General features: G+C 44.6%; 5 protein-coding genes across 49 annotated transcripts; 3 read left to right on the top strand and 2 right to left on the bottom strand.

Annotated features, from left to right (window-relative positions):
* Positions 1-31,289: 31,289 nt before the first annotated feature.
* FAM160B1 (family with sequence similarity 160 member B1) lies at positions 31,290-69,523 on the bottom strand. Of its 3 annotated transcripts, none has more exons than XM_027596970.2 (17): positions 69,285-69,523; positions 62,934-63,012; positions 58,371-58,540; positions 56,586-56,690; positions 56,007-56,129; positions 50,782-51,075; positions 50,381-50,577; positions 49,218-49,332; positions 48,586-48,662; positions 48,311-48,503; positions 47,966-48,135; positions 47,435-47,578; positions 46,237-46,327; positions 44,204-44,347; positions 39,236-39,376; positions 38,772-38,875; positions 31,290-38,670 (listed from the first exon to the last, which is right to left on the bottom strand). In XM_027596970.2, the coding sequence occupies exons 1-17, from the start codon at positions 69,327-69,329 to the stop codon at positions 38,565-38,567; spliced, it is 2,298 nt and encodes a 765-aa protein (XP_027452771.2). In that variant the 5' UTR covers positions 69,330-69,523; the 3' UTR covers positions 31,290-38,564. The 3 variants fall into 3 exon arrangements, with proteins under 3 accessions (XP_027452771.2, XP_027452772.2, XP_027452773.2); XM_027596971.2 differs by lacking the exon at positions 69,285-69,523 and adding an exon at positions 68,505-69,157; XM_027596972.2 differs by lacking the exons at positions 62,934-63,012; positions 69,285-69,523 and having other exon boundaries at positions 56,586-57,727; positions 58,371-58,483.
* Positions 69,524-120,140: 50,617 nt separating this feature from the next.
* ABLIM1 (actin binding LIM protein 1) lies at positions 120,141-414,579 on the top strand. Of its 20 annotated transcripts, none has more exons than XM_027596962.2 (25): positions 120,141-120,379; positions 269,544-269,678; positions 287,277-287,460; positions 291,148-291,257; positions 311,531-311,657; positions 313,147-313,240; positions 357,139-357,226; positions 360,663-360,721; positions 363,184-363,267; positions 373,158-373,235; positions 373,973-374,128; positions 377,460-377,495; positions 380,329-380,458; positions 382,676-382,795; positions 390,658-390,762; positions 392,474-392,521; positions 395,280-395,426; positions 397,612-397,703; positions 398,929-399,034; positions 400,354-400,418; positions 401,047-401,107; positions 406,937-406,944; positions 407,758-407,832; positions 408,757-408,837; positions 409,933-410,474. In XM_027596962.2, the coding sequence occupies exons 1-25, from the start codon at positions 120,367-120,369 to the stop codon at positions 410,044-410,046; spliced, it is 2,316 nt and encodes a 771-aa protein (XP_027452763.1). In that variant the 5' UTR covers positions 120,141-120,366; the 3' UTR covers positions 410,047-410,474. The 20 variants fall into 20 exon arrangements, with proteins under 20 accessions (XP_027452763.1, XP_027452757.1, XP_027452751.1 ...); XM_027596956.2 differs by lacking the exon at positions 120,141-120,379 and adding an exon at positions 198,630-199,330; XM_027596950.2 differs by lacking the exon at positions 120,141-120,379 and adding an exon at positions 220,474-220,769 and having other exon boundaries at positions 395,286-395,426.
* LOC113923814 (28S ribosomal protein S14, mitochondrial-like) lies at positions 371,470-372,574 on the top strand. The gene has a single exon (XM_035724340.1). The coding sequence runs from the start codon at positions 371,870-371,872 to the stop codon at positions 372,254-372,256; it is 387 nt and encodes a 128-aa protein (XP_035580233.1). The 5' UTR covers positions 371,470-371,869; the 3' UTR covers positions 372,257-372,574.
* A 21,486-nt stretch (positions 414,580-436,065) lies between the features above and the next one.
* On the top strand, positions 436,066-531,401 carry AFAP1L2 (actin filament associated protein 1 like 2). 13 transcript variants are annotated; one of them, XM_027592473.2, is made up of 20 exons: positions 447,724-447,742; positions 494,944-495,072; positions 501,427-501,501; positions 502,870-502,964; positions 508,922-509,012; positions 511,614-511,697; positions 514,335-514,540; positions 515,433-515,612; positions 518,053-518,142; positions 519,490-519,574; positions 520,329-520,433; positions 522,518-522,729; positions 524,583-524,728; positions 525,533-525,644; positions 526,286-526,525; positions 526,608-526,782; positions 527,074-527,229; positions 528,851-529,044; positions 529,166-529,288; positions 530,179-531,399. In XM_027592473.2, the coding sequence occupies exons 3-20, from the start codon at positions 501,450-501,452 to the stop codon at positions 530,203-530,205; spliced, it is 2,373 nt and encodes a 790-aa protein (XP_027448274.1). In that variant the 5' UTR covers positions 447,724-447,742; positions 494,944-495,072; positions 501,427-501,449; the 3' UTR covers positions 530,206-531,399. The 13 variants fall into 13 exon arrangements, with proteins under 13 accessions (XP_027448190.1, XP_027448182.1, XP_027448253.1 ...); XM_027592433.2 differs by lacking the exon at positions 511,614-511,697 and having other exon boundaries at positions 526,608-526,791; positions 528,851-529,032; positions 530,179-531,401; XM_027592441.2 differs by lacking the exon at positions 511,614-511,697 and having other exon boundaries at positions 528,851-529,032; positions 530,179-531,400.
* On the bottom strand, positions 523,302-576,250 carry VWA2 (von Willebrand factor A domain containing 2). 12 transcript variants are annotated; one of them, XR_003519735.2, is made up of 15 exons: positions 575,627-575,960; positions 569,030-569,091; positions 564,751-564,825; positions 563,083-563,216; positions 556,585-556,694; positions 548,894-549,088; positions 545,129-545,262; positions 544,403-544,535; positions 541,995-542,050; positions 539,303-539,410; positions 537,645-538,217; positions 535,691-536,242; positions 535,018-535,143; positions 533,888-534,150; positions 523,880-524,015 (listed from the first exon to the last, which is right to left on the bottom strand). XR_003519735.2 is itself a non-coding variant. In XM_027592479.2 (14 exons), the coding sequence occupies exons 3-14, from the start codon at positions 569,079-569,081 to the stop codon at positions 523,660-523,662; spliced, it is 2,478 nt and encodes an 825-aa protein (XP_027448280.2). In that variant the 5' UTR covers positions 569,082-569,091; positions 570,282-570,337; positions 576,001-576,250; the 3' UTR covers positions 523,302-523,659. The 12 variants fall into 12 exon arrangements, 11 of the variants coding, with proteins under 11 accessions (XP_027448280.2, XP_027448284.2, XP_027448292.2 ...); XM_027592479.2 differs by lacking the exons at positions 533,888-534,150; positions 535,018-535,143; positions 575,627-575,960 and adding exons at positions 570,282-570,337; positions 576,001-576,250 and having other exon boundaries at positions 523,302-524,015; XM_027592483.2 differs by lacking the exons at positions 533,888-534,150; positions 535,018-535,143 and adding an exon at positions 570,282-570,337 and having other exon boundaries at positions 523,302-524,015.
* Between the last annotated feature and the right edge of the window lie 466 nt (positions 576,251-576,716).

Genomic DNA, 576,716 nt, shown 5'->3' with positions numbered 1-576,716 from the left:
GCCACCTGGGTGGCTCAGTTGGTTAAGCATCTGCCTTCAGCTCAGTTCATGATCCCAGGGTCCCGGATCAAGTCCCGTGTCGGGCTCTCTGCTCGGCGGGGAGCCTGCTTCTCCCTCTCCTTCTGTGCTCACTCACACGTTCTCTCTCTCTTAAATAAATAAAATCTTAAAAAGAAATAGCATGGTAAAGGAAGCTTGGAAATAATTTTGAACAGTGGTTCTTAACACTGATTGCACATTCGAATCACCTGATGAATGCTAATAGATAAACATGGATGGCAGTCCCCATTCTCAGAGGTTTTGATTGAATTGATCTCAGGTGTGGCTCAGACATCAGGATTGGAAGAGTCCCCAGCAAGGCTTCCAAATTTGTGAAGGAGTCTCTCCTGGTAGATGCCGCCCAGAGCCAGGAGTCAGGGCTTGGCTCAGGCTGGGCTCTCCACCTGCACCCCTCAGCAGCGTTTTTCCGATCATTATAAAGCTGCCTGAGTATTCACATTGGCCCTTTTCCCAAGGGAACAAGTCCAATTGAGGAAATCTGGAAATTGAAGGGGAACTGAATTGAGGACAGCCATTTAAAGTATTGAATTAGAAGCAGCAACCCTGGGGTAACTCTGTATCCTCAGACACTTCTGCCCTCTGGGATTCTGTGCTCTCCTTTGTTACAAAGTATAACAGGAGTGTGTTGAATCCGTTTCAGCTACAGGAACTCTCTGTTTCAGCTATAGGAGCTCTAGGGCCCTTTTGTTCCATCTCATGCAAGTCCTGATACGGGGAGTGTATTAGACTAGGAACTAGTTTTCTACTTCCGGAGGAGGCGTCAAAAGCAGCTCATCCCCCATTAAATAAGTGGCTTTTTACGCAGAGACACATTCACAGAGCAAGGATAAAGCAAAGCAAACTTATTACTGACTCTCATCCCCCTAAAACCCAGTGGGGAAGAAAGGAGGGAATCCCTGACCAAATCTGGGGGATTTATGGGGTACAGAATCTCACCACTCCTGGCAGGATTTGGGGCATGCCCAAGGTGAAGGGAATGTGGGGCTGTTCTACTTGGTTGGGATCCACAGGGAGACATGCTCCTTTGCTCAAGAACAGAACTTCATCCCTTTGGCAGATCTCTGGAAACAGAACTGGTAACCAGACTGGGGCTTTAGCCACCAATTCTCAAAAGTTAGCATGTGTCAGAATGACTTAGAGAAAGTGCTAAAACCCAGATTGCTGGTCTCTGTGCTCCCACTGCCCCCTCCAGAGTTTCTGATTTATTAGGTCTGAGATGGTGCTTGAGAGTTTGCTGCTTCTGCTGGTCTGGGGAGCACACTCTGAGTACCACTGCTTTAGGCCATCTTAGAGTCACTAGGCTCCCCTTTCTGCAAGACGGTCACAATGTGTTTGGGCCACTAAAATCCTCTGAAAACCTCTGAATCCAGTTGTATTTATTTTGTGAAAGATATTTCCAAACTTTAGGTTTCATCAGGATTTTTGTACAATATTGTCATTAACCAAAGACAAATTTGTTATTCCATTAAGTTGCAAAGACAAAACATGCACAAATGCACACGCACAACTTGAACTTCTATTTGACAGATGAACATCACAGATAAAGATCACATTGAGATTTGTTTCTCCATATCTTTTTTGATTGTGTTAAAAGTTCCATATGGTGACTATTAGTAGTAAATATGCCCTTTTCTCCACTTGTAGCCAAAAGACTATTCAACTTTCTTGCTATTATAAATAACGCCCCAGTGAACATTATTTAAGTATAATATTTCCCCCCAGCATTTTGGATTGCAAATACAGCTACTGTCACACTGAATGAAATTATCCTTCATGCATTGTATTAGCCTGGGTTCTCCAGAGAAACAGAACCAACAGGATATAAAAGGAGATTTAGTAAGAGGAATCGGCTCATGCAATTATGGAGGCTGAGAAGTCCCACCATCTGCCATCCGCAAGCTGCAGACCCAGGAAAGCCAGTGCTGTAATTCAATCTGAGGTTGAAGGCTTGAGAACCAGGGGAGCTGATGATGTAAATCCCAGGCAGGAGATGAGATGAGCTAGCTCAGCTGCAGAAACGAGGCAGAAAAAAAGGGAAAAATTCCTCCTTCCTCTGACTTTTGTTCTATTCTGGTCCTCAACAGAGTGGATGATGCCCAGCCACATTAGGGAAGTCATCTGCTTTACTGAGTCTCCCAATTCAAATATTAATCTGATCTGGGGGCACTTAGGTGGCTCAGTTGGTTAAGCATCCGATTCTTGATCTCAGCTCAGGTCTTGATCTCAGGGTCGTGAGTTCGAACCCCACGTTGAGTGCCATGCTAGCTATGGAGCCCACTTAAAAGAAAAAAAAATTTAAAAATACTCAACCGATCCAGAAACACTCTCTTAGATATGTCCAAAAATAATGTTTGACCAGATATCTGGGCATCCTCTGATCCAATCAGGTAGACACATAAAATTAGTGATCATATGCACATTTAAAAAATTCCTATTCCCAGCAAATGGTTCTAACTAGCCCCTCAACTTCCAGTCCTGGGGCCTTGTTGGATTGTGGTTGCACTAAGTATTTAGTCACTCAAACAGTATTCATTGATTCTATAGTTCTGTGCTAGAAGCTAGGAATACAGTGGTAAACAGGACCAATTATGGTCCCTAGTTTTATGGAGCTTACATTTTTTGAGAGAGACAAGGGAGAGAGAAGGAGGTATATGTGTGTGCAGAGGAGGAGATAACAAGTAATTGCAAGCTATAATACCTACGGTGAAAGAAAAAATGAGGTGCTAAGATCAAGATTAACAGAAATGGGCGGTTGCCAAGAAAGGCCTCTCCAAGGAGTCATTTAAGCTGAGACTGAGGATAGGGCTTAGCTAGCCAGGCTGCTGTAGGTAGGAGATTCCGGCTTAAAAAACTTGTAGGTGCAAAGGCCCTGTGGTGGGCAAGAGTACCAGGTAGAGAAACTGAAGGAAGCACAGTGCAGCTAGAACCAAGGAACAGGAGCGAGAAAGAAAAAGAGGATACAGCAGTAAAATGCTTGGTGAGCCATTGTAAAAAGTTGGGGTTTTATTCTCAGTGAATGGATAATTTTAAGCAGGGCAATTATATAGTCAGGTTTTTGTTTTGAGAGGATCACTTTTGCTAGTAAGTGAAGAATGCATTAGAGAAGGAAGACGAGTTAGAAGGTCCCTGCGTTGTCCGGGCAAACGGTGGGACAAGGGACTGCGAGAACTGGTGAGTAAAGGACAGAGACACTGTAAAGGAAGTATATGTGGAGACAATCCATCCAGGATTTCCTGAGGCGTGGAGGTGAGGAGACAATCCATCCAGGATTTCCTGAGGCGTGGAGGTGAGGAGACAATCCATCCAGGATTTCCTGAGGCGTGGAGGTGAGGAGACAATCCATCCAGGATTTCCTGAGGCGTGGAGGTGAGGAGACAATCCATCCAGGATTTCCTGAGGCGTGGAGGTGAGGAGACAATCCATCCAGGATTTCCTGAGGCGTGGAGGTGAGGAGACAATCCATCCAGGATTTCCTGAGGCGTGGAGGTGAGGAAGTGAAGGAAGGGGAAAAATTGAGGATGATACATAGATTTCTGGCTTGAGAAATGGAGGGAGTAGTCATATAAGTTACATCCCCGGGTAGGACTTGGGCAGGGAAGAGGAGGTTGCCAACGAGGTAAATGACGTGACAGTGGGCTGTCGGGAATGCCCGAGCAGTTTTCCAGGACTCCCTCTAAGGAGGCCGGCCAAGTGGGAGACTGTGAGGCAATACTCTGTTTTCTCTTCCAATCTCCATGATCTCTTTCTTGTGGACGTCTTCTCCCCAAACCAGGCTACAGTGTGCAACTGTCTTTCCAGTTTCCTTAAATATCAGGACCAGAGCCCCTCCCATGTACTCCCTCTTGCTACTTCTGTCGTTCTTGAGGATTTCCCTGCTAATTACACACACACACACACACACACACAACAGGTATTATGAATTTTTAAGTTCCAATTCCTGGTTCCCTTCTTCCATCTAGTCATGATAAATGGAAGCCCAGATGAGTTCCTTGCTCTGAGATCTTCCTTCTAAGAGGGGACTTCACCAACTTCTCCATCTCAAACGCTCTTGTCCTCAAAGTTCTCCTTGAACCCAGCCTTAGTTCCGATAGACTGTTTCCTCCTGGAATGCTTCACTTCAGACACCATGGGCTTCTGAAGCCATTAGGTACTCTTTCTTAAATATGTGTATTATCCCCTAGAGAGGCCATAGCAAGTTACCACAAACTGGATGGCTTTCCAAAAAGGAGACTTATTCTCTGACAGTGCTAGAAGTTCAAAATCAAGGTGTCAGCAGGTCCATCTTCCCTCCGAAGGCTCTGGGGAGGGATCCTTCTTTGCCTCTTCTGGCTTCTGATGTTCCCTGCTTATGATAGCGTCACTCCAGTCTTGCCTCCATCTTCACATGGTGGTCTTCCCTCTGCATCTCTGTCTGTGTCCAAATTTTCCGCTACTTATAAGAACACCAGTCGTGTTGGATTAAGGGCCCACCCTATTCCAATATCGCCTCCCTTAACTTAACATCTACAATGATCCTATTTCCCAATAAGATCACATTTTGAGGTACTGCGGTGGGGCTTCAACATACCTTTGGGGGGGCACAATTCAACCCATAACAGTGTGCAATTTACATTTCTTCTGAGTAGAGACTGTACGACATCTCTCTCTGGAATTTTTCCACCTGCCATGCATGGTGGACCACAGTGGGCTGTCCCATTGAGGCATTCCTTCCATACTTGCCTGGTAGCCCCAGAAACTTCATGGAGATAGAGGTGATGTGCCTGTAAAGTTTGCTTCACACTATCATATAATCAGGGCACCTGATTATACATTTTTAATATGAAAAATAATCACTAAACACATTGAATATTTTTGTTGACCCGATCAATGCATTTTTTCCATGTACACAAGCTGCATGGGAAATCAAGTTATCAATTGCTCTTTGGCCTTTTGGCTAAGATCAAGCTTGGAAATCAAGTTATCAGACACTTTTTGGAAAGAACAGAATAAGCTGGATGGTGGGGGTGGGAGGCAGAAATTTTACAATTTGGACATTTGGTGGCATCCACCCAAAACTACAATAAGAAGGCACATCTATAATCTGTGTTTAGATGACACAGCTATTCTTATCTCTGACAAGTGATTTCCACCTCCTTGGCTGACAAAACCCTCCCCTGTCCTGATTGTCAATCAGACTAATGTCCATTCTTGCTGCCTTCAGAACCATTTGGTCCTGTTAAGGTACTTAATAATTTCTGCACTGACCCATTAGGAATTCATTTAGTTTAACTCTGAGAGGGTAACTTTATTTCCAGATTTTGAGGGACACAGTGACACCACACTACAGGCATTTCGTTTTCCTTTAGTGTCTTTGCCTTCACAAGAGCAGAGATCTTGAGTATATTTAGATGGGTCAGAGGGAAGAAAGGTAAAGGTCCCAGCAAAGGGGCTATCTTGTACAGTACACTGCAAACTCTCTGGAATGTGGGAGGATAATAGGAAGACTCTAAGGAAAGGAGAGGCGCATAAGAGTGAAATGAGATTGGAAATTGACCCCATCTTTGCAATTTTCCCGCAGAGCCAGTTCTGACAGTATCTTCCTACCCCTTTACAAAGAGCAGCCAGTGAAAACTGAGATGGCAACAATGTGGTTTTTTTTTTTTTCCCTTGTAAAGCTGGGCTCAATTTGAGATGGAATATTAATGGCAAAAGGCTCACTATCTCATTACCAATCCCCATGGGCTTATAGTCCCCAAAAAAGATAAATATTTGAATTGATGATAATAATGTATATGGTAATTTGTAGTCAGCTTGCCACATGCATTTTCATTGAGTCTTTTATTTTAAATTAGTGTTTCTGAGTGACATTTGCAATAATTATATACATATATATTTTGAACTCTGAGCTCAGGATTTGATGATCATTAAGCCCACACAAAGCTTCGAAAAAGAGCATCATTCCTACTGATTTACCCAGGACAGGCAACACATTGTCTAGAGTCTTTCCCTTTTTTCTTTTAGTTCATTGAGTAAAAATAGATTGAGGCTTACGCCAGTTTCCTCAAAATTTTGTTTGAAGGTGAGCTTGAGGTCACCTTAATAACTATCAAAACCCTTCTTATTGTCAAGCTTGGAAAACTTTCCCCAATTTTCTGTTTGAAATGTTGTCTTTGGGGGAACTTTAACCTTCTTCTGACTTCTAATTAGTGTTTCTTCAATAACAAGAGTTCAGTGGGAAGGGAAAACAGTCAGAGAGGTTGCCTGGGGCACGCAGGTTGCAAAAGTAATGGGACTCCTTTCATCTCTTCCTCTGAAGCAATTCCAAGGATTAATATTGTTGTCTTTAAAGTATGCTTTGGAACCAAGCCTCCCAAAGAAGGTATTGACATATACAAGCAGACACAATTCCCAGATGAGCCATTGGTTGATTTATGCCGATCCATGCTTCTACACTGTCACAGATTTGTCTTCAGGGACAACTCTTCAAGATGAGTCATTCTTCCATGGACCCTTCATAGACAGCCTATTATAGATCCTTCCAAATCCCTGCAGTCAGTGCATTCAAGAGTCAAGTACCCTTCCATGAGATGGGGAAACGGTCCTCAAGGGGAGAGGGAATCTTCCATTCATTTGGACGTGGGTAAGGATGATTGGCCAAGATGCTTTGTGTCAAAAGTCTCTATTCCAAAAATTCCTTGCTCTATTTTCACATTACTAAAAGACCCAGCCAAGTGATCTTTTTAAAATAAAAAAGAAGCCTGTTCTCAAGTATAAATGTATTTATCCTTTGATTCATTCAACAAATATTTACAATGTACCTACTGTGTGTCAGGAAAAGGTGCTAGGTTTGAGGTATAACTTTAATCCTCATAGAGTTTACATTCAATTATGAAACATGGATAATAAGCAAGCAAAGACACAAACAAGCCTAGTTGTTTCCAATAGTGATAGGGTTTTTTAAAAAGAAGTGAGGAGGGTAATTGGGGAAAGAAACTTTATATAGGGTGATCATGGATCACCTGGGGAGGTGACATTTTTGCTGTAACCTGAAAGATGAGGAGACAGTCAACAGAAGTGAAAGAATGGTCTTCCAGGCGGGGTGGGGGGTGGGAGGGGGCGACGCGGGGCGGGGTGGGGGTGACTATCAAGAGCAAATTTTGTGAAGCCAGGAAGAATAGAAGTGAAATTTTTAGAACATGACAAGGCAGTCTTCCTGGCTGAAGTTAGATGAGAAATGAGAAGTATGGGAATTTACTGTGGAAGACCTGGGAGACTGAGGGAGACTCAAGTCAAGAGTCTGGTTTTCTCTAAGGCAATGAGAAACCACTGGGGGATTTCAATCATGGTCTGACTGAGGTGACCCATTCAATAAATTTACCCATTGACCAGAACCTTGTTTTAAAAAAGTTATTTATAAAGTTTAGAGCAATATGTAGTGGATTTTATCAGCCCAGTTTTGCAGCATCTCAAATTAGATGTGATAGTTTTAACAGCTTTTGAAGATTCCTTGAAGTTTTGGTTGACTGGTTCTGTCCTGTCTCCCTAGCAGCATGTTATGGAATGGTCAGCTGGTCAACCATTCCTGAGTGGTTTAGTCTTTAAATTAGCCATAGCTGATACTTCAACAATGTTTTATGTTTACATAGATTTCTAATCTTGTAAAAGTATAATTTTATTTTTCTGATATTTTTGCACTTTCAAGATACTTTCTGCATTATTTCAAGTAACAGATCAATGTTTATTATATTCAACTATTTGTAGCTTGACATTATTGTGTGATGTGTTTGCTTTTGTCACTTTCTGGTCTATTTCTCCATTTTTAGCCTCTTAAGGATTTTTAACCTCTTTTTAAATTCTTTTACAATTTCATGTTTATGATTAAGGTAACTCAAGTTTGCAATATTAATTATACAGTACATTGTGATAACTATGTTAGCATTCTTTCCACTCAGTTGAATAATTTTCCTTTTACCACACTGAGTCTTTCTGCAAACTGCTACCGTGTCTATGTATACAATATTTGGTGGTTAGAAATAAAACTTGCAGCATTTCGGGCATGTGGGTGGCTCAGTGGGTTAAGCATCTGCTTTCTGCTCAGGTCATGATTTCGGGATCCTGAGATAGAACCCTACGTCAGACTCTGTTCAGTGGGAAGACTGCTTCTGCTTCTCCCTCTCCCTCTGTGCTCTCTCTCGTTCTTGCTCTCTCTCAAGTAAATAAATAAACTCTTAAAAAAATACTTGCAGCATTTAATATATGGCAAGATTGTATCATCCCCTTCCCATTTGTTTGGGATAATTTAATGTTAACTTAATGTTTGAAAAGTAAGAAATAATATTGAAATATTTTTTAAGTTTTTTTTATAAATCAGTAAATTCAATAAATTTGGAGATGTTCATTTGGTAAATTGTCATTGAACATATTGGATTTCTGTAAACTGGCATTTGGCAAATGGAATTTCAGATAATTCACCCAGAAGTGATTCGATTTCCATTAAAGAAGAACACTGACATAAATGTTGAAAATTTATAATGAATTCAAGCCTCTACTTTTTGAGAAAAACACAACCTGCTTAGAGAAATAAATGGGTACTTTTTAAAGCTTCCAATTATCAAAGTTGCAGAAAATCTTGACGTCTACCCTCAGCCAGCCATCTTTTATATATGGTTTTAAGATTTATAAAATGTTGTGCTTTCCGCTAGACTTTCAGGGCAGGCTTTTCAAGTGCTCACCTTTCACAAATAATCCTTTTCTAGGGTGAAAACTCAGTTACTAAGGACAAAAGACCGCTCCAATCCAACAGAGACATGCATTAATGAGTGCTTCTTGTGAAATGTCTTCCTGGATTTTTTTTCTCCAACAAAGTTCCTGGTATACTGCTGGATGACTACCCAAAATGCTGTTACAACTGTGGTATTTTATGATTTAAAAGTAATTTAAAAATCAATCCCCTTTGCCATTTACTTTCAGAGACACTCACTTGCTTTGTATTGTTTTGAAATGTGGTCAGATGAAAGAAGCTTTCCCTGGCCCCTGGAGCCCTCCAAGTCAGAGGTTACACCTTCCTCTCACTGAAGTTCCTTCCGTTCTATGAGAATGGTAAATATTTTGGGTATGTCTTTGCATTTTCCCTTTTGTTCCCTTCCCTTTCCGAAGCCATGCTAACAAAGTGCTTCTGAATTTTTGTCTACCTTCTATTCTGCATCTTGCTCAAATTTTTCTTTTCCTTGTTTTGTTTTGTTTTTTTTTTTTTTACTTTTCCACACTTCTCGGAGGGCCAGGTGCAACTCAAAGTCAGTATATTTTAAGAAAAGAATGAGCAGTATCAGTTCGGCAGAAGAAACAAATGTGCTTGAGATCCCAGTATCTTTCCTCGCCCAGGATAAAGCAGAATGACAAATGTCTGAGTTAGAGATACTTTTGCTCAAAAGACAAACATTTCCATTAAATAGGTAACTTTAAATTTTTCATTATTGTTATTACAATAGTGTTTGTAATACTGTAATACAATATACACAATAATAATGCAAGACCTTTTTTTTAAAGATTTTATTTATTTATTTGAGAGAGAGAGAAAGTACAAGCAGGGGGGGAGGCAGAAGGAGAGGGAGAATCAGGGTTTCTGCTGGAGCCTGACACAGGGCTCCATCCTAGGACCCTGGGATCATGATCACGCTTATCTGCCTGAGCCACCCAGGTGTCCCGACCATTTTTTTTTTTAATGTTCAACGGTAGGCTAAATGATGCCCCCCCTAAAAATGTCCATGATCTAACCCCTGAAACCTGTGAACTTGAACCTTACATGGCAAAGGGATCTTGAAGATGTGATGAACTTAAGGAGTTACAGATGGGGAGGTTATCCAGGATTATCTGAGTGAGCCCAGGGTAATAACAAGCATCCTTAAAAGAGGGAGGTCAAAGTCAAAAAAGGAGATATGGGAGCGTCTGGCTGGCTTAGTTGGTATAGCATGTGACTCTTGATCTCGGAGTCATGAGTTCAAGCCCAACGCTGGGCGTAGAGATTACTCAAAAAAGGAGATATGATGACGAAAGCAGAGGTTGGAGTGATGACATTTCTGGAAGGGGGTCATGAGCTGAAGAGTGTGGGTAGCTCTTAGTAAATGGAAGAGACAAGGAAGCAGATTCTCCCTTAGAGCCTCCAGATGGACACAGCCCCTTACCCTCAGGAAGAACCTTAGATGGTCAGGGTTCTCTACCTGGTGAAATGATCCAAACCTTCATTCCTTCAGAGTCTGCGTCCTCAATCCTTCTGCTTTTTGTTTGTTGGGTAGTATAGTTTTCTATTAACCTTTACTATTGAGTGGAAATATCAAGAAGAACTCTAGAGAATCCTCTGTGTTCCAGACAGGCCACCTCACCCACACTGTGTAGCAACAACTCACTTTCCCCTTGGCAATTGAGATCCATGATTCAGCCAGTGAAGCAACATCTTTACCTGCTATTGGACCAGTAGCATAAGGGGACCTGAATGGCCAAATAGCAGTCTCATCTTTTAGCATGGTAATGAAGGGCGGATTTGGAGCCAAGAGATAATAATAAATTGGTAACTGGCCTGATTATGTCTGTTTCTCGAATGAGAGAAGTAGAGTTCAGAGAGGTTGATCGATGTGCCTCATGTCACCTGCTAACAAGAAGCAGGGTCCCAGGTCCTCAGACCTCAGATCTGAATGTTCCTTTCTGCTCCTTTAAGTGTGGTAGTTCAGGTAGACTGGATCAAACACAAGATCTAGGTCTGAATTCTAACATTTTCTCACTGTGAGACTTCGGCAACTCACTTACATATTCTGAGCCTCTATTTTCTCAGCTGTAAAACCTGGATAATAGTCCCCAACTCACAGGGTTAGAATAAGAATTGAATGAGTTAACCGTCTATGAAAGCATTATGTAAACTCCAGCAGATTTTATAAAGGCAGGGTAGGGTATCATTATAAAGGATTGTACAGACTCTCCATTTACTGCTTACCCACTGACAAGTTTGATTAATCCCTTAGCACTTCATAGTTTATGAGGAATGGCCTCTGTTAAGGGGAGTTGCTGCCCCCCTGGCAGCAAATGGGGGTAAATTCTAAAATCAGCAGGAAACACAGAGCAAATGGACATAGTCTGGTGTGGGAGAAACTGATAGAGTTCTTTGTACTGGTAATCTCTGAATCTCAATTATTTTTGCCAAATATTTCTTTCAAGTCATTTTGGGAAATGGCTCATTGCCTTTTCCTATTTTATTAAACCTAAGAACCTCATTAAGTCAAACTATCAGTGATGCATTGTCAGCAGGCAGAAAATGGGGAAAATCCTCTTTCAGTGTTTGATCATGAAAACCTTTCTAACAAACCCAAGACAAACACATTCCCCTCCTACTGCCTATTCATACGAGATTAACTATTGTGCTTGCTCACAATATTCAATCATCATTTCTTACCCATTTAAGAGCTGCTTGCATGAATTAGGAGATGGAGACCAGCAGGCTCTAATGCATCTTTCCACATTCTCAGCACTAGACATATGGCTTAATTAAATGCAATTAGGACATTGACACAGTTTTTATTAAGAAGCTAGGGCTCTCTTCCTCCAAAATAAAGAAAAAGACAGTAGGAGAAATTACAATTTATTTTGCACTCTCTAATACTACTGACATTTTTTAATTGTTCCACATTTCACATATCATTATTCCCCATTCTGCCTAACACTTCTCTTCTCGACTTCACTTGCTACACTAGGGTCTGCACTAGTAACAAGCAGCTGAACGTGTCTAAAAGGAAAAGCACGATTTCAGATGCTAGTGCCATTTACGAAAATGTCCTTTCCATCATTAAAGTGTTACATCATTAAAGTGGGGTACTCCCTTAGTACCTGAGTGCCTAATTTGGTATCAGGTGCAGAGGCACACAATACATATTTGTTGAATGCAGGCCTTTACATTCATAACTTGGCTTGCTTCATCAATGAAAGAATCTTATAAAAAGGACGCATAAGGAGGTCCTAAATTTTCCAGATGGCGTTTAAAATTAACTGGTTTCGTGCTTTAATGCTAAACCAAGATGTTTTTTCAGAAACCGTCTTCCTCCTTTACTGTAAAAGTGACAAAAGGGTCATCATAGATTTTTTTGGAAAATAAAAGAAAAAAAAATAAAGAAGATAAAAATCACCCAGAGTCTCACGACCCAGATATAATCACTTTTGGTGTATTTTCTTTCTAGCCTCTCTCTCTCTCTCTCTGTCTCCCTCCCTCCATCTCTGTCTCTCTGATTGGAATCATAAAGTACACAGTTTTGTTTTCATCTTTTCCGCATAATGTATTTTGAACAGTTTTACCTGCCAGTATACAGTCTTTGAAAATAAAATTGTTTTGTTGTTGTTGTTGTTTTAGATTTTATTTATTTATTTGACAGAGAGAGAGACAGTGAGAGAGGGAACACAAGCAGGGGGAGTGGGAGAGGGAGAAGCAGGCTTCCCAGCGAGCAGGGAGCCCGATGCAGGGCTCGATCCCAGGACCCTGGGATCATGACCTGAGCTGAAGGGAGAGCTTAATGACTGAGCCACCCAGGCTCCCTGAAAATAAAATTGTTAACAAATGCATTAAACAGGGAATGGCATTCCATCATATGTCTGTATATACGTATGTGTGTATGTATGTGTGCCCCCTCGGGTTGTGTATACACAGACACATAGGTACATGCCCTCAAACATGCACACAGCTGAATTTATTACTATAGTAAAGTACACACACACACAAAACACAGCACAACACAAAGTTGAATTTGTTGCCTGCTGTATAGTAAGGGGCAAATGTGCTGGCCAGCCACAAGCCAGAGGATCCTACCAGAGTGAAGATTTTATATAGGGTTTTGGGGAAATGTGGAGGTCAGGGATTGTCAGATTTTTCAGGAGCCTAAATAGGTTGACATCAACTCCAGAAATATGGCTATTCTAGTGAGACCACTGTTGATTGGTTGGCATTGAGAAACATATTTATTGGCCTAACTTCGCTCCTGATTGGCTGACTGTCACTTACTGGTTGGTTTGCCAGAGCAGGGTCACTGAACCAAATTGCGTAGAATCATAGAAGGGATTTCAAAATGGCTATAACAGTCCTCGGTACCAGGAGTACAGAACAGAAAGCACTTCTCTAGGAACAGGAGAAATATTTGTATTCTCAATACTATAATTTGTTTAATTCTTTTCCTATTGTGGAGTAATTGCGATGATTGTATTATTTACAATTTTCCTTCTCTTGTAAATAATGCTGCAATGATTACCCTAACCAGTCTTTGGGAACACCTCTGGTTATTTTCTTAGGAAACAGTCCTGGAAGTGGAGTGTTGATTCAACAGAAGATTTTAAGAAAATTTTTATAATAGTAACACAGGTTATTTACTGAACATTTAGAAAATATAGATGCATAAAAAGAAGAAAATTAAAATCATCTATAAGCCACCCACCTCCCCACCATATAATCGCTGTTGAATGTTTAGTGCTTACCCTTCTAGCTCATTTTCTGTGCTTCCATAAAAGTATACAAATAAACACAAATAAGAATCCTTGTAGTCTTTTTCAGTTCCTTTCTTCACCTAATTAATTGTCCTGGATATCTTGCCTTGCCATCCATCATATAGTCTCATTCAATGGCTGAAAAACACTGTGTCTATCGGTATCTGTATATGTAACCCAATTTCTTTAACTTTTTCCTATTGTCACATACTCAGCTTCCCTTCCCTCCTTCTTGGTGTTCTTGCCTGCCTGCCTATCTCCCTGCTTTCCTTTTTATTTTATTAGAATTAATATTATTATACATATTTTAATGCTATGAAAAACAATGACTTATTGCACATATTTGTACCTAAATATTTGCATATATCTCTGTTTATTGTTTTAGGATCGATTCACGGAAGTTGAATTTCCGAGTCAAGTATTACAGCAAAGTTTTAGGACTTTGGATAAACACGTCACCCTCACTGGGGGGTGGGATATACACCATCTATTGGAAAGGCAGCAGCTCATGAGCTGAACATTTCAACTGTGGTGACCTGGAAAAATGTCCTGGGAGAAGGAATGAATTTTGAGAGTGACTGATAAGGGGACAGAATGTTAAACTAGAAAAGCAAGAATTCACTGGTTTGGGGGCATTTTCCCAGCACGTGGGATTTAACACCTCTGCAGGGAGACACAGTGTTTTCTTTTTCTCCTACACTACTGTGATGCTCACAGCACTTCTGACACTAGGTATGTAGGTTTTCCACATGAAGCACTTCTGTGAGCCCAGCCAGGTGTCCTACAGTTCAATTCCGTTCTGACACTATCTACCTGGAGTTCGCATCAGATGCCACGAGACTGCCCCCCTTTTGACACCAATCAGCAAGCCTCAGGTTGTCACATATAGTTGGGACTGATTGGCTATAAATTGGGGTTCCCGTGACCTTTTCTCTGTGTCAATAATTTGCTGGAATGGCTCCACAGAACTCAGGGAAACACATTTCCTAGTTTATTATATAATAAAAGGTATGATGAAGGAAACAGATGAACAGGCAGATAAAGAGATACATTGGGTGAGGTTTGGAAGGGTCCTGAGCACAGGAGCTTATGTCCCTGGGGCACTGGGATGCATCACCCTTCCAGCACATAGACGTGTTCACCAACTTGGAGGCTATCAGAACCCAGTGCTTTTGGAATAATTTGGAGGCTTCATCAGGTAGGCATGATCAATCATTTGTTCAATCACCAGCTACTTTCTCCTTCCTGGAGGACAGGGGGTGGGGCTCCAAGTTCCAAGCTAATCATGGCTTGATCTTTCTGGTGACTTGCCCCCATCTGGAAGCTATTCAGGAGCCCAGCAAGAGTTGCCTCATAGAAAAAAAGATGCCCCTCTCACCCAGGAAATTCCAAGGGATTTAGGCACTCTATGGCAGGAACTGAAGGCAAAGACCAAATATTAGAACAGAAGATATTCCTAGTGCTGTTGTCACTTAGGAGATTACAAGGGTTTGAGGAGCTCTGCCAGGAACTGAGGGCAGAGACCAACACGTATTTTTCTGTTATTTCACAACACCTAGCAAGACCCTCAGGGGATGGGGCAAACTCACGGCTGGGTGGTTCTTGGAAACCTGGCAAAAGCAATGACCAACACTCAGAAAGTGGAAATGCCAGAGTTGCCCTGACCAATGCTTGAGGGAGGGATGCTAAGAGACAGAGGCTAAGGGAAGTAGGCATGAGGGAACGGCTGTTAAGTGTAAGGCTAGAAGACCCATCAGAGGACTATAATCCTCAGAGGGCCCAGAGGACATGCCATTTACCAAAACCATTAGGAATGTGCTGGTGAGGGGACACCAGCATTGCTAACAAGTTCAGTGGCAGTGTTTCTCGGATGGTAGAAAAATGGTCTCAAAGTTGGGCTTGTTTATATTCACGGGGGCGCTGGGGCCCCAAAGGTACTTAGGCTAGGTGATAGCACTTTTCCACCAAAGACTAGGCCATAATTACGCTCATAACTAGCAATGTAGAAAGGGCAGCCGAGATGGCTGGATTGTGAAAAATTATGGAAATAACTAATAGGGCATGGCATCCATAGGTAAATAAAATAAACAAGATGCCAACAAGCGTGTTTCTTAACATTTGTAACCAAAAAAGAGGCGAGAATAGAGGGATAGTAGGAGGATAGACAGAGGAGAGACTGTCTCGTGTCTCCTCATCAGAACTCAGTGTTAGTTTTAAATGGTATTTACCAATAGTTCGGGTATGTTACACTAGGGGTTATGCAAATAAAGGCAGAGAGCAAGGCTTCTTCTGTAACATTTGAGCATTTACTGCCTGTTTGCCTCAGAACTTTCCTTTGCTGATTCTTCCTGTCCAAATCATTTGTCCTAAATGAACTTTGTGGGTCTCATCCATTATCCATGCCCACAACTACACATCAGCAGGGGTATGTGTGGCCTCATAAATTTCAGAATCTGACAGAGCAATCCAAAGCTTATTGCCAGATTACCCTCATGCTCTCCTTGAAACCAGACTCAGCACTTCATCTCACTCAGCTCCCCCAAACCCAATTCTAGAGCTCTTGGTAAGTCATAGAGATTTTGCTGAATGCTCCATAAGGAAATGCAAGGAAAGGTTACATGACGAACCATACAGCAAAACTTCATCAGAATCCCCACCTTTGTGATTTGAAACCTGCTTACTTAGGCTTAGTTCTTACTGCTTTTCATCGTGAACGGTATCTAGCAGCCGCTTGTGGTTCTTAGGAGTGTCTACACGCTAGCTTCTTCTCTTTCCACTTGCTATTCTTTCTCTGTAGCGTATTCTTCCTGTCTCTTCTTTCCCAATCTGGATAATTCCTACTCGTTCTTTAGAAGTCATCTTAGATTTCGCTTCTTCTGAGGAGCCTCCCTTTTCCTTCCAAGTCTAGGTCAGGTACCTTTCTGTATGCTCCTCCACGATCTTCTGCTCACATCTAGTATCGACCAGGCTCTCTGCAAGAAAGAAATGTGCACTCAAGAGCTAAGGAATTCAACAAGGGATGATAAAGCTACGTCTAAGCTCCTACCCTTAAGCCTGAAGGAGAAAAATTAAAAAAAAAAAAAAAAAGACCCTGAAGGCACAAAGAGAGAGAAATGTGTTACCCTGTGAGAGCTGGGCCATGGAAGAGTAGTCACCCAACAGAACGTACAGCCACAGGGGATGAGAACACAGCCAGAACCGAGGCTGCGCAGTGCCGGGAGGCTGGGGAATAAATATACTGTCTTCTCTCTCCTCCTCCCATAAGCTGTACCTAACCAGAAGTCAGAGGGCAACAAAGCCTGGGTCAGCTTCCTGGGACATTGTGTTTGACAGAGAGGTGCAGAGAATAGATGGAAAATAGACAACAGCTAACATTTCTACTGGAGTCCTATATCACATGGTGTTGTGTTTGCTGATTTCCTTATTTTAGTTCCTGGAAGACAGGTGTTGCATTCCCAGGGCCTAGCACTATGCCATATATATATATATATATATATACACATTAAATAAACAAACATTTAGCTCATTTAGTACACTTATTAGGTCATGTACTACACATGATTAATTCTCATATTAATCCCCATTGCCTAAGGTATGGACAGAGGAATGGAACTACCATTTCTGAGATAATTAATTAATGAGGGGCAGTGTGGGGTATGGCTGAGAGCTCAGACTTTGGAGCAACACTGCCTAGGTTCAGGTCTGGCTCCACCACTTTTTAACTTGGGCAAATTTTCTGTCTTTTGGTGCCTCAGTCTCCCATTCCAGAAATGGAAGTAATATTAGACCTACTTCATGGGTTTTTGTAAGGATTAAATGATTTAATACATGTGAAATACTTGGAATAATATCAGGCATATAGTAAGCATCATCAAAAAGTAAGGTGCTTATTATTAATGAAATTGTAATATAAACATGTAAAATGTCGTAATTATTGGTATTGTATTTATGGCTACAATTGTGGTCCACCTTGAAAAGGAGCTGCTTTTCTAGTATTGAGGTGCTTCTAGAGGTGTTTCTAGATATTTTGGCTGGTATTCACACAGTATAATCACAGTGGCAATGTACATATATATAAAAGTATCTACATAAGCTGGTGAGCAGACCTCAAAAGGACAGTTTTGTGAAAAATTTACAGAAAATGACTCCATGGATTCCATCTGTGATGCAAAGCCAGCTGCTATAGGAAATGCATGGAATCATGGCCTTCGGGCCAGAAAGTCTTATGAGTATTCAAATCCCACCCCTACCTTCCTTACTAGCTATAGAATCTTAACAACACCCTTTACTTCTCTGGTCCTTGGTGTCCTCGTCTATTAGAATAGAAAACTGCAGGGTTATTACTTTGCAAAGTTACTCAAAAAATGAAGTGAGATAAAGTTAACACCGAATGCCATATTTGATCCACTATCAATATTCAATGAATGTTTCCTTTCTTTTTTTCTGAGAAAATGTTAAAGGACACTTGACATGGGTTTAAAAAAAATTTTTTTAAGTAGGCTCTACACCCAACGTGAGATCAAGAGTCACATGATCTACCGACTGAGCCAGCCAGTAGCCCCTAAAGGACACTTTACAGATAAAACAAAATAAAAATAAAAACAATCCATCTATAAGTATCTCCTGAGTGTCTGCTATCACAGATTCAAAGTGTGCTGCTAGGGCTTGGAGAGCCAGGACTGCCACGTGAAAGCTGGGTGGCCTTCGGCAAGTTACTTAACTTCTTTGTGTTTCAGTTTCTCATCTGTAAAGTGGGAATAATAACAGTGATTACGTCATTGAGCTGTTTTGAAATTTAAGCCATTTATAATATGTGGAGTGCGTAGAATAATGCCTAGCATCCATAAGGGCTTAGTAAGTGTTGGCTCTCCCTCCTGTTGTTATTATTATTGTATTTGATCAAAGCCCTAAACTAAGTACTAGAGGAGATACTGATGCTTTATGCAATATCATGGTCATGAAGATGATGTTGTCTTGGACCTGAGAAACGCCTTTCATGGAACCATGTCCATGCCACCCTTTTATGTTGCTAGGAAGGTTTTCTTTGACAACCAATAATGACAGGTAAACTATCAGGATAAACAAAGCCTTGAGAACCGCCCCCGCCCCATGCACCATGGTAGCAAAACCTGGTGCCTTCTCTACACTGTTTTTGCCACAGATTTTAGGCAAGCCCTAGCGGAGGGAGAGATGGGGTCTTGCAATCCCCACAGCTACAGAAAGAGAAGAATGAGGGAGGATTATTCCGGAAGGGGCTTCCGAAGGGGCATCAAGACAATCAGTATAAAGGCAGTAAAACTGGGCTAATGAAGTGGCATGAACAGCATGTGGAATAGGACCAAAGTGCATGGTGGTTACATCTGAGACAAGATTGCAGCACAGCTGCTGGATTCTACCTTAGCTCTGTTGGCATAAAAATTTTTAGTGTCCAAGAGCTGGCACACCAACACCAACATCATTAATTAATATTGACTAAGTGTCCAAAGTCTGTTGGGCACTGCAGAGCAAGAACAATTCCTGGCATTAAGATGAAAAGAAGATCAAGAAAAAAGGTCAACATCTTCTCAGGTCGATTTCCCCCAGGAAGGTGGGCAGTATGGGAAGCAATTGGATTCACTTAGGGGTATTCTTATAGGGAAATGGAAACAATCATCGAAATGATGATAATTGCAGCTACATTTATTGAGCTCTTGCCATGTGTCAGGTACTGTCCTAGCACTTTATACACACACAGTGGTTAATCCTCATTCCCCAGTGAAGAGAGAGAAGAATGGTGCTAATACTATTAACCCTCAGTAAGTCTCTGGCACTGTGCTAGGTTTTTTTTATACACACTCTCCTTGCATCTTTAAATGGTCTTTTCTTTTTCAGCTGAAGAAAAGCAAGTCCAAAGAGTTCATGTTATTTGCTAAGATCTCAGTACTAGTAAGTTGCAGATTAGTGTTTCAAACTCCATTTTGTCTGACCCCAAAGAGTCATGCTCTTTTTTTTTTTTACCATACTTTGTTCTTCTGATAATATTATAGAACAAGCCCCAAAGTTTAAACAGTAGACACATATAGTTGCCATTAATTTCTGTCAAGACAATATCTCCTTTCTCTTGAGAAGGGCTCAGTCTAACCACGTGGGAGCTACCATCTTTATTCAGAGCCTACCTTCTTGGCCCTCCTCATCATACCAGGAACCTTCCCATAGACTGGCTTTTTTCTTAAGTGAATTCAAGTTGAGTTTCTGACACTTGCAACCTAATGTATTCCAATTCATTTCCACTGAAATTTTAATGATAGGGCAGGGCGTTAATTCATTCTTGGCATATTATGAAGTAAGATGAACATATTACTCTGTACATGATGCCATTGTAATCAGATGAATCTCTGTGTGTGAAGGAAACCAATCTTTTTATTAACTAGTCACACATTTCAGAGGAAGTATAAGTTGACCTGTAGAGTAAGAAACTCTATTGTGTAGTATGCCAAGCTGGGATGGAATATTCCTTTTATTTTCATCCAATACAGACCAATCAGATGCCTTATCTCTTTTACTCTCGAAGAGAGGCATTATCAACAATTGCTTACTCTAATAGTAAATAATTAGGGCTGTAGGGGTATGTGTTGGGGGGAGAATGTTCTAAAAAGCATGATGTCTTTGAAACCAAGGAATTACACTGTAGATAAGAAGATAAGATGCACAGATAAGAAAAGACGAGAACTGGTACCATTGGTAGAGACTCCACAGCTTAGCAATTGCTTGGTTATGTTCCAAATGTCCCTTGGAAAATAGATGTAAAATTCGGACTATTTCCCCATATGAAGAATGTTCTAAAGGTCCTGCTATTTCAGGTATCATTTAAAAAAAATGATGTAACCCTGTAATATCACAAAATGATCCCAAATCCTTAGCCTCCAAGGCCTTCCCCAGTCTGGATCCTGCTCTCCCTTCTAATCTCTCAGCTCTCCTTACTTTGTCCACCAACTATATCACCCTGGCCTTCTTTGTGCCTCCAATGCTCTGCTCTGTCACAAGCTTCATGTTTCCTAGTCCTTCCCTCGGACCATTCCTTCCTGCCCCAACCCTACCTTGTACCTTCACCATCCCTTAGTCATCCTTCTGGATCCAGCTTAAATGGGACTTGCTCAGGAGGTGTTTTCTGACCTTTAGACCAAATCTTCTTTCTAAACACCACTGCAGCACCACCTGGCATGTCTTTTGTCCTCCTTACTGCACCAGTAGGAATTAGTGTCTATGTCCTCTCTCGGAGCCTGCATCCTCATGTGCATGATGGAGTGTGTACCATGTGAGGTTGTTATGACAACAGAAGGAAACAATGCAAGCGAAGAGCATGGCGCATCGTAGGCTCTCCAACCACGTGAGCTCTTCCTGTCCTATGAAGGGAACAGAAATGCTAGAGGCTGAGTTCTGCCCAGTCCCTTGCTTAGAGGTGCATGCCTGAGGTTGCTGCTGGAGCTTTTCTGGTTCCCAGGAGGGGATGAGCAGTTGCCTCCTGCCTGAGGCTGCTCAGAACAAGCCCTTGAGAGTCTCTTCTCCTGGGTGAGGCCTAGCTTGCTGCTCACATTCAAGCCGAACAGGAAGAGCTGTAAACAGCCTTATTAAACAAAAGATGTTACAAACAGATAAAGTACACATACACACACACATATGTGCATGTGCTCACAAATGTGATTGACTCATTAGGTCTTGCCTGTTTGGGAAATGGATTGGCTGTTGGGCTTTTAAGTAAACCTACAGATAAAACGGGTCATGTTTGGATTTTCCGGGAGAGAGAGAGAGAGAGAGAGAGTTTGTGTCTGTCTCTGTGTGTGTACATGTGTGTGTGTGTGTGTGTGTGTGTGTGTGTGTGTGTGTGTGTGTGTGTGGCAGAGCTGTAAGATGCCCCAGAATGGGCATTTGGGGAGAACTGCTAGGCTAGCCATGCTTGAAATGTATAGATCTTCCTCAGTCTTCTTGCTGAGGCTCTGCAGACCACAAGGAACTGCCAGACTAAATTAGTGGCTCTGTAAACCCAGCCTCTGTGGCTCAACAGCTGGGACAAAAATCTTTGAAGTCTCCTACATCCTGGCAGGCTTCTCTATAATATTTACAGGAGGGAGGCAACATGGTAAACCCAGGGGCTTGGAGATCTGGGATGAAGGCCCAGGATGAGGCTGCCACGGGCCATCTGGGTAATCTTGGGCAAATCTCTTCTCTGAATCTCCTTTCTTTACCTGCAAAAAGTGGTTTAAAAAAATCCCTATCTACCTTATAAGATGATCATGAGGAGCCCTGATATAATCAGTGTCTCAGCCCCTGGTGAAGTGATAGACAAACAACAGGGATTATTTCGCAAACATTGTTCCAGTTTATCTTCCTTACCCTTGAAGGCTTTTGGAAAGCTCTTCAGAGGCTGTGACCTAGTAATCAACTTGTATTTATTTGTTGGGAAGCTTCTGTAAATCAAAGTCATAAAAAGAGACTCAGTTAAGGAAGCATTTCCGCTCACTGGGAGAATGAGTTTCAGGCCCAGGAAGGGGCACTGGGAGGCTGAAGAGAACTTTTAGGCACATTAAGCTCCCCAAACACTCACATCAGTTCAGGCACAATGATTATTTGAAGTCCCTAAGCCATCTTCCAGCAAATCAGTAATGTTCAGTGGGTCAGCAGTTTGCAATTGTTTCCAGGGATTTCTGTTGTTTTTATACTTGCAAGTTTCCTCTGGTCTCTATAAGAATGGAATTTTCATATAATAATTGAGATGGTCTCATGTGGAAGTAAAGTCCTTGTTGCAGCTATTGCAAAGACAGACAGATTGACAAAGGGGAGTGTATGAGCAAAGGCAGCTTTTGTCTTGTTTCTGAAACAGCCTTTTATAGTGGTTCCCGAATGCTTGTCTGATGCCCCACATGCAGAATCTCCAGAATACTCCCTTAAAATACAGCTACCTGGATCCTATACAGGATGCACTGAATCCAAGAATGGGCCCAGGATTCTTCAGGTGATTCAAATGCCCAGCTAGTAGCAAAAAAACAGCAGATGGGAGCTTTCCCTTGGATGTTTAGTGCGCAAAGGACCCTTGGCGACGGCTTGGTGTTAATCCAGGTCTAGATCGGCAGGGGTCCTGGGAAGATGAGTGTTTGGCCTCCCTCAAGCCAATGTTTTTAAAATATCGCATTCAACACTTAATTTAGAGGAGAGACACCTGGTGTTAAGTTGGGAAGCCTCCTCTATTGCTTGCCGGGAATCTGCTCTTGCCCCAAACCTGCAACCTTTGCTCGGCAACCACATGGTGTGTGTGTGTCCATTTATATGAAATGTCCAGAATAGACAAATCCACACAGACAAAAAGTAGATTTGTGATTGTCTGGGGTGGCGTTGGGGGAGTTAGGGGTGATGGCTAAGGGAAGTGGGTTTCTTTTTTTTTTTTTAAAGATTATTTATTTGAGAGAGAGATAGCGAGAGGGAGCATGAGCAGGGAGGAGAGGGAGAAGCAGACTCCCCACTGAGCAGGGAGCCTGACGCGGGGCTTGCCTGACGCGGGGCTTGATCCCAGGACCCTGAGATCAAGACCTGAGCTAAAAGCAGAAGCTTAACCGACTAAGCCACCCAAGAGCCCTGGGAAGTGGGGTTTCTTTCTGGGATAATGAAAATATTATAAACCCGTGGAAATGTAAGCACAGCCCTGTGAAGATACTGAAAGCCACTGGATTATACACTTTAAATGGGTGAATTGTATGGTATGTGAACTATATCTTCAGAAAACTAGAGACAAGCAAAACTTGACTCAGAGAAACCAAAACCCCACAGTTAACCGTGTTTCCTGCTCCTTACAAGGCAGCTGAAGAACCATCTCTTGATATTGGGCGTCCAGAGATTCAGTAAAATCTTGTGTGGGCTCCAGATATCTGGGCAAGAGCCTCTGGTGATTCCGATGTTAGGGAGTGTACACACAGGTATTTGGAAACCACTATACAATTCTCTATTTCAGAGGCAATTTTTCCCACAACGTTGCCTTTCTAGGAAAGTGTTAGTACCCCAGTGTGTGTGTGTGTGTGTGTGTGTGTGTGTGTTTCCATAAAAATTTATTCACATACGCTTTAGTCTGTCTCTAGTATTTTATAGATGAGATCAGTTCCCCTCTGTAACCTGATTTTGGGGTTTACCTAAGCCAAATCCCAGGGGAAAGAGGTAAAATGGGAATAAAGAACAGGTCACTACATAATTATGAGCTACATGAGATTGCCTGGCATTGTGGAAATCATGAGAGCGCAGGCTGTCCGGGTTCAAGTTCTGGTCCACCTTTAATAAATGTCACCTTCTCTCTCTTGGCCTGTAGCTTTGGAATATTGGTGCTTTGCTCATAGAATGATTCTGAAGAGTAAATGATATAATAAATGCATAAAACATGGCACAAAATATCTGCTCAGTAAAAAGTAGCAAATATTACTGTTATTTAACTTCTCATTTCATACACGTTATGTTTCTTTATTTGGATTTTAAGCTCCTTTGTGCAAAGTTCTTTGATTCCTGCATAGTTCCTATTACAGTTTTTTACGAGCAAAAGCCAAGAGAGTCAAGGAGGAAGGACAGGTTATAGAGGACACCCATGGGCCACTTGTCCAGGCTCTCCTTTCCTAAGGGTTATCCTGGCACCACCATCCATCTATAAAGTTTCCTTCCTGGGGTGCCTGGGTGGTTCAGTTGGTTAAGTGTCCAACTCTTGATTTCGGCTCAGGTCCTGATCGTAGAATCAGGGGATAGAGTGCCGGCATTGACTCTGTGCTCAGCACAGAGTCCGCTTGAGTTTCTTTCTCCCTCTCCCTCTGCCCCTCCCACCTGTGCCCTCGCTCTCTCTCAAATAAATAAGCCTGAAGAAGAAGAAGAAGAAGAAGAAGAAGAAGAAGAAGAGAAGAAGAAGAAGAAGAAGAAGAAGAAGAAGAAGAAGAAGAAGAAGAAGAAGAAGAAGAAGAAAGAAGAAGAAGAAGAAGAAGAAGAAGAAGAAGAAGAAGAAGAAGAAGAAGAAAAGAAGAAGAAGAAGAAGAAGCGGGCTTCCAGCAGCTCCCATAACCGTGTGATCTTACCCTCACCCCCCTGCCCAGGCGTAATTGGTTGGACTAAGTGAGGACACCCAAGTCAAGCTTGGCCAATGAGTCCCTGTCCTGGGAATTTGTAACTGGGGCCAAGGGATTCCAGCCAGTATCTCCAGGACGCTGGGGAAGAGAACATGTAAACCCTCAAGAGAGTGCAGCTATTTCCTACTAGAAGCATAAAAACAAGGTACGGGTATAAAACAGACACTCTCGTCTCCCACTGTAGCCACATGGGGATTTGACCTGTATTCATACAGGGTGATTTTAGGCGACTATTCGCAATGCTTCTAAAGAATTTTTATTTATTTTTATTTTTTAAAGAATGAGAAAATGTTTTTATTATATTGCTAAGGTAAAAAGGATAAAACAAAATTATGTAGCCCTCATAGGTTAAAAAATAATACATGTTCATAAAATACTGGAAATACCTAAAAATGTCAATAGTGAGAGAGGGGTTCTGAATGATTTTATTTATTTTTTAATACTTTCTGACTTTTCAGGTTAAGTCTATATAACGGAGGGCAAAAGCCAATGTAAATTTTCTTCCCCCTTTTCTTTAAAAGGTTAAGCTCTTCTGGCCTCATTTCTATCAGAATCCTAGCTTTTTTGATATCTGATAAGCTAATTTGCACATAGGTGTTACTAACTTGTTAGCTCTTTAATGGTGTTATTGAAAATGGGCTTCCAGAGGCAAGATGACTTCATACAGCTGTTCTCAACCATTGACTCCTTCCAGAACTAGGCTAATCAGTTCTACCTCCAAAGTCAAATATCTATAGTGATTTCCCAATTTGTAGGAGAAAACATAATAGAATTTTCTAAAATTAAATTTTTCTCCCATAAAGTTTCCCATGATGTCTGCTACCAATCTCTCAAATAGAATCTTGTAGAGTGAACATTAGAATTACTGAGGAGCTTTACAATATGCAAATACCATTGTTCCATCTTTCAGAGATTCTGATTTAATTGGTCTTTTGTGGGATCCAGATAGCTATACCTTTAAATCTTTTTAGGTGATTCTAATCTTCAGGCAGGATTGGGAACCGCTAATTGAATACCTAGTTGAATACAAAATTCCATATTCAAGTATTTCGTTGTCTAAAGCTTAATATATCCATATTTGTTAGGATTTCAGAAGGAGCTTCATGATTTTCAAATGCCCTACTAATTGAATGAATTGGAAACTCGGGCTGGAACCCACCCCCTGAGTCGTGCCTTTCCTGATGGTGAGAGACTGTTTGGAGACATCGCCCTCCAGTGGCAGTACTTGGTAACTGTTTAGCCAGGCCCGGGTTCACCCTTCCCATTGATGGTTTCTCCGAGGAACAGGCCCAAAGGCTTCTCCTGAACCTTCCTTGCTTGGCAGAGCCTCCAATCGGGTCTGCATTCCTTTCAACCAATGACTGGCTGGGCGTGGGCCTGCCTTCCCTTTGAAAGCTCCCTCGAGTTAGTAATATGTCTGCCCCTTCTGACAGGTCAGCAACAGACTTGGAACCATAAAACCTGGGACAGAGTTTCCAGACTGGTCCTTAATTTTAAGGATTAGCAGTTGCAGAGGAAAGTTGTAGGGTTGCTTTCTGCTGAGCTGAGCTAGAATTATTCCTGTAACTTTATAGAAAAAAAAAATCAGGGGCGCCTGGGTGGCTCAGTCGTTAAGCATCTGCCTTCGGCTCGGGTCATGATCCCAGGGTCCTGGGATCGAGCCCCGCGTCGGGCTCCCTGCTCCGCGGGGAGCCTGCTTCTCCCTCTCCCACTCCCCCTGCTTGTGTTCCCTCTCTGTCTCTCTCTGTCAAATAAATAAAATTTAAAAAAAAAAATCACATCAACAGTTGTAGGGTATGGGAAGGAGGAAAAATGTAAATATTTAGCAAACAGAACTCTTAAGAATATTCAGTTTAGTTCTTTCCCTAGTGTGGGCTGGAAATTAGAGGTAGGTGGGGTACACTGCAGGGAGGGGACAGCTGAGGAGAGGAAGTGTCGCCAGGACGGACAGGGACAATGGGCCAGACTGCACACCTGGGTCCTGGAGCTAACATGTGGGGGAAGACTAATCTGTGTGAAGAAAACTTTATTGCACCTCAGAACCACTTGGGAAGCTTGTCCAGAAGTCTTCTGTGAAGGCCCATTCCACCAGTTATGACTCAGTCGGCCTAGGGATCTCAGGGGATTTTGAGATGCAGTAGAGGGTTCCAGGCGTGGTGCTAAAATATTACTCCCTCACTGAGTCCTTACAACAATCCTCTGAGCTAGACGGTACCACTCCCATTAAACATGAGGACACTGAGGCTCAGGGAGGCGGCATTAGGTGCCTGAAGCTTCATAGCTGGGCAGGGATGAAACAGGACTGCACTACCAGGTTGGGGGTGGGAGGGAGCGGATCACAGGAACAAGCCACAGGAACAAGTCAAATCCTTAACTGCTACACCCAGTGCCTAAAGCCAGAGCACGACCAACAGTAGGCAGACCTGCACGCCGGGTCTACAGAACTCCTTGAGGACCTTCCGGTCTCCTTGAGGAAAGGCCCCAGACTCTGGGATGATGCCAAACCTATGCTGGTGGGAAAGGAAAGGCTGGGGGTGAGGTGGATATGGGGGGAGGGAGGAACAGGACGTCGAGCTTCGGGAGACAAGGCAGGGCCCAGAAACCAGGCGGTCACTGCAGAAAGCACAGGCCAGGCAGAGCGCTGGTGAGCTGGGAGGATGGGGGACCGGGGTCTCCTCCGCATCCTCCCGCAGTCCCTTCCCCTTGAGCTCCCTTCTTTCTTCTGGGTCTTTTCATGTTCCTTTCTTCTCCCACATCCTTTCTTCCTGTTTCTTCTCTTCCCCCCACCCCGCAGAGGAGGAGTTTTATCTTCCCTCACAGATCCAAGGCATGTCCACACAGCATGTCACACTCTCTCACAGGATGTAAAGGAGAACAATCAATCGTTTAAGTAAAGAAAAACATCAAAATCAGCTCTGTCTGCAGTCAAAACCCACGCCTGTCTTCTTCCCGTGGTGCGCACAGCCTCAGCCCCAAGCCTCCTCAGCCAGCGCCCTCCCCACAGAGCTGAGATCATCCCCGGGCCGCCAAGAGCAACCTGTAATTCCTGTGGCAACAGCACTTATCAGCGTCTCATGTTTAATGCAAGCGAGCTTCTGAGACAGAAAAGCTTTCAAGATACAGCTTAAGATACATAAATGCTGCCCTTTACAGAACAAACACAAATATACAAAGCCGATGTGGGTTTTCCTATTTTACAATAATTGTGTTCTCATCTGTACAGATTGCAACAAACCAGTTTTGTCAGAAGAACGGAAAAATCCATATACACAGGCCTCCATGGCCTAGAGAGGCAGAGGTTGTCTCCCAGAAGTTGTAAAATGAAGAAATGAAGAAATGCAGAAATAAGGTCATAAAAATTTAGTTGATTGTGAATGATTATCATTAGCAATTTAATATTTTTAACACAAAAGGTATTAGGCAATGTAATTGTTCTAGTTACAAACTAATTACAGGACTCGTAGAAAGTAATAATTCACAGGGCACCATAGGTAATGGGATACAGGTAGAAAGCCGTATTTTGAAAAACTTCTTTTGATCCCGTCAGTATATGATTCTTTTGGAAACAACGTAAGTCTAAAATTGAAATCTTTTGTGTGGCCATGTTCCAGCTAATAATATTGGTGACTGTGGAGGTCTCTGTGCTGTGAATGTGGACACTCCTGTCTCTGAATAAATTCTACTGCTCATCCAACTGTGTCACCCATTTGAAACAGTTCTGATAGTATATCAACGTCCCCTAGCCTGTCTTAAGAATTCTCAGGTTGGAAGGGCTTTACAAATACCCTGCATCTAGTCCCATAGCCTTTCTTAGGCTATTTGGACCCAAAGCACCATGCCAAGTCAATGCATTGCTGCAGAACTCAATTTTTTAAATGGCCCTGGTGCTCCTTGAAGAAACTGCTGATTCCAGGCTTGGGGCAGGAAATGGGTGAGGTGAGCTTGGAGCATCTTGCAGTGCCAGTAAGTAAGGACATGTTCAAAAACAGACAGAAACCCTTTCCTGGATGGGGGATGTCAAAGGAGCAGAAGAGCCGATTGAAAGAGTTCCCAATGGCCGGACCGGAATAATTTGAGCAACAAACCAATGAAGCAGTACTGGATAACCCAAAGTATAAAATAAATATCCATGAGTCAATATTGATATAAATGAACAAATAGGGGTGCCTGGGTGGCTCAGTCGGTTAAGTGTCTGACTCTTGATTTTGGCTCAGGTCCTTAGATTGAGCCCCACATCGGGCTCCGCACTAGGTGGAGCGTCTGCTTGGGATTCTCTACCTCCCCCTCTGCCCCTCCCCCACCCCTTGTGTGCATGCAGGCACTCTCTCTCTCAAAAATAAATAAATATTTTCTAAATAAATAAGTAAATAAATTGAACAAATGATTGCACAAATAAATGGGAGGGAGGATGCAAATTTTCCTTAGAGAATTCCAAATAATTTATGTAGTCTCTCCAGCCTCAAGAAGATAGAATATAACTCCCCATTTCTTAAGTGTGGGTTATAAGGGCACCTGGCTGGCTCAGTCAGAGGAGCATGTGACTCTTGATCTCAGGGTTGTGAGTTCAAGCCCCATGTTGGGTACAGAGTTTACTTAAAAAAAGTGTGGGCTATGCACTTGCTTCCAAAGAGGACAGTATGGAAAGAGGTGGGGCATAGCTTTATTGGGAACAGAGTCAAACAAAGATAAAATAGAACATTCGGTCAGGTCAAATGTATGGACTGGGATGTATTTACCTGACTTTGGATTGAGTGTGTTAGTTCACCCAGCCACGAGTGGCCCGAGGGGTTTTCTCGGCTGATTCAATGAAATGTATTCTCATTAGTGGCCTACATTCAATGAGTTGAGATGCCATAGTTTCCTGGTGTCATGTCGAAAACTAATCCAAAGACTTAGGGGAGACAGGGATGTGGATTTATGTGGGGCACGAATACCCAACCATAGCTCCTGATGGGGTCCAGGGGCAATGTCTCCATTAAACTATTAAGAAAGATTATTAATGAGGGAAGCATCAGGATCCTTGAAAAGCTCTGTGCAGACTATCATCCCTAGGCTGGGGTTGATAATGGAAGATACTGAGATGGGTCCTGTCAGGAAGATAGAAACTATGTCATACGCATTTCAGGAGAGGGAATTTAACATGGGAATTAGTGGTGGTAAGGTTAGGAGGGCTGAACGAGGAAAAAGCGTCATTCACTGAGTTCACCCATTAATACTAACCCAGGAAACAGGAACCCGGGGCTGAGACAGCGAAGGGAAGAGGCAGGGGTTACACCCCAGGTAGCGTGGAGGAAGGCTCTGGAAAGAAAGCTGAGAATTGGGCCTCTGAGGGAAGCGCTGCCATGCTGTCGCCAGGCGAGCTTAAAGAATACAGAGGCTGAACCCAGTGCTGAGGTAACAGGTCAGGAACAGCAAGCAAACTCAAAGTTCCTCCCCCGCCCCTCCTGTTTCCCCTTCTCCCTGTAGAAACCCTTATCGACAAAACCGAGTAGAAAGCCGGCTGGTAAAGGAGAAATCTAGTTTGTGGGATCCTAGCGCAGCATCATAAAAACGATTAGAGGAGTAGATTTGGAACTGAGGGACAACAGCTTGATAACCTGCACAGAACTTGCCTTATCAACCTTTACTTTGAAAAGCAAACCTCTCAAAGACAGGCACTTTCTTGAAATTCCTTCTCATAGCCAGGTGGGATTTTAGTAAACACTGGTTGAGCTCCATGGATGATGTTACTATAGTCCTGGGACAAACAATCTCTTTTGGACCTCAGACCTCAACGTTTACAGACATAGCACTTGATTATAGTGTTTTATGTATCTCGCTAGAAAGTTTTTCCCACGCCAAGCAGGATCATTCTGGAGAGTTCTATCAGGAAGGCAGAGCTCTGCCTTTGTCTAAGTGGAGTAGCCTCTTGCCATCAGTGGTCTGATGAATAGAAGTAATGAGGGCAGCTTACCTACCCGTGCGAAATACCTTCTCCTTTTTTAATCATGGTAAGAGGCAGGGATCAGCCTCCGTGGTGATGTGGGGATTTCTGAAGTGTTTGCAGATAAAAATATATATATATACATATATATATGTATATATATATATATGTATATATATATATATAAAATGCAGAGTCTGAGAAACTTGCAAGGTCTTTCCAAATATAATCCAGACACCAGTAGAAAAACTCAGCATGTACATCTGTCCAGCATTTCTTAACCAAAACAGGCCACTAGTGAGGATCTCTGTTCTAAGGAGTTAACGGCATTAGCGTGATCACATAATTTACTGGAGGAAAGACCAAAATACAATGTGTTTGTATCACAAAGTATAGCAGTGGCATACTGTATGAGGACAAAGAACTTTTCATAATGGCCTCAGAATGGTGTTGACAGTGAAATGCTCAGCCCAGAATTATTTATGTCAAATTAATTACACTTCCCTCATCTTTTTCTTTCTATTGAAATAAAAATGATAATAAATGAGCAACACTACTTGGCAAGATATATATCAGCTTTTTATCTGAAATACCCAACTCAATGACTATCAATTGTATTATACGCTATGCATGAAAACACTCCAACCATTTAGAATCATGCAAAATTATTTTTATTTCAATGTCAAATTCCAAAGAAAACACTCAGAAATTGCTACGCACATCTGCATTTATGGCTTATTATTTTTAGGATGTGGTTTTGAACCCAACTTCCAATGAGTCATGTGCTCTTGCCAACAGTATTTTCAGGGAAAAGTTTACTTGTGGCTGCATCACATTGGATCATTTTAGGGGGAATGCAAGTCTTTATAAAATGGAACCTGTTTATTGTCAAGGAGTCCAAAGGTACATGAACTATTGGGTTAATATTTATATCTTAATAGTACATGGTTTCTCCTCAATTTCCATTTCTGTGGGAACCCACCACCAATTCAACTTAAGAAAAAGATGATCTATTGTCTAATAGTTTCTAAAACGGAATGGAAACAAAGATTGCAGGACACTAATAATTGAAGCAGCCAACAAAGATTTGAGAGCCATCAAATGCTCTGGGACTTGCTACATTGTTGATAAGAGCAACAGGATAAAGAGATTTAAGAAAGAAAGCATGTTTTAAACATGGAAGAATAATGTTTAAGGAATTGCTAATTTGTTTCCCTCTAGAAATCTTCAGTAGTACATGGTTCTCTGGGGAAGTCTAATCAATTAAAACCCAACATGCTATTCCATTTGTGAGTGGCATGAGAAATACATTTCTCATGTTATTACATAAATGAATCTCATCTTCAGGGCTTTGAAATATAACTTCATCCAGACTACAGTGAATTTGTATGCCATCTCATCTGTCTGCATTACAGTGAAATTGATTTTATGATTCCTTACTCATAAATTACAGGCCTGAGGCAGTAACAGACTTGGAGATGCCTTTGCTTTGTCTTCCCTACTCTCACAGGCTGGGCGTGTCACCTGCTTTTTTTCTGAACCACATCTAGCTCTTCACGCTTTGCAATTCTGGTTATAGTTCTCAACCTAAAAAAATGTGTTTTGAAAAACAGTGGTCTGTTAGACCCAGGATGTGTTCTTGGCTTGTTTGGATTCTCTAACCTGAATATTATCCCTGAAGCCCTTGGCACATTATTGGAATTAAACATTTTGTTAAGAATTAATAGAATGATCACCATGCAAATGAATGCACCTAACAACATGAGTACCATCAGGAAACAGCTACAAACGTCAATGGATGTCTTCCTTCTTTCCCTGCCCTCACCTCCTCAAATGAGAGCAAAGTAACCATGGTAGTGCTTGAGTTTCTGGCCGTCCTACTGGGTCCTCCTTTCATGTCAGGACTTGGTTAGTCATCAAGAGTCAAGAGAATTTGGGGCACCCGGGTGGCTCAGTAGGTTGACATCTGATTCTTGATACCGGCTCAGGTCATGATCTCAGGGTTGTGGGACTGAGCCCTGCGTTGGGCTCTGCGCTCAGCGCGGAGTCTACTTGTCCCTCTCCTTCCGCTCCTCCCCCACTCATGCTCGCTCGCTCTCTCAAATAAATAAAATCTTAAAAAGTCAGAATTATTACCTAAATGCCGCCTCCTCCACCCTTTTAAAAAGAAAATTTCTATTGGTTGATATACTGACTAGTCTAATTAGAGTGAAGAGTAAGATCAAAATATAAAACTACAAAACATGCTGAATTTCTTTTAATTCCTCAGACTCACCCTTGGGAGACCAGGTAATTCCTTGAGGCTACCTCCAGATCACTGAGGGTAGGAAGGGAAACATGTCGGGTCTCTTCATTTTGCTCCCTGGCAGGTATGACCCTTAGGTTGTCCTGCCTTGTAGCCTTACCTCAGCCTTAAATTTCAGGAGTGGGAGTTATGAAATGAGAACCAGTGGAGGTTTAGACATTTCATCCATCTCCCATCTCTAGCCTGTGGCTTCTGAATTCACCTCTCCTGTCTTTGTCAACCCAGCTGGTTCTCAACCGGATATGCAGCCATCTTGTGCCCCAAAAAAGAATGGTGGTCAAGGAAGCATTGAGTTAAAGCAAGGAGAAACGTTTGGTTCTACAAATATTTTACTAAACCAAATTTTATGCCTAATGTTCAGGTCATTTTTGAAGCCTACTTAAATCTTTTGGTTTTAAGATTTCAGTTGACTTTTTGCCTTCTATGTAATAGTTCTAGAAAGAGATCATTTAAATCAGAACAGTTTATTACTATTCACCAACTGAGAAAATATGGGCCCCAAAGCACAATTGTTTGGGCTGGTGCTTTATACCAATCTCAGAATGAAGAAGGTGAAACAAAACAGTTACCTGTGATAAACGTAACAGGACAGAGAACCGTGTTCCATTTCTCGCTGACTTGACTTTATGGTTATGACTTCTCACAATATCCAGCATACCTCTAGTTCCAAGTAAGAATGTAATTCAGTCAAGACTTGAGTTTTAGTTCCGTTTAGGTGATCTCCAACACCAGTAAACCCTTGAACAACATGGGCTTAAACAGCACACATCCACTTACAAATCTTTTGGCTGTAGTATTGAAAATATACTTTCTCTTCCTTATGATTTTCTTAGTAACATTTACTTTTCTCTAGCTTACTTTATATACTGAATACAGTATATAATATACATAACAGAAAATATCTGTTGACAATTTTTGTGACATTATATGCAGATTTTTTTACTTCATGATCGGGGGTCGGGGGGTCGGGGGCGGGGATCAGCATCCCTAACACCCTGGCATTGTTCAAGGGTTAACACTACTTCTTTCTGCCTGTGCTCTCACAACACTTGGGTACTAACAGCATTCACCAGTGGGGGCTGGAATTCACCAGAATTCCTTCACCTGTGACTGTGACCTCTTGAGGACAGAAATTGCTTGTGTTTCTAGCACCTTAAAACCTGGCTCATCCCAAGTTCTCAGTAGGTTATTTGTTGAATAACCAAATTATTATTTTTGACAGCATATTTTTGACATGTTCAGAGATGCTACTGTAACACAGAAAAATCTCTGATGCACACAACAAACCATAAGCGGTGAGTGTACACGAAACAGGCTTTGATGGATCTCCCTGAATGGCAGTCAGGTATAGATCAAGTAAAATTAAAAGCCAGTCTCCTAAGAGCTAGGCCCATGAGCGACAACTTTCCTAACCGGCTTAAGACCAACTAAAACCGATTCCACTTCTTCCATCCATGGATCCTTCGGCATCAAACTGTCATGCAGTGCTTCTGCTGGCTCATTTTTTGTTTGCTTTGAGATGTAACTTTTGAGAGTTACTCTCCCAAAATTTTGACTTTAACAATTTTATGTCAGTTCTTTAAATTCCCTTGAGATAACAAGTTTTCCAGATGAAACACTGCAAATTTCTTAGTGAATAGCAGTCTCAACCAGGTTTTTGGACGAGGGATCTGATTATACATCCCTAAAATGCAGTTTTTCTTTTATAGCAGCTCAAGGCAAGAAGGGTAATTTCAACTCAACGTCTAAACCTACCTCCCTACATCCTTTCAACCTGTTCTCTTTTAAGTCCTTCTAAAACTATTTTGAATAACAGTGGCTGAAAGATCCTGGGTAGGTGGGATTAATAATTACGCTTTTTCTCTCCCTGACTGCACTATGTATTATGTGTTTCTTTCAGTTTCCGATCAGGGCACTTTGGCAAATATTCAAATGGATGGAATAAGCCTAGAGTCTAATTGTCTTTACGGGCCAGTTAAAGAAAACAGTTTTTATATGCGTTACAGATATGTTAAGAAATAATGCTTATAATGAATTGTTTTTCTAAGACTTGTATAAACATTCCTTCCTTTAAGGATGTGGTTATTAAGGAGTGGGGTGTAGGGTATATAATGAGGCTCACTCAGGGGGATTTTTCAAGCTATACATTCCCCTGCCACAAATATTCTGATTCTGTTCCTTCTTGTTCTCTCCCTGGAATCAATGCTATAGTGACCCATGAACTGTTGTGTGTCATATTTTTTTTTTTTTAAGTGAGCTGTATACACAATGTGGGGGCTTGAACTCACGACCTTTAGATCAAGAGTCTCATGCTCCACCCACGGAGCCAGCCAGGCGCCCCAATGTGTACCATACCCTGCTGTGTATGGTGAATTACTGTGTTAGGCTTATCAGTGAATAAAATGTTTTCAATTAGAATTCTATAAAAATATAAGACACTTTGCTTAAATTACATTATTTATTTTTGGATTATCCCTCTTAGTCCTGCATGCATCATTAGCACAAAAAGTTGAACTTAATCACAACCTCCTTTTGAAGAAATAGTAGGTACACAATCACCATCTGAAGAGTTTTTCTTCACAGACGGCCCAAGAACTCTGGCCTTGGTAATACTGTCAGTAACCTACACAATGTTCAATAGAAAAATTTACCAAATATCCTTTGTTTAATGTAAACAAGGCAGGAGGCCAGAGTATTATAGTAACACTATTTTACAGGGCCCAGAAATATGATTATCTATCATGTTTTAACATATCAAGTGTCACAATGACATGCATATTTTGATTAATTATACAACCCAAAATATAACTGCCATATAATTTGTGGTTTTAGCACTTGACTGCAACTTCTGTCAATACTTGTGAACTTCATAATTAAATGGGAATTGTATATTAATGTGATAATTTATGGAAATATGTCACCATGAATTATGAAGTAATTCTATAATTTGTGCCCCGTAAAATTAAGTGTAACAATCTTTACACTAGCAACAATGTAAGCAAGCTAAGGATTTTGGTCCTTTTGTGTGTGTGTGTGTATGTGTGTGTGTGTATATACATATACACACACACACACACACACACACACACATATATACACATGTACACACACATAATAATGTACAATTAAACCAAAGGGCTATGAATCCTCTCATAGCTTCCATATTGCACAGATAGATACATTATGAGAACATTACATAGTTAGAATGTGAGTAATACAATGATAATTGGCTGAGGACAAATCTGAGTTCTAGCAAGTGAAGAAGGTGGCTCATTACTAAAAATAAAGTCAAAGACTATACTGTTAGAAAGTTAAAAACAATGTGCATACCTATTTATACTGATGTGAAGCAGGGCTAACATTCATCTTGGAACTTGCTATGGCAATCGGTTGTTAAGGTGCTACTTTCCACCCAACACAGTGCATTTGAGTCACTGTTTTGCAAGTACTGAGTAACAGAAATATTCAGCTTTCACAAGACAGTATGACATAGACTAGTAGCACATTGTTTCACTGACAAATCCAACTCACTGTGAGAACTTGTGCTGGCTCTAGGTCTGTCTGAACTAAACAGGAAGAAGAAAGAAAGAGAAGCTCAGAAGAGAAACAACTTAGACCTTAAGCTTTAGCTGACTACAGATCAAAATCATTACAATAACTTAGGAAAATTAAGAAGCAGCATACACACACACACAAATATAAAAGTTAAAGCTTTTCTGAGCTTGGTGTCATGTATTAGCTGTAAGGTCCCATTGCGAAATCAAGGATAAAATAGTATTTGGCTTGAGAGGTAATTGCTAATACACCCATTGAGCACTGCGCAAACATTAAGAAGTATCTACTATCTCTTAATGCCTTATTTTAAATAAACCTACATCAAAGTAACTGACTACAGCCATGTCTAAAAATGGAAATGTTGCAGTGTTTTTCGCGTGGGCTGGTCAATAAATACAGAGCACTGAACAATGCTTTCCCGTCATTAAAAATCATTTGAAGAAAATCACGCACAAAGTAACCATCTCCCACTTTTGTTTTTTTCCTTGTTGCGCTTAATAAATGTGCTTAGACTGAGCTAACAAAGATTTGCATTAAACTAGAAAGGTAGTCTTAACATTGATAAGCATTCTAGAGCCAAGAATATTCATAATCTTTTGCTATTTTGTTCTTAATAAATAGCCAAAACTAACTATAAATCAGAAAAATACAACAAAATTAGCAGAAGGTGTAAAATGCGCTTCTATGCACACGCCACATGATGTACATACGCAAACACGCTACATAAAACAACTTCTTACAAGGAGCAGCGACGCCTCCTTCCAAGCTGGAAATTTTGATAGTCCGCTCCCCGCAAATTTCAGCAAATGGAGAGATAAAGCACAAAGCGCTGCTGCTTAACATTTCAACGGGAAGAGGAGGAGGAGGAGAGGAAGAAGAAAGCTTAAAAGCAACATCTGAGTGACAAGCATCACTCAAAGGAGGAGTAGAAAGTGGATCAGCAAACAGCATTCTGTAAATCTAGGAGAAGCACGCCGTGCACAGCACAGCTCTGCTGAACTACCACACAGTCCTTCATATAGACCCAATTGACCCAAATTCCTTAACACGTAAACAGGACAGACTGGTTTTCCTTTTAAATCTCTTAGAATCATTTAAAACAAAAGACTGAACAAAATGGAAAAAAAAACAAAAACCAAAAAACAAACAACTGTAAACACTGAGGAGGCCCATTGGCATTTTGATTGCTGCCAAAAGGTTATCCGTTCCCGCCTAGACACTACCATGCATTTCAGTAAGAAATCAAATTATAAAGCAATTTTTATAAAGCAACTTTCAGAGAGGAGCAGAAGGAAAAAAAAAAAGGTTCGCAACCCAATATATTTTCATTAGCTTAAAAAAATACTATTTCAGCAAACATTACCAATGGTGAGCACAAATTCAACATTGTTGCAAAAATGACAGTTTAAATATACTGGGACCCATACGTGAAAATCAATCACTAACATGGCTATGTGCACCAAGAGTAAAAGAACGTTTTTTTAAAAAATATATATTAATCAAGAACTTCATCATATTAAATTGTTATTCTTAGAAAAGCTGAAGAAAGTTAATGGTGCTCTACACATTTTTATCTCCTATTAACTCATTTGATGGTTTCTGAATTGTATTTTTTCTCATTTACAGTTTTTTTCCATATTTTGTTTGATAAGAATTCTGACCTTAAAAAGTTATAAAATTAGTTCGTTTTTTTTCTTTGCTACTTATTAATCCAAAAGAATATAAGCATTTGAGTCCCAGAGAATGTCAAAATGCCTTGCTACCTAAAAGGATATTAAAATAACAGAAATATCATCAAAGTCATGACATCAGAAATTTTGCAGCTTTTCACACAGGCATTAGAAATGCTTCTTTCCTGAAGTTCCTTTGATTGTATCCTGGATTCAAGGACGTGCAATCTTACATATAGAACCATTACGGTAAAGCCAATGAAAACAACATCATACATTTTACTGAGAATGTCCACTCAATGGGTTCTTAATGGTTCTGTCCAGTTTACAGCAGTACTTCATTTAAAAAGGCTTTTTATCCTCTCGGCTGGGTGAAGCTGAGTCTTTTTTGATGAAATGTACACTACAGTTCTGCTCCCTTAGCCCCTTGGAGGACGCTATTACGGTGTGGAGGAAGCATGGTATTTCACAAATGCAATTGCCGCCAGTTCCTTACAGAACTCTTCCAACACGATCACACCCTCTAGCAAAGTGATGTGGTCAATGCTGGTAAAAGGAAAGCAAACAGTAAGTCAATTCAAGATACTACCATTTCATCAAGCTTTGGTGACTTGTTTAGATCAAAAACATGTAAAACGCTGGCTTACATAGGGCCTTCAGGTTCCAAGCCAAGCAATCGCTTTCTGACTAACAGAAGCTTGGGAGTAAAGTCTGGAATACGCTGAATTCGCACCATCAGGTCTCCGACAACCTGCATCAGAGACAAAAGGAACTGCGTTCCTGAAACCAACTACACAGGGATTTCCAGGATTAAAAAAAGACACTCAACTTCCTATTACTAAATGAAGAATGTCACTCTTCACTATTCACATTAACGATTTTGGCAAAGGCCTCACACCTGTTCCTTAAAATATAAATGTTACCATTTAAAAGAATGGATTTTTCTTTTTTTTCTCCACATGCTAGAGTAAAATAACGACTTCTTGACAGTACACAAGTAGTATTTCCCATTATGTGACTCTAAGCACATACAATGGTAAGGAACGTTAATGGACATGTGTATCACAGGTTTCATCAATCCGAGAGAACATAAACAGAACTAAGAACTCACCCTGACGATGACAGAGAAGAGGGATCTACAGCCAGAAGCAAGGTTTACATAAGGATCCAAAAGGTACTCGTGTACGTGTGGATGAGGGAAGAGGGAAAGTCTAGATAACACGGAGGTGACTTGTAAATTTACATCATATGGCTAATGAAGAGGTAGAAAACAAAAAGACATTTGACATTATTTATAATGTATATACCTGAGCACTTCATTTACCATTTCAATGTGTCTTTTCAGGAAAGGAAAATATTCCGTCTTATTCCTCCCTCCACACGCTCTTCTACAACGAAAACATTGATAACTAACTTGGCTCTCACCGTCTTAGTCAAAGTACATATATCACAGTGCTAAAACTCAGGAGGGAAAAAAAGCGTGCATATAGATATGTGAAAAATACAAATATGTAACACAGTCATAATGCTTCTGTTTTACTCACATTGTTCTAAGTAATGAGTGCTCAAGAGGTCATCAAAACTCACTGAAGTGTCATATGTAACATTAATAACAGCAACATAGGACACACTGAGTAGAAGACCAAAGATAGAAAGGGAACTATTAAGATCTTTCAAAATACAGTAGTCTAATTTTAGAAACGATATTTTTCATCTTTTAGATTATTCAACTACTGCCAATTATCAAGAGCATGTATGCAATAAAATAAAGTCAGATACACCAGAGAACCTTCTCAGCAGAAGGAGAGTACCTGGGGATAGAAATGACCACCACATGCCTCACAGTGAATGAAGAGGTTCAAAATGGTGATTACAACAGACAAGCATCATTTCATTTACACAAGAGCATTAATGCTCCCAAAACACTTATACATCTGGGTACAATTCCTCACACATCTTTTTGCATGTTGTATCACATTTTACTTGAATTCTAGTTTTTTTATTTTTAATCTGTTTACTCCACATAGAAAACAGCTTGGAGGGGCGCCTGGGTGGCTCAGCCAGCTAAGCGGCTGCCTTCGGCTCAGGTCATGATCCCAGGGTCCTGGGATGGAGCCCCGCATCGGGCTCCCTGCTCGGCGGGAAGCCTGCTTCTCCCTCTGCCTGCCACTTCCCCTGCTTGTGCTCTCTCTCTCTGTCAAATAAATAAATAAAATATTAAAAAAAAAAAAAACAGCTTGGAGATGCTTTACAGACTATATCAAAATCAAAGCAAAAGGCACACTGTACAAAAACAGTTGCTGTCATCATGCCTAGAACTTTCAACAGAAATCTCATTCCTTCCAGCTTTCTTCTAAGCAGCCAAAGGAAACCGAGTGGCTGCGACAAAACTGACTTCCGTGGGAGGGCTGGAGGCGAGTGAGTAACCCGCGCTGAGGCTGGGGAAGAGAAAAGGGATTCGGGACGAGTGAATGTTAACCACAGACTCTGCCTGCTTCACTCCATTCACTGAGCAGCTGCTAAACCCTTGATATATGGGGCACCTGGGTGGCTCAGTCAGTTTGAGGGTCTGCCTTTGGCTCAGGTCATGATCCCGGGGTCCTGGGATGGAGCCCCGAGTCGGGCTCCCTGCTCAGCGGGAAGTCTGCTTGCCCCTCTACCCTGCTCATGCTCTCTCTCTCGCTTTATCTCAAATAAATGAAGAAAATCTTTAAAAAAATAAAAATAAACCCTTGATACAATGAACACCAATTAAGAAGTGAACACTGGCATTTGGAAGACAACAAATGCTAGGGCATGTGCCAAAAGAGAGCGAAAGTCCTGTGACATGGAGAAACCACAAGTCCTGTGTTAGAAGTCCAACTGTAACGGGTTGGTTTGTTTTTTGTTTTTTTTTTTTACCATGAGATTTGTGAACATGGATTTTCTGAACGAAGAAAAACGATCCCTAAGTCACTCTTATTCACAATCAAGCCTCAAGCAAGACAAATGAAAGGAGATACTATTCCTACGGAAGGGTAATTTGAAGAGCATATTCTCCAGCTTGACAATATATGCAACAGAATATAGCCTCCAGGACTCACTTCATAACAAACAATGAATTCACATGAAGTTGTATTTTAGGCACAGAGGAAACATCTTTAAAAATCTTTAAGAAGAATGCATTTGGTAAAGCATGTGAACAAAATCACTTAAAATACAACTTTAGTACAGTTTTGTATGTGACTTGATTTCTGGTAGTTCAGATTTTTAGGTCACTAAATTCTGCCATTTATAGGAGCCTCAACAAGTCAAGAGAATTTGGCTTTCAGCAGGGATATAAGTTGCCCCCTAAACTTTTTATTTTCCTTACAGGGTGTTACTTCGGTTTTTAGCTTTATGTGAACAAGAATCTATGTTCTTGGTTGTTTAAGAAGTTTAAGGCTGACTCAGATTATATTTTAATGTGAAAATGAAAACAAATCTCAGCTACACAGAAATTGTTCTCTCTCTGAAATGGTCTCTACTTCATAATGGTAATAACTTTAAAACAAGTTGGCCTTTTTTCTTTAATATGAATAACCCTTTCCTGGGTTAACAGTAAGTGCTTATATCTATTATTTTGGATTTATTTTCTACTTTTACATACAGTATTCACCTGAAACGAAAGCTAACCAGATTTTTCTGACATATCAAATGGACTTGGCCCATCTTTGAGCTCACACTAAATTTAAGGCCTGAATTTTAGGGCAATAAATTTTGACTTAAAAGCATACTAATGACCAAAAAAAAAAAACAAAAAAAAAACACCCCAAAACAAAACAAAACAAAAAACATACATACTGCGTCACCAGAAAACTCAGTCTCAACCCTTCTCCTAAAAGGCTAAATTTACAGATAGCCAAAATCATATGATTTAGTGATATTAAGTCAAAATTATAGTATGATAGCCTCTGAAATTTCTAAAAACTCCTGTACTTAACAAGATTTTGTACTTTTTAAAGTATTTTAAATTGTTTTCTTCATTTTAATTCTTACAAGCAAATCTATGTAGGAGGTTACAGCAAGTACCATCAGCTTCACCTTAACAAGAAGAAAATGTGACAAGGGGCACAGTTGCCCAAGATCACACTCTTCCCTGTTGGGGCAGAGAGAAGCTGGACCTACCTCCCTACATGTTTCATGGTGTTCTTTACATTCTGCCTATGGACCTCAGCATTTTACTATCTTCATAAAATCATCACAAATAATACTAAATGTTTGTGTTATAAGGTATTTTTGAAAAATTAACATTGTGACAACATGACAGTATTATGAATAATTTCTCATTTATAATAATGTATATAATATATAATACATATAATTATATATTATATATAACAATTTCATAATTTCTCAATTATACATGCAGGAAACTAGCTACTTCACTAAATTATATGTAGTAAATGTTTAATCCCAGGCTGGTTACCCTGACGCTATTTCTATATTAAGAAAATACAGGCAAACATCCTCCTCACCAAAACACATTTAGAAAAGAGAGAAAATGAAACTAAACCAAGCACGCTTAGCACACCAGGACTCATGACTGTCTTTGAGATCTGACTACATGATGTTCTTACCAAAAAAGGCTTGGAAAATCAAGGGTTTTAAGACCAAAGGTTTGAGGCTGGGGCCTGTAGTGAACCAGCTGTACGTCGCATTAACTGCAACTAGGGATCCTCCCTGACAAAGTATGACCAGAAGTCAGTCTTGCCCAGCACTGAGCGTTACAGAAGAATGGTGGAGACAGCGTGCATGAATCAGCTCTGCCCTGTGACGTGCTAGCTGCTGAAATAAAAAGAACTTCAAAGCATTTCAGGATATTCTGCCTCCAAGTATCCTTTTATGTCAGCACTCCATAAACTAAAGGGAAAAATACCCGAGATCCAAATGAAGCTTAGCAAACCAGCACAAAGAACAAAATGAACTGATGAACCCCGCTACCCAGGGGGCTTCCACAGCCGAGAGGTATATGACGTGTATACGGCCTAATGCCTACAAGAGCTGGATTTACCAACCAACCAACCAACCAAACACGCGAAATACAGCACTTGCTATTAAGAGGTTAAAAGAAAAAAGGACTTACTCTATCTCTTTACTGATTACTATCAGAAACAGTACTGACTGAAGTCTAACCCCGTGAAATACTTCTTAAATTATAATTTCTTTATTTGGCTTTCTGGGAATTGAAGACAGCCTGCTTAGGGAGTAAATTTCTTTTACAACTCCCTATGCTCACATAAATATTTAACTAAAATGCTAAAAAAGAACAAGTACTTTAATATATAATTTTAAATTAATTCCAAATTGGTTAAGTCAAATTTCTCTGTTGAGGCAAGTATTATGCCAGGTGGTTGTATTTCAAGTGTATATCCCAGGGTGTAAAGCATTTCAAAGCTCTAGCCTCACTTTGTTCATGTGTCAAGGAGAGAGGGAGGGCGGGAGGGGTTCTGTAATCCCAAATTCATTTCTCCTGACAGCCAGACATACACACACAGCAACATACCAGCTGATGGTGCTTTTTGTCTACCTTGGAATAAGTAAATTTACCTTTTTCATTTCATCTCCCCCTTATGAAAATGAGTATCTTTCATAAGTTCTTTATCTGAAGAAGCAGATTCATCTAATATCGTTCTGTCATTTTAATGAGACCGGAGTGCTCAGGATTCAATTTGAAATGACATTTAAGGTCGTCTGAATTGAACTTTACAAGGTTGACTCAATTTGTATCTGTACGAACTCCACTAATAAAAGAAAAGGTTTTCTACGTCATGCAAGGAAAGCATTTTAATCACCTCCAAAATGTGTGGAGGTTATTAAGAGAACGGTCTATAATGAGAAGTAAAATATATGATTACGTAACAGCCATCAGGCAGAATAAAGGTTTCGAATATAATGAATGCATCAGAAACGCACCACTTGCTGGCAATCAAGCTTTACGAAAAAGTCATCTAGTGGAAAAACTAAGAAAACAAAACTACTTTATTAAAGATCTAAACTAAAACTAGACATTCACCCATTAACAAAATCATGTGAAAATTAGTATTTTAAAGCTTATTACCTGATCAAGAATTCTTCCCATTCTGTCAAATAAAACTTTCAAAAAATGACCTTCAAAGAAAGTAGCTTCTAAATTGCACTTTTCCAATGCTTTTGGAGATCCAGGCCACTCCCATCTTAAGCAGATAGCACAGTAGTCCCGGAACTAGGGAAAACCATTTGCATCATTAAAGAACAAACCAGAACAAATCGAGCTCAAACAGAAATAATTTCCTCAAACAGGCATATAAGAGTGCACGTGAGTGCCAAGTGTCTGTTCCGTGGGAGGCGCCCGTGGGAGAGGAAAGGACTCAGGGAACAGGCTAAGGAGAGGCACAGGTAAGCTTAGGACCACCAGTGCCAACGTATGTTGATGAAAACATAGGCATGTGTTTTCCTTTAGAGGAATTTAACTCTACTTACTTTTATCACAGATTCAGAGAAAATTTAAAAAGCAAAGTAAGCCCTAGCCACATTATCAAATCTATCTGAAAACGTTACATGCAAATAGATGAACAGATGCATGTTGTCGGGCTGACTGCATTTAACTGAGCAAATTTTATGTCTGCTGAATCGAATAAAATAATCAGGGGTGGTATTTTTTTTCATCTTTCTAGTAATTCATTTTTATTATATTTTACCCAAGTGTAATCTGTCTGTGACAGACTGGAAATAATAAGAAACTGGTCCTTCACTACAGTTTACCACTGGGATAAACAACATGGGTTTTGATAAGCACAAGACCTCAGGTAATAAAAATAAATTTGAAACGTCTTCCCCAACACATAATTTACCTGAGTTTAAACAAAAGAAATTTGGAACAAAGTTTTCTTCCCCATTCTTTCCCTTTTCAGATTCCCCTTATTCAATAAGGCGACATTACTCTGACCTCTCTAGTTTGGAAATTACCTGAAATTAAATCATATTCTCACCATGAAGCACTAACATCAACTTTTGAAAGAAAAACATTATTTAAAACAATCAGAAAGCCAGCTTCTTCAGTATTTTGTGAGTTTCAACCAATTTGGCTTTCAGTAGACAGTTTTCTATCCTAAACCACACCCCAATATTTAATAAAGCATTTTCCCATTAACATGTCTGAAATTCTTACCTAGAAATTAAACATTTTTTATCCTTGTCTGTATTCTAATATTTCTGAAACAATCCACAATAACTGCATTTGTAGAGAATGGAAATGGAACTTTACAGAAAGAATAAATGCAGTTTAAAAATCCAGTTGATACTCCTGAGATCGGTACCACTTGTCTTGCCTTCACCCTCTCGTCCCTGAAGGCGCTAGCTACACAATTACTCTAGTCACTCCTGCAGTCATCTGGACTTGCGCATTCATGCTACAGGCACATGCAAATTAATTATACAGAACTGTACACTTCAGTCTCAAGGATTTAAATGAAAATTAAATGTGCATTTTTCTGACTTGAGACATTTTAAAATTAGGACTTCTGTAAAATGCTAGGGAGAGGAAAGAAGACCTTGAGAAGGCCATTTAGGTGACTACTTCAGAGCAGACCTTTCAGAGGGTCCTATCAGGGAGGTAGCAAGCTGCGGGGGCAGGCAGTAGGGAGCGCACGGAGGGAGGGAGCGAGGCACCCGTACGTAACTGCTCAGGTAAGAAAAGGGGTGGAGAAGGGGACAGGCATTCCTGTAGACGAAGAGTAAGGGGGGGGTGGGTAGAATCATTTAGAGGTTATGTTTTGGATCATCAGGGAAAAGGATAGGGGGGTAGACAGAATTTAAAGTATAGAAAGAAAGGGAAGGAAGAGACAGAGAGGGACGGAGGGAGACAAGGGAAGGGGAGAGGTGGGGAGGGAGACACAGCGGAAGGAGGAAAAGGAAGGGGAGCAAGCATAAAGAAATCTTGAGACAGACAGCCAGCAAAAGGCAAAGTAAGGTCACCTGCCTGAAGTTAAAGTAACAAGAGGGAGTTCGGGTCTCGTTGAGGGAAACCTTTGGAGAAATGACTGTGGGCAATGGGACAAAGTGTGTATGTGCACTCATTAGATTTCACTTCCAAAAATTAACTACTTCACTTACCTGCCTGTGAGCATCTCGGAGGTAGGTGTCATATCCAGTGCCCTCGACATGGTAGGACGATTTTGCTTCATCGGGTACCAGACAGAGAAAACTTAAATGAGAAAGCCATAGTCAGTAACAGAAATACTCCCACAATTCAGTATCTTTATACCTTAAACTATCAAATGATATCTTCAGTTTAGCCAAGTGTTGATGCAAATGGAAACTTGAAAAACAAAATGATACATTCTTAAGTACTTCATCTTGAATCAGTTTTACACTGATTACTCTTTCATATCTCAAAGGTTTTATTTAATAATCACTCTTTCCACTTAAAGTAGAAGTAAGCCTAGGGGCGCCTGGGTGGCTCAGTTGGTTAAGCAACTGCCTTCGGCTCCGGTCATGGTCCCAGGGTCCTGGGATCGAGCCCCGCATCGGGCTCCCTGCTCGGCGGGAAGCCTGCTTCTCCCTCTCCCACTCCCCCCGCTTGTGTTCCCTCTCTCTCTGTCCCTCTCTGTCAATTAAATAAATAAAATCTTTAAAAAAAAAAAAAAAGAAGTAAGCCTAAAATGATCTTTTACATTCCAGCACAATGACAGACTGCCATGATATCTGTTCATGTCAGGAAACTGGCTTTTAAGTAATTGAAGATTTTTATGCACCCTAATTTTGCATCTTGAGCCACATGCAATTTCTCTAAAGTCACCTGCCAGAACCAGGCACATCAGTGACAGTGCTGCAAAGGAAGAAACAGAACATCAAGGAAGAAAGAGAATATCGCCAGAGAAAGGGCACTTAAAAAAAAGAAAAAGAAAAAAGTAAAACCACAAGTATCAAAAGGGAATGGCCCCATGCTTAGCATACGTGAGTACATGACTAAGAAGTGCAATTTGTCAAACTGGACATTCTCCGTGTTGTTCCAACGGAGAATGACTTAAAAATTTTTATGTTAAAAAAAGCAGGGCCATCTGAAGGTTCATCCAACCACTATTACCTATTTTTGTTTCTATGTTAAGTAGAGCTTTTCCCCTTTGCTATCGATTGTTGCCCCGAGGCTGTCACTTGCTATATAAACATGACAAAAAGCTGATATAATCTTTAGATTAAAGAAGGGAAGATTGAATTTACAATATATCTTTGTAACAATCTAAGAACAGAGCTGTTATGGGTTATAAAAACAAGCAAAAGAGATGTAAGTCAAATTTATACGGCAACTCACCTATTTACAATTTTATGGACTTCAGTTTTCCCATCATTTTTGGGGTGGTCTGGAGTAGCAGGGGGTGAAGAGCTAAGCCACTCCTGATTTGACAGAGTGTTATCCGGCGAAATGTCAGTAAATAATGGGTCTTCTTCCAGATCTCTATGTTTAATTGAATGATGTATAAAAAAGACAACATTTTATTACATTTTTCTAAACCAATGAGATTCTCTGTCATGTTCTTGGAAAACACTACATGGTTTTGCTAATAAAAGAATTAAAGAATTACATTTTATAGGGAAATTAACATTTTATACAAACATCAAACTCCAGAATATATTGATTTTGTTCCGTTTAAAGAATACCACTTGTGATTTAAAGGTATGGTGATATCATGGCATCTAAATTTTATTTTCAAAAATCTTGTAAACTGTTAGAGGCCTTTTTTTTTTTTTTTTTTTTTTACAAATAAGGGACAGACGTAGGAGGAGAGAGAAGATGACAGTTCTGTAGGAAATGCTAAGCTTGCAAGGCTGGGTGAGGACTTACACGGCTCCTGCTATCAATCCATTCTCCACCACATCTTTATCTTCTGGACACACAGGCTTATACTCAGTATAATTTCTTTCTTCGAGATTTCTTAGGACCAAGTTGTAAAGAATGTGCTCGTTGGGTTTTTGTAAAAGATGTTCAAACATTCTTAACGTCATTATGCTTATCTGAAACCAAAATGATAAAGGCTAACTGAAAAACATCTCTGAATAAACGATTCTTCTTGCCATCCTGTAAGTCATGCTTTTGATTTTAAAGCCACATCAAGAAGCTATATTCAAAACATCACAAGTACATTAAAATTACGCTTCAAAGTCCCATTCTAAATCTTACACAGCTTACCTCATCAGATATGTGATCACAATGCTCTATTAACCTATGTCTTAAAGGGTGTCTGCTAACGTCTGCCAGAGTTTCCGGTTCCCTCTGTTCTCCAAGGATAAAAAACACCATTTCTTGAAGCAAAACATCAGAGGTTACTTGCCGAACAATGCGATGGAGCAGAGCAGTTGATGTTAGAATACCCATCTCAGAACTGGGCACAACAAACACGTCATTAGTGTGGAAAATGACATGAAATAGCAACTTTTTGTTTTTTAAGGGAAAAGGCCACTCACGTTTGCATCAGCTGAGGTTCCATGACTCCGATAAAAAACCTTTCGTGGACAGCTTTGGCAAGAGTAATAGCAGCGGTCTAGAATACGGAAAAAGCATCGCTATCTTTTTCTTTTTTTAACGGAAAAGAGAAATTAATTTGTAACATCAATAAGTCAGTTTGCATTCTCCATTTGAATTAATGTGGAAAAACAAACTTGCCTATTGAGACGGTCGATGGCATATAAACCTAGATTAGATGCTAGCTACTGGGTCCTTTACATTTTATCTAAATTTTCAGGAACAAGGTGAACAGGACAAAAATATTATCCCAATCCCCATAGAGTATTAACGTCTCCCCAAAGAGGAGAAATGGAGGGAGGCCAATGTCACCTTATGGAGCTTTCTGTTGTAATATTGTAAATACAATTTTCTATTGCAGAACTTGAACTGTGATTTCTTCCAGAGTTGTACTACACACACACACACACACACACACACACACACGTTTTCTTGTCTTATTTGGTTGTATTTATTTTACTGACTGTGCTATCCTAAGATAATTAAGACATATTCAGGGATATAAACTGACAAAATTTTACTTAATAGACATTTACATTTTAAAATTATCAATAAGTAACAAAAAAAATCAAACCTTTTGTGCTTCCTTTATAAGTTGATCACAATAATCAAACCAGGAAAGAAATGAAATTAAGGCTCGTTTTCCTGGGAATGCTGAAGCATCTTCTTTATGACTATATGAGTCCAAGCTGTAGGACGTAGAAGAAATGCTTAGTCCAAAGTAATCCCAAAGGGGTAATCCAATTCAGCGCACATGGAACAACGAAGGCCCGTGAATGAACTTACGCAGTAAGATACATGTATACAGGCAGTGCTGGATGACCACCAGAAGCAGGTTTTATAAAAGTAAGCCAAGGATTAGAGAAAACCTTTCAAATTACAGTTGTAAATAACTTGCACTCATTAAGTGGGAAGAGAGAGACTAACACAGAATGCAACTGCAGAGGAAAAACCACACAGACAGCTCCTGATGCTCCCATGGTAAATCTGACCAAGTGGCAGGAAGGAAGTGTGGGAGGTTCTCAGCTGCTGGGGTGGAAGAAAGGGTAAAGGAGGGTGTGCAAAAAGAAACAAGTGGCCTGCTTCTCTTCCTCCTTAAAACACCGGACAGCGGTAAAGTTAATCTGTGGCTCTGCCCTACCGATGTTGGCAGAATAGCGGGTGGAAAAAGACTAGTAAAAACCAAGGAAGAGTTAAAAATGCAGAGAAAAACTGTAACAGGTTATTATACTAAAACATTAGGCAGCTTATAGATGACAGGATTTGGGGTACTTTTCCTCATGCTGCTTATAAACTTATAAATGTTCTGCGATAATCACATTTTCCTATGAGAATCAGGGGACCCCCAAAAGATGGGTAGGAGGGGAGAGTCCATACACGCGGGCCACAAAACTGAGACTGCCGAGAGGCATATTTACAAAAGGATGTTCCCTCTCTCAGGAATCCAAAAAAAAAAAAAAATCAAAGTTATTGGTTTTAATGTAATTAAGGTCTTAATTATTCATTATAATGGAAAAATAGCTTAACTATGTAACAGCTGGATTGTTCCCATACCAGTTCACTCCTGACTGGCAACACATTTAAAACAAGCCTCAGAAAATAATCCCATTTAATGATCACAAGTAATGTCACATTTTCCAAAACTAAAGATTTATATCCCTGCAAAATAGCAGCGAATTTACAGGTATAGGTGTTAAGAAGTCGCTTCTACGGGAAAACACAAGTAATGATTCTTACCCCCAGTTAATCGCTTCCACTGTTTCGATATCTAACGGGTCCACGGACTGAGGTAGGGCCTTGTACAGGGAGGCGAGTCTGTCTGTCAGCAGTTCGCACAGGCACGTGCTCTGCGTGAGGCACCTGGCAGCCGCAGGCTCTGGCAAACTGACTAACAGCATCAAGCCCTCGCAGGCTTTCACAGCTATCCGGCCATCCTGAGGGAAAACACACAGACCCCTTCAATTCTTGAATTAGATGTATGTCAAGTTGTTTGGGAAAAATTCAACTGAAAAAGATGTAATGTTTTACACTAAAAGAATAGACTTTTTTTTTTTTTCTATTTCAAATGCACGTAACTGTGATCAGGTTAGATCACAGTTCTAAAAGAGTAAGGAAGGGAAAGAGTAAGGAAGACTCACAGGACTTCTAGTGAGATTTAACAAGGAATTCACTAAGTTGTAATCCTGGTTTGGACGAACAACCGTGGCCTCAGGCAGTGGGCTGACGGCTAGGCTATCCAAGCTGGTGGACAGCTCATCCATCTGCTGAGGAGGCTCATCTTCTGTCTCTGTGTGCTCCAGCCCCACAGCACCAGACAGTTCCTCTGGCTGACAGAACTGGCCCGTGTCTGTTGACACGGAATCCTGACCTTTCAGTGAGTCTTCTGAAATTACATCTGGTGTGCCTTTGGAAGCCAATGACTTCAACTTATTCTGAAAAAGAACACATGTTCTGTAAGATTCGTATCAAAAGACTTATAAAACAGAAATCATATTTTTATCGGTTTTTCTATAACTCACGTTCAATGTCTAGCCAATGTGGCAATAGATAAAAAGTGTTATGACAAATGAAAACACTCAGACGTCAACAAGTTGTGTTTTAGATATTTTAAAATTGCCCAGGCATTTATAACACTCTTTACACTAAGTACAAAACGGTTTACCATGACCAAAAGCAGTGAACAGTATTAGTGATAACTATATGACTACTGCTAAAAACAACTGTTTTTAGTAACAACTGATGTTAGTGGGGAAAAAAGATTCAGGAGGTTTCAATTGGAATTAATCATCTTCTCATCACTGGGCTACTTAAAATACAGAGCCTCGATGTTGATTCTTCTAAGATCAGTTTTCTAAGATGATTTTTCTGTTTCCCCTGTACCTCTGCTTTATAAAAAGAACTCAATACTCTCAGGACCTTTTTATTAGTGTTTTGTTTTTTTTTTTAGTGTTCTTGATGAGAAAAGATTTACTTGAAATGTCGGTCCCACCTCCCCAATACACACACACACAAACACAAAGAGAATCTTAACCAAAGCAGGGTGCCTGGGTGGCTCAGTTGGTTAAGTGTCTGCCTTCAGCTCAGATCATGATTCCAGGGTCCTGGGATCAAGTCCCACGTCAGGCTCCCTGCTCAGTGGGGAGTCTGCTTCTCCCCCTCCCACCCTCTGGCTTGTGTGTGCTCTCTCTCTCAAATAAATAAAGTCTTAAAAAAAAAAAAAAAAAGGAATTGTAACCAAAGCAAATCATTAGTTTCAGGGGAAGCGTTCTGCTTTCCATTTGAACCTAAGAGCAAAAATCAAATCACACACACAGGTTAGAAGTCTCCTCAGGGGCCTCTCACCGTGTTTCACCCATCACAGAGGTGCACTCAGTACTGAATGAATTCAGAGTTCTATTTCCAAAGTTATATTATAGTTATTATAAATCACTTTTATTACAGTTAAAGATATAGTTTGGACCAATCTTCTTGTGAAATTGAGCCCACAGCACATGTTAAAAGAAAACAACTACTCCAAACAACTTCCCAATTTCCTATAAAATCAGTTGCATATCACAGTCCTTATGAATGTGAGTATTGTTGGAAATGGTACCTCAGATAAGAATGGCAAAGGAAGAATAATCTTGGACTAGCATTCACTTCTCAGACGAGTGTTTCTCAAAGTGTGACTCAAGACCGTTGGCGTCACGGTCATCTGTGGGGCTTGAGAGAAATGCAGATTCCTGGGTCCCACCCAGACCTGAATGAGAATATCTGGAGGTAGAGCCAAGGAATCCACATTTTAACTTATTTACTTATATTACTGAGGTATAGTTGACAATGTTATACTGATTTCAGGTGTACAATGTCGTGATGGAATCCGCATTTTTAGCAAGCTCCCAGATGATGAGGAACTGTTGCCTTGTCTTACACTTTGGTTCTTACCAAAACTGTTCCCTTTCTACTTCAGGGGTTTTAATGATAGCCACAGCACATTTATACACATAACCCCCAAATCTCTTGAACCCAGACTTCCCTCCCAAATCACAGATTTGCAAGATCAATGCCTGCCAATTATCTCCATTGGATACCAGGAGGACTCAAAACATCCAGAACTGTAACTACCATCTTCCCCTCAACATAAGCTCCCTCAGGGCTCCCTCCTTTCTGTTAGCAACAACCTTCCTGGTTCAGAAACTCAAGCACTCATCATCCTTTCTCTTGCTTCCTGCACAAGACCACACAACACCTACTTCTGGCCTCTCTGGAATATATTTACTTCGTTCCATCTCACTGCCTCCAACTTACAGTCCTTGCCACTTCTCGTCGGGGTTACTCCCTCAGCTTCCAAGTTGGTTTCCTCTGCTTTTCTTTTTCCTTTCAAAGGAATCCACTGTACAAGATGCTGCCATCAATCTGACTTAAGGTACAGACACCATCATGTAGTAACATCCCTGCTCAAAAACCTTCGGTGGCTCCCCAGTGACTTCAACTATGTTCAGATTCTTCATCCTGCCATTCAAAGCCTTTGATCCTTCCTAGTCCATCTCTCCAGGCCCATTTCTTATCACATATCCTAATTTTATACTGTTTCATGAACACACCACAGACTTCTATATCTTCATTTCCTTACGTATGTTCACCCACTCTTATCTGAACATCTGTCAGGGCTCAAATCAAAGATAAACTCTTCCATGAAGTCTTTCCCAACAACCTAAGAGCAGATGTAATCCCTTCATCCGAGGAAGACTTAAGGCATCTTTACTTTGCATCCTTCTTAGGATACTCACCTTACTCCACCTCAGATTATAGCTTGAATATTAGTCTTACCCTTGTCACCAGACTATGAACTCCTTTAGGGCAAAGACTGTTCCTAACTCATTTACCATAGGCACTTAAACCATAGTAGATGCACAGAGTAGCTGCTTTACATGAAAAGAGAGATTAGAATTCAGGGGATATATGCCTGACAACTGCAAAGAACTTTTATTACTCTCTGTACTTATAAGTAACATAGCTGCATTTCTCTGAAAATTCATTCAGCAAGTGCTAATTAAGCAGTTATTATACATTATACTGGATACTAGACAAGTTGTGGGAACCCAAAGATTAATGCAACAGAGTCCTTGTCCTCAAGGAGCTTACTGACCAGCAGGAGAAAATAAAATACATTTAAATAACTCTAATGACAGGAAGACTGTAACAACCACATTAAAAGCTTATGAATAGTCTTGAGAAAACGGAGATGCCTACTACCTCAGGCTGTGGAGAAGTATGCGCTTTAAAACCGGGCATTCTTTGTAGTGAGATCTAAATGGAACTGTCTCTGTGGAGACAGGAAAACAGAGGACACCTATCTCTCCATCAGCATATGTACGCCCATAAATTTTCTCTGCTTCTGATCGACGGCTGTGTCCTTCTGAACGAGTTTCAGGGATTCTTGAGAAAAAGTCCTTAAAGCTCAAGCTGGGGCAAAAATCCAAGCATCAAAAGTAACTAGGGTATCTAAGAAAACTTTAAGTAACTAACGTGAACTTTGAGAGGAAAAATCTCAGACAGCCAGATTGAGCTATTTGCTACATTTATATCCCAAAACCTAAAAAACCTGTAATAAACCCTTAGAATCTGAAATCAGAAGTGTATTTCAGCCATTTTGAAACAAACCTTCAAAATAGGACACCCACCATGAAAAACTGGCATTCGGCCTCTTTATCGCTACCTAAAAACTTAAATGCATGCACTTTTGCAGCTTGGCTGCTCACCTGTCTTCAGTAAGAGTGCAGAAGAGGATCTTGGGTGACTTAGTCAATAGAGTGAAGCGGCAAACAAACCCACCTACTAGAATGGCTAAAATTTTTAAAAACAAGACCCTGACAACGCTCACTCTGACAGGATGGGGAACAACAGGAGCTCGCACACATCGTTGACAGGATGCAAAACGATAAGGGGTAAAACAGTTTGGCAGGTTCTTATGAAAATAAATACACGCTTGCCACAGGGTCCAGCAATCCTACTCTTCGGTGTTTACCCAAGTGAAGTGAAAACCTAAGTCCTCAGAAAAAAACCGCGTGTGAATGTGCACAGTGGCTTTACCCATAATTGCCCAAACTGGAAACAACCCCACGTCCCTCAACGGGTGGATGAATAAACAACTGTGATACACCCACGCCACGGGATATCACTCAACAGTATCAGGGACCAAACTCATCTTTGAATCTCAAATGCATTATGCTAAGGAAAAAAAAAAAAAAAAAGGCAGACGTGAAAGCTGATCACATTTGTGTGACTTTCTGTAAAAGAGGAAACCTACGACAGAACCACATCAGTGATCGCTGAGGATGGGGTGGAGGGAGAGGGGCTCCAAGGAAGCCGCGGGAGGCTGGCAGGCCTGCTGTGTCGCTTGAGGCTGGTGGTGGCTACATGACCGTGGGTTTGTTAAACTCAAGAGAACCACAGACCAAAAAGAGCAAACTGCACTGTACCTCACTTGTACCTAATCTAGGGAAAGAAAGACAAAAAGAAAAAGAAAACAAAAAGATTTTTAAAAAAACCTAGCAAAATTAATTTTTTCTGTTTTTTTCAAGATTTTATTTATTTGAGAGAGAGACAGCGTAAGTGGGCAAAGGAGAAGAGGAAGAGGGAGAAGCAGACTCCCCGCTGAGCAGGGAGCCCGATGAGGGATTCGATCCCAGGACCCTGGGATCATGACCTGAGCTAAAGGCAGACACTTAACCAACCGAGCCACCCAGGTGCCCCCCAAACTAATTTTTCTACTACATTCCTAAATGACTTCACTGCAGAAAAAAAGAAGTGAATGACAGAAGAAAGTACACGAAGTATTTTCTAATTTAAAACTGGGAGTAAAACCCAAAACACTGATTGATGGAATACGTAAAGTATGATCCACCGACTAGGGCTAAGAAGAGACAGGGCGGAATACTAGAGCAACTGCCACTGCTATACCAGGCTGGAGAGGTCACTCGGGATTGTGCGCATCCTGCCCCAATCCGCACACAGACCCCAGGCCAGATTACCCGTGCTCCGCACTAGAGCAGACCTGGCTGATAACATGATAGTTTATAAGCTCCTGACTCACTCTCCCTGATTTTCCCCTTCAAGCTGCATCCCTGCTAAGCCTTGAGTCTGTATTTGTCCAGGCCCTGCACTGCCCTGTAGATCAGCTCAACTACTTTCTCTGAAGAGTGGCTTCCTCAAAAGATTTCAGGTTAAAACAAACAGTGATCGTCAATGAAAAATAATTCTGGGAAGTGAAACAAGCCATCTGATACCCACAAAATGTAATTCCTTCTAATATTATTTACAGAATTCAATTCTCAAAATAATTGTAATATAAGCATGCTTCGAAGGTTGACAAGTACCATACCTCCAGAAAAAAATTAACCAAGTAGGGATTTTGTTTCAGCTTTGCACATACAATACAGAGAAACTGGATTTCTTCATTTTCCGTTGGTGTTGCAAGTACTTCACCACACAGTCGAATTAATTTCTGTTAAAAAATTTAAAAAAAATGTTTCAAACTTGGGTTACTTTTTACAGGTACATAAATAGCCATCTGTTTGCCTTAAGAGTATTTACAATTTTCATATAATGCAAATACCTTGCATTCTGCAGACAGAACACTATTTACCATCACTTCCAACAAAAGAGATTTACTAGTAAGTTTTTCAAATATATCACCCTAGAAAATTCATAAGCACACAATAAACCCCTTGAGATGTCGAAGAGATAAGTTAAAGGAAAAACTAATGTATAAAACTTTAAGAGAAAAATAGAGCATATAATACAACGTGCTGCATACCAGAAGCTCAAGTATTTGCTAATTTACACGTTATTTTTGGAAAAATTTCCTTTATTATTTTTCATCTCAGAACAATCACATTAAAGTATTTATACATGAAAAGAAACGGAACCCAATGCTGTTTGGAGAAGGAGAAGAAAATACCTGCACCGGCCTGTGGACGTTAATGTGCGGGAGCAGCGGCTGCTGGATCCTCCCCAAGAGTTTAGTGTAGAACACCAGCACCTGCTGCTTCATCCCTGGGGGACACTGGGCGCAAAGAACAGAAAAGCAAACAAGGGAGAACAGACGATACAAACATGCTTACTCAAAAAGCTTAAAGAATAGGAATGTGAATGTATTTCACCCTCAAAAGTCAATGCAACCAGCCGATTAATGAGTCTTTCAATATACAATTCTCCACCAAATATTAATGACTGGCATTCTAGAAATAAAATTACATCTGGGACTGTATAATACAGCCAATGGAACTGCAGGCTGATGTGATGACAGACAGCATGGTAACGACACGCTGTTGAAATCAGTTTGGGCAACATCAACCTGTTTGTATTCTAAATGCTAGGGTAACCCCGAACTATTATGGTTAACTCTATGGCTGTTTTGCATTAGTTGCAAAATTATTTACATTATGATTATTATAAACAATGAATATTTAAAAAGGAAGTTTTTATAACATGCCATGCTTTAAATCTTTGCTGAAAACTAGGTAAACCTGATGATTGCTTACGCTGTGGGTTAAGAGAGCACAAACTAACAAGGTTATGTGTTCTATCACTAACCTGCTTATACTGTTTGCAATTAAAATACAGTCACAAAATGAGCATTTCCAAAGCATCCTCATAGACATGCTACCTGGAAATGGTATAAACGATAATCTCATGCACAGTATTTTTTCTAGATAGCAAATACTTTGCATTATTCAGATAGACCTGTAACATTTACAATCACCGATATAAAAATTAATTTGCCGGGTGCTACAATTATTGACCTTCACTCAAAAATCAATTAATCTGTATTCAACTTAGTGTTGTACCATCCCTCTCTCCACACGATAGGGGAGCAGATATCCTGCCTCAAAAATATAAATTGCATGAATTTAACTTAAAATGAATTGGGAGTACTACAGACTTAGTTAAAAGGAAACTTTCCGTAATACCACTACTCATAACTCTATTTGGTGTTTAAACATGTTGATTTTTTTTCCAGTTTGATTTTCACATATATTATAGAAATTCACAGAACAAAAGCACAGATTTTGAGACTTGAGGGAGGCCCTCCGTGATCACCTGTTCAAACGTTAAAGAGAAAGAAGGTTAACCAAAGGGACGTTCAAGGTCATAGCGTTAGTGGCAAAGCCAGGCCTCCCAACCGCACTCCAAAGTTCTTCCCTTTCCCTCGCACCCCCACAGGCTTTGAAACTTGCCTTTTTATGTAGTTTTAAAGTTTCCTGGTACAGAATATTATTTATATCATAAATACCAGTTTTGCAAAGATTTCTCAGGATTCATGAGGCCTAAAAACTTAACGTGGCTCCACTCCTTGGTAGAGGTAATGTCAGAATAATCAGTGACATTTTCTTTCTGGATTATGCAAAATAAGCCCTATTTTCCTAACCCAGTTTACACTGGGTTCCTTCTCACGTCCTTTGATTCTGAGTACATGCCCTTGAGCATATTTTCATAAATGTTTACACTGTAATTCTCAGCAAGCCTGAGGACCAGTTGTCGCCTAGAGCATCCTAGGGCTTTGCTGGCTCTCTGGACAGTCACATTGTGCAGGCTGCACATTTTCTGTTTTTCACAGTCCTGACTTGGATTCCACCATGCTTAATACATACCTCTATAATTAAATTTAGTACTTGCAGCTTCTTTACCTCTAAGACATTAATGCATGTATTACATGCCCAAGAACATGTGGATAGGAACTTACATCAGCTTTTCCTAAGGTATATAACGTTTCCAAGATCTTGTGATGAAGCAAATATTCCATACACGGCCCTGTCACTCCGAACTCTCGCTCCCGTTCTTCCTGTAGCAAAATACCTAACATCTGGTCCAGATGAGAGGGAATATTTGTATCTGTCACTGGGGCTTTATCATCTAAATAATAATAAAAAAAATTCATCAAACATTCAAACAATTTAAAACTGCCTATTTGTACCTAAAATGCCTTTGCTATTTCTCTATTCCAATTCAAAATGAGAGAAAAATCTGAACTACACACTTAAGTGGTATATAATTGGTATGTAATTATCTTTGCCAGGATGTAGGTGATTCTTTTTGCCATGTTCTTATTCAAAAATGGAATCAATATTCTGAAATATATTCTATTAACTAATGTCTATGTATAATTCAAAATAAGAGCCATTTATACAGAAATGGGAACATGATCAAGAAAAATACACATAACATCAAAATTTTGTATACACTTACAATTAAAAACAATTTTTTTTCAAACAGCTAGTTCAGAAGTTCTGAACTTTTGGATCTGAATTTTAAGTCTCTTTATATAGAAACAGGTTGGCCTTAAACATCAAGCTGAATTAGGTAGGATACATAGAAAGGGCAGGTTCTGTTTTTGTTTGCTACTGAATCACGTCGTAACACTGGGAAGTCATACACTTACAGCCCCTAATTCATCTCCATCTGTGAAAACATGAGGAGCCCAAAGAACAATTTCTGGCATCTCTCATGAACAGACAACTATTTCCCAAAGCCAAAACTTCTTCTCAGGAGAATTCTTATTAAGCACTATTGATTTTTTAAGATAAAAATCCATTGATAGATTTTGAGTTCACAACTGGGACTTAAAAATCACATGGTTTTATCAACTTACCCTTACTGTACTAAATTGCTCTTAATAGAATGTTTAAATACAAAATATACTTGGAAATGCCAAGTTCTTATTTATGTCTCTACTGTAATTTCCTTAGTACTCCATAGTATGTGCAACACAATCCTAGTATGCTATATATTTTGATGGTATGTTGCTTTGCCTGTATGTGTGCACATGTATGCACATACACATGCACACGCAGTGTAAACCGGAACACTAAGCCCTACAGAGAAAACAATGGAGAGACAGAGGTCACCCTTGTTTCCAAGGATACATGTACCAAATTTGATATACAATGTGGCAGGTACTAAAAGCATGGGGCCTGGAGTTAGACAACTTGCATTCAAATCTTGGCTCTGTCGCTTGTAGCCAGATGACCTTGACAAACTATTTAAGCCTCTGTCACCACCACCTGTAAAATGGGGGTAATCAACACTAGGAAGTGTCATATGATTTCAATGAAACCATGTGTGTAAAGCTCAATGCCTTTGCACACAGTAAGAATTCAAGAAATGTTAACTTTTGATGTTTCATTTTGTATTCTTCTAAAACGAGTGGCCAGCCACTAACAGAAGATAATTTGTAAATTTATTTGAAATTTGGGTCTTTTTTTTTTCTTATGTTTTTTCCTCTTTAATTGCAGACTTTATATAAACATTCCAGGAAAGAATGAATGTTCAAGTATGGTTTGATTACAGTTATCAATGGAGAAAAATGACCAGAAAGGCTTTGTAAATTGAGAGACAAATGAATTGTAAATGTGACTTGACAGGATTAAAATCCTAGCTCCCTAGAAGGCAAGACGTTGTTTTTGCCCTCTACCCCCTTCACTCCTAAGCTGCATGTAGGTCCCTGTGCCTCCATATGCCATTCCTTCTACCTGAAATGCCTTTTTCCTCCTCCTCGATCTTGCTCCTAATCATCCTTTAAACCCCACGTTAGGGACTCTGCCTTCTATTTCTCCCTTCTTTGTTCTCTCTGTGCCTGACACATATACACACATTCGTCCCATACTTTATTATAATGTACATACTTGTTTCTACTAAACTGCAAAAAAAAAAAAAAAATCATTTAAAGCAAGAACTTAAAGCCTTTCCCTTAAAGTATTTCCTTAAAGCTATGGAGGAGTGAAAAATTCACAAGGGCTAAGGAATAGTCATTTGAAAAGGCAGGTCCTCTCAAAAATCTTTCCTACAGATCTGCTGTCTAAATACCCAAATTAAGGTAGAAGTTATATTTTACGTGGAAAGGTATACATATATTTTGTATCTAATTTTTACTTATTATACAACTATAAAGGGTTTTTTGTTTTAAGGAATTATCACCTACGGCCCCATCAGCTTCCCCAATCAGACTGCCTGAATACTCTATTTCAGGAGGTGCCAGACTTTGGCCTAGGGGGCAAATCCAGGCTTACTACATGTTTCTGTTGTATTGGAACAAAGAAACACTATTCTTTTACATACTGTTGATGGCGGCTTTTGCACAACAGAACTGAGCAGTTCCAAGAGAGGCCACAGGACCCACAAAGCCTAAAATATTTACTATCTGGCCCTTTACAGAAAGTTTGTCAACCTTTGACCTATGTATTTCACATTCCCCTTACTCTCCATACTTCTTATTCACTGAGAAAGACAGAAGCAACCAGAAAAGAACTCTTGAAGACTTTGTAGACCACATCCACCCTCCTTCTTCATCTATACTTATATGCTGTTTTCCACACCTTATTGTGACGGATGGACTGTCCACGTGCCTATTAAGGCTCAGCCCTCACCTGTGCACTAGACCCTACTCCCCTTGCCCATTTAAGGGTATTGCTCAGAAATGACGGCATCTGACTCTTGTCCACCGTTCCCTCTCTACTAGATCACTCCATCAAAGTACAAACTAAAATATCTTCCATCTTGAAAAAAAAAAAAAAAAGTAAAACCCTCTCTTGACTGACCCTCTTACCCGACTGGCTCAGGCATAAGAGCATATGACTCTTGATCTCGGGGTTGTGAATTCAAGCCCCACAGTGGATATAGAGATTAAATAGATAAATAGATACTTAAAATTAAACCCTCTCTTGAAACCACATCTCCCCTTGGCTAATGCTCCATTTCTCAGCTCCCCTTCCCACTAATGTGTATAGACGTGTCCCACTGTCTATATAGGTTTTCTGACCCCTCTTCTCTTAAAGCATAATCCAATCAGGTCTCCTCTCTCTTCCTTGCCATTAAAACGGCTCTTATCAAGTCCACTAATGAGCTCCTTGCGGCTAAGTCCAAAGATCCTTTCTTAGTCTTCATTAAACTGACATCAGCGTCATTTGACACAATTAATCCCTGTCTCCTCTCTAGCCTCTAGGACATCATTCTCTCTTGGCTGTCTTCTACCCCACTAGCAAAAGTGATTTCCTTTGCTATTGTTTTCATCATCCCAATGTCTGAGCATTGGGCCCGAGGGCTCCATTTCTGAACATCTTCTCTCTTCCATCTACCCTTACTCCCTACATCTCATCCAGTCTCATGGCTTTAAATCCTACTTACATGTGATGACTTCAATGTCATATCTCTGGTTTAGAACTCCACCTTAAATTCCAGATTCCTATTTCCAACTGTCTACTCAACATATCCAACTGGACATATAGTTGGCATCTCAAATTTAACATGTCCAGAACACTTACAAACCTGCTCCTCCTGCAGTCGCCCTGTCCTGGTAAGTGGCCTTTCTATTTTCCATCTGCCTAAGCCCAAAACTTTGAAGTTTCCTTGACTCAGTCTCTCATACCCAACATCCAATCTGTCAACAAAGCTTTCTCCAAAATACACCTAGAATACAATCTTATCCTACCAGCTCCCTGGTTTAAGCCACCATCGTTGCTCGGACCACTGCAATGGTCCCCTAACGGTCCACAGCTTCGCCTCTGTGTCTTTCCAATCTAATTTTTTCTCACAGAAGCTGAAATTGATTATGTTACATGCCACCCAAAGCCCTCTGATGGCTTCCCACCTTGGAGTAAGAGCGAAAGCCCTTATAATAGCTTCCAAGGCCCTTTTGTGACTGCATCTGGCTCCCATCTGACGTCACCTCCTCACACTTTTCTCCTTGTTCACGTTGCTCTAGCCAAACCGGCTTCCTTGCAGTTCCTGGAGTATGCCAAGCATGTTGTATGCTCCAGCTGCAGGGTTTCTGCACTAGGTCCTCTTCCTGAAACCAACCCCCCAGGCTTGCTTCCTCTTTCCTTCAGATTCCAACTGAGACGTCTGTTCAGGCAATGAGGCTTTCTCTAACCTACAAAAGCCAACTGCCCCCCTTCCCCCATGTATACACTTCTATCCCCTTAGCCTGCCTCATTTCCCCCTCAGCCCCTGCCATCTGACACACTATGTGTATTTGTCTATTTTGGGCTCGCTTCTCTGTCATCAGTATATAAGCTCTATTAGGACAGGGATTTTGTCTGTTTGATTTACTGTTCTATTGCTCAGTGCCTAGAACAATGCCTACACATAGTAGGTGCTCAATAGATACATTTTTAAAGTGAATCTAAAAGAGGAATTAAAAGTAAAATAACTTGTTTATAAATTTAAATATAAAATAACTTTGAAAACTAATTTGAAATATATTTTAGTATTTCATAAATTTTGTTTAATTAACATTAGCTTTGTTTCTTACCCGAAGTCTCTATGTAGTAATGGGTAATTGCCTTCCAGTGATAAACAAAATCTTCTTGTAAAGGAAGAGAAGGTGCAAGCTACACAAACACACACACACACAAAAAGACCACAACAATTAAGAAAATGGCATTAAACGTTTCCCATAAAGTATAACTCTGTATTTGTCCACTAATAATACAAAAGTAGCATAAAAATAAAGGATGAGCTTTAATTTGATTTTATATGTCAGAATATCAAAGAAAAAAAGGAGTCAAAATCAAGAAAGTAAAAATGATTTATTAAGAAAGAGGAAAAACATATTTATCAATATTATTATTAAACTACAAGGGCTGGGACTTTTTTTTCCTCCCCGAAACTGGTTAACTACATATGGTTTCAAAAGTAATGGTGTTAAGTGAAAAGATGCAAAATCCTATTTAAATTATCAGTAAAATGAAATTATCAGTAACCAGGGATCTTTGTACCTAGGACTTTGAAATGCAAAACAGTAAAAGGCTGCTATGCAGTTACACGTCACCATTACAAAAACATATACCAAAGTCAATCATGTAATCTGATTAAAACTGTTCCCTACTTTCAGTGACATACAGATGTAAACCTTTTCTTTTTAAGCCTGGATTAGGCAGTGCATATTTTTAGCAAAATACCTGTGTGAACAAGACACTACCAATTTAAATTCCACAAAGCCAAAAATGTTTCACTTCAAAGTAAGTTCAAAATTTACTTCAAAAATTTTAAGACCAAAATTATATGCCTTCAGCCATCTCATAGCCAACCTGCCAAGTACTTCAAATGTGTGTTAAACAGATAAAAGACCTAAATGCACCTTCCACAACACTGTCTTTTCCTTAAACAGAGAGAGAGAGAGAGAGAGAGAGAGAGAGAGAATGCTCTCCCAGTCCCACTATTGCCCATAAATACTGGTCAGAAAGTTCACAGTGGATCCAGCTTACTTAAAAACAACCAGGTTTCTATCCTGGCAACCGAAAGCCTGGCACAGTCATCTTTCATTCCCAGATACTTCATCTAAACTGATGACCTCAGGGATCACGTTACTCCTGTCTTCTACGTGTTCCATTTTGATTTTTTGTGTCCTCAAGCAGAGACCTCAAAGTCTGGAATCCTAATAAAACAATCTCAAAACTATTGGACAAATTATAAACACTGGTCATAGACACATTACGACCTTTAATCCTGATGAAATGTCCTTAGGGAAGAAGTGGACCTCAACATTTCGTGGCAATCGCCAATGTTTTAAGGCTCGCTCTCGTGCTTGCCTGTGTGCACTGCTCTGTATCACACTGGGTTAAGAGATCTAAGTATTCACCTCATTTCCAAATAGAGTGCTAGGAAATTTTTAAAAAGGCTTTAAGATCTTTAAAAGTAGTTAAAGCCTTTGGGATTACTATCCTTCAAGAAGAACATGGCAGAGAAATTATTTGGGAGACATTGAGAAAAAAAATTAAAAAGAATATTAGAAAGTATTACCTTGGGAAGATAGATTAATCTTCCCAAAACTTTCAGATTAAAAAAATGTTTTAATCAGCTACTTGTTTTTAGGATCGTCTTCAAAATATGTCAAAATTCTCTTTTTTTGGACCTGGTTTTTTATACACCATCTTTCTATAGTTAAATGTATTAACAATTGGGATAAAGTCAAATGAAATTTGGCGTTTCAAAAAAAACTACCTAATTTCTTAAGTGTAAATATTGCAATTTGTTAAATTTTTCTGAGGGCATCTCCTTGGTCTATAAGGAATTACAGCATCCTTGCTCCAGATTATTTTACCTGTGGGACTGAACTCCATTTCCAAGTTAAGTCACTAGATCAGAGGTCCTACAGGATTTGTGTTAGGACCTTTGCTCTTCTAGTCCAACTCAAAGCAGGATGGTGTTGCTTACCTGTGAATACCTCTCTTCCAGGAGTTTGATTTAAGTAAGAAATCTATTTAAGTAGACAGGGAGACAGTTCCGAATTGCTAACAACTACTTAGTAACAATCTTTGTTCAAACATGAGTAAGTTTCCTTATTTATATAAAACTTCCTACTAAAATTGTCTTTCATTACTAACTCTAACATGCAAATTACCTGTTTTATCATTGCATAAAAGAAATAGTCATGCGATGGGTAAAAATAAAAAAAGGAAGAGGTGAGTGAATCAGCATGAGGGGATTCTCACTTGAGTTCACTTTTTGCAAAACAGAGATTAAATTTTTGAAAATTCATGCAATCACACTCTCAACCAAAACTGGACCTGAGTGCCTACCTTGGGCATGGCTTTCTCTGAGAAGCCTTGCCAGACTTCCTGCCGAGGATCCAGCCCTTTCCACAAACTGTGGCACCCTCTCCCAGCCTGCTCGCTCTCTTAGCCCTTATCCCACATTTGTCATTGCTGATCTCCTCCACTCAATCACAAACTCAGCAAGGGGCTGGGATCATGTCGTCTCTTTCATCACTGACTTCCCGGTTGGTTTTCAACTCGGTGATGGCACAGAGTAAGCATTCGGTGACAGTCACTGAGTGATTAATCCAATGGCACAGCAGTTGCTGTCATTTAATGAGTACTTATGTGCCAGGCACAGTGCTGCAAAGTTTACAATTCCTATATGGTCTTAAATGATCTTAAAATAAACTCCGATTTTCCCCAAACTCCTATTAAGAGCGAAAGCCAGTTAATTACCTCACCCAAGGGGAAAAACTGCTTGTAACTAAAAACCCAGACCGTCTTTCTCCAGAAGGCCTACCACACAGAAGGACCTAGAGCAGTAACTCAGAGGAGAGCCAGACATCTGCCACATAAGCCCCATCTGCTCACTCTCTCACGTGTCTCATGAACAGTCCACACCCTGATCTTCGAATGTGCTTCTTCCTTCCAACATCCCTAAGGCCCCCCTATCTCCCCACCCTCTTCCAAGTCCAGCTCAAGCCTCCCTTCCTCCAGGGGGCCTTCTCCCCCAAGCCCTTCAATCCTAACTGCTTGCCCCCACAGAACTCACTGGCTGAACAATCATCCAAAAATTAATAACAATGGTTCACACTAATGAAGCACTGACTATGTACCAGGCACTGCACTAGGCACTTCATATGTATTATCTCATTTTAATTTTCACAATAATCCTAAGAGATTGGTATAATTATTTCCATTTTACAATGAGGAAACTGAAATGTACAAAGATTAAGTAACTTTTCCTGTGTAGAAGGGAGGGACGGCTGCAGGACTGAAACCTTATTCTGGATGGCTCTGGGGCTAGGGCTCACTCTTGTGCACTGTTTAATTTTTAGCTTGTGTATTTGTTTTGTCTCCCAAATTAGACTGTAAGCATTGTGAGCAAGGACGCAGGTATACCGTTTCCTCCGTGCTGTGCCACACTTTCGCGGTAGGCTCATAAAACATTAGCTGAATGACTAAAGGATGAAAAGTTTGAGATCCCATCAGAAAAGAATACACTTAAGAAGACACTACGTATGTTTGACTTGAGGTTTTAATGCCCAGGGCAGAAGAGCTTTTAAAATATTGCCAGTCCCAACAATCATCAACTCTTAACTGTAATTTGAAAAGAAAAGATTCAAATTCTGAAGGAGGACATCCACTGAATTAACCCGTTAAAGTAGATAAAACTTTCTTCCCTTATCCTCTTGGAATAAATCTGCCCTCAAAGGGTGAAACTGGCTGAAATTTAGAAAGAACCAGCTCCTGGCAGATTACCTAGGACAGACTAGGCCCTCAACAAATATTTAATTGTACTAAATGGAAAGTGTTTTACTTGTACTTTGGAGAAACTGTGCTAACATGATCTAGTCCAACCTAGGAACTAACTACAACATTTCACTCTTATGACATGTGGCAACAGGCTAACAAAATGGATTCACTGCAAACTTACTGGCCAATCATTTTTTATTCTGAGGGAAGATTCACTTCTGAAAAGGGAAGCAAGAGTTACGTTACAGTTTTTGTTTTTGATCAAGGTATGAATTTCTCTTCTAAACTCAAAATGTAATCGGTCAGCTCAATAACACATTTTCAAGTACTAATCTTGAAAATCTTATGTTTTTTCCTTCTACTAGTTAACAGGAAGTAAGAAGAAACTATTAATTAAACAATAAGGAAAACTCTACATGTAAACCTCATTTAAATGAATATGTTTATCTGGTCAACCCTAAAAAAAACTTTTGAAGATTTGAAGGCTGAACCACAATTGTACAAAGAAACCTATAAAGTAATAATATCAAAGTGGCTGAAAACAGTGACACTTCAGGTCATGTCAGCACCTGCACATAGGATAAAGTCCCACCTCTGAAAAATCCAGATAATTATGTTAATTGCAATACTGTATCAGAAAATGCTAATTGGGCATACAAATTAAAAGGAGTAGAGAGAAAAGCTAATGAAATGAACTGATGAATGATAAAAGCAGTTTACAGAAGAAAATGCAAGGCAAACAGAACTGAAAAAATGGAAACCAGTCTTGGGCTGGGCAAAAACATTCTTCAAATACCACAAGAATGGCTTATTTATCATTATATATGAGTTCATTCCCAAGAGAGAATGTAAAAAGGAAAAAGTTTGCCAATTTTTTTCTGATTTAACCTATCAAGGTAAACTGCAAAGTATCACAGCTGAAAACATTAACTCTAATCAAATAAAAACATTAGTTTTCTAAATGCTATGGATCAGTTACTAGGACCAAGTGAACATAATCCACTCTTAATTTTTTCTCACCTCAGCAAAGAAGCTGGATATGACAGAGCCAGAGTCAGACAATTTACATGGGTAATTTGGTAGATGCTAGCATATACAGTTATAAAAAGACAATGAGGACAGAAAACACAAGCCTCAGGATAAAAATGAGTCTTTACTGGGAGAGTAGGAAAGCTATCTTTCTTTTTCTAAGTACTTACTTCAGTAAGTATCAACCTGATAGGTAAAGGATGTAAATAATGTAATATATTTTTTATTCCCAATTATCTCAGTATTAACCTGTACTCAATGTTAAAATTAAGTGATTTTAAGTTAAAGAATAATATAAAATGTAAATGCCGCTGTTTTTATACATTTCGGTTAAATTCTTTTAACAAAGTTGCTGTAGATTGTGTATAACAAGGGAAAATTAAAAATTGTCCTAAAGTCTAAAACTGTCACCTCCATGTGTAGTACTGCTCTTCATTCATGAAAACCCTCTCTTTGATTTGATACACGTTTTCCCAAGAACTTGTGGTAGAGCTTAAATGATTTTTAAGCATTTCCCACATATCACTTAAAATAACAATTGTACTGAAGTTTTGTTTTCAAACTTAATTTTAAAAATCCATTTTATTTTTATCTGACCATAAAAATGGTTCTATTGCAGCTGGCTTTTTTTTTTTTTTAAGTTGTGTGGATTTCAAGGTGCTATATCACACAGTCTAAACATAGAAAGAAAATGACATTTTTTAAATTAGCAAGGTACTGGTGTCTTGCACAAGATGCATTTTCCAATTTGGGCAACTGTCCCTGAGTAAAGAGAAACAACCAAAGTAAAGCAAACTAGATCTCTTATTATGAAAACAGAGCAAGGCATTCTCTTTTACTTCTCTTCTGTTAGTCTGTTCGGGCCTTTGAACGTCTCTCGGTGCTGGTCTCTAAAATCCTCAAAGGAGAGAGTCCAGGAAGAGAAGACAAGAAAGGAAACAGATGGTCTCGCTGCTCTGCCGAGGGCTTGGAAGAATGTAGACCACACTCGACCAGACCCCTCCAAACTCCCATTTCACAACAATCAATACAGTGCAGCTGAGTTCGGGCCGTGAGGCCTGCGAAGGCAAAGCTAGCAGGATTACGAAACCGGGTCTAGCGGGCTGCCTCCTCCCACCCCCAACCGGGGCACACCTTCCCGCCCACCCCACCTTCCAAAGTCAGCACAACACCAAGCCAAACCCAAGCCCCAGCCACGTCTGGCCGTTTCTTTTGTCCTGCTCCACGCTGACCACCTTTTATCCGGAGCAGCTTAGCGGTCCGGGAGTCCGGGGGTGCGCCCTGCGGCCCCGCCAGGTACTCCCGACCCCCCGTCCCCATCCAGGAGTCAGGCGAACGCCGCGCCGGCCCGGGGCTCCTGTCCCGCCGGGGCACCCCCGCCCACCCTCCCGCGGACGCACAGAGACCCGCGCCGGCCCGGGGCAGGACGGCGAGGAGGGGGCCTGCTCCGAGCCAGGCCCGAGGCCCCGGCGCCCCGACGGCCCCGCCGCGCCCCGAAGCGCCCGCCCCGGCCTCGCCCCCCCGCGGGAACCGGGCCACCGAGGCCCGGGCCGAAGCCGCAGGAAGCGTAGGCCGCCGCCATCCCCGGTCTGTCGTGAGCCCGCTGCCCGCGGCCTTACCGCCTCCACGGCGTGCTGCAGGATGGAGGTGAACTTGGAGAACATCTTGTCACGGGACTGCAGCAGCCTCTCCCGGGACGACCTGGAGAGCTCCTCGATCCGCCGCCGCCGCCCCTGCTGCGGCTGCCGGGGCGGCTCCAGAGTGAAGGCCGGTGCGGGGCGGGGAGGACGAGCAGAGGGCCGAGGCGGGCTCGGGCCCGGCCGCTTCGGGGGTGCGCGGGCGGCGCGGCGGCTCCGGCGGGCGCTGGGACGCAGCGGGCGGCGAGGAGGGCGTTCGGCTCAGACTCGGGGCCCCGCGACGCTCCGGCAGCGGGCTGCGGCTCCGGCTCGGACACGGTGGCAGCCCGGCTCGGGTTCCTTCCGCCCGCTCTGCCCGCCGCGGCCTGCAGGGGGCGCCGCCGCGGCCCGGGGAGGCCCCGACCGGGCCTGCCCAGCGGCGGGGCAGCTGGACGCCGCGGGGGCGGAAAAAGCGGCGCGGAGAGGCCGCAGCGGGCGGGGGGCGGGGGGCGGGAACCCGACGGGTGCGGCCGCCGCCCTCTCCCTGCTCCCGCGCGCCTGGCGCACTGTAGTCCTCACGTTTGAAAAATTCATCCAGCCTCTCAGTTTTGTTTCTGCGGGGGCAGTTAACAGGCCGATTTTGTAGGGAAACGTAGCCATATCTGTACATAATATTACGAGATTCGTCTTTTAAGGGCAGATTTGGGAGACTCGTAAGAAACAGTACAGTATTCCTAAGGCAAAATTGGTCCGTGCATTTAAATGCTAAGAATTAGAACAAATCAATTAATGTTGGTGAGATGGTTTTGCTAACTGGAAAATATATTATTAATTGTTAATTATTCACCATTAAAACAGGAAGCCCCAAATGGACAAATGGTAAGATGGTTCAGTCAATAGTTTGTAACTTGTTTGATAGGTGCACGGCATTCAGTATTGTATTTTCTATTCTGTTTATCAGATGATACTGGAAAACAGTGAGGGAAAGAATCTGGAGGGATTCTGCTAAATGCATAGGACAGATGAGTGAGGCTACATTGTAAGCCCATGGGTGGAGGCTCCTTAAAAACACTATGCAGGGCCCCTGGGTGGCTCAGATGGTTGAGCGTCTGCCTTCGGCTCAGGTCATGATCCCAGGCTCCTGGGATCGAGTCCCGCAACGGGCTCCCTGCTCCTTGGGACACTGCTTCTCCCTCTGCTTCTCTCTCTGTCTCTCATGAATGAATAAATAAATAAAATCTTAAAAAAAAAAAAAAACCACTATGCAACAGTATATTCACCAAGCTTTGAAGAAGCACAGTGCGGTAGTAAATTTTAGGTTGGGTTGATACAAGTTATGAAAAATGTTCGTATCCTGGCGAACTTTGTGTTTGTTTTTGCTAGTATTGGTATTTTATCAAAAGGACTGTTCTTGATAAGGTGAGCATGGAGTAAGTTTTGCATAACTGGTGATGAAAATACGGATTTGTGATTGAGTTTGTTGAACAGAAAAAAAGCAGAAAAGTAGCAGCGATGTGGAGTGGTGTTAAGAGCTAGGCTCTGGAGGTGGGTAGTCTTGAATTTAAATCCCTCTGCCACTCACCGTGGCAAGTTTTTTAATCTCTTTGTGCTTTAGTTTTTTTCATCTGTGAAATTGGGGATAATAGCACCTACCAGTGAGAGATTGTGTGGAAATGTATTAACATATGTAAAATACTTTAACCATGTCCAGTCCATAGTAAGCAGTACATTGGCATTTGTTATTACCATTATTAGTAGTAGTGATAGTAGTATTTAACAAAATGATAGAGCCAGAAATCAAGGTTTAAGGAGGACACTTTTTTTTAAAGATTGTATTTATTTATTTATTAGAGAGAGAGCAGGAGCAGGGGTGAAAGGAGAGGGAGAAGCAGACTCCCTGCTGAGCAGAGAGCCCCGTGCAGGGCTCCATCCCAGGACCCTGGGTTCAGGACCTGATGCTCAACCGACTGAGCCACCCAGGAGCCCCAAGGAGGACACTTTAACTATTGATCTCCCCTGACCTTCAGTGGGGGTATGTCCCCATAACTCCACCATAAGTTGAAAATATCTTAAGTCAAAATGCATTTAATACACTTAACCTACAGAACATCATAGCTTAGTCTACCTGTCTACCTAAATGTGCTCAGGACAAATACTTACATTAACGTACAGATGGTCAGAATCATCTAACACAAAGCCTGTTATATAGTGGTGCTGAATACCTCATGTACTTTATTGAAAACTACTGAAAGTGACAATGAGTTTAAGTGCATCAGTTGTTTACCCTAGCGGCCCATGGGGAGCCGTGGAAGGTACTGGCGCCCAGCATCGCGAGAGCACCCTTCGGCATATCACTAGCCTGGGAACAGATCCAGTTCCAAGGACGGTGTCTACTCAATGCCTGTCGCTCTCACACCAGCATAAAGTCAAAAAAATCGTTAAGTCAGACTGTTATAAACTGGGAACTGTGTGTAATTTTGTCTTCTTTTCTCCTCTGTTTCTGTTGCTTATATCCTTGCAATGCAGGTAAATAAATGTGACTTTTAATTTTCTGTGTACTAGTCTCCAGAATGCCGGAGGCACCTTCTGTTGTTTGCTTAAAAATTGAAATGTGCTCCCTACCAAATTCTGATTAATTGTGTCTGCTTCAACCAAGAGGACATATTTTTTATCATGCACACAGCTTGAGGTGGTTAGTCATATTATTAACCATAATTATTTGCCTGACCTAATAAATACATTTATGTGGTATTTTGTATTTTCATAATGCCTTACAACCACTAATTGTATAAGAGGGTCTGTTTAACACAGGCTTATTGAGAGTTGTTTGCATTTGATGATGCCCATCTTTGTATACTTATTATGAACATCATAAAAAATGTTTTGTTTGAGATTAATATCAATATTTAGGAAGATGATTCATCTCCCTGATATCTAGGTTCCAAGACATACAAGTTGGGCTAGAATTATAATTGAGCAGATACTCTTCTCATCCTAGAAAGTTTGTAGTGGCACATGGGCAGGGTTGGACCTCCCACAACAAAGCATGATTTGAGAAAGCATAATACAGGCTTCCCTGGCCTCCAAGCCACTTAGATACGAGAAGCTGAAATTCCTCAATTAGCACTTTATTTCTTTATTCCTTTGACTTAAGTGAAATAAGAAATTTAGTCCCCACTAAGAATTAAAATACCCTTGGGAGAGAGAATACATCAAATTCTGTCATTCATTACACTTCAGAGTGAATGAGTTTGCTAAATCCTTTACTGAATGAAGTTTAATCAGCAAGGTCACAGAAAAATCCATAAAACTGAAACTCAGTTTGGATGAGGACCGAGAGTTAGATGATACCTACTTCCAAAGTTTGGCAGACTTCTGGTTAAATAGGTAAGATTGAATTTAGCAACATTTCCTCCCTAAATGCTACTACAGTTACAGTAAAGGGATTTCTCAGAGTATAAGCCCAAAAGGACAAACAAATTAAGAAAGGAAATGGCAACAACATTTTGAGAATTGGAAAGTAGCGGTAAAGAGAATAACTGATATGGTGCCTTAGGAAAGCTGAATCCTAAGGCAACAATTAAGAAAACTAAGATCCAAAGTGATATATTAATACATTTACAGAACCTTCTCAATGACTTTGAAGTCAGTAGCAATAAGTACCTCTGGAGGGGCGCCTGGGTGGCTCAGATGGTTAAGCGTCTGCCTTCGGCTCAGGTTATGATCCCAGGGTTCTGGGATCGAGTCCCGCATCAGGCTTCTGGCTCAGCAGGGAGCCTGCTTCTCTCTCTCCCTCTGCCTCTCTCCCTGCTCATGCACGCTCTCTCTCTCTCTCTCTGTATTTTTGTGTCTCAAATGAATAAATAAAATCTTTAAAAAAAAAAATAAGTACCTCTGGAAATAGAGGTAGAAGTGGGACTGAAAAATAGCAGGATGGAGTGAAAGCTTGTTTAGAAGTAGATAGATCATCCCCATGGTACAAGACTGGCTGACTTCCCCTTCTCCACCCTGGTTTCAGATTAGAGACTAATTCCAGGAAAGATCAGAGGCTTCATATTGTCAGGAGGGAAGAAGAGGATAGAGTTGATGTGGGAATCAAAGGCAAAAGAAAAAAATTAAATTTCCTTACTGCCTACAGCGCATTGGCAAGTCCTTGAAACCAGTAGAGTGACCTTTCTCTGGGAGCTCAACTGCCTCGATGTTGACACTTTGCTAAGGGGCAAAAGGCAACCTTAGCCTGACCTGGAGGATCCTGTAAGTCTTCTTTTAAATACAAAAGTTCCTTTGGAGACTTCCTTTATCTCTACCCCCAAGTTACAGCCATCATCCTCCAAGCATGTGGCCCACTGATACACATCCGAAGGGTCTCATGACTGAGGGTTTTACTAAACAGTAATAAATGACCTTTTCCCAACAATAGCTAGACCTCCAGGATCCTGTGAGTCTCCTTTAGTATATGAAAGTCCTTTTGGAAACCTCCCTTTGTGTTTACTTCCCCCACCTCACAACCCCAGTGTAGCTCTTTTCTGCCCACAGGCCCTGTCCCTGTGCTTTAATAAAACCACCTTTTTGCACTGAAGACATCTCAAGAATTCTTTCTTGGCCATTGGCTCTGAATCCCAACCTTCAAATCACATCGAAGTGAAGGTAGATATTGTGTATATTGAACACATCCCCAACCCTCATCCTCTTGTTGGCCCCCAGAATGAAAGCATCAGGCTGACCACCACCCTCCCTCCACCCCCCACCCCGAAAATAGGTAGGATCCTCTCTGGAGAATCTGATTAGTCTAAGAGAAAAGACCTAAACATACTGAAGGGGGAAACCAGACAACCCTACAGTGCAGCCTGTAGTTGACAAGCTTGTACACATGCTTGGAGCATCCACTGAGTTTTTTCATGCACCTCTCTTAAATGGGATCAGAGAGTCTGGGTCATCAACAATTTGAAAAAAGTTAATGATAGAGACCAAAAGAAAAGTCAGGACAAAAAAGAAATTTGAAAGGAACAATTAATTGCACTCGATAGGAAGAGGTGGAGAAGAAAAAAAAAATCATTAATATTCTCAGATAAAAGATATAGCATCTTTTAAAACAAGAATGGTATGCTATTTTAAAAAGCATTTAGGGTACAAAAAGGAAATCTTAGAAATCAAGAATATAACAGAAATGAAAAACAACATAAAAAGGATAGAAAATAAATTTGAAATATTTTCTCTGAGACTAGGACAAAAATGATATAGGGATGAAAAATGGGAAAGTTTTACAAAAATTAGAGTGCTGATCCAGGATCCAACATCTGAACATTAGAGCGAACAGAGGGAGGAAATCATTGAACTAAAAATTCAATATAATGTTACAGATCTCAAAGACATGAATTTTCAATTAAATGCCAGAACTATGAATGAAAATAGACTCACTCTAGTGGATGTTACTGTGAAACTCACAACACTGAGTTTAGAGAAGATCCTACACAGTTTCCAATAAGAGAAAAAAAGAAAAGTCCATGCAGAGAATTAAGAATTACAACAGCATGGGAACTAAGAAGGCACTGGGGCAATGCCTTTACAATTCTGAAAATAATTTCAATCTAAAATTCTATACTAAGAAATTGTCAAGTATGAGGATAAAATAAATCATTTCAGTTGTGCAGGGTATTGAAAATTTCCCCTACCTTGCATTCTCAAGAAGCTATCAGAAGACATGCTCCATGAAACCTCAGGGAGTAAACCAAAGGCAAAAGGGATAAAGGAATCAGAGGGCGCATCATCAGAAGGAGGTGAAGGAAATTCCTAGGGTGTTGGTGAAGCAGAATTCCAGGATAACTATGCATCAAGTTGGGACAGCCAACCAACCAGTCCAGACTGGAATAGGTCAGAAGAGATGTCCTCAAGAAGATAAAACTTACAGATGGATTATCTATGTGTTTGAGGAGATTTACAAGATAGGAGAGTCTGAGGTTTAACTAGTGATAAATATAAAGAAAACTAAGCAAAGAAAAAAATGAGATCATTATGAACACTAAGGAAAATAAAATATTCTGTAGGGGGGCGCCTGGTGGCTCAGTTGGTTAAGCAACTGCCTTCGGCTCAGGTCATGATCCTGGAGTCCCGGGATCGAGTCCCACATCGGGCTCCAGTCCCACATCGGGCTCCAGTCCCACATCGGGCTCCCTGCTCAGCGGGGAGTCTGCTTCTCCCTCTGACCCTCTTCCCTCTCGTGCTCTCTATCTCTCATTCTCTCTCTCTCAAATAAATAAATAAAATCTTTAAAAAAAATAAATAAATGACCTTTAAAAAAATATTCTGTAGGAACAAGTAATCATAATACATACATGTCTCGACTACAGATATGTCTATATAACTGTAATAATGTAAACACTGATCTAATTAAAATTATGTTACTGCTGCTATATTGGGAAGATGAAAGGATGGATATGTGGTGGAAGTGGGGGCGGGGTGTGTGTGTGTGTGTGTGTGTGTGTGTATGTGTGTGTGTGTGAGAGAGAGAGAGAGATAAGCTAAATCCTTATCATCTGTCATGAGGAAACATTAGATACTGGTTAAAACAGAAATATCATGAAGTGAAATTATGGGCATATTATTTAAAGAAAGGAAGTAAATAAGAGTCTGCTCAAGGTGTTGAGAGAGATTCTTCTATGGAGCAGGAAATTGGGAGTTTTGGAGGAAGGATAGGGGCTTTCATAACAAACCATGTAAAACTTATTGATTAAACTATATACTGGTATAAACACTATGCCTTTTATTTGGCAAGGGGAGAAACTAGAGGCAAGAAACCATTTTTGGTACTTTTTAAAAAACTCAGACAAGATTATAAAGGTTAATTACTATGGGAATAGAAAGGAGAGAGTAGTCTTGAAAGATGTGGTAAAAGCAACCCAACTTTTGTAAATGATTAAATTTGAGAAAAGAAGAAGAAAGCAAAAATGTTATGGAGTTTCTAGCTTGCATGAGGTTAGGTGAAGACTGAGATTGCTTTTAATTGAGATGTGGAAAGATAAGATCTTTTTTTTAATATGTTAGATTTGCTTACCTGTATGATGAATCTGTGTGACCATGTCTACTATGGGGTGACAAATTTGAATTAGAAATCAGGAGAGAGATCTGGGCTAGAAATAAAGATTGGAAAAGTTATCTCTTATAGGTGGTAAATGAAATACAGCAATGAGGGAGATAGTTCAGGGAGATAGTGTAGTGAAAGAAAAAAGAATGAATATAAACATGAGGATGGCTTGCATTTAAGGGCCAGAATAGGGAGGAGGAATTCACTGGAAAAAAGCAAAGAGATAGGAAAACATATTGTGAAAAAGCTCAGGGAGAAGTGAGTTTCTAAAATTGGGAGTTTGGTTCAAGATAAAATGGTGAATTTGCATAGGCTACACACTTCATTTCCGGAACTCAGCTCTACAGCTGCCGTAGAAACAAGGAGGAAGCCGATAGATTTCAGAAACTTACATAGCAACTGTGAAAACTCCTTGGCCAGTGTAGCGGATAACCACTGGTGTCTGCTGCCGCATTCCCTTTGCCCGTTTCTGATTGCGGTTGCAGCTGTGGTGGGCAGTTCTGTGCAAGTTCAGACTCACTTCATGGTGACAGCATCTCATCTCAGTCTCATGCTACTCTCGTTAGAATTTCTGTCCCTGAAAATTCTGTATGGGGAGCCTGCTCCTTCCAAAAGCATGGTGGAGTTAGAACCCATGAGGACAACTCTTAGCCAACAGGGTTTGGAATCTAGTGGGTAAATACTCCAGTGTCCCGTCTCTGTGGTGGGAAACAATTCTAGGAAGTGTTCTGAGCACTTTTTGGGAGTTCCCAGTAGGATCGAGTACCTACTGACCACAGTAGTGACCTCAGTAGCCCTCTTATGCCTTTCTTCCTTCGTTCTTATTCTCCCTACACCCTCACTTCCCAGGATCTGAAGTAAACTATTTACAGTCAAGTCTTCATCTCAGGCTCTACTTTTGAGGAAACCCACTGTGTGTGGGAATTAGAGTGGAAGAAGTCCAGACGGAAAGGCCAAGTGCCACAAATTAATTGGGTGCATAAAGGGAGATACACATTCATCTCATAGGCTAATAGATTAATTACAATAAAATAAATAATTCCTGGAATTGAGTGATGCTATATTAGCTCCAGCAGCTGCACGTGACAAAAAAAAAAAAAAAAAAAAAAAAAAATCCCAAATAACAGTGACTTAAAGTCAGGTAAAAGAATTTTGCCTCGTCAGTAGCCGGGACTAGTATTAGGACATTATCATGGAGATACACTCTTAACTTTCTGTATACCATCTATCACTGCCACACTCAAAATCACTTCATGGCCCCACACAGGTGCTACACGTCCAGTTTCCAATTTTGGGAAAAGTAGCAGGAGGAAAGCAAGGGGAAAAGGGTCTACCTCTTCCCTTTTAACAAATTCTTTCTGAAAGTTCCACACTTCTGCTAACATTTCATCAGCCAGAACTTACATAACCACACCTGGTGGTTGGGAAATGTAGTGTTTAATTCTGAATAGCCACTAGAAAAATAAAAATACAAAGTATAACTTTCAAGTTCAGTGCAAAAAATTTTGCTCAATCCAATGGAATATGGTAAAAAAATATATCAAAGCATGAAAAATAGAAAACAAAATAGGTTTTTGTATTAATTACAATAAAGAGAAATGGACTAAACTCACCAATTAAAAGCCAGAGATGCATAGATTGGATTTTTAAAAATACCTAGTACCATATTTTCTAGAAGAGGCATGTTTAAAACAAAAGGGTAAAGATAGGCTCTAATAAAGAATAGAAAAAGATGTACCTTAGAAATATGAAACAAAGAAAAACCAGGTAACAACTATAGACGAAATAGAATTGAAGATGAAAAACACCACAAGAGGTAAAAACAGATATAACATATTGGTAAAATAATAGTGGATCAAGAAGACATAATTTTTATGTTCGTGAATATACTTGATATAGACAAAATATATGGTATAGACACAAAATATAGAAAGCAATAGCTGACAGAACTACAGAGATAAAGTGATAATCTATTGTACTTAGAGGGGTTTTTTTTAAGATTTTATTTATTTGACAGGGAGGACAGGTGGGGGGGCAGCAGGGGCAGAGGGAGAGGGAGAAGCAGGCTCCTCGCTGAGCAGGGAGTCCGACATGGGGCTCGATCCCAGGACCCTGGGATCATGACCTGAGCCGAAGGCAGCTGCTTAACTGACTGAGCCACCCAGGCACCCCAAGTCCTTGGAGGTTTTAATTCACCCCTAACGTGCACAGATACATCAAGCTCTGAAAATAAGAAAAGATACAGGGTATTTGAATTACATGATTAACAAGATTAACAAGCTTGAACTAAAAGTTATGTAGAAATTTATACCAATCAAAGATACCACATTTTCAAGCACAGATGGAACATTCAGAAAATTTGATTATGTACCAAGGCACAGAGGAAGCCTAAGGAAATTCCAAAGACTCAATATTCATTCTGTAATCAAATCTTTATTGAGCAACACACACACACACACACACACACACGCACGTTACATCCTAGGGAAAGACCAAAGGCCCACTATATAAAGAGTGTAAACTACAGTAAGGGGAGAGAAGATGATTTGGGGAAGTCTTATTTTAAATCAAGTGGCCAAAGAAGTCCTCTCTGAGGAGGTGCCACATAATACAGCAAGGAAATTAGCTTTGCGCCGAGGAAAGAGAACATTTCTGGCAGAGACAACAGCGAGTGCACATACCTTCTGATGGGAAAGATGTTGGCATATGTGAGGAAGGCAGCGTGGCTGGAGTAGGTAGTTGATTGAGGAAAGCGGTTCAATGCATATGCAGTTGGGGAGGTGGCCAGGAGCCGGATCATGGAAAGTAGTAATTCTCAATGCTATGAAACCCAAAGGTTTCCCCCTTTCTTCATGTAAAAATGTTAATAGAAGTATAATAAACACAGAAAACTCATATGTGTAAAGCATAGTGAATTACCACAAAGTGAATGGCGGGGACAATGGACACTCACATCAAGAAAGAGCATTCTGAAGGAGGCTCTCAGTGCCCATTCCCAGTCCCCAACCCTTGCCATGGGCTCTTGCTGTTCTGACTTCTACCGCCATACATTAGTTTTGCCTCATTTTGAACTTCATATTTGTGGAATGATGTAATATGTATTCTGTCATCTTTGGGTGCAGTGTTCTAAAAGTCAAGTTCGTGGTTCTGATCTTCTATACCCCTAGTGATGATTGGCTTGTTCTGTCAGCTTTTGAGAGATGTGATGAAGTCATCTGCTATGATTATGGCTTTTTTTTCCTTACTGTTAATTATGCCAATTTTTGTTTTATTTTGAAGCTATGTTATGTGTATATTCAGATTTTGACTTTTGGTAACTTACTGATGGATTGACTCCTTTATCTTTATGCATGTCCCTGTTACAAGAATAATGCTTCTTGCCTTAAATTCTACTGTGTCTCCTGTAGTATAGCTGGTTGCTGCTTGCACAGTACATTTTTTCATCTTTTTACTTTTCAACTTTATGTGCTTAAAAAATAAGACATGTCTGTTAACAACACATGGGTTTTTTGTTTGTTTGTTTGTTTTTCTGCCCAGTCTGACAGTCTCAGTTCTCTTTTTGGAATATTTAATCCTTTTAATGTAATTGCTGATATATTTGGATTTTTGTTTACCATCTAATTATTTGTTTTCTATTTTATGTTTTTTGTTTCCTTTTCATTCATATCTTACCTTCCTTGGATTAATCAAGATTTTTTTATTTCCATTTTTTTCTATTTGTGAATTCATTATTATTTAATATTGTTATATTTTATATATATTATTATATATTTATTAAAAATTGATAACTATACATTTTCTTTTTAACAGTTAGCTTAGAGAGTATAACATATATCCTTGACATATTTTATTTTTTTATTTTTTATTTATTTTTTTTAAGATTTTATTTATATATTCATGAGAGAGAAAGAGAGAGGCAGAGGGAGAAGCAGGCTCCCAAGGAGCAGGGAGCCCAATGTGGGACTCAATCCCAGGACTCTGGGATCGTGACCTGAGCCGAAAGCAGACGCTTAACCATCTGAGCCACCCAGGCGCCCATCCTTGACATATTTTAATACAAATTATTACCTTTATCACTTCTCTGATAATGCTAGGACCTTAAAATATCTTAATTTCACTAATTGCCTTTTGCTCTTTGGATTGTTATCAGACGCTTTATATAAACCCCACAAGACATTACTATTATTATTATGAGCAGCAAGCATCCATTTATATTTATTACATATCTACTTTCTCTGTTCTTCATTCCTCCCTTCAATTCCTAATTTCTTTCTAGGTTATTTTCTTTCTGCCCTAAAGAACTCCCTGGAGTTGTTTTTTTTTTTTAAAAGATCTTTATTTTATTTATTTGAGAGACAGAGAGAGCCCAAGTGGGAGGAGGGGCAAAGGGAGAGGGAGAGGGAGAAGCAGACTCCCCGCTGAGCAGGGAGCTCCACACGGGGCTCAATCCCAGGACCCTGGGATCATGACCTGAGCCAAAGTCAGACACTTAACTGAGCCACACAGGTGCCTCTTGAGTTTTGTTTTTTTGGTTTTAGGGTTTTGGGGGTTTTTTTGCCTGAAAACATCCTTATTTCACCTTTATTTTGAAAGATATTGTTACCTTTATGTATTATTTTATCTTTATCTCTTTATTCACTTATTGCACTTTCAATGTTGAATAATATTTCACTGGAATTTTGGGTTGGTATGTATTTTTCTTTCAGTACCCTAAAGATGTTATTCCATTTTGCTGGCTTTCATTTTTTTTTTTTTTTGAGAAGTCAGCTATTAGTTTTAGTATTGCTTTCTTAAAGGTAATGTGTCCCACAGCATGATTTTGACCATTTATAAGGAAACTTATTCCACACTTATGTTTGGCAATAGATCTTAAGGCTGCACGATCAAGATGGAAGGAATATAAAGTTGGATTGGGCCAAATATTGGCTCACTAATCAGAGATTCCAGATTCAGTGTGTTGAGTGAGCATGGAATAGATTTAAGGGTTTGTTTGATTGGTTGACCCAAAACCTGGACCCAAAGGCACCTCTCATTACATGAAGTAGAAATGCCAAACTTCTTTCATATATTATAGAGGAAGCTATTCAGGAAATTGTATGGTTTAAGGAAATTGGAATATTAGTGATTAATCATATAAGACCTGCTCACCCAGCCTCCCACTATATTCAGGAGGATGCACGGGATATGCTCTTTACCAAAGCAGTGAGAAATAGAGTCACCAGGGGAGCCCCAGCATCCTTGAAGAGTTCTGTGGTGGCCCTTCTCTAGGCAAGTAATTGCAGTTGGGAACTGCTACCATTGAACTGGGATCCTTAAATGGGGATGGAGATGATGGGATCATAGGATGGCAGGGGCCAAGTGGCAGCATTTAATTACCAAAGTCAAGGTAGATTTAGTTACCATAATGGGCAACAGAGGCAAAGCAGTAATTAGAGTAGCCTAACCTGCAGAGATCTTTGGCATTAGCTAGTTAATCATAGTGTCCCTACAGTTAAAGCAGATGGGTTGTCACCACTAATGTCTTACTTGATCTAATGAACAGAAGTCCAACTTGAATCACCAAAGTAGACAGCCTCAATTACTCAGTCATTTCCCAGACTTGAGTCATCTCACAGACTGGAGTCACTTGAATAAAGGGGAAGCCAGGTACTCTTGAGAAAGGACCATGCCATACTGCCAAATATTTATAGTGTCGGTCTTCCTTTTAGCCTTCCTCCAAAGGGTGTGTTGTTATTTACCAGGATGACTCTGTGCTGGGGAAAGAGAAAAAGTCAGACTTTTTAAGGGATTCCTAGATACTGGCTCTGAACTGAATTCTTAGAGACCCAGAATGTCACTGTAACCCAACAGCCAGAGTAGGGCCTTAAAAAAATTGCTGTCAGGTGATCAATGGAGTTTTGGCTCAGGTTCTTTTCATAGTGGTCCCGGTGGGTACCTGAATCTAGCCTGTGGGTGTTTGCCCAGTTTTATAATGCGTAACTGGAGTAGACACACTCAGCAACTGGCAGAATCCACACTGATTCCCTGATTCATAGAGTGAATGCTAGTATGGCAGAAAAGACCAAGTGGAAGCTCCTAGAATGTCCTCTGTTTATGAAAACAGTAAAGCAATGTCATATTAATGGAAAGACTCCCGAGATTTGTGCCACTATTAAGGATTGACAGGATGCAGTCATGGTGAATCCTACCACATCTCCATTCAGCTTGCTTATTTACCTTACAGAAAACAAATGAAACTTGTATAACCACAGTGGATTTTTGTAAACCCAATTAGGTGGTAACTCTGCAGCCGTTGTTCCAGATGTGCTTTCATTGCTGAAGCAAATCAACATATCCTCTTGCACCTGGCTCATAGCTATTACTAAGGCAAATGTATTTTCCTCATTATCAGAGATCAGCAACTTTTCTGTAAATGGCCAGATGGTAAATATTTTAGGATTCGTGGGCCATAGATCTCTGTCACAACAACTCAAATCTGCATTGTAGTGCAAAAGCATCTATAGATAATTTGTAAATGAATGAAAAGGGTTGTGTTCCAGTAAAACTTTATTTATAAAAACAGGTGGTGGACCAGATTTTTATTTTGGGCCACAGTTTGCTGATCTTTTGTAAAGATTATCAAGCACAGTCTGTTTTCAGCAGGCAGAGCCAACAATATGCCTTCACTGTTTTAGCTGAAAGATCTCTCTACCTCTCTGTCATAATCTGGTTGCAAAAATCTTGATTACCCTTCCATTCCATAGCACATCATGCTAGTCTAATACTTTAATGATATTATGCTGATTGCTGAGCGGGAAGTATTAACATCTTTATGCACGTTATTAAGAGACATATGGGCCAGGAGCGGGGAAAGAAGGCCCACAAAAATGTAGAGGCCTGCCATCTTGGAGACACTTCTAGGGATTCAAAGGTCTGGGGCACATCAAGATATCTTTTCCATGTGAAGAACAAGTTGTGACATCTGGCCCCATGTTACCACCAATAAAGGGTAGAAGACCTGGCAGACCCCTTTGGAATTTGGAAGCGATATATACCTCATTTTTGTCCACTACTCTGACCCATTGACTAAATGACCCAAAAAGCTGCCAATTTTGAGTGGGTCTCCAAACAATAGAAGGTTTTGTAGCAGGTTCAGGCTGTGGTATATGCTGGTCTGCCACTTGGGCCCCATGACCCAGCAGACTCAGCAGTGTATGACGTGTCAGGAGGAAGATAGCGTTACTGTCTGGAGCACCTGGAAGCCTCTTAAACAAGAGCTGCAGTACAGACTCTCAGGATTTTGGAGCAAAGCCAGATAAAATTCTATATATAAAACTATGCTTTTTTTTTTTTAAAGCAGCTTCTTACTTATCATGTGGCCTTAGTGTACACTGAATGCTTGACAGTGGACCACCACGTTACCATGAGACCTAAGCTGTGCTTAATGACCTGGTGGTGTGTGACTCATAAAGTCATCCATTAAGTCGGGCATGCCCAGCAGCCCTTCATATATACAAGATTGGGCTCAAGAAGATTCTGGAGATGCAAGTAAGTTGCATAAGGAAGTGGTCCAGATGACCATGGCCCTGCTTCTACAACAGTTTTTCCCCTGGTTATCACTTGTGGCCTCATGAAGAATTCTCTGACCAGTTTGCTAAGGAAAAAAAAAATTCTGGTTTGGTTTCCAGATGGTTTTGCATGATCTATGGTAGCACCTGAATGTGGACAGCACTATGGCCCCATTCCAAGATGACCCTGCAAAACAGGGAAGAGAAGCCTCTGGGGAGCAGAATGTGCAACAGTGCACCAGGTTGTTTGCTTTTCCTGAAAGTGGAGGTAGCCAGAGATATGGATGTCCACTGATTCCTGAGATATGGTTAATGGTTTGGCTGTATGGTCAGCCAAACTTGGAAAGATATGACTGGAAGATTGGTGACAAGGAGGTCTGAAGAAGTACGTGGATAGAGCCCTTTGAGTGGGAACAGAGTATAAATATATTTGCATCCCATGTAAATGCTCTTCAGAAGGCAACCTATGTACAGAATTTTAATCAGCTGGATAAGATGACCCATTTTGTGGGTGTCCATCAGCCTCTTTCCCCAACCACTCCTGTCATTACTCAGTGGGTTCACAAGAAGATGGCCACCTCAGCAAGGATGGGAGGTTAAGCATGGGATAAGAAACATGGACTTCAGAATGGCTTAAATTAACAAGTCAGGAAATGACAGATGTTGGCAGGGATGCAGAGAAAGGGGAACACTCCTACACTGTTGGTGGGAATGCAAGCTGGTGCAACCACTCTGGAAAACAGTATGGAGGTTCCTCAAACAGTTGAAAATAGAGCTATCCTATGATCTAGTAATTGAACTACTGGGTATTTACCCCAAAGATACAAATGTAGGGATCCAAAGGGGCATGTGCACCCCGGTGTTTATAGCAGCAACGTCCACAATAGCCAAACTGTGGAAAGAGCCAAGATGTCCATCGACAGATGAATGGATAAAGAAGAGGTGGTATATATACACAATGGAATATTATGCAGCCATCCAAAAGAATGAGATCTTGCCATTTGCAACGACGTGGATGGAACTGGAGGGTGTTATGCTGAGTGAAATAAGTCAATCAGAGAAAGACATGTATCATATGACCTCACTAATATGAGGAATTCTTAATCTCAGGAAACAAACTGAGGGTTGCTGGAGCGGGGGTGGGGTGGGAGGGATGGGGTGGCTGGGTGATAGACATTGGGGAGAATATGTGCTATGGTGAGCGCTGTGAATTGTACAAGACTGTTGAATCACAGATCTGTACCTCTGAAACAAATAATGCAATATATGTTAAAAAAAAAAAAAAGAAGATGGCGGGAGGGGAAGAATGAAGGGGGGTAAATTGGAGGGGGAGACGAATCAAACTGAGGGTTCTAGAGGGGAGGGGGTGGGGGGATGGGTTAGCCTGGTGATGGGTATTAAAGAGGGCACGTTCTGCATGGAGCACTGGGTGTTATACACAAACAATGAATCATGGAACACTACATCAAAAACTAATGATGTAATGTATGGTGATTAACATAACAATAAAAAATTTTAAAGAAAAAAAAAGAAACATGGACTTCCACTCACCAAGACCAATACAACAAAGCCACTGTTGAGCCCAACCTGCCAATTGTAGAGACCAACTGAGCACCCAGTGTGGACCCATTTCCGAGTGGCATAAGTCAGCTTCCTGTGGCAGCTTGATTCCACTGCACTGTTTTCATCATGGAGGGGGCATCAAGGAGAGTTGGGTTGCTACTACTCAGTGGGAGCAAGGAGGAGTATGTCTAGAATGCAGGATATTCCCTGGGCTGCTTCTCAGTCTTGCTTCCAGGTCCTATGATTGCAGTCAATGGAAAACTACAACAACCCAATTTAGGCTGTATTGCTAATGTCCCAGACTCTCCTGGAACAAACATTTGAGTCACCAAAGAAACCACCCAGCTGAGGCACTGGCTGAGGGTAAGGGGAATATGAAACTAGTGGTAGAAGGTGGTATATATACAAGTTATGACCATATGACCAGTTGCAGAAATAAGGGCTAAAGCCGTTATGAGTAATCTTATCTTATATGAATATGGTTATTTTTTTATATATATACCAAAAACCTGTTCTCTTCCCCTTCTTATTCCCCTATCATCTCAGTAGTTAAATTATAGGGTACAAAAGAGAGAGTATAAATCAGCTCAAAGAGGAATGAACATCACCCAAAGATGAGAAAGAGATTTCATAGCCTCTTTTGGGAATACATTAATGTGGTTTTAGTTATATATGGGATAATTGTATGTATTAGGTGGAAATTTGACTTTTTAATTGCCTTCATTTGGAAATTAAGTGTAATTTAAAGAGATGTGTATGTGTGCCAAATTGACAGGGAAACCATCGACTGCAGAGGCTTTGTAGTGTGTCGAATAGGTTGGGCTGAACTACATCTCCCATAATTCCCTCCCCTATATGTTTCCAGCTAGGGTGTGCCACAAGAGATATTTTTGTGTGAGATGTGCAGCACAAACATGCAGCAGCAGACATGTAATCTTTTTACACTCAGAAGATTGGATAAGGGTCTCTGGGTGCTTCTGCAGCTCATGCACATTGTTGTTTGTCTGCTGACTCACCTCCTTGGTATGGGCAGCCAGCCCGCAGCTGCTTCACCTTCCCCTGGATCTTCCCTCAGCCCTCTGACTCCTCCAGCAGATGTGCACTTATCTCTTGGACACAGGGCGTCAGCTTCTCCTGTATGATACCCACATCATTAAAGCTGGAGACAGTGAGACTGACACAGACTCCAGTCACCACTTGACACCCCTCTTCTCAACTGCCAGCCTGCAGATTTCCAGGTCTAGCATCAGATACAATGACAGCCTTACAGAGACTGTTTTTATCAGCTCCCACCACAGCATAAGGTCTAATCCTTGTAATAAATCTGTGTGTGTGTGTGTGTGTGTGTGTGTGTATGTGTGTGTGTGAGAGAGAGAGAGAGAGAGAGAGAGAGATCCTAATGGTTCTGGATCTCTGACTGAATCCTGACTGATATAGACCTATATAAAATGGTATTTAAAGGAGTGTTATTTTTCCTTCCCTTATCATCCTCCTATTCCCCCCACTCATGCTCTATAAAACCAATTTCATAGGTTTTTGCAATTTCATTAAAGTTTCTAAGATGCAACTTGAGAAGACCTAGAGTGCTTCATTTCATTACCCGGAAATGAGTCAAGGCTAGATTATATTTCTTTTACATGGTATTGTAGTGGTCATCATCTTGTTTTCTCTTCAAATGAGTCTGGCTCATTCATTGCATGCTGTCATGAAACCATGTTGATGGTGATGAGAATGTTTTGGGGCCCCATACATTGTGGATTAATCCATTTGTGGATTAATCAGAACTGCAGTTGTAGGAACTGACTTGACAAGTGTGAACTGAAAAAGTGGGATCTACACTATGAACCATTGGCTGGGCCCTGACACTGTGGAAGGAGCCATGGTACGGATAATAGAAGTAGTAGGTCTGCTGTTAACAACGCTGACCTTTAACTGTGAAACGAGTCTTCCTAAGAACGGTCCCTTTTAAAGTGAGGACCTCAGCCTGAAGCTTGGAGCTATTAAACAGCATCTGTCAGGTAATAATCTTAGTCCTGCATTTGGCCTAAACAGTAATAAAGGGTTTTGATTTTTCCGCCTTAAAATCATCAGGCCGTCAAGCAGTTCCGGCAGTGTGGTGGGAAGCTGGTAAGTTTGCTAATTTACACATTATCTGCGGAATCTCTTGCAAGGGCACTTATATCAGTGTATTTGCCCTGATCCTATTTTGTATTCTTTCCTCCTTGGAGTAATACTCTTCAAATCCATTTCCAACATTTTAGTCTTTATATGTAAGTTTTTCTCTTTCTGTATGTTAGAAAAATCTGGAAATTCTTTGAGAGTATAGCTATGTCGACCTAGGCCAAACTTTGTGTTCATCTCCTTGGAGTATGCCAAGTGGACTCTACTTTTGAGTTTAGAGTCATTCAGGGATGGTCAGGGTGCATCTTGAGAATGATTGGCATGTCTTTGCAAGGCAACTTCCCTACAGTGAGGTTACAGGGGATCTTTAAGTGAATCTAGTCCCCTCAGACACAGGAGAGCAGGCTATGCTGGCAAGAGGGGCCTCAGAGAGACCTGGGAGTTCAAATTCTCATCTTTGTTCAATTCCCTCAGAGGTCCCCATTCAAGCCTGCTCCTTCTTAATGCCATAAGTTTAACATAAGAGACATGCATAGTCTGTGCATTCAACTTAAATTATTATTTTGCAACTCAGACGACTAAATTTTGGATTTGATTTTCAGTAAGTTTGACCCTGCTGCTCTGAGAAATAGTAGATTATCTTAGGGCTGCCATAGATACTCTCTAGTCCCTTGGCTGTGACCTGAGATGAAAGTTTAAAACCCTGATCTTGTTATTTCCTTTCCATAAGCTCTCCAGCATGCTCAGAAGCAGCCATTGACCCCAGAGTTCTCGTAGTCATCATTATTACCATAGCTCATCACCAAGTGCAGCCACCACTTGGTCCCCCAGACCACTTGTTTCAGTAGGCACAATCAACTACAGGTGACCCTTTAGGTAATCATGATGCCTTATACGGCCACAGATAACCAGATAACAATTTTCTATTAGCAAAGAGCTCAGGTGATTGCAAAGTTAAGGATATAACCAAACAATCCCAAATCCCATCTTCAAGGTTCTGTTTCCTGGAACCACTCTGGCACCAGGTACTCATTAGAATGAAGTCAGGAAAAGAGAAACCCCACCAGTCATCTCAACAGAGGAATTTTTTTTTTAAAGATTTATTTATTCTAGAGAGAGAGAGAGAGCATGTGTGCGGGGGCGGGGGGGCAGAGGGAGAGGGAGAGAGACTCTCAAGCAGACTCCTATCGAGCTACAGAGCTCGATCTCACGACTCCGAGATCATGACCAGAGCTGATATCAAGAGTGGGAGGCTTGGGGCGCCTGGGTGGCTCAGTCGCTTAAGCGGCTGCCTTCGGCTCACGTCTTGATCCCAGGGTCCTGGGATCGAGCCCCGCATCGGGCTCCCTGCCTGGCGGGAAGCCTGCTTCTCCCTCTCCCACTCCCCCTGCTTGTGTTCCCTCTCTCGCTGTCTCTTTCTCTGTCAAATAAATAGAATAAAATCTTAAAAAAATAATATAAGAAATGCGTTGCAATGGAGCTTGAAGGACTAAAAAAGCAAACATGGAGGCCCATATGTAATAACCTGCCAGAGGAACAAGGAGAAGAGGTTGGTGTTTTCAGAAACTAGAGGCTTGGAAGAGGGACCACATAGACCTAAGGCTTAGTCCCCTGAGAAAGAGGTGCTGTTCTGTTCATACCAGTACTGCAAGGGGGGCACCTTAAGTCTCATTTGGAAGTGCCAAAGAAGCTAAAGACTGGAGCCAATTGCCATTAGCAGAGGAAAGTAGTGTTGCTGAAGTCACAATGGCAGGAACCACACAGGACAGGAAGAGGCTCTTTTCTTCTTCTGCCTCATACCCTCCCTCTAGCATCCCCTGCTGGCACAAGTGAACACAGCGTTACCTGGTAAAGGGAAATAGTTTCCCCTTTCTAGACCTACACCAGAAAGTGGAGTTAAGGAGGGTGGATTTGGACCCAATTTAATAGAATTATGTGTGTTTTAACATATAAATGCAGAGATTCAATTACAATAGAGGAGGATAAAAGATGTTTATATCTGCATCTGGAATCAGCATGTAGATGATAGCTATAAATTTGTTCAGGTGTGTTATACAAGTGATACAAATAGCCAGTGGTGTTGCCAAGAATAATGGGATTCTCCAAAGTGGGGAGCAGTTGTTGGTAATGTTCCAAAAAAAATAATGTGCCACTTCCCCTTAATTTACCGAGTAGTGCTTTCCCGGACATTGTGTTACCTACTAAATTCTCAACTAATAGTAAATGGGTTTTTCACCTACATAAACATCCAGCCAGAAATTCAAGAATCCTATAGAGCAAGAGGCAATTCTTTCTTTTGTGGGAGCATCCTGTACATTGCAGGATGTCTAGTACTGTTCCCTGCCACAGTCCTCCATGAATTTCCAGAACACCTGCTAGGTTCTGGTTGTCTCAATTAGACCAAGTGCCAGAGGATCTTACCACAGGGCAAAGGCATAAGGATTTGGGAATTTATTTTGAGTGAAACTGGAAACTATTTGACGGTTTTGAACAGAAATGTTCAATTTACATTTTTAAAAAGATCTCTCTGACTGTAGCTATGTGGAAAATAAACTATGGGGAAAGCAAGAATAGAAGCAGGGAGTCCAGATGGGAGACTCATGTTATTCCAGTAGGAGACAATGGTGGTTTGTTGGTGGAGGAAATGTTGAGAAGTAGTTGGACTCTAGATACATTTCACAGGTAAAGCAGACAAGATTTGCTGAAAAATTGGATATGAATGAGGGAAGAGCAAGATCAAGGAGGACACCAAGGTTTTGGCCTGAATGACTGTAATAATGGTGTCATTTTTAAATATGAAAAATACTCAGAGAGAAGTGAACTTTCAGGGGGGGAATCAAGAGATCTGCTTTCAATCTATAAGATGTCTAGTAGACATCCAAGTGGAGATGCTGAATAGGCAATTGGATATACCAGTGTAGAGCTCAATGGGGAGGTCAAGGCTTACATGAAGATTTAGTACATGAATCTGGATGAAATCACCAATTGGATGAATGTAGACAGGGTAGAGAAGAGGCTGAAGAAATAAGCCCAGGGGCGCCTGGGTGGCTCAGTCATTAAGCGTCTGCTTTCGGCTCGGGTCATGATCCCAGGGTCCTGGGGTCGAGCCCCGCATCGGGCTCCCTGCTCTGCGGGAAGCCTGCTTCTCCCTCTCCCGCTCCCCGTGCTTGTGTTCCCTCTCTCTCTGTGTCTCTCTCTCTGTCAAATAAATAAATAAAATCTTAAAAAAAAAAAAAAGGAATAAGCCCAGTGCTCATCAAGATGCAGAGTCTGGGAAGAGACAGAGGTGCCTGCAAAGGATGTTAACATCAATCGTCCTGGCCTGTGTGTGTGTTTGTTTGTTTGTTTACCATAATGCAATACTATGATATAATAATATTTATACTAGCTAAGACCAAGCACTATTCTTTTATTTTTAAAGATTTATTTATTTATTTTAGAGAGAGAGAGATAGAGCGCATGGGGGAAGGGGCAGAGGGAAAGAGTCTTAAGCAGACTCTGCACTGAGCATGGAGCCCAATGTGGGGCTCAATCTCACGACCCTGAGATCATGGCTTGGGCCCAAACCAACAGTCGGGCCGCTTAACCAAATGCACCACCCAGGTGCTCCTACCAACCACTATTCAAAGGACTTAATATATACTGTTTTAAAAAATATTAATAACTACTCTGAGTTACGTTACGTTGTTGTCTTTGTTTAATGATGAGGAAACTGAGGCAAAGTTGAACATTTCCTACCAAATATTAAAAGCAACTGTAAACTTATGCAACTAGATAGGGGTGGTGGTTGCATAACACTGTGAATGTACTGAATGCCACTGAATTGTTCACTTTAAAATGTTTGATTTTATGGTATGTGAATTTTACCTCAATTAAAAAAAGAACAATTGTAAAGCCAAAACGATAAAATAGCACACTTATAATGTAGGAAGAGACTAATAAACCAATTTAACAATCTAGACTATTGAAAAATATCTGTATTGCTATAAGGAAAAAATTTATGCTAGGTTTCTTCACAATATATATAAAAACAAATACCAAATGGTTTACAGACATAAAAATGAAAGGTAAAGCAACTGCACTACTGGGTATTTACCCCAAAGATACAAATGTAGGGACCCGAAGGGGTACGTGCACCCCAATGTTTATAGCAGCAATGTCCACAATAGCCAAACTGTGGAAAGAGCCAAGATGCCCATCGACAGATGAATGGATAAAGAAGATGTGGTATATATACACAATGGAATATTATGCAGCCATCAAAAGGAATGAGATCTTGCCATTTGCAACGACGTGGATGGAACTGGAGGGTGTTATGCTGAGTGAAATAAGTCAATCAGAGAAAGACATGTATCACATGACCTCACTGATATGAGGAATTCTTAATCTCAGGAAAGAAACTGAGTGTTACTGGAGTGGTTGGGGGTGGGAGGGATGGGGTGGCTGGGTGATAGACATTGGGGAGGGTATGTGCTACGGTGAGCGCTGTGAATTGTGCAAGACTGTTGAATCACAGTTCTGTACTCCTGAAACAAATAACGCAACATATTTTAAGAAAAAAGAAAAAGAAGAAGATAACAGGAGAGGAAGAAAAGGGGAGTATGTCAGAGGGGGAGACGAACCATGAGAGATGATGGACTCTGAAAAACAAACTGAGGGTTCTAGAGGGGAGGGGGATAGGGGGATGGGTTAGCCTGGTGATGGGTATTGAGGAGGGCACGTTCTGCATGGAGCACTGGGTGTTATGAACAAACAATGAATCATGGAACACTGCACCAAAAACTAATGATGTAATATATGGTGATTAACATAACAATAAAATAAAAAAAAAATGAAAGGTAAATCTGTATAAATAAATTGAAGAAAATGTAAGAGACTATAGAATGGGAAGATTTTCTTAAACAAGACCCCATAAGGCAAACCGTAAAGAGGAACATTGAGGGATTTTACCATATCAAATGAAGTATTTCTGTTCAGCAAGAGACATAATGTACAAACTCATTGATAGGTAACAACTGTCAAAAGACTTGAGAGTCTACCTCAAGAAGCAAGAAAAATCTCAACTAATCAGCCTAACCTTACACCTGAAGGAGCTAGAAAAAGAAGAATAAACAAAACCCAAACCCAGCAAAGGAAGGAAATAATAAAGATTAGGGCAGAAATAAATTATGTAGAAACTAAACAATTAAAACTGCACTGAGATATCACCTCACACCTGTCAGAATGGCTAAAATCGAAAACACAAGAAACAACCAGTGTTGGCAGGGACGTGGAGAAAAAGGCACCCTCTTGCACTGTTGGTGGGAATGCAAACTGGTGCAGCCGGTGTGGAAAACGGTATGGAATTTTCTCAAAAAATTAAAAATAGAACTACCCTATAACCCAGTAATTGAACTACTGGGTGTTTACCCAAGAAATACAAAAACACTAATTCAAAGGGATACATGCACCCCTATATATATAGCAGCATTATTTATAATAGCCAAACTATGGATGCAGCCCAAGTGTCCCTTGATAGATGAATAAAGAAGATGTGGTGTATATATACACAGGGGAATCTTATTCAGCCATAAAAAAGAATGAAATCTTACAATTTGCAACAACATAGGTGGAGCTACAGAGTACAATGCTAGGCGAAATAAGTCAGAGAAAGACAATTACCATATGATCTCACTCATACGTGGAATTTAAGAAACAAAACAAATGAGTAAAGGAAAAAAGAGACAAACGGAGAAACAAACTTATAACTATAAAGAACAAACTGATGGTTACCAGAGGGGAGATACGTGTTTGGGGGTGGGTGAAATAGGTGATGGGAATTAAAGAGTGGACTTCTCATGATGAAAAAATAAAATAAAAGCAGCATTTGGAGGTCAGAGTAATTCTCATGCTAGCCTTGCAGAATCAAATAGCCATTTGTGAGAGGGTCATATGACAAAGAACTTTGGGGGCCTCTAGGAGCTGAGAGCAGCCCCTGACCGATAACCAGCAAGAAAGCATAGCTAGGCCCATGCCTGGATTGCACTCTGTGTAAAACCCTGAGCAGAGGACCAGTCTAAACCTATGCCGACTCCTGGTCCACAGAAACTATGTAATAAGAAAGCATTTTGTTTAAAAAAAAAAAAAGGACTTTGTAGTCTAAAATTAGTGTATAACTTTCTTATTCCTGCTTTAACAATTTACTACAAACTTCATAGCTTAAAACAATAAAAAAGTATCTTACTGTTCTGAGGTCAGAGGTCTGGAATGGGCTCCAATGGGCTAAAATTCAAAAAACTGCTGTATTCAAGTATGAATAGCATCTGCAGCATTATTAATCTCACATATAAATACCACAAATAGTATAGTGTATGAGACCATACACTGTATGTAATATAGTATATCATAGCATATTATTATATAAAGGAGATAAAGGAGAAAATAGTCACATTTAACTTTCCTGGAAAAAAAATAGTCATTACATAGTTGTCTACTTTATGAATACAGTTAATATTAAAGTAACAGATAACTAATTTCTTTTACTTCATGAATAGAGATAGCATTTTTTTATAATGGGCTCAACAGTGTGAGGAATTTAACTTTGTATATATACAGAGGAAAATGTGTTATGTCATCCAGATAAAGTGGACCAGATAACTTCATAATGCCAGGTCACAGAATAGAATATTTAGGAATTAGAGGCCAATCTCGCTATCCTGTTCCACCCCCCAGAAAGCTATGCATTCAATATGCAATCAATATGGAAAGTGATAAAAGAGATAATTTACATTCTTTTCTTTAAATACGAAGTTTTTGAAGCCTGGTGAGGATTTATCATTTGGGACTAGCTATATTTCAAGTGCAAAACGGCTACATGTGGCTAGTGGTACCATAGTGGACAATAGTTTTAGACAAAAGAAGAAGGCAACAGAATAAAACAAGGGACTACTTCAGGGAAGATGGGAAGGTGGACGTGAGGTTGCCCTGGGTTAGAAAAAAATGTCAGAGTTTCTGAGGAGGTGAGAGGGAATGGAATTTTAGGCACAGGCAGACTTCAGATCAGAAGTGAAGCTCTTCTTTCATTGTTAAGAGGAAAAGAGGAAAGAATGGGTCTGGATACAAAGAGTCTCAGCTAATGGATTTTGTTTTCTTTGGGAAGTAAAAGAGCAAATGAGGATGATGGAAGAGGTGGCAGGGGCAGATACGGAGTTTTGAGGAAGGTGGGGAGTATTCGAAACAGTCTCTGTGGGACTGGAAGAGAGTGCTGACGAGGGGACCTTGACTATGAAACTGGTGGACAGCTATGGAAGCCTGTGTGAATGTGAAGACCATCTATCTGGCCAACAGCCGTGTGATTTTTCTCCAGCAGCCTTCAGGTGCCTGGTTGTAGGCGATAGAGAAGGTATAAGATAGTCAGTTGAAAGCAATCAGGACTAAGGCTTTTCCAGGCAGGTATGAAAGAAAGATCATGAGACAAAGGAGGTGAGGAATCTCTCCAGAGAGTGGTTCTTCAAGTGATGGACTTTAAAATCCAATATGACGTGAAGACAAGAGAGATCTGACACAGAGAAAGTAGGTGTGGCAGTTTCCTGGAAGTTCCATCCAGGTCTGGGGACCCATCGTGGGACGATTGATTAGAGAATCAGAAAAACAGGAAGTTATAGCGAGAGAGTAAGGTGATTTGCATTTATTGTTTACAAAGTTGAACAATTTTGGTGAGGACAAATTCAGGGTGTTAGTATGGAATGGTTTCTGAAATGAAGTGGCTGGGAAGGGCATTGGAGATGAGGAGGTTAAGTAACTTGAAGGCCATGGTAACGGATGGGTCACCCATGAGGACATGGAAGTCTTAGAATAATGGCAGGACTTGGAGTGAAAAGGACAACTGTAGGTCAGGTGCTAAGTTACAGAGATGAAGGATGGTGACCAGGAAGTCTATAAATGACAGCAACATGGATCGGTGGAGGTTGGTACAGCCATATGGCTTAAAGCTAAGAGGAATAGGATTTTCTATTTTATTTTAGTATTAGTTTCAGGGATAGAATTTAGTGATTCATCTGTTGCATGTAACACCCAGTGCTCATTTCATCAAGTGCCCTCCTTAATGCCCATCACCTAATTACCCTATCCCCCCACCGACCTCCCCTCCAGCAACCCTCAGTTTGTTTCCTGTAGTTAAGAGTCTCTTATGGTTTGCCTCCCTCTCTGTTTTCATCTTATTTTATTTTTCCTTCCCTTCCCCTATGTTCATCTGCTTTGTTTCTTAAATCCCACAGATGAGTGAAATCATATGGTATTTGTCTTTCTCTGACTGACTCAGCTCAGCATAATACCCTCTAGTTCCATTCACATCACTGCAAATGGCAAGACTTCATTATTTTTGATGGCTGAGTGATAGGAACAGGATTTTCTACGTGAGAGTGAAAATCAAGGTCTGGAAGTGGCACTGGGGAGAGAGGAGGTCCCAGCCTTAAAGGTCATCTAGTTAAAAGACCTCACTCTATAGACGAGGAAAATGAGGTCAGAGAGCGTGGTAGGCAGCCTTCAAGATGTTCCCCAGTGATTCCCATCTTCTGCTATTTACACCCTCGTGTCGTTCCCTCTCCCATAGTGCATCAAGTTCAGCTTATGTGAGCAGTAGAATACAGCAGAATTGATGGTAATTGTTTCTGAGGTTAGGTGACAAAGGATATCACAGCACCTGCCTTGTTACTCTCTCACTCTTGGATCACTCACTTTGGAGGAAGTCAGCTGCCATCTCATGAGCAAGCCCACAGAGGAGCCCATATGGAGAGGAACTGGAGCCTCTTGCCATTGGACATGCGAGCAAGCCTAGAAGCAGAGCCTCTAGCCCCAGGTGAGTTGTCAGATGACTGCAGCTCTAGCTGACATCTTGGTTGCAAGCTCATGTGGACCCCTGAGCCAGAAGCAGTTAAGCCACCCCTGAACCCACTCCCAGAACCTGGGAGATAATACATGTTCATTGTGATTTGTTAACAATAGATCAATAATTCTGAGACTTTTTGAAACTTACTCATAGTCAGAAAGCTAGTGTCCAACTTAAAATGAGAATAGAAGGCTGCAGGCTCTCAACTCAATATTCTGTTAGATATGCTGTGTTCTGATATATCTTGGACTTCTTTTGTACTGAACACACGCACTACCTAAAAAAGGTTCAATGGATCACAGTTTTGCTTTTTCATCAATGAATGAAAGAAAAGAAAAAGAAAGAAAGAAAGAAAGAAAGAAAGAAAGAAAGAAAGAAAGAAAGAAAGAAAGAAAGAAAGAAAGAAAGAAAAAACTGGACTGTGCTTCTTCATGGAATGCAGAATAAAATTCAGTAAGGTAAAAATTTTCTTTGTCCCCATATTTGTACTGAACACACGCACTACCTAAAAAAGGTTCAATGGATCACAGTTTTGCTTTTTCATCAATGAATGAAAGAAAAGAAAAGAAAGAAAGAAAGAAAGAAAGAAAGAAAGAAAGAAAGAAAGAAAGAAAGAAAGAAAGAAAGAAAGAAAGAAAAAAAAAACTGGACTGTGCTTCTTCATGGAATGCAGAATAAAATTCAGTAAGGTAAAAATTTTCTTTGTTCCCATAATAATACAGAAGCGTTTCTAAAACATGCTTACATCTTTTTGCCATAATTTCTGGAAGGACTGAGAGGACTAATTCAAGCGTGTGCAATAGCTGAGTGGTAAGACCAGAACTGTAATTTCTACTTGGCTTCTTTTAATCACTTGACAAAGATGGCATAGATTCCGGGTAGTAGTTCTATCATTTAAATGCTTCAAGAATTCTGACCTTCCTGTACAGTGAATCAACGGCAGGATCTACATCTGCATTTCTGTCTGTCATCTCTAAATGTAATATTCAGAGAAGGGCAGATTGCAAAAGAGGCACTTTGTGGCTTCCGTTTCCATGCCATGGAGTCTGTCATTTGGATGCACATAACTATTATGTCAGAGAAATTTTGCGTGATCCGTTGACTTAGAGTTTGGGACTCAGATTTTCTAAGTGTGATTAAATAATGTTTTGATTTTATTTTTCCTTTAAGAATACAGCTAGAAAAGTAGAGGAAAAGGAGAAAAACAGGGGAAAAGTAGAAAAGTAGGTTTGAGTTTCATGACAACATGGATTTTTTTGAAAAATTAATCTCAAGTGTGTTCAAGACTCCAATTTCACTAAATCTCACAGAAATTCAGATATATTTCCAATTACTTCCCACTACAGTCAGCAAGTTAATTTGCTGCCATATATTCCCAGCATTAGGGAGATTCTTGAATGTTTTCCTATATATTTTTCTCTCTATGTTTGAAAAAAAAATAGATTTCTAACTATTCCCTGGTATCACTTACTCTCTCAAAAGTAATAGAAAGACAGCTTTTACTCCCTTGATATTTTAGCACTTTCCTGGTTATAATCCAGCTAATCAAGTGTGACTTGCGCTTGCTTGCAATAAAATACTACTTCATATTTTATGTTAAATAGATTAGTGATAAATGTGTTTTGTTTTTTAAAAAATTTGCATTTTTTAATTATCAGCAAAAAAGGAAAACAAAAATGTATGTCCTTAATTACTTATGGTACTAATTTTTCTAGTTGTGTTTTCATTCTTCAGAAAACTCCGATGTTCCTAATCAAACTTATGCTTTATAAATTCCTTTGATTTTTATGACCCTATACATGATTTTTAGTAAGAATTTATTATTCAAGGGCAGCTGGGTGGCTGAGTCAGTTAAGCCTCTGACTCTTGATTTCAGTTCAGGTCATGATCTTAGGGTTGTGAGATCGAGCCACATGTCAGGCTCCACACTGGGCATGGAGTGTGCTTAAATTCTCTCTCTCCCTCCCCCTCTGCCCCTGCCTGCCCTCTAAAAAAAAAATTATTATTCCTTCAACAAAATGTATTAAGTATTTATGTGCCAGACACTTTTATTTGTGTTGGGGTATGGGAGTGAATACAAAGTCTTTGTCTTCATGGCACTTGCGTTGTAGTGGGGAGAGGGAGTCAACAAGCAAATGAACAAAATAGAGATCTAATATGTCAAATGGTGAGTAAATGCCATGAAGAAGAAATAAAGCAGGATATGAGGATAGAGAGTGACAGACCTGAATGAGGAGAAGGATCAAGATGTGTACATGTCTGGGGCACAAACATTCCAGAGAGAAAGACAAGTGCAAGGGCAAGCAAACCATACCTAAAGGGTTAAGAATAGCCAGGAGATTTGTGTGGCTGAAGCAGAGTCAGCAGAAAGGAGATGAGATCTATGGGTAAAGCAAGGGCCAGATCATGTAGAGCCCAGAGCCAGAGGTGAAGAGTTTGGTTTTCGCCTAATCCCTTCTGGCTGCTGTATAAAGAGACCGTAGGAGTGTCATTGTGGAAGCAGGAAGACCAATGAACAGACTGTGCTAGTCTGAGTCCTCTGAGAAGCCATGTTGGGATTAGATGTGTGAGAGATTCATTAAGAGGAACACCTGGGAGGGCACATGGAAAGGGGCCAGAATAGATGTTAAGAGCCCTCAGACTGCAATGTAGGTCTGACCCAGGTAAGGGACAGAAAGGGGGGCAGGAAGGTCAGATGGGGCAGCCTGAAACTACAGTGCAATTCTATGAAAATGTCGTTAGGCCAACAGAGAGTCCTTGAGCCAAAGTCACCCACCAGCAAAGCACTCGTCTCCCAGGAAAGGACCTGCCCCAGTATTCCTAATCAGCCAGAAGCTGGAAGCAGTCTGTGGCACATGTGGCCTCCATTTGAACTCAGTGATAGATGGGACCACCAGTCAATGGTGGTCCTTCCACACTGGGAGCTCTGAGAGACATATTCTCATGGCCATCACAGAGACTTTGCCATAATCCAGATAAGAGAGATCATGGTGGTTTGGGTTAGGAAAGTACATGGATTTTGCTTTCTGTTCATCTGGACAGATTTTGAAGGTTAAGTTGACCTCATTTGCCAATAGATTTGATATGGGGTGTGAGGGAGGGAAAAGAGACACAGATGGCTCCAAGGTTTTTTGTTCTAACTGAAGAATGGGGTTGCCATTTACTGAATGAGGGAGACTGAGAGTCTTGAAGGAAGGAATCAGCAGTTTGTTTTGGCCAGGCTTAGTTTGAGATGTTGACTAGACTCCAAAAGGAGAGGTTGAGAGGGCCACCGAATACATGAATCTAGAGTTCAAGGGAGTGTCCCAACCTGGCAATACAAATTTGAAAATCATCAACATATGGACAGCATTTAAAGTCATGCGACTGGATTAGTTTTGCCTAAGGAGGGCGTATAGATGGAGAGAAGAGGTTCCGGGCCTGATAGGGAGAAGGGGAAAATCCCACACAAATGCTGAAGAAGGAGTGACCAGGCAGAGACAAGAGGAGACCCACTGAGGAGCCATGTCCTGGAAGCCGAGTGAAAAAAGTTTTCTGGAAGGACACATTTTCAGTGCTTTAATTCTTTAATCTTGATAACCTCCTAATTGAAAGTTCTATGAAGTATTGATATCTTGCTAAGTGGGCCTACTAAATAATGAAGAAAAAAATGAAGCTTATAAGGAATATTGACTTTGGCCAATTCAAGACCTGTCTCTACCATCCATTGTGTGTCATTTCTTAACCTCTGTTTGCCTGATTCCTCATTTCTACAATGGGGAGAATAAAGTTGGTAAGAGGATGGAGTGAGTTAATAATTGGAACAGTGCCGAAGACATGATAAGTGTTCAGTAAGTATTACATACTATTACATAATAAATATTGCAATTAAAGATCAATTTTACTATCTTTCAAGTTTTCTGATGATAGCAGCTAAGATATAAGGGTTTAATGTAGATCCTTGCAGATTTCATTTCTCTGACTGGGATCCTGATGTACTTATTTATTCCTTGTATTTTCTTTTTATATTTTTTCTGTATTTTAAAATAAACATAGTTTTAAAAATCTGCACCAATCCTTTTGTTTAAAGTGTCTTTTTTAACCAGTTACCAGCAGAAGTTTCTTTAAGCAATACATGGCTAGCCATAGAGATAACATCAAAATAAAGAGAAATAATTTCATAGGACAGTGGTTCATAAGTCTTTTTGGGTTGTTGATCCCTTTGAGAATTGGATGAAAGCTCTCCCCTAAAAAATGCACATGTAAACACACACACAGACACACACATGCACACGCCCAATTTTGATTATAATTAGAGGGAGGGAGTTTGTGGATCCCTAAAGCTAACCAATAAACCCACCAGGCAGCCACGAAAACAGGCCTTGAAAAAAAAAAAATCCACATTCTTTTTTTTATAAAGAATTTATTTTTTTAAGTAGTTTCTACACCCAACATGGGGCTCAAACTCATGACCTTGAGATCAAGAGTCACACACTTCTCTGACTGAGCCAGCCAGGTGCACCTACAAAGTCCACATTCTTATAGGCTTAATTTTCTTCTTGATTGTCTCATAGGTCCATTTAACAAGATCTTCAAAACATTATGAATTTTAAATTATTCATATCCTTCTAGTTTAAGCAAAAAGGAACTTCCTTTAGAGAAATTTCAATTCTAAATTTGTTCAATTGGGGGCAAAAATGTATACAGAGCAGGTGACCTGAGCACTCAGAACCCTGCTCTTATAAGGGTCCCATGCTTGGAGTTAATGTTGTGCTGTTACCGTATTGAAATTCTTAATTTTTGAACAAGAGACTCCACATTTTTAAAAAGATTTTATTTATTTATTTGACAGAGAGAGAGAGACAGAGCAGGAACACAAGCAGGGGGAGTGGGAGAGGGAGAAGCAGGCCTCCCACTGAGCAGGGAGCCCGATGCAGGGCTCGATCTCAGGACCCTGGAATCATGACCCGAGCCGAAGGCAGTCGCTTAACGACTGAGCCACGTGACCTGAGCCAAAGGCAGGACCTGAGCCAAATCCAGGCACCCCGAGGCTCCACATTTTTATGTCGCACAGGACCCTGCAAGTTATATAGCCAGATAAGCACAGACATACAATTTAAATTCAATAGGACTTCTGTTTCATTAGCATTTAAATAAGAACACAAAAATTCTCGGGAGGTAAAACATTTTCCAGTATCTTTCCAAGGTAATGTTTTTATGTAAGTTACATGTTCTCATTAGTTTTTATCTGGAAGTAATATATTATTTAATTATAATCTGTGATAATTGTGACTTTCACTTAGTAAGTCGTGAGGCCAGATGTGATTACATAATAAAATTATCATAAGCAATATTAAAAGACAGACAAACCAGGGAACTTCATATTCTAGGCCAAGCAAAGTACCTAAGCAAAAGACAGATTTTGATGTTGATGGGAAGCTGGTACTAAGGAGAGAGGAGCAGAGACGTGAAGGTTCTTGCACACCATGTTAAGATGCTTCCACCTTCCCCTGAGGCCAGTGAAAGGTTTTACGCAGCAGAGTGTGGTCAACATTATTATCTTTATTTTTAAAGGTTGCCATGTTCAGCAAATAAAACTATAGATGTTCAGTTAAATTTGAATTTCAGATAAACAATGAAAAATGTTCATTTTGGTATGTCACAGGTAATATTTGGGACACACTTATACTATGAAAGTATTGGTAATTAACTGAAAGCAATCGTAAGTTAGAGTTCTGTATTTGTCTGGCAACGCTATCATTTTTCTTAATAGGATGCCTGAGACGTGGTAGGTGATATTTTAGCATCTCTCTGCTTTTCTTGTGGCCTGTAGGTGGCAGTCTGATCAAATAATTTCATGGGAGCCACTTAGCAAATCCTAGTGTAATACTGTATTATCTATCCATCTATTAATAAGGCTATTTTTTAAGTAAAAAAAAAACTAGCCTTCATTTTTCATATAAAGTAAGTTTTCATCAAAGAAAGATAAATTTTGAAGGTGCTCAAAACTAAATATAAGTCTGTCCTCAACTTTCCCACAACTCACCATCAGATTTAAATGCACATGTGGTCCAATCCTAGCGGGGAGCAGTGCCTTTTATACTTCTAATGATATTTTGAGAATTTTGTAGATTTTCATGATACTGTAAATAGGATCTTTTCCCCTTATATTTTCTAACACGCTTCTTCTGATGTGTAAGATAGCTATTGATTTCTGTATGTTTATTTTTGTGTTAGACCATACTCTATAGTTCAAATAGTGTTACTGTAAATACTCTTGTAAATAATATACTTTTCTCTCTTTTAAGAAAATAGCAATCAATTTCTTTTTTCTACTATAAAAAATTAAATGTAATTCTATTAAATGTCATATTAAAAAGAAAAAGAAATGATTATATGGATGCTCTTAAAAAACTATTTCTAGGGGTACCTGGGTGGCTCAGTCGGTTGTGTCTGACTCTTGATCCAACTCTTGGTTTTGGCTCAGGTCATGATCTCAGGGAGGTGGGACTGAGCCCCACATTAGGCTCCTCATGTGTGGAGTCTGCTAATGTTTCTCTCTCCCTCTGTTCCCCCTCCCCCACTGCATGCTCATGTGCATTCTCTCTCTCTCTCTCAAGTAAGTAAATAAATCTTAAAAACTATTTTTATTGGTATGAAATTTTATGTTCACTCAAAGTTATTATTATCATAGTTTAGTACTATAATCTAAAAATACAACATAACCTTATAGTTTGTATTTACCCATGAATGATATGATATACAATTATCAAATGGCACCACAATTGTCTATTACATCTACATCCATGCCCCAATGCCCCAGCTGTTCTAAGAATGCTTACTCTGATCACAGAGATCTGTCTTCTTACAAAGCCAAAGGAAAAAAATTCCTCATGAAATCCAAGTCCCCAAATAACTTATTCCATTATTACATACTGTATTCTAGAGGAAAATAATTATAATTTATTTTGAATTTCAATGCAAGGGCCTTCAATTTTTTCCAGAAAGCCACATCACTTTCTGGTTCCTACCATTATCCATTATCTTTTGAGCTGTGTCAGTGGACTTAGCACTATACAAAACACGGGACACGGACCCTTCCCATATCTAATGTTGTGAAACCATTTCAGAATTAGAATCTATGAAATCATGAGTTTTGAAGGTCGCACCTTTAGGTATTTTAGTTTGCAGATATTTCAATGTGTGTTGATATATTTTAAGCTGTAAAATGGAATTAAAGCTTAAATATTTATCTGAGAAGTAAGCTTTGCACTAGGTGGCGCTGTTTGGTGCTATTTATGTTGAACCAACTAGCTAATGATTTTCAGATACTTCGCTGTATCTCAATAGTTACTCAGCAAATATAAAATCCATTAGAGTTTTATAAGTATTTTAATGATTATAAGAGTAATTTATTCTGTTAGTGAAAAAATTGGAAAATACAGAAAAGTATTTTAAAAAATCATCTATATATTTAGATAGCTTACACAATTTTTTTTTTTTCTCTGAGGTCCAGGTAGCTCCTAAGTAAGGCATAAGCTTTGGAGTCAAACAAAGCTGGGTTCAAACCCTATCCCTTCTACATACTTATTTGATGCTTTTTAGGGCAAAAATCTTAATCTCGTTGAGTTTAAATTTTTTTTTTATATCTTGACTCCTCTTCTTCCTTGAGCTGCCATCCATTTCTTTACTAAAGCCATGCATTGTCTTTCCTTTCTTACTTTCACTGCATTCCTCTACCTGCTTAAAACTCGCTTCTGCCCCCAGAGTCTGAAAACAACCCTTATTAAGGTCACTGATGACCTTCATTTTGCCCAAGTCAATGCACATTTCCCTGTGTTCATCTCTTGCCGCCTCTCAGCAGCAGTGTTGTCGTGGCGCCCCATAGTAATGGTACCTGACCGCTAATTACGTGTGGCTTTTCCAATGCCAAGTTCCGTGAAGACATGTTGGTACCTTGAAGTTCACCATGATGAGAGCATTTACAGAAATCAGCAAACGCTGCAAATCAGAGCCTTTCCCCCCAGAGCCATTTGTTAAACATTTATCCTCACTGCATAGATGTGCAGTGAGGGTATAACATTTAGCCTGCATATATGTGACCATTTTTCCCTTCACGGAATTCCCTTTTCTCTTGTTTACTCAATACCACTCTTCCTGGTTTTCCTCCCATCTCAGCTTTTCTATCTTCTCCTTTGCTGGCTCTTCCTCTATCCCATGGCTACATGTGAGCATTCCTCAGGAGTCAGTCCTGGACCCTCTCTTCTTCCTTTCATACACTCCCTTCAAAAAATAATCTCACTAATTTCCATGTATTTAAATACTACCATTATGCTGATCGATGTCAGATTTGTATCTGCATCCCAGACCTCCCGTCTAAGGCCTGAACTCAAACATCAGGCTATTTATTTAAAGTAGTCCTGGGTGTCTCACAGACATCTCAAACTCATGGCCAAAGAGAAGTTCCAGATTGAATTCCAGAAACCTTTCCCTTGCTTGTCTTCCCCATCCCAACAATCTCCATTTCAGGAAATGGAGCCACCATGTACTTGAGGACTCAGACATCATCCACGGTTCTTCCACGTCCATCCTCATGTCTAATCCAGCAGCAAATCCCATCAATTCTACCTCCAAAATATCTTTTTGGCTCTTGTTTTTATCCCTCACTTCTACTGCCATCGCATCTGGGGCTGCCCTCGTCTCTCAGCTCAATGCCTATAACAGCCTCCACCTGATCCCAGACCTTCAATTCTCCCCCCAGTCCATCTTCATGTAGCAGCAACGAGTCATCATGAACTGTAAATCTGATCACCGTTTCCCTGCTTAAAATCTTTAAGTGATCTTTCATTATGTTTAGTTTAAAAATCAAATTTCAGGTTGGTGAACTGGTCCCTGCTTACCTGTCCACCTTGAAATGTGATCATTCAAGTTCACTCCGTTCTGCTCAAGCTCACTGTGGTTGGTTTCCTAGTCCTTGAACAGGTCAAGTCCCCTCCCCCTCCTCCCCGATATAGAACTTTTGTCTATGCACCCCTTGTCTAAAATGATCTTTTCCTCACTCTCTTTATGGTTAACCCTTACTGTTCCTTAAATCTACCTTTTGATTGTTCTTATCTTAATCTCAGCCCCCCACTTATGTCTTGGTTGAATGAATGAAGGAATCAACTTACATAAGTAAGGATTTACCTTTTAGAAATAAAGAGTGAAAGAAGTACTAAGAAGTTCTTAGCGTAAGGCCTCGTGCACAGTACGGCTTAAATAAATGGCAACTTTCTTGGGGGGAGGGGGACAACTATTTTAAAATTTCATTTCATTTCATTTTTAGCATTCCAGAGTTCAGAATAAAGATCCATGTCCTGAAGGTGGCAGTATGAAGACTCAGGATATTCTCGCTTCCTACTTTCACAGATGGGTAGCCTTACTTGAGCAGAGCCTCCCTGGTATTTATGCTCTTGAATTACTAACACGTACTTACGAGACAAAGAGCTAGAATTGCTGATAGGAACAGGACAAGAGGGAAAAAGCGCCAATGAAAGTATTAAGCCATAAATACCTTTTGTTTTTCTCTGACCAAACACATATGGAAAGAGCATATTTGGATTTTGGCAATGTGGTAAGTTAGACTGTGATAATAATGTGTTCTAGTTAGATGATTACAAATTTAGTCAGTTTGCTGTCAGAGAGTTCTGCAACTTTGATCTTATATCCTTACAGCGTGCAGCAAGTGTGTGAGGATAGAACTGCACTGATTATTTTTTTTAAAAAAAGCGCCTCAGAGAGGATTATCAACTTCCTCTACCAGGAGTAAATTCAAGTAAGATAAGATTTAAAATAACATTATAAATAATGTTTAAGATAACATTATAAATAACATTTAAAATATTACCAGTACTTGCATCGAATTTTAAAGCCATTTAAAGAAAGAAATTCATTTAAATACTTGTTGGTTTTGTCTCATGAGAAGTGATTCTGATGCCACTAACCATCACTAGCTACTAGCCTCTGTGACTTGAGTTGTGAGGGGTATGTGGACAGGGGAACGTCCAGGCAATTTCATATTGCTTCTAGCTAAGTTCTCAGTCCTCATCGCCTCTGGTCTCTTGCCCTCCTCTTCCTTAGGGGATTAGAGCAGAATTTTCCAGAACTGTTCACTCTGTGCTCTCTTAACCCTGAACCTTGTGCTGTCCAGTGTGGCCTTTCAAGGGTAAAGGGACATGCCCTTGGCTTGGTCTTACGATACAGGTCATAAAATATAGAAAAGAGAAACTCGAGAGGAGAAAGAAAGCTTTGACCCACTTTATTTTTTCCCACAGAAAATTCACTTCCTTCTGGCCTGCCCCTTCCTTTTTCAGGAAACCCCTTGTGTGTTCTCAAGGACTCTCTTTGTACTACAACCTACATCAAAACCCTTTCTTCCTGAAGATGAAGTGGTTAAGAGGTAAGACCTGGGCTTTCCTTCATGTGTCAGAGAGTGACAGTGTTTATATACAGAATTGATTTCCTGGAAACACAGCATCCTCAACCCCTTTTATCTGTGAATGACAAAGAGTAAAATTTACAGTCTCACTGGAAGACCTCTTGTGTGTTGCCATTAAAAAAAAAATGTTGACACAATCTTCCTCCCCAGCAATTTTATTTCTAAGTGTTTTTTCTAGACATATATTTGCAAAATATCATAAAGAGACACATTCAAGGATATTCAATTGCAGCATTATTTGTAACAGTAAAATCAGAAACAAAGGAAAACGGTTAACTAAACTATAATGCATCCATACTATAGAGTATATCCACACTATGCAGCATTCAAAGAATAAAATAGATCTACAAATACTGATATGGAAACTTGCGGCAATCTGTGGAAAAATATTTCTTTGTGTTTATGTACATGTATACACAATATGTATTTGTATGTAAGCAAAGAAAAATGGGTCTAGAAGGATACCCACCAAACAAACAGCAGTGAGTAACCCTGCAAAAGAAATCTGGACTTGGGTGGAAGTTAGATTAAAGTGGACTTTTGCTTTGTTTTTGAATTCTTCACATATGAATGTACTAATGTACTATTTCTATAATGAACATTTAAGAGAAAGAAACAAGAGGGAAAGGAGGGCAAGAAGACATACTCTATAGTATAGTGGTTAATTTTACGGCCTCTGGAGCCAGAGAACCTATATTCGGGTTGTAGCCTGCTACTTATTTAACCTCTCTGTGCTTCAGATTTTTCCTCTGTAAAATGGGGATAACGATAGTGTCTACCTCAGAAAGTGGTTGTAAAGATGAAATAAGATGATGTATGTAAAATACTTGGTACCTCGTATGAGTTATGTAAGTGTTAGCTAGTATTATTGATCAAGTAAAGAATAAATCAGTAGTTATCTCACTTTAGTCAGAGAGAAATTATTACTTTCTTCATATTTTGGCACCGATGAGACCTCAGGAAATGTACCTTAAAAAAAAAATCAATTTCAAACAGCCTTGGAGATGAGGCTTCTAATGGCTTTGCTGTTATCTAGTCATCCTGGATCAAAATGCATTAGGGCACACTGGAGAGAGTACAGCTCAATCAACATTAATGCCCACCCATTGCCCTGGGTGCTGGAGACAAAAAGACCCAACAAGGCAAATTTTCTTAAGGATCCCATTTTGTGTGATGGGGGTGTAGTGGAGGGAAGGATCACTCAGTAAAGAGGTCATTTCAACACAACATAGTTCTGTGATAGGAATACAGAACAATGAATGGAGTTACAGAAGAAAGCAATGGCTGGAAACAAGGAAAGCTTCCAGTAAGAGATGAAGATTCTAGAAGGATGAGGAAGAGTTACCTATGAAAATACGGAAGAAATGGGCATTCCAGGCAGAGGAGACATCACTGTTTATCTGAGGGAACTGCAGTAGTTTGGTATTGCTGAAATGTAGTATGTATGTGTTTTTATGTATGTGTGTGTTTGGGTGGCTAATGGAATGGGGGAAGGGAAGAAGCATTGGGAAAAGTAAAGAGTAACCAGTTTGGAAAGATAGTGACAACCAAAGGTGATCTTAATTCTGTAGTACTTCATGGAAAGATTACTGAAAACAACCTGCCAATTCGGACAGGTCAAGGGATTCTATGTAAGAGGTCTCAACTTTGACAAATAACTTTTGAAGAAAAATTGCAGGTTGGTTTCTGACTTCTGCTTCTAGGGAGAGTATAGTAGGGCATGAAAAGCCAGTGCTCCTGCTGCAACAGCTAGGGGAAAAAAAAAGGGTAAGTTACAAAATTCATAGTTTAAAGACATCAGAGAGCTGTGGACACGGTAAGACTATAAGAACTAAAATTCCAGAGAGGGAAGAGCCCTTCCTAAATGAGCTGATAATCTCTGGCCATTTTCTTCCCTGGAGATATTTGTCAGTTCTATGTGAGGACTAAGAATTAGGCATGGCCTAGGAAGAGGGACCTCTCCATGGAAAAGAGAAACTAGTGGAGCTTTTTTTTAGTGATTGTGTGGGGCTGGCTTGACAGATTGTAAACTAGTTTAGAACTGAACACAAAGGAGCATTTGTTGATTCCTGGATGTTAGAGGACTTGGCTAGGAGCTTCTAAAAAGGCAGAATGAAGTATCTTAGTTTCACAGAACGTGGGAGACAAAGTCCCACTGGAAGGAGAGATCCTGGCACAAATATATAGTCAGTTACCCCCTTAAAACATTTGCTAAATTTTGAAGGTGCATGGGGTCAGAAGGCAAAAAGCTAAACTCAAAACCTCTAAATGACAGAACCGATTCTGAAGAACTGAAGGGAAAGAGACCTAGGAGGCTCTCAATCAAAAGCCAGGAGGGCCACACCTGAGGAATAGGGACAAAGATATCCCTATTTTGGTTGAGGTGATCTGCCTATTTAATGGAAGATGACATCATCTGCAGCCTCTGGATTCCTGTATACAAAGTCTGGCATACAATAAAAATTACAAAATGTATGAAAAGGTAGGAAAATATGGCCAATAATCAAGAGAAAAAATAGACAATACAAGCAAAGTCACAGATGATTATGTATTACAGTTAACTGACAAGAACTTTAAATATAATTATGATTATATTTATAGGAATATAAATATATTTATGATTAACAAGTTAACAAAAATATGGAAAAAGAATAAAAAGAGAAGTCCAACAGAAAATTAGAATCTATAAAAAACAATCAAATGCATATTCTAGAAATGAAAAATATACTGCATGAAGTAAAACACACTTCAGATGAGTTTGACAGGACAAAGCAAAGCAGAGTTAGTGAATTTGAGGACAGTTCAACAGAAATCATGCAAACTGAAATCTATAAAGGAAAAGTTACAAAAGAAAAAGAACAGGGCATTGAGACATGTGGAACACAAGTGGTCTAAAAACAGTCTAGCTTACTTATTACTTGAGAGAGAGAATAGAGAATAGAGCAGAAGAAATTTGTAAAAAAAAAAAACCAAAACATTAACCCAAAGATTGAAAAAAAGACTACTGAACCCCAAACAGGGTAAAAGAAAAGAAAATCACACATAGGTATGTCATAGCCAACCTGATGATAACTGAGAAAGATAAAGACAAATCTTAAAAATAGGAAAAAAGACATTCACCTTCAAAGAAACAACAGTAAGACTAATTGCAGCCTTCTCAACAGAAACTATGGAAAAAGATAATAGAATGACATCTTTAAATTGGTGAAAGAAAAAAATGTTATGTAAGGTGTCACTAATGATCTTACCTGCACCAAATATGGATTTATTGTCCACCATCTCATACTTACGACTATTTATAGGTCCTCTGAAACTCTCTTCAGCACTCTGAGTTACACCCTCTGAATATTACATAATTTGGGACTTTGCAAATGTGTGACATTAAGATCAGCTATGTCGGGTTGTATAGACTGGAGCTCTAAACTCCTTTAAGGTGATGTTCACTTTTGTACTCCATGGGCTGGACTCTGCAATCAAATCACAGAATCACTGTGATCTTCTCATCAGGAGTTGACATTGCTTTGACCCTATTAGCAAGAGCTTTCTGCCTGTATATCAGGAATATTACTTGTATTAGAAGCTTTTACTCTAATTTTTGTAACATATGATGCTGATTTTCAGTGATTAGGAACATTTTTGAGAGAGAGAGAATGCACTCAAGCAGGGCGATGGAGGGGCAGAGGGACAGGGAGAGAGAGAATCCCAAGCAGGCTCCACACCCAGCACCGAGCCCGACACAGGATCTCATGACCTGAGATCACCACCTGAGCCTAAATGAAAAGTTGGATGTTGAACCAACTGAGCCACCCAGGTGCCCCTGACTAGGAACATTTTTTAGGCCATTAAAAACATCTGATTTGGAGTTTAGTCACAAGCTATAGATCAGGACACTTTTTTCATGTTACTTACGAGTTTCCTGCGCTTGCGGTGTGAAGAGAGATGGAACAGTTCAGTCAGTTCAGTGTTATAAGCAGCAGTGCCATCCTTGGGCTGTAGGTTCCTTTGGTGTGATTTAATGTATCTAAATAATGACTGAGAGAGTTTGTCAATGTGTGTCTTCAACACTCTTATAGATTTGTCGTAAGTGAAGCAGAACAGTGAGAACTGCCTGTGGCTAAGGTGTCCTTTCTGGCCTATCTATGGTGTTTAGAATGAGCATCCGGTTATATATTGTTTGGGTGCCTTGCTTCTCTTCTGGAACTAAGGAGATACTAGCCAGCAACAGATGCGTCATCCCTGGTGGTTAGAATTAGCCAGTTGCCACTCCCCATCCCTCAAATGTCCCATTCAACATCCAGATCCCTTCTTAGGCTGTGTGAATATCCTGCTTCTTGTTGTGGGCTTTTTTTTTTTTTTTCTCTCTCTTTAAGGGCAATAGTCCCTGGAGTGGGTGCCTTTGGAGACCTTGTACTTTTTTGCCTGACTCCTGCTGGAGAATAAAAATCTTTTCTTACCTCTGCCTTCATTTCCTTGTACTGATTTCTTTTAGTGACAGAGCTTATGTCTGAAATAGTTAACATCTCCACTCTGTCACTGGCCCCCATGTCTAAATTAAAGGCCCTTCAAGCTTCACGTTCTGGCCTGGATCTGGACTCAATTACTCATTCCTCTGTTTTGACTTTATCTCTCCATTTTTGGTCCAATTTTTCTCTTAATTTCCCCCCAGTTACTGCCAACTTATGCGTAACTTTTCCAGCATGCTGCATGACCAGCCTCTAACCGTCGGCTTCAAACTAACAGTTTCATTATGTTAGGCCCCCCACATACTGGTAAGTAAAGCATTTACTCTTTACTGAAGGATAGACTAGATCCCATTCAGAACACAGTTCCCAAGGAACTGGCTGACATCAAACACAGCAGTAAGCTTCACATCCAAATAGCCATTTTAAGCATGAGATCACTTAAATTTCTGAAATGTGGGCACAGTTAGAGGCTGAGACGAATTGAACAAAGATTCCAGAAGGAAGTGGTAGACAGGCTGATGTCTTCACTCATTAGTTCAGGAGCTTCCTAGGTGAAAAATAGGACTCTACTGGGAGTGTAGAGTAGGAGCCCTAAGAAATGCTCATTATTAACCAAGTAAATAATTACCATTTGTCCAATGGTCTATATTAAAAAGTCCTTTCATATACATGATTGCACTTTCCTCTCCCAATAACCTTTTTTAATTTATTTTTTTAAAGTAGGCTCCACACCCAATGTGGGGCTCAAACTTATGACCCCAAGATCAAGAGTCGCATGCTCTACGGACTGAGCCAGCCAGGTGCCCCTATTATATCCATTGTGAACCCAGCAAATAATAGCTAATTTTATGGAGTATTTACCATATGTCTGATTATGGTGATATATTTAACATTCATTACCTCTTTTAATACATTAAAAATCCCAAAGGAGAAGCAACTATTTTTCAGATGAGGAAATCTGTGGCTTACAGAGGTTGTGCCTAAGGATGCAAGAGTAGCAAGTGAGAGAGCCAGGATTTAAAAATCCTAAGCAGTTAATCATTAAGTTTGGAAGTTAAATGACTTGCCCAAGGTCTCCCAGCCAGGAAGTTTAGGACTGAAATTGAGCCCAGAGCTTCTGGTGATTTATTTCAAAACAACTTTATTCATATACCAATTCACCCATTTAAAATGTAAAATTCATTGTCTTTTTGTATGTTCACAGAGTTGTGTGTCTTTTTTAGTAGCTCAGGCAGCCATAACAAAATACCACAGACTGGGTGGCTTATGCCACAGAATTTTTCTCACAGTTCTAGAGACCAAGTCCAAGGTCAAGTACCCGCGTGGTTGGTTGATTTCTGCTGAGGGCTCTCTTCCTGGCTGATGCATGGGAATCTTCTTGCTGTGTCCTCACATGATAGGAGGAAAGAAAGAGAGATAGCAAACTCTCTGGTGTTTCTTATTATAAGAGTACTAATCCCATCGTAAGGAGCCCACCCTAATGCCTCATCTAAACCTAATTATCGGGCTGCCTGGGTGGCTCAGTCGGTTAAGCGTCTGCCTTCAGCTCAGGTCATGATCCCAGGGTCCTGGGATTGAGCCCCGTATCGGGCTCCTTGCTCGGTGGGGAGACTGCTTTTCCCTCTCCTCCCTGCTCCCACTCTCTTTCTCTCTCTCTCTCATAAATAAATGTTTAAAAATCTTTAAAATAAATAAATAAATAAACCGAATTATCTCCCAAAGGCTCCTTGTCCAGATACCATCACAATGGAGACTAGAACTTTAACATCTATTTTGGGGGGACACAATTCAGTTCACAACACCTCACTTCTCAAGTCAGAGGCCAAACAGTAGACTAAGAAGTGTCCTCTCTCCCAGTCAATCCAAATTCTCTAGAGAGACAAATGGATTGGCCCAGTCTGGATCAAGTCTTCACCTCAGTCCTGTCAGCTATGGCCAAGCTGAGACTGCTACATCACTGAGGTATAGTGTGGTTTAAAGAATTCTCTTGTTTAAAAAAAAAAAAAGCATTTACCATACAAGTATGTATCCCTAGATGATACATTTTCTAGTATAGCTTGTTTTTAACAACATTCTGTTTCTACAATTCATCCATGTTGTCGGGTACGGCTGTGGTGCATTCATTATCATAAATGTATAATATTTCAATATGTGACTGAACCAACCTTGTTTTAGATATCTTCAAATTTGCTCATTCTTTCTTCAGATGTGTCCAGTCTACTGATGAGCTCACTGAAGAAATTCTCATCTCAGATATATCTAGCATTTCCATCCCACTTTTCTTATTGTTTCTGTCTTGTTGCTGAAATTCCCCATCTCTTTGTACGTGTTGTCTGTCCTTCTTTCCCACTGGATCCAGATTCATAGTTACTTTAAAGCCCTTGACTGGTCATTCCAAAACCTGGGTTATGTCTGAGTCTGGTACTATTAGATTCTACTTGGTATCATTTTCTTTCTCCCTAAAGAACTTTCTTCAACATTCATAGTACAGGTCTGCTGGTGATGCATTTCCTCAGCTTTTGTTTGTTGAAGAAAGTTTTTAATGTTATTGAAGAATACTTTTGCTGGATATAGAGGTCTAGTTTGAGAGTTTTTTCTTTCAACACTTAAAAAAAATGTCTTTCCATTGTCTTTATAGCATAGCTCTGTTAAGAAATCTATTCTGCTTCTTACCTTTGTTGCTCTGCGTGTCATTTATCTTTTTATTTTAGCCACTAAATGATTTCTCTTTGTTACTCATTTCCAGCAATTTGAGGGGCGCCTTGGTGGCTCAGTCGGTTAAGCATTTGGCTCTTGATTTCAGCTCAGGTCATAATCTCAGAGTTTTGAGACTGAGCCCCATGTCAGGCTCCACACTCAGTGCAGAGTCTGCTGGAGATTCTCTCTCCCTCTCACACTCTCTCTCTGCCCTTTGCCCCACTCTCCCTCTCTCTCTAAAATAAATAAATAAATCTTAAAAAAAAAAAAAAGAGTTTCATGCTCTTTTGACTGAGCCAGCCAGGTGTCCCCAGTCCATAGCCTCTTTTAAACATCTGCTCTACCTGTAGTTAAATACCTCTTTCAATTTCTAATATTGTTCATTTTATGCCTTTTTTAATCTTAATCAATCAATTTTTTATCTTAATCAATCTTATATATTTTCTTAATCTTTTAAAAGAACCAATTTTTTATCTTACTTTATCATTTCAAATGTGTTAACATTTGGTTAGATTTCTCTACATGTAAACAAATATTTTTCCTCATTCTTCTATCTCACACCTATTTTTTTTGCATTTTATTTTTTTATTATTGTTATGTTAATCACCATACATCATTAGTTTTTGATGTAGTGTTCCATGATTCATTGTTTGCGTATAACACCCAGTCTTCCATGCAGAACGTGCCCTCTTTAATACCCGTCACCAGGCTAACCCACCTCCCACCCCCCTCCCCTCTAGAACCCTCGGTTTGTTTTTCAGAGTCCATCGTCTCTCATGGTTCATCTCCCCCTATTAACAGAGATCATTTCCTCCTATATACTATATATATATATATAAAGTAGAAAATACTTTAGTGGAAAAATCATTAATTGTGTAATCTTATAGTATCTTTATTTTGCCTTCATTTTTGAAAGGTATTTTTGTTGTTTATTAAATGGCTAATTATAGTCTAATCAGAATTTCATTGTCTTCTGGTTTTCATCATTCCCATCAAGAAGTCTGTTGTCAGTCTGTTATCTTTTTGTAGGCTATGTCTTTTCTCTTAGTCTGCTTTTCAGGTCTTCTCTTTGTTTTTAGTGTTGTTCGGTTTAAGGCAATGTGATTTTTGTTCATCCTGCTTGATATATGTTGTATTTCCTTTATCTACGGATTTGTCTTTTTATACAGTTTTCAGCTGTTATTTCTTCAAGTGGTATCTCTCGTCCATGTTTTTTATTCTCTTGTAGGACTCCTATTAATTATAATTAATGTATTATACATTAGACCTCATCCTGTTCTCCATATATCTTAACCTTTCTTGTATTATCCCTTTCCTTATATTTCAGAGCTGTATTCTTAGTAATTTTTAATATCTACCTTCCACTTCAGTAATTCTTTCTTTTTTCCAACTAAATTTGTTTTACCTATCCATTGAATTTTTTTAAAATTCTAACTGTTGATATTTTAAACTTTTATTTGGCTCTTTTTGAAATTTACTTAGTCATTTTTGATAGTCTCTTGTGATTTATATCTTTTATTACTTTATTTTATTACCTTATATATTTCATCTCATATTTTTTTAATTTCTAAATTAAGAAGAATTTTTTCAGAGAGAGAGTGTGAGCAGAGGAGGGCAAAGGGAGGAGAAAGAGAATCTTAAGCAGGCTCCATGCTCAGCATGAAGCCTGATGCAGGGCTTGATCTCACAACCCTGATATCATAACCTGAGCCGAAATCAAGAGTCAGATGCTTAACCAACTGAGTCACCCAGGTGCCCTGTGTATTTGGTAATTTTTGATTATGACCTCATTTCTGGTCGACCATCTATGGAATCCAGGGGGTCTAAATTGAGAATGCTTTTATCAAAATAGGATTTTTGTTTGCTTCTCTTGGGAGCCAGGGATGCTACTAAGGTCAGATCACTTTAACCCCTTTTAGTAGCCTGGCTTAATGAAGAGTTTTAGGTCTAGCCTCTCCAGCTTATATATTTGTCTACTAGAATGCACATGTCTATGAGGACAGGGACTTTATCTAATTGTTTGCCATACCTTCCTCATTGGCTATTACATGGTATATATTACAAAGGTATTTGCTGAAAAGTCATTGAGGAGCTCAGCCTGCCTTTTTTTTTAACTTGAAGTTATGCAAAAAGCAGAATTATTGTCATGATGCTTATGAGAAGTTTAGGTTCAGAGTGAGAAATGATGGTGAGTCAGCAGTTAAGAAGCTGTGGGAGTAAGAATCCATATTCAGTCATTCAAAAAATCAATAAGGAAGATGGTTAGTAGCGGGGAGATGAGTGAGGGATGGGTGAAATAGGTGATGGGGATTAAAGAGTACACTTATCATGATGAGCACTGAGTAAAGAAGTGTTGAATCACTATATTGTACACCTGAAACTAATATAACACTGTATGTTAACTATACTGGAATTAAAATTTAAAACTTAAAAAAATCAATAGAGAATAGAAATGACTGATAATGTACACTGAATTTCCTTTCATTAGAAGTTGAAAGGGTATTTTTGGCAAGAGTCAAATAGTAACTTATCTTTTTTCAGACTCGGACTGAAATGTGTTTTTTCCTTTTGGTCTATATAAACTCCTTTTTATAATTGCAACCAATAGAATATACTTTATTTTCTGACTTTAAAAATTGACACTTAGGGGCACCTGAGTGGTTAAGTGTCCAACTCTTGCTTTTGGCTCAGGTCATGATCTCAGGGTCATAAGATTGAGCCCTGTGTCAGGCTCCATGCTGAGTGTGGAAGCCTGCTTAAGATTCTCTCTCTCCCTCCCCTCCCCGCCCCTCCCCCACTTACTCAAAGTGCAGGTGCACACTCTCTCAAAAAAAAGTGCAAGCAAGTGCACTCTCTCAAGCAAGTGCATACACTCTCTCTCTCTCAAAAAAAGTAGTGCTTGATTTTTCTTTTAAAATTCTTTGCACCTTACATTTTGTTTTTACAATGATTTGTAAAGTATTATCAGTTATTTTAGATGAGAAATTTGTCAGAATGTTAAGCTACTAACAGGAACTTGATTGCTCTATGGTTGGATGAATTAGTTTTAGATTTCTAAGATTATAGGAAGAGATTCTGGGATGACATGATTGATTGCATTTCAAAGTATCATAGCTCCAAAATATAAGCAAATCATATGTATTTTATTTTTTTAAGATTTTATTTATTTATTTGAGAGAGAGAGAGAGCATGAGCAGGGAGAGGGGTAGAGGGAGAGGAAGAAGCAGACTCCCCACTGAACAGGGACCCTGACTCAGGACTCGATCCCAGGACCCTGGGATCATGACCTGAGGCAAAAGCAGACATGACTGACTGAGCCATCCAGGTGCCCCACATCATATATATTTTAAAATCTGAACTGATACATAACCCAAAGGCTAATGCTAAACTCATAGGGCAAACTCTCTTTAGTCAAAGATAATCTTTTACAACAAACTTACAACTTCCCAAGCTGCCAGTCAATTTGCTACTGAGTACTAACTGTGTGTCTAACAGTATTGTGTAAGGTGTCTTGTTTCAGACTTATAGTTATATACAGGAGTGTGTTAGTCTTTTATAAGCACCTTAAGGATAAGAGTAAGATCTGTTCATTATGAGGCTTTTGCACTGTACCTGTATTTCTGGTGTTAGGTTCTAAGGACCAGAGCTGTTGTGGCAGTTGGAGAAAAGGACTGGATATTAACTAAAGGATGAAGATAGAAAAATACACAATTTGGGGACCTCCCTATCTTACGAGTATGGTGTCTGGTATAAAAATGGTCTGTAATATACTTCCAGAACAATTCAACAAAACTATTCAAGTCTCGCAGGGCACTTGGGTGGCTCAGTCGGTTAAGCATCTGCCTTTGGCTCAGGTCATGATCCCAGGGTTCTGGGATCAAGCCCTGCATCGGACTCCTTGCTCAGGGGGGAATCTACTTCTCCTTCTCTCTCTGCCTGCTGCTCCCCCTGCTTGTGCTCTCCCCAAACTCCCCTCTGTCAAATGAATAAATAAAATCCTAAAAAAAAAAAAACTATCCAAGTCTCTGAGTTCAAGGAACTTACAATAGTTGGGGAGACAGGATACACATACAACAAAACCGTTCAATAGCAACACATAGCATTGTATTAAGTAAAAATAGGTGGCTCTGAAAATACAGGCTACAGAAGTTGAGAGAACCAGGAGATCAGTGTGGGTTAAGGTAGCTGGAGAACATTTCATGAGGAGGCAGTGTATAAGTTAATTTGGGTAAGAAGAAGGGCGTTTGGGAAGAACAATGAGAATGAACAATGGGAATGAGGTAGATTGGATATTATGATGTTACTGAGAAAAGGGACAGTACTCCATCTACAACAGAGTATTTCCTTATGGGAATAGTTAGAGATGATGCTGGAGAGGTAGGAAAGGATAGATTACAGAAGGCTTTAAAATCTCTGTAGACCTTAAGCTCCATGTAGACATTTCTATCTTGTTCACCATTATAACTCTAGTACTTACCATAGAGAATGGTACATAGTATATTTCAATGAAATTCTGTTGAATGGATTCATTGTGTAGATGAAGACACTTTGAATGTTGAGGCTTTATCTGGAGATCAGTGGGAATGCACTGGAGGTTTTAGAGTATGAAGATGCCATAGTATAAATAGTGTTTTAGGAAAACTATTCTCAAGGTAATAGGCAGAATGACCTGGAGGAGGTGGAGACCAGATGTGGGGAGAGCAGCTGGGCTATTTGTGTAATCATCCTTTGGGTGAGAAGGGTTAATAATGGACTGATAGCCGGAAAGAAGAGTTATTTTGAGACTGAACCAACTGGATTGTGATTTATTGGCAAGGTTTTCGCCTAGAATCCAGTGAAAAGATGTTGTCAGGTTGGATAAATGAGTTAATTTTTGTAGTTGGTAGTTGAATTTGAGAATTTCTATTTTTATTACTTATCTTTTTTTTCATATTTCCTTCCCCACATGATCATTTGATTCGGCTTTCTTTGATGATGCTCAATTATCCACCAATTTATTATTTTTTCTAGAGCTATTATGTTCATGTGTTCTTTGAATACTTCTGGATTGTCAGACTTATTATACATATCAGGATGGACTTGGGAAGTGCCTACACAGAAAATAACTAGAATATGTGTCGTGAGTGTGTACAGAGGAGTAGCTAACAGAGAAGGGAGTGAGTGTGAATTGCTGAAACTTGGAATTCTTCTGCCAGTCTTACAGGTTAAATAAGGTACTGTGATTGTTCTCAAAGTTTAGAATCCCACCTCTTCAGTTTATAACTTCTGGATCTGGTGGTTTTTGTTATATTGCTTACTGCCATCAAGATCTACCATCAAGGTTTATCTTCTGGACACTAGAAGACTGTTTTTGTATTTTCTCATTTTTACCCTGGTATATTGAAAAAGCGGATTTGTTTGGAGTGCTCGCCCTGGTCTCCATTCCAGCCCAGCGCTGACACTTCAGAGTAGAAACAGTGAATCGAATGTGTCTACAGGCATTCGTGGAGTGTCTGTTCACCCAAGACTCCCAAGTGGGCTCAGCCCCGCTTTGCAGGGCTTTACCTCAAAGGTCGCGGAAGAAAAGTCCCACCCATCCCACCCAGACGACTTCGAAGGGGCTCGCTGATCGCTAATTTTGCTTTGACCGCCGAGTGTGAGCTGCCCAAGGCCTTCTTCCCACTAAGGGCCAAGCCCCCCGGGGCAGTCGTGGTCTTCCTCTCCCGCCTAGGGCACCACTTAGGGGAGGGAGCAGAACAGCTCTTTCTTGCTTTCTTTCTCTGGGACCAAAGCAGGAGGCTGGAAAGCCACTAACAAGAGCAACAATATTATTATTAATTATTTTAAATTAAGAATCCCAGTCGGGGAAGGGGAAGACGCAGACCCTTACTGCACGCCCCACCTCGCTTGGGGACAAAAGCCCCGCCTGGCGCCGCAGCCGAGCCGGCGGCGCGTCCCCAGCAGCCGCTGGACGGGGTGGGCCCGGCCGGGGCGGGGGAGGCGGGGGAGGCGGGGGAGGCCGGGAGGCGGGGGAGGCGGGAGAGGCGGGCCCCGCCCAGCGCGGGCCGCGGGCTGTCAGCGTTGCCGCGCCCGGCGGCGGATCCCCGCGGTCGCAGCGCCCCGCCTGCCCGCCGTGCTGCGCCCAGCGGGCGGCCAGGTGTCCTGCGGGCGGCGTCCCAGCGCTGCCAGCCGCCTCCCCACGGCGGGCGGCGGGCGCGTGTGCGCTGGTGTGCGTTTCGGGGATATTTTCCTCCCCACGCCCTGCCGGGTTTCTCCTCTGCCCTCCCTGCTTCGGCTCCTGCTGCCTGAACCATGTCCGCAAGGGGTGAGTGGGGACCAGGTGGGCACCGTCCGCCGACCCCGCGCCAGGCCCGGCGGGGCAGGGCGTGGACCAGGGCGGGCCGGGCAGGTGCGGAAGGGCGAGGGGCTGCGGGAGCCGCGCTGGCCCCAACCCGGCCTGAAACTTTGGCAGCGGATCCCTGGGCTCTGGGCGGCGGGGGGTGGGGGTGGGGGGCGCGTAGAAGAAAGCCCTCGCCCTTGACCTTGATCCCCGGATGTGGGCGAAGCCTGAGGGCCAAGGTCGGTGCCTGGCTCACCTGTGCGAGCCGCACGGCTGGGCTGGGAGGGCGTGGGGATGGGCTTCCCGTTGCTTGTCCTGCTGGGGAGCCGCCTGAAGGGCTGTCCAGGAGAGAGGAAGAGGTATTTTTTTCCTCCTTTTTGTTACCATTTTGCAGCTTGGTTATGGAAGGAATCCAGGGCTTGATGCAGTAAGATTTAAAGCTGCAGTGCTTATACCCCATTAAAAAAAGTAAATTCCCTCTACCTGTACTCCTCTTGGCATTAATCTTCATCCCCCACCCATTTTCTTTCTGGAGTAAAAATTACTGCAGGTAAAACTGGGTGAAAGTAAAAAAAAAAAATCCAAATTGCTTTTCAGGCAAGAGTGAAGGGAATGTATTTCTTGCCATCTGGAGCCAGTGGTGATGCTGGGGAGAGTGGGTTAGTCATAGCTCAGTGGCTGCTACTATGAGTGAAATATTAAAGAGATCAAGTCATTGTGCAGTTTGCTAGTAATTAAAATGAGTGACTTGATTGCTTTGCCATAAGCATTTAAGGAAAATATTGATTATCTTTAGAAAGGGTATTTGCAAAGCAATAAGTACCACCCCTTTTGATACCCTAAAACTTGTAAGAGGAGTTGCAGAGTTGTTTTTGTCTCTCTCTCTCTCTCTCTCTTTTTTTTTTTTTTTTTTTGACTCTGAAGGGTTAACCCTGCTTTTGGAGGGGGGCAGTTAAAGAATTTATTGGATAAATTTATCCATCTGTTGGATAATTTAGTGCTGCTTTTCAGGGTTCACTCTGGGGCATGTAATGAATAGACTAATTTCTAATGTTTAAATTCCTTTTTAAGGAGACTGGTCTTTGTTGATCTGGCAATATGGTTGGTTGGTTCCATACCTGGAAATGGGGTGGTAAAGGTTAGGTGGAATGACAAAATTTACATTTGTAAATACTGGGCTCCAGAGGTGACATGAGGCCCCAAGATACTACCTGCCTATTGTTACCTAATGAATTGTGATTAAAGAAAGAAAAAAGAGGGTGGAACAGATATGATTATAGGGGTCTGGGTGTATGTATGGGATCTTCCAAGTGACTCCAGCTGTACAATCTCTGAACTGTGTTTTAACACCGAGGCTTTTGGTCCTGAGCTCTGTCCTAAGTACAACAAGGAACATGGGAGGAATATCTCTCATAGGTTGTAAAGCTCTCTGTGGTCAGAGTCCACTTCTGATCCAGCTTTACATCACCCAAACCCCTTAGTACAGTACCTTGCACACCATAGGAGCCACATAACTACTTGGAACCTGGTATGTCCTAGGAAGCATCAAGTTGATTAAGAAACCAATTCCACCCCCCCACCCCCACATACACATACCTGGAAGTTTCGCCTTGTCTCTGGCCCCTTCTGTTATGGGGTCTCCGTGGTTTATCTGAGGATAGGAATGAGGATAGCCCCAGGGATTCAGAGGGCTAGAGCCCTGGGTTGGGCTTAGATATTTCTCAATATTTCTCAACTATTTCTTCTTGAACCTTGTTTCAAGAAGGATGATTTGGAGTCAGACATAGACATGTCACCCAGTTGTCTTGTTTTCTCTTCAACTCCGTTAATGATTTTGCATTTAACAGTTAAAAATCTGACTAATAATATTTTTGCAGGGGCAAAAACCCATGATAATTAATATCTTATATTAATTATATATATTATATTATAATAGTACTTATTATGTTAGGTACTTTACAGGTATTAAATCATTTAATTTTCACAATAACTGTCAAGTAGATACGTTATTACCTCCCCATTTCACAGATGAAGGAACTGAGGTATTGAGAGATTATGTAATTTGCCTGAGCTCAAATAGTTGGTAAGTGGCCCATCCTGATTTCCATCCAGGTCTGTTTGACTTCTGATCACATCACTTTGTTTTACTGCCTTTTCATTATTAGTCCTTTGAATATTATAGTAAACATCCCAATCAATTATTTACGAAGAAGAGAGAGAAAAATGCCCTATACTTGAGTTTAAAGGAGATGGCCTTTGTAAGGAAGTTGGAATTCCCAGTACATTCATGGGCATTTGGTAATGACAGAGTGAAGGAGAAAAGGCCACTTGATCCTTGCTGTTCTTAACTTGCTATTCCCATTCTGTTTCCTCCTACTTCAGTTTTGAGGACCAGAACACCAGAACGTATTACCAACAACTGAGGATTTTTCTAATGTTTTTATGAAGCACTTTTATTTTTATGAATTTATAAAAGCAACAACAACAAAAACAACCAACCAATCAGCCAAACAAACAAATAAAAAAACAATTCTAAGTGACTAGCAGAGTACCTAGTAGAGTAGCTGTTGAATTGAGCTGGTGTGGAAAAATGTTTGCCATTTATTTTTTACAAAAGATGTCAAAACTCTGAGCTTTGCTGTGGTTTTCTAATTCAGTATCTGCTCTCACCTATACTCCTGAAAGTAGAGATAAAGCTTCAGGGCCAGAAAGTTAATATGTCTATTTAAATACCTAATTTATAAGTGGGAAGGTCTTTAGACATTTGGAAAGATAAATTTCATTAATCTAAGAAATGATCTCTGCTTATTTCTAATATCTAGGCTTATAGGTTATGGTGGGGTAGAAATATTTTTTAAACATTGAAAACTATTGAATTTCATAAAAAAGTGATTTTATTAAAAATTTTAGAGAGAAAAGATCATTCTTTAATTCATCTGGCCTTTAAGATAGAAACAGGGTCCTAAAATTCAATTCACCATTCAAGCTAACAATAAAAAGTATTCTTTAATTTCGTGATAGGGCAAGTTAAGACATTCCCATCTTATGGTCTTTTAGAATATTTTCATCAAAGGCTTTTAATTTGGTGTTGTATTTTTACTACTAAAGGCCTAAATGGAGCCATCATATCTTGATTTTTGGGTTGCCAACTAGAGGAAATTATAACACTTAGAATAGAGTTTCCAAAACTGGAGAAAATTGTCTAGGTAATCTTTTTAAAATGTTGATTCCCAGGCCTCATTCCAGATCTAATGGCTCATAAACTCTGAAGGCAGAGCCCCCAAATCCATGTATGTGAAAAGCTCCCCAGGTAATTCTAAAAACCATTACAATACAGCAATAAGAATCATCTGGGATATTTGGCATACTGATATGAGGGCTCTGTTTCAGATCTCCTGAGTCAGAATATTCATGGACAGGCCTGGGAATCTGAATGTTTAATCGGCCCCCAATGGATTCTTATGTACAGGCAGATTTGGCAGCCACTGAATTAGAGCTTGTTTCTTCTAATTCAGGGTTCTGTATCATCCAGCAAGTTTTGAAAAAAAGCTGCTTATGAATTATAAAAGTAATGTATTACAATTCATTAGTAATATATTAATATGATAAAAATATTTTATATTAGCAAATTAATGGATATACTAAATATTTAAACTATAATGTAATATAAATTCAAACAAATATATAAAGTTAAGAATGAGGCATGGCAAGCAGTACATACTGTGCATACTTCCTGGAAGTTTCTATCTAGTTAGATTTGGTTAAATATAATAAATATTAAGTACCTAGTCTGTACAAGACACGTGGCAGTGTACACATAAGAGATCACATAAGAGATCATGAGCCCACTAGCTTTTCAGAAGCTTGAGTCTTGAGAAGAAAGGTGCAGGTGTGTGTGGGTAGAGTCCATTGCACTGTCAGAGAAAGACCTCAAAGTATGTATGCTCTAGAAATGTTAGATCATAATCTTTGCTTTCAGAACTTCCATAAAACTGGAAGAAATCTGAATGTTCATCCACTGGGGAATGAGTGACTAAGTTACAGTACATCCATATGATGGACTATTATGCAACTATTAGAAAGAATGACTTAGATCCATAATGTGTTTGGTCTGGAGGGATGGCCATGATACATTGTTAAGTGAAAAAGGGCAAGTTTTAGACTAAAGTGTATGTAACACATTATCCCAGTTTTGTAAACTGAGAAAAATCCGTATGTATGCATATGTGTGTTTTCTGTGGGCCAGAGAATACCATAGAGCAGTACACACCAAGGTTACCTCAAAGGCAAGGGTAGGGAGAGGAGACAGCTGGCTTTTCCTTTTTTTTTTAATATGTTTTTAATTTTTTATTGTTATGTTAATCACCATACATTACATACATTACGCCATTAGTTTTGGATGTAGTGTTCCATCCAACGATGCATTGTTTGTGCATAACACCCAGTGCTCCACGCAGAACGTGCCCTCTTTAATACCCATCACCAGGCTAACCCATCCCCCCACCCCCCTACCCTCTAGAACCCTCAGTTTGTTTTTCAGAGTCCATCATCTCTCATCGTTCGTCTCCCCCTCCAATTTCCCCCCTTCATTCTTCCCTTTCTGCTATCTTCTTCTTTTTTTTCTTAACATATATTGCATTGTTTGTTTCAGAGGTACAGATCTGTGATTCAACAGTCTTGCACAATTCACAGCACTCGCCATAGCACATACCCTCCCCAATGTCTGTCACCCAGCAACCCCATCCCTCCAAACCCCCCACCACTCCAGCAACCCTCAGTTTGTTTCCTGAGATTAAGAATTCCTCGTATCAATGAGGTCATATGATACATGTCTTTCTCTGATTGACTTATTTCACTCAGCATAACACCCTCCAGTTCCATCCACGTCGTTGCAAATGGCAAGATCTCATTCCTTTGGATGGCTGCATAATATTCCATTGTGTATATATACCACATCTTCTTTAGAGGAGACAGCTGGCTTTTCTTTGAATACATCATTGTGTTGTTTTCTAACAAGTAGACCTGGATTGAGAGAAAAATCCAATAAAGAAAAAATGTACAGTTCCTCCCCATTCATTCATTTTTTCAAGTCAGGAACATAGGTTTTTATTCATTCATTCAACATTTATCCAACACCCGTTATGTGCCAGCAACTGGTGAACAGGACCCAGTATATATCATCAAGGAGCTCACTGTTTTATGGAAGAGACAAATACATAAATACTTATAATAATAGGATATGCTGAGTGCAGAGAGAAAGAGAGATAATATGGGATATATAGAGTATTACGGTGATACAAAAGAGTGGCCCTAAATACAGCCCTAGGGGTAAGGACTGTGAGATCTTGAAGAAAACAGACGTGTGTTCTTGGAGAATGAGCTGGATTCTTAGATGAGCCAGATGACAAAGGATGGGATTGAGGGATGGGCTTTTTAGGGAGAGGGCATAGAAAAGAAACGGTACGATGTGTGACTGACCTGGAAAACATGTTGGTGCAGGATGGCATGCTTGCCAGGGAGAGGAGAGCCAAATCTCTGCTGAGTCAGGAGATGGAAGAGGGCACTTCGGGGAAAGGCCAAGGATGTAGGGAGTTTTGTTTACAAGGAACTATAGTTCCAGACAACACAGTGGAAGGTTGTCAGTGGTGGGAGGTGTGCAGTCAGAGGGAAGAAGCACAAGGCGGAAGGGGGTGAGAGGGGAGAGGAAATGAACAGGGTTGGGGGCTCTTCATTGTTTCCATGAGTCAGACTGCAGGAATGAGAGAGATAGTCGGATGCAACTGGCCTCAAGTATCCTCACTTTGGCATTAGGGGCTTTGGTTGCAGACGATGCTGAGTCCTGGGCAGTATCTGCTGAGGGCAGAGAGGCAGTGAGGGCTGCCTCAGCTTTCTAGAGTAGCAGTAAAGCCCTCTGCTGGACAGTGGTTCCTCCACGGTGTTGGGGTGCAGGGGGCCTATAAGAATCAGAGCTACACTCTTTTTGCTGACTTCTTCCGCTTCCGTGTTTATGGAGGGGCTCAACCAACTTGTCTCTGTTCATTGATAAAGGGGGGACTTCCGTCCTCTTTCTTCTTTCTCTTACTTCTTCCTGGAGTTGAATGGCTGCTATAACTACCAGTTGCATCACCTTTATCAGTTTCCCATGGTGATGCTATAAAGATTAATGCATGGAGGGTTTTTATTTGGTGTTATATAGGGGCCATTTTTCTGGCCTGTATTAGCTAAGTTTTTCCTCTCTGAGTTACAGAGCCTCAAGCGGTTTGTCAAACTGAAGACAAGATATTTTTGAAAGCCAAGTTTAGCCATTATTAGTTTTGATATGAAAAAAAATCAAGAGAGCAACACATTACACTTCTAGCACTTGTATTTAAAATAAATGGGTTGTAATTCAATAAAAAGATTTTTTTTTACATAAGAGAAATAGTTTTTGACATCAGTATCTCATAAGTGGGAGAATCATGTTTTAGAAAAGATTTTCAGAAGATTAAATTGTTCCCACATTGTATCTGTAAATATCATTACCCTTTATTTATTTATTTATTTATTTATTTATTTATTTATTTTTACTTTTGAGACCTCAGGTAGAAAATTTTGAGTTAATCATATTTTCTCAGGTTATGGCTCATTGTCATCATCAGTTCATCCGACTGATGAACTGATCTATCTATTTATTTTATTTTATTAAGATTTTATTTATTTACTTGACAGAGACAATGAGAGAGGGAACACAAACAGAGGGAGCGGGAGAGGGAGAAGCAGGCTTCCCGCGGAGCAGGGAGCCCGATGCGGGGCTCGAACCCAGGACCCTGGGATCATGACCTGAGCCGAAGGCAGACGCTTAATGACTGAGCCACCCAGTTGCCTCTCTCTTTATTTATTTAAAAGTTTATTTATTTTTTTAGTAATCTCTAAACTCAATGTGGGGCTTGAACTCACAATCCTGAGATCAAGAGTTGCATGCTCCTCTGACTGGACCAGTCAGGCGCCTCTCCCGTTCCTTTTTTTCCGTGTAGGCAACTATTCTAATACACGTGATATGCATGTTCTTGAATTTATAGCAAAACCAATTCTTAGGCCAGTTCTTAAATTGAAACTATAAATATCAAGTTATTTTATGGATGTTCTGTGTGTATTATGTCTGTTGTTTCTGAGGATTAGTCAAATTCTTAAATAACTGATTTAATGAACATGTACATATTTCTGATCTTATTTGGAAGCTTACATCACTTAATATGATAGCATGCCTTATTCTGTTAGGGACTAGTTATATCCAATGAAAAAAGGTCAGTCCTCATCTCAGAAGAACTAAACTGAATTAGGTGTGTGTGTGTGTGTGTGTGTGTGTGTGTGTGTGTGTGTGTGTGTGTGTAAAGTTATGTACACAGCTGACAAGAATAAGATGTGATAAAGATTATCATCTAGGAGTAATCACGCTGGTATGGGAGGGTCAACTAATTGTGGCTGCTGATAACCAGAACAGCTTCACTTCACAGAGGAGATAGAATCTGGGTCGGACCTTGGAGGATGAGTATGAATTTGGCAGGCAGAACACTAATGATGTGCATTCCTTCCAGAAGGAACAGCACAGGTGGAAACATGGAGGAATGAGAGTGCAGGGTGTGCGGGGAGGAAGAAGTCTGGGAAATATGAGGGGGCACGAGGTTTGTGGTGAGGGGAGGAAGAAGAACAGGGAGACAAGGGGATGATGTATGAAACTAGTAAGCCTTTACATCAAAGTCTTTTCCTAAATAGAGAACTACAAATACAGAGAAGGGAAGTGAGAGGTCTGTTCCTGGTAGCATTTAGGTAACAACTCATCCCTGATTGCGCAACTGCCCACAATACGCATTAGAAATGGTATTATATCACCAAATAATGCTGCAGGGAGTTACATTTTATCCTGACCACAGTGCTCATTGAGATAGAAATCTTGCCAAAAGCCCACTCTTGTGTTTCCTTTTATATGGCAGATTAGGCTATCATCCTTATCCTTAGCTTTATACTTGACACCAGAACATCCCAGTGCTAAGAATGCTGGCACAGGGGAAGGTTGAATACAGAATAGCCAAACAACATGTGTGTCTATAGCAAGGGGAAAGAGTGAGGCCATTCCCCTGGGAGAAGTGTGTGTTCTTAACTTGATCCTATTTTTATATGCACCTTACCAGCTCCCTCAGTTCGAGGGAAGAAAAAAACAGCACTAATTAATAGAGCCCATTAAAATGAAAGATGAAATTTTGTAAAGTTTATGGAATATTTCCTTTGAGATGGTAAATTAGTCTTTATCGTCTTTTATGGGAGAAATATTTCTTTTTCATGAGGCTATGATTTCAGGTTCTTCTCTAACTTTATCTATATTAGTATTCATTGATATAAGTAGTACTAATCACTTGATACAGTTTGACATTTTGTTGCTCCATTCACAAATGCTACTTAGTAAGACCTCAGATGTACTTCACCTGTGGCTGCCCATTATCTGCTTAAATCCCTGGTTTCCAATGTACTTGGATAGAGAAAGGAAAAGGAATGTGAGTGGTTAGCATTTCACCCTGGTTAAAGTAGCCGTCTCTAGGAATACCATCCTTCTGTCCGTCCGTCCATCCAACCATCCATCCATCCCATAAACATCTACTGAGCCTTCCTAGAGTTCATAACCATACATACATCATTGAAAATCCAGCTGTCTAGATTTGTTGTCTTCTGTAGCCCATCTTGTCTACCCATCTTGGAAACAGCATGGCAAGGTTCCACAGGTACCTATGGCTCTAGCCTATGGAAAGAACAAGCCCTCCGTTTCTTGCAGGCTCACCTGCGGCACTTCTATTCTTATCCCTTGTTTTCTCACATGCAGGTTAGGGGATGCTCTTTGCTGCCTTTGTGAATACCTCATGGTCTAGAGCACAAATATCATTCTGTCACAGACAACAGCCTGAGGCCAAAACCAACTCACATACAAACTGGAGAGGAAACTGTTTTAAGGGTTAAAAAAAAAAGAGAGAGAGAGAGGGACAGAGAATGATAGAGGAAGAGAGAGAGAGGGAGAATATATGAGAGCAATAGAGGGATTGATGTAGCTATAGTAAGATTATTAAAAATTGAAAATAGATTGGATTTGAGTAAAAAAAAGGAAGTATTTGCTAGTATAAATTAATTATTACATCTGTTCTTTATTGGGAAGAGAAGAGAAGCCAGTGGATTTGCATTTTATGTTAGTTATGAAAGGGAATTCCATTTAAGAAAATACATGCTTTCTTCTCTCCTCTTCCCCCAAGAACAGAAATGTCAACCATTTATCTGTAAATTTCTTGACCGCAAGCAGGAAGATTGTGATGGGTAGTAGTTAACTCTTTTGGTCTTTTGACCTTTCTTACTGATAATCAATCAGATAATATTTATTCAACCTTTCTCCCAAAGTAGCCAGATTTATTCCAATTGTCATCCATTTGTGGACTGATGATACTAATATATTAATTAATGAAGTAATTTAACAAATATTTAATGAACACTCTGGGATAAGGATTGTTATGACTTGGGGGTAGAAAAATATTAAAGGGGGTTAGAATTTGTGATTGAATGAGGCTGGGGCAGTTAGGGGCTGATCAACATTTATTGCTCACATTTAAATATATACTGTATTTTGCATGTACCATATAAGTAATCAGACAAATGGGATATTTCTGTGTAGGACAAATGCTAAACCTGATGGGATACCGGACAACAGTTAGACAGTAGGGCTATCCCAGGCAAATTGGGACTATCCTAACTGAGAGTTCCTAGCCAGAACATGCTTTGGTGAGGTTGTATTCTTTGTCTCAGAAGATACAATTTTGGTCAATTTCTGAATATCTATTTGTAGTGTTAGCTACATTGTATATTATCAGCATCAAAATGTAAATTAAATCCTGGGCTGGCTATTTCTTCCCCGTCAATCTAGCACTTTTCTGGGCTGTTCCCTTTCATGGGAACTTGGTATGTTCAGATATAATTACTACTAGAGACAAACAATAACATTTAGTACAAAGTCAAACCCAAATGAATTCTTGGTGTATTTGTGTTTTCTTTGGGGGGGGGTGGTGGTAATTCACATTCTAAAATAGAATTTACCTTCTCTTGGGGTAAATTATCTAGTGCAGAGCTACTGTGGAATTAAAATGTTTAGTGTCTTTGGTCCCTCTATAGTCATTTTATTTATTTTAATTTTTTTATTTTTTAGAGGGGGAAGGGGCAGGGGAGAGGGAGAGAGAATCTTGGAGCCCAACGTGGGCCTTGGTCTTACAACACTGAGACCATGACCTGAGCTGAAATCAAGAGTCAGACACTTGACCTACTGAGCCACCCAGGTGCCCCCACCCATAGTCATTTTAAATGAATGGTTCTTTTCTTCCAGGTAATGCAGTTTCAAAGCAGCTTTAAAATGTTCGATTTACCTGTGGTTATCCTTGGACTCACTCCCTACTTGATGACTCTCTCCAATGTATTGGAGATGTATTTCCCTAGTACATTGCATTATTTTATTGGGAAAATTATGTAATGTGCATTTACTACTCTAACGAATTTGTTCATATTTTGTTTTATGATAACTGGATGGGCAAGTCCTTATTTAGATGTACGTATAAAATCCTTTGTCTTACTGAGCTCTCCATTAGAATAAAAGAGAAAGCAGGAGTTGTGGGTCAAGCACTCAAAAATTACTTGCTGATTGATTAGAGATCATATGACTTTAGTCCTTTGTTAGATAATTGTTTTTTCAGGCTTATAAGAGGAAGCACTCTACATACAAAATGATTACTGTTCACATTTTAATAAATTAAAGTTCTTCATACAGTGTGTTCTTTCTCTAGCTCTATGGTATCATTACATATGAAAATCATACTTTGATGGTATATATGAAACTGTTAGTCAATTCATAGTTTTTCTTAAAGAAAATACCCTGTCATATGTTTTGCTTAAGACTGTGTCCAAGGTCTTTACTCATGCTTTTCTTCTCCAACTTATTGAGAATTCATTTACAAAACACATCCACCACAGGGTAGCCACCAGAGAACTGAAGGGTAACAATGCAGGGAAATGAGGATAATGAAGTAAACAGCTATTTCTGGCTTTCAGCTCCAAATAGGAATGAACAGAAGGAGAGGAGTCCCAGAGTCTGGGGGAAGGAGTGGGGGGAAGCCATAATTTTTAAATGTTACAAAAAATGTAGAAAAGAGGTTTAGGTTGGCAATCTCTAATGGATTCCAGGGAGACTTTTGTTGTTGTTGTTCTGTGTAAAACAAGGGAATCTTTATTTTGATTCATTTAAGCAATTGGGTTAAGTAATGAGCATGAGCATCCGTGATGGTTTAGTTTTCTCACCAGCTCCTTAGTTACTGTTTATTTTAGGAGAATCTATTCTGTGGCTAGACTTTATAGAAATTGTAGAAATGTTGTTATAAATCATGTATTCGTGTGTCCAGTCATTCAATAAGTATCAGTTGAACACCTGCTAAGTGCTCAGGTTGTTTTAGGTATTGGGGTAAGACAGCCACTCACCAAATAAACATATAATGTGACAGGTGGTGATAAAGGGCTATAAAGAAAAACAAAGAACAAGTAGAAGAGAGAATGCTAGGGAAATGAGAGCAGGGAAGGTGCTATTTTTTATATGGGATGATAGTGGGTGGCCTTTGATGAAGTGACATTTGAGCAGAGACCCAAAGGAAATGAGGGTCATGCAAATTCTGGCAGAGGGTTTTCTAGACAGTGAGACAAATAATGCGGAGGCTTGAGGTCTATCTTGAGGACCAGCAGGGAGGCCAGTATGGCTAGGTCAGAGAGGACAGACGAGAAGGAGGAAGATGAAGTTGCAGAGATGGTCGGGCGGGGGGGGGGTGGATTGTCATCCTTGCAGGTTACTGTGAGGACCTGAGTTTTCCTCTAAGTGAGACTGACTGAGATAGGAGAGGCTTGGGTAGTTCTCAGCAGAGTTGTGCCTTGATTTGATGGAATTTTAAAAGGATTGCTTGGTCAACAATGTGGAGAATAGGTGGTAGTGAGCAGGAAGACCCGTGAGGAGGCTACTGACCATTATTGACCATTTTTGTAATGGTCAGAGCAAGAGAAGATGGTGACTTAGACCAGATGGTAGGAGAGCAGCTGGTGAGAAGTCACTGGGTTCTGCAACTATTTCTAAGGAAGTGCTTATAGGACTTGCTGGTGGGTTGGAAGCATGGAGTGAAAGGGAGGGAATTGAGGATGCTTCCTTTTTTCTGTCCCTTTCTTCTCTTTTCTCCCTACCCTTCTCCATCCCTCCTCCCCTCCCCCTCCTCCCCTTCCTTCCTTCTCCTCCTCCTCCTCCTCCTTCTTCTTCTTCTTCTTCATCTTAGCACTTGTGAGTATGGCATGTAATTAACTGGGATGGGGAAGACTGTAGAAGCAGCAGGTTTGAGGAGCAGGAAACCAAGCACTTTGGACAAAACATTCTATTATGAAGACATTTATTGTGCCCATTTTACAGACAGAGGAAATGAGGCAGAAAAGAAGTAACTTGCCTGACACCATCTAGCTAATAAGTGGTTGATCCAAGATTTAAATTCAGGTCTTGTTAAAGCCACAGTATGCTCTACCCACCATAACACTGCCTCTTTCTATTAGGCTGAAATATATGCCAAGAAGATAATGTATCTAGTATTTATTTCTTAATTATTTATGAGTTCTCATGAGATAATTTTCTGCATTTTTAAACATGGCTTGTGTTTAAGGAAAAAAACCTGTTATCACATTGTTGCAAATTTTACTGTATATCGACATTATCGTTAGCACTGCAAAAATGCTACTGAAACATGAAGAAGCATATGGCATTCATTCATTCATTCATTCACGCATTCACTTTGATGTAATCACTGAGTGCTTGCTATGAGCCAGGCTTAGGGGGGTGGGGGGAGTGGGGGGTCCTAGCTCCTCTACTTACAGAGCTCTCCGACTAGGGAAGGTGAGCGAGCTATGTACAGAAGCTTCAAGGGGCCAATGGTGTGATGGTGGTACATTAAGATGTTGAAGGAGCACAGAGGAAGGACATTGGTCCATCCTGGTGGATATTGGGCCAAAGAAAACTTTACAAGCAAGTGATATTGGAATAGGGCCTTGAAAAATGAGTGGAGTTTGCAAAATGGAGAAGTGGTAGAGAAGTATTCCAAAACAGGAAACAGCATGTTATTAGCATTTTAAAAAATGGTAATTAAGCGTAGTAAGCATCAAGAAGAAGACATTTGAAGTGAAGTGTAACATACAGGAATGCTATGAGGAAAATTTAAAAACTACCTTCAGGAACATGAAATGTTTAAGCCATTAGAGAGAGCTACCGTGCTCTTGGATAACAAAACACCATCTTGTAAAAATGTTCATTTCCCCTAAATCTCTCTATAAAAGAAGGGAAATCCCGATTAAAATACCAGCAGACTCTTTTTAAGAGATATGGCAAAATGGTACTCTTCTTCATTTTGCACAGTGAAATATATGAACTTCTGAAACAGAAGTATAATTAAGAGAGATTAGCCTAACTGAATATTAAAATGACATGACACTACAATAATTAAACCAATTTAGTTTGGAGAAAATGGAGTCACGGAAAAAGATCAGTGAACACATCTATATGGAATTTACTTATAGTAAAGTGGCATTTTAAGATCTGTGTGAGAAGAGAGATTATTCCCTAAATAATGTGGGTACAACTGGCTGTTAAGAAAAAGTCATTATGGACCCCTTTCTTATTCCATATGCACATAAATTCCTAACGTATTAAGTAATTAAGTCTAAAATAAATGAAGCAATAGATGCCCTGAAGGAAGACACAGGTGGTTTATGACTCAAGAATGTTAGAAGGCTCCTGACCATTTATCAGGATACAAAGGCTTAAAGTCATAAAAGGAAAGGTAGATACATTTAGCTACATAAAAATAAAAGACTTCTGTGTGGTTAAAAATACCACATTCTTCATTCTGGCTTGCGGTGCTCACAAGACACCAGCAGAGCTGACCTGAACCTGGCCTCCTGCACCAGAAAAGTCCAGCCAGCGGGTAACAGGGAAAGAGGCAGAGACAGGCGTGGGATCCCACCAAGGGCCTTTTTGAAAGCTTGGCAAGTGCTTTGACAGTGTTATTAGTGTGAGGGATCACCTGAGGGCCTCACTGAAGTTTTACTCTGCACAAAGCAGGCTGGACAAGTCCTGAGGATGGCATTCACTTATTCATTCCATAAACACGTAGGGAGAGTTTGCAGCACCAAGGGGTATAGAGCAAGACGGTAAGGCACAGTCCCTGCCTCAAGAGGCCACGTTGGATCAGGGATTGATATCCCTTTGTGATTGGCAAGTCATGGTCATGTCCTGCCTTCCGGAACATTCGCACTCCTTAGGCTAGTCTGGTCTGAGGCCTGAACCCTTTTCCAGACAGTTATAGGAAGGACACTAAGTGGTTGTCCATGTTAAGGTTCATATCAGGCTTCCTGTGACCCCAGCACACCTTCATCACAGAAAGAGAGGTAGCAAGGTGGAGTGTTCTACTCCTGGAAAAGGTGACAAAGGAGCAGGGGGAGCTGGCCAGAAGTGGCAGGCTAACGAAATCATTTAGCTCAGCCTTTTCTCCTGCCACAGCAGAGCCGTGTAAAGGCGTAAAGGATATTTATTCGCTGGTGTTCAGAACATTTGCTCTAAGTGAGCATCCTACTTGTGTCTCTTGAAGATGAGTCTGCCCTGGTTCCCTGAATCCCTTTGATTAAATCAGGGCCTTGCTTTGGAGGCATCCTTTTGCCCTGATTTCTCTGCTAATAATTTGAACCTGGTGGTATAACTCTGCTTATCCTCCAGCAGCTATGCTTCCCCCCCAACACCAGACTCTTTCACTTTGGCGTCTGTTAACTGAGCAAAATTGTCTGTAAATTCTGAGGAGCCAGGGACCACGTGTTACACACCTTTTCCCAGATCCTAGCTCACCTGAGAACCTGAAGCTGAGTACACATTTACTAAGTAGTTATGGAGAGCATTGGGAGAAACGGGTTGCCATGCACTCAGTCCACAGCAGACACATGACGGGGGTGGTTGGAGAAGGTTTTGTCCCAGAAATTTCTCAGTACTTCGAGCTGAACTCCTGTAAGTTGGACATGATTTGGAAGTTCATTTCTTCACATGCCTCTGCTCTTAAACCTGACCGAGACACAGCTATGTTTTTCCCACTTGGGTAAGGAGGGTTTGACATGCAGCTTCTAACCTGCTCCGTCGTGTTCTTCGGTGGGCTGCGTCCTAGGAGTGAGGCTAGGCACGTCGATGTGGTTGCTCTGGCAGACAGTCATGCTCCTGGCCCTGCATTCTGTCTCACTACGTTACATGTACGCCAGGCATCCTGAACCTCTCCCCTTGCCCCTGCTCATACCCACCCTCCTCATTCCCGCCCATCAGCAGGTGCCAGGATGGGGCAGGGATGCTGGGGTACGCATTCGTTATGTTGTGGTGCCCGCTGCATTTCAGCTGTCCTAGCCTCCCCACAGTGTCCCTCAGCTATTTCTAAGAGTATCCTAAGGCGTTGTCTCCCGTGGGTCTAGGAGAAGGCTATGTTCAAACATCCAGCTTGGCTAAAACCCTGCTACCTTGGTGTACGCAACTTTCTTGGGAACTGCTGTTTTGAGAGGGCCTCTGGTCACTTCTCCCACTCCCGCCCATCTGGCCACTAGTCTTCCTGAACTGGTTTGAGCTAAGCATGGCCAGAGGCTCTTCACCACGGCATAACCAAGACCAAGGTGTAACTTAGAAAACTAACTAAAACCTTTTTTTAAATTTTATTTAAAAATAATTAATATATAGTATATTATTAGTTTCAGAGGTAGAGTTTAGTGATTCGTCAGTCTTATATAACACCCAGTGCTCATTCCATCCCGTGCCCTCCTTGTGCCCATCACCCAGTTACCCCATCCCCCCAGCCACCTCCCCTCCAGCCACCCTCAGTTTGTTTCCTATGATTAAGAGTCTCTTATGGTTTATCTCCCTCTCTGATTTCGTCTTATTTTATTTTTCCTCCCTTCCCCTCTGTTCATCTGTTTTGTTTCTTAAATTCCACATATGAGTGAAATCATATGATATTTGTCTTTCTCTGACTGACTTAGCTCAGCATAATACCCTCTAGTTCCATTCACGTCGTTGCAAACAGTAAGATTTCATTTTTTGATGGCTGAGTAATATTCTGTTTTACATATATACCATATCTTTATTCATCTGTCCAGAAAACTAACTAAAAGCATTTTTAGGGGCACCTGGGTGGCTCCGTCGTTAAGTGTCTGCCTTCGGCTCAGGTCATGATCCCAGGGTCCTGGGATCGAGCCCCGCATCGAGCCCCGCATCAGGCTCCCTGCTCAGCGGGAAGTCTGCTTTTCCCTCTCCCACTCCCCCTGCTTGTGTTCCCTCTCTCGCTGTGTCTGTCTCTGTCAAATAAATAAATAAAATCTTTAAAAAAATTAAAAAATAAAAGTGTTTTTAATCCTAAAAGCTCTAATCTTAACCATCCAGAGAAAGTCTTTTTGACATAAAAAAGGAATATACACATATACTTAAGTTCAAACAAAACTATTCATAACAAAATGAGAAGTGATATGTCCCCACCCCCTAAAGGATCCACTATTATGTTCTCTTGAGATTCTCTTCTAGACAGAAGTTATGTATTTACTAGGACACTAAAATCAACCCATCTATTACCTATAAAACTATGATCTAGCTGCCTGCTTCCTTAAAAAAAAAACCACTTTGCCTTTTTACATAACATATCTTGAGATCTTTCCATATTAGTACATACAGATATAGCTCATTTTTATGGCTGCATAGTGTTCAAGCACATGGTTGTACCTATACCTGATTTAATAGTCCTTTATTGATAGATACTTTGCTTGTTTGCTTTAATAGGCTATGCTACACTGAACATCTTTGTGCATATATCTTGTTGAGATTTTTTTTTTTTTTAGAACAGTCAGAGGTATTAGACTGTAACTTTTAATGAGGCTTTACTGATAGTTCAGAGAAACTGGAAAAGGAGCATGGTCCAGGGAAGACCTCAAATACTCCTCTGTGATTGACTCACCCCATACTCTTTCCTGTGCTGCCTCCTGCCTCCCTCCCCCCACTCAGTCTCTGCCCAGCTAGAAGCACCTTATTTCTTCAGCACTAGAAAATGTTACAGACATTTCCTTCATTTATACCAAGGCACAGACCACTTCTAGCCCTGAGGAAAAAATATTTATTTCTCCTTGCTTCATCTAAAGCCAACCTCATAGCATCTTATGGGATTAATTTCCCCAGGATGATTGACAGCAAGAGATTAATTGCTTTTAGGACAAGATCATCACAAAATAGTCTGGTGCCAATATATTTCTCAAAGGCTGGATTGTTTATTCTTATTCATGGTCTCTTATTACACTCCATCAAAAAAAATCTGAAAATTAATTCTTTTTAAGGTTGACTCCAAATGTGCCCCCTTAAAAATTATCCAAATGGCAGGCCCTCTACAGCAGGCAGTACAAACCCATGGAAGGATTGGTGATGAAGTGGAAGACCTGCATTCTTCCTTGAGCTCTGTTCTCCTGCAATGTGATGTGATGTTGGGCACAGCATGCATCAGACCCCCTCTTAGAGCCCCACTCCCTCTTCCTTTCTGTTCCCTAGACGACCTTGAAAGACTCTTCCACTTCCAAGTCCTGAAACCAAAAATGAATTTCCAAATCCAATGACTCAATTTTACTTTGACTCAATTCCTGTAATGCTTAACTCTCAGCTGGGGTTTCAGGCCACAGGAGCAGAGACTGGAAGCATCTTAGGGAATGTTACTTGGGCAGAGGGGTTGGGGAAGGGGCTGACTGTCATCGTGAGTCATGGCACTGAAGTTTTAGGCTCTTTATCACTTTCACTTTTGCAAGAGGTGACTCCTAGTTTACCAGAAACTCCTGAGAGGTCTGTGATGGGTTAGGTGTTTTCAAGACAACAGCAATGAGAAGTTTGTTAGTGAAAGGAGAACATCCTTCTTGAGTTTGGTTGCCGTATACCATTTCAAATGATGCTTATAGCATAGTCTGGTCAAGGATCCCAAACATAAAACTAACAGAGAGCCTACTTGCTCTTAGAAAGGATCATGTGATGTTCATTAGGTTTGCTGGATGCATTTATTTGGATGCATTGACGGATAAGGCTTAACATAAGAATATCCTATCTAACTTATAAAAGATTTTGAACGCCAACATTGTGTGGAATAGAAAGAACCAGCAAAATGTCATCATCTTCTTGTTATGTTTTTTTTTACATGCCTCCTTCTGTTATTTTTGCTATAAATCAAACAAACAAAAAATACCAAAGGTGTATTTGGCAAAGAGGAAATGCAAATTTGGGAAATGAAGATTGCCTATTTGAGTGTCCATTCAGAACGGTGCTTGTTTACCTCATACAGCTCCTTGACTTTGCAGCAAAGCATCAGTACCTGAACATTTTTCTTTCTAGAATCAGAATGAATTTGGTAGTAAAGAAAAGTTCTCCATCAAGCACTTCAGTCTTCGGGATCCTGATAGTCAAATTATACAACATCTTTCTCAATTACAAAAAGGAAGCATTGATGGATAAGTAAGGGAAAGAAGGCTCTTAACACACTTACTGGCTGTGTTATGGTAAACACAATGATTTCCACTTTTGTATTATTCATTGCAAAAGAAAATATCTCTCATGAAATTGATGTTGGGCTGCTAAATGAAATTTGTAAAATATGACTTTAATGCCAGTTAGGACACATTTATTTTGAAGAATTATTTTTACTATCATTGACTAGGTCATAAAAAAGGGATGACTTTTAGTGGAAATATATTTCATTAATAGAATGCCAGAAGAAAATGTTTTATTGGGAACTGTTATCATATGTAATATACTTCTAAAATTTAGCAGAATCCTTCTGGAGGTCATAACTATCGACAACATGAACTATGGCTAAAGGGATGTGCTCTGCCTTCAGCTTTGTTGAGAATATTATCAACAACATTTTAATGTTCCAAACTGTCTCTTTTCAAATATATTTCCTAGTCTTTCTTTGGTTTTTGTATTCTGCTTAAACTAGATTATGCATATATGTGCACTTATTATGGAGAGTGTTTACATTGGCTTCTCTAAAGAAGTTTTGATATTGATTTAATAAGGTTAACAACATCACCAGACTGACAGAGCCCCTCGTGGAGATAAATTTGGCAGGCTTTACTTTATTTGGGGAGCAATATTCATGGATGCTGTTATCATCATCCCAATAGTAGAAACAATATCTTGCTTAAACCTGTCCGCCTAGCACCCAGTGCATTCATTCCACAAAAATTTATTAAGCACCTGCTATTTTGGAGCAGTAGATGCAGCATTGCACAAAACATTAAAAGAAAAAAATCCTTGCCACTGGGAACTTACGAGGGAGCATACGTCTTGAGTTGTGTTATTTCATTTATGTAAAAATGGTATTTATGAAATATAAGTAAATTAGGTAGTGAATATCATATGGTGATGAGTGCTCTGGAGAAAATGAAGTAGGGGTGGTGGTAGGGGGAAGAAAGGGCAGGATGGGAGAGATCAGAGAAGGCTTTCTTGAGAAGGTGGTGTTTAAACAAAGAGGAGGAGAGAGCGCAAGCCATGTGAGAATGTGCAGTAAGGGTATTCTAGGTGGAGGGAGCAGCCATTGCAACCCCAAGCAGGAATGTGCTGGGAGTGTTTCAGGCACAGTGCGGGGGCCGTAGAGAGATGGTGGGGGTCTGGGAGACAGGTCCTATGCTGTCTTGTGACCCACCAGAAGGACTTTGGCTTTTACTCTGAGTGAGATGTGAACACTTGGGAGAGTGTTGAGTGGACCAGCATGCTCAGTTAAACATTGACCTGAACAGAACAGACCTGATCTGTGGCTTTAGGCTTGTTTACTTATATAAGAGTTGGTCATCTCTGGGTTTTGTGGCGTGTGTGTGTCTGTGCACTCGCACAGAGCCAGCACGAGGGTGAGGGGTGTAAGCCACGACCGTGAGAGGGATACCTTCTTATCTTTTGTACTCTAGACACCTAACTCCCCTCACCTTCCCCCTGCCCTGTGTGTGTGCTGTTTTAATTTGTGAATAACTGTGTGAATAAAACTTAGCTCTGGCTACTGTTACAATTTGTAGCTAACGAACAAAGTGTATATCCTGTATTGCAAATCACTTCCATTGTGGGAGCAAGAAAGAAGCAAATATAGCCAACGGATAATGGGCAGCCATTGCCTAACATTTGGCTTAGAGTGCTTGATACAGTCCAGAAGAATAGCTACAAGAGGAAGACAAACCCCTTCCTTCTGTGGTTTCAGAAAGGAAAAGCTGTAAAACTAGATAACCATGCTGTGAAGGGTGTGACTAAGCTTAGAAATCAAGATGTGTGATGATAAATCACTATATTCTCGATATACTCACGGATTTTGGAATGGTACACCAATGAAATTACTAGGCAGTCTTAATTCTAGCATGAGGTTTGAACTAGAGACTAGTCCCCTGGGACAGAGATTACATGCAGGTGTGACTGCTGTCAACATCTCAGCTGCCATCCTTGCCTGGTCTTTTGTGATATGCACCAGGGTGTCTTAATTTTTTTTTTTCCGGATGCAAACAAAATGGAGGGAACAGATGAATTTATTGGACGTGCATACACATCGAACAGAGCACAAGACGGGCACACACAGCACATATGACTTCTGAAGGTCTGGGGCTGTATTAAAACATGCTCAGGTAACATTTTCATTGTTGCCTTTTGCATCTGTCCCTGCATATCTGACAGTAGAAGCATAATTTCAGGATTGAGCCGCATTTTCCCCTCTGGATCGCTTTTTTCGTATAGATTGCATGTGGTAAGCTGGTCAGCCAGAGACAGTAGCTAATTCCATGTCTGTTTACCACTATGTGTGTTTTCTAAGAACTGAAAGATAACAGAGACAAATGATAGCTAAAAATATAATCAGCCCAATTCTCCAAACTTAGTTCATGACTCCCATTAAAATGAGAGTTATTTGAGCACAGGACTTCACCTGGTCTATAATTCCCCGCCCCCCCCCCCATTGTTTTGGCAGTTCAGCAGTTCAAGTGCAATCTTGTCATGGTTTCCAGTGTCTACTAAAGCTTACTAAGTGATTAATTTCAGGCAACACTCTTCCTAAATTTTGAGAACGTGTAAAGAAAACAATTGGAACATATGGACAGCAGTTATCAATATCACTTATATCCTCTTTCTACTTCATTCTGTGTATCATGGCTATTAATTTTCTACAACTTGGCCTTGATTGCATGGCTTCCCTATCAAAAGCTTCCATGACCCCCATTGCCTCTTGAATTACCTTTAGATTCCTCCACCACTGTACTCAAGGTTCCCTTGTGATAGGTACCAGAATGTTTTAACTTTTTGGAGGGAAGAGATGAATTTATTTGGCATGTCTACACATTGATGAAAGTAGAGAGACAGGCACACACGGCAAAAAACGACTTCCAGATTAATTAATTTTCTGTAGCTTGATTGCATGATTGCAATGCCCTCCGTATTGCCTCTTGAATTGCCTTCAGATTCCTCTCACATGGCATTGAAGGCTCTTCATGACCTGGATAGCCCACTTCACTTTTCTGTCTTTGAAACCTTTGCTTAGATCAAGTTAGATTGTTCATCTTTTCCAAACACAACTATGCTTTTTGACTCTGTTTCCACTTGGAATGCCCTTTTTTTCACCAGTTTCTGACAAAATGGTGACTATTTTTTAAGGTCCATTTTATATGCTATGAAGACTTTTGAGAGAGACTTCCTCTGCTTTTCTGGTCTCCTGAGTAACAATCTTCCTTACATTATGAAGATTTATGTGCTTGTTTTAATTGTATTCCTTGTATTTAGAAAGGAAACACTTTTTTTTTTCCTAAGTAGACTCCACACCCAGCATGGATCCCTTTGTGGGGCTTTAACTCATGACCCTGAGATCAAGATCTGAGCTGAGATCGAGAGTTGGACGCTTAACTGACCAAGCCACCCAGGTGCCCCTAGAAAGGAAACATTTTTTAAAAGATTTTATTTATTTATTTATTTATTTATTTATTTATTTATTTATTTTGGGGGGCGGGTGTGGCAGAGGGGGAAGGAGAGGGACAAGCAGATTCCTTGCTGAACATGGAGCCCCACATGGGGTTTGGTCTCACGACCCTGAGATCATGACGTGAGCCGAAATCAAGAGTCAGATGCTCAACCGACTGCACCACCCAGGTACCCCTAGAAAGGAAGCATTTTTAAAACTACTATTTATTGAGTGCTCACTATGTGCCAGGCAGAGGGGCATTATAGCCCTGTAGTTAAGACGAGTCTAGAGCCAGACTGCCTGGGTTCAAATCCCAGCACTGACGTTTACAGCTGGGTGACCCTGGACAAATGCCCTCCCCTCTCTGTGCCTTTTTCCTCATAAAAGCAAGTGTCTGATAGGATTGTTGAGAGAATTACATGAATTCACACCAAAAAAAGGATTTAGGACAGTGCTTAGCACATAGTAAACACTCATTTAATATTAGTGATTACTGTTTGCAAACATCATAATATTTCATCCTAAGAAAAATTCCAGGGGGTTTATATTATCCCCATTGTCAAGGTAAGTGAGAGTAAAGATTCAGCTAGTAAGTTGCAGAGCCAAGATTTGGACCTTGGTTTGTTTGAGTGCACTATGGGTTTTACCCACTTAAAAAATTTTAACATGGTGCTGTGTACCTCAAAGGTGCTTAATAAATGTTTCTTGAGTTGAAAGTATGGAGCAACAGAGTATACAAAAAAGGACATGGGTTTTTGAGTTCAGATTTTGCCTCTGCCTCCTACCGGCTGTGTGAATTTCAGGGCATACTTAAATCTTCCTAGCCTCAGATTCTCCTCCTTTGTAAAAGGACGGGGAAAAACAGTTACTCCATAGAGTTAGGGGAGTAAATGTGCAGATTAAGTGAGATAATCAGCATTAGCTGCCTAATGTGTGGAAAGTGCTTGATGAGTATGTGTTCTTTCCCTCACTTCTATTATTATTATTACTGTTCTTATTAAATTATTATCATTGTATTAGCAAGTTAAAATACCACGGGAGACACAATTCTGATAAGACACATCAACCTTTCCAAAAAAAAGTGCTGGTCATTGTTATTCTAGTAATGGCCATGAAACAAGAGGGGGGCAGTCTTATGTTAGGGGGCATGATTTAGAAATTTGGGAGAGGGTTAACCAATATCCTCTTTCAAAATGCAGTGACAGGGAAAGGTCTTACAAATGAGTTCTTTTTATCTGATTGTGTTTCTTCTGTTGTGTTTAAAGCAGCCAGCACTGAGGAGAAAAGGGCTTTAGTTTGGAGGAGGAGGCATGAGGGAAAAGTAGTTTTTAAGTTACAAGGACAAACCTAAGCAGGAACTAAAGTTCCACAAAGGAGCCTGGCTAACTGGGGGCTATATGAGGGATGAGAGATAATTTACAGTCAGAATCACCCCAATTGGACCATTAGCCTTTTAATAATATTTGGGGCGCCTGGGTGGCTCAGTCATTAAGCAACTGCCTTCGGCTCAGGTCATCCTCCCAGGGTCCTGGGATCGAGCCCCCCATGGGGCTCCCTGCTCCGTGGGAAGCCTGCTTCTCCCTCTCCCACTCCCCCTGCTTGTGTTCCCTCTCTCGCTGTGTCTCTCTCTGTCAAATAAATAAACAAAATCTTTAAAAAAATAAATAACATTTGACTGCAACACTGAGCTTCTTTTTCCACCTGCTATCATGGGACAAATCCATCTAACAGAAAAAAGCTTCTCCCTATAATAGGGCCATAAAGTATTTGTGATTAAAATATGCTGCTTTCTAAAAATTCATAACAACATGAAGTTGATGATCAATTGATGCCTTAGTCTAGACTTCAGTTTTATTTTCACTCAACTAAAAAATAGCAGTGGAAGAGTTTGGATAATATCTCCATCCTTCTTGGAATCCACCCATTTGGTGACAATTCTACTGTATTATACCCATGTTCCCATTTCAGATGGTATCTTCTGATTTAACATGTCAAGCACTAACTTTTTATGAACCAACGGGGTCAGTGTTTTCCCTCTGTCCGGTGTGCCTCTAGGGTTGAAGAAGGAAGGCCCGGGCCTGGCTCTCTGGGTATCTGATCTAGCTGAATCAGTCATGTTGTAGTGCCACGACTGGGAGGCTGAAATGCAATTTGTTGAAGTAATACACCCTGCAGTAACAATTTTTACAAACGCTCATAATTTCCCACTCACTTTTCTTCAGGCACGAAAAAAACCCAACCAGCCTGCACAGATGCACTCCCATTTCCTGTGCTCCTGTGCTCGTGTAACCCCCCTACTTATCAAGCAAGGGGACAGATAAAGAGAAGCGTCACCATGCCAGGCAGATTTTTTAAATAGTGATCATCATCCCTTCTCTAATAGCCTTGATGTATTTTTAGGGACCACATTAGCTAGGGACTTCTAATCCGATTTAATTCCCTATTCATTCAACTAAAATTAGTGATGAACGCAGATTTACAAAAGCATCACAAAAATATTCCAAAGAACAAGAGAAAAGTAGGTCATTTTAAGGGTGGGGTGTCCCTGAATGAGAAAAGCTAGCCCTTGGTTAGACATACTCTTGGCAGGTGGGCCCATCAGGGGGTTGAGGAAGGCATGAGTTCATAATAACGCTAGAGTGACGCGTAGTACTCGGTGAGATGCAATGATGTGATGCTCCAGCACTCCGAATTTTATGAAAGAATGAATTGAGGGAACTGATTGTAGAGTACACGTGTTCTATTTTCCCTGCTGCTTTTAGTGTAATTTGGATGTTACGGAAAAAAACATGAGTGTTTATACCCGCTTCCCTTGAAAAAGATTCCAAAATCCGAGTCATATTTCTATATTGGCCCACTTGAGAAAAATGGGAGGTTGTCAAGTAAGGTTCCTTCTAGATATAAAATGAGATGAAATTTCCAGGTTCTCTCCAGACGTCTGCAAACCTAGGCTGGTATTTTAGCATGAGAGATGTATACATGCAAATGCATGCCACGTTCCCCCAGGGCCCACCAGCCGGTAAGTATAAACGAGCATGTATTTGTGTAAGTGTCCAGATTGTGCTGGCCTGGTGGCCCTCACCTGAAAAACTGGAAGAACTGAGCGTTTTCCGCCCCGAATGTTTCTCTCTCCACCTTTCCTGGCAGAGCAAGGGGGTGTCTTACATGTGCTGTGAATGAGCTTACTGTGTTCTAGTGCAAGCCCCTTCTTGCTGTGGCCGTTGCGCACAGTACACTTCGTAGCCACCATTGACAGAATGCTCCTGCCACGCCCCGTGCCCGGTGCTTTACACATACTACTTCATTTATGAATGAATGAATTCTCACAGCCACCTCATGGGGTAGGCATTACTATTTCTGTTTTACAAATGAAGGAACAGGCATTGGGATGAAAGATTTACAGGGTTATTAAGTGGCATTTGTCAGAATCACTCCTTTATTCAACAAATACTTTTTGGCGGGGGGGGAGGGACACACTTGGTTCCAGGCACTGTTCAAGTGTTGGGCCACAGCAGTGAACAGCGCAGTTAGGGGGGTCCCCTGTTCTCAGGTTTGTAACCTGTTGGGAGCCGAGGGATGGAAATTCCACAAAAAGTGGAATTTCAGACTGTGATGAAGGGCTATGGTGGAAGTAAAGCAGGGTTATGGGAGAGAGAGTGGTAAGTCCTTTTACTGCATTTTGCAACATTATCATTTGTCCGTGGATTTGGCATCTTTGGAGGTGCCCGGAAAGCCGTGTTGAGAAGGAGCCTGGGAGCTGAGATTGGCGGGGAGAAGGAGCCGGCCACCTGAAGATCTTGAGAGCAGTGTTTCAGGCCCAGGAGCAGCAAATGTAAAGGTCCCAATGCAGAGAGGAGCTGGGCTTGTTTCAGGAACAGAAGGTCTGTGTAGCCAGCATACAGTTGCCCGTGGGGAAATCAGAGAGAAGCCTGGAGCAGAAGCAGAACCCAGGCTGGGTCAGGGAGGCCGGGTCAGGTCTTGTGTGCTGGAATACCAGACTTTGATTTTATTCTGACAGTCATGAAAACCCACTGGAGAGTTTTAAGCAGGGGCCTGCTGTGATCTGACTCACGTGGTCAACCTTCCCTTTCGCAGCTACGTGGATTGTGAGTTGCAGGGAGGCAGGCAAGAAATCAGGGATGTAGGGGAGAGAGGATGGTGGCTTGGAGGCAGGGCAGTGGAGGGAGGAAAAGTGGACAGATTCGGGGCATATATGAGACAGGAATTATTGACGGAGTGGAGTTACAGTCTAGTGAGAGAGAGGCACCTGGAGGAGTGAGGGTTCTGTTTAGGGAGGGGAGAGAACAGGTTTTGGGGTGGGGATAACATCACAGGTTCTGTTAGCACCTTAATTTGAGATGCCCCGAGACTTCCAAGAGGAATAGTCAGGCAGGCAGCAAGACACCCGAGTCTCCACTGTAGGGAAGCAAGAACTCTAAATTGGGGATTTGTCATTTTAAAGTTTGGGCACGTTACCCAGGAACAGCATGTAAATGGAGAACTGCATTATCGAGAGCAGTGCTACTCAAATGTGGTCCACAGCCTGGTGCCTGCCCACACCCTCTTACTGGTCCCCAGTGAGGTAGAAACAGAATGGAGAGGCAATTTTTGGAACTTTAATAGCAATTACAGCAAAGGCCTGGTCAGTGGCTTGTATTCTGTTTGCCTCTTGCTTTCATTATTTTGATAATCTATCTTTTTATCACATTTTACAATAGTATCAGTCTGCAGTGTATTGGAAATTAAAACAAAAAACACCTGGTCGTTCTCCCCCGATAGTTGAGGTACACTGCTCTGAAGTTTAGAGGTTGAGCAGAGAAGGGAGACATAGAAACAGAGCCCAAGAAAAAATGGCCAGTGAGGTAGAAAGAAAACTGATTTTCCTTTGATTGGAACCCAGTCTTTCTGTCTGCAAAGGGCAGGTGATTCACTGCAGTTTCATACTGCCTTCTTCCCTGGGCAGGGACCATCGCCGGGCCCATGATATCTCCCCAATGGAGCTGTGAGCCCATCAAGAAACTTCTGCTTCCGTGTCCAAGTGATGTCTCTTGGTCTCCACGCTGGTCCTTCTCCCCAGCTTTTTGTTTTTATTTTTTTAGATTTTATTTATTTATTTGTCGGGGGGCAGAGGGAAAGAGAGAATCTCAAGCAGGTTGCCCACTAGGAACAGAGCCCAATACTGCGCTCAGTGTCATGACCCTGAGATCATGCCCTAAGCTGAAATCAAGAGTCAGACACTTAACTGACTGAGCCACCCAGGTGCCCCCCTGAGATCCAGGCGCCCCCTTCTCCCCAACTTCTTGTCTCACTTTGTCACATGGATCTCCAGAGAAACCCTATTTATACTTGAGGTTTTTTTATATTTTATAAAGTCCCTGAAGAAAGCAGCTTTTTTCTTCTTTTACTTCAGCCTCTCTTTTTAGAGAGCTAAGACCTTGTCAGTGTGGCAGAGCTGAGAACGGGGCCACCCTGCCTCCATTCCCCAGGCTCATCCTCTCCCTGGCATATGGGCCCGTGCACATGAGGTCCACGATGGGGGGCAGGAGGCCGAGGCTCAGCCTGGCCTGATCCTTTACACAAACTGTAGTAGGGTTTGTGTTTTCCAAATATGTTATTGACTAATACAGTTACCAACACGGTTACTAATATAGTTGACTAATAGTTTTAAAAAGGACAGATTTGATTTTTAGAGGTTTAAGAATTCCTCATGCTTTGGAAAAAGGAAAAAAAGAGAAGAAGAACTAAAAAAATGTACTATCTTACCTCTTGCAGTGATTTAAAATCGAGTTTAAGAACATTATTGTTTCACAGAAAGATCCATGATGATTTTATCTAATTTGTGCATGAAATCTGGCAGTGTATCTGAGTTTGGCAATTTGAACTTAAAAAAGTACAAGTGGTTCTACTATTGACTTTTGGTTTCCCTGAGTTCTAAAATATGACACCTTTAATAGCTAATTGAGTCACCTATTCTGAGAATGCTTCCATACGGATGCCCAGCATATGTTGTCCACAAGCTGAATACTATCGAGGTTTCATTGCTCCTAAGTCAACACCAATGGAATATAAAATCCTTCATTCTAGAACGTCTTCTAAATCTTCATTTTTGGGCAAAATGTTCTAATGGCTTCAATTGTGCTTTAACCACAGTACTGCTATTCCTTATGTCCTCACATATAGTAGTAGTAATAATAATTTTAAAGGTGAACTATTTCTTAGTAGTAGCCATAATGGTAATAATTACAAAAACTAATGTCAACTATACTTCAACTAAAAATAATAATTATGAAAACCACCATTTCTTTATGTACTTATTTATTTTGAAAACTAACATTTATTGAAGTGCTATATGCCAGACAAGATTGTAAGATTTTTACCTGGGTTAATGAATTGATCATCCTTGAGGTATGGCTGAGTCCGTTCGAGCTGCTGTTACAAAATACAACAGACAGGGTGGCTTATAGATGACTGAAATGTGTTACCCACCGTTCTGGAGTCGGGGAAGTCCAAGATCAGGGTGCCAGCATGGTCATGTTTTGGTAAGGGGCCTCTTCCTGATTGATAGCCAGCATCCTCACAACTTGGAAAGGAGTTCATTGTGGTCTCTTTTTATAGGGGCACTACTCCCATCATGAGGACCCCACCCTCATGACCTAATCAGCTCCCAAAAGTCCCACCTACTAACACTATCACCTTTGGGGGTTTGGACTTTAACATATGAACTCGGGGGTGGGACATAAGCATTTCCACTGTGGCAAGGTAGGTATGACTCCTTTAGTTAGACGAGGAAACTGAGGCATAGCAAGGTTAAGTAACTGGCTCAAAGTCACTGAGTCAGGAGGAGGGTTTTTTCCGTATTCACCTGGCTGCTCTGGATGTTTTACTTGAGGAAGTAGGTCATGTGTATAGTGCAGCTGATAGTATTTTTGTTTTGTTTCGTTTGTTAATGGTTGGAAATAAATAATACAGTGAAGGGACACAAAGATAAATTGTACCTCTCCACATTTTTGGGGGGAACCAAATTGGGCTTTTGGCAGTTGTTAATCATTAGAGATACTTAGGCATTTTGCAATTAACTAACTGATCTGATAAAGTTAATAAACACACCAAATAAGAACATGCAAGGACTTTTGAAGAACGCTTAGCAGAGCATTTGCTTTACAATGCAAAATATAAAAATTGAGTACTTTCTTGTTTCTTAGAGCATTCATATTTCATAAGGAGGGAATCAGCTTGAGATAAGCTAGCTTTCTACCAAAATCTATGGGAATGATAGGTAGAAGCAATCTGCTTTGTTCTGATAGTAACCCTGACCATTCTTATTAAATATAAAAAGTCTACAAGTTATGAATACGTTGTGTTCATGTGTTTGACAACAAGGTAATTTTTCTGTACCTATGTTTTGTTATAGTTTTCCCTACATAATTTTCCATGTTTATAAAAACTTCTAGAGGATTCTTTTCACGACTGCATAGTATTGCAGTGAATGAATGGACCATAATTTGAAGACATATTGCCAACTTGTTTTCCTGAAAGGCTGTATCGTTTTAGACATCCATTAATAGTGTATAATAGTGCCCTCACAGTTTCTGGATTCTTAATTTATAATAATCTTTGTCAGTTACTTTCAGGGAACAAAAATATTTCATTCGAACTTACATGATTTTGATTAAGAAGGACTCTGACCTTTTCCCATATACTACATTTTGTGAATTGCCTAATTTTTTTTTTTATGGTGGGGTGTTCATGAGGATGGGGTGGACACTGGAGGATGTCCCTCCGTTTCTCTTCCTAAAGAAAAGAAATCAACCATTAAAATTAAACATTTTTCCCTGATACATGTTGTGCATATATCTTCTCAGTTACTGGCAGGCCTTTTGATTTTAAATCTAGGGCTCTTTCATTATTTTAAAGGATTCATATTAAGAGTAAGCCTATCAAGCTCTTTGTCTCATAGAATTCTTTAGGGTGATTTGAAAGTAGTACACCTTTATTGTTAAGTGGTCTCCAAGATGCTGAGACAGCATCTTCCCTGGTTTGCAATCTGCATATCACCTCAAAAAGCCGAACTTTTTCTTATTTCAAAAGTCTTGTTTCTATATCAGCTCGGTCCAAGAGACTATCCACTTCTAATTGGTATAGTACTAATTTTCTTGTAAGTTTAAAGTTGAAGCCATAGTCACTTCCTTTCCATACCCACAATTTTCCATCTTAACAAGTCCCCTAGGAGGATGTGTGGGAGTTGAGATTTAATCATGCCCGGGTAGATTTCCTTCTGGGTAGAGTAAGAAAGGCTTCCAGGGGAAGTGATGAAGTCCCTGAGGATACTTATTTCTACACAGTCCTAAGCAAAGCCACAACAAATTTCCCTAAGAGAATGTAGGGAGGAGGTAAAGCTGCTGAAATCTGTGACTGTCCGTTTGTGTTAGTGTTCCTGCTTTTCTTACATACGGGAAAAGCTACATGTACAAAAAGCTTAAAATCTCTGTTCATAAAAGGAATTCTTCCTAATAACTAACAAAATGGGTATTTGTAAAAATTTGAGGCACATACTAGCATTTGCCAGGTTTAATTAAGAATCCTGTAAATGTGGGAGCACCTGGGTGGCTCAGTGGGTTAAGCATCTGCCTTCAGCTCAGGTCATGATCCCGGGGTCCTGGGATCAAGCCCTGTGTTGGGCTCCTTGCTCAGCGGGGAGTCGGCTTCTCCCTCTCCCACCGCCCCTCCCCCACCCCACTCTTATAAATAAATAAAATCTTTAAAAAAATTATCATGTAAATGTGTATTAAACTATCTACTACATCATAAAGGATTCTCCATTTATTGCCTGGAAACACTTAAATCATTTTGGTGACAATTCTTTTACTATGTGCTATAATTGCACATTGTGTGCTCAGATTAAGACTTTAACACATTGGTGCTACCAGGTTTGTTGCTATTTCAGAAATGGCTATCCTTATCCTAGCGGAAAATAGGGAGTCCGTCCATTATACTCAAGGCCAGTGCATTTACTGCTTCTTTTTACTTTATTTTTTTACCAACAGAAATATGCCTTACCAAGAAAATACCTTGGTTGAACCTCCTTTGAGCCTGTTAGCCTGTATTCAGTTTATTTTCTAGTGTTGAAGCAAGGACTTAACATCGTCTGAACGCCAGCCGAGTTGGCATGTGACCATCTGCATTGAAGTGGGAAATTGCCATATCCAGTGGATTCATGGGTTTGATGGCAAAAATGTCTTCACTGTGCCAGTTGTTATGCAGATCATTGTTCCCCTTGATTCTGTGACTTAAGAATCAAGAACTTATTATAAAAGCAATGTATGTATAATGCAAAAAGAAAAAAAAAATCCACCAAGCAGTACTGAGTGGTATTAAGTAAAAAAAAAAATATCCCAGCCCAGTTGCTCTACCAATCAGCAGTAACTACCTTAAACACCGTTGTTCTGGTGGATTAACACCTAAAAACAATGTTGCTCTTTTTTCATTCCTTAACTTTAGACTCCTCAGTAAGAAAGATGAAAGATTTAGTATACTTGTACCTTGCTTTGCCCTACCTGGTGTTTTATTTTTATTATATGAGAAACTGTTTTTAATTTGAGAAATTATGCCTTTATCCCAACTTCTTGTTCTGTCAGCTAAACTCTGTGAACTCACTAGGGTGTAAGTGGAAGGACTAGTATTTCTAAATCACTCACGACATTTTCACTCCAACTCCTGAACTCCATCAGCTCTATCACCATTTTCACATTATCAAAATTTGACATTTACATTCTGATGTTATTAAACATACCCTGTTTTGTCTACAGGCTTGTTCTGTCCATTGGAACCTAGAGAAGGAAATCAACTCCACGTAACCAAATCTGTGCTTCGTAAAGAATGTTCAAAGCATTAAGATCAATGGATTTCCTTTTCTTGCATTCCACAGTTACTCAAAGTGACACCACCTTTTTAATTGGTTTCTATTCACATAAGGACTTTCTTGTACCTTCTCTGCCTATTCTGGAGGTTTTAGGAGCCTATTTATTTATTTATTTAGCAAGAGTGGGGGAGGGGGGCGGGGCAGAGGGGGAGAGAGAATCCCAAGCGGACTCCTCGCCGAGCCCAGAGCCGCATGTGGGCTCTACCCCAGGACCCCGAGATCATGACCTGGGTCGAAATCAAGAGTCAGATGCTTAACTGACTGAGCCACCCAGGTGCCCCCGGGTGCCTTTCTTTTTTGCAATTAGAATATTAGTAATCAGTAAGTTTCTCTTCCCTTCGGTGTCCAGCTATCCCGATTTTACTGACTATGCGTTAGTTTCTGTTTCTTATAGAACCGAGTAGGAGTTTATCCGTGAAATTGTTGTTTTTCTTCCTTTCCAGTTTTGAGGTAAAACACAGCTACAAAGGGTAAAGGGACTAGAGAAGACCCTGTGTATCCCTATAAAGTCGCCAAAAGCTGTTGGCTATCTCTTGAACTCTGTTTTGGTGCAGTCTCTGCATTTTTCCTTTTTAAACCAAGAGACTGAAAGGATTTTGTAATTATTCTTTCTCTTTCATTGAATGCCTGGAGGGGATAAAGTGCTGCATTAGGTTTTGTCCACATTCGCACATTTTTCCATGGATATCCTATTTGGCTTTAAACAAATGACTTTGTTTCTCCAGATGCCTCAAATTTCTCCCATCTCTGATCTGGGAAGCGTAATGCTTTATTTTTTTTTTCCCTATTGAGATATAATCCACATATCATAAAATTCACCATTTTAAAGTGTACAGTTTGGTTATTTTTAGTCAAGTCACGAGATTATGCAACTTAACTACTTTTGGTAAGATATTTTAATATCCATAAAAGTGGATAAAGTAGTAGTGTGACTATGTATCCATTATCCAGGATGAGCAGCTATAACTTATGAGAACAGTTCTGAGGCTGAACTACTCTTGAGGAAACATTAGCTTTTGAGAAGTGCATTTCCTTTAAAAATGCAAAGTCTTTTATTGTGTGGATATGCAAGTATGAAATCATTCCGTTTTTGGCCAGTGTCTCCTAAGATTATAATCGTTCAGATCTGTTTGAGTGTTCTCTGCATTGTGTGGCAACATGTTTAGAGATTTTCTTACTGGGTTGGGTGGCTTTGACGTCTATTTTTTGTGTCTTTAGCACTTCATCTTCAGAATTCTTGGAAAAAGATAAAATTGTGAGATAAAATTCTTAGAAAAAAATTTAAGTGATATTTGTATGTGTTGATCATACAAGGGTAGGGTCTTCTTTCATTTAGGATAAGGATTCAGCAGGATGTGAACAGGCCCCTTTACAGGGTCAGGATTTGGGGCCTGGAGGATAGCAAGGTTCAGGTTAGGAATGGTTCGGATTTAGAACTGCCATTGTTTTGAAACCAGGAAGTCAGGACACACTGAGGGTGACATAAGTCTCAAAGATCAAGGTAGACTAGCACCTAGAGTTGAAGAGGTCAGATTGGAAAAAGTGGCTCCCCCCAAATAATTAGGGACTGTCCATTTTTGTCCCCATTTTATTTCCTGTGGATGGTAGCTGCCGCATCCCACAGATGGATCAGGGACATGCCAGTGTGTCTTCTTTTTCTGGAGTTACTAGATGTTCAACAACATGCAGTTTGAAACTTATTTCAGATATAGATATTTTAAACATCACTGCTTTAAATCATCTTTTTATTTTTTATTTTTTTTAAGATTTTATTTATTTATTTGAGAGAGAGAGAGAATGAGAGATAGAGAGCACGAGAGAGAAGAGGGTCAGAGGGAGAAGCCGACTCCCCGCTGAGCAGGGAGCCCGATGCGGGACTCAATCCCGGGACTCCGGTATCATGACCTGAGGCAAAGGCAGTCGCCTAACCAACTGAGCCACCCAGGCGCCCTAAATCAGCTTTTTAAAAGCACATAGTGGTAAAGTAATATTTCTAGCTACATGTCAGTCAGTAGATTTAAGGGCATTTTATATTTTTTATAGACTACCCTGTCCAGTGTACTGCTCATCTCAATGCTGTCCCCAAATTCGTGTTTAGATAGCGGTCACTGGATGTACCATTTATATCTTTCCCTGCACAAATATCTCCTTTATTATTTATAAAAAATGGTAAATGAATACGTATATTTGTCAATTTTATTGCTTTTTAAGCAGGGACTAAAATGGCACCTTAGAGTTGTTGTTCTTTAATGTACAAGCCAGTTAGCCAACACATTCATCTAATTCTTTGTCTCTGTTTGGCTTGGCTTGATCATCAAACCCCCAAGGACAATGAGGATTAAATCACTATGGCCCAGTTATTACATTCTTATTTATGAGTTCTTTGCTTAATGCAAACAGTATCTTCGTTTTAGCTCACATCCCAGGGCCAGGCTGTTCTTCACAGATGACAGATAGTCTAATAGTCGACTTCAAAACCAGCGTCTTCTGGTTCTTGGGGGTCACCTTAGGCTTAGAGAAATGGTTGTAGAAAAACACTACCACCTGTCAAAATCTCTTTTGCAGAAAGTCTCACTCTCTGTGTGGGTGTATTATGTAAAAACATTTCTTTGCCAGCAAGTTCAGATGACATACTCCTACACAAATGGTGAGGCAGGAAGATCTCCGGCCTTCTGTTGGTAAAGAGTGTGTGGTTTGATTTTCGAGAGTAATAGATTTGTGATTACCCATCCATAATTCCTTTACCTAGTCTCCTTAGTGACAGAGGCACACATCCTATGTTGTAATGTTTGACTATTGGACTCCTGTTTCAGCTTTGCAAATACAACTTTGACTTGATCACACAGCAGTTTTACTAAAATATTTTTTATTCTAAGACCAATTATTTATATTTATTAGTATAATAAAAACTGTAAATAAAGAAATAAATGGGATTCCACTGGCTTCCAAATCCCTGGAACATATTGAAAATGGAAATTTTTTTATTTATCTGTGTCCAAAGGAAATTAAGGACAGTACTTTATTGGCTCTACAGATAACAAAATAAATACTCTTAGGTACCTGGGAAAATCATTGCCACTCAGGCTGAGACCATTCAGTATTACTCTAAGGAGCCTGCCTTTCTCCCTTCATGCAATTCCCTGTACCTAGAACATATTACATACAGGAGGTAACTGGGGGCTTGAACAAGCTTAGTAGGTTTCAAACTTCTTGAGGTCAGGGACTCAAGGATTTATGTTATCTCGGTAAACCTTTGCAGTTTATAATTGCATTGGTGGGGAGAAAAATAAAAAGAATTCCAAAGCTGTACTTGTTAACTTGCCACATTTTATGCAGTCCCGTGAACTGCTTTAAATCCCTTCCAGAACCCATGTAGATAGCATGTCCTCACTGACAAACTATTCCAGGCAAGAACTTTCTGAACTTCTTGAGTATATTTACTTAATTATTAGATATTTACTAAGTTTTTACCAGTGAAAGGCCTTACCCTCAGGAAACTTAGCATTTAGCTGTAAAGAGAAGACTTAACCCTTTTGAAAATTCAGGAATCCACGTAACATGACCTGTTGACGATTTGATGCCATGATAAGTCATGGACAAGAAAGCGCATAACTCTATTATGTGCCCAGTGGTCAGGGAAGGCTTCCTCCCACAGGGGATTGAGCTGGATCTCATTGGGTTGGATGGGTTTATAAGACACATGTGTGAGGAAGGCCTTCCAGAGAAGATGAGGGAAGCAAAATGTGGTAGTTGAGGAGAGTAGACCATGTGTTTGGGAGAAACTGAAGACCGATTTGACCAGAATGGAGACTTTCAGAGAGTGAACCATTATAGAAGATTGGAAAAGTGAGTTAGGAGCATATTACAGAGGTCCATGAGTGTAGTAAGGTTATGCATTTTGGACTTTGTTGTGTAGACAAAAAACCAGTTGAAAGGTTTTTGAACAGGAGACTGATAATCTAAGTGGTATTTTAGATTTGGTGGGGAGCTGGCTACAGGATGAATTAAATTAGGTGGTGGGGGGCTGGAGCAAGGAAGAGGCGGGAAGACCAGTTAGAGTTACTGCATCCACCTATTCAAGTCCCAAGGTCCTGAAATAGGGAGTTAGTGGCGAAAAATACAAAGGAGGAATGAGATGCCAAAACCATTTTACTAGAACATGATAGCAGCAGGAGTGTTTCTGATATAGGTGGTATTTGGCAGAAGTACCTGGGCTCCTACTTACTGGGAGCAGACGAGTCCTTTATCTAATTATAAGGAGACTGAATTTGGGTGTTGTAAATCAATTTCCCCATGCACCACTTGTGTTCCTTGGGTCCTGAAGAAAATGGGGCGTGACATCTCTAAGGATTTATCTCAGCAGGTTCCAGTTTGGTACATAAATAAATAACTTCAGCCCAGCGTGCTACAAGAAGGCTGACTTTTAAATTGTTTAGTATGGCTGATTAAATTAATTCCAGAGACTAAACTTTAGATCTTCAAAGAGCATGTTTTTGCTTGGGGTACAGCATTACAGTGGCCGAATTACCTATGATCAAGCCACATGAGCATTGGGTTACAATAGTTTTGTTCTAAAGGGCCATTTGTTTGACCTGCTTTGCATTGTTAGACATACTCAGTCCAAGGATTTGGAACAGTTGCAGTTTTCCCTGCGTTCTTATTTAGAACTCTCCCCCCTCTCTTCCCCACCCGAGCTCCACACCTGTATCTACCTCACCCTGTGCCTGGTCCTAATCCAGTTTTAGGGTATATAATATGTGATCTGTGATTCTGGCATATTCTTCATCATTTTATTTATACTAAATGAACACAATAATATAGACTAGAGAATCTGAACATTAAATGAGATTTATATCACCTGAAGTTCAACTGGAGCCCAAGTCAGTGTAAAAAATTCACTTCCATATTTTGAGTTTTAGATTTTTTTAGTTTTTTTTTAACTTTTTAAAAAAAGATTTTATTTATTTATCTGAGAGGGAGGGGGAGAAAGAGAAAGCATGAGCAGGGGGAGGGACAGAGGGAGAAGCAGGTTCCCTGCTGAGCAGGGGCTTGATCTCAGGTCCCTGGGATCATGACCTGAGCCAAAGGCAGAAGCTTAACTGACCAAACCACCCAGGTGCCCCTAGATTTTTTAGTTTTTTGTTTAAGTATTTGTTACAGATATTTCCGTATATTAAGATAATTAACATAGCTGTATTTTTCAGTGACTGTAACTTCTTAAAAAATTAACTCATTAATAGGTTGCTTTTTTCCAGGAGTAATTTAAAGCAGTTTATAATGATATATAAAATACACTCAAGTAGCATAACTTAAAGTAGGTGAGATAGAAGAACATGGGCGCAAATCTTCATGACCTTAGATTAGGTAACAATTTTTTAGATATGACTCCAAAAGCGTGAGCATCTGGGGAAAAATAAATAAAATGGACTTCATCAAAATTAGAATCTGGGTGCCTGGGTGGCTCAGTTGGTTGGGCGACTGCCTTCGGCTCAGGTCATGATCCTGGAGTCCTGGGATCGAGTCCCTCATCGGGCTCCCTGCTCGGCAGGGAGTCTGCTTCTCCCTCTGACCCTCTTCCCTCTCGTGCTCTCTATCTTTCATTCTCTCTCTCTCTCAAATAAATAAATAAAATCTTTAAAAAAATTAGAATCTTTTATGTTTCAAAGGTTATTATCAAGAAAGTGAAAATTCAACCCACAAAGGGGGAGAAATAGATGCAAATCATGTATCTGATAAGGGTCAATTAATCAGGATATATAAGGAGCTCTTACAACTCAATCAAAGAAACACAAGTAACCTAATTTTAAAATGTACAAAGGGTTTGAAGAGGCCTTTCTCCAAAGGAGATATACAGATGGCCAATAAAGGCGTGAAAAGGTCCTCAATATCACTAGTCATTAGGGAAGTGCAAATCAAAACAACAAGATATGGCTATAATAGAAAACATAGAAGAGTATTGGTAAAGATGAGGAAAAATTGGAACCCTAATACACTGCTAGGAGACATGTGAAATGGTACAGCCACTTTGGAGAACAGTTTGACAGTTTCTCAAAAAGTTAAATACAGAATTGCCATATGATCTGGCAATTCCACTCCAAGCTATATAACCAAGAGGACTGAAAATGTATGTCCACACAAAACCCTGTACATGAATGTGCATAGCAGCATTATCACAATAGCCAAAAAGTGCAAACAACTCAAATATACATCAACTGATGAACTGATAAAGAAAATGCAGTCTACCCATACCGTGGGATATTTTTCAGCAATAAAAAGAATAACGTGTTGATAACATGCTACAACATGGATTAATCTTGAAAACATGCTAAAGTGAAAGAAACCGGACATAAAAGTTCACATATTGTATGATTCCATTTATGTGAAATATTCGGAATAGGTAAATTCGTAGAGACAGACAGCAGATCAGTCATTGCCAGGGAGAAGAAGAAATGGGTCAGGACTGCTAACAAATATGGGGGTGTTTTTTGGATGATGAAAATGTTCTGGAATTAGATGTGATGGTTGCGCAACTTTTTGAATGTACTAAAAACCACTGACTTGTACACTTTAAAAGAGTGAATTACATATGGTATATGTATTATATCTCACAAACAAAGTAGTGAGAGCATTGAAACAAGCCTATAGATATAAATTGGATCTGGGAATAAAACTGGCATTATCCTGTAAAGGTCCATATACTTGCTATTGGTTGGCTCTGAGCTTAGCTCTAATTTGTGTGAATTATGGATCAGTTACATAATCCATAGTGTCATTAGTCCAATGGCTCAGGATTTTGTCATGGTGACTGATCAGCCATTACGCTGTAGGTGGAATTTTGTACTTCGCTAGAGGAAACAGCACTCCAGCTATTTATATTCCACATTTTTCTTCAAAGAATACGTTTTTTTTATTTACATACATGTTATTTTAGAAAAGAAACATAACCCAGCCGTATGAATAGCAAAGCAGTTTTTGAATGAAGAATGAAAAGCCACTGAATTAGGCTGATTTGTTTGTATGAACGTTTACTGATATAATACCTCTGTTCTCAAAATGTTTATATTCTCGTGGAGTGGCTGAAAGAGAGGAAACTCTTCCTTTTTAATTGGCTAATAGTTTTACACAATAATTGTGCTGACCGAGCCAAATAGCGTGGCTTTTAACTAGCACAATAGACCCTAAAGCAAAACAATCAGAAAGGAGTTTTGCATAGAGCAAACTCCTGTTCCATCCAATGTTGTCTTTTTCCCTATTTCCAGTAACTCTGTAGTACAGTCTCATTTTCTCAGGCCTGGGTGTAAGAAACACCCTGGATTTATGTTCAGACTCCATTCCTTAGGTGCCACATAGTTTCCTGTGCTCTACGTCCTGAGGACTTAAAAACTCATTCAGCAGTTTCTGTTACATAGGGAATCAGACTCTGCAGGCTACTTCAAGACTTGCTCCTTTCGGCTGTTTTTATACCATAGGTAATTAGCTCTGGCTACGATAGACCAGAGTTCTTAATCTTTGTAAAAAGTATCCTCATTTCCTTGAGGCCTTGATGTCACGTTTGATGGGGTGCTCAGCTTTGGGACCAGGGTGGTGCCACTATGTTGAAGAGAAAGCCCCTGCATGTTTTAGAGCTCGAGGTATATCCACATCTTGAAATCTCTGGCGGCAGGCTGTGAGTGTCCTGGCCCGGGCTGGGGGCGGGGTGGGGGGGAAGCCCTGGCTTCGGAGTCACCCTGAGTTCTTGAGTCTACCCCTTGCTAGCTCTAAGAACTTGGTCAAGTACTTTCCCTAAGCCTCAGTTTCCTCACTGGCAACATAAGGTCATAAGAGCATGGGAGTGAAGTGATGAGTAAAGATGAGTAGAGGGGATTAAACATGAAAGGTGGTGAGCACAGTGCCCGGCACACGTTACCCAGAGTGAATGATGCTGTTGCAGCACCCAGACCCAGAGCTTTGCACATGCTCAGTAAAGAATGGTTGGATGAATGCATGCATGCATGAGTGAAAGGAGTCTTTTTTTATTATTATTATTATTATGTTAATCACCATACATCACTTCATTAGTTTTTGATGTAGTGTTCCATGATTCATTGTTTGCATATAGTACACAGTACTCCATGCAGAACGTGCCCTCTTTAATACCCGTCACCAGGCTAACCCATCCCCCCACCACCCTCCCCTCTAGAACCCTCAGTTTGTTTTTCAGCGTCCATCGTCTCTCATGGTTCGTCGCCCCGTCTGATTGAGCGAAAGGAGTCTTAACTACAGGTTGGGAAACACGAACACTGTAAAATAAGAAGTATTTGGAATGTGCAGAAAAGAAAAGAAAAACATAATATACACACTGATATATGGAACTTTACAACGTTGCTATACTTTTTCAGATTTTTAAAGAAATAAAAAATATGTTGTAAATAGAGTTGAATTCCCCTTGGCAACCCTCCCAAATCTCTTTAATCCCCTCTCCCCAGAGATCATTGCAATCATGAATGTGTTGCTACCACCATGCTTTTAGAGTACTCCTGCATATCTTGGTAAATGAACAACATACAGGACAGCTTCTTCTGTTTCACTCTTTCTATCTAAGTTGGCTCATTGAAGTTAAATTGTTTAAAAAAGCATTTTGTACTATTCTGTAGCTTGCTTTTTTTTTTCTTTTGGCTTACTATTATGTCTTTGAAATTAATTCATGTTGATACAGGTTGCTATAGTTCATTCATTGTTTTTTTTTTTTTTACTGCTTTATAGTATTTTATGACTGTATCAATTTATATATCCATTCTTGGTGTTGATGGATATTTAGGTTTCCCTTCTCCCCGATTTCTTGCTATTATAACATTAATAAACATTCTCATATGTGTCCTCCTGATGCAGTGTGCATCCACAGAAGAGGAACTACCAGGACTTTGGGCTTGTGTCTCTTCAATTTTAATAGATATTAACGATTTGCTCTCCTAAGTGCTTGTCTGAGTTTATATTACCAGCATCGTAAGAGCGTTCCCATTTCTTCACAGATTTGCCAACATTTGTCACAGGTTTGAGTATGAAACAACTCACATTAGTTTTAACTTGCATTTTCCTGGTTACTGATGAATCTGAACAACACTTTTCATACATTTATGTAAGATCATTGGTTTTCCCTCAACTGTGAATTGCCTGTGAATATATTTATCCACTTTTCAGTGAATTTCTGTCTTCTTCTTCTTATTATTAATTTGTAGGTGTTTATAAATTCTGGGTACTCATATTTATCGTATTTTTTTCAAATCTCTCAACTTGTTTTTTGTTTACAGTGGCTGTTTTTGAGCAGAAATTTTAAATTTCCATGTTTTTTTAAACTTTTCCTTTATGGCTTGTGCTCTTGAACCCCTGCTTAAGAAATTCTTTCTTACCCTGAACTCAATAAAACTATATTCTCTTCCAAAAGATTTAGAGTTTGGGAGTGTCTGAGTGACTCATTCAGTTAAGTGTACAACTCTTGATTTTGGCTCAGGTCATGATCTTGGGGTCATGGGACATGGGATTGAGCCCTGCATCAGGCTCCATGCTCAGCGGGGAGTCTGCTTGGATTCTCCCTCTCCCTCTGCCTGTCCCTCTCCAACTCTCTCTCAAATAAATAAATAAATCTTTAAAAAAAATCAAAGTTCTACAGTTTTGCTTTTCTTATTAGGATTTTTAATCCATTTGGGGCATTATTTGTGTTTATATTATAAAATAGGCATCTAGCTTTTTTTTTCCTTTACGCGGGCAACCGACAGGAGACCATTTTATTTAACACTGGGGGAATTCTCAATTCGTTGATGGCAGATAGAAATACTTTTCTGCATTTGTTTTAGATGTTTGACAAGGCTCAGGACATGCTACCCCAAAATATGGCACCTTTTTTTATAAGATCATTTTATTTTTTTCTTAAGATTTTATTTTATTTGATGGGGTGCCTGGATGGCTCAGTGGGTTAAATGACTGCCTTCCGCTCAGGTCATGATCCTGGAGTCCCGGGATCGAGTCGCGCATCGGGCTCCCTGCTCAGCAGGGAGTCTGCTTCTCCCTCTGACCCTCCCCCCTCTCATGCTCTCTCTCTCTATCTCATTCTCTTTCTCAAATAAATAAATAAAATCTTTAAAAAAAGATTTTATTTTATTTCAGAGAGAGAGAGAGAAACAGGGTGTGGAACTCGATCCCAAGGACTCCGGGATCACAACCTGAGCCGAAGGCAGTTGCTTAACCAACTGAGCCACCCAGGTGCCCCAATATGGCACCTTGACATACTATCTTAAGATGAAAGAATTTGAGAAATGACAGGTGCAGGAAGGACTTTCTGGCCTTCCCTGGAAGCAGGTCACAGGACCTTCATGTGAGAGGTGTCTCCCTGATACCCGGATGAAAGGAGCATCCTTCTTTCCGAGACAAGGGATGCTGAGAGGAATCGGAACGAAAAAATCTTGCTGTTTCCTCATTTCCTACACTTAGCTCATAACCTTTGTTCTATTATATTTTCACACAGCTTTCCACTCTTCATCAAACCTAGCAAAAACACGAAACTCATAAATACAGAGAGCAGATAGGTGGTTGCCAAAGGCAGGGAGTGGTGGGCGGGTGAAATAGGTGAAGGGGGTCAAAAGGTACAGACTTTCAATTATAAAGTAAACAAGTCCTACAGACGTAATGTACAGCCTGGTGACTATAGTTAATAATAATGTATTGTATATTTGAAGGTTGCTAAGAGAGTAAATCTTAAATGTTCTTATCACAAGAAAAAAATCGTAGCTATTGACATTAACTAGACTCACTATACTGGTCCATTTGCAATACATGCAAATTTCAATTCATTATGTTGTACACCAGAAACTAACATGTAATATTATGTGTCAGTTATACCTCTGTAGCAAAGGCAACCTAGTATAAAAAACACTCAGGTTTATTTTTTTTTATTTTTTTTTAAAATATTTTATTTATTTGAGAGAGAGAATGAGAGAGAGCACATGAGAGGAGGGAGGGTCAGAGGGAGAAGCAGACTCCCTGCTGAGCAGGGAGCCCGATGTGGGACTCGATCCCAGGACTCCAGGATCATGACCTGAGCCGAAGGCAGTCGCTTAACCAACTGAGCCACCCAGGCGCCCAAAAAACACTCAGGTTTAACCATTTGGGGGAGGTCTTCATTTCCTTATGGAAGGCTCCTGTGTCATGGAGAACTTACGTTAAATGAATTTGTATGCTTTCCTCTTGTTAATCTGTCTTTTGTTATAGAGACTCAACCAAGAATCTAAGATGGGTAGAACAAAGATGTTTTCCCTCCCTCATATATTTGAAAATCCCATATTCTACTTTTTCGATATTGTATCAAAACACAAACAGAAACTTGTGAATTGTCACTTGAAATTTTATCTTGTTCCTGGGGTGAAACTCTTCTTCCCTGGTGAGAGCTTTTAAAATATGTGTGTGTTTGTTTTGGCAGGTGACACTGTACTTTTATCTTAGTATGCTATCATGTTAGAAAAGATGGCAAGGCAGTGAAATGGGTCTCTTGATTTGTTGATGCCCTGGGACATGGCACCCTCTCAAAGGGAGATAAATATCTTTGATGATGACACTTTGAGATTCTTTAGAATTTGGGGGAGGTTGCTTTATTGCTATTATTTGTATGAATTCACATTTAACGTTGTTTCTGCAAGGTAGACAGAGTTGAATTGGTATAGCTCACAAAAACCTTTTGCCCACTGGCAAAATGAAGCATTTTTGTAAAAACTGCAAAAAATAGCTTTGCCACATACTTGTAACAGCTGTTTTGTTTTGTAACCACAACAACAAATCTCTCAGCCTGTTCCCTAAAACTTCTTACAGATTGCAGACTCATATTCTTTGGAGGTATAAAAAAACAACAATTAAATATGGAAATTCACAGAAAAGAAAAGGAACTCAAGTCACACGATCCAGCTAATGCCTGTGGACATTTAAAAACAAGAAATGTGACATACATATGTGACTTACATCTCAACAGTACTTGCTTAGACTTCTTCCTTCCCTGACATACAGTGCATTTCCTCCAAGAGAGTTGCTTTGTCTTCTTCCAGAAGAAGGGCACTTCATGTCTCATAAGGGATCAAACCCGACACACTAATTTGTTCTTCAGTTTTTTAAACTTGATAATCTATCTCGGGGATGTGTCACACATATCTGCATGTACAGATGCGCTGGGTCCTCATTAATGGCGGTATGATATTTAGTGTATGGATGGTCTCCATTTTTTTAAAGATTTTATTTACTTGAGAGAGAGAGAGCGAGTGAGAGAGCAGGAGTTGGTGGGGGAGAGGGTCAGAGCAGAGGGAGAAGCAGACTCCCCGCTGAGCAGGGAGCCCAAGGTGGGGTTCGATCCCAGGATCTGGGATCATGACCTGAGCCGAAGGCAGACACCTAACTGACTGAGCCACCCAGGCGCCCCAATGGTCTCCATTTTTTTTTTTAAACTGGTTCTGTAGTCCCTATTAATGGGTATTTCTAAGATTTTGTTTCTGTTTTTCTTTTGCTTTTTACATGTCAGGCTGCAGGAAACATCCTTGTACATGTATCTTTGGCCTGTCTTTTCTGGTATATCTGAAGGTCAGTTGCCAGTGGTGGGATTTGTTAGTTTACTGGTTATGTGCTTTTGAAAATTCTTCAGTTGTAATACTGGAGACTTAAAAAAATACATTCCCAAATGCTAATTTTGGATTGAAGCCTTGAGGCTCATTGAGGAAACTTCCTTCTTTTTTAAAAAAAATAGCATTGAGTTATTTTGTGTGGTTGGGAGTGGAGGGAGAGAAGAGGAAAGAGAAACATAATTTTACTCGTGGTGTAAATATATGAAAATGTGAAGCATGTTTTCACTTGATCTGCTGCACTTTGCAGGAAGAGAGTGCACAGGCTCGTTTGCTAGCAGGAGCATGGCAGGCATTGGGTATCTGGTGGCTGATTCTTGGTATGGTTCAGGGGCACACTAAGGCCCCACTGCCTGTCTGTCCTGGTCAGGTAACTGCCTTCGCTGCCTCTCTGGCCCCACAGCCCTCTGTGAGTCTCTCCTTCGGGCTGAAACAGTCCAGGTGAGGGTCGGGCCCTAGAAGGTCTTTGTAAAATGGTCCTGCTGGGCTCCTGGAGGAAGGCAGGACTTCTCAGGGCTTCCCAGGCCCTGTTGTGTTAACTGGGTAGGAATACTCTTCACCTTGAAAGGCCTTGAGTGAGTTAAGTACAAAATAGAAACCTTTCAGGGGCGCCTGGGCGGCTCAGTCGGTTAAGCGTCTGCCTTTGGCTCAGGTCATGATCCCAGGGTCCTGGGATTGAGCCCCGAGTAGGGCTCCCTACTCAGCGGGGAGCCTGCTGCCCCTCCCCCGGCTTTGTTTTCTCTCTCTCTTTCTCAAATAAATAAATAAAAACTTTAAAAAAATAATAGCTTTCAGGGATTGAAGGGCAGGAGAAGGGATCCCTAGGGGGTGTCTATTGCCAAAGGCAATTTTACCTGCTTTGTCCTTAGACGGAAACAGGAGGGAAGCTGAGTTTTTCCAGTTTTAAGAATTCCTTGCTTCCAAACAATGTCCACAATAGCCAAAATATGGAAAGAGCCAAGATGTCCATCAACAGATGAATGGATAAAGAAGATGTACACACACACACACACACACACACAATGGAATATTATGCAGCCGTCAAAAAAACCAAAAACGAAATCTTGCCATTTGCAACGACGTGGATGGAACTGGAGGGTATTGTGCTGAGCAAAATAAGTCAATCAGAGAAAGACATGTATCATATGATCTCACTGATATGAGGAATTCTTAATCTCAGGAAACAAACTGAGGGTTGCTGGAGTGGTGGGGGGTGGGAGGGATGGGGTGGCTGGGTGATAGACATTGGGGAGGGTATGTGCTATGGTGAGCGCTGTGAATTGTGTAAGACTGATGACTCACAGACCTGTACCTCTGAAATAAATAATATATGTTTAAAAAAAAAAAAGGAAGACAGTAGGAAGGGAAAAATGAAGGGGGGGAAATTGGAGGGGGAGACAAACCATGAGAGATGATGGACTCTGAGAAACAAACTGAGGGTTCTACAGGGGAGGGGGTGGGGTGATGGGTTAGCCTGGTGATGGATATTAAAGAGGGCACATCTTGAATGGAGCACTGGGTGTTATACGCAAACAATGAATCATGGAACACTACCATCAAAAACTAATGATGTAATGTATGGTGATTAACATAACATAATAAAATAAAATAAATAGAATGGTGACCTATTTCTTAAATAATTAAACCAAATTTCCTGTAAAAAAAAAACAACGAATTCCTTGCTTCCAGAAAGATGGTGATAGCTCCCATTTGCAGTGCTTTATTCACGGGCTCATGCTCTCATACACACTTCTCCTTGGATCCTACCCCTGACTGTTTTACAGATGAAGAAACTGAGACCCAAAGACATCAACTGACTTACTCAGGGACACACAAGAAGCAAGTGGCGGAACCAGGAGGAATCTCTTATCAAGGACTCTTTCTGCTGGGCAGTAATAAAGACCGTGCAATTTCAGTACCATCGATAACCCTCCAGAGGTGAAATGAGGGGTCTTCCTGTTCACAAGTGACTGGAATTTTGAGTAGAGACAACAGCAATTGTTAAAAGATAGTTTTCAGGAAAGAGTAAAATTATGACCCTCCTACAGATCTCAAAATGAACACAGGTCAGAGGTTTTATTTTACTCACTAATTGACAGAGGAACCATGCAGATGTTATAACCAATCTAAAAGAGAGTTGAAAACCAGACAAATTTCTGGATTCCAGGAACATTGAAATGAATATGTTAATGGAGGCAAACGAGTTTTCCACAGAGCAGGAGGGAAGATAAGCTCTACCAAAAAAGATTGCGTGTGTCTCGATCACCTGTAACACGAAGTTCATAAGGACTCAAGACAACGAGCGGGGCTGGAATCAAAGAACTCTTGCTTGTGTTGTACATAACCATTGCCTCAGTTTTCCAGTGAAACACAAATCCACCTCTGCACAGTTTCTGTAGGCATGTCAGATGGGCTGGAAAAGCAGAGGGCTGCCTCCCTGGTAGGTTGGTGGTAAGGAGGAGGGTGGGCAAGGTCAGCCGAAGGTAGATTGATGATGCTTTTCAAGGCTTTGAAAAGGTCAAGATGCACGCTGACCTTTCCCTCCAGTCCTTTCATGCTTGTCTGGTTCAGCCTTACATTGCAATCCCATCTGAACATGCCCTCCTGGGTGGTGGCCTGGGCTTTCATTTATTCCTGTTTCAGCCATTGACATTTGCTTGACCTGCGTTCCATTTCCAGAGACCCCAGCTTTCAGCCAGATTGCTTGCTCTTAGATAACCCGAGTATTTTCAATCGGGACCGGATGTGAGGGCGATCTGGCTGCGACATCTGTCACCCCATTGATCGCCAGGGTTGATTCGGCTGATCTGGCTGGCTAGGCGGGTGTCCCCTTCCTCCCTCACCGCTCCATGTGCGTCCCTCCCGAAGCTGCGTGCTCGGTCGAAGAGGACGACCTTCCCCGACAGAGGAGAGGACCGTTCTTCGGTCAAGGGTATACGAGGAGCTGCGCTCCCCTGCTGGAGCCTCCGAACGAGCTTTCAGTCAGGACCTATCCCTGGTCATTGTGTGTCCCTGCTGGCACCCATAGCTGTCCTCTGCCCGTGGTGGCCCGGGTCGCCTCCTGAGCTTGCCTCTCCTGGGACATCCTGTCCTTTGGGTGTGTCACTCTCTCTTCCCCACCGAAATCTGGCCAGATGCTTAGAACTACTGAATAGGCGAACTGCATTAGAGATGTGTTCTGCTGCCCTGGGGCTGTGCACCGTGCAAGGTGCTGGAGGACCAAGAGCTCGGGCAGGAATTCGTGGTCCGCTGGCGAGGTGGCCACATCAATAGTCATTCCAGCACTGTGGGCTCCATGCTGTGGCCAAGCTTTGTATGCCTCGAGCTATGGTTACGGAAGACGGAGGGATTGGCTCAGCCTGAACGAGTCCTAAAGCATGCCTGGGAGTGTGCTGGTCAGAAAAGGAGGAGAAGAGATCCAGGTGCCAAGCTCCCTGTCCTCCTGGCCAGCCAGAGACAGGCCGTTGGCCATTCCCTTAGCTCTGCCTCCACCCAAGGATGAAGCATCTCTGCTCCGAGAGGCCTCTTTGGGCATCGGTGGGACTCCTGTAAGCAAACTGATAGGGAGATAAAAGAAATCCCAGGAAAACAAGTTGTCTTCCTCCCCTTGTCCCTCAAAATGTGTGTGTGTGTGTGTGTGTGTGTGTGTGTGTGTGTGTGTGTGTGTGTGTGTAAATAGGGGAGGGAGCTGTGAGTAAATGAAAGTACTTTTTTTTAAAAGATTATTTATTTATTTATTTATTTGAGAGAGAGAGAGAGAGAGAGAGAGAGAGTGTGTGAGCAGGTGGGTGAGGGGGAGAGGGAAAGGATCCCAAGCAGACTCCATACCCAGCGTGGAGCCTGACGCAGGGCTCAGTCTTGTGACCTTGAGATCATGACCTGAGCTGAAATCAAGAGTCAGACACTCATCCAACTGAGCTACCCAGGTGCCCCTACTTTTTATTTCTTAATTAAGGCTTGTGGATTGATTTAGAAGTTAGATCTCTGAAATTTTATCTTTCTGGACTTTTATCAGGAAAAAAAAGATGTGATTGGATATTGAGATCTGATTATGAGACTTAAAGGTTATCTTCTAAGGTCATGTAGTTATTCCCAGGGCCTGCTTGCCCATTCACTGAGAATGCTCCTCCAGACTGATTTGTCTGCAGAAAGTGGGGAGACATCACTTAGACACCTCCATAGATGTGAGTGCTCAGTGGAGTCTACCAGCCATCGTTCCCGGAACTGTAAAAGTGCTTATTCCTGAGACCCAGGAGATTCCTTTGGGCAGCCTCCATTCCCAGGGGTGAAGGTCACCTGTAAGGGAGTTACTGCTAACTGAGAAAGCTGTCCCAAAAGGGATCAGACCAGTAATGTGCTTGGAAAAGAGCACAGTTAATCCCCATTGCCACCAAACCAGACTTTGAAAAGCTACTTGATCTATTAATAAACAGTGTGGCATCCCTCCTTATCGTAACTGAGCACAATTTCCAGTTAATTCCCAGAACAGCCTTTTATAGGGTAATTGACATATGGTATGAACTAGATTTATCAGGTGGGCTGATCCTGGCTCAGGACCCTTGAGGAACAGAGTAGGGATTGGGGTCTCAGACATTCTGTGTTTGGTTTAAGCCACTGATGGGAAAAGGTTTTCATTTAGACACACTGTTCATTATCCTTGTTTGTCTCTTAGCACAGTTGGAACTGAAGACTGAAGGTAAGTGACAGGCAAATGTTCGTGTTGTGTGGAAAGTGGATTTGGTTGTCTTATTTTCTTTAAGATTGAAGTTTTTCATGCTTGCTGTTTTTGATCTGAATGCCTTTCCCTGGTCTTTCCACCTCCTCAAGGAACTGGGGAGAAGGAATCAACAAAGAGGTTTCAGGATGAGTAGGCATTGTGATTCAGTGTGTACTAGAAGTTGATCTTTCCTAAAGATACCTCCCTGCACTTGCTCATTGACCAGAATGGCCTTTAAGTCACCAAAAAGTCCTGTGAAAATACATTACTGAAGAAAGGTTAGTTGGACATATCGTGTGGACATTTCATAGATACTTCTTCATGGCTTAATTTATAGGATTCATCATTGAGAATTATTCTGAAGGAATGGAAGATAAGGCAGATAAGTTTGATTAAAGGGTAAAGATTTTGAAAATATGAACCATTGGAAAATGAGATTACTCCCAGAAACCATCAGAATGCTAGAGCAGGGAGCCCGAGACCTCAGAATGGCCAGCGTGGAGCTGCTGGACTGGTCCCACAGACGATGGGAGTAGCATGAACACAAACATCAACCTCTCTGTGTCCTGCGTTCTGCCCTACCACATACAGACTGACGCAACGATGGACGCTCTCCTATCTGCAATACTTAGAATTAGACCGTGTGCCTGATTCCAGCCATGAAAAGACCACTAATCACTCAAAAATACTCTAAGGAGGGGTGAGCTCAATGGCTTGGTTAGATTATGTTCACCTAATTCTCTGAAGGTGTGTGGTGAAATAGAAAGACAGGATTTGGCCTCAAGGTCAAGGCTCATTGTGGCCATTGAACTAAGTTACCTTGGGCAAAGTCCTGCAGTTCAGCTGAGAGTAGAGATTCTGCTTCTTGGGCTTGGTTAAGGTTCAACTGAGATCATTTATGTAAATTGCCTGGTACAATATCGTGGGCATAGTCGGTAGTCAAAAATTGTTTATTAGGCTTTTTATGGAGAAAGCCTAGATATTTAATTGTCAGACTCCGTGGAACTATAGCCAACATAAATTCTGTCATTTAAAGCAGGGAGATCAATGGCCTTTGCAGAGGGGGTAGGGGGTTAAGGAATCCATTGGTTTTCCATTATCTTACCTACTTTTCATTATATTCCCAGGCCAATCTTGCCAAGTTTGCCCCATGATGGTTGGTCATTATTATTTAATAGCATATGCATGTGAACAAAAGTTCAAACAGCATGAAAGGCCATTCAGTGAAATGAGCTTCCCGTGACCCCACTTATGCTCCTTGGAGGTAGCCATATTAACACTTTCCTTTGTTTCCTTCCAAACATTTTTTCCGGTTATTTTGGAATAACCGGAAAAAAAAAGGCACATATGGGCCTTATTCTTTATACAAATGAGAGCAGCCCAAATGCTCTTCTGTACCTTTGGGTTGTTGGTGTTTTTTTTCTTTTTTTTTAACTTTACAGTATTCAATATTGAGTAACACAAAGCTAGATTATTTGGAAAATCTTAGACAAAAAATGGGAAGAGAACTCGTGGTTCAAGGCAAAGAATGAGTGTTGTTTAGAATCTAGGACTTGAGCACCTTTAAAACTGCAAGGGATTTAATTATATTCCTTTGGCTTTTAGTCTGAATCCCTCTGGAAGACCTTCTGGGTTAATTATGGGTCCCAGGGACACTTGGCAGACACAGCTGCTGCTTTGCTGTTCCACAGAAGTAATTAATCATCCAGTCTGAATCAGGAGAGAATGCTTCATTCTTTGCTGTCATTACCAGTAGCTTTTGGAGAAGGAAAAAATTTGTACAAAATGGAACCGCATGTGATTCTTTTTAGAATATACAGCAGGTTATAAAAAAGGTGTTTCCATATTGGGCTTCCTATCATAAAGCAGAGGACAAAAAAGGTGTTGGGGTAGGGTAAATGGTAAATCACTTAAATCGTTGGGGTCATCTATTGATGATTTGGAAGTTTTATCCAAAGGTATTCCATGTGCATTTTACCTTTTTCCAGTGTCCTATCATAAAATCCTAATATCAAGAGATAGTAGTGGTTCTCTGTTTCAGTGGTACTCAACTGGAGGCAGGTTTGCCCCCTAAGTGACATATGACAATGTCTGAAGACAATTTTGGTTTTCACAACTAGAGGAAGGGTGCTGCTCGCATCCAGTGGGCAGAGGCCAGGGATGTGGCTTACCATCCTACAATGCACAGAAATCCCCCACAACAAAGAATTATCTGGCCCAAAGTGTCAAAGGTGCTAAGGGTGAAGACTTCTAGTTGATGGATCCAGTTCAATGCTCTCTCTACATGATTTCAACTTTGTTGTTGAGTTTATTTCTTTTTTTTTTAATTGAGGTATAATGGACATATAACATTATATTAGTTTCAGATGTATAACATAATAGTTCAATATTTGTACATATTGCAAAGTAATCACCACAATAATTCTAGTTAATATCTGTCACCATACATAATTATAGAATTTTTTTCTTATGAAGACTTTTAAGATCTACTTTCTTACAGTATTATTAACTATACTCACCATGCCACAGATTATATCTTCATGACTTATTTATTTTATGAGTGGAAATTCGTGCCTTTTGACACCCTTCACCCATTTCTCCCACCCTCAACCCTCATCTCTGATAACCACCAATCTGTTCTCTACATCTATGAGCTCGTTTTGTTGTTTTTAATTCCACATGTAAGTGAGATCATATGGTATTCATCTTTCTCTATCTGACTTATTTTCATTTAGCATAATGTCCTCAGGTCCATCTATCTTGTTACAAATGGCAAGATCTCATTCTTTTTCATGGACGAATAGTATGCCACTGTGTGTGTGTGTTAAAATAATATATATATGTATAGTATATATATATATGTATATATACACACACACACACACACAATCTCACATCTTTATGCATTCATCCATTGATAGACACTTAGATTGTTTCCATTTCTTGGCTATGATATGGGAGTGCATATATCGTCACGGATTAGTGTTTTCATTTTGTTTGGATCGATACCCAGAAGTGGTATTGCTGGATCATATGGCAATTCTGTTTTTAATTATTTGAGGAACCTCCATGCCATCTTGTATAGTGGCTATACCAATTTACATTTCCATCAACAGTGCACAAGTTTTCCCTTTTCTCTATATCCTCACCAACACTTGTTATTTCTTGTCTTTTTTTTTTTAAGATCTTATTTATTTATTTGACAGAGAGAGAGAGAGAGCACAAGTAGGCAGGCAGGCAGAGGCAGAGGGAGAAGCAGGCTCCCCGCTGAGCAGGGAGCCCGATACGGGGCTCGATCCCAGGACCCTGGGATCACGACCTGAGCCGAAGGCAGAAGCTTAACCGACTGAGCCACCCAGGCACCCCGTTATTTCTTGTCTTTTTAATAATAGTCATTCTAACAGGTGTGAGGTTTTATCTCATTGTGATTTTGATTTGCATTTCACTGATGATTAGTGATGTTGAGTTATCTTTTCATATACCTGTTGGCCTTCTGTATGTCTCCTTTGGAAAAATGGTTATTTAGATCCTCTGCCTATTTTTAATCAAATTGTTTTTCTTGCTGTTGAATTGTATGAATTCTTTATATATTTTGGCTGTTAACCCCTTATCAGATATATAATTTGAAAGTATTTTCTCCCATTCCGTAGGGTACCTTTTCATTTTGTTGATGGTTTGCTTTGCTGTGCAGAATCAAGTTTGTTGTTTTTAGGACTGCAAACATCCCTTCCAGGTGTAAGATTCTCAGAATCTCTTCATTATCATTAGATAAAGACATTAGTCCAGAGCACTTCACTTGCTCCTAACAAATGTTGATGGAAGGAATCACAGATGAGGCCTCTCATTTGCTGTAATGTCCCCAGTGCCAGGTCCTACTAGGGTCTCAGTCAACGTTGATTTAAATGAATGAATGAGATATTATGATGCTTTGGCATCAGCTAATGGGCTTGCAAAAGTGACCTGAGCAGAAACTTGGCACTAGCACATACTTGGCTTCATGGTGACTGACTTCCTTGACGACTGTGTTCATCTGGTAGTTTCCATTAATGGAGCTGACCATTTCTCCTCTATTTTCCTGCCATTCCTGTTGACTAACAGCTCCAACCAGTGGAAGCAATTACAGAAGAAATCTGTACATAACTGGGTTCTGCCAAAGTAGCAAGTACGTAATGAACTTGTTGTTGAAGACTTGCATAAACACCACAAAGGTGGAGGATCATTTGTTCTTGGGCTTCTAAAAGATTCAATTTTCCCTTGGATTCCGAAATCATTGATAGCCTTCTAACTTGGAAAGTTTGCATGACCTTAAGAGTTAGCATGTGTGTTCAAGATGAAGTCCATCAACCAGAAGAAAAGTGATTATCCTTAAGAAAACCTCCCTTATAAATTCAGGAGGTAGTGGTTCCCATATAAGAAAACCAGAAGAACATATTTACCTTGGCATCATTTCTTTTTTCTTTTTGAGACCATGGGGAGTTTTTGTTTGTTTGTTTGTTCTCTCTTTTTACCAGTTTTAGACCCTATCTATGAAAAACCACTGAGGTTTGCATATATCTCTCCTCCTTCCTTACTAGCTTAAGAATGGCAACCAGAGCCAGAGAAACAATTCTAACACCATATGGCCATAAAAGATAGAAGAAGCAAATTGTTTTCCTATTGAAGGACATGCTGGATGATAATGAAAGGTTCTATGTTTTCTCCCCTTCTCATTGGCTAGCTACCCCCACCCTCAGCCTAGAGGACTCCAGAAGATAGTCCAAGACAGAAAATAGTGCCTCTTGGGGTTGGTGGAAAATGCACTTCTAATGGCACCAGAGACATTTTGTGCTTTATCCTCACTGTATCCCTGTGTGGAAACACTTGATTCTTTGGCTTGGTAAATGGAGAAGTACGGACAGACAGAACTTCTATGACCTGGCTCCATAGGGCAATGTAGTATAATTTGACTGCTCTGACCTGTGTACCTCACTCTTAGGACTAATTTCAAAGGCAGTCTATAACATGTTCCATTTTGTTTATGTGTCTTTCCGTATTATATTTCTGTTAACATTTCCTTGTGCTTGGTATGCAAATGAAAGAATTCAGAAGTATAATATTTGGGTAGAAATGAAAATAGTGTTCAGAAGATATGTTTTCTTTTAGATGTATACTTGAATTTTAAGCTTAACTAGCCCCAGAAGTCTGAGTATTAGGTATGTTCCTGGATGTTTCTTATGGAAAGGAAAGGTCAGAGTGAGAGTAGAAGTCAAGAAGAATAGGGTCCCCTCCGCACTTTGTCTGCCTGGGAGAACTAACTGTGCGTGAGCAGCCCGGCAGTTTTCCCCACTGGGCTGAGCGGCTGGGCGACCGCAGGTCAGCCACAATGCTAGCCTGGCTCACTTATCAGGGAGGAGGCATCGTTAGGAAATACGTGTCTTTGAAGGAATGCAACTTGTTTTTTGTTTGTTTTACTAAATGTGTTCTTACTAGGGAAAGAGCAGAAGATTCCCAAATTCCCAGGCTTGTGCTTTCCTAAGCAAGTGATTTTACTTGGGAAGAATTGAAGGAAGAGGGTTGGATACTTATCCTCGGTGTGTTTGTAAAAATCAATGGTGTTTGGCTAGCTAATTAGGAGGAAAGGGCAATGCTCCCCAATTACAGCAGCAAAGATGACTGGAATTTTCATTCTTGGCTCTCTCTTCTAGTTCCCTTGGCCTTCAGCCTGTCTGGGAAATCTTTTCGCCTTTTCCCTCACATCACATGAGAAAGTCTGTACTTCCATGAAAGTTAGTAAGTTCATTAAGAACAATACTATTTTAAACATAGGTGACTTTTCAAAGTATTGCAATTTTAGATGTGGTTTCAGCTTTGGTTTTCATGGGGTTTTTTCTTTCCTTTTCCTTTCTTTCTTTCCTGCTGTCTTTCTTTAGGACTCAAAAGTTGACTTTGGAATACTTCTGCCTTCGTGGCATTATAGGGAAACAGAGAGGGAGAGAAAGGCAGAGGGAGAGAGAAGGAGAATTTTGAGTATTTTTTATATTGTTAAATAACCATCCTTTTTCTCTCTACATGATAAACACATAATATGGGGTCAGTTTGTTGACTTATTATAGCAGATGGATCATTGCCTTCTTAAAGGCTTTCCCTCCGTTTTCAGAATCTGTAAAAAGTTTACGTAAACTAATCTGCTATCGACTGCTGTGCAGGCTGCCTTAAAACAAACCCAAACAAACTCCTCCACATGGGTGTGAAATTCCAAGATAAACGGATGGAGCTTTTTATATTCTGTGGCACTATCTGCGCGGGTTGGAGAATGGCACAGTATCCTTAGTTGTTGGACATGTCCCACTCCGACTCAGGAATCTTTGGGTAACATTAATCACAAGGATGTCAAACCTCCAGAGTTCCTAAATGTTTTTCAAGTGCGGCTTTGAGCCTTAGAAGCCAGGATCGCTGACTTATTTCAATGCTGGTCGTGGATGGCCTCTCTTTTGAATGGCTGTGTTTGGCTCGGGACCCAGAAGTGCTACCATGGAAAAAGCCCTCGAGTCTGTGTCCAAAGACCTGTGTTCTGGGCTCACTGTGATTAGCTGTCTGATCGGCAGCAAGTCACTTAACCTCAGCGAACTTTAGTTTTCTCATCTGTAAAATGAGATGTAAAGTCTGAGGTCACAAATGGATGATTTCATGATCTAAATGAAGTTAATTAAAAAACCAGCTCCAATGCTGTGATTCATAAACAGGAAGAGAAGGCACCCAATTGCAGGCTAAACAGCACAGAACAAACCCACTTCAGAGAATGTTCTTTTGGGAAGAATGTTCTGGAAATGTAAAATGTTTGTGAGGACTCATTATGGTATATTTACAGGACATTTCTCCATAGGCATTTCTGGGAGATGATTTGCAGGTCCAAGCTGATGTGTAGACCAAACACCTTCCAGTACAGAGGGTGGTTAACACAGAGTAGGTGGAAGGCAGCTTCCCATTTTTGTCTCATTTGAGTCCCTTTTGGCTGTCACTCAATCCATTGTGTGTATTTTTTTTTTAAGCAGGGAACACGATGTTCTGTGCAATAATGATATTTATCAATTACTATTGTTTACATTTAGAGAAAGATGTGTGTGAATTCCTCACTGTTTTTATTACTTTTACCAAAAGGAGTGAAGTTTTCTTCAGAGCTGCCCATGGAGGGGAAACGGTCTTGTTGAATGAAGCTAGCTGTTTGAAACAGGAATGTCTTGTTCTTGTGACAGGTGAATATATGATGTCTTGTGGCAGAGACACCATATAGGGGCTAGCGACTCCAAAACAGAAGAGGCATAGTCTGAATATTATTATAATCACTGGCCTTTTCAGGCCCACATTATAATCAGCTATGAGCTTACAGGTCATCTTTGAGGAAGACACATCAAAATGTCTTTGGAATGTTACAGAGTGCATGAGAGACAAGCAAACATTCCAGAGCCTCACCTTTTCTACGGAGATAATGGAACCCAAACAGGGTGCAAATAACGGACCTGTGTATTTCCTTCTGTGAAGCCAATGTGTGTGTTTTGTCAAGATTGCATTTTAATACAAACCTGATAGTTTCCGAAGCCCAACTGAGTCACTCTAGCTCTGGATCAATCGAGCAGTTGAATCTGTGAAGGCAGTGGATACAGTGGGTATCCTTGACCTGGATAAACCATTTACTTTAGAGAGTTACAGATTTTAGTTACTTGGTAGTTTGTCTTGCCCAAGTAGATAGTGTGCGTTCATGTGTATACATACCTGTACGCACGGTGGGGATGATGGTATGTGTAGTTATTTTTGCTAAGTAGAGAGAGATCCAGGTTTTAGGAAGCCTGAAGCTTATGTAATTTGACGAGCCTCCTTTAGGTAAAAGGGTGGAAAATTAGGAATACAAAGTTAGGCAAATAAGTGAATGTTTATTTAGGATGAGAAAAAAAACCCCACAAGAAATGCCAAATTTTTAGAAATGACAATTACCAAATGTCAGAAAATATAGAATAACAGGCAATTAATAAACATCTTTTTTGAAGATTTTATTTATTTAGGGGAGAGAGAGCGTGCAAGCAAGAGTTGGGGGAGGGGCAGAGAGTGAGGGAGAAGCAGGCTCCCCGCTGAGCAGGGAGTCTGAGGGAAGATTTGATCCCAGGACCCTGAGATCATGACCTGAGCCTAAGGCAGACCCTCAATCGACTGAGCCACCCAGGTGCCCCTAATGACAAATTTTTATAATACTTTCCTCCTTACATTTTTGATGGCATACTCTTTGATTCCCTCTTCACGTGACAACAGTTTTCCAATATTTTCCATATAGACAAAAGAAAAATACTTTTATCCTTCTAATGTAGTTTATTCGTTTTATGTGTTGTTACTGCTAGCTGGGATACAGTAAAACAAGCAATCTCATTGACAGTTGCATTCACTACTACAGTTTGGGATCTACCCAAAGCAGAATTTTGGTAAATTCTGTTTCATGTGTGCCCATTTATAAATGTCTGCTACATTATAATTCTATCTGTTTCATTACTGGCTATATCCATGATAGGAAAGAACCTCTGATGTTGATGAAGACTGAATCCTTTACTTCTGGTTTTACATGTCTGGTGGTTGGAAGATCTTTTCCATAGATCATTTTTCTCCTTTGTACAATTCAAACATTGTTTCTTTTCTAGTACCCCCATAATTCTTGTGCTGGATGCCATGAGACACATTCTTTTTTTTTTTATTTTTCTATTGTTATGTTAATCACCATACATTACATCATTAGTTTTTGATGTAGTGTTCCATGATTCATTGTTTGTGCATAACACCCAGTGCTCCACGCAGAATGTGCCCTCTTTAATACCCATCACCAGGCTAACCCATCCCCCCACCCTCCTCCCCTCTAGAACCCTCAGTTTGTTTTTCAGAGGTGAGACACATTCTTATCATATAACCTCTAGGTTCATCTCTTCATGTCACGACAGTGAGAGTCATAAGCATCATAATAAGCAGGAAGGGTGTTCCTGGAAGTCATTCTTATACTTTGCAACAATAGCTAGCAAAAATGTAACTATACATGGTAGTGACCATGAGCCCCATAAATATATTCCATGAAACCCCAAACTAAATGTTTCTGACTCAGCTGCTCCTTAGCCAGATTCTTAAAATATACCCTGTGCACTTCAATACTAACCTACAGAAGGGGTGTGGGTGGGGGACAAAATGCAGAAAGATGACAGTCTTTTTTTTTTATTGAAGATTTTATTTTTAAGTAATCTCTACACCCAACATGGAGCTCAAATTCACAACTCCGAGATCAAGAGTCCCACACTATACCGACTGAGCCAGCCAGGCGCCCCAAGAGATGACAGTCCTAAAAGATTATGATTAAAATATCTTTGAGTATGTGCATGTGTGTGTATTTTTGTGCAAATTTTGTGGGCATATAGCTATGTGAAAAATATTAGGGGTCCTCCCAGGATTTTGAAAGGAGTCCTTGCAAGCAAGAGTCCCTGAAGCTTAAGCATAATTAGCTTCATGATAAATCCGCTTCTGTTAATTATATTAGAAAGCTTGTCTGCAGGGCGCCTGGGTGGCTCAGTCGGTTGAGCGTCTGCCTTTGGCGCAGGTCATGATCCCAGGGTCCTGGGATCAAGTCCCACGTCAGGCTCTCTGCTCAGCGGGGAGCCTGCTTCTCCCTCTGCCTCTGCTCCTCCCACTGCTTGTGCTCTCTCTCTCCCCCAAATAAATAAATACAATCTTTAAAAAAATTTTTTTAAAAAAAGAAAGCTTGTCTGCTATCTTGCTCACGCATTAAGAAAGTGACCCTAGATTTTATTATTACGTAGAGTTGACTTTTAGGATAGGTGGATTTTAGTACCTATTACTTCAGTTCCTTCTTGCCTCTCGCCCTTCCTTCCTCTCCTTCTTCCCCAAATATAGGAGGAGAATAAGTGTTTTTTTTTTTTTTTAATTAACTCATTTGCTGTTCTTTCATTCTCTCTCTCTCTTTTTTTTTTTTTTGCATTTTTCTCCACTGTTTTCTTGTACCCCCTCTTGACCTCTTTCTTCTTTCACCAGAAATACACCATTTCGTGGGTTTAGTCATTTCTGCCTCTCCTTACCAGTCCCCTGTGGTTTGGGGTCCCACAAGAGAAGGGTCCCTTTCCCTGGCCTCACGCGTGGCCAGGAGAGGTTTGTGGCAGAGAGAGCGCAGAGAGAGGACTTGATGGGTAGGAGGAAGCCCTTGCAGGGAACTCCCCGCTGGTTTTTAGGCGGGGAGGTTTTGTGTCCAGGTCAGAGGGGGCCGTAGTGGCCTCACCAGCACAGGACAGCCTTGGAACGGTACCCGTTGACATCGTTTTGTTGAAGAATGTGCCAGTGGCTGGGTCACGTTAGAGATAGCCCAGCATGCATTTCACCCCACCATCCTTCTCTGGGTCCTTCCTTATGGCTAAGGAAGGTTGTCATCAGGTTTCCCATCACTGAGACAGTTTTGTCTGCAGTGCCACATGGGGACAAATGCAAGACCCGCCCTCAAAGCAGACTTTGAAGGAGAGCCATAGGCGAAGTAGCTTAGTGAAACGTTGAAATCAGGTTGGTAGGCAGTTTGCTGTGACTAGAATTCAGGAGGCCCAGAGTAGTTTCGGAGATTTGTCATCAAGAGCAAAACCAAATCCTGACAACTGGAGAACTTTGAGATCTTAGGGCCTCTGACCACAGTGGCCCTATAATAGCCCCTAGCTGCATGTGGCTTTGAGTACTTGGTGAAGGTCTAGTGTATTTTGATATGTTGGGTTATATGAAGTCATTGTTATTAATTTCACTTGTTTCCTTTTACTTTTTAAATGCAGTTACTAGGAAGATTTATTTTTATTTATTTATTTTTTAGATTTTATTTATTTATTCAACAGAGAGAGCGAGTGTAAGGACAAGCAGGGGGAGCAGCCGGCAGAGGCAGAGGGAGAAGCAGGCTCCCCGCTGAGCAGGGAGCCCCACGGGGCTCGATCCCAGGACCCTGGGATCATGACTTGAGCCAAAGGCAGATGCCTCACCGACTGAGCCACGCACACAGCCCACTAGGAAGATTTAAATGACATCAGCGGCTCACATCGTATTTCTATTGGCAGAGCTGGCCTCTCGTGCTATTCTGTATGGATGCAAATATATAGGCTTCCTGGAAGTCTAGGGAGAGGCCGTTTTGGCTTTCCACAGGACTGGGCAGGGTTTTAAATTTTTTTTACTGTTGAACAAAACTCTGAAATGTAACGTATTAGAGTAGCAGGTCATTCTTTTTATATCCAGTTAGGATAAGGAAACCCCGTGGGGGTTGTTGCACGTCAAACACCAGAACAAGTTCTCTGCTTTTAGGAAAATATTTCCCCCCAAAGCTTATCTCTTGTGACCCTTCTTCTGCCGATCATAATTCAGCAGTTGCCTTGGATGTCTATAGCTTCGGGCTTCATCACACTGGTGTCTGGAAATGGTTCTCTCTCCTCCTCTAGACTGCAAGCTGTAGTTGGTCTACCAGGAGAAAAGTAATAGGCATTGGGATTTGTAATTGCCTGTTGTTTGTGCTTCCAGCATATTGGCAGGTGCATTGACTTGTTTCTCAGGGTCAACTTTGGTATCAACATTGTCAGGGGACCTGTGTGATAAGAACCCATGGTATAGGATTTACTGATTGATAAGGGTATCCTGTAAAACTTTGACAACCAGTTGGTGACTGAGCTGGTACTGCTACTGCTAATGTAATATTATTTATGTGACTCGGATAATAGAATGAGCCTTTAAAGAAACAATATGAAGTCTGTCCTAAAAAGAGAGCCTGTGCCTAAATCTGTTTAACTCCCAAAGGCTTTCTAATCCTTTACCCTTTGCTGTATTTATTTGTATGTAATTTTCTTGTCTCCTTACCTAATTATATGTTGATTCAGATTCTGGTTGATTGATCGTCAGATTCTAGGGTGACATCAAGAAGGCATATAGTCTTGCACTTGAGATTCAGGTTTGAGGATTTGAGTTTGACTTGGTGACTTTTAAATGGATCCAGTCCTTTTTGGTAAGAATGGTGATTGCCTTGTACTCAAGGTAGCAGGGTAAACCTGACCCGCTGGCTAGTTGTCTTGGTAAACAACCTAAAGAAATATATTTACAAGCAATTTGATCAACACCTGGATCCCACCACCCACACCACGGCCCTTGGGCTGCAACGTTGTGTACACAAAACAAGATATTTCAAACAATTTCAAATTTTTGTTATGATTTTGAGTGTTGGGCTCCTGCATAAATTAAAATGATATCTTAAATGACTGTCTTTGGAAGATGCAGTGGCTTCCTTTTCTTGCACATTTCTGCTCTCACATGGCCCACCAGTGACCCGTCCCCTCGTGGATCATGGCAAGATCCTCATGGGTGCCCACATTTGACTTCGGGCTATAGGATGATGTCTAGCAAGTATACTTGTTGGCCTCATATCCTGATCTTAAGCCTTTGTCAGTAACCTATTGCTTTAAAACCACAGCTCAGGCTGGGATGTTCTAGTCAAGTCAGGATTCTGTCTGTTGTCTGGTTTTAGCATTTAAAGAATTCCTACGCTCTCGCCCAGAAGTCTTGAGCATGACATTTCTGCCTAGAGGTCATGGCATGAACCAGACATTTCTCAGCTGATTTTTGAGCTGACTCTGTGCATGTTTAGTTTAAGAACCAGACATGGTACTAAGGAAAAAGGGGAGCTTAAACTTCTATTTCCTATGCCCTCACCATATTGTTTGAGGTCCTTCAGTGAGCTCAAAAATGTTTGGCACAATTACCCAATCCTTTGAAAAAGTCTTAAGACTAGTATACATGAAAGGAATTATAAAGCAGCTTTTCTGCTTTGGCTTATGAACTATTCATGAGTTTGTCTTTGAGAATCAGAACTCCCTGAAGTTGGACTTGACTCCTTATTAGAGTTGGTGATCCACTAAATCTTTATCCTTGGAAACAATTTGTGGATTCTCTTTGTAGAAAGAGCCTATAACAAAGTGTACTTTCACATTCCCAGGCACGCCAGAAAAAAGACATTGGACCCCATAGCCACTCAGGAAGGGGGAGACTGATTTGCCCTGCCATTAAGTTATCTTTTTCCCCCTTGGACTGACCAAAGGCAGGCTTTGCCCAGTGAATCACTTTATTGAAAATAATATAAAAAATAAATGAGCTATAACCAATTTAAGGAAAACTTGAAACTGGGCATTTGGAAATCTCTGACAATGTGTAATGCACATCTTAACTTGTAGTTTAGTAGCTGGCTAAAGCAAATTTATAATCTCTCTTTTTGAAAATATTCTGAGAAGCACTATACAGTTACTTTTTCATAGTTTATATGGTAACAATTTAAGCTCTTGTCACTCTCTCCAAGGTATCTTAGAGATATAATGTTATGAGAGAGAATGTATGTGGCAGAGAGATAGAGAGGGAGAGAGCAGGAGAAGGGAGGGGGGTGGAGAATGGGAAATTGTTTGAATCACCGAGTAACTAGAAAAACCAAACCACAAAAACGCCAAGTAAACTACAGATGGCAGGTGGCAGCCTGAATTTAGGCATAGAGTCTCACAGGCATAGAATATCCCTATTATTCAAAAGTCGGTCCTTGCTGTTCTAAACACACTGTTGAGAAGTGGTTCATGTTTCATGGGTGCATAAGTCCAATAGCTTTTGTTTTCTGGCATTTCTGGGCACGTAAGTGTACACTTTACACATTATTTCTACAAAGAGAATCCACAGATTTCTCAGGAGATAAAAATTGAGTCCATTGGCTCTAAACAGGAGTCAAACTCATTCCGGTGAGAAGGCATGCAAGTTTCATGTGAGAAACTGATTCTCCAGTAGAGGGTGGTGGTGGACCATGCCCCCAGCCCGAGTTTGGAGCCTTGTGAACTCTTGTTCAAATGAATGAATTGATAAGCTATTTTAATTGAATGTCTTATTCTCACAGTACTTCGTGTAAACTAAGACCAAATTCAACGTATAGAATGTGTAACGTGTAAAGCACGGACCAGGTACTTTGGAGGCGATGAAGATGACTGTATCATGAGCTGCTTAGGCGGCTCTGAGAGCTGTCTTCCTGTGGTCTTTAAGAGTGTGGGCTCGGGACACAGTTTGTACTGGGATCCTGGTGCCGCCCCTGAAGGCAAGGGGACCCGAGGGGGGTTGTTTCATCTTTCTCAGTTTTTGGTTTATCATCTGTAGAATGGGTATAATAATACCTACCCCTTCTTCCACCATTACTAAAAACCTACATCTGTTGGAAAACACACACAGAGACAAACAATCCTATGACGTCAATGTGTTGTAATCAAGGTTAGGTAAACTGCTGTAGCAGCAGAGGGTAGAGTGACAAATTAGACTAGGATCTGAAGGGACAGCTTCAAGGAAGAAGTGGTGTTTGAGCTGAGTGTCAAAGGTGAGTAAAATCCTTCGGATCCGTAGGTATGTCTGTGAAGGGGTATGAAGGGCATTCCAGGCTGAAGGTACATAGATGATTTTATTTTGTTTATATCTAAGATTGTAAAACTCCTAGTATTTCATGAAGGCTGTTCCGTGCCTCATAACGATCAAGCTTTACCCAGCATAGATTATTTGTGGTAGAATTTCCCTTATTAGGGTTTATAGATGTCTGAATTAATTTCTCTAGATACTCCTTGAGTTCATGTATTTAAAAGTAATAATGGGGGCGCCTGGGTGGCTCAGTCGTTAAGCGTCTGCCTTCGGCTCGGGTCGTGATCCCAGGGTCCTGGGATCGAGTCCCAGATCGGGCTCCCTGCTCCGCGGGAAGCCTGCTTCTCCCTCTCCCACTCCCCCTGCTTGTGTTCCTGCTCTCGCTATCTCTCTCTGTCAAATAAATAAAATCTTTAAAAAATAAAATAAAATAAAAGTAATAATGGTATCAGATATAACTTCTGTTTAAGAAATCAACAAATGAAGTAATCATTTAAATAATATTTTTAAGAATGAGTGGTTTGAGAGCTTCTGAATGCCTAGTAGGTGAACGTGTATCTTAATTGGTGAGGTTGACTTATTATTTATATGAACATTTCTATGATACTGGGTGTTATGCTATTTTACAATGTTTTTATTCTTTCTCATATATTGTTCAATGCATAGTTATGACAGGCCATTAAAGAAATATAGAAAACATTGGTGTTAATATATAAGCAGATTGTTTTTATCATTAAAATTTGTAATTCTGCAAACTCTATTCTCAAGTTGATATTCACTAGACCCATAAGTTTTATTCATCTAATTAAAATTCTCCTATAACTCATTGGGATATCTATGGTATTTCAAAAGCCAATGTTTTAGAAAGGTCGTATATTAGTGATTATCTGCAATTTGTGTTTTTGATTACTAGCAATAAAGACTTCCCTCACGTAGAATGTGGCATTTAGAGAGCTTGATAACAGAACACTGAAATTTTTTTATTTTTTTTTCTTACCATTCAAAAAGAAAGAATGAAAAGAAATAGAAATCAGTCAGTTGAATTTCTTAAGCTCAAAATATTAGAATTCTAAACATCTGATCTTGAATTGCTATAATACAAAGTTAAAATTCAGTGTACATTCTTTACTCTGCCTACGTTTGAAGATTTCGGTCATAAATGTGACCAAAATAGTATAATGAACCATCACAGATCCCTGTGTTTGTCCTTTTATAACAGATATAACTGCCTTTGAAAAGTTTATTTTTTACTTTTGGTGGGTACCACCGTAATTCTAAATAATACTTGCACTTTTTTCAACAGTGTCTCTTAACTACCTTTAATACTCATGTCCAGAGTTTCATTAGTTTTAAATCTATGATTGGTTGTCTTTTTAACTCTAAATGATAAACTGTTTTTCATCTGACTTTAAATAATACCTCTCAACTCCCTGTGATGTAAAATGAGGGCATTATCCCCCCACTTTCTCCTCTGACCCATTTGTCCTGCCTGCCCACTGCTCCAGGCTGTGCCTCACTTTTTACACTGTCAAGGTTTATAATATTTGAAATCTGCCTAACTTGTATGCTTTCATATTTATTATAAGTTGATTTTTAGCTCCAAAAACCAGTAGGAAGCATTTATAATATTGAAATTATGTAAATATTCTCAGCTGCACAAGTGATATGTGATTGGACTTATAGAGAAGGAATTACGATTTTGTGCACTAAGTCTGTTTTACTGTAAGGGAATGTTCCGGCATTTATCAAAGCATCATCATCAAAGTGCCCTTTTTCAAAAATCTTTTTTTTCTTTGCTCAAAATTATGTTATTTTTTAGTTTGCTTCACATTTGGACTGTGATTTTCTTATGCAGATTTTTTAATTTACATAAAGCTTTTAATTCCAATTCTTTTTTTTTTCCTAAGCAAAATGTATGTATCAATAGCATCACCAAGATCTTCCATCCTCCTAATCATACTAACTTGTTGAATGAAATATACTTTCTTGAAGATGCTTTCTTGGAACCCTCTGACCATGTTCTAATTTGGACTCACTGGATTCTAGATCTGTCATAACTGCCATTATGGGATTCTCCACCACCCCCATTTGATTCTTAAACTAATTCTACATTTTCTTGGAATCAGTAGCTTGATGTTTAGGATTAATTTTTCCTTCCTTTTTTTTTTTTTTTTAAACTTTTTTTCTTTTAAGTAGTCTCCACGCCTAGTGTGGAGCCCAATGTGGGGCTTGAACTCACAACCCTGAGATCAAGATATGAGCTGAGTTGAAGAGTTGGAGGTTTAAGACTGAGCCACCCAGGCACCCCTCATTTTTCCTCCTGTTTGAGTTAATCTTCAAGTAACTTTTTCAGTAAGGGTGCATGAGCGGTAAATTGAATCCTTGCATGTCTGAAAATGCCTTATTATGCCCACGTGCTTGATGGGCCTGGTATAGATATCCAGCTTCAAAGCTGTGTTTTCCTTCAAACTCAAAGGGCTTTGTTCTATTATCTTCTGACATCCACAGGGTCTGCCAAGTCTGGTGGCGGCTAGAATCCTTTTACTTTCTTGGTAGCCTGACTTGGTCTCTGATAGATACTCTTGATCGCTTTGTAGATCTTCTCTGTAGATCTTCTCTGTGTCTTCAGAGTTTTGAAATTCCACCAGGACATGTCTTGCTGTTTGTCTTTTGTCTTATTTGTCCTGTTCCATATAAAGACCGGTGCCTTCAGATGTGAGGAATTTTCCCTCTACTTTGTTCTCTCTTGCTGAGACTCCTATTATATGGATGCTGGACATCTTCTATCTCCCTTAATTGTTCTTTCATATTTTCAATGTCTTTTTTATTTTGCTCTACCTTGTTGGAGGTCTTGACATTTTTTCCTAGGCTGTCTGTTGAATTTCTTTTTATTTTCATAATGATTTTTATTTTAATTTTTACTTATTTATTTTAAGTAGGCTCCACGCTGGCCTCACATCCCTGAGATCAAGACCTGAGTTGAGATCAAGAGTCAGACGCTTAACTGAGCCACCCAGGCACCCCTAATAATGATTTTTAATTTCCCAAAACTCTCTTTTTCTCTGGCTCCTTTAATTTTTTTTCTCATTTTTATTTCACGGGTACAGTGCGTTCTCAAATACCTTAAAGGATATGAACTGAATTTGAGTTTGTGTTTAGGTCCTCTTCTGTTGCGTGAATTATATGTTTTCTCTAGAATCCTATGTTTGTATTTTTGTCTTGGCCCCACTTTGTGCTGGTTGTTTTCCTTAAATATCTAGTAATTCTTAGTTGTTTCTTCATCTGTGTTAATGAACTAATAAGGAAATTTCTATTTGGGGGATTTATTTTTTCCTTTGTTTCCTTGCTGGTATAATTTCCCATGATAGTTATGATGGTCTGCATGTACAAGAAGTCTCTAAAATATAATCTTTAATATATTTAGTATATGGATCTAAAATAATTTTTACTTCAAAGCACTTACATACCAAGCAAAATGGCAAAATGACCTTTTAAAACCATAAGGGAGATTATAGAATTTTATATTCATATTCATAGGCTTTGAGGACCAGGTTTAAACATTAATGATGTAAAGATGATGAGGAGGAGGCTAGCCGAATTCCTAAAGTTGAAATGTAGGGCAATCTAAACAAAGGAGGTTTATTAGACTGAATGATGCGTGTGGGGTTTCTCTTTCATAGTAATGTGCCACTCTCTCGCTCTCGTCTGGCTCTGTTCCTGTGACCTCATGGCTTAGGTGCCCATGAACACATCATGTCCAACCCATCACGTCGTTAGAAGTCATTTGTACACACTCCGTGTGAAGCCAGAAGCTCCCGACACGCTCCCTCTGTGTTGCTGTGCCTCCCTCCTACTCATTGACATTTGCTGGGGCTGGCTCTTGCCTCCTGGCTGTTCTGCTGTACAGGACAACTGTCTGGGAAGCCTGGGGCCGGCTCCGCAGGACCCATCCGTCCCATGCTCAGGAACATTTGCTCCCAGGCCCCAGATGCTTTGCGGGTTGCCAGATTGCAGCTCTTCATTCCAGCTCGTACTTCTTAGCAGCCGTTCATCTCTCAGACTGTTTTACAAGTGGCACTTAAATTTTTTTAAAAACCCACCTCTAAGTGACCTTACAGAAGCGCGTGCGTCGGGGTGGGGAAGAAGACAGGCTGTCTTGGTGGACAGCGAGGCTGAGAGTTGCTCATCTCTGATAGCACAGATCGGAAAAGCAAAGGTCTGGCCTGGAACCCCGTTCGCCTCCTTCCTGCTCAGGTTGCCCTGAGTCGTGGACCTGCAAGATTCAGATTATTAGGAGTTCTCTTAGTGAACCCAGACTGGATGAGTCCGCTTAGCACTAGGACCTCGCGATGATGAATGACAAGGTCCCCGTTAGCGTGTGTTACAGGTTGAATTGTGTCCTCCCAAAATTCACATGTTGAAGCCCTACCCCCCAGTCCCTCAGAATGTGACCATTTTTGGAAATTGGGTCTTTAATTTAAGAGGTAATTAAGTTAAAATGAGATCATTAGGGTGGGCCCTAATCTCATGTGATTGGTGTCCTTGCAAGAGGAGGATATTTGGACACAGAGGGAGAGACGGCAGACACATACAGGCACAGAAGGACGACCATGTGAGGACAGAGGAAGCAGGTGGGCATCTGCAAGCCAAGGAGAGAGGCCTCTGGAGCCAAACCTGCCAGCCGGCACCTTGATCTTGGGCTTCTGGCCTCCAGAACTGGGAGAAAAGAGATTTCTGTTGCTTAAACGCCCCGGTCTGTGGTATTTTGTTGTGGCAGCCCTCACAAACTCATACAGAATCTTAAGCCAACAAATTCTGATTCTTTCCCTGCTGCCCTCAGGGGTGAGGATGGAAGGCATTCTCTGGGGCCTGGGCAAGTAGCCCCAACCTCTTGATTCTAAAACCTGCATCTTTGACTTTAGGATGCTGGTGCTGTCTAGGAAAGATTGTGACTAATCTTGCTGAGTTCTGAACTATTTGGTATCAAACACGGATCGAGGTGTCACGGGGGAAATCAGAGAGACTGTAACTGGGAGAATTTCACAGGTGTGTGAGAATAATTGCGTGGGGTGTTCGCTGCGATATGCTGATGAGGACCAGCTGCCACAAGTGATGGCAGTAAAAATCTGGATGTTCCGGTTTGCCAAAGAATCTGACACCCCAGTGAGCTCTTGACCGCTGAGATTAAAATTTGAAGTCCCTTGGTGTGGTTGTACAAGCTTCACGAATGGAAAGCATACAGGGTTTTCCTCTCCAGCTCTTTGTTGCATTATCATTGGCATTTCTTTCTTTCTTTCTTTTTTTTAGAGCGGGGGGAGGGGGGCACAGAGAGAGAGAAAGAGGGAATCTCAAGCAGGCTCCACACCCAGTGCAGAGCCCAATGTGGGGCTCCATCTCATGACCCTGAGATCATGACCTGAGCCGAAAGCAAGAGTCGGATGCTTAACCTACTGCGCCACCTAGGGGCCCCTATCACTGGCATTTCTGGCAGCAGAATTCTGGGTTGTTTTTTTTTTTTTTTTAAGATTTTGTGTATTTTATTTGACAGAGAGAGAAAGCACGAGCAGGGGGAGTGGCAGGCAGAGGGAGAAAGAGAAGCAGACTCCCCGCTGAGCAGAGAGCCCGGCACAGGGCTGGATCCCAGGACCCTGGGATCGTGACCTGAGCCAAAGGCAGACGCTTAACCAACTGAGCCACCCAGGTGTCCCCAGAATTCTTTAATTTGAAAAACTTGAACCCTGACAGACCGAGTTCTGACCTGAGTCTCAGGTGGTTGATTCTAGGTAGTTCTTTTACTCTGTGGACTCAGTTTTCCTCACAAAGGGAGATAATCACTATTCCCCATTTCACAGAAATAATTTGGATGTTGTAGGCATTAATTTGTAATAAGAGAGTGGACTTCAGAAGGCCCTTTCTCAGCTTGGCTTTGAGAAAGTGATGTTGCGTCCCTGAGCCTCAGTTCCCTCCTCTGTAAAAGGGGGATAGTAATGCCTACTTGAAAGGGTATTGTGAGTACACAGTGAGACATCTGGAAAGTGTTAACCCTGCATTGATCCTTGCATATTTTAAGAGTTCGATAAATGTTAGCCATTTGACGGTTGATCACGATGATGACATTTTTAAATCTTTGACATTACTCACAAGAGGTGACTTTGTGGCTTCAGATGTCCTCCTGAACTATTATTCTGTCCTATAAAAGGAGCATCTGCCTTAAGACTCAGGTTAGTGAAACTACGTAACCTGAGGGCTAATGGAAAGGGGTGTAGGACTTAGGATAATGTGTGGAGATGAACTATAGAATGAGGTCTTATTCCAGGCGCCTGGGTGGCTCAGTCGATGAAGTGTCTGTCTTTGGCTCAGGTCATGATCCCAGGGTCCTGGGATTGAGTCCAAATCGGACTCCCTGCTGAGCAGGGAGCCTGCTTCTCCATCTGTCCCTCGCCCTCCCCCCACCCCATTCCTGCTAGTGTGCTGGTGCGCTCGCTCGCTCTCTCGCGCAAAAATAAATAAATAAAATCTTTGAAAAAAAAAAAAGAATGAGGTCTCATTTCTTTCCCCTACAAACAGGGAAATCTCAGTATATGCCATAAAGCAGCCTTTCTTCAGCTTTTATAGGCATGGAAATTGCCTTGTTAAAAGGCAGATCCTGATTTGGTAGGTGGGAGTGGGGGTGGGCGCAGAGGTTCTGCAGTTCCAAGGAGTTCCCAGGTGATGGCGATGTTGTTGCCCCCGGTGGCCTTGGAGCGGCAAGACCCTATAATAGACGGTGAGACTGACCAGGATCCCGATTTGTAAATTCCACTATTATCAACCAGGGATTATTTTCTATTGATTTACATTAAATTTCAGAACAATTTTGTTTTCATTTCTCATTTTATCTTATTTTTTTTAAGATTTCATTTATTTATTTGAGAGAGAGAGATCACAAGTGAGGGTGGAGAGGGGCAGAGGGAGAGGGAGAAGCAGACTCCCCTCTGAGCAGGGAACCCAATGTGGGGCTTGGTTCCAGGACCCCGAGATCATGACCCGAGCCGAAGGCAGACACCCAACTGACTGAGCCACCCAGGCGCCCCTCATTTCTCATTTTAAATTGGCAGGTCTCTTGCTACTTTCCTGTCCCTATTCTCTCTGTCTAGTACTTAAACGTTGTTGTTTTGTTTTTTTTTAATAAGAATAACCGGTAACTAGTATTTATATAAAGGTTACTATGTACCAGGAACTGTTTCCTTAAATTCTCACAACACCCCATAAAGTAGGTGCTATAATTATCCCCATCTTACAGGTGAGAAAACTGAGACACATACAGATAAAATAACTTGCTCAGGCCGCTCACCTAGGGGACAGCAACCAGGATCATTTTAGGAGTTATTAAAAGGAACCCTGTGTGAATGGAATACTATGCAGCCATCAAAAGGAATGAGAGCTTGCCATTTGCAACGACGTGGATGGAACTGGAGGGTGTTCTGCTGAGTGAAATAAGTCAATCAGAGAAAGACATGTATCATATGACCTCACTGATATGAGGAATTCTTAATCTCAGGAAGCAAACTGAGGGTTGCTGGAGTGGTGGGGGGTGGGAGGGATGGGGTGGCTGGGTGATAGACATTGGGGAGCGTATGTGCTACGGTGAGCGCTGTGAATTGTGCAAGACTGCTGAATCACAGATCTGTACTTCTGAAACAAATAATGCAACATGTGTTAAGAAAAAAGAAAAAGAAGAAGATAGCAGGAGGGGAAGAATGAAGGGGAGTAAGTCAGAGGGGGAGACGAACCATGAGAGACGATGGACGCTGAGAAACACACTGAGGGTTCTAGAGGGCAGGGGGGCGGGGGGATGGGTTAGCCTGGTGATGGGTATTAAAGAGGGCACGTTCTGCGTGGAGCACTGGGTGTTATGCACAAACAATGAATCATGGAACACTACATCAAGAACTAATGATGTAATGTATGGTGATTAACATAACAATAAAAAATTTAAAAAAAGGAACCCTGGGTAAATCAGGGACCCCAGGGATAGCTGGACTAGTTCACTCTAATTGATCAGTTTTTGTTACTTCCACTTTGGTCTCATCATGTTTTACAAAATGCAGCGCTCACCCTCCTGGAACCGGTGACTGTGGTGTATCCGGAATGCAGTCCCAGATGAACTGCAGAGGCTTGGAATCATGGAGGGCACCTGGGGCTAGACCCCACATTGAAAGCTCAGCTGTGCTTTGCTAAGCAACCAAACATTGAGAATGAAGGTCACCGCAAGCAGGACACATCCTGCTTCCATCCTAATTTGAGTATAAATTCAACTTTTATCAACCAAATATTATTTTCTGTTGATTGACATAAAACTTCAGAAAGTTTCATTTTTCACCTTCCATTGGCAGGACTCTCGCTACTGGTCTGCCCCTGTCTAGTGCTCTAAAAATGCTAAAATAAGGATAAAGAAAGAATAAGGACAAGAATCAGACCACCACCACAAGGGCACGCCTGCGCTGTAGGGCTGCGGGCAGTTCTGGTAAGAGCCGCAGTGCGTAGTCCTGAGCGCGCTCAAGGACAAGGACAGGGGACCTGTTTGTTGGGGACTGTGTACTTGGCAGTTTGGGGAAAGTGTGTGCACTGGAGTGTGCTGCTCAGAGCCCGTGGCTGATGTAACCCTGCCTTGGCTGCTCACTCATCCTGGGACCTGGGACTAGTCAGTAACTCGCTGGCCTTCCTTTTTCTCCTTTGTAAAATGAAAAGATCAGACAAGATGGGATTTTTTGGAAGAGTATGTTTCATTTTTAGCTATGGAACCCTTTCTTCAAATAAAGGTTCATCTGGAAGCTTAGAAAAGGAAGCAGATGAGCCACAGTTTCTTTGGTGGAAGTTGGGGTGGAAACCAGAATCAACCCTTCACCCCCCAGTCCCTGAAAAGCCTGATTACTCTGTATATGAGCTTCAAAACACCCAGACTAGATGATCTAAAGCCCCCACCCTCCACCCCCACCAGCTTCCACACCCTCCATGTCTTTGTGCTCAAAGGAATGGAACACAGAGTATCTGGAGGCTTCTGTTTGCAGGAGATACTTGACTGCTAGAGGCGATTTTGTCCTTGACCCCAGTGCTTGGTTTTTAGGAAGCCTAAAAATGTTTAGCAAGACATCCTCAGGTTGACTTATTTTGAAAGCCTTAATGCATGTTCTTGTTTTTGTTGTATCATTAAAATCCCTTAAACTCGACTTATCCTCTTGATTTTGGAACAGGGTAAAAAGATTTTTGTTTTGATTTTTTTATTAAATTTATAAAGTTGTGATATATGTAGTTACAAACTAGTCCAACTCCCTTTGGATCGTCAAATGAAAGTGGAAAGCAGGCAGAGACCAACCATTAAGATTTTCAAAAGTCAATAGGAAAGTCTTTGGAATAATTGGTTTGCATATGACCATAAGTAAATGGTTGCTTACATCAGAGACTAAGTGTGAATGTTTTACTGTCAGTAAACTGTTAATTAGGCAGGGTCATACAGAATGTTAAACTTAAAGTCCCCCAAAGTGAGCTGGGAAGTTGAATCAGAGTCGATGGTTTAAGGGACCATTCTCATCCTCATTGAAATGTGCCATATTTTCTCTTCCCACTAAATCTGAATGCCGCTTCCAAAGAGGTGGTGGACCAGCTTGGTAGAGGTACACGTGGCAAAAGGTATGGGCGAGGTGGAATGATGTAGTAACATTGCTGGGGCAGGTATGGGTCTTCTAGGTGTTTATTCTGTTTTCCTATTCTCCTAACAACAAAAAATTCCATCCAAACTGCAGCCCTCTGTTTCTAACACAGTAATAAATATCCTCCATTCTCTAGGGGTGAAGCTATGTGTGTAGTACTTCGCAGTTGCCGCTGTCATCTATCCCTTGTGAGCCAAATGGTAATTAATGTAGAAATCATAAAAATCCAGACTCTGGTAAATCATTATGATTTAACCTAACATTTGATCCTCGTACAATGAAAGTGAGGTAGAATTCTGCAGTCATTTCCTTGTAGACTTTATCCTCACCGCTTCTTCAAAAGCAGGGGAAGATTGGAATCCCCCCCCCCCCCCCCCCCGCCCCGTTCCTACAGCTTATTTGTGTCAAATGAGTCCTTGAAGAGAAACGCCTGTTGTTTTTGCAGGGAATACAGAATGCCTTTTAATCCCCCGTAGCCCAGCAAAGGCAGTGGGAGCGAGAGTCAAGGCAGACAAAGTGGATAAGGGAGTGAGGAGGTAACAAGTCCACTGCTTTCAACTCCTTGCTATGGGGGTGGGGGGAGGCAAAAGGCTTCTGATGGCAACCACTAAGTACATTCTGTTTCAACTTCTTCCCTCTTTGTTTGAAAAGGTTTGCATGAATAATGTCTTAGATATTGGTTAATTGGTAATTGTGGATTCTTTCAGCCGGACAATAAGGGAGAAGGCTTGAAGATGTTCACACTGAGTCATTGTATCACACCTCACTGTAACATGGTGAATACGACACAGAACTGAGTTTGAGTCCCCGCTCCTCTTCCTGCAAGCTGTGACCTTGAGAAAAGTTACTTTCTCTCTAGCCTTCATTAACTCATCTGTTAAAGAGGGATTAATAACACCCTTCTTCTAAGTACTTCTAAGATTGCTGTGGGGAATCCAGTTTCTGTGTGCTGGAGATTTCATCTCAAATCCTTTTTGACAAACATTGGCCGAAAAAAAAAAAAGAGAAAATAAAAAGAAACAAAAGAGAAAGAAAGGAGGGAAGGGGAGAGAAAGAGAAGAGGAGAGGAGAAAAAGCTGACAGAAAATACGGGTGAGTTTTGTTATCTCTCACCTCTTCTGATGTAGACAGAGCAGCTTAATTAGTGGCCCATTTTATAGATTTAGAAGACAGCTTGGCAATTTGCCTAGGATCACTGGTGAGCTAGAGCCAGGTCAAGAACTTGGGTCTTCTGCCTCTCCCTGGTCTAGTAAGTGTTGGTTGGCAACTCCCACCCGAACGTGGAACACTGCCCTGTACAATGGGCATGAGGCGGGGGGGTGGGGGGGCAGTCTGCCATGATGGTTCTCCCCTCATCACCGCCTTAGTGCAGACCAGCGCTAGCCAAGGGCTGGGTCTCTTTGTGAATGAGATTAATTCAGAAGAATCTCATGAAAACAGAAAATGACTCAGAAAAAATAATTCTTTTAACATCAATAATAAGTGCTCCTCTCCACCCCCCCCCCATGCACACACAGTTTACAGTATTTTACACTTTTTGCAAAAAAGCATTAGCAGTTTTGGGGTATGCTATCTCTTATACTGCTAAACTCATGTTTTGCATCAACTCATCATAATTTCAGGTGTGGAGATGGCTTTGGCATTTTCTCTGATATAATGATTCTCCCTGAGCTATTTTAATGTCTTGGGTAAGTTTTAGCTTCCCGGGCATGGCCTCTGGTTCTGAGTGCTTGGGCCCAAGCCTCAGCTTTATCTCTCACATGGGAAGTGGCCTTGTGCAATTTCTTTAACTTCTCTCGACTTCAGTTACCTCATCTTTAAGAAGGAGATCATAATGGTGCGTGCCTCAGAGGGTTGTAAGAAATCAGCGAGGGGATCTTTGTTTAATGCCCGCAGAGAGTGAGCCCTCAGTATAGGTGAGCTATGAATAGTGATGAGCCTGTTCTGTTTGCAGTTTACGAAGCTGATAGACGTGGCCATATCTAACAGGCATTGATACTATCTTAGTAAAGTCGATAAAATTTCATTTCCAGTCATAAAAACAATTACCTAGGATCCACCTGGAAATCATAAGCAGAAACTAGGTCGGCTAGCACAGAGATACTTGTGTGCTATAAAGACCCTTCTAGATTCAGGCACCATCAAGAGCACTTTGTGTTTAAGAGCGTGGTGAACTCCAAATTCTTCCAGTTCTTAAAGTTGATCCTTCCAATGGAGTCACAGCTGAGCTTGGATTGGTGCCAACCATCTGGGTTTGTAACGAAGTATCAACAGAACAGAAGTTCAAAGGGAATGACAAATCAGTTCTTTGCTTTTTACCTTTCTAGTTAAGGTCTGGAAGGGTCTTCTTCCTTATTGAATATGACCTTTTAAGAAATGTAGTGTTCATCTTTCCCAAGGGAATCATTTTTCTTACGGAATTCAATTTGCTTTAGGTTTTTTTCTCTTCTGCTGACTTTGAAAGGCGAGGCCAGGGCACCAGGGCATGTTTTGTTACTGACACCTGCTATTTCTCTCAGCTCTGTCATAAATCCCATTATGGTAGGCCTCATCTCCTAGGCCAGGTCTCAACCTAATCTGTTATAAGATGTGCTGTTTGCTTAAGAACATGTAGCATCTCTGGTACCCAGTGTGGCAGCATCACTGGGGACCATACCGTCCCTGCAGATAGAGCCAGGTGCCGTGGCCCATCGAAGCCCCCCAAACAGCAGAACCAAATGTTGCCAGGCAGAATTGACCCACTTCAGCATTGTGTGCGGCCCTGGGCAAGTCCCGAACTTCCTCTGGCTTTAAGATTTTTCATCTCTGACGCTACGAAGTGAATTATCTCAAAAATCCCATCTAGAGCTCTCTTTCCCTTGAGCAGGGGTTTGTGCTAAGTTACTATTTGTGCTGGGGTTAGGGTTCTCTGACCAAATAAATTTAGGAAATGCTTATCTTATTCTTCTCTTACAGAGTCACAAGACACACATGCATGTTAATGTCCCTGAGAAGCCCATGGTTAAGAAACCTGTCTAACAATGCTTAATCAAGTATTTATCAAATATAGGTGAATATGCAAATTAAAGCATTTTTATTCATTAATATTGCTGACTGACAACTGCTTTCCTGGGAAGAGTTCCGGAGGGTTCTGAGGGAGAGACTTGTGCTCCAGGGTTCCTAGATGATTGGGTTATGTAAGGCAAAGAACACATAGCAGTATCTCTGATTTTTTTTTTTTTTTTTTTTTTTTGAGAAAGAGAGCCGGCACGGGGGTTGGGGTTCAGAGGGACAGAGGGAGAGGGAGAGGGAGATTATTAAGCAGGCTCCAAACCCTGCACAGAGCCGACTTGGGGCTCCATCTCACGACCCTGAGATCATGACCCCTGAGCTGAAATCAAGAGTCGACGCTTAACCGACTGAGCCACCCGGGTGCTCCAGTATCTCTGATTTTAAAGGACCTTGCAGAAGTACCATTGCCGTGTAATTAGAAAATGTTTGTATGTTTTAAACAGTTTTTGAGCAATTGGTTTGTGGAGTCTAATAAATCACCAAAGTATTCATGCTTCAACTAACAGGAGGCAAATCGGGGGGGTCGTGGCTTGGAAGGAGCTACCTTACTGGCTGACTGCTCACAAAGTCAAAGTTTCAATATCGGCTTGCCCTCCACCCCTGGCAGTCCTGCCTTATGAAAGGCAAGGAACCTGTGCAAGTTGCTTTTCACTAGAGTCCTGGGTTAGCTGCAGGAAACAGTGGCAGCACCACACACGCTTTCTTCTTCCCCCTTTCATGTCAAATCCGCTAAGAATCATAATCTGAGATTCCAAGGGAGTAGGAAAAACTAGCTTCCATTACATTTGAAGTGAGGCTAATGAGAATTAAAAAACGCAGTTGTGAAAGGCTTCTATTCCATCTTTTGGTAAGACTCCCAAGACACTAACGGAAAAACATTAGGGTAAAGCATGAAATCACTGTCATGAGAATGTTAGGCATTAGGCGTAATCAGAAGATTTCAATCAATGTGACTGGCCTTTTGGCAGCAGCTGACATAAGACAGTTCTGCAGATGCCAAGCATTTTATCAATGAGTGGTCCAGTTGGGATCCTTTGTCTGGCGTCTGGTGCTTCGGCCAAGTCAGGAGGACGTTATCAGAGGCACAAAGTTCCAGGCAGTGGCCTGGGCTAGGAGGAGGGCGGATGGGGTAATCCAGGAGTATGGCTGTCCCCAGAGCCATTTCAAAACAAAACAAAAAAAGCCACCTAGACGAGGAAGAGAGTAAGCCAGGGAGGTGCAATTAAAGTTGATATTGAAACAGTGTGATCATGTAGTCTTTCCTTCCAGTGGGTAGGTTATGGGCTTTATATTAAATTAATATCTCAGAATGGGTGCTGGTGCTTGTGTCTTAATTACAGGAATTAAATTATTTACCCTCACACTTAAAACAATTTATGCCGGAGGACCGGTTGGCCAGTAAATGTATCTGAGGCTGGGGATATTTGTCCTAAGTGTCTTTTCCCATTTAAACTGTATCTTCGTCCTGTTTCCAATTTGCAAAAGCCCTGGTGTTCAAAAATAACTGGGAGAAACACCGGACTGTGGGTGGCGGGTAATCCAACCCAGCATCAGGGCATTCCTGACCAAAGGGAAAAAAAAATGCCTGTTTCCTGAGCCTTTCCGGATGAGGTCATTGTTTTGAGATAGCCTGTACCTAATATAAACGGGCTCAAAGTCCACGGCTTGCCTCAGACCAGTGTTTTGTCAGGGAACCACATCCAAAGCCATGAGGACTAGTCGCGCTGGGAGTAAAAGGAACCTGCTCAGAGTTATAGTATTTTTGTTAAATCCTTGTTTTCAAAAAAGCAATAAGTGCCCATCTGGTGAGACAATAATTCATTAAGTGAAAAAAGGAAGCAGAAGGCTTGGGAACATCAGTCTCTTCTTTTTTGCCTCATGTGTTTGAGTTACTGTGAAATGACAGTGACCAAACTCTGGATTCTGGATTGTGCAGAGTGGAGGAAAATCTGAGGAACATTCTGGGCGTGTTTTAATGGCGGCTTCCCAGAAAGGACGATATTCTGCAGGTGTGATGTCAATGAACTGGTGTGTTCTTAAGAGTGGTCTTCAGAATTGGTAGGAGACAGAGTGGGGAGGAGAAGGGGGTGAAGACTGTACACGAGGAAGGAGGTAGAATCATGCAGGAAACTTCTCGTTCTTCCTGAGTTGGCTGGGGCACACCCTTTGGGTGGCACACCCCTCTCTGGAGTCCAGCTCAGCCCACGAACTACTGGGAGGAAAGCCAGGGCCTAAGACTTCCCTTTGAGGAGTGGATGCAGTCGTTCCGTGTGTGCCCAGCCACCTCGTGAAGAAAAGCTGAAATCTTAGCTCTAAGATTTGTGTGTTTGGTTAATGACCTGGGAACAGACTGAGTTCATGGAGCTTCATCACATGGTTGAAGACAACCAAGGTTTGTTTGTTCATTCTGTAAACTGTGCTGCCTGGGGTAGACCATGTCTTTAAAGATGGGGAGAGGGCAGGGGCATTTGCGGTAGTTGAAATAGTTATATGCTTATTATAATACGTTAATACCCTATGCACATAACATATTTTTTGTATAAAATATGTATCTTCGGTAGCAACATATTTAAAAATATTATTAATGGGGTTTAAAAATCAACAGGACTGTTTTGTAGGGAATCCAGCTAAATTAAATTAAATTAGGAGCGCCTGGGTGGCTCAGTTGGTCACGGGTCTGCCTTCGGCTCAGGTCATGATCCCAGTATCCTGGGATCGAGCCCCGCATCGGGCTCCCTGCTCAGCGGGGAGTCTGCTTCTCCCTCTCCCTCTGCCCCTCCCCCCATGCTCTTTCTCTCTCTCTCCCTCTCTCTCAAATAAATAAAATCTTTTTTAAAAAATAAGTTAATTAAATTTAGATTGGTCTGTTGGAGCACTTTAAAAAGTGTCTTCAGTGACTGAGTGAACCCTGTGACCCCATTTCTGCTCCTGTGCTCTCTTTTTCTTTTATACCCCATTTCCGTGACAATACTTCTCTGTTAACATAGCTCTGAGATGAATTCTTTCCTCCTTGGGATGTAGTTTTTGTGCCCCTGCATGGGCTACGCAGGTGCTTTGAGTTTGGATGCGTCCCTCCTCCCTCGAATGCTTCACTGATAGTTGTGTTTTGTGGGAGTTTGCTCCCTAGATAGGCTGGCTTCAGGAGGGGGCCAGCCTGTCCTGCTCAGCATCCCAGGAACTGGCAGACAGCACCCCAACTTCAGAGGTGGCCCGGCACAGTCTTTTTTTTTTTTTTTTAAATCTTATTTATTTGAGAGATAGCACATGAGAGGGGGGAGGGTCAGAGGGAGAAGCAGACTCCCTGCTGAGCAGGGAGCCTGATGTGGGACTCGATCCCGGGACTCCAGGATCATGACCTGAGCTGAAGGCAGTCGCTTAACCAACTGAGCCACCCAGGCACCCTGGCCTGGCACAGTCTTGCGGGCTACTCCACTGAAACCAGCAGACTGTGTCAATCCATGCTGCTGCTTTTGATACTGGACCCTTTAAGATAAGAGATTGTAACTTACTTTGATTTCAGGAGAATAGGCTAGCACGTAATTCCACGTAAGGCAGGTGCGCTCTGTACCCTCCCTTCCAAGTGCTCTGCCCGTCGCCGTTTACCAGGACCTCCAGGGAGCTGGCGTTTGCCTTCCTCCCCAGGACAGGTAAGACCAGGGAGCCTAGCTCTGCTGTGCCTCACATGTACACACTTGTTGAGAGGGACAGAGGAACTGCAGGTTGGCACCCTCTGTGACTGATGAATAATTCATGGTGACTTCTTATGCCATAAAACTTTTTCCTGCAAATGAACATTATTTTGAAAGAATGCTCATTTAAAACTCCGCAAATGTTCCGTATGCTTTATTGACCTGCTTTAGACATTTACTGGGAAGACAAAAGTTGACAAACTTCAGAATAATAAAACGTAAAGTGGATAGGGGCCCCGTGTGGGCAGTCAGCCAACTCTGTCGAAACTTGTTCCCTCTTATTCTTTCTAAAGTGTAACATCACCTGATGTTATAAAAGGCCTCTAGATGCGCTAATAATCTCTGGGCTCTCCTCGAAGATAGAATCTGAATTTTAATGATAATACTGTGCATCTTAATTAATATTAATGTATTACTAGTATTTAGAGTTAGAAACTCTGATTCGATGGCTTTTCCTAAGTGAAAGGGATAAAATTAGAATATCTCAAGATGTCTGCATGTCTCTATTTGAATAAAGCCCTCTGTTTTCCCTGCACTGTAAAAAGTGGATTTTGGTTTTGATTTCCAGGAAAGATAGGGCAGGTTTTAGAAAGTCTTACATGACAGATTATAAGTAAACAGAGTAAGCCATATATCTGATTATATTCTTTTGAGGTCAAACTGGAAAAAATAATCTTTCAAAAGAATTTCGTTTCTTTTTTCCATTTTTCGACTGTTTCTTTCTACTCCATGGCATATCTTTAAGGGATTTGGAGTCTTTCCACTCACTTCCAGCTGGAATTTACAGAAAGTGTATCTCTAGAACACTCAACAGTTGACTTGAATCTCGGTCATAATTAAATTGGAAGGCTGGCAGATTATTCTGAGACTCAAAAACAGGCACACCTTATGTTTGGAGCATAAGGACTTTCACTACTCTGCATTGTTTTAAAAGTATTCTCCGTTGGGAAAATTGACGATTGTATTCCAATTACCTACTTTTTAAATAGAAGGATATTCTGAATGGATCTATAATGAACAAGTTTGACCACTCCTAAATTTTGTCTCTTATTCCTGTAGCTGGGTCCTTGATGCTTTAAAGCTTTAACAAAGCTTTCCCTGCTCACCCGTCCCTCTTTAATGAGTACGTCATTCTGTCCTTTCTCTCCTCGCACACCTTGAAAGCATTAGCTACTAAGATGACTTTTGATTTACTACCTTCTGCTCTAAACGATATGCTTAGAGCTGGTGTTTGCATACAATTAACAGTAATTTAGGCGTACGAGACACCCAGCCTTCTCCTTTATATTAAAATCTAACTGTTGGGGTGCCTGGCTGGCTCAGCTGGTGGAGCGTGCGATTCTTGATCTCAGGGTTGTGGGTTCAAGCCCTGCGTTGGGTGTGGAGATGACTTAGAAATAAAATCTTTAAAAAAAATCTGGTGGTTGACATGTACTTCTCCGTCGTAACATACACTTTAAAGTTGGGATGACCATCAGGATACCAATTCAGAATACTGGGACTGAGATTTTGCAAGACTTACCTCTAAATACCATTCCCTTCCAGAAAGGGGGGCGGGGGGAATGCAACGTGCTGACGAGCACTCCTTTTAGATTTCATCTGAGAGAATGGAATGCTGGACAGGTTTTTCTGCTTTAAGAGACTGTAGCAGCTGCCACTGTAAATGAGCTCTGCCAAGGTCAGTGACCAGTGGGTCAATTAGAGCATGACATTGCCAGGGACATGCCCAAGCAGTGGGAGCAGGCTGCGGGGGCACTGGCTACCCGGTTTTTTATAGAACAGTCAACAATAGAATGAGCTTTGAGAGCGCTCGTCCCCATCTCCCTCCTCGTTCCTGTCTCCTCCTGTCCCTCCGCGCGCCCGCCCCCCCCGCTGGTGTAGTCGATGCTTGCAGGCTCCCTCTCCTTCTGACTGCACCACGGTACCTTGACCACCCTCAAAGAGCACGTATCTTGAAGATCTTAATGGAATAGAAACTCCCTGAGCCTGGTATTACTCTTCTTTATAATACTTTTCATGGGACTCACACCTCACGCTGACACATGAATTGAAGTGGTAGACAGCTAGAAGGTGAACTGAAATGCACAGTGCCCTTAGGAAAAAGGTCACCACATTAGGGGACTGTTATTATTTTGTGGAAAGCCCATCTCTTGACTCTTTTTAAATGATTTAAATGGTCTGTTTTCCCGATTTTTCCTATGTAAGGTGTTGTTGGCGATGTGAACCCTCAAATGCAGGTTCAGAAGCATGAGTTTAATTAGCCATTTTACTTCTGAGACTCCTGGCCTCACCCAAGTCTTTATGATTATTATTTTTTAACTTTAAAGGAACTCTCTAATACTGTCTCTCTAATTGGTAGCTTCCTCAGGGAGGGTCTGCTGATGTGTCATAGAGCCCTCCTTGGACTTGGCATTAAAGCAGCTCATTAATGTTCTGTTATCGTTAATTTACTAAGCATCGTTCAGCAGGTGGCAGGCACTGTGCTAGGTACCGTACAGAATAAATCTCTGTCATTTGGAAACCATAATCTTGGAAGGATCACTGGCATTATGTGCCAAAGACGAGCTGAGCAAGTCACCTACATGACAAGTTAATAAGCTCCTGAGCAGGGTGAAGAATGCAAGTATAGGACTATAAAGTGTTAGGGGAGATAGTCACTTCGGGAGACAAGGATGCTGGCTAGAGAAGGCCCAGGGCTCCTTGGGATAGAGATGAGCCCAGTGGTTTCAAGGGGCACAATCTGACCACCGATCATATCTCACCATGGCTCCAGAGTGGAGGAAGGTTGCCTTTTGTTCTTCGGAACCATCACAAGGGATTGGGGATTTATTTTCCCCTTGCTAAAATGGTATTCTCCGGTGAATTTCAAAGTTATTTTTTCTGATGTAAACCTATCATTTCAGACTTGCAGAAGGAAAGCAGGTCCCCTCTGGACACGGTGTCAAGCTCTTAAGCTCTAGAGGAAGAGAGATTTGGCTCCCATCATGGTTTTGATATCTACTAGCTGTGTAAACTTGGGCAAGTGTCTTAAGTTCTCCAAGCCCGTTTCCACATCTGTAAAATGGAGCTAGTAGTACTACCTGCTTTATAAGATCATGAGTATTAAATGAGTAGCTTTATGTTTATAAAACCCACGACACAATACCTTACTTGTAATAATGAATGACTTACGTAATTACCGGTTATAGCTCCACCTGAGAAGTGTAGATGCTTCCAAATTATTTATTTTGTTGAACAGCGCCTTGGAATCCAAGACCTTGATTCTAGTTTGCTTATTTTTTTTTAATTTTTATGTGTATATTTTATTTTTTTTTAATTATACTAATCACATAAGAATAAGCTTTTGCTGTAAAATTTCAAACAGTATATTAATGGCAAAAACTTCCTTTGACCACCATCCAAACCTATGGGGTACTACTATTATCAGTTTTATTTATTCATTTTATTTTCATTAAAGTAATTCATGTTCCTAGTTTTATGAATGAAATAGTGTCTTCTCCCATGAGCAGGAGACAAAGGAATGAAAGCCAAGGATTCTAGAGTTTTTCTGGCTTGCCTCCCTAAGATGACCTGTCCCTTCCTGTTGCTCAGTGTGGCTCTTTATTTATCTATTTCATAGTTTCTTCTGACACATGACACATTACGGTTTTTGAAAGTTTGGGGTGCCACTTCTAACCTTTATGTTTTAGATATCTATTGTCGAGAGCAAAGAAGAGTTAATTAAATCCTGACCTTCCTTTGTAGTAAATCAATAGATAATGTCTACCATGAAAAAAAAAAATCAAGAGATGGGCATTGAAGCATCTTATTTAGGGAGATGGAATTAAGTACCAGAATAAACAGCTAAAAAAAGTTGAAAGACGTTGCCTCCTCTGTCTTATTCCATTTCCACCTACAGGGAAAGGGACCTTCCCGCTTGGCACAGCACCTCATGTCATTTTCAGCAGGCATCCGTGAGGATTAGTCTCCGGGCAGAGAGAAGATGAGGAGGGGGAATGGAGGTGTAACTCCTTCTTGTAAAGACTGTCAGGCCTGTTCAGTCTTATCCTTCATCCCTGCCTTCAGTGGTACCTGGTGCCCCCAATACCAGACCCTTCCTGGTTTGCCCCAGTAGACACCTCTCCCTCCAGCTTAACTTACAGCCTCCTCACTCTTTGCAGATATCACCCATTCACTTTCTAGCTTCCAAAACTGCATCCACACCTCTTGTCTGCAGGTATTCCTCTCTTGTTCTTTTGGGGTTTTGTGAAGATGCAGAGATAAACACATGATCAAAGCACTATGTTTAACAAGAAGCTTGAAGTTTTGGCACTCAATTACTGCCTTATACTCTAATCATCCCCCATTTTATTTCCTTTCCTTCAGCAGAATTATAAATTCTTTGATATTAGAAACTATGATTTTTATATCTTTCAGAAATCTCTGTCATGAGCACATGGTAGGTGCTCACTAAATTGGATTGATTAGCTATTTATCTTTTGTTCTTTGGCTGGCAAGGGACATTTATGTATACTACCTTTAGCAGTACAGTCGTGTTAAAACCATGTCACTAAAAAAATTCCAACTTTTTCATTTTTGCCTTTAAGATTCCAAGGAAATAGAATTAACAGTCAGTATTTTCAGGCAGAGTAAACTTATATCAATTACCTATTGCTGCCTTATACCCATCCCAATTCAGAAACTTAAAACAATGATCATTTATTATGTTTCATGAGTCTGCATACTGAGGGTCAGTTGCTTTCTGTGCCATTAGTGGGCAGTTTGGCAGACTTACTCACGTGTTTGGAGGTAGCTCTGCTCCGTGCATCTCTCCTCCTCCTCTTGGGACTAGCAGGTTGTCCCAGGCCTGTCCCCATCACAGGAAAAGAGAAGGACAAGAGAGCAAGCACAAACATGCATGATCTCTTGAGGCCTAAGCTCAGAACTGACACACTGACACGTCCTCCTTACTCTTCAGGCCAGAGCAGGTCACGTGGTCAAGCCCAGTCTCAAGCAGACGTTGGAAAGTGACATGGCAAAGGACCTGGCTACAAGGAGGGACAAGTTAGGGTCACTGATGCAGTCTGTCCTATGTCGTAGCAGTAGCATTGGTAAGAACGAACCCTTCCTGACACCAAAATAAAGGTCTATGCCCCGTTAACCTGACAGAACTTTTATTTTTTATTTTTGAGAAAGATAATTTTAACCCACAGGGACCTTACTAACCATACTTGAGGAAATGATCTACAGATGAAGCCAATGAATAACATATATATAGAGCAAAAAAGCTAAGAAAGAGAAGTTTGAATACTTTGTGTGACTAGCCTAAAGCAAACTCTTTGTAAACGACAAGATAGTTAACTATTTTAGCCTTTGTCAGCCAAATGGTCTTTCTTGCAACTCACCGTGATTGTAACACAGGAACAGCTGTGGATAATACATAAATGGAAATGACTGGGTTCCAGTAAGACTTTGCAAAGACAGACGGGAGGCATTAGTGTATGGACTACTGTAGAGCTAGAATATTGAAAGAAATAAGGGGTCAGCTAAGGAAGGCTTTTTGAAAAAGGAACAACTATCTTGAAGGCACTAAAGATTAATTTAGCTTAACAAGATACGTTCTAGAGAAGTCAGTAAAACCTGTATGGTCATTCAATAGATGAATTTCCCCACAGGTTAATGTGGTTCAGGCAGAGTGAAAACTCCACACTCGTCAATGGTATTACTCGCTACAAATCATTTCTGCCTCTAAAAGCCTGTTTGAAAACACGCTTGCTAAGAATGTTAATGTTTTTGTTTAGCTGGAGAATTGCGGGGGGGAGGGTAAGGTTTAGAAATAAAGTACAAGAAATACCTAATTAAAATGATTTGATTTTATGCCACTTTAAAAATTGTATTTGATGTGACCTAGATTTGTATAAGGGAACTAAGGGGATTAATAGGGATGATTTATTTTTAACTGTTAAGAATATGCAGGATTCAAGTGGGCATTCTTCCACCTCAGTTGTGTTTCACTTAGAATTACTTAGCAATCTTCATGGTTTTTTTCCTCTATATTTGAAGATAGAAAAAAAAAAGCTCAAAATACTGTTGGGAAATAAAGGGTCTTCCTCAGAATCTTCAGTACCTGTTTATTCATTTACATTCAGCCTGTCAGTAGCCTGTATTCGGGTAGATTTCTGCTCATTAAACCCAGATACAGAAGTCTGGAGTGTAGCTTTTTGGAAGGTGGGAAGAAAGAATGCCCTTTGGATAAGAGTCTCAATTCTATTAAATGTTTCCTAAAGCTTCATATCTTTCTTGAGTGTTTGTTTCTTGGTTTTTCTGTCCTTGTGGAAGACGTCAAAATATACATGGAAGGTGGGGACTGGAAGGTATTGTTAGATTTCGCTCATTTCGCAGTTATTTTTTGAGCTCCTGCTTCATGCCAGGTACTGTCCTAGAACCTGGAGTTACCACAGTTGAAAGAGCTGATCCCTCCCTTCATGGCACACACAGACTGGCTATGGACACGTAGACCACAGCATGTCAGTGTGCCCCCAGGAACCCCAGGGAGGAGGGAACCAACTTCCTTCAGAAGTTAAGAGGGATTTTTTTCCCCAAGGTAAAGGAACTCCATCCTGATTTTATATACCTTTGATTAAAATGAAACCACACCTTAAAAGGATCTAGAATTCTCTTCATAGTCATTATACCCGAGGTTGGCAATAAAATTAAAAGAAATCCTTGGAAGGTTTTGAGAACACAATCATTAAAATTCCGAGTTTCTTGGAAAAACACCATTTTCCCAGGTAACATAATCATTCATGTAAGTTCACTCTCACTGTTTCTGATTATTATCTTACATCCTTATGTCAGATACATTTGTATACATGTTTTCCTTCTTTCCTTGGAAAGTTCTCTTTCCTCTATGTCAGTTACTTTCCTAGTGTTTTGTGTTGAATTGTCCCCTGCAAAACATGTTGAGTCCTAACCCTCAGTGCCTGTGAATGTAACTCTATCTGGCTGTAGGGTCTTTGCAGATGATCAAGATAAGTTCAGGTCACTGGGGTGGGCCCTGATTCAGGATGACTGATGTCCTTATAAAAATGGGAAGTTTGGACACAGAGAGAGACACAGAGGTAAAATGATGTGAAGACTCAGGGAGGAGACAGCCATCTACAAGCCAAGGAACACCTGAGGCCACCAGGAGCCAGGGGCGAGGTGGGGTACAGATTGTCCCTCTCAGCTCTCGGAAGGAACAAACCCTGCTGACACCTTGAGCTCAGACTTCTAGCCTCCAGAACTGGAAGACAGTACATTTCTGTCATTTAAGCAAATCAATTTGTGCTACTCTATTAAGGCAGCCCCAGGAAACAAAAACATTTAGTGCGTAAAGTCATCGTGAGCATTAGAGAGCTGACGTTTATAAATAAATGTGCACCATAGTGACTGTCACACAGGATTGTTTTATGACAGTGTGGGCTTCAGCCTGGGTGGTACCAACGTGGGGCCATCTACCCAATGATGACAGCTCTCCAATGACCATGGATACCTAGGTACCCCCGAGACACAGGGAACATCTGGTTATCACCAAACAGATAAAAAGGACTTGCTATGGTCACTTTAGAACCACGGAGAGAGCTGGGTGTTCACATGGCAAGGGAGCCACAGAGAAGCTACAAGAAGGATCGGCGCCAGGATATGCCAAGAAATTTCCTAGGACCCAGCCTTCCCACTAACTTGCAGATGTTCTCTCTCTTTATGAAGAACTATTTATGTTTAGTCCCTTTATATTTAGTCCTCAGAGCATTCATATAAATTTGACTTGGAAGATTTGGTGGTGGTTTTCCTTCCTGTTTCATACCCATATTCACATTAAGACTAACAATAATTAAGATAGCTAAAAATATATATACATCCTACATGCTGCAATGTATATATATGTATACATTCTGCATCCTACAAAAGCTGTTAATCCATACTTTATAAAGACATATACTTCACAAAAGAGGATATCCAAAATGGCCAATAAGCATATGGAAAAAGTCTCACCATCATGAGTCCTCAAAATGCAAGTTAAAACCCCAATGAGACCATTATTCAGCTATCAGAATGGCTAAAATTAGAAGGACCGATAGCACTAAGTCTTGGCGAGGATATGGAATGACTGGGATTCTGCCGTGCTGGTGGGAGTCTGAAGTGAACCGATCACTTTGGAAAAGTGTTGGCCAGTACCTTCAAAAGCTAACACATGCCTACTCTACCGTAGGTGTATACTCAAGAGAAATGAGTGTGTATGTCCACTAGTGGACACATACAGTAATGTTCATAGCAGTTTTATTCATAATAGGCCCAACCTGGAAAAACCCAAATGTCCCAAAACAGGAAAATGGATAAATTAGTTGTGGTTGGGGTGTACTGTTTAAAGGGATATTACCCAGGGTGGGAAGAGCTACTGGATACACACAACATGGATGAATCGAACAGGCATGATGCTGAGCAGAAGGAGCCACAGAAGAAGAGTACACACTGTGTGAATTATCTCGAGGTTCAAAAGCAAGCAAAACATCTCCTATGATAAGTCAGGATAGCAGTTACCTGGAGGAAGGGGGTTGCAGTATTGACTAAATACAAAGGAACATACTGGGATGTTAAGAATGTTCTAGATCTTGATCTGGGAGGCAGGTACATGGTTGTACACATGTAAAACTTCACTGAGCTCTGGTCATGAGATTTGTGAACTTTACCATTAGAGGTATTTCAGTAAAAAATTTAACGTTAGAAAGTACATTTCTAATTTGAATGACCTGGGGAAAATTATGATAAAAGTTGTGAATTGCACATGTAATGTGATTTGAACTACATAAAAAGCTTCGTGGGAGAAAACTGAAAAACTATACTGACATATTAACAGTGGTTTATGGATGGTAGGGTCGTGTTACTTTATAGTTTTCAGTCTTTCTCAAATTTTCCCTGACGAAGTATATCAGGATTGGAAATATCAGAAAATCAAATGGAAGAAACTATAGCTAAGAAGATATGTGACATAACTTGACCCTCAATTATAAATCAAGTATGCAATTTTAGGGGTGAATTAGCAACTCAGAGACAGGTGAATTCACAGGGCTGTGGAGTCACAGAGGGCTTTGCAGGGCAGTAAACCCAAGGTGGAGGGACAGTGTGGAGGGAAGGATGGTTGAAATCAGGAATGGTGGGTGGTCAGTTAACCTAGTGTGATGTTTCTTTCAGCCTGGTCTGACTTTGTTTCTATCCACTCTATGGATTCTGTGGACCTTCAAGTTATCTAATTGCTTTTTCTATGACTCTAACATGATGATCTTTTAAACCATTTGTAATTTGTATTCTTAAAAAGCTCCTTTTCTATCCTTTTACATCCTTAGGCGTTACCATTTGCTCGATTCTCTATTTTGAGGCTGCCTTCCCCCCACCCTCTGCTCTGCTTCTCCATATGCCAATGTGAGTTTAAAAATTGTGCCAAGCAATTCTCTCCTTCTGAAAAAATAAATAAATAGGAGAACCACAGAAACACACACACACACACACACACACACACCTCCAAATGATCCATCTGTCCTGTTGAAGACATCCACCACCCACTTCATCCTGGTACAGGCTATTTTTGTTTGCTTTGTCTTGAGAGCTCCTATATTGGAAGCCTTTGTAGAGTACTTTGGTTTCCACCAGAAAATGAAAAGCAAGGCACTTTGTTTTTCTGTTTTATACCTATTGCAGGGCTGTGCACAAAGAGATGTTCAATAAATGCTGATTGAATTGCCTTTATACTGATCATGGTCTATGCTACATTCAGATTTTTCTGGGCACAGTTTTACTGATGGGTGCACATTTATAATGATGAAGTGGATTGTGGAAAGGGTAATATTCTTTAGAATCCAATATTTTTCTAAATCTGTTCTCTGCAAACCTGTATCCTCTTAGGTGAGTTTAATTACTAGATTTTCAAATTATCTGTGATGAATTGGAGGATGAATTGAAGCCTTCTGTGAGTGTTTTTTTTTTAACTGCTTCTCTCCTTTTCTTGGCAAGGTAAGTAATAGAATTACGCTGTGTTACTGGAAATTTTAATCAATAAAATGCATGTGTCTTTAATTAGAATGCTAGGAAGTACTGCTGAGTTGGATCATTTTGTTAATGCAATGAGCTGAGAGGTTCAAGCATTTATGCACAAAGGGTCAGTTAGAGTAAATTGAGTCTAGATGGGCATTTCTAATATTTTTCCCAGATAACCTACAAGAAGATTCATTTCAAGGTCCAGTGTTCATAAATATTTGTGAAGCATCTCCCCTGAAGCAAACACAGAAATGGAGAAGGCCACCTTTGCTTTCAAAGAAGTTCATGGTCCAGTGATTTTTTTTCTCTTTCATCTGTTCCTATGGCTCCAGCCTTCACTTTGGTGGACACTGCCAAAGGTACACCTCCAGCTTTGACTTTTCCACTGAGACTCAGAGGAACATCCCATTTGCCTGTTAGACACTACTTTGTAGATATTATGATGACATCTTAAACTCATTATTTTAGCTGAAATTAGTTCATTATCAACAAAAATCAATCTCTTTCCTGTGTCTCTTGTCTCAATGGCTGTACTTTTTTTCCCCCTGGTCACTCAGGCTCTATTCTTTGGAGTTCTAATCAAACCCCTCATATCACAGATCTATTTCCCTCTTAGTAAGTGTCCACATCTTTGTATTCTGGCTATTTGTCCATTGGAGTCAGCTTGTATAAACACTGTTCATCCTCAGTGTGGTTCGGTGTATGAAGCCATGCAAGAAAGGGATGGCCCCATTAGGTACTCTCTATTTGTGGGAAGATGTTAGAACCGGCTTGTGTTCCTTATCTACTAACAACTTTGTCTTACTCCACTTGCCCCATGGTTAGTCAAGCTTATCTATCTCTCTTCCTGTCTCAACCTGGGCTAGGTGCTCTCCTTGTCTTCCTTCTCCCACATGCTGAAGCATAATTGACTCCTTTCCCATTTCCACTTCCCTTTTTGATTCAGTCCTTCCAGAGACAGACAGCTCTTCTTCCCCCAAGAACTGCCCCTTCTAATTTGGCGCAGTCTGAAGTCTTCCTATCAATGCTGCCCACCCAGGCAGCCCCCCAAATCATGGCCTGCCCCAATCAGTGACATGGTATCAACAGCAGTAAGCTTTCAGACTCCAAAAGTAGGTATTGCATTTGCTATCAGTTCCAAAGTTCATGGAATGGGTGTTTACCGTGGGGTAATAACACCCAGATTATGATTTATAGCATATTAGAGAGAAACTATGATTTTTGCATCAGGGGACGTATTAGAGGTAAAATTTAACAGGGAAACATGGATGAATTTCAAAAACATGCTGAGCAGAAGAAGCTAGAGGCAAAGGGGTACAACCTGGTAATCTATGTTTATGAAGTTCTAGAATGTGTCAAAATGGTGATCAGAACAGTGGTTGTTCTCTGGTGTGGAGGTGGGCATAACTGAGAAGGAGCACAAAGAACTTTCTGTGGAGGTGGAAGTATTCTATATCTTGATAGAGATGTGGGTTACATGGGTGAATGAATGTCAAAACTCATTCACTTGTACACCTAAGATCTATGCTTTTCACAGTATGTAAATTAGACCTTAATTTTATAAAAGAAACAAAGTTTAGGGAAAAATTACACAGTAGTATGTGTAATAGGATCCTACTAGTGATTAAAGATAAAAGATTATATAATGTGGACATAAACAATATAATGGAGAAAGGACATGTTCTTCTATTTGTGGCGTGGAGGAAAATGTGAGAGATTTGCCCTGTAAGTGCTACTGGTATTACACACTTAATTGTTGGGGAATATGTGGATGCTTATGCAGTGGCTCAGAGCAGAGATGCCATAATTAAAACCCGATTTTACAAATGAGAAGGTATGAATCTTTTATGTGAAAGCTGCCAACGCTTCTCAGAATCTTGCACCCCACCACCTTCTGCCAGGTCCTGAAATAAACCATAACTGTTTGGTTTAAGCTCAGTGGGTGGAAGGGTTTATACCAAGGTTTGAAATAACTTATACACAGGTTCCAGACTGCTGATCCACAGGCACTGTCGGCCTGTAAGCATGTGTGTGTGTGTGTGTTGGCAGTGGGGGGGGGGGGGGGCGGATAGAGACAGTTGGGCTTTTCTTTTTTTTTCTTTTTTTTTTTTTTAGCTAGTTGCAAATGTTTGAAATTTGGGAGATTTCACATAAAAATCTGAACATCTGGCAATACTTGGCCTGCATTCCAAACTAGCAATAATTGTCTGGATCTGAGTAGTGGCTTCTTCTTTAGGGAGGGACTGTACTTTACACATATCCTAACACTCACAGGTATCTCAGGATCAACATACGGCCTGAATTGTTGTTTTAACTTCTATTTTTAGTCCTATGAGTCTGATTTCCAGTCTTTGAGTTAGTATATATAGAGCCCCTCCTAGAGACTAGGAACTGCTAAGGGATTTAGTAGATACATAGAGGAGATACTATTATTATATCCATTTACAGACAAGGTAATCAAGGTTGAAACCAGTGAAAAACTCACCTGAGGTTACCCAGTAGTAAGTAGTGGAACCAGGATCTGAATGAGGTTTTCTTACTCCAGAGCCCGGGCATGCATTTACCCACCACATTGTTGTTCTTTATGTAGTTTTAACTTTGGTTCATCCATTATTTAGTACTTACCTCTGGTTAGTTGAGTTCTTATTAGTTTCCTTATGATTCATTTTGATAGACTAATCCCCAGTCTCCAGACTCTCTTGATTTTGCATCCTAGCGTTAAAAAACTTTATGTTATTTGCTGATAAACAATACACTTGAACTGTATTAATGTGTATATTCTAAAGCTTGCGCGTACTTTAAAATGTTAAAGAATGAGCCCATATATATATGATCTAGAATTTTCTTTCCATATTGCAATACATTATCTTTTAGCTATTGACAAACAGTAGATGAAATGATGCCTGGATGATGATGATTCTTGAAAGCATCTTTCACATCAGAGACTCCCAATTTTGCATCCAGTATAATTGTTCCTTCCAGATCAAGGGTGCCGTGAAAGTTACCAGACCATCTCAGACTATGGAGAGACAAGGGTAGGTTCCCCTTTGTTAGAAAAATCGTTGTCCATCTGTAGCCACATTTAAAACACCGTGTCCTAAAACCTTTTATAGCCCTGAAATTCCAAATAGGCAGAGGCATCTTTTATTCATATTACGTTCTTAGATCTGCCTTTGGGGAATTTAGGTTCTCTTCACACATCGAGTTCTGACTGTGGGTTTCATTTCAAGGGGAGCAATGACCCTTGGGTCTCAGTTTCTCAGTCCGAGATGTGGGGGCTTTGTGTGGCACGTGTCACCCCCTCACCTCTCAGGATGGCTGCCATGATGAACACATTTATGGTTATAAAGTACTTGGACAAAAACAAGTGCTAAGAGAGGCAGTTAATACTGAACCAGGGTGAAAGGTGCCTGTGGCTGTTTGCCAAGTTTCCCCAGCGTTCTGACCCTCTGAAGAAAGAATGGCAGTCAGCAGACTGTTTGGAGGCATTTATTTTGTTCTTGCTCAAAGGTAATGCCATTTTATTTCTCTAAGTAGAGTTGTTTATAGGTGAAGGGATAGGCTCTTCCTTCCAAGACCTTCCCTGTCTCTTGACCTCCCTTCCCATCATCAGGTGTGTGATCTGAATGAAGCATTCTTCCAGAGCATCCTCTCTTTGGATTGTTCTTTTCTGCCTTCCCCTAATCTGCTTATTTTCTTGGTAAATTTTTTCTTTGAGGTTCAGCTCGAACTTCCTATTTTCCGTAATCCCACCAGCACGAGGCTGACTCAGTCTTTCCCTCCCATGCACTTTCATAATATCAGAGCACGGCATTGAGGGCATGCTGGGGGAACACGTCTGACACCCCTCCTTCCCCCTGCCCCCTCCCCCCACGGACTCCCTAAGGGAAATGCGTTTTTGTGTGCCACTGTTGGGAACAGAATAGAAATACATAATAATTGTCCATGTCAGAGGCGAAACGCAAGCCACTTGTCTTTTGGAAACACATTTTCTTTAAGACAGAAAATTAAGACGTGCCACTCACCATATCCAAAATCTCTAAGCCCAGCCCCCAACGTCTTACTGCTCTAACTCTACCCTGGGGTGGTATTTACCAAGTTGGGCTACAGTTGGGCAAATACATGCATGCATCGCCTGCTAATTTACGTGCCCTTTGAGGGCTCCTGTCTCATTCACTGTGAAGGCAGCTAACACCTGACCTGTCATATTGTAGGTGCTCAGGAAATATTGGTAGCATGAAGATAGATCCCTTAAACAAAGGATGGTGAAAAGCCTGACACTGATTTTAATCAGGTGTCCTGTTCTGGTCCTTATCTATCTTGCATATTTCTTGTGACCATGAACTACAAGGAGTTCCTCTTTGAAGTCCAAGTTTAAGTCCAGAGGTGAATGATGGCAAAAGACTTCAGTGAGCAGGAGGCCCTGCTTGCAGCACAGTCAGGAAATAGATTATTTGGGGATTGTTGATGTTTTCTAGTAAACTGACAGTGAGCATGAGGTTTGCCAGAGTGAGTCAGAGCTATTCCATGGTGAGATAAATGAATTATAAATACTTCAAACTGTGTCACTGGAAACACTTCCCTCTGCATTTTTCCTCTGGGAGGTCTGGGAGGGGAGGCTGGGGCAGGTAGGAGCCACACACCTGCTCCGGGGCCCCTCCATCAGCGGATGTGCTGAGAAACGCTGACACCGGGTTTCCGGGTCCACATTCAGCTATTTATCCCACCAGCAAGGACGGCTTGTCTCCTAATGACCAACCACCGGGACAGCTTCTTGTGGCCTCACCTGGCTTGGGCCTCATGGGCATGTGCCTGTCACTTCGTGCCTTCCAGGTCAGTGGCACTTAGATCAGCTCTGACCTGCCAGAAGAGAATCCCATCCCGCATATGTAGGAATAAGAGATCTCAGGCTCATCAGTATAAAAGGTCTTTATTGTCCTCTCCCACTGAAGCAGTTAAGAATGACCAAAGTGTGTTTTGTCTTTGATAACCTGCCTTTTGCCCAGCTATTAGATACTCATGTTTCACACTGAGTTCTTACCAGGAATGGTCAAATTCTCTTTACAAGGCATTGAGCACCTAGTATGTGTGGGAGATATGTCGGATATAGGGTGACAAAGGCAAGACTCCTGCCCCCTAGAAGCTTCGCAGCTAGCAGAGGAAATAAAAGTCTACAGATAACCGTATTACAGTGCAGGATATAAGAAATAGTATGGGAGAGCTGCTACTTTGGGACAAGACAGACAGGAATTGATTGTAGCTGGAGTAATTCTGGACACCTGGAGGGGGGAGGTCAGAGTTGAGCTGCACTTTTAAGCGCGGGTGGCTTTTCAGAAGGATCAGATAGGAGAAGGTTGAGAAATGTCAGGAAAAGAGAAAGAAGCGTAAGAAAGATTAAGGGTCGGGATATGTTCAGGGTAGAGAGAAGTGTAGAAACTGAACAAGACCAAAGCTGGTAGGTTGTGATATGTGGTCAGAAACATAGTGCTGGGACCCTATGGAACAGATTCGTGGGGCAGCCTTGTCTAACATATGGGGCTTGGGCTTCTGGATGCCTGTGACCCTCCCAGAGCCTATCCCCGTCTGCTGCTGCTTCCTTGAAGGCATTCCAAGCCTGGCTCTCACTGCCATTTGGAAATCTTGCCTATGGAGAATATTGTCAGAGAGTAATCTGAGACGCTTGCTGTCTGTTAAACTAATTATGCTTCGGTCCTCATAGTGCCTTGGTGCTCTCAATCCTGAAGGCTCAGCAGATTTTATGTAGTATCTGAATTATTGATGGAGATGATATGGATAAGGGGGCTTGGCTGCTTGTCCTGTTTTGAGCAGGTCTGGGGCGGGTGGCATTACGGGAAGAGAGGCCGCTGCCTGCCGAGTGATGGACGAAGCAGGCCTTCCCGAGGAGCCCTGCCCAGGGGGGAGCCTGTGCCAGTATGCTCAGAAAATCACAGCCTGCTTTGGAGGAAAGGGTAAGACCCCTTAAACAGTGAGCTTTGCAGAAGAGATGCCCAGGGTTGACCATGCAGGCAAAGAGAAGGGCTAAACTTGAGACTTGCTGGTCACAGCAAGAGGTGTAGCTGCTGGAGTGGGAGAACCTCCAAGGGGCTGAGGTGCATCTGAAAGTCCAACTGTGCCCCTTGCGCTGATCTTTCCCACTTAGAAAGCTGTTTCTCTGCTTCCTCCGTTCTGCTCAGCAGCAGGGATCATCCCGATAACTGGGAGCTACCGCAGGCACTTTCCATGGACTTGCTGAGCTCCTTTGTTTGCTCATTTCCGATTAAAACCAGAACCCAAACTGAAAAGCCAGTAACCCCATTATCACTGATAAAGCCACAGGCTGTAAATTTAGACCATTCCCTTAGAAAACTAAATGCCATAAAGATTCACATTTTAAGGTGGTGGTTTTCTCTCTTAAAATGTTTTTTCTTAGCAAGAAGCAGATAGATCGCAGCAGATATTTTAAAGGGAGAGGTAGGCCTTTGGGGGAAGAAAAACCTAAATCATAACATAGAATAAAATTAAAGAAAAGTCAGAGTGCATTTCTGGAAAAAATCGCCGCAGGAATTGACCTGTGACTGGTGCGTTAAGAAGTAGTGAAGGCATCCAGCCTCTGAACAATATGTCGCCTCAGAATGCCTGGCTCTGAGGTTGGGGTTCATCTCATCATCGAGTTCCTGCAGCGTGCAGAGTGCTCGGGCCTCTCGGTGCGAGGTGAAGCCACTTGGTGAATTTGTCCACTGATAGTTTCTTTTCACATCCTAGAAGAGCTTGTGCAGGTGCAGTGGAACTGTTACTAGCAGAATTAGGAATATCCTACCTGATGAGATACGCAGGCCACCAAAATCTGGGGTGAATGTGGCATTTGTAATTAGCATTAGCTTTGTAGTGTAATGCATTGTGATACTTCATCATACAGCCCTATAAACTGTCCTCAGACCCACTATACTTCTTTGAAAATGCTATGCCTGTCATTTTATGGGCCATGGCAAGAGGCTGATATTCATGTAGTGGTGGAAGAAATGGGTCCATTGAAGGTTCTTTAGGGATCTTCTCCATACTGTGCTTTCATGACTGAAGAGATTGCACTCAGGGGGATCCCCCTGGAAGCATATCTTTAAGATTGGAGGCTTGGCAGAGGGGAGGGGGGGTAGGGGAATAGGCAGAATGGGGGCAGGGGATTAACAGGTACAAGCTTCCAGTTATAAGACACAGGATGCAATGTACAGCATAGGGAATATAGTTAATACAGCAAAAACTTTGTACGGTGACAGGTGTTCGCTAGATTTATTGTGATTACCTCGTAATATATCTAAATGTTGAATCACTATGTTGTACTCCTGAAACTAATATAATATTGTCTGTCAACTGCACTTCAAGAGCAAAATGCAAAGGTCTTTGTTTAAAAAAAAATGATAGGCGGCTTGTCCTCTGCTGGGTGTTTACCCTGAACTATGAGGAAGAGGTTAAAGAACTCTGGACATCCTGGCGAGCGGAACTTAGTGCCCATTGTCCGTGCTGGCTCCAACTCCCAAGCAACTGGTATCTGAGCTTTCTCTCTCTCCACCGCCTGAGAAGAGAGCCACCCCTCACATCTCTGTGTAGTCAGATTGTCTTTAAAAGCAAACAAACCTCTGTTACTTTCATCAGCCTTGTCTATGGTCCACATGTAGCTCACTTTCCATCCTGATCTAAAATTCATAAAATAGATCAAACTTCTCACATATAACCCTTTTATTGAAGAATTTAATTTTTCCTTTATATAAGCTATTGGAACACAATTGCTTCTTGAACTGAATATATGGATCTCTAATCTTGTCAAAAAATTTAGGGGTGGCCTGATTATCTACTGATAACAACAGCTAAGTGTTGAGGTGGAGTCCATGCTATAGAATTCATTTCAGTGGGCAATGCTTGACAAGTTTAGGGACCAAAAAGGCATACCAGCTTTGCCATGGAATAGTTACACTTTGGCTTGGTCAGGAAGATGCTGGATTCAAAGAAAATAATCATCTGAACTGTCCAAAGTCTATGTTTGTACATTGTTAATGTATACTAGAGCCTATGTTTAAAGTGGCTGCATCCAGCCTCTCTATAAACACACACACACACACATTTCACAAATGAGCCATGTGAACACACATAAGCAGATAGAGCTGCTCAGGTGCTTAGTTTGCAAAGAGCAGGTCTATGCGAACCTAACCGGAGGAAGAAATAGAACACATACAGATTATTTCACCTGCTTTGTAAACTGTTTGTAGAGGAAGACCTTGGAAGGATTTATTTTCTGGGGGCAGTAGTGGTCTAGGGCTTAATTCCCCAAATTTGAGAACAGAAATTTCACCATGTGACTGTGGTAGTAGAAAGGCTACCCTATTTCAACCTTCCCCAGCTCCATCCCAATCTGGAAGGCCTCTGGACAGAATCTACTCCTCCAGTCCCACCGTGCTTCCCATTGGGCTAGAGTCATTCTAGCACATGTGGATTCTCTGGCTCTGTTGCCAAGTCTTGCATTAAAGATTAGAAACTAGTTTCCTTTCTCTGCTTCATCTGTCTGTAGGTTTTGTGAAAGGACCTGACAACTATTGTAGGAAGAGTCATAACCTAGGAGTCAGGAGACCTGGATCCGCCATGGGCTTGCTGTGTTGTCCTGGGAAAGTCACTTAGCATGTCTGAGACTTACCTGCCTCATCTTAAAGTTAAAGGCCTGGAGGAGATCAGTGCTTCCTGAGTGCTAGTCCCGGTCTGGGGAACTTTGAGGAATATAAGTTCCTGGGCCTCACCCCCCAACAGCATCACATTTGGAGGTCCAGGCTAGTGTTCCACAGTCGAGTGCTTCAACAGAAGATTCTTAGGCACAGTGTTATTTGCGAAGCACTGGACTAGATTAGCTCTGAAGGCCTTTCCAGCTCTCTAATTCTGTTCCGTTTAAAGTGTGTGCAGGTTTTAATGAAAGGAAAATGGTATCAGAACATAATGGCCCAGGGTCAGGAGAAGGCAGAATAGATTTTTTCACTCTGACTTTTGACTGTTGTGTCATTTCAGACAGTCATATATTGTGCTTAACCTTCCTGAGTGGGTGTCAGAGGGCAAACACTCATGGCTAGGGTCGCCCTTGGTATGTCAGCACCCTAGTTGCGTGAGGGTCCTGCTAGCTTGTAACTTTGTGAAAACACGCAGCTACCCGCATGGTAATTCTGCTTCCGTCATGTGATTCTGCACTGGCAGAAACCCCACGAAACAACATTAAGAATATTATTCACATTGGATTAATGGAATAAAGCAGAAAGATTGGCACTGGGAGGAGGGGTTTTCCTCTAGAAGGTGGAAGGGAACGTTGACTGTGGCCTGGAGCTGGATTTATTGCTGGTTGAAGCTGAAGACCTCTCTTGAGGTCTCTCTCCCGTGAGATCTGAAATACTGAAGAACTTGGAATTATTATCTGAGTTTCTTCTGCTCTACATAAAATATGTGTAGATATCCTTAGAGCTGTTCGCGGTGCTCCTGCCAGGTGATATTAATATACGAGGACTGTTGGCAGGTAAATTCTTTTAGATACCGCAGGTATGTCCTTCCTCTTGCTCTGGATATTATTCTGGTTTTTGAATATGCATTCACCTCTCAGGCTGACATAAGCCTGAGTTCCTGGTAGCTACTGTTTCTATACCCGATCCTCTGACTATGTGGAGCCCTAAGCTCTTGAGGCTAATCACTTAAATACATCTTCCCTAATCTTCTTTAGCGGGCGGTGAAGAAGAAAAAAACAAGAAGGAGCCAGGAGAGTTGAAGGGAAAGCATAACCTCTTGGGCTCCTGGTGTCCGTTTCTCCGTTGTTTGCGATCCATGCCAAGATGCCATCCTTCCTCGGTTTAAAGTGTCTGGGGAAACTGTGCAGCTCTGAGAAAAGCAGAATGTCCTCTTGTGAGAGAGCCAGCCCCACGGGCTCCTATAGAAGGAGGCTAGTCGTGGAGGATGTGAGCATCACTGGGACCCCCCTACCTGCTCACAGGCGGGCCACCATTACCCACTTGTTGTATCTGCATCCTGAGGCCTACTGCACCCTGGAGCACTTGTTTAGCTGCTTGGATCCTCCCGGTAAGTAAGGAGCCCAGTCTGCACACGGCTTTGTGTTTTATGATTGGCCTCTGAAGTACCATCTAAAGTCGTTCTTCCATGCTGCATTCCTCAAAAGAAACACTATCCCTTACACATAATTAACAGGGGGCTGGGTAGGGGGAAAGGAGACTGCAATCTGAGTAGAGCTATGGAGCTAAGTTCTGACGATATTTTCATCATCGTCAGATTTTATAATCTCAGCAACCAGTGTTTGCTCTTTCCAAACTAGGAAGTGTGATGAAAGAAAAGGAAAGATCTCTAGCCATACTTGCTGTTCTTTCATATGTTAAAGCGTGGATTGAAAAGATATATTCAAGGCAGGCTCTTGACAGTAGTAAAGAAGGACCTCTGGAAAGGTGAGATTTCTCAATTGTGTTCCCGCCTAGGGTGCGCTCATCTTGTGTGATATTTACAAAAGAAAAAGGAAAAAGAGTTGTAATATTTGGAGAACTGGTCGAGGCTTCTTTTCGGTGAAGCTCATTGGAACGTGGTCACCTGTCCATCTGTCCGGGAAAGAGAGGGAGAAAGCCCAGCCTGTGGGCAAGAGTGACCACACTGGGGCGTTTATACACTTTGAATTTATAATTAATGAAGATGATACTTAGCTGCTCGCTCCTTGTCCAAATCAGGCTAGAATCAGTACAGGAGGCAAAGGCTATTAGACATGGTCCCGGAAAAGGAGGAACATGAGCCAAAGGAGCCAGAAAGTCAGATCGCTGCTAATTCCTGGATAGCTCGGAGGAGGGCAGGGTTGGATTAAGGTGAGGTGAGGTAGGTGAGTTAACCTCCATGGGGGTCTTTCATTTTGCTTTTCGCAATTATTTTTTTTAACAGCTTTTTTGAGGTAGAATTCATATACCATACAATTTACCCATTTAGAGTATATATGATTTTAGTTTATTCACTAATATATACTGATATGTGCCACCATCGTCGTCACGGTGATTTTTGGAATATTTTTTATTGTTTCAGAAAGAAACGCTGTACTGTTAGCTACTGCCAGGCTACCACCCTATCCTTCCAACCCCACCCTTAGTCTTGGGAAACCACTAACCTACACTCTGGCTCTACAGTTTTCCCTGTTCTGGACATTTCATAGGAGTGGAATCATACACTATGTAGTCTTTTGTGTCTGGCTTCTTTCACTTAGCTTGTTTTCCAGTACTTCATTCCCTGTTACGGCTACATAGGGTTGCCTTGTACGCTTACACCACATTTTGTTTATCTACTCAACAGTTGATGGACATTTGGGTGGTTTTCACCTTTTTGGCTGTTATGAACAATGCTGCTATAACATTCACATACAAGTTTTTGTGTGGACATGTCTTTTCATTTCTCTTGGGTCTATCGATAGGAGAGAGGTTGGCAGGTCACATGGTGACTATGTTTAACCTTCTGAGAAGCTTCCAGACTGTTTTCCAAAGCACCTCACCACTTTAACACTCTCATGGACAGCATATGAAGGTTACGGTTTCTCCACATCCTTGCCGGCTCTTGTTGTTATCTGACCTGTGATTCTGCCCGTCCCAGTGGGGATGAAGTGGAAGCTCACTGTGGCTATCCGGAGCTTGGACGGGGAGGAGCGGCTGGCCGATCACCGCTAAGGCAGGATGGGGTGGGGAACCTGACAGCTCCTTGGTTCTCGCATTCCCCAACAGTCTCCACTTCATCCTTTTCGGGGGAGCCTGGAGTGGGCATGGAGAAGCCATGACATCTCCCAGCCACCTTTTAAGTTACCCTACAACAACTGTCTTCAGAACCAGCTGACCACACCTACCTCTCAAGTATCACGTTTCCATGCTGGTGGAAACCTAAATCCCTTTATTGAGGAGAAAAAGTTTATTCCACAATTAGGGATAAAAACTAAACACAAGCACTGGGCATTATATGAAAACAATGAATCATAGAACACTACATCAAATACTAATGATGTACTGTATGGTGACTAACATAAAATAATAAAATTAAATTAAAAAAAACTAAACACGCAGGTTTCTGCTGGAGCTAACACTTTCTTGTGAGTGCTTCCAATGAAAGAGATTCAAATCAGATGTTTTTGGACTGAGCTGTTGATGCTCGTGAAAGAGATAAGGTCTGCTGGTAGGAGAAGGCAGGAAGTCAAGGGGAGACCAGTAAACCGTGATTGAATGATGTCCAGTGTACTGGACAATGGCTTGTCAGTAGGTTCAATAACAAGAGAATAAACAGTATCAAAGAGAGCCCTGGCTAGAGGAAAGAGTAACCGTTATTGGGATCTCCATACCTCAGTGAAGACGGATAAGGAAATCTGGGGGATTAGTTTAGTGTGTGGCATTGGAGTTGGACATTCCAGAATTTCAGTACCAGCTCTTCTACTTACTAAATGTGTTATTTGGGGGAAGTTAGTGTCTCTAAGTCACAGTTTCTCCAACCATAAGGTATGCAGAAGAATGCATACCTTCTATGATTGCTGTGAGCAGGTCCACCTCTAGGATATATGCATCCCCGGGCAAATATTTTTTTGTGGGGCCCCTGTGTATATGAACAGTTTGAGTCACCCAAAATCAATCTGTCAACAGCCTGATCTTGTTCCGTCATGGGAGAGAAATATCATGCCAACCTGAGGGAATGATCACTCACCAAAATCCCCTCCTTCCCCTCCTGGAATCAAGTCAGCTCCAGGGCCCTGAGATAATCCCATTGACAGGAGTGCTGGAGCTTCTCAGGGCGTCTGGTCAACCCTCTGCACAGCATGGGAGAGACATAGAGGATCATCAGAGAGAGTTCCAAGGAGCAGGCTGCAGGGCCCCACCTACGCATCACTGCTGGCGCTAGCTGGTCCCAGGCACCAGAAGGGGACTTAGACATTTTTGCAGAAGGTATGGTTTAGGGCCAGGAGCCCAGCCAAAGGGTAATATCAATTATGAGGATTAAATGAGAACATGCCTATCAAAACGGTACGGTACAGGGGCACATGTGAGCATCCACTATATTTTAGCTATAATAGTAATACAATAACATAGTTTATTATTTTAAAAAATAATGATTTCTATTGTTTATCTTCCACTGCTGTGAAGCAATGAAGGTCCAGGCTTTGTGCCGCTGGGGCCCAGAACAATACAGGAAGTGGGATTCCTAGGAAGCCAGCATGTGTGCTCGGAGTATCCTGTTTGGGACAGGTGCTTGGAGGAAGTGTACCCTCCCGCAGCCATGCATGTTCCTGTACTAGCAAAGCCGAGTGCTCAGGAGCAGCTCCTGGCAGGATGCTCAGGGATATTTGGCAAAGGCCTCCTGCAGCTGCCAGAAAGACCTCAAGATGCTACAGCTTCCTGTTGTCGTCTAGTGCTCAACTCCTACTCTGAGTTGTGCAGGCCTCCATGCTTTTCAAAGTGTCCCTACACAGACCTTTTCCTTTGTCATGCTCAAAACAACCCTCGCAAGTTGGTAAGGAAGGAACTATTTTCTCCTTTTAAGAACAGGAAGGGAATTGGCAAAAAGTGGGGACATGGCGACAAAGCCAGCATGGAAGCCAATGCACAAAATAGCTTCTGCATGTGAATGTAATTCTGTCTCTGTGACGGCAGGACCATTCTAGAAGAACCGCTGTCGTTCACTGAGGGCCTGCTATGTCTCAGACATTGTGTCGACTGCTTTATAATTTTTCCCCCTTAAATATTCATAATAACTCAACAAAGGGAGGACTCCTTTTAGCCTCATTTTGTAGATAAAGAAACTAAGGCATAGGCTGCTACAAGAAACCTGCCAAAAGTCACATAGGTAGTGAGTGGAAGAGCTAGATTTGGACTTGATGCCAGTTTGGCTCAATACTCAAGTTTAGGGTCTTACTCATGTTGCTGTATGGCCTCAGCCCTATGAGCAGAAGGACAGATCATCCCTGAGATCTGCTGAGCATTGGCACACTTATCATTTTTAAGTAGTAGGACTAATTGAGTACTCTAGCAACTCAAATTTGAAGACTCTCATAAGATAAATTGTTTTCCCCAAGAAAATGAGCAAACATTTCTTTTCCCTGGTTCACAAACACAAGCTATCTGTATGGGGTTTTCTCTTGGCTTTACTGTAGGAACTTAGATAAGTTTTTGAACCTGGGTTTCTTTCTGTCTCTGAGCTATTATGACTAGTGAAAACAAAAGAGCATATTTAGGGCAAGTATCTTCATGACAAACAAACAAGGAGAGACTGGCACTGTTATCAAACACCCAAAGGATATCTGGAAAGGGTTCAGTGATTATGTTGTCAGCTGAGTCCAAATCCCAAAGCAGAATGTTCTGGACTGGAGACCAGGGACCAAAGTAGACTTGGCAGTCCCCTCCCTAGAAAAATAATTCATATCCCTGAAGATAGGTGTTTTTGCTTTGGTTCAAGCACCTGCTGTGTCCTCCTTATTATGTTTAGTACCCCCCTAGGGACTGTCTTCACTTGGGGTGGTCTCCCCAAGACTCAAATACTCAGATTTACCACATGACTGAGGGAACCTCATGGGTGTTTGTGCATTGTTGATTCTTAAAGTGATATCAATCTGTTTTCAAACTGACCATAACACATAACACTATGATTCTATAACTTTCCTTTTCGTGTCCCCTTCTCACTCTATTCACTGTCACTAATCCCAGCCCCACAGATAGACTTGTATGGCAAAGGGCCAGGGGAAGGGCTTTGATATTGAGGGACTTTGTTGTCTCATTCAAAGAGCTATTCTTCAGGACTCTGTGGAGCTTTTCTATCGAATCTTCCTGGTGGTATTGAGATGCTATGTTGGCAAAATGTTTTTAATACTTTGCAAACCTCAGATTCAGTTGTAAAGACCCTCCCTTAAATTTGAGAGAAGTGTTTGATCTGACCACGAAAAACCACGTATCCCGAGAGATACTGCAAGAAAGAACGTCTGGTTCCTCCCTTCAGCCCCGCTGTCCTGACTAGAGGCTTAGACGCGTGTCTGTCCTGAACACAAAGTAGTAACAGGAATCTGGGCTCGGGAGGGGCTGGCCTCAGTTTCTCCAGCATGCTGGAATCAAAAGCTTTGACTTTTATTCTACTGGGGATGGAAATGATGGGCGGTGGACAGTTTCCTCCTGAGTACTTGGGAAGGCACCGAAGGAGACAAACGAGAGATTTCATCTGTGTGGTAAAGCTTTAGATCATTCGCATTTTTTTTTTCATTCACAGTTAGCAGTGACCCCTGTTAGCTTCCCAAGGCTCCCTCTTCCATTAGTTTAATCATGTTTCCCAGAATCATAGTTTGAAGCTCTTGACGGTCAGGCCCTGCCTTTCTATCGCGTCCTACTGTTAACCCCCAAACGCCCACATCAGACTTCTTTGTCACAGATATTTGAAGGCCCCTTTCCCCATGGGTCTCTCTCTGCAGGTACTGTTCCGCTGCCTGGCATAGGCTTCCTGCTTTCTCTGACTCTTAGGCAGGATTCAGTTTAAGCTTTTCCTCCTCTCGACAGGCTTACCTTCCTTCTCACCTCATCCTCCTCTGTGCTTCCACGGCATCCTGGCCATATTTCTGTTAGAGTTGCCCATTCCTAAGCCTCTCTTCTAATGCACTGTGAGGTCCTCTCTCAGGGTGTGGAGAGAGCTGCATTCGTATTTTTTTTTAAAGATTTTATTTATTTATTTGACAGAGAGAGACACAGCGAGAGAGGGAACACAAGCAGGGGGAGTGGGAGAGGGAGAAGCAGGCTTCCCGCAGAACAAGGAGCCTGATGAGGCGCTCGATCCCAGGACCCTGGGATCATGACCTGAGCCTGAAGCAGACGCTTAACGACTGAGCCACCCAGGTGCCCCCGCATTCGTATTTCTATTTGATTCTAGTACCTGGCTTGGAAAAGCCTGTGAGTGTGCAAGTAAATGAATGAATGAATCTTTGCAGAAATCAGATCACTGTGTTAGAACACAAAGGGAATAAAATTGCCCCCCTGCCTTCCAGTAACTGAGGCTGGGTGAGGCTGGGTGAGGCTGCGTGGTACAGTGGCTGTGAGTGTCAGGCTATGGGGTCAGACTGCCCTGCCAAGTTCAAAGTCCAGCACCACTCCTTGTTAGCTGTGTGACCTGGACGCGTTACTTAATATCTCTGAGCCTTGGTTTTATCACATGTCGAACATGGGTGATACAGTAATATTATGAGGACTAAAAGAAAATATAGAAGAAGAAAATATACCAGCATTTAGTGTAGGTCAGAGTAGGTTCTCAGTCATTGTGACCCCCCCCATTTCTGCTTCTCTCCACCCCCAAAGTGGGAGAAGCCAAATAAATGGTTAGGTAATAAATACCATTAGTTTTCAAGGAAGGAAAGGTAACTTAGCAAGAGAAATTAGGATTTGAGCTGGAAAACAGAGAAGGTATCGAGAAAATACAAACAGAAGGGAAATATCTCAATAATATGAAAAGAAAAAGAAAAAAATAGAAGACATTTTTCACTTGGTTTCCTTGCCTGACCCTGCTTAGTCCACCCTTGTGATTTTGTTTCTTTGCTATTTATTTATTTGGATCCAGGAATGTGGACAAGTAACTATTTTCAAAGGAAATGTTCCCGTCTAATTTACTTCCTTGAGTAACTAAAAATGCTGAAATGCTCCACTAGTTTTAATTATATATGCTTGAAAACTAACCTTATTTAGTTGGTTAAGCATCCGACACTTGGTTTCAGCTCAGGTGGTGATCTCAGGGTTATGAGATGGAGCCCCACCTCAGGCTCCATGCTTAGTGCAGAGTCTGCTTGAGATTCTCTCTCCTTTCTGCCCCTCCCACTCGTGCACTCTCTCTCCCCCCCCCCAAAATAAATAAATAGATCTTTGAAAAAAACTAATCTTATTTAAAGTCAGAGGGTAAGGCAGTCTATTTAAATTTATCGTCTGGCATTGTTTTTATCGTGGCTTTTTTTTTTTTTATCGTGGCTTTTAAAAAAATGTGTTTTTTAATCTAGCTTTAAAAAGATTTTTTTTTGATGTAGTGTTCCATGATTCATTGTTTGCATATAACACCCGGTGCTCCATGCAGAACGTGCCCTCCTTAATACCCATCACCAGGCTAACCCACCCTCCCACCCCCCTCCCCTCTAGAATGCTTAGTTTGTTTTTCAGAGTCCATCATCTCTCATGGTTCGTCTCCCCCTCCGATTTCCCCCCCTTCATTCTTCCCCTCCTGCTGTCTTCTTCTTCTTCTTCTTCTTTTTTTAAATATATATTGTATTATTTGTTTCAGAGGTACAGATCTGTGATTCAACAGTCTTAAAAAAGGTTCTTACTAAGGTGGGCTACCTTCACAGAAACCCCTAATTTAGCATCATTTGATCCTAATGATTGTGGAGTATGGCCCTGGGCTCGGGACTATAGACTCCTGCTAACTGAGTGAGTCGGACATGAGTCTGGAATGGCCTTGGGATGCAAGACAAAGGCTGCCAGTGGGAAGGTAGCATAGTGTGTGTGCTATTCCTTAGGATGTAGTGGCAGCCAGGAGGGCGAGGACCCCTTTCTCAGCCTTCGGAAGGCCCCACACCCAGAATGCACTCGAGGAATCCTTTGCAGAGTCAGAATTCATGGGCCCTTCAAATTTAAATATGCTAGAACTCCAGAGGGACTATGGTAGGCCTTAGAATTCTAGATGTTTCTTAAAGGGAGAAATAAAGCCTTGATATCAACACCCTCCTAAGGGAGTGGGAGATCGAGGCTCAGAGAAGTAAAATGACTTTCCCAGGGTCCGTCACATCATTTAGAAGTGAGAAAAATTTGGCTTCTTTCTCCCCCATTAATATTGCAGGAGAGAAGATCAAAGTGTTTTCAAATATTGTTTTTAGTTAGCTTGAGATTCAGCTCAGGTGAAACGTTGCTGGGAAGCCTCTCCAGACTTCCCCTCTTTGGGGGCCCTTCCTGTACCACACAATTGCTGATTCATGGATGGACATAAGTGTCTACATGTCTCCCCCTACCAGGTAGTAAGGTTTCTGTGAGCAGGAACATGGCCCTGTTTCTCCAGCATGTTAACACAGTGCTTGATAAATGAAGGCACTTCATACATTTTAAAAATTCAGACATAATTCACATGCCATAAAAACATACCATTTTAAAATGTACAATTCTGTGGCTTGTTTGGTATATTCACAGGGTTGTATAGCCATCATTTCTGTCTGTCTAATCCCAGCGCATTTTTATCACCCCTAAAACAACCCTGTGTCCATTGGCAGTCACGCCCTGTTATCAGCACTCGCCCCCCCCCACCCCAGCCCCTGGCAGCCACCCGTCTACTTTCTGTCTCTGTCTATGGATTTGCCCCTTCTGGAATTTCGTAGCACTGGAATCCTACAACATGTGGCCTTTTGTGTCTGGCTTCTTTCACTGCGCTTAGTATTTTCACAGTTCATCAGTGTCATAGCACGTGTCCGTACCTCATTCCTTTTTAGGGTCAAACAATATTTCATGGTATTGGATAGACCACGTTTTGGTTATGTATTTATTGAATGATGGACATTTGAGTTGTTTCTGCTTTTGGGGCATTATGAATCTGCTATGAACATGGGAGTACAAGTTTTTGTATGGACATATGTTTTCAATTCCCTTGGGTAAGTACCTAGGCGTGGGATTGCTGGGTCATATGGTCACTCTATGTTTAACTTTTTGAGGAACTGCCAAGCCATTTTCCCCAGTGACTGCACTATTTTGCATTAAAATAGCACTTAATACAATTCTAAATTAAGTCAAAGCTCTTCTGCAAAAGTGGAATAACCAGTTTTCACTAAAATAAAAAATCCCATATGGATCTTCATGTCTGTTTATATCCTGTCTCTTGGCCCTAAATATCCCTATTACTTAAAGGTCTGCAAACCTGTACGGGAAGGTAGGACCTTTACTCTGAGATAGTAATTGGCTGGTTTCCTTATTATGCTGCAGGTGCCCCCAAGTTTTGTTTGGTTGCTGTTTAGAGATCTTTCCTCACCCAAGTTCGGTAGCCAGAGATAGCAACTGAAATGAATCAGAGGACATCAGAAATGATGACTCACGGGGCTCAGAAAAATCCGGCTCACAGAGGTCTGCGTGCGGCCCAGCGGAGAGGGAGAATTCTCATGACAGAAAATGTGTCCCCACGGGAAAAAGATAAGCTTGGGAAGAAGAGCCAAATACTTGGAGCTTCCACCACTCACCCTCCCCGCTTTCTGTCCATCACTGCTCAGATCATTTTGTAAGGTCATTTTTGACATCACCAGAATATTCCGGGGTGCCTAACATTTGCTCCTCTTGTGGGACAGTTCCCAGTTCTGTTTCATATCACCCTTTTCCCTGAAGTGCTATCATGTGATTCTAGTAAGTAGCTGGATACGTTCATCTGTTATCTTTCTGTCGGGCAGGAGCTGTCCTTGAAGGGTACAGTCAAACTCTGTAATCACTTGGGAGTCAGCCCTGCTGCCTGATTGTTTAGGTCATCAATAGGTCCAGGATTATCCTTGATGAAAATACCATGTGATGTTAATTTGTTTAGTAATACTTCAACTGAGCTTGCCCTAACGTAGATCATGGTAAATTCGTTTACCTTTAAGACTTTAGAGAGGATACAAGCAGCTGGTTCTAACACATGTTTGGTTAGCTTCTCTGTCTATGTACCAGGAGTGGTCTAGATCATTTTCTGTCTGGGCAGCTGGTGAGAAGTGGTGAGCCCAATGCAGCAAGCTTTCCTTCCCTCAAACCTTTATGGCATTTTCTCAGTATTTCTGATTCCAACCCCCCACTACCTCTTTAGCCTGATTTACTATTCGCCGTACTCAAATGTAAGCTCACCGAGGGCTTCCTTGATCTCTAGACCACTTTCAGCTTCTCAGCGGTGATGTTATGCATATTGTAGATGCTCAGTGAATATTTGTTGGCATAATTAATGAGTCAACTGTAATTTATTTCTCTTCACGATACCCTGATTTTTGCCCGCTTTGCTTTCAGTTGCGTGATGCTATGGCTTACTGCCATTCTTGTGGCTTTAGTGCTCTTTCCTGTATGTAAACGTAATAGCCAGCGAAGCATACTGGTAAAGGCTTAGCACTCTTACTGTATTTTATTCAGGAAGGGAAAAACTATATTGTGTAATTCAGATCCAAACCAAGAACAATTTAAGTTCTAAATATTTCTCTCCCTGTCCTCCCTCTAATCTTCCCAAACCCTAACACATCCAATACCTATGCAGAGTGTTTTCTATCTTGCTGGGGACTGGTGAGGAGGGAGGAAGGATACCTTCTCTACCTCTTCAGAAACACAGCCAACTTGACACATGGCGTCTTGTAGTACCAGCACAGTCTCTGGTTGGATTGTAGAAATGTTCGTCTCATGGATATATGTAAATACAATAGGATGTCATTATGACATGACTCATTGCCATAGAACTTGATAAATGTTATAAATCACATCCTTCCCCCTAAAACAGAATGCAGGCTAATGGACATTTGGGGTCCTCTTTGTTTATGAGGCAGTTGTTAGTTCTCACCCCTGTTCCCAGAGTTAATCCAAGTAGGTTCATTTACATATTCTAAAGGAAGAAGCGCATTAGCACACTGTGTGTGCATACAAATTCCATTATGTTTGTACGGTAAAATGATCCAACGAATCATTGGTTCTCTTGAGAAAAAAAAGAGTATATTATATCTGATGAGCACATTTGGTTACTTCAGAGTATTCTATTTAGAATCTGTCTCTGATTTTCAAGTAAAGGACTGTTTGAAAGTGATCAGAGGAGGAGCACCTGGGTGGCTTAGTCGTTAAGCGTCTGCCTTCGGCTCAGGTCATGATCCCAGGGTCCTGGGATCGAGCCCTGCATCGGGCTCCCTGCTCAGCAGAGAGCCTGCTTCTCCCTCTCCCACTCCCCCTGCTTGTGTTCCCTCTCTCGCTGTGTCTGTCTCTGTCGAATAACTAAATAAAATCTTAAAAAAAAAAAGTGATCAGAGGATTGAGACCAATTTTTCTGTTGTATCATAAAAATATGGATAACTTAGATTCTCTTTTGTTTTGAACTCCCCCAAAAGCAGACTCTGAGACAAGGATTTGAGGGCAAGTTACTTATTTAGAGGGTAATCGCAGGAAACACTGGTAGGGGAGTAAAGCTAATAAAAGGTGAATTATCAAACTAGTTACCAGTGTGGGAAGCCCAAACTGAACTACTCGGGAACTGGGGGCGATGAGGTAGAATGTGCCTCAGAGATATCCCAGCTGGGGCATTGATCTACCCACCACCTCCCCATCTGTCATTGCCTGAAAGCAGCTTCTAGTTACATTAACTCACCCATCGCGATGTTTCTAGTAACCAGGTTTGAACTGTAGAAGTGAATGCCAAGGAGATATGAGCCAACAACAGAGGGGAGAATGGATAGTCTAAGAACATAAAGAAGTTTCAAAGGAACCCAGGCAATGCTGAACAGCCAGGCCTCCGGAAGTATAAAATTCCAGTCCCTTCCAGGAGCATCGGTTCAGTTTTAGGGAATATCCTATTCTCCTGCCTCTCAGTTGGCTTCCTCTGACACTCTACCCCTCAGAATTTTGGTATCCACATGGCTCTGCGAGGTGGGGCCCTGGCCTGGCCTTACTGGACCTTTTAATACAGGGACCCACCACGGACTGGGACTTTTCTCTCTGTCTCTTAGTTCAGATTCCCAAAAGTGAAAACCTAGTTGGCCCAGCCCATTTTTTCAAGGCAGAATATAAATTGTAAGTGTTTGGCCAGCTGATGCATGGGTTTCCCAATCCCCCCACCCCGCTTCCAGTGTCTACTAATGATCCAGGCAGCCATGGCCAAGGCGAGCAGTCATATGGCTTAGTGCCTATGCAAAAGGGGGAGAATGGGAACAGAAGAGGGATGGATGGGGCAGGGTCCCCCAAGGCATATGGTTACATCTGGACAAGACTCTGTGTTGATACATGAAAGTCTTGTCATGAGGAATTTCATGCCATTTTCATGAATATATAGACTAACTAACTATGAAGATAAAGTAAAACCCTATGTAGCTAGCCTCTGAACCAGTGTATCATCTTTCTGGAGGAAAGATGCTGTGGAAATCCTAGATATAAATAAAATAGCAACATTTTCAGTTCTTGAACTAAGAATCTGGAAAAAAAAATCAGTAAAAAGGCCATGTCATCTCCCTTTTCTTAAAGAATGTTGGAGGTACATTTGCCTTAAGTCTAAGGAATGAGAGCAGACGTATAAAAACAATGCTGAGACTATGCATCATTTCTAAGCAAAGATGAAGCAACTGGGTGATGTGCTTTCAGACTCTTCTAAGAGATACCAACACTGAGAATATTGGCCCATCTGGTGCAGGTCACTCTCTTCCTGCTGTGAAAACCAGGACAGTAGCCCTCTGGGACTTGTCTCCTACCCACATCCTGATATTTGTCAGTCATAATATTGTTTTCCCATTGCTCTTTGCCTTCTTTGCTCAGGACACTGCCATTTTCTTCTGGAACCATAACCCAGTAATTGTGGTATCAGGTCCATGTTTAATAGAATTTGCTGCTCCTACTAGTGTCTTTATAAGAGCTGCACTCCTGAGTGCATGTTGACTCATTTCGTAATTGGCTAGATGTTGTTGTTAAGCTGTTTTCCCAAGAAGGGTGTGTGGATGTGTATTTCCTGAACCCCCTTGTGTTTGTGGTGGTTTGCCTGTTGCCTGTCTGAACATTTTGACTGCATGTAAGTTTCCTGAGAACCTTTCCTTCTCAAGATTTCCAAGTATTGCCCCATGGTCTTCTACACATCAGTGTTGCTGTTAAGAAGTCGGAGGTAAGCCTGAGCTTTTCTCTATGGGTTATAGGTTTTTCCTGCTTGGATAATTGGAAAATGATACCCTTTGAAGTTCAGAAGTTCAGGCTAGGGCTTGGACTTAGCATTCTATGTCAAATTTTGCCAGGATATTGTATCTATACTCTTTAAATCTGCAAGTTCAAACTTACTTTCTTTCGTTTTTAAGATTTTATTTATTTAAGAGAGAGAGAAAAAAAAGAGAGCACAAGGTGGGGGAGGGGCAGAGAGAGCGGGAGAAGCAGACTCTACGCTGAGCAGGGAGCCCAATGCGGGACTTGATCCCAGGACCCCAGAATCATGACCTGAGCCAAAGTCAGACACTTAACCAGTTGAGCCACCCAGGCACCCCTCAAACCTGTTTTCCTTTCCAGGAAGTCCTTGTGGGTTAATCTTTGAATATAGCTTCTGCTTCTTAACGTTCTCCACATCTAGGACATAAGGGTTTTTTTTTTAAGTCTTCTTTTATTTTGAACATCTGTTGACTTCCTCTCATTGTTTGAGGTGCTTTGTTCTGCATTCACTGAGATCATTTCAAGCTCGTTCCTATTCTAGGAAATGGATATGGTATCAGTGTCCTGTTCTTTGGTGTTTCATTTATTGCTATGGATACCATCTTGGTCTTCAGTGTTCATTCCTTATTTCTGTCCTCTTTCCCTTCACCTCATTTTGTCGTGGCTTCATCTCACTCTGAAGCTCTTTTTTTTTTTTTTTTTTTTAATTTCACGCACCAATGCAACATTCTGCATCCATGCCCACTCCCCTTTCCTCTGGTCACTACACAGAAGCCAGGACAATCCTGGGCAGGAAAAGGGCAGATAGTGCACCTTTCTCTGCTCAAAACCTCCAGGGGCTTCCTGCCTCACTCACTTATAAAACCCAAGGTCTTTGCCAGGATCTGTGGGCCCCAGCGCCTCCAGCCTCTCTGGCCCCTATGGGGCCTTGAATACACCAGGTGGCTCCACCTTATGACCTTCGCTCTTATCATTCACTCTGTCTGGGGTGCTCTTTCCTCAGATGTCATGCTGCTGGTGCTCCCGCCCCCATCAGGCCTACTCAGATGACACTTTCTCAAAGAGGCTTTCCTGGGCCACCTGCTTAAAACCCCAGTTCCTTTCCCCAACCCGTTCTTCTCCAGCCTCGATCCCCCGCCGAGTTCTTATCATTTATGTCATTTATATATTTTTACTTATATATTTTATTGTATTATCGTCCCCCCTCCCCAACTGGACCCAGCAAAGATTTCTCTTTTGTTTGCTATGATATCCCAGCACAGAACAAGATCTGACACTTAGTAAGCACTCAGTCATACTTGCTGAATGAGTGAGTGGGTTGAGGAGAATAACTTTGTCTTCCTGGGAAGATTTCCTAACCCTGACGTCCATTCTCGCTTTAACAGTGGGCATCACACGCCTTCTGTCATTTAGCAGCAAAGGTCGTATACCAAGGTATCAAGAGGTACTAAAATTCTTCAAGGCATTATAAGTTAAGTCCCCCAGATTCAACATTTTCAAAAGGCCCCTGATATCCTAAAATGGTTTTGAAAACTGGGGTTTTACCATTTTCAAGCCTGTCCTATTTTGTTGTAAATTGATGAAGAAGTAAGAAGCCAAACCATTACAATCGTTACTGCCTTTCCTTGTACTTGGTCTCAGTGTAGGGCAATTTCATCTCATATGGAGCATCTCTCATCCTCACCAGGTGCCTGGCACAGAATTTGCAGGGCCCTGTGCAAAAGGAAAATGTGGGACACCTTGTTTAAAGTGCAGAAATCAAATACCATTAAATGTACTAAAATATAGGGGTTCCTGGGTGGCTCGGTTTGTTAGGGGCACCTGGGTGGTTCAGTTGGTTAAGCGTCTGCCTTTAGCTCAGGTCATGATCCCAGAGTCCTGGGATGGAGCCCCTCATCAAGCTCCCTGCTCAGCGGGGAGTCTGCTTCTCTTTCTCCCTCTGTGTGCTCTCTCTCTTACTCTCGCTCTCAAATAAAAATAAATAAAATCCTAAAAATAAAAAGGTTCTAAAATATAAAGCCTTTTTCCTTAGTCCACACTCTTTCTCACCTTGTCATAGTGTTTCTATTTGCTCCCAAATAAAGTAAAATTTTATTTTTTAATTTCTAAAAAGATTTTATTTATTTATTAGAGAGAGAGAGCATGAGTGGGAGGGGCAGAGAGAGAGAGGGAGAGAGAATCTGAAGCAGACCCTGTGCCCGACGTGGGGCTCGATCTCACAACCCTGAGATCACGACCTGAGCTGAAACCAAGAGTGGGCAGCCCAACCGACTGTGCCACCCAGGCACCCCTAAAGTAAAATTTTAAATTATTAACATGAATTGGACCATTCATGTTTATATTGTGCAGTGCTCATTTTAAATGCAAATAGAAGAGCATTTAGCTCATATGTGCAATCACTGAAATTACACAATCTCATAGATTATAGATCCATATGTATTTCATTCTTTAAAGAAGAGTGGGATTCTACACACAGCTAACTCAACTATTTTAATTTTGCCTCTGGATCCACGCACATTCTGCCAGGGTGCTCTGTCTCTGCTTGCTGATGGAAGGAAGGGGTCAGTGGATTGTCCTACCTTCCTTTTCTTCTGTGTCATCATTTTCAGTGTAAGTGGTTGGCTAATACAAGGAGGTAACATGAGTCAGAAAGGATAGGATAGGGTTCCTTGGTTGGTTGTTTTCCAGAACACCACTGCCTTCTTTCTGCATTTGAAGCAAGTATTCCAATTTGAATGGAAATTGACCTCTCAGCACCCCTGTTTTTCCAGTGGTAGATGTAACTGCACTTTAACTTGCCTTTGCCCAGAGTCTCCCTGAACTGCATTCATCTTAGGTCCACTGGAGTTCTGTGCTCATGGCGCCCTGTAAACACCATCTGCAAATGGGGCGGCAGGAGTGACGTCACACATCCTGCATCTGTCTCATCTGCTCACATGCATACTCTGTTGTCCCAGCGGATGTCATCAATAAAACACAAGTTCAGCGATAAAATTCTTACAAATATCAATGTGACAAGAGCAAAGCGTTAAACCAAATGGAGGACCCTTCTGAGCACGGGTCCTGCATAACCACACAGGCTGCACGCCCTTGAAGCAGTCTGGTCCCCACCACCTCACAAGTGGAGCGTATTATTACTGTTCACAGAGGAGACTGTGGAAACCCAGAGACAGCAAATGGGCCCAAGTTTACTCAGACTATATGGCGGAGCTGGGATTCAAACCCTGCTGTGTTTGATCAGGGCTGCCTCTGTGGCCAGTGTGACAGGGTGGCATAACCACTGGGTAGAGGTAGGACATCAGGAGTTTTGACCCATGTCTAAGTAACTGCATAACCTTGGACAAGTCTGCCTTAGGGCTTGCTTTTTATCTTGCATATACATCTTACAGGAAATTGATGCCTATTTTTTCCCACATGTTCTAGTGTTTTCCAAACAGTGTTGGGTGCACAGCCCCTTCTCTCCTTGCACCAAGAACTGGAGAAACCCACTGAGACGTGTGTTGAGTGACAGGGGTGCCCTTCTGATGGCAGCAAATGTGCTAATGGCTGTGCATGTGGCATGCTTCATTTGGCCTGTCCCACAGAGGATGGCTGAAATGTCAGAGGAGAATGAGAGAGAAGTTACTTTCTGGGAGTGCGCCAGAGTGGGAGTGGGCATAATTAGAGTTGTGAGGCTAAAAATGAGGGGGGTGAATGCAGGCTTTGTAAACCCTGCAACAATTCTTTGACCCAATTCCCCAATTTTCAGCTTGTCTTCCTATGTAAACCATAGAAATGCTAGTCCTTGAGAATGATTCCACAGGATGAGTGATTGAATTGTATCTTAAAAGACGCAATATGTAGATCTGGTATACCATCCTCCCCTGTCCAGCCAAGGATGAGTCCAACAGGCCAAGGTTATGATACTGTTTACCTAGCAGGGCCTATCATAAGAAGTTCAAGAACTAATGAAGGGCAAGGTATCGAGAGAAGATTGTTCTATACAAACAAGGCGAAATGCAACATCATTTCTATTGTGCCAGGTTTTTTGGAAATGCCAAAGAAGTCAATGTGCGTTGAGTGCATCTTGACTCAAAAAGCGTGTGTGTGTGTGTGTGTGTGTGTGTATGTGTGTGTGTTGGCGGGGGTTACAGGGAAAGAGAGCCTCTTTCATGACCTCCATGAAAGGGAAGGCCCAACAGAGCAAAGGGAGGGCCTGTGGTTTTGGATCTTCTCTTGTGTGTGAAGTATAATATTATCTCATCCAATTGGTATGGGGATTAAATGAGGTGATAAATGTAAACAGACTAGAATGGTGGCTGGCACATTATAAACATTCTGTAAATGGTGACAAAAGTAGTTTTGAGGGTTAGTTAAGATGACTACTTGGTTACCTTTCTTTTCAGCTTGCTTTCTCTCCAAGGTGAATTATGGGTTTGCATCTTGGCAAATGCTTTCAAGCAACTGCTAAATTGACTTATGTATGAGACTGAATTTACTTTTATTTTACTTGAGTTAGATTTTTAAATCAGTCTATTTGACTATAAAAAATGAAAAAAAAACAATGAACACTTATCTGGTATTTTGACTTACTTTGGTGAGCTAGGGACATTTATTATTAATATTCATCAAATATTGCATTCCTGCTTTGTGCCTATCACTGTGCGAATACAGATACTCAAACGTGACCCCTTCCCTCGGAAAGCCTGGAGCCTTTTGCAAAAATAAACATGTAAATCTTCAATGCACTGTAGTCAAGCCCAGAGCACTGGTGGCCCTAAGGACCAGGAAAAAGGGAGTGTTGCTAAGGAAACCATTCCAGTTCCAGATGACAGAAAGTGGCCGTTGTTCTTCCCTACTACCTGTATTTCTACCTAGAAAATACTAAAGAAAAAAGATAAAACTAATAATAAGCTTTTTTAAAGGGCTTTTTCCCAAGTGATTCAGAACTATTTCTGTATTTCTTGTGAACTTCTCACATGCCTCCAATTAGGCTAAAATCTGTGAAACTCTTTACTATCAAGAGAACCTTTGAATTCGGGTAATAGGTTCCAGTACACGTGTAGGGAAATGGCTTGTTTCATGCTCACTCTGCAGTTTATATCTTTAGTGGATTATTTATAGGAAGCTTTAAATATACCTTAGTAATTTTTCTTAAGCTGCAAACTATTGCTCAGGTCTAAATTCAGATCTGGCTTCTGAGAAGGACTGGGGGAAGTTTTGCATACAAATGTGAAATAATTCTACTTGGAGAATTCATGGAAAAGAACTTTGCTGGGCATCGATTCCGTGAGATTCATATGGAAAAAATCCTAGGAATTCTCTGTTGAGGACATGAGAGTAGGATCAAGAGGGCTCAGACATTTAGGAATTGGTCTCAGGCTGTATGAAACTCTGGAATCATCACTTGCAATAAATTTCCATTAAGGTCGCAGTGAATGTCCGGACAATTGTTATTTTAGCCAACTGCGAGGGGTTGCTTTTTTTTTTTTAAGATTTTATTTATTTTTTGACAGAGAGAGAGACAGCGAGAGAGGGAACACAAGCAGGGGGAGTGGGAGAGGGAGAAGCAGGCTTCCCACTGAGCAGGGAGCCCGATGCAGGGCTCGATCCCAGGACCCTGGGACCATGACCTGAGCCGGAGGCAGACGCTCAACGACTGAGCCACCCAGGCGCCCTGAGGGGTTGCTTTTCAGATGTGACGGCATGGTATATGGCTGTGTTCGTAAATCTCATGTTCATTCACCTCCTGCTTTACAAGCCAGTGGGCTAGGCCAGTGGTCCTTAGTCACTTAAAGAGCTGGCGGCAGCTCCAGCCTTCTCTGCAGAGAATCTGCATCATCAGAACTTGGGTGGGAACCAGGTGTCTGCATGTAAAGCACCCCTAGTATTTTCATCCCTGGAGATGTGCAAACTATACCCTTAGCGGTCTGGAAAATTGTGAAACCCTACTTGCCTTCATGGAACTCACAGCCTAGCGGTGGGCATGAAGCCATTACCATAATCCCCGATGGTTGGAGTTACTTAAAATGCTGTGTGTGGGAGGTACATGGCTAGCATTTTATTCTATGTATCAGGGAAATATTTAAGTAAACTAATAAACATAGACACTTCCTGGACATGCCTACATCAACCCACCTAATTTGGAGGAAGAAGGCAATATCATTGGAAACAGACCATGGCAGACTTTGAGATGAAGCCAAAGTCTTTTGAACTTAATTTGGAAAGAAATGGTAGCTCAGGTTTGAGACTCTAACCATATCAGTTCTAGGGTCCTACCTCCTTGGTGTGGCATTCAGAGCCCTCTGTGACCTACCACCCAGGCCTTAGCTTGAGCCTTTCCCTCTTCCCCATGAACCATGAGCTTCTTGACACCTTCTCACTCCCTATTATCTCTGCTTGGAATGAATGATCTTTCCGCCTTTCTTCACTGGGCAGCTCTTGCTTGTCCTCTCCTCCCAGAAGCCTTTCCCGGCTCCCAGTTTTGGGTTCAGCACCACCTGGATCCCAAGGCACCCTACTTCTGTCTTTAACACCTTCCTAATTTCATTGAGCACATTTGTGTGTATGCATCCCCTCCACTAGATGTTAAGCAACTCCGGAGCAGTGGTTTCTCTCTTCTTGTGTTCGAACTGCCAGCACAGTAGTACCTGGCAAACAGAAGATGCTCCAGACATGTCTACAGTGAGGGTGATTGGTGTAAACATGATAGAAAGCAAGTAAGGACCTCATCCTTGGATTTTCTTTTAGCTGAATTCTGCTAAAAAGGATTTTGCATGCTCTTTTGCCAGTGGGTCCAAATGCATTGAGGGATGCGTGATACCTGGAAACCTGGGGTCCTGAAATTCCTGCCATACAGGTGCACAAGCAGTAGGCAATCTGTGGAAGGGAGAGGACAGTGAGGGAGTGGACTCTGCCAGGTGGCTTGTTCTGGTTGCAACATTCCCGTCTCCTTTGGCATCGCTTCTATTGAAATGATGTACCCTTGAGTTTTTGCCAAGAGTGGCTGTATGCTAGCAAAGCTTTTCTCTCCCACAAAATGGTTCCTGTCCTTCGGTCACTTGTGGACAACCCTGGCTTCATTGTGTGAGTGAATGAAAAAGGTGGCAGGGAGTCAGTTTGAGTGAATAAAACAACAAATAAGACCTTGGGCTGGTGTCTGTAATGTGAAGTCTTATCTCATTTGGGTGGAATGAGATGGAGATAAGTTCTTTGGAAATCATCTCTAAAAATAGGAATAAAAAGTCCTGCCATCTTGTGAACTTTACATTTTTCAGATTTTTCTTGATTTATTTTGCTGCACTGTAAAGTAAAAAAAAAAAAAAAAAAAAGTAGAAAATATCAACGTTTTGTTTCTGTTCCCTAAGCTCTGAACTATTCGGCCAGAGGCAAGGAGACAAAAACAATTTAGTTTTACTCTCCCACATTCCAAAAATAACTTTAGTAATACCCTCTTTGGTTATCTTAAAAGTGCCAAGTGGATGCTTTTATCCTAAAGTAGCAGTGTCTGATTGTTGGGGGAACTTTAGCCATATGACTGTTATTTAGCAACTAAATGCTGGTGACTCATTCACTTTGTGGTGCAGGAAAATTCTTTCCATGGAAAATGCAGGAGGGAGGGAATCTCTCTGAACCACTATGTAGTATTTTCCTTTAGGAAAGGCTTCTCTGAAAATGAATAGGCACCAACTGTCACTCAGCGAGCTTAGTCTCTAAAGCTGACAGAGAGCCTTTCTAAATCAGGGTTTCTGGGCACTTTATCCACCAAGGTATACAAGTAGGTTCAGAAGTAATAAGAGACCAGCTTGGTTAATAAATCTCAGGATTAAAAATTGTCATGCCGAGTAAAAGGGAAATTGAACTAATTGCATTGATAGTATCTGGAGCACTTATGTAGGATTGGATTTGGGCTAGAAACCCAATGGTGTTTTCCTGTCATGTACCAATTGGGAGAGGGAAGGAGGGAGAAAGACGAGAGAGCACTGTTCCCTTAGCTTTGAGCTGAATAACACAAAAGCCTTGGAGAGAAGTGCCTCAGAGCCTATGCAGCAAAAATATAATAAAATAAATTCACCTGCTAGGCTCACAGCACCAAACTAATTCCATTTCCCTGAGGTTAATTTTGCTTGTCAGCATCCCTTTATGAGCTCTGAGGGTGATTAGGGGTGGGAGAAGCAGACGAGTGCAGTTTGTTTTAGTGCATGAAAATTTGTAAAGGGCTCATGCCCTCCGTGCTCTTGAGCCCTGCCCACCTCTCTGGACTTGGCGGTGTTGCCCTAACGCCCGGCTGGTATGTATGAATGGAGGCTGGAAAAGCTGCTTCAAGGCTCTTCGGCACTTACACTCCAGCTGGCTGCTGACTTAGAAAAAACCTGACCTGTGGGGCTACGGTGGGGCGGGGAGCTGTGTGGGCAGAGTATGTTTCGTAGAAAGGACGATTCAAGGGTTGGAGGGGACTTAGCCCTTACAGGCTGAGACACTCAGGCTATTAATAGTAAAGCCCTGAGTCACAGATGTAGGAATGTCACAGGTGCTTGAGATCTGCTACTGTTACCCATCAGAAAACCAGCAGTAAAGGGCCTCCTCACCCCACTAAACCTCATTTGGGCTATAAACACCCTCCCAGTCAAAGATGAGGCAGGGCGATTGACTTCATTCCTTTCTGTTACCCTGGCTCTCTCAGACCCAACATGTTACAATATTTGCAGTAAATACGGTGTAATACTGGCTGTGCATTCTGGTTGGGAAAGATGGGTGGGCCATCTGCGGCGCTGGCTCTGCTGGGGGGGGGGGCGGCTACGTCTGTCTTTTTGTCTCTTGCTCATCACATTTCTCCCACAGGGTGGATGTATGTGACCAGTGGCCGGCCGAATGATCTGGGTTCTGGAGACAGGTGCTGGAATGGGGTGGGCGTGGGCTTTGTGAACCCAGAAGTCCTCTGCTCCCCGCAGACCGACCTGTGAACCCGTGGGTCAGAAATCAAAAGCTTTGTCAGCAGCCACTGCGGCTGCGCCAGGTTCAGGGGGTGCGTGGTGCGGGTGCGGCTGTGTGCCCCGCACTTTGTGGCTAGGTTCCTCCCTCATACAAACATATATCCAAGGGGCTTGTCTAGAAAACTCCAATGAAGCAGAGAGAAAGTGGATGGCAGGAAGCCTACCTAACTGCATAAGTCAGATTTTTTGCTTTGATCCTGAATTTGATCCTGGAAGGAACTGAATCCTGAAAGAGCCTCTTCCCAGGCTGGCTGTCACTGTCTCCGTCCCCTCCGGCTTCTCCCCCCATTCAGGAAAACTGTGTTGGGTGGGGAGGGGGATGGGCCGGAGGTGAGCGCCAGGCCAATCTTTATTCATTATAATTGAGCCTCAAAATTTGAAGAAAATGAACTTGGAGTCACTGGCATTATTTTTCTCTTTTTCTACTATGGTTAATTTTCTTTTATTCAGTGTGTCCGAAAGAAGCTGGAATAAGAATTGGGAGCAGCAGTAATAGGAAACTAATGAGCTAACAATTGACTAGTTTTATTTATCGAAACAGTCCCTCGGCTGTTCCTCGGCTCCCCTCTTCTGGCAATCATTTATCAGACTCCGGGAGGGAGCGTTCTGTTGCGCGTTTTCCCGGCCTCGGTGCGAGGAATGCAAAGTGGTGTCAGTGACCAGAGATTAGGACAGCGGAATTTTGCATTTGTTACAGCGGCAGCTGTAGCGAGTGGTTTCGGCCCAAGGGCAGAGTCCCCGAGCAGGGCGCGGCCGCCGAGTGGCGGCGATCGCGGGGCGGGCACGGGAGCTCGGCCTCCCGGGATGGGGGCGGGATTTTAGAAAGCAGCCCCGGACTTCGCGAGTGGATGCGGGGGGAGGGGGGGTGCTTTTCCTCGCAGCGTCTGCAGCCACGGATCTGTCCGCCCAGGAGCGCTCCCACTCCTAGACTTTATTCCTCTTTCCTTCTGTGCTGCTCGCCAGAGGACCCGGTTGCCATGGTGAAGGAGAAAGGTAATTATAAATATCGATCCCGGTGCATGGTTGCAGAAGTTGCAGTGGTGCTGCAGGGCTTGGCCACCTAATGGGGGATGATCAATTGAAAGCCAGGCAGACATATTCTTGGTGTGAGAACCTCCGTATTGTGAAGTCATTAAGAACCTTTAATTTAGCCACGGCGTCTGAAGCACATCCTATTTTCTGGAGTGTTTGCACAGCTGAGCTCCTGGGTGTGTGTGTCTTTTGATGGTTATTGCATCTTGAAATTTCTGTTGTGTTTGAGTGGCCTTCCTGCCCCCATTCTAGCCTTCATTCTCTTCCTTAGCCCCACTCCAGTCAGTAAGTTAATGAGGATGTGTAAAGAAAGGGTCCTTCTACCAGATTTCTGCTGCGCCGGGACATGCCCAAGCCCAGCTGGGATGGGCTGAAAAGAGAAGCGAGCTGTTTTGAAGGTTTGGGTGTGCTGTTTTGATCACCTGGCATTTCAGCGGCATCCCTAATCACCCCACCAAACACCTTTATAAAGGATGCGGTGTGTGTCAAAGCTGGCAAATCAAGTGACAAGGAGAATGTCAAAAGGGGGAGGGTGGGGCACTTTGCGCAGGTGTACATTATTTATGAACTGGGCGTGGTCCTGAAATTCGAGTTAAATCTTTCAGAATTGAATTATAGTTTAAATTATTAGTTTATCTGGAACATGTCAAGGAACGCAACAATCCTTGATTTTAATTATCCAGGTTATGTATAAAATGTATCTTAAGAAAGTGAAATGTGCAGAACAGAGAGCAGAAAGCAAAAGCCCCTAGTCCCTACTGTGTTGACCTTAATTCCCCCCTCTCTCTGGAGGTAAAATTGTTAATATTGTGTATCTTCCTAGACAGGAATAAGATAGGAGGAGTATAAAAATGGGATCATTCTATCATTTTTCTGTGACTTGATTTTTTTCCCTCTTAATAATATGTCTTAGGGACCTTCACCACATGATTTTATAATGTGAGTAGCCACCCTTTAATTTTGCTCTTTGGTAAGGTTGGATTTATTCTGCCACACTTTCTTGCTGTGGGACATAACTTCTTCCATAAACACTGATGTCTGTTCTTTGGGGGCTGTCTTGAACCATTTCAATGATTTATCTGTATCTATTTTCACTTAAAGCCCCTTATGGGGAATAACTTTTAGGTGAACATGCTGAACTCAAATTGATCCTTGTTGCTGGAAACTCAGTTTGGCTTTATTATACTAATGGATGGCTGAAGAAATAGGATCATGACAGCTCGCAGTGCTAAGGCTGCACCTTAGGACAAAGAGAAAGGTGGTTTTGCTCGATCCATTCTGCTCCTGTTTATCTTTCATAAGCACGTGCATTAGCTTTGGTCTTTCACCGAGTAAGTGGTAATTGAGTGAAGTGTTCAGGTGCAAATAAAGATGCTTCTAATGATGTGCCCTCTCTTTTGGGGGATATTTTCAGGAACCCTCAGAGTAACAAATACAGATGTTGATGTTTAATAAAGGCCTCGTTTCTTCATTTGTACCTTCTTCTCAACTAGAACAACCCAGCCCTGGTCTCCGTTGCTAACGGATTTGAGTGTGTGTCCCCAATAGAAGTCATTTATGCCCGATGAGAAAGGGAATTACAAAAGCCACTTCTTGAGGCCATTCCTGTGGGGCCCGGGAAGGCCGCGGACTTGCGCTGTGCGGTGGATAGATCACAGATCAGTGGTCCCCAAAGAGCAGCTCTCTCTCTAAGTCATTGCAGATGCTTAAAAACTCAGACCAATTGCTTCATAACTCAGTAGCCACTCTCCTACTGGAACATTGGCACAGGCCACCAAGGGGTCACATCCTAGTGTTATCTTAGCCCTTAGCTGCTGATTAAAGGCTGTTCTTTTTTTATTTTGAGGTCGGTGCCAGCCCATGCTGCTGCCTCCCAGCTCTCTGACTTCACCAACCTCAGCCAGCACGAGAGGTGGGCAGGCTTTGGGGCAGGCACACAAGAGCTTCTGTGGAAAGAAAGGAATTCCATCAGAGCTTTTAAAGTGAGAGGGGCCCAGGGGAGCACGTAGTCCAGGCCTTCACCCTAGAGATGAGAAAACAGGTTCAGAAAGGGTAAGTGAATTGTTCGAGGTCACACGGTGGCTCATTGGACCCAGTGTTCATCCTCTGTGTTCCATCAGATGGTGTGAATGGGTCAGTGGCTGCACCTGCCGCAGTGTGTTGACATCCACGGGCTCTCTCACTGGAAGGTGAGCCTCTCAGAAGCAGCACTGTGTCTGCATCTGTAATTCTCCGGTGCACAGCTTACCCAGTATCCGCCCACCGCAGATTCTCGACAGTTAAAACAGGTTGGCTCGTACTCAGAGCTGGGACCTGAACCTGTGTCTTCTCAATCCCGAGACTCTTCTGGTCCTCTCCATTTCTCTTGCTCCCAGAGCCACCTAGCCACCTAGCTTCTTCCTCCTGGAGCTGACACAAATCACCCTTGAGTGGGCTGGGATCGTGGTAGCCTCCCTTCCGAGGAACACGGGGGGCCTTGCGAAGGAGGGACATAGATTCCCTGTTGTGCTCACCACCTAGAGATGGCTTAGCTCACACTGGTTTGAGGCATCCTTTTGTCTTGCGTGTATCTGCCTGCTTTGGGGTCGGCCCTGGCTGGAGAGCGAGCTCACTGGCAGCTCACACCTCTGCTCGTGTGGAACGCCATTGGCGGACATATTCTGACCCTCACAATCTTTTCTTCTCCTAACCGGACGCCCATCCCCTTCCTGTTGCGGACACTTATTGATCCAGGAATCTTGATGAAACGGTTGTTTCTCTGATGTGTTCAAGGACATCTTCCCCTTGCTGTATTCTGTAACAAATAAGTAGGAGAGATTTTGTGGGTTTATCAGTCAATATCTACTCTCATCAACCTAAACTCCAGAGGCCCACTATACTCATTTAAAAGCTATAATTGTCTAGCTTATGTGTGTGTTCTAGTGCAAGCTTTAAAAGTACAAGAGGGATTTATAATTTTTGTTAGAGAAAACAAGAATGAACAAATACTAGAGATTAAGTTATGTGAGCACTCATCTAATTTAAATAATGAGGGATATTTATGGTTTGGAAACCATGTGAAAGAGTAAGAATTTAGCTGTGAGGGAGACACATCAAGGTAAAGAGGATTTTACATTTAGAGCACACCATTTTTTGTTTGTTTTGTTTTGTGTCCTAGAAGCTTTTTGAGACTGTTGGGTGGCCCAACTTGCTTTTAAGGGAGAGTGGGATCCAATGAAACTCATTCCAGTCCACCCTCAAGGGAGAGAGGTTCACCCTCCACCTGACATTCAGGTGAATCTCTCTCTCTCTCTCTCTCTCTCTCTCTCTCTCTCTCTCTCTCTCTCTCACACACACACACACACACACACACACACACACACACACACGGCAATCTTGTTTCTTGGTACCTGCTGAGAACAGTGGTGTATTGTGTCTCAAATGTGTCCTACAGACTGGCACCAAAGTAATCCTCTTAGGACACTGATGTCATCATATTTCCAGCTCCAAAACCTTGATGAGTGACAAGGTAAAGTTTAAGGCTTCCTGCTGATCATTGAGGATTCCTTAAGTCCTGCGCTTACCTCCTCCCCACCCCTATCTAAGCCCATCTTGTTTTATTTTTATTTTTAATGTTATTAAATCTGCGTGTTATTGAACACATACTAAATGACAGGCTTTGTGTTGAGAGCTTTACATACCTTGTCTCTAATCTTTGACCCAGTAAGGTCAGTGGTGTTCCTTCCCTCTAACAGATGAGGAAGAGGAGGCCTGTAGGAATTTAGAAACCTGCCAGAGATCACTAAGCTGGAAAGGAGAGGAGCTGATTTTCTACCCAGGCCTCGCTGGCTCCCAAATCTGTGCTAATTGTACTTCTGCGCCCCTCACCCCACATTTGTCCTGCTTCAATCATCATGGAGGATATTTCCTATCTCCAGCCTTGGTCACGCTGCCCCTCCTGCCCTCATGGGAAATACCTATATTCTCCTTTTCTGTATTTGTCAAAGACCTAACTCAAGTTCAGCTTCCTTATAATGCTTCTCAAAAGCCCATCCCTTCTGTAAATTCTTCTAGAATTACTCTGTCCACCTAAGTAAACACGAGGGAAATGAAACAACAGTTGAGTCACCAGTGCAACTTAAGAAAGCACTCTCTCAAGTATTTGTTGACTTCATATCCAGTCTTGTAGAACAACCTTTCCAGGAGTGAAGTGCTGCTGCCTCTCATGGGATCTGCCTCCCTCGATCCCACTCCTCCCCATACACACACAGCCGCAGATCCTGCCCGCTCAGGTGCATGCACACTGCCTGAGGTCATTGAAACCCATTTCTGTTCCATCTTTGGGGAGGTCTGGGGACAGTAGATCTCTGTGGTGTCGTGATTCCTCATGTCCGCATCGCCCCTCAGACCCCTTTTTAGTGTCTAACAGCCTCTCCTAGATTCAGGTTTCCAACCCTGCTTCCCAGATTAATGCTTCATGCCCTACCCACTCCTGGGCTTGTCTCAGTTCTTCATCTTTTCCTTAACTCGAAAAGCCCCAAGCTTTTCAAGGGGACACCAATGACCAGGACATTTTCTAAAGAAGGCCTAAAGAGAAGCTATCTATTAAAGGAGACACCATAATGCTACAGGTTTCAGAATAAATTGTCTTGATTGGTGACTTAGGCACACAACTCCGTTCTGAACTTTGCATCTTTGGAGGGAGGGGAGCTCCAGTTTTTATCATGTTCCTCTTGAGAGGGGAAGAAAAATCCAAGTGTGAATAGCTCTTACTATGTTATAAATGGAAGTGCTACTCTCCCCGGAAGTATGACTCTGCCCAGCTTACCTTCACTATAGTAGAGCTGTCCAGGTAATGGGATTTCCAAAGCTAAGGGAAGGAATTTCACATTAAAAAAATGTGCCATCTACTCACTAATGTCTACAGAATGTTTATCCAAAAATGAAAGAAGACTTCATTTGTACAACTAGAGTTCAGGCTGAATGTGTAAGTAAATCTGAGAGAAGGAATACTGACTTAAATTTACCTGGAGCTCTTGAGAGCAATTTTTGATGAGGGAGTGAACTCAAGAGCATGGAGACAGGATCTAAGCTGGAGGTTGAGCCAGCTACTCCCAGACTTTGAGAGGTGGCTCTGCCTCTTGTCTCTCTGATTACCTGCTCAGGTGACCAGGAAGGATGAAATTACCCGTGCTGATTCACAGAAGCCCTCTTTTACAGAACAACGAATTGACTTTTCCAAATACCCGCAGAAAAGACATCCTAAGGTAGACTCACCCTACCAAGAGGAAAATCTCGGCATCTGATTCACTTTGAGGAGGGGACCCCTCTGTGACATCATATTCACAGCCTTTGGGGGGGGCAAGAAAGAGAGTCCTGATATTGTTTGCCTGTAGTATGCTGAAGTCAAAATGCCGAGTGTTTTCCTGAGCCAGCATTAGAGAGCCAGAGAACTTTTCAGAAGGTTCAGCGATCGGTGAGTGGTGCAGATTTCTCCCATTGTGGTTGAGCCTGATCTGGCCACACCACAGTAGAAACCAGCCAGCTTCCTATTTCACTGTGTGTTGGTCTGATGGTGACTCATACTGAGAGGTATGTTTATCCCAAATTGGCAGGAGCTGTGTATTCAAGGGCAAATTTTGTTAACACTGGGGAGGGCGAATATTTGTATGCATGACCTCTTTTTTCTGCAACATTGTATTTGTGTTCACATTGACATGATTAATGCTATTATGGTCCAGTGTACCCTGGGGTGGGGGGCATAAGAGGCTCGTGTCTATACCCCACTTCAGTCAAACAGGCTGATTTGTTTGAATACTTGGACTTAACCGTGAAGATGCTGGCTTTCTGAATACTTCTAGGGAAATTACTGTCTGGGACAGTCATCCTCAAACATCAGTAAGCATCAGAATCACCTGGAGGGCTTGTTAAAACACGGATTTCTGGGCCCTGATCCCAGAGTTTCTGATTCAGTAGGTCTGGGGATAGGCCTGAGGTTTTGCATTTCGAGCGATTTCCAGGTGGTATTGATGCTCTTGGTCTAGGGACATGATCTAGGTAGTCCATGGTTTCTGTGGGTAAAATGATCGCCCTTTAAGCAGATAAGTGAGAACTTTTATGTAAGTAGCCTCTCCATTCCATTTGACTATCTTGTTTACAATGCACAGAAGTCAAAGAGAAAGCAAAGAGCATTATTTCCACTGACTCTCCCACAGTGTAGAATGAGCCTATGGTTCATAATAAAGCAGACCTTCTGTGAGATTCGAGTGGCCAGAAACTGCTGTCAGCATAGGACACTAGGTGTGCAGAGGGTGGGCAGGGTGGGTGTGGGACGAAGATACAAAGCATCTCTTCCCGGGAGTGACTGGGGCTCAGCCTGGCTTGGGGAAGGCAGCACTAATTTGGAATCAAGGCACAGGTGTACCACTCTCTAGGCATCATTCCTAATTCTTGAAGGGTTAAATGAGCCTTTTTACTGGGCTTCACAGAGCTCCTTAGAATCCTTTGGTGAAAGATGGTTTCAGTAGATATCTTGGCTCACAAAGGCTACAATTCCCACTTTAGTCTTGGAGGAACTAAAATACATTACTCATACTTGGAATGTTTTACTCACTACTACTATATCTGGTCTATATTCTAGCTGTATTCTTTCTGTTGTTCATTACTTGAGACATTGTGAAGAAAGAAGCTTAAGAAAAATTAAGAAAAACGGAATGGTAGAAAAAGATAGCAAGGTCCTTCCATACTGGACTGTCTGATGGGAAATGGAAGGCTGAGTACCCCTCAGAAAAATGGCGGGGGTGGTGGGTTCCCAGGTCCATGGAGGGTCCCATAAGTAACACACAGCTGGATGAGTGACTGCTCTGTATGTGCCACTCATGGAAACCCTGTGCAGATAGCCATTGAGGAATAGGGTTTGGGGGCCAATGATGGGAATGGTATCTGCTAGCCTGGAGCCCAGTTATGCTGTACCTGCTCCTCTGGAAAACACAAGTAGTTCTGCCATATGTAAAGGTCCCAACCTGAAATGATAAACCATAGCAATGGGCTTAATGATCATATTGTAGATTTTGGGAGGTCTACTCTCTGCAAGGCATTTTGGGGGTAGCCTGAGACTGTGAAAAGTTCCTACCTTCAGTAGGTTATTGAATTAACCAGTGTAGAAAGGAGTGCTGACTGAGAATGTAAATCAAGGAGACATAAGGCAGTAGAAAGGGTATAAACAATATTCTGTGGGGCTTCAAAGGAAGAGTTAGTGTCTCCAAGGAATTTTTTTTTAAAAGGTTGTCTAGAAGAGGGTGTATTTAAGCCTTGAGGGGTCTGTAAGTTTCATACGGTTAGGGATGGTATTTGATTCAATTGGTATCCATAAGACAGTGTCTTCTCCATAGTAAGTGCTGAGTGATGCTGAATGAACTAATATGTGAATGAATGATATGTATTGGTTGGGAGGTAGTTATACTTACTTAAATGTGTGTTCAGAATCCAATAAGAGATAAGCAGTCTAGGTATAGAAACAAATAAAATACAGTTCTTGACCCAAATGCACTCATATTCTAGCAAGGAACAGAGACACATAAAGAAGTAGTTATGGTACAGTGTGAAATGTATTGGACAGAGAACTGTTAAAGTAATATGGGACACAGTGCAGGGAGTGATTAATTCTGCTGCGAGGTCATGGCAGGCTAGGCTTTGACGGACGAATAGCAGTGCAACAAGTGGCTAAAGAGGAAATGAGATGAGAGAGGTGGTCAAATTGGCAAAACAGAAGCAGTGAAGTACAGCCTCTATCTGAGGAAAAACAGCCAGCCGAGTTTGGCACGAGCTTCTAGTTGGCCACTTAATACAGCAGTGGACACAAGGAAGGGTAAAGAGAGGGCTTTGTGGGTCAGAATGAGTTGAGGTTGGTTAGGCCTGAAGGTTGCACGTACAGATGCCTCCAAGAGCCAGGCGGGTGACCTACATGAGTGGAGATAGGGCAAACTGGGCGGTATGTGGCCCTCGAAAGACAGAAGCTACTCTCTGGCTCCAACCTAGTTCTCACGAAGGGACATGCGCCAAAGCCAGAGTTTCCGATTTTCAAGAGTGACTAGAAATAGGAATTTTTATGTAAACTCTCTAGATGTTTAAATGTTGGCAAATGATTCAACTTTCTCTTCAAAAAAATCTTTGTAGGGGCCAAACAAAACATGTCTGTGGGCAGAACTCAGCCTTAGGGCCTCCAGACTGTGGTCTGGGGCTTAATGCAGCACTCACTCCCCACACCTACCCACAGCAAGGAATCCATCCTCACACGTCAAGACCCAGGACTTGTGCATGTATGCATATAAATGGCTGAAATAAAAGTCACATGCCGCAACGCATTTACTCTATTTTCTGTTCTCTTCTATTTTTAAAATATGCTGGCCATGGTCCATTGAACTGATTTCATGCTTCAGTAGGTCAAACCAAAGTTTGAAAACCCTTGGTTTAGAACATCTACACTAAATTTTATTGGATGAAAACAGAATGAGGTACTTTCCTGGGCAACCCCGTTTCTCTCCTGGGTACTCTTATGGTAGAGCTTAATGGGTATGTTTTGGTTAAGCTGGGTTTCTTCCCTTGCAACTGGAGAAGTTTTTTTGTTTTGCTTTTTAATTTTTTTATTTTTTTAATTTAAATTCACTAAACATAGAGCGTATTATTAGTTTCACAGAGGGTAGAGGTCAGTGATTCATCAGTCTCATATAACACCCAGTGCTCATCACATCACGTGCTCTCCTTAATGCTGATCACCCAGTTACCCCATCCTTCCACCCACCCCCCGGCAACCCTGGAGAAGTTTTGACAAAATCATTGTAGAAGCTTTTAGTGATCATTTTATCCTAAACAGAAGTTGGCCAGAATTTGGTGTCCTCTTTTTGGGTGCTTGATACAATTAAGAACTGACCTAGCTGCTAAACTGAGTAATATGCTACTTGGGTGAAGTTTAGCAGAAAAACCAAAGGAAACCCCCCATTCAGGCCTCATCAGCTTCTAGGCCTGGTATTTCTATAACTACTATTTCATTTAGAAGAATTTTTCCCCCTGATTCTGCGTCACCACTTCCTGTCGCCATGCTTACCGGGTTTCCTGCCTTTTGCATCTCAGCCCAGGAGAGAAGGACAAGTTCAGGCCTTGGGCAGTCTGTCATGCATCATGTCATCCCACCAGCCATGCCAAAGCTCCTCCCCTCAGTCTGTTGGGGACCGCATGCTATATATAGCATTCATTTTTTACCTATCAGAGCATTTCCCGAAATACTGCAATTTAGGGGCTTTGGAGAGACCTCACCCCTCCTTCGGGAATGTCTGAGGGCTGAGCTGTCCTAGCCAGCCTCCAGTGCAGCAGGAAAGGCATGGCTTTGGGTTCGGGGCATGTCTGACATGACTCCTCTCTCAAGTGAGAGGCACCCCAGCAATGCACAACAGGATTCTACATGAGCTTGGACTTTTGAAACAAGAGGCCAAGAGGGGCATCTTGCCATTGGAAGGAACTGGTATGAGGGAGACACCCTCAGGGAAAGGCCATGCCTACCAGGAAAGCCACACATCCACAGGGGGGCAGCACTAATATTGTGGTTTTGCATAATAAGTAGGCAGAAAAGGCAGATACTAAACCCGAATCAAGCCAACAAGGCCAGACAGAGAGGGGCAGCTTGCTAGGACAGAGAGCAGCAGATGCAGACTATCAGGGGTTGGGGGCCAGTGCCAGGCAGGATGACTGGGCAGTGTTTGGAGACGAGGTGCGAAGACCCCTTCTTTACAGAGCCCGTGCTTTGCTTCCCTCCAGGGCCCTGTTCTCATCCTCCTATAGCAAAGCAGCCCCTCTGGAGCTGTGCGGCCCATAGCCTGCACATCTGCTCTACCTAGAAGCCATGTGCTGCCAGGGGCTGAATGCTGGGATTGGTGTCAGGTGCACCACATCTCTGCCCCTTCCCAGAGGACAGAGAGCCAGGCTCTTACCCTGCCTGAGATCCCCCCCCTTCTCTTTTCCAGTAAAAATGGTACTGAGAACACCCGCTTTTCTCTCCAGGTGGGGGAGGTTTGGTAAGTTATTGGATGAGTTTGAGCACTGGGCAGAATTATTGCTAGATCTACAACAAAAACTGATTTTAAAAAAAAAACCATAATAACCATGACCGATTGTTTATCAGAAAGTACGGCGAGCAGGAGAAAAGGAAATGATTAAGTCTGGGAGACAAAAAATATTGTACAAGAAAGGGAATCTATTCACAGGATGCACCCCAGAGTTCAGGAGAACGATAATTGCATTCTTAAACACTGACCACAGATTTAACTGAAAACTGTGATATCACCATATTGGTGATGTTTAAAAAGTACTGGCTGAGCTGGTCTAAGCACAGTGTTAAATGTAGCGCTGAAGGCCAGAAAAACACCAAACTTTGGACACATCTGCCTATGGGCTGGCGGGAGGAGTGGAGTGGGCAATTGCCATCATGCGTTATAAGCATATTCTTTTTTTATGCAGATAGGCCTATTTGGTTTCTTAAACTTTGATAAAAATAAAAACATGGGAGAAAAACCATACAACCATCTCCATATTTTATTGTCAGGATTAATGTAAATGAGATCAGATTTGTAAAAGCTTCAAACGTGGATCTTGCCATGCCGTAGGTAGTCCATAAAGTTAGTTGAAGGTCAGCTGATCTGTAGAGTTTTTTGTTGTCTTTTTTTTTTAAGTAACAGGGTAGGTGCACAGCTCAGAGCCAAAGGGAATGGCCCAAGATCCCTCTCAGAGAAAATAAGATGAAAATGTAGGTGGTTAGAGAATGAGATCTATAATGGATGGAGGGCAGCGTCAAAAATCCCTCAGCTGGGATTTCTGGTAGAGGTTCAAAGCCTGAACTTGTGAAGCCCTTCCCTGGATGTGTCCATTTCTCTCTCATTCGTCCCTTGTGGTACAATTATCATTCCATTTGCCTCAGTGGCTTTGTAAAATTATCCCCTAAGCCTTCAGGGTTTTGTAGGTTTACCTGAAAAACAAGTTGTGTTTATGAGGGGAGAACTCTGCAGCCCGACTGTCTTGAGTTCAAATCCCAGCTCTATGGTTTGCCAATTGTGTGACCTTGGGCAAGTCATTTAACTTCCCCGTGCCTCAATTTCCTCATCAGAAAATAAGGGTGTTAATAGTACCAACTCCATAGGACTGTTAGAAGAATGGAATCAATGAATGAATGTCATGCATTCAAAACAATGCCTGGCATAAAGCAAGAGCCCACTGATTGTTTGCCTTGTTGCTATGACTACCACTATCCCTCCTGGCTGCGGAAAAGCAGGGGCGACATGTTCATTGTTGTGGAGTTGGGCAATCAGATTAGTTTCAGGACTCAGGCAAGTAAATCAAGCTGAGAGAGATGAGTTAAGGAACCAGGGAAGGCCCACCCGTGTGTGCTGGGCAACCTCTGTAGTTTACCTGAAGCAGAGCAAGACTGTGAACCTCGGGCGTGCCGAGCTACTCTAGGACCACACGAGTGGCTTCCCGTGGCCAGTAATTCCTACTGTCCGGTGATAGAACTTCACCAAGGAATTCTTCCAGCCGGGTTCTTGATGCCCGCGTCCCCTGGGCAAGCAAGCTGATGACTCCACTTCATCTGTCTGCTGTGCAATGAAACGAGATGTCTGATAATGACTTGGTGCCCGCACGTGTAGACCTACCTGGTAAAAGCATGGTTCCAAAGTGCTTCGGGCCGGAAGCTGCATGTGTTCAGGATTCTCACGGGAGGAGGCAGGCCACCCACCGGCAGGTGCCTGCCCACTTCTCCGCATCATCATGTCATGCCCCGGGGACTCTGTAGTTAGCATTTCCGAGGTTCTGGTGCCACCCTCGCTCCTCCGCACAGGTCAGTTCAACTGGAAATTGTGCTTTGTTGTGTGGTTTCCAATCAGAGAGAAACTTAGCCAGACTTTATCTGACACTGGGCCGTCAGTAAGCTCATGCCTTCAGCTTTTGTTTGTTTTCTGAGTCAGAGACTTAGGCAAGCGTTGTCTTGTATGTCATTTGTTGTTTATTGACATCATCAGAATTACCTAATGGATAGACACTGTTGTGAACCCAAGATCTTCAGCCCGCTCGCAGTTTCCCTGGAGGCTGTTGCTAAGAAAGAAAACCAGACTCGTGTTCAGTGAATGCATGTATTGAACACACATTTATGGAGCACAGACCTGGTGCCAGGACTGGGTGAGACCCTGGGGATATAGCGGCAGTAAGCGTGTGGTGGAGAGCGCACACAGAGGGAAACAATGTTTAGATTGTGAATATAAAGAAAGTAAACAGAGATGGAGTGGTGCGGAAGCAGGGAGACTGCCGTTCCTTAGATGGGTTGGGGAAAGCGCTCTGAGAGATGGCACGTAAGCTGCTTTCGGGTGAGACCAGAAGGAGTGGCAGCCGGCCTAGCAAATGGCTGGGGGACGAGCCTTGCGGGGAAAGGGAGGAGGGCACGTGGAGATCCTGGAGCCGAGGGAACTGGAGGCTGGAGGGAGAGCTCCTGGGAACACTGGAGAGGTAGTCAGGGCTCTGGGGCCACTGTGGGCAACCTGGGTTGTGCAAGGAAGGTGCTTGGAGGGATGTGCTCGAATTTTGTCCTAAACGATCATTCTGGTTGCTGTGTGGCAAAGCGATCAAATGGGTGAGTCCCAAGCCCACACTGTTTGAAGATACAAACTCCCTGTGTTCCCCATGACTGCTCTGTAAACACCCCCTAACACCCAGCTTGGTGAGGGGATCAGTCGCTTCTAGGCATGTCCCATTGTTTCTAATTTTCTGACAAATCTCTGGGGCCAACACTGGAGTCGACGTACCTCTAGGTAAGTGGCGATCGTGAAAGCTCCCACGTAAGCCGTGAATGGAGTCTGATGATGTCTTGATCAAAAAAAAAAAAAAAAATTTTTTTTTTATGGTCTCTTTCCCAGAAAGGCAGCAGAGATGAAAGGATAATGAGGGCATTTTTTAGGGTGAGGATGTGCTGGTGAAAAACCAATATATACCTTAGTGGGGAGGATTTTATGCATTAATAAGGTGTGAGGCATGGAGAGGTTTTGGGTGGTTCCTATCTCCTTGTGTGTATATGGTTGTTACCTTTGATTGCTGAGCAAATATTGAAAAGCTGAGACTAACAGACACTAGTCAAACCTGCTGGTTAAAATCTATAGAGACAGAAAATAGACCGGTGGTTGCCAAGGACTGAATAGGGGAAGGATTGAGGAGTGGCTGCTAATGGGCATGAGGTTTCTTTTGGGGGCGATGAAGATGTTCCAAAATTAGGTTGTGATGATGATCACGCAACTCTGTGAAAATACCCAAAGTCACTGAACTGTACACTTTAAATAGATAAATTGCATGATATGTGAATTTAATAAAGCTATTAAAATAAAACCTGTTTACAGCCTAGTGGGATAAGCTGGAATGGTACACTGAAAGTCGTACAGTTCATTGGATGAATTGACCATTCACTGCGTAGTACCCAGCAGAAAAGCAGGTGTCCGTTGCCAATAGTCTCAGAAGACAACACGATTGGAAATTCAACATATTTGAGTGTGAGGTGGAGCACATGGGTGTTTGTGATCAAAGACCTTAAACTGTGTCCCACCATATTCCTGCATTGAAGCACCATGGAAACAGTAATGGCTTCCATTTCTTGAACACTCACTTGGGCTGTTGGGAAAAGTGCTGAGCACTTTACATCCATTAACTCCTGTATCTTCCCAAGTATCAAAGTAGGATTTATCCCCATTTTACAGAAAAACAGTCCTCTCTCAGCTCCTAAGAGATAAGCTAGACTATACTCTGGTTCTGTCACTCCTTTCAAGACCTCCACCTGGGCGGGGGAGAGGGGGAGATAAGGAAGTTCAAAGTTTGTTCCTCAGCCCGTTCTTGGAGGAGGCACAAGGGCAAACCTCTTTCACTGTCTTCTGTGATGCCCTTCACTTCCTCTGTGCTTCAGCTAAACCAGATTTCCTGATGGTCCCCAAACACACCCCATCCCACCCTTCATTGTCTAAGAGGCCATCCCCTTCCTTCCCATTCATTTAAGTCCTACCCTTCCTTTGAGGTACAGCTGAAAGGGTGCTTCCTTCTCGAAGCCTTTTTTCTGGTTTCTCTTTCCCCACTTTACAGTTTTCTTCTGGCACGTGATCTGTTCTCTACCTTGCGTTCATATTCATTCATCCTCATTCACTTTCTCTGTCTCTGTGTCTCCACCTTCCCTCCACCTCCCTCCATCTACCCAACTAAACGGTAAGCTCAGTGAGGGCAGGACCTGGGGTGTAAGGGAATGTCGAGGGAGAAACGCCGCCCCTTTCCCCTTCTGCTGCTCTTGTCCACGAAGAGACAGCTGTTGTTTCAGAAGACAATAGCTGACTTACCATCACCCCCCCCAGATGTGTCCCGGGCTCTCCCCCCTTCAGGCCCTCAGGGCTCAGGGTGCCCCAGCTCTCTGAACTATCCTCTCTGTCACCCTTTCACCTGCAGCCCGCCCCCTAGGGTCAAATCCCACTCTCTCCTCCCTAGAGGAACTTTCTCTGCCCCTTTGTCCCCGCTCACTGTTTGCTTCTCTCTTCAGAAGTCCTCCCGTAGTGTCCTGTATTCTTCACCTCCCAGGAAAGGTCCTGAGTGGTTTTCTGTCTGTGTTGATCGACTCCCCAGGTAGGGTTTCCTGTGGGCTGTGCACATCCCTGGGACGCCCCCCTTCAGAGGCAGGGAGGGCATGGCTAGTCTGTCTCTGGAGCCCCCACCGAGCCTGAATGATAACAGCATGCGCAGCGGCGCTCACTTGGTCAGTATTTGTTGACTCTGTCGATAAGAAATTTTGTCCCAAGGACTGGAAGGTTGCATTTAGTTTTCATGGAGACATATTTTTAATGTCTCTCTGTTCCCTCTCCCCCAATCCCATGTTGGATTTCAAACATATTTTTTTTTCTTTCCCAGTGATGGACTTTACTAAATGTAAATGTTCTTGAACTTCAGGAGATAATCTCTTCTCTCACAGTCAGGCAGATGAAGCCCTGAAGTTAAATAAGAGAATGGTCAAACCGCCCAGGGTTGTGCCGGCACCTGAATGACTAGGAGAACACCTGGCTAGGTGACAAGTATAGGTTATGATGCATGTTTGCCTTTTCTTGCAAAGGTAGCACAAGGCAAAGTCATGTCCTACGGAAAGCTTGAACGGACCAGAACCTCAGCCCTGGGAGGTGTTCAAGTACCGAGAGAGGAGTGCTAGCAGTTGTAAAATCATGCCTGATTCTGCATGTTGGATGCTGGGAACTCAAACTGTTTGCTTTCGTCTCCCCACGGGACGTGCAGACACCAGAGAGATCCAGGGGAAGGCGAGTTGGTGTGTTTCTTCACAGAGCAGGAGTGGGAGTGCCTTTTTCAAGTTCTTATTTCTGAAATTTAGAATTTTCCTGAACAAGAGGCTCATTTTGCTGTTTACTAGTGTTGTAACCTCAGCGTACTGGTGTGCCGGTGAATGCTTAACAACAGCTCTGGGAGGGGAACGGGGGAAGGCCCTGAGGTGTAAAGTCTGCCAGTTTCCATGGCGTCAATGCCACCCCCACCAACACCCCCCATGGCCTATTTTAAAGGACTAAGGCGAAGTCACTGGCCGCACAGTTGGGCAGGGCTGTGCAGAGTGGGCTCTCCACAGCAAGAGCCCGCTCCAGCTCCCCACTCGTGGGGCAAGTCCCTTAGCATCTCTGAAACTCAATTTTCATAGTTGTAGGGTGAGGATAATTTGAAGTTGATGGCATCAAGGGAGATACTGTATTTGAACATCTTTTATAAATTGTGAAGTACCATACCCATATTCATCATTTTCCTTAGTTTGTCTAAAATGCTCTTTTGAACTAGTTGGTATTTCCCAGAGTGTCCTGAGCAGTGGGCAGAAGCCACCAAAAGGACAAGGCAAAGACAGCTGGGAGCTTCCTGTGTTGTTACCAGACTTTGGTGTGTACCTCACAAGGACACTTTGACCTATATCTTGGTTCTTTCTTTTTTCTACCCCTCTAAAGTGTCTGGATTTGGAACTGGGGGGTAGAAGACAGTATTGGCACCACGCCTAAGCTAAACCCTGTCCCCCAGGACCTTAGGCCCAGATGCTAATAGACGGTGATCTTATCTCTAAACTTGCATTCCCAAAATGGCTCCAGCGGGACCATGGTCCCTCCCAGTCTCGAACAGCCTGTAAAGATGTGGTGTTCTGACAGCAGGGTTCAGACTGAAGCCACTGCCCTGTTGCTTGACTTGATCCATTTCTAAGTGGAATTTCTAGCGCAGGGACAATTTGAGATCCCTGGATGACCTTAAAAGGCTCCATCAAATCTTAGAAGGGATTTTTGTTATGCATGAGACATGCCTGCTCATAACAGGTTAGTGACCGTCCCTGCTGACATGGGCCTCTGTGTCACCTGGGAGATGGGACCTGTGTTCTTAATCTCTCTTTACCAAAGCACATGGCAGGAAAGCCAGCCTGGGAGTCAGGGAGTCTACCTCCTAATCTGAAGTCCTTTCTGGTTCCTGTGAGGGAGAGGAGCTGGGACTCTAAACAAATGATTGTGGTCCAAAGTAAAATTACTGGCTGTGTCAGAGAATGGCTAGGAGAGGTCACAGAAGGGTGTGCCTCAGTGAGTCATCTCAGCCTGGGGTGTGTCTCGGGAATCACTCTTTAGAAGGAGGAACCAAGTTGGTTTTACATCCCTTTCTAAGACTCGCCTTCCTATAGAGAAGGCAGGTACAGCACATCAGGGCAAAAGCGTCATGTAATTTACAAGGAGGAAATTTCCTGGCCGAATTATTATAATCCTAGGACTTCTTTGCCTTGTGAGAATCAGATTAACTGGATTTGCGCCTGGGTTGTTTCTATAATCAGGAGCCCAGCTGACCGATTGCTGACAGTGCTTTTTATGTTTAGAGGAAGAGCGAAGACCTGTTGCTCGGCCTCAGAAAGGCAAATCAAGTACCGGGACATCTTACAAGTGGAAAGTGGCAGGGCAGCTAGCACATAGCCATCCTGCTCCGCCCCCACCTGCTGGGAGTGTCTGTGCCAAGGCAGCCCTGCGCTTTGTGCCACGTAATAATCCCGATTAACAAACTAACATGGTATAAAAAAATTAGGTCGTGGAAGCCAATTAAAGAGAAAGATCATTTTGGACAACAAATGAAGGGGTTACAGTGTGTAGCTTCAAGTAACTACCACTTGCCACAGCAGGAAATGGACTTTTAGGTAAACTACAAATTAAGCACTCTATGCATTCATTTAAACTCTGGAGTTCCTTGTTTCCCGGGCTCAATACCAGTGCTGTTTTCTAGCACAAAGAAGGGGAGTAGGAGGTGGAGAGAAGCTGGAGCAGGGAGAACACATCTTTGTGATGTGTGTCTATAAGCAAATGGGAACTAAGGGAGTAGAAGCCTAGAAAAGATTCTAGGTAACCCAACAGTTTCTGAAATGTAGACTCCCAGGAGAACAGGATTCCCACCTTGAAGCAGAAACCAACCTTACCAGCAGAATATCATTTTGTGATTGCAAATCCAGATGGATCCTAACCAGAGACCAATCCAGGCCTGTGCTTGGGGTGAGGCTGCAGGGAGGGCAGACTCCTGATGGCAGACTGCGTTTCCTCCCTGGATCACCCTTACCCTGGGAGTGTTCTTTTCCCAGAAATTGCTGCAGCCTGGAATAATTTCCTTTTATATGTGAAGTGCTATTTCCCATCTGCTTATTTACCAGCAGGTGTTACCTTTGGGATTACGATGCAGCTGGGTGTTCACTGCTTCTGAGCTGTGTAATCAGATTTTAGCGAGTACATCACACTAGATTGATTTCCTTCTGTGCTGGGTAAGACTTTCCTGTGGAAATCCCCTACACAGTGCTTCAGAGCATGGGCTTTGGAGTCAGACTATGTCTCAGCTGTCTGATCTCGAACAAGGTATCCAGTTCAGCTATGGTGCTCTCCTTAGCACCACAGGATAATAATAGGACAGCGCCCCCATAAGGCATTTGTGAAAATTATCTGTGATCACGGGTATTAATTAGTTATCTTAATGCCTGGAACATAGTCAGTGTTCAATAAATTGTACCTGCTATAATAATAGAATGGTGCTAGAGAGTTATTTACTGAGATGCCATAAGTTCAGAATTCTGTGGCTTCATGTGGGAGATGCTCCAAGAATGGTATTGGGTGGTAGCCATATTTTCCCCTGATCCAAAAATTGAGCTGAGAAGCACAGAGATAACAACTCCGATTATTTGATGTATGAAATCAGAAGTATCCCAGAAATTTGGAGGAATTAACCATTGAGCTTGCACCTGTATAGGGCCAATGTTGATACATTGTGAAACAAAAGCAAAGCCCAAACAAGAGAAAATCAAATGCTGGGTGACAGTACAGGTTATTTTGTGCAGAAGGATGTGTGGGAGAATGAAATATTTGAACAATATAGCCCAGAGTGAAAGCTTCAGAGAAGAGCCAGGAGCTAGGCTGGGCCCCATGGGTCAGGTTGGATTTGGGCAGGTGGGAAAAGAAGAAACCATTCCAGGTGAGGCACAGAGCTGTGTGTGGAGGCTCTGGGGACCCTGAAGATCATAGATCAGGGAGTGGCCAGAAGGCCCAACCAAAGGGGTATTTGTATATTTTACATTAAACTTTAATGTAAGTTTAAAAGTTTAAAAAACTAAACTTTTTTATTTACATTAAACTTTATTTTTTACATTAAACTTTATTTTTGGGGGGCACCTGGGTGGCTCAGTCATTAAGCGTCTGCCTTCAGTTCAGGTCATGATCCCAGGGTCCTGGGATCGAGCCCCGTGTCAGGCTCCCGGCTCTGCGGGAAACCTGCTTCTCCCTCTCCCTCTCCCGCTCCTCCTGCTTGTGTTCCCTCTCTCGCTGTGTCTCTCTCTGTCAAATAAATAAATATCTTTAAAAAAAATAAATTTTACTTTTTTAGAATAGTTTTAGATTTATAGAAAATTTGAGAAGTTCGTACAGGGAATTTCCATATACTTGACAATTTCCCACATTAGTAACATCCTCCATTAACATAAAACTTCTGTTATAATTAATGAACCAACATTGATGCAGTATTAACTAAAGTCAATACTTCATTCGTATTTCCTTAGTTTTTATACGATATCCTTTTTCTGTTCTGGGATATCATCAGGATGCCACATTACGTTTAGTTACCATGTCATCTCAAGCTCCTTACAGCTATGACAAGAGGACTTTCCTCCTTGTTTTCGGTGACCTTGACAATTTTGGAAGAGTCCTGGGCAGGTTTTTGTAGAATGTCCCTCAATTTGGGAGTTTTCTCATGATTAGGCTAAGAATATGGGGGTTTTGGGAAGGAAGATCACAGAGGCAAAAATGCCAGTTTTGCCCACATCATCTCAACGTGGCCGTCACTGTTGATGTTGACCTTGAGCACCTGGTTGAGGTAGCGCTCATCAGATTTGCTCACTATTAAGTCACTCTTTTGCCCCCGTCCATACTGTCCTCTTCAGAAGAAGTGACCAAGAACAGCCCACACTTAGGGAATGGGGACTTACACGCCACCTCTTTGAGTGGACTACTCTTTGCGGGTCGCATTGGAGAAGAAGGACCCAGGGAGTAGGAAACTCTCCACACTCTGAGAAAAAGGGGTCGAGGGCTGGATTCGTGTCTCGAGAGAAGAGGGAGCTCAGTTATTTGACAGTGGGCAGAATTTAGTGGGAGAGGAAAAGAGGGCGGAATCAAGGATGACGGCAAAGTTCCAAGCGGCAGTGATTAGGGGATTGTCTGAGTGTAGATGGCACTGCATGCATTGGCTGCCAACTCCATTTCTTGGCTGTGTCACCTTGGAGGAGTCACTTTGTTCCTCTGAGTCTCCGTTTGCCCGTTGTTACCTGGGGTTGACAGTCCCTGTTCTTCCTGCCTCATGGGTCTCTGAGAGTGAAATGAGAAAAAGCCGTTGTGAGCCCTTGGAAAACCATCAGGCACAAAGCACTGCAGTTTTGAAGGCTGGCTAAGGGAGTGCTGGGGTCTTGGGGAGAGGAAGGGTTCTGACTATCTCAGATAACCGGGATGCAAGTTATAACTCACACTGCATACTTTGTCATGGGTTTGTGATTGTTACCTGCTAAGGAGATTTTTCCTTTCTCAGATGTTCTGTTTCTAGGGGTCTAGTTCCATGGTCTGTTGGGCAAGATGAGGCTGGTTCTGGATTGGAAGGAAGGGCTTTGCCTAATCTTTGTGGTGTTCTTACCGCCTGTAGTGGCCCCTGCTTGGGGGCGCTGAAGGTCCTTGGGATTTCCTTACTGATCTCCACCCCCCCAGTCTTATCACCTGCCATACTTCATAGGCATTTCAAAAGTAATGCATCCAACGGAGAAAGGGGAACCCTCCTACACTGTTGGTGGGAATGCAAGCTGGTGCAACCACTCTGGAAAACAGCATGGAGGTTCCTCAAACAGTTGAAAATAGAGCTACCATATGATCCAGCAATTGCACTACTGGGTATTTACCCCAAAGATACAAATGTAGGGATCCGAAGGGGTACGTGCACCCCAATGTTTATAGCAGCAATGTCCACAATAGCCAAACTGTGGAAAGAGCCAAGATGTCCATCGACAGATGAATGGATAAAGAAGATGTGGTATATATACACAATGGAATATTATGCAGCCATCCAAAGGAATGAGATCTTGCCATTTGCAACGATGTGGACGGAACGGGAGGGTGTTAAGCTGAGTGAAATAAGTCAATCAGAGAAAGGCATGTATCATATGACCTCACTGATATGAGGAATTCTTAATCTCAGGAAACAAACTGAGGGTTGCTGGAGTGGTGGGGGGGTGGGAGGGATGGGGTGGCTGGGTGATAGACATTGGGTAGGGTATGTGCTATGGTGAGCACTGTGAATTGTGCAAGACTGTTGAATCACATCTGTACTTCTGAAACAAATAATGCAATAAATGTTAAGAAAAAAAAAAAGAAGATAGCAGGAGGGGAAGAATGAAGGGGAGTAATTCGGAGGGGGAGACGAACCATGAGAGAATGAGAGACGATAGACTCTGAAAAACAAACTGAGGGTTCTAGAGGGGTGGGGGGATGGGTTAGCCTGGTGATGGGTATTAAAGAGGGCACATTCTGCGTGGAGCACTGGGTGTTATGCACAAACAATGAATCATGGAACACTACATCAGAAACTAATGACGTAATGTATGGTGATTAACATAACAATAAAAAATGGGAAAAAAGAAAAGTAATGCATCCAAAATGACACTTTTGACTTCCATCCTTAACTGCAGTTTCAGAGATGTGACTGGCCTTGCTTGCCTGTGACAGACAGTGTGAAACTTTCCAGCTTGCCATGGGCTGCTTATCTGAGTAGGTGGAATCCGTCCAAACTGGATATTACAAGGTGGAGGAATCCCTTTACCTTTCTGGGCAAATGGACTTCTAGCTCTTCATATATATTTCCTCAGTATTCAGAAAGTATGCAACCATGCTTTTGGGATTTCATTGTACTACTCTTATTTTAGCAATGAATTGTTGAGCCATGAAAGATTTTGAGCTTATCTATGCAAGTTCCAGGGCAAATCACTGACTACTTGGTATAGTAGGAAGAGTCAGGAAGCCTGTTAAACGTACGTCTGCCAATAACTTGCTAGTAACTTGGGACGAGGAACGTAGGCTCTTCACCCCTCAGCCTCCCTATCAGTAGAATAAGTGGGGACCACCCAGGCTTTGAAAGATGGAGCAGTTGTGTAAAAATTAGCAACAGAGCCAGCTGGCGATAAGAGTATAGAATTTACTCTAAGCCGCATTGTCACTGACTCAGCATATTTCAAAAATGTAAAATGGAGCCAACGAACATACATTTGGTATTAACCAAACTGACAAAGGCACTATGTAAAACGAACCTCTTTATTAATCTTTAAAAAGGGGAGAGATTCTTTTGTCGACACTGTTGAGATGAAATGAGTGCTCTCGTTTGGTCTTTGTCAAAATGCATTCTCCCTTCTGGCCAAGAGGTCCACTGTGCTCCAATATTGTTTCTGAGGAGTTCGGCCTTGTGGATTGCTTCCTTCACTCTAACGTTCCTGTAACTTGCTTATCCATACTGTTTGAATTTTAAAGAAAATAAGATTTTAATTTCTGTCAATTCTCTGTCAAAAATCTTCTGTCAATTCTCTAATAAGAAGAGCCCATTCCAGGGCGCCTGGGTGGCTTAGTCGGTTAAGCGTCTGCCTTCGGATAGAATCCTGCATCAGGCTCCTTTGCTCAGCAGGGAGCCTGCTTCTCCCTCTGCCTCTCCCCACTGCTCCCCTGCTTGTGTGCGCGCGCGCTCTCTCTCTCTAACAAATAAATAAAATCTTAAAAAACAAAAAAAAGCCCATTCCTTCACAAGGGGTGGTTCTGATCTGCCTGGGCTGATGTATGATGGAGAGGCAAATAAACGCGAGAGAGGCTCTGCTCATCTCTGGGTGAGAACAAAGGTCACCTCTGGGCATGGAGGACTTCGGAGTGTAATATATATTTCCAAAGGGAAATGCTTGCAAAATGCAAATGCTGATCCCAATTCTGACCTTTGCGACTGGTGCCAGTTGAGGCAAAGGGAAAAGCCAAGAAGTGAAATGATATTTTCCTTCCCTCATCATTACTCAGCATGGCTTACTTGCTTAGCTATAAAGAATTCAAGTGTCAAGAGAAAACTGCAGTGCAGTTTTTTGATCAAAAAATGCATTCTCCCTTCTGGCCAAGAGGTCCACTGTGCTCCAATATTGTTTCCGAGGAGGACGGCCTTGTGGATTGCTTCCTTCACTCTAACGTTCCTGTAACTTGCTTATCCATACTGTTTGAATTTTAAGAAAATAGTTCTTAAACTGTCGTATGCATAAGAATCATCTAAGGAGAGCGCCCGGGTGGCTCAGTTGGTTAAGCGTCTGCCTTTAGCTCCGGTCATGATTCCAGGGTCCTGGGATCAAGCCCCCCATTGGGGTCCCTGCTCAGAGGGGAGTCTGCTTCTGCCCCTCCCTCTGCCCCTCCCCCCTGCCCGTTCTTGATTGATCTCTCTCTCTCTCACTCTGCACTCTCTCAAATAAATAAAATCTTAAAAAAAAAAAGAATCATCTGGGGAGCTTACAAAAATGATAGAACCCTGATTCCCACCCCGAGTTCAGTGGGGCTGAGGAATCAGCATTTTTAATCTATGGCCTGGGGGTTCTGATTCAGGGGATCGGCACAGCTACTTGGAGGGGTACTGCTGGGTGCCAAGCCCACGAGTGATACTTTATCACACACGTGGTGTGTGTTCCCTTCGTCAGTCAAATCCTAGCTGTTGCTTTTAGAACTGCACTGGAGCTTGGCTCAATCAATTATTGCCTGACTTACAACAATTTGTGATTGAGACAAATAGCATGGGAGAAGCCTAAGTTTGGGAGTCTGAAAGACCTGGGTGTAGATCTTCAAGCTTCTATTTATCATTCCTTGGGTAGGTTGCTCAAGAACTTTTTCTGTTTACTTACCTGTCAAATGGGAATAATATTACCCATGTCACCAAGAGGGGGAGGTGGTGGTGAGGAGGGGATAGAATGACTTATGGGTAAGCACTTAGCACCATGCCTGGCATTTAGTAGATAGAGGCTCAATAAATACTACTTTCCTCCATTCTCACAAGAAGCAGGAATTAACTTAAAAAAAATATATAGAAAAGAAACTCGTATTCTCCTCCAGCACTTAAAGCAGATATTGTAAAGATAAACTTGTTTTCTAAAGACTTATTTATTGGGGCACCTGCGTGGCTCAGATGGTTAAGCGTCTGCCTTCAGCTCAGGTCATGATCCCGGGGTCCTGGGATCGAGTCCCACATCGGGCTCCTTGCTCAGCAGGGAGCCTGCTTCTCCCGCTCCCTCTTCTGCTCCCCCTGCTTGTGCTCTTTCACTCTCTCTCTCAAATAAATAAATAAATAAAATCTTTAAAAATAAATAAAGACTTATTTATTTGAGAGAAAGAGAGCACGCAGAGGGAGAGAGAGAACCTTAAGCAGACTCCCTGCTGAGTGCAGAGCCCGACTCAGGGCTCCATTCCACGACACTGAGATCATGACCTGAGCCGAAACCAAGAGTCGGATGCTTAACCCACTGAGCCACCCAGGCGCCCCAAGAGAAACTTTTTTTTAATGTCCAGGCAAATAGATTTGGGGCCTCTTTACACATCACTTTAAAAGTCAATGGTTTTTTAGCAATCTTGAAAGGGTGCCCCTCCTTAGTTCCTTTAGGTAATACTGACTTCTGTTTAACCTCTTCTCCGAGAGGTTGAAGTGAATTGCCAAATGAAGATCAGGGGTGACTCTCTGGTAGACTAGACGAGCCACTGGCCAGTGCATGCTACCTAACGAGTCAAGAAACATTTGCTGAGCTCCTTTGGTGCATAAATACACATTTCCAAGAGAGGTCCCAGGGGGCAGGTAAGGAAATGCAGGTGTGTCACGGTGTTGGTAACTTTGGTGGACACTCCCCAGAGCCAGTGCAGAGAATCTGGATCAGGTGTGTTTAACCCGAAGCCACATCTGTTCCTAGTCAAAATCTCACAAGGACCACCCTGTTTCTCAGAATTTAGCTAGTAATGGATTATTTGGACCTCGTTGTTCAGACTCTTTCCAGGTGAAATGAGAACATTACAGGGGTCTGAGAGAAACAATGCACCATTATCCCTGCAGTGTCCAGCGAGCTCCTTGCTGGAACGGGCTTTCTAAAAATTGAGTCTCAGCATATCACCCCACATCTCCCCCCTGTCCAACCTGGTTTTACTGTTGCAGGGAAAAAAAATCATCTTTGTTCTTTGTGTTGGTTGATTAATTTTAGGTTCACTGTTCTTATCCCATTTTGCGCTCATGAGGATACTTATGTAACACATTTCTGTGTATCACATGGTTCCTCCTCCTGAGGACCCAAATCAGGAAAAAAAAAAAAAAAGTACAAAGTGCCTATCTGCCTTCTCTGGCTGGAGGAACTGCAAGTTAAATGAAGAGCTTTGGTCAGCTGAAAGCCACAATGTCCTCTCCCAGCCTTGCTCAGTCTTTATAAAGGAGAGGCTGTAAATCTTACCCCTGGGGCAGGGTGGTCACAAGAACTTCCATTTTCTGAAGGCTAACCTCTGGAAACTCAAAGAATAAGGCCAGTAAGCCCTGTCCTATGATTTTAGAGCCTGATCCAATCCCCTTTGTTTTATAGGAAAAGAAGCTGAGGTTCAGAGAGCTCCACATAGTTATTAGGAACTTCTTTTTTTAAAAAAAATTACTGCCCACATTGTGTGTATCAGGAAATGTGCACACAACACGAGGCTCATCGTAGGCCTCCGAGAGGTTAAATGAGTTGCCAAATGAAGATCAGGGATGACTCTCTGGTAGACGAGACGAGCCACTGGCCAGTGCATGCTACCTAACGAGTCAAGAAACATTTGCGGAGCTCCTTTGGTGCATGAGCATTCTGCTATGTTCTGAGAAGCTGGAGGATGGAAGGAGAAGTACAAATGGGGAAAAAATATGAACTTTAAGAAATTGCCCCCAGCTTTGAAGAACTTACAGTCTACAGGGAATTCCTTACTGAAAGGTGTTTCTAAACCAAAATAAAGACATATTACAAATACATATTACAAAATATCGAACCAAACAGTATCATATGTTTAACGGCCCAGTTACGTAGTCCTAGAGAAGTTTGGGAGGAAGAAAGAGGGTTGCTAGCTCCCAGAGGAGCAAGCCCAGTGTTTTCTCCACTGGACTGTTAAAGCCACAATTCTCTTATTTTTTCTATGTATCCTCATGATTATGGCACAGGGAAGGGGCTCAATTCATCCATCTTGAATCAACGTGTGGCTCCTTAGATAACATAATTATGGGGCTATTTCTGTATGCCCCTCATGACCCCTTTTGTAGGAGTGCATTCTACTCACATGCATCTCTTGTTTTTTTTCCAGTGGCCCACCCTCAGGACCCCCACCACCCATCGGAGAAGCCTGTCATTCACTGCCATAAATGTGGGGAGCCGTGCAAGGGTGAAGTACTTCGGGTCCAGACCAAACATTTCCACATCAAATGTTTCACCTGCAAAGGTATGCTGCCTCCAGCTTCCTGGTTTCATGGCATGTTGTCATCTGTGTGCTCACCTCGGGGTCCATCCCTTGAACCCCATGCCAGGCCATCAGGTGATAAGTGAATGTGCTCAGAAGCCCTGGCATCACTTTCCTTCTCTGGTTTGGGTGGGATTAGACTCAAGGGGGAGGCCGAGTCCCCCAAAGATCTATGGCCCATATGCCTTCGGTGTTTATTGAGGGTCCTGATCCTGGGAGGAGCGAGAATAGTAAACGCAGTTTTGTGTTTTGTACTTTATATTTATTTCCCCCTGAAATGAAGGACTCTCATCCCAAAGTCACGTTGTCCCAACAGCCATTATTTATAGAAGGGCTGGCAAGTTTATAAGATTAGGGTTCTAAGTCACTGGATGCTGTGGGGTGATTGGGGAACATTGTGTGTGTGTGCATGCACATGTGTATTCAGAAGTGAGAATTAATCAACAACACTTGGAAGGTCTCCAAGAAGCTAACTAGTTGAGATTGATTGCCATTAACAAGCCTCCCTTTTGGGGTTTGTAACTGTTGGCGTCCTGGCATGAAATACGCTGACCTGTTATTCTGGAGGTAGGGCGGGGCTGAATGGGAAAAGAGAGGAAGAAGAAAGTGGTTTGTGTATTTATTTGAGGAACAGGTTGCTTGAGCTGAGGTCATGTGGGGAGCTCAGGCTGGGTTAAGGGATCCAGGAGGAGAGGTGGAAGGAGAGACAAGGTGATGAGCCTGCTTTGTAGCTCACTCTGCCCTCTGCGTGTGTTGGCCACTCTCATCCCTGGGAACTGCATTCCTTCTCAGTGCCTTAGTTTGTGAACTCAGCATTGCCATCTTAAGCCATCCATCCCTGGCCAGGGAGGCTTTCAAGGAGATGCTACCTAGGGACCGTCAAATACATAAAAATAGGAGGGGCGGGGGCCTATCTGTTTGTTTCACTGAGGGTAAACTCTTCTGAGAAAGAACATTAATATATGGCTCAGGTGAGAAGACTTAAGGGGAGGGGAGGACATCAGTTTAGTTCCCATTGAGCATGACAGAAGGCTGTGATGCACATTTTATAGAGAGGGATTCTTTAGTTCTTCCACAAACCCGTAGGAGTAAGTACCAGAAATCTTGTTTTCAGGCAACTCAAGTTGGCCTTCAAGAAACACGAGAGTCTCATCCAGGGTCCTAACTGTACTGCCATTCTCTGTGGCTTGAGTCCTGCCCTTGCCACTAAGTCGCTCTGTGATCTCAGGCAAGTTACCTGTCTCTCGGTGGCCCCATGTCCTTATCTGGACAATAAAGAGACTAGACCATGTGATACTTAAGTCATCCCGGGTCTGAAGTTTACCGATTCCACATACACAGAACAATGTCTGTGTATAATAGAGAACCCAGAGGCACTGAATTAGAGCCTCTTAGCATGTAAGAGAAAAATGTTTCCTGGTTACATCCAGATTGGTTAACTTAGAGTTAGGCATTACATTCCGTTTTATTTTTTGCTCATAAATTTCCTGCAACATGGCTCAAGGGGTATTGGTCTGCAATAGATACACGGTCCACAAGCAATGGAGGCCTTGCATGTATTCTGTATTTCTAATTGAAAGTACAAAGTGTTAGTCTCAGATGTGGGTAGTCACTGTTCGGCACACTAAGGAATTAGAAGACATGTTTGTTTATCCCTCACGGATGGAAACTTCCTTGCTATTTTTCTCTTCTAGTGTAAATCTAAGGACTGAATGTAAATTATTTATGTTAGAACGTTTTCCCATAGACTTTGTTTCATGCTATGAATGTCCTCCTGAAAAGTCAAATGTTTGTATGAATTGAATCATATTGTAGGAGCGCTTGCTATTTGTAGGAACTATTTTGAATTTAACAAAACTTTACTAAAATAAATGTCTTTTATTCCTGTTTGTTTTTTCTCACACTTAATCTATCAATATCTGTTATCTTATGTCCCCAATTCCTTTTCTTTAATATCCAAAGAAAATGACTTAAGCTCCTCATTCCTTATACTCTGGCAAGTTCATTCCTTTTCCCCAAGATTCTAGAGTGATGTCCAAATAGAAATATGGTGCAAACCACGTATATAATTTCTAAATTTTTGAATAGCTATATTAAAAAGGTATAAAGGGGTAGGTGCAGTTAATTTTCATAATGTCTCTAATCTCTATATATCCAAAATATTGTCATTTCAACATATAATTAATGTAAAAATTATTGAGATATTTGACATTTTTTTTTCATACTAGCTTAATACATCTCAGGTTGGACTAGTCACATTTCAAGTACTCAAAAGCTCTTTGTAGGGGCACCTGGGTGGCTCAGTCAGTTAAGTGTCTGACCCTTGATTTGGCTCAGGTCATGATCTCAGGGTCCTGAGATCAAGCCCCGCCTCAGGCTCTGTGCTCAGTGGGGAGTCTGCTTAAAGTTCTCTCTCTCCCCTCTCCCTTTGCCCCTCTCCCCTCTTGCGTGCTCTCTCTCTCTCTAAAATAAATACATAAATCTTTTTTTAAAAAGCCCTTTTGGGGTGCCTGGGTGGCTCAGTCGTTAAACGTCTGCCTTCAGCTCAGGTCTTGATCTCAGGGTCCTGGGATTGAGCCCCGCAGCAGAATTCCTGCTCTGCAGGGAGCCTGCTTCTCCCTCTCCCACTCCCCCTGCTTGTGTTCCCTCTCTCACTGTGTCTCTCTCTGTCGAATAAATAAAATCTTAAAAATAAATAATTTAAAAAGCCCTTTATTATAGTTAGCGGCTACAGTATGGGACAACACAGTTCTAGAGAGTCCTTGAGGTTTTGTTTTGTTTTTTTGAAGATTTTATTTATTAGAACATGAATTGGGGGCAGAGGCAGAGGGAGAGGGAGAAACAGACTCCCTGCTGAGCAAGGAGCCTGAGGCAGGGCTCGATCCCAGGACCCTGAGGTCATGACCTGGCTGAAGACGGATGCTAACCAACTGACTCACCCAGGTGCCCCAAGAGTCCTTGAGGTTTGCATTCTTGTGGTCCCTTCTTGCTCCAAATTCTTTCCAGTACCAAATTCTTGGTTTCCCTTTGTGAATGCTGCTCCTTACACGTTGCTTCACCCCACATTGGCCACCATGCCTCTTTATTTCCCAACATACCATGAACACAAGGCAGCTATTTTCAGTAGACTTTACTGAAGGTTTGGGATAATGGAGGGAAGTTATAGCCCCGAAGAGGCAACAACTGTCCTAATATTCTCGAGCCATGTCCAGAACAAGAAATTTCTCATTGGCCAGGGCCATTTTTTTTTCTTTCTTTCTTTCTTTCTTTCTCTTTCTTTCTTTCTTTCTTTCTTTCTTTCTTTCTTTCTTTCTTTCTTTCTTTCTTTCTCTCTCTCTCTCTTTCTTTCTTTCTTTCTCTTTCTTTCTTTTTCTTTTCTTTTTTCTCTTCTCTTCTCTTCTCTTCTCCTCTCTTTCTTCCTGCCTTCGTTCCTCCATTTTCATTAATAGGCTTTAATTTTTTGTGCAGTTTTAGGTTTACAGGAAAAGTGAACAGAAAGTCCAGACCAGGGCCATTTCTCATACGTATTCAGACTCCACCTGCCACTGTCTTGGTATGTCTTCCTCTCCCTATAAAGACTCTTCTCCCCTTCATCCCTCGGACCTCAATTTCCTGTTCCCTCACTGTCCTGACTCTAAATTTTCATAGTCTCTACTTTTTATGAATCCATTAGGACGGTTTCCCAGAGGAAACAGAAGTCTTTTTGAGGAATGCTGTCTTTCTCCTAGCCCACATGGCCCAGACTGCAGCTCAGTCTGAAAACAACAGTTTTGTTTTCTGCCTGTTCCATCTAAAGCAGAGGTATCATGTCCAGATAGTGAGCTAATATCCTGGGAGAAAGGATTTGGGGTGGAGAGCAGTTGCTAGAACAAGCCTGGGCTTTGGGATAAGAGCTGGCCAAGTGCAGAGGAAGAACATTCAGGTTCTGACTCTGATTTCGGGGCCAGACAGCATTTCTCCCTCAAATTCTCTCCTCTGCCTCCCCCTCGACCCTCCTGCACTCAGACACCTTGTTGCCAAAGCCTCATAGTTCTTGAATGAGACCAGAGGCTACTTTCCATAGTTAGAAAGAACATCCTAGAATTCAAACACCTATGGGAATAAAAAGCAGAGATGGACTCTTTTACTAGGAATGGGTTTTGAAAGGCGAGGGAGAAAGAGGACAGTGAACATCTTCCATGAGAACCAGACATGAAGGTAGGAAAGGGTCACTTCGGAGGAACCTAGAGCTCAGAGCACAAACTTAAACCAGTGATCAGTCCCTGAGTTCACAGGATCCAGGGGCGGTGAGCAGGAATTTTGTTGGTGAACCCATCTCCCTAAAATGTCTGACATCTTGGGATCTAATGGTGTAGGAGCTATTTACCCAATTAGTAAATGTTAATTGGACACATACTCCTTGTGGGATATTATGCTAAGTGCTAATAATAGGAAGAGACGGCACACCCACACCATGTTTGTCCTCAAAGGACCCATAGGGTATTTGGAGAGAGATATAAATAAGCAACATTTATGATATTGGGTAATAAGCACTGTGATGGAGAAATCTATAGGATGCTGACTGGAGGCGGGGAGACTCCTAGGGGAGATAGAAGCATTGTCCTGGTAGAAATAATGTAAGGTAGCAGCAGGTATGATAGAGAATCAGGGGCAGATCTAAGAGACATTTAAAGGTAAGGTTGATAGGATTTGGTGACTGTGTGTGAGGAAAGAAGAGAATGCAGGTTTCCAGTTGGCCTGCCCGTGTGGACAGATGGTTGCCACCCACTAAGGAAGAACAAGAGCACTGCACAGGGTCGTTCCAGGAGGAGAGTTCGGCTTGGGATACATGGAGGCTGAGGACACATGGTATACTCAGAGTCCAATAGGTTTAGCACTCAAGAGACAACTACTGGTCTGTGTTGGGAAGAAGGGTGATTTTTAATTTTTTTTTTTATATTAAGTAAACTCTACCACCACCATGGGGCTCGAACTCACGACCCTGAGGTCAAAAGTCACATGCTGTACCGGCTGAGCCAGCCAGGCACTCCAGGAAGAAGGGTTTGAAAGTGTTTTGGCATCTAGATAGCAGCTGAAGCTAGATGATGGTGTGTGACATTGCCCTAGGAAAGGGCAAAAGACAGGAAATGAGTAATAAAGAATGCCAAGGATCTGAAGGAGGTAGAACCCAATTTCCATGTGTAACCTTGGAAAACGTACCCACCTGCTAATGAGATGAGGAAAGTGGGAAATTGTTTCAATTAACACTGGGTTCTATAATTAAAAGAAAGGGAAATCCCAAAAGCTTCTGTTATTCTTTGCAATAACCCAATGGGAATAAAATATGGCTGCAGGGTTCTGGACGGAGCTGTGTCTTGAGCACTCAGTAGCTTTGTTTCTCATCTTTTCCAATTAGCAGCAATCATCCCAGGTAAGGAGTTTTTCCCTTCATGCTCTCTGTTCATTCTGATATTGATCCAGGGATGTGATAGTTTTTTAATTATCACCTTGTCCTCATCATACTTGTAATAATGCTCAATGAGAGAATAAGAAATCCGTTTTAAATATTATGCAGTTAATATTTAACTATATATTTAAGAATTGATTATGTATTTAATATTTAATTGTAATATATATGGCTCATCATATTGATACATTACATTGTTATAGTTTTTATTATTTATCTTGAGTATTTTCAAAATAATGCCCTAGATTCATTTTTCTGCCAAAAAGTTCTAGAGCATTTAGAAAAGATCAGGGACCAAAAAACATAATGGATAGATAGATAGAATGAACGAATAAAAGAATGAACGAACCAGGGACCAGAGAGAGAGAGGATCAAGAAGGACTGCTGGGCAAATATTTTGTTTTCAGTGAGCCTTTCCTGGACTATCCTGTGTAAGATTTTAACTCCTCCCTGTATCACATTTCTCCCTGCTTTATCTTTTTTTCCTTAACATTTATTATATAAATGTTATAAATATATATATATTTATATATATATAAATATAAATATATAATATAACATTTTATTCATTTATCTTCACCCTCTACGAGAGAATAAGCTCCTTGAGAGCAGAGACTTTAGTCTGTTTTGTTCACTACTGTATGTCCAGTGCCTAGAGCAACGCCCAGCATAGTAGGTGCTCAATGAGGTGAATGACTGACTGACTGAATGAATGAACAGTAACTATGTATTTCTTTGGAACTTGAATATTAGTAAATGTTCCTAATGGCATAGCTAGTCAACAAGATTTAACAAGTACTTAAGGTAATATATGTCCTCCTATGGTTACTAGACAGTAACATCATCTTCCAAAATGAAGGAGCGTAAGGAAAGCTTTCTATCATTGATGACAGAGCTGCATGTCTGCCTGGCAGGTAGAAGAGTTAAGAGATAGTGCTGGGAGCTGTTGGTGAGGATCTTGCTGTTGCTTAATTTTTTGTACTGCTTTAGACCCTGAGCTTTCTCCTTTGGGCTTGCATGGGCAGATTGGATATGGGTTATTTGGGGCCTCAAGAAATAAATTGATAAAACTCCAGTAAAATGGAAGTGGTTTCTTAGATCTCCTAAGAGCTGAGCTTGGGCTTTTAATACCTATTTAGAGAATATTAGTCATTCAGAAATTGATTAAAAGGCAGAATTAACCAGAATACAAGGAAAAGAAGTTTTTTATAAATATGGTCCCTTCTCGGCAAATGAGAAATCACTTTCATGCCATCTTTTGTTTATAAAGGCTAATCCTTTTGAATTTTGTACCATGTTAAAGTGTTACCCAGTCAAATAAATACGATTTAGATTTTTAAATAGTTGAAGTTTTGAATGCAAGCTGGAACAGAGCAAGGGCTCATAAATTCTCCAAAATATACTGCTTAACAATTCTCTTACTGGGCGCTAATTATATCCATGGGTCTCTTCTTGTGAGCAGAGGTGCTAGTAGCCATTTGTTCTGAGTTTTCTTTTCAAGGTTGTTTGTAGAGCCAACAGCTTTGGAAGATAGGGTCTCCCTCTGGAGTAGAGAAGGTAGGTTTGTTTGCTGTCTAGTATATTAGAAATAATACCTGCATCTGAAACAAAAGTTGGACAGATTTGCTTGTGGCTCATTATAAAAGTTTGGGGTTTCCTAAGCTCAGGGTTCTTCGGCTGCGAAACAAACTCATTGCACACGCATGTACTTCTCTTGCCCCTGGGGACTTACGGGGCATGGAAAACCAGTAACAAATACGGAGCTCATGTTGCCTGCTGTTAGTAGTAAAGTCTTTCGCTTCTGACCCAGGGCTTTCTGTCTTCTGCCAGCACCTGTAAAACTAGGGCAGGCTCACTTGTTAGCTTGCAAGTAAAATCTCAGGCTCTTTACGGTTCTTGACACCTCTTAGTCCATGTCCTTGAAAGCTTATTTCTTGAGAAAGGGTATGCTGAAGTTTACCCAACTTGATCAAGGAAGTACATGTTTTCTAAGAAAATGATTTGTACAACAAAGGTTGTGGGAGTGTTTATACAGTAGAGGACGGAAGGAAGCTGAGACTGTCTGCAGGCATTTTCAAAGCAAGCATTGAACCAGTTATATTGCTGGTTCTTTTCATCTCCTGACCCTGAACCCTTGGAGTGCCCCAGGCTCACTCAGACCTCACCTCGGTGTCCACTTCGTTGGACTTTCTAGCCTGCATACTGCTGTATATAAGTCACCTAGTCTATGGGTTTGTTTGTTTGTTTTGCTAGAGCAGCCTGAATGGACTAGACAGCACATTAATCAGATGTTCAGATAATCATACAACTATGACTTACCAACTGTGATCAGTGCAATAGAGGGAAAATAAAAAGCTGCCTGAACAAAGATGTGAGCTTGCAGCAGGAGGATCTTGGTGTGTTTATGGTGGGGAGAGGGGCAGGTGGTCAGGAAAGGTCCCCCACCCCCACCTCTCCAAAAAGAGTTTAGGCAACAAATAAAGGCTAGAAATACAACCACCACTTATTCTTCCTAGTAATAAAAGTCAACTAAATAGACTCCATTATTCCAAAGAATAGATTTGTGTTCTTTTCTTCCTAAAAGTCACTTGATTTTTGCATAAATCAGCCTGGGAGTATCGATGCTTGATGGCCTTCAAATCTTTACCATGTGAAATGTTTATAGAGCATTTATCATCTATCATTCACTGTGCCAGTCTGTGGAGGATCGGAAGGGATATATGACATGGGACCTAGTTCTGAAGAACCTGTGATCAGGCAGCAAGCAATGTACCTTCTAGGGGAACCGTTGCTGGCAGCAGACAAGTGCCGGCCAATGGTCCAGAGTCCAGGGGTGCTGAGTCAGAGGCTGAGAAGCCACCTAGAGCTCAGTGGTCTGGGGATGTTGCCGGGGGTGGGGGGGGGGGGGGGGGGAGAAGCAGCATATGAGAAAGCATGGATGCTCCAGAAAACTCAATAACCTTCCCAGGACTGGAAAGGGGGTGAGTCTAGTTGTGGTCAGGGGTAAGGGCTGCATTGTTCAAGGCAGCAGATGGTGAAGACAAGGGTATGGCTAGACTTGACATTGGCCTTCGTTCAGGCAAACGACTTCCTAAAAAAGTGAATGGAACCACGATGTTCCCATTGTCATTTGAAAGATGGCGTTTTAAACATTAATTATAGTAGCTATTCCTTTTCAAAAATGGAATTAGTGTTACATGTTATTTATAGTCACAGCGTTTTAAAAAGACTTCTGAACATTGGGTATCTGTGGAAAATTTTAAAAATCATGTACTCTTCCCTCAAGATAGCATTGGCAGAAATCGTTATATTGAATTATGTTTTAATAGAGACTGTTGCTGCTTAGCGATGTCAGTCTTGGCGATGTGTTAGAGGATGTGGAAAATGTCACCTTTTGTGGGCTTTGAAAAAACCCCTTGTCCTCTATAATGTTCAGTCATCAAGAGAGCCCGTGAACATCAAACTTATTTTTAAGGAGTTTATGTAAAACCATTAGAAAATTCAGGGTATAATTTTTACTAATGTCAATGAATTACAGTACGTTTTTCAAGAATTACTCTTTAAAGACTGAGTTTTGTAAAGGGGCTTGGGATAAACATCCTATCTCTAACAGCATCTTCTATATTTGTTATCTTAGGGTCTGGAGGATGTTTACCAGGTCAAGGTCATTCCGTGTAGAACATGTACATTTATAAAATGCAAGGATTATATGGAGTAAGATGGATGAAAATTGTAAGGTGATGAGTTGGATATACAGATTAAGGATTTTCTGTATTTAGGGTTTTTTAAATTTTTTTTGTTAGTTTCAGAAGTAGAATTTAGTGACTGATCAGTTGCATCTAACACCCACTGCTCATCACATCACATGCCCTCCTTAATGCCTATCACCCGATTATCCCTTCCCCCAACCCCCCTTCCCTCCAGCAACCCTCAGTTTGTTTCCTAGAGTTCAACATCTCTTATGGTTTGCCTTCCTCTCAATTTTCATCTTATTTTATTTTTCCTTCTCTTCTCCTCTGTTCATCTGCTTTGTTTCTTAAATTCCACAGATAGTGAAATCATACGGTATTTTTTTCTCTGACTTATTTCACTTAGCATAATATCCTCTAGTTCCATCCACGTCATTGCAAATGGCAAGATTTCATTCTTTTGGTGGCCGAGTAATAGTACATTGTGTATACATACCACATCTTCTTTATCCATTCATCTATTGATGGACATCTAGGCTCTTTCCATAGTTTGGCTATTGTGGACATTGCTGCTAACTGTTTTCAGTTTTTTAAAAGTAAAATTGTAGGGGCACCTGGGTGGCTCAGTCAGTTAAGCCCCTGCCTTCAGCTCAGATCATGATCCCAGAGTCCTAGGATCGAGCCCTACGTTGGGCTCCCTGTTCAGCGGGTAGTCTGCTTCTCCCTCTCCCTCTCCCCCCCACTCCTCTCTCACCCGCACTCTCTCTCAAATAAGTAAATAAAATCTTTAAAAAAATAAATAATAAAAGTAAAATTGTGTTCTCTAATTTATATGCTATAAGAACTAAGTCTTTATATTTATATCCCATTTCCAAAGTAAAACTTTAGAACATGGTAAAATTCTGAGTTCGATTTTCTTTTCATTGCAGTGTAATCCTGTGATTTGACCTAGACAAAAAAGATCAAGAAAGTAATATTATCACATTGTGCATATCCAAAGAATAAGTGTGCTTGCTATGCTGGATAGAAAGGCCATTTATTCTATCATAAATATTTCCAAACCATAGATAAAATACAACCTCCCTCAGCTGTACCAAGGCTATAATCACCTCTGTGGTTATAGCTGTGAGCTTATCTAACTTACATCTCTTGGGACATATAAAACAAATTTTCTCCACTGTGTCCTCCTTAGCTGGAAAAGAGCTGATTATTGATTTCCTTAAAATGACTCACTGTACACTTAAAGACCATTATTACCTTGACCTCTTTTTCTTTGGTCTAATCCCAATTTCATCTACTTTTTTTTTTCCTCAAGTGTTCTCTTTCAGCCCCTTAATTATTCCTGTGTCTACCCTGTGAACCCATTCTGGTTCCTTCTCTTGCACCTAAGATGATGGAGTTCTTAACCAACCACAGTCTTATTCTCTGTACTTGGGTCCTTCTTGGTACTGCTAGATACAAAGCGCAGTATAGTCTGAACCCGTATATAGCACTTACGCATGGGAATGGTCTCCAGAGTTGTTGAGTTGCAATTAATTTCAATTGCTAATAAAGTTCAGAGTCTTAAAAGACTTGAGAGATTGGGGGAGGGTGGAGTTATTACTTGGCACCACTATCTTGGTGCCAATTAGGTGCTTTCAGAAGGAGGGAGGGTTACTGGCTCAAAGTCATGCTGAAATGCTCTTTCCTTATGCTTGCCAAAGGTACTTGGCTCTGCCCACACTGGCTAGACACCAGCAATATGAAATAGAAGGAAAGGGACAAGAATTTGCCATCTCTCTAAATATTGTGAGAGGCATGAAATAGCATGAAAGGTGATCTTTGCCTTCAATAAGCTTACAATTGAGAAAAGGAGAAAATCACAATGGTGGTATAAGGTCGAGGACAACATATACTAAATAGGGATCAAATGTCAATAGTTGTCCTTAGCCTTAAGGAAGCAGAGCTGTAGGGGACTGAGGAGACTGTAGCTTCATCAGGGGGTCGGGCCTAAGTGGGGCCAGGGAAGCAGGGCAGGGTTGGCGGGAGGTGAGCGGAGGTGTCCATCCTGCAGGGGCATGGGGGGCTGAGTTGGGAGTAAAGTGCTGGTGCAGAGACTGAGATGAACCTTTGGTAGATGTTGAGTGAGAAATATTATTCTCAGTAATACCTTTGTTATTTGAGCTTGTTATAGTTAATATTGTTTGCACATGGAATTTGACAAGTGTTAAACAAACTTACTATATGGTTAAAGATTTTTATTAATAAAAAAATGTTCCAAAGTGATTCCTTTCCATCTAAAGCTCTTGATCTATTATTATAAATTCAAACTCTGAGTTGAATACAAGCCCCCCAGGTGCCTTCCATTGGGGGCCCATTCTGCCATCTGGATGGACCTCTAACTGTCTTCTGTCACAGAAATGATCATTGATTTTGATAAGCATGTAGAAGTGAATGTGAAAAACTATTTAAATATGTTTTTGAAGCTTAGTATTTGCTTCCAGGATGATGCATTAGCAAATAGTTATTTCTGGTAAGAAGCTGCCCCCGCACATTATTGTTTGAGTCTCTGTTCTGCTATTTTGAGCTCTGGGCTACAGCATATAGTACTTTTGAGCTTCAGTGTATGATACTTTCAAACACATTGCTCCTGGTTTCAGAGCAAAAGCAGATTCAATGAGACCCCACACTGTAGTGGAATTTTTGTGGTTTAGGAAGGATGAATAGAATTTTCTCAAATTGTTTCTTCATAGAAAATATAAAGGTCGACTTCGACATAGGGCCTTCCTAAACCACAAAATTTTCTATTCTATAGAATTTTATTCTATTAATAGAATTTTCTCAATTCTATTAATTGAGAAAATTAAATAGAATATTTAAAAGAAATAAGATTCTTTTAAAATGTAGTTGGATAGAGGATGGAGGCAGAGAATAGAACGTATTTGGTATTCACACTACTAATCCACCAGGAAGTGCTTGGGAGCTCCGTACCCTGCGTCCATCCCACCCCCAGCTCTAGCGCTTGGTGCCCTAGGAGGAGGCAGGGGAGTTGCTGGCCTATGCAGGGTAGAGTAGGGTTTTGAGCTGGCTAAGGGTAAAGTAGCACTTTTGGAGCACATGACCCTCATCACCAGAACTGAGCAGGTGCAACCCAGGTTCCAGCCAAGCAGGGCCTCCACCTCACTGTACAAGTTCAGAAGGGCTCCTCATAGCCTGTGATGGGTTGACCAGCTAGCTGAGTGCCAGAGACAAAACCCTGTGCCTGCCGCAAAAAAGAGAAGGAAGGACCGCCCCGCCCCCCACCGAGGCTCCTGGCCCCCAATTAAAGCTCTTGTGTTACTCAAAACCAAATTGAAAACGTTGATCACATTTGCTTAGCGTCCCTCCGTCTCTTGCTGGCAGGAATTGATTAAAACACCCACACGAGCAGTAACCCCTGCAGGGATGTTCAGTTCTGATAGAAAAGAAGAAAACATCGTTTGCATTTTAGTCCCAAGCCCATCTCTGGGCAGAGTTTTAAGTATTACCTATTCTGCTCAGTGTTTGGCAATGTGAACCAATCACTGAAATGAACTTGCTGTAGCATAAAATGTTATCTACTGTTTTCAGAAAGTTGGAGAAATAGTTGACACCCCATCCCTGTTGGTGCTGCTAAAATATTGTGCTGTTTTCACCCTTGTTTGACACCTCTGTACTTTGTTCCCCTCCTACTCCATGCTGTTTACAACCCAGGCAGCTCCTGTTAATTTTTTTTTTTTTTAAGATTTAAGATATTAAAACATGGCTGTTTCTAATTTCACAGCTTTTATATAACACTACTGGGACATACATATTCTTACTTACCCAGATCATGGTTTTCAGTGGTTTGCAGACAATGAGTTCAAGAGCGTACCATCAAACAAGGCGTATGGCTGATACCATGCCTCAGTGACAGCAAAGCAGGCAAGGTTCAGTGGGGCCTTGAGTGCGGCATGGTTTCAATAATTGATCATTGAGAAGAAAGCAATTAATCTCTTCCAGTGGCAGTTCTCTCTCCTTTTTTAAGGAGAGGAGTCTGTGCTTCTTCCTAGGCATACGTTAACTATCAACTAGAGCAAAGACAAATGGAGCACCTGAAGTTAAAAATCTAAATATACCCTACTGAAGTTTGACCTCACCCATGGAGATTTTGTGATCATTTAGATGTGAAAGTTTTACTTTGTGCCACCAGTTAGAAGTATTTGCTAAGCTGTTAATATGAAACCGACCAAAGGTTCCTTAAACCTTTAGATATTTTTGGTTAAAGAGAGTAACCCCTTTGTCAAAGTGTAATTTTCAAAAGTTAAATATACGACACACATATAGAATGAACATGTAGCAAAGATTGATTTAATACCTTAATGAGGGAGCCAGCAGGATGGCAAAGCTGGTTCAAAGGAGAACCAAAGGAACAGGTTATAAAGGCATTCATGAAGGAATGTCAGGGTAAGATGTCAGGGTTAGGTGTAAACTGATTAGCAGTCCAATGGGACAACAAAACCTGACAGAAATCATTTACATCTCCACTGGACAAAAATCTATAAGTTACCCTTAACTTTATAGGCTGGGCCTTTAATCCATAGTGAAGAGCTTGTCAAACACAAAGCCAGTGCCCTGGGTAATGAAATAATCCTTGTGTGAGCTGTTAATGCTCAGCAGGACATTGGAAGAACATGCTCCTCTCCCTTACCTTGTTTATAAGTTTTGGTTAATTTTTCTTAACTTACTATCTGAGTGACCTTCCACTTACATGAGGTTCCTGGAGTAGTCAGATTCGTAGAGATAGAAGTAGAATGGTGCTTGCCAGGGACGGAGGGAGGGAGAATGGGGAGTTAGTGTTGAACAGGGACAGAGCTTTAGTTTTGCCAGATGAAAAATGTTCTGTGGGTGGATGGTGGTGCTGGTTGCACAACAGTGCAAATACTTGATACCACTGAACTGTACATTGAAAAATGATTAAGATGACAAGTTTTATGTTACATGTATTTTACCACAATTTTAAACAGTTAAATGAGCTGACACATAGGTATATGAAGAAAGACTTAACAATTCTTCAGCCTCATCCTACATCCTCATTACTAACTTAGTAGTCCTATGTTTGTGTTAACTTTTCCTTATTCATAAAAATATACGTAGACCTTCTTTTAAAAAGGAGGTTATTAAAATTCTTTACTCTGTGACATTTGTTCTTTTCACTTAAGGATATATCAAGGACGGGCCTCTGGGTTATAGATATTGATCTAATCCATTCTCTTTAACACCAGCTCCATAGACTGGTTGTGCCATAATTTATTCAACTGTTGTTCTACTGATGGAAATTCAGTTGTCTCCAGTTGTGTTTTGTTTTGTTTGCCAGTGTAAACACTATTGCTATAAAAATGTTATAATACAGGACAGTGAAGCTGCAGGCCAGGATCTCAGTGGTGACAACAAGAAGGCAGAGGAGGGAATTGTTCAGAGGAATGTTTTGTTAGGAAAATGGATTGGATTTAGGGGCGAGTTGAAAATTTTAGAGCAAGAGCAGAGAATGAATAGTGCTGGCGTGTTACTGAAAGAGGGAGTTGAAGAACAAGGTTATAGGGGGATGGCATAGAAGCAAGAGGGTAATGTTTGTTTCTAAAATGCCAGGCTTGGGGGGCCTGGGTGGCTCAGTTGGTAGACAACTGATTTTTGGTTTTGGCTCAGGTCATGATCTCACAGTCACGAGATCAAGCCCCTTGTTGGGCTCTGTGCTGAGCGTGGAGTCTGCTTGAGATTCTCTCTCTCCCTCTCTCTCTGCCCCTTCCCCCACACACATACGCTCCCTCTCTCTCTCTCTAAAAAATGCCAGGCTTAAGATAGGCATGCTGTCTGTGCCCGCTGGGCAGCGAAAAATAAAGATCTAAGGCTTGGGGAAGACATCACAGATAGAGACATTGATCATAGTTGATCATAGACAAAGTCATAGTTGAAGCTATGGGAGTAGGGGAGATTTGTTCCTAGGGCAGCCTTATTCTAGAGGAAGGAGATAGCGTTCACGGCAGTTACCTGTGTTTAAGAGTCTGGCTAGGGAGACTGAGACGCTGTGATCCGAGAAGGAGGAGGAATGGCGAGTAAAGACCTTTACTGAGCCCTGCCTCTGAGACGTTCTTCAAACGGGGGTTTCCTTGTGTATGAACCACCAGAAACAATGGTACAATTGCGTAAGCCAATATGGGCCCCTGCTTTGAATTTATGGACTAGGCCAAATGAAATCTCAGAGGGGCAGAGTTCAATTGTAGTTTGACAACTCTCAACAGGAGTTACAAGGTCATTTTTTAAGACTACATTTTTTTAAGACTACATACATATAAACCAGGACTTAGAGGATACATCAGTGTCGCAATCCCTTGTGAAGCAGAACGTCTGCCCAGAGGTGCCCGTGGAAGCAGCGAATAACAGGGAATCTCTAAAACATTACAGTGAGTGCTGATGCTGTCTCCACAATCTACATTAGCTTAAAGATGACCCTGTTGCCACCACATCTTTTTATAAAGGATCTGTGAACTTTTAAACGTACCCATTGATTGGAGGAGGCAATAAAGGCAATTACTGGTAATCCAAATGCATTATTTTGTCCCTTCTCATGACTTTAAGAAATACCCGTGTTTGGAAAAGCAACAGAGTCATCAAAACTGCTGACGTCACTGAGGAGTGACATCCCGGGAAGCCTGCCAAGTTTGACGCTGGATTCAACTTAATTCACATGCTGTATTCTTAGTCATACCCTAGATACCATGGTCAAAGATTCCTGAAGAAGAATCCAAAGAAGTAAAGATGAGGACACTCACCATAAAGTGCTTTGTCATCTTGTGGGGAACTAAGATATGTTCTCTGGGTATTCTGTGACCCCCACCACCACCAGGGTTGTGTTTGTTGCTATTGAAGGAATTTGCAGTCCGAGTGCAGTCAGTCTGTACCCGCGTTCCCCCAACCTGCAGGACCCGTTTGTTAAGGAAGAAGCAGGTGTGTGCACAGTGGGGGCACTGGCAGGTTAGAGGAGGCAGCAGGTGGTGAACGAACTGTTTTCCAGGTAATGTGATCGGAGTCATATTTATAGGGTGGTCATTTTCAGGCGTGATGGACTCAGGCCATCATCTTGGGTTACTTGATTATAAATTGCAAAGAAGGAGGTCATAGCTGTGGAGTGTTGATGTAAACAAAGGCTGATGAATCCACATTGGAAGGCTTGTTTGTAGGTTCGGTGTCACCTTGAATATCTCTAATGCTTTGCAATAGGGAAGACTGCCAACAGAGGGTGGGAGAGTTGTCAAAGTATTCAGTCAGTACCTTACTGTGCCCAGCACCGGATCATCCAGAGGCATTGATGAGTCATGGAAACTAATTAGAGGAACACTGGAGGTGTTCCAGTAGGATTCTTAGGAAAGCAAGTTAGTGGTGGAGCTTGCCTTGCCCCTGCCCACTGGGTGCCTAGTCCAGCTGCTTGCAGGAAGAATCCGGGATTTTTTGCCTAAGGCCCTTAGGTATATAGGAGTCACCCAAGCCTGGGTATCGGGAGGGCAAGACTGGAGGTTCCCAGCCGTGTCTGCTGCTTCCCAGTCCTTTGGCAGTGGAAACGCTTTATTCTCAGGGTCTGCCTTAGGCTTTAGTTTTGGACAAGTTGTTGTGCCCTCCTCTGGTCTTGTCTGAACACGTAGGCCACGCCCAAGCTCCTGACACGCTGGGAACTTTGCCCTATCTCCATAATCCACGGCTGCACAGTTTCGAAAGAGACACCAAAATCCAGATACAGCAAGGCATTCCCTTTTGCAGGTACTGAGGTCCTGAATGACAGTTTTATCCTGGACACATTCCCTTTTCTTTCCTCTTTTGTCTGTTCATTTTTATCTCTCCCTGTAATATATAAATAATTGGCTTATCCTGTCTGCTGCCCACAGAGAAAATTAAACGTCCCAATTTTTCGTAGCTATGGGAAAGTGTTTCCAAAGTGGGGAAAAAAATGGACATTGGACATTTCAGCTCCTGCTTTCCGTATAGTGGGAATTTATTACTCAGCTCAGTAATAGTCTTGGCCCAAACCAAGTAGTTGTGAGGGCAAGCAGTGGATACCTTTCCTAAATCACACTGCCGGGGATACCTTTGTTCATAACTGAGACAGCACATACCAAGGGCATCTTTCCATCAAAGACTGATTATCTCTGAACCTTAGACATACCACAAAAGTCATTGAGCCCCAGCCAATGGATTTTACTTGTATGTGAGATTGCATCGCTCCCAAAAGGAGGGAAACAGAAGGGGAGGGAGGCAACAGAGAACTCAGAGCCCAACAATAAATAGCTCTTTGTACCAGTCCCCTCCCCTAACCCCAAGCCACTGAGCTCATGGAGTAAGTTCCCAGCACGCAGGGGAAGGCAGCGCTGCCCAGCAGCTTAGCAGATGTTGACCAAAGGCGAACTTGTCTTTCCACAGTGTGCGGCTGTGACCTGGCACAAGGGGGCTTCTTCATAAAGAACGGGGAGTATCTCTGCACCCTGGACTACCAGAGGATGTATGGGACACGCTGCCACGGCTGTGGGGAGTTCGTGGAAGGAGAGGTGGTGACTGCCCTGGGCAAGACTTACCATCCCAACTGCTTTGCCTGTACCATCTGCAAGTAAGTGGTGCCTTCCCCCAACAGAGAAGTGCTGGGTTCTGCTCTTAAAGCCTGGGATGTACACCTTTTGTCTTGAGTTGCACTGTCTTGAAATATTCTTTTTCTGATGCACCCTTAGATTTTTTTTTAAAATGTTCCTATTGTTTTATCAGTCTTAGTCAAAAAGTCATTTAGTTGGGAAACTTTACACACGAGGTCCTCTACTAAATAATATGACTGATTTTAAGTGTCTTGAAACCAAGTGTGAAAGCAGCTCTGGGTCTTGAAACAGTTTGAGCAATGAAAACCTTAGGAGGAAATGGCATAACTGCTTGGAAGGATAAAGCTTCTTTGGAAGTATACGTTCATGTGTGTGTGTTTAAAATAGTCTCGTTTACTCTGTAGCAGAGCTGGGCAAACTCTGCCCCATGGCCCAAATTAGCCCCAATACCTGTCTTTGTAAATAAAGTTTTATTGGGACACAGTCACACCCATTTTTTCACATATGGCTGCTTATGGCTTCTTTTGAGCTACAGTGGCAGAGTTGAGCAGTCATGACAGACATCATATGATCCGCAAAGTCTAAAAAAAATACTTACAGTCTGAACTCTCGGGGGGAACAGTTGACCCACCCCTGCTCTCTAGGCTTCCATCCTCTAGCAAGGTTAAATCTTAACTGCACAAACCAGCTTGGTTAAAATGATCAGTCAGAGAGAAGCAGGGGAAAGTATGTGAAGTGTGAGTGGGGAAAGGTGGTGGTTTCATCGTTCTGTGTTTCGAATACTACACATTATAGAACTTAAGATGGCGTCGCTTGCGGCAACAAGGGGAGTCACCAGCAAGGCTCAGCTACTTTACTGATCTGTCCTAATCGGGCAGTCCCATTCTTTGGGTGTGCTGTTGCTGGCTGTGTGCTCCATTTTGCTGTAGCTTTGTAAAAATGACCGTTCAGAGGAGGTGTTTTGCTTTGTTTTTCAGCATTTCATGTTTCTAGGCCAGAGAGATGTAAACTCTAGAAAGGTAAACTTCATTCTATCTAATTAGCTAACAAGGTAATACTCACAGATGAACCATATGAGATTTAGATGGAGTATTCATCGTAAAATTATTGTAATAATATTTTATAGTTATTAGTCCATTTCTCAAGTATATCTTTTTAAATCCTAATTTTAAAATGCTGGATTCCTGAGCTGAAAATTTTCCTGTATTTAATCCAAAGTAAAGTTTCCTCTTGACCTCTCGCTTTGCAGGCTGTGGCCCACTGCCTGCTTAAAAGCCCTTGGCTGGCATTCGAGAGTCCCAAGTTCTAGTCCTGCTTCCTGGACTATGTGAATTAAGTTTTTCCACGGCAGTTGTTTCATCTGTAAGATAGGAGGCTGTGGACTAGATCCCAGTGATGCCCCAAACCAGGATGAGCAGTGGACTCCTCCCCTGGGGAAGGTCTCTTTACAAATGTCTGTTTCTAACATTTTCCCCCGAACTCTCCTGCTGATCTAGTAGTTTCTAGAGGGCTCCCAAGTATGGGGCTACTCAGCCAGGTTGGAAGGCCCTGGCCCAGGGCTCTAAGAGCCCTCCTGATTCTGGCTTTGAGAGATCATTGTTTTAAAGTCGGTGATGATGAATAAACGTCTATTAGTGATAGTCCTGTCTCCGACGTTTGGGCCAGCGAAGAGGTACTCACTGTTGTTAACTAGCATGCTGCTGCTGAAGATGATGATATTCTACCTGAAGTGGAGGCCTCCTTTATGGCTGACGACCTGCATTCATGTCGAATCTACGTTAACCCTCTTAGCAATTCCATGAAGTCAGCCAGGAATTAGTGTCCCTAATTATGAGTGACTCTGGGTCTCAGAGTTGAAGGGACTTTCCCCAGACTAACACTGCAGGGCTAAGATTTGAACTCAGGTTTCCTGACTCCAAATCCAGTTTTCTTGATAACACACAGTCACACAAATGGCAGAAGGAAGTGAAGCCGTGTGGGCAGAGAACACAGTGGGCTGAAGGGGGAAAGAACTGAAGAGGGTCATTTATAAAATCACACAAGCCAAAGTTCAAAAGACCTGGCCCCATGTTAAGAACTGGACTCTGGTTTATCCGCTAGTGGATCCAGGTGGGATTCAAGTCTAAACATACAAACTTGGCTCGGAGGCAAGAGAGGAGGCTAGCGTGCATTGCAGGGTTTACACCTGAGAGTTAGGGCCTCCTTTAAATGCTGGGCCCCAGGTGCCCCAGGTGCCTCACTGGCCTCAACCTAGCCCTGGCTCCGATCAGAGGCAAAAAGCTTGTGGTTATGCTTCTGGCCCCCTAATTCCTGATGCCCCCTCACAGAGCAGACTGGGGCCTCGTTCGGGTTTCATGGATGAAGCAGTAGGCCCACTGGCATCCACCAAAGCACGATTTTTGATTGTTAAAGACAGAGAAGTCCTGTATTAGTGGATGCCACCTGCACCGCCTGGGGCCAGTCTCCCGAGTTGGTCAATCCAGGCAGGTCACTTAAGCTCTCCGGGCCTTATCTGAACAATGGAAAGTAACACAGCACCAGCACCCTGAGAGAAGAGAGGGCCTCAGCTCAGCACTTGTAAAAGGAGGGGGCGGGGGAGAGAGAACCTGTAACTCTCCTTGAGGACCAGCACAAAGCACATCTGTGGAGTTGTTTTAAGTCCAAATGTACTACCTGTGTGTGTGTTACGGTTAATTACCAACAGTTAGGCAGCTGAAGGGCCACTTAAAGGAGGGTTAGCAGCTGTGAAAGTAAAACTCCTGTCAAAGAGCCAGTGTTTGTTCCTAAGTAATTGCTTCTGACTCAGATGTGTGGGGATGTTTTGCTTGTGAGTTTTTAATTTCCTAACCAACAGAATCACAATTTGAAAGCTCATGTTAATGAAGACTATTGGCAAATTGCCAATTACAAGTAAGCAGACATGGAAATTGTCCTGTGAGTCTTTGTTAATGACTTTTCTTTTTGAAAAACTACCTGCCGCTGAACTGGCCAGAGAAGAAACGGGTAACACACATGCAGAGGCAATATTTTTGCAAACTGTTTGTTGTTGACGAGTGATGCAAAAGGAAATGATCTCTCTGAAAAGAAGTTAATAGTTTTGTGGGGTTTTTTTTTTTAAGTTTTTAGAAGCTAATCGTTTTTAAATAGGTATTTACAGCACTGTTGTATTTCTCCACCAGGGATTGGGCCTCCAGCACTGAAACACCCCGTTCACCCACTCAGATGTCCAGAACAAAGTCTCATTAGGTGCACAAATACCACGTAGGTCTAGGGAAGTGAAGGAGTTAATGCTTGACCTGTAACCGGTTCTCCTGGGGAGGGGCCTTAAGCTTGAATAGGAATTTATGGCATTTAAAATATTTCTTCTTGAAGCGTTTTCCATTTGGAAAATGGAAAATTTTCCTGTGTGTACCTGGCTAGGTGACTTGTTGGAACAATCCCTCCACTAATGAGTAAAGGTAAATCATTCCATTTTACTGTCTGGTTGCTGGTAGAAGCAGTGCGTTCTCCCTTCTCAAAATGAGGCATGTTTATTTGCTTGGACTATATCCAGCTGGCTGGCTTGGTTAATAAGACTGAATTTCAGACATTCTGGCTAGTGCTCCTCAAAGAAATGGAATGGCACCCGGGGGCAGCGAGCAGAAGGAGTAAGGAAAAGAAATTAAATTGCTGGAATAACCTTGAGGGCAATGTCTTTCTGTCTCCAGGCGCCCGTTTCCACCCGGAGACCGAGTCACGTTCAATGGGAGAGACTGCCTTTGCCAACTGTGCGCACAGCCGATGTCGTCCAGCCCTAAAGAAGCCACCTGCTCCAGCAGTAAGTGCCCCAGCCACCCGTTGACATGAGTTCCTCATAGCTCAAAGGTCGCTTAGGCAAGTGCCTTCTTCCTTCCTGTGAAGCTGTTAGCTAACGCTGAGCATAGTCGCGTCTAAGGCATTGCGATTGTAAAGCCTGACGCCTTCGCTAAAACCCGTGCAGTGAGAAGCATCTCCCTTCTGTCAAAAAGGCGTAAATACGATTGGACATCAAACTATGCATTTTGAGAGTAAATGAAGGAAAAAGAATGATAAAACTTTCTGTGAGAAATGCCCATTCCCTCATCATGGTGGTTGAGATGTGCAGACATTTGGTGGTGAAGGGATTGATAGCTCTGTGTATTAAAAAAGCTGTCCCCACTGTGCCTAGGGCAAGTGCGGTGATTTATACTTAGCCTTAATTCTTTATATCTGTTATCCTTAAATATTTATTCACTTGGAGGGTTTCTGACACTTATTTATTGAACAGATAGTTTGCTGAGCACCTACAATGTGTGATGATGTTTGTACTGGAGATCCGGGAGTGAACAAAAACTCAGCATCCCCAGGAAGCTTACTTTCTAGCAGGAACAGGCAGACCGTAAATGCAGACACCAAAATAGCTAATATCTAAATTAAAGTAGGACGAAGATGCAGGGTAAAGGGGCTGCATTTATACGGGGCAATCAAGGGAGACCTCTCTCAAAAGGTGACACTTAAGGAGAATCTGAAGTGTGGGAACAAGATATGTATGTGCCATGGGATTTGTCATTCTTTATGACGAGGTCTTGCGTGACCTGTGGGAATCCAGAGAAAACTAACTTGCTCCCAAACCTTCCCCCTGCTGACTTCCCTCATAGTGTTAGTTGCACTGTTTCTCCTAGTAGATAACATTAGGTAAGTCAGTTACCTTTTAAGTGAAATGTATTCTGATCTCTGGCACCAAACAATGAGGCTCTACTTCCATTTCCTCCCTGGGGGCATTAGGAAGTAGACCAGAGGTTTGCCTTGGTTTCTGTGGATTTTACCAATCTTTGGGAGATCTGCAACAAATTCCATTAAGTTCCTCCAGTCTCAGCACATAAGAATGAAATAAGCCACTTCTGCTCTGGAGGAGTTCTGTGCAAGCCATCGCAGTGATTCCAAATCTTTTTGTTAAAGAAGAAGAATCCTTATACCTTTGTTCAAAAAGAATGTTCTGACCAAAGCATTTGCATAGAGATTGGATTTGACCGTTGGGAGGAAAGAAGAAAATAGATGTATTAGTGCATCTTATTCAACACGACCGGATCCTTAGCATGTGAATTTATATGCTCTGCTGATAAATGCTAGCAGCCTGAATAGGGCAAGAGCTACAAAGTAAGGCCCAGTCCTAGACCTCTAGGAGGGTTTCAAGTGCTTCACGCTTCTTACCTACCCTGCCCCAAGCAGGTCACTGGGGAGGTGAGCTGGGGTGGGAATAGTCACCGCGCTGTGTAGGAGGGCCTACTTCGAAAGTACATTACCAAAAACTTTGGAGGAGTTTTTCAATCTAGTTAAGAAAAAGGATTTTGTGAATCCCAGGAAAGAATGATAGCTGCTAATAGGGGATCATGTCCAGAGGCCTATAATTGAAATGGCTATGTCCTTAAATTCTGTAGAGTCCTTTAGTCCAACTGTCTCTCTCTTTTTTTTTTTTTTTTTAAGATTTTATTTATTTGACAGAGACACAGCGAAAGAGGGAACACAAGCAGGGGGAGTGGGAGAGGGAGAAGCAGGCTTCCCGCTGAGCAGGGAGCCCGACGCGGGGCTTGATCCCAGGACCCTGGGATCATGACCTGAGCCGAAGGCAGACGCCTAACGACTGAGCCACCCAGGCGCCCCCTCCCTCCTTTTTTTTTTTTAAGTAAACTCTACACCCAACGTGGGGCTTGAACTCACGACCCTGAGATCAAGAGTCACATGCTCTGCCGACAGAGCCAGCCCAGCACCCCATAACTTTCTTGATAGGTGAGGAATTTAGGGCCCACGGGCATACTTAAGGTCACAGAAGCTGTCCGTTAATAAGGCAGGATTACAGGCAAGTCTTTTGAGTCCTGGTTTTGGGCTCTCTTTTGTTTCATCTCATACTCTTCATTGTTTGATTTAAGAAACAGCAGTGGATCTTTTTAAAGGCTTCCTGTCCTGCCATGCATGCAATTTGGGAACAGGTTTTCTCCTCACAGCGTTACCGAAGTGGTTATTCCAATTTTTTTTAAACATGTTTTTGCTTTCACTGTATTTTCCATTTTATATGACATACGTGTTATGTACATAAGGAAAAAATAAAAATTTTAAGTGTAAAAATGTATCCTACCCAAATTCATGATATCTTCCATGCTATATGTAATAACAATTGCCTGTGCATACATTGTTGGACCAAATCCTATTTTCTCCTTTGCTCTCAATGGATGAAATCTCTTTTCTATGCAACTGTTTTGGTCCAAACAGTTTTATTTTCAACAAGTACTTGTCTATTTAGATCAGTACTCAAATAACATTTATGGGGCATGTGGGGTGTTAAAAAGGAGCTCTTATATATGGATGCACATATGCAAAATGCCCAAGCTGGGCAGGCACACAAATACTAGAGCAAGGGAATTCTCAGCAAGTTGCTGAAATTCACTGGAGCATAATTAGAAAACACTTGGTTGTTATTTGTAATTCCATGAGAATTGCCCTATACATGAAAACTATCCTGATGTGACTTTAATTCTTATTTTAAAAATGGCTGAAACTTGGCAAATTGCCCTAAAGCAAAACGAAAAATGAAGTGCCTCTTTGATACTGTTCACAGAGTCAGTGAAACATATCAGAGAGTCAAGGTCCTCTTTCTCCTTTGGGATGTTCTTTCAAAAACAAATTTGCTCTTAACTGCAATTTTATTTCACATTCCGCGGCTGGTTTCCCATCTTCACTGCCTAGAGGTGAAAGACAGTATGAGAGGAAGAGAAGTGAAGGGTGGTCAACAGATCTAAATCAGTGATGGGGTGAGAATTCACACAAAACAATGTCTGCTTGAGCTTCCTGGATAGAGGTGCGGTTTCTACAATAGCCGATCGGGAGCTACCCCATCTGTACTGCTCTGGCTTAAAGAGGACTCCCAGGGACGTGCCTGTGGCGTCACAGTGCTTCCTTCCACCATACAATCATTCCTTTAACCTTTATATGTAGTCTTCTTTATCAAGCACTCATACAGTGTTCACTGTGGGTCAGGTCCTATATAACTGGTCCACTAATTTTAACTCATTTAGTTCACAGAGCCACCCACTAGCTTGGTACTAAAACTATCTCCTTCTCACAGAAGAAGAAACAAAGGGCCATAGAGGTTAATTTGCCCAAGATTACACAGACGGTAAGCAGTGGAGCTGAGTTACAGACCCACGCTGTCTGGCTCCAGGTGCCATACCGATGTCCCTGATGTCTGTTTCACAAGGTGGGCGTCACTCTGCAGAGCCTCAAGCGATGGCCTGCCTTGTCCGCACATTTACCTGAGTGTCCTGCCTCCAAGGGCTGTGCCCTTTCTACACACCACAGCTGCCTTCCCTTTGTCGCCAGGTTTGATGAATGGAAACCACGAGGACGTTATTCCTGGAAACTACTTCCGTTAAAGATGATTGCCCCTGAATTAGTTAAAACTCTGGCGGCATCTGGTCTGATGCAATTTGAATTCAATAAGCAATAAACCTTCTATAACATGGAAATCATAGTAAAAATTACCTCAAAGGTTGTGATGAACATTAATTAAACTGCTTTCACTATTAAAAAAAATCAGTTGCCTATGCCCAGCTGATCCATACCTTAAAAATTGATGCCCAGGCGGCGCCTGGGTGGCTCAGTCAGTTAAGCATCTGCCTTTGGCTCAGGTCATGATCCCAGGGTCCTGGGATCGAGCCCTGCATCAGGCTCCCTGCTCAGCGGAGAGCCTGCTTCTCCCTCTCCCACTCCCCCTGCTTGTGTTCTCTCTCTCGCTGTGTCTCTCTCTGTCAAATAAATAAATAAAATCTTTAAAAAAAAAAAAAATTGATGCCCAGAAAACGTTAAGTCCAACCAGAAGGTTATGGGCACTCCTCTAAAGCTCAGTTCTTCTCCGGTCTTTGCCAGCAGTTGAACTGGATTCCCATGGGATAAGGAGCCCTTCAATGGGGGAGATATGTGTGTGGCAACCTCGAGCGTAGGGAATCAGGGTTTGGATTGTCGTTTTCCCGCATGGCTCCTGTCTGTTTCAGGCACCTGAGCAGGAGTGGGCTGCTGTCCACAATTACCCTTTATATTTCAAAGGGTGTCTGACTAGTGTCTGATTGTGTGTGAGTTTGGTGGATTGACGCGATGACCACCCACACACAAACACATCCAAGCCCATCTTCCTCCTTCCTACCCCTCTGCACAGCATTGTCATTATTCCAACTGCAATTGGACCTCCTACAGGTATCAGGGCAAATGCTCGACTTGGCCTGAATTTAAATCATTTCAGATAAAGAATCATGTGCATGCTTTCAAAGGGGAGGAAGAACTTTTCTATTATTTTATGTTTCTTTTTATAGTTGCAAGATAATTTTTATTTTATCTTTATATTCCCTCCCAAAAAATCATCTGCAGGTTGAGTGGGATTTGTCTGCAGAGACACCTAACAGTGGGTGGGGTGGTGATGCTCTGATGCTGGTGTCTGAGTGCCCTGGGTCAGGCTCCAGCTCTGCCACTTGCTGGCATTCTCTTTACCTTTCCAGCTTCCCTTGCCTTATCTGTAAAATGGGATGGTAATCATTACCTTGTAGGATTAAATGAGGACATGTATGGAAATGCTGTATACTTATAAAAAAGATAACTTACTGTTCAGGAATTAATTTTTGAGTGTTTGTGTAAGACCATTACTGCTTCCTGTGCCTCTGCTTTTTTCACTCTCCTGTTCATGACAGTTGTCTTTATCTGCTCCTTTGATATTTTCCACCAGTATAAAAACCAATGAAGGCAGAACACATCCACACATTATAGCCCATGGATTGTTGGAGTTTGACTCATGGGGCTGGGTTTTATGGCAGGGTTTCCAACACCAGATCTGCTTCTCCTTATTTGGACACTTTCTTCCTGTGGGAGAGGATGTATGGGTTTCAGACAGGCTGTGGCTGGTTCTGATCCCAGTTCCACCATGCACAAGCTGAGTGGCCTCGAGAACTCAATCTCTGCCTCCATTTCTTTGCCTACAAAATGGGAAACAATAATAGTTTGTTTTTCAATGGGCTGTTGGCGGGGATTTGTGTGAGTAATGTGTTTGAAAGATTCGTGACGTCTAATAAGCTCATCTGTACATTAACCATTATTCTTTATGGAAGTTACAAGACTAGAACTTGAGCTTAGAGATATTTAGAACCAGAAAGGAACAAAAGAAGAAAGCATAGCATGATGGTTAAAAAGATGGCCTCTAGGGGCGCCTGGGTGGCTCAGTCGGTTAAGCGTCTGCCTTGGGCTCAGGTCATGATCCCAGGGTCCTGGGATCGAGCCCCGCATCGGGCTCCCTGCTCAGCAGGAAGCTTGCTTCTTCCCACTCCCCCTGCTTGTGACCTCTCTCTGTCAAATAAATAAATAAAATCTTAAAAAAAGAAGATGGCCTCTACATGTCAGAAAGCCTGGGTCAGAATCCTAATCCTCCCTCCTCCTAGCCAGGGAGCCTCGGGCAAATTATCTGATGGTTTAGAATCTTACCGCCCTCATCTAAAAATTGGAAAATAACTACTTCCAAGGGTTATAATGAGAGGTGAATGAGATACTGCAAGAGAGGACAGTCTAAATGTGGAGAGGGTTCTCAGAAAAGTGGTACAGGGGAAACATGAATAAACCAAAGGCTTTGTTGTTCAGTGTCCTGAGACATAAAGCTGGAAAGATAGAGTGACAGGGCCAGGGCTCAGGAGCCCTTGAGGAGTTTGACAGCGTGGAGCTCCTGAGGATAGCTTTTAATCTGGAGGATGACCAGATGAAAGCCATGTTCTAGAAAGATTAAGGTGGTAATGGTGGTAATGCTATGCAAAATCAATGGTTTGGGATCAGGAATCGGTTGGGGAGATCACTGATTGTGGGCAGAGGTAATAGCAGAGAGAAAAGTTGAAGAAAGTGAATGTCCAAGAAAGACTATAGGATGTCATTCTTTCATTCATTCCACAAACATTTCTTTGAGTATCAATGATGTTTCAGCCACCAGCCAAATTCTTTATAGTTAACATAATATATTACTGTGAGACAGTTGTCACAACTAAGAAACCAACATTGGTATGTAACCCATTGCATTTTAGTTGTGTAGATGTGTGCCCACCTCTACCATCAAGATAATGACCTCATTAATATAAGGACCCTATTTTCTCTCTCTTTCCCAAGGTCTAGCACAGAAAGCCCTACATCAGCATTCTGGAAATTGAATCAAAGCCATCTCTTTCTCTAAGTGGGCTAATAACCATCTTCTCTTTTTAGTGGGTCTGGGTATTCACTGTAAAATAATACAGATATTACAGAAAAGTTCAAAGAAGGAGATAAAAATCACCTGAAATCTCATCACCAAGAGAGCATGTCTATGAACATTTTGGTGAACATTCTTCTGGATTTTGCTAAGTGCTATAGATGTGTACAGCTTTACATACATTCTTCCCATAGCATTCTGTTCACTTATCTTCTTTTCAAAAATCATTTATTGTTTTGAGTGTCACACAAAAGACTGAAAACCTTGGGGCGCCTGGGTGGCTCAGTTGGTTAAACCACTGCCTTCGGCTCAGGTCATGATCCCAGGGTCCTGGGATCGAGCCCCACATCGGGCTCCCTGCTCATGTAGGAAGCCTGCTTCTCCCTCTGCCTGCCACTCCCCCTGCTTGTGCTCTCTCCCTCTCTCTCGCTCTCTCTCTCTCTGTGTCAAATAAATAAATAAAATCTTTAAAAAAAAAAAAAAGACTGAAAACCTTGAATTTGCTTAGGCCCCTTGGCAACAGGGCCCAACCACCGGTGTCTTGGCCAGAGCTGTGCTTTGCATTTCTATTAAGGCAGTGATTACACTGTACTTGTGCTAGTTCTTTGCATGTTTATCTCTCCCACCAGACTATGAGCTACTTAATAACAAGGACTGTATATATATTTTTTGGTCCTCATGAATCTCACTGTGCACACAGCAAGTACACGAATGTTCATTTAATGAGTGAATTGATGCCATCCCTGGAGGGCCTTTGAGGGACTAAATCTCAGCTCCCAGGTCCAGAATGTTCAGTTCCAACTACTGTTTGAATGAGTGAGTGAAGAAGAAGAATGAAGATGGCTGTTGTGGTTTTGTGAAATCATAAAGGCACAGCTCAGGTGCATGGGCAGTAAGGGGGATTGGCATGTTTAAAATCACCTTTATTTTCTTATTTACCAGATTTCTCCCTTATTTAATAAAAAGGGAAGCAGTTATTGCTTCAGATAAATTTGTTGATGACAGTATCACAGATTGGTGTTTTGTTTTGTTTTAAAGATTTTATTTATTTATTTATTTATTTATTTGACAGAGAGAGAGAGAGAGAGAGCACAAGCAGGGGGAGCTGCAAGCAGAGGGAGAGGGAGAAGCAGACTCCCAGCTGAGCAGGGAGCCCAATGCAGGGACTCGATCCCAGGACGCTGGGATCATGACCTGGGCCAAAGGCAGACACTTAATCCAACTGAGTCACCCAGGCGCCCCATGTTTTTTGTTTTGTTTTAAGTAGAAGTGCCAAGGAAGGTATTTCCCCAACTTGAAGTGTGAGGTTGGAGGAAGGGCTCACCACTCTGGGCATCTCAGGTGCAAGTCCCTGGCCTGGAGGGGCAGGGCTCTAACCTGGTGTGTCAGTTCCAATACTGTGGTGCAGGCTGTGGAGTAGCCTGTTGAGAGAGTTTGGAATTTATACAGTAGCCAGAAGGTCATTGCAGAGCAACCTTAATATGCAGATTTTTTTCACACTGAAATCCATAACAATTATGAGTCAGACATAAAGGTCCCAGAGTGACACGTTTTTTTCACTTCATAGACTTGATCGATCGTCTCAGTTGTAGGAAAGGAACAAAAGTTTCTGCTTTAATAGGGAATGGGTATGATTTATGGGGAAGAAAGTACAAGTGAATACAAAAAGTGCCTTAGCGAATGGAAAGTTAATGACATTTTGTTATTTGCTTTGTTTCACTAGACATGCCTCTTACATAATAAGACCCACACCTTCTAACAACATAGCGGTAAAATTAGGATTTTAATGATTGGACCAGAATTCTTCAGTTGAATTTTAGTTTTTCAGTAGCAGTAAAAATCTATGTTTATCAAGAGTTGTATGGCCCAAAGATGGTCCCAGAAGGATATTTGAGAAACTGCTATTACTTGTAGTACTTGTCTCCAGCAGGGAGGAGAGAAGGAAATTATTTTTACTATATGAAAAAAAATTTAACTGTGTATATATGAATTGCCTATTTAAAACAAAAGTAGATTACAAATAAAATAATGTGGGGCGCTGGGTGGCTCAGTCTGTTAAGCATCTGCCTTTGGCTCAGCTCGTGATCCCAGGGTCTTAGGATTGAGCCCCAGTCCCGCTCCCTGCTCAGGAGGAGAGTCTACTTCTCCCTCTCCCACTCCCCCTGCTTGTGCTCGCGCTCTCTGTCAAATAATAAATAAAACCTTTTTTAAAAAATAAAATAATGCTAATTTTACAAAATAAAATGAAAGGTCTATTCCAGACTAAAGTCTGGTGCACTTTGCCCTTTCTGTGACCTTCAGTGTGTGCATATTAAGTGTTTGGTCACATGATGAAAGTCCTGAATGGACTTTCTAACCCTTCTCTTCTTCCTGTCTCTGGAAGGGAGTTAATGAGCTGATGTTTGCTAATGAGTATAGAACCTGAGAAACTTGTCGTTGAGCTCAAGTGTGATTTCCCCTTTGTCAAGAGCTCATGCATGCTGAGTGACCATAGCCAGTTAAACATTTATCATACAACTCTTCAACAGGTTAAAGTTTACTACTAAATTAGGGAAGCAAGAACATTAACCCTTCTTGGTACATTTTTTCATTGAAGTGTAGTTCACATAACACAACGAACCATTTTAATGTGAACATTCTAGTACATTCACCAGGTTGTAGAACCACAACCTCTATCTAGTTCCAAAACGTTTTCATCCCCCCAAAAGAAAACCCCATGCCCATAAAGCAGCTACTCCCTATTCCCTCCTCCCAGTCCCTGGCAACTACCAATCTGCTTCCATTTCTGCATATTTACAGATTCTGAATATTTCATATAAATGGAATACATAAGTAGCCCTTTGTGTCTGTCTTCTCCCACTTAGCATGTTTTCAAGGTTCACACAGGTTGTAGCATATATCAGTACTCCATTCCTTTTTATGACTGAATAATATTCCATTGTGTGGATAAAACATAATTTGTTTATCCATTCATCTGAATGAACCTTTAGGTCACATCCATCTTTTGGCTGTTATGAATAGTGCTGATGTGCATATGCATGGACAAGTATTGGTTTGAGTCCCATGCTTTTAATTCATTTGGTCCTGGTACAGTTTTAAGAGGGGTTTGCCAAGGGCTATCCCAAATCTCAAAAGCAGGGACTACCAACTTTCTGAATCTCCCCCAGAAACTGTTGGGCTGGTGTCCACTGATGTTCACCATGTGGCACGCTTTGGCATGAGCGCCACTGAATGGCCTCAGGTAGCAGCCTTCATTTGGGGCACCTGCCTGCTCCCTTTCCTGCTCTTCCTTCCTTCCTCTTTTCTACCTGTTTTCCTCCTCCATTGGTGGCCATAACTTGAGCAGAGGACTACTTAGTCCTGCTGGTAGAAGTCTGACCCCCAGTTTTTTCCCTTCTCCGGTAGAGTATCTGCAGTGCTGAGGACTCAGGTTTTGAACTTCAGACTTGTTAGCTCTGTCTTCCTGCACAAATACATGTAACAGTTGCCCTTTTGAGGGATGGCTCAGGGATCAAGCAATGTTTACGAGGCATATCTGGATTATACACTGTAAGAAGAAAGAAGAACTACTCCAAGCCCACAGAGACATGTGGGTGGAGCCATGTGCTAGGTGCATAGTCATTCACTCTATCCTGTGGGAGGCCCCATGGCAAGGATGCCCAGTGCACTGAGGCTATGGCCTGAACTCCTCACCCATGCAGGTTGGGAATCAGTCTCCTTGAGGCTTCCATGTGACCACAGCCTTTTCCAAGACCATCCCATGATTGGGCGGTATCTGGCTTTGTTTCCATGACTCCCAGCTTCTTCTTGCTGTCCTGGTGGCATTTTCAGTCAAAAGAGAATCCTACTTTTGATCCCTGGTGAATCTCTGTGATGTGTGCATCATCAGAAATGATGCTGAGCAACCATGTGAAGCAAATACAGCCTGACAATTGTAGGGGGTGGGGCCCGAAAAGTAGCTTTGGGGCCTGTCCTCCACCGGCTGGGCTTTTGAAATTGTTAGTTGGGTGTTTGGCAGTTGTGATTGTACTTATTATGATGGTGGTTTATTCCATGAATGTAGCCTGCCTCCACTTTTTAGTTATGGTTCTAGAAACATGCACATGAACATGTCTGTGCACACACACACACACACACAGAGTTCTCCTTGATAGGACCTTAAACCTGAAAATGAAAGCAGATGACAAAAATAGTGCTAATGTTTTATGCTAATATTTTTTATTTCCCATCAGATAATCTCATCACATCTCCAAGAAGTACAAGCATGTTATAATTTTTATCTATGATTTATTTGAGAGAGAGAGAGAGCAGGGGAAGGAGCCGAGGGAAAGGGATAAGCAGACTCCATGCTGAGCGTGGAACCCGGTGCAGGGCTTGATCCCATGACCCTGAGATCATGACCTGAGCTGAAATCAAGAGTCAGACACTCAGCCGACTGAGCCACCCGGGCGCTCCAGCGTGTTAGAATTTTTATTTGTAGTTTATTTGTAGTTCAGAGAGTAGAAGAGTTCAGTATTCAAACTGCTGCCCTTATAAAGCTCCAGAAAGAGGTCAGGAGATTCTTATGCAAGGCAGTGGACACTGCCTTTAAGCAGATGTTAATGTTCCCAGCTTTTGTCAGTTTTCAATATCTTTTCCAAAGTACACGTTCTGTTCCATAACGTATAGTCTTAAGTATCTGGCATCCTCACTGCGTATAAGGCCCCCATATCATTCACCCTTTTGCAAGCAGGTCATGGGAGACTCAGTGAGAAATAAGGCCTGTTGGAATCAATATCAAGTCCAGTGCTGGGGGCTGTGGCATGTTTATGGGCCATTCAAAGCCATCATCCAAAGGCAACTGGCAGAGATTCTCAGACTCTCCATTCTCATGCTTTCAGGGTGCAGGTCTGGGTTGGTACCAAGTCCATGACAGACTGTCTTCTATTTCTTTGATGTTTATCATCCCGCCTAACGGCATTAGCCATGCGATTCCTGCGTGGTGATTTCATAGTCAGTTAATGCAAAGGAAAGGCAAACAATCTGGCTCCTTTTAATTTTCCATTCAGATTCTGGTCATGAATATGGGAAAAACACACAATACTAGTTGAAGGAGAGGACTTCTTGACCTTGAGAATTCATAATAACTCCTAACAGAATTCTGTGAGTACTGGTTTAGGGATTAGAATTGGAAGTTTCAAATGTGTAAATGGTCTATATTTATAAAAATTATGACCAGTGTAACTGAAATTCTGCAAGTATATACGATACACAGTTTAAAAGAAGGGAGGATGGGATTTGGAGGACTTGGGAAAAGGCTTGCTGCCAGGCCTGCCTTCCACTTTCCTGGTGAAGGCTGATAATCTGTTGCTGTTATGGCCCACGAAAACTTGTTTGTTGCACAGTATTGTTTTCCAAAGATAACAAGAAACTTCATTTAAAAATAGCAGGTCCAAGTCTGCTCTGGCTTGTGATGTTTCCATCGTGGCCATCAAGACAGCAAAGGAAGCAGCTGACCTAAGCAGGGACATGAGCTATTATGGAAAAATCTGGTTCAAGGTTATATATTTAAGCAGCACATAACCTTTGAAAAGAATTCATTTATAGTGTTTTGAGATATGAATTACTTAAAGCATTGAGACCCCCTTTTGCCATCGAGTGGCAAGTACACTGTACCTGCATGAGCACCCCCCCACCTCCCCACCCCCGCCAATATTTATCTTGTGACTTCATATTGCTTTTTGGCTGATGGCAGACTGGAATTTCAGAACAGAAAGTGCTTTTTAAAACTCATTCTTTTTTATTTATTTATTTATCTGGCAGAGAAAGAGAGCGAAAAAGCAGGGGGAGCAGCAGAGGGAGAGGGAGAAGCAGGCCCCCTGCTGAGCAAGGAGCCCAACGTAGGGCTCGATCCCAGGACCCTGGGATCATGACCTGAGCCGAAGGCAGACACTTAACCGACTGAGCCACCCAGGCGCCCCTTTAAAACGAATTCTTGAGAAGTGCTTAGCCCAACATGTTTGCAGTTTCACATTGTGTTTTGGTCCTTCTCTATCCTTTTGGATGGTGATCCCACACCCGTGCTATTTGCCATGACATGCTAAAAAAGAACTTGGTGACTTTGTTTTAAATTTAAAAAAAAACTAGACTGTGGACTGTCAATATTTGTCAACTCATAAAGGTCTGATTTGGAACCTGACCACACTGAACAGCACAGATGATGAAAGGAAGCCTGCGTTCAACCATATCCTCTTGTTAGATCGACAGTCCTATCACCACTAAATATGATGTGGCCTTTCTGGTCAAGGAAAGGCTTTCAAATACCCAAATGCTTTATGTCTTAAAAGCCTTAAAACTCTAGGCCAACTCTTATTAAAAAATTAATAACAGGGACACCTGGGTGGCTCAGTTGGTTAAGCGTCTGCCTTCGGCTCAGGACACGATCCCAGAGTCCTGGGATTGAGTCCCACATCGGACTCTTGCTCAGCAGGAAGCCTGCTTCTCCCTCTGCCTGCCGCTCCCCCTGCTTGTGCTTGCTCTCTCCCCCTCTATCTCTCTGACAAATAAAATCTTAAATAAATAAATTAAATAAATAAATAAATATTAATAATAACATAAGGAGAGTCTAGTTTTGTTTTGTTTTTTTTTTAAATCTATGGGTTGTAAACTGAAGGGCTACAGAAAAGGCCAGGCTAGTCCCCTGAGTGCACAGGTCCGTTCCAAAGTGACAACAGGTAGCAGTGGACATTTAGACTGTGGAGGGATGGGAACCCTGGCAAACTGGAACTATCAGTCCTGTATAAAGTGGGCAACCACCACGGGCCTCCAGACTGATTCCCATGAGGGAATCCACGTGTCCGAGGCTGAGCTGACATGGGTTGAAGGCTTGGGTCCAAGGCAGCTTGTTAACCTGAAAGAATCAGCTCACTCTCCTCTTGTGTCCGTTCTTTCACTCTCGTTTGGATAGAACAGCTATTCTCCTGCATTCTACCTTCACCATTTGATCCCTCAGATAATGAGAAATCCATGTCCTGTAGGAAGAGTTGAATGCCAAGATCTGACATCATTAAATTCAGGATCTCAAGTGAGCCAAACTCTGGAACTTAAATTTGGTTTTGGTTTTGGTTTGTTTTTTTCCTTGAAGCTCTTTAGATTGAGTCCTGGTCAGGGATAAAGTGCCTCTAGTTAACGGTCTATTAAAAGGATGCCACTTGAATATTTTATAGGGTCTCCAAAGTCTTACTCTACTTTCTAATAATAACAATCTAAATATGAAATGATTTTGCTTCTGTTTATTTTTCATCCCCATGCATAGCCATGACCTTGTACGCTAATCTCTGGTGATGACAAATAGAGTTTCTGTTTCATTATTATTTTTAAAAAAAGATTCCAGGGAAAGCTGGAATTTTCTGGAGCTTATAAGGGCAGCAGTTTGATACTGAAACTTGATTTCTTTTTATTCTTAATTTTTAAAATTTTTTTCAGCAAAGTAAGGAACTACTCAGAACTGACTCAGAATCCCTGGGGACATTTTATAACATCCCAGGACATCAGCAAGCATCAATTACAGGAGGGAAGTCTCTCTCTGGTCCCTTTTACAATTTACATGACAATGATTTATTATTATTAATAAATATTTATTATTTATTTTCACAACAATTCTCTACTTTCACAGTCTTTCTACCCCAGTGAACACCTTGTGCTCCCGTGCCATCTTTTGCCCATGGGTAGCACAAGGGATGATAATCAGGAAGACAGACCTGCGAGTGGAGGTTTAGGTTCAGAAAAGCCCTGTAAGCTGTAAAGGCCTGAGTCCATGTGCCCTGAACAGGAGATTCCCGCTGTGCAGTTAATTGGACACCGTTCAGCTGTGTGGCTGTGTGCAAAGCCGAGGTCCACCCTAGGCCTGAGTATCCTGCGTGGAAAGTGAAGCATTTGCATCAAACAGTCTTGAAGGTCCCTCTGGCTCTCCGATGTTCTGTGATCTGTAAAATGCAGATAATCACTGCCCTTCCAGGTTAGCGGGAGCCCCGACAGTGTGGGTAGAGAGAACGGATGCACCAGACCTTTCAAAAGTTAAAAGCTGGATAGTAACTATAATAATAGTTACGGTAATATGATGATGATGATGATGGAACCACAGAGACCAAAATGCCTTCCCCAGGGGCTGACGGTGGGCCTTGCCTGTTTGTTAAGGGGAGGAGGAAATGCAGGTTTTGTGAGATTATTGCATCTGTGAGAACAGACACTGAGTGGGTACCTGCACCCACACTCCATCCAGTCTTCATGGCAGTCCAGGAAGTTGGGTACTGGCCAACCTACCCATTCTACAGATGAAGACACTGAAACCCGGTGGTTACCTAGCCTGCCCAAGGCCCCTCGGCTCAGTGTCAGAGCTGGATTTCCACTCCAGGTCTCTTTGCTTCCAGAGTCCTCGACTGCTGGGAAATGCACAATTCGTATATACAACAGGCCAAAGCGCATGTGGGACATAACAATGAATAGCCTTATTTTTCCCTATTGTTACTTGTGTTAACCTTGATCAGAGTTCCCTTTCCCACCCTTAGCCTACCTTAGGCAGATCCCATAGCTTTCTGGTCACCTTCGGCTCCTAGAAGTCTGGACCAGTTGAAAACTTGACCCTCACGTTTGTTTCAGAGCCGCACCCTGGCCCCGCGCAGACCCGACCCAAACCGGAGACTGACAGTGGGCACAACGTCTCCTTTTGCTCTTTCTTTACTCCTTCCTGTCCTGTGGCTCGTCTGTGGACCAGGCAGGGACAGGGGTGATTGGAGGTAGAAGGGATGAGGTGTTAGGAACCTGGCATTGTCACGCTGCTCTCTCAGTTAACACTGGCTGGAGACAGTTTTTATGGGGGTGCACTTTGAGTTCCTTGACAAAAGCATGCAATTTCTGGTTAACCTCTTACAACAAACTCCCCCCACCTCCCAGCCTCAGGTCCTGCTCCCTTGTAGTCTCCTAGCCTCTTACTAATGAAGTCCCGCACCCTCAGTAGACAGCTTTGATCAGTGGGTTCATTCTAGATGCTTGGGCATGGGTACCAGCCACAAGACATAAGTGCATCCCACAGTGAGCCAAACGGTGGAAGTGAATGCCATTCCCACTCCGTCCTCTGCTTAGCCTACCATTTCTGCCTCCAACCAGCTTCCTGCCTTTCAAATCTTCCAAATTCAGCAGGCTCAAGATTTTTGTTTATGAGTGCTTCCAAGCTCTAGGACATTAAAATCAGTTTGTTCCAAGAACTCTAACATCACGCTTCTCTTGGACCCATAGCAGCCCTAGGGCCTGAGCTTCCCCACTCAGTAAACTTCTAGGTTCTTCCTAAACTTCCCCCCAGGGTCCTCTAATCTCTGTCACAGCAGAAGGGAGAGAATACCCCCACACTCCTGCTGTGTGGACAGCTCCCTGCTGACTCCTCTATGCATTTTCAGATTTCTGACTTCAGAGCTAAGTGGGCAATAGGGATTGGTAATCATCAGGTGAATTCTGCTGTCTTTTGGAAAGTCCTGCAAGGATATTATTCCTGGCATCCTTCTTTAAGAGATGGAATATTTATCACCACAATCTTCAGCTCTTAGACCATGGCCCAAAATTCCAAAACACTACAAAAATCCCCATTTTGTATTCTGAGAGCTTTGATCCCAGATGGGTAGCCACTGTGAATTGTGAGGTCCATCTTCATGAATGGTTCTGGGCATCACTGACGCATGCAGACCTAGGCAGGAGGGAGTGGGAATTTAGTTACCACCTGGTTTTCTTTTCTAGAGCTCCATGTCCTCAGTCGTCTTCTCTAGAGAGGCATCTTCACAGAGTAAGACATCTCTTTGGCCCTTACTTTTCCCAAGTGAGAAATTCTAAAAAGCAGAACATAGGTATCCAATCTGATAGGACCTTAAGTGCTGCCCAAATGAGGACACCTTTCTTGGCTTGGGAACACAACTTTTCTTGCTGAGAGCCATTTGCCACCTTCTTCAACTTAAATACTTTCAAAGCCCAGGTGTGCATGACCTGATACAAAAAAAAAAAAAAATTTAAAGCTGATAATCAGGATCCCTGTCCTCAAGGATATTTGTTGCCTTGGAGCAAAGTGATACAAATATGGAACCAGGTGTGTAGTTGGATATTCGTTTAACTCAGATATAAGCCAAATTCCTGCTCTTCTCTTGGTTCTTGGTGCCAAGAGTGAAAGACTTGAGGCAAAGTGTTTACGGTTGTGTTTTTCTCTTGCCACAGTTGGTGATTCTTTGTTTTTGATGGAATACATGGCAAGTTGCTAGAGTGTTTGACTTCCTTGATGCTGCTCCATATTCACCTATTTCTGACTTCAGCAATAATTCCAGTGCCAATCGCCAGCTTTCTATATTTATCAGCAGCTGCTTCAGCGATGTGGAAACAATTTTCTCAACAGCTGAAAACCATGAAGATACAGAGTAGGACGTTTTGTTCTTTATGAAAGAGCTTAGTTGGGATGAGCATGGGAGGAGTGAACAATCCAGCACGCATCTTTTTGTCTCTGCATCTTTTCCACTTTTCCCAGCATGACATCAGGCTTAGGTGGAGAGTTTGTGGTTTTGTCCAGAGAGGAAATGAGTGAGTAGCCTCTGTGGCATATGCCAGAACACTTGGAATCAGCCAGTGTGGGCCAGTATTCTACTTTCTCGGAGGTGGTCTTTGATTTTCTTGATTTATGTCTAAAGGTTTGGGAGGAAGTGGCTCATCCCCGTCTCTGCTTCCAGCCCCACTTTACCAGCTGCCTAGCTCTAGACATTCAGCATTCGGTGAACACTTCTCTATAAACCATTATCAAAGTCAATCGTAGAATATCTGTCCTCCATGGGACACTGCGGGGCCCGGAGGGTCTGAGAAGTATGGGACACCACCTGTGAGGTCAGAGGCTTCCAGACTGCAGGCACTTTGACTATATGACTGAATAATAAATGGTACCCTCTTTTAAAGCCCTCACATGGTGCCTGGTTCAGCCAAAACCCTCAGTGCAGAATGATCAGAGAAATCGTTAATTGCTCTCAAATTGTGTCTCGGCTGCTTTCAGAGCTCTGGGATATCTGGGCATTAATGTGCTTGTAAAGAGAACAAGCCTTACCCTCCAGAAACATGGCTTCTAGTCCCGGCTCTGCTCCCACCAAAGAAAGGTGGAGCCACATTGAGAGGCTAACATGGACCAAACGTTCTAAGTGTTGTGCAAAGCACGTCATAGTTGGCAATTTCACAGATGAAGAAGTGAGGGTTCAGAGACTGTAACTTGCCCAAGTTAATACTCAAGTCCTCCTAATTCCAAAGCCTGGACTTTTACCATCCCTAGGCCTTCCATCTCCCTAGATCTCAGGGCTGTGCAGGGGGAGACGCTGAATGGCTCTGCCAACCCTCCTGAGCCCAACTGTCTTCAGTTCCTAAAACTGAAAGCCATGTCTAGAATTTATTTTCTGACTTAAAAAAAAAAATCTACCAACAGGCATCTTCCTTATTATTTTAAATCTTTACTGCCACCTAGTGGGCATGATCTAATCAGAAGAATGAAAAAAATTCGGTTCAACTTGGATTAAAAACTGTCAATTCATCTTAAACTCATCTTGTGCTCCTAACCTTTAAATATTGTATGTAAGAGCAAATATCATGGCCTTCCATTTTTATCCTTATAGTAAGGATAGTTTAACTATCCTACTAAGGTAGTTTAACCAGATGTGAGATCCCTTTTATAAAGTTTTTTGTTGAGATGCTGGGAAACAAAACTCCAGCTTAAAAATAATAATAATAATAATGCTTTGTGATCATATACACGCTCAGCTAATAATGGGCAATATTTACAGAAATCCTAATCTGCAATAATTTAGAACTTATATAGCAATTATATTTTTAATTTTATAAACATTTGCTCTTTTTTTTTTTTACATTCTCATGGTAACAAAAAAATAATTCAAACAACACAGAGGATGTGAGGTAAAAAGTCCTCCTTCGTGGAGGAAAATACCTTAGGCATTTCAATTTTTTTTAAAGAAATGTTTTTCTTCCTATACAAGCATGTGTGCAAACATATATATACCCTTCACTAATTTTTTGTAAATGAGCTTATGGTATGCCTACTGTTCCACAGGTTGCTCTTTTTTTTTTTTTAACTTAATCTGTTTTGGACATCTTTCCATGTCCGCACACAAATTGATTCATTCTTTTTAACAGTACATACTATTCCAGTATTCCAGACTCTACCATAATTAACGTAACCAGCTCCTCATTAATGCCCCCATCAGCTGTTTTCAGTTTTGTTGTTACAAAAGCACTGCAGGAAATACATGTATTTTCTTCAGGGAATACATACATGGACCCATGCCAGACACACACACATGCACACTCATTTGCAAATTTGTTTGTAGGCTAAAATCTGAGACAGGAAATTGCTGGATCTAAAGGTACGTTGATACCCACTGACCAAAGATCACCAGAAACACACCTGTAGTCAAAAAAAAAAAGGAGGGGGGATAGTCAAGTTAACTTAAGCCCCAGCAAAGGAGAACAGCAGGGGAATGGTGAGCATCTCCAGAGGAACTGTCCTAGGATGGGAGCGCTTGCTGGGTGGCATTGAGGAGGGGTCAAGGCAGTGGGAGCAGTTCTGGGCTGGGTTCTGTCAAGACTCAGGAGCAGGTCAGTGGATGGGCATCTCAGTAAGTTTTTCTGGCAGAAGAGAGAGTTAAAGTAGGGCTAGGAGTGTCACTAGTAAAGAAGCAGCCATCACAGATGGGGTCGGAAGAAGGGGGTGTTTCATCATTTTGTGCGCCGAGTAGCCTTGTCTGGGCATTGCTTTATTGCATGAGTGTTTCCCTTAAGCAGCAGGGACATGATGGCCAACCTCCCAGCAACGCTGGGTTTCGTTTGCTCAGCTGCATTGATTTTAACTGTCTGTGGATGTCTATGTTGCTTTCCAAAAAGGTTGCATCAATTTACATTCTTCTGGGTTCTTTTAAATACGCAACGTCCCTAACAACGAAGTACTTAACCATCAGAATAATGGCAATTATAATAATAGGAAATGTTTATAGGCCATTTCCCACATGCCAGCCTCCGTGCTAACCATTATTTCATTGAATCCTCATCGGAGGCTTGAGCCAGGCACTCATAAGGCCCCAGCTTCCATATGAAGAAACCCAAGGCTTAGAAAGGGGGAGAACCAGCCAACAAGTTGTTGTGCTGGGCTGGGACCCAGGAACCAGGCCAGCTCCTTCCAGAGCCCACGCCCTTTACCACAAAGAAACACTTTCTCCTTCATCTGCTTCACAGGAGCCTGCCGCGGAGAATTTAAAGCTGAGGAGTTAAGAGCTATTCAGCTGATGATCACAGATCTTCAAAAGTCTGGTTTGGGATGATAAGGCAGGAGAGTCCCATTTACAAAAATGAGATTCATGGGCTGCTTTCCAGGAATCCCATATATATTGTTCAGTGAGGCATCCAGCATGAGATGCTCAGCTACTCACATGTGCCCTCAATTAATAGAGGCCTAGGAGAGCTTTCTGAAAATCACAGCCAAGACAATGTAATTAAATGTTCCCTGGGCCGGCTGGAGCTCGGGGGGTATTTCAGTCACCCCCAAGGAAATGAACGGAGGAAGGACATCCTTCCCCTTGGATCCACTGAGGTTCCCGGAGTTTCCAAGCTGTGTGAGGCTAAGAAAGACTCGGTGCAGGGAAAGGGAGTGGAATGACACAGTGCTTAAGTCACTGTTTGTTGAGGGTGGGATGGGTGCACACTGGGGTTCAGAGCTGGCGTGCGTGCTGGGATTTCACAGAGCACACGTGGAGTAACTGCTAATAGCTGCGCTTTTCCAGGCTGTGCCGGCTGCGGAAGGGACATCAAGAACGGGCAGGCCCTCCTGGCCCTGGACAAGCAGTGGCATTTGGGATGTTTCAAGTGCAAGTCCTGCGGGAAGGTCCTCACCGGGGAGTACATCAGCAAGTAAGGCTGGGGCCCGGGCCGCGGGATCCTTGGGAGGGGCCCCCCAGCCCCCCCCCCCCACCGGACGTAGAGACATTATAGCATCCCACCATCAATACGAAATTTTGCCGTAGAACTTCTTTAGTTTTTATAAAAGGAATTTTATTCTGCCGCTGTTGCCATAGTCTGCCTGCAATAAATTTAATGAAATGTGAATCCTTGCCTAATTTAACAATTAGCAAAGCTGACATAATGTTACACGGTATGTTGTCGTCAATTAAGCATTTAGTAATTTTACTTTCCCTCATTTTTTTTTTTTTTTTTCCTGCTTGGAACCAGTAAGTGAACCTTTGTCCTCTTTCTAGGTCTTGAATGTATCTGTAGACACCTCCCCCCTCCCAAGACACACACAGGGTCTAAGCCCTGAGCGCATTAGGACCAATGCACAAAACAACCCACCAGGAATGGGTTCATGTTAGAGTCTGATGCTGCAGATAATAGCTAGAGTAAGTGTTGTGCTGTTGTTGTTTTAGTGTAGCCTGGAGAAACTAGTTACAGTGGTTGCCTTTTGATTTAAGGAAAAAAAGAATGAATATGGGGGTCCAGTGGCAATGAGGGCAAATTTTCCCCTATAAACCTTCTTATGCTTTAAAAAATGTTCTCCAACCAGGTTAAATATCTCAGCTATTCAAAAGAGTTACGTGAATTTAATTTCAGAATAGAGTGAAACAACAGCAACAAAAGCAGCGTGGGCCCCACCCCCTAGAAATCTAATTCTGTAGGTCGGGGAGAAGCCCAAACGCCTGTAGCAGAAGGAAGAAACTTCACAGGTGATTTCTGACACACAGCCGAAGGAAGAAGAGACGGGAAAGTGCCCGACTGACTGTTAAACTAACCCAGAAGGCTGTGTGGGAGTAGGGAACTGGGCTGTCTGCAGTGGTGCTTTTTGACTCTTCCACTCAATGGCACACCTAGAAAACAACATTTTTACTGTGCTCGGAGGTAAATAAGGAGGTTTTGAGAGGCTGGATGAGAAGGCCCCGCGCCCCTCAGGCCTCCTGAGGGCGGAGGACACGGCATCTCAGCGCTGCCGGGAGGTGATGATGTGGGAGCTCAAGGAAGCTGTGAGGGGAAGGTGGCCTCGGGGCCTCCTCAGAGGAGGGTGAATGCTGCCGCCACATCTGAAGCCCAGCTGGCCTGGTGGGGAGAGGGAATGGTGCCAGTGTTTTGCTAGTTAGTCCTGAGACAACAGGGAAGCAGCAGGGGGAACCATGTGGTGATCTGGCTGTAATTTCTGTGTAGCCGGGAGAACCACAGCCCTCTGTCCACATGGTGGGGTTCCCTGCGTTGTGACCATGTCTGACCGGGTCTCCAGGCATGCGGATGCTGGGTGGGGGAGAATGCCAGCATGCTGCCGTTCTGTGGACAAGGGCTCCGAGGACTCCGGTCCTGGTGTCTTCCCGGCCCCTCGGCCCCCCTCCCAGGAGCTGAACAGCCTTCTGTGTTGCAGGGATGGCGCTCCGTACTGTGAAAAGGACTACCAGGGGCTCTTCGGGGTGAAATGCGAAGCCTGTCACCAGTTTATCACAGGGAAAGTCCTGGAGGTAAGTGGCTCCCGTCAAAGCGACCGTCATGTTCCTCAGAGGTCGTCAGAAACACAAAAGAGGCTCTTGTTCCATTTTCTCCATCTTCACCACTGGAGGAAAGCAAGTAGTGTCGATGACGGATCGCTCTCTCAGAGATTTAATGGGTCGGGCTGTCTTCACAGGCAGTTTCCACTAAACGTTCACGCGCAGTTGGAATGATGGAGAATTAATCCAAAGTGGTAGGGGGACCACTAGGAATTATGGAGAAGGAAGGGTCATATGAGACTATTTTTAGACGTCAGAAAGCACACGTGTGTGCGTGTCCACGTGCGCTCTCACGGGTACGGGTGTGCTTTTGTGAGGGGGCACGCTCAGGGAGCAGGGGCTCAGAGCTGAAGCAAAGGAAGGGTGGGTGAAAGGTGAAGGCATACACTTCCCCACCCTTAAAAACCACATCCTGTGTGACCCAGAACACCCTGGGGCTTGGGCCGAGCCAACCCCTCAGGTTCAGGTGTGACAGCCTCCTGCCACAGAGCCTGGTTCCTGCTTTCTCAGCCCCGGCCCCGCCAGCGGCTGCCTCTGGGCTGAGCGGAGCCCCTCTTGGGCCAGAGCCTGTCCTGTGGAATTAAGGGCCGGAGTTCAGAGGGAGTGTCTGCCCCACCCCACCCCCCCGCCCCCCCCACCCCACCCCTCCTGTGGGGCCTTAACCAGATCTGATAAAAAAAAAAAGAAAAGAAAAGAAAAGAAAGAAAGAAAGAAAAGATTACCTCATATCCGGCCCACATTTCAGGGTAGAGACTGTGTCCTGGGCAGAGGTACGTCAGGACATGGAGCACCTGGGAAGGCAGCCAACTGGTCCTGCAGCTTTGACAGACACCAGGGCACCGAATCCCCATAACCACATGCAAACCTGCCAGCAGGGTGTGTTTCAGAGACCCTGGGCACAAATCTAAGAGACCCCCGAGTGTCTGTGGGCAGCTGCTGTGGGATTGTCCAGCGAGGTCTAGCATAGCTTCCCTAATCCCAGGGCAAGCTCTGGGGGGGCTCGGGGGGGGGGGGGGGGAACCTCTCTGGGAGACACAGAAGGGCCTGCGTTGGCTCTGTGCTGGGACCTAGTGTAGCTAATTGGAGTGGGGAGATAAGGAAGTGACTGCTACAAGCTGTTGTCTTTTACCCTGGGGAAGGGGCTTCCAGGAAGAGGGACCAGCCTCCACAGAGGCCCAGAGGCGAAGGACAAGCAGAGCAGAAACAAAAGTCACATGGGCAGGAGCGCAGGTGTGAGAGATGACGCTAGGGCAGCGGGGGAGGGGGTCGGAGCGTGAGGACTTCGAGAGTCATATTCAGGACTTTGGGCTTTATCCTAAGAATGGTGGGAAGCCACTGAAGCAGTTGGAGTTGGAGTTGAACGTGATTGGATCACATTGCTGTATAAAGAATGCACGGGACGGTGCCTGGGTGGTCGGGTCGGTTAAGTGTCTGACTCTTGGTTTCGACTCAGGTCATGATCTCAGGGTTGTGTTGGGCTCTGCGCTCAGCTCAGCCTGCTTGAGAGTCTCTCTCCCTGTCCCTCTGCCCTTCCTGCTCGTGCTCCCTCCCAAATAAATAAATAAATATTTTTAAAAAATAAAAGAATGCATGGGAGTCCTCAGATACACATGGAACCACACCCATAGCAGCTCTGTTTACAACAGCCAGAAGATGGAAACAACCCCGTGTCCATGCATGGATGAATGGACCAACAAAATGTGGATATATACGGACAAGGAATACTATTCAGCCTAAAAAGGGAAAGACTTCTGATACTGCTACCACATGGGTGAACCTTGAAAACATTATGCTAAGTGGAAGAAGCCAGACACAAAAGGCTGCATACGGCTTGCTTCCATGTAGATGAAATACCCAGAAGAGGTAAATCCATAGAGACAGAAAGCAGACTGGAGGTTGCCTGGAGTTGGGGGGCAGGGCGGGGCGGGAAATAAGAGTAAGTGCTCATTGGTACCCAACTGGAGCGATGACATGTTTTGGAACGAGATAAAGGCAGTAAATGCATGACATTGTGACTATCCTAAATGCTGCAGAATTGTTTACATTTAAATGGTTTCTTTTATGGATGTGAATTTTACCTCAAATTTTTAAAATAACGGTTGGGAAGGGGGTGAGGGTAGAGACAGGGAGGAGACTACTGCAGAACTCAGGGCACAAAACAGTGGGAGCACTGGCAGGAGGGAAACCCGAGAGGTGGACCCAACCTCCACACACAGTTGGGGGGGAGGCAGAGTTCTCATGGCCTTTCCAGTTTAATAGCTGGCCCAAGTGGGGTCAATGCTGGGCCCCCGGAGAAGCACCCCTGCAGGAAAGCTATTGGAGAAGTTGGTTGTGCCCTATCCAGAGTGCGGCATGAAGTCCAGGTGGTCAGACCACAAGACTCAAAGTGTGGTGGTGGGCGCTCCCTACCCGTCCCCTAAACATGTCTTTCATCCCTCCGTGGAGCTCGGAGGGGGTGCCTCACAGCATTTACTTTGGGGTTCCCAAGTTTGATCTGCATAAGACTGAAACAAACCCATTGAGCTGGGAGCAAGGGGGAAATTGCATTTTAGAACAACAGTAATAAAATATCAGAACCATCTCCCAGATGTTTGGCTGTAGGAAGAGCAGTGGGAAGACACTGAGCATAGCCCCCAGATTTGAGCCAGCCACATTTACAGAAGGCGTGGATTGAAACAGCTGTCTCAGTCCACGGAGGGAACTGTGTTCCCTAGAAAGAGTTGGGGAGGCAGCAGACAGGGGGGGCTATCGATGACCTCAGATTTAGTTCAACAGCTGTGAGAAGGAATGTGTAAAATACACACCAGGTCCAAGAACATGCCATTTTGTAGAAACATCTGCTTCCCCCAGCTCCCCCCGCTGGAGTGGGTGTTGGCGGTAGCTGCAGGAGCTCCTTGCCCCTTGGCTTCAGGTTTCAGTGAGGTCCGTCTGTCAGGTAGGTGGACATTGTCGAGGCTTTGCACATGGTGCCTGCAGAATTGGGACTTCTGGGAGTTGTTTGTACGGGCTTCATGGTAGAGTCAAGACCCACCCAGCGGGAGTGCCGACCTCCTCAGAAGGGTGTGATCTAGAAAAATGTCCTGCCTGAGTAGCACACTGACATGTGACCAACTTCTGAGTCAGCTTGGCTTGGTTCCCCATATAAACCCGACAGGTCTCAACACTCCACCCTCCTCCCGTGCTTTCATTCTCAGACCCCATCATTGAAACATTATGATTGTGAATTTGTAAATGCTTTGATCCCTGCCTTTTGGGTTTTTCCCTTCCATTTTAAAAATGTGGTAAAATGCACCTAACATGAAATTGGCCATCTTAATCCCTTTTAAGTGTACAGTTCAGTGGTATTGAATATATCCATGATGTGGTGCAACCCTCACCACCATCGATCTCCCTGACGCTTTACAGCTTGTAAAGCGGAGACACTATACTTACTAAACAGTAAATCTTCATTTGCATCTTCCCCCTCAAGCCCCGACAACAACCATCCTATTCTCTGTCTCTATGAATTTGACTACTCTAGGCACCTTATGTAGGTGGAATCATATAGTATCCAGGTGTGTGTGTGTATGTCTACTTTGCTTTGAACAGTGTCCTCAAGGTTCATCCATGTTGTAGCATGTGCCAGAATTTCCTTCAAGACTGAATGATATTGCATCATATGGATATACCATGTTTTGCTTCTCCATTCTGTGATCCTTATCTTGTTACTGTTGTTTCTTCTGATTGATTGTATCCATAGAGATTGTAAATGTGTTAGTTTCCTGAATCTGCTCTCACAGTGGGGGCTTAAAACCGCAGAAACTTATTCTCTTACAGTTCCAGAGGCCAGAAGTCCAAACCCAAGGTGTCAGCAGGGCCACGCTCCCTCCAGAGGCTCTCAGCGGGAACTCTCCCTTGCCTCTTCCAGCCTGTGGTGGCCTGTGGCTGCATGACCCTGAATTCGGCCTTCATCTTCACATGACCTCCCCTCTGTGTCTTCTCTCTGTGTCATCGCTCCCTCTGCTTTGCTCTTAGGAGGAACTCGTCATTGGATTTAGGGCTCACCCCGATAGTCTAGGATGATCTCATCTCAAGATCCTTAGCTTAATGATTACATCTGCAAAGGCCCTTTTTCCAAACATTCACAGGTTCCAGAGATTTTTTGTGGACATATCTTCTGGGCCACCCTTCACATGCACTCCAGTCAAGCTGGGAACTTAGACAAGTATCATCCAGTGACCCTCACTAAGCATCAGAGGTGCCCAATAGCCTCCTTTCTGGGTGCTTTCACCTGAGATGTCTCCAGACACCTGAGAAAGCTTTTGCCTGACCGACTGGGGAGCAGAGTCTTCACGTGTTTTAATGAAAAGGGCTCCACGTGATAGGGAATCCGGGCTCTGCTCTTGGCTCTAGAACTCCCAGCTGTGGGACCTCAGGCAAGTGTCTCAACTTCTTTGAGCCTCAGTTTTTCAGTACAGGCATTAAAAATATATCCAAGCCTTGCACTGCTTGACTCCAAGTTTCCTTGGCTCTTAGGACCCGAGTTCTGTAAATGTCATGTCTTAGGTCTAAGGGGCTAGAGTCAATGGTTCTTTCTCCTGGAGAGATTTTCCTGTAAACTGGCATGGGGCATACGCTCAAATTGTAGCTTTATCATTAGCTGGCTTTCAGTTTTGGTTTCAGCCATAAGATTATCTTTTTTTGAGAGGTCTTGCTCTAAATGGTACATCTGTAAAAGCTTATGCTAATTAACCTGTAAATTCAGGAACTTTCTGAAGATGTTTACAACCTGCCTCCTAATTAAGTCCAGAATCAAAAACTTGAGTTTGCCAATAGCCTTCTATCTCTATCTGTATCTCAGAACTCTCCTCTGAAGCAACTTCCTCCCCCTCCTCCCACCACCGCTCCTCTCCCCTCCTCCTGCTTTAGCAGGCTAACGGTACAGGAAGCTACAGGAGACTTCAGACTTAGATCATAGATGTCAGCAGACATTGGGCATCCCTTTGGTATGAATTTCCTCCCCTCTTTGGTGAATGGCCCTTGGAGATCTCTTACTCTAACAAAATTCCTTTCCTGGGCGCAGGCATGTGGTTACCTGCCGACTTCATAAAGAAAGAAAACAGCAACAAAATAATTCCAAAATGAAGGCAGCACCAGGAAAAAAAAAAAAAAAGCAAATGTCAGACTGGAACGAGAAATGTTGAGGGTAAAGAAAAAGGGTTTGTCCCTTGTCCCCTCCCCCCAGTCTTGGGCTGTTCCATCAGCAAACCAAAGTCTTGAGCTATTCCATCAGCATCTCTCAGCTCTCTCGCACCATTCCCTTCTGCCAGGGGCTCTGTGTTTACCCAGCACTCCACTGATTTCTTCAAGATAAATGCTTTCATCCCCAGGGAGCTTGGCTCCCTCTGCAGATGGGGCCTCCCTGAGCAGACACCTGCTAGACTACACACCTCCGGAGCCTTCCTCTTGCAGCTCTTCTCTCAAAGCAAAGCTGTGTTGTCAGCGCTTTTCTTGCTTGGGTCTCCTATTCTTTCCCTTTCCCTCTTCCCCACGTCACCACACCCAGGAAATCAATCCTCCCGTCCTAGGTGCCTTTCTTTCCAGAAAAGCTGGTGACACATGTCTTTGTGTGGCATGGTGTTTACTTGCCACTCGTGCCCTCTGGGGACAAGCATGTGATGCTTCAGCCTGTCTACTGCACAGTGTAAGAGTGAGAGCCTCCCATGCAGCCCAAGGCAGGTTCTCTGCTCCTTCGGTGCCTTCCTGTTCACACCTCCTGGGTGATGGTGTCCTGTCTTACCTGTTAACTTGAAAACGATGGACAGACAAAAGGACAGGGTGTAGACGTGCTTTAGACCCCTCCTGCTGAACCCCTGCTGCGGAGGAAGTGGAATCACGACATGATTCAGCCAAATCCTTGTCCTTGGTTCTCCCGGGGGTTAAAAACAAGTGGCAACATTTGTTTGGTTTAACTTTTTGACTGCGTTTTCACAAAGCCCAGGGACAAAGGTTTGGGATGTTCCCGTGAAATTAATTCACATTGTAAAGTGGAGGCCCTTGGCCCCTTCTTTCCTTTAGGTGCGGGTATTCCAAGTTATGCTATAAGAACCATAGGCAGTGGGCTGGTCTTGTTCTGGGCTCATCTGTTACATAGTGAGAAGAAATGCGGTTCTCCCGTGGCACTTGCCCGATATATAGTCTGTTTGCAACCATCAAAGATGCCGTTTGCAAAAGACAGGCTGAAATGCCACCTGCCCCGTTCTTCCTCGGTTTTTGTCATACACACGCAAAGCAAGCATGGCACCCCATGTTCTCACCAAAAACTGATTACATTCTTCCCATTCCCACTGTGCTCAAAGGAATTCACGCTTCCACTTAACTCTGAACCCAAATGTTTTTGAGGATTAGGGAGAGGAAAAAGAATCAAGGAATCCTGGTAGTAATGGTTGAGATGGTCTATGTCTTGGGGGACAGTGAAACACCACAATGTCCTGCTCTTGTATAATATTTTTAATGCTTGTTAATGATCTCATAAATATTTAATTCACACAACAGGCCTGTAAAGTGGTCAAGGCAGTTACTATTGACCTCCATTTACAGAGGAGGTTACTGAGCGCCAGGAGCTCGGGGGCTAATTAGTAACAGACCGCGTTTAAAGGCCAGGTCTCTCAGTTCTCAGAAGATAGGCACATATACACGGGGCTTCATGATCCACCTGGCAGTAATCATTGCAGAACACAGGCAATTCATTTCCTTCCCTAAATAACTTGCTGAAGGACCAAAATTTGTCATTCCCGGTGAAACAGAAAGTCTATCTTACTAGCGGCACTGTTATACCTATATTCGGGATGATAAACATTTGCTGCTTGTTTGGTTTACTTTTTACCCATGTAAAATGTCATTGAAAGTCAGTGACCCCCGGGGCGCCTGGGTGGCTCGGTTGGTTAAGCGACTGCCTTCAGCTCAGGTCATGATCCTGGAGTCCTGGGATCGAGTCCCACATCGGGCTCCCTGCTCGGCAGGGAGTCTGCTTCTCCCTCTGACCCTCTTCCCTCTCGTGCTCTCTATCTCTCGTTCTCTCTCTCTCAAATAAATAAATAAAATCTTTAGAAAAAAAAAAAAAAGTCAGTGACCCCTCTCATAGAGTCTCCTGTACTTCTGTGTAGTCGTAGCTCACAGCATCTGGTCTATGCAGTTATAGCTCACACTGTCTGGTCTATGCAGCCAGAACTCACAGTGTCTGGTCTATGCAAGTCATAGCTCACAGCGTCTGGTCTTTGCAGTCATAGCTCACAGCGTCTGGTCTGTGCAGTCATAGCTCACAGCATCTGGTCTATGCAGTCATAGCTCACAGTGTCTGGTCTATGCAGTCATAGCTCACAGTGTCTGGTCTATGCAGTCATAGCTCGCAGCGTCTGGTCTACGCAGCCAGAGCTCACAGCGTCTGGTCTATGCAGTCATAGCTCATAGTGTCTCCTCTCCTTTAATCAGCTGTAGGCTCCATGAGGGCACCTGGCATGGCCCTTGGAGAATACTGTACATGGATGAAGTTGTCTCAGGTTAGACAGCATGCTTTCTTCACAGAGCTCTAGTCTAGGACTCTCTGGAGCTCAGTAGATTGACAAGAAGTTCCCGTGAAGCCGGGCAATATAGGGATACCAGTCATCTTTCCTAATTTAAAACTATAGCTTAACAATAAACTGTAGAAATGGGATGTACAGTCATACCTGGCATATCCACACAATAGAATATTGTTCAGCAAAAAGGGATGAAGTGCTGCTACCATGCTACCACAAGGATGAACCTTGGAAACATGATGCCCAGTGAAAGAAGCTGGGGACGAAAGACCTCATATTATATGATTCCATTCGTGTGAAATGTCAGTGTCTAGAATAGGCAAACCCACAGAGGCAAAGTAGATTAGTGGTTGCCAGGGGCTAGGGGAATGTGGAAAATGACTGCTGATGGGTACAGGGTTTTGGGGGGGTTGATGAAAACATTCTTGAATTAAATAGAGGTGAGATGGTTGCACAAGTCTGAATATATAAAAACCACTGAATTGCATACTTTGAAAGGATGAATTTTATGGTATGTGAATAATGTCCCAATTTAAATACACACACACACACACACACACACACACACACACACACACACCATCTGTCATCTGTCTATGCAGAGACATACAGGAGACAGGGAGCTGGAATCCTGTTGTTCTCTGTTTTCTTACCTGTGAAATAAGAATACTAATCACCACGTCTCAGGGCTGCAGGATTTGAAAAAAAGACGGCAGGCAAAACCGCTGACCTAGTTAGTAATGAGGGTAGTCCCTTCCTTCTGTCTCTCTCCTTTCTTCCAGTCTTTGACGGTTTAACTTATTAGGTAGAAGAACAGTGGGTAAAGGACGAGAATCGGGGATTCCAGTCCATCACTGTCTTCCTGCAGCATTGTATGCCAGGCTTTTTCCCTTCCTGAGCATCCCAACTTTTGGTTGCCTGGGTGGCCACGGGTTGCCACTTGGTGCTCATATTTTGTCCCCTCCATTGTGAACAGATTTGGTATTGGCCCAGTAGGACATATAAGCACATTGACCTGATAAATGATTTGAGGAAAATCTATCTGATTCACCCAAAGTTATCCACTTTCTCCTCCATTAATGACAAGAAGAAATGTGTCACCAGGGTAACAGAGGACTGTGTTCAAAAGCAGTAAAGTTTTGATATTTATGAAAAAATTCACCCCGTTTCCTGTCAGCACAAATGGAAGGGCTTCCTTATCCGGATATGACATTTTGAAAAGAATTTGTATTTTGAGTTAAAACTATGTTTTGTATTTCAGTGTTAACTTCAGAGAGTTTAGCTTATTGCTGGTGAAGTGTGTGTGTTGGTGGGGGTGGGGGTGACAGTTGAACCAAGTGGTAGAATGTGACTCTTCCAGAGAAGTGAACAAGTTGTATTGAAGTTATGCTGGTGGCCCAATATTAGGGGCCAGAGAAGAAAATGTAAGATACAGGACTTGTTCTCAGATATGAAATGTGCGTTTGTAAAAGTAATAGGGTGTCCAAGTCTACAACTACACCCCCTGGAGGGTACAGGCAACCCCCCAGCACTCAAGCACCCAAGGCTATTAAAGAATCGTCAGAGGCAGAGAGTGATTGTCAGTGGTGGTATTGAACTTAAGAAATGATCAGGATCTGACAGCAGAGAGACAGCTCGCCTAGAGAGCATAGTGATGGGATGGGTCTCCTGGTCTGGCCAGTGTTCTGGGCACAGAAGTGATGACCCATGAGAGTTGTCCTTTCTACTCTCCGGGGCCCTTCCTGGGCCTCAGAAGGGCTTGTGTACCTGTTCTCTCAGACCCAGAGCACCAATCCTTTCCTTTCCTGCCGTTGCTTACCTGCTCCCATTCCCAGCCCTATTTATGACTTCTTTTACTGCTTTTCCACTAAAGGATGATTATACCCCTTCTTCTAAGTGATTGATTCCAAGGTGCCTCACCTGCCCTGCACAGGTGGTGTTCAATGAATTCTAGTGTAATTTCTGTGACCGTCTCTTGGTGGAACAGAAAAAGATTTTAATCTTTGGCAATGTATATCGGTACACAAAAGCTAAATGGGGATCCATAGTAGTGTGAGGGCTGAGTAGGAGTTGTTTGTCAGCTATTAGAAAAACAGTCAGCTTTGGATTTTGAGGCATGGGTCATCACTGGCAGGTGCAAGTGGGAAAGTATCTCCATTTGCTGTTGTTATTGAAGTCTTAGGTCACTTCTTTCCAGCCTTGTTTTGTTTCTTTGACTTAATGTGTGATTTGATTTTACTATTTAGTTTAATTGCATGCTTATAATATGCTATTTTTTCAAATAATTTTTGGAAGTAGGCTATACATTTTAGAAACTAAAAATTTTTTTAAATTTTTTCCATTAAAGACTAGCATTATTTTAGTTTAATTATGAGGCAAACTGGCTTCTGTGGGCTCCCCTGGACCCATTCTCCATCTGGAAGATGAGCCCTATTAGAAAATGCTTGCCATCCGCTTCGATCTGCCTACCTGGCCACTGGTGGTTGGCAAGAGAGTCCGGTGGCTTTCTACACCCTTTCTCCAGGAATCTGGGTTGTGCCTCTGATGGGTATTATGGCAGCCCTTTGAGTCTCAAGCCATCTTCTCTAGCTTCTGGATTCATGACAACACGGACAAAAGGTGGCATCTCAAGCTACCTCTGCTCTATTTTGTCCTTGTGCTTTTGTCCACAAAGCCTTTCCCGGTTCAGCATTGAACTGGGGGGCACAAAGGTCGCCAGGACAACTTCCATACTGGGCATAGCTTTCTCTAGGTAAGGATGTGAAATTTGCCCCAAAGCCCAGGAGATGAATGCTCCAGGGGACAGGGGAGCATTTGGTTCCCTTGGTCCCCAGGTAGCAATGCTGCCCTCCTGCCTGTCCTATTGGGAACAGGCTTCCTTCTCTTTTGTTTTCCACCTGAACGTGCTTGCTTCCTGGACCTCACGGCTTCCCACCTTGTGAGGGATATTATGCCAATTCCAGCAGATGGACCTGTTTCGAGCTTGCCAGCTAGTCAGGAAGAATGACAGTTAGGGCCGGGGCCCATACAGCCCAGTAGAAGTGAACTGATACAGTAATTTCTCCCCCAAAAGGACACTGTGGAGTAGCCTTACAAATGAAACCGATTTATAAACTACCTATTTTCACGGCCCTAAAGCAAAACTCAAAGCTGCAGGCGTCTTGGAAACAGGGATGAAATCTGGAATCACTTCAAGCTGATCCCTGTGCCCACCCTTTAATTCTTTACTCTTTATTTTCTTTCCCTAAATCACATCCATAGGCATGGACAAGAGGCAGGTCAATAGGAAAGGCCTCTTGTTATTGTTCAACAAGGACTGTCCAAGCACAGACTTCTCAAACCTCTTGACTCCACATGGTGATTATTTCTTGGCCCCTTTTACTTGGAAACTCACAACTTTGGCAATTTGCTCGGTAAGTCTGAAGATGAACCATCCTCTTTCCCCCCATCTTGGAAGATAGAGAGATAGTTAAATAAAATCTGAAAGAGGGGCCAATCCTCCAAATACAGCAGAGTAGACCACTGAAATCTGGGGATCGGTGATCCCAATTCTGTGTCCCGGTACCTCCAAGCCATGACTGAGAGCCCAGGTGAGTTTCCCCTTTTCCTTTGTAAGGAGGGTCTCCTTTACTCCTCTGACAAACGGTTGACTGCCTGCTAATTTCCCAGGCGTGGGACAAAGTTCTGGGATCACACAAATAAAAGATACAGTCCCTGACCACCAAGGTTTTAAGGCTGGGATCCTACAACTGCTATGCATGAGAATCACCTGGGTACCTGGTTGAAGGTGTGGGTTCCCAGGCCTCACCCAGAGATTCTGATTCAAGGGGGTCTAGGCCTGGGGCCAGGAATCTGCATGTTAACATGCCACCTTGCTCTGGGTGATTCTGGTGGGGGAGGGGGGTTGGGGGCAACAGATCACACTGGGAAAAGCTGGCCCTATGAGGGTGTGGTGGAGGCACGTTCATGGAGGCTTTTGACTCCTTAAAAGAAAAACACGTTAAAAAATGCCCTCTGATTATTGTAATATGCAATCCAGTAGCTTCCTCTTCATCTTAGAAGCACTGCTTTGTTGCTAAAAACCTTACATTTCTTTTTTTTTTTTTATGGTATATTTGAAATTTGCAGTTTAAATTGTCACAGTTTCATTTTATTTTATTTTTTAATTTTATTATGTTATGTTAATCACCATACATTACATCATTAGTTCTTGATGTAGTGTTCCATGATTCATTGTTTGCGTATAACGCCCAGTGCTCCACGCAGAACGTGCCCTCTTTAATACCCATCACCAGGGCGCCTGGGTGGCTCAGTCGTTAAAAAGTGCTGTGCTATCAGAGTAGAAGGTTTCTGGCTCCTTCTGTCTGTTCACATATATGAACAGCCTGTGGCTTCACCTTCTGTCACTGGCTCATCTGGGATTTCTGCAGAAGGGTTTAGTTGGCAATGAGGTTATGTGTGTAAAGTGCCTGGAATATAGAAGGTCTCTGTTGATTTTTTTGGCTGCAATAAAAGAGCACAGTGTGAACTCTACCAAAAATACGACTCAAGGAAGCTTGATGAGCAAAGTCATTTTTGGGTCACATTTCTCTCTCTAAAAAAAAAAAAAAAAAAATATGACCCTGAAAATCAGAAAATTCTGAATAACCAATGGGAATCAAAATCAAGTCGTTCTCAATTTTACTCCATAAAGGATTTCATAATATGTGCCTCAGAGGCAGCACTTGAAGGACAAGGTTACCAGCTGTTAACTGTGCTCCAATGAAACACCTTTCCCTCATCTCAAATCCAGGAAAGAAACTTAAAAAAGCCTGAGAATCTGGTTTCCGTGCAAGCCTCTGACTTGGGGACAATGCCAGTCAGATGTGTGATGCAGGCTATAGTTGAGTGACTCTGAAAGAATGGTACTTTCCCCAACCTGCGTTAATAAAAAAAAAAAAAAAAGACAAAAGCTACCCCCCTCCTTTTTGTGGGAACTTGGACTGGCCCGTAGTGGTTTGCTGGTGTGTTGAACTAGGGAGTACAGCGAGGGGAGGAGGCGTGAGAACGCCTGCCCCGCTCTCTTTTCCGGCGTGTGTGTCTCTGGAGCGGCGCCTTTGCCTAGCTTCGGAGAGAAGCCCGCGCACCTGACCCAGGAGGGCAGGGTACCCCGGTGTGTGGGGCCCGTCCCGTCTGTGGGGCCGGGGCCGGCGTTCACCAGCCTCTTTGCCGCGCTCCGAGCTGGAAGCCCAGAGGCGCTCCCAGCTCAGCCCCGCCAGGGAGCAGGAGTAGAAGAGGAGGAACCCTGGCAGAAGGTAAAGCAGGCAGCGCGCGAGGCGTCTGTCTGTCCTTCGCTTTGCAAGGCAGACGTGAGATTCCTGGCTTCCTTGGTGACCCGGGAGCCCCAGCCCCCCGACCCCGCCCGGGGTCCTCCAGATGTGCTTGGCTGCGTGCTGGCCGCAGAAGCCGCTTGCGTTGGCCTGAACTACGTTTTTACTTAAACTCTTTGGGGGTTTTTAACGATACAGAATGAACTTCGGAGGTTTTTTTCCTTGATACAGTACTAGATAGAGTAAAGAGCAGGAAAGGCGGGTTATTTGAGAGTTCTGGTTTATTGACCTTTTAACAGTGCTTGTGTTTTTTCAGACTACTGCCCCCAAGACTGAAAGGAGAATGTGGTTTCCAGAGTTATTTTGTTTTGTTTTTGTCTGTGGTTTGTGGAGCTCTGTGGAATTTATATTTGAGATGAAAGGGTTTTGGAGTCCTATTTGGGGGATTTGGTGGTGCAGGGACTTGAGTAGATTTACTTGTTACTATTTATGTGTGGGTTTTTTTTTTTTAAGAATTTCCCCATGAATGAAAAGGGGGAAGCAAAACGTTCTGGTATTATTCATATTTTGTTGTAGCCACAGATTGAAAAGGCTTGTCTGTTACCTGTCCCACCATCTTTGAGCATGAAGTGAAAGCAACCTAGAGACTTTTGCCTTTGGGTTGAAAATAGTTTTCCTAAAAACTTGCTTCTTAAACCGTGCTCTAAAGTTTATTTTTTAGGAAAAAAAAATTTTTAAATATGCTACACTAGCTCTAAAGGAGGAATGAGCTGAGGAAAATCTCAACTGTGAAAGAAATAGATTTCTGATTTTGGAAAGGGAAAGAAAAAATCTAGCCCAAAGCCCAGTGCTATAGCAGCTTCATCTGTCACTTAACTGGATTGGGGATTTAAAAGAAAATTGAGCCTGTTTTCTCTGAGACGGTCTCATGAGGAATGTTAAGAGGATGTGAAGTTATTTAGATTATCCAAACAGGTTCTGACAAGTAAGTGAAAATAACTCATTAAATTACAATTGTTGCCATTCTATAATGGATCAAGAGGCTTGTTGAGTCATGGTGTACTTACAGAATAGGTGAATTTGCTACAGCTCATTGGCATAAATTACTTTCGAGAAAGCTTTTTAAGACTAAGTATGCGGCCTTGCCAAGTGTCTCATTATAGTTCTTTGAATGCATGTTTTGACCAAATGTTTTCAAGTGGGTGCTCAGCCATTTTTATGTGTCAATGGGTCTAACCCTTGCATCGTGGCTTATCCAGCTGATTCAGGGAATATCATATCAGGACAACAGATCTGCAGGTTTTTCCCTCCAAATAATAATAGCTCCCTTAAAAAGATGGAAAAGTCCAAAATACTCAGTCCCTGCATCCCAAATCTAGAGGGACGATCATGATTTTGCCTCCTGTAGACCAGAGTTTCTCAGCCTCCGCACTATTAACGTTTTGGACGGGATGGTTCTCTGTTGTGGAGGATAGTCCTGTGGGGTGTTTAGCAGTATCCCTTGGCCTCTACTCGTTGCTGACTGTAACCCTCCCTCCCCAGTTGTGACAACCAAAAATGTCTCCAGATGTTGCCAGGTGTTCCCTGAAGGGCAGGATCACCGGCCAGGTGAACCACTGCTGTAAAGAAACCACTTTTGAGACCAGCTGCCACAGAGAGGAAGGGAGGGCTATGAGGAAGGGGGCCAGACCCCAAGGGCCAGTGGCTGAGTCAAAGGAGCAGTGACAGGACAGATACTTTGCCCTGACTATGTTGGTTTTTGTTTTGTTCCACTTTTGTTGGAAGTCACGTCCTGGCCTGAGCTGGGCAGCAGGGGTTAAACACTATTCTGGATATACATTCTTCTGCTCTTGGCCGCCCCTGTCAGGCTCCCTTACGGGCCTTGCTTGATACAGTGCCTTGGTTGTATAGTAGTCTGACTTCTCTAAAGTGAATCTCATCTTAAGTGCATCCCAGGAATGTACTGTTTTTTTAAAAAGGGGATCTCATGTAATAGCCCACTTTATAAAGCAAATAATTACCCATAACTTATCACGTCTGCAAATATAGGTTTTTTGATATGTGGGTTCTGAGTAAATCTGGGCACGCGTATTTGGGTTTTTCTTTTGGAACTCAGTGCTTTCATTTCTCTTTTCCTTTCTCCTTCTATGCCAATGGGCCTCAAACTTTCTGATTTTCTAGGAATTGGGTTTCTCTTGCCAATGAAATAGAATAGTCACAGCCTTTCTCTAGTGCACAGATAACAGTAAGGTCCATGGCTGAATTTTTTTTTTTCATTTACTATTTTTCCTATACCTTTAACACGTGCTGCTGCTTATTGGCTCTCAACGGTTAATAACAGATCACAGAGTGAGTGAAGTTGTAGCAAACAAACACTGATATAAAACATCTGAAATAGCTAATTTCTCATAGTTCCACTTCTAACCCTAACCCTAACCCTAACCCTACTTCTTTGGGTGGACCCATGTTGCAATTGCAGATTTAAATTTTATAAGTATACATTCATAACCTCATAAAATAGTTCTCTTGCAAACCAGTTATGTGTGTTACATTTTCATGGCATTTCTCCAAGAACGTGGTAGGTTGCACTGAGCACCATGACTTCCAGGAGCTACCACCAAACGGGAGAAGACAGGCCACTCTGGGGAAGACTCTCCTCAAGCCCAGCTGGGCAGGGAGGGAGGGTAGCATTTGGCATTGGCCGGACATGTCAGGAAATGCCTCTGCTTGTTGGAGTCCATTCTTGGTGACAGGGTTGGACTGGCCCATGGTGTTACCAACAAATTATGTTTTCTGCTTTTCCATTGCAAAGCAAACCTTCCTTTTACCTTGAAAACCATCCTTTTAAACCTCTACCTAGAGGTACCAGTGTATCATATCATACATACACCATGTGCTCTATTAGAAACATTTTCTCATTATTCAATTTCACTCCCCCCTTCACTAGACCTAAGGCCCATGAGCACAAAGAATGCTAGTATTTTAGGTCCATTTTATCCCCAAGATGCAGCACAGTGTCTACCCATATTGGTTGCTCAGTAGTTGATGAATAAGTGAATGACCGTCAATGATTTCCATAGAAAGACCACCCAGGAGGTTGGTCTGTGAGAAGCTCACATGCCATGTTCACATAGTCTGTCTGCAATTTTTTCAAAAGGACAAATCCAGTTCCCATCAAAGCAGCTTTTAATGTTTGAGGGACTACCAGAGGGATCTTTTAAGAATGCAGAAAAAGCAGATCTACGGATTGTAGAATTCGGAATGGGGGAGCTTTATAAATTTTTCTTCATGAGGTCCAGAAATTAAACTTCTGCTGTTATTTAAAATCCCACATGCTAAAGATGCTGCACAGACTTAATCATCTAAAAAGCAGACCAACACTAAGATTTAACCCAAAAGCATGCTCTTCTCAGCCTCTTTGTTGAAAATTATCTGGTCAAAAGAAAGAACTTGTAGATCACAAATGAAAAAATAATGCCTCCTTAACACTATGTATCCTGACATGGCATCCTAGAGTATTGGGGGGGTGTCTCTTGGGAGGTTGGAATGAGCCCCCATTTCCTGAACCAGGTGTCAGGACTTAGGGTGTCCAAATAAGGCAGACGGCTTGAAATGGGAGAGAAGCTGAAGATGGTCTTCATGCTGTTGTGTGTACACAGACCCCAGCTCCATTTTCCTAAGCACAGCCGCTGCTATGAGTCTGTATGAGCACCCAGGTGTGGCCTCGGGGAATGGGGCCCCTAGTAAAAGAGGAAACACACCCTGCTACTTTTCTTGTTCACCAAGCCCAGAATGGTTTTGGCAAATATGCGTCTGTGTCCTCCTCAGCATTGCTTCACATTGAGGTCATGTTTTGCTCATAAACATTAGATGAAGCAGAAATGTTTGCTTATACTTGAGACTGCTTTTATCTTTCCCTCCTGCTAAATAATCATTTTGCTGGTTTGTCTTGGTTCTCTGCAGCTGGCTTCTTGCATCCGTGCATATATCCGTATACCTTGTCCAAATAAACATACTTGAAAGATGGAGAAGTGTGTTTTTGCAAAGTTTAGAACATCCTCTTACAGAGAGTTGAAGCCCAGCGTTCTGCTTTGTTTTGGCAGCTTGTTTAGGATGCAAAGTGTATCTGGTTCTGGCAATAGATTAAAGAAGGGTGTTGGTTCTTACATAACAAAATTGAGGGCCTGAGGACTGGGGGGGAGACAGGGTAGATTTCCAGGCTTCCCTTTGTGTTTTTTATAGAGTTTGAAAGCGTGAGAAAAAAAAAAATGTTATTGACTGGGTTTTTTTGTTTTGACTTTAAACCTCAGACTTATAAAAACCTATTGAAAAATCTTATCTCAGCTTACCCAGCCCTCTATGATTAAGGTTCTGCTCTGCCTCCTGGTCACCTACATCTGTCCCACTCATTAATACCAGCCGCCTGGCCTGCTTTCTGGCTTTCTGTCCCTCAAGACTTGTTCTTTCCATTTCAGGGGCTTTGCACTCGCTGTTCTCTGCCTGGAACATCCTTCCCCCAAGTCTTGGGGTACTCATTATTCACCCTGCCTGCCATTCCTTAGAGAAGCCTCCCCTGATCACCGTAGCTGAAGCTGTCTCCACCTGCCCAACCCTAGGTCATCTTCTATCCCCTGGACCTGTTTTATTTTCTTCATGGTACTCCCCCACCAGCACCACCACCCTGCCCCATGATCTAAAATTCTTCTGTGCTCGTACACTTGTCTACTCTCTGCCGCCTGTTGCTAGAATGTAAACTTCGTGACAGGTGCAGCCATATCCTCAGCACCTAAAACATTCTCTGACAGAGGGTAGTGCTCAGTAAATGGACGGGTGAATGGATGAATGGGAAGGGGTCGTGGGAGGAAGGACTGTCGGCTTCATAAAGGCCTCCTCCCCTTTAAATCTGAGTGCCCCTCTTCCGGGATGTCTCCCTGACTCCCCTGCATAGCATCCTTGGAAGATTTTCTCCCTGACACCCGCCTCCCTCGGTACATTACACAGCAGTCTTATCCTCTTGTAGGCACTTGTTTCTGGGTCAACCACCCCTCTGCAGGGTAAGCTCCTTGAGGGCAGAAGTATCTAATAAAGGACGGTTGTGGTTGTAGTTACTGCCTTTGTACTTTATAAACCTATCTCATTCAAGTCCCTCTTTTTTCCTCAAATTTTTCTTTAAATTCTAGTTGGTGAACACACAGTGCAATATTGGTTTCAGGAGTAGAATTCAGTGATTCATCGCTTACATACAACACCCAGTGCCCACCTCAGCAGCTGCCCTCCTTACAACCCATCACCCATCTAGGCCCTCCCCCACCCGCCTCCGTCCACCCTCAGTTTGTTCTATCTTTAAGAGTCTCTTACGGTTTGTGTCCCTCCCTCTTTTTTCTTTTTTTCCCTTCACATCCTCCCATAAGTTCTTCTGTTTTGTCTCTTCAATTCCACACGAGTGAAATGATATGGTAATTGTCTTTCCCTGACCGACTCATTTCGCTTAGCGTTATGCTCTGTAGCTCGTTAAAGTCCTTTTACCAACTCTGCACGCAGTACTCACTATTACTCTCATCCTCGTTTCGCAAATGACAAAACTGAAGCTCAGAGCAGCTGCCCCAAGGCATACAGATGATTACTAGCAGGGTCAGAATTTGAATCCAAGGTGTCTGTCTTCAAAGCCCACCTTCTAGGGCCGCCTTCTCCTCCTCATCAGGTGTCTGCCTCACAGGTCCGCCCTATTTGCCAAATGAATGAAACCTCAGACTTCACCTCCTCCCTCTCTTCCTTACTGTTGGAGCTTATAAATATTATTTATAATAACTGTAATAATTATATTAAGTATTATAAATACGAGCTTATTAGTTCATCTCTAAGGACAGCTAGCTTGTATGTCATGTCCCTTTTTTGAACTGATAGAGCTTAATTGACTAAGCTCTTGTTTTTCTTGTGTAAACACATCTACTAGTAAAAATTTCAGCTGCCATGTGTACTTCAACCGAGGGGTGGGGGGAGTTCCACTGGGCAGTTGTGGGTAGAAATTTCTGTGAAAAAGCCTAAAAATTGTGAGTGTCAGCATTTCTTCTGCATTTTTAACACAACCAAGTGCTTCCAGTCGCCTGGCTTGCCTTCACACCAGTCTTTATGAGTTTGGTTGGTCCCGGGATGTTCTTTGGCTGAAGTAGAAAGCCAAGTTCAGGAGCCTTTGCAGACATCCAGATGTAATTCTCTAACCCATTCTAAGATGGCAGAACTGCTGTCTTTACGTAGAGCTGAGGTGGAAGTTGTTTACTATGCTCACGCCCAGGGGTTTCCACGCTGGTGTGAGTCCCCGGGTGGAATGGAGGCAGCTTCTGCTGGCATGTCAGCTGCGGGTCCCTCATTGTCTGACAGCTGAATTTTCCAGCATCTAAGTCCTGATGACAGCTCTAGCAGGGCAGGGTCTGCAGCCTCGTCAGGCTGGTCCGTGGAAGCTTTTCTTGGCACATAATCAAGTTTCACCCAGGTTTGGGCCAACCTAGCTGATTCCCATCTTCCTCGGTATGAGGCTTGATAGGCAGGAAGGTGACACCCACATGCTATTTGTGGATGTGACAAAGCTCCAGAGGCCCTCCAGCACTGGGGCAGGACCACTAAGTGCTCAGCTAGGGCATGTGTGAGGAATCTGTGGGTGAACCCCAGTGGGTCATCCATCACAAAGAAAACAGCCACTTACTGGCCCTTTAACCATCCCTGAGTGAGGTTGGAGGGACTTTGACTTTTTAACGCAGCTTCTCAAGTGCCATAATGGCCTTGGATAAGCTCACTGGTAAATATGTCTTGCGATTTGCAGTTGAACTTGCTGTGCAATGAGAGTATGAGAAAGGAGTTTCTGACTGGTTAATTGTTCACTCATGCCACTCCCAGGCTAGAGCCATTTGGTAACTGGGGCCTTGCCTAATCTAAACTCATACCAACAAGAGCTGCAACTCAGTTGGCTGGTTTCCAGACTTGACCTTTCACCAACCAGAAAGATCTCTTCTCCACCTGCTTTTCTGTGTTAAAGGAAATTCCTGCTCAAGATTCCTAAGAACTAATCATGGCAGGAAAAGTTCCACAGATTTAATCTACTCTGACCTTCTTAAAGTTAAAGACACTAGACCCAAGAAACACAAGAAGGCATAGCCCATTGGTGAGGAAGCCACAAGTGGACCTCAGAGCAGTTTGGTACCTCCCCAACCCCCAGCACACCCCAGGCTGCACCCTTCAACTACTTCTCTGCTTATTGTACCAGAAAAAGCAAAGGACAGCAAACTCTTTCTGTGATGGGCCAGATGGTAAATATTTTCAGCTTCGTGGACCATACTGTTTCTATCTCAACTACTCAACCCTGCTGCGTAAGTCCAAAGCAGCTGTGGGTACCAGATAAATAGATGGACATGACTGTCCAATAAAGCTTCATTTATAAAAGCAGGTTGTGAGCCAGATTGGGCCCACAGGTTGCAGTTTGCTAACCCTGATATAAGGTAAAAGTAAATATCTCCGTTCACTCCCCAGCCCCGCTCCCCAGAGGTGGCTACTGATTGAACGTCCAGTCTGTTCTCCCTGGCATGCATCAACATGTTTAGTCACATAAATTTTGCCCTACAGAATGTAGAGTTCTGTACCTTGCTTTGCTCCTGTTTCCTATGTACAGATCCACATGGGAGGGTATATACTCTTTTTTACACAAATATGACCACATTGTGCATAGTTTTCTACAGTTTCCTTTTCTTCACTTGGCAATGACTCAGTGTCAGTGCTTTGTTGATTTATGACTCCTTTTTAATGGGGATATAATGACCTCCATCTCTACCTTCCATCAAGAAATCATACCAAATACAAAAGAATAACTGTATATATAAATAATTACTGGTCAACAGTCAAAGATAATGTCTTGTTTGCTTCACATTGTCACATGGTGACACTCCATGTTAGTCTTTTTTTTTTTTAAGGTTTTATTTATTCTTGCGAGAGAGCGCATGCGTACAAGCACGTGCGTGTAAGCCGGGGGGGAGGGGGGGGGGCGGGGAGGGGCAGAGGGAGAAACAGACTCCCCTCTGAGCCCGGAGACTGACTCATGACTCCATCCCAGAACCCTGGGATCATGACCTGAGTGGAAGTCAGATGCTTAACCACCTGAGTCACCCAGGCGCGCCCCTCCACATTAGCCTTTCTAAAGGAGGGGACTAAGCTTCTGCCTGACTTACTCCCAGCTCAGCACTGCATCCAAGTGGTGAGTTAATAAATGATTTTGCATGACTGAAGGGTTCAGAGCAAGTTTTAGGTTAGCATCATGGTTGATTATGAGGAGATTTCTGTAAAACCTGGAAAATTCCAAGTGTTTTGTAATGCTGTAGAGTGTGCGTTGTGAACAGGACAGACCCACACCACCGACTGTGCTCCCCCTTTAGGGTCTGTGCATTTGGAGATGCCCTTTGTTAGTTTCCTAGAACCACTGTGACAAAGTACCACAAACTTGGTGGCTTAAAACAGGAGAAACTTATACTCTCACAATTCTGGGGGCCAGACAACTGAAATCAAGGCGTGGGCAGGTATTGTTTCCTTCTGGAATCTCTGATGGAGAACTCGTCCCTAGCTCTCTCCTAGCCCCTGGTGGCCGCAGGCAATCCTGGGCATTCCTTGGCTTGTGGACATATCATTCCAATCTTTGGCCTTCCTCTCTGCATCTCTGAATCTGTTTGCCCTTCTCTTGCCACCAGAATCCAGGATGACCCTCATCTCCAGATCCCTACCTTAATGGCATCTGCAAAAACCCTTATTCCAAGCAAGATTACCTTCTGAAGTTCCAGGTTAGATGTTTTTGTGACGGTCACAATTCTCTATCTGAAAACCAGTGTTCTTCCTTCTCAGGCTTTTCCTCCTGTTTGTGAGAAAGGGGCAAAAGCCTTATTCTTGTCCTCATCAGAAGCCCTTCTCTCTGAGAACCCTGGGAGCCCAGGGAATGGCACCTGCTGTTAGGCATTTACAAATCTAAAATCAGTTGCAGAAAACTAGCAGCCAGAAGTGCCAGGCTTCTAAGAGTTTTCTTGGGAGTTTAGCTAAATGAAAAGCTAATGAGTAAAGTGTTTGCATATCTGATAGTTTAATTGAAAAGGAAGCAGAAGGAAACTGTCTTTTATTATCCCCAGGAGTTCTTAGTTCAGTGGGTGCCAGGCTCTCCCCGAAATTAACCAGCACTAATTGTTGCCTTTCGAAGTTTGAATCCAGTGTGCAGGCTGGATAACCAGTACCATCCTTTGTATAATTTGCATACATTTCATTTCATTCATATCATTTCTCAGGAGAAAGTTATATTACTGCAAAAGTCAAGGACTGTGGCTGGGTATGTAATCTGCTTTTAATAGTTTGAGGAAACAGCTGAACCCACAAAAAAATTGTGTTGCAAGGCACTTGGATGCAAAAAGCTTTTAATTTTTAAAATCAAGGAACGCCTTCTCACTTCAGACTCTGAGACAGCACCTTTGGTCACAAGTGACAGAAACTCCCCTCAAAGCAGCGGAATTCGGGTCGGAGGGCTGCCATAACAAAGTACTGCAAAGTGAGTGACTTTCAAACAGCGGAAATATATTCCCCCACGGTCCTGGAGGCTGGAAGTCTGAAATCGAGGTGTTGGCAGGGCCAGGGCTGTCTGAGGCCTCCAGAGGAGAATCCTTGCTTTATCCAACTTCGGATAGCCCCAGGCATCGGTTGGCTTGTGGCGACATCACTCCAATCTCTGCTTTCTTGTCACTTGGCAGTCCTCATCAGGCGCTCTTCCCTCCTTGTAGGAGGACATCAGTCATATTGGATTAGGGCCAACCTACTCCAGTACATCCTCGTCTCAACTGATTACATCTGCAGCAACCCTATTTCCAAAGATCACATTCGGAGGTAGTGGGGGTTAGAATTTCAAAATGCTCTATTTTTTAGGAGATAGAATTCAACCCCTATCACCAGCTAGAGCAGAAAGGGACTAACATCACCCAGCTGCAGGGGACAGGCATGACTGAAGCCTGGGCCTCCGGTGCCACTGGCACGCCCTCAGCTTGCCGGCTTGTTCCTGAGTGTGCATTCGTGCGCCCAGACCCACTCTCCCTGCGTGGAAAGGGTGCAGCTGCAGCAGCTCAGAGCTGCTCCACTCCGTGGAGGGGGCACTTCTCTCCCCTGCTCACATCTCACATCACGAAGTCCTCGGGAAGATTCTGTTGCACTGTGGTCACCTGTCCAGCCTGGACCCTTCGCCATGGCCAGAGGCAGCCATGGAGAAAATGGCAGCTCCCATGTCAAGAGCTGACGGGGTGTGGGGGGGGCTGTGGGGTGGGAATGTGAGCTTGGTGTAGCTGCAGTCACATGTTACTTTTAGGTGACCCTTGTCTTGACTTGCTACTGATGTGATCTTGCACGTGGATTTGTTCTTTTTCATCCCCTGCGCATTAACCTGGACTAACCCACTTTTGGGTTCTGGGAGATGTCCTCAGATGTATTAATAGATTTTTAATTTCTCTGAAAGGTCAGCTCATTTTCATTCAGGCAGAAAGCACATGGAAGACTAGCAATTTCATCTTTAATCCCTAAGGACTGGACGGTGATACGTATCAACAACAGGTACTTTCTGTCTCTCAGTTTTCAAACTAAAGCTTTTAAACGTCTCAGCAGGCTCACACCAGTACAGAAACAGTTTGCAACTCTGCTGGGTAGACTGTGGGAAGAAGAGGTACTGTTCCACTGCAACTATAATAATTAATCCAGGGGAATGACTGCATAAATTATCTAAATGGCTCATAATTCAGAAAGCTCCTTTCATTTCTTAATTATGTTTGCCTCTAGCTGCTATTGGAAAATAACTTTTTATTCTGAGTCTACTGTGATCAGCACCTGAGATAACTAATCTGTAGATAATCCCAGAAGAGGTGCCCATACAGCCTCAAGATGGGACATAGTGACCCCCACAGTTATAATCATTTGAGGGATGGCATCGTTTGAAAACTTTTCAGGCTTGTGATGAATTCCCAAGTGTCTCTGCCTTGGAAATTTAGAAGATGACCCAAACTTGGCCACCCCAGTAACTAAGTAGACTCGACCAGGACGGTAATCCTCGCTGTCTCTTCGGTAAGGGATATATTTCTTGGCAGCACCGAGTTCATCACTTTTTTTTAAAAATTCTATTTATTTGACAGAGAGAAAGCACAAGCAGGGGGAGCAGCAGAGGAAGAGGGAGAAGCAAGCTCCCCGCTGAGCAAGGAGCCCGATGTGGGGCTCGAGCCCAGGACCCTGACCAGGATCATAACTGGAGCCGAAGGCTTAACCAACTGAGCCACGCAGGCGCCCCAGAATTCATCACTTTTCGTAGAAAAATCAGTTGCTCATATCAACGAGCTCTGGAATAGGCAGGAAGTGCTAAAATCCCATTTAGTGGTTCTTTCGTTCCTGGTTAATGCAGTCATCCTTCGCTCTCACCGGCCACCAGAATTAGTGAGGGGCTTTAAATTCACCTTGACTCTAAGCACACTAGAGCCACAGACTGAGCTGGACTGGTACTGTTGGCCATTTGCTGTAGCTTAGGAAGGGGGGAACTGAAGCATGTTGACCTGGTGAGATTGCTATGATGGAGTATAAACCAGCTCGGGATAAATTGAGTGTGAAATCATTACTGTCGGATGTTGCCTGCCTGTGGGTTTTGTGTGTGTGAGAGAGATAATTACTTTTGCTTGATTTAGGAGGTGGTGGAATACAGGCTATTACTGAAATAAAGCTAATTTCTTTCTCTTCTTAGCCATTATATTGTATGGTAGTGACATTTGAAACCCAGTTTTCTCCTAAGAAATCTGCTTTCCTGCAGTAAAGAACCAGTGTTCTTCTCTCTTCTCTTTCTATCTCTTCTTTCATTTTTGTTGTGGAGGTCATCACATTTATCAGTTAAATGTACAAGGGGTAGGAAATGATCTGTCAGCTGATCGTTGTACCTGGAAGTAACTTTAGATAAAGAAGTGTCTGGTTTTCTGGGTCTACCTTTGTTTGTTGGGGAAACGGGGTGAACGGAGTAGCAATATTTTCTTGACTACAGTGCAAGTGATAGGGGAAAAATGCTAGCATTTTGGTACAGATAGAATGAAAGGGAGAGTCTGCTCATCTTTCTAATCTGAATGTATAGGTCCGCTTTCCATGAAGTCTTCTCAGACCTCTTGAAACATCATTAACCACTGTCTCCTCTTCTTGGTCCGTGGCCAGAACGTTTCATTCAATGAACGCTTATTGAGCACTTACTATTTCCACAAATTAGGGGTACAAAGATGAATAAGGCTCCTGCCTAAAGGCTTTTGGCCTCATGCAGACAGGCCTCTGGCCTTAGAGGATGTAACATGACATGAGTATATCCTAGGTATTCAGCATGTGTGCATTGCACTGGGTTGGCACACATTTTCTTTCCTCACATCACTAGTACTAGCCTCTTTATGCACAAGAGAAAATAGCATTTTGTTCGCACGTCTGCCTTTAATAGACTGATTACTTTTGATAGACGTGTTCCCCGCCTCCCTGCAATGTTCATCTGAGTCATCTTGTGCTCCTCATGGCTGGCCTGCAGCAAGGAAGTGGAGCAGCTGTACTGTCCTAATTGGACAGAAGGCAATTGACTTGTCTTGGATGAGGATTGCCTGGGCTGGCTTTTCTGCTCCAGGAAGACACTGAGAGAGCATCTGTCCACCTCTGATCGTTTGTTAAGAAAGCGATGCCACCAAGGTCAAGTTTGAGAGAGTGGCAGAGAGAGAACTGCTTGGTCCAATAAGAGAGGGAGGCCTTTAAATTTTCTGATGCTCCAGGCAGCTGGAGGGGAATATTGGAGAACATAGACAGTGGTTTTCCTGCTGAGAGTTGGGAGTATTTTGTGCAGGTGACCTGTTTGTTGCATACTGAAAGAATGAGAATCACTCCTTTCCAAGAAAGGCACTAGGAGAAAAATTACAGGAAATAGGACTATTCTATTTCCCTATAGAAAGAGGTGAGGAGGTATAAAAAGAGTTTTTAGAGGAAAACATAGCTTAGAATAGAACAAAATCCTAATGTGGCTTCACCAATATAACTTGTTCTCAGAAATTTATTCTGCCGTTGCTCTGCAGTGCTACAATTTTTCCCAGCACTATACTTAGATAACATATTTTTGGTCTACTAGTTTGATGTATAATGCATTCTTTAAACAAGAATATAACATTTCATGCTTGTACTATGTTAGCTGATTGCATAATTATAGTTATAATATACAATTAAAAAAGACACAGTCCCTGCCTTCATGGAACCTAAAAGTTAGCAGAAATCAGGGGCACCTGGGTGGCTCAGTCAGTTAAGCATCTGCCTTTGGCTCAGGTTATGATCTCGGGGTCCTGGGTTCGAGCCCCATGTTGGGCTCCTTGCTCAGTGGGGAGTCTGTTTCTCCCTCTCTCTCTGTTCCTCCCCCCTGCTCATGCTCTCTCTCTCTCAAATAAATAAATAAAATCTTTTACAAAAAGGTTAGCAGAAGTCATAAAACACATGTCTTCAAGCTCAAGGCCATTTGAGTGGAATAAATAAATGTTTTCAGAGTATAGAGGAGGGAGGGGATCATGTCCACGTGAGACTGCTGAGAAAAAGTCCCTAGAGAAAGCAGCATTTGAACCAAGCTTGGAACACTGGTATTCTATTATATAAAATAGACTATTTTTACAAAAAATACCTAATAGGTGCTCAACACCTTTTGGACTCTGGAAATACAAAAAATGAATGTCCTTGCCTTTATTTTAAAGATTTTTCTATCTAAGTAATCTCTCTACCCAACGTGGGGCTCAAACTCACAACCCCGAGATCAAGAGTCACATGCTCTACTGACTGAGCCCGCCAGGTGCCCCGCAGTGTCCTTGCTTTTGAGAAGTTCAAGTCTAGCGGGAAAACCTGTTAAGTAACCAGCAGTTATAGCATATAATTTATTGCATTAGATAAACGTGTGTCTACTTTATATTAATGTATAAAAAGTGTATATTTGGAACAAGAAAAAAAATGCAAATAGAAGAGAATGCCTAAGTCGGGGGAGCTGGGGAAGGCTTGTTCTCATCTAGAAGTGCTCAGCCTGGGCGCAGCTAGGAATCACCTGGGGAGCTTTTTCAAGGTGCTGATGCCCAAGCTCTGCCCCAGAGCTACTCCGTCTCTCTCAAGGGGCCCCTATAACTTTTTAAAGCTGGACAAGTGGTTGAGACTAGATTACAGAGGTTGTTGAATGCCAGGGTTTAAGAAGTTTGACTTTGTCAGTTGGCAATGGACAATGTTAAAGACTTCTTATCTGGAGAGTATTGTGATCCATGGGGTATGGGATAAAAATTATCCTGACATTTAAATGCCCTTAGCTCCGTAAAAGGCCTTGGAGTCTAGGTAGATTAGCAGGAGGGAGAGAGGACTAACCCAAGAGGCACCGCCAGCATTTCTTGGCAGAGCTGCTGGTTTGCCTGCGTGGAGGGGCTTTTCCTGTCCATCCATCTGTCTGTCTGTCATCAGAGGAGCTGGCTGGCTCTGACTTTTAAGTTTGGTAGACTGTGCTAAGGAGTACTTAGATGCTTGTACTTCAGAACTCAGGCGGGTCTGCTGCCCTGAGGCCAAGTACAGGCTTGACATCAGCACTGGTGGCACGGTGTGATACTTTGAAGGTTATGGAGCCATATGACTACACAAAATGGAACCCAAAGTTCACAAAATCACGGGTTGATGTACATGGCTTAGGCTGTCATCTGGGTCCCGGCGTCCAGGGTCACTGGCTCCGCTCTGGCCGGTCCCCTGTCACCTGATTGTGGCCGGTTGAGGTATGGCAGGTACAGTTGGGAGGGAACCTGCCTGTCCGGCACTCCCTGCTTATCCTGGCTCTACTCCCTGAGGCCTGCCCTTCCAGAGGAATCCAGACGGTTCAGCACAGGGGAAGAACCCCCCCCCACCCCCCCACCCCCGCCTGTAAAGTCTGGAAAGTAAGTCTGCATATCTGTTTCTTTGTAGGATACAGAAATGCTATAGTTGTCATCCAGAGGCATGAGCCTTGTCTTCAGCGGGCTCCGATTGGGGGTATTGCCAAACCCGGCGGTCCTGAATTCTCTCATACACCTCCCCTCCTACTCACTTCTCACCCTGTTTTTAATTCCTACTGGCAATTCGAACTGACACTCAGTGATGGGTGGAAGCACCCCTCCCCACTGCTCCCAGTGAACTGAAGAGTCTGGGCTCCGTAGATTCAGGACTGGGAAGCGTGGTTGTTTGTTAAAGGGGGCGAAATCCAGCCACAATGGGCTAGGAAATCAGACAAGGATGTTTTTAAAAGCAAGCTGTGTTTTTCTGACCACTTCTGTATTGGTTCCCACCCCGAAGGCTCCTCTAACCCTGGGGAAGAAAAAACATTTTTAGTCTGATAGCGTGCTTTCGGCAGCCCAGGAGCTGAACTATCTGCAAAGGAGTTGATAACTCAGAGCAATGGTTTTAGTGGAAATAACGTGTGAGGCATCACCCAGGACTCCAAAGTGAGGCATGGACCACATACACGGCTCTGTGTCTTCCCCAACTCCTATCAAGTTCTGTAAGAGTTGTTTTAGAATAGAAATACTGAGGAAGGAAAAAGGATGGGATGGGATGGGAAATCATTTGTAATTCCTGGAGAAGGATAGAAATCACAGAACAGGAATGTGCTTTAGAGATAGCAGCTTGGTTAAGAAAAGCAGTTGACAAACCGGAATCTCACTGAATTGGGACAACACGTTTGCTGTATGCATATAACAAACGTCAAATTTTTAAAAAATTTAAATTCAATTAGTCAATGTAGTGAAAACTTCAAAGTTTTAACAAAACAAAACAAAAAAACTCCTGCCTTCTGTATGTTTCCTACAAGTTGCAAAGTCATTACCAAGACATTCAGTAAAGGGGACCGGTCCTGTAATCTGATACTGCCATACTCCTTCGCACCACCACCACCCCCCCCCCCCCGCCCCCCTTGCCTTTAATTGTGCCATTTGGCCGCAAGCACCTGGGTATTGATCACTGATTCCCTTGGAGCAGCTGACACGGAAGAGCCCCTTTGGATTGCCGTGACGCATTCCCGACTCCAGCATGCTCTCGTGTTGGAAAGGAGACCAAGAATGAGATCATGAGTAATAAGGAACCTTAAGCGTTTGCCCTTGTGCAAGAGACAAAAATGATCCAATTGGGATTAGGTTTCAAGAGTGTTGAACTTGAAGGCAAATATTTATCTTCTGGTGTTAAGAAAGGAAAGGATGTAAAACCTTTGACCCTGACTGCAGGGTGGTGTCTGAGTTTGGAAAGCAAGTCATATTCAGCCAGAAGCTTGATGCATTTGTCACTGTTCCTTCCCGGGAACTATGTTAATAGTTCTCACCACAGGCAGAACGGCCGCTGACTAGCCCTCCCAGTCAAGGTCACGGTAACATTCCATTGGATTCCAAGAGTCTCTCGCTCTGGGCTTCAACTTCCTGAAGAGACCCCTTGAAAATTCCTTTCAGAGTATACTGTTTGTAAAGACACTGGCCTAGAGTCATCCAGTGTTTTGGAGCCTGGTTCATCCTCTCCCTCCCTGTGTTGTATTACTCTGAGTGAATTTATGTATCATTCACGTTTCTTTTACCTACATGGCAATCCTGTAAGCGAGGCAAGACCGGTATCTAACACCTTTTTGCCGGTCTAGAACACACAGGTCTCTTTGGAAAGTACACAGGATTGGGGGAAGTGAGCAGTTGGGTCCCAGTGTATCCATTCATCCTGAAAGTTCAACCTAACAGATATTTCAGACATCCACCTTCCCCCCCGCCCCCCGACATTGCACATATGGAAACCGGGGCAGCCTAATAACATGTCTAAAACAGGCCAGTTGAGCCCCTCCTAGGGAGTCCCCAGGAACCAAGATCCTTTCCTGGTCAATGATCTCAAATTATCATCACCTCAAGTGAGTCACTGTTGTATGAGGGATAGCCTTACGAAGTTCCACTGGATCTCACCTGAGTGGTTAGCTCCTGTACTCCGTGGTAATTTCTGGAAGGGAGGGAGGATAGAAGCTTCTTATTTTTAAGCTGTCCAAGCCACCAAAGTGATTTTTAGTCTTTCTGACCCTTGACATATAACAGGTTGTGGGGGTAGGGGGGAGTGGACTTTATCAGAAACGTAGATTTGAACCCTAGCTCTGTAACTTTGAAGACTTTTCTGAGCCCATAAATAGGCATAAAAGTAATAGGGTACCCCACAAAGCCCTGGGTGGGTTAAATGGGAACACATTTAATAAGTGTTCTGCTATAGAACAAATGCAAAGGGTATTATTACCAAGAAAAGTAATGGATAAGAAATGTTTAAGCTCAATGCTGAGAGGAAAATTTAGATCTCTTAGTAGCCACTGAAGTGCTCAGCCTTCCAAACCCAATTCTTGTTTACTCTTTCCAGTGGACCTTGGCCCTAACTAGAAGAAGCCACTTTTGAGGCTTGGTAGCCAAGCCTTCTGCAAAGCAATCCAGCAATGCCAGGCATTGTCTGCTGATTTTGAGTCAGTTTAGGATTTAAATACGAGCATTATTTGCCTTCCATGCACATCTCCCCATCAGTTGAAAGGACAGAGCCAACAGAAGGACAAGGATGAAAGAAGGATTGAAAATTGCTCAGTGGCACTCTGGAGAGCCTGGAATAGTGGAGACCTGAGAGAATTAAGCTACGGTGCATCTACTTAGAGACCATTTTATGTAAAAAAGATCATTGACTTCATAGAGGTTAGAAAAACACTTTGGGAATCCATTTGGCCAAGCGCTGTTAATTTGATCCTTCTTATTTAATTCCTTCAAATGCCTCTAAGATTAAAATTGTAATAAAAGGCAAAACACCCCCTTGGACAACTGTTTGGCAGTGGCTGCTGAGGTTCAACATAAACACTCCCGATGACCTTGTGTATGCTGTCTGCTCCTATGTATATGCGCAGCCAGAACTTGTATATAATTCACCAAAAGACACAGGTGGGAATTTTCACAGCAATACTGTTCAGAACACCCAACACTTTCAAGCTACCCAAATGTCCATCAAGATTGGAATGAATAAATGTAGCATATTTACATAAAAGAATACTATGCAGTCACAAGATGTAATGAAAACTACACGCAGCCTCATGGATAATTCTTGTACCATTGAGTAAAGGAAGCCAGACATATTTGCTTCCATTTATGTAAACTTCAAAACCAAGTAAAACTCGCCTATGGAGTTGGAGGTCAGCATAGTGAATAGAAGTCATGTGACTGGAGGAGAGCGTGCAGGGAGCTTCTGGATGCAGATAATGTTCTCTTTCTTGCTTTGGGTGCCAGTTTTAAGATACGGAGCATTTATGAAAAGTCATTCAAATACAGCTTGTACGTTTTTCTCAGCATGTTATACTTCCATAAAGAAGTTTATGTAAATGAAAGAACAAAGGCAATCCTCTTTCCTACTCCAAAGAAGAGGGAGAAAGAAGTATATTCAAGCCTTCCTACCTACCTTGTAAGGGAGAACAATATGATATAAAATGTAAAATGCATGGCATTTTTGATAGCCAAGAAAAGGAAAGCACCAAACTGGAACAGATTGCAACAACCACAAACAAAGCGCCTGGTCAGGGAATACCAAATTCATCTAACAGCCAAGGAAATTCAACACCAAATCCTCGGGTCAGAAGCTACCCTCTGAACTATGTTGTAGTTCCTAATAACTTATCCAAAGAGAATAATGGGATGATGTTATCCGTGCTATTTAATCAGTTCCTAGTTTCAAGGAAGTTTGGTACCTGGGAGACATGACCTTGCTATTGTTGCATCTGAAAACAAAAGGTAGTCTGAAGCTGCTGGGCCTGCTTTATAAGGATTTAGCATGGTCCCATACCAAGAAGATCGCCTATGTCAAGAAAGAACATTTAGGAGAGTTAGCTTTAAAGCTAATAACACCTTGGTGTTATTTAGAGTGGTTTTTTATTTTTTATTTATTTTTTTCAAGGTTTTATTTATTTAAGAGAGCATGAGCCAGGGCGGGGTGGGGGTGGGGGTGGGCGGAGGGAGAGGGGGAAGCAGACTCTGTGCTGAGCAGGGAGCCTGATGTGGGACTCTATCCCAGGACCCCGAGATCACAACCTGAGCCAAAGGCAGACGCTTAACCGACTGAGCCACAAATAACATTTGATTACACCGTTGATAGCTGGGGGCAGAAGGGACAGTGAAAATAAAATTTTTGTTACGGATTTAAGAAATTATCTGGTCTTTCCTTAGCATTAGCAAATTGTAAAACATGAAGGGGCCTTAATTTTGCATGATAAACTTTTATTTGTATTCTTAGAGAAAGAAAAAGAAGTTGAAAGATGATCCTGTAAAGTCGTAAGAGCGAGAGCAGATCTCAGGGGGTGGGGGGAGCCCTCCCTTGCATTAACTGAGCTGCCGGGGGCTGGGAAGGCTGTAGGGGGTGGCTCTGCAGTTTGGAGTTGGACAGGCCTGAATTCAGATGACAGTTCTATCCCTAGCTGAGTAACCTTGGACAATTTCTCGATCTTGCTAACGTTTGATTTCCTCATCTGTTAAATGGGTGTAACATTTCCCTCTCAATGTTGCAGGGAGGGTCAGATGGGATATGGTTTATGAGGTGCTTCGCACAGTGTCTAGAAACAAGTACATAATGAAATTGTAGCTAGGGCACTGAAATTCATCCATTGCTTCTCTTTGAGCTGTTGCAATTGTGCAGGGAATGGTGGCTAATTGACTTAGAGGTGTTCTGATAAGGGTTTCTGCTACGAATTTGCCAGACGTTTCTGGAGTACTAGCTGTGTGGAGAGCAAGAGAGATCCTAGAGTTATGGAGGTACAGGTGTGGCTCATAATGTGAAAGAGAGAGAAAAAGCTCACCTACATTGAGTGGTACCAGATGGTTTGCTATCAACTTACCTTTGGTTATTTTTTTTTAAGATTTTATTTATTTATTTGATGGACAGAGGCAGCAGAGAGAGGGAACACAAGCAGGGGGAGTGGGAGAGGGAGAAACAGGCTTCCCGCCGAACGGGGAGCCCGATGCGGGGCTCGATCCCAGGACCCTGGGATCATGACCTGAGCCGAAGGCAGACGCTTAACGACTGAGCCACCCAGGCGCCCCTACCTTTGGTTATTTTTATAATAATCCTATATGGTAGATTTTCTAATGCCAGTTTTTACAGATGAAGAAATGATTCCAGAAAAGTGCCCAAGGCCACAATGTTTGCAAGGCCAGAATGCAAACCTCCGGGTTCTCTTGGTTCCAAAGCCCATCTCGTTCCATTCCATGTTGCACAGTGGGGTAGGGCAGACGGTCCAGCCATAATAACTGGAGGCAAAAGTAAACACGTCTGACAGTGGGAGCACGGAGCTATGGGGGCACCAGGGAGCAGAGGTTAGTTTCAAATGTAGAGATTCACCTTGAATAGTTTCAGATTCATGTTTTGCCTTCAATGTAGTTATTCGCTCCGACTTAAAATTTGGCAAAATATCCAAGATGGATATTAATAAAATGTCTCTTCTCAATCATCTTAACCATCTTTTTCCATCACATGGGAATTATTTTTCGAGTTGCCTAGGATTTCTGAAATGAAAAGCAATGTAAGTGTTGTGGTGGTATTGATCCAAGAGAATCAAATTTGTATCCTAAGATCTGGGATGCTTTCTAGTTCTGACACTTAGCCCTATTACCTTGGTCTCGGCACAGCAAGTCATTTGGTCTCTGAGCGCCTGGGTGGCGCTCGGTTGGTTAAGCAACTGCCTTCGGCTCAGGTGGAGTCCTGGGATCCAGTCCTGCTTCGGGCTTCCTGCTCAGCAGGGAGTCTGACTTCTCCCTCGGACCCTCTCCCCTCTCATGCTCTCTCTCCCTTTCATTCTTTCTCAAATAAATAAAATCTTTAAAAAAAATAAAACACTAAAAATATTTTTAAAAAATGATGTCACCTATTTCAAAGGGTCGGAAAAGAATCCAATTAAATATTGTGTGTGAAAGCGTACCATCAAAGAACCAGCCTGGAAGAGTCCCAGTACTACACTAAGGTGAATGTGGCTGTCCAGATTTTCAGTGCAACTTCTCATGTGGTCCTGGGCAAGTTACTTAATCTCCCGGTAGTCTGGTTTCTCTTCTTGTACAAAAGAAAATTGTACTTCCTCTGAAGACAGAGAAATAATTATTAGATTAGCAAACTATTTTGTTTAAATCCTTTCATAAATGGTCAAATCTGCAGATAATTGCTAACAATACAATATTATATGTGTATATCTAGCTTTCTATATATAAAGGCACATTTTATTCTGGAAAAAGAATCCATATTTTTCAACAACTTCCCAAAAGAATCTGGACACCCCACCCCCCCCCAAAGGAATGAGTGTATGTATGCCCTGATGTGTCACTGTGGATAGTGAATAGAAGAGTTCCTCCTGTCTTCCCAGTCAGGTCTCCTGCCCCCGATCTCACTCTTCTTTTTTTTTTCTTCCCTTTCCCTTTCCCTTCCCCTTTCCTTTTCTCTCTCTTTGTGTGGACGTCTGTTACCATGTCTTTTAGCTCGAAACCTAGGAGTAGTAGTGCTGGGTCACATGGTATATTTATGTTTAACTTTTTGAGAAACTGCCAGAGGTTTCCAAACTAGCTATACCGTTTTACATTCTCACCAGCAATGGATGAGTGTATTACTTTCTCCACATCCTCCTCAACACTTGGCATGGTCTGTCTTTTTAATTATAGCCTCTGTAGCTAGTATGTAATGGTATTTCATTGTGGTTTTCATTTTATTTCCCTTATGACTTAAGGGTGTTTAAAATATTTTCATGTTTTTTTTCAGCACGTGTATATCTTCTTTTGTGAAGTGTTTACCTAAATCTTTTGCCCATTTTTTTTCAACTGAGTTGCTTGGCCTCTTGTTTTGAATTTTGATTGGTTTTTATATGTTCTGGATACTAGACCTTTTTTAGACATATGATTTGCAGAAATTTCTTCCAACCTGTGGCTCATCTTTCTATTTTCTTAATGGTATCTTTTGAAGAGAAAAAGATTTTAATTTTGATGACATCCAATTTATCAATCTTTTTTCTTTTACGAATTACGTTTTTGTAGAATATCTAAGAAATATTAAACCAAAATCACAAAGACTTTCTTTGATGTTCTTGTCTAGAAGTTTTATAGTTTTAGCTTTTATTAGGTCCATGATCCATTTTAAGTTCATTTTACATGAATTTAACACACCTCATGGTGTGAGGTAGGGGTTTGATTGAATATGAATAGCTAACTGTCCCATCATCATTTGTTGGAAAGACTGTCTCCTCCCTATCAAATGCCCTTGCACTTTACTTAAAATCAATTAACCATGAATGTGGGGGGTTATTTTGGACTTCTCTCTTCTATTCCATTGACCTATATGTCTATCCCAAAGCCAGTCCATGCTGTCTTGATAACTTCTAGCTTTATAGAAACTTTTGAAATCAGATAGTGTAAGTCCTCTGACTTTATCCTATTCTTTTAAAAAGTTTTTTGACTTTCCTAGGTCCTTTGTGTTGCCATGTACATTTTAGGATCAGCTTTTCAATCCCTACAAATAATCCAGCTGGAATTTTGGTAGAGATTGCACTGAATCTATAGATCAATTTAAAGAGACTGGTTAGGTCCTGTAGGAATGCACACATTTACAGATAACATTTATCTAGCACTATTAAATTGTAAAGACTGCTTTAAAATTTTTGCACTTAATTCCTTGGAAGGAGATGAGAAAGCAATAACCAACTGCAAAAATGTAATATGCATTTACACTGGGCTGTTGCCACTTTTTCCATTCTTTACCTCTCATTAAAAGAAGGCAGTTGAGGGGCACCTGGGTGCCTCAGTCGGTTAAGCAGCCTACTCTCGATTTTGACTCAGGTCATGATCTCAGGGTCCTGGGATCAAGTGCTGCATCAGGCTCCATGCTCAATGGGGAGTCTGCTTGAGGATTCTCTCTCTCCCTCTCCCTCTCCCTCTGCACCTCCCCCAACACTCTCTCTCTCTCCCTGCCTCTCTCTCTCTCTCATGAATGAATATTTTTATAAAATAGAAGGGAGTTGATGCTCTTTTATATCTTGAGCAGCTGGTCAAAGGGAACCAGATCATTGGAAGGCAGTGGTATATTTCTCTCTGCTCTGTTTTGTAAATCTTCACTGGGGAGGATGAGCTGCCACCACCCGCACCCCCCCACCCCCGACACAGCACACATGTTTGGAGCAGAGGTTGCAGCTGGGGTTGGGTGGTTAAGGCTGTCTGGCTGAAGGATGTTCTCATCTGTGCAGGTTGGCTTTGTACAGACTTGCGTAGAGCCCTCTGGGCTTCATGAACGCTGCCTGGGCAAACGGATTTACTCACCTTTGCCCAGGATACAGGCTTTGGGCCAAGGCACACCCTCATTATCCTGCCTGTTCAGGATCCTGCATTAGAGGGAAAAAAAAAAACAAAACAAAAACAAAACCGTCCTGGAACAGGTGAGTGTTCAACTTGAGATCAAGTCAGTCCAGTCCCATTGGAAACCTTTCCCGCTTCAAGGAAAAAACAGCAAACATAAAGAAGGCTGAGTCAGCCCCCACACTGCCTTTTTGCAGGAGTAAAACAGGGAACTTAACGTGATTCTGCCTCTCCCTTCCCACCCATGCACCTGCCGTGTAAGCAACAGATCCTTGTTACTCTCTTTGGCCTTCTTGTCTACTATCAGATTTAGGGTGAGACCACCCAGACTGGTGTTTCCCTAGTTCATGATGATTTGTGTACTCATTTCAGTGCTTATAAAACAAAGAAAGAAGCTGATTTCTAGGCCCCACCTTAAGGCCAGTGAACCCATTTTTGAAAGAATCTTGGGTGTTGCTTATGCACAGTAACGTTAGAAAAGTCCTGATCTAGGCCAACACAATTACCTCCAAGTGTTTGCATGCTCTTCATCTAAAGTCACCATCAACCAGAGCTGCGTTTACAAGAGTCTTGGGGACAGGAAAGCAATTTGTTTATTCCTTTGGGTATTCTAAGCAAATCATCTCTGAATCAAGTTAGAAATTAAAAAAAAAAAACTGCAACCTAGACCTTGAGAGTTTAACTTCCCCATATGGAAATGACTACATCCAATTATCTTTCAGGGTTACACCCTTGGTTTTTCTCAAGGGCCTATATGAGAAATAACTACTTCAACGTTGCCAACCATCAGCAAAGTTAGTATGGAAGGTAACTTTCCATTTCAGAGCCAAGGCCCCTCTATGAGAATTGTTTGGGTGCTTTTAGAGGGTAGGTCTGGCTCTACTTTTTGCAAGCACTGGGGGCTCTGAGTAAATTGTCCACTTTGAGTGTTAGTTTCTTTGCTTGCAGTCTAAGACTGTAAAATAGCACCTACATCACAGGAATGTTGTGAGGCCAGGCACTTACGGTCTTTGATAAAATGCCTGGCACAGAGCCTGACCCTATGGAAGTTCAGCCTACAATGACTGTTATTAATTTAGAATAGGAAACCTTGCCTCTCTGGTGACAATTGTATATGGCCATTGTTTCACACAGTGAGACTTTTAATGGCCTATTTTCCCTTTTGTCCTCATCTGCACTGAGAAACTCGGATCACAACAAGTTGGCCTGAGTCTAGAGTCCTGATATTTTCTTTTCCTCTAAGGTTTTTGTCCAGTTGTTTATAGATCATGACCTTCTCTGATAAGAATCTGCAAGTCTTTTTTTTTTTTTGGAAGTAGGTAGGACATTAGTTATAAATGGCTAAAGGTTGACCTCAAGGGCCACCTTCCACATCTCCTGGGCTCGTGTTAGGAGTAGGGCAAGAGAAAGAGGGTGAAGAAAAATAAAAAGCACAGTTGGTCGTCCAAGGCTAAGCAGATTATCAGGCAAGCAGATTATCTGACCAAGGATGGGTTCTGTAATTGCAGTTCTCTTTTGCTACTCCCAGTGGGCTGTTAGAGTCGGTACAGGGCTTAGGGCATCCAGAAATCCTCCTCAGTGTAAGGCACTGCTATCAAGAATTTCCTTTCTCTACCCAAATTGCTTTTCAGTTACCACTTCTGTGTGAGCTTGTAGAGGTATGGGATTTCACACAGATTCATAGAATTTTACAGCTGAATGGGACTTGAAATTGTCTAGTCCAGCCCTTCACTTTTTACAGATGAGGGGCCTGGGGGCTTGGAGAGGTTAAGTAGTGACATCTTTGAGGTCTCATGGGTAATACATTAAGGAATGGCACCCAGTCTCTTGATTGCAAATATGGTAGTCCTTTCCCAGGGGACCCCCTCCTCCGCAAGGAGTTCAGAATTACCTGCTCTGCTAGAGAGTGGGTTTAAAAAAAAATGGTGCATTAAACTAAATCCTGCCTTATAATAAATGATATTACTCCAGATGGTATTCTAGTCTGTATGCTAAAGTCCCTACTTCAATTTAGAGATTAACCAAATAGTAATAATTACCACAGAAGTCTGACATAATCAGCACTATTAAAGGCAAGCCATTTTTTGCACTTTGAATGTGTAGGCAGGTGCTTTATAAAACTCAGCTAAATGAGCAAATTGTTTACTTTCCATAGAGTGTAATGCCAGCCAGAATGTAGACTTTTAACATGTGCATTTTGAATATGTGAAAAAGAAGAAAATAAGTTGTAATTTTTTTACTTAGCAGGGTAGAAAGATGGGTGGAGAACAGTGATTGATTGTGGAGCTCTGGGGAGTCCCAGCAGGGCATCTGGCCCCAGAGGCCCAGGAACAGCTAGAGTGGCAGGGTGTGGGCTTGGGGCCAGGTACCTAGTCACTGTCACCTATGAAATCAACTGTCACAACAAAGCCCACACTGTGCTTTAAAAGTTTGTAATCAGTAAACTCCTCTCCACAATGAATTGTATGTTTATTGTCTAGTCTTCCATTTTGCTCATGATCTGAAATACTTTTCCTTGTTCTATAAATGACTCCAGTGTAAATGATTTTGATCAGCTATGTCCATGTTGGGGGTTGGTTTGCATATGAACCCACGTCTGTGTTCAGCTCTGATCCCTTTTCCTGGCCCTGTGCATAGGGCTTGACTGTGAACTGTCATGGGTACCAGCGTAAGAAGAAATGAAAGAGAGGAGGTGGCTCTCACATGCAAAGCAGAGGTTCCCTTGTCCTTGAGCCCCTGACCATGTGTGGTCCCCCAGGCCCGCACTGCTACAAAAACAGACTTTTGAATGGCTGCGAAATGGACTTCAATTCTGGTTCCCTGAATTACTTGACATGTTCAGCATTCTGAGATGAGCCAGTGCATGGGTCAGGACCGATGTCCCTGGCATCATGCTGGTATTGTTTCTTAGCAATGTTTTTGCTAATGGTTTATACACCACAGCCCTACCACCTGGGGCCTTGGCGTATCTTCCATCCGCCTTGTATGAGAGTTCGTGTAACAGTTACTCTCCTGCGCCTGTCCTTGGGAAAGAATGGGCACCGAGGGGGCCTTTTACCAGCGTCCCAACTGGTGCTAACAAGACTTCTCTTTGTGAATGGCCCTGGGACCACCTCTGTTCAGAGGATGACTGTTAATTGTTGTTGTTGTTTCTATTATTATTACTATATGTAGTAGTGTGCTGCACCATTTTCAAAATATCATATGACTGGGGCGCCTGGGTGGCTCAGATGGTTAAGCGTCTGCCTTCGGCTCAGGTCATGATCCCAGGGTCCTGGGATCGAGTCCCACATCGGGCTCCCTGCTTAGCGGGGAGCCTGCTTCTCCCTCTGCCCCCCCCCCCCGTCTCTTATGAATAAAGAAGTAAAATCTTTGAAAATAAAATATCATATGATCACTCACCGTAATCACATCCTGTGAGGTAGTTGCAGCAGCGGAGTGCTGTATGTTTAGAGAGCCTGCTGCCAACAAGACCACATCATGCTGAAACTGAATTTGAATCCAGTCAGACTCACCCCAGTGTCTCCACACTGTCAGCTAGTACTTTATGGGACTACATTATAGGCATTGTTTTTCTGCATGATTTTTTCTCTTGGCAGCATTAGTTTAAACTCTTTTTATTGTTATGTTAATCACCATACATTACATCATTAGTTTGTGATATAGTGTTCCATGATTCATTGTTTGTGCATAACACCCAGTGCTCCACGTAGAACGTGCCCTCTTTAATACCCATCACCAGGCTAACCCATCCCCCCTCCCCCCTCCCCTCTAGACCCTCAGTTTGTTTTTCAGAGTCCATCGTCTCTCATGGTTCGTCTCCCCCTCCGATTTACCCTCCTTCGTTCTTCCCCTCCTGCTATCTTCTTCTTCTTTTTTTTTCTTAACATATATTGCATTATTTGTTTCAGAAGTACAGATCTGTGATTTGACAGTCTTACACAATTCACAGTGCTCACCATAGCACATACCCTCCCCAATGTCTATCACCCAGCCACCCCATCCCTCCCACCCCACCCCCACTCCAGCAACCCTCAGTTTGTTTCCTGAGATTAAGAATTCCTCATATCAGTGAGGTCATATGATACATGTCTTTCTCTGATTGACTTATTTCACTCAGCATAACACCCTCCAGTTCCATCCACGTCGTTGCAAATGGCAAGATCTCATTCCTTTTGATGGCTGCATAATATTCCATTGTGTGTGTGTGTGTGTGTGTGTGTGTGTGTGTGTGTGTGTGTGTGTGTGTGTGTATACCACTTCTTCTTTATCCATTCATCTGTCGATGGACATCTTGGCTCTTTTAAACTCTTTCCATGTAAGTTTATTTCATTCCTTTAATGGCTACATATGATTCAATATTTTATTCAACTACTTTCTTATTTAGGTTATTTAGGTTGCTTTCTGTTGTTTTATTCTTTGCTGTTATAAATAATGTTGAAGATCCTTAATACATACACTCTCAAGCACAGGTTTGAGAGTTTCTGTAAGATAGCTTTCTAGCAGTGGTATCATGCATCAGAGTATGTGCATATTAAATTTGAATAAATATTGCCAAAGCTGCCTTCCAAAAAGAATTTTGCTCACCAAGAGTGTGTGAGAATGCCTTTTTCCTCACATTAGTCTTCTCTTTATCTTTGCCAGTCTGGTGAAGAAAAATATTTTTTTTTCTAAATTGGGTTTCCCTGATTCCTGGTGGAGTTGAGCTAATTCTTTATTTTTGGGGTCTTCTACATGTCCTCTGGAAATTGCTTTTTGCACATGTTCCCACTTATTTTTTATTAGAGATACTCTTTATATATTCTGGATAATCTTTTGTATGACATGCATGGCAAGTATTTTTTCTCTGCTACTCTTCCTTTAACTTTTTTACATCTAGACATTTTTATGTGTGTGCACAGTCATTATTTGTCTTTATTGTTTCTAGATTTTGCCTTGTTTAGGAAAGCATTCCTACCCCCAAGTATACTAAATTATCTCCTATGTATTCATCTAATATTTCTACATTTTTGTTTCTATATTTAGCTCTGTAACTCTCTAGAATTCTTTTTTTGTAGGTTAAGAATTAAGAATCTAATTTTACCTCTCTCTAAATGGAGAATCCATTGTTCTCACCATTAGTGGAATAATCCATTGTGCAACTCATTGGAAATGCTGCCTTTATCATAGACTAAATTATCTTGTGTATTGCTGTGCAACTGGCTTTTCTGAGTTATCTGTTTCACCGATTTCTTTTCTATTCCTGGATCTGTATTGAACAACTTTAATTATTTGAGCCTTAGAATAACTTTTTTCTTCCAAAGATTTTATTTATTTATTTGACAGAGAGACACAAATGAGAGAGGGAACACAAGCAGGGGGAGTGGGAGAGGGAGAAGCAGGCTTCCCGCCGAGCGGGGAGCCTGATGCGGGGCTCGATCCCAGGACCTGGGATCATGACCTGAGCCGAAGGCAGATACAAGGACTGAGCCATCCAGGCACCCCTTAGAATAACTTTTTATGTCAGGAATGGAAAATCCCCCTTCGTTGATGCTCTTTAAAAAAAAAAAAAAAAAAGTTTTATTTTGTGCATTTTTTTCTTCCATATGAACTTACAGAATCAGGTTGTCAAGATCTGTAGATGAAACCCCTATGAGTATTGTGACTGAGAATGCATTGCATTAATAGGTTCATTTTAGATAAATTGACATCTTTAAATATTTAGTTTCCTCATCCAGAAATATGTCTGTTAGCCTTTTATGTCCATCGGTTAAATTCTATAGTTTTCTTTATGGAGATCTTGCATTGAAGGGTTTGTTTGTTGCTATTAGAAATGGAGTCCTGTTTTCCCATTACACTGACTGAATTTGTATTGCTAGTCAATAAGAAAGCTATGGGGTTTTCTGTGTTTACTTTTTATCTAGCTATTTGAACTCTTTCATTAGTGACCTGCATTTTTATTTCTTCTTGCCTTATCACATTGGCTAGGACTAAAACAATGTAGAAAAACCTTGGTGAAAGTGTAAGTCATTGTCTTGGTGCTATGTTTGTTGAGAATGTGCCTAATATTGCACCACTAAGTATGACAGATATACTGTATCAGTTTGAAGATCAGTCTTCCTACTCCCAGTTTACTGAGAAGTGTGCTTTTCACTGTAGACTACACAAACTTCCTGTCAAGGTGCCTTAATTCTTTCACTTACATTTTCCTTGAGAACCCAGAGATTGTCCTACCTGGCTGGGAACTCTCAGCATTAGCATCCCAGCTGAACTACAGTGGTTTAGAACTTATTGTGACTTTTCTCTTTCTCCTTTCACTCACATTTGACCCTGGATGGCCTAAGGGAAGGAGCTACTTTGTGTGACATTTCCTATGCTTCCTTCATCCCCTGGAAAAAAATAATTAAATAATAGTGTGTGAACCAAAACAAGAGCACCACTTCTAGAATTTTCTGATTGGCACCATTGAACAGATTTCATTCCTGGCTTCTATTTTGAAATAAATCTTTTTCCACTTGATTGTCTTGAGTAACCAACCACCATCTCATACTCTGGTTGCTAAGTGGCTTTTGTAGTTTCTACTGGAGGGTGTGAGAAAGGAATCACTACCTGACCTCTGATTTCCTGTTGAGATTTCACACAAGCACAGGGGGCAGCTACTTCTAACTTGGCTCTCAGCACTGCCTTGCATGTGGTTCATGCAAAAGAACTATTTCACACTTGGTTAATAAAATGATTTCATTGCAGAGTATATTTGATAATTTTTAGGTGGTGAAGATTTTTTGCTAAGCTCTAAACAAGATTTCATTTTGTCAGGCATACATTTGGAGCATGACTCTAATGTGACTTGGCACCTGTCTAGAGAATTGTCCCTGTGTCCAGTGACATTTTGCTTAGGGGAAGTCAACACCTGCTGTGATGGCATCTGTCATATTTAGGAATGTGAACTGCTCATGAATAATGCAAGGCCACCTCAGTAAAATGCCTTCTTCAGGAAACAATATAAGACTTTGGCAAAAAAGACTGTTATAAGCAACATAGAAGAGAATTTGGGGTCCTCCTAAGGTGAAAGCTGTGGATTATGTCCTTTACTATGGCTTTTCCCGTCTTGATGTAAGCTAGATAGATTTTATTATTTTTAGACAGTTTAGCTAAGAAAATAAGAACCTGCTAAATATGAGAATCCTTTCTTTTAATACTTTAGTACAAACCAGTACGTGTCTCCACATCAATTTGGATGTTAATGTTTTGGGGGTGGGGTTTTTTGGAGATGGAGTGGACTCATCTCAGGCACATGGCATGTAACTAGCAACCATCCAAGAGCGACCAGGCCAAGAGAAAGGTGGATGCCAGAAACCCTGAGAAGCAAGGCTGCCCTATCATCCAGGCATCAGTAGCTAGTCTTTGAGCCCCTTCCAGTTCTAATGGGGACAGCTTCTGCTTCCAGGGCTGTTGGTATAAGAGGTTAGGTCAATTGGACAATTATTTTTCCTGCCTCAGCTGTTTCTCTTTGCCTCCGAATCCCCATGTCCAGAAAAGAGGCTGGGAGCTGTGACAAGGTGTAAACTAAATACTCCCTACCTCTTCTCTTGCAGGCAGGTGACAAACATTACCACCCCAGCTGTGCACGATGCAGCAGATGCAATCAGATGTTCACAGAAGGAGAGGAAATGTATCTTCAAGGTAAGATGGACTGAATTCAGTAAGTTCTTTCTGCCTGGGGAAAGAAAACCTTGCTTTGTTTGTTTGTTTTCAGAGAAGGAGGCACTTCATTAGCTACAAGGCTTCCCAGATCCAAAATGAATGTGGCCGGAAGTTACCTCATCAGTTAGTATTAATCAGCCAAGCAGTTGACATGCCGGCAGTGAGCCCCTGAGTGTGTTTAACAAAGGAATGTGTTGCTTCTGGAATGAACGAATAGGATTTGATGTTTGGTCCTATGGAGGTGAGGCAAGAGTGAAAATTAGCAACACCTCCTCCCAACCTTCCCCAGGAGGTCTGGGAAACAAGACAAAAGAGAAAAAGCATTTCTAGATGCTACTTTGTCTTTGCTCCTTTCACTATCCTGCAGGAAGGATTTTTTGATGCCTCCAACCTGCTCTTATGCAGGCTTTCAGGAAGAAATCTCATAGTTGGTGAATTGCATCATAGATGTATTTCATCTCATTAAGATGATGTAGCTCTCATATTGAAAGAAAGAGAGGCAGCGAGAGAGTGAGAACATACCCAGAGTCGCTGAAAGAGAAATGGAGAAGTTTCTGGTGGCAAAGAAGTATTCATTACCAGAGGGCCATCAGATTTTTGGGGGTGGGGGGGAGGGGCAGAGGGAGAGAATCTTAAGCAGGCTCCATGCCCAACTGGGGGCTCAATCTCACAATGCTGAGGTCATGACCTAAGCCAAAATCGAGAGCTGGATGCTTAACCAACTGAGCCACTCAGGTGCCCCCAGATTTTTTTCTAATGGAAAATCATTTTGAGAAATTTTCTCAGTGTGTAACCATGACTAGTTTTTATCTCCCCTAAAATGCTGAAATTTCTCAGCAAGAAGCTTAGGGGAGGAGTCTCTTCCAAACAGCACCATCTGCACAAACGTTTTACTATTTTTAGCTGGAGAAAGTGTCATTAAATCGACAAGGCTTATCAGTAAAATTAGAGAGAACCACGGGAGCTGGTACTCATTCAGTTTGGTAATTACCAGGTCTCATCTGCCTTTGCATTCATTTCTTTGTCTCTCTGCACTTAACACTACGTGTATTTTAATGAATGGTTTGCTTTGCTTTCTGTTTTGTTTTTATACAACGAAGAAAAGTCTATGGAAGTGATTCTTGAATATTAAAGCCTTATCTACTCTTCTCTGAAAAATGCTAGCTATATGAGAAAATGACAACCCAAATATCCCTTAGTTTTCATGATCACTCTGGAAAATTCTGATGAAAAAAGTCGCTGAATTTCTTTTTTTTTTTTAACATTTTACTTATTTATTCATGAAAGAGAGAGAGAGGCAGAGGGAGAAGCAGGCTCCCCGCCTAGCAGGGAGCCCGATGTGGGACTGGATCCCAAGACCCTGGGATCACGACCCGAGCTGAAGGCAGATGCCCAACCATCTGAGCCACCCAGGCGCCCAGTCGCTGAATTTTAAAGGGCCCAATAAAGGCAAATGACAGGCCCCCAAACCCATGGTCTCATGTGGACTTTACATGACACATTTCTCCGAGGGCAGGCTGTGAATCTCCGTAGCCATAGGCAGGTGTCACTTTGCATTTTCAGCCTGGAGCCAATTTATTCTCTATTTGGTCTCCAGGCTTTGTTTTAGATTTTAGTGTGTCTATCATAGCACTCAAAACCAGACACAAGAGCGCATGTCAACACCGTGTCTGCTAGGAACTGAGACTCAAAGGCTCTGGGTGCTGCTCTGCACGTTCACATGGTTCTGGAACCTGAATAGAGAGTGATTTCAAGCTGTGCGCAAATAACAGCACAGTCATACTACAAATAAACAACTATCAGTTAAAACGGGCTATCCTCAGAATCCCAGGGATTGTTGTAAATGTCTTCTGGAGTTGGGCCTTTGCGCTCTTTTCCTGCCCTCTCGACACTTCCTTGAAGAATGAGTAGTTCATCTTCCTCAGCATCTGATACTCTCCCCGAGTCGCAGTCCCGTGTGTCTGACCTCTGGAGAACAGTGTGCACTGTGTGCAAACCCAGTGATCTGGCCAAGGGCTCCCACTCGAGCTTTCACAGCGAATGCTGCTCGTGGGCCCACCCCTGACCCTTGGCTCTCCACATTAAGAGGATTTCCTGTGCTTTGTAGCCAGCCTCAGAGTAAATGCTAACGCTGAAAAGACTATGTGTCTGTCTGGTTTGTTTGTTTCATTTTCCTTTTTTTTTTTTTCTTTTTTCTTTTTTTTTTTTGGCTCTGGGTTAAGCAAGATAGGAATGATTGTTAAATAGGGATTAAAGTATTATTCTGATATAAAAGGTATTATCCTTGTCATGAATATTATTTTAGCTCAGTAGTATAAAATAATTCAAGAGTTACTTTAATTTGGTGACTTTTTAAGTACACACAGATGGTTGCTTGAAGAGATAAAGATTTAACAATGATGTGTGGGAAGTCTGATATTCATACCGAGACTTCCTAAATTTATATCATTTACTCGCTGCTTTCAACTTAGTAACTTTATTTGCTCAAGTCTTATCTAGTGCTCCTTCGGTTCTTCTGCCCATAACCATATTTGAACGTATCCTTATGTGAACATAGGACTTACATACAGGTCTGACCCACAACTGTATAAATGACATATATATCTAGGCATACAAAATCGTATCAGTGGGCTTGGATTCTTACAAGAGCTTTCTGTGAGATTTAAATGTTTTGCTTAGTTCTGTGATGTGGGCATCATTCCAGGGAAGGGCTTCATATTTAGAGAAGGTGAGGCATTGACTCAGGGACAGAAAATGACACTTAAGTAGTAATTTCACTCATTTGAGAGGGGAGACTTTTGTTGTTGTTAATTAAAAGGTTAACAGTTAAAGAAAACTTCTGCATTTGTAACATCACTTTCGACCTTTCTTCTAGTTGGCTTGATTTTCCATTATCTTTGTAGATGACTGTGTGTAATTGGATCAACAAAAAATTCAGTGAGTTTTGCTTTTGGATATAGACTATTGGGTTTGACTCTATTTCCCTTATCTAAACTGCTTGGTTGTTTTGATGTTCTGTAAACATGGTTTATGCCTTCTATTTAAATCAAATACAGCCTGTAGTAAGCACACAGACATGACTTTTAAAGGATAATAATATGGTCCAAAACAACAGCAACAACACTCAGTCAAGAACTAAACATCTGTTGCGTCACAACACTCTTGCGCCCATTAGTGGTGTCTGTGGTCTGGAATTATGACCTTTCTAGAGCAAGCTCAGACTGAATGAGGAAAACTCACCTGGAGATTAGAGTTGTCATAATTCACTTGGACCCATAATTCACTTCGGCTCTAACACTCCGTCCGCCACCCCCCCCCCCCCCCCCCCATAGAGAGAGAAGGATATGAACTGTTCTCAGAAGTTCTGGCTTCTTTCCATTTCCTTTAACTCTTTGCGGGCATTTTGTCTTTCCAGGTTCCACCGTTTGGCATCCCGACTGTAAGCAGTCTACCAAGACTGAGGAAAAGCTGCGGGTAAGGAAACAGAGCTGTGATGCCAGGTGCATGTGCTGGCTGTCTGTGCCATCGCCACTAATTCTCAGGGCTGGAGTTTTGGGGAAATGACTTTTTCATGACTTTTTTTTCTTAAGAGTAGATCAAGTTGAAAGCCCATTTGGCCAGGGAAGGAGGTTCCTTCTTGTTATGTTAATCATGTTAATGTTATGTTAATCATGTTAAACTGATTGTGGTTTTTGTTTCCAGTGCTTGTGTTGGAGAAAGTAAGCCTTGCCTCACTAGTCAGGTTCGTAGGAAAGCATTCAAGGGAACAAACCACACAGATGGGAAAAAATGATTCATCAAGTTCTAGGTCCAACATCTGGTGACCTCACCAGACGTTTTTGTACTTAGTCCATAATGTACCACCCCCACCCAAACTCTGCATCCATGGTACATTTTACTGTCCTCTTAAATCCAAATTCACCGAGTAGCCTCTGTCTCCAGAAGCTGATGGTTTGTCAGATAAAACCTTTAGGGAGAACAATGATGAGCCCAGAAGTGTCACTGTGAATAAGCATCCTGGTAACTTAACTCTTAGGTGACATCAAAATGTTGCAGTAACTGTCCTTGAACATTAAGCATTTGGGTAAAAGGATAGACCCTCTTCACCTCTCACTTCTAAAACCTTCTCCTGGTCTTACTCAGCCCTGACAACACCTCCAGATGACACTATTTTATGTGTTTCAGAAGCAAAGAGCTGTACACGCTTGTAAGTCAGTATCATCATCTGTACCCTATTCAGATGGCCCTAGTTTTTCCCTTGGACTGTGAAATATTTTCGGAGCAATAATCACACCAGATCCCAGTCCACAGGACCCCAGTCTCTCGGGTTAGCTGACTTAGTGGTATCCTTGGAAAAACTGTAGTTTGACTGTATTCCACTTGGCATCTCAGGGGAAAGAATGAAAATGGCCTGAATTTATTTTGGAAGCCAGACTCTAGAGTGTGATATCAGATCTTCCTAAACTGCCATTAGTAGGTGTAAGCAGCTATGCATTGTAACCGCATTGGCATCATACTTTTATGGGAAAGAAAAAAAAGAAACCTATTTCTATTTCTCAGAATAATGGAGTAAAAATAAGACAAACTGAAAAGGAATTTGTCCACCAATATCAGGATGGTTTTGGTCTCTATTTCAGAATAACAGCTTTGGCTTGAGCATGTGTGTATAACCCTCAAGTCCATCCACCAGGCAGGTGCACACTGGAACAGTCACCCATGTTGCACACCAGAGTCTGAGATTTTTGAGGAACTATGGATGCTTTGGAAATGGGTTATCTTTATAAAATCATAGAACATTAAAGATAGTAGTTATTGTCACTTTTATCATAAGAATGTAAAATTCATAGCATAGCTTGGGGATGCTGCCCAGAAACCACCCAAGTAGCTAGTGGTTTATACTATCTCTATAGTGTTGCTTTCAGTTTTTTGAATAATCATTTTCACTTCATCCCTGATGAAGTCTTTTGGGAGATGAGGGGAAGAATGCCAATGAGACCAGACTGCATGGAATGTGTGTCTTTTCTCTGTAAGGATTGCTTGAGTTTGCAGATAGTGTGTCTAAAATGATATTTAAAAAAGAAAGAAAAAAACCACTCTTGATTGCATCTTGATAGAACTCTCTGGATAAACTTGTGAAAACAACTAGTGAAATACTTCTACTCTTTCTGGCCAAGAAGAGCTGTTAGTTTTTCTTCCTTTAGTAAAGTTTTCCAGAAAATTCCAAAACTTTTCTCCTACAGTGAACATTCAACCACTTGGGAGGTCAGGCCAACCCTAAGCTTGCTCACCTTTGGGAAGCCCAATCGTGCGTAGGATGCACGCCAGAGGGGAAGAGGTTCCAGTGTGCCCTGCGTGGGGTATATGCTGATGTTGGTGGGGTTTAAAGGGGAATCGGTTTTTGAATAAGGGAATAAATGTTGTTCTCTCTCAAGGGTGTGTCTACAGAGCACAGACATTGAGCCAAGATTTCCAAGCCTTTCACGGGGTATCACATCAGTGCGGTTACCATAGCAAAATGAAAATGTTTTAAGAATCTTTCTGCAACCCCACTGAGTAATCCACATTCTTGGTATTTAAGAACTCACAGGCCATTTATAATGATAGATTCTTAAGGACATCTCTCAGTGGCTTCACTGGCTTCTTACTCTTCATATATAAAAGTGTCTGAGCTGAAATAAATGGAAGGGAATCATGGGGGGTTAGAATGTAGGTAAATAAACTGTAACTTGAAGACCAGTAAATATGCTTTTACACATGGGCCCTCAAACACACGCGCACGCGCGCGCACACACATCAACTTTAAAGCGATGCCCCTTGACAGTTACTATCAAATTCGTTTTCCCAAAGGTTTTGTTTTGTTTTGTTTTTTTGTATAGTGTTTCTAAATTGAAGATATTTCTTTGTTCATTCTTCCCTTTTTTCATGTTTTATGGCAGCTGCCAAATACGTATCGTTCTTCATCTGATTTCTTTTATCCCAAAAGTCTGGTTCGACGCACAGGACGGTCTCCGTCTCTGCAGGTTGGCGCTGTGTCTAGGCTGAGGCTTCCAGCCGCTGTCCTGGCCCCAGGCTTCTGTCGCTTGTCCTCTCTGTGCTGCTTTTCCCACATAACTTCTCTGGCTCCTGCAGAGGCAGATGCTTTTTCTCACCCCACAGAGTGCATCTCACATTCTGATTCTGGCTGTTTTCTGAGTATTGTTTTCATTTAGAGTACTGGCTAAAGCATTACCATCATTCAAGTGAGCACATTAGAAGCTCCCCTTTTGGTCCTGTATTTACACATTTGTTCATTAAACAAATATTGCCGGGCACCCAGGTACAGTGAGTGCTAGGCTGGATGCCCTAGACCTAGACTAGCAGGGAAGACGGATAAATAATAGATAAATAATTTATAAAATGGTGTAGAAACATTTCATAGATCTGGGAACATCACGTGAGAGAAAGGATCTCAAGGGGCACTTCCCGGGGAAAGTGGCCTTTGAGTTGAATTGTGGAGGTTGGTTGAGATGAGCCCTTGCGTAGATGATGAGAAAGGGGTGGGGCTGGCGAGGAGCAGCACGGAGCCAGGGGAGCCCAGTGCTTGGGGAGGGAGTAGTTCGGCTCAAGAAAGCAATAGTGAAGTGAGAAAGGAAATGAGAGGGACCAGGCACCTACTTTGCAGAGGCCAGGGGATTTAAATATACTGTCACGTGCTCTCCCTAAGAATCCCTGTGAGGTCCTTGCCCCCATTTTACAGGTGGAGAGACTAAGACCCATCACAATTAAGTAATTTCCCCAGAGTTAGCCCACCGGTAAGCGGAGGAGTGAAGATTGAAAGCCAGGTCGCTGAGTTCGTAACTCGTGCTCTTTCCACTGCACCACAGGGGAGCTTAGGAAGACAGGAAGGGAGCACTGCATACTGGCGAAGTCTGAAGTGTTTGAGAAAGAGAGCAGCATGACCTGTAGGACTGTCCAGAAGCCAGGAGAGGACTCAGCCAGCTCTCCAGAGGAGCAAGGAAGCAGGAGATTGTGCTCCGGGAGCATACTTGACCTTCTTCAGGGGTTTCTGAGAATCAGTTGAAACCTGTTAAATTATAATAACTTTTCACAGTCCGGTCTTGGCCCAGAGAAAACCCATTTTTTAAGCCCTGCTCACAATTCAAGATTACAACATAACACTTCAGTCTGGGCTCTGTGCGTACACCTTTTGTCTGTACCTGCCAGGACAGCGCCAAGGCTGACGACAGTTGCTGAGTGTACTTTCATTAAAATTTTACCTTCTTTCTTTAAATGGTTTGGAAGAGAGTTAGAGGTATATACATTTAGACGTCAGCCCCCTAAGTTTCTTCATCTATAGAATGAGGTCAGCCCACGGTGCTCCCCAGGTATCAGCAGCAAGACTTAATTGCTGATTCCAGGCCTTGGGGGCATTGTGTTGGTCCACGATACTGGGTTACACTCCCAACTTGTATTTGTCATTATGATCTTCATTCTGTCCTAAAGCTCATTCAGCTCCAGTGACGGAGTTTTCACATGCAGTGAAGTTATAGTCTCATGAATCCAGTGGAACAGCCGAAGATGGTCCCCACTGCAAATGAGTGTTGCTCAGGATTAGGACCCCTATTTGGCAAGAAGTTGCTTTTTCATAATTTTGGGGTCCTTTTTCCAAAAATATACTTTATAACTCAAATAGTATTCTCTCTTGTTAGCCTGAGGCTGTAGCCAACAGATGCATTTTCATGACTTGAACAAAAATACTGTCATCAAGTGTGAGATTCTTTGGTTTGGTCCAGACCCTTAAGTTTTAAAAGATGGGGAGCCTCTTAGCTATGTAGTGGTGGGTTAGAGGAGAGAGAGCTCTTTTTTTAATAACCACTCTCTTCCTATCCTCGTTCAAAAGGGACATCTGATTCCCATTATCCAGCCGTAGATATCAATGAAGTCAGCTTCAGCTCCACCACAGAAAGTTGTAAACAGCTTGGGACCTGGCAGAGAAACAGGCCATTTGACAAGGTCTCCCTTCACCCATTGGCCATTGAGGAACAGCTCACCAGAACTTTTAAGAAGCCTGGAAACGCCAAGGCAATTCTCAAGTCACACAGATATGTTGATCTTTTAGATGCCTTGCACCAGCCGCTCATTTCACCAGACAATATCAAACCCTTTTAGTTATTAGGTAAACCAACTGTACTCTTTGCAGGAACATTCAGCCCTCTGTGCCCCAGAAGTAAGCCCTGGTTTTGTCATGGAGGAAATTGATAGGAGGAAAGTCATTTTATTATTTATATTCTGCAGTTTGCTCCTTTTTTCCTCAGGCTGAGATACAGGTAAAAAAAAATGATGAAGTAGAATTATCTAAGAAAAACATATTCAGTTCTACTTGCTTGGAAAAGTTTTATATGAATAGTGAATTTTGTCTGGAGGTAAAACTCAGTACTGAACATTTGTAATTTCTGCTATAATTCATCATAGACAAAGCAGATGATATTCCCAGGACCAAGTTTATTATAATCCACAGTGGATCACTTGCTATATTCTAAAAAGGAGCTTCTCTGATGTGCCTTTGGCGGCTAAAGCATGAATGGACTGCCATACAAAATGGGCATGAGATTTTTTTTCTTTTGAAACTAACATTCACTTTTATAATGTATGCATTTGCAAAGCTATAATATGCCAAACATATACCGTGTGTATATTTTTTAGGAGCTAATTAGAGGTTTTATATATGTCTCGAACAAGGAGATAATGTTATTGTTTTATTAACACCACTACAATACATACGGTTTATTCTAGGCTTTCACTTTATTTGAATATTTTATTCTTTTTGGTGTGTTTTTATCATTCATCAGGATGTATAGGGGTTAATATTTATACTGGAAAGACATTGAGGCTCTTAGCCGTGGTAAAGGCCAATGGCATTTGTGAAACTCTCCAGAGAAGGGACGGTGTGCCAGTGAGCCCCTCCTGCTTCCTCTGAAACATAAAACCCCTTGCTCCAAAGGAGTTAATTTCACCCTTTCTTGGCTTAGCAGTGAACATGGGATGTATGCAGATTGTAAAAGTATTCCTTCTTCTGCAGCTATTATCACCACCTTGTCTGGTGAACTTCAACAAAAACCCAAGGCAGGTACTGTCAATCCCAGCAGCACTTCCTATAAGGTGCCAATCGCCTTATATGGGCAGTTGTCCCCTGGGGGTTCATCAGCTCTTTCCCATCTGGTTGCCAGTTGCTTGTAGTTTCTCTCCCTTTGTAGAGCGTGGCTTTGGAGGAATGCAAATTAGATGGGTAGTTGTCACACCCCTGCTCCTGCTGAGAGGGGGGAGGGCGGGGGCAACAGAGTGCTCTCTGGCCAAGAAGGGACCTCATGTGCATGGTGACCCATAATGAAAGTAAATGGAAAATGTTCTTTCTCTGCTTATTCACCAGGCAGAGCTCTGGTAAGTGTTTAATAGTATCTGAAGAAGGATGAGCGCTATGTGGAAGCATAAAAAATATCTTCAGTGTAATTCTCACTTTGTGACTGCCTTCTGAATGGGAGGACAGATGGACCAAGTCAAGGCATAGAGGGAAAGCTCAGCTGTAAGGTAGAGGACTTTTAAAAAAAGATTTCATGCAGAAAACAAAGAGACATGTATTTTCAAGCAACTACTGTAAGGTATCAAATGCCATTTTTTCTCTTGAAACAAACTACTTGTCTTCAGTGAGACTTCTTGTTGATTTTTTTTTTTTTTTGAGAAAAATAAAAAACCTTTTTGAAATCAAAAGTGGGTACATGAACGTGCTGGGGAAATAAATGTAGGTCACAGGGACCCCTCGATGAGAGAGTGAGCCAGGACAACCACATGCAATAGAAGGTTCTTCCTGAAGCTCCCTTTCCCCCTGTTGCCAAAATAAGGATTAAATTCTTTGCCTAATTGTATTAGCAAAATACTTTGAGAGATCACAGCCAGTCTATAATCCTTTCTATATCTACTGTGCCTTCTCCACCCTTACCCCGCCTTTTTTTTTTTTTTTGCCAAAGATGGCACTAAAAAATAGAACTAAATTTTCCAACTGTGCTTTCGAGTTGGGTTTTTCCATAAGGCACGAGGGAAAAGGTGTTTAGAGGAAAATAAGTAAATTGCATCTGCTTTTAATAACAGATCCTATGTCCTTTCTCTGTAGAAGTGGGCACACCTTTGAGGATAAATATTAGAAATTATCTTCACTTATAATACAGTTGACCCTTGAACAACTTGGGTTTGAACTGGTGGGTCCACTCATACACTTTTTATTTTTTTTCATAAATACACTGCAGTACTATAAATATATTTTCTCTTCCTTAGGATTTTCTTAATTACATTTCTCTAACTTACTTTCTTTTAAGAATATAGTATGTAATACATATAACATACAAAATATGTGTTATTCAACTGTTCATGTTATCAGTAAGGCTTCCGGTTCAACTGTAGGGTATTGGTAATTAAGTTTTGGGGGGAGTCAAAGGTTGTATGTGGCTTTTCCACTGCACAGTGGGTCAATGCTCCTAACCTTGGCATTGCTCAAGGGTCAACTGTATAAGCAAGAGAGTAATTTTGTTCATCATAACTCTCATAGAGGCTCACAAAGGCTGCTGACCCATTGGGTTATTGAACTCAGTAATTACTGGGTCACTGTTGTTAACTTAGATATGAGAATGGATTGAAATAGTAATGTAGGTTAAATAATTGCATATAAGGATCATCTGTGGAAATGTGGATCCTCTGTAAAACTTTGTTCTAGCCCAGCAGGGTGACACTAGAGTTAAGTTCATGTAAAGAAGAAACAGTCAGTGGGATTTGAAAGAGGGAAGGCATGGCAGTGAGTTGTTGCTTTTCAGGTTAAATGAGTTTCAACTGGAGTGGATTTGAGCTGCTATATTGGAAGACAGCTGTGTACCTTTTGAAGCGTCTTGGCCATCAGAGACCCTCAGCAAGTTTTTTATTAATGGGGGAAGGGGAGATACAGCCGGAAGAACAAAAGGATTTCTTTTAATAATAAAGTTGTTCATTTAAAATGCAACATTTTTAGAACTCTAGATATTTCAAATTGAAATGTAAAATTCCAAATCTTTAAGATTAAAATACCCAAACTAATAGTTGAGTTTTAAAAAGTAATGTTATTATCTTCATGAAGGAGGAACCTCTAACCTCCGCCGGGTGAGCACATACACTTCGGGAGTCCTTGGGACTGTGGCAGAAAAGCAAACGATCCGTGTGTGCTGTTTGAGCTTGAGCACGGGTGAAGAGGCAGCGCACCACGAACCCTTCCGGCAGTTAAGAGAGGCCTGTGCGAGGTCTTTGCCATCACGCATGGGAAGGGCATAAATCAGTAAAGCTAAGACCTGCGCAGGAAGTCACCATCTCGAGCGGATACACAATCACTTCATAGAGCTCTCAAGAAGGGGAAGGGCATTAGGCAAGCTGACTGCTGCCCCGTGGACTGTGATAAATGGCCTCACGTATCTGAGTCCTTACGGGAAGGCACACAAGTGCAGAGGGCTCTACGGACATCTCGTCCCTGGAGCTCACATTTGAAAGGACTCTTCTGTCATGAAGAGCAAATAGAGACCATACTCTCCTTCACTTGTGTGAGGTTAACAGATGAAGAAATCCAGTCTAAGATCCAGTGTCTGGAGAAAGCTGAAAATGGTGCGCACCCTGTGCGAGGCAAGGTGCTTGAAGCTTTATAGGTATTGTTTCCTTTGTCCCTATGAACTAGGTCTTAGTACCCTTTGCTCCATTCTAGAAATGAGAAGCTGAAACTCAAGGAAGTCAAAAGAAAAAGGGCGAGAGAAAGCGAGAAAGGAAAGAAAAAGAAAAACTCATAGAAAGTCACACAACTAGGAGAGCCAGGATTTGAACTAAATCACTTGACTCCAAATCCAGCCTTCTAACCCCCCTCTATTTTACTACACAGAGTCGTGTGTTTTATCCCATTACTCCATTTTAGACAGGAAAACAGGACAAAGGGCCATTGTAAGAAAATAAGCAAGGATGTAACTCAACCCATAAGCAAGATGCCTATGGAAGTAAATTTTAAGTAAGGGGATCGGAATGAAGATAAAGCAAGCCACAGTAAATGCAATGAAACAAAGAGCAACTTCTGAATCTCCAAGAGATAATCTTGAGCATTTGCTGGTGCTGAATGGTCTGAAGATGCTCACGGCAGACGGGTCTCTCCACGAGAGCCAGAGCACCGTCAGTCAGATTTGGTAACCAGCTGATTTGACTTTGAACACAGTCTGACTACAAAAATCCAAAATATTTATTCTAGAATCAGAGAACCTGGGGCCGGTATATGCAAAATGGAGGTGGTTCAGATCTGAAAACCTTGAAGAACGAAACGGGACTTGACAAGATTTCAGATTGTCGGATAACTCTTAACGACGTTAGCTCTGCCATAGTCATGCTGTACATGAACCAGCTGAATACTTCAGAGGAAGCCTGCAGAACTCACAGATCCTCCCATGTGGTGAAGAAAGAAGGTACAGAGAGCCTGAATGGAAACAGGCTGGTTCAGCCCAGGGACCTTTTCCTTCCGTGGAGTTCCTCCTCACTGGAAGAGAGCGTTACAGACCCCATCCTGGGCATGTGTTCACGTGGCTCTGCAGCTACATTCCGATCTGCATGTGCAGCACACAAGGGAACAAAATACTTCAGAGCCATCTCCAGGTGCATCGTTACAGGGAAGGCAGAAAGTATCTCTGACCCGTATCTGGTGAAAATAGGATGAGTGACATGGGAGAGACCCCAAGGCTCAGTGTGTTCTCTGGCTCTTCACACAATGTCCTAGCTGCTTGTTAATGAGAGCAGGGCTTTGTCATAGCAACACAGTACCTGAAGACGTCTGCCTTGCATTCGCCCCTCTCCCCCACCCCAACACGGAGCCACTGCAGGCTTCTCGTGGAGCTAAGAACATTCTCTCCTGCTAGTTGATCTTAAATTTTTTCTTCTGTTTTCACCTCATCTGTCCCATAGCTATGTTGATGAGAGAGGAATGGTCATGTGTAGCTTACAGTATGGAGGAGATTCTAGTGCAGCGGCTAAGAGCCTGGGCTACATAGTAGGCAGATGACCAGTGTTAGCTGTCACTCATATTCTTGTGTTGTTACTTACCAGGTTGCATTTTGATACTGGGTTGGCACATATTCGCTCCTGGCCACTTGAGGCTGAAGGACTACCTGTAGTTAATCGTTACCCCACAGAGAGGCATACTGGCTCCATTTTATTAGCGGGTGGCATCTCTTTTTAAAGGAGGACCACACTTTGGTTGTGTCACTTCTCTATTTTGACTGGGACACAAATCAAGGAGTTGGACTTTTTGAGTAGCATTATTTTGTGAATCCTTCCTTTCCCAGTAGACTCAGAATTTAGAATTTTCTCATACTGAGATACGCATGCGATTGGAAAATTTAAGTCTAGGAAGAAAGTACTTGTATGTGGCAGGTGTTGGGGAGGGGGACCAGAAGCGACAAGCTTACCACCCGTCCACTGTGCGCAGTGTGAGTTCTCCAGCCCCCTCCCCCCTGGTATCTCAAAGACACAAGAACCATACATCACAGCCCTCCAGTGAATTCCCTGTTAGAGTGAGTCTAATCACTGTCTGACTTGAACTGGTGGGTTCGCTCTCAGTTATTTTCACATGTGAATACATAGTGGTGAAACATCCTGATTTTTAGGAGGTTCTTTGGCTCCGTTATAGTCACAATCAAGATGCCAAATATCAGTAGAAAAAGTACTGAAGAGGAAAGATCCAATTCCTAACCTAGAACTACACATTTTCCTCTCCAAGAAATATCTGTACAGAGGGGAGCAGTCTTTCAAGACTAGGCCTTTGGTTTTCTTGGCAGAGCTTTCCGAATGTGCCAGGCAGAGTGGGAGGCAGTTAACCCTCCCACTGCTCTCACCACTACTCACTCTCAGGGTCTTCTAAGCATATATTATAAAGTCCAGTTTCTTTTATCTTTCCCAGCGGCTGACTGCTAACCTTACTTCAGTGACTCTCTGTGTGGTTAGGCTCACGCCTCGTAATTAACACGAGCCAGGTATCCACAAACTGAGTGTTTACAAATAATAAATCCTAGCTCATTCCCTGAACAAATATTTGTGCCTTCTACGTACCTCTGCAAAACAGCGGGCATACACAGTGGCAGAAAAATAAATCCGGTGAGGGCAGAGATGGTAACTGAAGTTAATGAGGCTTTAATTTTTAAAAAAAAAAAAAAAAAAAAAAAAAAAAAACAGTACACTTGGAATTATAAATTTTATTCATGAAGGAAAACTAAGAATGACTTGGATGGAAAATAAGGGTAACCATTCTGGATTGAAAGATAAGGGAGGGCTTCTTTGAGGAGGTGATATTTAAAGCCAAAACTGGAGGAAGACAAAAAGAAAATCAAGTAAAATTGAGGACTGGAGCATTTCAGGCAGAGGAAACAGGATAAGGACCCTGAAGCAGCGACGTGCGCCATGTTCCATGAGTGATGGTGGGAAGTGAGGGGGTGGGAGAGAGCCGCATCAAAACCCTGAGGCCCTGGGAGTTGTGACATTAAGTGGTCGCTGAAGCCAAAAGCAGAGTAGTGACCAAATTCTGTTCTTAAAAGATCTCTCTGGGGGGACAACATGGCGACCTCCATGCTGGGCTCTCTGCTGCGGACCGTCCGGCAGATGGTTCCTTCATCACCTTCAGGCCAAGTTCGAGGTTATTACCTAGACTGGAAAATGTTGCGTGATGTGAAGAGACGAAAAATGGCCTATGAATATGCAGATGAGAGGCTACGGATCAGTTCACTCAGGAAGAATACCATTTTGCCAAAAGATCTTCGGGAAGTGGCCGATGGAGAAATTGCTGCCCATCCCCCGGATAGCTGCCCTGTTCGAATCCGACATCGGTGTGTTATGACGTCCCGTCCACGTGGTGTAAAGCGGCGCTGGAGGCTTAGTCGTATTGCCTTCCGTCACTTAGCAGACCACAGGCAGCTGTCAGGGGTCCAGCGAGCAATATGGTGACCCACTCTGGAACCTACTGAGCAGGGGAACCAGTTCTGGCAAGAAGAGTCTTCTCTAACAGACAAAAACCTAGTTTTGTAGGGGTCCAGTATGGGAGTTTAGTCTACCTGATGCTGCCTATGGTTAAATTACCTTTTAATTTTAAATTAAGAAATTTGGTGGATGTTTCAGTCAGTGAATTCTGGCTCTTTGAATTTTCTCTTGGACTTAAAAATTAACTGTACTGTTTTCATACATAGTACAAGGAGTAGAGTAATAAAAAATATTCTGTGACAATAAAAAAAAAGATCTCTCTGGGGGCACCTGGGTGGCTCAGTTGGGTAGGGGTCTGACTCTTGATTTTGGTTCAGGTCATGATCTCAGGGTCCTGGGACTGAGCCCCGCGTCGGGCTCTGCGCTCAGTGCAGACTCTGCTTCTCCCTCTCCCTCTGCTCCTCCCCCACTCATGCTCTCTCACTCTCTCTCTCAAATAAATAAATAAAATCTTTAAAAAAAAAAAAATCTCTCTGGTCACTGGGTACTACGTGGATTTCAAGAGGGCAAGAATGGAAGTAGGAAGCCCTCAGGCAAGGTCATTGCAATAGTCCAGATGAGCGGAGCTGGGGACTGGGGCTGGAACTGTGGCATCAGAGGTGGAGGGAAATGTGCCTGAAGGCAGAGCTCTGAGAAGGTCTTGGAGGGGGCGAGGAGGAGAAGGTGAGAAGTCCCCAAATGCATTTTCAAGGCTGATTGCGCAGCGGGTTCTCCCTTACCTTTCTGTCTAGGTTATGTTTTCCCTTACTCAGAAAAGTCACAAACCTTTTTTTAACCAGCTTAGTTTTTAGTAAATGCTAGGGACTCAGGCCAGTCTTGATTCTGAAGCCATGGTCTGAAATCTTACAAGGCACTGTTTGTTTTACAGCCTACCAGGACTTCCTCTGAAAGCATTTATTCCAGACCAGGCTCCAGTATCCCTGGTTCCCCAGGTCATACTATCTATGTAAGTATTTATTTCCAGAAAAGACCCTTCCGGGACAGGTAAGGTAGCAGACTGTCATAGTGGGGTGGGTAATCCTAAATAGACTAATTCGAAATGATTTCTATTTCTGTTATGAGATCCAGTTTTCATTGTTGAAGATCAGCCTTCTCAATCATGTTTTCCTTCGGGTAATTACATTTATATACAAATGTGACCGTCGATGCCAATGACCTATAAAATGCAGTAATACCACGAAGGACTTTAAAAATTGCTGTGGCTAACTTGGATATAGATACCTGGGGATTAATTATACATTTCATAATGCTGATACTGAGTATTCTTAAATTCTGCCACAGAGATATTTAAATATTTAGTTTATCAAATATGCAGTTCTTGTTTTTGGCCATCTGGGAGGATTCTTTTTGACCATCTGTTTGAGCTTCTCCATCTCTGTAATAAATGTAGGAAAATTATCCCGAAGGTTTACAGGTTTTTCTACTTGGTTTGTTCTACACAGACTTTTTCCTAAGTTTTTGATGGAGTTTATTTTTTTAAATAAACAACTTGATTAATATATGGTATAAATAGGCAACTTCCTAAAGCAAAATGCTTTTGGTTTTAAAACTGAGCAAAATGTTTTGGTTTTTGTCTCTTTTTAAGGTCTTCACCTTTCAAGCAGAACATGAAATGACTAAAAATAGTTCCCCAAAGAGATGAGACTAATGAGAGTGATTTTGCTTTCTGTTTAACCTTGCCAGGCAAAAGTGGACAATGAAATCCTGGATTATAAGGATTTAGCAGCCATTCCCAAGGTCAAGGCAATTTATGATATTGAACGTCCAGATCTTATTACCTATGAGCCTTTTTACACTTCGGGCTATGATGACAAACAGGAGAGGCAGAGCCTGGGAGAGGTAATACATTCTAGAAGCTGTGCATTATACAACAACTTCTCTTTCGTCACGTGTATAAGCATGACTGATTGGGATCAAAATAAGTCAGAGGGTCCTTCTGATTCCCTTCTATTTGCAGGCTTCCGTACCAGGTGCTTTGAGGTATCAGAAACCTATCACAGCATGCCTGGCCTCAGGAGGTTGCAGAGGGGTGGGAGAAAAGAGCAGCCAGAGGAGACAAGCGGGAAGCATGAAGGAGCGCTGGTACCAGGTGGTGGGATAGCAGAGTGGATATACTGGGAAGGAAGTCAGAGTTGCCAGGGGAGATTCTGTGAGCTGGGCAGAGGGAGTGAGGGACCTACTGAGGTACAGTCATGGGGATCATGAGGAAGAGAACATATGCCCTCATTTAGGACAGCTGCTGTGTGCAGCATCTTACGATAGAACGTGCAAGGACAGAATCAGCAGAGAGATCGAGACCACAGTGTGGCACAGTGATGTGAGCTAGGGTTCTGGGATCGAATTACCTGGGCTCAACCTGGGGACTGCACGTGCTGCTGGTATGACTCTGGCCGTGCGGCAACTGTTCTGACCCCGTGTTCTTCATCTGTATCACAGGATGACCGAATCTACCTCACAGGATGTTAGGACTAAATAAACGATCTGTTAAAGGTTAATATCTGTAGAGTATCTAGATCATTTGTTATCTATTAAAACAAAGCTGTGTAAGCTAATCTAAAGCAGTTAGAGAGTCAGACTCGTGGTAAATGTTCGGCAAGTGACGGCCGCTGTTGTGGTCACTCACTGTGCTCTTGGGCTCCTTGGGCTCCTGGGGCTGGTTAACGCTCTCCCAGCATTAATGGTCTGGAGGCTGGAGCATAGCCTCTCAGCTCCTCGGGGTCCTCCCCATCCCTTCAGGGTTGGGGGTTCCCTACCTGGGTTGCGTGGGCTCTGGTCTCTTTCCTCTGGCCTGTTCAACTCACTCTAAACTTTTCCCCTTTTATTTTTAAAAATTAGTCCCCTACAGACTGATTTGAGTCCAGTCGAAGAGATGTTACCCAAGTACTGGACTGCGATTAGCTGTTCAATCCAAGGTTAAAACAGACTGTACACTACCTAACACATCCACACAAGGGCTTTGAGACCTTAGAGGAAGAAAAGCCGTGAAAACAGGGTGATCCTGTTCAATTTGTTCTCAATAATACATGTACATTTGATATGTTTTATAATTATACTTATATGTATTCATAATCGTAATATATGTTGTTCTTTTTATTTACTCATTTTTCCAATTTGGGTTTTATGCCAGAGCCTAAGTTCCGCCTTGAAACGGCCCATTGGACAGGAAGTGGTATCTATTTTCATGTAGTGCCCCCTAGTGGTCATATGCCTGTAAGTGCATCTGCAGCCGCTCAAAGGCGGGTTGGTTGGCCTGGGTTGTGGAGTTGCCGCTGGGCCCTGCCTGGAGCGTTGCATAGAGAATACAGGAAAAAGGACAGTTCCAGAACAGGGTGAACAGCGCCTGGGCCTGGAACAAGGCGGCGAGAATTTGCTAATGTTTAAGTCATACGAGCAAGGGGGAGGTGAGTTGTTTTATGGTGTTTTGGGTTTGGGGGTAGGTGTCTGTTTCCCAGTGGCTCCGTTTTGAGCAGTAAAGCATCAAGCGCTCGAGTTTAGGCTTTGAACATTTCAGGGTTTGGGAGTCAGACTTACATTTACTAACCATACAACTCTGGGGAAAGTATGTCTCCTTATCTGTAAACTCAAGATAGTGATATCCACCTCAGAGGTTTTCTGTGAGGAATAAGTGAAATATTTAGATTAGAACAGTCCCTGGCACATAAACGCTCAACAAAACTGCCGGCCACTCTTCGTAGTCAGCATCATCACCATCATAACCTGGAATGATTACCTGTGGGTTTCTTGGATCACGGAATCTGATGGAAGGATGCCCCCAGATCAGAAATCAGACATGTTTGCCATCTCTTCCCCAACACATGAATCTTGCAACTTAGAAAACTTGATGCACCGTTTGATTATTTATCCCTTTACTTACTATTTTTCCAAAGAATCCCTAGATTGCCAATTGAGAAACGCCGGAGGAATAAACTTAACGTTCTGTGTCGCCATGTGTGCCTTCAGAAAGCATGAGTAGGGTGGATCCGGAGGCTGTCAGCAGGGTGAGGCCTGGCTCCTGCCTTCAAGGAGCCTGTCTTCACCCAGCTAAGAACCCCCACCCCCACCCCCTGAGACAGGCCGCAGCTGCCCTGAGACTGGGGGGCTTGAGGAATCTGCAGTGCGAGAGAGCCCGGTGGCTTCTTGTGACCTTGGGGTGAGGGGCAGACTGGGATGCTGAGAAATCCACCATGTTCTTCAGGATGCTTTGTTTGCATTTCATTTCTATTTGAGCTCTTTTTGCATTTTAATTGTAAACATTTCATTCATTCATTTAGGAAATATTTGTTGGGCACCTCATGTGTCAGGAGCTGCTCTAGTCACTGGGAATACTTAGCTGTAAAGAAGCAGATTTCTTGCCCTCATGGAGCTTGCGGTGGAAAGTGGGAGACAGACCATAAGCAGATACATAATGCACTTTTACAGGGCATGGTGCTAGCGGAAAAACGAAGCAGAGTAAGGAGAAAGCCTGTGGGGCTGGGTTGCTCCTTCAATTAGGAGGGTCACAGAAGGCATTGTGTGTACCACGTGTGAGTGGAGACCTCACCGAAGAAGAGGAGTAAGGCCGGCAGGTGTCTGAGTGAAAGGCAGTGCTTCCAGAGGACACAGCAAATGCAAAGGCCCTGTGGTGAAAGAGGGTTTGATCTGTTCATTGACCCCAAGGAAGCCTTTGTGCCCTGAAGGATGGAAGCCAGAAGGTGAATGTAGTGATGTTGGCAAGCCCACCCGGCAGGGCAGGATGCCACAGACCTGGTCATCACCGGCCTGTGTCAGGCAGCAAATGATTTTATGTGACTGCCCTGATAATTGAGTCAACAACCATGTTTACAAAATTCTGTGTTTCGGTAGACACTGTGACTCATAGTAGTAAACTGAGCATAGTTTGAGCATAGAGGGAAAAATAGTTCCAGTTTGTCTAACTTAAGCATCTAAAGTGTGACAATGTATTTCTCAAAACCCACGGTTCCTAGGCCAGGACGTGCGCCAGGCTCCCAGGAGCTTGGTTGTCATGTTTCTGTCTGAGCCCCACTTCCAACTTACCGAATCAGAAGACGGGGATGGGCAAGGGGAGCGGGCATGTGGATGCGGCATACTATTTTCAGGGGCTTCTGATAAACTAATTAAACTGATAACAAATCAGTATCCACTGTGACTTGTAATTCTCTTATTCTTCTAGTCTCCAAGGACTTTGTCTCCCACTCCATCAGCAGAAGTAAGTGCCATTGTTGAACATTATAATGGGTGGGATTTGGGAGTGACTTGGACTTTTCCTAGACTGGAGTTTTTAAAGAAGGACATTTAATAAAACAACAACAACAACAACAACAAAAACTGCATGCAAAATTATGATGACTGTAGGATTCCTTAACGTGTGAGGTGACTCTAAGACACAGTAGTCAATGTTTTTTCAAATGAGACTGGGGGTAAAAACAGCCATATAGTAATCTGAGCCTGTGCCTCTAAGTGCCTGGTAAGGGTGTGCAGGGAGTGAGGCCACCTGTCCTGCCCGGGGGGCGCTCTCTCCCCTCATTCATATTGGATTGGTCTGAATCCCAACGTACTGGATTATCTGAAGTGGCCTACAGTGGTCAGAGAGTATTCTGTAAGCAGAGCCATCTTCAGGGGAGGACACTCCTTTTAGTCTCAGATCATTAGTCTTGTCCCCCTTCTTCAGGATAAAGAAATCTCACAATGGCTTTTATCCAGTCCACCAGGCCCACGGTTTCCTCGAGAAGGACTCCTATGTGGATCACTTAGAGCCATCGGTGATCACTCCGTAGTGAGCCACGGGTCCCCTATCCGTACATACTCTTCCACTCTGCAGCATTCAAAACCAAAGACACAGCCCCCAGATTAGTTGTTCTCACAACCCATTTTAGTAAGGGTTCTTCCCGAAGCTGATACTGATCTAGAAAATCAAAAGCTCCTTCACACTCTCCCTCCTGTTGTCTGTAGTTCCTTGGTTTTGCCCCCACCCCTACACCTGACTGCCTACTGGGTGACCAGGGCCCTTAGAAGTACTTCCCATTGTCCTTATTTTTTCCCTTGGCAGAGGGGGAGTGGGGGTGTGTGGGGGTGTGTGGCTTAGAGGTTAGTGCCCTGAGCTCTGGCTGACCCAAATCTGACTGTGGTCCAGCACCGAGGTCTGACCCAGCACTTTCTTTCATTTAAGCTACTTCATTTTTATTTTTATTTTTTTTAAAGATTTTATTTATTTATTTGAGAGAGAGAGAATGAGAGATAGCACAAGAGGGAAGAGGGTCAGAGGGAGAAGCAGACTCCCTGCTGAGCAGGGAGCCCCATGTGGGACTCGATCCCGGGACTCCAGGATCATGACCTGAGCCGAAGGCAGTCGCTTAACCAACTGAGCCACCCAGGCGCCCTCATTTAAGCTACTTCAGATAACTATAACCAAGGGATTGTATATTTAGCATGCTTCTTACTTTTTTGCATTTCCTTATGTATCCAGTGAACGAACTCCTCAGGTGTTCGGTCTATCCCCATCTAAAAAATAATAATAAAAATAATAAATAAGGGGCGCCTGGGTGGCTCAGTCAGTTAAGCATCGGACTCCTGATTTTGGGTCAGGTAATGATCTCACAGTTGTGAGATCGAGCCCTGCTTTGGGCTCTGTGTTCAGCGTAGAGTCTGCTCCAGATTCTCTCTCCCTCTCCCTCTCTCTCTAATAAACAAATAAAAATAAAATCTTAAAAAAGTTAAAATGAATAAAATCAGTAAGTCTTCAAGCAACTTTCTGGATACTCTACCTAAAATGATTGATCTTAGATAACCATTATGATGTAACATAGTAGAAACTGTAGTATTCTGATGGTTTATGACTGAGGGCTGTGAAAAATTAATTTCTGTTAGTATTCTAATCACAACAGAAGTTATGAAGCATTAATTCTATTATTGGCCATTTGCAAAGTTGAAGCACATTGTTCAGGGACTTTTTGTTTTATTGTTTTTAATTTATTGTTCTAGGCAACTGGGATCAAACCAAAGTTTCCTTGCCATTTGCTCTCAACAAATGGCACACAGCCATGGTTACTGAGGTTTTAATTTAGGCATTTTCCATACAGTCTTTCAAACTTGTATTTCTATTATAGCAGCAGAAACTTTGTAAGACAACTAATTCCTAAAATGTAGAACATTCCTTTCTATCCTTTTCATTGTTTGAACAGTTTTATATTGTGTTTGTGTGAGTATGATTTTTTTTGTACTTCATACCTAACCAGCTCTTTTCTGGATTTGGACACAGTGGGCACACTAGTGGTGGTATTATATTTCACTGAATGGATACACCTGATTTTCTTCATTATTCCCCAATTTGTTCAGGAAGTTTTATCTTTATAAATGGTGGTATTATAAATATCTTTGAGCAAATTTTCCCATTTAGAGATCACTCTTTATTTTTTCCTTGGGATATGTTTCTCAAAGTAGGAAGTAGAATTTCCTGGGTTTGAGGCCACCACCAGCTTGTTCTGCAGGAAAATCAACTTAAGATGTCACCAGATCAGTGTTATGGACAGTGTAGGTTGGCAGCCAGAACAAAGGGTACGATTAGAGCGAGGAGGCTGGTTCTGAAGCAGGCTCTGCCTATATGAGCTACACACCTACACATGGTCTCTTACCTGCTCTGAAACATCCTGCATTTGTGGAGAAGGGAGGTCTATACCCTGTGTTCTACTTTTGTTATTATGCGAATCGGATGAAACGACGAACATACTTTGTAAAACTGAAAAGCACCATATCAATGTGGCCATTGGGGTATTCTCTTTTTCCCAGAGCTCTATCAACCCGGGAGTTTACCATTTTCCATCTTAAAATTTGGGTAAATGCAAGAACTATGGGTTTTGAGCAAAATGCATTAACCACAGAATGCTCCTTTGCGTATGTATTGAAGGATATCGCCCTAGAATGTATACATGAACAGGTCAACATGACAGTTCCCAGGCAACCTTTGTAGAACTGGATGTCACTTGGACCCGATGATAGCCTGAATGTGTGTCTTATGCTCCCACGTTCTCGCACTTTCTTTCCAGGGCTACCAGGACTCTCGGGACCGGGTGATCCATCGATCCACCAGCCAGGGCTCCATCAGCTCCCCTGTCTATAGCCGCCACAGCTATGCTCCAACCACATCTCGCTCTCCCCAGCATTTTCACAGACCTGGTAAGGGTGCCTGTTCCCGAGATTCACTCTATATAATAGTCTGTGTTGCGGGGTGATTTTTTTTTTTTCCCCACCACTGATAGTGTATTAAAAATCCAGCTGCCAAATAGATCTCCCCTTTTCCCAGAAAAGAAAAAAAAGAAAACTCATATCCAACTATAATTTGTGTTATTTTATGATTATATTCATTATGGTTTATTAAATAATTACATCTTGACAGTGAACAACGGGAAGCCAGGGGGATTGTTTTTTCTTTTTTTAGACTTGAAGAAAATCTCATCACTTTGAGACTTAAAATGAAGATCTCCAAAGAAAATACTTTGATGTGCCTTTTAGGCACATTAGCATCATCTAAAATCCACAGCGTTAGTCATTCATCGGTGGGTTTGCCATGTTTCTCCAAACCAGGCACAGGGTGTTACTAAACATGCTTGGTTAAGCACCTTCTAGAAGGAAGTATTATATGCAACCTGGGGGTTGTATTTGATAACTTTTCAGACCCATTCCAGCCCTTAGATTTCGAACCAGACTTGGAAAACAGAAAAACATTAGAGATGTATTATAGGCAATATCGAACAGTAGTGGACTTCAGGTGACCTTCATCTGTGCACAGCGTAGTCCGCATCACTATTAGTGGGTGTCTTATGTGTGGAATAGAAGAATGGAGATCCCAGCATGGATCCAGGGTTCCCTGAGAAGTAGATTCCCAGAGGGAGACTCTGGCCTTCTAAACAACATTGGTGGCAGTGAACGTCTAGGAAGACTTCTTTTAAGCTTCTTGCTTCTGCACCGGTGGATGAGAACAAACTCATTCATATGCTAACTTATTTGATAAAAAAGAACCAGAGGAAATGAACAGAATATAAAAAGGCTGCAATCTTTTCCTTAAAGCCATAGATTTAATGCATATAGAAGATTGATTTTTTACTATATGAGTCTTCAATAATGTATAGTTTTCTCTAGGTCATAAATAGTATTTGTTGAGTTAAGTAAAATGAGGGTTTTTCAAGAAATGGATTCTTTTTTTTCCCATGTGCAACTATATTCATTTAATTCATGCTCTGGACCTGGGTCTGGACTTAAGCCCTTGTCTGTGTGGGAGACAAGAAATCCTGTTCGCGGCCACCCCTCCATATGGGCGTGTGCTGAGGTCACAGAGGCCACGGCCATGACCTTATCAGAATGACGTGGGGCTATAGGGAAATTGTTGTTCCATGGGCCCCTGAATAGTGAAGGAGTGGCCAGCCAGGGACATTATTTCCCTGAAAGATCATGTCGCTGTTGAGCACTGAAAGTTTTCATCTATTCCAGTCGTGGTTCCAAAGCCAGCAGCCTTTAGAACATCCCCCGTTCTAAGTGCTTCTCCTCCTTTTCACAATATATTATGGGCATGCATGATACCAATTATTAGGGTTTATAATTATTTTTTCAAGATCTACCCTTGTCAGGTGAAGCCGGTGGGGTTCTGACAGCAGGGCTGTGGTCAGTATAGAAAACCTCTGATTATCCACTCGGCGGGTTCTAGATGCCAGGTGATGGTACATGTTCCCCGTGTCTGGGTTTAGTTTCAATGGTCCATTTTCCTTCCAAGATAACGAAGCTTCTAGTCCCCCCCCTGTGCTGCCATCACGCAGTTCTCAGGATCCTAAGTAGCTCTTCGCCACCCAGGGAACACAAACAGGTTTTCCTTCTACAGAGGCAAATAAAATTAAACCGCTAGTGGGAGAAGTTGGCAGCTTAAAAAAAAAAGAATCTGACCCTTACATATAAGTACTTCTTTTCAAGGTTCTTAAAATGATTATCGTTTTGTTTGTTTGTTTTTAACATGTGTTTCAAGGGTTCTGTTTTGTCAGGTGCTTTTTAAAAACAGCTATTTCTGAGTCTAAATGATGTGCCTAGTACTGGCTCAACAGTAGCCGGGGTCATCCTGACAGAGAATGTCCTGGTGGCCATTCCTTCTCATAAAGCCATTTATTCTCAGAGAGCGACTCTGTACCAACCCGAACTGTTTGCAAATTCTCCCCACTTAGCCTCACCCTTAGCAGGTGCGTTCTTAACCCTTTTGCCTTCTTCCTTTTTCAGACTCCTGATTAACGTTCTTTGTTTGCCCCCCTCCCCACCCCCCGCCCCTTGGAATGATGATGTTGTCCCTGCTGTTAATTTCTGTTCTTCTTTTCTGTTTCCACCTGGCCCCGCCCCTGACTCCTTGCCGCACAGAGCTGCTGTCTCCTGGTGTGCAAAGGTTGTCCCACCTGCGCACCAGCAGCCTCAGCTCCGCCCACAGCGACTCCCGCCCCAACTCCCCCTTCCGACACCACTTCATTCCCCATATCAAAGGTAAGGAGGCAGGCTTCTTCAGGCAGCACCCCGCAGAGTGGAGATTTATTAGCACCCTGGGAAGGCTAATAAGGTGGATCTCCAAGAGTTAGCTCCCAGCTTTCAACCTCTCCGCATGCCTGCGTGTGTCATGACCACACCCAGCGTCTTAGAACTGACGTGCCATCTCTCCACAGGAGAAACACGTCATTTCTAAGGGCTCTAGATGAAGAAACAGGAAGTATGTTTAAGACCATTAGATTTATTACCCACCGCTTAGGAAAAAAACCATATATTATCATTTTGTTTTTCTGTGTGTCAAAAGCAAAATATAATATATAGTTGGGGTATTTTCCTGGTTTTGATATGTGATGTGGCTCAGCAAATCATACCAGCATTTAGCAACAAATATGCGAAACTTGCCTAAATGGTGATAAGCCACTTAACCACTTAATGATATTAAAACATTTGGGTAGTACAAAAAGATCTGTGGCAATGTAACTTAAATTTCTCTCCTTGAGCCAACCCTTAGGGTAATCAATCCTCTTTTGACTGGTCCTGATTTCTGCATGATGCAGAAGAGGAGCTTTGCCTTCTGTTTTCTGTTTCTGCCCCACATCCCTGCCCGTTCCCTTTATGGCATCCCCGTTGTTTTTCCGCATTGTCCATCACGCTTCTGTAGCAGTCCTCAACTGGGGCTCCTGTTCCCCTCCATGTGTTGGAGGATCCAGGAGCCCTGAAGGGGTGTCAAAGGGGCCATAATTTAAAATACGTATGAGGGGCGCCTGGGTGGCTCAGTTGGCTAAGCGACTGCCTTCGGCTCAGGTCGTGATCCTGGAGTCCCGGGATCGAGTCCCACATCGGGCTCCCTGCTCAGCGGGGAGTCTGCTTCTCCCTCTGATCCTCCCCCGTCTCATGCTCTCTCTCTCTCTCTCTCATTCTCTCTCTCAAATAAATAAATAAAATCTTTAAAAATAAAATAAAATATGTATGAGTTCTCAGAAGCATGCTAACTTGTTCCGTAGTCTTGACTTGAACCAAATTAACCAATGACAGTAGATGAAGGAGGGGAGTGGTAGGCAAGCACAGATGCTGTTATTGGATTTGAGACAGACCTAACAGATTCTAACCCTGTGATCCAAGTGCTCACATCCTGAGCACTGCTATTGAGTAGCCAAAATGTTGTTCTAGTTGACTGAGCTTTCATTTGCAGTCTACCCAAGTAATTTTGTTACTGCTCACTTGGATTTCCAGCAACTGAGTCCAAAAATATAGATGTACTACACTTAATCAGCATGCCGTTATTTTTATGTGTGCTACTTTAGCATTTTCTATGCCGTAAAAATAACGTTGCTGACATGCTTATTGAAGACACACATTATTTGTCATTGGCAAAGAGATCAGTCTTTTTCAGTGGGAGCAACACTTTCTAAAATTCTTGACAGATTACTTAAAATTATTATTGCTAATTAGTATTCGGGGGGGGCTTTAGAGAATGTTTATAAAACTGTGAGAAATTATTTAAGAACTTCAGAGATGTATTTTAAAGAGACTTTAATATAGAAGCCCGTGGCCCAACTAAGATTTGTTTGCTTCTAATATGCAAGAGAAAATAGGTTTTTAATTCAAAAATATGAGCTGCCTTGTTTGGATATTACATGTTTCATCTTTCCAAAGAGATGCTTTTTGTAGGGAGAAAAATGTCACATGCCCTGTAAAGTTACACACAGTTTGTACAAATAACACATCACGAAATATCAAGACTCACAAAACCTTCTCTCTGTGCGTGGCTTTATGGAGAGTTGGAATGCCCAAATGGACACTGGAGTCTTAGGTTTAAAATAGTATCTTTGTCCTGTGCTAACTGTGGGACCTTGGATTATTGACTTACCCTTTTGAGTGTCACTTGCCTCCCTCATCTATAGAACCTCTCCTAGGTCAATGGGGGTCCATGAGGTCAAGTGCGCTGGTGTGTAGTAAGCACTCAACTCACCTTGTCCGTGACAATTTCCCCCTGGGCACAGTGTCCTTAAAGCACTTTTCGTTACATCATCTCATTCCATTCTCTGGTTAAGGGGCCCTTGGCCAAGGGCTCACGCCTAGGGAGTGCTGCACCAGGATCAGACCCCAGGCCCCCCATCCCTCCCTGTGTTGCAGTATAAATACACATGAAGGATAATTTTGAAAGCAAACTTCTTTTCCATCTCTGTTTAGCTAGAAAATTGTATTCTTGTTGAAGCTAAGACAGACAGCTGCTTTCAGTCATTTAAATTTTTCCTTTTCAATAGGAATACCAAATAGTAATAAAATTTACGTACCTTTGTGTGCCCAAATGGTGCCTCATTAAAAATGTAGATATACAGTTCACCCTTGAACAATGTAGGGATTAGGGGCACCAATCCTCTGTGCAGTGGAAAAATCTTTGTATGAATCTTGACTCTCTAAAAACTTAACTACTAATAGCCTACTGTTAACCCTTACTGATAACATAAACAGCCAATTAACACATATTTTGTATGTTATATGTATTACAGACTGTATTTTACAATAAAGTAAGCTAGGGAAAAGAAAAATGTTATTAAGAAAATCAAGAGGAAAGTATATTTACAGTACTCTACCGTTTACCAAAAAATACCCACGTGGACCCATGCCATTCAAACCCATGTCATTCATGGGTCAGAGGTACATCGTTTTCTGTCTTCAGACTGAATTTGAACTTTTTGACACAAATATTGTGGTTTTAAATGGTAGAGAGCATTAGGCCAAGAGGGATTAGCTTGACCCTGAGCTCACATGTAAAAAACATCTAATGATCTCTCTCCCATATGCCTATAGTTCGTTCCTATAAAATAGTTTACATACATCAGATACAAAATGTAATGTACATAATGGTATATGCTTAGTTTTAAAATCAGATGCGCTTTTTGCTAAACTACAAAATAAATCATGGAGAATTAAAGATACTGCTTTAAAAGCCTAATATAGTTGAATAAGTGAAAGCTGATTCTTCAAGGAATTACTTCTTAGTTATTCTGAAAAACATGTATCTGTTTCCATGGAAGACCTCTCCAGCACTTGGAAATTTCAACACGGAGGGCATTTATGGCCATTGGAGAAACACCATCTAAGGCATCTTCAAAATGGAGCCAAGTCCACCATGGCTTTTCATTTAAACATTCACTTTTTATCTTGGAGCTTGTCTTACAATCTCGGGGCAGTTATTTTTAAAACAAATGAAAGCCAGGCAGCCTGAGGATGCCAGGGCAGGTTGTATGTCCTTCTCAGGAATGTGTAGCTAGAAGCAGGGGGCCCCCTTGCCACTCCGGCAACCGGAAGTACAGCCCTCCCGCCCTCCATTTCCTAAGTCCACGTCCTGGTCCTTTTCTGACGCATGGGCCCAGGCCCCAGTGTTCATGGAGCTGAGGATGCCGTGTGCGTGTAAAGCTAAGATGCCATTCACAGGCTGTCTCTCTATTCTGCTGGCTTCTCCATCCACGTTCTGTAATGTCCATCTTGTTTCTCACTGTGTTTTTATTTCTGTTCCCTAAACTCCCCTGCAGCCTCATTCAGTACTGGTATGTCCTTGGGCCATGTGGACAAGTGCGTGCTTAGATTTGGAAAGCTTTTCACTCTGTTCTGGGCTTTGCCTGCTCCATGTTTGCTGAGTTTCTCTTCCCTCCTCTTTGAAATAGTGTTAGACATTATCTTCTGTGTCCACGACATATAAATCAGATTTGTGACCAGGAGGGCTACATATATTAAGTCTCTTTGAAAGGAATCTTTGCTGTTCTGCCATAGAAATGATTTGCTCTGATGCAAATATTTGACACTTGCTGAAGAAAACCATAATGCTTATTGAAGCTTGAGACAAGAACCAGCAATCCTGAAACTCTGTCATGAAATTCTAGATGCTGCCAACTTTAAGGTCCCCTCAAAATATTCATTTATATTTTGGAATGTAAGCACTTAGAATCCAGAAAACCAGGCAACACTCCAGCAGGTGCCCGCAGCAGACACATGCTCCGCCATTTTGATTTACTAGTCTTGGGATTTGTCACTTGGGCTCTCGGGGTACCAGAAAGAAGATTGAAAGCAAGGACAGAGCATTTGAATATATTAAGCACAGTAAGAATCCTGCAATTGATTGATCTCCCATGACTGAAAAATCGGCTTATGAAGCTGGTATGGAAAGAGCTAAAAATGAAGGCTAAGAAATGTATATATGCGGTAGCTTCTCAGCACAGTAGCTAAGATCACTAACAACTGAGAGTCAACCAATACAAGGAAGGACTTACTTAAGGAACAAAATGGCTATGAATGTGATAGATACAATATTCTATGACATATACACACTATTATCTGTAAACAGTGTCTACATCTCCAAGCTGATAATGATAATGATGATGGTAATATCTTCCGTATATGATCTTTCATCTGACACCATATATATTATTTTGCCTAAGTAATGCACTAAGTGTAAAAATAAGGTCTTAGGGCCCTCCTCAGTTATTTCCTTCTAGAATGGAATTAAAGTTTTATCACTTCAAGATAGGGTGTTTAAGTTAGAAAAAGGAAAAAAGACTCATCTTGAGAATTTTGCTTTTTCTTTTAAAATGCCAAAAAATGGGAGCACCTGGGTGGCTCAGTTGGTTAAGTGTCCAACTCTTAATTTCAGCTCAGGTCTTGATCTCAGGGTTGTGAGTTCAAGCCCCATGTTGGGCTCCACGCTGGACACGGAGCCTACTTTAAAAAAAAAAAATGCCAAAAATGTTTAATGCCTTTGGTATATCAAGGGCTAAGAATTTGGTAACTAGCAACAGTACTCTGAGACCTTGTTCCCAATGAGCCATTGTGACATGTGGAAATCATATTGTGCAGAATCCCTTAGATGGGTGCATTGTTGAGTCTCTCTTTGCCTAGTGCTTTAAAATGTTTTGTAGGAGGTTTTAATTGATTCTAGCATTAAATCTGACTTGAACATAGTAGTGAGGTTTTTTGGTTTTTTTTAAAGCAACTAGAAAAATCAATGGTTGCCGAAATAGGCAGCCAAATAAAGAACTAGGCCCAACAAGAAACAGCATTCAGCCAGAATTCACCCATCAGGAATTCAGACACTCACTCCCCAGCCTTTAAGAATCATCACCCATATCTGAGAAGCGATGGGCTCCTACTGCCACTTGCCAGTAGAGCATCTCCATGATAGATTTTTAATACTTGGGCAAATGCTAATTCTAATAACCTTAAACCTTTGCCTCCCATCTATGCAGATATTTTTGTGTGTGCATGTCACTGGCTAATCATCATCAAAACAAATTTAATGGAGTTTCATCCAATTGGATATTGTCACCAAATGTGAGAACATTTCCCTGAGATGTCTGATGTTCTTCTACACGTGCAGAAAGGGTAGAGTTGAAGGGCGGAGGGCAGCGTGGTTCAGAAGCAGGAACATCCAGTGCTCGGGATATGCAGAAAGAGTTTTCAAAAGACAACCTCAAATAAGGCGAGAAAGCTGTCTTTCTAGACCTTCTTTTGAGAATAGCTCACAAGAAGTATTCTGTTTTTCAATTATGGATCACTTAAGTTCTGATGTTTACAGGAGTGAAGCATTCCTCTGAAGTGAAATAGTTAAATTGGGGTTATTGAGGATCTAGTGGGAAAGTGCTAAAAAGGAGATGCCATTGTGACCCTGTTGCTCAATACTAGCATCTGTCTGCCTTTATTCAAGAGCAAGGTGAAGGTTAATCCTGCAGTGGTCCTTACTAAATTCGGCCATTAATAGCTCAAGAATTCACAAGTAGGCTATTTTCAGTCATTCATTTGCAGACATTTATAAGGCACCTGGTCTTGGCCAGGCACTGTGCTGAGCACAGAAAGATGAATGAGACCTAGTTCTAATTCTGTCTTAGATTTAAAACAGGATTTACTTCTACATGTAAACCACGTTCTTCCTTCCCCTGCTTGCCTCTACCTGTGTCTTTTCATTTTTTCCAGATGTGAGCTAGTTATTTTTCACTAGAAGAGTGATAATAAATGAAATAACCTTTTTAAAAAAATTAACCTTTTAATAGATCAGCAGCTTGGGGCGAAGCATCATAAATTTTTAGAGGCTAATATCTGATTTAAATAGCAAAGTCTCCATAATAATGTATTGGAAGCTAGACGTGAAACTGACTCTTGAGGAAAAAAAGAAAAGCTTCAGAACACGATAACCAAAAACCTGGAATCTAAATTGAAGTCAATAACAAATTCAAATCTCATTTGGAAGATCTTGCTGCCCATTCAGTATAGATGCATGCTCTGGTTAACCTAGAAATTAAAACTGTAGTAAGCGTGTTATTTTAAAACTCCAGCAATTGATATCTTTTATACTTTGTGGGCCAGATTTAGAACAGCTTGCCTTACTTGAAGAAATCAGCTCGTGCTCTGTTTTCTGAAGATCTATGATTTATTTCACATTGTTAGCATTAATTGGTAGATAAATTACACTTTATGAAAACTTACAACTTTTGTGCTTCAAAGGGCACTATCAAGATAGCGAAAGGCAACCCACGGAATGAGAGGAAGTGTTTGCAAGTCATCTATCTATCTGATAAGGGACTTGTATCCAGAATATATAAAGAAGTCTTACAACTCAGGAACAGAAGTAATCGCATTATAGTTCATTAACTTTTGATAGTCCCCTACACCTTCTGGTGTATTCTTGGGGCAGATGTTTTCTCAGACATGAGGTAGGAGGATACTTTAGGGCAATAGCTGATCTCTGACAGCCCAACACAGGCCTCAGTTCATCCTGGTTGGAAGGGAGTGACATTGGCCTTGGTGGTGCTCAAGGCCAAGTGCCAGCTAGCTTCTCTAGCCCCTTCCCTGTTCTCTCCTCCAAGAACACCGTGCAATCCAGCCACAGTGGCCAGGTCTGTTGTTCCTACACATCATGGTCTTTCATTCCTCAGGACGTGCAGGCCCCCTAGAGTCTAGGCCTGCTCACCCCTCGGCCCACCCACCCACCTGGTATATTTACGCCTTGATGCCCTGCTCAGTCTAACATCTTAGCTCTCTGCAAGAATTAATGGCACCCTCGCCTGAGCAAGCATGTCCATATCATAGTCTGTCTCCTTAGGTAGCTTCTGAGACCCACCCCCCTCACAGGCAGGCATGACATCTCATTCATCTCCCTGTCCTCAGTCATAGCTCAGTGCACAGCCATGGTAGATGTCCAGATTTATTTCACAGATGGAATTGTTGGACTGGGTGGAGCCTCAGTGGAGCCTTGGAAGAGGCAGGTGGAGAGAGGTCCCAAAGTCCCTGGGAGAAAGGGTTCTGACTCTACCGGGTATATTGTGCAGTGAGGAAGCAGAAGCATTTGCTTCAAGTGCAGGCACTTTGCATTGCTAAGGGGAGGAACTGGGTGATCTCACAGGCTCCCAGACATAGCCTTCCATTCAGAGAAATCTACTCCAGCCTCTGCCATCGTGCCCGGAAGTGACTGTATTTGGGCTTGCATATCCCGCCCCTTCACATGCTTGGGATTTAATCATCTGACACCTGACCCTGAATCATTAGCAAGTGACCTTCCATGACTCTTAATGTACTTTCCATCTAATCAGTTTGCTGCCCGCTCACAGCCTTCAACCGCATGCCATTGGAATGACTCCTCCTACCGCTAGCTGCTTTTAACCCAGTTCCACGCAAACTCTAGGCTCTCCTGTGGAAAACTAAACCTTCTATCACCTTGTGAGCCAAGTTGATGAATTGAGTTTGTTTCTTTTGTTTCTCCTTTTGGATGTACCTCCTTCCGGTTTGTTTTGAATTTTTATTATGCTTGCTTTGTTTTCTTTATTGCTGTCCCTTCTCTTATTTTGTTTTCTCCATTCTTCTCATTGGAGGCAATGAGCCGTCCAGCGGCCGGAACTCCCCTCTCCCTTACCGGCCAGACAGTCGTCCTCTCACTCCAACCTATGCCCAGGCCCCTAAACATTTCCATGTTCCAGGTAGGAGCTGACACGGTCTTTGTCTGGGTGTCCTGTCACGGTGTAGAATGTAGCCCTGTTACCTGTCTCGTCTCATTGCTCACGCTCTCTTCATCGGGATGCACACAGTCGACAAACCCTAAATTGCACGATCTGACCCAGAGGGCCTTTCAGAAGTTTGGGATGTGAAATGCCAAGGATTGTATGGAAGGTTTAAGTTTTCTCAAAATTTTTTGAAGGGGGATGGGAAGCAGAGAGTGAAGGAAGGAGGGTTGAGTTGCTTTGTTTTGTTTTTGCTAAGATTTCAGTTTTACCTGTATATGAGTGCTCTTTGAAGTTATCACTCTGTGGTTTGGTGTCATTGACTAATTATCACAATGACAATCTACTTATCTTCTCATCCTCGAGAATGAACCACAGCATCACTCAAGAGTACTTTTATTTTTTTTTCCTGTTTGTCTCCGGCGTGGAGATTCTTTCTATGGACTTTTCAGAGAAGTATAAAATTGGATCAATTGGTTGGTCCTTCTGCAATGTATTACCAACTGACTACCTTCTTAGCCCACAAAGATATCTTGCAATTTAGGCTTGGTGCTGTAAGCTTTGCTGAAGTCATAAGCATTTGCTGTCACGGTACAAATAGTAATTTGCCATCAAGAACTGGAAAACTCAGAACCCATCAGTATTTTAATGTTTAGGTCAACTCAATTTTTAAGGGCAAGATTGGCTATCAGAGGTCACGATATTTTTTTTTTCCATCGGAAGTACATTGTTTTGTTTCTTTAAAGCTCCTGAAAGTGGTTTAATAAATTACCTATTATTAGGACACATATTTGGAATCTGTAATAGTTTTTTTCTTTTGCATTCCAAACTTACCTAATAAAACAGAGGAAAGTTCAGTGAGATTCATACCACTAAGATAGAACTGCCTTTTCAAATAAAGCTTCACTGAACCTTGAAAATCAGTGTTGTACATTTGCAACCTTTTTGCGTGAAGAATGCCCCCACCAAGATACGGTGCCCAAGACTGGGGGGGGAACAGACCTTTTGAAATTTCCTGAGTATCTGCAGTCAAAGCAAAACTGTAGCATTATCAAATGGGGTCCTGTATAAATAAATGAGTAACATTCAGCATCGCTTTTCCTTTTTTTTTTTTTTTTAATAAATTTGACCTATACAAGTTAGGATCCTCTCAAACATTCTGTCAGCACATCAGACAAGCCTTGCACATAAAAACTGTTTCTATGTTTTAAAAGACTACTCTTAATTATATTACATTGCTTTCCACTGTTCCACTCATTAGTTGAAAAGAAACTGAGCCCCTGGTATCTACTGCGAGCTCAATTTCTAGACAGTAGCAATTTGGGGACCTTCCCCAAACTGGTTATGTCTTCCTCACCACTAGAGTCCCGTCCCTCCACTGCTTCCATTTCTTCCTGTTTTGATCCCACTTTTAGTGAAGTACGTATTTGCAATAAATGGCTCATGAATTAGTTACATCTCTCTATATCCTAAGATGTATTACAAAGGATTCCATATCACTTGTCTGTAGTAATTCACTCATTCCTGGAACAACTTCTTCCCGTAATTTCAATCTTTGTAATACAAAAGTTAACCTTCCGGGTTGTTTTTGTTCAAGAGTCTTCAGTTTGGTTTGCCTCTCGGTTGATCTGTTTTTCCCATCGCTGAACTGGTTCCCATAATCACACACCTTTGCTTTTCATTTCCACAGATCAAGGGATCAACATTTACCGAAAACCACCCATCTACAAACAGCATGGTAAAACCCACTTTCCTCCGCGTAGCTTTTAAGTAGCAGCGCCCGCCGAACTCTTTGCTGTCCTCTGAAAGGCTTTTCTGCTGCTGCTTTTGAGAATCAAACTGGGGCGCCCAGCGTATTATGCCTTTATGGGTTCCTAAGATGAAATTATTGTGAGATTGGTTTTCCTAGAGAGAGAACGCTTAGCTTGATTAGGAAGCTCCCAGTAATTCACACTTTTTTTTTTAGCATCAAATAATTTAACCAGCCTCTATAATAATTTGGATGAGCTTCTAATTAGTTTAATTAAATTCATGAAGGCCCGCTACCTAGAAAAATTAACTGGACTAAGCCTACATCAACGCGACTGTCCAATTTCTTATGGGCATGCCGATGTCTATGCCTTGCGGTGGAATGGACAGGACACACTCCAAGTCCCAGCCCTGGTCCCAGGCCTTTCCCTCGATGGTTCTGTGATATCATGGACGCAGTTTCTCTGTCCCTCAGTTTTCTCATAGGCAACAACCAGTGAGTTAGGCCAGCTTGTCTCTGAAATCCCTGCAAACTAAAATCCCTAACATGGATTTATAATTGTGTTTTCCTTTTCTGGAAATACAGCATTTTTAAACCCAGGAAATCACATTACCATAGGTAAATCACATTTCCCTCCACCATTTTTAGGTCTTTATAAATTAGGTACTGTAAATCTCTGTGAATGGATAGAAAGCCAATGCTTGTCTTCAGGTGATTTCAGAAAATCATACACAAAATGTGCCTGGAAATTTGAAGGCTGCCTTTAAAAAATCTAGTTGATGTTAATGAGTCCTTAAGGGTTAGGATGACATCAAAAGCAAAGAAAGTTGAAAATGCGCAAGGAAAAAAATTTAGGCCAATATTCTAGGGGAAAAAAAGACAATGTACATATTGTAATGGTTCTAGAACTATGATTTCTTTTCTTTTTTTTTTCTTTTTTAAGATTTTACACCATGTGCTTGCTTTTTTTAAGTTTGTTAACATTGTTTTTGTTTGTTTTTTTATGGTTTAATGTCTTCTCACCCACTCATTAACATGTGAATGTTTACTGACTTCACCAATTCTAATGCGTAAGTACTGCTTGAAGTCATGCTTTTTTTTTTCTAAATTTAGGAATGAGACTCCAAGAGTTTGGTTTATCAATGTAGGAACTGTTTTTATTACTAAAATCTCTAAGGCCCTGCCTCTCTAAGCAAAAGTAATCAGATAATTAAGATTTAAAGAGAGTAGATCGTGTTAGCTTATTTATTTGAAAGAGACTGGCTTTTTTTCCTGAAATGCTCTCTGACTTGACTCTTTGTCATCATTAAGAGTAGCTCAGTCAGAGTGTCTTCCCAAAGGTCATTGTGCAAAAGAGCAGTTCCATGGGATAGAATAAGACGGTATGCCAAAAAAAACGGGTGTCTGGGCCCCGAAGCATTTGGAAAATGCTTAGATTTAAATAAAGTCACACTTTTTTTTTTTTTTTTTTGTAATGCAGAACGTCTCCGTCTTTTATATGCTAACCCATGTTGTCCTTCTTTAAGAAGAGGATGTCCTTGGGAGTGTTTTCCAGGCTGAATGTTTAATTTTTTTCTCATGAGGTTAAAGAGTCAGAGAAACACTACTCCATGCTTGGCCAAGACTTCACCCCTTATGAGTCTATAGGATGACCTTGGTCAAGTCGCTTCAGGAAACAGAGCTACAAGAATGGGGAATTCGAGCTGAGGATTCAAAAAAATTATTTCCAGATTTTTAAATATGTGAGCCCAGGGAGCGGGGAGAGTTTTATTTAAAGCGTTCTAACTCTATTTTGAAATGTTTAGTAACATCCCAGGCCAGTCTGCGAAATTAGCCAGAAATCAGGGTCTGACCATTAAACCTGGTTTGTTTTATTCCAGCTCTGTGATTAGATTTGGAACTCTAAGCCAGGGAGTCCTCTAAACAGATCCATCAAGAACCCTGTGAACTAAGGTCCTTGCTAGTCTGGCTTTTGTTGTTTTAAAGTTGGATGACTCACTTGTATGTGCAGACCCTTGAGGAAAATAAGGAGTGTTTTGCATATATAAGGCGCCATGTTGAATTCCTACAAGCTGAGCGTGGATTTTCCCATTGCCATATCTCCTAGGACTCAAGACACATATATAATATGTAAGGATTAGAATGAACTAGACAGATGATGGCTAAAATGAACAAACACAAATACACAAAAAGACAAAGCCAGCCCTCTTCTGACTAACAACTACAGTCAAATGACAATGTCATGTTTTTAACTTAGTTCTTTAATTTCAAATTGCTGATTCAAATTTCTAATTACTCTTGAAGAGTATTATCTGATGGAACTTTCTGTGATGATGGAAATGGTCTACTTTGGTGCTTCCAGTATGGTAGCCATGAATCACAGGTGGCTATTCAGCACTTAAAATGTAGCTAGTGCAACCAAAGGACGGAAGTTTAATTTTACTCATTTGTTGGTTTCATTTAATTTAATTAATTGAAATTTAAGTAGCCATGTGTCACGAGAGCTAGTATTGGACAGCCCAGGTCCGGAACAAGGCATTTCAGATATTGAATGAAGTTTTGCTTCCTGCAGAACATAAAGAAAATGAGTTGTCACTAGGCACCACTGAGTGGCTGGGCAGTTGATACTGGTCATAAACAGCTTTCTGGAGTTGAAATTTTTGCCAAAAAACAAGAAAACTGTAAGTGGGTTGTACCACCATAGCCTTACAGACGGATAGCTAAGCTCCCCCTGATTCCCATCTAGATGCAGCTGCCTTGGCAGCCCAGAGCAAGTCTTCAGAAGATATCATCAAGTTTTCCAAGTTCCCAGCAGCCCAGGCTCCAGACCCCAGCGAGATACCAAAGATTGAGACGGACCACTGGCCTGGTCCCCCCTCACTTGCCGCCGTAGGTATGCAACTGCTACAGCTAAGCCCCATGGACAAATTGGTAGGAGATTGCAAAATGAAATGCTTTCCAAATATGCAAGAAAATGTGTCCTATTGTAAAGACTTTTAAGAAAATATGACAAGAGGCAGAGAAAAGCACTGAGGTAGTAGTCATATATGTGCAAAAGCTTCAAAATTACAAAAACCCAATCATCAGAGCCTTGCTCTAACCAACCCACTAAGAGGCAGACAGAACTGGTCTAAAACGGATGGTTGGCATGGACTCTCAAGAGTTATTACTGCAAAATCAGTAACTCTTGAAGCCGTTGAACCAAAGCCTCCTGCCAAGAACATTGTTCTAATTAGAGTCTGGTGGGCGGATTTACTGAGTGTCCACAGAGGCGTGACTTCTTTCAGTTAAACTTGTTTTAGACTACTTCTGGGTTGTAATTACAATTCTCTTAACAAAGAAGCCCTTACACCTTTCTTGCGAGATCACGTTCTCCATCACTAAGAAGGGCTGACACAGAGTCACAGATGCTCTGAAATACTACTTGTGTGAAGCTATTTGATTTTCCACCTATCATTTCCATGACGTCTGTGCTAAAATGTCACATTTGAGCTCTTTCATTCTTTGCTTTGAACCACAGATCTATGCTTTAGGACCATGCCTGTGTTTTTACTGTTTTGTCAGTTGTGAAATCATTTGGCCTAAAAAGTCATATTAGCAAACTCAGAAGCTAATACTGAAAATTGAGTGAGTCAGCTTTACAAAGATATAACTATCTCATCACATTTCTGTTGACAACCTTTTAAAAAAAGGCCTTCAATTTTCCAAATTTCCACATTTTCTTCATCATGCTTTTTCTCATCAAGTTATTTTCTGGAATAACTTTCACAAACAATGTAAGTGGATTTTAAAGCAATCTATGTTTATCCAAATACTTGAAGGAAAATCTACTTCCCTGGGTTTATGATTCGCAAGTACTCTATCTATTGTGTTGCCTTAAGATTTATCTGATTCTTGTAAACTTGTGTCTTTTAGTTTTTATTAGTGGAGATTGAAGAGAGAGCATTCACAGTGACATTTATGATTTTAGGAACCAAGAATCAATCATCAGCTTTTCTCGGCCATACTATGCCCCACAGGCGGTTCCTGGAGCCTTTGGGGTTCCTAGTTCAGTCTTGCTGCTTCAAGGGGGCATAAACAGCTAAATTTAGGGGAAAGGTAGAATTAATATTTTGTTGTTAAAATCATCATCGCTAAATGGTTTAAAGCTTTTTGGGTTCCAAAATGAAGAAAAATTCTGGCCCATTAATCAAAATGATAAAAACTGAGGCCATTAGTTCAAGTTTATTTTGATTAGATTAGCAAGCTTTCCTGTTTCCTCCCACAGCCAGATTAATCCAAGCAATTTAGGAAAACAATAATTATCTTAATTTTACAACCATTCAGACAGATTCCTCCCTTTCACTCCCTGACTCCCCTTTTCCCAGAAGCTTAAAAACTATAAACGATCTGCTAGATTGGACTAAACTCACTTTTTAAGGGTCTTAACACTATTCATTGACCCATCAGTATAAAACTCTTTTGTGACCATTTTTTTCAAAGGACTGAGGGAAAGAAACATTAGAGACTCGTCTCTTAAAATAAAAATAAAAGCATGCTTCTTAACCAATTTATTAAGGGCAGAAGATAGGGTGACCGTTATGAGGACAAGTCTAAATATTCAGAAAAAGAGAAAACTAGAAGATTGCAAAACTTGTCACAAGAGAGTGACTGTCTTACCTGTTCAATGGTCATGTACATGAATTTGGGTTCCTCCCTGTTTGAAAGCTGACCTCAGTCAGGGACATCCAAAGAATAACTCTAGACGCCCCTCCCCGATACGACAGAGGGCTCTGGCCAGTGGCCTGTGGGATGACTTAGACCCAATCATAACAGCTCATGGAGTCCTAATTGAGCAGATCAGTTGTTAGGAGGCCAAAATTCATGACTTACTGGATCCCACATTGAATTGGCCTGAAACCCAAAACCCACCAGTAGGGCTGAATTGGTGGTAGACTCTTTTTGCCTCACGGTGTTCACGAATGTTGAAGACCACTGCTGATTTTGCCAGCTGGCCAAGTTGAGCACAGGTGGACTAGTCCCATAAGATCCCCTTGCCGTGGGGCTAACGTGAGAAGTTGTCTTTGCTGTGGAATTAGGAGCCGACATGAGACGCAGATCTAGTGGCAGAGAGGAAGATGAGGAGGAGCTTCTGAGGCGCCGGCAGCTGCAAGAAGAGCAATTAATGAAGGTTTGTCCTTAAACTACTTTGCTGCAGTCTTCAGTTCAGTTCCCTAGATCTGGATTTTTTGGATGGATAACATGGGCAAACCACCAAGTGAATGAGAGGCCGTCCCAGCCCTCGAAGGGCTAGAAATCCAGTAGGCGAGAGAAGACAGGCCTCTAGTGACCCGAAAGCAGGGTACTGAGTACTTAGTGGGTTCCAGAAAGAGATGGCCTGGAAGCTGGAGGTCAGAGGGACATGGAATGTTCGAGCTTCTGCAAGGAGAGCCAGACCGCGTGGGGTATGTGTGTGCAGCGCATGTGTCAAAAGGACCAGGTGGAGCCAAGCTGTTCACCCACATGGTGCGACACCTGCCTTCCCTCGTGCAGGGTCTGCTGAAGGAATTCCCTTGGGATTATTTCTCCAAGGCTTTCCTGAGGACTTGTAGGACCTTGTGTGTCTATCTGAGCTAGGATGGAGGGGATAAAATGGACTGCCACCAAGACGTCCTCATTATACCCACCCCACCCCACCCCCGTCACAGCATCCCAGAAGACCGAAAGAAGGATAGTCCATTATAGCCTGGGGTAGAGGGAGCCAGGACATTATATACTCTCCCACCAATAAGGGACTGATGAATCCCTTCACATGACATTTTCCAAAGCTACTTAATCATATGGGAAATGCACATGATACTAGTTATATGGAGGGAGAGGATACAAAGTTGCATTTATAGCATGATCCCAGTTTTGTGTGATATGTGCAGACAAAAATGCTGGACGGATATAAATCAAAATGTAAATGGTGGTTATCTCTGAGGGGTGGGTTACAGGTTAGTCTTCTTTCCTTCTAGATTTTCTAAAATCTGTGCAATGAGCATGTGTTACCCTTGTTTTCTTGTTTTTAAACAAATCAGTCTAATTTCTTTTTAAAGGATACTATCCCCAAACTCCCCTTTGCACATCACAAGTCTCCACACAGTCACACATGCCTCCTGTGGTCACCTGCTGGCATGTTGGGGAGGGCAAAGGAGGGAGAACATTTTTCTGACATGGAGCTTAGCCCATGCTTGGCTGAGAGGGGTTCAAGGTCCAAAACCTGGCCTGTCCCTTGAGGAACCACCAGCCTCTGGCACCAAATGCATCCAAGCCACTCCACGGTCAGGAACTTTTTGCAGGACCTTCTAAAACAGAGACTGCCATTCTGATGATAATTGTGAGCTTCACTCTCATCTTTCTTTTCTTTGTGATAGCTCAACTCAGGCCTGGGGCAGTTGATACTGAAGGAGGAGATGGAGAAGGAGAGCCGGGAGAGGTCGTCCCTGACAGCCAGTCGCTATGATTCTCCCATCAACTCAGGTGAGCAGCAGACCCACCACATTTTCCCAGCCGAGAGCCAGCCACCGGCCTGCAGGGAGCCCATCTGGACTGTTCCAGGAGAGGCGGGGCCATTTCTGGTGGAACCTACAGAGTGTTCTACATGAGCAGAAGTATGAGAAACACACTGCCTGCCAACTTAGCTAGGATGCCGTAGTTCTTCCTTAAATGTATATTTTCTTCATGTTGGAGATGGGGGGGCCCTTGGAGGATTTTAGTGTTTACTACATGCAAGCACTTTTGCTAGACATTGTTCCATTTATTTTCACAACATGCCAATGAAGTAGGTGATATTATTCCCATTTTGTAGATCAGGAGACAGGTATAGGAAGTGTAAGTAACTTACCCAATGTCACATTATTAATAACTAGCAAAACTAGGATTCAGGAGTCGAAACATTATAACCACAGAGCCCACATGCTGAACTGGAATGCCTTGCGACCTCTCCTTGATGCCTCACTGGCGTTGATCTTGGATTGGTGGTTTACTAATCTTTAGAGTTCCTTCTCATCCTGTAGTTCTGTTTTATAAGAATATATAGTACAGTATCTACATGAGTCAAGAAACAAAGACTTACAAAGATGAAATACCATGCCAAGATGTTAAGCTGTGGAGCCAGAATCCAAGCCCAGGTCCGCTTCCCCCAAAGCTCCACAGTTTATGTGATGTCATGCTGTTGATTAATGGGATATCCTATCCCATGCCTCTCAGGAACTCTACTGTGGTGAGCCAGGAGAGCATGACAACATACATGGTTGGCTTTCAGGTCAGTTATTGCCACTATACCAATTGGAGCATGAGCTTATGCATCCACATGGCCCTGGGTTCCAATCATTGCTTAGCTATTCATAAGGTGAGTGACCTTGGACAAGATACTTAACTTCTGTTAGCCCCTATTTCTTCTCCTGTAAAATGGAAATAATATAATAGTGCTGTTAGGGTTGTATTGAGGATTTGGAGGTAAAGAAGTGCCAAGCACCTCTCCCTTCTCCACTCACTCACTGCATCACCCAAATATGGTGGTGGCCTTTCATGAACATTTGAGCCCAATATTTTTTGGGTTTATTTTTCTATCTTTCTATGTATCTTCTATTCAGTAAGGTAGAAGATGCACTGCCAGTTTCATTAGAGAACTGGGCTTCTGGGGGCACCTGGCTGGCTCAGTTGGCAGAGCATGCGACTCTTGATCTTGGGGTCATGAGTTTGAGCTCCACGTTGGGGGTAGAGTTTACTTTAAAAAAAAAAAAGAAGCTATTAAGAATTGGACTTCTGATTTCCTTTTTTTACCTTTTCTCATTCAGCTTCACATGTTCTATCATCTAAAACCTCATCTCTCCCAGGCTATGGAAAAAATGGGCTTCATCGGGTAAGATTTCTCAGTTAATTGTTCCTGAGTTGATTCCCTCTTCAGTCCTGGTTGAAATGCTGATATACTATCTGAATATGTCTGATAATATGATCTCAATATTAGAATATAATGAAAATTGTAATTCCCCTGATCTGGTGAGTCACTTTGAGTTACAGGCAAAATAAAATATTTCTATTGAGAGAAAGAGAAATTGACTTTAGATGAAAGAATAGCCTGTATCAGCTTGTGGGAAGACTACATTAGTTAACTGTGCGGCAAATATTTCCACACTCAAGCTACAAGTAATGACTTGAGCCCTCATCTCTGTGTAAAAAGATCAAGAACGTTTATGGCTATCACCCTCCCCAGAAACCGTAGAACAAATGCAATTGCATGGCTAGCTGCATGGAAAAATGTATTTTTATTTATTGGCAAAAGATAACTTGCTTACCCAGCACCTGCTGGCATTGGGTGCACTGCAAAAGACAAAGAGGTTTCACAGTAGTAGAAGACAAATAAGGAAGGTCCAGGAATTCAGCTTGGGAAGAATTCTGAGGATTTTGTAAATCCTTTCTTCCTTTTCACATGACTCCAAAACCATCACTCTGGAGTAGATTGTCTAATGATGTGTTCTTTCTCGTTTCAGCCTGTTTCCACAGACTTCGCTCAGTATAACAGCTACGGGGACGTCAGTGGGGGAGTGCGAGGTAAGGCCCATGGGCCTGGGCTGCGGACTGACTGGCTGAGATTGAGATGAGACTGCACGGTCACATCTACATTGACTGGGTTCATGCTGTCTGACATCTGAAAGCCAGATCACGGCTAGCCTCTGTGAGCTAGTGGAGCATGCATTAAAATCTCAAAGCAGGAGATAGTCCAAGATGGTGGAGGAGTAGGAGACCTTAGTTTTGTCAGGTCCCAGGAATTCAGCTAGATAGCTATCAAATCAGTCTGAACACCTGCGAACTCAACCTGAGAGCTAAGAAAATAAGATCTGCAACTCTACAGATAGAAAAGTGACCACTTTCTGCAAGAATGACAAGACAGAAAAACTCACCTCAGAGAAGAGAACAAGAGGCAATACTGACTGCCAGTGACCTAATCAGTATGGATATAAGTAAGATGTCAGAACTGGAGTTCAGAATAATGATTATAAAGATACTAGCTGGGTTTGGAAAAAGTATAGAAGACACTAGAGAATCCCTTTTGGAGAAATAACAGAACTAAAATCTAATCAAGTTGAAATAAAAAAGGCTATCAATGATATGCAATAAAAAATGGAGGTTCTAACAGCTAGGATAAATGAAGCAGAAGAGAGAATTAGTAATATAGAAGACCAAGTGAAGGAGAATTAAGAATCTGAGAAAAAGAGATAACTACTGGATCATGAGGGGAGAATTGGAGAGATAAGTGATAACATAAAGCAAAACAATATTGGAATAATTGGCATCTTAGAAGAGGAAGGAGAGAGGGGGGCAGAATATATATTGGAGCAAATTATAGCAGAGAACTTCCCTAATCTGGGGAAGGAAGCAGGAATTCAAGTCCAGGAAGCACAGAGAACCCCTTCAAAATCAATAAAAATAGGTCAACACCATGACATATAACAGTGAAACTTGGAAATCTCAGAAACAAAGAAAATCCTGAAAGCTGCTCAGGACAGTAGGTCCATAACCTACAAGGGTAGAAACATTAGACTAGCAGAAGACCTATCCACAGAGACCTGGCAGGCCAGAAAGGACTGGCATGATATATTCAGGGTGCTAAATGAGAAAAATATGCAGCCGAGAATACTTTATCCAGCAAGGCTGTCATTCAAAATAGGAGAGAGAAAAAAAAGCTTCCAGGACGAACAGAAACTAAAGGAATCTGTGATCACTAAACCAGCCCTGCAAGAAATATTAAAGAGGATTCTTTAAGTGAAGAGAGAGCCCAAAAGTAACATAGACCAGAAACAAACAAGACAATGTACAGAAACAGTGACTTTACAAGGAATACAATGGCACTAAATTCATATCTTTTAATAGTTACACTGAATATAAAAGGGCTAAATGCCCCAATCAAAAGACACAGTGTATCAGACTAGAAAAAAAGCAAGACCCTTCAATATGCTGTCTGCAAAAGACTCATTTTAAACCCAAAGACACCTCCAGATTGAAAGTGAGGGGGTGGAAAACCATTTATCATGCTAATGGACATCAAAAGAAAGCTGGGGTAGTAATCCTTATATCAAACAAATTAGATGTTAAACCAAAAACTATAATAAAAGATGAGGAAGGACAGTATATCATAATTAAAGAGTCTATCCAAAAGGAAGATCTAACAGTTGTAAATATGTATGCCCCTAAAATGGGAGCAGCCAATTATATAAACCAACTAATAACACAATTAAACACATTGATAATAATACAATAATAATAGGGGATTTTAACACCCCACTCACTGCAATGGACAGATCATCTAAGCAGAAGATCAACAAGGAAACAAGGGCTTTGAATGACACACTGGACCAGATGGATTTCACAGATATATTCAGAGCATTCCATCCTAAAGCAACAGAATACACATTGTTTTCGAGTGCACATGGAACATTCTCCAGAATAGATCACATACTGGGTCACAAGTCAGGTCTTAACTGGTACCAAAAGACTGGGATCATTCCCTGCATATTTTCAGACCACAATGCTTTGAAACTTGAACTCAATCACAAGATGAAATTTGGAAAGAACTCAAATACATGGAGGTTAAAGGGCATCCTACTAAAGAATGAATGCGTCAACCAGGAAATTAAAGAATAAAAAAAATTCATGGAATCAAATGAAAATGAAAACACACTGTTCAAAACCTTTGGGATGCAGCAAGGGCAGTCCTCAGAGGGAAGTATATAGGAATACAAGCCTTTCTCAAGGGTTCAAATATACAGCCTAAACTTACACCTAAAGGAGCTGGAGAAAGAACAGCAAATAAAACCTAAATCCAGCAGGAGAAGAGAATTACTAAAGATTAGAGCAGAAATCAATGAAATAGAAACCAAAGAACAGTAGAACAGATCAACGAAACTAGGAGCTGGTTCTTTGAAAGAATTAATGAGATTGATAAACCCCTGGCCAGACTTATCAAAAAGAAAAGAGAAAGGACCCCAAAAAATAAAATCATGAATGGAAGAGGAGAGATCACAACCAACACTGAAGAAATACAAACAATTATGAGAACATATTAGCAACTATATGCCAACAAATTAGGGCAATCTGGAAGAAATGGATGCATTCTTAGAGATGTATAAACTACCAAAACTGAACCAGGAAGAAATAGACGACCTGAACAGACCTGTAACCAGCAAGGAAATTGAAGCAGTAATCAAAAATCTCCCAACAAACAAGAGTCCAGGACCAGATGGCTTCCCAGGAGAATTCTACCAAACATTTAAAGAAGAATTAATACCTATTCTTCTGAAGCTGTTTGGAAAAAATAGAAAGGGAAGGAAAACTTCCAGACTCTTTCTGTGAGGCCAGGATCACCTTGATCCCCAAACCAGACAAAGACCCTAATGAACATGGATGCAAAAATTATCACCAAGATACTAGCCAATAGGATCCAACTAGCCAATAGGATTATTCACCATGACCCAGTGGGATTTATTCCTGGGGTGCAAGGGTGGTTCAACATCCACAAATCAATCAGTGTGATACAGTACATTAATAAAAGAAAGGACAAGAACCATATGATCCTCTCAATAGATGCAGAAAAAGCATTTGACAAAGTATAGCATCCCCTTTCTTGATTAAAACTCTTCACAGTGTAAGGATAGAGGAAATATATCTCCATATCATAAAAGCCATCAGTGAAAAACCCACAGCGTGTATCATTCTCAATGGGGAAAAACTGAGAGCTTTTCCCCTAAGGTCAGGAACACGACAGGGATGTCCACTCTCACCACTGTTGTTCAACATAGTACTAGAAGTCCTAGCCTCAGCAATCAGACAACAACAACAAAAATAAATAAAAGGCATCCACATCAGCAGAGAAGAAGTCAAACTCTCACTCTTTGCAGATGACATAATATTGTATGTGGAAAACCCAAAGACTCCACCCCAAAATTGCTAGAACTCATACAGGAATTCAGCAAAGTCTCAGGATATAAAATTAATGCACAGAAATCAGTTGCATTTCTGTACACTTAACAATGAGACAGAAGAAAGAGAAATTAAGGGAGTCGATCCCATTTAGAATTGCACCAGAACCATAAGATACCTAGGAATAAACCTAACCAAAGAGGCAAAGGATCCATACTCAGAAAACTATAGAACACTCATGAAAGATATTGAGGAAGACACAAACGGAAAAACATTCCATACTCATGGATTGGATGAACAAATATTGTTAAGATGTCTGTGCTACCTAGAGCAATCTATACATTCAATGCAATCCCTATCAAATACCATCAACTTTTTTCACAGAGCTGGAACAAATAATCCTAAAATTTGTATGGAACCAGAAAAGACCCTGAATAGCCAAAGGAATGTTGAAAAAGAAAATCAAAGCTGGTGGCATCATAATTCCAGACTTCAAGCTCTATTACAAAACTGTAATCATCAAGACAGTATGTACTGGCACAAAAACAGACACATAGATGAATGGAACAGAACAGACAACCCAGAAATGGATCCTCAACTCTAAGAACTATGGTCAACTAATCTTCGACACAGCAGGAAAGAATCCAATGGAAAAAGACAGTCTCTTCAACAAATGGTGTTGGGAAAATTGGACAGCCACATGCAGAAGAATGAAACTGGACCATTTTCTTAACACCATACACAAAAATAGACTCAAAATGGATGAAAGACCTATATGTGAGACAGGAATCCATCAAAATCCTAGAGGAGAACACAACAACCTCTGTGACCTCAGCCACAGCACCTTCCTGCTAGACACGTCTCATGTGGCAAGGGAAACAAAGGCAAAAACGAACTATTGGGACTTTTATCAAGATAAAAAGCTTTTGCACAGCAAAGGAAAAAGTCAACAAAACCAGAAGGCAACAGTCAGAATGGGAGAAGATATTTGCAAATGACAAATCAGATAAAGGCTAGTATCCAAAATCTATAAAGAACTCATCAAACTCAACACCCAGAGAACAAATAATCCAATCAAGAAATGAGGAGAAGACAGAACAGACATTTCTTCAAAGAAGACATACAAATGGCCAACAGACACATGAAAAAATATTCAACATCGCTCAGCATCAGGGAAATACAAATCAAAACCTCAATGAGATACCACCTCACAGCAGTCAGAATGGCTAAAATTAACAAGTCAGGGAATGACAGATGTTGGCGGGGATGCGGAGAAAGGGGAACCCTCCTACACTGTTGGTGGGAATGCAAGCTGGTGCAACCCCTCTGGAAAACAGTATGGAGGTTCCTCAAACAGTTGAAAATAGAGCTACCATACGATCCAGCAATTGCACTACTGGGTATTTACCCCAAAGATACAAATGTAGTGATCCTAAAGGGCACCTGCACCCCAACATTTATAGTAGCAGTGTCCACAATAGCCAAACTCTGGAAAGAGCCCAGATGTCCACTGACAGATGAATGGATAAAGAAAATGTGTAATATGTACAATGAAATAGTACTCAGCCATCCCATCAAAAAAAAAATGAAATCTTGCCATTTGCAATGATATGGATGGAATTAGAGGGTATTATGCTGAGCGAAATAAGTCAGTCAGAGAAAGACAATTTTCATATGATCTCACTGATATGTGGAATTTAAGAAACAAAACAGAGGATCATAAGGGAAGGGAGGAAAAAATAAAGATGAAATCAGAGAGGGAGACAAACCCAAGAGAGTCTTAATCATAGGAAACAAACTGAGGGTTGCTGGAGGGGAGGGCAGTGGGGGGATGGGGTAAATGGGTGATGGACATTAAGGAGGGCACGGGATGTAATGAGCACTGGGTGTTATGTAAGACTAATGAATCACTGACTTCTACTTCTGAAACTAATAATATATGTTAATTAATTGAATTTAAATAAATTAGTAAATTGTAAAAAATCACAAAGCATCTCTACTGAAATGAGACCATGAGAAGCAGGGTGTGTAAGAATGAATTCATTGCTCCTGCCACGTGCTGAGCACTCAATGAGAGAGATACCTGGTGTTACAGTGTGCTCTAAGCAAGACGTAGCCAGGCTGTCAAAAATGCACATGACTGAGTGAGAAACAGGGACAGATTGGGGTGAGGGGAGAGAAGCTTCCAACAATGCATGCTGGAATCAGAGAAGGCAGAAATACCTTCAGAGTGTCGGGGAGAGCTTCCGTGAGGAAAGGGTATTTTAACTGATCATGGCAACTGGAACAGGCCTTTCCTGGCTTCAGGGGGGCAGGGAGGTAGTGTGTACAGAAACCCCCGCAGAGAGGAGCGCAGTGCATTGGAGAATGTCTGGGGAATTGTAATAGGATATGGTATATTAATATTTCCATGTTTTTCTGTGAACTTTCCCTTCTGATATTTTCTTTTTCTTTCCTTTCTAGACTACCAGGTATGGAACACTGTCTCTCTCAAGTTGGCCACACCAGTAAAACAACCATTATCCAATGCACACACGGGTTGCTGCTCCACGGAAGGGTTTCTGTTGAGAAGATCCTTATTTGGTTTGATCTATCTGGTTCATTAGTCCATAGATGTGAGGAGCCATGAGGATCAGGCATGCCTGGTGTCAACATCAAGCTGGCTCTGTAGGCCTTGGGGATGTGGCGTGAACCAGGCTAAGTGTCAGGGTGGCTCTTGCTCTGGCCTCAGAGAGTCCGCTCTGGGGTGGAAGTATACCAACATCAAGGGCCTGCTCAAATACAGTTTTGCCTTTTATTCATAACCGCTCAGTACTTTTGGTCCTCCCCTCTTTCCTGTGGTCCCACTGTCTTGGCCAATAGGAAAGAGCTACTCTAGTACCATTCCCTTTTTCCTGGACCCTAAACCTTATAAAATTATGGTGGAGAATGAGAAAAGGGGAAAAAATGCAAAGAAAACGAAGAGTGAAATAACACAATCACTGACATGGCACTTTTTTGATAGATCATATACTTTCATGCATGGATCCTAAATTAGGAATTAGTCAATAGTTAGTAAGCCAGGATCTGTCCCCAACTTGATGATGAAAGAACAGTATTCCCAGTATTCCTGCTTTTATGCAGCAAGGATCTCATTTTGAAAAATGTATGGTGATTAAAATGACACATCTACAAAACAGTGAGGATTTGAGACCCAAACAGGGAGTTTTGGGAGGCCACGGAGTTGCCCCCACAGCTCCCGATGCTGTCGGGTGTTCCTCCTTAAACCAACTTTTCTGTTGCAGACTCTCCCAGATGGCCACATGTCTGGGACGAGAATGGATCGAGGGGTGTCCATGCCCAACATGTTGGAACCAAAGGCAAGTGTAGCCATTCTCTCTGCTCTCACATGGGGACAGCAAACCGGGCATAATCCTGAAAAGATTTGGTTTTCTCTCTTTCCACCATTCTCAGTGTTGAGGCCTACTTGCTTCCAGGCTGATACATTAGACAAGCCATGTCACAAAGTACCTGGACATTCACTGGTTTTGTCACGCTGAGTCAACAGGTTTAAGTCCTCACAGGGTGTGGTACTGTGTGTTCATAGTGAAGCACCAGCACACCTCTCCTATGAGCTTAGTACTCACTTGTCCCCTGCCCTGAGCACCACGAGGCATGCCCAGTGCTAAGTGGGGCAGCTGCCAACCACTCGAGATAAGAGTGACCAAGATATCCCATTTGGCTAGGACTTTCCCAGTGTTAGCACTGCAAGTCTAGCATTCCAGAACCTCCACAGTCCTGGGCAAACTGGGATGGTTAGTTACCCAAGCTCCAGACCATCCTGAAACTCCAGAGGTGTCCAAGGCTGTACTCCCCAGTGACGATAACTGGGGTTTATTTCAATGTCCTCCACCAGAACTCCTGCTTCTGGGTCAGCCTGGTTCCATGAAATCGTGAGCCAGTCGTGGAACCAGATTGTTGAACCCTGCAGAGGTACCCTGGCCATATAAATCGTGTTCCTATCATTTCTAATTTTTACCTCTACCCCCAAGACATAATAAGTTTGTATTCTTTCACTCAACAAAGCCCTCCAAAGACACAGGGCTACGTGAGACATGATGAGTTGAGAAAACATAAGAACTGGTCCCTGTCCATGGGATATATGAGGAACACCCATCACTCAGATACCATAATTATAATGTCTTAGAAGCTCTGTCTTGGGAGTACTAGATTTTAGGTAGATTCTGCTTGTTAATAAAATGGACAGCAGTGTTCTAGAAGAGGTGTTTCTCTTTGCTTCTCAGATATTTCCATATGAAATGCTGATGGTGACCAACAGAGGGCGCAACAAAATCCTAAGAGATGTGGACAGAACCAGGCTGGAGGTAAACTAACCAGTCCCAACCGCAGATACCTGTGCATTTCCCCCAACTTTCCCCTAAGAAATGTTTCCATGAAGGCAAAAAAAAAAAAAAAGAAAGAAAAGAATCAACCTCTCATGGTAGGTAGAACGAAGATAACTCGGGATTGAAAACCCAAATAATATACACTTACGAGATCAGCCTAAATGTGTGATGAAACCCAGAAGATGAGCCAGGAGACACAGTATGATTTAGTCATCTTCTGCAGAAGCCTGATGTTGCCGTAATCATGGCTGGCGTTGTAGAATGTAATCCCATCCCCCTTCAGATAGCCCAGCGCCTGGGTTGAGCTCATTGAGAGAGGGAAGGAAGTGCTCAGTAACGAGGTTTGCCCTGGACAAGTTTCCCTCTTGGCTGTTTCTGCATTGCTTGCTGAAGGGTTATCTGGGTGTACATGCCCAAGACCTCCTTAGACACGCAAGGCTGATCATACTTTTCCACTTGAGTGATTTTAATTAAGAAAAACTCTGGCTGCCAGTCTGATAAAGAATCGTTACTTTTCCCTGACAAAAGGCAGTACCTTTGTATGTGAAGTCAGTCTGGCGCAGAGAATAAAGGCTCTGCTATCCTAAGGGAACTTTTTAGGAGGGATGACAGATGGAATCCATTCTCCTGGTAGACCAGGTGTCCAGCAGAACTCCTCCTGCTGCTGAGCCAGGAGGAAGCCCCAGGGCTCCCCACATGCCACTCTGGAAGTCTCTGTCTGGCTTTCTTAGTGCTCTGGTCCATTTTCCCTGCATCTTCTCAACATCCCAAGGACCTGAAGTGGAGTTGCCTCCAGCATAACGACTCACCTGCCTATGTCCTATCACCATAGAGCATATGACAATGATCTTTAATACTCTGCCAGCTCTTTTGTCTGCTGGGGAGGGTGCCTCACCTGGGCCAAGCAGGTAAGGAGCCAGTTGGTCCAGTGCCTGCTAACCAGCCTCAGAGGTAAAGTCCTCTGCCATCATTCTGCCTTGCTCTTCAAAAGGATCACTTGTAGACTTGAGAACAGGTCTCAAGGCCATCCACGTGGCCATCAGGACTGACCACTGTTCTTTCTCCCACCCACAGCGCCACTTAGCCCCAGAAGTGTTTCGGGAAATCTTTGGAATGTCCATACAGGAATTTGACAAGTTACCTCTTTGGAGACGCAACGACATGAAGAAGAAAGCAAAACTGTTCTAAGCCCACCCCCCCACACACCCCGCTGTGTAGACAGCAGTTAGGAAAAAGACTGATGTGGCGGCGACACATAGGATGTTGTGTTAAGGCCCAAACTTGATTGGAGAATTTGCAAACTACTGTCCCTCAACAACAACAAAACGGGAAACCTGATTAAAACACCCATAAGCCAAATATTGGGCCAACCACTGGCAACACTTGCCAAGAAGTAACGGGGTCGAAATTTCTGTGTTCCCCACACTCGACAGTAGTGTTCACATGTGACCTTTTGACATCACCTTATGTACACAACAGGAGCTACTTCTTTCATTTCCTTTATTGTCTAACCAGAGTGCTGACCATATGGGTAAGAGCCAGCAAGTGCCCTTAGGATGCCTCATGGAAAAAAGCAGTTGTAATCATTCCAAAGTAGGAATATATTTATTATGTAGCACCATGGCTAAGAAGGAAGAGCCTGAGGGACATAGCCATGTGGTCGCACCACTTTGCACAGCCCTGTCCTCACTGGCCCCATGAAGCCCAGCCTGGGCCCCAGCAGGATAGAAATCAGAGTCGGGGAACTGGGCAGCTCTGAGTGAGTGGGCTGAATAGCAGCCAAGGTCATTTTTAACAAGCTCCTTTTCCTCTACTCTTTGCTAGGACCTGGTTGGCAAATTACTTAGCTATTACTAAAAAAAAAAAAAGAGAGAGAAAGAAAAGGAATGAAAGGAATATCTCCCTTAATCCTTTTTCTGCAGTAGATTGTACGCTTCGTTCTGCCTCCCCACCACTGCAGGCCCCCACTGCAAAGAAAGGAAAGGGAGAAATTATCTCCATTTGTGTGCTGTTAGATGATTTTTGTCCCAGGGCCACAGCACTCTTGGCAAAAAAAAAAAAAAAAAAAAAAAAAGGAAAGAAAGAAAAAAAAATTCTGTGTCCCGCCAGTGCAAGTTCTTCTACCCTGCATCCTCTGCTTTTCATCCAGTGTCCTCTGAATCTGATCAAGCCCACATGGATTTTGGATTTTTTTTTTTTTGAGGTCTTTTCAGTAGTAGGCTAAGGAAAGGCACGCTTTGCTCTTGGAAATCTCTGCAACTCCAGGGTATATTGCCTCAGATTGATTTCATTTGGCCTTTTCAGCTTTCCTTCTTGCCTAGCTCTGTTGACTTCACTGTGTGTGTGTGTGTAAGTGTGTGTAAGTGAACACACCCAGCGTAGTTTGGGGAGTCTGCATGTTCTTTTATATTTCACCTCTGCTTGAATGTTTGTCCCGCTGTGCTGCAGCTTCTGAGGGACGTTTGCACACGTGCACATGACTCAGAGGTTGGGGTTGACGCTACACCGCATACGACAGCATCCTCTGTGGAAGGGTGTCCGTGTCAGAAGCCAGCATCCCCTGTGATTCATGTAGCTCAGGTCAGCACAGTGAAGAGCCCAGACCTCAGATCAGGCTGTACCTGGACATCGGAGTGTCACACCGGAGTCCGAAAATTCAGCAACACCAGATTCGAAGGGGAGCCTAGGATTTCACCGAAACTCGCATGTGAGACCCCATTGTGATTCCTGGACGCCTCTGGCCGTGACTCAAGTGAGCGGTGAGGTGGACAAGGGAGGGTATCTCCATCCAGCTCCACACATGGGTGGTTTTCACATTTATTCTCGTGCTTTGGGGGCTCTGCCTAGGAATTTAAACTCTGTTTTAAAGCCAAAGGAGAAATTGTTTGAATTCTCTTCATATGCCGCTTCTAATTAAAGGTCAGAAATTCTTCCTGCTGCCACCAAATATTCGAATTAGTTAGTAGCCAATCTCCATGGTAAAAAGCAAGTAAAAATCATTTCGGAGCCTGTGCTGCAGACCTCTAACTTGGGACCTACTCTGTCACCTGGGTGCTCTGATGGGCTCTCTGAGGGCTTTATGCCTCCCCTGTGCTCTTCCCGAAGGGCTTGGAAACGGCGTGTCCTTTCAGTGCTGCACACTGAATGTTTGAGGACCGCTCTCACAAATACGAGCATGCATGTGTGCACGCGTGGATGTGTGTGTGGATGTGTGTGTTGAACTTACTAACATATTTTGCAAATGATTCTGATGGAGCAGACATGAGACGACCAGCTCCTCCTTGGGCTGAAGCCCCTAGATTGCACCTTGCAGTTCGGTGCCTTCAGTGGCCTCTTGCTTTAATTCAGTATTTCTGCTGTTCCGTCTTCGCTCTGATCTCTCTGGCAGCGGCAGCCTCAGTATAATGCCTGCATATCCTAGTTCTTACTTTGCTCTGGCAAAGTGTGAGGAGTGGGGACCATGGTGCATTCCCAGTAATCAACAGTGAGGATGGCCAGATGGGTCCCAGTGCTAGGCTGGTGCAGAGAATTTGTTCATTACGGGGATCATAAAGGACCATCAGTGTTGTCTTTGGTTAACGAGTTATGACCCATGCACATGCCGAGCAAATGTCAGTGTGAGAAAAATTGCAATGATAGTTAAAGATCTGAACCCAAAACCTGCTCCCACCGACAAAACTCTACTTTTCTCATCTCTTTTGAATTCAGTTCTGCATCCAACTTGGGGGCGGGGGATGGGAAGCTTCTTTCCATATCAAGTGTATTAGCTAATTTAAAACTATACCATGCAAAAGAAAAAAAAAAAAAAGCATTACCAGAAAATGTCAGTAAGCCTCCTGTTGCAAGCAGCACAGGTGCTATGCTCTGGGGAGGGGTCATGGGAAACCATAATGTGGACTGGGTTCCCTGGCTCCACTCCCAGCAGGAGGCTCCAGCTGGAGGGATGGGTCATGGGGCAACCTAGTTCTCCTAACTGCCAAATCTAATATATGACTATGATGGCCTATCCATTTTTTTTTTTTAACTGGACTCAGCATGCTTGTCCTCAAAATGTCCAGGCCCCTGTATAGGAGATCAGGGTTTTCTGCTTGAACCGCACTCTGCACTGCACATAAAAATTCCAGTTGTTAATGCAGTCCAAGGAACAGGATTATTCACTCTGGGGGAGGACTTCTACACGTGGCAAACTTTCCTGGTCCATACCCCAAGGGCTATATTTTTGAGCACTGGGCTTATTTGTGATTGTTTAAACACACAACACCTGCATGAAGCAAAAGAGGCCTCTGACAACGTGAAAGTCACTGCTTCCTTTATAGTTTCTTCTACAAGAGCCAGGATACCATTTATTCTTCCCGTGTGGTTTAAGATGAGACCTAAAGAGCATTTGAGAACTTGTAGAACCAGCTATGCATCTATATTTTGGTTTGCGTTAGTTATGAAATGTCCTTAATGTGACTTCTTTGGTAACTAAAGATAAACTGCCTGTTCTCTGAAACCTCCCAAAACAGAAAAGCCAGGGTTAATGGGTCGTACGGTGCATACTCCCTCTGCCGCTCTCATCCTCTCAATCTGGGGATGGCCGTCAACTCTACTTCGAGAAGTCTTGCTGGAAATATTTATAAAACTTTCCCCTAATTTCTTTACACTTTAAAGCAAACACCTTTTTCTAAAGAATTGCTTCTCGGATGATTATATAAAATATATATGCTTTTGCAAGTTAAAAAAAAAATGGAATCAACCACTTTTGACTAGGTAGGTCTTTCTAAAAATTCTTTCAAAAAGCTTGGTGTTAGTGTTCTGTGCGTGGAAGGGGCAGGCGAGCCCTCTCTCTGACTGTCAGGAAAGATGGTGGAAGGACGTGAACGCCATGTAACACACCCCCCTGCCCCCGTGTCGTCTGAGGCAAGCTCTGTTTTTACAAATCACCTCTTCTATGTTACTGGTGACTGTTTAATCTACACTTCCTAGGCCAGCCTTGACCTGACTTGATCTTTAAAATTATTTTCTTTTGACAAACCAAGTGTTTGCGAATAAACCCTACAACTCACTCATTAGTACTCCCTTTTGAAGAATGTTCTCTTCAGAAAAAGAGATTATTTCAGGCTTAAGATTTGCTGTGACACCACCTTATAGTGATAATGTACATTAAGGAAACTAGGCAAATATATAATGAAAGAGAAACATTTACTTTGGTTTAAAAAAAAAAAAAAAACACAAAATCGCTCTTTCCATTTACTGCCCGGGGAGCCATGAGGAGATGGTGATTGATATGCTCTGCATATGGATTTTTGTGTTTTTATTTGGGTGAGTTTAATTTACAGCAGACTCCAAAGGAAAGGGGGAAGTGGTCCATTTCAGCTGAAAGAAATTTATAAACAGTATATGTAAACAGCAAAATTAAACAAATGCAACATTTTCTGATGGTTGGTGTAATGGACTGGCAATTGTTATCATGAAATAAAATTCTTCCCAAAAGTGTCTCTCTCGAGAGTGCAGATCCCACAAGTCACTTTCGGAGCCCATTCACCAAAGGTAGCAGAAGACAATACTATACCCACTACCATCCAGAAAGGTAGTGAGCCACTTAATGATTGTATATGCCTGTCTTACCCCATGGAAGAGAAAACAGTCGTCCACAATCTTGATGTTCTTTTGGGTTCTGTGTACAGACCCGTCCAGTAATAAATGTGTGTGGCATCTGTGAGTTGCTGACAATCCAAATCTCTTGGAGTCCTTTCATTTTAAGTTCAGTTTAATGGAATTTTCTTGCAAGCGTCAGAAGACATCCAGTCAGTTCTCCCTTCCACATATGAGTGTGAGTATTTGGAAGAACCGCTGTGTACAAGATGTGTCCTGTCCCCCGTGAAAGTGAGTGGGTGTCGGTCTGCACCCCACAGACCATGGACTAGTGTGCAGAGGCAGGGGCGGCTGCTGGCCCCGCGCTGCCGTGCCTGACGGTCCCGACCTGCTCCGCGCTCCTGTTGCAGGCGGCACCTGCCGCTCCCCTCTCTGTCCTCTGTGTCGCTGCTATACACTCACCACTCAGTGAATAAAGTGTGTGCTTTATTCTGTTGACAGACGCCTCCGTGTCACGTTTCCTTGCTCGCTCCCCTGCACCTTTTAAAGGTCTGTCCCGTTTTAAGAAGTACCAGTCTGACTTTCGATGACCAACACAAAACCAGAATCAAACCAGAGCCTTGGGAATGCATTTTTAGCACACAGGAAGGCTGTTGAGAAGGGGAAATACAACAAATTGCAATGGTATATTCCAGGACTGTCTGTCCAGTAATCCAGACCAAATTGACCAAGTTGACTAAAGTGAAAATATGTATTTTTTAGAGGGAGAGTGTATGAGCAGGGGTTGAGGGGAGGGAGAGAGAATCTCAAGCAGACTCCCGGCTCACAGCCCTGAGATCATGACCTGAGCCAAAATCAATAGTTGGATGCCCAACCCACTGAGCTACCCAGGTGGCCCTAAAGGGAAAATATTTAAAAAGAGCTACTGGGCTGTGCCGATCTACCTGGTGTGTGGTTTTGTGATGCAGAGCAGTGACAAGAAGGAGGAGTTGGAGAAGTTTGAGGACAAGAGCTTCTGGACCGCCATGAGTGTGGGCCACTTACTAAGAAACCGCAGTGCAGTGGTAGAAATATGTCTTTCAGAGTTTTGACCTCCCCTGCGTTATCAGACTTTAAGTGAAGAAAGCCTTCTAGATTCTGATGTACACGTTATTCTCATTGCCACAATTTTGGGCCCGCTGGAAAATGCAAGGATGTATTTAGACTGGAGATGGCCTCTTCTGACCATAGCCATTCTACTGCGTGTCTGGCAAGCCTGTTGTCTTAGTTCAGGCTGCTATTCACAGACTTCCATGGACTGGGTGGCTGGAATGGCAAACCTTCATTTCTCACAGTTCTGGAGGCTGGGCAGTCCAAGGTCAAGGTGCTGGCAGATCTGGCGTGTGGGGAGAATGTGCTTAGGTTTGTAGATAGCGGTCTTCTCTTTGTGTCCTCACGTGGCAGAGAGAGAGAGGCAGCAAACTCTTCTGTCTCTTCTTCTAAGGGTGCTAATCCCATAATGAGGCCTCCACCCTCATGATCTAATTACCAAAGCCCTTGCCTCCTAATGCTATCCCACTGAGCATTAGGATTTCAACAGATAAATTTGGCGGCCCAGGGGACATAAACATGCAATCCATAACGCCTGTCCAGGGGCCAGTCACGCTAGCATTCATGTGGACCCTCATCACAAAGCCAGAAACTGAGATTGGGCTCCAGACAGTTGGCACCTTTAGTTTACTGGTGTAGAAAACAGGTCAGGAGGCCCAGCTAGAGGCCTGTGTTCTATTCACTTCTGTCCCCACCTGCGCCGGCATCCCCACTGGGCTCTGATGACCACAGTCGGCATGTGCCTTCAGCCCTCTCTTGAGATCTCTGTGGCTTTTGCCACTATGATCACCATTTCATTGAAAGCTGACCCCCCGTGTCACTTTAGTGGTTAGCCCTCGCACACAGCCAAGTTCACAGCCCATGGCCCTCACCTCGTCCACTGCTGTCCCTCCCACAATGCCCCACCTTTGAATCTTGCCCTCCAGCTCTTCCGAACCACTGCGAGTTTCCTGAACATACCATGCCCTCTCCCGCCTCTGCAGCTTTGGCGATGGCATTCCTCCCGTACAATGTGCAATTCTTCAAGGAGTTGGAGAGCGGGAGGATCTGGCCCCAGGGGCAGGAGGTAATGGCAACACTATTTGGAATCAGTCATCCATAGCTCTTGGGAGTTACCCATGTGAATTTCCCATGGGCTCTGTTCGTCCTGAATCAAAGACAAGCCTGAGTTCACACCCTCTCTAAGAGCCTGCCTTGATGAGTCCAGCCCAGCCTGCCCCAGGAAATTCTTTGCACGCCTATGGTTGAACATCACGTGTGACACTTTTCAAACGTTGCCTAGGACTGCTAGCTTTGCAGAACGGTGAACTGCGGTGCGGTCTCTACTAAGTGCCAGGCTTTATGTGAACCGTATTTCTAGGGCAGCCCTCAAGACAGGTCACTGTGGCTCTGCTATACAAGTGAAGAAACCAAAGCTCAGTGCCTAATGAAATATGCCTGAGCATCAACCAGTAAGCCATAAAACTGGGATTACTGAGGCCTAACTTGAAATCCCATCCTGTTCTCTGCATCTCCGTGACCTTCCGAAGGCAAGGACTGCCTCTCCCATGTTCCCAGTCTCCTGGGGTGCGCTGCAGAGAGGAGGTTCTCCATGTGAGACTGCCCAGTGCCCTTCACTAGGCGGTGAGCCCCATCACTGCTGCCAAGGTGCTAGTATGAGCAAGCTTGGGGGGTACTCACTAGCTCTGAGTCTTAGGCCAGTTATTTTGCCTCCCTAGGCCTCAGCTTGTTCTACTGCAAAATGAACAAAATACTAATACCCTTCAGAAAACTTGCTACATTTTAATTCATATCGAGCACTGCACAGTACCCAGGACCTAGTAATTGCTCAAGAAACATCAGTGATCTTTATGAAGAGTAATCAGCCACTCAGACTTGAAGAACCCCATATTCTCTGAGCCTCAGTCTCCTCATCAGTAAATGAGGAGTGACTACCTGAGTTCTGGCTACATTCTGGGGTAGTTAGGCTGAATGAAGCAAGGTGGAGTGCTCAGACACAGGAAAGCGTTACCTTGATAAGTGGTATGGGGGAATGAGGGTTTCTTGGTACTACTCTACATAGTTTCACCACTCAAGAATTTTAGTTTTTGTTCTGGGCTTTTTCTCCCCCAGTCTTTTATAAATAGTGCAGCATGAAACCAAGCCCACAACTTCTTTAAGATGCTTTAATAACAGCCCGCTCTTTGTCCAATAATACTGTAGGATTGAGATCCTCTGAAGATGGGCCAGTGAATAGTAATATCAGAAAGTATCACACAGGGTGCCTGGGTGGCTCAGATGGTTAAGCGTCTGCCTTCGGCTTGGGTCATGATCCCAGGGTCCTGGGATCGAGTCCCGTGTCGGGCTCCCTGCTCCTTGGGAGCCTGCTTCTCCCTCTGCTTCTCTCTCTCTCTCTCTCTCTCTCTCCCTCTCTCTCTCATGAATAAATAAATAAAATCTTTTTAAAAAAAAAGAAAGGAAAGAAAGTATCACACAGCAGCTGAGTGCTGGCTGTGGGTTCAAACTGGCTGGGCTTGGGGTTCCAGGTCCACCAATAATTAGCTGGGTAATGACTAACAATTTGCTTAACTTCTCTAAGCCTCAATTTTCATTTCTATAAAAGAGGAGTAATAATAGCGACCTCAAAGGGTTATTGTGAGCTTCCTGTAGAACAGGGCCTGGCATCATACAAGATGAATAGTCAAGCATAATCTTTTATTTAAAAAAAAAAAAGTCACTGCCATGTAATAAGGAGCTATATGTACGCAGCCCTGAGCTAAGTGTATCATGTGGTTTATTCCTTACAGCTGTTTACATTACCCCTCCACCAGCAGCCCCCAACTCCCCAGTTTCAAGTTCAGCATGTAGAAAAGTGTCATGCAGAGACGGGCTCAGGTGCCCCTTACAGTATTTGGGCACATTTCCTCGGCTCCAGAAAGCCACCAGTCCTACTCAGCCCCTCCTGCCCATCGAGGGAAGGGGGTTCCTCCTCTCCACGGGGCCAGCCCTGCCTGGGTGTGTCGCCAGCCCTGCCCTGTTGGACTCGCTCATTGTTGGCCGGAAAGCCCTGGGAAGGGTGGGGACTTGGCGCTGGAGAAAGCCCAGGGTGGTCAGAGGACTAGTGCCCAAAACTTCTGGGAATCCCAACTCCGAGCTTGAGAACCTGCCTCCACACCCTAAATTTCCTTCCCCCGCCACCCCCCCTTCCCCAGCTCCTGCAGTAGGCCAGGACTCTGACAAAAGGTTAGTCTTCCCCCTTCCACTCCTATAGCCCTCAGGGGTGGGCTGTAGTGAGTCAGGGCTCTGGAGGAGGGGGTAATATGTCCACAATTAGTTTACTTTCTAATCTCAACTGGATAAAGAATGCTCTCTGGGCCCCGCCATTGCCATTGTACTAAGTACAATGGCCGCCCCTAGAGAGGTTTTTCCATATTTATTTGTGCTGTACCCTTGCGGCTGTGTGTCTTAACTCAGCCCTTCCCCTCAGATAAAAAGAAAAGTTGGCTTGGGAAAAACCTCTCCTCCAAAGCAGAAGCAGTTTCTGCTTTGCCCTTAGCATGTTTTAGTGGCGGGACTTCCCAGAACATCCCAAAGGGCCTGCAGGCAGGGCAGAGCCCCGGGCGGCTTCCAGACACAGAGTTTGGGAATCTGACTCAAGGTACAGGAGTCCAGATGATAAGGAGAGGGTGGACGGTGGCACTCGCAGACATTTGGTGAGGACCTCTGGAACGCCAGGCACTGGGCTAAAGTACTTGGTGTAGATTCTTTCACTTCTTCTGCTTCTAACCCCTCCCATCCAAAAGCCACATCCCCCCGGAAGGCTTTCAGAGCTCTCCGGGGCCTCTGTGTTAGCGCGTGGTTTTCTAACGATCTGCCAAAAAAGGACCATCTTTGCAGAGACAAATAATACCAGCCTCTCTCGGCAAGGTGGGGCCTGGTCATGAATATCAACACTTTGTTCTAAACTGGACACGTGGTTGGCACAGAAAGAGTAGGTCCTTTCGTTCCTGCTTTTGTGTTGGAATACACCTCTCGTAATGAAAGCTAGAAAATGTTCTTGGCGATCACTTCCCATCAGATAGGAGCAAAAATCAGCTGGATTCTCCTGGGGGGTGTTTTTGTTTTTGTTTCTGTTTGAATAGAACCATTCCTCTGTCCTCCACATAAAAACAACGTGTTTCAGACAATTCACAGTAAATTGCTAATATTTATTCATCATTAATCAAATGGCTTCCACCAAATGTGCACTTCTGTACACATTACCAATGATCCCTACCAGCAATATGGCTGAGGGGTAACCCTGGTGACGCAAATTAGAGGTTGCCTGATTTGGTCCAGGCTCCCTCAGCTCCCTGTGGGAGCAGCCAAGAAGGTTGGGCCCAGGTCTAACTATAAAGCTCATGTTTCAGTCCATAAGGAGATTCTCATTCGGTAGTTCTAGGGTAGGAGCTGAGAAGCTGTATCTTTAAACAAAACTGGAAAACTTCCATGGGATTCTGATGATACACCAGGTTTGGGAACCTCTGCCCTACACCTGCCCTGCATGGCAAAGCCTCGGGTCAAGAGCAGAGCTGGTCTGTGACTAACCCAAGCATCTATCACCAGGCTTGGTCACTCCTTGTCACCCTAATTCATGGAACCAGCAGTCAGACAAGGACTAGAAGTCTGCCCTTGCAGAAAGGCCCAGGGTCCCCAGTGGCCTCCTACAGAGTCACCAGCACCGTCCTTCAGCACCCCTGGAGCCCAGGCCTCTGAGCAGATGACATCAGAATCTGCTCAAATGTCGCCTCATTTGCAAGAAGTTTAAGGAGATTGTCTCCATTGAAAGAGAGAAGCCTGAGATGAGAGAGAACCAGTTAGGCTCACAATCCACTGGCATCTATTCTCCCTTTCTCTGCCCACAACTGTAAGAAACCTCTAAATGTTGAAAAAATGGCCTAGAAATCCTGTTTTTGTATCAGATGACTTTTTTTTCCCCAGTGTGCTGTCTCTTTGGCCTCTTGTGTGCTAGCTAGCGGGATAAGTGAAAAGAACTCCAGTCTTAAGTGTTCTACTGAGACAGTCCCTCCAAGGAAATTAGGTAACTACCTTCAGGGCCTGGCTAGAGCGGGAGTAAGAACCAGGAAGCCAGGACTCGTGATGACAAATGCTGCTTTTACATGAAAGCAGTTGTTTTTATTTATTTACTTTAAGTAATCTCTGTACCCAGTGTGGGGCTTGAACTCAGGACCCTGAGATCAAGAGTTGCATGCTCTACCAACTGAGGCAGACAGGCAACCCCTTAGTTGTTTTTATTTTTGAACCCCAATGTATGAAAGCATTGATAGTGGGTTGAAATAGTGAACCCCCAAAGAATATGTCCACCCAGAACCTCAGAATATGCCTTTATTTGGAATAAGGGTCTTTGCAGAGATAATGAAGGCAAGGATCTGGAGACGAGATCATTCTAGATTCGGGTGGGCCCTAAATCTAATGATGAGCATCCTTACAAGAGACCAAAAAGAAGACACAGAGGGGCACCTGGGTGGCTCAGTTGGTTAAGCATCTGCCTTCAGCTCAGGTCATGATCCCAGGGTCCTGGGATCAAGCCCCACGTTGGGCTCCCTGCTCAGCGAGGAGTCTGCTTTTCCATCTCCCTCTGCCCCTCTCCCTGCTCATGCTCACTCTCTCTCTCTCTCAAATAAATTTTTAAAAAGAAGAAGACGATGAAGACAGAGATACATGCAAAGAAGCCCATGTGAGGACAGGGGCAGAGATCCTATTTATGTGGCCACAAGCCCTGGAGCCACCAGAAGCTGGAAAAGGAAGGCATCCTCTAGAGCCTTTAGTGGGTGTACGGCCCTACCCACACCTTGATTTGGGACTTTTGGACTCTAGAACTCTGAGAGTAAATTTCAATCTGGGATCCTTGAATGGAGAAGTTTCCTTCCCTCCTCCCCGTGTAGCCTGAAAGCAGACGTTACATGAAAACTCCCGTTCGGGGGGAAAGGTGCAATGAGTGGGACAAGAGGGGAACAAGTGAGAAGTGGCCCTGGGAGCTTGGCCCTTACCCTTCCACTGTTGGGCTCACACATTATTTCCGTAAGCAATGTTACTTTCTACCTGAATGTATTTCAGGCTTTAAAAACCTCCCATCAGAGCACTTTGGTTGGTCGTACAACCCTGTATCCCTGGTTTCTGGGTAAAGTGATAAACACTGTTATAGGAAGTTCACATAGGATGAAATAACTTTCTGGAGGTCTGGGCGACCAGGAGGTGGTCAAGTGGCTGGCCCCAGTCAGGGCTTGTTGAGTAACTAGAAATGATTTTACTAGTTGTGCTAATTTCCCTTAATTCTCAATGGCATAAGCAACCCTAAAGCCATCCTAATATCTCATTTTAAAATTTCAGTAACTATTCAGTATCTAAAGGGAGAAACGTGATGCTTGGGTTGTGGAAAATATGAATGTGAAACCAATCAGGGGAGGGACTAGGGTGAGTCACGTGAGGGGCGGGGCAAACAGCTGAAGGAGAGCTCCCTCTCAGGATCACGCACCTGCCGACCCAGAGAAGACACCATCCCTGCCTTCAACAAGCAGGGCCCCAAAGCAGATGAAAGGTTCACAAGATAAAAAAGATAAAAAAGAAATTAAAAGAGACTGAAGACCTAAATGTAGACCCTAAACGGATACAATTTCTAGGAGAAAATTTTCATGATCATGAGTTAGGCAAAAAGTTCTTAGATACGACACAAAAAGCATGATCCATAAAATGTTAAAAAGTAATAAATTGGTCTTAATCAAAATTAAGAACTTCTGCTTTTCGAAAGGTATCTTAAAGAGAATGAAATAATAAGCCTCAGTTGGGAAAAAAAAATAACTTGCAAATCACCTATGTGATAAAGGACTGGACTCCAGACTCTGTGAGAATTCCCGTGTACCAAGCACTGGTGAGGATGCAGAGCAACCAGGATCCTCACAAGGATGCAAAATGCTGCAACCGCTTTGGAAAATAGTTTGACAGTTTCTTATAAAGTTAAACACGCAGCTATCATATGGCCCCGGGCCACACTGCTGGGTATTTGTCCAAGTAAGACCAAAAACCTTGGTTCACATAAAAACTTGTACATAAGTATTTATACTGACTTTATTCAAATTGCCAAACATCCTAAATGTTCTTTAACTGGGGGATGGATAAGCAACTAGGCTTCATCCACACAGTGGAATAGTACTCAGCAATAAAAAAGGAATAACCTATCGCAACAGCATTGGTGAAGTGCAAATGCATTGTGCGAAGTGAAAGAAGAGTCAGAATCAAAAAGTTACATAACATATGATTAGGTTTGTAAAATATTCTGGAAAAGGTGAAACTATAGGGACAAAAAACACAAATCAGAGGCTTCTAGGAGACAGGGGAGGGGGAGGGTTGACTACAAAGGGGCACGGGGAAATTTGGGGGGTGGTGAAATGTTCTGCATCTTAACTGTGGCGGTGATTACCTGACTGTAAACGTTTGTCAAAACTCACAGAACTGGGGGCACCTGGCTGGCTCAGTCGGTACAGCATGCGACTCCTAGTCTCAGAGTTGTGAGCTCAAGCCCCACGTTGGGTGTGGAGCCTACTTTAAATCAATCAATCAATCAATCAATCAATCCTTACAGAACTGCACACCCAAAAGGGTGAATTTTGCTATATGTAAATTATACCTTAATTTTTAAAAATTCCCCCAAAAGACAGAAAAGCAGTTTAAGTCAACACATTTTCAATGACAATACTTTTGTATTGGGATCTGGGAGTTGTTATAAAAGAACCGTGATCCACATCCAATCGTGAGAGGCTGATAGCTTTGCTAGAAAGTCGGCACTGTGCTAAGCGCTTGAGGTACAATTGTGAGCAAACAGACATTGATCTAATAATCTCACAAATGTAATGGAAGCTATAAGTGTATGAAGAATTACTTCTGATTAATTCCCAATTGATTCTAGAATGTCAGCAAAGCCTCTTCTGGGGAAAGCTTCCCTTTGAGTTGCTAGCACTGGGCTCAGGCCGCAGTGGGATGCAGGATGGGGAGCTGAGGGCGGTGCAGAGGATGACTGGTAAGTTTCCGGATTGTGCAACACCGTAGGTGGCAGACCCAGTAGTATACTTTGGAGAAGGAGCAGATTTGGGGCGGGGAGGAAGATCATGAATTCAGCTTAGGAACGAGAGTTAAGCTACTGAAAACAACACCTGATTCAGGGCAAAACTATGCAGTGGACCCAACAGAAATGAAAACATGCGAAAACTTGGACATAAATGTTTATAGTGGCATTATTCGTAATAGACCAAAAATGGAAACAACTCAAATGTCCATCAGCTGATGAGTAGATAAATAAAATGTGATATATCCATACAATGGAGTATTATTTAGCAACATAAAGGAATGAAGTACTGATATCTGCTACCGTGTGGGTGAACTTGAAAACCTTATGCTAAGGGAAAGAAACCAGGCACAAAAGACCATGGAATGGGATGGTCTTTAGGAATATTGTATTATATGACATTTCCAGAACAGGCAAATCTATTGAGTCAGAAAATAGTTTGGTGGTTGCCCAAAGCTGGGAACATGGGGGAGAATAGGGTGACTGCTAATGGGTATGAGGGTTCTTTTATAGAGTGATGAAGATTTTTTTTCCTTTTTTTAAGATTTTATTTATTTGGGTGCCTGGGTGGCTCAGATGGTTAAGCGTCTGCCTTCGGCTTAGGTCATGATCCCGGGGTCGTGGGATCGAGTCCAGCATCGGGCTCCCTGCTCCTTGGGAGCCGGCTTCTCCCTCTGCTTCTTTCTCTCTCTCTCTCCCTCTCTCTCTCCCTCCCTCTGTCTCTCATGAATAAATAAATAAAATATTTAAAAAAAAAAGACTCTAAAAAAATCTTTAAAAAAAAGATTTTATTTATTTGTCAGAGAGAGAGAGAGACAAGCACAAGCAGGGGGAGTGGGAGAGGGAGAAGCAGGCTTCCCGCTGAGCAGGGAGCCCGATGTGGGACTCGATCCCAGGACCCTGGGATCATGACCTGAGCCGAAGGCAGACGCTTACCCGACTGAACCTACCCAGGCATCCCTGATGATGATGTTCTAAGATTAATTTTGGTGATGGTTGCACAACTCTGTTACTATTTTAAAAACCACTACACTGTACACTTTAAATGGGAGACTTGTATGGTATGTCAGTCATACCTCAATAAAACTGTTTTTTAAAAAAGAAGAAAGATAATCATATAAGGATGTTTTAGATGTTCTATGTAGAATATTGAAATCTAGAAATCACCCAAACACCCCTTCATGGAAGGATGGTTATAAAAATTATGACATATCAATAAGATATAATTCACAAACAATTAAAAACCCATCCAATGACAAAGAAGGGCAATTCATTTGGAGAGCTGTAAGTAAAGTTTATTTTATGCAGTGGAGAAAGATGCAATCGATTTGAAGGAGAGCCGAGAAGAGCAAGATCCAGCCAAATGTCAGCTGCAGAGGCAGAAGGATGGGAGATTGGCAAAGATGAAACCGGGAGCAAGGGCAGTGCATGTCCAGAGCTCTGACAGATGTGGCTGAGTTGGCTTCTTCCCTGGTAGGGAATGGGCAAGAAGCTTAGGCAGGTGGATGTACATATACGGCTTAGGGGGAGGGCTGTTGAATTTGGTTCTGTGTGCACGGAGGAAGGCATTGGGAGAAAAACAGAGTTCTAAGTTCTTAGCTCTTTCTTCCACTTGCTCCTTCACCACTGCCCCCAAGAACTGAGCATTTCTGAATGCACCCACTACCATTTTTTGAGCACTCCCTCAATGCCAGATATTATGCTCAGTTTTTTGTGTGCTTCATCCTACAGCATCCTTACAACGTGAAGAACCATGCCCAATGGTGCCCATCATAAATGATGGTGCTGGGACTCCAATCTGGACACATCCATTCTCCAGCCTGCAGCACATGTTTTGTTTTGTTTTGTTTTGTTTTGTTTTTAAGCAGGCACCATGCCCAACATGGGACTTGAACCCATCACCCCGAGATCAAGAATCACACGGCTCTACTGACTGAGCCAGCCAGGCGCCCCTAGGACTTATTTGCATCAAGACATGACCCTGCTAAGGAAAACATTTCTCAGAGCTTCCCAAGCAGTCCCACCTTTACAGCAACCCTAGAGGAGGCCCACTTGTGGGCTAGACCGGGGATTCTAAGTACTCACTACTTCGGTGTGCCCAGTTATTGTGTGAATTAAGCAATAGTGATCATGTGTGGCAGAATTTGAAGGCTGTCAGCAGCCCTCAATCCACAAGTCAAACACACTTGCAACTTCGTTCTCTGAAAGGTCCAAGTTGCCACATCTTTATGTGTTAACGCGTTGTTCTTTTTCTGAGAAAACTCCTCAAATGCATTGATAATAATACTAATAATTAATAATAAAAGACTGTTGTTCCTTGCCATCTAGGACCTGCCTATGCTTGGCTGTAAACCCCACACCACGATCCCTTCTGCTCTGGGACTTTCCAGAAACCACAGTTGAATTACACTTAAAATTCTAACCGAGTGACAGGACGAGATCCCCAGACACTGTATGATTGTAGTGGCCTGGTTTCAAAAGTTCTGCCCTGCTAGAACTATAAAGGATTCTCATTTTCATTCTCTCAGTTGTCTCTGCCAGAAGAAATCGCAGCTACCTGAGGCTGTTTCCAAAAAGATGTTGAGAAGCTGCATGAATTATTCTCTTCTCTCTCCTTCCTTCCTTTGTCTTTTCCCTTCCCTCCCCCTTAAGTATTTTGATCATGAAAGAAAAACAAATACAACTCTGTGATCCAGCAGGAGCACTGAAGCGAACCCATTGTAACACAGTGTTCAAAATACTCAGAGACCGGCCGGCCGTGACCCCAGGTTGCAGGATGAACTCGCCTTGATGATTTTGTTCCCGAATTTACCAGCGTGAAATCTTCTACACATATTATTGTGGGCCCCATAAGATGGCAAAGTAATATGCAGCCAGCAGCGGAGAAAGGGAAACACCCCTTGCTCAGGCTGGCTAACCGTGGGAAAGGAGAGAACAGCTTCTTTAATTCTTGCCTCCTCCATTTGTGGATTTGTGGTCCTGGCCCCGTGTCGTTGGCATCACCTGGGAACTGGGCAGAAATGCAGAAGGCTGGGAAACAAACAAACAAATAAATGTTTAAATTTTAAAGAGAGAAATGCAGAATCTCTGGTTCCCCCAGACTTACTGAATCAGAATATGAGTGTTAACAAGACCCCCAGGTGAGCCCTATACATGTTAGTGTTTGATTAGCACTGGCTTACTCGTGTGAAAGAAAACCACAGACCCAAAATGGAGTCACTGACGTTAAGGCCCCACAGTCAGCAAATCAAGACTTAATACCTAACCTAACTGCAGTTTCAACACCACCACCCCCGCCCCCAGGAATGTAACCTTTAACCAATCAACATGGAATTTCCTGGTCAGCACTAGGAAATTTACTGATAGACCCCTTCTTTTCCCCTTAGGAGGGCAACCTTGCCTAAAACAATACATTCTTTGCTAATAATTTCCTTTTTTCACTCCCTCTCTGCTTTAAAACCTTTCCTTTTCTACAGCTCAACAGATCTCCTTTCTATTTGCTAGATGGGATGCTGCCCAATTCATGAATCGTTCAATAAAGCCAATTTAATCTTTTAAATTATTCAGTTGAATTTTTTTGTTTAATGGTAGATTAGTCTCTTTTGCCAGTAACGATGGAGTTTCTGGTTTCCCCTTTGAGGACCCCAAAGGGCTTTGTGCACTTTATTATCTGACAAAGCACCTGGTACCATGCTCAGTGGAGGGTGGAGCCCTGAGTGGGGGAGTGGGTGGTTGAAATCCTAACACCAGTTCCAATCCTTGGCACCGACTAGTATCCTTCTGCATGTTGAGCGATTGCAGAAACAGCTGGTAGCTCTGTTTGAGGTGAATATGATTTTTATTCCCATTTGACTGAGAGGAAACTGGGGTCCAGAAAGGTTAAGTAAGCAGCCCAAAGTCACCCAGCTAGACAAGGGTGCAGGGGAGAGTCTAGCCAGAGCCCATATTCCAGTGTTTCTGTTTTTATTACTGCCACCCTCCAGGAGCCTTTTTAGACATTTTGTCCTAATTGCTCCTGGTGATATCATGATTCATAATAAGAAATAGATCTTTGGTCTGAGTCCTGTTTCTGGCACCAATCCCCTGATGAAAACACTTGGAATTTCCTAAGTGGTAAGAATGATCAAGATGTCCTGATCTATACGTGCCCCTTTCAACCACACCTGACTTCCTGTTACTGCGGGCACCTTTGAAAAGCACCTGAGGATGGGGGCTGGTTGCCAGGGGAACCAACCTGGGATTGGCAGCCTGGAGCTTTCAGTTCCACCCTCCCAAACCCTGAGGAGGGAAGATGGGCTGGAGGTTGACTGGATCACCAGTGACTAATGATTTAATCAACCTTGCCTATGTCATGAGGCATCCAGAAAAATCCAAAGGGAGAGGTCTCGCTGAGCTTCCGGGTTGGTGAAGACGTGGAGATTGGGGGAGAGTGGCGTACCTGGAGCTTCCATGCCCCTTTCTCAAATCTTGCCCTGTGTACCTCTCCCAGATAGCTGTTCCTGAGTTACATCCTTTTATGATAAACTGGTAATCTAGTAAGTAAAACGTATCTCTAAATTTTGTGAGCTGCTCTAGCCAATTAATCAAGCCTGAGGAGGTCTTTGGAACCGCCAACCTGGAGCTGATCAGACAGAAGCACAGGTGACAGACAGCCTGAACTTGGGATTGGCATCTGAAGAGGGAACGGGGCTCGGGGCAGGCTTGTAGGACTGAACCCTTAACCTGTGGGATCTGATGCTATCATCTCCAGATAGATATTGTGAGAATTGAGATGAACTGTAGGACACCCAGCTGGTGTCTGAGAATTACATGGTGGTGTGGGCAACTCCCCTCACCCATACACTTTGTAATTGGTGGCCAGGATCTTAGTCCTCCATGAAATTTTAATGCCACAGACACACTTTATATCTGTTTATATTCTCTCTGTATGTGTTTATGTAAGGTTTTTTTCACTCTCCCTGAAGAACCAACTTTTGTTCTCTTGGGGATACAGTCACTCCTGTGGAGAATGCCTCCATTTTTCATGAATACTTGCGGACACTTACTATGTGCTAGGCTGTCCTTATAGTGAGGAGCCCAGTGTTGGAGGCTCTGGAAAGGCTGTTTTTGAGCAGAAGAACTGGTTTGGGGTCTTGGCCAGATGCAGTAACGCCTCCCATCGTGGAGGAAATGGCTGAGACCTTGCATTTCTCCCTAGTACTTGGTTGCTGGTTGCTGCAGGAAGGGCCGTGGACTGTGAGTCCGGAGACCTAGAGTCCCACCCCAGTCCTGCCACTACCTCCTCACGTCGCCCTGGACCATTCCATCTCTCAGCACCTCCGTTTCTAGCCTTGAAACTGAGGGGTTTGAACTAAATTGGCCCTTTTAAGGAAAAAACAACAACAACAACAACCCTGCTGTGCCTCTAAGGGGAGGCAGATTGGTGAGCTAGAAATAGCACACGGGACCTATCGGGGAAGCATCTCAGATCAGGGTTACAAAGATGCACCCTGTGCCTTCCAGATGGCCTTCCAATTCACTCCCACTGGCCACAGAGGCTGTTTGGGCAGGAGCCACATTTTTCCTTCGATACTAAGAAAACCTTGTTTTGAAGAGAGTTCATAATATTGTAATAATGTTGTATGTGACCACCCTTACCATGGAGAGCACTGAGTAATGTGTAGACTTGTCCAATCATTTGTTGTACACCTGAAGCTCCTATAACCTCGTATGTCAACTGTATTTCACTGTATTTCGTTTTTAAAAAATCTTGTTTCTGCAAGATTGGGCCAATCTCTAAATAATTTCCTCCCACTTGCACCCTTTCCCCCCAATCAATGACTCTGGGGGAGAAGACGTAAGATCCCACTCCATCCATCCAACCACTTGAAAGGGACCCAAGAAGAGTGCACAAGAGCTGGAAGAAGTAGCAGCCAGGCGTGGCAGCCAGGGGGCCGTGGTGGTCTGAAACCCAGAACAAGAGTTTGCGGAAGCCCGCTGTGCCGGATGGAGAAGGACTGAGGGGGAGCTGCTCCGGCTGGTGGGGGACCCAGGCAGCCACGAGAGCCTCCAGGAGCCCACCCCGCTGGGGAAGCAGCCACTGCAAGAAGCTGGTGACTCAGTGTGAGGGGCTGCCAGCCTGCAGTGGGGTCCACAGGCCCACGACAAACCCCTAAACTCAGACACCCACCGTTTGCCAGCGCTGACTGGCCGCCACCGAGGGATGTTTCCTGAGTTCCTGCTCACAGGATCCTAGAGCCTGTTGGGAGAGAGAAGACCTGAAAGGATCGTCATTCTTTCCTGTCATGGAATGAGAAGTGATCTTAGGGGAAAGTGTTAAGGATTTGAGAATCCTTTCAATCCTTCAATACTTTCGGGACATGTTGGGAAGCCTTGCTGGAGGAGGAAGCCCCCTGAGCTGGGTCTGGAAGGACCAGCCGGGACTCTGCTGAGGGGGGTGGGGAAGGGCATTCTGGAAGGGGAAAAAGCAGGAAGAGCTCTCTGCTTCCAGGCATGAATGAATGATTCCTCTCTAAGGTCTTGTCTGGGGACTCCGAGGACCTTGTGGGCCTGCCGGTTCCGGTCCAGCTGCATTTTTGCCTGAGCCTCATCTGGGAAGTGGTGATCTGCGCAATCACAAGAAAAGTCAGCAAAGACAATCAAGGAAGGGAATCCAAGATCAAGACCCTGGCAACTGCCCAGACACCAGAATTCTGGCAAACTGCAGTGGCGCTGTGTGACTTGCTTGGGATGACCCGGGGTTGGACTCCCCAGGGAGAACAGGCAGCTGAGCCCTGAGGAGAAGCAGATGGACACTGACCGTGTTTGAGCACTGATGCCAACCACCCGCTGCTGGTATCCTTGGGCAGGCACTGGCATCTCTCTGGGTTACTGCATCCTTAACATCAGGTCACACAGTTGGATTCGCTATTGATTCCAAGTTTCCAAACAGCTCTGAAAGAGCTGTTGGATTCGGAATCATGGCAGGAAAGGGGAGGCAAAGGGCCTGGAAGTGGGCCGGGCAATGCGTTAGGCAAAGACAGAAGGGAAATGGGGAAAGGAAAAGACAGAACATGGATACATGTGTCTCCTGAGTTACAGAACCTCTGCGTGGGAAGATGACTGGGGAACTGGTCCTTTCGATCCTCCCACCGCCAGCTTACCGGAGAGAAGCCCCAACAGAGAATTGGAGACCCCTACGGGTTAACTAAGCTGTGTGATTTCGGGGGAAAGTGATAAAGGGGATGATGGAGCCAATCCTTGGTCCCTCCCGGAGAGTGGCGGGGGGAGAGGGGCACGTCAACATCTGGAGGGTGGCGGGAGCAGGAGAAGCAGCTGGTGCCCTTTTCTACTGTGGGAGAGAAAAGGGGGAAACTAGCTAGCACCACAGAGCTTTAGGAAGAGAGCACAACCTTCGTACACAGAGTTAGGAAACCCAGCAGCCCTGCGCATCTATGGTCCTAGGAACCAAAGAGGGGACAGGACACTCAGGCCACAGGAGGGGAACCCAGAGGAGCCTTGGACCCTGGGCTGTGAGCCCTTGACCCACAGTGTGACCGGGACAAGCATACTCATTCCTGGAATCGCTGCCCTCCCTGTATGAAATGAGGCGTCCGATGTCCACCACTCCGCAAACTGACATTCTTAGACTCCTCGATCTTCAATTATGTAGGTCTCTAAGAGAGTCACCTTTCATTTACTCTACCTCATAGGAGTATTTTAAGGAAATGTATAAGAATAAATAGCCCCCTCACATGAACTAAATCATTAGAGGAATATTGACCAGAATAGACTAGGAGTGTTTCTCTACGCTGAACTTTTTCTAGAGGTGCAGCTAAAAGAGATCATACTCACCCCTGTTTGTAGACCCATAACTGTTGGCTGTGCCGGCTGGGCCAGGGGAGGTATGCAGGTGAAGATACCAGGAGGGGTGACAGTGGTGCCCATGTTTCTTTTCCCTATTGTCACCTGCTGTAGGTTCTGCGCAGAACCCAACTCAGAGGGTCGCCCAGGAGCCCGATCCCCTGGTCGCCTTGCTGTCCTCTGCTCCATCTAACTACTTCCCTTCCTGTCAGTCTTTGCTTTCTTTCTTGAAGCCAAATATTTTTGTTGTTGTTGTTTTTCTGGAGTATTTCAAACATGCTGGCTGTGAGGCTCAATCACCTGGGTATTTAACAAACACTTCTACCTTCGAGATGCCAGACCTCTGTTTCCTCAAGTGTAACACTCTGAGAGGATCGGCCCCCCACCAGTGGTCCTCACTCTAGAATATCAAACACACTCATTCAGCAACCACTCAGATTTAAGAAATGTTAACTTTATGCCATATTGACTTCAGAGTCTGCAAGAAGGAAAGAACCCCACTAAGATGGAAATAAAAAATGGGAAATAATAAGTGTTGGAGAGAATGTGGAGAGACTGGAGCCTTCGGGCATCGCTGGTGGGAAAGTAAACCAGTGTGGTGACTGTGGAAAACAGGATGGTGGTTCCTCAAAAAGTTAAACACTCAGCAATTATACTCCTAGCTATATACCCGAAGGATTTGAAAGCTCAGAGACCTGAACAGATATTTCTATATCAATGCTCATAACAGCATTCCCAGCAGCCAAAAGTCCATTGACAGATGAATGGATAAACAAAATGTGACATATACATACAGTGACATATCATTCGGCCTTAAGGAATGGAATTCTGATACATGCTACAACATGAATGAATCTTGGACATTACACTAAGTGAAATAAGCCAAAGGACAAATATTGTATATAATTCCATTTCTATGAGGTACCTGGAATAGTCAAATCCATAGAGACAGAAAGGAGAATAGTGGTTACGAGGGGGTGATAGGGATGGAGATTTATTATTTAATGGGTACGGTTTCAGATTGGAATGACGAAAATGTTCTGGAGATGGTGGTGGTGATGGTTGCCTAACATGAATGCACTGAAGGCCACTGAACTGTACACTTAAAAATGGTTAAAATGATAAATTTTATGTGTATTTTATTGCAACAACAGAGAATAATTCATCCCTTCAAGGCTTGGTTCAAATGGTACCTTCCTCCTGCTTCATCCCAGCCTACAACCAACCACATCCGATATGCCCTTTGGTAATTATTTGTTTCATCAGTCAGAACCAGAGAAGACACTGTATGTGTGTCTGTGTGTGTGTGTGTTTCCTTTACACAGAAACCCCAAGAGGGGAAAAAAATGGAAAAGCCATTCATGAATTCATTCAACAGGCATGATGGAGCACCTCCCACATGGGGGGTGCTGTATCAAGCTCTGGGACAGAGGATCAACAAGATACAACCGAGGTCTATGGTACGAGTAGGGCAGACAGGGCAGGACTGCGCTGGTGGTGAAGGGGCGAGGGTGTGGAGGCTGATGGGGGAGGGGGCTGTCCTCAGAGGGGGTGCCTTTTGAGCTGACTTTTGAAGAGTGGCTAGGGATGAAGTAAAGGATAGCGGCTGGATGGCGTGTGACCAGACATGATTATGAAAGAGCCTGGGTGGGGAAGTCGGGTTAGAGATGTCACACCAATTCGACTGGCTTGGGCCTTGCCCAGCGGTGACCTTGGGCAATGACTTAAGGTCTCCCTGTGTGAAAGGGGGGACAAAAGTATCTGCCTGGATCACTGTGAGAATTAAACAGGATAAATTCTGTAAAACAAGCCTTTCACCCCTCCTCACTGTGTCAGCTGGAGAAGCCCCCTTGTGGTTGAAGAAACCTCTCTGCTGCTGAGAATGTGTTGAGGAATTGCCAGAGAACAAAACCTTCTGCTGTTCGGTTGTGTGGCCCCGATACCTTCAGCCACCCACTCAGAGGGCCCTATGCACCCCCTCCACACCTCAGCCGAGCTCGGTAGGAACGCCCACCACCTAGACTCCGGGGTGGGGGCAGTCAATTTGGTCTCCGGACTGTCTGCATCAGTCCATCTCGGATCTTGCGGGTCTGGGCTGGGGTCAGTTATAGCACCTAGAGGGTTGAGAACGAGTTGGAAACCAGATCTTCTGACCTGGAGGCCAGAAACTCAATGAATGAGGGTATGAACGTGAGCGGCGCATTCGTGGGTGGAAGCTGCAAGGCGACTAAAGCTGTACGCAGGTTTTGGAGAAAAGCAGTGCCTGAGATTTCTACCGATGGCTTTTAGTAGTATTTCGGTTTTGTTCTTGGAAATGGCAGTGACTTCCCATTTTAAATTCACTCTGCATTCATCTCTGATTGATTTGTGTTTGTCTAGAGACTCTGGGATTTGCCAAGTCTCCGTCAATAAACTAGAGTGGACTTCGGAAGAGGTAATTACAGGGCTGGATCCAACAGGGGAGAGGGGAGAGGAGGCCTGCCTGATGGAGGAACAAAGATGCTGCCCCAGCCTGCAGAGAGCCGGCCAGGGGACGGCAAGTGCCTGCACAAATGGCCACCAGAGGACCTGCGGGGGTAGAGCCCTGTCCGGTTAGAGCCCTGGCAAAGACTGAGGGGTGTGACAAAGCACAGGGTTTGGAATGGGGATATACGATTTTTGAGTCCTGGTTCCGGAAGAGAGCTTACTTGGCTTTGTGGCTAGGGCTGGGCCCCTAACTTGTGTCTTCATTTGTAGGATGGGGATGGTTTAATCCCTGTCTTTTGTTCTTAGTGACCTCGGTCAGAGCCAGCCTGGCCCTCAGCCCCTCTGCGAGGGTCACGTCCAACAAAGCCCCTGCTGAGTGGGGCTGGACCTGAAACCTCCTTTGCGGACCTCTGCTGACTTTTAGGGCTGGAATCTGGCCAAGAGTGGTTGGCGCCCAGACTTGGACTTGAGGCTGGTTTCAGAAGCGAGAGCCACGCCATCAGATTCTCCCTGAGCATTAGAAAGGAAAGCAGGGACCCACTGACACCAGTCTGTAGACACCATGTAGGGACATTTGCAAGAGGAGGAAAGGGAGGGAGGAGGGGAGAGAGGGAAAGAGAACACAAAAAGGCAAGACCACCCCCCGTCCTGACTTGGTTCCCCGTGCAGCTTGCAGGAGGCCCGCTGAGCATACTACCCGTCCTGTGATTCCCTGTAATGTCCGCATTCCTGCCTCAACCTCCACTTTTTCTATTTCTTGAATCCCCAAGAGCCCAGCCCACCTGGAAGAGCGGCTGAGACAATTAAGTAAAATAATGGATGAAGTTGAGGACTCAGACCCGGGGCTCTAACTCCCCTGGAGGCACCATGGGCCCTCGGCTGCTTTCTACCCCAACGCCCCAGCTTGCCATTTCTGCATCCAACTTAGGGACACTCATCTTTTGTCCTGCTGGTGTCCTTCCACTCCCAGTCCCAACAGCTGTCCCTTGAGAGTCCCTTGCCCACCTTGCTCAGGCTCCGTGCAGTGCCTGGCAGCCCCTGGCACCTAACAGGGCCTCGGGTAGTATCTGAGGGCTGACCGAGCGCAGGAGAGGTGACATTCTCCACCCACCAGGAAACCCTCGTCCACCTCGGCTCTTCCTTCCCCTCACACTCCGTGCTCGGCCACAGAGCCCTAACGTCACACTTCCTGCATATTTCTGCCCTCGGTCCTCTCCACCTCAGCCAGGTTTCTATCGCCCCAGTGACTTCTCCCCACTCGGTGCAACTGCTTTCTGCACTCTGCCTCCCACTCAGCCCCCGGGGGACCCAGGGCACTGTCACTGTTCGGGGCTGCCCGTCATTTGGTTTTCAGATTACCAAACCTCTTTTGGGTCCTCAGGTAGGCTTGCGCCCGCCTCCCCAGCCTCACTGTTTTCCACTCCTGGCTTTGCCTTTGTGGCTTTGGTGACAGAGGATTGTGATCCTGAAGTGGCTTTGTCCCCGCTGCCTCTCCTGTCCCCTCACTAGCTCCAACTCATCTCTTAAGACTTGCTCAGCCATCTCCTCCTCCGAGGATTTACAAGGCTTCTCCGGGCTGGTTGGGCACCCTCTACTGGGGGTCCCAGAGTCTCTTGTGCCTTTATCAGATCACCCACCCGACTGCGTTGACCTTGTTCACCTGTCTGTGTGCTCACGAGCTGGTAACAGACAGCCTGGCCAGTGAGTGTCAGGAAAGCTTTGTGAACAAACGTCTGGAAGCAGCAGACCTGGGTTTAAAGCCTGCTCCGTTTTTGTTTTTGCTCTGTTGTTGTTTTTTAGCTGTGTGACTTTGGGCAAGTTGTCTAGTCTCTGTAAACTTTAGTTTCTTCAACTACATGATAGAAATAATAATAATCCCCGCATCACAGGATTACTGGGAAAATGAAAGGCAGAGCGTGTAACAGCCCTAAGCGCCATGCCCCACTTGTAGGGAGGGCTCCGTGGATGTTAGCAGCTAACACAACTAAGAAAAATATTTCTAAGACTGCCGGGGCAGAAGGTCTCCAAAAATCAGAGCTAACTCTGCTGTTCCGAGAAGAATGAAGAAATCTCTTAGAAAACCGCAACAACAAATCTTCTTTAATGTTCCTGCAAGAAAGTGGGGGAGACGTGCTGAAAAAGCCAGGCATCCTGCACGAACCATGACTGAGATTTTGAAGTGAACATCGAGAAGTTTAAAGGAAAACATGGATCTCCTTTGGGGGCGGATGAGGTTGAGAGACTGGAGGGACAGATGGCAAAAGGTAAAGGTCAGAAGTGGGGCGCTCGGTGGCAGTGGCGCGGGGTGTACTTAGAGCCACGAATGAGCGAGCTCCTAGGGAGCAGATGCCACCCCTCCGGGGCGGTCAGGTGCTCCTGGACTTGTCCAGACGGCTCTAGGAATTCGAGTCCTCACGAGAGCCTAGAACAACGGCTCCCAGGGAGCCTGGGTCCCCGTAGAAGGCAGCAAGTAGACATTTTCAGACGCCCTAATGTGTGTGTTGCGACCGGGGGCGTGGTGGCTGCCCAGAGTGGGTGCTACGGGGTTGGAGCGATGCCCAAGGAACCTGGGCAGGCGCGGGGGCAGGGCTCGGGTGTCCCCACCCTGATCCCCCGGTCGTCTCTGGAGGAAGCCAAGGCATTAGCGCGCTGGCCCGGGGGCCAAGAGCCAGGCGCTCTAGGCACGCCTCTGCCTCCCGGGTTCGACCTCAGTCTCCTCCTCCGCGCAGTGGGTTTGCAGCCCCGCGGTTGGAAGAACTGCTCTTGTAGGCCCGCCCGAGCCGGCCCCTCGCCAGAACCTCCCCCCAGGGTTTGGGCCCAGCCGAGTCTCGCTCCCTCCCGCCGCCCCCGGGCCCCGGACGAGGAAGCAGGAACGGCCAGGCGGCCGCGGGCGGGGAGCCGGGCCCGGGACGCGCACGGAGCTGGGCGCCGTGGGGCTCTGCGGCGAAGTTTCCCCCGCGGGGGCGGCGCGCCCGGCGGGGAGGGGGTCCGAGAGCCCCGGGCGCGGCCGGCGCGCCAGGAGGTCGGGCGGCGAGCGTGACCTCACGGGGAGGGGCCAGCGCGGCGGTCCGGGCGCAGAGCCGAGCGCCGAGAGCGCAGCGCCGGAGCCGAGCGGCCGGGAGCGCACGCCGCGGCCCCGATGGAGCGGTACAAAGGTGAGGGCGCGGGTCCCGGCGCTGCGCGCACGCACGGCAACCTTCGGCCGCACCGCGCGGGCTGGGAGGGCTGGGGCTGGCGGGGGGCGGCACCGCTGGCGCTTCGCGTCCCGCCGGGACTCAGGTGAGCAGAACCGGCGGCGCCCCCCCAGCCTGGACCTGGGCCGAACACCCGGGCGACGGCGGCGCCGCGGGCCCGACGAGGGGGCTCCTAGGTAGCGGCCGCGGCCCGGGCTCTCGGACTCTCCCGGGCGCGGAGGGCGGGGGTCGGCGTGGCGAGGCTTCCCACCTGTTAGAGGAGAGAGGGTGCGCTTGGCGACCCACCTCTCAAGTCCCGGCCGACCCGGAAAGATGCCGGAGCCAAGGAGGCCCTGAGTGAGTTCGGAACCGCGGCGCGCTGCTTGGGGGCAAAGGAGCAAGTCGTTGGGTCCTCTGGCCCGGGCGCCTGCCGGAGTGCAGGGCTGCCCGCGAACCCCCGGAAAGAGCTGAGCCGAAGGAGGGGGGCAGGTTTGCGCAGCTCCGCTCCCGCTGGGTCGGGCTGCCCCAGTCCTCCGGCCGCTCCGGTAACCGTCTCTCTCCGAGCCCTTCGCTTTTCCATCCCCAGACAGGGGTCGGGCGAAGTGGAGGGCTGGGGGGGCCGAACGGGATGCCCGGCAGGTGGAGCGCGCGGAGGCTCAGCTCCGTGCGCTGCTGGGCAAGTTTTAGATTTGGCCGAGGGCGGGGATCTTGGCCAAACGCTGGTGGGCGGACCAGCCCGGGTCGTGCCCGCAGCCCGGCTAGCGCCGGCGCTCAGAACCCCGGTGCCGGAGTCTAGAAGCCAAGGATTAAAGATTTTTTGGAAAGAGAGTTTAAAGACCTGCCCCTTAAGCGGGGCGCTGCGGACCCCCCCTCCCACCCCCATCTCATTTGGGAAAGTCTCTTGCACTTCCTTGCCCTGGACTCGTTCCTGCCAAACCTGCGAGAGGAAATACTGTTTCTATATTTATTTTCCCCTGGGAGAGGGTAATAAAGGAGAATGCTCAGATTCCCAAGGAATCTCATTCCCGGTGGCTTCTCGTTTCTGAGACTGACATAAAGGAACCTTCTGGGACTGGCTTGAGTTCCCTAAACTAGTCGTGTCTGTTGATTTTTCCTACTGCTTTTTCTCATCTGGCTCACCTGGTTGCAGGTGAGGGTGAAAGATTTACATTCTAGGCAGCCCTTCATGCAGAAGGAGAGGGTCTTTGCCAAGGGCACGGGAAGCCGACTGGGGGGACAGTGTTAAATTACTTGGCAATCTTTGGTTTCTTTCTGTGAACCCTCCCTGGAGTGCCTCTCTCATTTCTAACCGGGTGGGTTTTTGTTTTGTTTTGTTTTTTTTTTTTTTCCGTCCCAAATTCTGCTGCAAGCATGTCAGTTTTGTGCTGGGATGACTGAATGCGTGTGCCCTTATGTGGTCTCAGGACACTTGAGGAGGCCACAGCCCGTCGCTTTGTAAAATGGCAGTTTGCTGCTCCCTCTCCCACTCTGCCTGCGCCTCTCGCCCTTTGGGAGGGACTCTCGCAGGGAATTCAGGACTTTAGCTGGAAGCGGGTGGCCTCCGAGGTCCCTCTTAGCTCAGGGTGTGCCTTTTCTGAATTGGGAAGTGAGGGAGTGCTGGCTCCGGTTTGAAGGTCCAGGGTACAAGCTGCTTTCTCAAATCCGCATATTAATCCAAGTTACGGCAAATTATAACATTGAGGGTCTTCTTTCTAAATGCCCATTATTATCAAAAGCTTTTTTGTATTAATTTTTGACTTGGCCCTTGACCTGAGAAAGTCTTTTTAGTTATCTTTTTGTCTTGGGAGTTTAAAATTCTCCCACCATGGAGTATCAGGGGATTTTTGCCAACTGAAGGAAACTTAGTTTCCATTTCAGAGTGTTTGTTTTTGGTAACACATGTATCTGCCTTATCATTTTGCAGTAAATCAGAGTGATAAGTGAATACAGTTGAGAATTATCTGGATTGCAGAAGCTAATCCAACTCATCTTTTCCTGTTTGACTGGAGAGGGAGTGAATGCTAATGTCTACTAACTATACCTTTCAGCTGAGGAATTTAGGGATCCCCAACCCCCACCCCAGGAACTTAGAAGTCCCCATTCTTTTGAGAAACCGATGACTTGTGTTTTGAACTCTCACTGAATTGAAAAGTTGGTCTGTGCAAAATGAAGCAGGTGGGCCCAGTCTGAGATTAACCAGGGCAGCTCTAACTGGCATCTGTAGTCTTCTCTTGCTCATCAGAGGTTGAAGGTGTCTTTGTTTTTAAGGTAAGACTAAATAATTATGGAATGACTAGGTATCTTTTTAACAACAAAGTAAAACGGAAAAGCAAGATTTACCTGGGCTTTTAGAACATATAAAAATTATGAAGAAGAATTCTCATTTGTGACACTTTTAAATTTTGTTCCTGAAGTACCCCATTCTGTGTTTCTAAATTCCCAGTTTTGAGCTCTCCCAAATAGGTAGAATGCCTCATTGTTGTGTCCAGATTCTCAAAAAAAATTTTTTTTTTTAAATTTATAAGTCTTATAAAGCAGTTGATGTAGGAGAAATTGTTTTCCATGTTCCCTATCCTGTGATACATATTGTATATCCTCCAATACTAGCCTGTCATTTTTTTAAAGATTTATTTATTTATTTGAGAGAGTGAGAATGAGAGAGAGAGAGAGAGAGTACATGAGAGGGGGGAGGGTTAGGGGGAGAAGCAGGCTCCCCGCTGAGCAGGGAGCCCAATGCGGGACTCGTTCCCGGGACTCCAGGATCATGACCTGAGCCGAAGGCAGTCGCCTAACCAACTGAGTCACCCAGGTGCCCCTAGCCTGTCATTTTTAAACTTAGCTGATTTTCCATTGTTTTGTAGGATGTAAAGAGAGGTCTGGAGCTAAAGAGTGGTTGGAGTAGCACCCTCTGTCTAACGTAGAAACATTTCCAACTTTTCCCCCATCCCATCGAAGTCATTCTGTTAGATAGCCATGCCTCTCTCAAGCAAAAGCAAGGGGTAGGGGTGGTGAGAGACTATGTAGGGGTGTCTTCCCAGAGAGATGGAGCTTTTATAAGAGTTCTCATAAAAAGTGATGGTGGAGTTGCTATTTCTTGTATGTGAATCTCTTTGGTGTTATGTAAGCAGTGCCAGCATCTACAGGGTCCCTTGAAAAGGTTCCCATCCTTGGATGTTTACATATTTATGACTCTCATAAGAGCACCCTTGGATCACGGTGCCCATTGGCTGAACTCAACACCATGTGGTCAAGGATTCTGGTTCCTATTGCTCTTCCAGCTGGTGAGTGTGTCCAGGGCCAAATGTGACTGACCTACTATCTGTGGATTGCACTTGGACCGTCCCCCCACAGAAGCTTCCTGGATTTGCATCACACTTGGATCTGAGCAGTCATGGTTGAGCTATGCGCTTTAATTTGGATCACAGTAATTGGTTGAAGGTGTCATCATTCTTTTTCTGTTTTTGTTTGTTTGCTTCTGAGTCAGATCACTCCATTCCCAGGAGAGGGCACTTTGTTCTAAGGTACTGCAAGGTAGAGATGAGCTGGGAAGAGTCAAGCTAGTAAAAATTCTTGAAAGCCTAAACTGGGAGTGCTGCCATCTGTGGTCAGGGGAGGTTTGAAAAAGAAACACCAACTAAGAGAGAGGGGCGGACTGAGAATATTCATTTCAGAGGACTCATCCTCCTCCACAGGACCCATCTGGGTCTTGTGTTTTCCATGCTTAGGAGCTCAGGTTTTTCCCTATTGAAACTGTACCTCAGGCAGTGGTTCTTAACCTTAGCCACATATGGGAACCATCAGGGGACTTGAAAACAAACAGGGATGTGTGGGCCCCACTCAAGACCTTCTGACTCAGTTGGTTTAGGGATGCGGCTTAGCTCTTCAGGTGTTCTGATGTGCAGCCAAAATTGAGAACCCCTGAAAAAAGATACGCAGTTAAATATCCACCTTTTTCACCTGGACAATTAAAAGCAAGTGTGGAGTAAGACTGCTACCCCCTCCACACTCCCGTGATGTGCTTTAACCACATCTGTGGTACCTGCAGAAATCGAATGTGGTTCTCCTGAAGCTATCCTAGGCTTTAAAGGCTGTGGGAACACTGCTTCAAAACCATTTCAAAAGGGATGCTGCCCAATCCTAAGCTCAGGGTTTGCTCATTGTTGGACTTGACCCTGAGCCCTTCTGACTTTGAAGCTCTTAGTGTGGGAGTCCTTGATGCGTTGGCGATGGAATGGTCTGAAACCGAAATACTGAGGGGTCCCCTTTGGTGCTGAAGGGCCAGGCTGGGTGGCGCTGGGAATTCTGCTGTGGGCCCTTCCCCTCTTCTGAAGAGGTAGGAGCTCTGGGAACTGGGCTGGAGCCAAGCACAATTAAAGGGCCAGGAGGGGCCAACAAGCTTCAAAGCGTAGGAAGCTGTGCCAGTTTTCTTGCAAATCCCTTTAATGATGGGAAATGTTTCTCCAAAGACTTCTGTCATTCAGAGACAGGAGACTTTCCCCAAGCTGAGGGAGGATGGCACATCTGCCCAGGCCCGGGACGAAGCAGGAAGCAGAGCAGTCATGGCATGAGGACGAAAGCGGTGGCTTGGGAATGGGGAGACCTGTGCCTTCGGTTTCCTTGGACAGGTCGCCGAGCGCTCCAGGCCTCAGTTTCCCCATCTAGAAAACATCCTCCAGTGTTGGTCTGTCCTGACTTTCCAAGCACTCTTCAGTGCTCGTTGCTCTGTGGTCACTGAGGCATCTTTGGAGGAGGATGTGTCTTGAGGAGAGGGAAATGAGGGAGGGAATGTGGGTAGCCCAATGAAGGTCAGCTTAGGGTTGTGATTCTTATAAATACAATCAATTTCCTGGCGAGAGCCGAGAGTCACAGACAGTGGGAGAGAGACTGCCATTGGCCATGTGAGGAATTTGTTCCTCAAGGACTTGTGTGTGAACGCATCTCCAAAGATTGTTAGGGAAGGCCAGAGCCACCCTCCGAAACACAGGACTATTCACTCCTGTTTGACAGACAGGTCAACTGAGGTCTAAAGAGATGAAGCAACAACTCAAAGTCAAACAGGATGCAATATCCCTGAGAACTGAGTTTCTAAAGGGTAGAATTCCTGTTCTACTAACAGCAAGGGTTTATTTAGAAAGCAGTACTCAAAGCAATTTCAGACCACTTCCGTCTCCGTGTCCCTTTAGCCAGGAAGGGACTAGCTGCTCAGTGAAACTCTCCTCAATCTTCAGGGCCTAGCCCACATGCCTCCTCTTCCATGAAGCCTACCCTGATTCCCTCTGTGTTCCTGCACTACTTGAGGTATAACCTCATCCACGCCTGGTGTATCATAGGTACTCAGCAAAAATACCTGTTGAATTAATGTCACGTTGTCTTATATGTCTCTTTCCTCTGTTACATTGAATGCCTTCAAGACTGAAATCTTGTCTTAGACCTCCTGGTGCACTGCCAGCACCTAGGTCCCTGGGGCGTAACTGGGGCATGAGTGAATGAATGATTCCGGGCATCGGCAGCACCTATTGTCTAATGCTCTGGCTCTCAAGAGCAGACCTGGTTTCCAAAGGGAAATGGAGCAAAATCTCAAAGCCACATCCCATGAGTGGAGACAGAAGCCCCCGGGGGTGGCCCTTGGCTTTCCCGACTTGAGCCTTATTTCTGTCTGTTCCAGCACAGGGGTGTTGCTGTCTGGTGGTACAGAGAAGGATCCTGCAGGTTTCTGCTTGTGAGTATGAGCCTGCCTGTGCTCTCTGCAGCAGCTCACCTGGCCTCCAGGGCCCCCGAGGTCGCAGACCTGGCTCTGCCCCTGCTCTGGACCCATGGCTGAGGGATCTTGTTGAGCTGGGCGCTGGCCTGGGCACCCTGGGGCTCGGGGTTCTAATCTGGCCTTTGCCACTAACTCGCTGTGCGACCTTGGGCAAGTCACTTAATCTCTCTGGGCCTTGTTTCCTCATCTGTACAAGTGAGGATAATGATTACTAACCTGCCTCACAGGCTGCTTGGTGGAATAAGTGGTAAGAGCTACTGGCAAATACTTTGAGAAGGGGCAGTGTTAAATGAATCCAGGGGAACAGCTAGCCTGAGGCCTCTAGGACATGGTTGTGACCCCAGCATTTCCCGCCTCCTTGTGTGTGTATTGACGGGGGGGGGGGGTCCTCTGTTAATGTGGGCACCAGCTATGCCCATCACATGCTTTTCCAAGCTGTTGGGAGCTCTGAGTTGGGGAAGCTCAGCCTGTTCCCAGGTAAACTAGCCTCTCCGAGAGAGAACATCTGTGTATTTCTCTTGAGTCAGCTGGAAAGGAGGTGGGCACGGAATTGCTCATTCTCAAGCCTCATATCATGGCCTCGCCTGACTTTTCTCTGATGTCTCGGTAAGTTTGTCTAGGAGAAACCTTTAAATTCTCACAAGGACTTCAAGCTGTTTATACTCATTTTCTATATCTTGGCTCTCCCCTTCTCCCTAGTTAGTCTCCAAATGAAAAACCCCACTGTGGGGAGGAAGGGCGAGGAGAATGTATAGAAAAGTAGGAGCCAGCATTGGACTGGAGCAAAAGCAGAACGAGCCCAGAGCACCTTCACGTCCCATGTCTCTGTGCAGTCCCATACCAGGGAGGCCTGGGGCGGGAGCCGACACTGACAGGAGCCCTGCTTTGCTGCTTTCTCAACACACCCCTGAGTGCTCTTCTCACTTCCTTGAGCCCCTCCCGGGGACTTCAAAGACAGCTGCAGGCCTGTTGGAGTGTGAGCTCTGTGCAGGGCCTCAGCTGCAGCAGATTGCACACTGGCCTTCTGCTTGCGATGAAACCGAGGGAGGACAGTCAGCTGTTAGCTCAGAGCGAGCAACCTGCTGCTCACAGAGGCATCTGAGCGGGGCAGATGCGCAGCCGTGCCCTCGGAGGTGGCTGTCCCAGGGAGAGTGACCAACTATCCCGGTTTGTCTGGGACTTTCCTGATTTCGCCCCTGAAAGCCTCAAGTCCCAGGAAATCCTGTAGTTCTGTGGATGAAGAGGGGAGGTCACCCTGTTCCCAGGCCTCTGCTTTATTTAAAAGGCCCGAAACCAAGAATTTGGTTCCCCCATAGCAAAGATGAGCTAGAGCCAATCATTTCATGTCCTTGGCAAGAAAGTAAAAGTCCCAAGCTTAAAAACCAACAGTTTGTACCTAAGATACATCCCCCATGTGCTAACTGAAAGAAGCCAGCCTCAGAAATCTTCCACACCGCCTGATTGCATTTATGCGACTTTCTGTAAAAGGCAAAACTAGAGGGAAAGCAAACTAGGCCGTTGTTGCCAGGGCTGAGGGAAGGGGTTGACCACAAAGGGGTATGTGGGAAGTTTGGGGAATGATAGAAATCTTTACGGTTCAGATCTTGATAGTGGCAGTGGTTCCATAGTTCCAGGTTTTTTTGTGAAAACTCAGAAGTGTGTAGTGTGCAGGGCATTTTTCTTCCCCTTTGTGTAAATTATACTTCCAGCAAGCTGACTTTTAAACAAACCCTTGTGGGGCGCCTGGGTGGCTCAGTTGGTTAAGTGTCTAACTCTTGATTTCAGCTCAGGTCGTGATCTCAGGGTCGTGAGATCGAGCCCCACGTCGGGCCCCTCGCTCAGTGGGGAGTCGGCTTGTCCCTCTGTTCCTCCCCCGCGAACACTGGTGTGTGCACACATTCTCTCTCTCTCTAAAGTAAACAAAATTTTAAAAATAAATAAAACCCTAGCAGTTTGGGGTGCTGTGGTGATTGAGTGTCCCATTGGCCATCACAGGTTGTCAGCAGAATCTGAGGCCTCTGTGTTTTCCTGTCTTCAGCGATCTGGAGGTACAGCAGAAGGGAGTGAAGAATTTGGGTAGAAAACAAAAAGATGGACTGCTTGACAGCATCCTAAGTGCAAGAGACTTTTTCCATTAGGCCCAAACAGTGTGAACGTGGAAGCTCACCCTCTATTTAGAGAGAAGGAAAAACCATTCTCCTAAACCCAGACAGCAGATGAGTCCAGGAGGGTCATGGAATAGCAGAGCATTAGCTCTGGGCTCCCACCCTGGGAACTCTGCTGCCGCACACATGGATCTAATGTATTGAATTTGGCCGCCTTCCCTCGCGGGGAAGTCTTTCCCCGCCCCCCCTCACCAATAAAGTTGTTGAATTGGAATTGAGTACCCAAGTCTGCACCGTAATTCCTTCCTGGCTGACTTTTTGTTTTTGGAAGTACTGCTTGTCTCTGCTAGCTAGGAATGATTTTGAGGCAGGAAGAACCCATGATTTAGCAAAATAGTGCACCCAGTTCCATATGATGTAAGGGATCGGTCCTCTTGGTTCCAGACAGGGGAAGTCTCCTAGGCAAGGGTGGTATCACCAGCCCTTGCTGCATCAGGGGAGGAGATGGGATGTGGGATTCTATGAGAATAGAAGAGGAGCACTCTGGTGGTCCTGATGGAATCTGAAGATCTTGGTGGTTTCTGTCTGTTTGTTTAATCAAAACCCATGTTGAATTGGTTTGTTCCTCAGGCGAGTTGCGTCTGGATCTATGACCTGGGGAGCTGATCCTGTGTCTTCCCATCTTTCTCAAATACAGCGTGTTGAAAGGCTGTAGAACTTCCATCCCTGAGAACAATCTGGGCTTAGATCACATTCAACCGTGAATTACATAGAGTTTCCTGCACACAACTCTTCTTACTCACGAATCTGTCTAAGCCGCTAGTCATGCACAAAGCCACTAGTTGCTCACAAAGGCAGGTCTGTTTCACCTGTTCTTAGGGTATTCAGGAAGAATTGCTGGAGCAGTCCTTAGTTCTAATTGTCTCGACTTTGTTGGGGGGTGCTGCAGGGGGAGGGAAAGAGGTAGGAAATATGTTTTGTACGTATTCAAAGTGAAACATCCCTGATGCAGGGTCAGGCCTAGCTTATTGTGGGTCCACCCAGGAAAGGCGAGGTTTGGGGCAGCCCAACGGTCCACTGCTAGTTCAAGTACCAGAATGGACAGGCTGCAGAGGCGAAGCTGGGAATGGCTGGGTGGGGAAATTCCAGATACTTCCTTACCTGGACTGCAGTTGCTGCCGCCATTACCCCGGGGCTACCCCGGCACGCTGGCATCCTTGTGGGTTGTGGGGGTGATCTTAGCCTCCCTGTTAGACCAGCACATGGGAACCCTGCCATTTCCTTCCATCCTCCACTCTTTTTTTTCTCCCCCAGTTTTTACACAACAGGATTTATTCATGTCGACTGTATTCAAGTCCCCAGATGCGGGGGGGAGAAAGAGATTGTGTTGAATGAGCTTATTGTGTGGAGATTTCACTGACTTCTTTTATTTAATACCCACAGTCTTGGAACATATTGAGCTGATTTACTAAACTTCAAATATGGGTCCTTTTGGAAGGAACTCTGCTAAGGTGCTTGGTACCCCTGATATCGGGGCTGGGACCTATTGGGTGGTGAGTTTGCTTGGGACAGCGCCTCTTCATCATTATGGTCTTGGGTCCACAAGGGGTGGATATTCTCGGTTACAATCCCAGGCTCCTTATGAGCTTGAGATGGTCACCACCCACCGCCCTTTGCATTGTCTGGCCTTTTGCGGCCTCCCCTCTAGACAAGTGGAAGGAAGTAAAGGCTGGGGACGTGGCAGATCTTGGGCTGAAGTGGCGAGTGTCAAACACCTCACACACCTGCTGCTCGAATGCCCAGGGCAGTGCAGCTGGTCCATGATGGTCATGGTTGAGTTGGATTGTGTGCCTTTTAGCGTGTTTTAGAGATGGGGTCCCTGCAGTTGATATCGCTGGAACGGTGGCTGAGCATCCTTGTGTGGGATGGCCTCGTACAGTTGTCTGCACGGCTGCAACATAGTTGTACCGTGCCCGCTCCTGGTGTTCGGAGCTCTTGGGGATCTCCTGAGAGGGCAGCCATTCAGGTCCTTGAGCCGGGGGAAGCTCGTGTCCCACTGGGGATGGTGGAAGCCCATCTCTGGTTCAAGTTCACAGCATCCAGATGCCCTAGTAGTGAGCTTGTGGCAGAGTGAGTTGGGTTGATGACAGAACCGTCACAGGCAAGTGCGAGTGTGAGGTGCCCCAGGCCCCCTCTTGGGCACCACACACGAGGCTCGTTCCTGCTCCTGTGCAGGCGGTGCCCTCCCTCCCTCCCTCTCTCTCCCCCTCCCTCCATGCTCTACTTTCATTCCCTCATTCTCCCCTCTTGACTTTCTGCCACTCTCTCTCTCTTTTTTTTTTCCCTGCCACATCCGTTGTTCAGGTCTCCTGAGTCTGGAGTTTAGAAAAGGGATTCCCCCTGAGAACCTGAGGCCAGAAAGACCCAGAAAGAGCGACACTCCCACCCCTGGACCCCAGGTCTCTAGTTCTGTCGGGCTTTCATCTCTAGTAGCCATGGCTAGAATCCTAAGCTTCCCCAGGGGGAGCTGATGACCTCAGAGTCGGGGTGGGGAAAGTGGGGCTTGCTCTCAGCCAAAGAGCATCTCATTCCCTCCTGGCAGAGGCGGCCAGAGTGAAACTCTGTTCAGCATAGCCCCTGGTGTTTCCTCAGGCCCTAGAAAGTGTTGTTCCAGATGGCCTAATGCAAAGAAGGCCGCCTTCTCCAAGCCTCATGGTCCACGCCATTGGCTCACCCTGGGACCTTGCCAGCCATCCCACCGGGCCCAGCTCAGGTTAGTGTCACAGTGGCTCGGATTCCCGGGAAAGAGCATGCCTAGCCTCCCTGTGCGGGTCCTTAAACGGCCCTGGGACCTGCTAACCTCCGAGGGGTGGGGGCTCCTCCCACCGCCCCCCCCCCCCCCCCAAGCTCCCTGGCAGTGAGCATCAGAGGAGGGCCTGGCGTCCGCACAGGGGGAGCATGAGAACAGTGCCGCAGTTTGGATAAAAGTTCCAAACATGAGGGCTCAACACTGACGAAAATAATTTTTTCCCATTGACCTCCTGGCTTCTCAGCGGGCAGGCGTCCATCTCCCGCCCATGTGCTGGTGGCTGGGTGTGTGTCACTGGAAACTGTTCGGGCTGGGAGCAGACCTCTGAGAGTTATGGGGTCCAGGTGTCACTCTGGGCTCACCACGCACTGGTTCCCTTGAGAGTGGGGAAGGCCCAGGAAGGCCCGGGAAGGCCCGTTTTGTTCTCAGAGGGGGGATTCAGTCTGCTGCTGCTTTTGAGATCAAATCCTTCTGAAGCACGACTCCCTCCCCTGCCCTCGCCCGCCAGCCCTCCACTTGGACCCAAAGAGACTTGGGGCCTGGAGTTCCGTGGTGCATCTCTTAGTGTGGGGTTTTGGCTTCTCTGACCCCAAGGGAAGGCCGTGGTGCGCCCAGGTTTGCAGGGAGGCCCACGGATGTTGTTGACATAAGCGTGGACCTGCAGCGAGAGTTGGGACCCCGCACTCCATGCGCTCTGGTCACTCTCAGCCTTGGTCAGCTCGGCCCCGACTCCTGAGGCCCGCAGGGCAGCTGACTTGGGGAGGGGGGCGGGGATTGTGCTGGAAAATGCCTGTGGTGGGTTGGAGGGATGCAGGGACCCTGATCTGGGGGTCTGGCTTCCCCCCCTCCTGGCATTCTTGCAGCCCTAAACCTGTGTGGCTGGCGGGGCTATGGTGAATTGGGAAGAGGCTGGTGAGAGCCTTCTCTTCACAAACATCAGACATGAGTGGGACGTGTGTGTGTGTGTGTGTGTGTGTGTGCGCGCGTGTGCGCGCTCATGTCAGAGGAGAGGGGGTGTCAGGTGACAATTGGCCCCATTTTCTTGGAACTTCCTAAAGCTATTAATGCCCTCCAAGGGTAAGATTGCTGTCTAACAACAAGATTTATTTGTCTGCCCTGGGGAGGCTGAGGCAGCTGGGAGAGAGAAAGTAAGTGCCAACAGACTGCTCTGTTGGGGTGGAGTGACTTCCAGACTCCAAGCTTATTTGTCAAGGCTCACTCAGCGTTGACACCTTGACCCCCCCTGAAGCCTTTAACCCCTCACTGCACCGCGCACAGCCCTTCTCTGTGCCTTTGTACTTGGTGGCTGTGTGTTCATGCACATAGATTCCTTCCCTGGCTGGAAAAAATAAGGGCAGTCACATAGCTTGTAACAAAAGATTCTCTACGAATGGCTTTTTTCCCCCTTAAAAAATTTACCCTCACTGACTATGAAAATGGTTTAGATTCAAGAGGAAACAGCTGGCTGGCGGGGATCCTGGTGGGGTCTTGGGTAAGATTCCGCTGTGTCACCGATGACTTTATTTGGTGCATTTCCGGCGCAAGCACACTTGGCAGTTGGGGAGTTTTGTGGCTGAGAACTTTCATCAAGGCAGGGGCAGCAGGAACAGCTTCCAAGGGAGGCCAGGAAGGGAAGGCCTCATTTCATTCAGGACAACCCAGACCTGTCCAGTGGATGTCTCGTATCCGCCTTGGTAGTTTAACTTGGATGCTCACAAACCCTTTTCTTTCTAGAATATTCTGTCTTTGGGTTTCTCTGAGATTTCAGTACATTGCCAGTATAGCTAAGGTGAGCCCAGATTTCTTAAGGCCCTCTAACCAGGCCCTCTTCTTTGGGTGCAGGTGGCGTCTAAGGCACCTTGCCAGTGGCTGTGGGGAGAGCGAGCGAGCGAGAGGTGTTATCCCCTGTATTGCCCTGGAGAAAATCTGAGCTCCTTCTCTGCATGGCTGTTTCCTGTTTGTTCAAGCCTCTGTAGTCATTCCTCACTTTGCTCTATGTCCCAGCCATACTGGATTCCTTGTGGTTTTGCAAACTCGGCTTGTGTATGTGCCATTCTGTTGGCCTGGGTGTCCTCTCCTTGGGGCTGCCTGCCAAGCTTATTTGTCAAGGCTGATTCAGCCCGGACCCCCTGAAGGCTTTAACCCCTCACCGCACCTGACACAACCCTCCCTGGCCATGGTCATTGTGTCCACATTATAGTTGATGGAAAGTCTATATTCCCAGGAGGCTGTAAACTCTGTAAGGGTCAATGCGATTATTCCTCTTTGTGTCCACAGCACCTAATGCATGGGTGTGTATTATGAGTGTTCAAGAAACTGGCATTGTGGGATTGAGAAATGGTTGCCATCCTCAAGTTTTCTCCGAATTTGATTATACGGAAGTTAAGGGCTTCTGCTCACTAGTGGACATCCTGGACAAAGTTAATGCAGTTGGTGAAAAGGAGATAGAGCTTTACGGTATCCAAAACCCTCCAAGGATTAACATTGAGAACAGACAAGGAATTCCTGCAAATCAACCACAACAAGGCAGAAATTGCAATAGAAGTAAAGATGAGTAAAGGATATGAACGGGAGATTACAAGTGAAGGAGCCTCCCCAAAGCTAACGAGAATCTGAAGAAGTGCGGGGCTCCTTTCATCAGCAGGGACAAACCAACCAAAATGACCACCCGGAAGACTGACGGGAGAGAGAGAGAGGCTGCAGGCTCCCTAGTATTCTCAGAACATGCGGAAATTTCTGCATGGGGCCGCACAGGATGGGTCCGAAGATGATCTTTGCAGCATTCTTTGTGGTGGTCGAGAATGGGAAGCAGCCTTGGTGTCTCTGGGGAGAGTGGACAGGTGAACGATGATGGTGGACGCTCATCCAAGTGAATCACCCAGCAGCAGAAGCAGTGGGTTAGCTGTCCATCCAGTACCATAGACAGACCTTGAAGACCTAGTGCTGAGTGAGAGGTAAGAAGCAGAATAGGACATCTGACAATAGCATTTACAGCCATTAAAAATTCCTACAGTGGTCCACAGGAAGCAGGAACACATACACACAAAATGGTACCTATTAGAAAGTTCATCTTGGGGAGCAAGGAATGGGATATAGGGATGAAAGGGAATTTGTAAGAGTTTGCTTATGGTGTGTTGTGGATACCAGAAGGCTACAGATCTGATTTGAAGCAGAATGTGGCATAAGAGGGGCAACAACAGAAGCTCAGGCAGTGTGTTGTGGGAAGAGGGGACAGGAGCTTCTCCCCCTCCCCTGCACCCACCCCATGGGGAGGAGTCAACGGGGAGGTCATTTTCCTTATTCATTGCTGGGCTGTTCAAGACCCTTTGCCCCTGACGTTGTTATAACAGACCACCCTTACGTTGGACTCCAAAGCTTACCTCTTGTCAGAGCTGTAGTGGGATTAGCAATCTGCCATTGTCATGAGGGGAGGGGATGCTTGTAACCCACCCTTGGAGTGTGTGGGTTGGTAGAGCTGGCTTCTAAGAGTTGAGTATTTTTCAGTTGTCTGCAGCGACTCTGAGTACCTGAGTCCTCGTTGGGTCCCCACTGCCGACTGTGGGTCATGGCCAAGAGCTTATGGCCGCAGGTTTATCAGATTGAGTAGAATGCTTTGGAATTGGATTTTGCCAGGACCTGACAGGAAATGAAGTTATTAGACTCTGTGCAGCAGTTCATTTTTGTTCCTCTTCAGTCAGGAGATGGGAATACTCACTCCAAATAGGTGCATCCAGAGAAGATGAACTGCCTCCCCTGACCCCGGGTCTGTTTGATCTGGACAGAGTTGGCCCCTGACATTGTTTGTTCTATCTCTATTTTACTTAAGATCATAGTTTTGTGGAGTTTGTCTTTTTGAGATTCAAGGGTTTAGGTGCTAAAGAGCCCTTTGGACCAGGGAGAGCACCGCCTGCTTTTGCTTTGTGCAGAGGTATGCGCTGGGAAGCTCCTGGGCCAGGAGGCAGGACCTGCAGCTGCCCCAGGGTCTTATCAGCGTGGGCAGAAGAGTGAACTCTTCCCCCCTCCCCAGTGGCTCAGCAGGTGGGCAGCAAATCCAACCATTTGTAAAGCCAGGAACTAAATGCTTTCCGAAAAACGGAAAAAACCCCTGAGGTTGGTTCTGCTGGTTTGACAATTTCCCCACTGTTCTTTCTCATGCACTGGAGTCACTTAGGGACCTCTTCCTTCCGGCTGTTCTTTATCCCACCTGTCCTTTGCTGACGATGTTCATTTTCTGCCACACGTCTCTGGCCCTGCATTCCCAATTCCTGGGTCCACTGGCATGTTAACACCTGAGGGATGGAACCATAAAGATCTTAATTTCCGGGAAGTTCAAGTGTCACCGCCAGGATCCTTTCCAGTTCAAAGGATTTGCGATTTTGCTGTGAACTTGCTCACATCCTTAAAGAGTCCCTTGGCATGGGAGAATTTCCAAGTTTTTACGAAATTGGTATTTTCTTCAGCTTCTGTATGTATCAGGTCTTACCTTGGTGTTGAGATCAAGCTGGGTGCACTATTAATGCGGCTTCTGTCCTAATGGAGCTTCCATTCTAGAAGAGGAAGGCAGACCACAAGTAAGCAAATACAGTCTGTTTGGTTTTTTTTAAGATTTTATTTCTTTATTTGCCAGAGAGAGAGAGAGAGAGAGAGAGCGAGCGAGTGCACAAGCAAGGGGAGGTGTAGGCAGAGGGAGAAGCATACTCCCTGCTGAAAAAGGAGCCTGATGCAGGACTTGATCCCAGGACCCTGGGATCATGACCAGAGCCGAAGGCAGATGCTTAACCAAGTGAGCCACCCAGGTGTCCCAGCAAATACAGTTCTAAAAAAAGGACAATTTCAGATAGTTGTATGTAACCTGAAAAACACAATGTCTTGAGAGTAATTCCAGGGGAGAGGGGGAGCAGTTCCTATATTAGCCTGGTGCTCAGGAAGAGTTTGAGGAGATGACATTGGAGTTGAGACCTTAATGAAGAGGAGGAGCCTGCTGAGTGGAGAACCAGGGTTGGGAGTTCCAGGTCCAGGGACCAGCAAGTGCAAAGGTGAAGCCATCGTGTGCTAGAATGGGTGGGTGTAGCAGGGTAGGGGCAGGGGCAGAGCTTGGTCAGCAACGGGGAGGGTGGAGAGAGATGTGGTAGGAGAGCCGGGCTGTGCCCAGGAGCTTGGGTCTTATTCTCAGAGCACTTTACATGTGGGGATATTTTGCTTCCCAAGCACCCAGCCAGATGACCACTGCCTCTTCCAGATGGGTTGGTTACCACCATGCAGACTACTTTGGATTCTAAACAGTCTTTTGTCCACAGGAAAAACCCAAGTGCATCCTAAAAGAATATTCTCCTTCATACTTTTCTGAAGAGGTTGAGGTGGTACAGACCTATTGCAGTTTTCCCACACTTTACTGAAGGGGGTTGTGAGGGTAGGATTGGGCATGGAGTAAGCCCACAGACCCACAACTCATGGGTGGCAGATGTAGGACAATGGCCTGAGATCCCTGAATGATGTGGGACCATCGTCTTTCCCACCAGACAAAGCCAGGGAAGGACTTCTGAACCACTCCATGTCTCCGAATTGCTTCTTCAGGAGACACTCAGTACTTTACTCCCTCACTGTTCAGACTGTAGGGGATATCAGGTTGAAAATTGCAGCGTTTGTGCAGAACTGGTTCATATCCAGCTTGGATTCCTGTGACCTTGGGCAGTGACTTGCTACTTCTGAGTGTCTGTTTCTTCACCTGAAAGGGGCTCATTACCCATTTCCTGGGAGGTTTGTAAGGATTGAATGAAATCTTTCACTTCTCAGTAGGTGCCACCCCAGGGCTAGTGATTGGTGGTAGGTGGTGGTGAAACAAGACATTGACTTTGCCATGGATCCGCCATGTTTATTTCTGATGCCTAAAACCTTTGCTTCTGATAATACCGCCTTTAAGGCTTCGTGGGGAGGGGAAGTCGATTTGTGAAGGGCTGTTTCCTGTTTCTGAACCCATCAGTATGAGCAGGCTGTGCCTCATGAGTCCTCTGTCTCCCCAGTCATCCTCATCTAGAATAGTCACTGCTCTACTCATGGGCCCGGCTTGTTGGGAAGATCAGTGGAAAGCTATGCATACGAGTGTTTTGAAAGCTGGAAAGCACTCAAGGTGATTATTTCAGTGTTGGATTGGGAACTGCATCGCAGATGAAGGGAAGTCCACGGTGCTTTCCAAGCTGTTTGTTCCAGTTTTCAACCCGGGGGTCTTCACACAGCTGGAAGGCAGGCTCTGTTGGTCATGGGAACCCAGGGTTGGGTGGAATCATGTTTGAGTTTGGCTGATGAAATGAGCAGTTAGATAGAGGATCATGGTTGACTGAAGTGAAGTCTCAGGAAGAGATTTGGTCGGGCTGGTGGATCCTTCCATGCCAGGGTGCCTGTCCCAAGATGTGGAGGAGAGTAAGCCGCCTGCGTCCAAGGACTAGTGCCCATGTAGCCTGGGTACCGGCGGCAGCCCGAGAACGTCTGCTCAGAGGCCTGTTGCTGCTAGTTGTCTTTAGCTGACTCATCCCAAGCTGTTACTCCCCAGCCTGGCTGTGGGGTCCCCCTGGGCCCAAGGAAGCCCCGGTCTCCTGGCAGCTGCTGCCTGGTGAGGGCTGGGCTGCTCGGGATGTACTTGTCTTCCCTCTCCTGACTTCCTGCACCACCTCTGTTTGGGGGAGAGCCCCCTCCATCAACCCTGACTTTCTTCATCTTCCCTGCTCCGTAGCCGCTGTCTGCTTCATATTAAGTGGATCATCAAGAATCAAGAATGATTACTGAAAATACTACTACCTCTTACTTTTTATTTCAATGTATGTTCTATTTTTTACCTGCACAAATATCCAGTGAGTTGTGTCAGAAGCGTTGTGACAGCCCTTTTCTTCTTGGGGCCACTGAGGGTTGGAGCCTTTGGATGTCACTGTCACACAGCTGCTGAGTAGGAAATTGTTTCTCCCAGAAGGTGGGTTTTCAGGTTCTGAGCCAATGGCCAGCCTCGCTGCCCGCATCTGACTGTGTCTGTGTCCCCAGCCTGGGCGGCAGCATGCCTCCCTGGGCATTTATTCTCCCCATCTCTAGAGGCTCCAGAGGGATAGTGGTGAGAACTTGCAGAACCGGCTCTCACCCTTGACCAGGCACCTGTAGCCTCCCCGGGGTGGCCGAATACCTGGGAGGGTTCTGATTGGAAAAGCCTCTTAGAATCTTTTGGTGACATTCTTGGCATTGCTTCCTGGGGGAGAAGTCCCCTGGAATGCAAGGACTTGTTCCCCTGAGCTAGACTGAGCTGAGAATGTTAATAAAAGGCTTCCCAAAGCTTTTCCATCAGACACTTTCATCTTCTTCCAGGCCTGCAGGATCAGGACTGGGCATAGGGGTGGGGAGGCAGGCATCCAGCAGTAAATATTATTATCCTTTTTCTGTGGATGGAGGAAATTGAAGCCAGACACTGAGCCAGAGGCGGGCCAAACACAAGTTCACAGCCAATGCAGTGGGATCCAAACCCAGCTCCATTGGCCTTGAGCACATTCTGCTGCCTGGTCTAGCCTGATCGAGCTAGACATGATCTCCATCCTAGACATGAAGCCATGTTTAATCTGATGTTCAGTGGGGTGGGAGTCTACGGGCTGCAGTCCAGCCATCTTGGTAACTCCTTTGGGGGTGAGGAGGAGGATTCCCTGACGTCGCTCCTAGCTGATGCTCGGCTCTCTCTAGGAGAGCCCTAGCCTGATAAAAAGAGACTTCCCTGAAAGGGAGCTTTTCTGTGTGCTGGGGTTCTAGGTGTTCTGCCTCCCTAGCGCATTCCCTGCTAGCCCAGCCAGGCCTTTGCTCATGCTGTTCCTTATGACAGGGAACATGCCTTCTTCCTCCCTCCGCCCTTCCCCGTCACACCCGCCTCCATCCACCGCCCCCTCATCCTGGAAGCCAGCTCCCATTGATCACATCTGGCCCCAGCTGTTCATACTCCTTGTGGGACCCAGTCAGCACTTCCCTGGGCTGACACACGTGGGTCTCTCATCCGTCCTCCTTCCGTCTTGTCCCCACCGCTAGTTTGATAGCTCCCGAGGTGCACTGTGGGATGTTTGGCACTCAGGCGGGCGCTCGCTTTGTTTCTGCTGATTCCCAGGAGTTTCTGTCCAGGTTCCCCTCTGCCTCGTGTACCAGGCCTGGAGCTTTCACAAGTCTCTACGGAGTCTCTACCCAGCGCTGCCGTGGGCACGTGTAGGGTTGAGAGGCGAGGCGCAGTTCCCGGCCGTACGGGCACTTCTCCCCGTGGGCCCGGAGCTGGGTGCCTAACTGGTGCCCAGGAGGCCCTGTTTGCTGTGTGTGCCCAGGCCGCTTTGCACGCCGTGTGATTAGGGGATGAGTGTGGACTCAGACATGGCAAGGGGAAGGTGAACATTTTCCCCATTTCTCACCATTTGGAAGAAAAGATAAGTTAGGGTGTTCTCACTTGGAAAATAAATCTCACTGCAGGCAACATTCAGCCACACGCCATTCGTGCCCAACAGCTGTCTCTCATTTGCTGGCAAATGTTCCCAGTGATGAATGTCCTGCGTCCACAGTCACAGCCGTCCCTAAATGGAGGCTTTGGACAAGTGCAAGGGGAACAATGGCCCTTCTCAGAGAGCTCTCAGCAGACGCTCCCAGTGAAGTTGGTTCATCACTTGGAGCTGGGTCAAGACCATAGACAAGACACCATTGATTTGGCAAGGAAGGCCCTCTAACAGCCGTAGAGTCGGGCTGAAGGCAGCAAGAAGCTAAGAAAAGGATGGGATTCATGGCCGCCGGGACAGGCCCTGAGCTAGCAGGGTGAATGATTCCACCTTTCAAATACCATCTTCAAGAAGTTGACCGCTAGCCGATGGTCCTTCGTCTTGATGCATTTGCAAAACCCTCTACGGTCATTCTGGGGTGCCAGCGTTTGGGAGGGGCTCTTGCTTCTTGGGCAGAGCATGTTATCATACCCGCTGTTGTTGTTAAAGAGGTGAGAGTACTGGGCTAGGGGAGATGAGGGGCTGAGCCGGGACCTGAACCCCGACTCCTGGCCTCAATCCATTTGCCTCCTCCTCCCCATCACCGTGTGTGGGGAATGGTGGAGAAAAAGAAGATGAGCTGGGAAGGCAGACAGAGCACAAGGCTGCAGCTGGGAGCAGGTGTCTCTGTGCCGCCCGCCTCAGGCTGGGCATCCGCAAGCCCCCCTCCCACCGAGTTGTGCGTCCACTCTCCCTCTCTGGTCGTGTCTCTGTTGACTTGCCAGGACAGAGGTAAAAGGTCAAACTTCCAAGCTGGCATGGCTCGACTGGGCAAACTCCGTTTTTCTCGCTCCTTGTTATTTTTGTTTCTCCAGTGGAGGTACTCTACATCATTTAGAATAGTGCAGACAACAGCGGTACTTTCTATTTCTCTCTGGAAGGAGTTCAGTGTAGCAATTTTACATGTATTTTTTATGGCAAAAGCCATACCTGCTTATTACAAAATATGCACCTGTGGCAGAAATTTATAACCTGGAATGTGAAAATCCCTAGAATTCTACCCTCGATGATAATATCCGTCAAGGATATATTCATCCAAATATTTTTCTTCCTCTGCAATCGTTCTGTCGTTTTCCTCCCTCTTTCCTGTCCTGCCCTCCCCCTCTCTCCTCCCTCCTGTTCCTTTCCCTCTCCTCCTTTCCAGCCCCAGGGGTATAGAGTTTTAAAAAGCAAAAGCCAAAAAAAAAAAAAAAAAAACCCGAGTTTATCAAGTAGCCTTCAAAACGAGTCCACATATAAGCAGCCACGTGTGTATATAATTTCCCCCTTCCCCCAACTGGAACACACTCACCAGTAACCTTTAAGTTCAGGATGTTTCTTGGAGCTCATTCCTGATAGATCTGCTGCATTTTCTGTTCTGCGGCTCAGCATTTCCTGTATGTGGAGATGGCTGAATCGTTGAGCATCACGTTTCTCTTAGTCCTTTGCTTTAACAAACCATGCCACCATGAATTTCCTTGCATGGAGCTTATTTCAGACACGTGAAGGAATTCTGCAGCATAAAATCTCCGGAAGTAGAATCACTGGGTTGAAGGGGCATGTGCATTTATGGTTTGATTAGATGTTGCCAAAATGTCCTTCTAGAAGTTGTGTCCTTTTCACCCGTATTAGCAAAGTGTCAGAGGATCTGTTTCCCTCCACCCTCGTCAACACAGTATGTTTATTACAGTTTGTCATCTTGGCCCATCAGAATGAGCATAGGTATTTCTGCAAGGTTGCTGTTTTTTACTATACATGAAGTTGAACATCTTGTCCATTTGTTTAAAAGCCGTGTGTGTGTGTGTGTGTGTGTGTGTGTACACACTCTGTTCATATGCATTATCTATTTTTCTATTGGGTTGTTGGTCTTTTTATATGTTAAGGAAATTAACCCTTTGGACATGAGTTGCAAATCCCCACCACCACCATTCCCCTCCCCGCCCCTTTCTTGTCTTTTGAATTGCTTTTATGTTTACTTTTGCAAAGTACAGTTTTTGTATGTGTGTGGTCAGATGTATCTTTTTTATGGTATGGCTCTAGGGACTTTTTTTTTTTTTTAATACTTAGAAAGCCTCTCTCTAAAATTACACTTCAAAAAATCTTTTTCCTTTTTCTGAAACATAGCTTTATTGAGATACAATTCACATACTATACAATTTACCATTTAAAGTGGACAATTCAGTGGTTTTTAGTATATTCACAGACATGTGCAACTATCCCCACAGTTAATTTTAGAACTTTTCATCACCTCTAAAAGAAACCGTGTATCCTTTCTGTTACCCTTCATTCTCTGCCTGCACCTCCCCTCCCCCCAGCCCCAAGCAAACACTAAACTAGTCTACTTTCTGTCTCTCTAGATTTCTGTCTTCTGGACTTCCCTGTTCCCAACGGAATCACATAATATGTAGACTCTTGTGATTAGCTTCTTTCACTTGGCATAATGCTCTCAAGGTTCTGAGTTGTCATATCGTATCAGTACTTTATTCCTTTTTATGGCCAAATAATACCTCATTGTATGTATAGGTAGAGATATTACACACCTTGTTCGTCCATCCATCTGTTGATGGACACTTGTGTTGTTTCTCCTCTCTGGCTATTACGAATAATGCCGCTCTAAACATTTGTATACAAATTTTTGTGTGGACATAAGTTTTTGTTTCTCTTGGGTATATACTTAGGAGTAGAATTTCTGGGTCATGTGGTAACTTGATGTTTAATCATTTGAAGACCTGCCAGACTGTTTTCCAAAGCAACTGCATCATTTTACGTTCCCACCAGCTATGTTTTCGTCTAGTGCTTTTGTGATCTTATTTTTCGTGTTTTAAGTTTTTGAACAATCTGAAGTTCTTCAGAAGGTATGACTAGGGATTAAATGTGTATTTCTCCAGATGGCTATTCCATTGTAACAACAGTGTTTTCCAGTCTTTCCTTCTAGATGTCTTTATCATAAACCACTATGTATACATAGGACCTATATACTAGGTGCTGTTCTGTATACTCTAGTCTTTTCCATTGATCTTTTTGTCCATTCATACAACATTGCCACACTGCTTTAATTTGTGAAATTTTGTGACATGTTACCTCTTAGTTTATTTTTATTTATTTATTTATTTATTTTTAAAGCTTTTATTTATTTATTTGACAGAGAGAGACACAGCGAGAGAGGGAACACAAGCAGGGGAAGTGGGAGAGGGAGAAGCAGGCTTCCCGCGGAGCAGGGAGCCCGATGCGGGGCTCGATCCCAGGACCCCGGGATCATGACCTGAGCCGAAGGCAGACACTTAACGACTTGAGCCACCCAGGCGCCCCTTACCTCTTAGTTTTTTAAAAACCCACGCATCACAAGCATTTATTAAACTCTTATCTGTATATAGTGCAGATGTAGAGATTGTATAAATCAAATCCAACATTGTCCCGCCGTCCAGAAGCTTGTGCTAAAGAACAGTTACTTCTCATTACCATACCCTCTAACAAACACATTACCTGAATTATCTTCTTTAACCTTCTAATTCTATGAGGGTAAGTAGAGTTTTTCGTCCCTATTGTAGATCTGAAGAAACCAAGTCTTTGAGACAGACAACCCTGAGACAGGAAAAAGACAAACAGGGTTGGCTTTCAAAAAGTTCTGGGTCAGGTGCTTTCGGGTGCCTGTCAATAGAGAGACTGTCCAAGGCAATGTGGTGGGAAATTCCACCTATGGTCTCCCTGGCAGCCAGTGTCTGCTCCCTCACAGTAGAATGACCAAGATCAGTGAGCCCTCAGGGGAGAGTCCCACATTTTGGAATGGAAGCCTCTTGAACATAACTTTGGTCATCCCCCAGCACTGACTTGCCATTGGGAACCCAGACAGTGGGGAAGTGGGGTTAGACTTTGGCTACATTCTCTTCCCAGATTGTGTGACTCAAGATCCCTGCCAGGGATGGAGTTTTGTTTTGTTTTGTTTTGTTCAGTTGCAAAAGGATAGCAAAAGTATTTGCCACATAAAACATACAAAGCCTCATAAAGTCTCAACCAATGAAATCATCATCTCTTCCCAGGCAGACTCACTCTCCTGACCTTGGCTGATTTCCACCCTCCAGGGAGTTGTAAGGCAAGGGAACCGATTTACTCAAGGAAGAGACCTACTTAACTTTCACTTCCTCAGACTTCATCAAACACTTGGGGTTTGGGGGTTATGGGATTAAGAGAGCATGATGTGACTGCCCTTGGAAGTGTTGGCTTGTAGGAATGTGGGGTAAACCCATGAGGAACAAGAAGTCTCAAAAGGATTTGGCCTAGAAATGGCAATAAAAGTGCAAAGTTGCCTTGATGTTTCAAAACTCCCACTAAAGGAGAAAATGTCTGTCTCTTCCTCCTTCCCTTTGTCATCCCCCAAAGACATTTGTTTTATGGGAAACTTTTGATAAAATTTTAACTATTCCACTGGGTAGGTGGGTGATTGTTGCTTACTTTTTATTGTGGGAAAACAGGATATTTAGGCTGGGTCAGTGTAACCAGGTTTTGAAGATTGTGGTTTTGCAGACATCACCGCTGCAGAGGAGCAGGTCTGGCTGGTAGAGTCCAACATCCGGTGTGTGTCTTGGCCCAGGACATGAGAGGGTCAGGTGCATCTTCGCGGTTGGTGCGTCTGGGGCCCCTAGGACCAGGGATGTGTTCTTGGTCTTCCATAGTGGCCAGAACAGCCCTGTAGGCCTAGAGACCAAACTTCTTCCTTCATGGGTCCTTTTTGGGGACTTCTTGAATTGTAGGGTCTAGGGAAGCTGGAAAATGGGGCCATTACTTCTCTTCCAGGCCCTTAGCTTTGGTCTTTGGGGGCTAATTTAATTTCAGGCATCATCTTAGAAGCAGAGATTCTCTGACAATCTGGAAGAGGGTACATTTGCAGGAAAAGCAAGACAACATTGCTTTGCAGAGAGAGACTGTTTCTCACGCAGAAATTTAGTCCATTGTATTAGAAGGTACTCATTTACATCCTGAATCTCCTGGGCTCAAGGGATATAATGAAGACAATGACAACATTTTTAATATTTATTCATAGAAAGCTTCTCAGCTTCCCCCTGGAAAGGGCTCTGATTTTAGTATGTGTCTCAGCCTTTTCCGTATTCCATCCAGCTATTCCTGTAAGCCTCTTAGGCTGATTAGTACTCCTTTCTCTGTGTTTTCCCAGCCCCTGGTTCATTGCTGTCTTGCAGAATTGAAATTAAGGCATTTAAGGGCAGAAGTGCATCTTACTCATTTTTGTATCTAGAAGAGTATGGGAGCTCAATAATTATTGAGTAATTCCACCATCACGCTGGGGAAAACCAGTAACCATTCTCTCCATTAAGTGTTATTTTGCTAACACGTTGGTTTTGGAGACAGCGTTGACCGCTGATGTAGAAGTTGTATTCTCTTGATTAATATCGAGTGTATGTTACAGTGTCTGGTAGAGCAGACAGTCCATAGATGCTTGTGTCTTTCCCACCCACCACACCTTGATGGGCATAGTGATGGCTTCTTTCTGAAAAGCATGTCATTGTCCTTGGTTGGACTTCACTCAGGGTAATCTAATTTACAAATTGTGCTTTGTGCCCCATTTGATCCTTGCCCTGAGAGGGACCTCTTTGAAGAGTCTTAGAAAAGGAGTATCTCTGCTAGGTTTTTCAGATAACCTGGTAAAAATATTCCATCCGCTAAACTAATGTGTTAGCAAGATGAGGTTCCCAGCATTTCATGTTTGGTTGTTCGGAGGTGTTTTTTGACTTGGAAAGCCTGGGGATAGGAAGGATGGGGGTAAGTGGGAATTAGTAAACTGCGGGCCAAAGGACATGTTTTATCTGTGTGTTATGACCTTGACTTGTATAAGGCCCCCTAGTGATATTTGAAAACACCAGGTTTTCAACTGGATTTGAGACAACAAAGTATTCTGTGGCCCTTTGCCTTCTCTCTGTTGGGAAAGCAGGTGAAGGATGTGCCAAGCCCAGTCCCCTGGGGTTTCTCCACCATCTCCTTCCCACTGCTCCTGGCTCCGTGGGTGGTGACTTCTGGGGAGGCCTAAAAGCTCCACTGGTTTCTCAGTCTTTGGCTGATTCTTTCTGGGTGGTCTTTTATTCTTCCCATGCTTCTCTATTCTTAAGGCCTCAGTATGTCTATCCCTGGGATAGAATTGAAGTTGTTGTGTGTGTTTTTAATTGAGTGTCGACAGTTCTGGCTATAAGGAGTTGAGCAACTGTGCTATCAGGTCTGAATGTGCAGTGTTTTAGCCCGTGTGATTGTTTCAAAATGCTCTTCTTTGTGGTTTCTGAGTTAGGTAATTTGCTATAATCCTCTTCCAAGAGGAGCGATGATCATAGAGGCTCTTCAGTTCTGAGTAAGAGAAACTGGAGAGTCTCTACCGTGCATTAAAAGAAATTCACATTTATGGGATCCAATGAAGACTCCTTAGATGCTAGTCAGGTGCTACCATTGCAGCAACGTCAGTATTAGATTCTGTTATTGATTCTGTCTCTTCTCTAAGTTGAAAGTCCTTAAGTGTAGATAACCTTTCACATGGCTTTGCCTCGAACTCACCCTCCCTACCCCACTCCACCAGATCTGAGCACAAGGCCAGGTTCACAGCTGATACTCTTTATAAGATGGTTTATTTCACAAGTCAGAGTGCTTACACAGCAACGAACAAACAGGATCCTGCCTCTGGAAGATCTCACCATCTCTCAGACAGTTTAGTGTGTGTGATTCCTTTAAGGGGATGGCTTTTTTAGGGGCATGGTAGGAGCCATGCACTTGGCCATATAATAGTTTGTTGTCCCAATTCCAATTTAAAATTTTTATATTTGTCCCCAATTAAACTCTTATGGGACTGAAATATGAAATCAGAAAATTGAAGTCACGTCTCTTTTTGTATGGGCCAGTGGCTTTCAAGCTAAGAATGGTTTTTACCGATGAACATTTGCAAGTAATTGGATGACAGGGAACGCTAACTTTGAATCCCAGTTAAGCAAAATGTTATTACCCTCTTTAAAAAAATGTGTTCATTCTCATTGATTTTTATTATAAAATATTACACTGGATTATTACTGAATTTTGTCAATAGAAAATTTGTAGATGTGTGTGTTTTCTCTTGTTACTGTAGTAGCTACATAATATCCTCGCTTTTGCCTATCAGTCTGCTCTAGGATAGGGGTCAGAAAACTTTTCTGTAAGGGCGCCTGGGTGGCTCAGTCGTTAAGCGTCTGCCTTCGGCTCAGGTCATGATCCCAGCGTCCTGGGATCGAGCCCCGCATCGGGCTCCCTGCTCGGCGGGAAGCCTGCGTCTCCCTCTCCCACTCCCGCTGCTTGTGTTCCTGCTCTTGCTATCTCTCTCTGTGAAATAAATAAATAAAATCTTTAAAAAAAAAAAAAAAAAAGAAAACTTTTCTGTAAAGAGCCGTTAGTAAATATTTTAGGGTTTGTGGCATATGGTCTGTGTGGCAAGGACTCAACTCTGCCCCTGTAGTGTGTAAGCAGCCATAGATGGTATGTAAACAAATGGGCGTGGCTGTGTTCCAATAAAACTTTATGGACACTGAAATTTGAATTTCCTATCATTTTCACGTGCCATGAAATGTTATTCTTTGGGTTTTCTTTCAACCAGTTAAAAAGACATTGGGGAGGGTATGTGCTATGGTGAGCGCTGTGAGTTGTATAAGACTGATAAATCACAGACCTGTACCCCTGAAACAAACAATACCTTATATGTTAAAAAGAAAAATAGTAGGAAGGGAAAAATGAAGTGGGGGGAATCGGAGGGGGAGACGAACCATGAGAGACTATGGACTCTGAGAAACAAACTGGGGGTTCTAGAGGGGAGGGGGGTGGGGGTATGGGTTAGCCTGGTGATGGGTATTAAGGAGGGCACGTGCTGCGTGGAGCACTGGGTGTTATGCACAAACAATGAATCATGGAACACTACATCAACAACTAATGATGTAATGTACGGTGATTAACATAACAAAATAAAATTTAAAAAAACGTAAACGTCGTCCTTAGCTCAAGAACCATACAGGTGGTGGGCTGAATTTGGCCAGTGGTTCAGTCTGTTGACTCCTGTTGTAGAGGATGAGACCACAGCCTCCGGAAACGCCTGACACAACTAGGTCAGCTCGGAGACTCTAGTGAACCTGAGATCACACTAGACAAAGTAATGTCTGGTCTCGTGACAAATTCCCTTCTCACCCCAGCTGTGAGGCATGTTCCTGTTCCCACCTGCCACACCTTGGGTCTGAGGGATTTCAACCCACCCGCCTCCCCCTGAGCCTCTCTCGCCACCACACGCCCCTACTCAGCCCCCCTGTCCCACAGACCTAGTTCTTTAAAATCTGTCTAGGAAAGAGTTTCTTCAGGATGCAGCGTCAGCCCTGGGTCCCTTCCAACCGAAATTTGGAAGGTCTTTCCAAGGATAGAGAAGCTGAAACAGCTGCATGATTTTTTTTTTTTTTTCTTCTAGAATCATCCAGTGAGGGGGTGAGTTCAGGACTCTGGCAGCTCCTGTGTAAATGCTGAGCGGCTAAAGACAAATCTGGGGAACAAATCTGGAGCAAACCCTGCTGCTCCCAAGCCAGTGAGGATGGCCTCCCCAAAGCCACGACTTCCAGCATGCTGCCTTTATTTTGAGGCCAGGGCTGGGGAAGGGGAGCCTCGTAGAGGGTCTTCCGAGACCCACTAGGATTCTCTCTCGCTCAGCTGGGTAGCTGAGATAGACCCTCTAGGGAAGCACGCACATCTGCAGCTCCTCGAATGAGCCCGCTGTCCTGACTGTCGGTCCTCTCTGCCCCCGGCATTGCTCTTCGTGCCAGAGGGTTAGCTGTGCTCTTGTCTCATGGAGAGAGTTTCCAGAAACACTTTTTCCCTCTCTGCTTGAATGACCAAGTTTCAGAAAAATCCAGTGATAATGTGCAGCCGTTGCAAATCTGTAACTTTAGCTGGGATGTGTAAGGTCATGTTGCCTGGGAGACTTAGGGGAGGGCATGTTAAGGTCTGCAAAATAAGCAACAAAATGTCCTCGCGAGCCTGGGATGTGGAGGCAACAGAGGCGAGCAAGAGGGCATGTGGCGTTTCTGTGAGATGGTGTCCATCAAGGGGACTGTGTCCTGTTACTCTTGGACACCACGTGTTGCTACCTTTTGAATATTCTACAATGCTAGGCAGGTGTGGTCTTGGGTCCCGGACAGCGTCTCTGTTGTGGACCCAGGTCTTGTTGATCTTACCAGCAGAGAAGGGGCCAGATGATCTTACTACTTGGCCGTGGGGCCCGTTGGCAGATAACCTGGTGACCAAGGCCTGGAGACTTTGAAGAGGGAGACTGGGGAGCGGAGGCAGAGCTCTGGAGGCCTGGCCTTGACCTTTCCAGTTTCTGATTGTCTCTGTTGACCCCCTAGCGGATGTCCCTGTGTTTTCATTTTGGGGCAGCCTGTGGGGCAGGGGGACTTTGAAGAGCTCGCATTGAAAGCGTAAAAGGTGGGGGAGGGAGAGTTAATGAGAGGCATTATGCCTCTCCCGTAATGCAGTTTTGCAAAATAATGACTATGTCGTGTTTTATAAACAAGATCTATTTTTTAAACATACGTTGCATCCATTCGGTAGAACACCATGTAGCCGTGAAAAAGAACGTGGCACATCTGTATGTTGCCCAAAGTGTTATCTCCAAGGGACAAGTGAAAATAACAAGGCCCAGAATGCTATATGTAGTGTTGAGCTTACTTGTATAAGAGATTTACCTGTATTTTTCTCTACATTTTTATATAGAATATTATGCGTAAGAAATTCCTGGAAGTCTACACCGTCCATTGACAGTAGTGGCCAGGGAGGAGGAGGCTAACACTGGGGTTTCTGAGATGGGAAGGAAACTTTTCATTGCCTGTTTGGACGGCTGTTTGATTGATTGATACATATGTCCACACATAGGTATATTTTTACCATGTGCATGCATGCCATTTTCCCAGTAAAAGTTTAAATTAATAAAAATAGAAGAAAATGCACCAAAGTAGTCATTGAGAAGGTATTTGGCATCACGAAACCTTCCGGAGCTGGTCACCCTTGGCCTGTTCTGGACATTGAGATATGGAGAATAAAGCAAAAGAAAATACTGGGTTATTTCACTTGTGGCAACCCCTGCCCCTCCCACCCCACCCAGCCCTGTGCAGCTTCCCTTATCAGAGCCATAAATTCTGGGACAAACAATGGCAAGGCAGCCTAGGGCTGGGCTTGGTGTTTACAGAGGGAAAATCTGGGAACCCATTGGAATGAAATATGGCGCCCGAGGCTTCTGGGCTGGGAGGAGGGGTTCGCTAGGAGGCGCCGGAGCCCGTCCACGTGACTGCCCAGGGACTGAGGGAGAAGACCAGTGGTCATTCTGGGGGTTAAACTTTCCAGCTGTCCTGAGATTCTCCATAAAACAGCTCTTAGATTCTTCATCATTCCTTAAGCCCAAGAAGAAACTTCAGTTTGGAACAAATTAATCAAAAATTTTGCTATTTCATCCAAATTAAAGGCAAGAAACCTCTGTTGTTACCGTCTCTACAGAATGTGACTTGCCGGGGAGAAGTTAATGTGGTGGTTCTTGGCGGGGGGAGGCATTCCATTTTATCTTGTTTCCCCCTGATAAAATATAGTAGAACTCACCAGTGTTACTCTCATGCGGGAATCTTACTTAATTCACTAGGTTTATGAGCTATAAAAGGTCCCCCCCCACAAAAAACCATCTTCCCTCTGCTCTTGTACTGTTAAAAAAAAAAAAAAATGAAGTAAACATAGGGAATTTTCCATGGCCCAAATACTGACCTTGGTAAATCATCTTTTTTTGGTTTGTTTTTCCCTGATTGATGAAGGGTCTTGCCCTGCTGGTCTTTCTTCAGAATCAGCATTTACAACTACCCACACCAGAAGTCCTTTTATCCCATGATCTGCCTGTTCCCCACTCAGCTGAATCGCTTCTCTCCAAGATGGTGGCCAAATCCTGCCCCCTTTCCTCCCTTTGTCTTCCTCAGCACAAGCCCACCTGGCTTTCTTCTTTGAGAATGGAGTGTGTTGACAACCGGACTGAGAAACGTCCTCAGCATGATTTTAGCGGCTCTGCCCAGTAGCAAATGGGGAGAGATGAGAGAAACAGAGCCAGCCAGTGGCTGGTGGCCGAGTACTTAGAATGTCCTGTTCCCGGGGCCCTGTGGGAGGCCCAGCAGACACTAGTCTGTCACAGGACTACTCCCAGTATTCCTGGATATTCCGAATATATTCCAAAATCTGTTTCATGGTCCTGGGAAATGCGAAGATTAGCTCAGTTATCCCCCTGCTGCCACCTAAGTCCTGACGGCTAGAGAAGGCTGTTTGAAGGAAGCAGGACCTGAACTGGGTTTCCACAGATGGAAAGAGTTTATAGAGAAGGGGGAACAAAGAGGGAATTCCAGATGGAGGGAAATAATGCAAGTAGAAGTTTAGAAGTGGGAAGAGAGCCACACCAAGGGCGCTCTTGCAAATGTGGCGGCTCCCACTGGTGAGATTTAGAAGTGGCCACAGGCCTCTTCCCCACACGACCCCCCTTATATGCTAAAGTGAAAGCAAGTCTCTGACTGAATGCAGCTGCACTCCAGACATCTGTGAGCAAGCAGATACCAGAACAGTCTTACAGTGTCTTCCCTGGGCCTGATGATGATGATGCCACAGCTCTCTGGTGTTCCGGTGTCACTGAAGGCAGGTGCAAGAGAATGCCCGTGGCAGTGTTTAGCTACCATAGCGGGTGGGGTGACAGAATCTTCCAGTAACACGGTGAGCACTGTGCTGCGTTTTCTCCTGGGCCCAGGGTGTGACTCTGAAAGAGAGGCTGCTGTGTTTACCAAGTTCTCCCACCCTGTTCATGCCACGGTGCAGGTGCTGGGGGAATATTTCCAGCCACTCCGTTTATCCTGAACACCACTCATTTCGTCAGTGAAATCACGTAGCCTCCACAAACCTATCTGAAGCCTTGCAGTAGCGACCTCTGGGGTGTGGACTTCTGGCTGGAGTCTTTCAACTCACCAGCAGCCTGTGGTATGGGATCTGATTACTTTAAACATTGGCTCCACACCCTGGGGTGTGGATTTAAATTGACCTACACGCACATCCATATGACACTATTCAAAGGGGAGAGTATTAAAGTGACTTAGAGGCAGTATCCTAGCTAACCTGCCAAGACTGTTGGAGGCCCAAGGATAGAAGTGTTTGGAGTTTAGATAAAACTTGAGAAACTGAGCCCTCTGATTTTCTATTAGTGGTGAGGAGGCTAAGGGTCAGGGAGGTTGATCAGCTTGCCCAGGGTCACCCCGCTTGGTGGCAGCAAAAGAGGACCGTCCTTCACCCCCTCCTGTGACTACCCTCTGCATCTTGCATCTGGGTGAGAGGTGCCTAAAATAACCAGAGAATATGGTTTGGGATGTTAATCTTGTCGGGTATGGTCATTGGTATTACATTAATGTACAAAGAGTTTATCAGGTAGATACATGGAGGTATTGACGATTATTGCAGTATTTAAACTTACTATATATATTTTTTAAGATTTTATTTATTTATTAGAGATCGAGTGAGGGAGAAACAGCATGAGAGGGGAGAGAGTCAGAGGGAGAAGCAGGCTCCCCACTGAGCTGGGAGCCCGATGTGGGACTCGATCCCAGGACTCCGGGATCATGACCCGAGCCGAAGGCAGTCGCTTAACCAACTGAGCCACCCAAGCGCCCAAACTTACTATATTTTAAATGGATGCATTTTCAGTACTTCAGCAAAAAAGGCAGAGATGAAATAGAAGGGCAAAACTTGTATAACCGATGATGCTCAGCAGTGGGTTCGTGGGGGAGAAGGCTTCGTTTTACTATTCTCTCCTTTTTTTTTTTTTTTAAGATTTTATTTATTTATTTGACAGAGAGAGACACAGCGAGAGAGGGAACACAAGCAGGGGGAGTGGGAGAGGGAGAAGCTGGCTCTCTGCGGAACAGGGAGCCCGATGTGGGACTCGACCCCAGGACCCTGGGACCATGACCTGAGCTGAAGGCAGACGCTTAACGACTGAGCTGCCCAGGCCCCTACTATTCTTTACTTTTTGTATGTCTGAAATTTTCCATTGAAAATTCTTCATAAATTTCACTGAAAATGTTTCCTAAGAAGTTGTTAAAAATCAGACCCAGCCAAGGAAACGGCTATCACAAGGAACACCTATCTATGGTTGCCCACCATTATCAGTTTCATGGAAGATAGGATTTTGTCCCCCCCCACCTGGGCCGGTGGGGAAAGCCCCGCATCAGTTGCTGAGCTGTCCTCCCCCGGGGGCAGGTGCAGCTTCTGGGTCCTCTTATCTGCTACACCACGACTGGTGGCAGCCGGAATCTCGCTCCTGGTGACTCAAGCTTCTACCGCGTGCGCTGCTATCTGCACGCGGAGTGCAGTAACGTGTCCGTGTGGTTAATAATCCCACATGCCCTGCTTGGGTCCGGCCTGCAAGGGTGGGAAGATGGAATTAACTTGCCGTTTGTATTAAGTGTGTGTGCATTCCCATAGTCATCAGCGGCTGCTGTGGATGTTGCAAAACATTCTCCCACAGTTGGAGAAGGGCGGAGAGCAGACTTTCTCCCACCCCCTCTGCCCCTCTCTGCCTCCTTGCCAAGGAGCCGGGAAGGCTTTGGAATAACCTGAAATAAACTTGCAAGTTCAAGCAGAGCCTTCATTCCTCTCTCCCTGGCAATTAACAGTGATTTACTGGAGGTTACATTCTAGTGTGGCCTCTGCCTTCTGTTATCTGCTCCGGGACTGGCTCCTTATTGGTCAGTTCCTTGCTGCTCTGCAAACAAGCCTTTCACATTTAGCTCTTGTCCACGGCCACATCCTGTCCCCCTGAGTGCTGTATGGTATTGGGTGGCGCATGCTGAAGGAGGGGAGGGGTGTGCAGTGGAGACAGCCCCCAGAGACGGATGGATCGAATCACAGGGTAATTTTTCCCCCGGCATTTTGGAGATGGAATGCACCCTGAAATTCGTGCTCTGGGGCATGTTCTCAGGGAACGTGAAGTTGGCCGGAGACGAGTCTCCATCCCCAAATGTCCATCTGCAAACAGCCCAGGATGTTCTGTCCTGGCAGACGGGGTGTCCTGCCTGCCCGCCTTTTGTCAAGACCCCTGTTCACAGGGGAGATGGGAAGTCACCCAAAGCTCTCTTCTCCTTTTGACTCAGCCAGAAAGGGTTGTGTGGGCTCCCCCGCATTTGGGACCTTGTTCCCGGGCGTGGTGCGGCCCTGACCATCCTCCTTGCTGACCTGCGTGGCCCTGCTGATAAATGTTAATGTGAAAAAAACACTGAAGGAACCTTGATCTGTCAAATGTGAGGAGTTCCTCTTACAACTTAGCATCAGGAAAAGGCTTGCCCCTCCCCGAGGAACTGGCATCTTTCCTTCGATCAGATAAGAGTAAGTGCCTCGCCTCTTCTGTGGGGCTTTTTGGACTGCCTTGAAAGACAGAGCTTATATTTCATATTCTTTACAGTGGGAACCTGGCTTTGAGCTATATTCTCTTGCCCCTTCTTTCAGCTTGGGTTTTGGCTTTCGGTTAACATTTTCAGAAATCCTTCAGGTCGTTTCTAGGGCACAAAGCGGTGACCTGTCCAAAGGCTGCACTTCCCTTCTGTTGCTCATCGCTCTGTGCTTTGGTGCTGAGTTCCCTGCAGGCCCCCCCCCCCAACTGCAGGGCCCCCCCCACTGCAGGGCCCCGTGCTTCCTCTTGACAGAAGCCCCACCAGTCCTGTGTCAGTTGTGTCATTCACAAGTATCTGAGAATCTTCCCTTTTTGCTGACACATTACATCTTGCTACTGGGGAATTGAGACCTGCGGCCCTTCATTGTAATTCGAGAATCTGCTCATTAGACATTCCTGCTGGGAACATGCTTACCTCTCTCATCAGTTTCAGCCCCAAAGATAGAGATCGGCATCCAGAAAATCAAGGATGCTCAAAGACAGATTGTCCCTTCCACTAATTGTGGTCACTGGGTTTGGATGGACCTGATTGGAAAGCCTTTGTGAGGGTCATGAGCTCTGCGGGGAGCGGGGTGGGGGATGGGGACCATTTCCTTGGAAGCCTATTGTAGGTGCTTTTCTATATCACACATAAAGATTATGTTCCTCAAACTGGGCCCTAGATGTCATTTGTTTCTCCGTGAGGATTTTCAATTTTATATTTTAATTTTAGTCTTAGTTTTTAAAATTATTTTAAGCCTGTCCTGAATCCTCTAGATGGCCACCTTATGACTTGGAGTTTGTTGCCTCCTATATATTCGCTATGAGGTTGGTGCCCAGGGATCACCAAAATACCAGTGCTCACCGGACTCCAAAAGGAGTGGAGTGGTGGTGGGGTGAGGGGTGGATTGTATGTTAGCTCGGGAATTGAAGAGAACAATATACATGCCTAGACACTTCTGCACATTTTACTTGTATAACATTGCCTTGGTGTGTTACTGAGGGCCAAGCAGGGCTTGGAGAAGTTGGTAGCTTTCTTTGCCAAAATGGCCACAGTGACTTAATAAGTATGTGTACTGAGGACCCACAGGGACTCCCTAGTGCCCACAGGATGGCTTCACCTGGGGAGCAGGGTGATACGTCTTCACCTGGTTGGCAAGGCTCTCTCAGGCCTGCCTGGCTCCCCGTGTAGGAGTCACATCTGGCCGTTTCCTGCGGACACTTGTGCTCCAGCTTCTCCCTCTTGGCAGCCCCCATAGCTCTCACGTCTGCCTTCAGCACCGTCTTTTCCCCATCTCCTTTTATCCAGACCCTCCAAAGCCCAGTCCAGACACTGTCTTGTCTTCTTTGATTACCCCAGTCACTTGTCACTCTCCTTTCTGCCCCATAAATCACATAGACTTAATGCATTGTCACTTGAGTTGTGGGGTGGGGAGTTGGGTGAGTCTGTCCCACCTTCTGGATTATGAACTCTTGGGTGGATGGCAGGATTCCACTTACCCTCTTGACGTAGCTTTGTCTTCTTTCCAGAATGCCCGTCACGGTACCTCCGTCCATTCATTCGCTCACTCATTCATTTAACAAACTTGTATTGAGCACCTGCTGTGTGCTGGCCACCAAAGTGGGCACTGTGAGTCAGTGGTTGATGATCAAGACTGACATGAAGGAATATTCCTCATGAACGTTACCGGCTGAGGGGGGTCAGGGGGAAGAAGCAGGGGAAGGAGAGTCAGGCCTCAAACGAGTCTGGACCAGTCAAGACTGTTGGGAGTAGAGTCGGGGAAACTCAAGAAATACATTGCAGAGGAGTGTCAACCATTGGTGCCATAGGACTTCCCTCCTCTCTCGAAGCGATGCTTTAGTCAATTTGCTTTCCAGGACTCTAGTTCTTAATCCTGGCTGCTCATTTGAATCAGCTGGGGAGCCTCCATGTATTGGAACCTCCTGCCTCACCCAAGAGATAGTCTGATTTATTGGGTCTGGGTCATAGATAATAAAACCCATGACCCAAGGGTGAGCAGGAGGACCCAAAGGGACCCCCCCCTCCCCCATCCTGCCTCTCTGTAGCCAGCCGGGTAAGTCAGCACAGCCCCTTGCAGCTATGGGGTTGTGGGGGGGGCTTGCTCAGTGCTGGGGCCACAGGTGTGGGTGCTTGGAGAAGAGGATTTATTCATGTGGGCAGCCATGTGCCCTGTTTGGGGTTGAATTGTGTCCCTAAAAAATATGTTCAAATCCTAATCCCTGGAAGGTGACCTTGTTTGGAAATAGGATCTTTGCAGATGGTAATCTAGTTAAGGTGAGGTCCTACGGGATTAAGGTGGGCTTTTATCCAATAAGGGTGGTTGTCCTCATGAGAAGAGGACCGCATGAATACGGAGACACGCGGGGAGAATGTCTGTGAGGACGGAGGCAGAGAGTGAGGTGATGGAGGCCCAGGAAGGCCCCGGGTTGCTGGCGGCCACCGGAAACCGGGAAAGGGCAAGGCAGGATTCTTCCCCAGACATCTGGGAGGGGGCGTCGCCCCGTCCCCACGTGGTTTCAGACTTCTCTGCCTCCAGGACTGGGAGAGAGTCCGTTCCTGTTGCTCTCAGCCCCTCTGTCCATGGTATTTGGTTGTGGCCTCCCTAGGACATGAACACAGGCCCCAAGGGTCTTGCCCACATGAACGGCAAGGCCAGGACCCCCCCACCCCCGACTTGGGCAGTAGCAGGAGCCCAGAGGCAAACCCGCGGCTGTGACTTGACTGAGTTCGTAACAAAGCAGCGGCCTGCACAGGAGACGTCAGCAAGGGAGGAGGGCCTCACAGAGCGGAAAGCAGGTTGACAGCTCGGGTCTCACTCCCTAACCCTTAATCAGGCCCACGGCAACAGCTGTGGCTCAGACAGGCTGCGTTGGCAAGTCGGTGGTGTAGCCCGGCTTCTGCGGGGGGCCGTGGCTCAGATCCTCCTCTGCATCCCAGAGCTGTGCGGCTTTGAGCAAGGCGCTTTCTCTTTGGGGGACCTCAGTTTCCCCATCTGTAACCTAGGGATAATGATATACGGCACTGAGGGCTGTCGTCAGGAAGAAGTCAAGTCGTGTGGGTGCGGTGCCTTGCTGTCACAGGCCAGTGCGGGACAGCACGTCGGTGCAGTGGTCTCGAGAGAGCAGGCTGAGTGCTGGAGGCCAAAAGTCATCTGGATGAAGCAGGGGAGGCCTCCCTGATGGGGGGGGCGGGGAGAGGGCGGTAAGCACCGCATGCCAGGCCAAGGATCTGGGCTTTGATTTCCTGCTGCCACTGTTATTTCTGTGACCTTAATAAAGTGAAGTATCTTTATGTATTGGTTGATAAAGTCTTCTTTGTAAGATTGTGGAGGCCTAAGGGAAGTGAAACTAAGTCAGGCACGTAGCCCCCTAGCGCCTCGCGCTCAGTGATGCTGGTTGGAGGCCCACGTGATGAGAGCAGGGGCTCAGCCTCGTGCCTCGGGCTTGGGGCTGCTGGTGGCCCCGGGCACAGTAGACAGCTGGCCTGACCTGCCTCTGTGGCGTCCGCACCGCAGGCCGCACGTGGGATGGGAAGCCAGAGGGCTCCAGGGACCTTCCAGGAGAGGCAGCTTGGAATTTCTGTGTCTGGCGTGCGTTCCGAGAGTTGTCTCACTCTGGCTCCCAGAAATACATTTTCCCAATTGGCGGTTCCCGTGTCTAGAACCTGCTCCTGCAAGACAGCTCCCAGTGTGTGAGAGAGGCTCAAATGGCACTGTCACCACGTGAGGGGCAGAGCCTGGCAGAGGGCAGCCGGGGCAGGGGGGTGTTCCTCTGCCATGGGCTCTGTGCACTGTCCCACCTGTACTTGTCTGGTTCCCGCCTGGAAGCCCTGGGCCCACCATCCACTCAGCTTTTCGTGAAAATGGTTGATATTTTTTTAAGACTTTATTTGAGAGAGAGAGAGCATGAGTGGGGAGTGGGGAGAGGGGCAGGGGGAGAGGGAGAGGCAGACTCCCCGCCGAGCAGGGAGCCCGAAGTGGGTCTCGATTCCAGGACCCTGGGATCATGACCTGAGCCGAAGGCAGATGCTTAACTGACTGAGCCACCCAGGCGCCCCCTGTTGATAATTATTTATGGCAAAAATGGAAGGCTTTCTTTTGCCAGAATGAATGTTTTCGAATTCAGAAGTTTTTGTCCTGACTGGTTTTAAATCTAATCAGATTCTTCTAACCCAGGGGAGAAATCAGACTTTTTCCAACCAGGTTAATCTTTTATAAGTCTGTTTGTTCTTTACTGGCTCTTTGTTTTCTTCCTAAAGCTGTATATAAATATCCTGCTGTGGTTCCGTGAGTTGAACGGGGTTGTCTTCGTTTCCCTAGGACTGCTGTGACAAATTACCACCAACAAGGTGGCTCAAAGCAACAGAAACTTATTCCCTCACGGTTCTGGAGGCCAGAAGCCCCAAATCAGGGTGTCGGCAGAGCTGTGCTCCCTCTGATGACTCTAGGGGAGAATCTGCCCTTGCCTCTTCCAGCTTCTGGTGGTGCTTGGTGTTCCTTGGCTGTGACAGCATTAGCTCTAGTCCCTGTCTCCACACGACCTCCTTCCCTGTGTTTCTGTATCTCCGAGCTCCTTCTCCTTTCTCTTAGAAGGATACCAGTCATTGGATTTAGGGCCCACCCTAAATCCAAGACAATCTCATCTCAAGATCTTTAAATGCATCTGCAAAGACCCAATTCCAAATAAGGTCAGATTCACAGGAACCTGGGCTTAGGATTTGGACACATCTTCTTGGAGGCCACTATGCAACCCACTACACAGGGTGATCATAACATTTATGGAATAATGCTTTGTGTCTGGTGGTTTTCATGTGTTCTTTCATTGAATCTTCACACCAGCCCTGCAAATGAGGTATGATTTCTTCCCACTTCTGTAGGTGGGAAAACACAGTTCAGAAAGCTTGTCAAACTCACTGAGTTCACCCAGCTGGTCAGTACAGTCACTGAATGCTAACCCAGCTCTTTCTACCACCCTGGGATGGGAGAGGAGGACAATTTTTTGACATAAGACAGATTAATGGGAGAAAAATCTAGATTCCTATGTACAGAAGCTCACAGAAATATGAGGCTGAAAGAAGTGACCAAAGCAGGCAGCTTTCCTACCTTTTAGATAAAGAAACAATTACTTGGGTGCCTGGGTGGCTCAGTTGGTTAAGCGACTGCCTTCGGCTCAGGTCATGATCCTGGAGTTCCAGGATCAAGTCCCGCATTGGGCTCCCTGCTCGGCAGGGAGTCTGCTTCTCCCTCTGACCCTCCCCCCTCTCATGTGCTCTCTCTCTCTCTCATTCTCTCTCTCAAATAAATAAATAAAATCTTTAAAGAAAAAAACAATTACTTGTGAGGATTTGACAAGACAAAAGGGACTGGACCTGGGGTAGCAAATTAATCAAGAAGTAACAAAGTTTGTTTATCCAGCCTTCTCAGCCTTGAATTCCTTTCTACCCTCCTGGTAAAAGAAGGGTACCTTTGCATGGGAGATTTATTTCCTGCTTTTGGGGGGACAGAGGAGGGTCAGAGTGTCCTTTTTGCATCTGCTGTTTCTTAAGTAGCTTCAACTCAAAATAGTCAGTATGCCAAAGTGGTATATTTTGAGGTAGCCTAGTCTGCTGTCCTTCCCTTCATCATAAGGGGAAAAAAAGCTGTTGTAATAAAAGAAACAGGCGTCTCTGCCATCCACTCACATGTGGAGAAGCACAGAATACTGGGACATGAAGACCAGGAATTTTGTGTTGGTGTTCATCCAAAAGGTGCAGAAAGCTAGCATCACTGTAGCAAGAGGACTTACAATGAGGCCTGTTGATGTATATTCGAAGAGGGCCATTTTATTCGGTGGTACCCATGTTACCCATTTTATTTTGTGGTTGAATCTAAGTGTCCAAGACAAAGAAGGTGCTCTGTAAATATTTGGGGAAGAAATGAATGCTGGAAGAAATTCATGCGTGAGAAGCATAATGACAGAGTTGGCTTGAGGCAACACCTCACCATAGGATGTGACCTCTCAGTTGCCAGGTGGAGGTCAAAGTGGTTCCATCACTTTGCAGGCGCTTTGTGCCAGGATTGTCCTAGTTTCTGTGTTCAGATGCCCCATGTCAGAATGGAGTGCTTTTCTTAAGTGAATGCTGTCCTTGGGCCTTCAGTTGAACGTTTGGCAGAATTCCTCGAGGGTAGGCATCTATAGTAAACATCAGGTATCAGGAGTCTGAGAATAATCTCGATCGTCTCATTGATCTTTCTGGACTGGGATCAGTTGAGACCTCACAGTAATGCTGCAGAAGTCTACACCTTCCCAGACAGAAACGTGCTTACTATCTTCAGTCTGGATTCATTTCCTGACACTCGGTCCCATGATTTCACAGGAATAGAATATATGTAAATGGAAGAAATTATTGCACTGATACAGAAATTTTGCTTGGAGAAGAAAATGCAGATCCAAAGTCCTGAGAACTTTTGAGCCTGAACACACAAGAGACTGTCTAGATCTGTGGGGTTCTGAACTATGTTTATTGGAGTAAATTTGGGTTAGAAAAGTACCGAGGAGGTTTTCGGTTTCAGGATAATAGTGATAAATGTTTAATTCCCAAGCACATAACGTTTTTCTTGCCTTTTTCTCAATGTCTCTCAAATTGAGCAGGACATCTCCGTGGTTTGCAAAAGCTCTGTGTACTAGTCCTCATTCTCCAGAGAAGTAAAACGGATAGGATATATGTCTCCGTCCGTCCGTCCGTCCGTCCATCCATCCACTTATTTGAGAGATTTGTCATAAGGAATTGGCTCATGTGATTATGGAGACCCGTGGCCATCAGGTTGACACCTAAAACTAACCATCACAGTCTGTGGCATTTGCTCATTCCTAGCTCAGGAAGGTGGCAGTATCCTATATATGACCCTTTTTGGCGTCCTTGGCACAGGTATACTCACTTGAAATGGGAGTGTTAAGGGTGAAGGAAGAAATCCAGAAAGGGACTAGTGAGATGAGTTGTTTTCGTAGTTTCTCAATTTCAGCTGGCCACCTTTGTCCCTTGCCCTGAGCATGGTAGTACCTCCCCCCCCCCCCCCCCCCCCCCAGTGAATGAAAGAAAGGATGGGTAAGATATCTTATTACAGTGCAGGGAGGGCTATTTGGGTTTCTTTGACCAGGTCTACACTAAGCCAACAGATCACTTGTTTGAAACTTTCTTTCTCTCTTTCTTTTCTTTTCTCTTTCTTTCTTTCTTTCAAGATTTATTTATTTATTTGAGAGAGAGAGAGTGCACGAGCAGGAGGGGCAGAGGGAGAGAGAATCTCAAACAGATTCTGTGCTGAATGCGGAGCCCAGAGTGGGGCTCGATCCCACAACTCTGAGATTAAGACCCGAGCCCAAACCAAGAGTCAGAAGCTCAACTGACTATGCCACCCAGGTACCCCTAAAACTTATTTCTGATAGCCAGAAGAAGGCTTTGATTAAAACATCATTTGCCAGCCCAACCCCTTCCTTTACCTTTCTATTAACAGGTGCAACTCTCCCCAAGAACCCTGTCTGAGTAGACCCACTGTGCAGGGGACCAGGAAAGTGGATTCGTTTCCAGAGGACTCATGACTGCCCTTCATGGTGCTGGCCCACGGATGTTCACTTGGCCCCCTCTCTGCCATCTTTAATTTCCTCACTGTGATGAGCTGTGTAAGGCATGTTTACACACAGGGCTCACAAAATACATTTGAGTGGTGGATTATTTTCTATTAGCTAACTCTTTTCAAAGGCATTTAGTCTTTCTAAATCCCAGAGTCATTTAAAACCCAGTAGTAAAGCTGATAACATTTTGCAGTGTGGCCACCAATTCTTAATTGCATTAGCAAAATAATTACCATGTGGGATTTACTGGTAAACTTGTCAAGTGTTTGAACAACTCCGTGTCACACACCAGAGACTTGAACATAGTGGTCTCGGTACCTGTTGTAAGTTAAATGTATTTCCTGAGTCTTTTATTCTTCTCTTTTACTGTGTTACTGTTCTCATAGGAGATGATTTGGTCACTAACAACTTGTATTGATAATAATCAGGTGGAAATGGGCTAGCAGAGTTTTCTGTATTCATATATAAATCTAAGGAAACAATACTACCTTAGCTACCCTTCTCTGCTAGGGTCTGTTTTTAAATGACTGGATTTTTTTCTGTTTTTAAGTTTTTGCTTAAAAACTTGTGGACATGAAAGAAGAAATTGCGAGGGAGGCCAGCCAAGGTTTTGGGGGAAGAACCAGAGTGACTTGAATTCAGATCTGAACTTACTAGCTGAGTGACTTGGGACAAATTATTTAACCTCCCTGAGTCTGTTTCTTCATCTAGGAGATGATTATATCTACCCTATAGGCTTATTATAAGAGCTCAGTGTGATAAACGTGGTCAGTCATTTGGCTGACTTTATTCTTAATAAAAGCAGTTTCCCTCTTTTGGTTTGTATTCTTTCTCTTTTACTGGTTTATTATTAATAGCATTTTGTGTTCTTTATTTAACTGTAACTCTATTTTCATAGTTTAAGTTTCAGTAGAAAATGACCCATCATAACATCTATTAATCCTTGTGGCTGAATTTAGAGTTCATTGTATTTTTGCTTTACTTTATGCCAAATGACATTCGGAACAGTGGTAAGGCAAAACTCCTTTATTTCCAGGTTTTTGTAATTAAGCTTCATGTCTAAGTAAGCAACTCCTGAACGAAGTTTGGGATCCAGAGCTGGGACTGTTCTGGAGATTCTGAATGGGGTCCCAGTGACCAGTTTTGAATGGAAAGGGTGGAGATTTTTAGAAGCGTCGGCTGGAAGAAGGGGATACCTCACCAGCCCCCCACCCCTCTTCCCTGTCTTCATTAGTCAAACCTGTGAGCTCCTGCTCCAGGGGATGCCCAAAATGCACTCCAGGATGAGATGCTTGTGCACGAGAAGTCTGGTTTGAGGTTTGAGACAGGTGGAATTTTGCCCTTCATGGTGCTGGCCCACAGATGTTCACTTGGCCCCCTCTCTGCCACACTTGGGACTTGGAAAACTTAGTAAGTAATCTGTTGTCCAAAGAAACATAACATAGCATAACATGGTGCAAATAGCCCCCGCACTATGAGGAAATGGAAAAATCAGCGCAGTTGGAAGGAGAGGAGCTGATTGAGAAAAAGCTGATTTGGAGATGTCACAGGCTATAAGAAGCATCCTCAGTCTGGTAACACTACAGTTGAGGCAAGGAAATCAAAGAAATGCTTCTGCGTTACATGCAAACAGTTGCAAGATGCAATCTTATTTTACGATTTCAAGGAATACATTCAAATGAGAAATAGGGATTTGCCTGCTTGCCTTCTCCACTGCATTGCCTAGCATGGCCCTAGCAGAGTAGGTGCTCGATGCATCTTTGAAAAGAGGTTTGATGTATAGCTGGCCCCTAGAAAATACTTCTGAACAGTTGTTATGGGTAGACAGAGACAGGGTGGTGGTGGGACGGGGCAGGGCACATTGGTGGGCTGAAGTGATGACCAGGACTGGGCGCTCTGAAGGCCTGGTTTGAAGGTCAAGGGGAGAGAGTGTGGCGTGCGTGGTTGTTGCATTAGAGAAGTTGGTTTTGCCAGAGAAAAAGTGGTTAAGGACAGTTCCAGAGCATTCGGGGCTGGGGCCCCGATGTTGGAGAAGTTGGTATAGGGAGGGGAGGTGGGACCGGAAGGAGGGGAGCTGAGGGGGTCCCTTTGAGATGGGCTCAGGAGAGGAAGGGGGATTTGTATAAACGGCCAGATGCAAACTTCAGATGTTCTCAAAAACTGAAATGCGCTGGACGAGTCGGAAATCGTACATCAGCAGTTTCTTTTGACAAATTTTGGCTGAAACGTTAAGTGAAAACAGTGATCTGACTCAAAACTCTGTGATACCTTTACGTTGTTTATATAACAGAGCTTCAAGGGTTTCATTTAGAATATTTCTATGATGAAGAACTGGCCCTTGTCCCTGGCAACAAAGTAGGGCCTGCACCGAATAACCCAGTCTGCTTCATCGCGGTCGTGGCTGTTTTCCTGAGGAGAGAACTTCTCTCTTGCCGCCCCTCTCACCTTGCTGGAGGACAGCCAGCACGTGGAAAAGGGTCTACCTTTCCCAAGCCCTTCGCCGCCACTCCCTGGAACGCTCCTTAAAGAAAGACCTTTATTGCTTCCTCTGCTCTTCAGGATACAAAATGGCTTCAGTCTAGTAGGTTTGGAAAGCCGTGGGTAGTTAGAGGAAATTGAGCTTTCCACAAACGAATTGTGTGACTTTGGCCAAGTCTCTTTCCTCTCTCTCTGAACACTGTTTTGTTTGCATCGGGAGGAGGAGTTTTTTCATGATTTTATGAGCTCCGAGTCTCTGATAGACGTTTCAGACCAGTGCTGTCCAATAGAAAGAGAAAGCAAAAATACGTAGGTAGTTTTAAATGACATTTTAAAAAAAAAATTTTAACAAAAACACAGGTGAAATTAATTTTCAGAATATTTTTTTTAACTCCATACATCCAAAATACCATCATGTCAACATATGATCAATATTTAAAGAAGACACACTCTTGAGATACTTGACATTCTTTTTGGTTGTGGCGGGGGAGTGGCACTGGGTCACTGATAGCACATCTCAGTTCAGACGAACCACGTGTCACATGCTCGGTAGCTACATGTGGCTAGTGGCCCAAGAATTGAGTGGTACCATTCTAGACCGAAAGTCAGTGAGGCCCCCTCAGAAGCACAGTTATTTTGGTTAACAGACCCATCTGCCCCCAGCAGCTTTGCCTACAGACCTTGCAGCTTTGCACTAATTCATTAAAAGCCTGGTGCAGGTTTGCCACCATCCATGAAGTCTCTCTTAAAAATTAGGCAATTAAAAGTCAATTTTGCGGCCACAGAAGGAAAAAGATCCTGGGAATCCCAAGAAAGGTCCACAGGAAACTGAGAGACCGCTCCTCAATTCCCAAATCCCCAAACTTGGAAAACCAGAAATTTCTCTGTGAGGTTGGCGCACATGAATTTGGAGGCATCTAAAATGATGTGAGACAGTTTCTAAATCTATTGAGCCCGCTTGGTAGGAGTATTTGTGCATTTTGCCGTAGAACTATTAATTAATGTGTTTTGTTCCTGAGTGTTTCTCCAGGCCTTGCTGGGGCACGTGTGCCATGTTTCTTTTCTGGAATCTGAAATATACTGAGTTTCAAAACACTCTGGCTTTGCAGGTTTCAGATAAGAGATCACGGGCCTGTAGTAGTGTTTTTCAAACTTTTTTATTGTGACCTTGGTAAGAAATGTCCCTTACATTGTATCCTAGGACACACATACTCACACACCTACACCAAAGGTTGTATGAAAGATTTCACTCCTTTACTAAATGCAGTGCATTTTGATATTTTCTACTACATTGTTGTTGTTTTTGTTTGTTTGTTTTAGCTCTAGGCCTTGACTCACTGAGTTTGCAGCAAAGCCCGCAAACGTGTCATACCCACAATTTGAGGGCCCTGTGGGCCCTGTACTGTGGACCGTGGTTATTAGCACAAGGACATAAGCACCAGTCAGAAAAGAGATGGGGGGATGGGCTCCTGGCGGGGAGGCAGCACAGCCCCACCCCACTATCCGTCCCCACGCCTGCTGCTGTCCACTGTGGTTTACCTGGACCATCACAGCCGTGCTCTCAGTGTTGGTCGGCCATTGTCAGCAGTTCTTCTGGTGGTTTGGGCACCATGTGGGTCATCCGAGAAAATCACCTGGCCCTGTAGGCTTTGTGTGTGGACCTTTCAAAGGGAGCCATTTTATGGCTCTGGGAAACTGAGGTGTGCCTTATAAAGGGGGTGGTTTACATGGAACCACTGTTTGTTCAGACTTCATTTCCGTATTAACAAGGACTATTTGATCAGCAGTGACTAAAAACCAGCCTATGTGAAAAGGGGAATTTATTGGTTCATGTAGCTGGCAAGTACAAAGTTAGCTTCAGGCATGGCTGGATCTAGGGACTCTAGCAGTGTGGATGGGGCTCTGTATCTTTCTCTAATTATCAGCTTTGTTTCCCTCTGGCTTCCTCCTCACACTGGAAAGGGGATGGGTCTACTCCTGCTCCAAGTACACATCCTCATGGTTTGTAATCCAAAGAAGAGAAAGGCCTCTTGCTCCCGAAGCTCATCAAGCAAATCCTAAGGGAAATTGTGGCCTTGCTTAAACCCATCACAGTGGCCTGAAGGATGGCCAGTCCTCAGCTACCTCCCCATCTCCTATGGCGAAGGTGGGGTCAGCCAGATCTGAACCACATAGAATAGGTCCTCCCATTACCAAAAGAAGGGAGAAAGAATGCTGAGAAGACCAAAATAACTAATTTTCATTCCTTATTGATGCCTAACCCCCGCAAGGGACTGATTCCAAGTCGAGGGGCTTCACATAAAGGGACTGTGGACAGCTCTGTGTGTGAGATCCGTTCTTGTCCATTGGAGATGTTCTGCTCTGCAGAAGCAGGTTGGTTTAGCTACACAGCCATTCAGATCTGTTGGCTTTGTTAAAATTGCTCCTTTGTGTGGGACTTTTGTTTTTCCATTCTTCCTAATGTTAAGGACTATTTTAGGCAGTCTCTCTCGCTCTCATAGCTTAATCAGACACACCCATTTTATCAGCTGTTTGATCCTCTGGGTCTGGCCCCTGGCACTGGGGAGTCAGGCGTGGATGGTGGGAGATACATTCTTTCCCAGCTGTGTCGCTCCCGGCCCCGGGGGTTGCAACCTCCACCTGCGAGGCTCCCATCGGGCTATGCTGGAGGGCTCCGCAGCCTGAAGTCCGTCAGGTGAAGTGATGGACATCAGACCAAGTGATGGTCTTCGTTCAGCTCTTCCCATGTCCCCAGATGTCATGCCCTGCTCTTCTCCCCACCGGGCCTTGGGAGCGCCCCCTTGGGTTTCCACGAGTGTCTTTTTCCGAAGGCTGTAACAGGTTGGCGTTCACTGCCCTCTGCCTGCCGGTCCTCTACCCTCACCCTGGGCCTTGGTGACATTTGATCTCAGGCTTCTCGACGTGTTTGTTGGTTTGTTTTCCCTGGGCCTTTCCCCACACTTTGCTTTCATTCGAATGTTCTTGCATTTCACTTTCTGGACAGTTTGTTTTAGTAAGCAAATCTTTACCAATGTCAAGTGGATTCACATTAATTGAATAAACTCTAGGCTAGGGGCCAGAAGGACCTGTTGATTCTGAGCTCTGATATTTACAGTGTGACCCTGCTTTGGCCCCCAATCTCTCCCCAGGGAAATGGGGATGGTGATGCCTGCCTCGCAGAATGAACTGAAATTGGATCTGCAGGCTGGCTGGCCCAGATTCCAGCATCAAAACGTGTGCTGGGTCGTCTACTCTCCCTTTGCTGGCAAAGGAGAACCCCCCCCCCCCTTTAGTCTGCCTTGATGAAACAATGGGATGTCTTGGCCACACATAACTGAGCGGTACAGGGGAAGGCGAGTTTGAGTCTGGGCTGAAATGTTGGCCTCAATCTCTAGGCCCTGTTTTCCATCTCAGGCAGACTTGGCAGACTGTTCTAGAGGTGGCCAGTGGGGCCCCGGGCTGACGGAGCAGATAGGGGTGCCTGAAGGAGGAGCCGGGCACTGTCTGCTAGGCCGAGTCCCAAGGCTGATGTCCATTGGCTCATCCCTGGTCATGAGACCGCCCAAAGGCCGGGGGAATGCAATGCTGTGATTGGCTGGGTCCGAGGTCATGTGGCTGCCCATGGAGGAGGGGCGGGGGTTCTAGTCTCACCCAAGCCATAAATACAGTTGGGTAAAAGAGTTTCCCAAAGGAACGTTGGGTACAAATAAGGGCAGGTAGATGCCGGGGAAGAGGAGGAAAGCGACAGATAGGCTCTGCCTACGCTCATGGTTTACCCCGCTCATGGTTCGGCGTTGTGCTCTCTGCCCAAAGGAACATTGCCTGGTTGTCTGTGGAGGCAGGCAGCTTGGAGGGGCGGGGGGCAGGGGCTGGAGAATAGGCAAATAGGCTGGCAAAGAGGCAGAAGGACCCCATAGCCAGCTCACATGTCACAGCCTGCCACTGTTCTCCCTCTATGTTTCTGGGATCAAGTTTAACTTGTTGAGCCCTGGGCTCGGGAGCTCTAGGAAGCTCTGAAAACCTTCACTTGTTCACTTTCAGCATTGTGTGTATAGGAAGGTCGTTCCCCAGGGGGGCTTAACCCAAACTCCGCGTTAGTAGCCCCTGCTGACCTTCTGTGAGGACGTGGTTTAGTAAAGTCCCTCAAACTCTGACAGTGATGTTTCCAATCACCCTTTTGAAGCCACCCTACTAAAATTATAACGTATGTGGTATGTGTCGATGGGGTGGAGGGGGTGGATATGTTTTTGGTGGCTTTCTATATCCATCTTATAGGAGGAACTTAGGTTTTATTCAGCAGCTAACATTTAACTTAGTATACACACTTGATGGGATTATGTGTGTGGTTTTTACACAAATCCTAGTAAGTAGGTACTGTTGTTAACCCTGTTTTACAAATGAGACAACTGAGGCCCAGAGAAGTTAATTAAGTTCCCCAAGGCCACACAGCCAATATATGGAGGAGCCAAGAGTGAACCAATATTTGGAGCTCAGACTTGGGCACTTTGACCCTGGAACCCAGTACAGACAGGAAGGACCTGAAGGACACTGCTGCATCTGGACCAGGAACCCCGGGGGGGGGCGTGAGGGCAGGGGTGAGACACTCCATTTTCCGGGAGCCCCCAAGGTCCTGGAAGCTTGGGGAGCTAGGAGACCATCGCTCCCCAGCCCAGCTCCTTTGGAGCTCAAGGCAAGGCTCCTTGCCTGAGTGGGCCGGTGGGCCCTCAGTCAGGCTGGGAGGCAGCCTCCTGACAGCTGAGTCCAAGGTCAGGCTGGTGGTGGTTTCAGGTTGCTGGGGCTGACTTTACCTCCTGGGAGGCAGAGGCCTGAACAGGAGCAGCCACCTCCAGCACATCACTCTGAGGGTGTTTGGTTACTTTTGCCAAATGCCGGAAAGAAACAGGAAATCGGGATGGAGGGTGATTTTTTTTTTTTCTTCCTATACATGTTTAGTTTGTGTCCGTTTTCTTGGCTACAAATAGCACGTGAAGTGAAAGCCTAGCAGCCACGGCCACAGCATCTTCTGTCTGTGTAATAACTCACTCTTCTGCTTTGAGGACTAGGGGAGGCTCTGAAGGAAGAATGAAAACTTCCCCATAACCTCTCCGCTGACCCATAACCACTCTTACTTTCCAGCTTCTCTTTCTGTCAGACAGTACTTCCCAACCTTCCAGCGTGACCTTGAGTGACCCCGGACAGCATCTTGTTCAGAGACTGCGGTGGCTGGCGCCCGCTGTGGGACCTGCCCCGCAGAGAGGCACCCAGCTGAACCTTTGCGCCCCACCCACACAGCTGGCCTCCGCCGAGCCTGAATGAAGCCACTCCTCTGGCAGATCGCATTTAAGGAATGTCCTAACGGGGCTCGGGAACAAAGACTCCCCCCCCCCCCCCCCCGCCGCCCCCCAGGCCCCAAAGCTGCTTTGTCTGGCCTGGCCCCTGGTGGCTGCTAGAACCTGGCAGGTCTTGCCCCTGCCCTCATGTGCCTCCTGACCTGCAAGGGTGCCCTGGGCTTCCTGGCCTCAAGGGGTACAGCTGCCTCCATGTCCTTCCTTCCTGCACCCCTGAGAGAGTTTTCCCACACAGGGCCACCTTAGAGTGAGATGCCTTACATCTCCCAGCCCATCACCTGCCAGGGGCTGCCTCTGGTGGTTATTCCAGAGATGTCATCTGGCCCAGGTTGGGGACCGCAGTTATGGCCGGGGACTGGTGAGCTCTCGGCCCAGACCTACTGGATAAATGAGCCCAGACCCTTTTATTTTATTTATTTGAGCGTGTGCATGCAAGCGGGAGCCAGGGGCACAGCAGAGGGAGAGAGAGAGAATCTCAAGCCGACTCTTTGCTGAGCGAGGAGCCCCTCTTGGGGCTCGATCTCATGACCCTGAGATCATGACCCGAGCCAACATCAAGAGTCGGTTGCCTAACGGCTGAGCCACCCGGGCTCCCCGCCCCAGACCCTTTTATAGGCAACAACTCAGGAGGAGCTTTCATTAGGCTGCGTGTGTGTGGATCTGGAAGCCTTATGCTCAGCAGATGTTTGCCAAGCCCTGACTTTGAGTAAAGCGTTTAGGCACAGCGGGGGAACAAGATCAGGCAGCCCTTACCTACACTGGGCTTTCATTTTCATTGGAGACCCAGGACTCGCATTCAGCGGACGAACAGCGAACGGTGAAGGTGGGAGAATGGCCAGTAGGCCCCTGTACTGCTGGGCTGGCTGGACAGGTGGTGCTTCTGGTCAGCCTGAGGCAGAGTGGAGGTGGCCCTTGGCAGGCCGCGGGCCTCTCTGACCCACTCTGCTCAGTTTGATGTCTTCGGCTGTTACTGTGTGAATTTCCGAAGGGCCCTAACAAAGCAGCTCTGCTTGCAGCTGGCTCCATAGCTGGGGTTGGAATTCTGCTCTTGGGGAGGTTTGTTCCATTTGAGAGGTCACCAGTGAGCAAGCAAGTCGAGTTGTTTTTCCAGCAGTGCAAGCTGCAGCAAAGCATCTGTCCCATCTCTTCAGCCCGCACCACTCATCTGGGAATGCAGAGGGCGGCCCCTTCGTGGGGAAAGTGTTTTAAGTGATGAGACTCCAAGATAGGTGAGAAAAAGCAGATCTTGCAAAAATGATGACAAGCTGAACTTGAAGGTCAGGCCCTGCAAGGGGTGGCGCATGCACAATGCTAGTAAATGAAGCAAAACCCTCTCCTCGTCATTTCTTGAAGATGGAGATTAAAAAAAAAAAAAAAAAAAAAAACCCTGGAGTGTTTCTTATACTGGAGAAAGTTATGTGCGTTTCTGGCTCAGTCTCCTGGGCTCCAAGGAGACAGCAATGACAGCCCGCCAGAGGGGTCTAGCCTCTGAGTCTTTTGGGTGCTGATCGTCCGTGATAAGAACTTCCACTGTTTAAGCAGGACGAAGAACTGAGTTGCACAATGTGTAAAGATACAGACATGTTGATCCTTGCCTTCCACATTCTTACTGTCCAGAAGGGAAAAGACTTTTGGGGCAAAAAGGAATTTTCAGGTGTATCTGACTGCATAACAGGCATCACCCTAGAAAGTTCTACGTGTAAAATCAGAATCGAGTCCTGTAAAGAAGGACTGTGGAGGTTTGCTTTTTAAGGAATATTATAAATGTATAAAGTGGGGCGCTTGGGCGGCTCAGTCGGTTAAGCGTCCAACTCTTGGTTTCGGCTCAGGTGATGATCTCAGTGTTGTGAGATGGAGCCCAGCATAGAGTCTGCTTGAGATTCTTTCTCTCCCTCTGCTCCACCTCACACTCGTGTGCACGCGCTTGCACTCTCACTCTCTCTCTAAAAATAAATATATCTTTAAAAAATGTATAAAGTAAAGAAACTTTTTATGATGCAATAATTACACCTTTATTTATCTCCGTGGTTCATAAACTTGGCTGCGTATTAGAATCTCCTGGGAAGCTTGAAAAGCTCCTGGAGCCCAGACCGCACCCAGAGCAATTCCAGCAGGATCTCTGGGGGGTGGACGCAGGCAACAGGAATTTTTTTTTTTTTTTTAACTTCCCAGGTGATTCCGTTGTGTAGCCATTGTGAAGAAAATCACTGCTTTTCCATTTGTAGCCATGCCCCTGAGTGGGCATTAAGTGTATTAAGTGTACTGAATGCAGGCATACTCTTTCAAGTCAGCAGGAAGGTGCTTTCCGGAGCATGACAAACCGGGGTCAGGACACAGGACCCTGCTGTGCTTGCAGAAGCACCTGGCAGAGGAGATATGTGGATCCATGGAGACATTTGGGCTTCCTACATCCATACGATGGAATACCGCACAGCAATCAAAAAGAGCAAACTTCTCATCCATGCAACAACATAGATAAATCTCACGTGATTTATGTTAAGGAAAAGGACTCAGACCCCAAAGGCAATGCAGGTTGCCAGGGGAGGAGAAGGAATGAAATATTGCTAGAAGCCACAGGGTGAATGAACCTTGAAATTGTTACACACCGTGAAAGAAGCCATTCCACAGAAGGACACATATTCCGTGACTCCATCTATGTGAAATATCTAGAATTGGCAAATCCATAAGGATGCCATTGTCAGCATACTTACTGCCACTAATTTGAACACTTCAAAGTCATTAAAATGGTAAAGTTTATGTTATGCGTCTGTTGCCACCATAAAAAAACAAAGAAGAAAAGCCACTTATTAACATGCCAGGCACTCAGCAGGTGCTTGGCAAAGGCTGGCTTGGCACGTGGCACTTGTGAAGAAAGGAGACTTCGGCCTAATGTGTCCCTTCTGAGGTGGAACAAAGGGGCATGTTTTCCAAAAGCTCATTCTTGAGAACTTGAGGATTCGTCTGTGATCCGGAGGAAGGGACTCGGCATTTTCCGCCCTCGGTTGCAACTACGTGGTGCTGTTGCTCGTCACAGAAACTTCTCCCACATTCTTCACTGTGGTTGGTCCCCAGCCGTTGCGTTCGCACGGATAATATGCCCAGTGGCTCCGTCTTGGGAACTGTTGGAGCAAGGAGCAGGATACATGTCTTTATACTTAAAGAAGAGGTCTGTTTAGTTTCATGTTTGGAAGGAAAATCATGCTCAATCACAGGTCTTCAGCAAATGCAGCTGAATAAATAAAAATGTGCACATAAAACAGCAGGGGAACCATGAAGAACAGCTTTTTCGGCATGTTGGGAAGACATTTATGGTTGGGAACCTAGTGACCAAAAAGCAAGACTGCCTCAAGATGAGAAAAACCGGGGGAGGAGGTCATCTGGAGGCAGAGCTTGGCCATGGCCGAGGGCAATGAATCGAGCAGTTGAACCGCCCAGCTCTGCGTGGGCCTTGGAAGCCCCGAACAAGAATCTTATTGATGATTTGTCAGACCCTGAGCAGACAACTCTGAACTTTAACAGAGCCAGGATGGAAAGCCTGCACAAGGGCCTACAGTTTCCAGAATGAACAACACACTTATTTTTCCCTCCCTCTGCTGGAGGACGAGAGAGAGACCAAAATGAGAAGGGGGAGGTGTTGGGGGGAGGGGAAGGGAAATGGGACGGGTGCCTTCCAGAGCCTCAGTGAAATGGCCACATTCCTCCAAGCTCTGAGGGCTGAAAAATGTCACCAGGTTGGCACAAATGAGGGCCCTGCTTTTGTTGATTGTTATTTCCGAGAGTCTGGAGCTGGGCCTGAAAGGGTACAACCAGAAGAGAATCCCTGGTCTCTGCTGTGCTTAGCACCTTGTCAGAGCCCCAGACGTTTCTGCAAAGGCTGACCCTCAACCGGGAAGTGCTCCTGCGCAGCCGGGAATACAGACCGGACTCACATGGAGATGCCCGTGAACTGGCTTTGGCAGGGAGAAATGTCAGGAGGCAGAAGCTGATTGCTGCTGGTCGTGGGCCGCTCTGGATGCAGAGCTAGAGAGGGACAGAAGGGACATCCTGGCTTTGTGACTCGGGGTCTGGGTCCTGTGTTTCTTCAACTCTGGTGCTTACCCTTCACCTAGCACAGCCGTTTTAAGAGGAAGAATTGAGGGGTGTCTCTGCTTTCTTGATGCTCCCCCCACCACCACCCGTCTGCCTGGCCTATCGGTTCCCACAGGACCACAGGCCTGTGTCTGATGGCATTCTGCAGTTCCGTCCCTCAGGGCATCTTAAGTCCCTGCATCTCATGGGATTATCCCCTTGCCTCTCCATACTACTCATCCAGAGCCCCCCACTGTCCCTTTGCCAAGCATGGTGGAACAGGAGACGGGTCATGATCCAGATAAACCTCCCTGACTTCTTGGGAATGGCTCCAGCCGAGGGACTTGGGCGTACTTGGATTTGAGCCCCAGAGCCACTACTAACTGTGGATATGGGCCTCAGGAGCCCGTTCCCATGCCGTGTGCTTGCAGGGTGGTTGGGAGAATTGGGAGTGATGGGGTGCAGCGTCCTGCATGGCCCCCGGATGCCATGATTAGGTCACACCCTCGTCATTCTCATCTGCACGAATAATGGTCCCCTGCCCGCCCTTGCCTCCCCTCCTGGTCCCCTGGTGCGCTCCCATTGTCCTCCCTACTGTTGGCAGAGTTATTCAGTCTCTAGGCTGTTGGAAGAACCTTGTGCATGGCCCTCCCACGGCATTGCCTAGAGGTCCTGTGGGATAAGGCATGGACTCAGCAAAGCAAATCAAGCCTTTATGGTCTGCCTGCCTGATCTAATGTCACAGTTCTGGCCTCGGAACCCGCTATCCGCCCCCCCCATGCGCCATCCACCTGCCCCCCATGCCCCGTGTGCCTCGATGTACAGAGAGACCTGTGGTTTCTTGAATACCCCGTATGCTTTCAGTCTTGAGTTGTCTGAACATCTCTTTCCCTTTTCCTAAAATGCCTCTGCCTCTTCCCAGGAAACTCCTATGCATCCTCAGTGGCCAGCTTATAAATTCCTCTTGCAGATAAGCCCCGAGTTTGTCTCGTGGCACCTTCCTGATGCTTGGACACATTCCTGAATCACTCCTCTGCTCACCCTGTGTATTCACTGGGCCCCCCCTTCCCCGGACATGGAGCTCCTGGAGAGGCTGGGGGACCCCGTCTGGGTCAACTTTGTCTCCCCAGAAGTAGGCATGACACTCTTTATCCTTTGGCCCAGTACATATTTGCTTGCTTGAAAATAAACTAAAGCTGTTTTCCAGGAATCAGGCAGCTTTGGGGAATAGCTGAGGATGTGAAACTGAAGAGACACTGGAGTTTTCGTGCTTTTTTCTTTTTTGTAAGCGGAAGTAGCAGCATTAACAGCCTGGAAGGGTTCAGAAGGTCAGGAAAAGCACAGCTTGAGATCCTAGCTGCTCTGCAAGGCCCGTTCACTTTTCCACATCCCCTGTAGCCGAGTTCAAGGCTCGGTGTCATTTCCTCAGATTTATCCTTTGTTTTCCCTGCTTTGACTTATTTAAACTCACTGCTTTTTAGCCTTTCGAGTTCTGCAGCCAACAGGAAAGTCATGAATAGCTGTTCAAAAAAATACTCAAAACCAAACAAAAACAACCTAAGGCCTTACCCTACTGCACCTCTTCCCAGAAGCCTTCCAGGCCTAGGATTCTTGCCTGATCTCCTCTCACACTTTTTGGTGTGAATTTTTGGTGGTTTGCCTTGGTCTGTAAATCTCTTCCCTTAGGCGGGTCTTGTTCTGCCTCTGAGCTTGCACAAGGCAAGAACTACCCTGTCCTGATCTCCATTTTAATTTCCTGGTTGGTTGAGGCCGAGGGCCCAGCTAAGTGCTGGGCACATCCTGGGGTCCCATGGTCTTGATTGGTGGGCTTTGGGAGCTCTTGCTGGTGCGCTTTCAAATCCCACTCCATTAAGAGTCTAGTTTTAAGTAGACCAGGCAAAAGCCATTGCTTCTTGGAAACCCACTCTGCTCAATACTGAGAAACAGGGCAAGAGACTCTGCTGTTGGCCCAGGGCCCTTTCCCAGGCAGAACTACCCAAACGTGGCTTCCTTCTTGCCTCATCTTGGCTCTCACTCACCATCTATCCATCTCGTCACTGGCAGAGACGAGGGCCACCTTCCAACCCGCCTCCAGGCATGGGAGCCAAGCCACCACTGACCACATGCAGCCTCTGAGCTGCTGGCTGCATTTTACCTTCACTTGGCTTTTGACAAGCCACAGAGGAGTGGACGCTAGACCTCCTCCTTCGTTCTTCATCCTTTACCAGGACCCTGAGAGGGAGAGTGGAGGATTCTCTGCTCCTTCTCCGGCTTTGGCAAACTGGACTTTCCTTCGGGGGTACCCCTGCCAGCAAGAGAGCGCTCTCATGACGCAAGGCAGTACACACCCATGTGGGCGTGCTGGCTGACCCCCGTGTTTGATCGGATAGTCACACGGGCTGGCACTGCCCTCCTCTGAAGCAAGCAAATCCTCACCCCCTTCCCTTCCTCCGGCTCTCCCACAAGCGATGGCAATATTCATTCCAGGGAGTTTGATTTTGTAGCAATGGGGTTCAAAGGCTACTACCAAAATGAGGTCCAAGGAGGTGTTTGAACAGAAAGAGGCCGCTGGGCTCTCCCTTAGAACCAGGAAAGTATGAGGGGTTCCTTTTCTAATGAAGGGGGTAGGGGGATAATCTGGGGCTCTTGTTCAATTCTAGGGAGCTAGGCGTTTGGGAGATGTTGGAAGAATGCCCTGCATGGATGGAGGCATCCAGTGGGGTGTTGCCAGTAGCTCAGTCTTAAGAGTCAGACAGCAGGCGAGCTCTCTACCATGAGCCATGTGGGACCTTCTGGGCCTTTTCTGGGCCCTCAGACCCCTGTCTACAAAATGGGCATAACCATGCTTAGCTCTTCAACTTGTGAACTAGCAGGTGCCTAATGAAGTCATTCATTTATTCATTCATTCCATAAACATTCATTCAACACAGTATAGGTGCCAAAGGTGTAGGACAGCTGTGGTCTTCTCATGGAGCTAATAGATTTTGTCATTTGTGTTTATAACTTTGTGAAATGGGCAGGGCCTACATGGCCTTCTCCACTTTCCAGGTGAGGACACGAGGTTGGAGAGATTGTGTGTCTGCTCAGCGTTCCCACAGCAGGTGGTACAGGACAAGTCAGGACTTCTGCTCTCTTCGGGAGCAGGGCCCTCAGGTGTGGGCTCTGGCACTGCATCTAGACCCACAGTTCTCAGTGTTGGCTGCACACTGGAATCACCCAAGGAGGCTTAAGAACTACTGATTCCTGGGGCGTCTGGGTGGCGCTGTCGGTTAAGCATCCGACTCTTAGTTTCTGCTCAGGTCCTGATCTCAGGGTGGTGAGATCGAGCCCCACATCGGGCTCTGCACTCTGTGTGGAGTCTACTTGGGATTCTCTCTCCCTTTGCCCCTATTCTGTCTGTCTGTCTGTCTCAAATAAATAAATCTTAAAACAAAAACAAAAACTGACTGACTCCTGGGTTCTACTCCCAGAGATTCTGATATCATCAATCTAGGGCATGGCTTGGGTATCAGGATTTTTTTTTAAACTCTCCAGGTGACCCCATGCAGCCAGGTTTGGAAAGCACAGCACAGAACCTCAAGGAGCTGGCTGCCATTGCTGAGCATGTTCTGGAGAGCCAGCTGGGCAGCAGAGCCAAGCAAATGCAGCGTCCTGTTCTTAGGAGAGATTAGATCACAAACAGCAACAACAGGGGCGCCCCGGGGGCTCAGTCAGTTAAGTGTCTGCCTTTGGCTCAGGTCATGATCCCAGGGTCCCAGGATCGAGCCCTGTGTCGGACTCCCTGCTCAGTGGGGAGTCTGCTTCTCTCTCCCCCCCCCTTCTTGTGCTCTGTCTCTCGCTCTCCCTCTCTCAAATAAATAAAAATCTTAAAAAAACCCAAAAGACAAAACAAAAAAACCCAAACAGCAACAACAACAGTGGTGAATGCCCGGCACCTCCACTGTTGTCCTCTGCACTAGCATCTCTGCAAGGTGGTTCCAGTGAGAAACTGACGAGCACTTCTACAATGGTGGAGCCAATTTGATACCGTGAATCCATGGGACCAGAGCCCTTAGACAGCTTGGGAGTGATGCTGGACTCAGTTTCAGTTGAAGTGGCTTATTTACTGAAGAAACTCAGGAAGGTTCTGTTTGCCCAGCCGTGGCTTCTGACGGGTCATCCATATTTCTGCAGGGGCAGCATAATCACTGTTGAATCTCCTTGGAGTGACTCTGTTTCCTTGTCCTTGGGGAAAGGATGAACGATTGGGCAAACCACAGCATTTCTTTTGATGGTTATAGGTTTGATCTGTGTTCAGGTTCTCCAGACCCTGAGCTGTCCTGATTGACTTTTGATCAAGGAAGCGATCCTGTTTCCAGACTCTCATGGCTTGATGGGCTCGACTGGGCTGTCTGGCTACTGTCACTCTAGCAAATGGTAGACCTGCAGCTTCAGCCAAGGTTATCCATCTCAAAACCAAGGGCCTGTTTTCTTCTCCCCGGGAATCCCACCTTTTGGCTGGGCCCCCAGGTGCTTCCAGGCCTTCCCTCACTGCCTCCCCCACAGGACCACAGGGCCCATGGTGAGGTGATGCAGGATCTGGAGGTGTATCTGAGCTGGCCCTTTGGAGGGAAGGCAGCGACTATAAAGGGTTCTTCTCTTTTCTGTCTCTAGCCCTGGAGCAGCTGTTGACAGAGCTGGATGACTTCCTCAAGATTCTCGACCAGGAGAACCTGAGCAGCACAGCTGTGGTGAAGAAGAGCAGCCTGGCTGAGCTCCTCCGGCTTTACACCAAAAGCAGCAGTAAGTGTGGCCCGGGGGGCCTCAGGTCCGCATGGAAACAGAAAGATAGTCACACTCGGGCTGCCACAACAGAGTCCCCTCGACGGGGCGGCTTAAACAATAGAAATTTGTTTTCTCAGAGTTCTGGAGGCCAGAAATCTGAGATCAAGGCTTTGGGCAGCGTGGCTTCCTTCAGGGGCCTCCCTCTCTGGCTGTAGATGGCTGCCTTCTGTCTGGGGCTTCACAGCATCTTCCGTCTGTGTGCGTGTCCAAATCTCCGCTTCGTACAAGAATACCAGTCATGTTGGATCGGGGCCCACCCTGGTGGCCTCCTTTAATGTTGATTACCTCTTTAATGACCCCTTCTCCTACCAGAGTCACATTCTGAGGTATCCAGGGCGAGGACTTCGTAGATGAATTTGGGCAGTGGGGGAGGGGAACGCAGCTCAGCCCATCACGATAGTGCAGGAGTGATGTGACCTGGATGCGGGCCCCAGACATCTCTGAACACTCAGCACGGCAGCCCTGAGTGTGGTTTTAAAGTGTTTTCGAAGCACTTCTCCTTACTCGTTCAAAGGAGAGAAGGGCTAATAAACAGTTCGAATAAGAGCCAACGCTTAATTGAGCATTTCCTACCTGCACGCGTATTAAACTTGTCTCATCTTCAAGTCACCCCTCTTAGGTTGGTGCTGTTGTTACAGATGAGGTCTGGAGAGTTGAAATCACTTGCCCCATGTCCTGTGGCCCAAAGGAAAACGTAGTTTTAAAGCTGTAGCTCACAGAACTCTTGAGTGCATAGGGTTTTTTTTTTTTTTTTTTTTCTGTCCTTCTTATTGAGGGAGGTTTTGTATACACTCAAGTACGTAGATCTTAAGCATTCAATCCAGTGAGTTTTGACAATTGTATACACCTGTGTACCTACCACCCAAAACAAGACAGAGAACGTTTTTATCATTCCGGAAAGTTCTTTCTTGCCCCTTCCCAGCAAATTCCTCCCCACCCCCACCCTCACCCCAACATAGCCGTTGTTCTGATTTCTCCCACCATGCCTGCGTGGTGTTCACGGGTTTGGGCTGTGACGAGTAACAAGGCTGCTTTGAATGTCCTTGCACAAGCCTTCTTGCGGGCATATGGTTCCATTTCCAGCACACTCAGATTTTCTTTTTTAAAAAAAGCCTTCTTGTGAAGTCCTGACAGTTTAGTTGAGTCTATTTTTATGTCGGATGTCTGAGAATTGGAAGTGATATTTTGGGACAGTGAGGGACCATAAGAGGGCATCTGATCCCTCTGCCTGGCGGCAGGAGCAGCCGAAATGCACCCCGAGGAGGGAAGTCGGCTGTCTGCAGCCCTCGCCGCCAGGAAATTCTCCCTCACGTCCCACCTGGACCCACCGTGCTACGTTTCAGGGTCGCTTTTCCTTTTCTTTGTTCCCTGTGGAACTAGTTTGTATTCTCTGAGCGAGACAGAAGTCCTAATGCTGAGGTATGCTGCCTTCTGCCCGGCGGCCTTGTCCTCTGCGGGACAAGCTGGCTCTCTTAGCCTTCCATGAAAGGCGTTTTCCTGGAGCCCATTTGGGGCCTTTGCCATTCTCCCGGCCACCCTGGGGTTCCCAGGCTCCTCCCAGCTCCGTGGCTGGTCAGCAGCGCATCAGAGGTGGGAAGGCTAGGTGGGAAATGCACATCACAGAGCGGGTGAGTCAGAGATGAGTCAGGATCTATGAGTACAACTCTTTAAGAAGCACACTCCCCGACCGACCGTTTGGATGTGCTCCGACTTGGGATGTTTAATGCTAGACAACACCTCCGTTGGGAACTGGAAGACCCATGGGATGGGCTCCAACCCCTGGTTCTTGGTTCTGATCACTCTTTCTGGGCCCCCTGGGTGGGGTCTCCCTTTTGGGTTCATGTGCTGTGTAGCTTCCTGTAGGATGACCTTTGTTTCACCCCAGATCTTTGCATGTTCTGCACTGATAAAGTCAGGCCCTCCCCCAACCCTCGGTGTCCGCAACTTGGAGGAGGTGCCCCAACGTGAATTGCCCGCAGTGCACCACTCAGACCACTGGAAGTACGTGCACAGCCTTACCGAGACCCGTGGCCGCCCCTCCTGTTCTCAAGGCTGGTGTCCATTCTGGTCCTCTCCATGCTCTCTTCGCCAGCACAGCGGTTAGAGCAACAGCTAACAGCTTTTGTGCACATCCTCTGTCCTAACACGGGGCTTAACGTAGGAGGTGGATGATGCCACCTAGTTCCCGTCCCAAGTCAGCGAGAGAGGTGTTGGCCTCATCTTCTCAACAAGAGCGTGGAGGATTTGCAGAGTCACTTCTTCAAGGCACACGGCTGTGAGTGGCAAAGCCAGGGCTCGGGCGTGGGCAGGCGGCCCTCACAGTTCTCCCCTCACCGCCCCACGTTCCAGATTCACCTGCACCAGCAGGAATTGCCCTACACAGGACAGAATCCAAAGCCCCCCCTGAAATCAAAGCATTTGTCTTCCTTCTCAGTCTCCCAGGCCCGTCTTGCTGTATATGTTCCAGAAAATCAGCTCAGCTTGATGGGACTTGCAGGTAGAGGCAGGCTGATCATTTTGAGATAGTCTGTGGTCTGCATTGGCTGAGCTGTTGTTTACTCCCACACATTTTAGGCAGAGCATGAGAGAGAGGTAGAGAGAGAGAGTGTGTGTGTGTGTTTGTGTTTACCCTTTTCAAATTGTCCATTTGGGTTTTCTGATCTTTTATCGTATGAGCGCAACGAGAATTTTCTCTTCTCTTTGCCTTTCATCTGGATGGTCAAGGCAGGGTTTGAGGTTTATCAGGAGCCTATTATTTGTTCCCTGTTTTCACCTGAGAGGGCCGTGGGTCTCCCAGTGCCCTGCTCAGAGACTCTGGGAAAGTGTCGGCGGCGGGGCGGGGGGGGGGGGGGGGGCGGGTTGCCCCTCAGATGGGAAAAGCTGCTGATGTTCTGTCTATCCAACTGAAGCAAAGAGGGTCCCTGTCCCTCCTCCTGACTCCTCATCCAGTTCTCTAGGAAGGACCATGCCCTGCACACAAGGGCCATTCCCCAGAAGCCACACGCTTACTCGGACCACGCTGAGCTCTCCTTTCCAACCGTCCCTGTTGTCATTCCCCACATGCTTGTGTTAACTATCCCATGGGCATCTGTTCCCCCCACCAATTTTGAGCTCATAAAGGTAGAGACAGTGACTTCTATTTCATTCTGTGCTGTATCCCCAGCACCTCGTATAGTGCTGGGTGCTCAGTGCACTTCCGAAAATGAATGAGAGAATGATAGAAAATTCTCCAACCCAAGGCTACTGCCTCCCAGACATGGGACAGCTCAGCAGTCTCCCATTATAGGGCCAAGTTCACTGGGCATTTCCCAGGATTGCAGATGGTTCTGGGAGCCTCTTACTTACCAACCTAGATGGTCCTGAATTAGCACCCTGAGAATCAAAGCCTGACCAACCATGGCCTGCAGCAGAGTGCCCAAGGCGGGAATCGCAGCCTTGGGAAGTGGCTGGTGGTGCTCATTTTCTCTGCATTTTACAAGCTGCCATCTTGGGGAGGAAGCACCTGCCCAGAATCTAACAATTAAAACAATAATAATAATATCTTTCTTTTTCCTTTTTACAGGAGCATGGGCTTAGTCAAAAGTAAGAAAAAAATAAATGAACATAAGATGAACATTGCACTATTTACATTCCTTCAGTTCCTATTTTGATCTTTATCGGCATCATCTGAATATTTTTATGTAGTTGTCGTTTGCCTCTGTATTCTGCTTTACGTTATTTTTACATTTAGAATTGCTTCCTGTGCACATTTCCATGTGCTGACAGTTCCCCTACTTTTTCTTTTTTTGCTATTGTGAAACATGATTCAACTGTAAGTCTTAGATATCTCTGTAACAGTGGACATAGAGCTTGTTATTTTTCACAGTTCGGTAGTATCCACGGATGGATGAACAGTGATTAGTGGCATTAGGTTTTGTAATTTAAAAAAAAATCCTCATACAGGGGCACCTGGATAGCTCAGCTGATTTGGCATCTGCCTTCAGCTCAGGTCATGATCTCCGGGTCCTGGGATCGAGCCCTGTGTCTGGCTCCCTGCTCAGCAGGGAGTCTGCTTCTCCCTCTGCCTCTGCCCCACCCCCTCGCTCATGCTCTCTGTCCTTCTCTCTCAAATAAATAAAATCTTAAAAAAAAAAAACTCATACAACCTTACAATAAACATCCTCAAATAAAATTTTGTTTACATGCTGGAGTTTTTCTTTAGGACACATTTCTGGCAGTGGAAATGCTGGGTTAAAGACGATGAACACTTAAAAAAAAAAAGAATATGAACACTTAAATTATCCTCCAAAATCTCTTCCAAAATGTCTGTGCCAGCTTACACACTCTCTAGTAATCCATTTATTTTTAAAGGTGACTGTTGTTATACATGTTGATGTGTGATTTTTTTTCAACTTTTCCCATTATCGAGCCTTTGAGCCCTTCTCCATGGTTTAGGCTGTCATTTTTAATCTTCGTTAGTTATAGGGTTAACTTTTTCAAGTTCCTTAATATTTGAGTTTTGTACCCTTGGAAACTTAAGAGTTTGGTAAAAACAGGCAATGTGCATCACAATTGTTTTTCACAAATCCGAGGCAGACAAGGCACGTGGCGTAGCTGTTTTGCTCAGAATTACACGATTAATGGCAGAGCTCGCTGCCCACCCCTGCAGGGCACTATTCTTGTGTACTCTGCTCTGGAGAAGGTACTGACCTGGCCCCTCTGGCTCTCACTCAGTGGAAGGATACCAGTTGTGGCTAACTACATTAGACCTCATAGTTCCTTCCCATAAACTGCTGCAGGATGGGGTGATGTTGCTGACGGGTCCTGGCAGGGCCGGGCACTGGGGCGGTGATCCCACAGGCTGAGGGCAGAAGACCCCTCTGGCTGTGTCCTCCCGGTGTTCTGGGTTTTCAGGGCTCTGTTTCCGCGGGCCTTTGGGCTGGAGGCTGGGCGGTCTGTGGCATAGGTCTGACATTGAACTGCCTTCTTTACCCAGGTTTGAATGGGTCCCCTTGCTGGTTCACACAGTCTCAAACTAGTGGAGCCACATGTTTCTGGGAAGTGCAAATTAAGGGCAAAAAAAGAAATGCAGGGGGATTTCTAAGAGGAGAAGTGCTAGGATGAGCTTCCTCTGCAGTCTTCTGAAGAAAGGGTCTTTGGGGCATAAGAAACTGAGCAGTGTTGGGAGACTAACATTTCTCTGCCCAGACAGGTGCTGGAAAGGTAGCCTACACAGAAATGATTTTAGGGGCGCTTGGGTGGGTCAGTCGGTTAAGTGTCTGCCTTTGGCTCAAGTCACGATCCCAGGGTCCTGGGATCGAGCCCTGTGTCGGGCTCCCAGCTCAGTGGGGAGTCTGCTTCTCCCTCTCCCTCTGCCCCTACCCCTGCTTGTGCATGCTCTCTCTCTCTCTGTCTCTCTTTCTCTCTGTCAAATGAATAAATAAAATCTTTAAAAAAAAAGATTTTAAAAGAGGGAAGGGCTGGGCTGCCATAAGGTGCAATCTACAGGGTAGAGCAGGTGCCTGGCAGAGCTCCACTTTCAATTCCCAGCACACTTACCCCTCCAAACCCAGAGCTCACGATTTGGGGGTCTCAGGCCCCCACAGTGGCATGGGAACTAAATTTCCAGATCCTCAGTGTGACCTACCTGACAGAGACATCACTGTGATGAGCCGAAGCAAGTAACCCAGACTAGGGTGAGAATGACGGATATGAAATATTTTACAATTTCTTTTCTTTTTTCTTTTTTTTTTTTTTTTTAAGATTTCTTTATTTGGGGGCACCTGGGTGGCTCAGATGGTTAAGCATCTGCCTTCAACTCAGGTCGTGATCTCCAGGTCCTGGAATCAAGCCCCACGTGGGGCTCCCAGCTCAGCCGGGAGTCTGCTTCTTCTTCTGCCTCTGCCTCTCCCCCTGCTCATGGTCTCTCTCTGTCTCTCAGATGAATAAATAAAATTGCCAGAAATATTTTACAATTTAAATGAAATGCTAGAAAATCCAGAGAAATCTGCTTGGTGGAATATGGGGCAAATCTTCGAGGTGCGGGTGCCTTTCCACTTAGACTTTTAATCCTGAAGCTATCCTTCTGTATCTTTTCCCTCCCCTCCCCCACAACCCCCACCCCCAAGTTAGGAAACTAACAGTCAGCAACTCGGCATTTCTGTTTTTGGAAATTTGTCAACTCCATAATGGACTCTTTCAATCAAGTCAAAATGTATGCTTTTACTGGAACCCCGGCTAATGACAGTGTCTCGGGGGACACTGTTTCTCTCTAAAAGCCATTTCCCGTTGTGGAATCACATGAAACCTTTGTCTTCCAACCTTCCTCTGCAGGTTCTGACGAGGAGTACATTTATATGAACAAAGTGACCGTCAACAAGCAACAGAATGCGGAGTCCCAGGACAAAGGTACGGGCTGGCCCTGCTGGTGGCTCGGCCAGCTTCTGGGAGGGGCAGGCATCAGCTTTGGTCCCATCCCCCCAGCCAGCACCAGACAGCCCAGTGGAGTTATTTCTGGCACTCATATTTTGGTTGATGGTATTTTGGGTTGATGTATTTTGGGATATTTCATCAAGCCACCTCCTTGCCTCTTAAAGGTCTCATGTCCCCTTCATGGATAAGGAATCTGGCCCTAAAGTCTCTCCGCTTTCCCCAGCATCATCCCGGGAGTAGGAAGTCATAGTCAGATGTTCTAGGGAAACAGCCGTTGTATGGTGCTGATTCCACGCCCCAGCTTTCTATCTTTTGATAGAAGTCTGGGTTTTATGTGTGTGTTGGGGGGGGGGGGCGATAATAGAAGATGGAAGTGCTGATGTTAGCACCTGCCTTAATATTCAAAAGTTTTGCTCAACGGTGCTCTCTTGGCAGAACATTATACCTTACGTCAGAAGGACATACTGTGTCTTCCATGATGTCTTCCTCTTCTGCTCTGTTCTGCTCTCCTTTTCTCTGAAAACCTTCAGGAGTGGGTCTGGCAGGACCTCAGGGAGACCCAGAGGTTTGCAGAGCTGCCTCGTTGCAGAGGAGAGGGGATTAGAAGCTCCATCTCCCAACTCCCCAGCCTGTGGCCAAAATGCAGAGGCTTAGCAAGAGGTGCAGATGCAGTGCTCCAAGGCACTTGGTCCTGTTCAAGGCTTGGCTTCAGGATCCCAGCCACCAAAGCCCCGAGGCCAGATCCAACTGAGTCTGTCTGTCCTGGGGCTGGCTGGGCCACTGGCTGAAACGGTCAGGCTCAGAAGAGCCTCCGGAGCCTTTTCCTTAAAAGCACACGGAGGGCTGGTGGCCGAGTTCTCCAGTGGGGCTTCGGCACCTCCCGTGCCACTGCCAAGCCTGGGACCCAGCAGAAGTGACCCAATGCAAGCTGCCCCTGTGCCCAGGGTCGTTTGCCTTCTGGGGAAACTGGCATGGAAGGAGCTGGCATCACAGGGTCGGTGCTGGGAGCTGCTCAATATAACGACCACAGGGCAGCTTCTCTGCTCGCTAACGCTCCGCGGCTGGGCCATTTTGGGCACAGGGCAAGTGGAAGAGAGGGTGTGGAGCCTGCCAGAAACCCCAAACCCGTTCCTTCTGAGGAATCTGCCCATGGCTGAGGCACCACTTGCACCCTATTCTCGGAGGGAAAACCACATTGGGTTTTCCCTGGGACCGCCCGCCTGGGTAATTAACACCTGCTCAAATAGATCTCAGGGTCCATGTGGCCAGACATTCCAGGATAATGGGCCCTGCTGTGAGCCTGGGCACCCCCCACCAAAGCCTTCTCCTGTTTGCTGCCCACAGCAGCCGAGGAGCAGAACCCACTGACCAACGGGGAGCCTGGCCAGCACTCTTTGGCCCCTCAGAAGAGTCTTCCAGACCTCCCGCCACCCAAGATCGTAAGTGTTCATCTGAGACCCCTGATTTCCTGACTGGGGCCCCCGTGAACTTCCAGTTGTTTTCACAGTAATCAGTCCCCCAAGTAGCTGGCATTTTCTGAGCACCTACTGTGTGCACACGTACTGTGTGCAGGACATGGGGGGGGGGCACTGGGGGAGAGAGAACAGAAGGATGCCTGCCTGCAGGTGACATCCTTGGCCCGGGGCCACAGTACTCGGGACACTAAGGCTAACGGGAATGGGAGATGCAGGGAGTTCGCTGCCTTCATCAAATGCCGCCACGTGTTGGAGGCTACCAAGGTCTGTCCAGCACCATGTGAGGGGGGTCATGTCTAGCTGTGGTCACCAGCTCAGGCCACAGCGAACTTCTAGAAATGTAAATCATATCACCTTGCACGTCCTGCTTCAAACCGGCCAAAGGCTTTCCTTGAACTTAGGGAAAAAAAAAAAAATCCATGTTCCTTAACCCAGCCCCACAGCCTACACGGTCTCCACAGCCTGGCCCAGCTGCATCTCCTGCCTCAGTGCACCTGCTCTTTGCTGGCCTCCCGTTCATGGATTGGACCGCATGGTCGATGTTGCCTTAGGGACTTGGTGTTTTCTGGACCCTGGCTTTCCAGTGGCTGCCACCTCCTCATCTCTCAGACTTTGACAGACAGGCTTTCCTTGACCTGCCGCACGAGACATCACACCTCTGTCCCTACCTCAGTTACTGTCTGCCCCATGGCCAATGACGCCTCCATGGCACTTGCCACCGTCATAACAGTCTTTGTATTATTTGCCTCCCAGTCTAGATGTAAGCTTCCCAGGACAGGGGGGGTGTCTCTCGTTTACTGCTTCGTGGCCTGTGTCTGCACACAGTAGGCCATACACATGTATTTGTTCACGGATGGATGGATGGGTGGACGGAATGAATTAAGGAACCCTACAGATCTGGGCTCAGATCCCAGTCTTGCCAGGTACTAGCTCTTTGACCTTGAGCAAGTCATTTAAGGTCTCTGGCCCTTTGTTTCCTGGTGTTTAAAAGAATGTGAATCTGTCTCCTAAGATCGTCTTAATTTGACAGGTAAAGGCTATGCATAGTGTGCTAGGTCAGCTTTCAGGGAGGTGGGCAGCAGTGTTTATATTTAATGGGTGAGGAAACCAAGAATCGGCGGTTTATAGCGTCTGAATGTTGCATACACAGAAAGTGCCAGAATCAGAATTTGAACCCAAGTTCTTTCCTATCTAGGTCCTGGTCAGGGAGGTTTCCTGAGAGGTATGAGGTGAGAAATGGGAAGGATCTCTATAGGTAGCAGGGTCCTGGGGTCAAGAAGTGGGCAGGGTTTCTATGGGCAGCAGAGTCCTGGATTCAGCTCCAGCTCCTAGCACGCCATCCAGGGGCAGATCTGTGGGCTCAGGTCCCTGCCGAGGGCATCCTGACCCCAGCCTGGCCCCCTCCGTCCATGCCTCCCCGAAGGTGGCAGGGCTCCTCGGGCTGCTCTCACAGCTGGTAGGCAGTTCTGGAATGCTGGGACAGTTGGCACACTATCCCACTGCATGAAGGCCTCCTGCTGGGGGACAGTTGGCAGAGACTCTTCATCTCAGGCTGGGTGAGCCTTGGTGGCCTGAGCCTGAAGCCCTGGTGTCCCCACTATGCTGACGCCCGAGCAGCGAGCAGCTAGCCACCCTGGTGCACACAAACGTGGTCCTCCCCACCGTGTGTCTAGAGGTGCGGACATTTGTCACTTTTCATATGAAGAACCAGAGGCTCAGTTAAAAGAGCCGACCAAGGGCCTGCCTCTGGAATGGAGCAAGGCCAATTTCTGAATGCAGGTTCTTGGTCTCCAGGCCCTTCTGCGGCCTGCCTGCCGGAAGCACTTCTGTGCAGCAGAGTGAAGGTGTCTGTTCTGTTCTCCCAGCTGCAGGCTCCCCTCACTTTCAGCCCCAGGACTGGGGAGAGGGGGTGTGGCCCCTCCAGGCCAGACCCGTAGCCGCCATGCTAACCAGTGGGCAATGCTATGGTTTTTCTGGTGTGTCTCAGGCGCTGCTGGCTGGGTGTAGGGAAGGGAGGTGGCTGCTCTGAGCTGGAACTTTCCTGTCCGGAATTCAGCAACTGATTCTGATCAGGACCTTCAGCTCTTGGGCAGAAGCATCACCACCTACCATAACCCACCTGGGGCAGCAGCTTCTGGGCCACCACCTGCTGAGGGAGGCTCCCACCAGGCCAGGGTCACGGGCACCGAGTCCTGGGTGGTGCTGACTCACTCTGGAAATCTGTGCTTTGTGGACACGGTTGGGGGGCTGGGACCAGGTCCTAGTGAGCGTCAGGCTGCCCTTGTCCCGGCAGCTGCTGGGACTCTGGCGCCGGCGTTTCCGGCTCCTTTGCGGGTCCCTGCGGCATGGATGCGAAAGCCCCAAGGGCCCTGTGACCGCTGGCCTTCCCCTAGCACTGACTTCTTGTGTTGGCCGTGACTGGGGGGCCACTCCGGGCCCAAAGAGGCTTGTGTTGACCTCAGAGAAACCCAGTGCTGGAGTTGGGAGAACTGTCACCCCAAAATAACACCTTCCCGGAGGGACCTTCAGACGTGAGGCCGGTGTTCCTGCGGACGCACTCCAGGCCCCGGAGGGTTCCAGCGAGGCAAGCTGACGCTGCCCTCGTCCTTCCTTGTGGGGTTCCTCTGCCGAGAAGGATAAGGGCTGCTGACCTGACTGCGGCCCTTTCTGGTTCCCTCCCAGCCCTGTTTGGGGTGCCCACCCCCACCCTAGGGGATTTCTGAGGAAAGGCGCAGAGAGAGAGTTCTTCCCCTGCGGCACGCACACGCCTGCCCTCCCGCAGGCCTCCTCTGGCCAAGTCCAGCGGCCACAGCCAGAACTCTTTAGTCCAAGCCCCCTGAGGGGCAGCGTCAGGGTGGACTGGGAAACAGCTCAGTCTCCTGGCTCTCTGGGAAGAGGAGAATCAAAGCGGGAGGGAGGGAGGGAGCAAGCGGGGCCGTGTGAGGTTGGAGCGACCTTGTGACCTCTCTTCCCGAGACAGAGAAAACCGAGCCCCTTCCCACCCTGACCCCAGAGCCTCAGGGTGCCCTGAAGCTTGTCCACACCTGAGGCCTGGCTCCGGGCTTGCTGAGGGCTGAGACAGAAGCTGGATGTCTGCCTGGGGTCCTCTGAGCCCGTGGCCGGGCTGGGAGGGTGGCCTCCGCCACAGGCTTAGGATGCCCTGATTCTCTCTCTGGTGGCTTGGGTCCCTTTCCGTCTCCTACTGAGGCAGTGGGGTAGCAGACAATGTGAGAGGCGACCAGGGCTCTGGAGCAACCTCATGGGCGTGAGCAGTGACTCAGGCAGCTGTGTGCACAGCCAGATGCTGTGGTCACTGTAGGAGAAGCAGATGTTCGCTGGCATTGTTTCTGCTCCTGGCTTGTGTAACCATCTCCACCCCAGCTCCCCTTTGAGGCCCGAACATGCGTTGGCGCTGGGCTTAAGTGAGCTGCTCTATGGGGGAAGCGGCTTACTCCACACAAGCACCTTACCATGGTCAGTCCGGGGAGCTAGGGCTGGCCGGATCTGCTCTCCCTGTCCCGAGAATGTTCCACAGTGCACGCTGGGGCAGATTGCTCATAACTGCAGAGACGCCTCAGGTCATCCGGACTACCGCTCTTGTTCAGCTCTCACGTCTACTCTAAATCAGAATTTGCAAACTGTAGCCCCCTGGCCAAATCCACAGCCACTGCTTTTGTAAATAAAGTTTTATTGGAACAGAGCCATACTTCTCAGTTGTGTATTATCTATGGATGCTTTTGCTCTGCAGTCCCGGAGTTGAATAGCTGAGATCAGAGGCTCTAAATGGCCTGCAAATCCCTTAAGTATGTGTTATTGGCCCTTTGCAGATAAAGTTTGCAGACCTCTGGCAAATCCTGCTGAGCAGGGTGGCTTTCTTCCCTGTCCCTTCTTGTAGATTCTCAGAACCTTCTTTCCGGTTGTGAAGTCACATCTCTTCCACCTCTTCATTTAGTGTCTCCAACCTGGATCATCACAACGATGATGACAACGAAAATAATGCTCCTTTATTCGTAACCCTGAGCGATGAGCAATTCTCGCTCCTTGGACTTTGGAGAACAGACCATTACACCTGTGTAATTATGTGACTCTTCTGGATTTGGGGGGAATCGTTTTATCCTTTATCTTGACCCAAGCGCTTAGGTTTTGTCCCGGCAGCCTTGAGAGCGGGGACTGTCTTCTTTAATGAGGCTGAGCTTGGGCTTCAGCATGGGCAACACCAAACGTCTCCTCCGTCTCCTCAGGAGACGGCTGTTCTTCCTCTGCCGAACATGTATACAGGCAACCTTTTCCCTTCACTAATACTTTTATATTTTTTAGGTTAGTAAAAATTCATATGTATTGAATAATAGTGCTGGGCAGAGTTTAATCCTTACAGTGACCCCATGTGGCAGGTATTTCTACTCTCCCCATTTTGCAGTGGAGGAACCGAGGCTCAGAGAAGTCAAGTAAGTTGCCCAGGGTCACACAGCTTGGATGTGCCAGTGTCAGGATTCAGACCCTAGCCCTGGAGATCGGATTCCGACCACTACCCTATACCGCCTCTCCATTTATGGGTGTTTTTTTACAGTGTCAAGCTTAGGAGACTCTCAGGAAACACTCCCTAGTGTTCTACTCCCAGATAGGACAGTAGGACCCCAGTCTAGGCTGACTGCTTGCCCACCATCTCCTGGGCCAAAACCAGGGGAGCTCTCTCTGTTGTAGATCCCTCAAATAAACTATTTGCAGAGGCTGGGGTTTCTAGATCCTTCCTTTCTCCTGCCAGCAGGGCAAGGAATCCTCCAAGGCACAGAGGTCCCTCTGAGCCCAGGGTCTCTCTGTTGGCTGTCTTCCTTCCATCTCCTCCCCACCCCCACCACTTTCTACTGCTTTCCTTTGAAGCCCCCCAAATGCCTTGCACAAGGACTTTCCAAAACCAGAAGTCGGAACGTATTTCAGATTTTGCCATTTCTGTTCTCTCATTATGAATATTCCCTTAGCCCTCCTCAGGGATTGCATGACTCAGGGAGACGTCAGAGATTCGTGTGGATGGATCTTTGCACATTTATGACCTGTATATAGTAATACTCATGCACCAATCAACTTCTTCTGTTCTCCCCTGCTATTGCTCCTAAGATTAGTTTCATAGTCTAATGGAGGAATAGAGGATTTCATGCTTCATGCTTCCACATACCTGCATATATTCTTTTTCTTCTCAAAATGTGCTCATTCATCCCTATACCACGTAAGAAGCTCAGGGTCATCTTTGAGACTCAGCTCAAAGATCGTGTCCTCTAGGTGGTGAATGTTCCTCACACCCTGCGGGTTCCCACAGAACTTTGACCTTATCTATTAGAACACAACTCAAGATGCACTTGATGGGGAGCCTTGAAGATTCACTGCCTAGTTGAATCTTCCCCAGGGCTGACTCCTGAACATCTGGATGCGCCCCTCACAGCTGGGGTGCGGGAGCATCCAGTATTTGCTGACCAAACGATTGAACTTACTATGGTAAAAATTTAGGATTTAGAACCCTGGTCATCTCCCTCCATGTGCATTTCATTAGCCCTTGTCATTTTAGAAAGTACATGCTATTTAGAAGCCATAACGGCCTGATACCATCTGGACCTTTCGGTGCATTCCACATCATGTATACAACGCTATTTTCTGTGTGTGGTGGGGGTTTGAACCTCATCTTGCAGACGAGAACGCTGAGACTCAGCGAGGTTAAGCAACACACCCATGGCCCTCCACTGGAAACAAACCAATGGACGTGGTGGCCAATGGGAGCCATGGCATTCCATGGTCTCCCTCCCGGCCGGCTTGAAGTCCAGCTTGGCATTTTTTTTTTTTTCTTCTAGACTCCCCTCCTTCCACCCAGAGGGTTAATTCCAAGTCGTTCCCAGTGTATCCTATCTGAAAATGTTTATTTGTTCATACCACAGATTCCAGAACGGAAACAGCTCTCCATCCCAAAGATCGAGTCTCCAGAGGGTTACTATGAAGAGGCTGAACCGTACGACACATCCCTCAATGGTACATCCGGGGCCAGGGCTGGGGCTCAGAGGGGGCCACCACTTCCTGTACAGATGCCAGTGCTGGACGCAGAAGGCAGCCTCGGCTGCCGTTTCCAGAGAGCGTGGCCCGAATTGAGAGCTGGCCACAGAGCCCTGGGCCTCTGCTCTGGTGGGGAGCTGAGCCGTGCTGCAGACCCAGGCTGCCTGTAAGGAGGGGCTGGGGATGGTCCACAATGAGCTGCTTTACTGTGTCTGATGCTTTCGGTCTTCCCACCCGGATGGTGCTGGATTCAGCACAGAAATGTGATGGAGGAGAGGTGTGTTGGCCCAGAGACACTTAGAAGCAAGGGGAATGTGGTCAGGCTGAGCCAGAGTCCTTTCCAGGGTGGCTTTCATTGGACTCGTAGTTAACTGTGCTCACGCTGTATGCCAAGCATGCTTCTAGGAGTCAGGAACTCAGCAGAGTCCAGAGTCGCAGCCCTTAGACTCTGTGAGGAAAGACAGAAAACGAATAAACCTAGGTTGTGTCAGGGATGAGATAGTGTTAGGATGGAAAACACGGGGGCTGGGTTGGGGTGGGAGAGGGTGTTATTTTAGGTAGGGAGGGGCTCTCTGGTAGCATGACCTTGAGCTGATTCCTGAATGAAGTGGGCAGTGGGGGAGAGCAGAGACCTGCGGGAAGAACGTTCTAGACTGCAAAGCACATGCAGAGCTCCTGAAGCAGGAGGGCACTCGGCATGCTTTGGGAGCAGCAAGGAGGCCAGTGGAGCTGGAGCGAGGAGAGAGACAAGAGGTGGGGACAGAGGAGTCAGCCCCAGGCCACGAGAAGGACTTTGGCTTCTCTCTGACAAGACCGCAAGCCATTGGGGGGTTTACTTGGTGACTGACCCAACTTTGGCATTCGGTGCTACACGGGCAGGGCTCACGCTGGACCCCTCTGTCCTCAGCCAGTGGTGCTCAGCCTGGGCTAGTCAGATCAGAAGTGCTCTTGGGGTGGGGATTCGATAGCGCAGAAAGGCCCTACAAATCCTGGAAGACAGAGAGAGTGTTGTGGCCCACGTACCCAGGCAGCTGGACTCTGACCCGCTCACTCTGCCCTCCTCACCTCCATCAGCTTCCTTGCTTGCTAAGTGGAAGGTCTTTGAAAGCGTAAAGCAGTTGGCAGATGTAAAAGGCAAGGGCCCTCGGTGGTAGGAATGAACTTGGCCGAAGAGGGTGTTGCTGGCTCCGTAAAGAGCAGGACGAGAGATCACAGGGGACCAGTCCCTTGGAGCCATGTTGGACCCTTCTCTTTCTTCACACCTTACCTACTGCCTCCGGTCGCAGGAACTGTGTGGGAGGTGAGGACCTGTTTGGATTGAGGTTATTTTTTTCTGAGAGGCTGGCTTTGTGGGCAGACCTCCCTTCGCTTGAACCCACTGAGCATGTGGGACGTTGCCGAGTCACCGGCGGGGCCGTGATTGCAGACCAAAGCTGAGGGTGTGGCACTGCTGTCTAGATGCATCTGGAAGGTGGAAGCCGTGAGTCACCACGGCGGGTACCTCCATGCGTCTTAGACCCTGCTCTCCCGGGTGTGGCCCGTGCCAGCCGGGGCCTGCATCCCAGACGCTCCCGGGGGCCTGTCTGTGGGGCAGGCGCTTCATCTTGTAAACAAGTGGGCTCGAGCTTCTCGGCGTTTGTGTCGGCCGTGAATTCGTGCTGGTTTTAGCCAGGACTGGGGCGCCACTGTGAGGACAGACTGCAGCCAGCAAGTAGGGAGTAGGGAGCTGTCTGCTGCCTTCGTCTCCTGCCAGGACGAGGACCGAGGACGACCCGAGACTTGGTCCCACGTGCCACCAAGGGAGGGCTTCACCCGCATTATCAGCTGGCCTGCCCCCAGTTCCTGCTTGTCGCCCCCACAGCTGTTTGAGCAGTGAGACGGGCAGGTCATGGCAGGAGGAATGGTCGTCGGCCACCAGCGATTTGTAGACTTCCCACAGGAGACCAGTTGTCTGGGTGCTTGTCCTGCTTTCTCAGCGCTGTCCCCGCACTGCTCTCAAGGGTCAGGCCCTTCTCTCCGAGTGAAAGTTTAATCAGCGCCCTGGTGGCCTGTGCAGATGGGAGGGCTGGTCCTGCTTGCACGAGAGGTCAGCTACTCGGCCATGAGGTCTCGTGCTGGGGTCATGGCAGCTCCTGGAACAAATAACCTCCCTTGCAGTGTATAGCGACACAGCACGAATCTCTGTCTCACGAACAGTTCAGCGTGGGTATTACTGGTCAGTAGGGAGTTTAGGCTCCTTCCAGTGTGGGCTCGGCCACCCTGTAAGGCCACAGAATCCTCTGCAGAGAGCGAGCAGAGAACCCCTATGTGCTTCTTAAAAGTACCAGCCTGAAGTGACTTTTACCCACATTGTGTTGGCGACGAGTAGTTACGTGGTCATCTCTGGAGGGGAAGGGGCTGGGAAAAGATGTCCTTGATGGGGCTGGGGCCTGTCCTGAGAAGCCCATGCTTCCGGTGGACAGGCAGCCATGTGGCCACATCTGGGTCACTCTGTGTCTCTCTCTGCACTTGGGTCTGGTCTTCTCTTCATCTTGACTCTCTCCATCTCGCCTTTCTCCTGTGCTTCTGCATCTCACACAGGTCATTCTGGCGGATTTTCCCCCACTGGAGTCCCCAGATGGGTGCAGGTGCCTGAAGGAGTCATTTACGCCACGATCACCTTGGGTACTGCTTGTCCCCAGAGCTGGAATGCCGGTGATTCTGTACCTGCTGCCGGGCTCTCAGAGCTCGGATGCATGCCCGAGGGCGGCCTCTGACCTCTTCCCCGCCCTGTGCATGGGTCCTGCATGTGCACCCCATGTATCACCCTTCCAGAAGGAGAGACTCACTCTGCCTTCCACAGACCCCTCCAGCGGCATCCGAATGCATGGGCGAAGGACCAGGGCGCTGCACGGTGGTTCTGCCCTCTGTTCCCAAAGACCTCCAGCAGCACACAGTGGGGGGCGGTCCTCCCAGGGATGCAGAAAGGGGATGGAATTACCTGAGCCTCCTGCCTTTCACTCCTGTTCATCCTGTCACCCCTGGAAGCCATGTGTCTGTCCTACATTCATGGCCCTGCTATGATCGCTCTTAGAGATAAATGACAAAATGACAATATATTCGCCCAAGCTTCCCCTAAGCTACTCCAGGTAGTTTGATGTACTGTGATTTGCTGGTTCTTCTCGGCTTCCCCATAGCCCCCTGGAGGTGGATGGGGAGGTGTTAGAATTCTCCACAGACCAACCCCAGAAGCACAGACAGTGGGGGGATTTGGTCAACTTCTTCCTGCTAAACTCTGTGACCTCCCTCTATTAATTGTTGTCACAGAAGGAAGCATCCTGATGACACTGCATCGTTCTTCTTATTTCCCTTATTGTATAGACTATACCATACTGACAATGAGGACTTTCGCTTTTTAATAAAATCCCCCTGCTCCTGTCACTGGATCAGATCAGCTTTCTTGAGTTAGTCCTGTTGCCTCTCGGCACTGATCCTTCCACACGTAGAATTTTAACTGTGCCTCCTCACTTACCATCGTATTTATTGAGCTACAGGCTAGTGTTCAGAGTTCCCAGGGGTCATGGCTGCCCGGCCTCCTTCAAAGCGGGTGCATCACACTTTTCCCGCTCTCCTGCCGCTGACTGTAAATGGCACTGGAATGAATATCTTGACGCATGTAACCTCCCTCCTCCCTTCTCTGGTTTCCTAGGATCTGGGGTAATTGGGTCAAAGGGTATGGGTGTTTCTGTGGCTCTCACAGCAACAGGCTGCCAGAGTGTTTTCTGAGAGGCGTGTGTGCATTTCCGTTGCTACCAGCAACGGGAGAGTTCAGGTCTCCCATTGGCTACGCCCCTCCTCCCCATCTTTGCTTATTTCATGGGTGTGAGATTAGGAGTTTGCGCAACTTTTTCGTTAGGCTGAGAAGGGGAGCACTACCGCACTGCTGTTAAAGAAAGCTGGTTGTTAGACAAAGTAAGACACATTTTCTTTGGCCCTGTAGTTAGGATAACCGTGGCAGTGGCCTCGTTCTGGTCTGTATTCTAAGTCAAATGTGGTCTGTCTTCCGAGGGCAGAGAGTAGAAGGGGCTTCTGCGGAAGGGAAGGCTAAGGGCCCATGGGCTGACTTTTTTCTGAAGGGGATCGGAGGGGAGGATACAGGAGGTCCATTCACCCTGGCTCCAGGGGACGACAGAACGAGTCTGTAGAAGTTACAGGGAAGTAGATGGTGGCCTGACTTCCCAGTCATAGAAGGAAGTAGCCAGTGGCCAGGACATAGTGAGCTCCCCATCCAGAGGGAATTCAAGTGGAGGCTGAAGCAGCAGCAAGGTTCCCACAGACGGGATTCCTGTGTTGAGCCAGGGGGGTTGGACCAGGGATCCTGAGGTTCTCTTTTCTCCATGTCCTGCTTTTCGGGGTTTTCCTGATTTACTTTTTTCTTCACCTAGTTTTGCTTGGGCTTGAATAGCAGAATGGGGCCTGGAGAACAGAGCGACTCTCCCAGGGTACGGTGGCAGGGGGGGCGGCAGGGAACAGAAACTGAGGCATGGGAAGCGTGCACAGAACTGAATACGGTTTGTGCTTGGTGAGCTTTGGGATCCTCTTGAACAGAGCAAATGCATGGGGTCGGCTGGTCGCCGGAGGTGGAGGAAGCGTTGGAGGCAGAAACCAGCACAAGGGGCTGTCGGTGCTGGGAGGTGTGCAGGGGGAGGGAGAGCAAGCGGAGTCTGGGGAGGCTGGAGTGGGTTGGGAAAAGGGCTGTGACCAAGGCGGACAGCCGCCTTCCCCTCAGAGCCATTTCCTGCTGTGGTTTATCCCACCCTAAGAAACTGCAGCCCCTCCCTCAGGGACAAAACCAGGGATGGAGGCGGCCCCGCTATCGGGGGCCTGCCACGTGCCCAGCTCGGGCTCGGACGGCGGCCCTTCCGCTGGCCCCTTAGAATGCCCGGGTGCCAGGCTACCCCCACTGCCAAATCCCTCAGGTGAGGATATGGAGGCCCCCAGGCAGGACGGTCGCCTGTGGGCAGTGTCTTGTCAGAGGTTTCTGTGGAGCCTGGGATGACAGATTTGAGCAGGAAAAGGGAGAGACTCCTGGTTTGGGTGATTTGTGTCTGTGGCCAGGAAGGACATCCAAGAAGGCTTCACTGAGGGGGCTTGGGGGCTGGGCCTGCCCAGGTCTGTGGCTGGTGGCTGTCAGGCTGGTTCAAGGGCACAGAGAGCCGGCGGGGGGCGGGGATTGTGGCCTGGAGGCCCCTGGCTGCCCTCCCTCCTGGACCAAGGTTCCCCTGCCCAGCGGGGCCCTGACCGCATGGGTCTTCCTTGCAGAGGACGGAGAGGCTGTGAGCAGCTCCTACGAGTCCTACGATGAAGAGGAAAACAGCAAGGGCAAGTCGGCCCCGTACCAGTGGCCCTCGCCTGAGGCCAGCATCGAGCTGATGCGCGACGCCCGCATCTGTGCCTTCCTGTGGCGTAAGAAGTGGCTGGGGCAGTGGGCCAAGCAGCTCTGCGTCATCAAAGACACCAGGCTCCTGGTCAGTTGGGCTCCTGTGGTGTTCCCGTCTTCTCTCTCTGCGGGGGGTCGGGAAGATGGACACTGATACCAGGTGGTTGGAGCCTTTTCTCTCTGGAGGCTTTCTCTCCTCCTAACTTGAAATCGTGTGCCGGACATCTTGTGCAGGGGTGAATGTGCTCCTTCGCCTAGAAAGTCTAATGGTTTTCCTAGGACTCTGCCAGGGGGCTGGGATCACCACCCCCGGCCCCCAGTCCAGCCGCATAGACGCGGTTTCCGGGGATCTTGTCCCCTGGTCGGAGGGTTCATTCTTCCTCACATGCCAACCCCTAGCCGTTTGGGGCGGAGCCTGCTGCCCGGTCAGGAGTCCCCCTGGCCCCGGTTCTGGCCGCTGCATTCACCTGTTGCGATGTTAGAATCTGAGGCATTGTCTCAAGTCACGGTAGTCTGGATCACTGATTAGAAGACAAAACCCATAAGGGAAACGGAAGATATTACTCTGACCACAGCCCTATTTCCTGTTATTCTAAATTACAATTCAGTTTTATGTCCTAACTTGAAGTTCCTTGGAATCATGAGCACGTTTTCTTCCCAGGTCACATCACGCTCTGCGCAGATGTTCTTTCTGGGAATCCCGTTCCACAGCCCTGTGAGGGCCCCCTTTAGACCGTGACAAACAGGGGCCAAGTATTTTGTCTGAGAGGGGAAGCAGGTCCCTTTCTTTTCTTGCTACAAATCATCTTCCTAACTAAGCAGCTAATGAGCTTGGCCTTCATTCCCTCTGCACCCCTTCCTGAGGGTGTTAAGGGAGAAACATGCACAGGGGGTCCCGCTGTGCCACTGACCGTTCTCTGCAGACCCCAGCCAGGCCTGGCGCCCCTGGCGAGCGGCACAGCATCTCTCTTCCCTTCTAGTGCTACAAATCCTCCAAGGACCACAGCCCGCAGCTGGACGTGAACTTGCTGGGCAGCAGCGTCATCCACAAGGAGAAGCAAGTGCGGAAGAAGGAGCACAAGTTGAAGATCACGCCAATGAACGCCGATGTGATCGTGCTAGGCCTGCAGAGCAGGGACCAAGCGGAGCAGTGGCTCAGGGTGAGGGCGGTGCCGGGCTGCCAGGGACACAAGCCTGCTCCCCTGCGGGGCTCCCAGGGGCTCCTCAGTTCCTGCGCCCTGGCTTTTTTCTAAAAGGGATGACTGTTGTCAAGGGTAAAGGATCTCCAGTCCTTCAACTTCTCAGGGCTCCTGTGTTCTAAGTGGTAGCAGTCAGTCCTAACGAAAGGATCACAGCACCCTGTGCTATGCCTGGACTTGGGCTCTAGCTGAGACTCATTTGCCCTTTGGTTGCTGGAGGGGCATCGCCAGCCTCCTTATTAAAGACGCCTAGACAGCAGGGTCACCGGGAAAGCACTTACCAAGGGCCGTGCACTTGGAGCAAACAACCCACCTGACCGCACCGGGCGTAGCTGCACAATGTTGGTATCACCATTTTACAGGGGTGCTGATTAGAGCTCAGACAGAGGAGGTGACTAATCAAGGTCACCTGGCAAGGGAGTGGCAGCATCAGGTTTCAAACCCACAACTGTTGGGCCGCAGTCCTGTGTGTCCTGCCATCACACATGCAGATGGTCAGGTCTGCCCGCAGGTACGTGGCACAGCCCCAGGGATGACAAAGCCTGGTGTGCCCCGTGTTAAATATAAGCTTGACCAGAAGGTATAAGGTTTACACCAAGAAGGGGCCCCTGGTTGCAGAGGGATCTCCAAAGCCAGCAGGGCCCCTGGTGAGGCCAGACAGAGCCAGTCAGGTCCCTTCCTTCCTTGGTTCCTGCTGCCCCCTCCTCCATCACAGCCCTGGATCTGCCCTCTCTCCCTATCCACCTGTGTGTACGTACACACGTGTACACACGTGTACACACACGCATGCACGCACACACACACACACACACACACACACACACACACACACCCCTCCTGCTCCTGCTCCCAGTTCCCTATTCCCAGCCTGGTCCTCTGACTGCTCAGACCCACCTGTCCTTCCTCTGACCCCTAGTCTCCCTCCCTGACTCACATGCCCTCATCCTGAGACCCCTGCTGCTGGTTTCAAAGACAAGAACGCCCTCAGGAGGCCCAACCTCCCCGTCGGCCCGCACAGAGTCCTTTTCCTCCCTGCTCAGATGAGCACAGAGGCGGGCCCGGCTGCCAGGGTCTGACTCCGAGAAGCTGCACACTCTTGCGGTTCGGTAGGACTGGTGAGCCTGTGTGGTGGGCTCTCACCATCGACGCCTATCTGTTTCATTAAACCTACCTCCCTTCCCTGGCCTCCGTGTCCCAGCTCTACAGCGTGGGACAGGTAGATGGCCATGGGTGGGAAATGCTAAGCATGGGACAAGGACCCCAGAAAAGGAAAGCACGGGCGGGACTCTCCCAGAGAAGACCTCAAGCCTGGATTCCAGGCTTTGCGTGCTTCCCCCGCCTAGCGTGTCCGCGTATCTAGGCCCCAGCTCATGAGGATGGTACCTTCACACATGAGTCCTCACAGCCCCCCCCCACCGCCCGCCCCGGCGCAGGTGTGGCCCCATCCTACAGGCGTGGTGACGGCAGCGTAGGCCCGGGGTCACGCAGCTAGTGGACTGACTTCCCACAGCTCCATGTTGCGTGTTTGGTCCACCATGTGGACCGAGGTCCCGACCTGGAGTCCACCTAAGAAGTTAGACCTGTCTTATGTTTCCCTATCTCCATAGCCATTCTTCCTTTGCTTCTTTGGCTTTTCTACCTTTGACCTTGTTTCCATAAACTGCTCTAAGCAAAGACTGAAAAAGGAGGGTCTTTGAAAGTACTCAGCTTGCTGAGTCCAAAGGGCTCTGGATGGGCAGCGCGCGTGCGTGCGTGTGTGGCTGTGGCTGCCCGGGGTTGTTACCCTCTGCCTAGTGTGGCCAGAGCTTCCTCTGACCTGTGGGCCCCCAGCCCGGGCCTCCGGGTGCCAGTGAAAAGGCTCCTTCTGGAGGAGGGTGGGGTGGACCACGACAGGCAAGTCTGGAGAGCCAGTCCTGGCCCCGGGCAGTTGGCAGGCCTACTTCCCGAGCAGCGGGAGGCTCTCCACAGGAAGCTCCATGGCCCCTGAAAAGCTGGGGGGCGGGGGCTTGGCTGATGCAGTTCTTCATCATACCCACAGCTGAACAGCCATCCCTGCCCAGGATGAGGGCAAGGAGGGGCCTCGCAGAGCTGAGGGCTGCAGCTTTGGCCGTCTTTCGGCTTTGCTGTAAAGCAACACCCCCCCCCCCCGCCCTGCCCACCATCAGAGCACGTGGGGGTCGGCGGGAGAGGGGGCCGAAGGGACAAGCCTCCCCCTCTGCAGCCTGCCCAGTTCCAGGCCAGGTGCTGGGGGTGGGAGGGAGAGTCGCTGTTCCTTGGAAAGTGTGCATCCCCCTCTCTCTCACCTCCATCCACTTCCCCTGACCGCGAGGGGCTCTCGCTTCTGTCTGGCTGTGAGTCCAGGCCTGAAGGGCCTCCGCGGATGGCTTCTCTCTCCCTTCAGGTCATCCAGGAGGTGAGTGGCCTGCCTTCAGAAGGAGCGTCCGAGGGAAATCAGTACAGCCCAGATGCCCAGCGCCTGAACTGTCAGAAAGTAAGCCTCTATCCTGCCTGGAAGAGAGTTCAGTTCTCTATCTTCTCTGTAAAAATTAGAAGTATGAGACTGAGATCTTTGCTTTTGCACTTCAGCCCAGTGAGTAAGAAACGTACAATGCGTGGATAAGCCCAGTAGCTTCAGGTTGGCAGAAAAACTGATGATGTTGATATTCTCTTGCTTGGGTGCAGGAAGCTTTATTGGAACCAAGGTCAGCGTGCCCTCCATTCTTAAGCAGGGAAATTCATGCTATGAGACTCTTCTTTCTCATTTACTCCTGGTAAAGCTTCGGGGCTGGGAGACTGTCCCCATGTTGATTCCAACCAAAGGGTTCTGTTGCCCATTTGCATGGAGCCCTGGGGCCAGGGGCTAGCGGAGGGGAGGGCTGACCCCTATGGCTTCGCATGCCAGGTCCCAGGTATCTGTAAACAGGCGCCCTGAAGCCTGGGAGTGCACAGAGCAGAATGTCACTGTGCCTCACCCTGGGCTCCCAGGCCCCGGCAGGGAGGAAGGCAGAGGATACGTAGATGTCTCAAGTAGGGAGGAGGAGGTGTTCCGTTCTTCGGGAAGGCACAGGTCATCCCTCATGGAGTTCCCTGGCCAGGTATAGAAGTCGAGCCCCCGCCTAAGCCCAGTCCCATGGGTTGGGAGTCCCTCAGCGTGTTTCCCAGAGGTCTGGACAAAGTCCTTCTCTGAGAGAAGCTTGGTTGGAATGTTCTGAGTGCTTCACATTCTTCACAACAGCCACCACACCCTTCTAGAAACTCACAAGTCCCCTAACAGCCCTGGGGATGTAGACAGGGATATTATCCATATTTAAACACATGCCCAGCAGGGCCCAGAGAGGGCTGTAAGTGGGGCACCTGGTCTGGATGGAGGGTGCTCCAGCCAGGGCTCAAATCATGGTCTGACCCTGTGTAGACAAGCTGGCCTTCCTCTGCAGCCTGCTCTGTTCATAGTGCTGTCAGTTCTTAAAAGCCTTCCTCATGCTCAGGTGGTTCCCAGCCTGACGGTCAGCTTCAGCTGGGGGGTCAACTCTAAGGCCACCCTGGGGCTGGCTACAGGCTGCTCTTACATCAGGTTGAGTAGGCATCTTGAGAACTTGTGAACTTGGATGTGTGGTGGCCCAAAGAAGAGGGTCGTCTCTGGATGGGGCAGGGAAAGGGAAGGTGAAGGCAGGTCCCCTGGAGAGCCCGAGGGAACCCTGGTCGATGTGCCATCAGTGACCTGGACTCCGTGGTGACCCCTAGCCTATGTCCAAAAACTGTCTCTTAGTTTTCTTTATTGTGACCCCTGAGGTAACCATTCCCAGACAAGATCACCCACTTGTCTCCCTCTTTTCCACAGCTAGATATAACGGAGAAGTACCTGTCAGCCTCGGAATATGGAAGCTCCGTAGATGGCCACCCTGAGGTCCCAGAGGCCAAAGATGGTACCAGCGCTTGTGGCCCTCAGCCTCAGCTTGGGAGGGGGGTGGTGTCCCAGGCTCTGAGACGTGGCTGTCTGGCTCAACCCTAATGGGTTGTAACAGCTGCTTGCAACATGCCTCCAACTTATAAACTGCTTGGAAATAACACAGCTGATAAACCCAAGAGAAAGGGAGAGATGAACAAATCGCGGTCAAGTTTTATGAATTGCCGGGGGGCAGAATAGTCTTGCATCTCTTCTTGTTTGCTGATCCTAGACCCAGTCTATTTGAGCCAGTACAGTCTGTGAAGATTCTCAAATGCTGACCTAGTCTATAAGAGGAGTTGGTGTGGGGCGCTTCGTGGCTCAGTCAGTTGAGCATCCAACTCGATTTTGGTTCAGGTCATGATCTCAGGGTCGTGGGATCGAGCCTCACACTGGGCTCCGGGCTCAGTGGGAAATCTGCCTGAGATTCTCCCTCTCCCTCTTCCCTTCCTGTCTGTGCTCTCTCTCTGTCTCCCAAATAAATGTATCTTTTTAAAAAAAATGGAAATTATCTTTTTAAAAAATGGAGTCGGTGTCCCCCTCTTGAGTGTGTGATTCTAGGGATACGTGACTGGCCTGCGGCTCCCGGTCTCGGGGGCGGACATGTTTACGTGCGCATGCGCGCGCGCGGGGCGGGGCAGAGGCGGCGGGAACGGTGTGCGGTCCCCGCTCTTCCTCGCGGCGTGTCATTGGGCTGCGTGCAGTGCTGACAGGTTTTTCTCTCATCTCGACAGTCAAGAAGAAATCTTCCCCTGGCCTCAAACTGAGCAACCTAATGAATCTGGGCAGGAAGAAATCTACCTCGCTGGAGCCTCCGGACAGGTCCCTCGAGACATCCAGTAAGAACCGTCGCCTCATGCGGGACCCCGCGGGCTCCCCCACTGGGCGGGAGCCGGCCCCCGGGAAGGCGGCTCGGACAGCGCCCGCGGCGGGTTTAGGGCTTGCGTTAAGCATCTCCGGGGCCGGCAGCCCTGCGGCTCCCGTTTCTGGCCGCCTTCCCTGCCCGTGGTTCATTACGCCTCACGGGCCCTAGTCTTGCTGCAGCGCTGGCTCCTTTGTGCAAGTGACTGGTCCCGGACCGCCGTCCTCCCCGTGGTCTTTCAACAGTTCCGTTCCTTTGATCAGTCTTGAAGGAGCATGGCAGGCAGCGCCAGGGAAGGGGGACCAGGCAGAGGGAGAACACAGTCCGGAGAGCTCACAGCCCAAGCGCCATGGTGGCTTCACACCCTGAAGCCACACGCTGTGTCACCGCAGTAGCTGTAAGCACTCGGGGCTGGAACCTTTCCTACCCCGAGGTCAGAGGGGGCTTCCTGGACCTGAGCCCTGAAGGTCGGGCAGGAGCTGAGTGGGCTGAGGTGGCGTTTCCCCCCCACCCCACCCCGCCCCCCAGGCAGGAGCTAGGACTCAGGTGGGGACAGTGAGAACCGTTAAGGGGACGACAGCAGCCCACGTTGCTGGTACAGAGGGTGTGTCTGGGTGCCGCTTGGCTCACAGAGGTCATCTCTACTGCCCTCATTCTGTCTTGAGGAAACTGAGGCCTTTCCCAGAAAATACCCCCGGGGGAGCCTCTGTCCGGGCCCCCAACCTGGGACTCGTGGCTCAGAGCTCTTCCCGGGGCCCGAAGGCTGACACTGTCCACCTTGAGGCCTTTTCCTCCTCCTCTTGGAACCCGTGTTCCAGCCTTGGGCTCCTTTCCCGAGTCCCAGCCCAGTTCTGGTTTTTGAGGCCAGCAGGGTGGGTGGGTGGAATGGGAAGTCAGCAGATGGGGCTTCCCCTTTGGAGCCCCTTGCTTCTCTGGCCAGGACACCGGGGTTGTGACCCAGCTCTGCCGGCCCCTGTCTGCAGCCTCGGGGGGCACACTGGCACAGAAAGCTGGCCTCAGTGAGTCGCTGTGAGATGTGGCTGGACTGGTGCTGAAAGCCTCTCCAGCAGAGAAGCGTGCTCCTGTCCCCTGTGGCTAGGGAAGGGTGACAGAGAACATAGTTGCTCTCCTTCCCAAGACTTGGCATCTGCGCTCCCTGCTTTCTTGACCCAGAGTTCTCTTCGGTCCAGAGAACTGTGATGGGCAAGTGGGGTACTTGCCTGGATGAGCCAGAATTCCTAGGTCTTCAGCTTGAATTCTTCTACTGCGCTCCTGTTCGTGTGGCTCTGAGAAACTCATGATCCCCGCTGTATGCCCAGCACTGGGTGGGTGGGAACGTGGCCGCGCACGGTGACCTGTTGCATGGCTTCGTACCCTGGGCACCGGAGGGGATGGTGGCAAGTTCCTGCCCTGGATAAGCTCAGGGTCTGCTAGGGGAGCTGACATGGAAGCGGGTCGCAACTGTTCTGGGATCCAGAGGTTCCAAAGGGAGGCCAGGCGGGGCGTGCAGGACCCAGGGAGGGTCAAGTAAGTGTAGCTGCGTTTAGGTGGATGAGAGAGAGCCGGCCAACGGGAGGAGGGCTTTGCAGGCTGAGGCTGAGTGACCAGGTGATGGAAAGGCCATGTGTCAGGGATGCTGAGGAAGCTAAGGCTCTAAGAGGCTGGGGAGCTGACTGCACCTGCAGCGGGGCGACCCTGGCTGGGGACCTGGCTGCACGTGGCCTAAGTGACCAGGGCGGGGAAGGCTGCTTCCAGCGGGGCATGAGGCTGGGGAGCCCTGTCCTGCACATATACCCAGCCAGCCTGCTCTGGCCAACGACACGACTCCCGCCCCTCCGGCCAGACCTAGTCGGAAATGCAGCGGAGCCGTGCCGTCCACTTTCCAAGGGTCTGGCCGCACACACAGAGGCAGGGCAAAGAATGTGCTGAGATCCCCAGCCTCCTTGAAGTGAGAGCGCTCCTCGGGCAAAGCGTGACAGGTCTGGGAACGGAGATTCTGGTGAGGATTCTGGGAGGCCCAGACGTGGCGGCAGCCGTGGATGCCCTTGTCCCCTCCTGCAGGTTACCTGAACGTGCTGGTGAACAGCCAGTGGAAGTCACGCTGGTGCTCCGTCAGGGACAGTCACCTGCATTTCTACCAGGACCGGAACCGGAGCAAGGTGGCGCAGCAGCCCCTCAGCCTGGTGGGCTGTGAGGTGGTCCCAGACCCAAGCCCTGACCACCTGTACTCCTTCCGCATCCTCCACCGCGGCGAGGAGCTGGCCAAGCTCGAGGTACTGCCAAGCCTGTGGGGGGAGGCCGGGTGCGGGGGTCCGGGCTGTTGGCTGCGCTTCGCAGACCGTCATCCTACAGTCAGAGAGAGGCAGTGTAGCGCTGCATTTTTTTGAGTTTTTTTTAATTCTCTTGCATTTTACTTCTTTGCATTTAAAAAAAAATTTCCATTCCCTTTCTGACCTCAGAGCGGTTGGGTTATAGGAAAGGGACAATGAGCTACTTCCTGCACTGAGGGCAGGAGGAGTATTTATAACTCCCTGAGCTGCTTGAGAAACCTTCTGGGGATTCACAGTGGGTTTGACCTGGTTTGTGTATCACCAGATGGGGCCCCGTACCTAGAGACCATGATTGTTAGGGCTTATCTGGGGGAAGAATGAGGTTTGTGATACAGTGATGTTTCTCCCACTCCCCACCCTCTGTTTGATGTTACATTTACAAAAATAAGAGGTGACCTAATGCCTTGCATTGAGCAGGGGCAGGCCTGAGCCAGAGTTCCTGACATGCGGGGAAGCACCCTCCCTGGTTCACCCCTGTTCCTTCACCTGGTCCTTTCCCCACGGGGGGGGGGGGGGGGGGGGGGGGGGGGTCTTCCTCCAAATTGTGCTCCAATACTGCCCTCTGGTGGCTCAAAGCTCCGCATTCCAGGTGCTTCCCGAAGGGGAACCCGGGACAAGCTTGTGTTCGTCCACCCAGCTGTCCTGTAGACAGATACCTACTCAGTACAGTAATGTACTGAGTGTGAGACTGAGATGTTATTCAACGAATTACCCAGTGGATGACTTAGTTACAGCTGCTGGAAAGCCATGGGGTGGGTGCTGTGAACTGTGGAAAAGCCCCACGGGCTGGGGGGGGGGGTGTGATGAGGGCTGGGAGGGTTGATCCTCAGAGCGAGGGGGCGCCCTGGAGGGTTTCAGGGGACGGCGGCTTGCTCAGCTTGTGATTGCGAGATGCTTCCTCCAGCTGCTGGGCAGGGGAAGGGATGGGAGGGCCACAAGAAGGGCCACGCTGAGACCAGTGAGGAGGCGGTCACAGTTGCCCAGAGCAGAGAGGGTGGTGGCTGGAGCTAAGGGTGCCCACGTAAAGCTGATGGAAACGCCCGCTGGAGAAGGAACAGGAGACGAAAAGCAGCTCGGTGTCCAGCTCCGCTCACAGCTCTTCGTCAGATGCCTCTCTGACAAAGACCACAGAGTAATGAGGCAGGACAGCTGAGTCGTGTCAGGGCAGCGAGCAGCTCTCCTCGTGAAAGTAAACCTGGAGTCTTCATAGAATTCCCAGTGTTTTCTCACTAAAAAGGCAAGAAAGAGTTGGCATTTTAATAGATACCCTTAGACTGTGTTGTCCCCTGGAAGAAAACAGGCTCCAGCTTCACCAGGATTTACTTCCTTATTTATCAGAGCCAGCTGACTCGGTGTCAGGTACTTAAGATACCCTTTATCCTAAGACTGGCTTTATTGAAACTGTAAACAAAAATAAGTTTGAACTAGGGATCCGGTCTTGTATATACCAATTAGGGTGATAGACTGCCACGTGATAGTTTATAAAATAGAGGCGTCAGCCTCAAATGCGTGCTCTCCGGGCTCATTAGCCTTCTAGAAATACGTGTCTGTGAATCACATTTGGTACTTGGGACAGATGTTCACAGCATCAGCAAGGGGGCAGCAAGGTATCCCCAGGGGCAGAAAATGTTTGGAGGCACAGGGATGAGATAAGCTAGTGACAATGAGGGCACGTGGCCCCCGCCTCTCTCCGAGGCCTGGGCATCGGGGGCAGGGGTGCTGCTGGCCTGGCCGGGAGGACTGGGCACCAGACGGCACACTCCAGCTCTGCTCATGTCCCTCTCGGCCTCCTCCAGGCCAAGTCTTCTGAGGAAATGGGCCACTGGCTAGGCCTCCTGCTCTCTGAGTCAGGCTCCAAGACAGACCCGGAAGAATTCACCTACGACTACGTGGATGCCGACAGGGTGTCCTGTATCGTCAGTGCGGCCAAAACCTCTCTGCTGTGAGTGTTACGGGGCTCTGCTGCATCGCCCCCTCCCATTCCCAGCCACACTTCAAGACGTGGGCCCAGGCTGGCCTCCCGTGGCCTGTTCCGTCATTGCAGGGTGGCAGCTGAGAACCCAGGGTCAGCAGCGGGAGGCCCGGGGCCCGGGAGCAGCGAGGAGCTGAGCCAGGCCTGGGGGTGGGGGGCGCACAGCACCCTCGTCCTGGTGGACGCTCTCCAACTCCTTATGGCAGAGTTGGTGCCTTTCCTGACCATCCACTTTCCTTACTGCTCCCCCGAGGAGTCCTAGCCCACTCTGGAGTATGGGGTCTATACTTCTGCTTTCCAGGCAAGCGGACTGGGCTTGGGGAGAAGCGCTCCTGGGTTAGGGTGGTCGGGGGGAGCTCTCATGGAAGCTGGCCGAGCCGCCGTAGTGGGATCCGTTTTCCTGTGTACAAAACCAGGGAAGTGCCTGGGCTGGGCTGCCCAAGTGCATCGTGATGACATGAGGAAGGAGGTCCTAAAAGGGAGGAATCCGGGTGAGAAGGCAGTAGGATCCGGAGAGGTGGGGTTTGGGGCAAGGGAAGTTGGTTTTCCTGGAAGAGAAATTCAGAACTGGGAGTTCCAGTAAGAAGGGCCTGGGAAGAGAGGGAGGAGATCTCCCTAAACAAAGTTGAAAATGAGGTCGATGCCAGTGCCCAGGTCCCCTTGCACAGCCTGCAGCTCCTGCCGCACCCCCTGTTGTCACAAATCCCCGGAGAATGGTGGCTTTCACCGCCCTGTCCTCCTCCCCTTCTCGATATGTCTTGCCGGGTCTTCCAGACTGATGCAGAGGAAGTTCTCAGAGCCGAACACTTACATCGACGGCCTGCCCAGACAGGACCACCAGGAGATGCTGTATGACGACGTGGAGACATCGGAGCTGATGGCTGTGGTAAGGACCCAGGCTGGGCAGCGACCTGGGCTGTCCCGTCCTCCCCTCACCAAACCTCGATGCCAGAGATTGGCAGATTGTCCCTAAGACGGGTGGATTCCAAGTCACCTGCAGGGTGCAGGAACCTAGTGCAACAAGGCCATCTTGTGTGCAGTGCACCTGGCTTGGGGACTTGTCTAGCTCAAACACTTGGTGAACCAGCCCGGGCAGGGTGAGGGGTGGGAGGAGTCAGGATCAGGAACAGCAACACCATTAACCTTTGAGGCCCAAACTGATACTGAACAATCATAGTGACAGCAGGTTCCATTTACGGAACTGTGTGCCGTGCTAAGAGCGTCTGTGGCATTGTCTCATTTAATCCTCACCGCCCCACAAGGACGTGCACTAGTCTCTTCTCTACAGATCAAGACATGAGATTCAGGAAGAGTAAATACTATGTCCTGGGTCTCCCACCTCCTGAATGGCAAACCCAGGACTTGAACCCTGGCTTTTTAAGTCCAGCTCAATGGAAGCTTCCCCAGGAGGGGGGCTCCCTGTGAACTCCAGCGTGGGGCACGGACAGGAGACAGGTCTGGCGCCCCCTCCACAGCCCAGCGGGCAGAGGCAAAGGTGAAAGCCACCTGACTGTCTCTTCTCTGCAGGTGGAAACTCCTGAGGAAGCTGCCCCTGTGACAGAGGCCCTGGGCGAGTCCCAGCCCGACCGAGTGTACCTGGACCTCACACCTGTCAAGTCCTTTCTGCACAGCTCCGGCGGTGCACAGGCTCGGGCCCAGTCCCCGTCGCCATCCCACCTGGAGCCCCCAGCCGAGACTCTCCCTGTGGACCCGGGCCCTGCCCCAGATGAGCCCCTGGCAGAGTCTCCAGAGAACCCCGAGTTGCAGGTAAGGCTGTCCCCCAGCAGGTAGGCTGGCCTCGCCTTCGCAGCCCCTGGGCCAGCTAAGCCATGTTTGCTTTCTCCCAAAGCAGACGCCGCGGCAGGAGAGTCCAGAGCCCCAGGAGCTTTCCCCGAGAACCACAACAGTCAAAGTCCAGACTGAACAGAAAATCTCCTTCCCATCGAGCTGCCCCGACACTGCAGCCATCACCCCGGCTGGGGCCAGCCCACCTGTGAAGGACAGGTTGAGGGTGACCACAGCAGGTGCCTGTGGTAGATAAGAGTTGAATGTTTTGGAAATGGCTTTGAGAAGTTAGTCCAGCTCCCTCCCTTTCAGACACAGAAATAGAGGTTCAGAGAGGTGAAGAGACCTGCCCAATTTCCTTGTCTGTCCCTGCCAGGCTGGCCTGGTGTTCAGCTCTGACCCACTGCCAGAGCTTCGGGTTGTGTCTGAGCCTTGGCCCCGGGGGGGTGGGGGTGGGGCGGGGGGTGTGTTGGGACGGCCCTTGTGTCCCAGCCTGGCTGACCTGGGGCTTCTCCTCTCTGGGTCCACAGAGATCAAGCTTGGCAAGAATAGGACAGAAGCCGAGGTAAAGCGGTACACAGAGGAGAAAGAGAGGCTGGAGAAGAAGAAGGAAGAAATCCGGGGGCACCTGGCTCAACTCCGGAAAGAGAAACGGGAGCTCAGAGAGACCGTGTTAAAATGCACAGGTGAGGGGCCTCCCAGGTGGAAAGGGGCAGTCGGGGGGCTTGGGCTCTCCGCAGGAAGAATCCGGATCTGTGCCCCTGCGTGCGGCCCATTAGCCTTCGCCCCGTCCATCTGTGGTGCAGGTTGGTGCTCCCCTGCCCAGCATCCCCAGTCTTCATTTCGTTGAAGTGAACAAAAATTTAAGACACTTGGAAAGAAATCAGAGTCCGTGTAGCTTATTTTCCAGATCCTTCCCCCATCACTCAGCAGCCATCTCCTAGAAGAAACTTGATTTTTAGGGGATCCTCTGAAGCACTTACCTCATTTTCATAGAGTCCATCTCAGTGCTTATTTAATATGTAAATTACAAAGTTGCACCCACACGTGCAAGTGGCGGCAGCAGGTTTGGGGACAACCCCAGCCGATTCCTTGGAAGCTTCGAACATGATTGTGCTCCCATGACCTTCTCCACCAGAGTCACCCACTTTCTTTGTCCTAGAACAGCTTTGACGAGCTACAGGTCACAGCCCATACAACCGCCCCATTTATGGTGTACAACGCCATGATTTTTAGAATCTTCCCAGATCTCTGCCACCAGCACCAGACACCCTCAGAATATCTCACCACCCATACTCGTTAGCGGTCACTCCCCATTCCCCCCACCCTCCGATCCCTAGGCAACCACTAATCTGCTTTCTGACGGGAGCTCAGTTTCCTCCTGGCCCAGCCGAGACTGCAGAGCTGGGATGTGTGCTCACTAGCATGACCCAGAGGCTCATCCCCGACAGTCCTTGCAAACCTGGAGCGTGGCCAGGGAGCCCTGGCCTTTTCTCTCCCATGTGGATTCGCTGGGCAGGAGAAGAGAAAATGTCCACTACGGTTTATGCTCCTGGCAAAGCGGCCTGAAGATCCTAAGCATTAGCTTAGGCCACAGAGCAAAAGAAAGTAATTCTCAAAGCACAGATACTGACCACTGATCTAGGACTCCAGTTCTAAAACTATCAGTAACATCTTCTCAGCTTGTTCTCCATGAATTTTTCTTAAACATCAGCCCCTGTGCCTGCTTGTCCTCAGACAAGGGTGACAGGTGACTGCTCACCCTCGGCTTGGAAAGAGGGCATACGTCATCTTCGTGGCTGTTGGCCCAGAACTCACTGCCAGGGGAAACCATGGTGCCATGTGGCTTCGCTGTAGAGTCCTGAGCCATCCTTTCCTGGTGCTCGCGTACCAACCTGAGCACTCCAGGGGGAGAATGGAACAGGACTGAGGAAGTGCCAGGGCTGAGGACCACCGCTCCCCATCGGCTTAGGGGAGTCCGGAGTGCCAGGAGGATGAGGGGACTGTGTGGGGCAGGTAGGAACAGCACAGCCATCCTCCAAGGGTCATTAATAAAGCTGCTCTCTCCCTGGGGGTTTGCTGCAACAACAGCAGGTGTCAAAACAACTGAGAGCCCCGAAGAACCTACCAGAAGGTTCTATACCTCAGACCCATGCCATCTGGTGAAGGCAGAGCTCTCTTCCCCCAGAGCGTTCTCCAGCCTTTGCAGGATGCAGATGTCGGAGCCTGCTCTGAGTGTGGGGAGCCGGAGTTGTCCACACCCACTGGGGGTGCCATTCCCTGCAGCCAGCTTAATTCCCTCTGCAGACAAGGAAGTCCTGGCCAGCCTGGAGCAGAGGCTGAAGGAAATCGATGAGGAGTGCAGGGTGGAGGAGAGAAGGCGTGTGGACCTCGAGCTCAACATCGTGGAGGTGAAGGACAACCTGAAGAAGGCGGAGGCCGGGCCCGTGACGCTGGGCACCACGGTGGACACCACCCACCTGGAGAACGTGAGCCCCCGGGTGAGTGGCGGGAGTCGAGGTTCCTCTGGGCCGCCTGCAGGGCTGCCCGGAGTGGGGCTGGGGGGAGCGGGTCACATGTCCTGCCCTTGGCTCAGGCCCCGCTCTCCTCTTACTGTGACAGCCCAAAGCTGCCGCCCCCACCCCTGCCCCAGACTGTACGCCGGTCAACTCTGCAACAGCGCTCAAGAACAGGCCTCTTTCAGTCATGGTCACGGGCAAAGGCACCGTCCTCCAGAAAGCGAAGGTAAGCGGTCACGCCCAGCCTCCTTCCGGGCCACCAGGGGACAGCCGAGGGGGGCGGTGCTCTTCTGCCCCGGGTAGCACTCCCCTGCTTCAGGCACCGGCTCTGAGAGGGCTCTGCTCTCACACAGGGGCTCAGGCTGCGCTCCACCTTTGGGTCAGTCTCTGGCTCTGATCGACGCGAAAGGCGTGAGCGCTGGGTTCAAGCATTCTGACCAGTCAGCCTGAGGACACTTGATCCTGCAACTGTCTGCCACTTGATTATTGGTAGATTCCAGGGCGATCGCCTAAGTTCAGAGACAGGCTGGCCAGTTTTTCAATCAAAAAGTCAGTGATTCTAAAGGCCTTCTGAAAGAAACAGATTCAGAGAGGTGATAGGATTTGCCTAAAGCCCGCAGCCAACTGGTGGTGAAGGCTTGGTAAGGTGTAAACAAGGACAGAAGGCCATTACTGGGTTCCTCCCTGAGGCTAGATGAAAAGTGTTATTAATCTTTTACTTGTTTGCACAGTAAAGAACATGCCTAGGGCAGCCTTTGCTTGTGGCAAACTGCTCCCGATTTCTGTCCTGTCTACCCTGATGGAGAGATTCTGAGTGACTGACTACTCAGTCCACACGAGCCTGAGTTACTGCTCCCTCACTTCTGTGGCCGACGCGGCACATCACCCCCAGTGAACTCTGCTCTGCCACAGCCTCAAAACCCTCTTAGCAGCTGCCCCACATCGTAAATAGCCACGGGTGGAAATGTAACCGCCATCTCTATTCCGAAATGCTTCTATGCTTCAGAAAACTATTTCTCCTTACTTTGTTCTATGTAGATGGAGGTTGCTACAGAGGATAACTAACTCTCTTCTTTGGGGGGGGGGGGCGGTGCTGGTATTTGAATGGCACTCTAGGAATGGGAGAAGAAAGGAACAAGTTAGGAAACAAGCTTCATCTAAAGACTCTCCTGCCATCACGGACCTTGGTGACAATCCTGCTTCATGAAAGTCTTCGTTAAAGCAGCAACTGTGTGAAAAGGTGAGTCTGCTCAGAAGCAAAAGGAAGGACTCTGGTACTCTGGGTGCAGAGCGCAGGCAAAGAGGAGGCTCAGTCTGTTTTCAGAGCCAAAGGAAGTAATACAACAAAGGGAAGGCTTCTCTGGAGAGCTAATTGCTACTGGATGGAAACAAGACATTGCTGTATTTAGGGGTATTCTGTGTTTCTTCTTTGAAGTTTTCAGCAACTGCTTTATCAAGCTTTTTAAGTAGTGAAAAGCATCTGATGGTGGGACTTTGGTGGAAAAGAAATCAAGGTAGCAGGACCCTGTTCTCCTGGTCGTGCGGCTTTGGTGAGCAAGGAGACCTCAACTCCTGACTGTCATCTCTCATCCACATGTCGACTTCCCTCTAACATTAGCAGGTCCGAATCAGTCTTCCGTGGTTTCCACCTGTGTGAAGCCATCCAAGACATGCTTTTTGAGAAACAGTTAACAGGGGAGAATATTTGGGACCAAGCTGAGGTGCTGTCCCCACTAAGTTAAGGACTTTTTTTTTTTCAGCCTAAAGCAGGCCTGAATCAATTGCTTTTAAATAAAATTTTAAATGATGCTGTATTATACAGAAAAAAAATGTTTAAAATCCTGTAATTTAGAACAGCGAAAAGTGTCTTTTTCAGATTTAAAAGTATCTTTTTGAGGTCCGACTTTTTACATTACCGTAGGAGGAAAGATTACCCAGTGTTTACAGACGCAGTCCTGTGGCCAGTCCATTTTTAGGGGAAAAGTTCTTTCGAGTTCTGCTTAATGTCCAGGCCCCTTCCAAGAAAAACATGGTGAATTGTTTCAGGTTGACCTCTCCTCCTCCTAAAATTGGCAGTGCTGTTCTTTGTGTCTTCTCTTCTGATACAGTGTTTTGGTTTTTAATACCGATTGAAACATTTCATCTGTCGTTCCTGCCTCCTTTCTGGGGATTGTCAATCAATCAGCATTCTCTAACACTGGTTCCTGAGAACTAAAGGTCTTTTGATTTCTGTTGTCTTCCTAATCCCAGGGCATTTATTTCCTTTGTCATATACACTTGGTGTCCTTTACCAAGTGAATTAGTTTTTTTTTTTTTTTTAAATAAAACGTTACTTGTATTTTGGGGTTTTCTTGTAGTTCATGGAATGGCTTGGGGCGGTGCCTGGAGACGGCTACCTTAAGGGGGAAACATCTTTCTTGGTTATTTACACACTGAAGTTCAAAATATGTGCAGTAAAAACTAGTAGAACTGCAAGGTGCGATCCTAGCAGGAGACTTTAAGCCTCCTTAACTCAAGCTGCAGAGGTAAGGCCAGAAGAGGGTTTTCCCAGGATAACACAAAGGAAACACCTATGATCAGTTTCTGCAGATAAGTGGCTGGAAACCTGCACTTCCAGAAGTGAAACACACTCCTAAATAATTCTTGGGGAAAAGAAACATACGAATACTTGGAAGGTTGCCTAAGGAGTAATTAAGCAAGTTCCATGCATGAATGTCTTTATTTAAAAAAGGACAAAATCTGGCTCATTGAAATGACTAATACGATAAAGAGACAACCTAAGGCAAAATTAAATAGGAGAACTGAAAAAAAAAAAGGCCTTTAGTTTGAAGAATATATATTTTCCATTTTATAAAGTTAGCATGGTTCTGGTACCAAATATCCAACACAAATCACAGAAGAAAAATCAAATCTCATTTTTTTGGACAAAGATGAAAAAACCTTAATATTGGCAAGTGAAATTCAATAGTGTTTAAAAAATCGTGCATCATGACCAGATCATGTTTATCCAAAAAGCAAAGGTGATTCAACAACTGAAAATATGCTAATGGGCCATTTATGATATGAACAGATTAAATGTGAAAAACATCATCTCCACACTCCTAATCAAGTATTCCTAACCTGATAAAGTAATCCACAGAAAATAACAGAGAATGATGGAGGATCCTTTCAGGTCCAGAAACAGATACCACTACTTTTTAAAACATTATTCCGGAGGTCCTAGAAAATGGAAACTGACAAGAAAAAGTACTTGTATAAACATCAAAAGGAAGAGATGAGTCTGATTATAAGTATCTTTCTAGAAAAGAGAATTAATTAGGATTAGCGCATCCAGCAAGTTGGCTGGAATCAGGATCATTCAGAAAATAAAAGATTGATGACCTATCTGCAGTGTTCTAATTTTTCCAAGGAGAACGTATTTATACATTGCTTGTGTAATTAAAGGCCAGTTTCTTTTAAAAGAAAGGAATTCCCTCTGCTGCTACTGGGGCACGGAGAGGTTTGAACTATTCAGTGGCACCTTCCATAGAAAAGGTAAAAAAAAAAAAAAAAAAGTGGCTTGAGGGCTGGGGCCTAAAAATAGAAACAGCCTGCAATGTGTAAGCCCAGAGCCCACATTTGTGTGTTGTTTTTTCTTAAGTCAAAGCAATTCAGATGGGATGTCCAAACATCAGCCCTGACCCAAAGAGCTTACACTATAAAATGATGAAACTGCTGTCAATTTTAAAGACGGGAAGGTTCATTTAAGTTCTTTGACATCACCTCTCAGCACCTGCCAGGTGGACACGTGACCCCGCTCTGATGTCACCTGCTACCACAGCAAAGGTACTAAGGGAATGAAAATGACCTTTCCTTTGTAATGTCTAGGAGTACCTTCCGATGACCTCTGCCAGTACTTTAAATCAAAGTAGCCTTGAACATTTGCAGGTGAAACATTTACATTATTTACATTAAAAATAAAAGTCACGGATAAAGCGTCTGGATTTAGGTTACAGCTCTTTTGCAAAGGTTTCTACTGAAAACCCAAATCCAAACCACATAACCAAGGGGAAGAAGTGTTTCCTAAAGACTGCAGGGGTGAGTACCTAGTTTGCCAGAAATATATCCCAGCTGAGCCTTCCTGCCACATGGGTCCTGTTAAGTAACCACCATCATTTCTTGAAATATTCCTTTCAAAACTAGACATGAAAAGCAAAACCACCTAGACAGCATAAGATCGATGCTTCAAAAAGCCAATACCCTCTAAGTGTCTCTATGCCGTTATTTTGTTAATTCCACTCCTCCTTGTCCTACTAAAAAAGCAAGGAATAAACACCCCACAATTAGCCCCCCTAAGTAATCTCTCAAGGAAGCCCCTCCAAGGGAATGTAGCTCAGGACCCGGGCCAACGTCACTGGGCCCCTGGAGACCGGAGCGGTCTGCATGCTCGGCCCCTCCCCCATAGTCAAACAAGTTGGTTCGTGGTCACATTCCAGTCTGGACTCTTTCTAGGTCTTTGCCACCCACAGATCCGGTCACAAATGCCATTCAAGCCCCTTCTCAAACTGAAAGCAAATGCGCTCACACATCTTTGGGAAAAGATGTGTGAAAAGGTCCACAGTTTTTCAGTCTCGAAATGCCGTGGCTTCGGGGGTCTGAAGGACACTCTAGTGCATGCCTCCTCCTGAGCACTACCGACCCGGCAACATTCTGTTTAGCATTTGTTGTGGGCAAAGTGAGCTTCCAACAGGCCACTGAAAGTCTCCAAGCTCCTTGGTCCTCGGGAGAAGTTGATCTTAGAGGACACCAGGGCACGCCCAGGTACAGAAAGTCGACATTCACTTACACATCAAGGCTTTTCAACAGCGGCAGTAGTGGCTGTCCCCAAGCAGGATGGTCCACAATTGGGACAGCTCCTCTCCGGGGCTGAGGGACGCAGGCAGGTGGGCGGGCGGGTTGGGCAGGAGCGGGAGGTGGCGGCTCAGAGGACCCCGGGAGACCGGAGGAGACAGGCGTGCCCTCAGCGCCCGGGGTGCCCAGGCCTCCTGGGCGGGCGCTGGGAGGTGAACGACTGCTGCCCTCCTGCGGGGGCGTCTCCTCGCAAGGACCCTGGGAGAGAAGCGAACTTGAGGACAGGAGGAGTGACTGAGCCCTCTTCTCACCAGGGCGCAGCCTGTGGGCCCCCGCATGTGTCTCCCTTGCTCCCCAGCCCAAGCAGAAGTGCCAGACCAGAGGCCCTGGCTGCTTGCCCTCGGGTCCGCCGCCCGGCCTCAGGAAGCCACGCTCTGCGTGTGGCTGAAAACCTGAGGCTCCAAGGGGCATCTGCTTCTGGCCTCCAGCTCCTCTTAACTGGAAATTCACAAGCAGGAGCCACAGTGGGCCCCTAATGCTGCCCAGCATGACTGTCCCGTTCAGACCCCGTCTCTCCTGGGCCGTGACTACTCTCTGCTCGAACCACCAGCGCCTCCTCCCTTCCTCCCTTGGCTGATGGCCGTTCCTCCCATTTCACCGAGAGGAACGCTCAAAAACGAACTCCTCCCAGCCTCCACCACCCTCTACCCCCTTCCCTGCATCCCTGCCCGTGTCCTGCCTTCCAGCCCTCTGCCTCCACCGCGCTCCCAACCCAGGCCTTCCTGGAGACCCTCTTCCCCCAGCTGCTGCTATTTTTCTCAACGATGCCTAGCACGAACACACTACAGGCTCTACTCATTCACCGCGTCTCCTGCACCCACATGGGAGCTCCGGGAGGGCGGAGCTTCTCATCGTCTGTTCACCGCTATGTTCCCTGCACCTAGAACGGCGCCCGGGATGCAGGCGGCGCCCACCACGTTTCCTGCTGCAACGAACAAACCATCGCAGGAGGCCTGCTGAGCAAACGCCCTCGACCCTGCGTTCAGCTGCGTCCCTAGGGCTCAGCGGTCTCAAGCCCTGCCCCCCACCCCCAGCTCCCACAGGCAGAGCGAGCGCCCCACTTACGGTTCCCACAGTGGGGGCCCTGCCAGCCGTCCCGGCACTCGCAGCGGTAGTTCCCGTTCTGCAGGATGCAGGTGCCCTCATGCAGGCACGGGCTGGGCTTGCACAGGCTGACCGGCCGCTTGGCTTCTACAGGGGAGAACGTGCCCAGCAGGCCCAGCCGGGGTCAGCCCCAAGGCCCCCTCCTCTCAGGAAGCCCAGGACAGAGGTGAGGCCACACATGTTCCCGTGGGCCCTTAAGCAGCAGGTTGGAGATCAGCACACGGTTGGGGGCCCATACTGCTTGGCTAGGTCAGAGACCCAACGTCCACCCAGCTCTCCTACTGCATACAGAGACTCTCTCCCTCTCAAATGTGCACACAGCAGCATTTACTGTGACGAATACACTTTTAAAAAGGCAGAAAGGAGGTCACTGGCAAAAGGATGCCTTGGGGTCAGGCTGGCCTGGCTGTGTGTGTTCCTGGCGCTGCTGTTCACTACATAGGTCAGTGTCAACACGGGTCCTTAGATTCCTGGGGGATTCTGTATCTGAATGAGGTCTTCTGTTCAAATGAGGAGCAAAAATTCTCAAGTTTGGCCATCCTTGCAATGATGTACCTGAGGGTTCAGGCTGAGTCTCCCCCCCACCCCCCACCCCCCGGAGGGGACACCGAAGGGCGTGGACTCCCCCACTCACCTGCACATACCCACTCGAGGAGCGCGTCCTGGTGGTACCTCAGGTCTGCGTAGCTTGCCACGTGGATCAGGGAGTCCCGGGGACCCGCGAGCCTCCTCAGCGCCTCCCTCAGGACAGGCCCCACGCCCACCACCAATGCGGAGACACCGTTGTTCCTCAGCTTCTGGATAGGGACAGCTGCGTCCTCCACCCCCATTCCGCCTGTGAGCAGCACCACGGCCTTGGGGACACCAGGCCGGGCGCCCCTCTGGACAGTCATCACTTTGTCATAGACGTGCAGCAAGGCTGTGCCTGCCGAGCCCATCCCGCCCAGGTAGGGGGCCTGGCTTGTGGCCCGCAGCACCGCGGCACGGGTGAGATGGGTGTCCAGCCCGAAGGCCGTCTGGACCCGGCTGCCGTACACCACCAGGCCGACCTGCGTCACGTCCGGGTTCACGTCAAACGGCAGCATGAGGCTTCTCACGAAGCTCTGCATCTGGGCGAAGTTCTCGGGCCCCACCGAGGCTGAGGCATCCAACACGAAGAGCAGGTCCAGTGACTGTGCCTGGCAGCCTGTGGGCACCCACAGCTGAGCCTCGGGACAGGCTCTGCCCAGCAGAGCCCCTCCTCTGGACCAGGCCAGCAAAAGAGGGACCGCTCTGGGTTGGGCCTGCTAGGCTGTCCCCTGCAGTAGCCACCTTCCACCCTCTCCTAAAATATTAGGACACGTGAATGCCAGGCTAGACCACATTCCCAGACTCCCTGGCAGATAGGTGTGGCCACGTGTCTTAAGTTCTGACTGGATGTGGTTGGAAACTGTATAGTGTCCAAAATCTGTCCTCAAAAGGAAGCTACCTGCCTTCTACCTCCCTTCTCCCCACTTCCTGCTGGCTGAGAAACTGTGACCCCGGACCTAGAGGTGGAACCACAAGGTAGCCAAGCCACCCTGTGGGCTGAGGCCACTCACCTCTGAACTGTGAGAAAATGAACACCGACCATCTGTAAGCCACTGAGCTCTGGGGACCCTCTGTGACAGAACTTTGCCTGTACCCTCATCCATCCCATTACTGAGCACCTTCCACGCGCCACACACTATACTCCAGGTGCTAATTACACCAAGTGGACAAAGTGGGTCCATGCCTCCCCTCACTGGGCTGATGGTCTGTGGGGAGACAGCCATGAAACCAGCACAGAATCACAAATCCCATGAGCAGGCATGGGGGGTGGGGGGAGCAGGGTACTAGGAGACGGCGCAACAACGGAAGTAGACTGGGAGAAGGGGTCAGGGTCTCTGAGGAAGAAGTGTAAGCTGCGGGCTGGGCGGCGCGTCCAAGGCAGGGAGGGGACCTGAGTGGCCGCTCCCCCCACCTTCACCCTGCGCAGGGGCTGTAGAGAAGTCTGAGGCACCAGCCACAGGGAGCTCTCAGAAGCCAGTGGAAGGAGTTCGGGTTTTATTCCATGGCAGAGGGGAGCCAGGGAGAAGGTTTAGGCACGGAGTAAGTGGATCGGACTCACTGGTTTTTAAAAACCACTCCAGGGCAACTGGGTGGCTCAGTCGGTTAAATGTCTGCCTTTGGCTCAGGTCAGGATCCTAGGGTCCTGGGATGGAGCCTCGCATTGGCCTCCCTGCTCTCCCTCTGCCTGCCACTCCCCTTGCTTGTGCCGTCAAATAAATAAAATCTTAAAGAAAAAATAAATAAAAAACCACTCCCGCCCAAGGAATCGCTGAGCATCTGGCAACCGAGAGGAGCCTAAGAAGACATGATGACTACCTGTAATGTAGGGTCCCAGACAGAATCCTTGGAACAAAACCAAAAAATCCTTGGTCACTAAGTAAAAACTAAGGAACTCTGAACAAGGCATATGGACCTTAGTAAATAATGATGTATCGGTACGGCCTCATTAATTCTGACAAATGTACCCCGTTAACCTCTTACAAGAGGAAGCCCACTACTGCGGAGCGCTGGGACCTCACCTGGCCGTGGCCGGCTGCACAGCTTCCGCCGCAGCTCAGGGATTCGGTGGAACAGGTCCTGTGGCCCGGCGTGGACCAGGACGCGCTTCGGGCTGCCGGTGATCTCCTCCAGCTCCGCCCGCACAGCGTCAGTGCCCACTCCCAGCAGGAGCAGCTCTCGGGCCCTCGCGTAACGCGCAGGGCCAGCCACCTCGTCCTGGGATGGTGACTCGGTGAACAGGACCACCACTCTGCGTGGACGGTCCTGGCCCGTCCTGGTGGTGCTCCCAAAGCCGTGGTCCGCCGCCTGCCGCAGGGCATGACCCGTCAGAGTGGCGCCACCGCCGAAGGGAAGGCCGTCGAGGCTCCTGAGCAGGGCTGGCACATCCCGGTACTCGCCCACGGGCACCGCCAGGGCCAGCTCCCCGCTGTACCAGGCCACACCCACGCGGGCCCGGGAGTCCTCGCTCAGCGACGCCTGCAAAAACCGCTTCACGAAGGCCTTGGCCCGCAGGAAGCCCTCTGGGGTGGTGCCCGCTGAGCTGGCCAGCAGGAAGAGAACGTCGATCCTGCACTCCAGGCTCAGCTTGGGGGCTGCCAGGATCACAGCGGCCCTTGGTCACGCTATGGCCACCGGGAGCACGCAGGTCACCGACCCACCCGAGACGCCCAGCCACCCTACCAGGCAGGAGAAATCTCCCGCGCAGGGGGGAGACAGGCCAGAGACACTGAGGCAGCAGGGGCTGGGGAGCACCTCACGGAGTTAGACGGGACTAGACATGGCTCTCCCTCCGGGTCTCCATCTGACCACTTTTTAAAAATTAAAATGTAACCTAGAACTTTCTTCCCTTACACTTCTTGCATCCTGTTTGAGAAATCTGTGTCTACCTCAAATCATGAAGATATGCTCCTTTGTTTCCTTCCAGAAGCTTACTGCTTTATCTTTTATATTTAGATCTATGATCCAACTGAAATTAGTTTGTGTGTAGCTTGTGAGGTAGGGGGTCAAGTTTTGGTTCTTCCATATACATCTCCAGTTGACCCAGCACTAGATTTTTTAGGTAATTACCTAAAAATTTTTTATGATAAATAAAATATATATATATATATAAAAGTTATTGTTTAACAAGCTCCTTATTTAAAACTCTCCTCAACCCTACAGGGTAAACCCTATTATAACCTTCATCTCATACCTTTTTTTTTTTAATTAAAAAAAATTTTTTTTTGATGTAGTTTTCCATGATCCATTGTTTGCATATAACACCCAGTGCTTCATCTCATACCTTTAAAACCAAAAAGGGTTTAGGCCCCTTGCTCCTTTTCCTATGAGAGGGGAGATGAGACTCTGCCCAGAACCAGGTCTCAGAGTCGGACTGGGGTCAGCCTATAACTGGGCCCAGCAACACTCGGAGGTGGAGCAGTGACCCACTCTAAAGCCAGTAAGCCAAGAGCCACTGTCCTACGCAGGGCACCCCAACCCACCGGAGTTACTTACTCATGGAGCACTCAGAGCCTATTTCACATGAAACATCAGATCAGTGGTGTGCTGGCAAAGTAGGTGGCTCTGAAACTCAAGGGCCCATTTCTACCTAGTAGCTAGCGGGGTGGGAAGTGGATGGGGGAGCCCAGGCTCCACTGCTTCCCCAACGGTCCGTCTTAGAAGTCCCGTGCATACGTACCACAGTTAGCCTCCCCTCCAAAGGCCGGCGGGCAGAGGCAGTGGTACCTGTCCCGTCCTTCTGGAACACACGTGCCTCCATTCTGGCAGGGCTGCGAGTCACAAGCGCCTATCAGAGAGATGCCCATTAACAGCCTAGCACGTCAGCTCAGATTCATGAAGGGGTCTGGCCAGAGGTGTGAATCTGGCAGGGTGCCCCCTGCCCCACCAGGGCCCAGCTCCCTCTTTCCCCCAGGACCACTAGGGACCTAGCCACACACCTGTGGCAAAGGGGACGGAAAGCGAGTGAGGTGCACAAAGGAGGGGCTGGGTGGGGGTGCAAGGGACACGCCGTGGTGGGCTCTATCAGGCCCTGCGTGAACTACAGGCTCACAGGGGATGTGCTAATGGCCCCTGGACTGTTATGACCTGAACTGCATCCCTCCAAATCCATATGTATCAGTCCTAACCCTCAGTACCTTGGAATGTGACTGCATTTGGAGAGAAGGACTTTAAAGAGTTCATTAAGGCTAAATGAGATCATAGGATGGGCCCTAATCCAGTCTGACTTAAGAGAAGAGGAAGAGACCCCAGCGAGATGCACAGAAGGCAGGCCACGTGAGGATGCAAGGAGCAGATGACCATCGATAAGCTGAGCAGAGGCGCCTCAGAAGAAACAGAACCTGCCGACACCTTGATCTTGGACTCGCCGCCTCCACAACCGTGAGAAAGTAAATTTCTGTTGTTTAAGCCCCCAGTCTGTGGTACTTTGTTATGGCAGCCCTGGGAAACTGCATGACGTGACTTCATCACCACCCCCGGCTGCCAAGGAGCCCTGGAGGTGGCCGTGACACTGAACCGGTGTTGGACCTGGGCTCACTAAGGATGAGGATCTCAGTAGCATCACAGTGACCGCAAAGGTGTCGTGAGACTCAGGGAACATCGCGGTGTGGAAGGTGCCATTCCTCAAGTTCTCCATGGTGGTTCTTAACGGCCTCTGCAGGCTGACACAGCCCAAGAGGGAGCCTTTGGCTCCTGGAGCGAATGAATGTGGCCTCCTCCACTCACTTGGGCACCTTAATTAGCCACAGCAAGCCCCAGTATCCTCCACTAAAAAGGGATGATGAGAACTTGTTCACGGTGGACTGCCCGAGCTAATCCATGGAAAGTCTCAGCACAAAGTCTGGCATGAAACCAACACTCCATAACAGGTGAAGACAGTATTTGTTTTTGGATGTGAGGTCCAAATCCTGGGCAATGTCTCTTTCAAAGGAGATATTTTACCCAGGGAACCACAGCCCACATCTTAAGTGACCTATCTGTGATCCCTTCTGGCCAATGTCTGAGCTCCGTATCAATTACTCCAAGATGCAGATAATACCACATGACCTCCCTCCCAGAGTTACAGAGAACAGACGGGATCTTCATGAACGCATGTGTCTTATGTTCATAGGGCTTACTAAGTAGCTGAGTGTGGTTACCACTGGAAGTGGCAGTTTCTGTCCTTTGTACATAAAAATGTTGACATACTACTTGGTGGTCACATCACTGAAATTAAAGTTTTTGAAGGTAGAAATTATTGAGGCTCACCGAGCACCCAGGCCTGCTGTTCTGTCCGCTGGTGTATCATGGAAACAACCGGGGGGGGGGGCGGGGGGGGGCTCAATAACAGCACCAACGCTGGCCTTTAACTGAGCAGCTCTTCTGTGCTAGGTCCTGTGCTAAGCACCCCACGCGCAGGATCTCATTTCACTGCCCAGTGAGGTGCGTCCTGTAAAGGCCCCCTCATTTCGGATGGGGGAACTGAAGCTCAGGGACCAGAAGTCAGGTGAAGATCATATAGCTGGGAAGGAGTAGAGCTGAGACTCAGACCCAGGTCACTGTGGCTCCAAAGCCTTAGGTGCTCAAACTTCAACTGCTGAGCAAAAACAACCCAACTTTCAGTGTCTCCTGTGTTTCAGAAGCCAGTAATGTGGGAACTTTAAAAGAGGATGCCAAGGAGATCACCAGACCCACGGTAGGAAGGACCACTGGCTCTGCTCCCAGGAGATGTGCTCCTTGCCTCATCAGGAGAAGCAAATCCATAAAGGACTGATGCCAGTACACTTGAGTATAATTTCTCTGCTCCCAGGTCAGTGGGATGCACTGGACCCCCAGGTGAGGAGCAGGGAGGCCCACTGGGAAACAGGCTGAATGATGCCTAACGGTATTGGTAAGTCCACCTGTTTGCTTGGGACTTCGTAGCTGATGAAGCACTTCTGTGGGCATTACCTACTGAATCTTCACATTTATGATACCCCCTATGATACAGAGCAGGGAAATGGGGATTCGAGGCATGGGACAACCATTATCCCTGGTTTATAGAGGAGGAAACTGAGGCTTAAGTGGCCCAGAGTTCCGTGCTGGATGTGAGGCTTCCTATCCGCAAAGCTGGTGCTCAATGCGCACTCTTCTCTGCCTCTTGTCAATGCAAGGGGCACTGGTTAGGGAAGGCGATTCCAAAGTCTTCACTCCGTTCTTAGTGAAAAATACCACTGAGCAAAGGAGGAATGAGTGCAGTAGGGGCATGCTTCTCTGCCCCTGAAATGCCTGTCTCTCCGCCCCAGAGCTGGTTCCCACTCCGCCCTCTGCCCCAGGAGTGCAAACGCCCCTTTAGGAGCCAGCTGAGTCCCAGGGCCCAGAAAGAGCTAGAGAATCCAAGAGGCAGACTGTACCTGGGCAGGTGGTCCTGTAGCAGGTGGCAGGGTGGGTTAGGAACACTCTCTTCCAGCTATAACCCAAGGGAGCAAATGGTAGAGATCAAAAGTTTAACAGGAATGTGGAAACCTAGAAGGTTATTTGAGACGCTAAAAGCTAATATAAGATTCCTATGCAGATAGGGGTCAAGAAAGACCACCTTGTTTTCTTTGATTCTACCCCAGCTTTTAGCTGCACACACAGAGGGGAATGTTTCAGACTACCCAGGAACAGTTTTAAAAAATGTAAATTGGCTACCATGTCAGAATTTGGAAATAACCTGTGCTCAAAACTATATATGAGAAGAGCTTTCTATTATGAGTTACTTTCCGGGGCTAGCACCATGCGGGGGGGGGGGGGGCAGGAAAGAGTGGGAATTAGGCAAGTGGATCTGGCTGTGTGACTCCCCCCAGGCTGCCCACCACTGGGGCAGGCTAATTAGGCTCACCTCTAGGGCAGAGTCTTCCCCGAAGCAAAACATCCACTGGGGATAAAAGCCAAGTCAATTACAAAACTCAAGGAGTTGCTGCAATCAGGAGTTTGCCAAGCTGCCAGCTCATTAAAGAGAAATCTTCTCCCTCTCCACAACTACTAGTGACTTCATAAAACTGCAAGTCCTAGCCCAGAAAGCTCTGTGGACCCCTCCCAGTCCTGCAGGGGGAATCGGCATTGTTGGAGCAGAGACTGGCCACAGGACTTTGCCTGGATGTGCACATGGCTCCCTCCTGGGCTCCCTCAGGTCTGGACTCTGTGCAAGGCCTTCCCTGCCCACTCAATTTAAAATTGCAACCCTGCTCCCAACCACCACCTCCCCACCCCCACCCTGACCCATCCCTTCATTCCATTCTTCTCTGTAGCACTTAGCACTACCTAACAGTTTGTTTTAGGCATTCATTGTATTTACTGCTGCCTTCTGCCACTGGAGTATCAGCTCATGAGGGCAGATTTGTTTCTGAGACATTCATGCCGATTCCCCAGGACCTGGGACAGTGCTGGGCACATAGGAGGCCCTCAGTGAGTGTTTCTGGAATGAGAGAATTGATGAAGAGCTTAGTATGTGTAGGCATCATTCCAGAAGCCTATTAGTGCACACTACCTATTAATTCTCTGCTTGCTCTCCACAACCCTATGGGGTAGGTACTATTATTAGCTCCCTTTCAAATGTGGAAGAAGGAGGTGGGAGGGTCCCAGCTCATTAGTGGCCATGTTGGAATTAGAAGTTCAGCAGCCTGACTCCAGAATCTGAGCACAAAGCCATGAAGTGCACCCTACCCATCAGCCTCTCCTGGGGCTCCCACCTCTAAACGTCTCTGCCTGGTGCCACTGGGATACCCCATCTTTCAAGACTGTTCAAGCAGCCCCTTCTCCGTGATGTCCCAGGGAGGACAGGCCCCATCCTGGCACCTGAGACACCTGACGGTGGTCACTGGTCTTCTTGTCTAACGCCCCTTCTGGACCCTGAGCTTCTTGGGGGCAGCATCTGTACCTGTCTCCTCACTGCACGCTGCTTGACTCAGAGCGGGCACTCGGAACATGTTCAGTCGGAAACAAAGAACTGCCTCTTTTCACTTGAAAGCTTGGGTTCTGAAGAGGGCTCTAGTGGCCTCTGACACAGCCCTATTTCTTCTGACCCATGTGCAGGGCACGGCCCTTCCCTGCCAAGACAGTCTTTGGACTCCCCATCAGCCCAGCATGATGGCTCATGGCTTCTCAGCCAATCCGTTTCTTTGCTGTGTCTCCTGAGCTCATCACCGAGGGTGGGGCCGAGGGGCAAAGATGCAGCTGGTTCAAACGTTACCCCTGGCTCTCCAGGAAAGGCAAGAGAATGGGATCACCAGTTGCTGACCTGCTGTCCTGCAGGAAGTCTGGATGAAGGGCCAAGGGACAGTCCAGGAATTTTTGAGAAAATGGCTGACCACCGAGCAGCAGGTGCTCTAGAATGCCTGAGCTCAGCTCTGATGAACACTGCATCCCCCATGGCCTCCCCAACTGGAATTCAACCAACACCTTAAGCCTTCTGCCTTGCTCAGCCCCGTAAATATGGAAACTACTATTCTGAGGAACCAAATTACCAGACCACTATCCCAAGTCCAGACCACGGCCCTACAGGACTGGCTTTGCCTCATCTATGAGCCTTCCAGAACAGCTGTGACCCTGTCACCCTCGCTCACAGCGGGCACCTGGGCAGTGTGTCTACAAGACTCTGCCACTGTGTAGCTGTGACCCTCCCTGTGACCCCACAACTCTGTCCCTGTCTCCCTCCCAGGTCTGATCCCTGTCACACTCCGGGCCAAGACCCCAAACGGCTGTTCTCCTTGCAGCACGTGAGCCTCCATCTCTACCCAGACACGCCCCCCGGCTCTGACCCCAGACCACGAGGACAAACCTGGAGAAGGGACAGAGCGCCGCCAGCACGGCATCGGTCCCCCGCGATCCTCTCCAGCACGGGGCACTGCCGACAAGCTCCCTGACCGTCTCCAGCGTCTTGCGCTCACAGGGGTGAGGCTGGACCTTGCAGTCTGTGTCCGCAGGGCACACAGATGGAGAAGACAGGGTTACGCCTCCTCCCCCTAGCCGTGGTTCCATCACCCTCAACCCTGGCCACCCTCTGCCTCTTGCAGGGCAGAGCATACTGGGGCAGGGCCCCTGCTCAGCACTGGCTGGGTGGCCGGGCTCTGAGCATTTCCTCCGCACACAGCTTTTACATCCTTGCACGTGTGTGTTCCTTTTACATAACGTGCTCCTGGGTAGACCCTGACGGTGACAACCAGGAATGCAGAGACCTCACCCCAGCTGAAGCTGACCATGTCGGGGAGCTGACTGCCTCTTCCCCCTGAGGAGGGGAAGGGCACAGGGGCCCCCTTGATCTGGGTCCCAAACCCTGGGCCCCTCTACCCCACAGAGACAAGCTCAGGGTTCCCAGCTGAGAAAGCCCACAGGGCCTGACACAGGGGTCAAGAGAGCAGAGCACCCCGGCACCAAACCTGCTAGACCTCATTCCTCTTGCCTTCCACCTTCCTGGGGAGCCTCTTGACCTCCGGCCTTGGGGAACCGTCCCCACCCCACTTTCACCAAGGGCAAGACCACTCCTTCCCAGCCTGGAAGGCCTTACCTGGAGAGGCAACGGTGCAGACAGCAGACTTGCTGAGGGTGCTTAAAAGACCGTTGGTGGCATCCTCTGCCTGCTCGGCCATGAGCACGTGCTGCTCCTTCGGCTCACTGGCCAGTGTGTGCAGCTCCTCCCACCTGTCCCCAGGCCCCAGCGGAGAAGTGAGAGCCGCTCCTCGCCCACCCTACACCATACACCCTGCACCATGGGCTCCTTGTGGACAGCAACATGACCCCACCGCTCCAGAGTCCAGCCAGGCTGCAGATACGGTCCAGAAGTGAACCAGAGCAAGACCCCGAGGATGCTCAAGCATGGGTCCTAACATGTGCCTGCCAGAGTTCACCAACTTCCTCAGAGGAAAGCCTCCCCCTCAGATCCAGCAGCTCTTATTGGAGACACGGTCCTCACGGATGTAGTGGTCTGGCCGCATCACCCAGAGCCGATGAGAAAAACATAACCAGAAAGGAAATGAAGGAAAGTGGTTGTACGTTGTGGCAAGACGAGAACAAACAAGGCAGCTTGTGACAGAGAAAAATCCTGAAGAAATGAGAGACAGGGGACGAACAAACTCAAAGGCCAGCAACGTGAGGCTGTGTGGAGGAAGGAGCCAGCACACTTTGAGAGCCAGAGGGCACTGCTCTTAGGGCCCAGGACAGAAATGGTGAGTGGCATGATAACCTGGGCCGTGAAGAAAGGGTTAAATAATGCTGAGAAAGCTTTCTGAGAAGACAGGGTAGTCAGTAATGTGTTTAGAATCTTGCCCATTGGAAATTCATCCAAACAGACCAAGGTTTGGCATTATGGCCAAAACTTCATTCATCTCTAAAATTCACTTATGTAAAACTCCCCAATCTCCTCTGAAGCCATGGAAGCCAGACCTTCCCTCCAGGATGAGGACAGCACCTGGCACACACAGGGGGCTGTTCAGAGGGCCGCTCTCCCAGCCCAGCAGCACATTTTTACAAAAGCCAGAGCTGAGAACCATCAGGGAAGGGGCTCAATGAATACTACCAGGAGGAAAGAGGCAGGTTTTTAACCCCATACAGAGCCTCACCCTGCCCACAGCAGTGGCTCTCAACTTTGGGGGGCATCAGAATCACTGAGGGCCAGATAAACTGCCGATGGAGGCACCTCGCCCCAGAGTCCTAGATTCAACGGGGTAGGGCCCGATCATGTGTGTTCCTAACACGTTCTCACTTGCTGATGCCGCTGGTCCAGGAAACACACTTTGAGAACCAATGGTGAACAGTGACCCAGCCTTTGACCAGCAGTTGGGTGAGAGGAGTCGGGAGAGCCTAGAAACCCAATGGGCTTCCTCAGATGGTTCCTGTGGCTGAGCAATGTCCCCTCTCCTGACCCAGGGCTTCTCGAGTCCTCTAAGTGAGGGCTACTCAAAGTATGGTCTGTGGGCCGATGCAGGCCCCCATACTGTTTCACCCTCGTCCAGAACCAGACAAGCACAGACACTGAGAATGAACACTCAGAACCTGGTTGTACAGCAACCTGACAGAGTCCTTTTCGGTCTGCTTGAATCAAATAGTCAACATTTGAGCTCAGAGTCTTTCTTTTTTATTTTACTTTCCTAGTAGTTCATTTGTATTGTATTTCTCTAAAGTCTCAGGCCACGATGGATTAACACACAAAGCAAGGCAAACTGGACCCCCGCCACAGATGGTCTGAGAAGCACTGCTCCCACTAGCAGCTAGAGAAGCCCAGAACTGGCCACGGATTTCCACCATCTGGGAGGCTCCAGCCTCACCGACAAACCGGGCAACTGTGATGTGCACGGTAGTCTATTCAGCACCGGTGGGTGGAGGGGGGCGGGGCGGGGTAGGTGAGCCAGGAGGCAACACCCTCATCTCCTCTCTCACCGATTTATCTCCTCACATGCGAGGACACACAAAGAGCCCACGGTAAGGCGGTCTCACCACCAGGAACACACAACAGCATGGTGACGGTGGTGGCGACCGTCAGCACCACCAGGACGTGGCCTGGAATGTCCCCTTGGTACTGCACCTGCTGGTCCGTGGGGGTCTTCCCTCTCTGCACTCACCCCCTAGGCGATCCTCAGGCGATAAATGCCATCCTCAAGTGCAAGGTCTCTATCCTCTCTCTTGTGCCCCGGACTCCAACATCCAGCTGCTGACTCAGCTTTTGTCCCATGTGCACCTCAAACTTGGGTCTGAAACAGAACTCTGCTTCCCTGATTCTTCCCCAGTCCTCCCCATCTCAGGAAACAACACCCCCTTTCCCTGTGGGGCTCAACCCCAAATCCTTGACTCTTCCATCCACGTTCCATTCAGTGGCCACTCTGAGGCTCTGCCTTCAGAACAGACCCTTGGTCCGACCATTCCTCAGCGGCTCCCAGTGCTTCCCCACTACACGCCACCGTTACCTCTTGTGTGAGCAGCTCCAAAGGCTGCCCGACTCGATACCCCACGTCCCCCAAAATGGCTTCTCCTTCCACCTCTATTCTCTACCTGGCAGTCAGTGTCATCTTGTAAAACAGTAAGCCGATACATGTCATTTCCCAGCTCGAAGTCATCAAAAGAATTCCCAATCTACTCGCAATGAGCTCTTAAGTCTTGACTCCGACCCACGGAGTCTCTAGACCTGACTCCCACCTACCTCTTCTGCCCCGTTTCTTGTAATCCACCCCTTGTTTGCGCCTTCCAGACACTCCCTGGTGGACACACTAAGCTAGCTACTGCCTCAGGGCCTTTGTGCTTGCCACCCACCTGCCTAGACTGTTCTTTTCCCTGCTGTCTGGAAGGCTTGCTACTCCTTTCACTCAAGTTTCTGCTCAGAAGTCAACTCCTGACAGACCCCCCCCCCAAAATAGCGGGGCTCGCTAATGCCCATCACTCTGTTAACCTCCTCCCTTACTTTTTCTCTTTTGCACTTTATTTCCACCTGAAAGGACATTACTTGTTTATTCACTAGTCTATCATCTAGTTCCTTTCCTAGAATGGAAACTCCGTGAAGGGCAGGCACCTGGTACTGTCTCTGCATCCCGAGAACTTAGAATAGCATCTGGCATATCTATTGACTGAGAGAATAGAAAATGTACTAAAGTTAATAAAGAAATTTCTGTGTGCGGGCATAGTACCAGGACCAGAGTCATTTCACTTAACACCCATGACAACGAGGGGCCCACAGAGGCACCTCCAATTTTAAGATTGGGAGCAGTGAGGACCCGTGGAGAGCGCCTCCCAGCGTCTGGAGAAAGGAGCGGCCCGCCACAGACCCCCACTCTCCTGGCCTCAGGAGAGGGTCTGTGACTCAAGCTAATGAGAAGCCTTTCTTGATTATTCAACTGGAAACGGGAAACAGGAGTCTTTCTCTCGGGGGTGGAGCTGGGCGCTGCCTGCAGCCACGGTTCCAGGCCCCTCTGAGGGCCAGGCTGAGGGAACGGCAGATGCGCGCGGAGGACACAAAGGGTCTTCACGGCGTTCAAGGCCCTGGCTCCTGCTCACCCCAGGGGACCTCCCCCCTGGACCCACCCAGTACAATTAGAGGAGTCCGTGACTTTCCACTTCCGCCCCAAGGAATTTGAGTCAGGTTTCTGGCACTGACAAGCCGGTACTCGGACCAGAGACAACGCACACTCTCAGATTCAAGCTCCCTGCGCTCCGGCGCCACGTACAGAGTGAGGAAAAGACAGAGCCCGGGAAGGACCAGGGCGGTTTGGCCGGATCCCCTCCCGCCCCGTGGCTGTAAAGAGTCTCCACAGTCCGTAGGGCGACCCAGCGCCACCCAGGCTTTTACCTCGGAAACTGGACCCCGACAGCAAATATGGTGATGCCTCTTTCCTTCAGCTGCTCGGCGGGCGTCGCCACTTGCCCTTGGGACCGCCCGTCAGTGGAGACGACCAGGATCTGGGGCACGGAGGCATTTCTGCCCCCGGGAAACCCCTTGCGCAGAAGGTATTTCAGGGCAAGGCCTGTGTCTGTGCGCCCTCCTCTGAGCTCACAGGGAAGGAGAAAACAAGGTTAAGCGTCAGTCACCCACAGATGTGACAGCTGCGCTCTCCCAGCAGAGGCCCCAAGTGATGATTCCAGCATGGGACGTGCACTTTCTCACCCCCTGAACCACACTGGAGAGTAGAAATGCACTTTTCCCGTGGACTGAAGGTTCACCCCGCACACTTCTGTTGTGTTACGTGATAGTGTCATTCTCTGGGCACGTCTTCTGTCTTCCCGCGCCCACCCCACCCCCCGCCTCCGGTGACAGCTCAGGGCTGACAACCCTCATTGTGTGCGAGTCTAACACCCACCTCCCGCCTCCCCCTATCTGTATCATTCCCTTTTTGTTATGGCCAGGGACGGGGGATGGGGGGTGGGAAGTAGGTCACTGAGCTGAAGAACACCCTGTGCATCTGTAAGAGTGATCGGAAGGCCTGAGGGGGGGGCTCACTTTCCAGCTCAGGGCTGGGTGCTGCAAGGCTGAACTGATGGACGACTTCCAGATCAGGGGACGTTACAGAGGTCCCACCTCAGCACAGCCTTGTTAGAGGGACGGTCCACTGAGCTTGAAATTAAATCTTACAGTAGGACGCTCACATCCTGGGGCGGTGGGTGGGGGAGAACTGCCGGCTCTCAGAGTCAAGTGGGCAGAACATGGCGATTCCCTACAATGGGTTTTAGGCCAAACCTTTCCGTGGTAGGCAACACATCTGACATGAAAAACAGCTTTGAGGCTGATGGAATCATGGCGGATATTAACTGTACACACAGAGAAAACTGTTAGATCGTCGTTCTGAAGTGCTAATCACAGACTGTAGATTTGGGGGTGCACAATTATTCTCAGATCACACTGAGTGTCAGTGAAGGCAATGCCTGCCTCCCAGAGGGCCCTACGGTGATTCTTCTAATGTGCAAACATCCAACTGACGGGAGGCACGGCCAATCTGTGCGTGTGCATGTGTGAATGGGTGTACACTTTTGAAACGCAACACTGAAAACGCTCCGTTCTCATGCAAGCCCGACGTGGCCCTCCTGCCTGGGCATCTCTCCTGCTCTGGTCTCCTCCAAGCGGCTCCTGAGAGATCCCTCTAGGCTCCTTTCATTTAGTGGTTCCCTCTTCCTCTCAGTCCTCAAAGACCTCTCCATTCAGCAGAGAGGTGAGGGAAGAGCAAGGAGGAGTGTGCTTGGAAGGATTTATGGACCAGGCCCAGAATATTCTTTACTTTTACTGCTTTCTGTCCTAAGTGAGCTCTTTAAGGGCAATTCTCTCTGTGGAGCTCCATTAAGTTAATAAATGTCAACAAGAGTGGATAGCTCCCAGAATGAAGACTCTCTACTATATATCAGCATCTGCATCAATTAGAAAGCCAGTTTTCAGCTCATTGGTGTTTACTGTGGACCCTCTAAAGGGAAGATAGTGAGAGGGAGACCAGGAAGCATAGCATGACCCCAGCCCTCAACAAACTATTGGTCTAGCTGAAGAAACAGGACCTACCAGCAAATAATAATTATCAATCAAAGGATGACAACGAGAGATCTGAGGAGGGCTTCACTGTGGGGAAGAGCTGTAAGGAACAGGCTCCTCAGCAGGGAAAGTGTCTCATGGGGTCTTGGTGGGTCCATGGATTACGCCACCCCTCAGGGGAAAGGGTGTGAGCAAAGATGCTGGGGAACACCACCAACCGAGTCCTGGGTCTAGTGAGCACAGCCTGGCTTGGGCAAGGGGCTTATCCAAGGGGAAGAGAGCACACCAAGTACCCACAACCCTCTTCACGCTCTGCTGGGTCACACATGAGATACTGAGGACAACCAAGAGGATTTTGGCTTCCGAGAAGACTGCCACCTTTACCAAAGCTCGTGTGTGTGTGTGTGTGTGTGTGTGTGTGTGTGTGTGTGTGTGTGTGTGTGTGTGTGTGAAGTCTTCCTCTAGGGTTCCTGGAAAGGCAAAGCTCGTGTGTGTGTGTGTGTGTGTGTGTGTGTGTGTGTGTGTGTGTGAAGTCTTCCTCTAGGGTTCCTGGAAAGGCAAACTGTTTCCTGTTTCTAAAGGATAATACTAGCACTGAGTTGCCACTTCATGCCAAATATTTCACCTACTCCTGTTACTGAATGTAATCCTTCCAACTATGGTAAAAGGTACTCATTTAACAGATGAGGAAACTCCAGCCCAAAGGACAGTAATACTAAACGCTAATATTTCCAGAGCACTTCTCATGTGGCAGGCACAACTGTGGTTTTTTTGGGGTGTGTGTGTGTGTGTGTGTGTGTGTAGGTACTAAGCTCCGATAATTCTCACCATAGCTGAGATGCGGGGAGTTCAGGGAAAGGCCTTATCGAAGGTCACACAGCTCATGAACGTGGAGGCAGGACTTGAACCCTGGGCCCTCCACCTCCAGAACCCAAGTTCTTAACCATAACATCACACAGCCATTCAAGTCGCCTGCCTCTCACCCAGCTAGTGGAGGTCAGAACTGGAGTTTAAACAGTCAGGCTGATTCCAAAGCCAGTGGTCTTTCTCTGCAGGGGTTGGCAAATTACAACCTGTGGGCCAAATCTGGTCTACTGACAGTTGTTACAGATAAAATTTCACTGGGAAACAGCCATGCCCATTCAATTATGTACTGTCTATGCAGAGACCACATGGCCGGCAAAGCCTGAAGTATTTCCTCTATGGCTCCTCAATGAAAAAGTTTGCTGACCCCTGCTCTAGACTATTCTACCTAAATGGTCACAATGCTCTCTGTTCATCAAAAGCCAAGGTGCCCCAGTGACCATGGAGCTCCCTGGGCCTTCAGGCCCCTGGCAGTGTGCCCTATGAGCCTCCTGGATGTGGGTAGAGAAATCAAATGTCAAAGACATGGGAGCCCAGGCTCCCAACTGTACTGGCCTGTGGGGCGTGTGCCCTTCCTATCACTCAGCACTCAAATGCCTGTGCTATCTGTCCTTCCACTTCTCCTTAATCCGCCTTTCCCACTCGAACTCTCTGCAGGTCTGGTGAGATCCCTAAAGACTTCTGAACTCTGGGAAATGAGGAAAAACCCTGCCACCTCTGTGGTCCTTACTCTGTGGAGCAGTTCTAACTTAGAGTCTGGCTCCAGACAACGGAGGTCTGAGGCCGGAGTCTCTCCAAAATTTTTCCAATTCCTCTCGAACGGGACTAAACCAGATTGAAAGTGAAGGCTCATAGACTGACTACTGTCTCGGGGAGTTGTGACTGCAATGCATGGACCTTTTTTGGCAGGGGTGGGGTGGGGTTCCAGAATCTAAACATTTTGCCACTCAAGTGGGTTAAGAACACGGGCTCCAGAGCCATGGGTGCTCAAATATTAGATCTGAAGTTTATTAGCCAAGCCAGTTTCCTTCCCTGTTAAGGTAGGGAAAGTAACAGTAGTGAGGATTAAGTGCTGCACAGTGCCTCCTAGTACCTAGTGAGGACTCCATCAGTGGTAAGTTACCATGATAAACTAACTAACAGTCCTAGTCTAAGAAGTTTATCTTTTGAGTTAGTCTCAAATTCCAAAGAGTTTAAAAATCTCTTGGGAGGCAGAATGATGGAGATTTTCAGATCCTATCACCAGAGACTCCAAATTGGTGGTGGGTATGTGACCAGGCTGTGAATCTACATTTCAAATCAGCTTCCTCTGCCCCAGGGAGTCTGATGCAGGTAATCTATGTAACAGATTCTGAAAAATAATTCATCAGAAAACTCACTGCAGGTAGAGGGGTTTGATTACAGGTGTTTTTTCTTTTTTTAATCAATAGACAAAAATCTTAGAATCAGTGTAAATGTATCCTTTTAGAAGAATGATTTAATATACTATGGTAGTTCAATTCATTGGGTTACTATATAACCATTAAAAAGGATCAACATGAAAAATAATGCAGCTTTATGCAAAAAAAAAAAACCCACACCAAATAATAAGTTAAAAAAGAAACAAATGCTTTGTAATTATAACCCCTCTAAAAGCTATCTTTGAATGTTACCTGTGGCTTGAAAGACACCACAGATAGCTATAAAAGGCTTTGCACTAAGGTGAAGTGGTGCTATTTCTGGAGAGCTATCTAAATACAGTAAAACTCTGACAAAGCTACGCATGGGATCCAAAAAAATGCAATCACAGAAAATCAGAGTTGCGTTCTTGGGAGATTAGGGAAATGACTGAGGGACACTGCAGAGTCAGTTGGCCAGGAGCTCTGGACAGTCCGAACAGATTTGGCGGGCCATGCTCTATCTGATTTTATGCTATCACAGGGTGCAATACTTGATTGCAGTATTTTTTAAACTTCTTTTTGCAAAGCAGAGACAAGGGGTTGTCAGGACGGTTCCTTAGCCACCTCAAAACACACTTTCAGGGGATCGCTGTGGTCTAAAAAGGCAAGTATTGGGGGGTTTGGGTAGAGCTGTCCCAATCAGTCCAGCCTTTAAAATTTCACTGCAGAAAAAGGGTAGAGTCCCGGAGAGGTCATCACTCCCACTCAGCCAACATTCCTTTGTACTGATTAATAATAACGTCTTAATATTTAGTGTCCTCAGCGACCCTGCAACTGTGGCCAAAAAATTAGTTACTGCCTCCTTGCCTCGTTTCCTACCTCTTATAGTCATCCTCGGACACACGAGCACTAACCACGCACAGCCCCGTAAGAAGAGCAGACCTTGTTCAGACACACGAAGAGGCTTCTTTCTCCACCCACCGTGTCCTCATCTGGCACCTTACTGAGTCTCCCGGCTTCCTATGTTGTGAATAATACACTCAAGCCCTTCGTTAGGACTCTCAACACAGCTGAGAGGAGGGTCAACCAACTCTTCAGGGGGGTGAGAGGGGAGGGGAGGGTGGAAAGAAAGGACAGCTGGGTGGGGTCTGCTGGACGAGCCCCCCGCCTCTGTGGTCCTGGCCGAGTCACCTGTTCCTGCTCAGCCTCAGGAGGCTCTTCCATAAAATAACGGGCTGGAGCAGATACTGGATGATCTCTAAAGTGCCTTTTTGAACCAATTTGCTGCAATTTGCTTAGTTTTCAGGAGACAGCAGGGCCAGACGATGGGATCAAAGTCACCCAATTTTTGACTTTCAGTCCCAAACTTAAACCAACAGGTTACTTTTTCTTCTGCCAATGTTAGCATGCATGTAATGGGTACAAAGATGTTTTTGTAATAAAATGTTATATCAATAATGACATACCTCATATACCATAAGATTCACCCTTTTAAAAGTATATAATTCCCTGTTTTAGTATATTCACAGAGTTGTGCAACGATCCCCACTAAGTCCAAAACATTTCATCGCCCCAAAAGAAGCCCTACACTCATTAGCAAGCACTCCCTATTCCCCCTCCTCACCACCCCCGGGAGTGACTAATCTGCTTCTGTCTCCACAGATTTGCCTATTCCAGACATTTCATATAAATGAAATCATACAGCATGTGGTCTTCTGTGTCTGGCTTCTTTCACTGAGCATCCTATTTTCAAGGTTGATCCATGTTGGGGCATGAATCACGTCATCCTTCCTTTTTATGGCTGAATAATATTCCATTGTTTGGATATACCACATTTGGTTTATCTATTCACTCACTAGACATTTGTGTTGTTTCCATTTTTTGGCAATTATAAACAATGCTACTCTGAACATCACTATACAAGCTTTTCTAGGGGCATACATTTTCACCTCGTTCAGAGTAGAGTCATTGGGTCATATGGTAAGTCTGTGTTTACCAGCCAGACTGTTTCCAAAGCTGCTGCACTATTTTACAATCCTACCAGCAGTGCATGAGGGTTCCAATTTCTCCACGTCCCTGCCGACACTTGCTACTGTCATTTATCTTAGCCTTGTGAATGGGTGTGAAGTGGGAGCTCACTACAGTTTTGATGTGATTTCCCTAATGACTAAGGACACTGAGCATCGTTTCAAGTGCTTATTGACCATTTAAATATCTTTTCTGGAGAAATGTCTGTTTACGTTTTCTCATTGGGATGATGAAAATGTTCTAAAATTAGATTACAGTAATGGTTGCATAACTCTGGAAAAAACACTCAAAATCACTGAACTGTCCCTATGAAGTGTGTGAACTTTATGGTATTTAAATTATATGTCAATAAGGTGCTTTTAAAAGGCTAATGTGCATAATAATCATAGGGGAGGGAGGCAGTGGGAGAGACCTTTCAAAAGTACAGATCCTAAGTATCTAGTGTCTAAGTATCCTAAGCCCAGAGAAGGATTCAGTAGGTCTGGGAGGGAACCACAGCACCTGCATTTTTGACACACTCCCTAGGCAACTCCAACCCAGACCTTCTGACCAAGGATCTCAATTTAACAAGGGCCGCTCTGGGTATCGGAGCCCAAGACTGTTTCTCTATAGGAAATCCTTCTTGGAGGGGTAGAAGGCTCCAAAGAACTAGGAGAGACCCGTGGACACTGACGTCATTTTTAACAAACATTTCAATGTGCTCTTTTCCCTTGTACTTTCTTGCATTTGACTTGCCTCTCATTCTGCTCAGGGTACCCCTGGGCTGGGATAAATAACCTGAGATGAAGCCACTGGGGGTGCGTATAGGGTGCCTATAGGGCCCCCAAAGTTCCTGCTGTGCCCAGTGTGGGAGTGCGGGCTTCTTGAGGGCACTGGCAGACGTACAGAGGCCCATGACTGGGAAAAGGGCCGCAGAGTCTAGGGCCTTTGCAACTGAAGTTGGGGGCTGGCTATAAAGGGCTGGGGCCATGGACATCAGTGGGACATCAGTGGGCACACCTACAAAAGGGGCAGCAGACACCACAGAGGACCCAGAGATCAGAGTGGAAGTGTGGGTTTGTAAACGTGTGCGTGTAGCATGCACGTATAACACACTTTCACATAAAGATGTATGTGTATATAATACACATGTATATAAAACATAAAATGTGTATATTTACATATGCATATTTGCATATACACACACATCAGCTGACTCGTGAGGTGAATAATGTTATGACCCTACTACATACATAATTTATAGGGCATGTATGTGCATGAGCTCTCTAGAACAGTCACACTGGCGGACAATCAACATAAATAGCTAATCAGAAATTTTTAAAGCATTCTTAGTAACAGAAGAACACTGACTCTTTCTAGAAGACAAAAACGAGGCTCCAAGAAGTACGGCGAGCCACCCCAGCCACAGTGGTGACCAGGGAAAGAACTGGGAGAAAGAGCCAGAGTTCTTCCCACCGCCCCATGCTCTTGACGGGTCTCAACCTTCACTAGCCACTTGGTCCCAGGTTAACTAGCAACTCCACACAATAGCAGCAAATAGACTTTCTTTTTTAACTTGCATGTAAGTTCCCACCTGGGACACTGTTATGTAATAATAAGGAGCAGTCTTGAGAAGGGAATTCTCATTACAGACTGTGTACAGCGGGGGTTCCGGAAGCCAAACCACAGCCCTCCCTTGGGCCAATCACACCCTTCTAGGGAGCGATCTGAAGAGCCCCTGGCTTCATCCTAACCATGGAGGCATCTGATCATACATACTTGAAGACCATCCTCTTGATTTTTGCCTTCACCTCCTGTTGGGATGAAAACGAATCCAAGCGGAATTCCAGACGAGGAGCGGAACTGAACTGGAGTGCTCCCACTCTGACCTGCAGTAGGAGACAGAGGGCCCAGGGGTCTGAGAGCGAGGTCGTCACAAACAATCCTAAGGGACAAGAAGGGACGAGAAAGGTGAATGACCCTGCCTCCCGCCCACTCAACAAATACCAGTACCAGGGTTTTCTCCAGTGTCCCTGAAAGAAGGTTCCAAAGACCGGGAGGAGCATCTGGAAGGAAACAGTGACTCTGCCTATGTGCTGTACTGACAACCACCAGTTCAAACTTCTCAGCCCACATTCTGGCAGCTCTCCCGGCTGGGGCTGTGAGCATCTCTAGGGCTGGGTTTCTGGTCACACTTCCAAAGGCCTCCCAGGTGCAGGCACTGTTTTCAGCAATCTCACACATTATTTCATTTAACCCCCAGAGGCGCCATCAATACTCACGTAGCTGCTGGAGAAACTAAAATGCAGAGAGGACATGGATCTGGCCCAGGGCTAGTGAGAAGGGGAACCGGGCCGTTGGACTTTGTGCCTCCGGTGCTCACTAAGCCTCAGTTACACCGCTTGCCTCCTTAGCCAGCGCGGGCCTGCAGCAGCATGCTGCGACCCAGCCCGGGGTGCCACAGAAGTGAACGGGTGGGCGTGGGGCGGTCCTTCCAGGCCTGCTCCTGCCATGCTGGGGAAAAGCCAGCTCTCCTGACCGGAGTCACACTGGAGGACATGCAACACTGGAGCTGAAGGGCCTGCGCAGGGGAAGGAGTCAGAGCCATGGGTGATTCCAAACAGACTTGGCCTCCTCATTCAGGAGGCCATTTGAGAAACTCCAATGCCTTCCAAAACCAGAGAAGGGAAACTGAATAAAGTCACTTTCTGGGCCCTTAGGACACTAGCCTGTCTCGAGCAGAAAAGGCTATACACATTTAGGGCTCCTCTCGAGGGCCCACGCCCTGTACCCAATCATTGGCTCTCCAAAACCCCTGGAGAAACTGCATTCTCGCTACTATGCTCTTAACCAACCCCAATTCTGGCCAAGATTGCAAACAGGCCAAGTGATTCATATTTCAGTAATAAGGCTGCCTTTTACCTACTACTTGAACTCCTTCACTGCTGATCCCTGAACAGACTTGGTGCTTTGGAGACCATCAAAGCACTCAGCCCCACCGGGCCAGCTGTGTCTGCTCCCAATGAGCATAGCCCAGCAGATCTTGCTTTAACAAGAAGTTCTAAGGAGGAGCTGGTGAGAGTCTTCAGTAGGAAGAAATTTAAGTCGTGGGTGGGTGGGTGGGTGTTGGACACTGGAAAACAGCAGTAGGGAAGCTCAGGAGATTCTGAGGAACAACCCTTTGGAAATCTCCCTTGAAGTCAGCTTGTGATCAAGGTGGCATCTCCAACTAGTGGGGGAAAGATAGTCCAGTCAGTAAGTGATACTGGGACAACTGAACAGCCACCTACAAAATAGACGATCAATCACAAATGGATTCAAGATTTGCACGTGTAAGAATGTAACCATGAAAGTTCAGAAGAAAACTTGAATGTCTTCATAACTTCAAAGTGGAAAAAGACCTGTGCCTTGAAATCCAGAAGCCATAAAGGAAAAAGTTGATAAATCTGACTACATAAAGAAAAGTTCTGGGACACTTGGGTGGCTCAGTCATTAAGCGTCTGCCTTCAGCTCAGGTCATGATCCCAGGGGCCTGGGATAGAGCCCCACGTCAGGCTCTCTGCTCAGCGGGGAGGCTGCTTCTCCATCTCCCTCTGCTCCTCCCACTTCTTGTGCTCTCTCTCCCCCAAATAAATAAATAAAATCTTTAAAAAAAAAAAAAAAAGTTCTGCAGGGCAAAACATGCCACAATGCAATAAAAAATGAAGACAAACAGAAAAGTTGTTTGCAGCTCAAGTCAGAGGTACAGGGTTAGTTTTCCCAATATGTAAAGAGTGTCTAGGAATTCACATGTAAAAGACCAACAACACAATAGAAAAATGGGCAAAGTGATCACACAGGAAATACAAATGTCTCTTTAGGATGAGAAAAGATGCTTAACTGTACCACACGGAGATGTAGCAAAAAGCTAAATACAATGTTTGCAGGGGAAACTAGCAAGTTCTCAAACATTTCTGGTAAGAACATAAATGTTACTGCATCCATGCAGAGCACTTTGTCAATATTTATTGAAAGTTACAATTGCAGGGGCACCTGGGTAGCTCAGCATCTGCCTTCAGCTCACGTCATGATCCTGGGGTCCTGGGATAGAGTCCCGCATCAGGTTCCCTGCTAAGTGGGGAGTCTGCTTCTCCCTCTTCTCCCCTCAACTCCCTGGAGTTAATAAATAAATAAATAATCTTAAATAAAAAGTTACAATTACATAGGGCTAGTGGGAATTTATCCTACAGATATACTTCCATATGTGTGAGATAATGAATTTACGAGCTCACAGTGTATTTGTAACATCAAATGTCAATAAAGGATTGGTTAATTAATCCTCAGGAAATCCTTATGATGGAACGTAAGCTGTAAAAAATAATATAGATCTATATTAAGGCCAGGTTACCTATATACCTACATATGGAAAGAATTCCAAGATAACATGAAGAGGAAAAGGCGAGGGATGGAACAGTGCATATAGCATGATATACTTCATATTCCTTTGTTCGCATGAAGCGATTCCGGAAGGATGCTCATGGAAGCAGGTAGGGACAGGGGCGCCTGGGTGGCGCAGTCAGTTACATGTCCAACTCCTGAGTTTCAGCTCTGGATGTGATCTCAGGGTCATGGTATTGAGCCCAGCATCGGGCCACACGCTCAGCATGGAGTCCGCTTGAGACTCGCTCTCCCTCTCCCTCTGCCCCTCCCTACCATGTATGTGTGCACGTTCCCTCTCGCAAATAAATAATAAATAATAGATCTTTTTTTAAAAAGCAAGCAGGCAGGAAAACTGGGCGGATGGAAAATATGTGAGTAGGGACACTCGGCATTGAATGTGTTTTAACTGAACCATGTGAATGATTACTTGGTTAAAAAAACAACTCCCTTGAGACCAGCAGCAGCTGGGTGTATTTACTCGAATCAAACAGGAAGGCTACAACTTCAAAACAAAACAAGATGGAAATAGCTTGAGTCAGTGGTTAAGGCATTTAATATAATTGGTGGTTTGGGAGCAAAGCAGTTGCCTTTTATCTTCGGTTTACTGTATGCTCAGGAGAGAGCCTGCTCAGATTGCTCACCACTCTATAATCGCTCTGCTCTCCGCTGCAATCACTGTATTAGAGCCAGGAAGTGAACTTCTCGGCTTTTAATTGCTGGGAGGAAGACTTCAAACACCTTCCGTCGACCTCCACAATGGAGCATCCATGACAAGCCTTAACTTATAGCGACTTGAAAGCTAAAGTTTTAGAAAGTAAAATAAGGTGCAGGTCCCTTGCACATGGAGGAATAAGGAGTCAGAGAAATGCAGCAGCAAAAGCAGAAAGCCTGAAGCACAAATCAGATCGAACCGTCTTTAACAGCTCTCCTGCAAACACCCTTTGCTAGCATTCCAGCAAGTCTGAGCGGCTTGAGGTCCGCATGCTCACTCACTCACTGAAACAGACTGCGCTCCCAACCCCCTTGCTCAACGAGTCTTGCTGCGAGAAAGTTTTTCTCAGGTCCAGCCCAAACAGAGCCCTCTGAATGCCCAGATTCTGTCTGAATGAAATAGAGCCACTCTGCACCCTCTTTCACCTGAACATGATAATCAGCTTCCCTCATCTATGGAAGTTTCCAGGGCTCTCACTGTTCTGGCTCCTTGGGGTGGGTACTGCCTGGTTTGCCAATTTCTAACCTAAAAAATCAGCCTCCGGAACATAATGCCATATTTTAGATGTAGTCTGGCAACACCGGGTTTTAATTCCCTGAACTCTGGGGACCTGTGGTTGACACAGCTGCACCAGCACACACCAGCCATGAAGTCTTTTGTGGTGGTTTTCCTACCCTCTTGGCAGACTGTGAGTTCCATCAGCACCCACCCCTTACACAAATACAAACACACACACACAGTGCCACCATGCCAGCTATCCATCTGCCATGTGATAGGGTGTGACTTCTGAGGGTCACCTCATCCTGACCCAGGAACCACCCACAGGGAGGGACAAAGGACCTAATGGAGCAGGTCCTGAGCTGAGCGTCAAGAGCCCCAGTCCTTCCACACTTAGCTGTGTCCTCCGGTTACTGTGTGACCCCAGGCAGTTACTTAGCCTCTCTGAGCCTGTTTCTTCATCTGTAAAATGTTCACCAATAATCCACACAGCTCTTCTCTCCCAACCTACCATCCTCCGGGGCCTCCAGGCCACCCATTTCAGGACACGCACTACCTCACTGCCAACATCAAACGTTTGATCTTTATGGCTCTTTCTCCACAAATAACTCATGAAACTTCATGGGGGAAACACCTCCCTTGAAAAGCAGGACCCTGTGCAGAAGAAGGTGGGGACTCAGCAGTCCTTGGCCCTGGCCCTCAGAGGACCTGCAATGGCTTCACAGATGGAACTTCCAGGCGGCTCAAGCCCAGATGGAATGGTTTCTGCTATGGTGTCTTTGGATGGTCGTGCCGGACAGCCTGCGGTCCAGGACGATGTGCTCACTCTCCTCAAATTACCTGCCATTCTGGAGAAAATCTGGCTTTCATTAAAAGCCACTTTTGCTCTTCAGTCCTAGAGGTTTTTCTGGGATTAACCCAGGAATGTCATCTTAGAAAACCACTTCCTTCTGCAACCTGTTTGCAAGTAGTCTCTAATTCAAGTTAAGTATGGCTTTTCAGACCAAAACACCCTTCTTAAATTTTGATTTTTGAGTAGGTTCACATGGTTCAAAATCCATCAAGTATAAAAAAAAATAAAACGGATGAGTCTCCTCCTGGATTTGTACCCCATCTGCTCAGTTCCTGGCCTCCCCCTTGAGAGCAAATCACTGCTCTTAGCCTCTTTACAGATCTCTCCAAGTACAAACATAGACCTTTTACCACCCTTTCTTTTTCATAAAAAGTAACATGTTACATATACCATTTGCACCTTACTTTTCACTCTCATCTGGGCTGAGTCCCCTCCATCCAAGAGAGCTTCCCCATTCACTTTCTACAGTTGCCCCATGTTTCCCTTATGAATGCACCCTAATGAAATCACCTGTTCCCTGTGAATGGGCATGTGGATTACCTGAAATCTTTTACGATCGTAAACAACTCTGCAAGGAATAACTGTGTGATATTTTGCATCTGTGGGAGTATCTGCAGAATAAATTCCTTGGGGTGGAATTCCTGAGTCACAGGGTCCAGGCCTTTGTAATTCTGACAGACGCTGCCAGATTCCCTTCCTAGAGGTTGCACCAGGTTATACTCCCACCATCAGTGCAAACCCATTTCTACAGATCTGCCACCAGGGCAAGTCACCAAACTGGATTTTTGCTTATCCAGTAAGTGAAAATGGTATTTCGGTGGGAGTTGTGTTTGTTACAGTGGGTGAGGCTGGGCATCTCTTCATATGTCTAAGGGCCACTTGTGTTTCAATTTCTGAGAACGGTATTCGTTGCCCATTTTTCTACTGGGTTGTCCCAAGATGCCCCTTTTAGCAGTGAGAGCCACAGTCAGCACAATCTGCTGCTATTTAAGAGCGGCTCTCAGAGCCAGGAAGGGCAAGAAATGAAGAAACTGGCTGGATTCACTCAGGCAGGAGGAGCTCCTCTCAAGTGAACCTACGGGGTGGGAGCTGCACTTCATACTGCGACTCTGATCTTCCGAGGTAGAGTTTTTGTCTGTCTGTATGCTTTCCCTTCTCCACTGTTCCATAAACACCTCTCGCTAGTGGGCAACCGAGAACGCGGATCAGCCCATGACTCACACGTGGCCAGAGCCTCTAACCCCTCTGACTCCGGGGATTGGTCAAGGGATTGTCATGTGACCTACGCCTGTCCAATGGGAGCCCTCCCTGGGACCTTCCGCCGTGTGTGCCGGGACAGAAACCCACTTTCTTTTAACCGGGATCACTAGGTTGAAGGGCAGTGCGGGGCAGATCTTCCATGTAAGGAAAGCCTGCGTGGGAAGGAAGCCAACCAAGGAACACAAAACTGATGGAATGAGCCCTTGGATCCTGCCATGCCTAGAACCAGGACCCACCCCCTTGGTCTCCTGTTCCACGAGCCAGTAAATGTCCTCTTCTTCTTTTTTTAAAGAGTTATTTATTTATTATTTTAGAGACACAGAAAGAGAAGAGTGTGGGCACTCACGAGCCGGGGAAGGGGCAGAGGGAGAAGGAGAATCGCCAGCCCCCGAGGCGGCCTCGGTCTACTTAAGCGGATGCCCAACCCACTGGGCCACCCAGGCGCCCTATAAATGTCCTCTTCTGCTTAGAACTGGATTTCTGTCACTTGTGACCACAGATGCCCTAATACAAAGATGACAAGACGTGCACTCACCCTCTCAGGGTTGATGTCCAGAGCGTCACAGACCATGATGGCAAAGTGCTTAGACCTTTCAAAGCTCCGCTTCCCGACACTGTGCGATCCGTCTATCAGAAACAGGACGTCCACTGCAGCCGAGCACTGCATCACTAGGGGAGAGCAGAACACAGTGGGTGACAGCCGGCTTCTCTGCCCTCTGGTTCCCAGAGGGTCTCCCTCCCGAAGCAGGATGGAGGCAGAAACAACTCTGGGGTGGATCGGGTTGGGGTGAAAACACCACAGGAGAAGGTCCCGGCCAGAGGCGGCTCTCCTCTGCAGCAGGAAGTACGTTCCCCTGCCCCGCCCCCCACAGTGGGCACAAAGCTCACCAAAAGGCCCTTGTGTGGAAGTCTCTGCAATACTGGAGGAGTCTAACTCAACAATGCGAATGGAGCCGTAAGAGGACGGGCTACTGGACCAGTGAGGGATACCGAAGAGCCTTGGTCCCAGCCCTTGGGGGCCACGATCTAGTCCAGGAGCCAGCCAGATACCCTCGTGCATGAGGCTGCATTACCCCAGAGTTCAAGCGAGGATAGCACTGACTGTGTCTTCCCTATATGCCATGCACTGCCTCTGACACTTTATATGTGCTAATTTAATTCTTATAACCACCCTAAGATAGATTGCTATTTTTTAATTTTTTTAACAGGTTTATTGAGATACAATTCACATACCAAAGAATTCATCCATGTAAAGTATACAATTCAGGGGGCACCTGGGTGGCTCGGTTAAACATCTTGATTTCAGCTCCAATCATGATCTCGGCGTTGTTGAGACTGGGTCCCGTACTGGGCTCTGCCCTGAGTGTGGAGCCTGCTTGGGATGCTCTCTCTTCCTCTCCCTCTGCCCCTCCCCAACTCATGCACACATTCTCTCTCTCTCTCTCAAAAAAAAAAAATTTAATTAAAAAAATAGAGTAAAATATATAATTCAGTGGCTTTTAGTATATTCACAGATACATTCCATCCTTGCCACAGTCATATCAGGACATTTTCCATCACCTCAAAAAGAAACTCTAGACCCTTTAGTGATCAGCTCCCTACCTCCCCACCCCACCCCTAAACAGATGTATGGTTTTTACTCTCAGTGGAGAGATGAGGAAGAAGGACACAGGACAATTCAGTAACCTCCCTAAGGCCAAAGTACCAGTAAGCGGTGGAGCTGGGAAGCAAACTCAGGCTGTCTAGCTACAGAATCCACACCCCACCACCTCAACGTCAGGACGTAGGAGAGTGGAAGTCAGAGAAGCACCAGCGAGAAGGCACCACCCAGAAGGCAGTGACTGAGGGGGATTTCACGGGAGAGGGAGGGAGGGACATGCAGGGTCTCTGGGAACAGGCTGGTGTGGCTTGAGCAGGTGGAGTGGATGCTGAAAAGGGTGGAAGACGAAGGAACACGGAGGGAGATGAAGCTGGTTGGGGAGACAGTGGTCACATAGCAGAGGACTCCCGAGCAAGACCAAGAAATTCAGCAACAAGGATTTACCCAAGGTTTTCACCCAGGATGGGGACCTAGGTCAAGCCTGTTGGGGGAAAATGACTCTGGCCACAGTGTGAAAGGAAGATGGGAGTGGGGCAGGAACATTCTGGAGTCAGGCAGAGGCCAACATGGGGGTCTAGAAGGTTGACTAACACGTAGGCTTACTTTTGTTGGCCGCTGAAATCTTCCCAATGGTCTCCCTGCTTACGTGGACTTCCTGAAGAGGATGAGACTGGCGTACTAGGAGAGAAGACACCAGAAGCAGTCATCACAAAGCAGAGAGGGGAGGAGTCTTTGTCCACATTATGTGACCAGAACCAACAGGTAGTGAAAGGGAAAACTGGAATGTGGAGGAATTTAAGGACGTTGCATCTCAAAAATCACCAGAAACCCCTCCAATTGCTTCATCAGGTATCTCTGTATTTAAATTTGGGCATTTTGAAGCAAAAAATTAAAAATATACATAGAAGGGGATTCAGAGAGCCTGTGATTCTGATGAGTTTTGCCCCTGGTTAGGCATAAAAACTGGGTGCCCCTCCGGGGTGCAGCACCTTACCATAAAAATTAACCTTGGATATAAACATACAATTCAGAGACAAGCACAAGGGAAACTGTTTGAACAGGTGACAAAATGTTTTTAACCCAAACAATAAGATACCCTTTTAACTACGAAATTAAATGACCAGCTTCTACATTTAAATGTAAATGGGGAAAGATCAAATCAGGAGAAACCTTCCCAGTGGTGGCCCTGAAAACTGGTAGAACCCTTTTAGAAAACAATTTGGCCAAATGAATGAAGAGTCATAAAGCAGCTTACAGCCTTTGCCCCTGTAGTATGGCACCTGGGAAGGGATTCGAAGGAAGAACAATTTTAGAGAAGGGAAAAGGTACATCAGGATTCTCCTTTCAGGGTTACTTGTGATGGAGGAATGGTGGAGATAACAAATATCCAGAAAGACAGGGCTATGAGTAAACGCTGATAAATGTGTTCAGTGCAATTAATATGAACAAGGGCTAAGAAGTTTTGGGATAGGAAGTTCCTGGTATATCTTTCGTTCTCTTATATGATGTCCAGTAAAATGGTAATGATGGTACGTTTAAAAAATAAACTCTTGAGAGCAGGGGTAACATGCTAAGGAAGCCCCAGACTGCTGAACACGAGCCAATCGTGATGGAAGTCCTAAAGGCCATGAGGGTGCCACCTGGAGGGCTATTCTGAAAAGCCAAGTGCACTCGATTGATGGCTACCAGCAGGAGTCCACGCGCAGAAGCTTTATAAATATCCACGTGTGGTGGGTAAGCAAGGAGGAAATACAGTGAGGTGGGCAGAGCAGGGGAGCAGGCCAGGCAGGGGGCGGATGAAGAAATGTGGGGGGGCTGTTGAGAAAGGGGGTAACAGGGAATGGGGGCGGGGAATCACGCCAGGCAGGTACGTTGGGCCCAAGGGGATCTGTGACTGCCAAGAAAGTCATTAGGAGGGAAAAAAACAAAAGAAAAAGTCAGGGTCTGGGGTGGGGATGCCTCTTGCTTGTGACACACACCCCCTTAGTCAGCCACCTCCTGGGCTCGCCCCAGCCCCATCTTCTCTGGCTCCTCTCCACTCACTACTCACCAGTGCAAACTAACGTATCTCCCAGTTCTCTCCACCTAACCTTCCAGTGGACGGTTTCTGCTCACCTGATAGGCCCTTCCCTCAATCTCGACTCACAGAGGATGGTTCTTGGCCAAAATACGGAACCAGCCATTAGCCCCGCAGACAAGAGTATCGGACAAAAATCTGACAGTCTGCCACTGCGGTTTTGCCACCAGAGGCAGAAACAAGACAAACTACAAATAAAGACCGTAGACTAGGTTTTCAGGGAGAAAAAAACCCTTCCACTCGCATAAAAAATGGCACATGTTGGGACAGAGGCTGGGCAATGCTTCAAAACCCGAAAATTCACTAATTCAGCAAACTGGTCTTCCAGAACACGGAGGCTCTCTGCTTCACTGCGTTCCGAGAGCAAGGTCTTACCGACCCGTGCCTCCTCCCATCATGCTGAGCTGCTCCCATCGGCCCAGCTGCTCTAGAAGCTCCCGAGGGCAGGAACATTTCCAGACAGGCTCTCAAAGCCTACGTGTACCGCACGTACGCACTAAGGTTTCCTGAGTAAGCCCATGAATGATTGCAAAGGGCCCAGGAGCCAAGGAATCTCCAAGACCCTACAAAAAAAACCCAGAAAAACACTGGTCCTTTTTACAAGTCTTACCAGCAAATGCCCCAGCTGGAGACAGGCTAGCAGCCTCCCCCTGAGGGGAAGGCTGGGACCAGACACCACTCACTAAAGGTGTCACTCGGCGAATGTGTCTTTCTATAGCGTGTGCTCAGCTGTTATGGCAGGTGCCAGGCTTCAGATGAGCTCTCCTTGTACCTTGGGTGACGTCCCCTCTGCTCCCCTACGAGGTCACCTCAGGACTCTGCAGAGCTTCCCCCACAGAACAGGGAGCTGATGATTGTGTGACTGTCGGTTCCTCTTCTAACCAAAGCAGCCCAGCCTCTGGAGGCCACCTACCTGGGCTCCAGAACTTTAATTTCCTGCAGGGATGGGTGGGGCTAAGGAGTGGGCAGGAGCAAGAATCACTAATCTAGTCAAACCCTTTCACTTTAGGTAAGAGAACAGAGGCCTAGTCAGATGATTCCTGTACCTTCTCCTCCCTCAGAGGAGCCCCCAGTGGTGAGGCTAGCCCAGAAGTCAGAAGACGTTTGTCCCAGCTCTGCTACCAACAGCTGTGCGACCCTGGGCAAGTCACAAGCCTCACCGGGCCTCCCCTGCCTCATCTGTCCAACCCAGGAACGGTCAGGTCAAGTGCTCTGCAAACTGGACAGGGCTACTGAAGGCAAAGTTCTGCAATGAGCTAGAGCAGAACCTGGGCTGTGCCTGAGCCTCCGGGGACCTCCTTCAGGCCCTGTCCCCAAACATACCTCATTGCTCCCCAGTCCCCGACCACAAAGCTCCTATGTTACACCATCTACCCACGTGGCTTAGAGAGGGGGGCTAGGGGTGCTGAGCTACCACCCACCTTCTTCCAGCCTCTCTTATCTCCCCAGAACAGGCAGGTGACAGCAGGATTCAACACAGCAGAGGCTCACAGACCACAAGAGGATCCTGAGCTAGACTTGGGCGGCGGGACACCCTGTCTACTTGTTCTTACTTATAGGACAGCAACCTGTAAGACACTCTGTTTCCTTTCTACCACCTCATTTTAACAAGGCTAGAATTTGGGAGAGGAGTAAAAACAGAGTTGATTTACTCCATTATTCATTCATCTATGCACTTCTGGAACACTCCTGTGTGCCAGGCCCGGTGCTGGGCGCCGAGATTATACAGTAGTGGATACACAATATGTAGGATCTCTTTCTTGTGGAGCTTCTATCTGGTACAGAAGATGGACGCTAAGTTTTTAAAAATTCACACAGAAGTACTACATAGCAGAGGTGCCCGGGGCTACAGGTATTAAGGGAACTGACCTCACCTGGGGGACCTGGAGGAACTGTGCTGGGTGCTGACGGATGAGTAGGAGTTTGCCGGGGTGGCAGTGTTGTGTGAGGGGGTGATCTAGGCGGAGGGGTCACCTATGAGAACCCGTAGGCAGGGAGGGAGCAAGGGGGCTGGGCGGGATTTGGAGGAATGTGGGCTTTGGCGCAGAGGGAGAGAGTACCAGAGGAGGCCTGAGGTCAGATCAAGCAAGGTCTCTTAAGAGCAATGAGGTATCATTTAAAAATTTTAGGCAAGGGGAGCCTGGGTGGCTCAGGCAGTTAAGCAGCTGCCTTCTGCTCAGGTCATGATCTCAGGTCCTGAGATCGAACCCCACATTGGGCTCCCTGATCAGCAGGGAGCCTGCTTCTCCCTCTCCCTCTGAGCCTCCCTGCTGCTCGCTCTCACACGCTCTCTCTCTCTCAAGTAAATTAAAAAAAAATCTAGGCAGGGGGTAGGGGTGGAGAGGGGTCCAGGCATGATCAGATTTGCATTATTTTTTAAGATTTATTTTTTTTATTTTAGAGAGAGCTTGGGGGTGGGCAGAGGGAGAGGGAGAGAGAGAATCTCCAGCAGACTTCCCACTGAGTGCGGAGCCCAATGTGGGACTCGATCTCACGACCATGAAATGACCTGAGCCAAAATCAAGACTCAGACACCTAGCCAACTGAGCCGCCCAGCTCCCCAGATTTGCATTTTGAAATGACTGTTCTGTGCACAATGGGCTAGAGCAGAACCAGGTGGACCCAGGAGGCCAATCGGGAGACTACTGCAGTGGTCCAAGCATGAGATGATAGGGCTCACACTAGGCAGGTGGCCATGGAGTAGAGAGTTGCAGATGTATTTGAGAGACGTTTAGAAGTTAAAATTGACATGATGTGAAGCAAACCAAACCCTTTAACACCTTACCCCTAACCAAAAAAGCTTACCTCCAGAAAACAGGAAAATGAAGAGGACTTCCAGCAACAGGAAAGAGGGCATGTTGATATAACTATAGGACAGGACAGGAAAAAAAGCATCAGCAATTAACTCTGTGTACCCCCAAGTCACCCCCAAATGAGAAGAAAACTACTTAGCCTTTTTGAGGGCACAAAGATGACCCTAGAGGCTCCTCCTTGCCATAATAAGTATATTAGCCAGAAAAACACCCAAACTCCCTAAAAGTCATGGGAGACTTTGCTCCAATGACTTTGTTTCAAAGGATGGTGTAACATCTTTCCCAGACACTCATCCCCCCACCCCTGCAGCTCCTTCACAGACTCTAGGAAGGTATGCTCTGCCCTAGGTTAAGAGTCCTGGGTCCTAGTTTGGCTAGGCCCTGACCAGCCATATGACCTTGAGTAAAGTCCCTCCTTCTCAGTGCCTCCATTTCTTATGAGGAGTTAGAATCAGAGAGACTGAAGATTTGATTTCTAATATCCTCATTTTCTGAAACCTTCTAGCAAGGTCTAGAAGGCTACACTTTCCAAATTATTTATAAAAAGTAATGTGCAACAAAAGGGTTTTTTTTTTTAATTATTATTGCCTAATCATGTTTATAGTATAGGTAATATTCAGTTCCATGGGGCCTGAAAACAATTTTTGAGGGAGATAAAGGTGGAAAGTAAGAGCTTTTAATAAGAACGATAGACTGTAATTTGATTCTATAAGAGCACATACATGAGATATACTTCTAATTTTAGCTGTGAGGCCCAGGAAATAATCATTATCTTTTCAACCACAAAGATATGATGTACAATTCAGACGGTCTTACACTTTAGCAATGTACTCGCAAGTAGTATAAGAGCTGAAAGGGATCATACAGAATGAAATTTATAGACATTTTCCCCCCAGTATAAGTTAGCAGGGAGAAATCTAAAAATATCTGAACAATAGGTTCTAGAAATTCTATTTTTTACCTTTTGGGACCAGTACCTATTCAAGGTCTTACCCTCCACATTACATTTGTCCATTTAAAAAAAAAAAAAGACAGGTCTTACTGGTTTCCTTCTGTTAAACACATAATGTTGACATTCACTCAGGGGACAATTCCAAAGAGAAAATCCCAGGCAGAGATATGGAAAGGGAACCACTGCAGGGAACCCACCCTCCCCCCACCCCCCGGGTTCCAGAGAAGAGAGCAGAGGGCAAGGTGGTTGGTACAGCGTGGGGTACCCAGGGGTGCAGCCCAGAAAAACTCACTTCCTCCTGATGCATCCAAATCAGACGTCTTAAGTAAACAATGCTCTCCTGCATTCCTGCATGTAAGAACGTGGAGGAAGGGCCGAGTTTTCATTTATGTATCTTGGGTCTTTGGATCGCCCCCCCCCCCCCCCCACCGTCTCCACTGGCGGATGTCATTTCTCCAAAACGCGGGGTGGGAGTTTCCTGCTCATCCTCAGCAGCTCACCAAATGCCTTTAAGGTAACTAGCACTAAAATGAATTCTGTTGTCAAACACCCTCCACCATCTCTGCCAGGACATTAAGAACACATCTCCCAGCTGCAGCAACAAAACAGAACTTGACTCCTCATTCAGAGGATTCTGAGCAGGCTGGGGAGTAAGGGCTGCCTTGGAAATCCGGAGTTCCCCAAGAAATACAGATGCTTTTGCAGGAAAGTTTAAAATGAAAGTCTCTGTGCCTCAAATGACCGTGAGGCTCACATCTTCACCTAACCTAAGCGGCCAGAGAGTGAATATTACAAGAGCGAGAAAGTCAGGAACTTTCACATAGGGGAAGATGGACAGAGAGGAAACAGGACGGGGGTGGGGGGGCAACACCGCTCCTGTTAGCTTCCAGCCCAGCACATGCCAGCTAGACAGACCTTCCTTTCCCCCAAAGACACCTTTTCTTTCCTCTCGCTCCATACAACCGATGAAGGACAAGTTCCCACCTGGGAGCCAGGTTTAAGGGTAAGGCATGGGGACAAGGGGCAGTGCAATGCTGTCTCGTCCTTGGTTAGGCTCAGGATGATTTTCTGGGGTCACAGCTTCTGACCCTGGGCACGTGCAGGACTCTGAGGCTTATCAATTTTTTTTTATAAAGGCAGGAGGACACACTGGAAGAAGTATAGAAGGTTCCTACCACATAGGAAGGCACTCAGGAAACATGGGGTCCCCTCCCTCCGCTAGGAGACAAACCAAAGCCACTCCACCTCGCTTTCTTATGTGCCTCTGCATGCCCAGGAGAATGTTTTCCAGAGTCTTCTACGTTTCTGCTCATTGAAACAAAATTTATGTTGGCAATCTGCAAATCAACGCAAGAAGTCGAATGCCTCCTGATAAGTGTGCAGACCAGATGGGGCTGGCTCTGGGACTTCAGCGGTGCTTCCCAACCCTGTGCCCACAGCACGGCACTTCCTGTCCCGCAGCCCACACCAAAACTGCTTGCTGATGCATGTATCTTGCCTGCCTGGTGGCAAAAGCCTCAGGGATAGAGTCTTAGTCTCTGCTGGGGCCCCAGCCACCTGCGCTTGTCTGGCACACAGTAGGGGAGATGCGAGCTTGCTGGGTACACTAAGCACCATCACGCCGACTTCCAGACGAATATTTGTGCTCACTACACTCCCTGCATTCTTTTTTATGCCAAGATAAAGGAAACGAACACTACTTCTGTGCTGGTGAAGTATTAATAGCACTCCTTGCTGTCTGTTCCCACCCGTTATCTCAAACATGCAGTCTCCCCCGACCCCATACCAAAAACCTGCTTGCAATACTAATTCCACATTCTAAATACAACCCTGCATCCTTTGTAAAAAAGGATGAACTGCATAGTAAAAATCCAACAGCTACCACCATCTAGTGAGCAGTAAATATACCGTGTGCCTGCCACCGGGGTCTGTACTTCTGCCTCTACTCCCTCTTAATCCTCGCAGCCAGCCAGCGAGTGTGTTATCCCCATTTTACAGATGAGAAAACTGAGGCACAGAAGAGTTGTTTTGCCCCAGGTTACACAGCTAATCAGTGGATCGGACGCCCTCTAGCCTCCCAGTGATCTGTTCAACCCATCCCTTCCCGATTCTGGGGGATTAAGGTAGAGAAACAGAAGCATAATTAAAAATCTGCCACCTGAATCCTCCCTTTGGCAGTTTTCCACAAGCTAATACCTGCCAGCAACTCCCACACTCAGCACATAACGTGAGATTTCCAGAACTCTCTGCATTCTTGTGCAAAGTAGTCAGGAGTGGTCTGCATCCTGGGGCAGAAACAGATCTTTCCTTCCCAGGTAAGCCTTGTCAAGCCTTTTCCATTGCAAACACCTCATTTGTTCCTTTCTGTTCCATTACCCACGCTAATCCCACATTATTCCTGGCTCCTGGGGCGCTCACACATGGACTCAGCTGCTCTTCACCCACCCACCCCCCTTCTTCTGGTGCCATGCGGCACCCGCCCCAATGGGGACAGCAGGTGAGGGATGTTGGCTCATGAAGAAGTGAAGGCCAAAACATGGCTACTTTTGGAAATAAAAGGGCCGGACTGGCAAGAGCTGAAGGCAGTTTTGCAGTACAATGCCCGCCATCTCCTCTATGATCGGAAAGAAGTTCGAGGTGGAAAAAGGAAACCCCTTCTACCTCCTTACAAAATGCAATGCCAACCCCAAATACTAATTAGATGAGCCCTTGGCAGCCTCCTTTCAATTGGTGGGATGGAAATCTGAGCCCTTTACAAGAGCAGGCAACACGTGAACAGGAAGACTCTAAAATCGGAGGTAAAGGCGTGGAGTCAGGAAGCCCTTGCTGTCTTTCACTGTAATATTCACCTGCCTTGGCCCTTTGGCGAAACACTTGGTTCAGGCCAGGGAAGGTGGACCACACGTTTCCAGTTTGATAGGGCAGGGAGAGTATTTTAAAAGCCGCTCAGGGAAAGTCATGCTCCCTCCAAAAGAACCGCAAATTGTCAGAACCCAACAGTCTGAGAACCAGAAGTCAGCACCAAGGAATGAATGATGTGCTGTACGGATTCCCTGGTCAGACGGGCATGAATCTCAGGGTTTCTCACTCTTGCCAACCCTGCTAAGAGACATTTTTAGCCAAGAGGGATTTTGATGTTTGTTTTGATGATATTTGAAGACCCCTTACTTAAATTGTACAGGACCCAAGTTAATTGGATTCTGGGAAGAAGTCTAAAAGAATGCACACAGGACCAGAAGTCCAGAGACAGAATTCTGGACTCGTTCTGCTTCTGACCACCTGGGTGACTGCAAGCAACAGCTTGCCCTGTCTCAGGGTCATTCATCTAGCACCAGGGGTGAATCTCAGTTTCATAAACTCAGGAACTCAGGCAGTATTGTAAGGATCCAGTGAAAGAGTATGTGAATATCCCTCCTAATGGTCCAACACTTTCTAAATTACAATGTTAAATTATCATTACATTTAATAAGTTAATTTCATTTAACACCCATAACCCCATAGAGCAGACATGATCATTTCTATTTTTATACATGAGAAAATGGTCTCATGGAAGTTGGGACCCAAAGTCAAAGAGCTGGTGAACCGCAAACATGGAATCAAGCCCAGGTCTTCTGACGTGGACAGCTTGGCCACAGAGTGCACAGAAGGAGGGCAAAGAGCAATTGGACATTGGGAAACCCAAGCATGAGCCTCTCAGTAAATTCCTCCACTTCAGTCTTTCAATTTCCTTCCCTCAAAAATGGAGGTAACATCACCCATCCTATTTACCTGAAAAGGTTGATGCCAGGATCACATGAGACTATAATACAAAAGTGCCCTGGGTGAGGGCAAAGTTTCCTACATGGAGAGCAAGGAAATCCAGTTGAAGAGAAGGGACTTGGGATCAGGAAAGGAAATGAGGGATCCAGGACAGTAATCATATTGAGGGCAGGCCAGCAGGTAATTCTGTGGGTGGGAAAGGGAGAGGTCTGGAGCTGTTTACAAGATGAAGGGTAAACTAAAGAAAGGGACTTCAAGTGCATTCAGCTGTCCCAGGGAACAGGCCTGGGGTGATACTGAAGCAGGGGTGGGGTAGACAGCTGCCCCTCTTGTGCAACATCCCCAAGGGACCTTCACTAGCCTTGGGGATGATGGGAGGGATTTGTTTTATTTGCAAAAAAAATATTCTTGTGGGATAAAATTAAAAGTTGAGATAAAAATTAAAAATTTTGTTACATTCTTCCTGATGAAAACTTTTTTTAAACTGATCTGTGAGGTGCAGAAGTACAAAGTTTAAGGACCACTGCCCTAAAACACCTCACAATGTTGCTGACCCTTCCAATGATATAATTACATGGAATTTTATCTATTCAACAAAAAACCAGTGAGCATCTGCCCTGTGCCCAGCACCCTGTCAGGTGATGGGGATACAATGAAAATACTCTGTAAGATACAAGACGGGGGCATCAGTAACAAAAGGCTCTTGTATTTTCACCTATTTATCCCTAGTGTCATCACTTGCCAATTAATGACTGTGCCATATATACAGCACATTAAAAATCTAGGAGTCTGGGTTCCTGAGGGCTCTCTCATTCACTCTTGGGGCATCTTTTGCCCTCTCTAGGTCTGTTTCCTCATCTGTAAAAACATGGGCATCTAGGATTCATTTCAGAGGGGAAGGAAATAGTTACTCCAAGCTCTGGATGGTAGACCAAAAACTAAATTTAAAGAAAAATATGTCACTGATGGTTTCCAGTCCAACAGGTGTGATGAAGGAAGGAATCCCCCTGTCTTTTCCCCAGGATTTGTCTGGGGACTTCTTCTGGAAAATTCTATACCATCAAGAGACAGTTCTGGACTGAATTTCTACAAAAGAAGAGTAAGGGCCATATCCTAGCTGAAGAACAAACAGTCTGTGGAGCCTTGTACCCCCCATCAGCAACAAGAAGAGAATGGCTGAAAGCCAGCAGCATCTACAAATTCACTCCCATGGCTTTTGCCAACTGCAGTGGTTCCTCTGACATTTGACTTTGTTCCTTCTCTTTTCTGACTCTTTCCTCAACAAATGCACATTTCTTAATATAATGTCACAATGGAAGCCAAACAGACCTTGAATTTTTACATCTGAAATTATAAAACATTTAAAGGTTGGGGAGGTTGTTTAATTAGAGAATCTCATAATCTGAAAGTCATACAGGTTCTGATTATTCAGTTCCAAGACACCAAACAGCACAGGTGTTCCCATTGAAAGGCCCCTCTTGGCTGGAGAGCCATAGATTCCTCAGGGCAAGGAAGGTGCCTCCTCCCTTCTTTTCTGCGTGGGTGCCCACCATGTTTTTAAATCGATGCCACCTGGCAAGTTTCAAAAGTGCAATTGAGACCCTTCCATTTACTCTCCCAGCAGGTGGCCAAGTGCGCAGCCCCCCAGGATTCGCTGGGGGCACTCCACTGCTGAGAAAATTGCACAGGGAGTCACCTTAACACCAGCATATGCCCTGAAAAAGGCGGGAGGGGGCTTTGACATGTCCCCCGAAGCCTTTATTAAAAAGGTGAGACCCCTTCTGCAGCCTCCAGGTTAAGAGACTGCGACTGTGCCAAGCAGGTCGGGTTTAAAACGTTCCCTCCTCCACCCACAGCCACCGAGCCCTGTTCCCTTACCTGTGCTCCGCGCCCCTTGGCTCAGCGACCCCGTGCCGGGGACCCAAGGGAAAGGCCGCTCCTGCGCCCGCCGCACGCCCAGTCCCAAGACCCTGGCCGGCTCTCCCGGGGCCGTTGGCGGGGAGCCCGGAGGAGGCGTGCGCCAGGTGCGCTCTTCCCCGGGACGCAGGCTTCCCGGTGCAGCGCGCGGGCCTCGCGGCGGAGCTCAGGTGCGGCGCAAACAAAGCCGAACAAAGCCCGCATCGCCGCCCCGCCGGCGCGTCCACGCGGGGCAGCACGGGACCCGCGCATCCCCACCCCGGGAGCGCGAACAAGTAATCGGCGCCCCTTCCGAGGCCGCTGGCGGCGCAGAGACGGCTCGTGCTCTGACTCACCGGGACGAGCGCGGCAGGGAGCGCACGGCGGGACGCGGGCGCCGAGGCTGTTGTGCTGGCCCTCGGGCTCGGCTCGGGCCAGGGGGCGCTGCAGGCCGGCAGGAGGGGCGCCCAGGGTGGGAGCCACGTGGGACACCTGTAGCATTCACCGAAGGGAGGCGGCGAGCGCGGCCCGGGCCGTGGGAGGTGCATCAGGCGCTTCTGGGAACTGGGCCCGCATCCCCTCTCGCGTTTATTTTTAAACACCGCGTTGGCCTGGCCGGCAAATAAAAGGACTTAACTTCTGCGCGGATCTCATGGTGTCTGAGCGGTGGAGCGGGGAATACTGTGCCACCCAATGTCGACTCCACAGGATTTATTGCTCAGACCCATGCGAAGATGTTGACTTTGGCATCGCTTCTGTTTGTCATGGCAATTGCCGTTTACCTGCCTTTGCAATTATTGCAAGTGGGAGGTAATAAGCAGGCCTTTTTGGCCAGCGTCCTCGATTAAGTCCAGCAGGTGCTGGATTTTTAAAAATCAGACGCCAGCAAGCAAAATGGCACAATGCCTATATACAGTAAGTGCTAAATAAAGCAAAATGGTACGCCTATATACAGTAAGTGCTAAATAAATGTTGGCTATCCCTGTATAATCTATAGTTTTCATACTTCAACCAGTAAAGTGTTATTCATTGCACGTGTGCTCACTGCAGAAAAAGAAAATGCCAGTAAGGA

This window comes from Zalophus californianus, chromosome 15 (genome assembly GCF_009762305.2).
Source record: "Zalophus californianus isolate mZalCal1 chromosome 15, mZalCal1.pri.v2, whole genome shotgun sequence".
NCBI classification, from domain to species: Eukaryota; Metazoa; Chordata; class Mammalia; order Carnivora; family Otariidae; genus Zalophus; species Zalophus californianus.
Note: the sequence above shows the minus strand (reverse complement) of the source record. Positions and strands in the feature narration are given on the sequence as shown.

What these genes read in the sequence shown, in the direction of transcription:
- LOC113923814 (XM_035724340.1), top strand. Translation starts at nt 371,870, where the DNA reads ATGGCGACCTCCATGCTGGGCTCTCTGCTGCGGACCGTCCGGCAGATG.
- ABLIM1 (XM_027596949.2), top strand. Translation starts at nt 220,526, where the DNA reads ATGCCATCCTTCCTCGGTTTAAAGTGTCTGGGGAAACTGTGCAGCTCT. An exon ending in GACGGTCTCCGTCTCTGCAG is followed by an intron (nt 363,268 to 373,157) that starts GTTGGCGCTGTG and finishes TTTGTTTTACAG; the next exon opens with CCTACCAGGACTTCCTCTGA. An exon ending in AAGAAGAGCAATTAATGAAG is followed by an intron (nt 397,704 to 398,928) that starts GTTTGTCCTTAA and finishes TCTTTGTGATAG; the next exon opens with CTCAACTCAGGCCTGGGGCA.
- AFAP1L2 (XM_027592381.2), top strand. An exon ending in GCTTTACACCAAAAGCAGCA is followed by an intron (nt 495,073 to 501,426) that starts GTAAGTGTGGCC and finishes CTTCCTCTGCAG; the next exon opens with GTTCTGACGAGGAGTACATT. An exon ending in GGTCCCAGAGGCCAAAGATG is followed by an intron (nt 519,575 to 520,328) that starts GTACCAGCGCTT and finishes TCATCTCGACAG; the next exon opens with TCAAGAAGAAATCTTCCCCT.
- VWA2 (XM_027592479.2), bottom strand. Translation starts at nt 569,081, where the DNA reads ATGCCCTCTTTCCTGTTGCTGGAAGTCCTCTTCATTTTCCTGTTTTCT. An exon ending in CATTTTCCTGTTTTCTGGAG is followed by an intron (nt 564,826 to 569,029) that starts GTAAGCTTTTTT and finishes CTTCTCTCCTAG; the next exon opens with TACGCCAGTCTCATCCTCTT. An exon ending in GATTTCAGCGGCCAACAAAA is followed by an intron (nt 563,217 to 564,750) that starts GTAAGCCTACGT and finishes GCTCTCCCCTAG; the next exon opens with TGATGCAGTGCTCGGCTGCA.
- FAM160B1 (XM_027596970.2), bottom strand. Translation starts at nt 69,329, where the DNA reads ATGTTCTCCAAGTTCACCTCCATCCTGCAGCACGCCGTGGAGGCG. An exon ending in TGGTTAATTTTTTTCTGGAG is followed by an intron (nt 51,076 to 56,006) that starts GTATGGTACTTG and finishes GTTCTTTTTCAG; the next exon opens with AATAAGTTGAAGTCATTGGC. An exon ending in GTGATCACATATCTGATGAG is followed by an intron (nt 48,136 to 48,310) that starts GTAAGCTGTGTA and finishes TTTTGGTTTCAG; the next exon opens with ATAAGCATAATGACGTTAAG.